Source organism: Dermacentor andersoni, chromosome 10, assembly GCF_023375885.2.
Source record: "Dermacentor andersoni chromosome 10, qqDerAnde1_hic_scaffold, whole genome shotgun sequence".
Taxonomy (NCBI): domain Eukaryota; kingdom Metazoa; phylum Arthropoda; class Arachnida; order Ixodida; family Ixodidae; genus Dermacentor; species Dermacentor andersoni.
The window spans coordinates 65,143,406-65,716,926 of NC_092823.1; the positions used below are offsets into that span (position 1 = coordinate 65,143,406).

At 48.2% G+C, this 573,521-nt stretch overlaps 4 protein-coding genes, 3 long non-coding RNA genes and 1 pseudogene across 9 annotated transcripts; 3 read left to right on the forward strand and 5 right to left on the reverse strand.

Moving 5' to 3' along the window:
• Positions 1–19,924: 19,924 nt before the first annotated feature.
• On the reverse strand, positions 19,925–50,060 carry LOC126543965 (wee1-like protein kinase 1-A). Its single transcript, XM_050191132.3, has 10 exons — positions 49,123–50,060; positions 31,433–31,505; positions 30,405–30,580; positions 29,855–29,976; positions 29,214–29,360; positions 27,586–27,693; positions 26,221–26,366; positions 24,841–24,948; positions 22,734–22,879; positions 19,925–20,784 (listed from the first exon to the last, which is right to left on the reverse strand). The coding sequence occupies exons 1-10, from the start codon at positions 49,656–49,658 to the stop codon at positions 20,652–20,654; spliced, it is 1,695 nt and encodes a 564-aa protein (XP_050047089.1). The 5' UTR covers positions 49,659–50,060; the 3' UTR covers positions 19,925–20,651.
• Positions 50,061–77,844: 27,784 nt separating this feature from the next.
• On the forward strand, positions 77,845–161,310 carry su(f) (cleavage stimulation factor subunit su(f)). Of its 3 annotated transcripts, none has more exons than XM_050191129.3 (21): positions 77,845–77,953; positions 78,367–78,462; positions 86,761–86,856; positions 110,081–110,113; positions 113,263–113,360; positions 113,873–113,974; positions 116,898–117,024; positions 119,201–119,359; positions 121,594–121,675; positions 124,667–124,893; positions 126,734–126,808; positions 128,624–128,767; positions 132,371–132,473; positions 138,994–139,063; positions 140,502–140,598; positions 143,187–143,291; positions 147,133–147,280; positions 149,183–149,277; positions 150,173–150,236; positions 150,635–150,888; positions 160,971–161,310. In XM_050191129.3, exons 1-21 carry the CDS (start codon positions 77,912–77,914, stop codon positions 161,040–161,042), a joined length of 2,289 nt encoding a protein of 762 aa, XP_050047086.1. In that variant the 5' UTR covers positions 77,845–77,911; the 3' UTR covers positions 161,043–161,310. The 3 variants fall into 3 exon arrangements, with proteins under 3 accessions (XP_050047086.1, XP_050047087.1, XP_050047088.1); XM_050191130.3 differs by lacking the exon at positions 160,971–161,310 and adding an exon at positions 158,714–159,928; XM_050191131.3 differs by lacking the exons at positions 110,081–110,113; positions 113,263–113,360; positions 113,873–113,974.
• Positions 161,311–166,429: 5,119 nt separating this feature from the next.
• On the reverse strand, positions 166,430–167,525 carry LOC129388314 (uncharacterized). The gene is made up of 2 exons (XR_008615292.2): positions 167,150–167,525; positions 166,430–167,081 (listed from the first exon to the last, which is right to left on the reverse strand). It is a non-coding gene; the product is annotated as an uncharacterized lncRNA (long non-coding RNA).
• A 22,072-nt stretch (positions 167,526–189,597) lies between these two features.
• On the forward strand, positions 189,598–190,762 carry LOC140213460 (uncharacterized; annotated as a pseudogene).
• Positions 190,763–195,196: 4,434 nt separating this feature from the next.
• On the reverse strand, positions 195,197–196,545 carry LOC140213506 (uncharacterized). The gene is made up of 2 exons (XR_011890359.1): positions 196,252–196,545; positions 195,197–195,469 (listed from the first exon to the last, which is right to left on the reverse strand). It is a non-coding gene; the product is annotated as an uncharacterized lncRNA (long non-coding RNA).
• Positions 196,546–208,896: 12,351 nt separating this feature from the next.
• On the forward strand, positions 208,897–449,738 carry MESR3 (misexpression suppressor of ras 3). Its single transcript, XM_050191133.2, has 4 exons — positions 208,897–209,072; positions 441,139–441,401; positions 444,006–444,350; positions 446,257–449,738. The coding sequence occupies exons 2-4, from the start codon at positions 441,243–441,245 to the stop codon at positions 446,491–446,493; spliced, it is 741 nt and encodes a 246-aa protein (XP_050047090.1). The 5' UTR covers positions 208,897–209,072; positions 441,139–441,242; the 3' UTR covers positions 446,494–449,738.
• On the reverse strand, positions 213,745–215,292 carry LOC140213507 (uncharacterized). Its single transcript, XR_011890360.1, has 2 exons — positions 214,990–215,292; positions 213,745–214,912 (listed from the first exon to the last, which is right to left on the reverse strand). It is a non-coding gene; the product is annotated as an uncharacterized lncRNA (long non-coding RNA).
• Positions 449,739–479,392: 29,654 nt separating the features above from the next.
• LOC126543969 (phospholipid-transporting ATPase ABCA3-like) lies at positions 479,393–488,027 on the reverse strand. Its single transcript, XM_050191135.2, has 3 exons — positions 487,167–488,027; positions 479,948–480,135; positions 479,393–479,570 (listed from the first exon to the last, which is right to left on the reverse strand). Exons 1-3 carry the CDS (start codon positions 487,545–487,547, stop codon positions 479,393–479,395), a joined length of 747 nt encoding a protein of 248 aa, XP_050047092.2. The 5' UTR covers positions 487,548–488,027.
• Between the last annotated feature and the right edge of the window lie 85,494 nt (positions 488,028–573,521).

The window sequence follows — 573,521 nt, forward strand, 5'->3', positions numbered from 1 at the left end:
TATGTGGGGACTCCAGTTGAGTTTTCCATTATATGTGATTCCCAAATATTTTAGAGACTCAACCTGTGGAATGGGTTCGTGTTTATAAGTAATAGAAATTGAAACCGGATCCATGACCGAGAACACTAAAATGGCACTTTTGCTTACATTTAATGACATACAAATTGTCTGAAGCCATACTTCTAGCATGCTCATGTAGCTTTCTAATTTTTGGTATAATGTGTTAATGTCAGTGTCGGCAGCAAAGAATGCAATGTCATCTGCATACACGTAAACGTGCACGTCCTGACAAGTGGGGATAGAGCTCATTAATATATTAAACAATATTGGGGATAGGACAGATCCTTGGGGAACTCCGCGAGTTTGTCTGAATTTAGACGAAGAACATCCGTCCTTAAAGCAATAAAATTCTCTTGATCGCAAAAATTCTGCCACCCATGCGGTTATATAATAGGGAAAATTACGACGCTGCAGAATATCTAGCAGAATTGAATGTTCGACGCTGTCATAAGCTTTAGCTATATCTAATTTCATCAAAGCAGAATATTCTCTCCTTTTCCGGGCAAGTTGGATGCGGCTCTCTAAATCAGCATGGGCACACCATATTGAGCAATTAGCTCTAAAGCCTATTTGATTTGGACTTAATATTAAATTATCCGTCATCCAGATAGTAATGCGGCAGTGTAATACCCTCTCTATGAGTTTGACCATATTAGAAGTAAGAGAAATAGGTCTAATGTTTTCTATGTTATAACCTTGTCCTTGTTTTTTGGGTATCGGGATTACTTTAGCTACTTTCCAATCGTAAGGTATCCAGGCTTTCTGTAAGGAATAGTTTATAACGTTTAGAAGGTCTCCAGGAGATAGATCAAATAAAATTTTTATCATGTGAACGGTAATTCCATCAGGACCAGGGGCTGACAATGGTAAGGTTCGAATCACTTGAGATAATTCTGGCAATGAAACTTCAGTATACACTAAGGATGGGGCTAATTTTTGCAAATTATACGACATCGATGACGTGAATCTACTCTCCAAGCCTTTAGCAAGGAGTTCGAGAGATTTTCTCATTTCATCGGGAGACAGATTGACATAATCAATATTAGCTGGCGATGGCAGAATTTTCCGAGATCTCATATACCTAAACAGCGGTTTTTTGTTTTTAGATTTAGAAAGGAAATCATAGTGTTTCCTATCATAATCCTCTTTAGCTTTAGCAACTGTACGTTTAAAGACAGCAGCATAAAACTTGTAATCAGACCAATTTTTGGGGCACTGGTTGTAGAGGAGCTGCTTCCAAGCTGCCTGTCGGCGTCGGTGGTCTCGCGTGCAGTCTGCATTCCACCAAGGGTTATAAGATGTTTGCTTTGCAGATGTAACACTGAATTCAGCCTTTTTGTATGTTCTTTTAATTACCGCACAAAGTTTCATAGCTTTGGTGTCTTCCTGCTCTTCGGAATGAGAAGCCAAATGTACCTTAAGATCGGATTTAAATTTTTTATAATCTACAAATACGCGTACCTGGGAGCACGATGGCATAATCGGGCAAGCAATTTCAACCATTATTGGAAAGTGGTCACTGTTGGTTGCACAGTCCAAGGCTGTCCAGGATGAGTTAGTGAAGGACGAACTTACAAAACTTAAATCCAATGCGGAGCGGGACTGTTTACAAATGTATGTAGGAATTCTAGAGTTCAGGCAAGTCAGATTATTATCTATTATCCAATCCCACAAGCGTTTGCCACATTGGTCAGTTCGAAAACCCCAGCACGTGTGATGGGAGTTGAAATCTCCAACCAGAATTTTTTCCTTACACCATGAAGTCACTGCTGAATTCAAACATCGAGTGTTCTGTACACCCGCCGGAAAGTATACGTTTACTAAAGAGAAAGGTAGACACCCTGGTATAGTTATATCTAATGCGAAAATTTCGTTTTCGGGGGACATATGTTTATATGATATCTTTGCTTTAAGGCTAATTCTGTTATTGATGAAGAAAGCTAAACCTCCGCCCTTCGATGGACGGTCCAGTCGGAAAGAGCGATAGTTAGCCAATTGAAAACATTGATGAGCTGCAAGCCATGTTTCTTGCAAAGCAATAATATCCGGGGAAAATTTCGATGATAGATACAATAAATCTGTTGCTGCGGAGTAAATTGATCGGCAATTCCAATGAAGAATCTTGAGGAGACCTATGGTTGCGTTAGTATGGACTCAGTAACTGCCTTACCTAAAATGTTTTCCTTTAATAAATCTTCCTTTGTAAGGCTGTCTTTCTGATACTTTTTTGTCTTTGCCTGAGTTAGAGTCGTAGCTTTTTTAGACAAAGGAGACCTACATCGTTTTAATGATCGAGGATCCATGTCCATTTCCTCTGCGCCCTCTGTGTTATCGTCGGAGCCTGTGCATTGGGTCTCGTTAACAGCGACAGGTGGGATTACAATTTGGGCATCTTGCGACGTGAAATTGGCGGTTACCTCCTCGTTTGAAGTACGTTGACACTCAGTAGTTCGAGAAGTTATACCAACTGCTGTTGTTCCAAATATGTGCGCCATCTGGCTAGTTAGAATTTGTGTCAGGGACTCGCAAAGGTTTCCAGCTAGGCGCTCCATAGATTTTTCCATTGCCCTTTCAATGGCATTAGCAATAGAATGTGAAAGAGACGTATCCGTTGCTGTCACCTGGCGGGCTGTGACGCCGGCGTAACCCTGTGTCCTAGAATGAATTTCTGCTACGGCTTCTCTACGTGAACAACGTCTTCGTTCAACAATTTCCAGAATTTCAATTTCCCGTGCCTTGGCTGAGCAATTCGAATAATCAGCAGAGTGCGCGTCATTGCAGAGGCAGCACCTTTCTTCCTTGCTCTTACACTCGCTAGCATTGTGCTCTTGTCCACAAATTCGGCACCTGGAAGCAGATCTACATCCTTTTACCGTGTGTCCGTAGCGCCAGCATTTCACACATTGGAGGGGACGAGGGGACAGAGGTTCCACTCTGTAGATTAGAGGCCATGCCTTTATCTCTGAGGGTCGATTTGTCCCTGCAAATGTGGCTATGATCGACTCAGTAGGGATCCTGTTTTTCTCGACCACGCGTCCACACCGATAAACTGAAATTACACCCGCGGGTGAAAGCATCTCTAATACCTCTGTCGGTGTCATGTTTACGTCGACGCCGCGGACAAGCCCTTTCACACATGCCAAGTGGGGAGGAATAAATGCGCTCACCGGATTGGCGGCAAACAGCGAACAGTTTAACAGGTCTTGTACACAGGACTGGTCTGCCGAAAAGCAGAGGACTCCACCTCTTCCAAACTGGCGGACCTCAGTGATGTTCTGGAAATGGGCCGTCACCGATCGTAATTCCGCCTGAATCGCCTTCGGATTCTTCATCCGTATGACTCCGTTATTGGTTGGAACGAGAGCCACAGGAACTGATGTGATGCCGTTTCGTAGAAACAGATCCACAGGTAACTCCTGCGGAGGAAGAGAAGCGGACCAGGGGAATGCCCCTGGCCCTGGTGAAGAAAAGGACATCTGCGTGGTCTGATTAGCTAAATAATAATGAGACTAGCTGAACTGTTGACAAGCGATAGAAGAAAAAAAAAAATAACAGCTACTCAATTCTTGGCCAAAACCCTACGAGGCAAGAACAGTCAGGCAGGAACAGGCCTTGGACCAGGACCAGGGCCAGGACCAGGTCGCACTGCTGCGAAGACGAAGCGTTCCGGAGAACAAGGGCTCCCTCGCTTCTTCTTCTTCTTGATGATGACGATGACGATGATGAGCTTAACATTATTGGGCACGTACCCACTCGGGGGATGGGCCTAGAATCTTCCCGCTTTTATCCGCAAGCGCGAGCACATGTTCGCGTAATTTTCGTTTTTTGTTTCACTTCTTCTTCTTCTTCTGCTTCTTCTTCTTCTTCTTCTCCTTCTTCTTCTGCTTCTCCTTCTTCTTCTTCTTCTCCTTCTTCTTCTGCTTCTCCTCCTTCTTCTGCTTCTCCTTCTTCTTCTTCTTCTTCTTCTTCTCCTTCTTCTTCTCCTTCTTCCTCTTCTCCTTCTTCTTATCCTTCTTCTTCTCCTTCTTCTTCTGCTTCTTCTTCTGCTTCTCCTTCTCCTTCTTCCTCTTCTCCTTCTTCTTCTTCTCCTTCTTCTATATCTGCGATGTCCACGCATCCACCGGCTGGGACGCCCAAGAGCGGCAGTGACCAAAGGCCGCTGACGTCACCTGGTGACATGCCTACTTGTACACGAGTCACACCATGATTAAACGGGGATTAATTGCACGAGGCGTTCTTCCACTGCTCACGTCTTCCTCCCATGTCATTGGCTGACGTCATCCGCCTTAGAACTTCCTTAGAAAAGCTAGAAAATCACAGGTAACTATATATATATAATGAGTATATGGGCCGCGACAGCGCGGTATTAGAATATTGCGCGAAGTAACGTTCGTAGTTTTTGGGCAGCAGCACACAATTGGCATTCAGCGATAGCGCACAGCCGATCTTCTCTATGTGAACACTTTCCCCAGTATTTTTTTACTAAACTTTTTTCATACAGTTTCTCCAAACTGCTCAATTTTTGGCCGACCCCCCATGATGGGTATCCGCCATTTGCGCAGAACAACAACTTTCGGGCACACTGCGGTCCCGGCGGCTCCAAACCGCGGACCAGTCCAGGTTCCAGGTTTGAAGTCCCCGTTGACCATTCGGTGTCCTAGAGGCGCCGCCAAAGTATATATAATTATATGCTAAATAATGAGACGTTCTTTTCACTTAGTGCCTGCGCCAGAATTTCACTACCTAAGCTGTTAACATGCAAAACCAAATGTACAATGATTTTTTTTTTGAAGATCAATCAAACATATATATATATTATTTTGGAGGTTTACACGTGACAATTAGAACCACGCGCATAACAATGACGCATGCCGTAGTGTGGGACTCCGGATTAATTGTAATCACCTAGGATTCTTTAACGTACACCCTATGCACGGTGCGCAGTCTTTTCTTTTTTCATGTCGATCCTACCCCCCTACCCCCCCCCCCCATCCCGAAATGCGGCCGCCATGGCCAAGATTGGGCGCGGCGCCTTTGGGCATAGCACCGCCACGGCGGAACAATATACCAGGTGCCCTGATTTCTTTTTTTCAGCTACACTAATACTTTTTTTAAATATTCTGTGGGAGACAGCACAATTTTAACCCTCGATCTAAATCGCTCAATTGTCATTACACCGTCGTTGCTCTTGCGAAAATTCAAAATGCATAACTGAACAATTAACGCAATCACACTATGGTTACATTTCCAAATTAATTGCTTTACTGCGTGAATTGCAATTTGCGAATTGTAGCCGGCGAGTACGCAAGGTGCATCCACTTGGAACGAATTCTCAGCGCGGCACTAGTTTCGAGATAGTAACTTTCAAAGTACGCGGCGAAATGCAATGGCGTTCCAGTTACTTTCGTGCTGCAATGCGTAAAACTGCGTCAGTGAAACAAATGAATACAAGTCAATGAAACAATAGTGCATTTCTCACTGCATGTTTTACAACGCATACAACGAAACTTGTGCCATTTCCGGAATTCTTTCCAAGTCGATATGCCTTGCAAACTCACTAACCACAATTCGTAGATTGAAATATGCCCCGTAAAGGACACAAACCCGACGCATTGGCAGCCTGCGCCACAAATCCACTTGGTATGTAACACTTTTCAATGAACGCCTCTCAAGCCAACGCCTAATCAAGCTGCGCCATTAATTCGCTGTATACGTGCCGCTCTTCTATGAACCTCAAGCCACTTTGGGTCGCTCAGTATGTGCCACCGAGTGTGCGGCAAGCGAGAGAACAATTCTCAGCGTTCGCAGGCGCAGCCGCGCCAAGCTTCTAATCTCGGAGGCCATACGCGCGCGGACTTCTCGGCAGTGCCACCAGACGGCGCAACGTGTCCAGAAAGGACCGCGAGAGAGGAGTCCGGTTGCTGCGCGACGCGTTTCTCAGTGTTCGCACGATCCGGCGCGCCGTGCATAACGGGGGCCACGCGCGAGCTTCGCGGCGGCGGCGCTAGATGACGCCACGTGTTCTTAGGGAAGCGCGAAAGGAGAATCCCGCTGCAGTACGTGCCTCACACATGACTTTACGTTTCGACAGTGGCAATACGTTGTGTCGGTATTTTGGTTCGATGCTAAATGCGTTACCGTCGACAGGCATCGTGAGATGGCTTCCGCGAAGTTTTCTTTTTTTTTTCACCCACTGTCGGTCATTTGGAATCAACATGTTCTGCTACCCCTTCGTTCCATAAGTTACCAAGAAATGTATGTATGTGCCTTCTTTTCGTGAGAAAATTACATTTGTGAAAGGCCAGAGCCTTTTTCTTCAGATATGAACACCACAGTACATACAGCACAAAGCAATGTCATGGCTCTGCCATCTTTAATTCACTTATAGGCTGTGTTCCAATTCTCGCCAGATCATGGAGACAGCCGAGACAGCTTCGAGGCCAGGTAGTAGAACACGTTTCAAGCTTCCTGGAAGACATATGGAAGGCGCTTCTGCGACGTGGCGCCACCTCAAGACGACGAAAAGAAAGTTGAGAAAAGCACAGATTATTTCGGTATTTTAAGTTCTTGCGCCTGTGAACCCGTGCAAAACCCGATACGACTTACATTAAGGGCATAGGAAAGCGTGTCTACGTTCTATTGTTCAGCCGCCATCTTGCTTGGACAGGAAGGTAGCCTGCATCATTTTTTACTTCGATGCTGTCTTCGCGAAGCTATATACTTTGACATCATCGTAAGAATTAGAATGACACTTAAGATGGCCGCTGTCCGCTCAGCCATCTACTTTGCAGTCTACGGCGAGCATTGGAACACAGCCGGATGTAGTCTGCATTGTTTTTTTAGTTCTATGCTGTCTTCGCGAATCTGTCTACTTTGACGTCTTCGTGAGAATTTGAACGAGACTTAAGGTGGCCGCTGTCCACTTAGTCGTATGCATGGAGAAATTGACCGCATGCTTTGACGAGTATTGGAACACGGCCATATTCAATTCGGCCTGTCGCTGTAGGAAACCATCAAAGCTGTGATGATATTTCTCGCTTTTGTGCACACCCACTTCCACAGACATGCAGAAAATCGGTCTTCAGGAGCCAAGAGTCATCGCACCAACAAGTTCTCCAATGACTGAAAAAAAAAAGAATAATACATTATGGCACATCTGAGCAAATGACTTCAGGTTTTCTTGTTTGAAGCTTCTGAAAAATGAACATCTCTCATAGGTAATGAATCAAGAACCAGTTAAAGTCGATAACAACATATGCAGGGTTAAGATCGTTCATGTGATGACGTGTCTTGGAAAGGCTGATCCAATTTCTCTGCAATATTGTTTTAAGCGACAAAGGTTGACAGCAGAAAATACGCTCATTCATCCGTCGTTTACAGTCTATCATTTCTTGCATGGTGCGAAGAAGACAGCGCATAGTACCACGGGGCGTCCCAGCATGCGATCACATGGTTCTAGCATTTGGCGCCAACTTAAAACACGGCTCGGCTTCTCGACGCCAAACCGTATGCCATCCTGAACACTTCATTTTTACCAGAAATAAATAGGCAATCAACATGGAGTGACAGTATGTTTGTGTAGCTCGACCACCATACAAGTTAAACGACAAGTTAAGAAATGGAACAAGAACACCAGAACACTTCAGTCAACAACATACGGCGTTGCCACAATGAAAAATCTCAGAAACAAACAAAATCCAAACGGTATTTTTCCCCTCCGCTGGAAGGATGAATCCTTCGCTCTGTACCGCAAACTATTATTCCTTATTGTAAAACATTCCAATAGAGGGCACAGAAATTGAGAGGGCACACGCCGATGAGAGGGTACACAAAAGTGGTACGGATATAGAAGACACAGCCTGAACGCGCCCTATTTTTGTCGTTTTGTTTGTTCTGACATCCCCAAAATCGGAACGTCACACAGTCCCGACAATAGAGGTCTAATAAACGGCTCCAAATAAACTGAAACAAAAAAATGAGGAGACATGCTCCACATGGTGTCCACGAACCGATTTCAGCTATGTGGCGTAATTCCGAAAGACACGATTTGTCCGTCCCGTTCTTAAGAAAGAAAACGTCCCCGCTACACGATGGAAACATCAGTGCTCCGGAGGTAACGAGCAATGGCCCGCCAACAGTCCTCGTTCAGGGCGTCGGCCTGCTTGACGTGTGCAGGCCGGCAGACGAGGGAGTGCCGTACAACACCTGCGAGCACGAGGTATTTTTCCTGAAGGCGATGCTTAGCCGAAAATACTTCAAGCTGTGCTTCGACATCCGACGCCCCGGTTACTTCTGTCAGGTGAGCGAGGAAGCAGCTAGGACCTTGCGGAGAACAGATCGAAGCCCTCCGCGCTGTGCCTGTCCTCACGGGTCTGCAGGAAAAACTCCACGGCGCGGTTCAAGGAAGACTTGATCCTTCGCACGGACTCGGGGATGGCGAACGGTACGTGCCTGTAGCCATTCGCCCAGCTCTCAAATTTCGCGACTATTTTGTTGCGCGACAGTCCCTGCGCGATGGCTTCGACGAATCGCGAAGGGTTGCGGACGTGCAAACAGAACGAAACATTCGTGAGGGAGCAATTGTGCTCCAGCATGTTGGAAAACGCCGCCATCGTTTCTTCGACCCCGAGTACCCGAAGGGTTATCTCGAGCTTTGTTACGGCTGCATTCACAGTCAAGGCACGAAGGATATTGCGGGCCGAAAGCTCGTTTTCGATGACGATGCGGGAGGAGCCCGACGGACCTGTTCATTTTCAACGCTTCGCAAAGAACTGCGACTCTGGCATCGGGCTTTCGCTTGACATCGACTGCGAGGTGTTTCATCCACTTGCTGGATGCCAGGGCATCGAAGAGTTCGCGGACAGTATTCCTCGACAGCCGGGCGATGCCTGGCAGCCAGAGCTGCTCGGGGCATTTGTGCCGAGATGGCAGCAGTGCGGTCAGGACTCGCAGCCCGAGTTCATTGCAGGGCCCCAGCTGCACGCGGTCGTGACACCCGTCCACGAGTAGCTGGCGTGTCAGAGACGTCCTGGAAGAAACGGCGACAGTTGGGTGAGCTGCAGGAAACGTTCAAAGCCGCGCCCGTTGCAATGCAATGTACCGGCCATTTTGTTCTGCCCGTGTGCACTCAAGAGAAAACGTTGGGGGCGTTCTTGTACTTTGCCTTTATCGAAATGAGGCGGCCGCGGAGGGCATCGAGCCCGTGACCTCGAGCGCAGCAGCGGAACGCCATGCACGGCCGACGGGTACATCAAACCTGAGCTAAGCGCTGGGAAATAATTGCTCCCATTCGCTCTCAAAATTTCATGCCTGGCGTCTAAGGTATCCCTACATTGCAACACAATGCCCCAGATTTGTTGCGTCTGCAAGAAAGCGCATTCCGTGGGGGAAAAAAATCGAAGTAGTTGCGTGTCGGGGCTGTTGATAAGTATAGACAGCGGGGCTAGTTGGTTGTGATTGGCATTATGAAACATCGTTCCAGCGCACAAATGAACACGGACGAGAAGAGAAGGACAACACGAACGCCGGTGCGTTCCGTGTCCGTGTTCATGTGTGCGCTGGAACGATGTTTCATAATGCGTGTTCATAAAACTCCACGCGTAAAACAAAACTAAAACTGTGGTTGCCCCGTTCGCCTTCATTCTCGCTTATAATGTGCGAACTTCAATTGCTCAAGGCAAGCGCGACACGCCCTGCTCAAATGGACGACGCGTCTGATCGGCAGGTTGAGCGTCAGGAGTCGGGACTCGATAATAGGCGTGCTGTTCCACGTGCTCCTTTCAATGTTTCAGCGCTAAAACTCGCTGCGGCACAGTCGTGGGCGTGTCGTTCCGCTCACCGCAGCACGTGTCAAGTTTTAGCCTCACAGGGCGCTGCACCCTGTGAGGCTAAACTGGTGTTCTCTCGCTCGCGCGTTCTTTTTCTTAATACTCGCACTGCTTTTGTGATTTCGGCATCAGTGAGCGAGCACGTCGCTGTTTACGGCACCACTGCGTGTTTAGCACGCGTTCTTGCTTTTATTCGCTCATTCTCTCGCTGCGATTGCAGAAAACAATGTGCGCGACAACCATCGACGATTATTGCCAATGCAAAGCGAAAAGCACAATGCTTCAAGAAGGCTGTTCGCTTTAATAAACGAATGAAGCACTCGGAGCCCTATATTCGTTGCATGCAGTGAATATATATAGGTAGTGCTTGTTGTTTCATGTCGCAATTCCGCAGAGAACATTGTCGTTAATTAGCACATCTCAAGCAGTAGTGTAGGTGAACGGCAAGTGCGTCTCAAAGAGTTGACAACCGACCCTGTCAGTGCAAGTAGCTGCCAGCCTGCACATGCAACAATTAATTTTTGTAGTCCTACCACATTGCGATTAACAAGAAAGATGCGTTAGCTGATTGGCTAACGCCGCTTCGAATGCAGATTAACATGTCTTCGAATTAGGAGCAGTCGACTCTATCATGTATACAGTTAGAGTCTCCAAAATAACTGAACAAACCACGGCCCGAACGAAGCGCTCGTTGCGTTTCTGACAATGAAACAGAAGACAAATTAGTACGATGTGCAACCGGGTGCCGTCAGGACTTACAAAATGAAAATCTGGTTCATTGTCATTCGGTAAAAAAAGAAAATTAAACATCGGAACATTTGACCATCCCTGATCTGGGCCAAGTCGGTACTCGGAACGTTTACCCAAAAGTCCGGACTGTCCCGCAAGAATTCGGGGCGGTTAGTGACCCGCAAGTAAGATGGTGGACGGCATCGGATTGCAAGTCGATATATGCCACTTGGAATTTTGAATATTCTTCATGAACGGTGTTCATTTATCTCGATATCGGGGGCAGCAAGCAAGCGGTAACGCTGGTGGGGACATTTACTGGCGCCATATTCAGAACCACATGGTGCTGGAACTACACGCCGTGGTTGCTTAGTGGCTGTGGTGTTGGGCTGCTAAGCACGAGGTCCCGGGATCGAATCCCGGCCACGGCGACCGCATTTCGATGGGGGCGAAAACACCCGTGTGCTTAGATTTAGGTGCACGTTAAAGAACGCCTGGTGGTCGAAATTTCCGGAGTCCCCCACTACGGCGTTCCTCATAATCAGAAAGTGGTTCTGGCACGTAAAACCCAAGAATTTTTTTTTTGTGCTGGAACTCCTTTCTCACTTGCGACGCATTTAACATATCAGGCAAAAGCATTACCATGAATTAGAACACAAGTGCAAAGATGCAAGTGGCAGACCACGTTATTTGCTTCAATACCAAGTCACAAGATTACTCAACCAGAAAAGCATTTGAAAGAGTACCGACAAAACATTTTGTCCCTCTTAGGTTCTTTTTATTGTTATTTTAGGTGGCTGTTGCTACGGAGGTCTTACAAACAGGTAATTACAGCACCTCTTACGCGACCTGTTTAAAACACACGTCAAGCGCAACGCTGCTTCAGACATAAAAATAAATCGGCAGACTTGTGTGACATTGCACAATCACAACCGAATTTCCAGCGACGCTGCTTGTTTCGAGCAGTTGCAAGAAGAGTTTCAGTTGCCTAAAATTACAAATCACATACATCAAAACGTTCTCCTTAAAGAACTGCTTCGTTTGAAACCTTGGCCAAGCCTAACGCTTTCGAGCACCTAAGAAATTTTATAAAGGCAGTCATTCATCTACACGCATTTTACTTTGCGAGAACGTGGGCTACAGTTCCCCCCCCCCCCCCACCATTTTGACGAAATGTGATCTTGGTGTCACGTTTACAGTTCCCTCAGAGCAGCAGGTTAAATTCTGCGTCGCTCGCAAAACGTACTTATTGCGACCCGGATGGCGTTTCATATGTAAATTTCAGCGAAGCTGCTAATTTGTCCGTGCTCCAAATTTGCCCGTACCGCAGCCCCAATATATTTAACAAATATAAACAACGTGTTTCCTTTTTGTTTTTGTTTTTTTCACCGAAGACACCGGGAGAAACCTATCACGAACCCCGTATAACGTATAAAAAAGAAGGCAAAAGAAAAATAGTTTCAATAACTATGTGCAACCGTTCTAATCAGGCGACGGACCTTAAATTTTCGCTAAGCGTTGCACTTAACATACGACCCCCATTTACACGAAACATAAACCTAGTTATCTGACATTGGAAAGCATAGCTGATAACGACCGTTTGAGACTTCCGAACACTGGTTTAAGGTTTATTTTGCGATAGTCGCATTTAATCGACGCGCATTTGCCATCGCACAGACATTTGCCGTAACGCACCCCCCCCCCCCCCCAACTCCCGTTTTCTGGCTAAATTTGATTTCGGCGGCATTTGTAGTTCTGCCAGAAAAGCCGGCTAAATTCTGAGCACTCGCACCCTCGCAATGCTGGGCAGCTCGTAATATTAGCATACGTAATTAGCATACGGTAGCATACGTAATTTATTGCAAAGGCCGACATTAAGCCACACACCTCGAGCTATGTTACAGATGGCGCATTACGTGGCCCTTAATTTCACAAAACATAAACGAGATGCCTCGTGTAGATCACCGAGGACAGCGGGTGAGGCTTGTATGTAACGCACGGAAATATGGATAGAAAAAAAACAACGAAGGTTTCATAAACTTTTGTAACGCTCATAATTAAGCCATAAATTTTAATATTTGAGGACACATTGCACTTCAGGCTCTCTCCCATTTCCATTAAATATAAACTTTGTCTAACGCAGACTTCTCTCTTGACATTGGGAAACGCAGCTGATAAAGCTATAGCATGACACTTTCGAGCACCTGCTGAAGAATTTTTTTTTCCGAAAGATTTGACGCACGTGCATTTATCTTCACACTGGTTTGCCATAGTGGTCCGCCCATTCTTGCTGAGTTTGATCTTTGTGTGACTTGTAGTTGTGTCACGGCTGCGCGTGCTAAATATTCAAGAAATCGCGCAACTCTTTATACATAAATATACCTCACAGGCTCCAGGAGTATAGCGTGAAGCGGGGCCGTACAGATAACAATTGTTGAGCAAAAAAAAAAAACATGTTATACAGTTACATAAATATGAACACAGCGAGAATCATCAGAATTTAATCATAAACGCCTTCGAGTGCTTGACTGTGTAGTTTATTGCCGAAGCTCTGATTAACACAAACTCCGTTTATAAAGTCTCGCCTATACACATAACACACAACCAGCTCCTTATTCCCACCAATATAAACCTTATGTAGCATACACCTCTTTCGGTGGGAACCGTAAATTGCTCATATAATGCACTCGAGTACACTTGCTAGCGGTATTTTGTACAGAGACTGCATTTGATCCACATGTATTTACCTTGCCACACGAATTCACCATCGCGTTCTCCCCATGTTTGCAAATTAGATCTTGGCGGAATTTGTGGTTATGCCAGGGCGGTGAGATAAGTTTTCAGCCGCTATTCAAGTATACGCTCATGACCCTGAAGAGTCCTTGCATGTGTAATTTATTGCAAAAAGGCCACCATCAACCATCACACACTTTGAACTTTGCCTATATATTACCCATATACCATGAACTTTATGTTAATCTTATATAAAGAAGGTGCCCTACTTATTTCACCGAGGACACCGGAGAGGGCAACTTCCAAATTCATATGACCCATGAAAATAGGCAACAAAACGGGGGTGCAGTAATTATTTGCAACGCTTCTAATATAAAGGCCAGGAATGCGAAACATTGGTCACACATTACTCTTAACATCCCCCTTGTATTCACTTTATTGGAAATTGGTATCTTATACTTACAGAATCAGTAATTGATATTTTTTAAGACTCCGGTAAACATTGCGTATAACGACAGTATGACAGTGTTGAACGCTTAAATAAGTAAGTTCCTACAAAGGCTACAGTTCACTTACACAGTTTATACTTTTATGGTTCGTCACCCACAATACATTTCCTACTTCAACGAAATATAAACAATGTGGCCCGCATATTTTAGCGATGAAACCAGGAAATAGAAATTATACAAGGTTCGTAAAACGCATAAAAATCTGCAGATGTCAATGATTCAGTAATTATATTCAAAGCACGTAATAAATCTACACATTTCAAAATTGCAGTACACATCAAGCACTAAGTGGTCTACATTGTGTCTTATAAAATATATTTCATTCTTTGACCTCCGAAGAAGGTGGGGAAACTTCGTGCGCGTTTCAAATCAAGATTATAAATGGGCCAAAAATGAAGGTTGACAAATTTTTGCTTACCCTCTAATTGACACAAACACTTCAAAACCAGCCTGCGTATTGCCCATAGCATTGGCCACATTTCCTCAAAAAAGAATCACTTCGTGAGTGATTTATTTCTTTTTCTTCAAAAAACTGCGAAAACCAGCACATAACGTTTTTGAGCACTTCTATAGAGACATCAATAGCTTCGCTGTAAAACGAGACTGTAGAAGAATATAAAAGCGGATCATTTGGAAACTACGCATATTTTCCACAGCGCACGAATTAACAAAGACAACCGAAAAAAAAAAATCGGAACAAGCGCTGGTCTAACAACTGAAATTTTATTTGGACGAAACAGACCACACAAGTGTTGAAAAGAAAATCTTGGGGATCACGTGTATGATAGACGTCACCCAATCGCGAACGATCAGACAAAAGTTGCACTTTCACCCGAAAGGCGAAGCGTTCATTCCGATAACAACCTATTACGCAACTGCACGAAGGAAAGTTCTCTTTTTTTTTTCGAGGGGGTGGGGGAGTGGTATGATGCCAAAGCGGGGGGGGGGGGGGGGGGGGAGGCTGGCCGCACGTGCAAGGATTTTCTCTGGTATTGTCTGGAGTGTAACTTTGCACCTAGGTGCAGTGCAACCTGGGCATCAACGTTCTGGCTTTTGGACATGGTGCTATACGTCATCGTCTCCGAATCTCGTTTTGTTGCGTGTCCCCAGAAAATCCAGACAGAGATGTCCCTATAGTATCTAGTCACGTGGTTTGTCCCGTGCCCTGTGTATCGGCGCTGATGCGCGCACTGGGACGTGTCCCCGAACTCATGGTAGAGCCTGCCGACCTGCACCGCTGCGAGAAGGAAGGAAAGAGACAAGCAGAAGGCAGGGAGATCAACCAGAATGACGTCCGGTTGGCTACCCTACACCGGGGGAATGGGAAAGGGGAAAACAAGACGACAGGGACAGAGAGGAGGGAAGGAAATTAGCGGTGAGTTCGCTGACGCGTGTGCTGCGAGAAGATAACCGCGGTGTCTGAGCGGGCAAGTTGACCTGGTGAGCATCAGCGTATACCGCGAAGCGCGCGGTGAACCGCATGTAGAAACCGTCGCCAGTACGAACTTTCCTTTGCCTGCCTTACCGGCGTTTGGCGGCGGGTCGACGCGTCCTCGATACTAGAGACAGCGTAAACTTTGCCCATCCCGGAAACTGCGTGTGCATCAGAGTTGGTATCGTGACACCAGCTAGTGCACGTACGAAACCATATCATATCGTATTTGTTCTCGCAAGTGTGGTTTTCGTAACGTATGGGCCGATCCTGATAATTAAGAGATGGATTTCGAGACAAAATGCCCATTTTGTTTTCCTGACGCTTCTGTTGTGCCTATTTCGTATATAATCACGAATTTATTCTAGGCACTGTGCGGTTTAATTGTGCCTCTAAAACGGCCTACAGTCGCGTCACTAGGGTCAGCTAGATTACAAGTGCTAGATGGCAAGTGCGGCCTTAACTGTGAGAAAGTATTATTTTGTTGATCAAGTCGGTGTTCCTGTGATTAATATTTTCCGAAGTGTTAAAGTATTTATGCGACAATAACTATACGTGTTTTCGTGGTTTCCTGTCCAACTGCATTGGTATGTAAGCAGTGAAAACAAAACCAATCAGATCGAAAACGAAACGAAGCTTTTACACGTGATACGTAGTCCAACGTGTTGCCGTAGCCATGCGTGGGCTTTTGATTTCCGAAGCATAGAATAAAGTACAAGTGTCTATAATAACATAGCAACTGCAATTTGAATAAATAATTATGTTGTACTTAATAACAGCCGACTTAGGTACAGTGATCTCATAGACTGCATCCGAAGTACCAAGATTTCACCGCCAGGTCTCGCCACTCTTTGTTTTTGAGACTTTCTTTGCCAATTTAAAATTACGATTCCTGCTTAAATCGCGGACAGCGTGCTGGGTTTTATCACTATAAATCATCTTCATTTTATTTTTATCGACGTCTCACAACACATTCTCGCCAGTTGTCAGTCCCTTTAACTGGTGGGAGGGTTATATGCTGGTACCTGCGACAGCGTGCCTTACAAAAAAATCTACATAAGAAAAAACACCCGGTATACGCGGCTCAAAAAGAAATACAGGAGAAAATCCCTGTATATGAATACTGGCAAAAGGAACTGCCGTCATGGACAAGCCACGCTGTTGCCGTCATGGGGAATTCGTCGGCCCCTAGCTGTGTGAGCCGAACGCGGTCATGATTATATTGAAGCGGCTGTCACGACGTCGGCCCGATGCGAGACGGGATGGCCACTTGCAACAACCTAGCCCGGCCCGACCCAGATGGCCGATATCGGGCCTTTGTCTTTTCAACTGTCCATGGGCATCGGCCCGATCTCCCGCCGAGCTCATTTGCTTGCTTGGGATCAATCAAGAAGGGTACATGCGCTTCTTCCTAGTCTTACTGCGTGTATCCATTGTCGAAGTTTAATAAGAAAGGTTGAAGTAAGCGAATATGTGCTTTCGAATTTCGATAATAATTCCCTACTTCCGGAACAAACGCGACTGTCGTCTGCTCACGCTCGGCCGCGGTCGCCTGCGTAGAAATTAACATTTTGGCCATCCTGCTTATCAGTGACGTAGCCGCCGGGTCTCGCTAATTTCGACTGGCTTTGAACGCTCAACTATAGCCTCGAACCGGGCGAAACTTAAGCTCACACCAAATGCACGCAGCACTCTTGGCCGCTTGGTTAAGGCGCCTTGGCGGACTACTGACAGCGCTTCAAGAAATGCGAAAGTTGAGCGCGGCCACTATCCGTCGGTCAAGCTGGTGAAGGACAAAGCCGGTCCGCACCACGGTCAGACGGCCCTGTCGTGCACGAAGCAAGTCCTGCGCAGACGCACTTCAGTTGCACGTAGCTACGTAGCGTAGACACCGCAGAGATCTGCTACGTAGCGTAGATACTGCGGCCGCCGCAAGATGGCGCATGGAGTCCACTGGCCAAGCGCACTGCGGACAGCATCGCATGCGCCAAAACCGGAAGTAGTGGCGTTCACGTTAACATCCTAAATCAAATTTGAACTGCGCGCGACGGTGACAATTTCTTTCTCTGTGGTGACCACGGCCGCTCGATGAAAACGCACAGGTGCGGCCTGCCGTATGCGGCGGAGACGGCGTAGCTCGCCTAGTGTTCCGGGCCACCACAGCGGCGCCACCAGTAGGGGAGAGCAGCCGGAGATATTTGCGGCGGATCGCAACGTGACAGCGCAGCTCGCCTGCTCTCGCCGCTATTTAAAGGGCGATAATAAATTTTTTATAGTGTTACTCATATTAGTAAGCATGACTATCGAATGTACCAGGTCGGCGATGTTTCCACCAAAATATAGCAACTGTTCGTTTGTAACTAAAGTGGTTGCTTGGGCTTTTCGCATTGTGCGCGTCTCTGTTTCCTCCTTCCTTGCCGTTGCGCTGTACACTCTCGAAGATGTTGGTTTATGCAACAGTAATTTCTGCAACTGCACAGCCGCTTGTTGACAAGTGCGCTTGTATTTACCAAAGCATTGTGTTTTTTCACTCTAGAAAAAAGAATACGAGCTAGAGCAACGGAGAAGTTATAACTCCGTGTAGGAAAAATAATACTCTTTGTTGTTGTAATCACAGGTGCAGTACTTTCCTGGCGAAAGGCTTTTGCGCCAGGCGTACAAGTCGCTCAACTGACAGGTTAATATCTCCCGCCCAGTTTGCATGGGACCGGTCGCAAGAGCTTTCTCAGGAAAACTTTGCACACTTCCATGGTACGGCCCTCCGCTCCGCAAGTCAGCTCACGGCATTGCAAAAGGTGCTGAAGAAAAAATTCTATACACCGCCGCTCCTTTGTCATCGAAGTGACGCCAATTCCACCAGTTGAATGGCCAACATATATATCTTTGCAGCGTTGAACGGCAAGGAAGCTTAAAAAGATTTCTGGATCTTACATGGTCATATCATTTGCTTGAGCAAGCCTTCCAAATTACACACTCCCTTAGAATGACGTTACCACATTTAGGCTTCTTCATGGAGATACTGCGGACTTGGTTCCTAATGAACTCGGCAGTCTTGTCGCCTTGAGCAATACCATCGAGTACCTTCGTAAAATAGGCAATGTCCTTGTTCTTTTCAAAAAATTGTGCGCGCTCCTCAGCTCCATCGACCTTCTCTTGAAGTGCCTGTAGCGCTCCTTTAAGACGCGCGGCCTTCGCTTGTACGCGGCGCGTTCAAGCTTAGCGAAGGCCGTTTTTTCAAACTCGAGAGAAGTTTGGCATGATGCATCTAGCAAATCATGCAATTTCAGCACAGGTTTCACCCACTGGCTCGGTGTTATTAGACATTACGGTTTCATTGCTGTCAGGCAGTGAGCCGGCCGTTTTGACTAACAACAGGCTCGCCATGTGAAGCAACAGTGCCCGCGCATTTTGCCCGTGACTGCGGATCACCCTATCTTCTTTCCAAGCGCGGCCGCTTCTTCCTTGGAGCTGACGTGGTCCTCGTGCTCATGTAGCTGTGATAACTGGGGAACACTGTCGGCACCGCAGTTGGCAAAAGCACCATCAACTTGGCGGTCGCCTTGTAGCAGCGCTCTGTAAAATGCAGAGCACACACCAATGACCTGTCATTTGGCTGCTATATTGTTCCTTTCCCGCCAGGTCCCTCCCGGGAAATGTTTCGCAGCCATGCTGCCCTGCGTTCTGAGTCGCTAGGGGAACTCGTGGTAGCGGATTTGGGTGTTCTTCGAAGCATTCGTCGTACACAGCGGCACGAAACAGTTGCGCGGCATTGTGCCGCAAGCATAAAAGATCACCCAGGCGTGAACTATCTTGAGTGACACTAAACAGTAACGATGCACGCGAATAAAAAAAAAATTAAAACCACTGAGCTGCGCGCCCTTTTTAATGCTCGCTCCTTCCCGCCAGTGCCTCGCGCGGGCTCTCCCCGACAACTAGCGCCCTCCTCGCGAAACGCGGCGACAACTGTAAACTCCGCTTCCACGCTCTCGCCCATAGACGGTGGCGCGACGCGGCAGGCCGCACCTGTGCGTTTTCATCGAGCGGCCGTGGTGGTGACACTGAGAAGGCTTAGCGTTGTGGGCACGCCCTGTTCCGCCGTAACCTTCGCAGTGCAAGGCTTTCGAGAAGGAACGGGAGCGCAGCAGAGGCCGTGTTCGATAGCCAATGGCCCCGCTTCTGCTGAACGCATTGAAGTACATTTTGCGGCAACGTATTTCCGAAGTAGCGTATTTCAACTTCAAATGCGTTCTCCGCTTCAATAGAGTGGTTCAGGGCCCCTTTCACAGATGTAACGAACAAGTGTATTCGGTAGCACATCTATCGATAAGCCATTGCTAAACTTTGACAAATGTCCTAGAATAACTTGTGCTTAACATTGTTACCCCCCCACATGTGTCTAATGGAACCACTTCCTTGCATCTACTATTGCTATGACGCCAGATGCATTAACCTTTAGCACCTTTTACTTCGCCACCACGTTAACCTTCTTGCATTTTTTTTTTGTGCATTACACCACCTTTCTTGGGGCTTGAGTGAACTTATTTTCACACCTTTCTTCTTGCCTCGATGTCTCTTGGCACTGGCACAACTGCGTTAGCATAATGCATTCTACCGACAAGGCATTGGCAACGAAGTAATGATGGATAAAATCTCTTTATTCTCCGAGATGACTGGGATAAAACAGTATATTATACAAGATGTCATAGGTAAAAATCAATATGTAATTGACTGAACTTTTATTTACACAGCACACGAACGCACTCTGTCATATAAAAAGAACTAATAACTTATGGCACAAACAGCCCTTCGCATAAAGGCACTTTCTGTCAGCATCATTATAAACTTTCCTCTAAAAAAGTGCAGCTCAGCGCATCATAAACACTCTAAGGAGACAAGAAAAAAAGATAAAATCTTCAAGGAACAAACCACCCACTCCTCCGCAAATCGGAGATGGGTGTCACACCACATGAGATCTGGGATTAGGACTACATAAGGCTGGAAAAAAAAAAGTCTGTCCACACTTCAAACTTCCACAAAAAATAGCATCGTCGGCGTCTTGGTCATTCCCCAACTACTTGACTTGTCTTGCATCTTGACTGTCGACTCGATCACAGTCTCGTTCCGTAGCTTGGCAAAATCCTTTAAGTTAGGCGCAACTGGCAGTCCCCCAACCACATAACACACCGAGAACAGGTACCGAAGGGAATGACAGGGAGGGCGGATGTCACGGTCGTATAGATAGCTTGATGGTGACGGTGGTACATGGCGCACGATGATCCGAGGACGCAGAAAGGAATGGAGGGAAGGCAAACAAACGTAGAATGGCAGGGGTTTACAGTCGCACACTGGGTACTGTCGACTTCAGAAGTTGGTCACACTGTGGCTCCGATTGGCCTTCTTGCCGATGAGTCGGTGGATGCGGCTGCTTTGTGCAGTGGATGACGAATGGACGACGGGGAGAGACTGGAGGCACATGGATGCTTCTTCGAGTTTCCTGCGAGCAATGTGCCAAAAAAATTAGCAAGGAAATCGTCTTTTTGTCCAATGCAGTGTTGCATCTATGCAGAGCACGAAGTACTGAAGCTACGCAGCACGCTAACAAATGCAGCAGTACTTTAGCCCGGGTTCATCCCACACTGGAGACTGCTTTTGGCTCAGCCATGCTGGTTATGAACTTTTGGAGCCAACGCTCAAGGAGCAAATACCATCATGGACAAATGGAACCAGAACAAGGTAGGGCTAACTACGGCACTAGCCCATTGTTTGTCTGTTTTATGTCCTGTTCTTTTGCACTGTTTCTTTTCAAATCATTCTTCCGTTTCAACATCGGCACTCGCCTGGCTTTTAGTTCTCTTATGGGCCTACACAATATTTGGCCACTGGACAGATTCAAAACTTTTGACATAATGAATATGCATATAAAAAATTTTTTGAATGTAATGAAGTGAATACAAAAATATTTCACGAATACTAGCGTGTAAAGAATGTTTATGATGAGCATAGGAGATAACGAAGGTATTTTTGTGTTAAGATGCAACTTCGTTACAATGTGGACCACCTGTGTACCTAGCCAAGGAACATTGCACTTGAATCATTAGTAATTACAAGAGGTGCACTTCTACATTCCCATTTGCAATGTCACTAATTCGCTGCTGCACTTGTCTTCATCTTCCACCATCCCTTGTTCACGCTGTACACTTTCCTGTACATAATTTGTAGCTGTTCACTAACCACAAGCTTTCCCCTCTCCGTTTTTAATTTTTTTTGTCTGTACATCAAGGATCCCACACGACATTTGCATACTGCCATTGGACATTGCTTTTTTGTCCCTTCCACTCCCATAGTCAGGCTCTTACATGTGCATTGTATCTGTACGTTTCAAAAATCCTGTTATTAATGTAGTCAATGTCTATTAATTCAACCCTGACGGGACCAAAGAAATTGAAGTTATTCGGCGGGTTTAATTAAACAAGATGCAAAAAAAATAAAAACAGACAGCTGATCTTTTTAGCAGTAGTTGTCCGATTCTAGCACACCCCGGAATAGAATACATGAATACTTTACATGCGTTCCAAGTAGAAAACTAACGTAGAAATCTCATAAAATCTGCTAAACAAAGTAGGAATAGAATGAGTAGGCAATTTTTAACAAGAAAAATGGGCAGCGGTCACGTGTCGCACAATGGCAGCCGGTTCTTAAAGTCAGCTTCGCTGCGCTACATTCGTGTTGTGCGGTAAAGCATACGAAAGCTGCAAAGCTAGTTTTGGTTTGGCATATTGAATGCACTGCACAGGCAATTATCGGCCAAATCTTTTCCAAGAAGAAAAAAGCACGCATTGGAAATTGGTAAATACCATAATTAGTTATTGCTCGAAAATCTTCCTAGGGCAGGAAATGTATTGACAGATGTCAACGCACTTTTCGTTGCTATTTGCGGTCACCATGGTGGTCAGGCACGTGTGTGATGACTGGTTACGTTCCAATTATCCGGGAAAGGCTAATTTTACAATTGAAGTAACCAAACTTTGGCACACAGAAATCTATACGCCCAGCCATGACCTTCATCAGGATCAAATTAACCGGAGTCGAGATAACCGAAGTCTGCTGCATTTAATTAGCATGCAATAACATATCTTTGTGCGCAGGCTTATTGTAAGCACTGAACCAGGGCTGTAGAGCACTCCTAAGCAACTTCGTCCACCATTCTAGTTAAAAAAAAACATAGAAATTGATGTGTGATGTTATGTCTGAATTTGTGGTGTAACACTGACCCCAGAAAGGCAGATAAGTCGAGCATTATGATGAAGTTCCATACAACACCAAAAACGCTTTGTTTCATACATTCTTTGAGCATATATGCTAATATTAGGGGGGGAAAAGCAACTATGCAAGGGCACCTGTCTGCAGACTGTGACAATCGCTGAGACTTCGAATATTACTCACTTGGAGAGAAGCTCGTTCTTGAACCGTTCCGCGTTTAGTTCCTTCCGGAGCTGCGCTCGCGACTTGCTGGCGTTGGGGACCAGCACGGGGTGGTGGAGGAGGGAGCTTGCAGAAGGCCGCTTGGTCGCCACTTTCTGGATCATCTCCTGCAAAACAAAACGAGGTGCCACAATGTCAGCCACTGCAACGATATTTCACTTTTTTTGGCCAAACTTGTAAGTGACCATAGTATGTACTACTGAAGCAATCTCGACAAAGCTGCAGGGCTTCCGACGGTACCATTTTCTCGCCAGCAGCCTTTAAACAGCGTCTAAGCAGACGACGAGTGCAACTGGTGGTTAGGATGAGGCGAGTCCCGGCACATTACCTCTGATGTTTTTCAGCCCAGTGCAGGCAGAGCGTAATCTCGCAGGTCATGGCCAAGAAACCTCACGTTCCGAGTCGTGCGTCGCTTACGGTGAGCAGTAATGGCAGTACCTTTATCAATTTCGGCATCAAAAATGTCTGCTCCTGCTAGCCTTTTTCACCGCTTCAGCTTAAATTTAGAGGCTGCTCCAATCTACAATGTATTAAGTCTTAACGTGGCCCAATATTTTATCGCAGTTTGCCTTGAATTCCTGTTACACGGGCCCTTTCTATGACCAGTGGCCCAAACGGTCATTGGGCTCAATCGCAGCAGAGCATTGCTACACGGAAGATTTAAGTGCCACTGAAAATAGAACGACAGTCGACTTCCAGTGAGACCGGCAATCTCAGTCAAGACACGTCAACATGTCAGCCTCCAGTGGAGCGAGTCACTTCGGTTTCGTATTTTGACAATAAAATTATATTAAAAAATGAACACAAAATGCAATTTCTGTAGGTTGTTTCCGGAAAAGGTTATGTGGTTGTTGTTCAGTACCAAAGCAAAATCATGCAAGCAAACAAGCAGTTTTCTTCTCAACATGCACTCGAAATGTATTATGCAACAGCCGAAGCAATCTCCTCAAATGAACGGCCACTGAAACTCAATTGTCATTGGACTCAATGGCAGCAAAAAGTGCCTGTGTAGCACGAGCACTACTACAACGTTTCGGGCATTTACGTGGACGTTAACAGCACATCCACGACATAGCGACACATCTGCTCTTGACAAGGCTTTTAGCAGAACATTCCATGTTTCCAACTTGTGGCCAGCGCAAAATGCTATGGCACCTCTGGTAGAGAAATTAACCCTGTAATGCCCAACCTGTCATGTATGCTGCACTATTTCAATACTTCGAAATTCCAATTTAAGATTGAGAAACTTAATGCATAGCCCATGGTAGCATTTACGACACGCTGGAGATAGTTTTTCCCTTACAGATAGCTTAGCAAACAAGTTACTAATTAACTGCTATACTAATAGGTTCCAACTCGAGCAGCATTTCATTGCTCCTTTATACAGATGTGATCTACTACGGCCGGAAATGAAGGTGAGCAAGTTGTTCAGATTTTCCTTTATGTGTAAATCCACTTGGGCGTTGCAGGGTTAAAGCACTTTCACAGCAACACTGGCCCCTTTCGTTCATGTTCGACAACATGAAAACACAATGGTGACCTCTCTATAGCGATAAATGAACACTGCTACTAAAGTCAAGGCAGGGGCAGCCATTGCATTAACAATAGTGGCAGAGTCGTTGAGGAATGTGGAACTTAAAACACAAGGCCCATAGCAATAAAGAGCTGTCTCAAGAGTGACGCCGACATACGCCAAGTGAAAATGAATGCCCAGTCTACAGAGTAAGCTCTGCAGGTTTCATCCTTTCCCGACTGCCAAAATTCGAAGGCATGCTACATTTCGTTTGTTTATATTTAAATAAAATCAGGTGCTTGTTAGATTTGGGAGATACTTGTAAGTACTGCTAAGTTAAGGAAGCAGTGTGTTAGGCCTTTTTTTTTTCTTTTAATTGAAGGCACCTGCAAATGTCGAATTATAAGTCGACAGCAGCGACCTTTAAGGGATCGAGGGACATTTAACACACTGCATTTTCGGGAGGAATTTTATTTAAGGCTGATGATAATAACAGTTAATTTGTACGAACAACTCCAATATTTGGCTCGTCTTAAAATCAAGCAAGGTACTTACAGTGAGAAGTCCGTTGAAGTCTGGTGAACACTGTTCAAGTGGCTGGAGGTTCCCCTTGCGAATTGCCACCCACTCCTGACCATTTTTGGGCAATGGACCACCGCCACCCTGCCAAGAGAAATGATAAGCCTTGTTAGGTCATTTGCACCACAAAATGTCATCGCAAAGAAAACAAAGGACAGTGAGGAAAATTGCTATAATGCGGCACGATTAATGAATTTCACCAATAACAGCTTGACACATTCAGACATTAGATATCCAGAGAGATCAGACGTCTAAAAGCAACAAAAGTACAAATTTTAACAACTAATCTATCGCAACCAGCTGAGGGATGAAGACAATTCACATAGATATTACTCACGAAAAAAAAAATAATCCAGGATGCATTGAGAGCTTGCTACAGTTGAATCACAATTTATTGACCACAGGTATAGCAAACAATTGCATATAATGAAGTGAACGTAAAATTTCCAAATCTTTTTTTGTCTGTATCTGTGTATGCTTACAAAAAACATTGGATATAAGAAAAGGTATTTTCGTTTGAGATGAGATTTCATTATGAGGTTAGACTGTTTTGCCACAACAAGGCTTGCATGCAAATGATCGCATGCAAATGGTCGCAGCTGGAAGAGGGACATTAGGAGAACGGTGGGACAAGACAGGATGGGGGGAGATCGCTAGGAGCGGTTGGAACGAAAAACGTTGCGCCCCTGCTGGTCGCTCACTTCTCGCCGCAATGCTCGTTTCCAGCCCAGAGGTGCCGCTCGACGAGTGTGCTCACCGTACGAGCATCCACTCACCTTTGAACAAGCGTATGGGCGCGTATTGCTGCCAGAGTTCTGACGCAGCAGTTTCACAGAATGCACACTCACCGCCGCGTTCGGTATACCTACAGCGCCTGGTAGCCTCTGTGGTTCTGTCTATGCTGCACAGCAGCACGTACCTCGCATACATAATATTGCTTCGCCCTTTGAGCGAAACTATAATTTATGAAAGACTGCGCAAATTTACGGACTTGTATTTGTGAACGTACAACATGGTTGCCACTGCTCCTCAGAATGTGCGTTTCAGTTTCATGCTATAACTTATTTCCTTTAAGAAAGGGATCAACCATTTTTCTTTTTCATCTTCTTTTGTCCTCAATTCCAGTGTGCACTATTCCTTCATGACCACCTTGACACACTGGTCGCCTAACATTAGCTACAAATCAGTTATCAAGTAAACAAAATTATAACAATGCTACGTAATTGCAGCATGAACATCAGCTGTCACACTCAAGAGCATATGATAGTCTCTGGCACATGTCCACTTTCCTTTTTATTATTATTGATGGACTCGTCAATCTGAAGTGACAGTCGCAAGGCAAGGAAAGCCACTCACCGCTTCAAAGACAGTGAGGCCCAGTGCAAAGATGTCTGCCTTGGGAAGATTGGAGTAGTCTTCGCGAAGCACTTCTTTTGAGAGGTACCGGCAGTCGCCTTCTTCCACTTGGGGGTTCTTGGTTGAGGTCACATGACCCAGGTCACCTGCGTGAACAGAACAGTGGCGATGAGTTAGGGTTCCTGTGTTATAGCAGCCAAGGTGGCCATCATGTGCCCAAAAGAATGACGGAGAGACATCGGGGGGCCAAATTCACTAAGCTTTTAATTCGTAAGCGCTCTTTACCATTGGCTGGAATTTGGTCGTTGACAATTTTAACGCTAGAGATTTTTTTCTAGAGTACAGGCCCAGCTCTGTTGTCGCTGTACGGTAACCCGTGGTACTCGTGCACTGAAAGCAAGCATGTGTACTCTGCCACTGAGAACTGATCGACAATGGCCATGACCGACTTTCCAGGGTTGTCACCGTGCAGCGGCCTGTACGTGCATGACATAGTCAACTTTCCAGACAATGCTCGACCACTGGCCATGCTTCTTGCTATTTTGCCATTGAAGACGCTATCGTTATAAGCCGTGAGCTTAGCACTCTGCGGGCCATCCGTTATACACAGCCTGCTGAGCTCGTGCCTTGAATGAGTCTCCGCCACTAGTCTTTTCTCGTGTTGTGATGTGTTGTGACTAGCTTCAGATCCTACCGCACTTATTGGAGTAGCATTGAAAGTTGGGCGACTTAATGTTGGTTGAATCTTAGAACTGCACGAAATGACGGGACACGAAGATGGGACGTTGCGATGCTCGGTCTGCCTGCAGCAAGAGACACTTGAGCCAAACTCATTCCTGGCCTAAAAAAAAAAAGATGAAGGCCGTTGTCACATCGAGGAAGCTGACCATCTCGAAACCTAAGGTGACTTCTATTGCAAACATTTTCATCTGTATCTGAATGGAAGATTCTACCTTGGAGCCACCGCACTAAATAGAAGACAAACTCGATTAGCCCAAAGTGAGGCACCTAGACAAATACAGAAGAGTTAATTTCTGCGGCCATTGGAAGCCGTGCATTTTAAACACTTGGAGTATCCGGTGCAGTGGTGCCTTCATGCACCACTGAACCGATGCCAGTTATGTCAATCACTGTTTACCATAGATTGTACAGCTGACCTCTGCAGAAAGTCTAAAATGCCAAAAGTCAGCAGATTGCAATGAATCGTTGAATCGTTAAATATTCGAGAAAACAAAGCATCAGTAGATATACTGGTAAATCATTAGCTATGACAACACTGGCAGCAGTGAAATTTCATTCAACTGCGAAAGGCAACGACCTCACTTATCAATTACCAAGGGGAAGCGTGCTCCTCACTACACTCACCGATTTTGTAGACGAGTTCTTCAGACAGGCCCTCTGAACCAGAGTCAAAACCATCGTCTGTGCTCTCAGGAAGCGCAGTGATTGGGACCCTCGAGATGAAGATGTTCCCTGCAAAGCGGAAGACAGGACAGGACTGAGGACAAACTTCGTTGATGTGAAAGTTTTAAAGGAGTACAGACATGTTATCAAATCTGTGCAAACCACGCTACAAGCTTCTCGCACATGAAAGGACGAGGCTTGGCAAGTACAAAGGTTGGGAAGCTCGTGTACAACATTTTAGTTCGACAGTAATGTCGGTCTCGAAATACCAGAACAATCTTGTATCGAGTAGATCTTGTGTCTAATTGTACTCGTCTAAGACTTTAGGTTGTCTATCTTGCAAAAAATTAGGAGTGGGTGAATATATAAGGTGAATATAACAGACGAATAAGTTTCGAATACGAATCGAATATTACATGCTAACTATTTGTATTTGAAAAATAACTATTCAGTATTTTCGAATATTTGAGCCTAACCAAATATTTTGCAACAACTAACAGTCAAACTATTGTTACTGTTCTGCATCTGCTAAACAATGTATCGCAAATCATAAGCAGCAAGACGATAACGAAAGTTTTGGGAGCGATGCTGGAACAAAATGGTTACTGCAAACTTCATTTTTGGTTCTGTGGCAGAAGCCTACATGGCAACCACCAATTACTGCTTGTCTAATTTAGTGTTTTTGGCAGTCTACAATCACATATCAGTTTAATCTTTTACGCACTACAACCAGCATTTTTCTTGAGACAGGCCTTTTTACACGTATTTATGGCATATTCAGCATTTTCGGGAAGCTAGCCATAGAGCAGCCATTCATTCTGGAAAAGCAAGTGAAAAATTCCAGATTCAAGATAAGCAGCACAACAAGACGTAAGTGGGGTACAATAAACAGCTTCTTTCCTCGTTTAGCTGCCACACAGATCTGCACAAATGCGTTTTAAGTATCCTCATAAACACAGCTTGACGGTACCCCAGCTTTGTGCTGGCATTACTCTAAGTGCTTGGGTAGCATGTGCCAAATGCACTCCAACTTTCATTCTCTAGCTGATGCCCACTTAACCCAGTTCTCTCGATCTCCAATTTCTTTCTTCTAAGACTCTGCCAGCATACACAGGCAGCCTTGTCTGTAAAACAATGGCTGGCATAACATGAAAATGTATCACTAGTTTCTATTCTATTCTTGTCCACGGCCTTGGTGATAAGAGTAGGTGGCATACTGCTTGAACCACTTATGAAGCTTAAAAAGGAATAGAATTAGTATAGAATCATTACATTATCACTGCCTTTTTCACAGCAAGCTATAGAAAGTACATCCGTTGTACAGCGTTTCCCGCCAGCTAGGTCAAGCACTGCGGATCCACCGTCCTCTTAAATCATCCCATCTCAGATTCCAGCTTAGAACACATAAATAGCTGCCACGACCTTCCTACTGACTGTTTCCACTGCAGCTCGTGCTTTGAATTCTCCAGAAGTGGAACCAGTTTCGATAAAGAATTGGGGACGCAGCAGTCGCTGATAAAAGAATGGCGGTACTTAAAGCTACCGAAGGTGTGCTGGATCGACGCGACACTTGAATGCGAAACACTCACCTGGCTTAATGTCCATGTGGACGAGGTTCTGGGAGTGGATGTACCGAAGGCCCTCAGCCACGTGAAGGAGGATGCGCCGCAGTTCCTTCTCCGAGAAGTGCTTGCCCTCACGCTCGTTGCGCTGGATGGCGTCGGCCAGGCTGCCCTCTGCAATGCGACAACCCCTCCAGTCAAACATGGGCGCTGCATGCGTCCGCACTTGGGAGACTTTCGTGCAGACGAGATTCACAGCGTGGCTGACTGGTTGGATGGTCTTAGCACCCAACAAGAACATAGGGACTATGAGAAATGCGAGGGAAGGCCGTAGTGAATTACACTCGCCTAGGGACAGTGCAAGTGTCCCATGGTCACAGACGACGTGACAGCACAGCATGCATTACGAGCTTGCATTCAATGCTACCTGGAATTTGACCATGCCCTTTTCGTTTACGTTGTTTCCGTCAGATTAGTTTGTGGCATTCACATTACATGGTAGCTGGTGGTTCAATGGTACTAAGGGCCCCAGGTCTGTATACCTTTGCTCAAGACTGTATGTTGAGTATTCGTGCCACCAAGAGTGAAGCAGCTGCGTTATCAGTAGGCTGTGCATACGAGGTACACACCTTTAACTTGCGAACGGTCTGTGTGCAGCATGTACTCACCATTGCAAAACTCGTTCTGGATGATCATGTGGTCGTCTTCCGCCCAAGCAGAGTAGTAGCGGACGACGTGTGGATGCTGGCCCAACACCGCGTGCGCATACACTTCGTTGAGGGCAGTCTTCCTGTTAGGAAGCAAGAAATGTGGATTTCGCAAATCAGTTTGGGAGAAAATGGCCGACGAAACGAAAAAGCAAATATCACTGCACTGCCGTACTCCTCATCATGACACATAAAACGTAACTAAGTATACACACATAAGTATACATGCATGATAAAATAGATTGCTAATGAAGCGTAAAGTGTACAATGTGTACGCATAACAATAAACCATTTAATTCGTTTTCACATCTAAATGGTGCTGCTCGCATACTTGGATAGTCATCGCAGACGAGTTCTGCTCGAGTTTTTTTACCCCAACGTTCTGAAATCTACATATTCACTGCGCCGGTTGCGCAGGTGGACGACTGGAGGCAGTCATCAACACAAAAAAAGAGAGAAAGCAAGGAAAGGCCAGCCATGCTCAAGGGGAGAAGCAAGCACTCGCACTCACTCATCCTGGGTGCCCCGCATGGGCTTGCGAGACTTCTTGATGGCGTAAATGCATCCATCCAGTCGATGCAGGCACTTGTACACACTGCCGAACTCCCCGCTGCCCACTTCGGCCAACTCTAGGAACTCCGTTTCGTAGCGCGACTGGCCGGGCTCCATTCGCGTGATGCGCTGCACCTGTAGACAGTCAAAGCCACAAGGACGCACAATTAGTCAGTTTCTAGTTGGTTCTTGATAACAGGTGCGAAGCCATTAGACTGCATCATTCTAACGGGGCGCCCACAAAGGAAACAATCGCGCGTAAAGCAGTTTGGTTCGCACATCTTGTGCGCTTGTCTGTGCCCCCCCCCTCTCTTGTTTTCTCAATGTCTTCTTAATTGTACTCGAATTCATTTCCCTAGATCTTGGGCTAGGGCACGTTTGGTGCCCTGGCGTGCCACAATGACACATCGCAAAGCTATACTGTCACACCTCGTAATACAGCCACATACAAAGTGAAAATATTTTGTTATATCCGACATTCATTATAAGCATATATCTGTTATGTGCACATATTGGAGAAAAACATTTTGGATCTAAGTTGTTACATTTGATAATTCATCATATTCGTGTTCGTTATTTTGAAGTTCGACTAAGTGGAAGAGCTGTTGCACTGTTTCGTCCCGTATTTGCCTTTACTCCGGAGCCGTCTGCTACACAAACGTTGCAAATGCCAGGACCTCGTAGTGTGCTGAAATGAGGCCTCTCTGCCTTGTCTTTGGAGTTTCTCAATTAGGGCGTGTTTGCGCACTATTTCAGATAATCTGTGGCCAATCGTTCACATGCTTATGATGGTAAAATTGAGTGCCACAAGCTTCAAGCAGTCTGCTAAATTCATGACAGACTACAATATTTGGTGGAAATGTGTTCCACCCTTTCTTTTTGTCTTCTCAAACATACACTGGGTCAAATTTGTTCTTTGAAAAATCCCACCCTCACTAGACAGAGGCAGAGCAACTGGTAACATCCATGATGACTTGAATTTTTTACCTTAAAAACACGATCCTGCACGGCTTCATCATCACAGCACTCCCACAGGTCTTCAGTCCCATTCTCTGGAGTCCTACAAAGATGTAAGGGGGCAACATGAGGAGCTGAGGACTAGAACAATGCACGAGAAACACAAGTGATACAGAATCTTGTAAAACAGGCATACAAGTTTACGCATGAGGTGTATTTTCTTTATGTACTTGTACGTAAATACAAGCATAGGGTATTTATTCAGGAGGAGGTCCCATAGCACACAGCTGGAAGGGGACTGCCTAAAAAAATATGCACAAAGAATACTGGAAATGAAACACTTAAACAATTAAGGTACCACTCAGATGATTGTTCACCTTCCTACGGTTTTCTTCAGATTTTTCCTTCTACACATATTAATGTCTTTTTCAAGGTTGATTACCTAACTAACTGCGAAATGACAATGCAGGTTATGAACTAGCTTTCTTTATTTTTCATCTGGAATTTATCTGGTTATGTTTATCACATCGATAAAGATAACCTACAAAAGAAATGCAACTCAGAAAATGCTTCATGAAGCAATGGCAGTAGGTGGTGTAGGCGTGGACACTGATGAAGACAAGAGAAAAACAATTTTTTTCTTACTTTACCCACTTTACCCTCATTGTTCGTTCAGCACCATTTGAAGTCACGAACACTAGTTAAGTTAGACTTTCGCACTTCAGGCGGGAAGAGATATCAAGCTACGGAGGGCGGATCCAACTGGTGAGTGGCTTAGAGGACCACAGCCCTGAAGTTCCTCTTTGCTACTGCAGGAATCTGGGCTTTTACATCGGTTGTAGATCCCACTCCTCGCAACGCATCTTCCACTCCCTACAGATTTTCTCCCCTTTCTCATTCTTCGCACTAGGCCAAAGTGCCACATCGCCAAATAAAACATTTATTCAGTGAATTTAGATGCTGTGTCATACCACATGTCGCATGCTCTAGACATGCAGCTGTACACCTAGTTGCCTGGGGGCAGAGGGTTTAAACTCATAATTACGGCCCAACAATAAAATTAGCCTGTCATTTGTTTCTGCGCACTGGATGAAGGTCGGCCATGCTGGTAAATCCCTACTGAAACAAAATCCAAGCTGCACCATTGCATGTGTTGAGAGAGACTGACAGAATGGTTGGGATTAATAACAGAACACATCACTGGGTGAGCTTTAATCACAAGGGCTGGGATTAATGTCAGATCGCATCACTGGGTGAACCTTAATCACAAGGGCTCAGGAAATCCATAGCCCAGTGACTTCATTCTAACGTGCACCGAATGTACGACACACGAGGGGATCTTGCGGCCCGCTCCCCACTGTAATGCGGCAATCGCTAGAGGAAGTCGAACCCGCTACCTCGTGTTCGATCGCCTGACGACACACAGCGGTCGGTGGCGCACGCAGCCAATGTCGGTGCGCCACCGCCCGGCATGTATATTTACAAATATCGTACACATTGGCCGCGATACGTCACCCGAAATGCGAGCAGCCGATTCCTACGGCGCTGACAGGCCCAGCGGCCCACCGCAGGCAATAAAGCACGCTGTCGTCCGTCTGGACGAGGCAGACAACATTCCGTCACATATGCCCAACTCCCCGCTTGGCAGGACAACGGGCGCAACAGGCGGTTGCGTGCACTCCAACCGTTCTGACGCTCCCGGTTTCTTTTTTCTTTCTTTTTTTCGGTACTCCCCCTCTCTTCATTCTCGTTTCAGTTCATTCCGTTAGAGCCAGCAGATTCGCGACCGATGCACGAGAACGCGACGACCTACGTGCGAGAGAGTTTGGGGGAGAGGGGAGAGTGAGAAAGGCATTAGAAACGGGACAGCAGCAGCTGTCCGTGGGCGCTAATGGAGAGAGAGAAAGAGAGAGAGAGGTAACGGAGGGGAAAAGAAAACGGGAGTTGATCGCGCGCACGACAGCGGTTCCGCTACACGGCGCTGGCGACAACACCGATCTAACACCGATTCGAACCAACGTGAACGAAACCGAACGGCCGAACAGACCTGAGAGGAGGAAAGTGTCGGGAGCTAAGAGAGGGTGCGAGAGAGATGGAGAGAGAACTCAGCAGACGCCAGCAGACGCGTGCCGACACAGACACCGGTCGCGGCGCGCGCCAGCACAAGCGCGGGAACTTTTGTTTGTTCTTCGAGGGCGCGCTTGGACGGTTAGCCGGCGCGATCGACGGGGAAAGGAACAAAAAAGAAAGAACATAAGAACAACGGAACAGGCAGATGCGACGCGGCCTGGGGGAAAGGTGAGGAGGAGGGCGAGGGGGGGCCACCTCAAGATCGACTCCGGCGGAGAGACCGTTACGCATTGTTGGGGAAAAGGGATCCGCCACGAAAAAAAGAGACAAAAAAAGGTAAAGCTGCATTATTAGAATTGAGCAAGAGATGCGGACAGAAAAAAAGGTAGCAGGGAAAGTCGTTGCGCGCGCTGCCTTTATTGTGGACTCCTTCAGGTGATGTCTTTGGATCTGACGACGTCTGTTCCTGGGGGGACCGCCCGCGCGCGGTAACGGTCCGCCGGCTGATCGTTTGACCTCCCGGTACGGGACCGGTGAGGTTACAGTGTGGTCACCTTGAGGGGTCGCGGGATGGGTTGCGAACCGTGCCGGAGAGTTTAAATGGAAACGAGAGAAAGGTGGCGCAGGGCCTGTGACAGAAGCACGGCGCGTCAGCTGTCTGCTGGTAACGGTCGCTCAATCCTGGTGGCGTGCGAATGCCAACAGCTGGGGTCGACGAATGGAAAGATTGTGCAACAAGACTTTTTCATCGGTGTTGCTTGTGTCTACAGACGCCGTCACAGCTGCCTTATACTATGGGATGATCGTTCTTAAGCCTTACGGAATTTTAGAAAATGACCTTTTTCAGCTAACATAATTCTTAGTGCTTGAGCTGGGCATTACTTACAGGAGAAATCGAAACAGGTATTTCAATTATTAAAAAAACGCTAATTTAACTTCTTAATTACCTTACGGCACATACTGCAAGTTGCGAATTGTAGCCGGTAAGTTTGCAAGGTAAGTTTGCAAGACGCCACTGAAGACGTTAGAACGGAGCCGTTTCAGGTCAGGTGAGGCGAAGACATCTGCACAATATTTTTTTTTTCTTCCCGCCGTTTGTCTTCTGGAATGACCAGAGGCTACAACTGTAATTAGGCCTTCGACGTTTACGTCTATCTCCACAGACATTTACGATTTCCACAGACAGGAAATTCTACTAATTCTTGTAGAAAAGGCAAACGGAACACGTCCCCTTTCAACAACGCTATCGTGCGTTTTTGTCGTCCGTATTTCACACATCATTAACGGTCGACTGTTTGTTCATTCCAGAAATCTATCAATCTAGCTCAACATATTTCCCCTCCTCAACTGCGCTACGGCTCCGACACGCGAGGAAGTCGACTGCACGCGTCGTTAGGACGAGACCGCCAAGGTCGGCGGTGAAGCGAAGCGGAAAAGACAGCCGCCCAGCGTAAGCGACCCTAACGGACTCGGCCATGTAGAAACGACATTTGGCACATGAGAGGAAGAACGCGCAACACGTTATGATATAAAGGAAAGGCAACGCGGAAACAGGTTTCTGCAACGTCGTCTGCCCCGTTACCTGCCCCAAAAGCAGGTAAAATAAAGAAAGGCAAAGCGGAAGTCGTCTGCTACTCGACTAATGTTCACGCCTGCATTTTTTTTTTTTTTTGCTTCAAGCGTTAACCTTGCCTTTTGTTTTTTCCTTCGCTTGTTTGCCGGTCCCCCTACGAAAAAAAAAAAAAAACATCAGCGGAGACGACTCGCCGTCCAGACTCAACAGTTGTGGGACGTGGCGCCTCATGCAAATCCCGTCTGCACGCCACGTTCCCGCGCCGTCGTCTGCTTATAAGGGCCAGCAGAAGGCAAGGCGCGAGCAGACGGCCTGTAACGGACTCGGCCATGCGCAGACGACATTTGGCCGGCACGCGAGTGAGTTTGTGCGCCGTGCCGCCTAGAGTCACGTAGGCGTGAAAATTCCCTCGGTGCGACGGGATACGCTTCCGACTACTAGCCGTCTACGTATGCAAAGCTATGTAAATATGACTGCGAAAGCTTCTGACGCACGGAGTCACAGAGGAGAAAAATGTTTAGCCTCAATCAAGGCGTTCGCCTTGGAATGTGTTGACTCAGGAATTCAGAGCAACCTTGAATTCCGAGGAATGATATATGTATATGGAAATTTTACTGTTCTGAAATTTTTTGCAGGGGTGACATTCACGCGCTTTTCTTCGGGTAGATCGAACAGTGGCAAACACCTGGAAGTCGAGTCCTGGAAATAGTAATAGCAAACGGCATAGCTAATCGAAAACGAGACAATCGCAAAACTTAGTGTAGTTTCATCGAATAATTAAGGGAAAATGAGACATCCATGGCACCCATTCGTAGCAATTGCTACAAAGCAAAGCCATACGGGTTCCTCGAAAGAAAATCCTCGCAGTTAAAGAAAAATTCGTCCTGGTCCGGGACTCGAACCCGGGACCACTGCCTTTCCTATGGTAGAGCGGCTGCCCCGGAAAGGCGGTGGTCCCGGATTCGAGTCCCGTACCAGAACGAATTTTTCTTCAACTGCGAGGCTTTTCTTTCGAGTAAACCGTATGGGTGTCCTTTGTAACAATTGCTACGACTGGGTGGATGTCTCATTTTCCTTTAATTATTTACTTCTCTCCACTTTGCGAGTTTCCGCAGAACTATTACGTCAGTTTCATCGAAACATAAGGAGTTCATCTTGCGGCGGAGTAGCGCCGCTCGAAGCGCAGACTTCGGCAGGGTGGTTTGCCTTGATCACACAGAGGACGGCAGAGCAAGACAAGACGCACGCCGCATAAATCCAGACAAGGTAAGCCTTATTCATTTCTTCCTTGTCTGTTAGAGCGGCGTGCGCATCCACTTCCTAGCACGGCGAGAGGAAACCAGCGACACGATGAAAGACTCGGCAGGAAGGTGATTGAGAAGCGTTTGGTAGGCCCCAGCGTTCAACGCTCGGTTTTCCTCAAAAGAAGACATCCTGTGGGGTGGCCACGCGACCCGTCTGGAACACGCGCCACCCACTCGAAGGAAGTTGTTGACAAAAGGCGAGACGGAACCCATGCCGCGCTCCGGAAGGTCACTACCCCACCCTCCAGACTCTCCTTCCTCTGCGGTTTATCCCTACTAGCGTCACCCGGGTTCGGTAACGTCCCGCGCCTTCCGCACAATGGCCGCCTGCCCGGCACGTGCCACAACAATCCACCTGGGGGAGAACAACAGCAGACCGCCTTCGGGTCACCGTACACCCAGCTGTAAGGCCCTTGCCCAGCTGGCGAATGGCGCGGCTCCAACGGACACGCGCTCGCGTCGTCTGCTCTGCTTGCGCCGGAGGACAGCAGACGACGTGAAAATGAGTTCTCAGGCGGCCGGACACACAGTGTACAGAAAAGTACGTGGCTCTACATGGCTATACATATAAAGGCGAGTTCCGATGGTCGACTTGCTGGCGCTTTTTGAAGCCATAGATTGCGGAGGCTAACGAATGATAATAGCTTAATGATGATGCGACCTCAGATTCGACCAGAAGACGCTTTTTGGCACAAAACGCCGCGCACGTCCACTAATGTGCAGCATAGCAGTATTGTAAAGCAGACCGTCAAACGCTTCGACCTCGCGAGAGCAGTTACTGGTCACAAAATGATATGCGCTTTTCGGGTAACATCGCCCGATAGCGCTGGCGATGCTGCAAACGCAGTAGTCGTCAGACAGCGGGTGGAAGCAGACGACGAAAAGAGCAACAAACAGACGAACGAGCTCATTTCACAGCGTCCTCCCGCGAGCCGACATTAGTCTACCGAAAAAAAAAAAATGAGATGGAGTTGGGGGGAGTAAACAGGGACTGTTCCAAAACCGACCAGCGGACCGCGTCGCGATGCATACACAATCTCAGCTGAACCGGACGCAGATGCGACCGGAGCACCGGAAGGGAAGGCATCGCCGTCCGAAAGCACATCCCACCTGGAGCCGGGAGAGGCCGGTCACACTGCGGACACAGACTCGTGCGGGGAGAACGCCGCGTTCACGCTTCACTATGCATGCAGATCAGCCGCGAGCACGAGAAACCGTTGACCGGTATCGAAGAATCGGCGCGTCACTGCGAACATGAGAGAACGTGCATATTTTCCATATTCCTATTTTCTATATTTTCCATATTCAGTCAGTGTTGTCGTCAAAGCTATTACCTGTAGCCAAATTATCTCCAGGGTTGGCGCAGCGCTCACGGCCGGGCCATTTGCGAGTTTACTAGTAGACTGCTTATTGATAACCCATGATCCGTTGACTTATTGAAAACGATTGCAGACAGAGAAGGAAGCGGCTCTATAGACTGTGTGCGACTAGACTCCTTTAGCAAACTATAGCCATGGAGACTCTCGCTGTCCATATGACATGATCATTAGTATGCATGTACGTGCTAATTTAACTATATAATTTCGCATGAATTTATGGTGTGCTGTATCCAACTTGTGCGTTCCATTCCTTAGCCACAATTGCTCGCTTCCAGACTCCAGTCATATAGCAATGAGTGGGCCTGAGCCCGGCTTCCAACGAACTGTTGATCAAAAGGCACGATCCCCTAACGATAACGACGCTGCCGGCCGTAATGTACTAAAGCGACGAGCAGCGTCTCTGGACGGACGGCACAAGGAGAACCGTTATGCCGAGGTGTACAACAAGAAACCGCTGCTACAACCACTTGAGGCCTCGGGAATCAAATGCCGAGATCGTATATATGCCCGGAGCCGCCGCAAGCACTAACAGCGGTGAAACAAAAGGAGCCCCTTTTATATCGGTCGTAAAAGAAAGGACAGCCATTACGTCGTCTGCTACGAAACACCCAGCGGCTGCAAAAAGTCACGATTCAGCCACATTTTTGCCGGCATGGACCGAGGAATTACAGGGCGAGGACCTTTGGCCCGGTCCCGACATCGGGGCGAGCAGTAAAACTTTTTATGACTCCACCGAGAACAAAAGGCATCTTGGTTCGTAAACGGCCCGGTCTGATGAGCACGGAACGGAAGCAATCCGAGCGGGCTCGTGACATGGACTCGCTGAGCTTGACGTTTTGACACGAAGAACACGTGTATACATGACTACAGAGATAACGTTTTTTTTGCTGCTAACGCACCACTTTCTTTTTTTCTGACTCGGTAATTGGTGGAACATGTTCGCACGCATGTGCAGACGTGACATTCGTTTCGATCGTCTGCTCCAAGGCTTTTTTTTCGTCTGCAAGTTGGTGATGCAACTATACTGCAGATGTGGCGCACTCTGCTCGAAAACTTTTCGTCTGCGGCTTTCGTCTGTCACTATAAATGAAACTATATGACCTAGCATTAAGGCCTTGTACAGCCTATAGAGTACACGTTTACAGCAGCCGCAACAAAGTTCAGTTGACGCATTGCGTCGGGCGATAAGGCTGAGCTGAAACGCATGCTGGCATTGTGCGCGTGAGCGCCGTCAGACCATGTCGCAAAGTGACGACTGGCGTAAAAGTAAACTTAATGCAGTTTGTCCGCGTGACGCTTGATCACCCGAGTAGAATTGAAGTGCGTATGGAGTCTAAGTGCCATAGCGCTTACAATTCCGTTTTGACCACGTCATTCGAATGCACGGGCAACGGCATTGATAAACGACTGTTGCACCTGGCAAGATGGAATTTTATTTGACTGGACTACTCGCGGCACATGGCTAAAATAAAGCAGTTTGTTGTTCACTTCTTACCGTTACTCATGAGCGAAGAGAGCGCCAAACGCTATTTCCTGTAGCCGAGAGGAAGCGGCATCCGCACCTGACAGGCGAAACCGTAAAACGCGGTAAACAATTGCGACGAGAAAAGGTCGGCTTATAACCGCGGGACGCCCTACGGAAAAACAGCAGTCGAAATACGAAAACAGACGGCGCAAAAGGCTCCATTTCCTCCGCATGCGCGAACTATTATGTCCCGTCTGTTCCGCGCCGCGTGCATTGAACACACAGGTGTTTTTCGCAAAACAGACGAAACGCGAATCCGACAGAATAATCGCATACTCTTCTCCCGTTCACGAGCATGTTGCCCCCATAGCCGGCAAAATGGCAGCCACAGCACGCCCAGAAGCAGACGACACAAGCGGCAGAAAGGCAGACGACACCGCGAAACAAAGGGAGAGTGGATGCACCTGCTGATGCAGCCGAGCCGCTCGCCAGAATAACGGACAGAGAAAGTAGGAAAACAGCAGGGAAAGCCAAAACCTGTCGGTCCGTTTTTCGAACGGGAGAAAATTGAGCATTGCAGCTGCACCGGGATATCGAGGTAAATGATGGCTCGCGTGCGCAAGCGGAAAAAAAAAAGAGCTCTGCTGAAGAAACCGGGGCCGAGCATGCGCACGCTTGAAGACAGCCAGCAGGTCCGTCTCTCATCGGCTGTTCTTTTTCCTTTTTTTACTCGTCTGCTACGCAAAACCGTGACAGACGGCACAAGCAAAAAGAAGCAGACGAACAAGCGCAGTTGTTTCGCCGGACGATGGATTGGTTTTGGGCTCCGGCTATGGAGAAATGCAAAACGGCTTGGCCGTACGCGAGCACGCTGACGGAGCGTGATGACAACGTAACACCAGGTAACACGTTGTGTACAATATCTCAATCATGCAGGCGCGGCGCAGGCCCGCCGCTGACGTGATTGTAAACAGAATGGACGCAACACAATGGTTGCGGAACGGCCGGAACGGCGACTTCGACTCGTCACTCTCTTTCTCACACTTTCTCTCTCTCTCAGCCCAAGTGATTTGCGTTCGCAAGTGAATGTTCCGAGCTTCTGCCGCCGATTGCGGAAACGCCAGCGCTTCCGGCGCCCTGCCCTCTGCAGGAGCGACAGGTGACCGCGATATTTTCCATCATGGATTCATGCGGAGTAACGGACAAGCACCAGGGCAAACAGCGTGCATACTGATATGATGGAAAAGGTCCACTCAGCACGTTGCTGAACGTGGTTTGACCTGCACGCGTACTTCGTGAAGACTGATGGCTTTCAACAGCAGTTTCGTGTAACAAAATGTCACTTATGTCTAGGCTGCAATAAAAGTAACGTGGAAAAGACAGTGCTGCAGGTTGTGCTGTCCCCATGCGCAACATCGAGGTACCTGCTAGCACAGGTGAAAGCTTCGGCCGGCAACATTACAAGATGTCGATCAAAAACAAACACCCAGTAGATATCGCCAGCGACATGTCTCGGCAAGTACTCCTTTTTATGTTATTGGTTGGGAGATTGAGGGGGGTGTGGTGTGTGGAGAGAGAGAGAGAGATAACGCCTTATATGCTTTGCAGTTTCCCTTTTGTATCCCGCCCGAGGGAAAATGCCGCCATCGATAACTCTCTCGAGGGTAACGATAACTTCCACAGACTAAGAACGAAACAAAAGATAAATCCTATGCGGAATAAAACCGGCCAGCTTCCACAAGTGCCGGCATCCGCCCCGGGCGAAGCAGTGACGTGCAAGGACAGCTAAATGCGAGCAGACTACACGAAGTTCCGGTTGCAGAAGACCCGAGAAACCCCCGGGCGACGCCCCCGTGACGTTATAAGAGCACAGTCGTGATCGCAGCGTCCCTTCATCCATCTCTTTAACTTGTTTTTATAAAGCGGAAGTGGGGAAATTTTGGGTTTGCGACCGTAACAGGAGATTAAGGCTTTACATGCTCCGGCGTAGAGATCAATGTGAGTCATGCTATTTCCTGCTGAAAAAAAGAATAAAAGGAGGACACTCATCGAACCTGATCGGAAGCGGCGCTGGGGAAACACAGCGGAACTGATGAAACTGATTGATGGCTCTACAGTTTTTCGATAGCATTGGTTGCTTTAAGCTTTATTTTAAACGGATACCGATGAGAAAGCTTACACTGATTAAGTTCCTTTTCTTGTTTGCTCAAAGCTTCGTCTTCATTAATTTGACGGCCAATTGTTAATCGCTAGAAAAGAAAACAAAGGGCAAACAGATTTTTTTTTTTTTTTTACGATATCGCGAAGAGAACCCAGCGCCTGCACGTCACATATCGTATTTGGGCCACTGGAGTTATCTAGACACTCAAAGTTCAGTCTTTTGTTGTAATGCAACGCAGTCCACCTTTATCGATAAAAAAAGTCAAAGCCCGAGCAGAGGCCTGTCAAGCTTTATGACGTCACGGCGACCTGACGCGGTAACTTCAAGCCGGTGCAGCCGCTATCCTGTTCTTGCGTCCATTGTGGTGCGCCAGCGCCACAATCGCGGTAGTGGCGGCTTCCTTTGATATTATGGAAGGGTAATTTACTACTATGACTGAACGTATATTGTTATCTTAAGTGTCCCTTTGGGCACACTCGCGGTAAGAAACTTCAATAATGGAAAATGCTCCGGCATAAACGGCACACGATTCAGACAAGGAAAGACACGCCACGTGGTAAAAATTGTCGGCTTTTACGTGCTAAGACCACGATCTGATTATGAGGCACGCCGTAGTGGGGGACTCCGGAAATTTTGACCACCTGGGGTTCTTTACGCCGCGTGGTAGGTGGCAAGTTTGGGACGCCAAATTTCAATCCACCGTAGCCAAAGGGAACAACGCGTTATCGCTGCCCCCCTTATTGGGTTCCTTATCACAACAAAGAGTGCGCCGCCAACGAGAGATAGAGATTATAAAATTATAAAGAGGGGTGGAAGGGGGTACGCGCTACTGCAGAAGAGGAGCCGACGCTCAATCGAACGTCACTGCCTAAAACTATGTCGGCGTTTCGGCTACTTCAAAGGCGGCGGGGATTTCACGCATAATGCACTAACGAGAACGCGCGGCTTATCGTAGTCTCCCCAGTTGCAAACGCGCTCTAAACATTCCCGCCGCAGCCCCGATCACGGCTTCTCTCACATTTTGACAACGCGGTCTATTTCTCCGGTGAAATTGGCCACAAACGGCTGCATTCCCAGAATGGGCGGCGCGTCTCGCACCGCCTCCACCCCCCCACCCCCACCTCACACATCTCCCTCCACGGGAGGTCGTAGGTCGCAGCGACCCGCGCAACAGAAGCAGTCGAGTCGGCACGCCGAGTGTGCGGTTAGCTTCGGCGATCGGAGCAGGCCTAGCTTTGGTCCACGACGCGCAAAAAAAAGAAGCCACGATGTCCACACCACGGCGGAATTTCTCGCGACCAAAAGACCACGAGGTACGATCTGCAACAGAGGACGCGACTTCCACGCGACGTCGAGGCGATCCCTTGCGCCGACAGACATCGACGACGTTGCCCGACAGGACAAACTAGAACGTGCATGTGCGTTGGTGAAACTAGCCCTACCCCCCCCCCCCCCCCCCCCCTACGCACCCACCCTAAATTTTACTTCTGTAATGCGCGAACGACATCCCGCGGCGCTTCTATGTTGAAAGTCACCTTGAACTACAAGCAAATCTACAAGAACGCACGGCTACGGACGAAGCAACACTATACCTGCAGTCGGGTAAGTCGGCGGGTTCGGTAAGAACTGCAAGTTCGCACGGAGATGAACGCTATAGTTTTACGAAGAAAGAAAAACGACACCTGATGTGGCAGACGATGCTCGAACGATGTACTACAGCGCTGGAAATGCATTGGGAACAGTCGGCGACGAACCAACTTGTAACGCCGAGTCTGCCGTCGAAAACTCCGAACAAACCGAGCGCGTACGAAGAAGACCCGGCGAAGACGCCAAAGAGCTCGCTGAAAATCGTCGATAGCTAACCCCGCATGCAAATTGCGCGCTCCTGGACATATCACTCCGGGAAGCTATCGAAGCATTTGTGTGTGTGTGTGTGTTAAGCGTAGGCCCCAGTTCCGCGCCCTGTGCTACGAAGGAGGTGGTCGAGATGAGCAGACGACGCGCTGCGCTAGGCCTAGCGACGCGACCGTTATGCACTTCACGCGAAGCTGTGGGTTTATCGACTCAATGAGGTGAGTGAAGCACCACTTTTGTTTTTGTTCTATCCGAAGCCATTGTCTCGAAACAATGGACTGGAGTGTTTGAGCGGCAGCACCTGAGCGGAATTTCTGAAAGCCCACCATCGTAGATATATGTTTATGCGCGACAACGTGAAGGGCCCTTTTCCTAACGATGATAGCAAGAAACAAAGGCAGTCGAGACAGGTCTCAATAAAGGTGCTTGTGTAACAATTCATGTAACGGTCATAAGATATTCACAGAGCCACGGAAAGCTGAGCTAAACGTGTGTATTGTCCTTTTCGCCCATCTTAATTGTGTCCGTGTATTTTTACGCCTATATGCCACACTAAAGCACATGATTTTACGAGCTCAAACTTGCAGCACATATTGAGTATAACGCTTCGGTTCCGTGACACTCTCTCTTGAATGCTAAACGATGAGAATTTATTTGTTCTTGTTTTTGAAATCAGGGAGGGATGTTCAGTCTGACAAAAAAAAAAAAAAAAATTCATACTTAGAATCAGCACTGACCGTGAAAAATCAGGGGAACTAGCGGACTCCATTTTTTTTTTTTTTTTTACTAACAACCATACATATGAAGCCAACAAATAAGGCCAAGGAAAGCATGCATAGCGGAGATCAAACTGCGCTGTTTAAGTTGATATGTAGAAATGAAGGAATTTAGACGTAAGCGCATCGCGTGAAACGCGCAAAGGCGCTTTAATTTCGATACGGCTAACGACGACAGAATTGGCCAAATTCAACGAGGCAGCACGATATATCCTTGGATCTATTGGTCGGTATACTGCCACATCGAAATTGCCTTTGGGTGCAGGAACGAATCGAGTGCAGCACCAGAACGAAAGAGTGCAACCTCGGAACATGTTAGGGTCTACGGGACGATGGACTTCTCGTATACGAATTCGCGCGTACGCCACGCTGTGCGCAGGGTTTAAAAAGGCGCGGGCAGCTGCATCGAAATCGTGGAAAATCATACGAGGCGGTATTTTATGGGACGCGTACCAGATGTTCAAGCGACGGCGCCGCAATAGCTGTGTACGCGCCGAGAGACAAGGCAACAGCCAATGACCGCCAGGTGATCATTTTTCTCAAAGGACAGCGTTACGTTTTAGCGTCTGCTGCAGATGCGAAATGAGTGCCGGGGGAGTACGGAAAGAGAAAGGATCTGAGGCCAGCGCTCGCGATTGAGTTCATTCTAACTTCATCATCAGCCTGTTTTATGTCCACTGCAGGACGAAGGCCTCTCCCTGCGATCTCCAATTACCCATCTCCTGCGACAACGGATTCCAACTACCTTTTCCTAATTACATCACTCCACCTAGCCTTCTGCCGTCCTCGACTGCGCTTCCCTTCTCTTGGCACCTATTCTGTAACCCTAATGGTCCACCGGTTATCTAACCTACGCATTACCTCCCTTTTTTTCTCTATCTCTCTCTTCATGTCAATTACATTATCAGCTATCCCCGTTTGCTCTGATCCAAACCGCTCTCTTTCCTGCCTCTTAACGTTACGCCTAACATTCTTCGTTCCATCGCTCTTTGCGCGGTCCTTAAGTTGTTCTCGAGCCCTATGTCAGGCTACAAGTTTCTGCCCCATATGTCAGAACCGGTAGAATGCACCGATTGCACACCTACCTTTTAAATGATAGTGGTAAGCTTCCAGTCAGGATCTGATAATGTCTGCCGTATGCGCTCCGACCCATTTTTATTCTGTTAATTTCGTTCTCGTGATCAGGGTCCCCTGCGAGTAGTTGACCTAGGTGAACGAATTCCGTCGCAGAGTCTAGAGGCTGACTGGCGATCCTGAAATCTCGTTCCCTTGCCCGGCTATTGATCATTATCTTTGTTTTATGCATATTAATCTTCAACCCCACTCTTGCACTCACTCCTCAATCATTTGTTGTAACTCGCCCCCGGTGTTGCTGGACAGGACAATGTCATTTGCAAACCGAAGGTTGCTGAGATATTCGCCGTCGATCCTTATTCCTAATCGTTCCCAGTTTAATAGCTTGAATACTTCTTCCAAGCACGCAGTGAATAGCATTGGAGAGATTATGCCTCCTTGCCTTACCCATTTCTATAGAGGTAGCTTTCCACTTTTCTTGAGGAGAATCAAGGTAGCTGTGGAATCTGTGGATCCTTTCCAAGATATTTACGTAAGCGTCCTGTACTCATTGATTACATAATGCCTCTATGACCGCTGGTATTTCTACTGAACCGAATGCCTTTTCGTAATCTATGAAAGCCATGCAGAGAGGCTGATTGTACTCTGCAGATTTCTCGATTACCTGATCGATGATTGGCATATGCGGTATAAATGAAAGAACTGTCATCTACCCGAGAGCAGGGCGAAGCTACAAAGGAAGCACACGCGGGTTTCCCAGAAAGAAAGCTTCGCAGTTGAACAATTTGTCGCGGTCCGGGGATCGAACCCCGAGTCCAACGCACCTTTCAGGTGGGTCGGTCTCTCGACCACCCGAGCTAACTATAGGGGGCCGTATTGTCGCACGATCGCTTTCGGAAATATCACTTTCAAAGCGCTCTTATTGGCTGGTTGAGCAAAACCGGACGAGCCCATTGTCTAGTTCAGTACAACTGCGTCACGCGATAGTGTCGCCGAAAGTGGTCATCCGAAAATAAGCCCCCTCTCCCCCTTGTTATAGCTCAGATGGTTGAGAGAGCGACCGAACCAAAACGGCGTTGAACTCGGGCTTCGAGAAACGGACGGCGACGAATTATTCAAGAGCGAAGAGATTTCTGTGAAATCCGTAAGGGTTTTATCTGTCGCTTCGAGCTACAGTCGGATGTATGAACATTTTTGTCCCATTTCATTAAACTTCGTCCACCTAGCGGATTTCCGCCGGAGTCATCTGCAATTGTAATTAGTGGGAGGTCGAACCTGTCGGGATTAAACTTCCTAGAAACAAGGTATGCGATAAGCCGGCTACGGTGAAAAGGAGATCGTATAATGCAAGAGTTCGACTTAACGTACCGAGCAGCTGGAACCGCACCCACGAGCTGCGAGCACACAAACGCTTTCTTATTCCGCTCCACTGAGGAACGCACGTGAAGACGAACCCTAGACCTCTGTAGCCCGCATCGCAACGTCACAGCAACGTGCGGGGTTCGAGTGCCCGTCCTTAAGGTTGTCGCAGATGACTCTACGAAAAGAATTTGAGCGGCAAGAGCTCGCCATACCAGGGCAATGGAGTTTTTGTTTTTCGCGCGGAGATAAGATTAATGGGGCCGCGGAATGTGACGATTGTCGGGTTTCAATGGCGCAAGGGCATCTTTGGCCAAAGAACGCCAAGTCTAGGCCGCGGAATGTGTAGCGTCTACTTATGCGGCTGCGGTGTACGGGCTAGCGTCAATGGGGTAAGGCTCGCATTCCAAGGCGCGCTAAAAGCGCTAACGCTGTGCATACGGGAACCAAAGAAGGTCACCTCCATAGTGCACAGAATAGTAATGGTACCGGATCAAATGCTGTACAACACAGGCTCTCTGTCTATTTCTAAAAGCCCGTTGGGGTATTATACGCAGCTGGGGGAGAACTAAGCGTTTGAGCCGGAGGGCAATACGCCTTCGAAAGCGTGTTGGATACAGTGCATAAAAAAAATCAGAAAGAAGCTTTACGTACCTAAACAGATTCGCCGCCGAATAAATAATTTGGCTCGGTGTCAACTGGAACGATTTCGATTGTGTTTGTTGCATTTAAATGAGAAAATTGGTTGACCGACAGTTTGGAGCGAGCTTTTATTGTTCACATTCAGTTCATTTTTTTCTTTCTAAATAATGTGTCAAAAATGTCATTACACCCCGCGTAAAAAAGCTAGTATCACATTACTTCGAACTACATAGGTTACGAGACGTCCAGAACGAACACCGAACAGCTCTGAAATACACCACTAATTTGCGAATATGACTTCTGCGAACTCCAGATAGCAATACAATGCAAAAGTTTCGTGCGTGCTGCTGTGAATTTTCCAGTGTCCGGGTAGTCTGGAAACGTCCGTACAGAAACATACTAAAACAAAATTGCTTGTAACAGTTGGCAGAATTTCGCTCTCTCTAAAATGCAACGAATTTTTATTCATACGAGTTCGGTGACTGATCAAGAGGCAGCATGTCTGCGGTTAACATGCTGCACCTGAAACAAGGACATCACACTTTTCAGCGAGCCACAGAAGTGAAGAGAACGCTGCAGTCCACCAAACTAACAAAACTGTTCAGAAATCCGCTACGATACACATTCGCACGCAAGCAACACTAGTAACAGAACTCAAGGTTCAACACGCACAACTAACGCAGTACATTACATACGGCACATACCACTGCTAACAGCAAACTGACCGCAACCGCTTTCTCCAAAGCAACCGGACAGCAGACGACAGCCGCCGCCCGTCGGAAAGCAGACGACGCGGCGCACTACCGTTAAATTCGACGAGATTCGGCTTCTCGGCTCACAACCCCGGCGCCCCGTCAAGCCACAGTGAGGCTTTCGCGTGTCTAGACAAGTCAATCCCACGCATTTTTTGGCGCGCGACACGAAGCAAACAAAATGGCCGCAGAAAATAAAGAAAGCAAGCGATCGCTTGGGTCGGTAGCTGCGCCGGCTTGTTTGCGGTGCAGCCGAGCGTCTCGGTCGGCACACTTTTTCTCGCTTTCCCCTCTTCGCTCGTCGTCCACGAAAACGGGCGCGAGACGGCCTTGCCCGTAGACGTGGCGTCCCCGTGGAAACGCGAGACGCTCCGCGCTCGCATGAGCGACCAGGCGCGAACAACAGGTGTCGGCGAAGACTCTGACCGCGCTGAACAAACACGTCGCTACAGTTGCGTGTCACAGTGCGCGGGAACACTAAGGTGTGCCTTTTGCCTGCTCGTTTGTGTTTGAAGGCCGCGATGCTGTGACGAATGCGCAAGATAGGGTGACGAGTGCACAACGTGGCACGAACGTTGAAAGGAGCGAGAAGTGTCGTCGTTTCGGAGTCGTTCTCGGTGCGGCACGAAGTTCAAAACATGATGCGTGATCGCGGAGGCTGCGAACGAAAAGTACGGGGGGAGGGGGGGGGGGGGGGAAGGGGGCGTTGATAATACTGTTACCGAGAATAGAAAACGGTCTCTGGCAAAAGAAAAGGGAACTGGGGTAAGAAAAAACAGCGCACCTAGCAAGGGGTTCGCGCAAGTTTAAAAAAAAAAAAGGTGGGGAGGGGCTCAGGCACCCTTCCTACCGCTCTTCCCTTCAAACATTTTTTTCATAGCGCAAGCAGGCAGCCCCACGGGGCGTACTTTGTAAACAAGATAAGTGAGGTACCGTGGGAACCAATGCACGTTGGACGAGTGCAGGCGTTGACAGTGCTTCATAAAAAAAAAAAATTAGGCCTGTTTAGAAGGGGAGCATCTGTGCAGGGTATGCACCAGAATGCGAAGCACCCTTGAGGGGGGCGGGTCGCGTCCCACGCCCCCTCCCGGTGAACGCACGTGCGTTCGATTACGAAGGGCAAAATCAAAAGCGAAACACGGTCACATCGGAAACATTAGTGGCCAGCAGTAAACCGGGACAAGCAATCGACGCACCACAAATACGAATCACGACGTTCTCGGATGCACCGCTCTTCCAGGGGCCCGCGATCGAAGATCACACATGTGAAGTACGATACTACTAACGGCGACTGACGTCGGTCGCACATACCTGAACACGCTGTAGCACTTCCTCGGTCTCTTCGGTCTCGGCTCCGGCGGGGTCGTCTGCAACGGCGAGAACGGATTCACGTTGGCCAACGCAGCGGCGGTTGGAGCCGTCTGGACCGGCTTCACCTGCTGGCTGAGCCGCTGCCGGCTAACGTGCACGGTGCTGGGCGCCTCGGCGCGCTGCAGCAGGGTCTTGGGAGTCTGCGGCGAACCGAAGAGTCGCAGGGCCCTGATGCGCTTGTAAGGCGGCGTGTCCTGACGAGGCACCGGCATCACCATCTGCACGGGCACCGAGGGCGAGCGTTCCAGCGAGCGCACGACGCCCGAGTCGGTCGAGCTGTTCAGGTCGCTGGACGAGGAAGGCGGCGACGAGTCGACCGCTTCGCGGAACAGCGTCTTGGGGGACAGATGCATGCTCGAATTCATCGGCTGGTCGTCGTCTCCGCCGCCTTCGTGCATCGGCGTCGTCGGTTGCACCATGAGGTGGTGTCGGCGCGGCGCGCACGGCGTAAGCGGGCAGTCTCGAACGGCCGGCATCGGCGGGCGATCACGATAACCACGACGTCCGAAATGCTGCGGTCGTTACCGGCGCGGAGGAATAAAATCGACGTTCTCCCGCCGAAAGTTGGAGCCGAGCATGACGCATGCGCACGTGACTATCCGAACCGGGCCAATCGAACGACGCGCTAAACGTGACGAAACTTCTTGTCTGGCTTTGGGCGAATCGCGAAGCGCGTTGCCGCACGTCACCTCCGGTTGAGCGGGCGCGCGGGTGACGTCGGGTATCTCGCGCCGGATTCAAAAATGTGCGTCTGCAAGCCTGCCGGCTCCCGATGTAACGGCCGTTTAGGAAAGAGCTTCGGCGCGCCAGCGCTGCTCCGTGGGCTCTGTCGCTGACTTGCGCCAATGTTTTTGTCTTTTCCTCCCTCGCTCGCTCGCGCTGTTGCTGTCCCATTCCTTCTGTAAGCGCGGCTCTGGCTTTCGTTCAATTTACTATTCATCATCGCGGCAATGGGGTCAATTGGCGTCTCATTTCCGTTAAGGTGGCGGCGCTGACGTCAAAGCACTGCCCCGCTCCAACCCGTGTTTCCTGCGGGAGATTGACAACCAGTGCTTGGCAGTAATTAAAACCGCCTTATTCACACTGCCATCGTCTGCTTGTATCCTTGTTCTGTTACGTTGTTTAACTTGTTTACTATGATCTAGCACTTCGCTATTTTTTCTTTGCTATTTCAGATCAGCAATTTACCCGGACTAGGAATCAAAACAGCACAGTGATTTAAATCAAATGCCCGCATTGCAATACCTTTCTAAGCTACATTTCCTTCGCTTTATTTTTTTTTTCCTGGAAGTAAATCAACGACACCGGGAGCCTATTTTCGCTACTGATTACTTGAGACAACACTTGCGTGCTGTCTTTACATATTTATGTTCACCTTTCCCCGAGTTCCTCCTCTTGTTTCGTCTCTCCGCTCTATTTATAACTCATACAACCGTTCGTGCTCGTCACATCACCCACCACATGATCATGCTTGTAAGCAACGAAGTTCAATGGTCACGGGATTACCGGCCCGGGGCATATTTTCGTCTGCTAGCAGACGACGACCTTCGCAGACGTCACCCACTTGCTCGCCCGTCATCCCGGGGATCTCGCCGTCGAGGGGAAGGGCGCGAGCAGAGGAAAAAACAATAAATAATCTAGACCAGAGGAGACCGGATTGCCCTCACCCGTTTCGCCTGGAATGCCCAGCCGGTGACGTAAAGGCCCGGGGAACGTCCGACAATGTTTTGGAAACACGTGGGCGAATTTCTTGGGGCGCGCGTTTGATATGGCCGTATCGTGCGTCTTTTGACCCGTGTATCGAGGCGCGGGCTCTTCAACGGTTCCTGAAGGAAGACCCGGCTGACTGGAAACTTTATACGGGACTCTTGAACACGGAGCTTCGTATGTCAGATGAACTGGTTTGACCCCTTCCTATCTGCGAGCATATTTTTTAAACGATAGCAATTTTATTTTCTTCTTTCTTCCTTTTTTTTCCCTTTTATTCTTCTGCATCCCTGTTTAGGGCAGCTCTAGCTAGTTTCTGTTTTCTACCTCGTCCTATCATTGTATAGGAATAACTCCTTTATAAAGTCTTGGGATCTCTGATTGGAATGATGCATAGTTTGATTCTTCTAGTTTTTCTCTAAAGACAGCGCATACTTGCTGCTCACGTCGGAATCGGATGGAATTACACTTTCCGTTTGTCAACCACTTCGATCTCACATTTTGTTTTTCTCTCTTTTCATTTGTTTTTATCATCGTGGTGGACGTTGCTTTAGAGAAGCCCCCGAATCGACTTTTATAAGTGCTTGTTTTAAAGATAGGTGCGTCACTGCCTCTTCTTATTTTATTTGTGTGTGTGCGTGTGGGGGGGGGGGGGGGGGGGGATATTTTCTCGAGTTTTGGCTTCGGTGCAAAAGACGGGTCACTACAAGACACCTGCTTCTCCTGAACCCGGAAGAAGGCGCCTAAAACGACCGTCCATCTCAAATCGTTTACTTCGATCTCACACAAAGCCGGTGGCAGCGTCTCCGTAATGTCGCCGCCCGTTAGAGATTTACTTCAAATTCACAAGTTCGAAGCGGGAACGCGCAGAGAGACCGTTCCTCGAAAGACAACGCAGCGCGGTGTCTTGTATGACCGACCCGAAGCTGCAGTGTCATACACACCTATTGACCCGCCGTGGTTGCTCAGTGGCTATGGTGTTGGGCTGCTGAGCACGAGGTCGTGGGATCGAATCCCGGCCACGGCGGCCGCATTTAGATGGGGGCGAAATGCGAAAACACCCGTGTACTTAGATTTAGGTGCACGTTAAATAACCCCGGGTGGTCGAAATTTCCGGAGTCCTCCACTACGGCGTGCCTCATAATCAGGAAGTGGTTATGGCACGTAAAACCCCATAACTTTTTTTTAAACACACCTATTAGCACTTGCCGCGACCACGCAACGTGCGATTGTGACCTTGACAGGAACGACCGGGTGTTGCGCCCGCGTTCGTCGTAACGTTGGCCAACGCAAGACGCTTAACTCTAAAAAAAGTTTACACCCTTTGGGGTGTATATATCTGTCACAGAACGACAATCGTCATCTGCCTTGCTTGTGTTTCCTTTCTAGAAAACCCCGCGCCCGCTACATTACAGTCGGCAATGCTATGTCATGCTGATAACGCGCATGCCGTTCGTTACTGGGAAGCAGACGGCTCGCAGCGTCAAAGAAAGGAAATGCGGACAAGACAGATGACGTTTATTGTTGTGTGGCGAGATGAGACTCAAAGGATGTAAACGTTTCTTAGGGTGTTGCATAAAATCGACCGGACAGTACCGCCACTGTGGCCGGCGTGCGAGAAGACGCAGCACACTTGATTTGCTGTTTCGGCGTCTTGAAATTACGAAAGAGCCTGCTACAAAAAAAAACAAAAAAAAAAGAACCCTAGACTGAATGTGGCTCGGGAGTCGCTTTTGGAACGCCGAAGTAGTTGTGCTTGGACCGTGGACTAGTTCCCTTGGGGTCTCTTTCAATTTCTTTTTTTGTCTGCGAGAGGCTGATGCGAACGAGATATACTTCAGTTCAGTATTTTGCGTGTGTTAGTCACACGCAAAACGTCACACGTCATGCTTGTATCGATCATTTCATTTATCGTCGCGTTTAGAGTAGCATGCTGGGCTTACCATCGGGCAAGTCCTCTCCTGTTTTTACTAAAGAGCCTTTCTCTCTCTCTCTTCATCGCATGTTACAGTGAACAATATTGTCACAACGCACTCGCATATTACCGGCTAATCAGACGTTTTGTGAAATCTATAAAGAAAGCTGTATATTTGTTCACTCGATATATGACAAAATTAAACAAAAGTAATATTGATTTCTCCCTTTTCGGAGGATCTGAAGAAGTGACGATCAATTGGTGATGTTATCTCGATGCTAGACCAAAGTACAGACAAGCTCTAGAAAGAAACGATACACTTTTTGTAAAGATAATAGCGAAAGAACGCCCACTTTTAAGAAGATAAGGCTGCACTTTGCTTTAGTTAGCTCCGTTTCCTTGTCTCTCTTCGTTTATCCGATATTTATTAAGATTTGGTATGCGATATCATGTCCCATTTGCAGATAAGCAAAGCCCGCGAGATGGGTACGTGGCATTCCTTTTTTCTTAATCGCAGTAGCACATGTCTTTTATAATTTGTCCTCATTTCTGATATGCAAGTCCGTCTGACAGAAGTAGGTCACTGTTTACGATATACGGCGCCCTGGGAGCCACTGTCTGTAAATTATGTGGCGTCGTACACATACTTATAACGACTGCGGTCTCAAGTCACGCAGGCTGTTATCACGCTCGAGTTCATGCAGTCTCCCGCACTTGAGCTGGCATGTTATAATCTCGAGTCTGTCAAAACAGCGGACCGAGTCAGCGCTATAGTACTATCGCGCAATCTCGCATGCATGGCAAGCTCGCTGACCGCCTCAATGGGACGGGCCGTAAAAACGCCTCAGCGCATCAAAGTCGTCTGCTCTTCGCATCGAGCAGACGAACGGAGCTCTCAAGACAGCTGTCCTTATCGGCCTGCTTACTCACCGTTTGCGTTTGTTTCCTACGCAGAGCGTCCTTGTGCATACACGCTAAAACCACGCCTTATCATCGCCGAGGAGCAAAGCGTGAAGAGGAGAAAGCGGTTATCGTCTTGCACTAAGCGTGTACCATTGTCTTCTCCGAGGTCGTTCACCATATGGAACGTCCTTGCATTTATTTTGTTCTAATCTCTCGCAGGTCTTCACCAGCTGGAAGAGATTCCGATAAATTTTAGCTTACGTATTCGGAATAAAATCAGTAGCAGTACGTAGTTGCCCCACCTTACGTCGGCCAAAGACTTACCATATTCCCCTTTTTCCCCTCTGTCATATAATTTACGTTACATATAACACAGGCGAAAAACACGAAGAAATTCAAATAGTTATTAAACTAAAAAAAATTCTCTTCGACAAAAGCTGACGTGACAGTAATTTTTTTTTATGTACGCAACTTGTTCTACTTATCTGAGCTAGACAGTTACGCAGCTCTTTTGCTTGTTGGTTTTTTTAGCTCCATCATTGCTTTTCTAAGATAATCATAAAAAGCAAAAAAATATTTGCGTCACCGTGGTAGACGGCCAGACGTTTTCGCCACATATTAGTATGCATAAACATATAGGTTTTGCAGGGTGCATCGTGATGGTTCCGCACATAAAAAACGATGATGCTTATAATCATAAAAAAAAATAATTTCCTAAGTATGTAGCGTCAGTTCCTTTTCTCATTGTACGTCGCGTGATGATCAAACTGAAGGCGCCTTCTCAGCAGCCTGGGAACGTGTGCTCTATTGTTCGTGTCTTAAGAAGACGAAAAAAACATCACGAGTAACAAATATTCCCCGATTTGACATCCAATGTTACCCGCGTATAATTTGTAGAATAACAACTTCAGTGCATTCATTCGTTTTCCCATTCTCAAAACGTTGTGTCGAATCGACTACTGGGGTTTTTACATGCCTAGCCCACGATTTGATTATGATGGACGCCGTAGTGGGGTAATTAACTCCGCAGTAATTTTGACCACTCTCTACCGTACTCCCAATGCACAGGACGCGGGCGTTTTTGCATTTCGTTCGGCCCCATGTGAATGCGACCACAGCGGCCGGGATTCGATCCCGCGACCTCGTGCTTAGAGACGCAACACTATAGCCGCTAAGCCGCCGCAGCGTTTAGAACATTGTGCCCTCTGACTATATAGGATAATTCGTTTAGTGTAATCGCTTTCTATTCAGCAGATATTAAAGACGACAAGGAACATTCGAAATAAACCTATGGCGGTGGCATCACGTGAGTCAGAGCGCTGACTCATCGGATCCTGTGTGGCTTTCCTTCATTCTTCTAAAAGAAGGCCCACGGAACATTTTTGGAACAACGCTGTCCATGCGAGCGCGTGGCTAAGCGATAACTCACCGCGTTTTGTGTGACAGTCCATTGTTCCACAAGTGTCAGAGAAGAAGGAAAAGTTGCCATCGTCTGAGTCATCTCGTATGAGTCATCGCGCATGAGTCATAGCGTATGAGTCATCGCGTATGAGTCATCGCGCATGAGTCATAGCGTATGAGTCATCGCGTCCCGCGAAGCCTTTCTGCATGTAAGTCCGTATATATGCCAAGCGCGTGGCTAAGCGATGACTCACCGCGTTTTGTGTGGCAGTCCATTGTTCCACAAGTGTCAGAGAAGAAGGAAAAGTTGCCATCGTCTGAGTCATCGCGCATGAGTCATAGCGTATGAGTCATAGCGTATGAGTCATCGCGCATGAGTCATAGCGTATGAGTCATCGCGTCCCGCGAAACCTTTCTGCATGTAAGTCCGTATATATGCCAAGCGCGTGGCTAAGCGATGACTCACCGCGTTTTGTGTGGCAGTCCATTGTTCCACAAGTGTCAGAGAAGAAGGAGAAGTTGCCATCGTCTGAGTCATCTCGTATGAGTCATCTCGTATGAGTCATCGCGCATGAGTCATAGCGTATGAGTCATCGCGCATGAGTCATAGCGTATGAGTCATCGCGTCCCGCGAAACCTTTCTGCATGTAAGTCCGTATATATGCCAAGCGCGTGGCTAAGCGATAACTCACCGCGTTTTGTGTGGCAGTCCATTGTTCCACAAGTGTCAGAGAAGAAGGAAAAGTTGCCATCGTCTGAGTCATAGCGCATGAGTCATAGCGTATGAGTCATCGCGCATGAGTCATAGCGTATGAGTCATCGCGTCCCGCGAAGCCTTTCTGCATGTAAGTCCGTATATATGCCAAGCGCGTGGCTAAGCGATGACTCACCGCGTTTTGTGTGGCAGTCCATTGTTCCACAAGTGTCAGAGAAGAAGGAAAAGTTGCCATCGTCTGAGTCATCTCGTATGAGTCATCTCGTATGAGTCATCGCGCATGAGTCATAGCGTATGAGTCATCGCGTCCCGCGAAACCTTTCTGCATGTAAGTCCGTATATATGCCAAGCGCGTGGCTAAGCGATAACTCACCGCGTTTTGTGTGGCAGTCCATTGTTCCACAAGTGTCAGAGAAGAAGGAAAAGTTGCCATCGTCTGAGTCATCTCGTATGAGTCATCGCGCATGAGTCATAGCGTATGAGTCATCGCGCATGAGTCATAGCGTATGAGCCATCGCGTCCCGCGAAACCTTTCTGCATGTAAGTCCGTATATATGCCAAGCGCGTGGCTAAGCGATGACTCACCGCGTTTTGTGTGGCAGTCCATTGTTCCACAAGTGTGAGAGAAGAAGGAAAAGTTGCCATCGTCTGAGTCATCGCGTATGAGTCATCGCGCATGAGTCATAGCGTATGAGTCATCGCGTCCCGCGAAACCTTTCTGCATGTAAGTCCGTATATATGCCAAGCGCGTGGCTAAGCGATGACTCACCGCGTTTTGTGTGACAGTCCATTGTTCCACAAGTGTCAGAGAAGAAGGAAAAGTTGCCATCGTCTGAGTCATCTCGTATGAGTCCTCGCGCATGAGTCATAGCGTATGAGTCATCGCGTCCCGCGAAACCTTTCTGCATGTAAGTCCGTATATATGCCAAGCGCGTGGCTAAGCGACGACTCACCGCGTTTTGTGTGACAGTCCATTGTTCCACAAGTGTCAGAGAAGAAGGAAAAGTTGCCATAGTCTGAGTCATCTCGTATGAGTCATCGCGTCCCGCGAAACCTTTCTGCATGTAAGTCCGTATATATGCCAAGCGCGTGGCTAAGCGATGACTCACCGCGTTTTGTGTGACAGTCCATTGTTCCACAAGTGTCAGAGAAGAAGGAAAAGTTACCATCGTCTGAGTCATCTCGTATGAGTCATCGCGCATGAGTCATAGCGTATGAGTCATCGCGTCCCGCGACACCTTTCTGCATGTAAGTCCGTATATATGCCAAGCGCGTGGCTAAGCGACGACTCACCGCGTTTTGTGTGACAGTCCATTGTTCCACAAGTGTCAGAGAAGAAGGAAAAGTTGCCATCGTCTGAGTCATCTCGTATGAGTCATCGCGCATGAGTCATAGCGTATGAGTCATCGCGTCCCGCGAAACCTTTCTGCATGTAAGTCCGTATATATGCCAAGCGCGTGGCTAAGCGACGACTCACCGCGTTTTGTGTGACAGTCCATTGTTCCACAAGTGTCAGAGAAGAAGGAAAAGTTGCCATCGTCTGAGTCATCTCGTATGAGTCATCGCGCATGAGTCATAGCGTATGAGTCATCGCGTCCCGCGAAACCTTTCTGCATGTAAGTCCGTATACATGCCAAGCGCGTGGCTAAGCGACGACTCCCCGCGTTTTGTGTGACAGTCCATTGTTCCACAAGTGTCAGAGAAGGAAAAGGTGCCATCGTCTGAGTCATCTCGTATGAGTCATCGCGTATGAGTCATAGCGTATGAGTCATCGCGTATGAGTCACCGCGTCCCGCGAAACCTTTCTGTATGTAAGTCCGTATATATGCCATGAAATGATCGCGCGAGCCGTACAATTGGAACACCATTGTCGCCGCGTGCCCATCACTCCATGATAGATGACTCAACGCGTCTCACTGTGAAACGTTCCTTGTTCCTGACCAAGACAAATGCGAGGAAAGCTTTAGAATAGAGCGAGCGGGGGCATTTCTTGCACCTGACTCCTTGCTGACTCATCGCGTCCCCTCTCATGCTTCTTTAACCAGAGAAATAAAGGGGGAAAAAAGGTTACTCTTCTGCGAGAACTATATGAGAGCAAGGAAACTAGCCATGCCTAGCTCCTTTCTTTCCTTTTCCATTTTTTTCTTCTTTCTTTTGAATGCAAAAGATTTTCTGGTCCTGGCACTAGATGACCAGAGAGAGATGTGTGCCATATCCAATGACAAAAAAAAAAGACAATGACAAATGGGGTAGTTGTGTGAATGACTGAGTGACAGGCGAAAGCATCGGATGACGCCAAGGCGATGAGTCATGCCCCTTGAGTCATCCGCGTGTTTTGTGTATGTATATACATGCGTGTGTTTGTTGCACGTGTCAGTGTTTTGCTTATATAGGCTTAACGATAGAACGTCTCCGGTAATTGCTTCAGTTCGGTCATTCTCCACCGTTGCTATTAATAGCACGTATTACAATAACGCAACAACCCTGAGGACAAACGTTATCCTATCAATCTTTTATTTGCTGTCTTTCTTGTTGTTATTATTATTATTAATTTTCTTATTGCTTTGCGCTTGAAGTTCGAGCTTGCGCAATGACATACAGGGCGTCCAAACTATCATGCACAAAGATTTTTAGAAAAATATGCAAATGCAACGTAGCGGGACAGAACCAAGGTAATATTTTTTGCCATAGCTCGGAGATACTCAGATTATTATTTGCATTCCGCCTAAATGCATAATTAGTCTTAATTAATTAATCCACTTCTCAAACATTACAATTACATGAAGAGTGTAACTGAGATAATTGTACAGCAACATGAAAAAAAAAACTCCCGATACAGCTTTCTGTTGCTCAACACGTGCTACATAAGAGTGTATTTCCGTGCGTGAAAGAAGTCCGCGAATGCACGCAAAGTGCCTCGAGCGGCCAGGTGCGAGGCAGTTTGGGTGTACACGCGGTTTTCGTTCAAGCTTGGAAACGCGCTTTTACGTAGCACGTGTTGAGCAACGGGAAGCTGTATCGGGAGCTTTTCATGTTGCTGTACAATTCTCTCATTTACACTTTTCATCTAGTTATAACATTTGACAAGTTGATTAATTAATGAAGGCTAGTTATCTAATTAGGCGGAATGCAACGAATAATCTGAGTATCTCCGAGCGACGGCCGACAACATTACCTTGGTTCTGTCCAGCTACGTAGCATTTGCATACTTTTAAATCTTCGTGCATGCTATAGTTAGGACACCCCGTATATAGTATACTGCCGAGAAACCTGCTCCCGCCTGCTATGTTTTCTGTTTTCTCGTAACGTCCTTGTCTTTTTTTTTTTTTTTTTTCTTCAGGTGATCCCCCAGTTCGATGCTGGCTGCCGTTACGAGCGATGAATCATCCACGCATAGGAAGACTGCGTATGCAGATGCGGGAAGGATTACATTGCATATATATGTGTGTGAACGGCTCGTTCCACATCAATCATTCATCCGACTGCGCCATTCTCGAAGAAGCGTTCGCGAGACTGGTTTTCGTAACAGAGCCTTGTGTGCCCCGTGCTGGCTCGGGGGATCGACAACGGCGTTCCGCATGATCGACGCGAGGTAGTGGGCTCGATCCCTGGGGCGCCGCGAGCCCCAGTGGTATACGCATTGCATTTTGCGAATACGTCCGCGCGCGTAACAGTTGTGACGTTCTTCGCTTTAGGATTAATCCAATAGCACACTTTCCGGTAAACAAAAGATAAACGAATAAATAAATAAAGGGAGAAAATAAATGACGATTCAGGCCGAAAACGCCTATTTTTCTGCAACCTCCTTGGCTGTGATCACGTGACCGCAATGTGCCTATATGCATTCCCGGGAAGAAAAGGGAGAACCTGAAGGCATTTGTCGCGCCATACCTTTCACTAATGTTGTAGAATTCGTCAGTGTTGCCCGCTGTGTCCTTATTGATTATGAATCCTACCCCGCATTGCTTGTTATCTGGGAGACCTCTATAGCAGAGGACATGGCCGTTATTCAGCAATGTACAGGCATCACCAATTCTTCTAATCCCACTAGGGCCGATGATGTAACAAACAATGTCTGATAATTTCTCAAAGAGTCCTGCTATATAACCTAGCCTTAATCGACAGAGTTCGGCAATTAAAGGTTGACAGGGTCAATTCCCATTGGCGGCCTGTCAACTCATGCAACTCATGCTATTCAGAGTTATATATATATATATATATATATATATATATATATATATATATATATGTGTGCAGTACATTACTATTGAAGCAATTCTTTGGCTATGCCATAGGGATAGTAGCAGTCTAATTTTCTTATTAAAGAGAAAGACTAAAACAGTCTTGATGGATAAAGCGTTATTTAAAAACTAACTTTTGTTAGTTCTGAAGAAATATATTATCAGAGAATAAACTGAAGATCAAAGTTATATATATATATATATATATATATATATATATATATATATATATATATATATATATATATATATATATATATATATATATATATATATATATATATATAACCTTGGCCACCGCAGCGCAGGACGTCGTGTCCTGCGGACTCTGAAGAGCATAATTGCATTATTATTATTATTATTATTATTATTATTATTATTATTATTATTATTATTATTATTATTATTATTATTATTAACGCTCTTGAGCGCGTCGTTTTGAAGGAATGATGTTATTCACGTGAATTCGTGAGAATGGTATCGCAGAATCTGCGATCTTTCAGGCCACATGTCAACGCGTCAGGCAGCAAGCAACCCAGTAAAATATCACGTATGTAATGTTAGCTGAAACGTTATTGACGTTTGCTGACTTTTCCGTTTAGACTGGTACACACACACGCAGCAGCTCAGCAGGAACGCGATAGTGTGCTTGTACGAGGTGATCGTTTTTAAGCTTTAGGGAATTTTTCTTGTTTTTTTAGAAATCGCCTACATGTTGCAGGTAGCATAATTATAATGATTGAGCCGGATTGTTCAGACAGGCGAGCTTTACGTAGCGCCATAAATCGAAACGCATATTGATGGAATTAACTAAAATTTCCCAATTAACTTCCTTAATTAGTCACCTTACGACGCATACTGTGATTTACGAATTGTAGCCGGCGACTGCGTGCGTGGCATGTGCAGTTGGAATGAATTTCCAGAGTGACACCAGTTTGTAGATATGCGCCTTCAAACTCAACGTAAAAAATGTACTGTTCCCAAATAATATCTCGAAACTATTGTCATCGTGGAAATTCGCATCGAGTGGATACGTCTTGCCGATTCGCCGGTATACGATTCGTAAGATTGCAACATATGTGCACCGTAAAGTAATTAACTAAGAAGTTTGTTAAATTAGTTGCACGTTTGTTAAATTAGGTTTCGATTCGTCGCGCTAGCAATGTCCGCCTCATCCAATAATCAAGCTCGAGGACTATATAGAATTACGTTCTCTGCGACAGGCGATATTCAACAATTCCGTAAGACCTAAGAGATGTGGCGAGTCTGCACGGATTCAAGTGTGACAGCGTACCCACAGTAGCCGGTTTTATTCCAAGTGTGTCTTGCATTTCTAATTACCTCGGGAATGAGGGACGTGCCACAACGGGACGCTATGAGTCACCCGCGCACGCCGTGACTGGGTCGAGGTGACTCAGGTGCGTCGAGTAACCCCCCCCCCCCCCCCCCCCTAGTGTCTGCCTTTTGGAATAATCCAGCTCGAGGACTATATAATTGCGTTGTCTCTGCGACAGGCGACATTTGAAAATTCCGTAAAACCTTAGAAGAACAACAGTGATCACCTCCGTATTATATCATAGTGTTCGTGCTACCAACGCCCATGCCAGCTGATATAGGCCGGACGCTGTCCCTGGTTTTGGTGTACCAGGCCGATAGAGCGAAACTCTGACGGGCCGTCTCTAGCTGGGCGCTTTCTAATGACCTTCGTAGGCGGGACACGCATGCGCAGTCGATAGCACGACAGCACGACGGCGCCAAAAGTGACGCCAACGAATGCGAGTCGAGCCTCCGTATGATTGATATCGCAATGAAATCGCGATACAATAATATTTGTTTTAACTACAATCTGCCGTCGAGTACCTCAAAAAAAAAAAAACAAAGACACGCGCCTGTTAATGTGAGACAGTCTGATAGTCAACGCTTGCATTATTGAGGTGTAACATTTCAGTTCTTGCAAAAACACACACACACACCCACAGGTGTTATAATTCCTATAGGAATATCACCAAACTTGCCAAAAGGGTATGCAAATAAACGCACGCGATGTTAAAATAAAAAAAAAAACGGACTGAGATGACTGGGTTTCTACAGAACAACTTTTTTTGTTGGGCGAGTTGGTGCACGGTTATGGTTTAGCAAGAGTTGTGCCTAAGAAAGAACAATCGCAGGAAAAGAACGAGGTAGACGAAAAGAGCTCTCTTTTCGTCTACTTCGTTTTTTCCCTGTGATTGTTCTTCCTTAGGCGCAACTCTTGCCAAAAAAAGATACATAACTAAGTTTCTTGCTGTCCTATAGTCCTGGCCGGTGAGTCACCTTCTTCTTGACCTCTTTGTAAAGATGGGTGGGATGTCACGTGGCGAGTCTGAACGGGATTCAAGTGCGACGGTATACCCGCGCAAAGCCGGTTTTATTCCAAGTGTGTGTCGCATTTCTGATTACCTCGGGAACGAGGGACGTGCCACGATGGGACGCTATGAGTCACCCGCTCACGCGGTGACTGGGTCGACGTGACTCAGGTGCTCGAGGCTTTATTCGGATGGTTCCCCGTCTTTGAGATTGATGGAACGAATTATACGGTCACGCAGGACACGGTGAGTCATCGCCAAGCGACTTTCATGAGAGGACACCATGTACTGTTCCGACCAGTCCGTGGCTTCCTTCATTCCCGTGTCGACGGCGTAAAGAAAGGTTCCAGGGGAGGCGATGACTCAGCGATATGAGTCAGGCGCCGTCGCTGTTTGCTTTATTCGGATTGTTCCGTGCTTTCCGCGGTTTGTGGCGAACGAAACGCGGTCACAAGGAGAGTGGTGACTCGTCGCCTAGTCACGTGAGCGCGGTCACACACGTTGCAAATGTTCCACTTACACACGCATGTAACACTAAAAAAATTGCCTGACGCGTTATCGCACTTCCACTCGTATCGCCAATTTCAGAAGATTAAGTCCTGGCCGCGTTGTAAGGCAATGAATTATGCGCAGTGGTACCGGAATCAACGCGTCAGAAATCGTGTTTGAATTAATTAAGTAACCACCCTTCGTGGGCTTACAGAATGTCTGTGGTGTTTTCGTTTAACAAATAAAAAATAAGAATACAGCAACGTTTAGATAAGACTGAACCACAGCGGTGAGTCTGCACTTCTGCGAGTAGACATAAAGACATTCGCAAAGATCTATCTCCCTTACGATTAGAGGCCTCCGAAGAACCCACATCTCCCTGTCTTCCTGATCAGCAGTAAACCATTCAAGACTCTGTGCAGCTTTCAAAGATTTTTTGGACGATACTATACTCGGCCATATGACTCTGGCACTCATAAACGTGCGCGTTCGTGGTTTCCGCAGCCCCATGCCGTCTATAACGCTATATAACAATCAACGGGCAAGCAATACCATAGCTTCCACGCGGGACACGCAAATCTTTTAGGTGCCGCTATCGACAGAGACCTCTCATGAAGCATTTCGTATCATGTCGTACAGGGATAGACGGCTCAACTGTGCACGTCGCCTTTACAAGTTGTTTGCCAGAAATAACTGGAGGGGAAATGTCCGTGAGCTCTGTAGCACTATAAAATTCTTTGGCGCTGTCTTGCGCCTCGGTATAGGCTTGCCGCCCTCAAGGTTATGAAAAAAAGAAAGCTTGTCCAACAGGCAACATCGAGGGACGTGGTATTTGAAAACCATGAAATAATTCTGCCCGCCACCAAAATATCTGACATCAGAGTTTGACCGCGACAGCTACTAAGGTTCTTTTCGCGCAGTTTTCACGTCGTCTGTCGCGCTTCAACTATCATCATGTTAACTTGTCAGAAAAAGCAGCCAAAGAAGATAACCTAATTTGTGCCTATCAGCGAGACGATGCTCTCCCTTAAGGCTGAGGGTGTTAAAATGTTCGGTGTGTACAGATGTTCTGATATATATATATAATGAAGAGAAAGAGACTACGACGTGCGTTGCATTTCCGCTGTATATTTCACTGAAGTTTTGGCTGGTGGACCAGCCTTTGTCAAAGTAACAATACATGCATTTGGGTTTGCTTATAAACCCGCGATACATGAGATGGAGTTGTGCACAGTAATAACGACGAGAAAAACAACATAAATATGGTGACACCACCGGCGAAGTTGATCATGCGAAAAGTGATAGGACACTGAGTATTACAGACAGTTGACATACATTCGATACTCGCGAAAGTACAGCCATATCGCCCGTGACAAAGAAAAAAAAGAAGAAGAAAGAGATACGCTTCACAACTATAGACCATATCCAGACACGTTCCGGCCGGAACAAAACACGTAATATAAGCAGGGGCGGCAGCAAAGTAGCCACGTGGCACCCAGTGTCAATCGTTAGTTTAGCATGTATCGCAACGCAAACAACTCGAGATTAAAAAAGAAACAAAAAGTGGAAATGTGTCACACACGGGGCACACAGTGCAGAAATGAATGGTTAGTTTACTAAACATTACAATGCAAACCATTCGAAATCAATAAAAAAAAAAAAAACGTGGAGATAATAAAGCACCGCTCGACAGTAATGTGCAGGTGAAGCGCACGGCTCGGTAGTCGACATAGTGAGCACGATGAATGATGAGTGCTTTTATGGCATGGGTCGCGTTGTACTGTGTCATATTGAGACCATAGACATTATGGGACATAAAATTGACGTAGGTGCGCAAAAAAGCAAAAGAAGAGGGACTGAAGAAAAGACAGTTTTTTGAAAGAAAGCTGAGTCCACTGGCATACATAAGGAGTTACGGCTAATGCCAAGGATGCTTAGTATAGGCACGCTAGTTAATGTGCCTGTGCTTTCGTTAATGCCAGATGACACGGCGTTATGTGTGTCTCGCGCTTGATTCACATGTGACACTTGTCACGTTTCACCAAAATGGCGACTGACGATGGCTATGGCTATGCAGATACCATGACTACGGGGAACTACCGGGATTGGGCAGAAGGGCGGCTGAACAATAAACTTATTTCTCACTAAATTGCGTCATTTTGTGTTATTTTATGCATGGGTAGGAGCGTTTGCTCAGAATTTCACGGTAGTATTCTTCAGTAGCAGATTCAAACGCGGAAGCGTTGAGAACGGCGATGACGGAGGTGAGCAAGCGATTCCGTTCAGTGGCTGTCTTCGGGATGAATGAACCAGAAAAGGGATTAGTTTGACAAAAAGGGACGTCGACATGGCACTTAAGTTTGCTAGTTAAAAAGTTCGTTCTTTTAAGGTGTGGACTATGACAAATATTTTGGAACAATGGTAAAGAGGACGCTTTCCTGCGCATAGAGGGAACGGGAACTTTCAAAGCGAGTACCATCGCCACGTGTCAGTCGGGTCATGTGCCGGAGCATAAACTGTGGAGCATAAACTTAGACCAGTAATATCCGACAAGGAAGGTTATTTCGTAATTATGCCAGATGACATGTTTTCAGAAAAAGCAATTTCAGCCATAGAAAAGAATTTACGGCCAGTAAAACTCAAGTCGTCGGCAGTTAAGCAACGTGTGGTTGACCTCCTGTCAAGACATAATCTTGATAGGGTTGACTCTAATGTCAAGAAATTTAAGCAAAATCCGTCACCTTAGAACTGTTTTTCTCGGCGAAGATCCATAAGCAAGAAATTCCTTTTCGTGCTATAGTGTCAGAGAAAGGGACGTGGCAGATCTGTGTCGCTAGTTACCTACAGAACTGCTTAGCTTCACTAGTTTTTTCAGACCCCTTTTGTTTGCGTAATTCTCAGGCACTAGTCCAGTATTTGAGAGGAAAATCCTGGTGACTGTACAGCTTTTAGTATGGATATCGAAGACCTGTATTATTCCTTGCCGCATGACGGGTAGCTAAATTCCGTAAATGAGTGCATTCAAGAACAAGGGCAAGAGTCGGCTTTTATCGACAGATGCGGTGTTTTCACGGTAGCTTTTCCAGAAATTATTTCAATGTACTTGAAGTCGACGCTCATTGGGTGGAGAGATGGCGTTTTTCTGCAGAAATCAGGCATTTGTATTGGCTCAAAGGTTGCCCCTATTCTTAGAAATATTTACCTGAGTAAGCTTGACAGATGCTTAGAGAAAGCCTTAGGTGATAGCGTTACCAAGGTATTTCGTTACGTTGATGATTACCTGATTTTCTGCAATAGGGAAGAATTCGATTCCTCTCCTACCTCAGTAAGTGAGCAACTTAAACTTTATGGAGGAGGATTAAAGTTTACCTGAGCGACACGTAATTCAGTTTCTCGACATTTCCTTGGTCTTCGAAGAAAACCACGTTTGTTGGCAGTACTCCCCAAGATCTTCGAAGCCGTTGCTAAACTTTCAATCCAAGCATTCCAAAGTAGTAAAAAACGGAATTGCCATGTCGTGCCTTAAGTATTCTCTCACCAGATCGTGCATGCACAAAATGAGCGCCAGTTTTAATTCGCAGGTCCGGCGCCTATTAGAAGCAGGTTATCCTAGTGTAGCTGTGGCCACTGTGGCTGAGCGCCTAAAGAAGTCGGTTTCGAGGGGGACGGACGTGATTACAGAAAGCAGTAATAGCAAAAAAAGAGTAGTGGCTATTCCGTACATTCATTCAGTGTCGCATAGGCTTAAAAAAGTTGCAAGTAGATATGCTGTTAATGTTGGTTTCACTGCTCCCAATAAGCTAGGTAAGATATGCGCTGCCGTACAGAGAAAAAAGGGCAGGTAAAAGGCAAAAAAAGAACAGATATTTGTCTAGTGAAGCACAATAAGACCAACAGTTTTACTAACTGTCGTATGGGTGTGGTTTATAAGATTTCCCTTAGCTGTGGCCAGTTCTACGTAGGGCAAACAGGAAGATGTATCAATCAGCGGCTAATGGAACATAAAAGGTCGTTAACCGGCGGATCGCCTTCTAATCTTTCGCTATAGCATTGCCAAGATTGTAACTGCACGCCAGAGTTAGATGAATGCGCGATATTGTACAGGCATAAGAATGAAGATGCGCATCTTATGGTAGAGGCATGGCATATCTATAATGGCGGAAGTGCTTGCGGGAGTCAGCCTTAGATTACTTTACATAAGGAAGAGATTAAGTGTCTTAACAGTTATCTCTCACGTAGACCGGTACATGTACCGCAGATGAGTTTTGTGTTTTCTTTCGTTTTTCGCCTCATGTGCTCCCTTCAGTTGATAGTTGGCGTTCGTGTTGTCCACTTCTCTACTCTTGTGTGCTGTCTGCACGCCTCACCTCTCTTTTTTGCATAATGGATGCGAAAACACCCGTGTACTTATATTTAGGTACACGTTAAAGAACCCCAGGTGGTCCAAATCTTCGGAGTCTTCCACTACGGCGTGCCTCATAATCAGATCGTGGTTTTGGCACGTAAAACCCCATCGTCTGTTCCCGCCGCTTAGTTGGCGTTGAAGCGAGAGCCAGCACGAAGGTGAATTCGCTCGCTGCTGCTGCCGCTATTCCTCGTGCCAGCGCTTTGACAGCGAGTGTCCGCGCTCATCGAGTGAGATGTGTTTGCCTGCGCGCGCTGCTGACACCATGCTTGTTGATTTAGTTAGTAAGCGAATGTTTACGTGTTTATACGACCGATAAAGCTGCTATCCTTGCTTTGTATAGTAGCCTACTAATTTGCTATCGCAATCGATGCTTCTCCTTTCGGTCGAAGCCATACGGATTTTTTGGTTATTCGTTTATTTTCTGTGACTCATTTATTTAAAACCTTACGGCTAGGGGCGCTGGAACATAAGCCACCCGTTCCAAAGGACAAAGGCACACACAGACAGACGCACATACACGCACACGCACACACATCATCATCATCATCATTTCTGTCGTTAGGCTTCGACGCGTTGGAAACGAGAAGCGGTCTCGAAAACTCCGCAGGTCATCCATAATGTCGTCGAAGTGGCTTCAGACTAAGCGAAACCCGTCTACAGTCATTTGCCACGAACGAAGTGAATTCTACAAAAGGGACACCAAATACGGTTCGAAGCGGCCATGTTTTACGTAAATTGCGGGATTCATCACACGAAGAACTCGGTCCAGCTCTATAGTGGCCGAGTACGACGAAAACGACATTTTTAATGCAGAAGGAAGTAGTCTGTTTTATATTGCTGAGCCTAAGGGCTAAGCGTCCTTTTGTACTCCTTTGGGGATATATTTTATATACCTTTCTGCGTCATTTTGTAAATCCGGCGCTTAGCGTCCCCTAACTTTGCGTCCGCATGCGTATACGCTAAACTCAACGGGTCGTTTAGCGTTCTGCGCATGCGCATTTGGATCCCGCTATTACACTAAGCACGCTACGCTAAAACTGAATGTTAAGAAGTGCGGCGTGAGAATATAAACCAAAAAATGATGTCAGGTGCAGCTCAAAAAAAAAAAAAAAAAGCGGTTGCCGGAAGCAGACGATAACCTGCGTGGGCTATACGCCCGGGCTCGCGTTAATGATGACGCCAGCACAGCTGTCTGCATGCGAATCTCTCGCTTCCTACCCGAAACCCTGTTCTTTCTTTCCTTCTTTTTTTTTTTTTTTCGTGCGTGTTTCATAATTCAGCTTTCGAGCGTTTGACGCGCCTGACTCCCGGCCGTCGAGCGCGGACAGCCATTGTTCGAGAGCGCGGTATATGAATTGCAAGTGTTCCATCTTAATGACGCTCGCAAAAAACAACGGCTTTGCTCAGCGGCACACATCCGGGCGCGTTTTGCAAGCAGACGAACTCCACCACTTGTGGGCGGCCAGACGTGTCGTCTGCCCGCTTTGGAGGATCGCGCTACAATGGCGGACGTGCGGCGAAAGCGTCTCCATGCGAAACAGCGCGCGGCATATCGCGCGACGCGGAAACACTTGCGCCAATTACACGCGGTTTCGCCCTTGAATCCACATGCCCGGTGCGGCATACGGGACACTATGCAGATGCTGTCGACGCGTGCAGAACGGTTCGATGCGGTTGCTATATATATATTTCATAGCTTACTATTTTTAGAGTCACTTGCACGGCTCACTAATTGCACTTGTTATATATAAATATGTATAGGTTGCTTAAGTTGATTGGAAGATAACAAACCGCACATGCTGATTTTGTAGGAACACCTACAATTGGTGAACATTGCATGGGATTCTAAATATAGAAAGTTATGCTGGGCCAGTATAAGCTGAGCTTCTGCAATAGAAAAACGGTGCCAGTTATCATCCTTCAGATATATGAGGTTCGGTAAGCCAGAATTCATGCTAAGGAAAGAAAAAGAAAGACGCCACCGTCGACGCCACCGTGAAGTTCCTGTACCACCTCGCCTTGACGTCACATGCACTGACAGCGTCCGCTCTGGTGTGTTAACTGTTTACCGCTACAGAAGGACTGCATTGCATTCCAAAGGAAACGAAACACTAACCCAAACAAGTTTCTAGAACTGATCTTCCTCCTCCGAAACGGCCCAAATACGAGAAGGTACGTTTGAAATCCGTGACGTCACACATGACGCGGACAAAACAAATAGAGGAGGCGATGCCTGAACAGACGCTGACGCGTTGGGCGCTAAAGGTTTGCCGTCATTTTATGTGAAAACACAGTATTGGAAAGATACCAGTATTAACTGGTATCGTCTGTTCGTCGAGAGCGTTGTCTTATGTGCACAACACTGTTGTGATCGAGACGAGCAGACAAAGTGACAAGTACATTCACTGCCCTAGGTTTCCGATAAGTTGAGACAGACACATATATAGTATGTGATAGAAGAAAAGCATATCGCCACCGTTGAACACTTCTTCAAATGCTATGCCATTAACCACTATGGCAGAGCACGAGGTCGCCGGTTCGATCCCCAACGCGGCGGCTGCATTTCGATGGAGGCGGAAGGCAAGAACGCTCATGTACCGTGCGTTGGTTGCACGTTAAATAAATCCAGGTGGTCAAAATTAATCCGTAGTCCCCCACCACGGCGTGCCTCATAATCAGATCGTGGTGTCGGCATTTAAAACGCCGAAATTTATATAAGCACCTCGTGCACGTATTATACCTATACTCACATCTTAGCCGTTGAATGATATCGTATTAAAAGAAGCCGAAATACAGGGCAGGTGGTCGAACCGGGTATGTGGGAGAGGGCAGTCTATTTCTTGGAAGTCTCGTTCAAGGTGCTGCTTCTGCCATGCGCTCGTGGTTTTTAATAAAGGCGCAGCGTTTGTTATATTGCGTTGTTTACCAGTAGTGAATTATATTTTGCTTCGTAAGTTCGTACCCCGCATCTTGCGAGGCGTGAATGACAGCGCGAAGCGGCTTGCGTTTTCTCGCGAAGGGGTTATAGGCGTTACACCCGGTTTCGCAGCCTGGAGATTCGCCGGTGCTTTCGGGCGAAATCCTCTCGACCGTGTCGGCGGCTGTTGATGTTCCCACGGTGACCCACATCGCTGTACATGTGGGCCGCCGCTAAACCCATCCCGGACAAATTTCTTTAGGGGTACAGTTGGGTCATAAACTCACCCCTTACAGGTCACTCGCGGCATTGTTACTAAACATCTACCCGAGTTTCGCGAGGTGCTCCATTCATCGCTCGAGCCCTAATGACCACATCGCGCCGCGGGCGACCAGATGACCACGCTTGGCTGCACACTTGTCTTCTGCTGTTGTTGCTCCGTCTGCTTTTGTGTTTGCCCCTATCGCCGGCTCGGACGTGTGCATCGTCCGCTCTTGAAAGCGAGCGTCGTCTGCTTGTGTGTTTGTGTCGTCTGCTATTAATTCGCATGCGCGCCGTTCTCGTCTGTTTGTGCGTGTCTGATCGTCTGCTCGCCGGGAGCGTTGGCGCATACTAACGAGCGGCCACGGCGCAGCGCTCCCAGCGAAGCATGCGCGTTCGCGCTATGCAACGATACCGCGGAGAACCGTTGCGTGCTAAAATAAGTGGCGCGCGAACGGGCGCGCTGGGCTCACTCGTTCGAAACGGGCGAAAGTGGACTCGAAGGTCGTCCGAGCCGCCACCTGCTCCTTTGGGGAAGAGTCGCCGTTGCGAGACTGCTCGTGGGACACCTTCGAAAAGCGATGGCTCCTCGTACGTCACGTGCCCGCACGGTTTCCGAGACGGTCTGCTGAAACATCTTCGCAAAGGTCCCGAGAACGCCCCGTTATTCGTGGTTCAGATACCAGGTATACTTCTAACTAACGTAATAGGGAACGGAAACCGCAACCCCTAATAGTGGCTCTATATGTTGACCAATCAACTTTCTTCATTAATGTGCGCACGGAGTTTATACGTATAACCGCGTGTGTTCTAGTGTACGATTACGTCTGATTTAGAAGATTCGTGGCAAAATGAAAATTGAAAGGTTCCGTAGCAGCGGCGGGCATAATTGGATTTGCGCTAGGCTCGTAATGGTTAATATTAACACATATACAGAACTACCTTTACCATCAATAGTTTTAGGCAGTAGAGTGCAACTGCATAATTGACCCGCACAAGGTCGCGGGATCGGTCCCGGCCGCGGCGTCCGCATTCCGATGGGAGCGATGCAAAAACACCCATGTCCCGTGCATTGGGAGCACGTTAAAGATTCCCAGGTGGCCAAAATTATTCCGGAGTCACCCAATACGGCATGCCTCATAACCGAATAGTAGTTTTGGAGCGTAAAATCCCAGAATTAATTCATTCATTCTTGCATATTGAGAAGCAAGTCAGGGCTTGAAGCATATATAACGTTTAAATTTGCTTTAAGCGCCATCCCTTGCGTCAGGTTCGATAATTAATTAAGCACCCAAAATGTGGCGCGAAATACATTTATGTTCTGGCTGATATTGCAACGAAGGAAGACGACAGGGCAATACGTACGGAAGACTGTTGGCTGCAGCAGCAATGCAATCTATCTTAAACCCGCAAATACTCTGAAGATAAGCATAAATATTAATACGCGGAAATCTGATGTTGAATAACCTGGTATAACAAGTATTGATCTTGACTGATACTCTTGAGTATTCAAGCTGCGCAATGGTACATTTATCAATTGAGAGTTTTAGAATAGGGGCCCCAAACGTTTTGGGGCCCCAAAGAAATAGCGTCGAAGCCACTGCGCATGCGCGAGACGCAAACTGCCTTTGGGTTTTGCGTTGGGAACGCTATTTCACCGATTTAGCGGGAGCCCAAATAGCGGCCCCAAAAGCTTTGCGTCAGCAAACATGGCGGCACCCATCGAAGCGACGGCTCTAACTAGCACCAAACTCGGTTTGATTCGTGATAACGCGTGAAGTTCGCAAGCTAGGAGAAGTGACTGCGGTTGTCGCTTTCCCTCAACTAGCGTGTGTTATGAAGATTGATTCATTAGACGCCGCTGATTCCGAATTCGATTGTGGATTTTATGACTCGTAGGCCTAACACGGCTAAGCTTGGCTGGTAAAGGCACGTAAAGTCAGTTTGCTCAAAACTAAGCGCAACTAATTGTTTGCTGCTTACAGAATAACCTCTAAATTGCAATTAAACGCGAATGCACGCCAGTCAAAATTACTATTCCTATCATAAAATTGTATATTTTATTTGTTTCTAATAGCTTTTCTTTCACGCCGTAGTGGCGATGTCAGCTCAAGACGCTAATTTGCGTAATGTAATTTTATGCGGACGACATTGTGTTCCTAGCTAACAAGCAAAGTGATTTGCAACGTCTGGCGAATATCTGTGGACAGGAAGGCAACAATTTAGGTTTGAGATTTAGTGTTAGAAAATCAGGTGTTATATGGTGTTCAATGAAAACAGTGAACAGACAGTGGAGATACAGGGCCAGGAAATACCTCGGGTAACAGAATATAAATACCTTAGTATATGGATAAACGAAGGCAATAGATATATGGAAACACAGGAAAAAACAATAGCAGTGAAGGGGAAGAGAAATGCAGCCATAATGAAGCACAGAGCACTATGGGGATACAATAGGTACGAGGTCCTCCGAGGTATGTGGAAAGGTGTTATGGTTCCAGGACTTACTATTGAAAATGCGGTTGTTTGCTTTAAATGAGGGGTACAATCAGGACTCGATGGGAACCAAAAGTCAGTGGGTCGCCTCGCATTGGGCGCTCAAGGGAAGACTACAAATGAAGCTGTGCAGGGTGATATGGGCTGGACTAATTTTGAAGTGAGGGAAGCTCGCAGTAAAATTGAGTATGAAGAACGACTGAGGAATATGGAAGAACGTAAATGGGCTGGGAGAGTGTTCAGGTATCTGTACAGGAAAAACATGGATTCACAGTGGAGGAAAAGACCTAGGAAGCTTACCAGCAAGTATGCGGCATGTAGGGTGGGCAACACAGCAACAAAGAAGGTCAAGCAGAAAGTCAGAGAGGCTGAAATAATCTCATGGGTGGCGGCAATGGAAAAGAAACCTGCCATGAGTAACTACTTAAGAGGAAAAAACGAAATCAGGAAACAAACAATTTATGATAACTCAAAGGGAAGCTCATTACTTTTCGAAGCGAGATCGGGATGCCTTAGAACACGCACCTATAAAGCGAGATATAAGACGGAAGAAGAAGCCTGTGCTTGCTGCGGTAAAGCTAGGGAGACCATTGAGCATGTTTTATTAGAATGTGAAGACGTCTACCCAGCGGTCGATTTAGGCACCACTGGCCTCCTTGAAACCCTTGGGTTCAGCGAGAGCAGGGGTAAAGTAAACATGTCGGTAATAGAGATTAGTAAGATGCGATTGGAAGATTGGTGGAAGCAAAGTAGGGAAACGACAAACAACGGAGGCGTACAAAAGCACAGTTCGAAATAGGGGATCAGAAAATTTGGGTTTGGTAGTTCATAGTGTTCTTCTTTCTTTTTTTATTGTTTAACCTATCTAGGACATTAGGCAGTATAATAGCAAGAGCTTGGTGGCGCAACCCACCGTCCCGTTCCAATGGGGACGCTCATAACATCCATCCATCCATCCAGCTATCCGCAAACGCAAAGCCTTCACTCCTGCATGCCCCAACGCTAACACCCGCAAAGCTCTTTGGGGCCCCAAACTATTGGATCCGCTATTATAAAGATCTCTAATATAGTCCAGGTGATCATTCGGACGCGGACGTTAAAAAGGAAATTTCCAGGCGAATAAAAATGGGTTTTAGTGCACATGAGGGGGCCCTCAACCCATGGAAGGCAACTTGCACGTATATTCTTGAAAGGAAAAAAAAAAGTATCTGCTCATTATGCCGCTTCTGACCTAGCTATGAGGACGAAACAAAGTGAATCTTGAGAAGAAGAAAAATGGTAGGCTTAACGTGAGAAGACAGGAAGACAGCGGTGTGGATTAGGGAGCCAACGTTGGAGTTGCACAGGTCACTTGTAATTCCTAAACCAGGTAACCAGCAGTGGTCTATTAGAGTTACTGAATCAGAGTAGAGAGGGGCAGATGATTCGGCGTGGTGATGCCAGGTTAGAAAATGTGCAACGCAATATCTGCATCGTGAAATTACTACTGAATGTAGATGGCGCCGACTCGCGCAAAAAAGCACCACGCTGCGAAGTAAACATCCAGAGTTTTGGGAACGCCGTTGATGCCGCGCAAATGCTCACGAACATGCGTATACGGCAATAATGGCGCTTCATATAGACCTTTTCATCGGGCGAGGAGGATAGGGCACGCGGAGAGCCTTTCCTCCTCTCTGGGTTGGGCGATCCGGCGCGGCGCTGCTTGAAAGTATTGCTGTCGCGTGCTGCGGAACGATTTGGAGATGTTTTAGATCGTACTTTGTGAAATTTACGCCATGTCCGTTCATATAAGGTCGTCAGGGCAGCCTTCCGCTGCATCGGTAACTACAGTAGGCGGAAGTATCTCTTGGGGGCGCAAAAATGTGACGCGTTTTATCAGCCGCGGTATACGCACATTTATCAGTCGCGGTGTGTGTATGCGTTGCGAACTATTTTGCTTATATCGGTTTTAATTCAACAAAGAAAACCGGTGTGTCTGTATTAGCAGCATGAAATGGTAAATGCAAGGTAAATATACCTGGTAGCGAAGCTTCCGTAGGAGCCCATACTACAGTGTACCCATACGTTCAAATCATGGCGGTCCATCGGCGGTCCATGGGGCTTAGCGCCATTTGTATGTGGTGGGAACACTTCCGGCGGAAGAAAAAATAATGTGACGCCATGTCCGTTAAAAGCAGAAGTGACGTCATTTTGTTTTCGAAGGCGCGAAATTTGTTTTGTTGTTCTTCCTTTGGAGCTATATATTCAAATGCCCCGCCATTCGACTTGATGGGCGTTTCGAGCTTTCAGCGTGGAAAGCGATGCAGGAAAAGGCCAGCCATACGGTTGTCGAAATCGCATCCCTGCACAGAACATACTTTCTTTGGAGGCCGACGAAAGCTTTAGGTGTAGAGTGCTGGTCCTATTGTTGGATGCCAAGCCCGTCGGCCAGCGCAGTCGCACGAGAACAACTACACAATTATCTGGCGGTCGTAACTCACTACTTTTGACTGAACACATTAAGAAGCAATGAAGCTACCCGCGTCACCTAATTCAGACAAACTTTGACAAGCAAGAAAGCACAAACTGTGAGGGGGGCGTATTTCAACAGGTGATACGAGTGCGCCTTTCTGCCCATTTCAAGTCGTGCATTGCATTGCGAGTGATAGTGGCGTCAACGGTCCCTGTAGCGATGGGCGCTGAAAAGGAATGCATTTATTAATAATAATAAAATTAAACTTGTATTTTCTTAACTCGGCACGAATGTATAAAATTGTCTAGGAATTTTATTTTCGTTGAATGAATCTAACTGTGTCTCGTTTGAATTAAAAAACGCGTTTTTCTTTCCCAATGTTTGTTTCCTCCAAACATAGTCGCGCTTCAATCGCTGCGCCCATAATCCCCCATGCTGATGCCGGTGACAATCTGTACTGAACCGCTTTTCGCCCGAAGCTTCGCGACCTATTTGAATCGACCTTGGTAAATGTGCTCACTATCTGATCGCTTGGCGTAGGGAGTAAAACATAAAGCATAAGAGCGCATCCTCGTGCACGGCCAACATAAGGGAACCACGAAACATCTAAGCGGCAGGCGCTATCAAATATTTGTGATGCACCGGCATCGTTCTCGCGCATTTCAAGTCTAGTAGGCTTCAAATTACCATATGCCTACGCTAGCCTTCCTGCATGAGGCCAATGGCGCTGCTCAACACAGCGATCACAGCGGTTGGTGAACTAGCACGATACATATGAAAGCTGTGCGCTTCGGCATGTCCTTTTTGGCCTGTATACAGCCATAATATATGAGAGGGATCGCATAGAAAGAATGCGAAGCCTCTTCTTGAGGACAAAATTTCTGTAATAAAAACATAACAAACTGTAATAAAATTTCTGTAACCGAAAAAACAAATTCGGTTATCATCCTCTTCCTCGAAAAAGCAAGAGAAAACGGGCTAACGCCGCAATACTACCTCGCATAGTGACGCCGCACAGCGTTTATGAATTTATAACCGCTGATGCTGTATGCTTGGACCATGCGGTATATAGAACGAAGCTATCTGTAATCCAGCACCTACCACTGCTTAGGACGCTCGCGCAGTTCGTAAACAGCCCCTTTGCTGCACAAGCTTAATTCAGACTGTAAGGCATGCTGCTATTACTTGCCAAGACTATTTTATTCAGGGGCGCAAACCTCATCTATCGAACCAAGTAGTCACGCAATGTAACCTGCAGCGAACGGTTTGAACGCTTGTCAAAGCATAACATCGCAGCTCCTATCGTAGCAGAATGGTACCCACGCTGTTACGACCGTCGATTATGTTTCATGGCTTCTAAACCGCAGCTTAGAAATAGAGGATAATACTGCAATAAGGTCACATTAGTGATTGGAACATTCAGAAATACACAACTTATCTCCGAGGCTGATTGTAGGCTCAAATATGCGCGCGCACATCGCGCAGCGTGTTCCGTCCACGCCAACGCCAGCAAAAATTCCGGCCATGACGCCTTAAACCACTTCAGCACGTCTCACAGAACCGTTTACAACGTAGAAGACGCACGTCATACTAAACAGACCGCGCGACCGCGAAAAAAAACGCCAGAACCTACCGCCGAGCGTATAACTGCCATGCAAAAGACCGCTTTCACCCAAGCCAGTATGGCGCTGCTCATAGGCGGCGCCACTGCGTTCACAATATGGCGGCGCCTACGAAAAAACGGTCTATAGCGCAGCCAAAGATGCGCCTCAGACGCATGTTGCTGTAAAACATGGTGGCCGCAAGCTTTCACTGCAGCTCTCGCACTTTAGTCGTCGACTAAAGGTTCACAACTTCTGCTGCTGATCACGAGGTAGTGGGTTCGATTCATGGCCGCGGCAGCCTCATTCCTGTGGATGGCAGAATGCAGAAATTCAGGTAGAGATAATACCAAAGAACCGTCGCGGTCAAAATTTATCCGGTGCCTTCTACTACGGCGTTCCTCATAGCCAGGTTGTTGCTTTGGGACGTTACAAATCAATCAATCGCAATTCATATTGACACGCGTGTCACGCGTATTGGTACACGTGTCAATTGCTGAAATTTGGGCGAGTTTGTGAGACTGCAAACTTGACTTGAAGCACAAACAAACCCACACACTAGAGGAGGGGAAAGGAACACCAGACAGGACGAGCGCTTCCCCCCGCGGAGTCGCTAGAGCCATAATTCCACTCAAAAATGGCGCCCAAACACAGCAATAAAAGTAAGCATCTTAAAGCAAACATCTCGCAGAAAAAATAGCTGCGAGGTTTCTAAACAAAGACCTTAACAAAATTTGTCAATATGCTTAAATTAGTACCTCCTTTAAAGGAGGCGATGCTTTGCGTCGTCGCAACCGACTGCAGCGACACCGGTGACGATTACTCGAAACGCCAGTTTTTGTTGGGATGTGAAGTGAGGCCGATCGTGCTGGGCCAAGATGTTTTCTGGTTCGAAGCGCGAAGGCCTGGCTCAAATGGAGGTAATGCATCGGCCGCTTTTCTCAAAATAATTGCGTGTGGTTAAAGTTCTTGTATATGGCAACGTGGAGGTAACGAAAGACAATTCGTGGCAGGTTCTTTTGACCCGGCACCGCTAAGCCTAAAGTGGACGAGTTGTCATTTACTACACGGTCGCAATAATTTCAGTGAAAAGAATCTTGGCAGCTCAGTGTCTGCTGCCGCGTGTTCCCCGTTCGGAAACGTTACGAACCATAAATCGCGAGAGAAACGGGTGTCGATAAGTATTCGTTATTCGTCATCGGTTGCTGATGTAGCTGCGAAATAGGTTACGCTGAAAGTGGCCGTCTCTTAGCTGACCGTCGCATTGTCGCGGTCGGCCGCAGCAACTGCTCCGAGCGCAGCGGATTAACCTTTCTCTGGTTGTGTCGTGCAGGGGTACATTCCGGACAGGGTGAAAAACGCCGAGAAGCGCCTCGAACAAAATGTCTACGACGTGGAAGCCTGGAGCATTCTGCTTAGGGACGCACAGGTGAGAGCCGCTGCTTTTGTTACGCTTCGGGGCTAGCCAGATACGTGTATACACGTGTCACATCTCACGCACGTTCTGTGCGTGAGATCTCGCCAAGTGTGGATAAGCGCGTGCTGTGAATCGTGCGACGTCCGAGCTTGCTTACGAAGCCCACTTTTAACACTGGTGCATCGATAACGGCGTGCTGAAAATACGTTCTACTTAGTCTACCGCTTCGTGCTAGCTGAGTTTGCGGAAACAAAAGTTGGTCAGCCTTGTTTGAAATAGGAGTGCCTGGTTATATTCAGCGATTGCAGAAATGATCTAGCAGATTGTTTTTTTATCCCCCCTTAAATGTCTTGTGACTACTTGCACCAAGGCACTGCATGGCCGATTTGTGGGGTCTGTTCTCGCTGCAGCTTCTCGTGCATTCTGGTAGACATAAGTGCATTGATAGTGCACACACATTTTTCAGCACTCAGTTTCGCCAAGAAGCAAAATGTAGAGACGGTGTGGTTTTCTTTCAGAAATGAACCGTGAAGTATGCTCAGTGACGTTCTGGTATTAGTCTCGCTCCACTGAAAAAAAAATTCCGTTCCACTGCCCCGGAACTAAAATAAAATGATATGGAACGGTTCATAACAGTTTTTGTTTGCATCCAAACAATAAAAACAGAGTACGTATTTTTCTCAATAAGGGAATTGGGAATCCCGAGATCATGCTCGGTGCCTTGAGTCAAGACACGGAGCATGATCTCAGAAGCAGGATGTCAGCAAGTGTACTTCTCGAAATGCGGGAATGCTGTTCTGATAAAACGAACCTAAATGAACATAAACAGTAAAACTTCGGTAACAAAGCGTGTACTCATAGAAAACGAAATAAGCTCTTCAGCGTGCAAACCCTGGGTTTTTCTGCCATGCCGATCTGCTAATGCGTCGAGCGGCAGGCTTTGATTAGTGGAGCACTATCTCTGCCTGAGATACACTCTAATGCTGACTTTCCCCTTGAACTGAAAATCGATAAAAGATATTTCGGTTTTACTCTGAAACAAAACAATAAATAGTGTTTCGGTTACGTTTTTGCTCGGATCAAAAATATCATTGTTTCTTTTTTTTTTTGTTCCATTTCGTCACACTGGTTTAAAAGGCAGCAAAAATGCTTTGAAGATCCACGTGGGCACACCAGCGCGGTTCGTCTGCTTGCAGACAGTGCGGATAAATTGAGCAGACATTTTTGTTGTGCTCGTAAATATGCAAGAGTCTGTGAAGTATAGTAGGCTCGTTTCTTGTGTTCGGTATTCAGCATGAAAGGGCTAGAGCAGGTAATACATGCATTGACGTATTGCTTCCGTGTCTTGTTATCAGGGCATGACACTGATTTTGCCATTGTGGAGAAGGAGACGGGAGGTTAACCACAGAAAACCTGATTGGCTATCCCGTACTAGGGAAATAGAAAAGGGATTTTAAAAAAAGGAACTGTTTAAGACTGGATGTTTCACATAGTCCGTGCCACAGTCAGTGTCAAACAATGACGCCTTGTCACAGTGTCCTGTAATCCTCTCTCTTCCGAGTAACATGCACCATCTTTAAAGCTGCTCGTGCTGGTGATGTCCATCTGCAGTTGGTGACATCTCGAGAATTTAATCACAAACTCTCTGCACACGAAACTACACTAGATTTGCCATTGGTACTTCCAGCTTCCAATACCTAGCAAATAGAAAGCAACAGTAAATGTGAAAATAAAACTAAAATCACCGAACATGCTGGAACTAACTACAATTTATTATGGAAGCAGGACCAACATACCCTAACATAACAGCCTCCTGGAGAGTGTGAAAAACACTGGCCCAACTCACTACTTTGGTAGTGAGTTGGGCCCGTTGTGATGTCGTGGAAGTGAGCAAACTTTACTACCTGGTGCCTCTGCACTAATTCCCACTGTTTTACTATGGTGTATCTCCTGCTGCAGCCTTAAAGAGCAACTCCGATGATTTTTCAATGTCCACTGATCTTCATAAAATTTTCTATATATGTTCTCCTTTACAGTCTGATTTTCTGTGCCAAACAATATGGCTGTAAGTCATTTAGTTTTCCTGAAAATGAATTTTAAAGATTGGTTGCGTTCCTGACTCACGGCTTATTACTGGCCACCCTGTGCTTGTGATGTCAGAGACTACACTGTTGCTGAAATCGTCACTGAAAGCACCGCTATCTAGTTCGTAAAATTTGTGAAAGCTCCCTGTGTTGTCAGGAGACATCATCAGCTTCACTTCTTTGGCATTACTGCCACATGTAGTGTGTGTTTAGCACGCATTGTTTGTGTTTACATTATGGTAGTGTAAGATCTGACGTCATCGACTCATCGTGACGTCGCACAGAAGCAGCTACCAGTTCTGGTTTCGGTATATCGTTTGTTGGTTATTTAAGATTATCAATGAATTTCTAAGCAAACTGAACCACCGTACCAGTGACAGTACTGTCAATTTCATTTGAAAATGACAGTATCCTAATGCGGTTAAACAAATGCCGGAGTTGCCCTTTAAGCTGTGACTGACATTTGGCCGACACAATTCTACGTGGCATCTGCTCTGTAAGGCGTCAAGACCGACCTTAAAGACTTAGTTCTCAAATGTGACCCTTGGAAGTCATTTCTGAAGGGTGGTGGAAAATGCAGCCTGACTTTCCGATCAGTAATCTGTTGGCTCTCTGCTTAGTTGCATAAGCTCTAATGCTTCAGGAAAGAGTGCACACACTTTTAGTTTTTGATGGCAAGTGGGACAGCTGTTTAAGAAACTGTACACGGGTTATCTAGACTACTTCATAGTAGCACCGAGTGTGACATCAGCTGTTCAGTCAGCTCAGTGGCAAATGGCTGCTGAAAACAGTGTTGGAGCTGCGGTAGTGTCATTGTGAGTACAGCTGTCTTAAAAAAAAAGGCGTTTGTACTTAGATGTAGGTGCGGCCTAAAGTATACAGACTGGAATATTTATTACATTTTTTTAAGCTTTATGTGAAGAGCCTCAAAACCCTACAAGAAATACTGGCAAGCCTGAGAGCATCCTAAATAATTTACTATCATAGATTTTCTACAAATGGTGTCAGTTTTGTCTTACAGAAGGCGTATGTCTTGGGTAGGTGTTGTTGGTATGTTGTTGACAATGTGAAGCTTCCGTTGGCTACGAAATAATCACCCTCGTGTACTTCATTAGCTCTTTCAGAGCTTAACATGGAGACATAAGTGAGGCACTTTTACCTTGTGCAACAGTTGGTAACGTATCCAGCGCTGCGGCTATGACTCTCTGCTGCGCAGCAAAAGGCCGCAGGTGCGATTCCCGGCCACAGCGGGCACATTTCAATAGTTGCAGTCTGCAGAAACACCTGTGTGCTTAGCATTAGGTGCACATTAAAGAAGTCACAATTTGAGGAAAGATTCCACTGTGTCATCTCTTATAGCCTGTGTTGCTTTGGAATGAGAACAACCTTGCTACTCTACCATAGATGTTCTACTTGCATTTTTCAATGTTGAAAGCAAGGGGTTCCAGAAGTACGTCTGGCAGCAATGACTGTTGGTTGCAGCTAAGATCTGGGCAGGTGGCAGGCAAAGATTCATACAAAAGGTCCGTTGTATGAAGTGCTTTGCAAGCCATGTAACCAGCGGTAGCAACGTGTTACACGACCAAGATTTGCAAAGTGCTTCAAATACGTGAAGTGTGAGCCATTCTTGTGGATCTAGCAACTCTCTCGAGTTACTCTTATTAAAGTTTTTGTCTGAAATTGTATCTGACTGCTTCTAGACCAAACTGCAGGACAGCAACATTGCGTGCCTGGAGCTGCAGTTGTAACTAACCTCATTTACCGCAAGGGTTGCGGGATTATGCTTCATCTTCATACGTGGTCAGCAATGCTGCGGATCCTGTGCACGTAGTGCAAGTCATACAATTTCTGCTCGACGCATTTTGCACAGCAGTTCTTAATCTGTGATGCTTTCTATGGAATAACTGCCTCGCATACTACAGCTGCAATTTGTTGATGTAACGTTATGTCCAATCATGCATTATTTGTGCACCTTTGTGTTTCGAGCATGTGACGTTGCAAGGGCAAGCGGTGCGCTGTGGCTGCTTCTCGCAGAAGTGTGTCGTTCCAGTTGCCAGGTGGTAAATTGGTTCGGATCTGTGATGCCTTCCATGTAATGAACACATAGCTTTTTTTGTGACGTAAATGTCTGAAACTTGAATCTTGCATCGAATTACATGGCACATTCTTGTGTTTCTTTCTTGTGGCACTCTGTTGCACGAATGCAAAATAATGCTTAGTTCACATTGGGGCATTTGGCGTCTGCAATGACTGCAACTCTTCTGCCACAGAAATGTCGCATCGTTTACGTTGCTTGCCCACCCCACCCACCCTGCTGTCAGAGCTCTCAAGATATACCATAGGGAAAAAAACGAGTGGGCAATACTTGTACTACCAGCGCCATCTGCGAGTATGCGCTAAAATAAACACATGCACGAGGTATCCTCCATGTTCCCGTATGCCCCATGCTTTCTGTGCTTGCGTGGAGTTCCCATGCATCTTTTTTGCGTCAGTCATGAAGTTAAGCCTCGAGGAAGAAGCAGTAATTCTGAGCCTCCTGGAAAGCACTTTTTTGACTATGCATCAAGAGCACAAAAGGCATTTGTCAAAGAACAGACGTCAGCGGTGGTGATGGATCTGGCCTACTCTACAAGACTTCTGACTCGTGTTCTGATTGGTCCACGGTGAGGGATTCTGGCAGCAGCAATGGCTATTTCGGCGATTCTGTGCTGCTCAAGATGCCGGATGCCCCAGTGTGAATGTGCCTTAAGAGAAGTCTCTCATTGCTGGCTATGTATGTAATCACATATAGCGATGAAATTGCCATGGCCCTGAGTGGCCGTTAAGCAGCATATGAAACAGCAACAGTTAGACAGCTGTGTGAGAAGCTAATGGCGAGTAGTCAAGAACATCTAACCTACCGCAGAATTGTACCACAGTGACATCAATGACTGCATCGTCGCATTTATACCTCTTGGCTTCGTTTGCTTGTTTGATCTTGCATAATGCTGGCGACAGCACAGACTGCAAGTTCTTGCTACAACTATGGACATTATATAAGGGCTTAAATAATTGAAGAAACAGGATTTGTGGTGTACTCAAGTTCACAGGGATGCAGTCTGCAGCCGTTAGCATTGTAGAATTGAAAATGCAAACTTACAAAGCTTTTAGAATAGGCATATTTTCCAGCTGAAGCTAACACTCTTGTTTAAGTCCGAAACCATAATTATTTTCTTCCTGGTATCCACAGATGTGTGTGTGCAGATAAATGAAATGTAGTTTATTCTTTTTCCTTTGTACCGTGGTTTGGAATCTTGCTAATCCTTCCGAGTTGAAAGGGACGCAGAAAACAGATTTATGCTTAAGTGCTTGCCCAAGTTTGAACCCTGTGCCAGCATTGCAGAGGCTTTTAGGCCCATTTAAGCACATTATTATTTATATAAATGCATGTTGGAGAAAGGCCTGTTCTACCTCCCACACTCCCAGTAATGTGTGGTTACTGTCATTTGTGAATGAGTTAAGTCTTGTTATTTACTACACTACATGGTACTGGAGTGATAGATGGCTTCAGCTTGGCTTGGTCATGTTAAACTGGCCTGGTTAGCCAGCGTCACCAGAGCTGTAGGCAGGCGTGGAAACGCTTGAGCCCGACTGCTTGTGAAGCCAAAGTTGCTGCTTGCATGTAAACGAGTGGTTTTTCATCCTCCTTTAACAAACGAGGGCACCTCTGGTTATATTCAGAAAGCAGAAGTTGTTACTAAGAGCAAAAAATGCATTTAAATGTAGTTACCCGCGCATGTAAACCAACTTAGATGACTTCTCCTGAGCGCATGCAGGAGGGCGGCGTTGATACGGCATGTACAGATTCAGAATTCAGGCTACATGTACTACATTGACATACTAAGTAGTCCTTAGGCTTTTGGTTACAGTGTTTCAAACAGACTGATTTTATACAAGCTTTACCGCACCACTGCTTGTGCACAGCACGTTGGCAGTAGAATAACCTTCGGACTGAAGGGGTACTATGGTAGGAGGCAGACTGTGTTTGTATCATGTCAAACACCTTTAGTGCTTGAAATCAGAAGGCAGGGAGCTGAAGATAAGATGGTTCTACAACAGGAGTGTCCCTAGTGATGCAAAACTGACGGTAAACTTACTATTGATAGCGTCAAAAAGACTATCGATAGTGTTGCTATTGATAGTATTATGTTTTGCTACAAAGCTACCATTGGTATAGCAAAAATCTGTTGACACTGTGCTACTTTTGATAATACTAAGATAGATTGCTTTTAACAATGCTATTGATATATTGGGATACGTGACTGGTGATATTAGCAAAATTTTGCTGCTATAACTGACCACCAATGTTAGATACAGGGAATCGTCGTGAAGTTCATGTTACAGTATTTACATGCGGCATGAGTGATCTTACATTATCAATAGTGAATTATCTATAGTGTGCAATCAGTGGTACTGTTTGTAGTTTTGCACTTTTGATGGTTTGCTATTGATTCAACTGTCGAGAATATTCATGGCACTTCCGATAGTTTTGCATCACTAGTGCGCCCCCCCCCCCACACCTATACAGTTCCCTAGCAGACACCCGCAATGGCATTGTTGTCGGTGTTGCCTTGAACACGAGCACATAAAAAAAACGTTCTCCTTTCATCATGGAGTCAGTAGGGCCACTTTGCATTGGTCTATTCACTTTCTGGCATAGTGGCATGGCACCATCTAGAGTTCCAATTATGTGTCCTCCGTGGATTTTTCTGAGAGCTCCTTGAGATGGCTGGCGCCATAATTTATTGGTTTCTTTTCATTTTTAAATCATCATGCTACAGGTGTTGGCTTTAAGTATGCTTCTTGTAAAAACATAATGGAACATGATTGCAGTTAATTTCATTGACGTCAGTATAAGTGCAAGGGTACCTAACGACCATGTATGCCGATGAAGGCACTTTTTTTGGTCCTGTCTCTGCTGTGTTTTGGGGCGTTATCATGTTAGGATTCTTTTCCTTCAATTCCATTCATTTATCACTCTTTGGAGTGAGCGGTTGATACTGACAACGAAGTCTTGGCATCGAGTCAGACTTTGACAGAGGGCAAAAAAGACTGCAAATAAGAAAAACGTGTTATAAAGCCTCTGGAACATGGCACAGCGGTGTGTGGCAGCGACTTACACATTTCGTCTGCTACATCCATTGTTGAAACTCGCATAAGTGTCCCTGTAATGCAGAATTATTTGCAGATGATACATAAAACTGGATTTGCATGACGGATGTGATTGCGGACGAATCAGTCACTAACATGTGACGGGAATCGGATCACTTTACAGCTAGCATTCACATTGCAGAGGATGATGGCGTGGTTGGATCAGCCCTCGCATGAGCAACGACGATGGAGCAAATGCGGCCAGGCTGAAAATCCGCCGTTTCACGCTTCGTGGCGGACTGAGGGATCGTTGGGGGAATGGGTGACACATAACGTGACACACAATCTGCAAGCTCACATTGCTATTTGCTCCATCGTGTGAGTAGAGCTTAAAGATTCGTGAAGAAACTTTTCCTTTTTTCGTTGAAATGTACAGAACACACTGAGAATAAGGACATTCAATAAAAAGAAGAAAAGAATGTTTTAGGGGAACCTTTTCAGCAGTAGCTTTGCTGCCTGTGGGAAACGCCAGGCAGAACACTGGAAGCCAGCTTCACTTCAAGCAACCTATGGCGTTGCATGCAGCTTGTGCAGGCAGTTCTCGTCGGCTGTGAAACAGAGCTGTTTGTCGCATTTCCCCTACATAAGCTGGGTGATAACAGTGCAGTCGGGAGGGGGGGGGGGGCGGTTGCATTGGTCTTCCTTCTCTTAAAGAGAGTCGTGCTTGCCAGTTCTCCTTCCTCCGTTCCTGCTCTAATACAATGAATGAAGCTTGCTGCCTGTCATTCACTGTTGGCTGCACGCATTTAGCCAGAAACTCTCTACTCAAAACCGAAACACGACGCGAAAGAACACTTTTCTGGCGTGCCAGCTGTAAGCAGCGCCCATCCATAAAGGATCAACACTGTGAAGGTAGCATTAATTTTCAAGATATTCATGTTCTCTTTAGGGTGTCCCACATTTGTGTGGGAACAAAGCAGGTTGGAAGAGAGAAAAGTACATTGTGACATTTCTTGCATTTTCCTAACAACTGTGTTTCTGTTTGTTCTTTCCATCGCTCCATGTGTGTGCCGCCTCCGGACCACGGACTGCACAGAACAAGAAAGTCGAGGAGGCTCGGCCACTCTACGAGAAGATAGTGACGCAGTTCCCGAATGCCGGCCGCTACTGGAAGATTTACATTGAACACGAGGTTTTGTATCTGCCACATTTCTCACTTCTACCTTCAACTTTCCTTTTTTTTCTCTCTCTCTTTCTCTCCTTTTGTTTAAGTTGGCCTTTGCGTCCCCACATCACGTCAAGCCTGCTTCGTCAACACAGCCCTTTGTTGTAACAACCGTGTTTTTCTGCTCTTCCCGCTTTTCCCAAGAGATGTGGACGTGCCGACGCTTGCGACCTTACTTGCTGTGTGCAGTTGGCATTGGCTACGTGAACCCATTTCGTTGTGCATTGTTGACCCTGCTGTAATGTTTAACTGCACTGCCACCAGTTTTGAAGTAATTGCACTGCCGAAGTTGTAACACTCAACAGTGTGCAAGGTTGATAATGCTTGCTGGGCCGCTGGTGACGGTCGTGACGTAGGAGCAGTGACGGCTGGGGCTTTCGGTGAGGTTGGGGGTTGTGCAACTGTCACGTGATCACCAAATGCCACATGCAATGGTGCTGTCACTGTGTCACGCTGATAAGGTTATGTGCTTAGAGATTTGCATATTGGAGATAACAGTACATACGGTCCTAATAGGAGCAAAAAAAGTTCTGCGCTGTTGGTGCTGCCCCAACGCAGGAACTGGAATTCAATTTCTTTAGATAGTGACTATTGTATTTTCTTCAACAGATTACAGATGATGTTGGGCTGAGAACTGCCCCTTTGGGGGACAATTGGCAGCCTGGTCCTTACTTTACTTTACTCTTTTAATTGTATACATGTTTTCAAACCAAATAACAATTGGGCTGCACAAGCAGGGCTAGCAAAAGGAGCCTTGGCAATACGAAGTGGCAAGGGGGTCCACATGTGGGTGTGCCGAGCATGAACCATTTTGACAGCGCCAGTGGTAGTGTGCTTGTCTTCTCTGGATACGGTTATGTGGTCTTGGTACCTATATCTTCAGCACGTAATCTTGCCGATCAGTGATGACTGTTCAGAGTCTGCACAGACTTGCCATTGACAGTGTTGAGCCCTGCGCACAGCAAAAATGTCGCAAGTCGACGCACCCTGTTTGTAGCGGCGTTAAAACTGTTGCCTGTCTCTGTGTTGTTGCCTTGGAATAAGTGGAGTGTAACAAAATGCCGTTGGAGTGCCCGTTGGTCGGTTAGAGAACCCTCACGCAGTCTTCATCGAAGACAAATAAATTTATTTTTTTCGTTTGGCTCTCTCGGGTTGGGACTTGGGGGTCTGTCTTCGTAAGTGTGTCTCTCGTAAACTGTGAGCTCCCCCAAAGAGTGCGAGTTTTTTTTTTTTTCTTTTGGTCTCCAGTTCACTCGCTGTGGTCTCAATTACTGAGTGGCGTCTCACTTGTCTCCTGCACGGTGGCCATCACGCACACACCTCAGACAACACACGTGCTGCCCACACACTGCGCACAACAGTGGCGAGAAAGTAAGGGAAAAAAGAAGGTCCACGCATGCTCTTCTGGGCCAGAGAGTCTGAAAAGAGGTTCTGCGTGGCTCGCCAACTTTCACGCAGTGCAGCGAAGGCTAAGGCTTGTGTCTGCCAATCAGCAGTGAGAACGATTGTGTGCCCGAGTAATGGGAGGAAGAGAGCTCACCTTGTGTGCTCTACTAGTTCTTCTGGGAAGCCTCCATTCAGTTGGCATTGTGCAAAGGGGCTGTATTCTTAAGCGATCACTTTAAAGGATACATTTGCATGATTTCCTGTGACTTGGCACCGGTTGTGTCTGCACGTGACAGGCAGCGTTTCTGGCACTGTACAAAGCTCACTATCGCCGCAGAGCTCCACGAGCACGGTCGGTCATGCTTGGACACGTCCAGCACCAAGGTGCATGAAATCTCACAAGAGTGATCGTATCTCACAAAGTGATCGCTCGAGAATACCGTCTCAGAGGTGGGCGGTGGAGCCAGCCCTCATTCTGGTTCGGAAGAGAGAACCAGAGAAAGGGCCCCACTGTCCTCTTTTCTGGTTGGCTGATGCGAACTGTAGTTTTTGCTGAAGTGCAGGAAGTTGGTGAGACGGGTACTGTTAGGGCTGATTTTATAAGTCGCTGGATGGTTCTTTTGGAGTGCTTGTTGCTGAATGGCCGCAGCGCACACAGCAGTTGTTTCTTGGCCGCATGGTCGAACTCCTGTGTCACTCTTCCTGATGCTTCAAATCTGAGTGGCAAGGATGGCTGTGGCCGCAGACCGCTATCAAACTGCTTGTAACATTTCCTCTGGTCCTCTTCCCATAAACTTTGATGAATAAAAATGAACTGCTCTAATAGTCACCAGCCGGGAGTCGGCTCTGATTTGCAAGCAGTATGGTGCTTTTGACTGAGATGTGTAACTGCTCGTTGAGGTGTATCGATTGCACATTAGAGATGTGCCTAGGGCACACCAAACCTGGCACAGAAATGGTGGCAGTCTGTGCTTTGTTACGTTGGATGATTACAAGACCATTCTGCTGTCTTGCCTGGCATTTCTAGGGCCACAGAGATTTTACCAGAGTATCGAATTCTGTAGCAGTGCATTGTGTGTGATTTGTCGCTGGCAGGCCCGTGCACCTTTAGGATCTTGCATCCCATTGATCTATATGGGAGGTTGCTGTTAATTTAGCTGCGATTCATCCAGAACCTCTTTTGAGTACTCGTTGAGGGAAAAAACACTTAACAGGGCATAGTTGTACCTGCATGTTATGTGGATGCTGAATTGGGTAGGATTGTTCCTACGGCATTGGTTTGAATGTGTGTGTGTACGTGTGTGTGTGTGCCTGCATGTGCGTAAAGAAAGGCGCCGCATTTCGACAGTTAATAAAGACGGCATGATACTGTTGCTTTCATGCGACTGTAAGTTGTTGCCAGTGTTGTGCGAAGTTGGATGCAAGCCTTTTGGCATAGCCCCAGATTCGATTGGACATGTTGGGAGGTTCAGAGATTAGTACAGGAAACATAAGCAGTGCGGCCGCTTTCTTTGAACACGTATGCTGTGCGTATGCTTCGGTTAAAGCATAATTTTCTTGGTTCTGTGACGTTCTGATGGTTGAGCTTGTGTGGTTAAATTTAGTAGCACGTTGAAGAACCTCAGGTGGTTGAATTTAATTTAGAGCCATCCACTGTGCAGTCTCGTACCTGAGCATTGCCGTAAGATAGTGATTGCACAATTAATCAGTTCGTCAATAAAATTAAGGTTCTCCACATTGGTCGCCTGCATTGCATACTGCATTGCGGTATGTTGTTTTTCCTTTTTTTTTTTACAATGTCTCTAATGAGTCTCAAGTGTGAATTAGCATCTGTAAATTTGTGTTGCGCACTCTTTTGTATGACTGTTTGATGCATACTGTGTTAGAGGGAGCTTTCACGATAGTTAGGCAGTGGTTAATTGCTAATTGACACATTGCACTGATAGTGTTCCTTCTGTGTTTATATTTATTTTGCCCAATTGTCACTTATTAACGGTTGAGTAGTTTGGGAAGTGTCGGATGTACCATGAGTGAGAGCATCAGGTAATAAAAATTTATCACGAAGTGGGAATGACAGTGGCGCGTAAGTTCTACGTTTGTGGGTGGCTTCATCCCTCAAGAGAAAAGTTTATAACAGCTGTGTCTTACCAGTACTCGCGTACGGGGCAGAAACCTGGAGGCTTACGAAAAGGGTTCTACTTAAATTGAAGACGACGCAACGAGCTATGGAAAGAAGAATGATAGGAGTAACGTTAAGGGATAAGAAAAGAGCAGATTGAGTGAGGTAACATCATCATCATCATCAGCCTGGTTACGCCCACTGCAGGGCAAAGGCCTCTCCCATACTTCTCCAACTGCCTCGGTCATGTACTAATTGTGGCCATGTTGACCCTCCAAACTTCTTAATCTCATCTGCCCACCTGACTTTCTGTCGTCCCCTGCACCGCTTCCCTTCCCTCGGAATCCAGTCCGTAACCCTTAATGACCTTAATAATGTTCCCTTAATGAAAGGGAACAAACGCGAGTTAATGATATCTTAGTTGAAATCAAGAAAAAGATATGGGCATGGGCAGGACACGTAATGAGGAGGGAAGATAACCGATGGTCATTAAGAGTTACGGAATGGATTCCAATGGAAGGGAAGCGTAGCAGAGGGCGGCAGAAAGTTAGGTGGGCGGATGAGATTAAGAAGTTTGCAGGGACAACATGGCCACAATTAGTACATGACCGGGGTAGTTGGAGAAGTATGGGAGAGGCCTTTGCCCTGCAGTGGGCATAACCAGGCTGATGATGATGATGATGATGCCAACGCAAGAGAGCATCACAGGAAAGCTGTGCACCACGCTTGATTAGGGAACAGTAGCCGGGGAAGTGATGGCTACTCACAGGAAACTATTTTTTAAGCTTTGGGTTCTGCTGAAAGTTGCACTGAGCTCCCTCAAAAGATTGTGGTTATTTGTGTGAGGTGCACACAATTTATTTTTTTCTCTTCCAAGGATTGTAATTTAGGGTGACATATGTTCAGGGAGAGCCTGACTCATTGCAGCATATGGCGAGGACAGTTGGCCTATTGCATCGCCTTAAGTATTGGAAGACATGCTGCTAGAGCAGACAGTGTCATAGAGCACCTAAAATGATTGCTGAGAAACCGTTATATAATGAAATGATAGCTGTGTGATGAGTTTGTTTCGAGTATTCTTGTGTGCCTGGGTAAAATGTTTGTGTGCGAGTGTGTGATTGACGTGTGATGGGTTGTCAGGCACGAAGTGGGATGCGTGCACTGGAGTGAATGAGTAGAAGTGGTTCACATTTATGGAAATGGAGCAAGTCACTTCACGTCCAAGGATGTGCTGCGACTTGACTAATAAATGAGGCAGACTGACTACCGTCGGCCTCCTCGTTGAAAGTCCCAAACCGAGGTTTGGGTTGCCGTTAGGTTAGGGTGACCCTGCTCCGTCATGGCAGTTTCACGCAGCATAAGCCCTGCCTTTCCAGTTCTTGTGGGCTTCATATTGCCAACTTGTCCAAACGTGTGTTGAACTAACTGGATTTTACTTCTTAACAGTCGACGACTTCGAAGTTGAGAACATTGCCTGCCTGTGTAGTGCTAGCAGAGTAGTGCTTATATGAAGATACTATACTGCAGAATGCTGTGGATAATCTACCATTATTAGATTTAGTTGTAGAATTGTCCTGGCATCAGTGATGTGCCTTGATTAAAAGGCTCCTTTATGTGAGTAAAGGTTGCTACACTTATGCTGTTGAGATGTGTGACATCATGTCATGCATTCTTGTCTCTGCTCGCAAGTGGAGCTAGAAATTGATCTTGTCAGGTTGCTTTAATCTGCTGTGCTTGCTGCGTAAGATTGACATGATGGAGATCAGTGTGTGTATGGTTAGATTAACGTTCAGTGGCTTCAGCTGAACTATTGCGCTGGTGCGGGTGAAATGTTGTAAGCCATGCAGCTGTCTTGTGCCATGCCTAAAATTTGTGAAGATACCATTTGACCCAGGAGGTTCACGAAGGGAGTGTTTCAATTGAATTGAAGGTGTTCGGGAATATATCGGGGGTGTACTTGCCCTGCCAATAAGCATTCTTGACATTTGCTTCGGTTAACTTCGCAGTTGCCCCCACTGACACCTGGACAGAATGCATTAGAAAGGTCCCCCGATTCTCTTCTTGTATTCCACCTTAATTTTACAGATAATGTCACATTCAGAATCTGCATCTGGCTTGCATTTTATGTTTACTCAGAAAGCCATTTTATTCTCAAGGGAGGACCTTAAGAGCTGATAGATATAAGCATGACTATATGAACATTTGCATCATTGCTGACGTTCTCACTCAGCTGCATGGCTTATGAATTTGGTGCGTGTGTGTATGTGTAAGAGAGAGAGAGGTTTGGATGAAAGGAGGAATGATGTGGTGTGCACATAATCACTAGCACACGACCAAGTACATTTCACATGCACATCCCACGGACGCAGGTTGCGTGACACTACACACAACACATGGTGTCCTGTCTCTTTTCTTTCTTCAAGTAAAAAAAAAGAGAAAAAATGAAAAAGAAAAAAGAAATGAATAAAAGCTCATGGGAGACACCCCTTTTTTTTCTTTTTTGGTAAAGCACTCTGCATGACAAGCAACAGGGCTTCGTTTGTTCTTAAATGAGATTCTGCGAGCTGCATCGAAAAGGGCGTGATCGTCTTGCTGTAGCTCAATAAATGAGTTGTTGCCTTCCTTGCCTAAATGGGTTCCTAAGCGTTTTAAATTCCTTGTGTCTGTGTTCCTTCTGGGGTGTACCTTGGGTGGACGGAATGTCCAAACCGACGCTGGAGTGGTTGGTGGTGGTCGTTGTACAGATTGGGGTTGCGGAGCGTCCCCGCCAGACACCGGACTGTGTGGTCACTGTTCAAATGCTTCTCCTAGTTTCTGCGTGGCGGCTGATGAAACCTTTCTTCCAGGGTTTGACAGGAAGCTTGGAAGGTGAAAGTAAGAATTCATGGTGGGAAAGGTTGTGCGTTCTGACATGGACACAACAGGAATGAAGCAAAATATTTGCGCATGCCCTGCCGGGACGATGTCTTGGTTTGCTAGGAACTGTATTTGCTTATGTGAAATTTGAGCCACGTGCAGATTCCTTCAACCTTCAGTTGGGTGCAACAAAGGATTGGTTTAAACTACAGCAGTGCAATTTTTTGACGAAAGGTAAACTCAAGAGCAGACGAAGACAAGTGTTGAGAAGATTGATGGCCCTTTTCATTCATGTTGTCTCCATGTCTTCCATGCCTAACCTTTTGAACCGAGTGTTGAGATTTGTGCAGCAACAAGTGCATTATTTCACTTCTCTCTAATGATTAGTGACAGATTGCTATCGGGTATGTTAGGTTGTGTTCGCTAAGGTCTTGCTAAACTGCATGGAATAACAATAGTGGTATCAGCTGTGTCATCTGGCAATGACTCCTTGAGGTAATCTCAGGTAAGTCTTGTGAAGGTAGTGCCAACCACGAGAGTTGCATCGCAGATTTATAAGAAGGCTGGCTACCTTTTTGCATTCCTGGAACATAATACTAAATATATAGTAATATATAATAAATGGTACATAATAAAATAGGGTCAGCAACTACGGCTTACCTGTGTCAATGGTAAAGACCATATGTGGAGATAAAAATGTTACTGAACAGCTTTTGTTAAAGTATTACTTGGACAGTGTGAGAAAAGGATGGAAGTACATCATAAATTCCTCAATAACTTGTGTATATGTATAAGGCACATCCATCAAAGCATGTAAAAATGAAGTATTTTCACTTGTTTGGGTCTAAACGAAAATTTCAAGCCCATCCTTTCATCACTTTTTCTTTTGTGGCTCAGCAAGGCATCGCCTACTGCAAGGCAGTTGTTCCAAAGGTGTAATTTAGCACTAGAGTGTGACTCGGTATTCCTCTCTTTAATGTTCCTTTTAACCCTTACTAGTCCAAATTTTTAGAATAAATTTAACATTTTATATTGGGTGTACTTTTATAACAACAGTTAAGGCAGAATAAAAAATTTTCCCACTGGCATTCGTTGGCAATGAAAAGCTTTTGTCGTGAACTTCTAAAACTATGTTGTAAGCAGCATGTGGTTCTTCAGACTTCCCAATTTGCAAACGTGATGGTACGAAATATGGCCACAGATTGTTTGAAGACTACTTTTGTGCCACCCAGGGCAGGTTGTGTGCAGTAGGCAGCAGTCTCCAAAAAGTGGAAGAGTAGAGGCTTGACTTCGACATGATGCGATGCTTGGACATTTTATGAAATTTCACGGAGAACCACATTTTAACTTATGTGGTTAGCATTGACGACTCTCATTTTGAAAATAGTTTTGTTTTCTTCTGCGTCTGATACTTCCTGAAATAAAAAAAAAAAAGGTATTCCCGCAGAAATTATTGGAATAGAAAGGGTTAATCAACCACTCAGCCAACTTGAAGGAAATTTTTTGCATTTAAAAGAAATCAGATTCTAGTGACTGCTGGGAACAATTCTTTTATGCAGGGCCTTGAATGTTTAACGAGAAAAACTACCTGGCCAGAATTTGCTTCGTACCTGTGATATGCTGCTGAGAGTGTTGTTGAGGGTTTAATTAATTACAACCAAATGAAAAATTAAAGAAAGCTAGTGTACTATACTTTGGTAGGTGCATGAGGAAAAAAAAAGTCAAAATTAACATGGAGCCCTCCACTTTGCATCTCTCACGGCTTCTCTGCTGGCTTGTTAAACTCGGTCATTCAATAATGTGTAAACAGCTTCCAGTAGTGTATATTAAAGAAACATTAAAAGGAATAGGTTACTGTATTGGCAAATTTCCTTTCAACACTACAAAAGAAAAAGCTTTCACTTAGTTCGTGGGATGCTTTGTTTATGAGGGGGGGGGGGGGGAACTGAAATGATGGGCTGCCTTGAAGTTTGCTGTACCAGCGTGCTGCGATGTCGCGGATTGTGACAATGTCTTTTCCCACGTAGTTAATTGTTTATCAGTGAGCACGGGCTACATTGTATTCAAAAGGAACCCAAGCCAGAACTTTGCGAGCTTTCAGAACGTTTACTGTGCCATAGTGGCCTTAAATAGAAAATGAATTGAAACTCGTGACATCACACTCACATAGTGACTCTGGGGCTTCTGTGCTAAATCTGAAAAATGAATGTTGAGCCTCCATTATTATCTAGTGGATGAGCAGCCAAGCACAATTAGGAAAAGTCTTTGACTTTGAGTTTTGAAAGAATGTCGGTACAAACTTTAATGTTCCTCATTAGTGTGCCTTTAAAGGGCCCTTTGCAAAGTTTGTCAGCGCAAGCAAACAGAGTGCAGACAGGCTGTGACAATCATGTCTGTGGTTTATAGCACCAATGTACGCAAGCAAGGACAGTTGAAAGTTTGAAATGAAATTTCACAAACCCTTTTCGCGGATGAACCACTCCCCCTGCCAGCAGAGACATTGTGGCTCGCACCTGCATGCTTTCATGCCTGCATTGTTTTGATAGCCAGCAGCAATGCGAACGATTCTGGAATTTCCGTGTAACACAAAGCCTGCAGAACATCCAGAAAGAAAAAAAGAAAAGGGCAGGACGTATTCTTTGAAGACGATAATCTACGTTAACACAATTAGCATTGAAGTGGTGATGTGTAATTTCGGGATGGCAGCTTCGTTATTGGATAGGTATTTTAATTATTTTCATGCCACTCTGCAGTCTAACTTATCCATTTGGGCACTTACTAGGGACCAAAGTCATCTGTTAGGCCAATCAGCAGCAGATTGTCTATTTGGGCATATACCCAGTGGTTCATCCTGTCTGCTCAGCAAGACAGTAGTTGCGTACCTATTGGTCCAAGCTAGTAGACAACTTGGGTCACTGGGAATTTGGGTCAGAGTGTGAAGAGGCTGGATAGACAGACACAAAAGTTGCCGAAGTGTGCCGAGAATGCTAATCGCATCAACAAGGAAGGTCACTTTGCGGGTGCTGGTTAAGTCAACGGAACCAAGCCCTGGGCTGTTTGGGAGGGCAGCCTACCTCCTCGCACCATGGCCTTGCAACATTTCACATGCGTCTGTCTCAGCTGCCGACATTTTTTAAACATTCTTGTTGTGAAATGCTCCCTGGATGGTGCTTTACAACTTCTAGTGCGTAACCATAATTTATGAAAAATCCGTATGAGGGGGGGGAGGGGTACTTTCATTGGACAGAATCTGAAAGCTTTGGCCATGTCAATATTGTAAAGGTCCTGTGTCTGTGTAAAACTTCTCATTTCTTCCATCTTCAGCATCATTAGACATATACAGTAGCAGAACGGACTTCAAATTTGATTTTTTCAGTGAGTTAAGGGCATCTGTAGATGTGCACCCTAGTGTGCCTTAAATCTTGGGAAATAGTTTAGCTAAAGAAGCACAGTTGACTAGTTTACTTGCAGTGTGCTTAAGCAGCTCTCATACAGTTAAGAAAGTTTGCACAATTCAAAACAGTTCAGCCTGCAACACGGCCATGTACTGATGTCCACAAGCAAGCACCCAGCCATCCCCAAGTTCCAACACCTTTCTCTAGCACACTGTGGTGACATTTTGGCACAGGCCCATTCAGAAGCATCTTAGTATGTGTGCAACACATCCTAAATATAGTTTTTTACATTAATAATTTCGATTTTGATAACTTGGTTTTGGTGTATACATGAGGCCGAAGTGAAAGAACGCTTGTGTGCCTAGATTTAGGTGCATGTTGAAGAAAACCCCCAGGTGGTTGGTCAAAATTGATCCGAAGACCCCCGCTACGGCGTGCCTCATAATCAGATTGTAATTTTTGGCACGTAAGACCCCGGACAATTTTTCTTTCTTTTTTTCGAGGGGCTATGACTATGTCTGGGTTAAGCATTTTATCAAGTTCAATTTCACGAAATTGTTCTATCAATTTTAATTGCACAAGCACGGTTTTAAGCTTTAATGAAAATTTTTATGAGAATTTGCAATGTTCTTTAATGTTAGATATTTGAGGACTTGTAACATTCTCCCAATAATTGCTTGATGTCGTCTTTTGCTATTAAGTAATATTTTACTGAGACGGTTCAACTGGTAATTCAACTTTTCTGCATTTCGTATGCATTCGAGCCTCGTCACGTTTCCCATTGTTCCACTAGCAGACCGGAGTGCATATGCCAACAGAATTAAAAACCGAGAACAAGAACTTGCTGGAACAGTTTCAAGAACTGGCCCTAGGCAAGTTCAGGCAGACCGAAGTTCCTTGTGCCAGTCTACACGTGCGCTTGCCAGCACGTCATCTACACTTGGGCACCGTCTCCGAATGACACATTTGTTTATTAAATGATGCGAGACTTGGAAAACACTATACCAGAGGGCCTCCTGTCCCACAAACATGAAAAATAAACCCTGACGACAAGGTATGAACTGAAGCCTCCACTTCTACCAAATGTACTGGAATAGCAGGAGACCAGCTGTGGTGTTGCAGCGAAACTTGGCATTGTAGGCAGAGGCTCTTGATTCGTGATGGAACTCTGAAAGTCACTTTTTCTTGCCAGCTTGCCATTTTAATTTACTACTAGTAGTATCTTGCCTGAAGGCTGCAGGTATGAAGTCTTCGTAGACTTCTTTTCGTCTGCAGTGTTTCAACCATTAACACTTTCTGTTCAGCTCTTTTTTTTTTTATGTGAGAAGTTTATGACATGCATCTGAATGATAAGTCACAGAAAAATACGGGAAAAATGCCCACGGGACTTCACTGGATGCATAAGATTGCCCATTGGAGGCACGCAAACACCACAGAATTTAAACTTTTGATGGGGTGGGGGTGGGGGGGGGGTGGCAGGAGGCACAGTTCTGTGAAAAGTAGGGGTGTGCGCATATTTAAAATTTCGAATATGAATTGAATAGTCTCTGGTATTCAATACGAGAATGCACTGTTCAAAGATGTCGAGTATTTGTCCAGTTTGAATGTTGTAAGGAGCAACAACAGTTACTGCAGTCTACAGAGAGAAAGGGTGTTGCAAGTGAAGACTTGAGGATGATTCTGCTGCAAGCGAGGCACGTTTGTTACACATATGAAGCAGTTCTCAAGTGAACCCATGGAGGAGATCACTTATGCGTAATACCAGTTAAATAAGCATGTCTTTCATGCCTAAACGAGCCCATGAATTAGCTGTTTCACTTTAGGCAAAAAATTCTATTATCTAGCCAATCTCACCATGTTAGGATTCCTTCAAGATCATCATGGGTTGTGTTGTAGTCCTGCCCTTGGCTCCATCAGTGAGCAACACTCTACTACAAGCATCTGGTGATGTGCTGTTTCATTGGTTCATTAATGATAATGTCTGTCTTGGTGTTCCACAAACGACCACCCATCCTTTGTTTCAAATTTAAAAGCTCCTCAGTTGAGCTCGCATTCTCTTGTTAAAGAAATTAGATGTATCAAATAACATATAATCCTTATGTTGCCAGACTTCATGCAACTTTTAAAAAGTGGAACTATTCATATTCGAAGGTTTTCTTTAGTATTTGTATTCGATTTGATTAGAAAATTTTGCTATTCAAGAACCCTTAGTGAAGCCACGTTGAAAATTGAGTGCTAGAATCAGGCCAAGACGAAGGGAGGGAACACGCCTCGAGTACTTGTGCGTTCTCTCCCTTCGTCTTTGTCTGGTTCTAGCACTAAATTTGACGTGAATGTACCAGCTTGCTCTGTTCACCTTCCCTATTAGCCCTTAGTGGCGAGCGAGATGACTTTGTTCGGGAAGATGGCATTGGGCCACTGGTGCAAAGAGGTCCACCTGCAGTGAGAACTCCTGCCTAGGAACCAGGGACGACTTGCCTGGGCATGCGTTCGTAAAACCTCTTTTATTTTGAAGCATTTCCTTATCAACAGGACTTCGGCCACCTGCCATTCATGATGGTGACTAGCTTGATAGCGAGACAATTGCCGCTGCAATGGCCAGTCGTGCACTGTGCCGATGGATGTCGCCTTGCCTGTTTTCCATCCAAAAGTTTTCAGGTGCCATTCTGTGGTCAAAGTTATCAGGATAAATATGCGTGCATGCCAAACCTTCGTGGCTGTCTCCTCTTTTTCCATCTTTCCTGATGCATTTGCTCCATTTGTGGCAACGTGGAGAGATGCCTGTGTTGCTGTGCTCCTCGTTGCACTGGAGTTTGGTATCGGCACGGTATCGTGAGATCGGTCGGCTTTGCCCCTGAATCTATAGTATTGACTTGCTGGTATTGTTGTCTGCTGCCAGAGGGTGCAATGTATTCCTGCTTCGTTTGGAAAGCAGGGAAGAAATTGATACGGATGGATCTGTTACAGGCATAGGATCCATACAGGCATTGGATCCGTTGCAGGCATAGGATCCGTACAAGGCAGATAGAAAAGTTTTGAGGAAAAGAAAAGGCCGAGAAGATTTATATAAAAATGCTATAATGAAAAACGTATACCATACCTGATAAACTCAAGCAGGCTGGTGACTATTTGTCACTGCCCCATTTCAAAGGGGATGCCAATAAATCTGCAGGTATTGTTTGGTCTTTATGTCATAAAAAATATGTGGCTTCCATGCTTGACCTAGATGAACATACTGTTTCGCAGATTTCAAGAGGCTTACCATCACATCCAAACTCTTGTTTCCTATGAAAGGTTACATCAGTCATCTGCATATCAACTTTTAGGCTTACTCCTGGACATTGCTAGCTGGCAACTTCTATAATTTATTTCGGTCATCTTCAGCCTTGCTAAAGAGAACGGTGGCATCTGAAAAAACCGCAGGTTGCTGTAATATCCTCTTTTAGCCCTTTCAGCGTCAACGAACTAATGGTGCGTTTCCGAATTTATGTCCCGCCATGCCACTGACGTATCCGTACGCTCTCTCCAGTAAGGTATGCACAGTAACAGGAAGTTGATCAGCTCTGAAGTAGTTCCACCATCTGCTTTATTATTCTATCTAGAAGCATATTTTCTCACCTCTTCGGGTTTGCTCAGTCTGGGTTTTTGCTAGTGTGTTGCGGAACGCATCCTTTCGGGGGCCTTTTACAAGAAAGCTTTTTGTAAATTCTCACATGCATAGCAGACACGTTGGGCTACGTAATGATGTATCGCATATATTTTTACACTGACAACCAAAGCTACTTTTTCGAACATGAACACAGAGATTAAAAAAACAAGAAATTGGAGCTTCACAATTTTTTTAGGCTATTGGCTGAACCTCCAAAGCTTCAAATATTTTTCTGCTACACTATGTCAACTAGGCTACACTTCTATCTTTTTGTGCCTTCTGGATTTCCCTGCATTGCAAGAAATAAATTGTAACTTGGCAATCTCACTTGCTTTTGCCAGTGCCAAAAGCACTCGAATGGTTGAAATGCTTGAAAAACTGGCTATTTTGGCAGTCGCACCACTTCATTGTCTTGGCATAAACGCCATCTGAATATCTGGGCCATACAACGTCCCTCCGAAAAAAAAAAAAAATGTTTATCAGTGCCTTCAAATGTTATTCCTGCTGTGTGTTTATCAGTGCTTTCAAGGCCAGCTAGGCAAGAGAAATAAATTTTTGCCAGAATACTAAAACATTTTTAGGAAGAAAAATAAATGAGAAAGAATGTTGCACTTCAACAAACGTGGACATTTTTTCAGCTATATCTGTGATGGTCGAAAAAACACCGGTTGATTTGGCGTGGAATGATCCAGTTAAGAGTGCGGGCTCCTGGACTTTGTGCACCGCTGCCATGGCGATTCTCCGTGTTCAAATATTTGTGCCGCAGCGCAAGGTCACCACCCTTGTGCGTTTTTGCCAACTGACTTACGTTTATAAAAGTTCTTTTTTTCTTTTGACACTGCGGCGCTATCGTGGTGGTATGCACCGCAGAACGAAACTAGGTAGGATATACCAAGCGAGAATATGAATGGGAGGACCATACTAAAAGTGAACTTTCCATTATTCCTGTCAATTTGTCTCTCCTGCGTAACCGAAACTAAACTGTTGTGTTCGTTTTATAACATACAAGAACAGTCCAGAGTGTGGGGATAAGTCACTGCCAAGAAGCTCTGCGCTGAAAGGGCTAAAAGTGTACGGAACATCCCCTTGAGATTTATGAATGAACGCATTCTACATGTAGAGCGTGGAGCTGTGAACATCTTGGCAAAGTTCTATAGTTGTGTGCAGTGCACAGAGCTTGCAGAGGGAGCATAAAGTTTCTCATCGTAGAGTTCCCTGCAAAAATTGCTAGGGAAAACTCGGGCACTAGTCTCCATACGGGAGCTGAAAGCATGGCAGTGCAGCCATCATGGGAATGATGGTTAGTACGTGCAGTTGCTTAAACTTTGTCCTTCTGGCTTAAAACGACCTTGATACTTTCAGAATCGGATCATTTTTCAACAATACGAAGCATAGGCGGAAGGTTCTAATTTTCCCGGAGAGGGGGAGGGGGGGCTAACCCCTCCCCCACATGTATATGATATTTCTTGCACTAGATAGAACAAACTTTGTGTGATCTCGAAGAATTGTTCACTGAAGTGACGGCCTTATATGAGGATTTACAAGACCTCATAGCCTATAGGAGACAATTCAGTTTCACTGCCCGAGTCCTCTCCCACCTCCAAGAATCTGACATCTCTCGATGGTGTAATCTTCCTACGTGTAATTGTCGTATACTTCGCTATCATTAATACTGCTGCGCCTTTTTGGCAAAACTGCAGCCTCTCTCTGCCTTTCTTTTTTTTTTGCGAGTCTGACTATAAGTGCTCCTGCACATGACTGATGTTGATTCTGATTTCGAGTGAATCCGGCTTGGCCTGATTGTGCATCATATAGGGTGTCCCTACTGTCATGCACCAAGACTTAAAAATAGAGCAGTTGCGTTACTCGAAGAAAACCTAGTGCATATTGTTTCCAGTACAGTGGAGTAACCGCCAGTAATTTCGTTCCTGAAATGTTATTCGACAATTGCAATTAATTATATAATTGGAGAAGTACTGTCCTAATGTCAATGAGGCATTTGTAGGCACCCCCAGGCACCCCCAAATGACATCTAAATGCTGTGTCTTCAGCAATGTACTAATCGCGTGCAATGTTTTTCCGACTAGCAAACAAACCTCACAAAATATAAAAAATACTATGTGACTGCACTCCCACCCGCATCATAGAGCAGCGCCCTCAAATAAGCTGATTGAAAGCAATTGTGATGCCTGTCGCAAACTCGCACAGCGCATCACCTTGATAATGGTACAGAAGGAGCACCAACAGCAGGTTTTGTGGCTTTGCAGCTATTCCTTCCTTTCCACATCACACTCATTATCCGTCTATCAAGGCCGGCTGATCTTATTGATAACAAAAGCACCTTGATAACGTGGCCGAAGCACCCCTCTGACCATGCACAAAATGCGAAAAGTAATGTAATAGGCATAGAATGTTTCAAAAATCCCGGTTTTGCTTGGGCCGCATTGACAGACTGCGCGCGCAGCTATATTTTGCGCCAGAAACTTGCTTCGGACCAAAGCCAAATTAAAGTGACAGTTTTAGTTTTCATGAGAGTGTATACATGCTGCAATAACAGGTTCATGGCATAAAATAGAATTAAATAAACAGACCGGGAAGTGACCAACGTTGAGGAAAGGCAAAACTGATGTGTTCCGAGAAAGTAAATCATCACTTCTAAATTAGCCGAATTGGCCTGCACACACACAAAAAAAAAGTGCTTTCAGTGTGCCCTCATTATCTGTGAATCCATATGTGCCGTTAAACACCAACTGCTGCCTGGAGGACCTGTTCGAATAGGTCTCCTGCAACTACATAGTACTCCGACTGTTTTATCACATCTTCAGTGGCTTTCTTGATGACCGACGCTCGAATTCTATGGCAGACATCCATTATCCTTCTCTTCAGCTAATCTGATGTCCGTCTCGATCATGTAAGCACGATCTTTCAAATAACTTCAAAGAACTAGAGTGGAGAGAGGTCAGGTGACCTATCCGGCCAATTTATAGGCCCGTGTCTTCCAATCTATTGAACATGAAAAGTTGCATCCAGCCAGTTTCGTGCTTGGCTGCTGCTGTGCGCTGGTGCCCCACCTTGCTGATACCACAGAAGTGGAAGACGTGACAGCGGGACTTCGCTGAGAAACTCGTCCACCACTCCTTCAAGGATTTCGTTCACGTAACGCCGTCCAGTCAGTGTGTGACTGAAGATGATGGCACTGATTGTAGCACCAGCATAAATTCCGCACCGCGCATTGAGTGACCGCTGGTACTAGTGCCGATTGTGCTCTACCCAGTGTAGATTGGAGTCCCTCCAATAGTGTGCATTATGCAAATTTACCTGGCCGTTTCTGTGAAAATTGGCTTCATTTGTGCACATGATGTTGCTCAGAAAGTCTGGTTACTCGTAAGCTTTTGTGAGGGCCCAATTCAAGAAATCTAGACGAATATACAGGTCCCTATCTTCCAAGCATAGATGCTGGTTAAGGTGGTACGGGTGAAAGGCCATCGTTTAGAACTGATGCCCTGAAAATTGGTACCTGGGCGGCCATGTCCAGCACGCTAGCATGAGGGTCTGAGGCCATAAATCCTATCGCCGTGAAGGGGTATTTGCCATATTTCGTCGGGTTTACTCATCGGTCACAAAGAGTTGGTACACAGTTAGTGCGTCACTGCAAATACCACTGTTAGATGTCCGTTGGCAGTGCCTACAAATTGCTCATTGACACTTTGATAATTATGATAGTATGTCTCGAGTTACATAATTACAATTACCTAATTAAATATCGGTAACTAAAATTACTGGCAGTTACTACACTGTACTGGAAACAGTATTCACTAGGTTTTCTTTGAGTAACGCATTGCTTTTCTTTTTTCAAACCTTGGTGCATGATAGTTAATTGGGACACCCTGTATATATGTATGATATCTGCATGCAAGTGACGATGTTTCCATCCCTAATCCATATCTTAGCTATCCATACCTGTAGAAATGATTTTTCATCAGCTACCTCCATCTCTTTCAAAAATATAACAAACTTTTTCCTGTGTGTATATTTAAATATATTGTGTATGTGCGTGGTGTTTACAGTGGTAATTTAAAACAATGTTGTGAGAAAATATGGATGAGGCAGCCGCCGCCAGTACTCCTAATGCACTTGTTCTCCTATTGTCAGGATTTACAGAAATGAAGCCAAGTATGAATTAAGATCTGTGCAGATTCGCGCCGACAATGAGGCAGTAAGCTATTAGCCACAATAAAATTTGAAGTGATAAGGTTGGGGCAAGTAAAATTAAATCTCAAATGGTGTGGGTGACAAAACTCTGGCAATGACACGTTAGGTGTGTGCGTGTGGGGGGGGGGGGGGGGGGGTAGGCTTCGGCATCGAAGGAGTGACTCAGCCCCCCCCCCCCCCCTCGAGAACTCTGGACTGGGTGCGGGCCCCAAAGTCCTCCCCGGAGTCAGTGTGTATGATATGAGGTGTCCGAACCTATGCCACAGTGATGACGCCCTCTGGGTAACAAATACAGATATTGAAGGCCACGGTGTTGCTGGCGGCACGTGGTGGAAGAGATTGCAAGAGCCGGAGACACTTCTTGGACATCGGGTTTGGAAGACCACCTGTATGTTGCATTGTAAATACAACAATTCGCAGTGATTATGCATGTCTGCTGAGACTTGTTACCTTCTCTGCATTTGGAAAAATAGGAGCACTTCAAGATTTAGGCCAATAAAGGCCAATGTGTTATAAACAAATCAACAAGCATGAAGATTGGACAAATCCCTATACTAACCATCGTTCCCATGGTAACTGACAACCGCAGCGCCCTCCAGTAGCTTTAGTAAGGAACTCTCTGGTTCCTCCTCTATTGGGACAGAAGGCTTCTCGTTTCCACTATTTGAGCTGCCAGCTGGTGCCGACTTATAGAAGCCCATGGGCGCCAGCCATTGGCTGGTTGTTTTTGACAAGTTATGCATACACGGATGTACTTTCACATCTGCCAGCCCAGTGGCAATTTTTAATACATGCTGCCCAGCAAGTCGCTACTGTTTTGTTGCTCTCATGCAGCTATGTAAGCCATCTTGAAAGATGCTCATGAATATTTAGTAAAGGGTCCCAGACGGGATCTCTAGTTTTTGCAGTTAGTAACAGCTGCACACGAGCATAGACATCCTCCCTTAGCATTGTGGGCTTGCAATGGCGTCAAGTAAAGGTCATCGTAAGTTCAGTGCCTGAAATGGGGGGGGGGGGAACGCAAGGAGCATCGTTACAGACCCCTGCTGAGCAGGAACAAATGAATCGAAAAGGAGGGGAGGAAGGGGACACTTTACTCCTAATATCTCTGTGCATGTTAGATATTTTCTACGAAATTTATTGGAAATTCCATGAAAGGCACTGCGTCTGTTCCATCATGTTCCTCAGGTTCAAGCAAAGATGTTTTGGGGCATTTGTAATCCTGGCACCTGACCCTCCACAATTCATTTTCTTGTATACTTCTTGGGTTGGGAACATATGGTGCATCACATTGGAGAGATTGTCTCCGTGCCTGACGCCCTTAATCGGTACTCTGCCGCTCTTTGTGCGAGGAATTACTGTTGCCATAGGGTCTAGCTATTACCAAAGCTTGAGGAAGAAGTCGCCGGACAAGTAAAAATTGGTTTCAGTTTCAATTTATTATTCTTTAAATACAATGAATTGGTAAGAGACAATATACAGACGAGGGTCCCAAAGTCAAAGAATGCGACAGGACCCTCGGTTAATAAGAACCGAGGGTCCCGGAGGGCATGTGGCAGACATTCACAAGCGGTGAATGGCAGGGTAGTGATACCTTTGGAAATAAAAGCATGTAATCTGCATTCTGCCCGTGCTAACCTACAGTGCTAAAACTTGGAGGATAGTAACAAAGCTTTTGAAAAATTCTAAAGACTGCTTGAGCCGTGCAGTTCCTTACATAAATTACCAGAGGTAACTTTGGTGCTCAGGCCTATGGGAGCAACAGGTGTGGCTGTTTAGCCAGCGTAGAAATTATGACGGGCAGTGCATAGATTTTACAGTACGTGTTCTGCTTTACTGGCTGCAGTCAAAAACTTAAGCAGGAATACACCTTTTTTGCAAAACTTATGCCCCGTGAACTTCTGGCGCCAACTGCACATCCCTCAAGTGAAATGCTATAATTTGAGCTCTAAGCATTTGCTGCAGTCTTTTGAAGCCTGTGGACTTTGGAGATAACGAGGAGCTTGTGAGCTGCTCATTGTTGCCCACATTGGTCATCTTATTCATTGAAAGCTGAATACAGTGCAAAGCTGCTGAATGCACTTGTCATGGAGTGTTAGATGGGCGGATCAGAGCACGTCGACATTATTTAGTTTTGGTTGTTGAGCAGTGTATGTTTATTGCAGATGGCACTATACAATTATACACTCATTCCTGGAGACTTGGGGGGTACCACTATTGTGGGCTATTGGTATGGGCCAATTAACCGTAGTACCACAACGAACAGCGTTATGGTCGATCCCTATTTGGGACAATGGTTCAGATAAGTTCACCATTCCACAAGTGCTAACTTGACCACATCTGTGGGCTGTTGGTATGGGCCAATTAACCGTAGTACCACAACGAACAGTGTTATGGTCGATTTCTATTTGGGACAGCGGTTGTTCAGACAAGTTTACCATTCCGCAGGTGCTAACTTGACATTGCTTCGCACAAAATTCAGAAAGTGCTAATGTTTCTGTGCAAAGTTATAGCATCTGTGAACCAATCTTTAGGCTGTATTGCTGAAATGTTTGAATGCTGCCATCGTGTAAGGTTTTCATACGAGCAGGGCTCAGTACTACGGTCAATTCACTTGCTTTCACATGGTTGTGTACACATTTGGCAATGTATGACCGTGGTAACTTGACATCATTGCACACAATATTGGGAAGCTGTTTGGCTAGCAGCCCAGGAGGGTGATGTCTACGAACCAAAAATAAGATTTTCTTAGAGTCGTGGGAGGATCGGACACCGAGGGAAAGCACTCATTACTGCATGGCATTTTTAGTTTCTAAGCTGGAAGTGAGTGCAGATGGCACAAGTACTGCCCCCTGCTTTGAAAGCTGACCAGCTGTGCTTACATTGGGACATGGTGAATGTTGTGCTGAAGAATGGCTCAGAAATGGTGTCATTGTTTTCTTGTGTTTCTTTGTGCAATACGCCTTGCAACACTAGTACCACTACCACCACCTGCTCCAGTGTTGGCTTGAACATTCTTGGGGAGATGTGCAAGCATGCTTCTGGGAAGTCACTTGCATGCATTTTTTTCTTACAGCCGGACAAAGATTCAAAGGGTAACAAGTGTCATGCCAGGTTTCACGTGCCCAAGGGTGCGTCATTAGTATACCCTGTGTAAGCAGGTGGGCCAGAGCAAATAAACAGGTCTCTGCTGTTCAGCCTCAAAGTGCTTATGGCATGGAAATTTACTTCTTTGGGGAGGTTGAGGGAGGAACCCTTCAACAACTTTTTTTCTTAAAGCGCATTATTTGGTAAGAAATAAGTTGCATGCCACAGGCAGTGAAATTTGACCACTTCGCATGCATTACTTGGAGAGCTGGATGTTACATGTGTAATGTTCTAGTCTATCAATTCCTCAGTAGTAGTACAACACTTTATTCTTTAGTTATTTCTAGGGAGTGAAGCCCTTAGTCCAGTGCCCCATTCTGCCATGAACTCATATTCAAAAGGCCTACAGATGCCTTGACATTTAGCCAAACATTTGCAGCTTGCGTCCTGTGCAAAGGACAGGTTAGTTGGTGTTCATTGCAGGTCTACTCAGTCTATGTTATTTTACCTAGCTGATTGCATATTACAACCAAGAAAGGCGAGAACTAGGATTTCAGAATGTCCCCCAAATAAGTTAAAGCCCAAAAGTATATGCAAGGATGAAATTCTATTATGAGACGTAATAACCAAAGTGTGCAGAGGCTGTACAACAGCAGATAAGAGTAAGCAAGCCTTTGAATCAGGCCAATGGGTAATTGTCCCAACTTTGCTCTTGCATCTATAACTTTCTATCTACTTCTTTTTTTAACGGTCTCTTGCCAAGTTTAGGAATTGAAAACAGACAAGTTTGGTGCACAGATCATGTTGCGACGATCTTGGCTGAAATGTATTATATCAATAGATGACATGAGAACAGCTGAAAGCTGAAGGGACATACCCCGTGCCCTTTTTCTCGGAGGAGCCATTCTACCTGACAACATAGATGATGTCATACACACTAAAAACAGTTTACATCCTCCAGGGCGCATCTTTGTCCCACAGCAACAAATGTCGTATGTCTTGCTTGCGTTTCCTTTCTTGAAAATAGCACACTTGCTATTTTCCTGTCAGGAATGCTATGTCATGCTAATAACGTGCATGTCATTCGTCACCTAGAAGTACTGGGTGCTCAGCATTAAAGAAAGGACAGGTGTGTAAGATAGGCAACCATTATTGTTGTTGGACAAAGGTGCTTCCTAAAGGGTGTCAGCTAGTTTTATGGTGTAGCCATGGTGTCTTTGCATGGGAGATGCAATGCCCGCGGCACACAAAGCGCCAGCAGCAATAGAAAGGACTTTGGGGTTTTCAATGTGGAGCATACGAAAACTCATCTGGAAATGCTCCAGACACTAAAGAAAGAATGGAGGCAAAGATCGTGATGTAAGCATCATGTGATCTCATGGCTTCGCAATGAAATGCAGGAGAGGAAATTCAGTCGTGGGCACTGGTTGACGCAGTGGGAGGCAGGTTATACTGTGGACAGGATATCTCACCTCCTCGTGCCATGGCTTCGCAACATTCGTTAGCTTCTATCTCAGCTGCTGAACACATTTTAAACATCCCTGTGCTAGTGCAGTTCCCGGGTGGTGCCTTACGACTTCTGGTGCACAGCAAAAATTTTCTCACTGGGTTTGGCGACGTGCCCTCAGATAACTGGCTGTCAACTATGCATATTATAATTTGAGGCCTCCATTTCTTGAGCACGCAATCCATCGTTAATCATTCCTGGTTTTAATTTTTCCGCTGAAATGAAAAACTTCCTGCACCCGACGACAAGCAAAAAGAAGAAAATTATCAGTGCAGTATTTGGCAAACATGAGAGGGTTTTCTCGTGAATTGCAAACAGATAAAGTTGTTAGAGGCAGCGTATGGTTCTTCGAACATGTTAATTTGCAATTGTAATGCTGTGAAGTATGCCTGCAGAGTATTGAAAGTCAACTTTTGTTCCACCCGAAACAAGAGATATGCATTAGGCAGCATGCCCCTAGCTCAAAGCCATGCTGCACTTGGCGCATGTTTTGAATTGTTAGCATAAAGCAGTGATGTAATTAGGTCCTTGTACTCATGAATATTTTGGGCTTCATGCCATATAGAATGAACTGAATGGGATCCATTAGCAAAAGAAAAAAGCTAACCAAAATTTTACGTGAGTTACTACTTTAATCGAACGAGAGTTGTGTAGGAAGCAAAAGTACTCTGTGAAAAGTGGCTGGCATAGTAGTAAATAATTTTGGAGGTGCACCTTGTACTTTTCCTGTCATGTGCACCAAACTGGATACCACTAACCAGTTTACTCATCATTGCCACAAGCTTCAATAATCTTTATCTGTCCACCTTGGCATTGATTGAAGTCGTTCTCCTGGCATGGCACTTGAGCCCACCAGTGTTTATTTTGCAGCTTACAGAGAGAGCTGCTACAATATCTCAACCTTTTTTTTTTTTTCTTGTTCTTGCTGTGTAATTTCTGCTCCATTGTGTTCCTTTTCATCCCTGAAACAACATCTCCAGATGAAGTCAAGAAATTTCGAGAGAGTTGAAAAGGTAGGTTGCCACTTTGTCACTCACCATGACTACTTGGGTCACACTAGTGGTTACGAGTTGCCCTTGCCCATATGAGCTAGTGTACCATCAACATCACTGGAGGCTGGGTATGCTCCTTAGCTTGTGCAATTCAAGCCACTGATGCACTGTGGTCCACTCTTGAGGGCTCATGAAAGAGTAATACTAAGCTGCATTAATGAATTGCACTTCCGCAACAGCAAAACGACCACTCTTACCACGAGAGGTGGCAAGGTAAAGCAGCAAAAACAGCAGATGTGTGACGGTGCCATCATGAAATTTTCTCACCAGCTTGTGATGATGTCACGGATTGCGACAGTGCCTGTCTGTAGTTAATTGTTCATCGTTAAATAAGCACTACATTGTATTTTGGGGAAACCGAAGACTCGGTTCTCAAGAACTTTTCCTTCGCAAACGCAAAATAAGGGAAAATACTTCCAAATCCATAATATTGTTCTGACGTACTGGCACTGACAGAAGTTTGACCTTTGCCTTCAGTTTATTTTCACTGGTGATTGACCGTTCTTTAGCCAGACGTATGAAAATAGAGTTTCGAAGGAATATTTCACTTGTCTAAATTGATGTAGCGTTGCTTTTTTATACCTTTTTAAGGAATATGCCTAGTTATTATTCAAGCCAACATAACTTCCAACATTTCGTCTTCTTCATGCGAGAAAAAAAAGTTCTTAATGTGACATGTTACGTGGCCATCTATTGATAAAAAGTTATTCTCCTGTTTTTTTTTATCAATGTTTAGCTGTAATTGGTTGCTGGAATACTGATCCCGTGACCTTTTTAAGAGTGGGCTGCAGAACTATTATGGGCGCTTCAGAGCACTGACTTCTCTCCGGTGGTACGTGAGCAAGGATTAATGTGTTTGGCAAAAATCATGCATCACCTTTGTAACAATAAAGAAAAGAATGCTAATGAAAGTTTAGGCTGGTTAAGTATTCAATCAGAACTCTTAACTCTAATTATTTGGCTGGCAAATGTGGATCATCACTGGAGAAAACAAAGTTCAATGTGCTAGTCAACCTATAAATGGACTATTTTAACATACGGGCTGTCATTGCAAAATTGAAGCTAGCCAGACCATAAAGCAGACCCAGTTGCTTGACAACCTCTGCCTAGCATCAATTTTGAGGCAAAATCTGTACCAAAGTGTGTCGTGGTTCTTAACATTTATCAGCTCTGCATTTCTTGTAGACCTGATATGCGATAACTGGGATATGAGGAGTCAACAACTGGCACATAAGGGGCCATTAAAGGTACACAACATGGGCAACCTTTTTCTCATGCGGGCATTTTATTAAATTGCAGTAACGCTATATTCAACATAGCAAGCAGAATATTGCTTAGACCTTTAAGTGGCACCAAGAAAAATATTAAGCAAGACTTGTAGATGAGAGTTCTGTGATACGAGCTTGGTCTTAATGAAACCTGAGGCTTGGTAATCCAGAAGCTACGTACAAATGAAATGGGGTGCTGCCGTCTTCAACTTTCTGTACCAGTTCACCGTGACATCACAGATTTCAAGTGTCTCCTTGGGAAATGCTAACTGTTTACACGTTAAGGAGCATTTGAAAGTGGGAAAAGGCAACTTGGTAACCATTTGGATTTTTCCCTGCAGGAAAATGGCTGAAACATGCGAAAATCTGGCTGAGACAGTGAAATCCATGACTTCACATTGATGTCTTTTGCCCGGTTGATCACTTGTGAAGTTCAAAGCGACACAAAAGAGTAGTGTTAAGCTGTAATAGTAAATTACGGTTCTACAATAGCAAGGTGGTTGCTCCTATATTGAGTTGCAGTGTGATAAGTGTGAAAAGAAGCAAACGTATAAAGCTGATGGCAACATTACTTGTCAGTTCTTGCACCAGCCTGTCATGGTGTGTTTTGGCAGCGTCTAATTGAGTTTAGTTAATAGACCGTTTTTCTAATTTGCAAGTATACTTTCTGGCGTTGCACATTTAACCAACTAATGACGAGACCAGTTGTAGTCCAAATGAAGACAGTGCTAGGTTCACATGCTGGAGCTGTGCTGTTTTGCAAGCTTCATCAAGAGAACAAGGCTGACGTTTTCATGTCATATGAAAACCAGACTGTGCTTGTAGATACTGGCTGTAAAAGTGTCAATGGCCGCATTTGTTTGGAAAACAGCCTGGCAGGAAAGGAAGCTTTAAAATGATGATAATTCTCTTAAGGAAAGACCAAATTGCATCTTAAAGGGACTGGAAATGCAACCTGTAATGTCTCACTAATTTTGCCTTAGTTACACGACCCAAATATTCAAAAATACGTTGAAATCTGTGATGTCATACTTGCCTACTGGCATGGACGGTCTGCCGTAAAATTAAAGTACGGAAAATTTGGTCTTCATTTTCTCCACTTATATTCCACCATTTTAATGTCAAAAGAAATGCAAATTTAATGTTTAGTGAGTACCCTGCCATTGCCTAAAATGATTAGTGTTTCTTTGCTGTGACTTTAAACGAGCAGCCATAGTATGCTAACACACTTGCTGTAGGAACTGTGAAGCATGCTATTGGCATGATTTGACGGGACACAAGAAGTAGAAGGAGCATGATTCCTAAGAGATGCCAATGTTAAAAAAGAGTCTGGCTCTGCCCTTTCATCAGAGAAATGAAGGAATGTAATTGGCTTTTCCAATTATGCAAGTTGTGTTTGTGCTGGACAGTGACGTATTTGCTGCTGCATTTTTTTTGGTTGTCACCAACTACAGTCTGTCTGTCTTGTCCAATTGGGCTGGCAACACGCTTCACAGCTCTAACAACCAGCTAGCCTGTCAAAGAGCATTAGTTGCAACTCCCACTGAAAGGTGAGGGCAAATGCTGATCACAAAACGTTTAGTTTGGCTAACGTTCTGGCTATCGCATGGGAGATCAGTACACAAAGATCCTGTTGTGAACAAGGCTCCTATGCATGAGGAGAAATGTCAATCTTACTTAAATCTTTCATGGTGCAACTTCATATGTTGTCATGTTCTGTCCTTACCCAATGGGTTCCGTCACACTCCTGATTTCGATTACCACTGGTGGCGACTGCGAATGCGCTGTGCTTAAGGGGTGATAGTAGAAATCATCATCATCTCCCATGTTTCCTGTTCACAGCTGTTCCAGCGTTGTCTCATGAAGGTGCTCAACATTGACTTGTGGAGATGCTACCTCACATATGTCAAGGAGACCAAGGGATCGTTGCCAACGTACAGGTACTCAACGTTGAGAATCCTTACCGTCATAGGGATGGGATGTTAATATGTGCACCTCTTGGGTCTGTCATATGACGAGACTGCGCATTTGTGAATACTATGAGTGGGCAAAAAATCGTGTAGATAAGCATGGTCATTTTGCACTTGAAATGGGAACCCTGATAAACGTCTCAGCTTTAATTTCACCTGAAGTGAGGTAATGTCTGCACAGTTGCTGTGATAAGCTTAACGGTATGGAGAAGTTTTCAGTGCTTTTTTAGGTTCACGTCAATGGAAGACCACTGTGTTTGAAGCTTCTATGTGTGTAAACAGACAGTATTGTCCTCAGTAGGATGTTCCTCAAAGCGTTAAATATTTTTTGCATTGGTAATTCAGAAAATTTTGCATGTTTTATTGTAGAGATAACTTTGCAGCTTGATGAATAACCCTGTTTTTTTCTTTTTGACATAATTTGTCGAGGCCATTTCACATGATATTACATGTTCTCCCACTCCTCTCGTTAATGACAACAGGGAGAAGATGGCGCAGGCATACGACTTTGCGCTCGACAAGATGGGCATGGACATTCTCTCGTACCCCGTCTGGAGTGATTACATCAACTTCCTCAAGAGCGTGTAAGCGTCCAGTGCAGAAGGCAGAGGGCAGCACTGTTCTCTCTCTCTCTCGTTTATGTTACGTCTGTTATATGAATGTGCGCATGGTGTACTTCGACGACTGTTGTCTCATTTGGTGCCTCCTCACGCTTGACTGGCTTGTGAGCTATGGCGTGCATTCATGAGAGTGTTTTGAGCTGTCTGTATGCACGTTGCTGTTTGCCATCTAGTACTGGATGCGCAGGTGCGAGAACTGGTACCACCATCTTGTGATCTTCGAGATCAACTAGGCGACCCAGAACCATTATTGCTACGAATGACTGTGTTCTGCTTGCATCTCCTTTGTGCTGGCTTTCCATGAACAGTAATATGCATACAGACAGGCTGAAATTTCTTATTGATGGCATTTTGGTTTGCTGCTACTGTAAGACTTGTTTGTGAGGGTTGATGGCAGATTAAGGGAGCACGTGAAACATGTGTGCAAAGTCTGCTTGCCAGACAGCTGCAGCTTTTGTGGGTGTTCCTAGTGGGGAAAAGAATGTCATTGTGAGCAGGCACCGAGTATTAATGCGAGAAGTTATTAAGGCAAACAAGGTTGCACGCTTGGCCAATGCCTGTAAGCACTCGATTGATATTTCTTTGTTTGAGAGACAATTGTGTTCTTTTAAAGTGTGGGCTGCATAGATGATTGCATTCACCACATTGTCATACTAATATTTGTTTCATGTGCACGACCTACTAGTACTGCTGGCAGTGGTGATTTCTTGTCACTTGTGCATGGCTTCTGTGCTTTCACAAATAAAGTGAATGTTTGCCCAACGTTCTCATGCTGGTTTGCACTTACGAATCAACGAAAGTCAAGAGATGGAAGTCGATATACTCATTTGTGGGGACCCGCTGCGGTGGCTCTCGGTAGCTGTGGCGTTCGGCAGTTGGGCATGGGGCCACAATTTCGATAGGGGTGGAATGCAAGAACACTTGTGGCACTTATATTTAGGTGAACTATAAAGAACCCCAGGTGGCCAAAATCAAAATCTGGAGGGCCTTGCTACCGTATCTCTCGTATGTTGCTTTGGAATGTTGACCCTCATAATTTAATGAATTGATTTTGTCATTTGTTTGAACTTGCAAAATGGTGGATAGTGGTATGCGAATGACATGTATGGTGATCTAAATGCAATGGCTAGTTAATGACAGTCGTAATGGATGTAGCAATAGTTTGCAGAAACCTTGTTTATAAATGGAAAAGAATGTATGTAGAGCATGATCTTTGTTGCCTTTGGCTGCAGTGATGTTTGTGCTGTAGTTTCCTGAAGGTTGTTTACTTTGCAGCATTGATATTATATCTTATATAAGAGGTGATGTTGAATGTATCTGAGCGTTAACTTGTTAGTGCTGTACTTTGCCTGAATCTGCAGCTGTTTTCTATCTGGTGCATTTATTGAGGTCTTTGCTCTCTGCAGTCTTTTCACACACACACATTAAAACTGTCTGTGTACTGCATTGCCGCTGCAAAGAATTATCTGAATAATAAAACCTCTTTCATGCAAATAATGCAAAAGGGTCATCAATACGATTTTGATTAATGGATTCAGGATGCATCTAGATAACTTTAAGTAAACGCTCTAAAAATTGGTTATTGAACAGAAAAAAGTCAACTCCTGTGTGCACGCTGCTAGGCAATTTCAAAATTGCAGTTGCATAAGAATAATACGATTCCAGAATGTGACTTTTGTGGCCTAGTTATGGAACCTGTCACCCACTTTCCACCTTAATTTATGGTCATTCATGGCAGTAGTCTTTAACTTGAGGTTACGAGTTCAGCTACTTGTTTTAGCAGCTGCTTTTCTGTGTGGGTGGAATGCAAACATCTTCGTGCACGAAGCTTTGGCTGCACATTTAGGAAACCTTAGGTGGTCAAAATTAATTTGGAGGCCTCGATTATAGTGGCTCTCGCTCCCAGATTTTAGTCTTGGGATGTAGAACTCCATAATTTAAAAACTAATGCGCGGCCAATGGCCTTACGTTTGCAACATTCCATTTTGCATGAACTGGGTAGACGTGCCGTAACTGGTCAGAGTCAGGATCGGATTTAGTGCGTCTTTACACGCTACTGTTACAAGTGATTGCAGTAATGAATGCATACAAATGGTTAGCGTAAGCTTCTGAAGTAATTTTCAAACTATTTGATGGTGCATGACATTTTGCTATTGGGCACAGCGCTTCTGAAAAGGACAGTGCACAAAAAAAGCGAGAATATGAATAACGAGATGGTAACGGAATGTAGACCTTTCTCGGTCATACCTAGTCCACCTTCTGTTTGTGTCTGCTTTATATGCATCTCGTGTCATCCGTTAACACAAATATTAAAGTTACGCTGAAGAAAAACTACAACTTCAATATTAGTAAATTATGCTTCTGCAATAGCAAAACGGAGGAGGCTTGATAAGGTAGGAAAGTTGCAAAAATGATAGACGGGTGGTGGCCGCATGCTGAAGTTCTCACACTAATTTGCTGCGATTTGATGGATTTAGACAGCGTCTACTTGGATGCGAAAGAGGACTGCATCAAATTCTGGAAGAACCAGATAATCAACTTGGCAAGTTCTAAAACTTCTCCTGTAGCTGAATGACCTGGAAGCTGGCGTTCTGGCAGTGAAGTTTCGATGCAAAATTCAAGAAATGAAAGCTTAGCCGTCATTTTCTTCAGTAATTGTCAACCTTCTTTTGTTACATGAATAAAAATTGGAACTTGAAGAACACTCTAAACTGACTTAGCGTTGTCCTTTTGCTTTTAAGTGTTACTTCAATGCCTTTCTGCTTGATATCTTCATTCATTCTACATCTTCTTCCTTGCTTGGACAATAGCAGGAACTTCTGTGACAAAAAAAAAAAAAAGAAAAAAAAAGCACCCCGTTGTCATTGCTCTTTCTGTTCCTATGCAGGGAGGCCGTGGGGTCGTACGCAGAGAATCAGCGCATAACAGCCGTACGCAAGGTCTACCAGCGAGGCATCATCAATCCCATGATGAACATCGAGCAACTCTGGAAAGAGTACATCAATTATGAACAGGTACAGTGCGTTGTGTGGGATGCTCCGCAAACGTGAAAAAGGCCATGTTGCTTGTGTTGCTGTTGAAGAAGGAGACCTTTTCAACAGCAGTGGGCATAATCTCGTGTGGTTCGTAACTGCTTTTTGTGTAGTTTCATTCTTTTATCAGGGTTGCTTAGTGGCTATGGTGTTGGCCTGCCAAGCATGAGGTCGCGGGATCGAACCCCGGCCACGGCGCCCGCACTTCGATGGAAGCGAAATGCGAGAACACCTGTGTACATTATGCTTGTTAATTTAGTTAGCAAGCGAATGTTTACAAGTTTATACAGCCAATAAAACTACTATCCTTGCTTTGTGAAGCTGTCTACTAATTTGATATTGCAATCGATACTTTGCCTTTTGAATGAAGCTGCACCTTTTCTGTATGATGACCAATTTTGGGAAATATTTAGCGTTAGCGTTACACTCAGCACACCCTTTTAATATATTTTAGGTTCTCTTCAAATTCCAGACACCTTTAAAGTGCGAAAGCTTTCCTGGGGCTTCTAAGTTTATTTTGCAGATTTCAAATACAATTGATGCATTTGAAGGGTACTTGAAGTGCCACATATTGCGTGAAACATCGTCCAATCACAGGTGAAACACCCGAGTATACAGTATGGTATAATTTTAGCATCTACCAATGTAAGGGAATGATGTGCCTGGTACGGCACATCCAGAAGATATGTATTAGAGAAAAATTACTCTGTAGGCCCCTTGTTCCAAATTTAAACTGTGACGTCTGCTTGGCTACTAGCAAAGTGTTTCTCCTAAAGGTAAACAACCCTGTACCATTGACACTTAATTGTACCACGAGGGGGCTTGTGCACACATGTGTACACACTCTCTCCGTTTTTAATGCTTGCATCCACTTAAGAAACAAACCACATATGAAATTGTGATGCCAAGCGCCGACAACAGGTGTCTCTACAGTATGTAGCGCATTACGTTTCCATCAAGAGAGGGCGCCACCAGTGCGCATGTGTTAAAGTAGGTCATTTCAAATAAAGGCGGCTTTTGATTGGGACTGTCCTAGTATGAGCATGTAGCACGCGACACTACAGAAATACTACCGTATTTAGTCGCATAGTGATTGCACTCGCGTAATGATCGCATTCCGAAATTTTGTCGTGAAAATTTGATTTTTTAATATTTCCCGTGTAATGATCGCACCCCGAACTTGCCGCAGCGATATGTTGTGTGCCAAGTCTAGCTAATAATGATCACGCTTACCATCTGTCAAATGCTACGTGAACGACTCTTCAAGACAAGCCAAGCGGTCTGCACGCACCAAACATTCTTAAGTAGATGCATCATTTCATTACTTTCATCACTTTCCGCACTTCCATGACAAAAAGAGGTACAACCAAACTTGCCTTTATTATGGGTAGGCTTTATAATGGTTGTGGTCAGCAAAAACAAAAAAGGCGCCTTTCGATTCTTTTCATCTGCACTCGTGGGCACACAACAAATTGCGAGCAGCAATGATAGTAGCCACATTTACACTGTTACGTTAAAAGTGTACCCTATTCATACGCCGACGCTTGTAACACGGCTAAGATATTCGCCCACCCTTAGCGGAAACGTGCCGTATTAGGGTAGTAGTGAAGACAGATGCCGCAGTTTCCGCAGCACGCTGGCCATGCGTTTCTATGTCACTGGCAGCTAAGCGCGCCCATCTGTTTCTGTCCCCTCAAAGTGGGCATGGCTACGTTATTGCCACTAACTTGCCGATATTAATGATATTATTCATCACTGATACGAAGAAACTGTTTCAATGCACGTAATGTACTCACGAGAAAAAAAAAATCGCGTTCGGCGCGTTCGGCTTGCTCCACCGGCCGCCATTTTTGTTTTGGTGTCTCGCGTCCCACAGCAAACGCAGGCCGAATTATTTTTTTTTTTTTTCGGGAAACATAACTTGCGTAATGATCGCACCCCTGAATTTGCGTAAATTTTTCTGACAAAAAAGTGTGATCATTATGCAAGTAAACACGGTACCTCCACACGAAATTTGAGTGCAGAGGGGACATTTATTTAGCCAAGAGAACAGCTTAATATCTCTTTTTCCTTTTTAACCAGCATTTGTTGTGTATCGGAGGAAGTGTGTGTAAGGTTTCGCAATGGAAAGTAAACATGTTAGCACAACTGTGTGCAGGGCATCAACATGCTGATTGCAGAGAAGATGATCTCTGACCGTAGCCGAGAGTACATGAATGCACGGCGCGTTGCCAAGGAGTACGAAGCAGTTACCCGGGGGCTTAACAAGAACTCGCCATCTGTCCCACCACAGGGGACACCTGAAGAAGCAAAGCAGGTGTGTTCCATTCATTCATTCATTCATTCATTCATTCATTCATTGTTTCGTTCATTAATTCATTCTCAACTTGCCGCAACCATCTTTGTGCTTGCCCATTCCTCGCCCATTCATGGTGCTTGGCGATAGTAGTAGAAAAGGTGCGTAATTTCGACAGAGGGCAGAGCAAAGGTGAAACACACAGCACAATAAGGTTTCAGTTCACTGGAGTACTATCTCCCACCGTGATTGGAGCACAATGAAATTGGATGCAAAGAAGTGCATTAATGTTCTCAGACAGATTCAATATGTTGCTGCAAGATTTGGGCCCTGCAAGTACAACCATTATCTAAACTCTGCCGAAATGAAGCAGGAACATGGTTGAGTCCCCCTGCTACAGTGGTAAAGGATTCGGTGCCCTAAGCTCTTTTATTTATTTTTATCATAGCAATGAACTAGGAATCCCTTCAACAACATAATTTTGCCCTCCACATTAAGTTTCACCTAGTGTTGACCTCTTTCCTTAGTCTGTGTGTTTGTGCACTGGTTTTAATTATGTTTCATCCCACAGAAACATCCCTGTGAGGTTAGGTCATCACTAGCTAGATAAGTGGTATCCACATTTCCTCTAGTCTGTTGAAAACTGGAGTAATGTACTTGGGGAACTAGTGAACTGCAATAAATGCTGACTTGCTTTATACACAATAATGCTTTTGCAGGGCTGCAGCACTGGGAAAACAAAGAAATAAAGAAAGTTAATACTCTAAGTCTTGGCTCACTGTAATTGCATCTAAACATCAGGAAGGCACCTGGGCAGAAGTTGAGAAGCCGTACAGAAAAGGGCACAGACGAAAGCACATTGCAACTTGTTGTTTGGAAACAGTGATGTATTCTGGCCCACTGCAACGAAGCTTTCAAGGGAAGCGCAAAGCTTTTGTTTTTGCAGGCGCCAGGTGTTAGTATTGTGAATTTTGTGTGAGCTGCCGCTTTTTACAAAGGCAGTACGTCTTACTGTTGAAAGGAGCCCTTTGCACAAGGAAAGTTTTGTGTGCCTTCTTACGTGCCTTTTCTCTCACCGGCCACATGCCCTGTTACCCTTGTCCTGAGACTACACTCAATCGTTAGCTTTACATTTTTTCTGTTTCAACATGCAGTTGGCCTGTGGTAATGCGGACTCGATTCTAATTCTGATTTGCTTCTTATTGCCTTAATTCTTATTTTTGTTTTGCCTGAGGAAAGAGAGATGAGTGGCACTCGTAATTACTACTATGCTTGTATGTTCCAATCTAGAGCATTGAAAATTAGTTTTGCACCATTTGCTGCCCTGGGGTTAAAATTACTGGCTTCCCGTGGATAAGTGAAAGAGCCACCTGGGGTCGATGACGGCTTTTATAGCTGTAGGTTTCCTGTAGTATTACATCCTCTGACTAAGGAGGCAAACTGCTTCGAATATTATGGTAGCTCGTAAAACAGTTGGGGTTGCAGGGACAATGGCTGCAATTTGCATGTGCAAATGGATGCAGCCATGCAAGTTTCCTGGAGCATTCAGCTTTGTCCGAGAAAGGCTCCCTGCCGAGCGTTGTTTTCTAAATAAGAAGTGGTGGCAGGCTTTTTACATGTTTTTGTCAGACAACTACACATGTTGCCTTGCTGCATCTTTCTTTTGTGCAATGTTTCATTGTGAAAACGTGGCAAATCAGCTTGAAGAGGTTAACTCGGACAAACCTCAACATTTTGGTTGGTCTGCTTTGTTTCAGTGCATTTTGAAGCTGCCTAATCCGGATAAGTCTTTCGGTAATAAGATTTGAAGTAATAAGTAATAAGATTTGAATAGTCCATATACATGAATGTATGAAACTTAGACTCCTGTATGCATTAGCAAGGGCCGCTACGAGGTGTTGCCACTAACTAAGTGGCGGGGCTTTGGATCCAATTCGTAACAGATGTTACCAGCACAAAAATTGGAGACATAAAGACAGCGCACAAACGTGACAATGGATCTGATAACATGAATGTGCAAGCATGGGGACTTTATTCTTTCAACAAGGAACCAAATTGTGCCAGTTTGCATAACAACCCGTACATCTATTGTGGGCCATGTTTCGTTTAACTTTGTATGCCAAACTTATTCATGATGGTTGAAGCAAGAATCTGTGCTCCTTGAGAATGTTAATAAAAATCTAGTCTGCTGTGGCCGGCACTGTGTTCTCAAATATTTTGTTGAGTGCCAAAACTCGCCTACTTGTGCCTTGTAGGTGGAGCTATGGAAAAAATACATTGCTTGGGAGAAAAGCAATCCCCTCAGGACAGATGACCATGCCCTCATCACGAAGCGAGGTGAGCTGCTCATGATGGTTTGGGTTGTGCTCCCTTTTTCGTAAGAAGTGGTGCTTGTAATTAGACAGATCCAGTACACAATTTTATTTTATGAGTTCACTCCCCTTCCACACCCAAGAAATTGCACTGTTTAAGTTGTCCTGTTCAGGGCTATTTAGTGATAGAATTTGCTTAATAGTGATGATAGTCATGGGGCACGAAGTGCTCTTCGAAATTGAAACTGCAACTGGGTGCAACATGTGAGCGTATAATCGTACAGTCGTCGTGCACTGGACTGAAGTTTCTTTACCGTAATTACTGGGTCAATAGCTACTGACTAGGCACCAAAAACAGCCTCGAGCATTTTGTGCCAGCAGTACTCGTTTAAATGCATTGAAATACTCTCAAGATTTGCCTGCTGTTTGAGATATTTTATGTCATACTAAATTGCGCAGTAATCTCATTACTTAGCTCTTGTGTGTTGTCACAGCAACTTCCTCTTCACCAATGACAGCTACATATAATCATTTGCATATCACTTATAGTAGCAGAAATTCATTTGCTTTGAGCGGGCAACCCTGGTTGCTTTGTGACATAGAAATTGTACCCCTTTCTACACGTATTACATATTCAAGGATGTTCAACCGAAATAATACGAAATGTCATTGAAGCTGCATATGAAAAGTCAAGTTTTCTGTTGGATTTTTAGGTGATGATAGATCAACCAGCGTGGTTTTAGGTTGCATTGCAAACAGGCATTGGCAACAATCATGTGTAGCTGACAGATGATGAAGCTAAGCTTAGCATAAAGGAAATTAGCAGTGTTTATTGAATGACTTAATTAAATGTGGGTGCAAATTACTATATTGGGATAACCTTCATGCTTTCATAAAGAAAAATACAGGTGTAAGTGGAAGTCTTGTGATTCCTCTGATTCTTCTTGCTCATTGCCTGGCAAGGCCTTTGGTTAAGGCAGCCTTGATGCCTTGAAGTAGCATACACGGACCATAGTTACTCGCGTAATGATCACACTTAGTTCCTGAAAAATTTGTGCGAAGTTGGCGATGCCTTCATTATGCGGGGTTAAATTTTGAGTGATTTTTTTACGTGGTTACTCTAAAAAGTCAGGAGACACACAGTACTATTCAGCATCCGATACAGCGTCCGATACAACGTCCGATGCACTGGAATGGCAGTTGGAGCCAAGGTGTTTTGTTGTGCCATAGTGTCGGATCAGACATCTGGTGGGCATAAATGTCCAATCCGGCGCTGGGCTCCGGTGTGTCCGACACTGTATTGGACCCTGTGTCTCTTACTTCACATGGGTGAAAACAGCCCAAAACAAACACTGGCAATGCAGATGAAGTACAAGTTAGCAGAACTCGCCCTCTTTTTCATAGGTGTATTTGTGTATGGCATAATAAACACTAGTAGTTGGCTGTCATCGCTCGTCCTGTGTTCCTCCCTTGTCAGTGTTTGTTTTGGGCTGTTTTCACTCAAAGATTCATACTAACTAGCTCGCATTCGTACCCTTTTAAGTCATCCTACTTTACGGCAGTAATTGCAGTGCGATTGCTATGCGAGGAAAAGAAAGAACATGCTTTTTTTATATTTATAAACTGCGGGGTGCATTCGTTATGCAAGTGCATTCATTGTGCGAGTAAATATGGTATGACGGTTTGTTGGCCTGCGGCCTGCTCCGCAGGTGTCACATGTACCTGCGGTTAAAAGGACGTTCTACATCTGCTGCCACGGTTGTGAGTGGCGATGGCCGACACTGCCAAGTCTAAGTTGTATAAAATACACCTATGTAAAAATTGGACGAAGAAACGGTCACTAACATAGCTCAATTAGTAGAGCATTGCACACGTTATGCAGAGGTTGTGGGTTTGGCTCCCACCAGCTGGAAATGGTCTTATCTTCCAACTTCATTCTCTTTTGTGGGGAATAAGTTTATGGCAAATTTAACCCTGACTCATTTCATTCGCATTTTAATTAAAAAACAACAACACTTGATTTCTCTTATGGTTTTCTTGACTTCACTGTCTGTTGTCCTTATATGGCTACTTGCCATGTTAGTCCAGAGGCTTTAGAGTTGCATTGCTGAGATTGAGGCCGCGGGTTTGATTCTGGCTGCGGTGGCTGCATTTAAGTGGGGTCGAAATGCAAAAGTGTACGTGTCCTTAGATTAAGGTGCATACTAAGAACCGCAGGTGGTCAGCATTGCCATATTTATTTGAATATGAGGTGAGGTTCTTTCCCAGGACCCTTAGCCTCAAAGTCACCCCTCGCCTTATATGTGAGAAATAGCGAAGGTGGAGTGCGAGCTGTATGTGAATTTCGTCTTCAAGTGTGGCTTCAGGGCAGTGCAAGTTTCTCCTTATAGTGTGGCTTTGCAGCGGTGCACGTCGTAATGCCATCGAGCCACACTATAAGGCGAAATTCACTGCACCATGAAGACACCTAAAGGCAAAATTTGCATATAGCCCGCACTCCGCGTGTTCGAGCTCCCTTCCCCCTATTTCACACTCACATTTTTGCGTTTTGGCTTTGTTACTTCTAATTCAGTATTTCTGGCAATTCTCATTGAGCCTGATATATATACGTGTGTATATTAGTATGCATACTTAAGCTTTCTTTTTCTTGGGTCCCCCACCGGCACCCTTGCCCTGTAATCTTGATCGGGATGTATTCGAATAATTACGGTAATCCAAAGGTCCCCCATTGTAGCATGCCTCATAATCGTTTTGTTGGTCCTGGCATGTAAAACCCCACTATTGAATAAAAATAATTTGTTGACCCCATATGGCCGTTACTGAAACTCAAGCTCCTCGGTTCCTCCGATTCTTCTCGCTCTATACAGCCACGACGTTTCGTCAAATAGTGAGTGGGCAGTATTGCGCACTCCACAAATTGCCGCACGCTGCAGTGATTGCCTTTCAGTCTCACTGACTGCAGGATGAAAATAAAAAAAGCGGTACGCCCCCGCCTGGCTTTCTTGTGTGCCCGCAGTGATGTTTGCGTACGAGCAGTGCCTACTGTGCCTGGGCCACCACCCGGACGTCTGGTACGAGGCAGCCCTGTTCCTCGAACAGTCCAGCAAGCTGCTCACCGACAAAGGGGACCTGAACGCCGGCAAGCTCTTCTCGGATGAGGCTGCTGCCATCTACGAGCGTGCGACCACCACTCTGCTGCGGAAGAACACCCTCCTCTACTTTGCCTACGCAGACTTCGAAGAGGTGGGTGTATGGAGTAGAAGATTGCCTTAGCCACCTGAAGGCTTTTTCTTTATAGATCGGCGTAACATCCACATGCATGCATGGCATCGTGACATTATGCTGGAGAAAGGCAAGCGCCTTGTAGTCGCTGCCGTGGCTGTCGTCACCGGTGTCCTTTGGTGTGTGCCAGTTGAAGCAACGTTGAAAGAAAACATGCTTAATCTCGCCTTAGCCTCAATCACTCGGATGAACCAGAATGCACCGCAAGCATGGCTAGCAGAGCAAATGTAACGCTGGCATCGAAAACAGTAGCTGCGCTAGTACAAAACGCAATGATTGGCAAGACGCATTGTATACCGTGTAGACTTGTGTAAGGGCAGCACTTTCTTGTTTTGTTTTGCGATTTTGATAAGATGCGGCCCTTTTACGGAAAGGGAAGTTTTTCCCACTACAAGTGTGAAATCCACCGCAAAAATCGGTGATTGCCTACAGATTAACGTAAAGGGAACGCTGTCATGATGAATTTATTCTTTCATTCATTCATGCTTGCCGTCGAGTTGGCTACTCGTCTTTGCTATGACTGCCATTGCTATCGCTGCCACAGAGGAACACGGACATCAGAGGTCAAAATGCAGTTCTCACTGCGGTGCGCCAAATTATGCTGCGTGCAAGAATGCGCTGAATGCGATTGCTTCTCGATTGGAATTTTCTTTCTCCAAATTCTGGGCTGTCGTGTTAGGGGTGCGGTCGTTATACACATGTGGCTTTTACATGCGTTCATGTGGTAATATAGAGGCCTGCCTGTGGACGCACCGGCACCTCAGTTAAGAAGAGCACACGTAGCATCTGCCCATCCAGTGCTGCATTCTGTCAGTCCTTGATGTCAGTTGTGGTTGGACAACAAGCTATAAAAGCAGTGCGTTTCAGCAGAACGCTTGGCATGGCAGGCTTTTATTGGTACGCAGAACTGGCCAGTATTGGTTTGGAGCAACCTACTAAATCAATTATTAATTTTATTCTCAAGGCTATGGGGGCATTACAGAGAGGAGTGGTAATCATAAAGTTTCAGTGACAGGATTTTTGAAGGCGACAGTGTCAGTGACGGCAACGACTGACGCAGCGAGGTGGTTCCAATCACTGCTAGTTCTGGGGTCAGAAGAGTCAAAGAACAATCGAACCTTGTTGTAATGAATGTGGATACAACAAGCTATTGGATATATTGAGGGCAATCTAAAACGTTACTAGCCGATATCAGCATATCACAAATATATGCTTATAACAAACATTGGATATAGCAAAGCTATCTTCATGTCCGATGCGACTGCACTATAGTAAGGTTCAACTGTATGCATTAATGCTACACATGGCGACACCAACATTGAAGCAATGATTTTGCAGCATGATATGTTTTTGTAATAGCTCAAACAAAAGCTTGTCTTTCAAAACTAGGTTAGTATGGTAAGGCTGGGGGAATAGACACAGATGTGAACAGCTATGGCGTGATGATAATATGTGTAACAACAAAATTAGCCTTCATATAGGGGACACTGGTGGTATGGCAATAATCAATATATATAAGACAAGCAGCGTGATTGTTAACCACTTTGAGAGAAATTAATTGAAGTGTCGTTAGTAGGATCCCCAGAAGGAAAACACACTCAAGTTTAGGTCTTATGAGGGACTTGCAGACTGTTAGCTTCGGATTTGCAGCAACTCTGCAAAAACTTTAGTATATAGATATCCAAGCATGCGTGTATCTATGCCAAAATTTTGGCACTTGGATAACTTGTGACACTGCTCTGAGACTTGAGTCCGCGCCTTAACAGCTACTGCTTATTTTTTTTTTTTTCCATTTCTGCAGAGTCGTATGAAGCACGACAAGGTTCACCAAGTATACAACAAGTTCATTGAAATTCCAGACATCGACCCAACACTGGTGAGGAGGCGTGCTGCAGTTCATTACACCACAACTGAAAGATTGGGTCACCGACTAAGTCAAAACGAAAAAGAACTCTAATATTTCAGGCTTCATACGGAACCCGTGTTCATCTTGCGAACCAAGCTTCTGTGTGGAAACTGAAACATAGGAAGTTTTTCTTTTTTGCTTGGTTTGTGACAATCTTTGTCGTGCTTTTACCTGAACAGATGTTTTTCTGTCAAACTCTTGATTTCATCAATGAGTTGGTTAACTCGTGCTTTGTGTAGGTGGCTGGATCTTAAGACAAACTAATGGATATCTCTAGAAACGCTCATTGAGCACCTGAATTACAAAACATTTTTGAATAACAAAATAAACTTCATTGTAGAAGTCACTTTAAGTATTGCTATAACAACCACACTCTGTATAGAAAAACTTGTTTACTGAACTGTCTTAGTTGCACCTGTGCAACGCAGCTTTTTAGCTGAGCTTTTTTGGTCTTTGCTTGATTACTTCTGCAAAATAGTCTGGTCCGAGGCTGCATAGAGCATCTGCATCGAAGCTCTCTGTTCTGTGTCGTTGTTGTGTTATACAGCACATGCGTAAATAAGGAAGCCAGCTATAAGGGATTTACCACGTAAACCACTTGATTGTTTGTGCACAAGCTTAGCACAGGCAAAGCATGCTGCTGTGCATGTTTTTTAGCTTGCCACGTTTGGTTTTAGTGGCTGCCTCTTTCATCCAAAGTAAGTCTGAAGTATGTATTGACGTGATGAGGAGCGTAGATTTTTTTTTAGCATGGTAGTGCAACGGCATCTGATTGTGATGCATCAATATACAGTTTATGCAGGGTTTGGTTGTAGAAGTGACAGGTGGCGCCACCGTTCCTTTCACTGAGGCAATTACTGTTTCAGTTCTGCATCACTACAGGTGTGCTGTTGCAAATCATCTTGGACAAAACAGCCGGACAGTACCACCAGACGTGGTACTAAACCGAATGCACCACGGAATGGTGCCTCTGCGGAAAATTTGAGTGTAACCGAAACAGCCTGTAGCCAGGCGGGACATTTGCGCCTGCCCGTATATGTCTACAAAGGGAGCCGAGTTGCACAGCAATCCGCCATCTTGCCGCAAAGTGAACTGTGGCTGTTAGAGAAAACCGCTCTTCGTGCACCCGAGGGGCCATACGCAGTGCAACACGAGCAACGAGTGCCTGGTCGACCTGTCAACATAAGGGCCACTTGATTGCAAGCTAAACATATTTGAGGAGTCATAGTTGTTTATTGTCTATGCGACAGAAACATATGTAGCCTGTTGCCGTATCCTTCAATGCATGCAGTGCAGTAGGGACACCTGTCGTAGCCCACACAAGACATCAAACCTGAATAAGAAGTTAAAAAATAAATTAAAAAGAAACCCTAAGAACAAACAAAAACATTGATTGTCAGTACCACGCAATGAACAAAAGAAAAGCAAGGTGGACCATCTTTATGAGCATTCATGTGGGCATTGGTACGTGCTAAACTGTGGCTACGTGGGTGGCGTTGCCACTTCCAATCTTGATCACCTGGCATTAGCAGCGACTTTTCTGTGGTCCGTGGTTGCTTTTCGAGCCACGCAACGCTACGCCGAGCAAACATAAGCCCAAAAGGCACCTGTGAAACAAACGTGCAACTTTGCTTCCTTTGGGAGCAATAGGCACCGTATTGCAGTCCCTGGCTTTCTTAGTCGACACAACATTTAGTACGTGCATTCTGCGGAACCTCCTCAAACTAGCCGAGCTGCGAGATGCTCTGATCTCGGGCATACCTCTGTTTGCGGCTCTCTGTCCAGGCATACGTCCAGTACATGAAGTTTGCGCGGAGGGCCGAGGGCATCAAGACGGCACGAGTGGTGTTCAAGAAGGCGCGGGAAGACGCTCGGAGCGGCCACCAGGTGTACGTTGCAGCTGCGCTGATGGAGTATTACTGCAGCAAGGTGCGTTCTCCTGCGGTAGTTTGACCTCTGCGGTTCCATTGCTTAACTTTTGATTAAGCAGCACTATGCTCTGTTGTCTACTAAGCATGCAATGCTGCAGAATTAATGCAAGTAGTGCTCTCTTAAGAGTTCATGCGTTTTGCAATGCAGTGATTTGTTACCTGCAACGTTTTTCAACGGTATAACTACTTCATACTGGATGTTTTTTTTTAAACTGAATTTATACAGAATTTTTAAAAATCGCCTTTGGCAGATAGCACAATTTTAGACCTTGAGCAGGAATACTCGAAGAGGCGTAAACTACTTGCACGAGAAATCCAAATGCATCAGCAACTATTTATCAAGACGTCTGAGACAAATTACCTTTTTAATTAATTACTTTATGGCACGCATCACACTTTAATAATCATAGGTGGTGAGTTTGCAAGGCATGGTCACTTGGAACAATTTCCCAGGATGACACCGGTTCCGAGATATTCCCGGGCAAGAAAATACATTCGGGGTTCAGTTACTTTTGTGTTTCAATGCGTAAAATGATGTTTCGTTTAAGAAGTTAGCGGAACAAAAGTGCATATTTACCGCTAGTTTGATAGCACGTGTCTCGAAACTGGTTCCGTCCTCAGAATTCGTTCCAAGTCGGTATGCCTTGCAAACTAGCCAGCTACAATTCGCAACTTGAAATACGTGCCTTAAAGTAATTAGCACAAACGTAATTTGTGAACTTTTGCTAATTGGTCAATAGTGCATTTTCATTTCTCATGGAAGTAATGCGCACCTCTTTGAGTAATGTGCTTCAAGAATTAGAATTGTCCTATCTGCCACATGAGATTTTTAAAAGGTATTTGGGATAACGAAACAAACAACAAAAAAAACACCTTGTATGTCACAGTTGCAACTTGGTGACGTAAGGGTATGTCTAATCACATATTATTTGCGCAGTTCCATGCTTTGAGTATATGACGTATCATGTTTTTGTAGTGAGTGCAAGTGCTGCTGTGGCCATGGGTAGCAGGGCATGAGGATATTTAGGTGCAATTTGTTTTATCACTGTGTAATTCCATAGAAAACAAGACCAGCAGCCAGCACACCTGTAGGGGCAGTAAAGATTGGAGTGCCGCCCTGCATATAAGCTGTTAGTCAAGACAGCAACAGCAGCGGGAAAGATGAAGGAAGAGGCAAAGAAAGCTTGACTTCAAAAGTTTCTCAATTAGTGGTCATGTTCAATAACCACTGCACCTAAAAAGGTTAAAAGTCAGTGCTCGAAAATAAGAATTTTGAAGTGGTACTTTCTTTTCCTCTTCCTTCGACTTTTCCACTGCTGCTGCTGCTGCTGTGGCCGTCCTGCAAGCCATGTCGTGGGTAGGTTCAGAGCGTGTATATCCATGGAAGGAGCGTGGCAAAGAGGAAAGGCGATGCGAGAAACTCGTTTGGACCTTTCCATCGTGTCGTACGCGCACAATGCCCTAGGTGCTGTGTAGGCATCGCCACATTAGCCTCTTCACAACTGGCTGTAATTATCAGTGATCCCCTGCAAAAGCATAGCATAAGCTGCAGTGCTTTCCTTTTTAATAACGTGCAACAGTCCAGAGGGGGAGTGGATAGAATGATAGAGTAGGCAGGGAGAGGAGGCAAAGAATGCGTAGAACGGTTGCAGTCACGAAAGCAAGCGAATTGCCATTCTTCACTTGCAGCTGCCATACATGGGGGAGAGTGGGAGAGGGAAAAGGTGGCATAAGAAAGGATGCCAAAGGGTGGATAGGTGGGCTAGTTGGTAATGCATTATGATAAAAAACTTAAGAGTGCTAAAAACACAAAGGACATAGAAAAAAACACAAGAGCGCGTGTGGTGTGCGTTTCTTTTTCTACATTCTTGTGTTTTTAGCACTCTTAAGTTTTTTATTATAATGACATCAGAAGGCAAGGAAGCGCTACTACCAGACACGACAGTGGTTGCGGACAAACTGGATAAATTTTAGTTCGAGGTATGGTACGGCATGGTACGTTTCTGCTATTTCTGAAAAATAAACATTGCATAAATTTGTGGAGTTGACAACTCTACCATGGGTGTAGGGACACTACGGAAATGGCAGCATGTGAAATCAACACTTCTGTGCTCGCTGTGGTAGCTTTGTGGCTACAACGTTGCTCGAGGTCGCAGGTTCGATCCCAACAGCAACAGCTGCATTTCGAAGGGGCTGAAATACAAAAACATTCTTGTACTTAGATTTAGGTGCATGTTAAAGGACCCCAGGGGTGAAAATAAATCTGGAGTCTGCCACTATGGCGTGCCTGATTGTCCGATTCTGGTTTTGCACATACAGCCCCATAATTCAATTAAAGTTTAACACTTCTGCCACGATGCAATGTGCTGTGTGAGGCAATGACAATGCTAACTTTCTCTAACAGACAAAAAGCAATTATGCACACAAGGCAACTCTTAAAGGGCCCCTCGCCAAGTCTGGCCATTTTGAGCTGACAAGCACAGAACATGCAATGTGGGCTAACGATCATGTCTGCTAAATATTATTTTGCTATGTGCCGTGGAAAAATTTGAAATTTCCAACCAAACGCCGTTTGCCCTTCTCCTCGCGGTCGCCGCGCTCCAATCCGGAGGATGACATACACATGCTAGTACGCCTATGTACACGTGTTTGTGCTGTGATGTCGCTACTAGTGACACGTGACCTCGAGAATCATTCTAGGCAACATCTGTTATTTGTGTAATCTGTTGCTTGAATAGACGAATCAAAGTTTAGAGAAATAATAAAACACACAAACTGAACGTCTGAGTGTTTTTGTTTTACTTCGCACCGCAGCAAGAGAAATGTACTTCCATTTCGTCTGCTTGTTCCCATGTCATGCAGTCGCGTGCGCAGACGCCGAAACTGTCATTTTCCACCGTGTTCCAGCATGGGATCATGCTCTGTGATCCGCTCGTGTCTGCCTCAGTATTCGTGTAGCCCAGACTTATATCGCTAGTCAGGTGTCTGTCCTCATTCAGACAGTCGCAACATCTCACATGTGATGCCATCTGTGGAAATTCGCCTTGCCGCAAAAAAGCGGAAAAAAAAAAGAAAACGAAGGCGGGGCTCGTGACGTTTGCGTCATGCGATCCTCGAGGTCCGGTATGGGAGAATGCAGAGAAGGAATTTCGCTTGCAGAGGCTAGACGGGGCAGGTGGAAAGAGCGTCTATATTTGTGGTGAAGCTCGCTTCCTGAAATCATGGGTTCGCAACACTGAAATATTTATATCTCGACTATTAATGAGCCGATCTGAAAAAAATTTTTGTAGCAGAACGCTTCCTAGAGGGCACATAACAACTTCCAGCATATAACCAAAGCTCGCTGTTTGGCCTGGTGAGGGGCCGTTTAATATTGTAGAGCCCACCAACTTGCCGCTCATCAACTCACACTCTTGTACTAAACGCTGAAGAAATTAAACATTCCCCGTCGACGTTGTTGCTAATTATCGTCAATCAAAGCAAACGGCACAGAAAGTTTCGTTTACATCGATTCCCACAGTGCATGAGATCCGCATAATTTTTTTTGTTTACCTTCTTGGGCAAATCCTGACAGGTGGTGATCTTGCGCTTTCTCTTGTAGGAGAAGACCGTGGCCTTCAAGATCTTTGAGCTGGGCCTCAAAAAGTATGGAGACAACTCAGACTACATCATGGCCTACGTCGACTACCTCTCACACCTGAATGGTGAGGAAAATCTTTCAGCTGTGCTCAATTGCTTCGTTATGTTATTCACTTTAATTTCATTATCTCTATGGTTATGGGGCACCCCATGAATATGGGCTTGCGTTGGCCATTGTATCCAACGTTATGTGGGCTTGGGCTTGACACATTGCAGCCGAAGTTACCCGACTTCGCTTGCGTAGGTATGGCTCCAAAGTCGCGGGGGGGTCTATTTAAAAAGATATTCTTATGGAATGAATCGCATATCTGTCTGAGTGGCAAGGGAAACCTATAAGGTTTTGCCCAGAAATCACCCATGTTGGAATGTGTGTGAAACAAAGCTATAGCGAAGTGGTTAATGAAGTCCTATAACAGGTAGATGCGATGTCTACAGTTGTGTTTATTTTCATCTTATGCAACGTGTAACCTCATGCAATGTTAATGCGGATGTGCTGCACCATTCACAAAGCTATGGAGAAATGCAAGCACCAAATCAGTCAGAAGAATAATGTAACACATCTGTGCAGTGATATCAAAGGAACATGTGTATGTGTGAAGCTTTTTGATTGGAAAATGGTGATAAGCTTTGCATGCACAGTCGAACCCACTTAAGGGGGGAAGCGGGGATCAGATCGCGATTTTCGCGAAAAAAATCGATTTTTGAAAAGTACGCTTTTCAGAATCTACAGCATCATTTCTATCTTGTACTGAAATATTTCACCGAAAAACAAACTCTAAGCACTTAAAATAAATATATTTGTCGGTGCCGGCGTCCACAAATCCGCCCGAAATCGCGAAAAAGCCGCGAAGTTCAACGCGCGACTGCTCGGCTTTCCCGCCACGGAGCGCCGCCATTTTGGTATCGTTGGAAAGCCCGACTCTTTGACTCTTTGTCCCAGCCCTTCCCTTCCTTCCCTGCCAGCCAGCAAGCGCACAAAAAAGAAAAACAGGAGAGTGGCAGCACGGAGCAGCCAATGGCTGCCGCGCCCCGATTGGCTCTGCGCCGCGGCTCGTTGTAAGGCGCCTCCTCATTGGTCGACGCCGCGCCATAATGGCGGCCGAGGCAAGGAGCGCAAGGAGCGTCTGCTTTTGTCCGCTGCTGGGAAGCCTTTCTGGACTTTCCTTCTCTTGTGTTTCGAGGACGTCGGCCACGTGCAATGGATCCGCGCACGTTCGAAAAGAAGTACCGGACGAAGCATGCCTACGGGAAGCGGAAACGCAAGCCCGTCACAGCAAGGAAGAAGCGGCGATTGTCAGCAGGTGGTTCGGCCGAGCCGAGCGTCCGTTCAGAATCGGCGGAGTACGCGCCCAACGTGCTGTGCGATCTCTCGCCCAACGTGCTGCGGGATCTTGCGCCGAGTCGAGCACCAGCCAGCGATAGTGAGACGAACCATGATCTTTTGCCGTCGAAGCGCGGGCGCAGTGTTACTTCACCGGTGACGATCGACATGCCAGTGAGTCTCGCCGTACGCGAGCGTCCCGTCGCAAGTTCGTCCAGCACAGATTACGGAGTGAGCTTGCAGCGGTCATCGCCGCCCGACTGCAGAGCATCGGAGACGCGCTTCCGCGGTGTGTCGTTCAACGCCGAGATGTCTCCGCAGCCAACAACCGCCAGTGAAGGCAGTCCCATGCCATCGACGAGTTCCGGCGCTTCGACGGAGCTGCAACGCGGGCGCACGCTCGCTGCCGCGGATGCGCCGGCGGCCGACCTTGCCGCTCATCGCAGTGTTGACTGTTCGCCCAGTGAACGTCGCACTATTCAAGCTCACCTGGAAACACGATTTGTGTCCGCGGAAACTGCAGAACTGCAAGCGTCGAGAGTTCGCGAATCGCTTCGCGCGGTTTCAGCAACGGAGCGCAAGTTCGGGCTGACTGGCTCACAGGAAAATGCCATTCCCGCACCTCCAGAAGAGGAGTTTATGCTTGTTCAAGTTGCTGCTTTGAACTCGCTGATTGGTTCCCCGCTTTGCCCAACTTGTCAGCAGCCCGGCCTAGCAGTGCACCGCGAGACTGAACTGGGACTAGCTGTGAAGATGGTACTTTCATGCATTTCCTGTGGTAGTACCCTACAGTCTGAGTGGTCCTCACAAAGGAAGAGCGGCTCTAGAGCTTTCGAGGTCAACATCAGAGCTATGCAAGCAATAAAGAGCATTGGGAAAGGACCAACTGCTCTTAATGACTTCTGGGCCACCATGAATGTCTCGCATCGTGGGTTACACCACAAAACATATGATGGGCACCTCAAAAAGACTTTCAAGCCTGCCGCAGCGGCAGCTGCACACAACATCTTCACAGATGCTGTAGAGGCAGTGAAAAAGGTGTACACTGAAATGGAGACAACATTTTCAAAGAACATTACAGTAGTGTATGATGGCACATGGTTGACACGCGGCCACAGCTCCCATACCGGCGTAGGCTGTATAATTGATTTCCATACAGGGCTTGTGTTGGACTGCATAGTTCTGTCCAACTTCTGCCTTGGGTGCAGCCGACAGCCAGCAGAAAGTGACCCCAACTATGCTGAATGGAAGCAGCAACACCAGTGCCAGAAAAACACTGATGTGAATTCTGGAAGAATGGAGGTTGAGGCTGCACTACAGCTCTTCAGGCGCTCCTTGAGCAGAAATGATCTACGTTACACAAACATAGTTTGTGACGGGGACAGCCGCATGTTTCGCACTCTATGTGATGAAGAAGTTTATGGTTTTGTGCAGCTATCTAAAGAGGACTGCATAAATCATGTTAAAAAACGAATGGGGGCTGCACTTCGCTCTTTGGTGGCCAAGGCAAAGAAAGGAGAGCCACTAGGTGGAAAGGGGGGCCTGACACAGCAGCTCATCAAAAAACTGACAAACTACTATGGCCTTGCTCTGCGGAACCACTCGGAAGTCGAGGAAATGCAAAGGGCAGTAATGGCAACGTACTACCACATCACATCAACAGATGATGAGCCCCATCATGAGCTGTGTCCCCCTGGCCCCCTTAGCTGGTGCAACCACCGGTCAGCTGAGGCAGAAGGGCAGCCAGCACCAGCTCACAAGTACAAGCTTTCAGCTAAAGTTGCTGAAGCACTCCTGCCTGTGTACCAGCGCCTCTCAGACCCTCAGTTGCTGGCCCGGTGCAGAGGAGGCAAAACTCAAAACGCGGCTGAGAGTCTCCATTCAGTGATATGGTCACTAGTATCAAAAGACCAGCATGCCTCACTGTTTGCTGTGGAAACAGCAGTGCACGAGGCAATTTCAAAGTACAACTCGGGCAGTCTGAAAGCTTATTCAGACCTGTGCACAACATTGGGCCTGCGCCCTGGTGCCCTCTCTCTTCAGCGGGCTGTCGAGAAAGACTCCCAGCGAATGAAGAAGGCACACAAAGTCCATCTCCTGAAAGGACAGAGGGCTAAGAAGTCACCTGCTGCCAAGGACACCAAATTCTACAATGCAGGAGCATTCTAGACAGTGTGTGCCAGTATGGAACTTTGAGGCTTGTTTTCTCAAAAGTTTGTTTTGAGCTTATCACCTCGCTCGTGGAAAGCATAGCACGGCAATGGGAGCACGGATTTTAATCCTGTTTGTTTTGCTGCAATTGGTGAAGTGTGCCTTATGTCAAGACAGTCTCAGATTTACCATTTAGGCTCACCATTTTTTTATTACACAATAATTGGAGCATGATACATTCTAAACATAAAGAGAAGGTGCATACTATATCGTTTAGAAGAAGAGCAGAGAAATTTAAAAAGAAATTAAGAGAATCTTGACTTAGACTATACTTCTTAGTAACTATTAAAAACATTTACAGACCCATAACCCATTTTGCTGTCACGCTAGGCTTTCCACGAGCAAGCAACATGTGAGCAATATATAAATAATGATAAAATAAAAACTACTGAAGATATGATTGTGAAACTTTGCAGCTGTCTGTTTGATGCTATTTCGAACCTGTATGCCAAATTTCATCACTCTAAGATAAAAAATGAAAAAGTTAGTTCCGATCCCCTCATCCCCCCTTAAACGATACTGGTTTTAACAACACATCGGTTATAATAATGAGAAGTTGCTGTACCATCAACTTTTATATGTTTTCTACGGTGAAACAACCTGCTTACTACATGCCATCATGCTTGCATTATCAGTTGTAACGATTATCAGTTATAATGAAAGTCTAGCTGCTGGATGTGTGTGCCCAAAGGTAATGAAATGCGAAATCCTTGAAAAGAAAAAGAGAAAATCAAGGCGCAGTACAATTGTCCGCCTCCCTAAAAACTGCCGCGCACTCATTTTCCAGCCGTCTCCGCATTGCCAGCCTTGTGCGCCTCTCTCCCATCGCCCTTCCACCCCTCCAAACACAAATGGGCTGCACCCATAGCTCTAGGCCGTGCTGCCCTCCGAAACACGAATGGACCGCACCAACTGCGCTGCTCCCAGATTGCTCGCTGGCCCCTCGTTTTGCGCAGTTCTGCTAAGCGATTAAGTCGCTTGTGCTCGTCTTTGTTGGGTGCATCAAAGTCGTTCCTGGCTACATGGTTTCTCAGCTTTGTTTGACTCACCGCCGAAACTGAAGATGGCTGATCCGCTCGCTGACTATCGGCAATGCATGACGTTGCCGGTGAAAAGAAAGCGCACTCCTACGGACTTGGAAACGAAGTGCAGTATCGTGACGGACCACAAAGACTGTAAAGTATGTGGCTTGAAGAAGTATGGACTATTGCAACTGACTGTATCGGCAATCATCCGCTCGGCAGAGAAGTTCAACAAAGAAAGCACCTGACAACGGGTTTGCACCTGAGAATGGGTGCAAACACGTTTGACAGGGTGCCTTTAAAGAGGTGGAAGAGTCCCTCTACGAGTGGCTTCTCGGTGCCTGAACTTTGGTCTGGAGTTGACGAGGATGCTTCAGGAATCGGAAGAGTTTGTACATGTGGACGACGTATAAGAAACATCAGAACTTCTGACCGATGAGGCGATCGTTGCAAACGTGCTTGCATCAGATAGCCACGGCAACAGTGAAAATGACGATGGCAGCGGTGGTGCTGTCGGCAGGCTGCCTCAACGTTGTCTTCACAGTAGGCCATGCAGATGATTCAGTCGCTCCGGGGCTTCGTTTTCGCAGGGGACCTCCGCTGCAGTACGTGGAGCACCTGGATGCCTTGGAGAAGGATATTGGCAAGCTTCGCGTAAAGCGAGCAAGGCTGATGCACATGGGGTTTTCTTGTGCAAGCCAACGACAAGTATGTGGCGAGATACTCATGGCGATCACACCCCAGCGTTTCTTCTGGGTTTCTCAAACTGACAAGCTGCCACGGCAACCTTTTTGCATTCAGCCCCTTTTGGGTGCGCCGAAACGATTTCTCAGCGGAGTTTGTATGTCGCTTGCTGCCCGTGACCCCTCTTTGCAGTTGTTATGGCAGTGCCATTCTTGAACGTCAGTAGCCGTGGCTTGTTATGCATGATCGGAGCCCGCAGGAAGCAGAGTTAAACAGTTAAACAAGTGAACACAATCGGCAGCCGGATGGTGGAAGATGGTGGGAGGGGCATCGGCCTTCCCGCCATCATAGCCTTCTCGCAATAGCTCTGCCAGCCCCCTATTTTGATTTTTTCATGCAACGCAGTTATTGCAACTATCAGTTATAACAATGGAATTTTCGTGGCACTTGAATATTGCTGTAACTGGGTTCGATTGTACAGAGAAGTACACTACACCAACCGAGAGCAGTATTCCCAGGCTATCAATTTTGGAGATACTTTCGCAAGACTTGGCACTGGATGCGTCAGAGCGTGCACCCAACAGTGCTTTTGGTGCTGTGCAAAGATAGCGAGCTTGGCACTGCACCAGGGATGCAATGCTGTCGACTGATATGCAGATGTGTCGAATCTAGCACAGTGTTGCGAAAGTCTATCTATCTTTGAAAGTGAATGCCCGAGAACACCACCCCAATACAATCTCAAATCCTTAACATTTGTTATGACACCTTTCTTATTTCATGTGGTGCTTTCCTTTAAGATTATGAGATGTAATAAGTAAGCCTACATGAATCTCTCTTGCCACTGAATACAAAGGGAAGAAGCTAAAGCGTTAAAGATTTGGCTCAACATGATTTGAAATTGGTTGAAACACAATTCTGGGTCGCAAGAGCAACAGAAAACACCAAATAAACCGTTCAAAAAAGAATATGTCCCAAGGACAATGATGTGTGAATGTTACCCAGTGAATAAAAAAACAATCTCAGTGCAATTGCTTTCTGCTTTTGTGGCAGAGATCAATGAAATGATCTTTCTCTGTGTTCGTTGTATGACATTTAGTGCACATACTTGTTTCTTTCTTGGACTGCAAAAGCACCCTTGCCTTATAATCATGGTGTCTTATACCATGACACTTTTTTATATTGTTTTGGGACGAGTGCATTAGGTGTGTCAATGCAGTGCTGACATTATGAAATGACGTGTTGTAATGCAGCCATTTTGAGATGCCGAGCTTTTGCATGCACATTGACTGAAATGTCCGATTCTTCTTAATCTCTCTCTCTCTCTTTTTTTTTAAATGATGGAAACAGAGGACAACAACACGAGGGTGCTGTTTGAAAGGGTGCTCACGTCGGGTTCCCTGCCACCAGAGAAGTCGGTGTAAGTTGGTGTGCCCGCTGTCATGTGACCGACTTTTATTTCTATTTGAACTTTATTAGCTTACCTTTTTCACCTCACTTTGACCTGTGTGCAGAAGTCGCAAAATGGACACCCCTTGAACTTTCACGCGGGTAACAGCAGCTTAGCATGCTTTTTAAATGGTAAACACTGAAACGTTTTTGGCTTGGCATTGCTTACAGTCCACTGTGCTCTGATTATGTGGGCTCGGGCACTGCAAAAAACATACATTTCACATTTTTTGTATAGTGTTTTTTGTTGTGAAGACAGGAGCAATATGTAGTCAGCTTGGCTGCAAAACGGCAAGGCAGCCCGGAGGCCATACGATTATGTTCTGCTTAATTGGCTTGGCAAAATAATCAAATAAATTCTGGGCTTCTGTGTGCGGGGGGGAGGGGCTTCAGATTAATTTTGACTGCTTGGGGTTTTTTAATGTGCTCACAATGCATGATACACAAGCGTTTTGACATTCTGCCTAGTAAATAAGTAAATAAATAAGCAAAAACAAGTAAATAAGTAAAATAAATAAAGAAGTAAATGTAGGTTGTTTTAAGCTTGGTAGATATTTGCTGGGCAGCTATAAGGTGTGTTGTCGGCATCAAAATGCACAAACTTATCGGTTTTTTGGTGAAACCCACAAGGGTTAGAAAATACATTAGTGCTCTGTGCCAACCAGATGTGAGAGGCAGTTTTTTGAGGGGCCCAACGTGGCATGAACCAACCCTTTAAATGTACACTAAATAGAAACACTAATGAAGCATGCTTTCAAAACAATATTTTTGATCATTTTGCAGTAATATATTCGTTATCTGAGGAGAATACAAGGTCAAAGCTTTTTTTTTTTTTTTTTTTTGATTTTGCACCGATACCTCATTGCTGGCACATCAGTTTGGTGCCGTCGATTTCAGAGCATTTTTTTTTATTTGGGCTGTTGTGGCTTATGATAATTCCTTGAACTTGCCAAGTTCAGTCTTTAGCTTTTTTAGAATACAGTATAGTTTATTTTTGCCGATTAAAAATTAACTAGTCTCAAGCAGATGCCATCAAAATCCATGGCATCACAACAAGCAGGTGCTAGAACTTCAAGGTGGCATTGCCACACCTATTTTGTTTTTGTGTCTTTTCCTGCTTACTAAGCATCTTCGTGTGATACTTTCGTGGCATTGTAGAAATGTAATGTACTAGTAGTAATTAACACAGCTCAAGTGCTTTTTCTCTTCACTGTCCCTTGACACCACATAAAACTGAAAGAATAAATAACCCTAACTGCAAGGATGGACCAGATACGTGTATCAGTACTCTGTCGAAACCCCGTGTGTCGTTATGTCAGCAACTTGCCGTGTCTGTCATGCTGTCCTGTCAATGAATTTCCTCTCGACGGATGTGTTTTCTGACAAAAATCATGGCGCTCTCATTCCAGGGAGATTTGGAATCGGTTCCTGGAATTCGAGTCCAACATCGGCGACCTCTCGAGCATTCTCAAGGTTGAAAAGCGGAGGGCTGCTGCTATTGAAAAAGTGAGCTCCCCGATTCAGTCAGTCCGGTTGAATGAGCGATTGGCCTTCCTTGGCACTCCCTCCTTCAGCACTAATGTTATTGCATACTTGAGAAGAGGAGAAATGTTTCTTGGCTGCTTGGCTTATTGCAAGAGCAGTGGCCCCAAAATTTTCCCCTGCCTTTCCTTCACTTTAATGGGCACCCATTGATGTAGTGATATCAGTGTGAATCTTCTACTACTTTTGCCCATGACAAATAATTGATCACATCATACTTTACTGTGGTCAATCTAAAGCACACACCAAGAGAACATTTCCCCACAGGATCGACTGATGCTCCTCTAAATTCCGAATTCTTTGACGTAGTAGCAGAAAAATTTACCTTTTCTGTGAATTCCATGCTGCCAACACATTTATTGCGATAGCAATTATATGGACACTCCAGGTACACTTGTGCCATTGTCGTCGCCGTCGCCGTGATGTTCTGTATGAAGTCCAAGCACAATAACATTGTCGCTGTGCCCCGTGTGCTCTATATGCGAGTGAAACTTGTGAGGGTCAGCCGGTGATCGTGGATCAATCTCACGCGCACACGGGAGGAAAGCGGGGAGGAAGAGTGCTGCCTTCCGTCGTGCGTGAGGCATTGGGGGGAGGGATGGAGGGGGGGGGGGGGCATTCTGCTCCAGCAGCTGGCTGTGTGCGGTGCGGCCGCCCTATCTCGAAAGCAATCTATGATGTGGACAAAGTGCACAGTCACACGGGCCTCATCTTCAAAGCAATCTGCGATGTGGACATAGTGCGCTGAGTGCCAGTAGCTTTGCATGCACTGTGCTTTTGACGTTTATTTGCCGTTAAAGCGAAAGGCAGCACGAAGGTCGGTTCACTTTGTTGCTGCCGTGCTTCCTCACTCCAGCGTTTTGACAGCGACTCTGCGGTCATTGTGCGAGATGTGTTCATGTTTACCTGTGTGCAAGTGACACTGTGCTTGTTAATTTAGTTAGTAAGTGAATGTTTACAAGTTTATACGGCTAATAAAACTACTATCCTTACTTCGTATAGCTGTCTACTAATTTGCTATCGTAATTGATGCTTTGCCTTTCTGCCATAACTGAGACTTTTTTTTTTCACTCAGCTGTACCTATTCATGCAAACAAGAGCATTGCTGTCCAGAGTGTTTGTTTTGCTAATACAGTTGACTCTCGTTACAACAGACCCTGATAACCCGACAAAAAATGGCTGTTTTATCCTAAATCCATAACATCCAAAACGTCTCACTTCCGAAACTTTGGTTGCGATGTGTAACAACATTATTGCAAAGAGTGAGTGACGAATGTCTAAAGTAAAACAAAAGAAAGAAGTCGTCCTTTCACCCGAGAGGCGAAGCATGGATTGCGATAGCAAATTAGCAGGCAGCTATGCGAAGTAAAGATAGTAGTTTCATTGGCTGTATAAAGTTGCAGACATTCGCTTAGTAACTAAATTAACAAGCACTGTATCACATGTGCATAGGTAAACATGAACACATCTCACTCTATGACCACGGAAAGTTGCTGTAAAAACGTTGGAGTGAGGAAGCACGGTAGCAGCAGCGAGCGAATCGACCTTCGTGGTGCCTTTCGCTTCAATGGGAAATAAACGTCGAAAGCACAGCGCATACAAAGCTACCGGCACTGGGCGCATTTGTCCACATCGCAGATCACTTTCAAGATATGGCGCCTGTGCAGCCGCGCCGTAAGCAGCAGCTGCCGGAGTAGAACCCCCTCTCTCCCTCGTTTCTCCCGTGCCTGGCGAGTGAAAGAAGACGGCGCACTTCTGCCCCACCTTCCTCCCTCGCGCGCGCAATACTGAGCCGCGATCATCGGCTGACCCTCGCAAGTCAGTTGTTAGCCCGTGTCAACATGGCAAAAGTCAATTTTAAAAGCCCAATTTTGACAATAATTGCCAGCTAATTTCGTCCACTGTAGGCGATAGTCCATTGTAGCACAGTCCGTTAAAAGCGAACTTCATTGCATAAATAAAATAGGTAGAGCAAACTAAGTTTGAAATATGGTCTGTTATATCCGAAAGTCTGTTGTAGGCGGGTCCATTGTAACGAGCGTAGATTGTATCTGCTATCTGTTGTCATTACTTAAGCCTTTGTTATGTCTTGCCTGCCTCTTGTTATGCCTGAAGTGCTAGAACATTCTTTTGTTTTTTTACAAGGCCATGACAACTGCGTCAGAAGGGCCGTGGACCACGTCAGACATTCTTGTTTGCTTTCAGTCCTGACACTTCTGGATATTTCAGTGTCCAAATAAAACACGATATGAACTGAACTAATGCAAACTTAGTCTTGCAAATGTGTAAATGCAGTCAAAAGCTTGGTCTAATTGAAGGGTATTGGCATCTGTAGAGAACTAGACAGAACTTCTGAAACTGCTCAGCTTAAGATACAGTTTCGCTGATGGTATCTTGTCATGGCTATTTCTTTTCCTGTGAAATTTTCTGGAAGGTTTCTGTAAAAGTCCTAGCGCATGCTTGTACTTTTTTGTGTGACTATTAGGTGGATGCAAGTAACTCGGTTTTGTGTTGTACATAGCAGTCGTGACGACACTCTTGACTCGTTCCAGCTCAAGGAGTTTGAGGGCAAGGAGACTGCGCTGCTAGTGGACCGGTACCGGTTCATGGACCTCTACCCCTGCAGCCCACAGGAACTGAAGTCGCTAGGATACAGGGTGAGTTTTGTAGCTTTCTTTACGTGCTGGCCGATTTGACATCACGGCGTGACACGTGTGGCATGCGGCGTAATTTAGTTGTATCGTGGCAAGCTGTTGCACATGGCGGCACTGCATCCTGTCCTTCGTTCTTGCATAATTTCCATCTTACAAGGGCTCCTCTCATGGCTAGAGTGGCCGTTTTGGTGTTGCTGCAGCACGATGTGCTGCTGACGCAGCTTACAACATACTGTCATGTAAGGGACGCTTTTTACTGTAGTTGGACCTCGTTCATACACGTTTTAGAAAAGAATGTTAGAAAAAAAGAACATACTAACTGGGAAAGCGTGCGATCCAAAGTCACTAAACAATTTGGCAGACTCGGCTGTATTTGACGTCTGTGTAATGTGTACCGTTGCCCAAATCGTTGCAGCACGAGACGCTGCCGCGCGCCAGTCTGGTGGGGCCTGAGATGCGCATTTCTGTTTTTGCGGTTTCGGCAAACTTACGTTCACACTGCTGGAATTCGGCCTGGGTCAGCAGCTTCATTGGGCGGAGCATCTTGGCGGGAAGTTTTGATGTGTCCACTTTGCGAGAATCGTTGCTGCGCAAGACGCATCGAACTGTGGGGCCCCGATGGCCCCAGATGTGCGTGGTCGTTTTAAGACGGCGAGGGGAAACCAAAAAGAAGTCTAGCTGGTGGGCGATGCTGGAATACGATGCCACCAGAGCGAAACATGGCGCTCACATTGCACTGCCTGCAGCAAGGAACGGAGGCACTGTTGGCTTATTGCCTATTAAAGGCGTGCAGTATGTTTCCAATGGTACTACACCCCATGCACTGTGAAACAGACAGGGAAAATGCTGATCGTGATAGAGTTTGCGGCGATAACTGTGAATGATGACGAGTGGATTTTCTGGCACTGAGTGTGTGGCGATATTGTCATATGACATGGGCAGGCGAGCGCTGCGGGGAGGGTGTCGTTGCAGGCGCCTACTGCTCTCCATACTGCTCTCCCTGCTTACAGGCAGCTACGCCTCGCGGCTCTTGTTTGCGTGGGATCTAGGGGCAGGAAAATGAATCGTACGATTGCAGTATGGGGATATACTGAATGCTAGTGCTGAAGATCATGTTTTCCAGCAATGTGTTTACCAGTAGAAAAGAAGCCCAACTATATTGGGTCATTTTTTCCGTTCACGATTGCGAACGTTGGCACTGCGAAATCATGCGAAATAGAATTGTATCAATGAGGTTTTACTGTATATGGATGCTTGAGGTGCATTTGTGCTCTCGGTCACGCTTGTCACAGTACCAATGTGCATGCGGCATGCACGTGTAGGGTGGAAGGCCTCCAGAAATGTGCAGTGCGCTCGGTTCCAAAAGCAACGAAGCCAAGTGTTCAGTTCGTTCAGTCGGTTCAGCCGTAGCCAGGATAGTGTTCTGCCTTCCACGGCTGGCATGAGCATTGTGCGCTCGCACATTAGCCTTCCTGCTGAGCTGTGTGCGTACCACACAGTGTTGCCTATGCCGGTCTGAGCTGAATGCCGTGCAAAATGGACAGTAAACACCAAGCCAAGTTTATTATCTCATCGTTACTTTGGGCGCTAACAAACGTTTACAGTCTTCCTTTGGTCTTGATCCTTGCGCCATCGACGTTTGATGCTTGCAACGCCACTGGCGATGCTCCTCTTTGTGCCAGCGTTCCGAGACACTTTCTGCACAACGCTACACCTTGCTACCCTTTTCAATTATTTTCCTTTAGGCAAAACTACCACTTTATTTAGTCCAGAAATGTGGGCTTGAACTTTTTGGTGCAGTTCATACACGAGCAAGAAAAAAATGAGTAAATTTGTATTTGCTCCGAAAAACTGACGTGCTTCTCACAGTGTGTGACGACCTTGGCAGGCCTTCATTTTAGCTTTGTTTCCTTTCCTATTCATCTTCGCTAACATGTAAATGCGAAGCCAAAGCAGCTGGAATTTGGTCCACTGCAAGTGTGCTTAGATGACGAAGCCATCCTCAAGCGCCTACTCGGACGTCTCGCTGCACGTAAAGTTGTGTGATAAAAAGATACGTGCCACTTTTCTTGTAAAGCAGTAGTGCCCACGCACATTCCAGCTGATGCGGGAGTGAGGAAACTGCACAAATGTGTACGATACGCACAGCCCGTGGGCGATGTGGTGTACATACGTTGCACAATATGCCAATGCAAAGCACAAGTGTACAAGACACAAAGCGCCGAGATACGACTTTCACCAGTGCTTATTCAATGACTACATGAGCGATTAGATGGGACATCGCACCAAAGAAAGGTTACTGAAGCAAAAAACATGACGTGCGGTTGCTTCAGAGCAATTGGCAAAGAAAAAAAAAAAGAAGTGCAAAGGAGTCACGAACATTGAATTCAGGAGTGGAAAGTATGCCAAACTGTGTATCCGAATTCAGTTGCTAGTCTTGCCTTCCGGTGCTGCCAATATATTGCAGTGCCTCCACCACTTGGAGAAGATGTAATGAACCCGGAAGGACGGATATGCAACATGGACACATTCTTTGAAGCTTTCACAGAAGCTTCGGGTTGTTCACCCAGTCATCGCGGCACAGGTGTCGTGTTCTGACATTGTAAACGGAGGCATTGGACGGAGGCAGACGCAAGCAGGGGTAGCGTCACCTCGTGATCAAACCTGGTAGCACCTGCGGGAGTGCAGCAAAAAGCATTTACACCCCGAGTCTCTTCAAGCATTTATTATATCCAAGCTTAGTACTTCTATACCCTCTGCAACATCTGACGCGTAATCCAGTGTGAAGGTACGAAGGTTACAGCAAGTGTGAAAAAGACTCGAGCACAAGTAGAAGGAGCGTGCGGGACAAACGCTGGACTTGGAACTGAGTTTTAGTTCAGTAAAAAATGCCACAGATGTTTCTGTGTGTTGCACTGGCTGTGTTCTGTACAACGCACACATCCCGCCTCAATGCCGACTGCACCTTCACTCATTGGCGCCACTGGTTGCCACTGCATGAAAGCCGTTGTGTAACTCCCCTATACGGAATCGTCATAAAACACTTAAGCCCTGGAGTCGCGGTTGCGAGAAATTGCAACTGACAATCGTGCCCAGAAGAGGAGCAGTGCACGCTTAATGCGAATGGTATGTGTGCGGCTCCCTCTGATGGCAAGTTTTTGCTTCGGTCACTTTCATTTTTCTTTAACTTATCATCTCTACACTTCAGCTAAAACGTACAAATAATTTTCCCTCTGTTTTTCTATTTTTTCTTGCTTCATTATCTGTAGGCTACATTTAATCTTGAATAAAAAGAATTGGGCACCTCGACTCCTCATTTTCTCGTTCATTACATGGAAGGGTCTTGACTTTTGCAGGTTTGGTGCGTTTGAGTAGCATATGAGGTTTCATTGGTCAGCTGCCCGCTCCTAAAAGTTCACTTACTATATGACGTCATTGGTAAAAAGGATAACCTATTGCCATGGCCATGAGTGGTGCCAGCTAAGTGTGCCAGGGTTGAATACTGTACACATAGATGAGTATCCAAGAATGTGGACGTGGGAACAGCCGCCGTAGCACAATTGCTAGTGCAACGCACACGTAACGCGAAGCATGCGTGCTCGGCTACTACTGGCTTCAAGTTGCTCTTTCGTCCACTTTAATTTTCCTTTAGCTTATCATTTTTACGTTCCTATTAAAGAACAAGAATTAACTTCCCCTGTGCTTTCCTTGGATTCATTGTCTGTTTGCTTCATATGGTTGTGACCAAAAGATCATCTGGCCCCCCATTTCCTCTTCTTCTCGTTCACAAGCTGTGCGGTATTGTGCCTGATAGTTGAATGTGCTGTGACCACTCTGTTGACAGGAGGTGACGCGGCTGCCCGTGGTGGTGTCGTCTGCGCCAGCGTCAAAGCGGGAGGTGCGCGAGGAGGCTGCGACAGACAAGCAGAACCCCGTGTACCCCCGCCCTGACACGGGACAGATGATCCCCTTCAAGCCCAAGCAGATCTGCCGTGAGCCAAAACACCTATTTCTCTCTCTCTCTCTCTCTATCTCTCACTTGCATGCCAGATTTGTCTGATGTGACTCTGTTGTGTTGAGTACTTTATTTGTACCGTACAGTCAAACCATGATGGAACAAACACCGATACAGTCAAACCTCGATATAACGAATTTCAGTTGAATAGAATCTGCAATGCAACAAATTGGTTTGATTTCGTGATCTTAGTTTCGTTGAAAACCATGTATTCCTTTTTCGCGATTTGACGAAGTAATTTCGTGATGCGGTTTCCATAACGTTTTTGTCCCTTTTTCAGCGAGTTAGTAAATCCAGCAAAGTGCTATAAAAATGTAGGCTGAGGCAGAAGTCATTATATGCAAGCGTCATTCAGCATGAAAAGTTTGCGCGGCAAAAAACGTCATCGTGTGAACGGGATAATTGCGTTCCTTGAAGTGCCCGCATAGCAGTGCAGCATGCAGGAAGGAAAACCTGCAGCGCCATGTGGCTCGTTGGTAAAGAACTTGCAGAGGCCGCAGGGTGCGCAATAGCTTGGATTAATGGCAGCCAATCTCGAAGGCCATGCTTTTGTGTGTTACGTCACCTTACATTTTGTAGTTGTCTCTTTGAGATAGCCATCAGTAATTCACATTTTGGGAAAAACTGCAACTTTTTTTTTTCCCTCAAGAAGGACAAATATCTGTATCCTTTGACACTCTTTCTTGTTTTGAGGTCGCCTTCCCATGACCGCGGCAGGGCACTAAGTGCGGTCAACCATGGTGCCCAAAATTCATAGCACTCTGTGACGCGTCGCATGCAAATCTCGTTGCTGTGAGCCACGCCGACTCGTTACTCTCAGCACGATCTGCACCGCATGTGCCACTGCTCATAATCACACCATCGTGGCCCGACTTCCTTGCAATAAGTTGTTTATAAGTGCATATGGCAAGATATTAACAGGAATGTTCTGGGAATTTGTGAAATTATCTTTGCTGCCGAAACATTAAAATGTCAACTTAGCAAAATTCGTGAATAAACTAACTTTTTCGCCGCAAGTACGACTTCTGTATCGAGGTTCAACTGTATGAGAAGTTATTGCATAAATGAGGTAAGTCTAAAATCTGGTTGGCCATGCTTTATACAAAGGAGTATTCTACTGGTACTGTAACAAAACAGAAAATGCAAGGATTGAGATGATATTGGTTACAGTGAAACGAATATTGGTTTGCTCGGCAGCTTGAAGTATCGATGGTGATTGCGGCAGCAAATAATATATGTGCAACGCTCGTCAAGGGCAACTTGAAATGGCACATTTTGGACGCAGGCGCGCATTTTGGCTAGTGGCTTCGCTTGGCTTGTCCGCAGTCGGCAAGCTTATGTGCTGATCCTGTGTGATCACACTGATGGAACTGACTGCACATTAATGATGCTGCAAAGTGCGTTTGTAATTTAGCGTTGCTCATGTGTTACTTATTTGAACGGCAAGCCACTGAGAAGCTGCCAGTTTTTCTGGACTACCATGTTCATCATGCACGAGCTCGGTTGAAAAATTTAAAGATAGTTATATTCTGGAGTTTCACATGCCAAAACCACAATCAAAACCACGGATTAATTCTGACCACCTGGGGTTCTTTACCGTGCACCTAAATCTAAGTACATGATCATTTTTTCATATCACCCCATCAAAATGCCGCCACTGCAGCAGGCAAAAGAAATTAAAAAAGAAGTGCTTGTGGGTGTACATGTCTACACGTACACGCATATGACGAACCTTGGATGCAATGAAGATATATTCATGTCGATTGTGACTTCATTGAATGAGTTGAATGGCTGATTGAGCAATTAAATGAGCCTTAAATAGCTGCAAGGACCATGGGAATTCTTCTTCATTATAATGACGTTTAATTCTCATCCACAGCAACTGGGGCACACCTTGTTCCTGGTGGCGTGTTTCCTCCTCCACCGGCAGCTTCGGAACTGATGATGAGGCTACCACCACCCCATTGCTTCATGGTGAGGATGCTGAGATGTTGGCTGCTCTAAGTGTAACGTGGTAAAACGGGTGGGCAGCTCTTATCTACACCACATTGACTACACTACACTACCTACCTGACTACACTACCTACCTACACTACCTACTGACTACCTACCTGACTACACTACCTACCTACACTACCTACTGACTACCTACCTGACTACACTACCTACCTACACTACCTACTGACTACCTACCTGACTACACTACCTACTGACTACACTACGCTACCTACTGACTACCTACCTGACTACACTACCTACCTACACTACCTACTGACTACCTACCTGACTACACTACCTTGATCTACACCACCCTGACTGCCATAAAAGGCAATGAACAGCTGTTTTTGAGAGGGAAATGCTGCGAAACGACTAGTGCATGTGCTTTCTCTATGATTTCGTTCTCCTTGGTTCGACTTTAGAAAAAATATGTTGGTGGGCACATATCTTAAACGTTGTTCGGCATGCAAATTTAGCATCATAACAGACACGCACAACAAAGACGGCACAAGCAAACTGTCTTCTTCTCTGCTTGTGTGTGTTTTTGCATTGTGTTTCCAAACGTGGCATGCTGTATTCTTAAATCTGTAGGAACCAACGACTAAATAATTAAAAGTATACAAATTAAGTTTTTGTGTGAAGAACATTTCATTGCTCTTCTCTCTTGTGCAAATGGCCACTTATAAAAGGTGAGCAGGTTCAAATTATTTCTCGACATGGAACTATGTTACTGCATTAGATGGATAATGCAGTGGCACTATCGTTGTTTACTGTCGGTCATGGCCACCATTCAAACTGCAAGAGTGTGAGAAGTGCTAGAAGGTGTTTTGTCACATCAGCTGTGCTTTCTGCTTCTTTTTGTCTCCACCAGGGTCCCTTTGCAGCAGTTGACGAACTTATGGAGGTCTTCAGGACCATGAACCTGCCTGATAAACGTGAGCCACTTTATAGCTTTTTGGAGTCCAAGTGTTGTTATTGCACTGCTGTCTTGAAAACGTATTGCTTGCAACACTGATTCTTTCCTCTTTGTTTTATTTTTTGCCTGCTCAATCTCTGCCCTCACAGTCACGATGTTTTAATCTTGAATTCAGACATTTTCTTTAACGGCAATGCATGCAGAGCTGTAGGTATGCTATGTGCTCGCTTGCTTGTCCAGTTTTCTTTTTATTCTGGAACCGCAGGTTTATTACAGTTAAAGTGCATTTAATAGGACGAGTACCTTCCCAAGGTGGTGTTGGTCTTCGACGACTGTATTTAGGGACCTCAACTGATTTATTAGTGTTGCTCTGTGGTGTCCCCTTAACCTGTCTCTCTCACTTCCTTGTCTCCGCAGCCCCCCGTCCGAGCGAGAACGGCGTCTCGAAAGACCACTTGAAGCTCTTCGAGCACAACCAAGCAGGTGGCCCACAGTCGGGCAACCCTGGCGGCGGCGGAGGCGGCGTCAAGCGCAAGCACCGCGACGGTGCCGCCGCCGGTGCAGGCGGCGGCACCAACGCGGGCGGTGCTGGCGCCGAAGAGAGTGAAGAGGAAGACGGTGGCCTCGCACCACCCGCGCACGACATCTATCGATCGCGGCAACAGAAAAAGGTGCGCTGAGGCGGTGAGAGGGCCTGCATGCACGTCTGCTTTGTCATGGTGGCAGGTGGCTCATCACCGGCAGTGTGACGGGGAGTGTGCAAGTGTGCGACAGATTGCGTCTATGACAGCCCACTGCGTTGCAGCGGGATGCCCAAGACTAACCTCCCTTTGAGATGACTTTCTGATGAGACAAGTTTTTCAACATCCCTTCGTGTTTGTTTTGACAGCGGTGTTTATTTACACTGCCTGGTAAATGACAGCACCGAAATTTTTTCCGCCACGTATTGCATTCAAAAAGTTACTGCCACAGACTAAAGATAGAATATCCGCAGTGGCAAGTTATCCCTGCAACGTCTTGCAAGCAACTTCTTCCACAGGGCAAGATGCTGTTTTGTCTGCAATGTTATGCAGTGCACAGAAGCTTGTTGGCCGTCTTAAACATGCAGCACTAGTAGAAGCGATGGGACAGGGTGAAGTCCTTCTGTAGGCAGTTGCCCTTGCTGTCACATCTCTCTTTGCCGGCATTGGCTGTGAACTTTTACAGAGTGTATTGCTCCAAAATTTAAAAAGGAGCTTTCCAAGTCGTTCTTCGGGCAGTTTTTATACCATAGCAGAAGCAAAATCACTCCAAGTTGCCATCTTATAAGGGAACACGTAGCTTGCCACAGTTTCATGACAGGGCCGTCATTTGACCGAGCCCCACTAAAAGAGGGCTCTGTATGTGGTAATGCTTTCCAATAGAAACAGTGCAACACTAGGAACTGCTCGGAAGATAGTCTGATGAGGGCTCGCGCCAGTCTGGAGATCAGTACGGAGGCCAGCGCAAATATTCGTCCAGAGTATCTTTTAGAGCACTTCTGTATGCTCACTTTTTCATGCTTTCCCACTGAAAAACATTAGAGAGATTTAAACTGGGAGATGCAAACGGATTTGCGTTCCACTTGCACACCCAAGCTGCTTGGTCATCAGCAAGGCCCAATTAGAATTTGGTTTTTAAGACTCTCTACCTTTAGCCAAAAGAAAGCTTTACCAAAAAAAGGGAAAAGGAAGAGTTAAAGAGAGGCTTGTGAGGATGGTGGGCCTGCAGTTTGAAGGCATCCTCACTCCTTGGCTCAACTTCGACTGCAGTGGGCTGTCATCTGTGCTAGACGGGACAGTCTGCCTCATGCTAGCAAGTTTCTGCTCACACAGCTCAGCATAGTACACTCATCACAACTTGAGCTGGTGCACTTAAATTTGACTGATGGCAGTGAACGCAGCTGCACGGTTTCTTTGAGTCTGTACAAGTGTAGGGTTTTGTTTGTGTGTGACCTAGCTCAGCCCTGCATTGTGTGCCCAAAAGGCGTCTCACCTGCGAAGGCACCGCGTTTGTCCGTTCACGGTGCTTGCGTCCGTCCGCTTGTGCGGAGTTTGTGACCAAGGGATGCTATTTCAAACACTGCCTGATTCCGCCGCACTGTCAGATTCACCGTCTGGTCGTCTCTGATTGGCTCGCAGGGCGGCCGTGCCTTCCCCGATTGGCTCAAAACAACAAAATGGCAGAATTTGACAACATGGCAAAATTTCATAGGGCTCAGAAGGCACTGTTTGTGACATATACCCCCCCCCCCCCCCCCTTCTTTTTAATGTACCTGTACTAAGGAGTAGGGTAAATGAACTCTTACTCTTCCGGAGGGGGTGGTAACGATAGAGTGGTTCCAACTCTACATTGGAAAAAGAGTAACCGCAGAGCACCCTGGGTAAATGAGCCATAAAATAGCGCACTTTTCCATTACAGTGTGCTAGTGCTAGAAATAAGAAAAAAAACTTCAATACTAACATCTTTGGTGGTGTTGAAGCTTCTCACTAACGTGTCATCATCATCAGCATGACCACCATTTACTAACCCTTAAAAAAAGTCCCCTGTGGCATGTTTATACATAAAGGAGGAGCAAAGGTGTTGATAAAACACAGTGGTCACCACTTCAAGCATGAAGAAAACCACTTATTCGTGCAAAACAGAAACAACAGAGTTAGAGTCGAATTTGAAATGAGCATGTGAGTGTTGAGGGAAATAAATGGCACCTGGAAAAGGGTGTGTTGTGGGCTCCTGGAGCACCCACCAGAGAAACAGGTCAGCACATTTGACTCCGCACTGCGCTTAGGCCGACTTGTGCGGGGCCGAAGATCTCAGCTGCGTGGCCTCTCGTCTCGCTTTTCGTAGTCTTGCATTCGCATAGCCGGATTTGGCCGTGCCACAATTCTGGCAGCGTCGAGGAGTTTCACAGCAGTGTCTGGCATCTTGTGTTTCTTTTTCTTTTTTGCCCCACACCGTTGTTACAAGCATGTGCGCAACTACACATGCGTATGGCGAGTTGCGTGCATGAGTGTGGTTCTGAGGAACTGCGTGGGGCTGTAGATGTTTCGGATGTGTTTCATTTCGTCACATTTGTGCAACATAGCCTAAATTCGCATCATAATATTTGAAGAGCAAATGTGCGGTAATATTTGAAGAGTCAGCGTGCGGTCAATGTCACTGAACAGTCCTTATTTGGAAAGCAATCATGGTAGCAAGCAATTTGTGTGAGAAACATTCAAGCGTAGAGTTTCCTGCAGAAAGTGTCAGAGGGAGATCTAGTGATAGTGTCTAGAGAAGCTGTAACTATGGCAGTTAAGTCGTCATGGAAATGATGAGTGGTATGCGGATTGCTTAAACTTCTTCCTTTGGCTTCAGATGACTTTGTAAATCGATGATATTCAAGTAAATGTTGCATTACAAATGCGACAATTTGCTACGATTAGTGCATCTGTGGAGAGACGTTGCTTTCATTTGTTTAAAAACAACATGGTTGCTTGGAAACTTAGATGAAAGTGTAATAACTAAAGCCCCAAGCCCGTAGATTGGACAAACTGACGTACCGCCGCTCATTTCGTTGGTAGCTGAGTCATCGCGGTGTCTGAGGTCACTTTAGTAAGTTTAGTACGAAACTCTGTGAATTCGAGGACCATTTGGTATATTTTAAAAGCAGCAGTTGCCTTGCCATTTGGTATGCGCAATTTGTTCACAGACACAGGTAACCAGGTAAAAAACCTTGCATGTGACCACCGTAGTCTTTACTGTAGTAGTTGTTAGAACTGGTTTTTTTACTCCAACAAGCACTAACTTGAATTCTGCACGTTTACCAGAATGTCAGCATACCTTGTAGCTTTGGCCTCAGCTTGTGAGCCTGGCGACATTGAGCGTAGTTGACTGCCTGTTTTGGGTTGAAGCCATTCGTGCTCTTGTGTGTGCGTGTGTGTTCTTCCATTCCATTCATGCTTTTACTAGCTCCTCTTTTTTTTCCCCCCCCTTTCTTTTGTAAACTTTTTGATGGCAGTGGCCTTTCCGAATATTTACAGAGTTGGCTTCTGTGGCTGTCTCTTTATACATGCTTGTATCCTATCACCTTTCTGTCACTGTAATATTTGGCGTGCACGCGGAAGCCCGTTTATGAGCACAGCTAACTTCCATTAATTTGACCCCAATAGGACCGACAAAATTGATCTACTTATATCCGGCGGGTTGAAATAAACAAGATGCCGAAAAATGCCGGAACACACCACTGATTCATTTGGAAGTGTTTTCCTGATATTAACACAACCTCAAATCAAATGCAGCCCCACTTTCTACGTGTCCAAAGTAGAAAACTAACGTAGAAATGACATTAAAGTTCCTAAACAAAGTATAAATCTAACGCGGACCCTATTTTAATACGATATTCTCAAGGAGCCCATGTCGTGCAAAATCCGGCGTCGGCATCCTGCGTAGGCGTCCAGCGTCGGGCGTTGCCTCAGCAAAAAGAATTTCGAACCAAGTTCCGAACCACGCATACCCAACTACTTCTCTACCACCAAAGTTGCTCATACCTTGTCTTTCATTCTTTACGAAGTTATTCCTTGGAATTTTGAGATCGGCAGCCCAAAGACAAATGTAGTGGGAAAAAAAAACATCGACAGCACATGTTCTTTATGTTAGCTCTTCTCAGACTGAAATACTAAAGGTGCGAAACAATAATGGGAGATCGACCCACGCAAGAGGCCCTGTTTCTACCAGAAAGCTCACCTTTGTGCACAGTGTCCGCAGCCAGCATTTCCCGGTAAATGTTACGGTTACATAAGTTGCAGTTGTTGGGAAGCATGAAAAGCAGTAAGGGGTCTCTGAACGCTGTTGTGTTCTGCTCTTAAAGGCAAAGCTTACGCGTCCTCCTAATTGTTTAAGCAAGATAAGTGGGTAAGGGTCTAAGATGTGTTGCACTTTGGCGGCCGGTTTCCTAAAGCCAGCTTTGCTTCAATACATTTGTGTTATGTGGTAAAGCATATGGACGCCGCGAAGGAGGTTTTGCTGTCGTATCCGATTGCACCGACCAGGCAACTTTCAAGCCAATTTTTCTGGGAATAACAATAATAAAGGAACTCATTAGAATCAGGCAAATAGTGTAAACAGACATTATGGGCTATGGTTCTTGCTTGAAGATCTTTCTAGGGCAGGCTAAAAATGGGAATTTTCAATGGGAGGTGGTGTGTGTTCAATGCATTCGTTATCCCTCAAGCTCCGCTGAGACCGAAGCCACCACTGAAGGGGTCACTATTGGGGTGACCATAGGGGTCAGCGTGCTGACTGGTCACGAACAAATTATCCAGCGAAGGCAAATTTTAGGGTCGAAATAGTGAAAGTTTGGGCCCATAGAAATGCGTATGAGCGCTGGCCAGGAACTTCAGTTGGGAACGAATTAGCCGTAAAATCAAATTAACCGGAGTCAAATTAATGGAAGTATTCCATATTTTCCTCTATATCCTGTGCACACTGTTTGTTACTCTGTTCAAGATTGATTTTTTTTTTTTCAGTTCCTGAACAGCTCAAATTTGTAGATGAAGTCCCGCACAAGTTGTGTTTTCACTTTGGATAACACGGCACAACATTATACTGCTCTGAGTTTTAAGTTCATTAGTAGGTGAAGGAATGGGGCAGAGACATTCTTGTGGTATAGAGTACTGCTATATATGTACATATTATTGGGTTCTAGCCCCCCAAATGTCAACTACATGGAACATATTTTGTATATTTTTTTTTTCACATTCTTTTTCCACATATGTGTTGCATATTGCCCAACTTATGCATTATAGTCGCGTCCTAGATGTGCTTCATTTTGTTTCTGCTTCAAGCTAAAATCAATGCCCCCCTTTGGTTGCTCATTAGAATGGGGCCATTGCATGGCGTTATGGAGAAAAAAAAAGTTGAAGAGATGCCCTGGCAATACTCTCTGTGAGGCCTCACTGAAACAGCGCCTACAAATTGTGAGGCAGCTTCTCCTCTTCCCTCCATCTTCTCCTCCCTTTTTTCGGACCAAGAGAGCCACTTTGCAGTGTGCCGACCGAAGTCACATCAGCTGAAACGAGCGACCTACATTTTTGGCAACTGTTGCTATTTGCTCCATAAATGAGGGTCATCATCATCATCAGCCTGGTTACGCCCACTGCAGGGCAAAGGCCTCTCCCATACTTCTTCAACTACCCCGGCCATGTACAAATTGTGGCCATGTCGTCCCTGCAAACTTCTTAATCTAATCCGCCCACCTAACTTTCTGCCACCCCCTGCTACGCTTCCCTTCCCTTGGAATCCAGTCTGTAACCCTTAATGACCATCGGTTAAATGAGGGTAGCGAGGCCGAGAACGACATGTGATTTCAGTCGCACTCTTCGCAATGCTGCTGGGATTGTTTGGGCTTCTCCCCAGTTTTTTTTTTTTTTCTTTTCCTTTCTACGTGCGCGGTGTAGTTCAGTTGTGGCCAAGTTGTGCTGACAGCGTGTCGCAAATATGTCTTGTACGACTGCCAGCTGAGGGTTCTTCAGGGGCAAGTTTAGTTGTGCATTCTTTTCGTTCTGGTTTTTTTTTTGTCTTCTTTATTAGATAATGCTTTGTTCCTTTCCCTAGGGGCAGTATGCCAAGTGTTGCTTTTGAAACCGAACTGAAACCTCTTGAGCACTTGTCCACTGAGCTTCAGGCATGACATCTGCACTGCCTAAACAACATTGTTTGACAACACTGGAACAGGTTCAAATGTGAGAGGATGTGCCATTTTTCACTCTTGTCTCTAGGTCGACGTAAGAAAGCGACTATGCAGGTGTCAGTTCTTTTAAATAAAGACAGTGCCACACCTCTCGCACCTTTGACCTTCACCTTGCTCCACACTTTCTCATTGGCAGTCTGTACTGATGGGTACAAGTGCAGGTGCAGTCAAATGGTGCAGAAAATCTGTAGCGCTTAACTGTTACTACTCCATCGCAGGCCTTTAATCTACCGACAAGAGCCACAGGCCAAGAAAGTATTTTAAAAGATATTTCTTTTTGAGTCAGACTGAAGCAATACTGCACTTTTTAATTGCCGAAAGAGACAAAATGTCCGTTCTGCTCAATATCTTCAATCGCCCACCCCTTCTGCAAAAGTAGTTACTGAGAAATACGATCATGAGGTAGCTTGATACCAACATTCTGCATGTAAGAGTAGTAACTATCTCTTCTAAGCACGAAATGTGGGACAGCACAATTGCATACCACTGTCAGGAGAAACAACACATTTTCTAGGTACCCGCACGCTGGGAACTAAAAGAAACCAAGACATTCACAGAAAGATGGAGATGGACACTTGAATTGAATAGTGGGTGAACAAAGGAAGCCTCAGCTCTGAACCAACATTCTGACAAGGCGACTTACCTTTGTTTGTCGTGGAAGAGACATGCCCTCTCGTCGAAACCCTAATTAAAAAAGTTTCCCTTTAACGAAGTTGGTTATAAACGAGTAGTCTTATGACTGAAGCAGTTGAAGCAAAGCTGCAGAGCTGTTAATTGTCTAAGTTTCTTAGTTGCAGCCTTTGAATAGCGCTTATGCAGATGACACATGCACCTGGTAGTTAACAAATGTGACCTAACTCCCAGCACATCGCCTCAGAAATTTCTCAGTGCACCCCAAGCAGGCCACAGGTGGCGCCTAGTCTCGGAGGTCATACATTCTGAACCACGCATTAGTTCCAGCTAGTTGGATCAGCGGCATATTGGGTCTCAGTTTCAAACTTTTGCAAGCTTTTCGTGACGCACCTACTCCTTTTTCAAACGGGACATTTTGCATGGAGGACACTGTATATAAATCATCTGCAGCTAGGTTTTTTATGTGACCGAACATTTCATTGCAGTTGGCCTTTGAGGTGAAGCTGCTCTTCCTAGCTCTGTGTTTATCAGTGTATGTTGTGACAGTTGAAACAGTGACCCCAGCGTAAACGTGATGTGCAAGTTTTCAGACTTGTAATTAGCCTTCTGCAACGAATCATGAACAAAGGCACTTCTATTAGGCACGCCACATTCATGGATTGGTTCCCTCTCGAAGTCGAAGGCAACTAGCTTTATTCATTCCCGCTGCTATGTGGTAATGAGTTTGCACATGCGCACAGCATAGTTCCATAACAAGTGGACATGTGCTGTGGACTTTACATGTGCAAGTCCATTTCTCATGCAATGTCTCGAGGGTTTGCACTCCTTTTGAACCAGGATTCACAAAGTGGCTTGCATGCAAAAATGATTTGTGCAGATAACAGCAGGCACCAGCTAGTCATTTCAGTGAAGAAGGGGATAAGAAAGGCATCAGCCAATGACACACAGTACTTAATAACAAAAGATTTTGGAACCAGTCCTTCAGTGGGTCAAATATTTATTGTGACTTCTTGGTCTTGAAACAGAGATAACGGCTTTTTTTTTTTTTCGATTGTCATTGTCGAGTGATGAGTGGTGGCTTTAAAACGTGCATCTGTTCTTCGCTTTCTCCGCAGCTCATGTTTTAGAGTGCGGGGTCGAAAAGTTGTCAGACGGTGTTGAGAGAAAGCAGTGACAGAGAGCGCTCGTACAAGAACTTTTGTGTCGTTTGGGCGACTACAGACGGACGTCAAGAGACTGACTGCACGGACCCTTCTTCTTCCATCACATTCTCTTGCCTTGTTTTTTTTTTGCCCCCGACACTTGGAGGGACCTGTGACGCGACTCTCATGGTTTGTTTGACACTGTGGACTATTCGTTTTTTCATATGACTCATGGTGTGCAGGTCATGCATTTGTGTACAGTAAAATGTTTGCGAGAGCAACTGAGGAAGAAAAAAAGAAAGCGCCTTGAGAGAAAGATGAGGCCTTTAACATGACAGCTGCTTCAATTTTCATCACTTAGTCGAGGAAACAAAACTACAGGATACCTGGCCTCCCAGCATATGCTGCAACTTGTGGGGCCAAGTGTTCTCACGTGGCTTATTGTTAGTCCCCTTTGCCTCGTTTGATGTGTTCACCTCTCAAGACTAGTTAAAATGCATATGTCAATGCAGCTTTGCTGAATGGTTTTGTGTAAGGCTACAAAATTTTCATGTTCAGGTGAGAATTGAATGTTGCATCATTCCTTCCTCAAGTGCAGCTTATACAAATATTAGAGGCAGGCAGATGACATTTGTTGTCTGGGGCATGTCTGAGCCTGAAAATATAAATACAAAAGTGAGGAAACGTTTCGTGCAGTTAAAATGTGTGGTGTATCCTAAAAAAAAAAAAGTTAGAGACGATATTTATGTATGCAGGCTTAAATACTGAGAGGCTCTATGTATATAAAGGTTCACCTATCAGCACATCACGGCTGGTGAAACAAAATAATAAAAAAAAAAGTTGTTGCGTTAAAGGCTCCACCTTTCCACACACATCCATTGAGAAAGTTTGACTGTGCTCATTCCATTTGAGCTTTGTAGATGATGCGTGTTCATTATTGTAAATACAAACTCTGTAAGCCTTTTAAGTGACTCTTGGCAGGCTGTGTGTAATGCTACAAGTGCACCTATTGCTGGCGAATAAAACCTAGTTTTAAGAGCGGCTGTCCATCCATCTGGCGAGTGTGTCATCTGAAGAATGCTTGTTGTTGCTGTGGTAACACTTTCATGTGTACAATCATTGTGTACTGAGTTGGGTGATTGTGCTTCCTACGTTTTGTTCAAATAAAGACACATTCTGATAATGTCAGGGGCGTTGTGTCACTTGGGCCTGCCTGACTCAAGGCCTCGCCCCTGTACTCACAAACTGGCCTCAGCTTGGAGCTTGTGCTCAACTTTACTGACCTTTGTAACGAACGGCCTCGACTCGAAGCTTTTCCATCACAGTGCTGTGCCTTGACCGACCAAGACTGTGCTTCAAACTCCCCATAGTGACTCCTAACACAAGCAATTGGTGAAAACATACACTTTCACACTAGGGCATCCATACTTGGCAGTATAGATGCTGAAAGCACAGATTACAAAACTAAAAGTCAAGGATTGACGTTCAGTGTCGTTGAAGTACCACTTCAGATGAATGGTGATGCCACCATCCACTTTCTTAAGGTGCAGTTCGAGGAGCATAAGTGTTCTAAAATACAGGTTTGAGGTACAGTGCTGCTGCTTGACTAAAGTATATGCCATCCATCAATAATATTACTCGGGGACTCCAGCCAGGTTGCGTTCCATGCACTCTGTTTGAGAAACTGAAGCAACTAGAGTTCTTGAGCAGAAGTGACCTTAATCAGATGTATTCTCAACTGCAAGGTATTTTCATGTGCAGTCTCAAAATAACTACAGTGTGATTGCCAAGAAACATATGCAAGCGCATTAGCGCAACTGCAGTGCGATTATTTTAGGGACATGTCTGCACTTCATAGCCCTCGAGTGGACCTTGACAGTCTTCAAATATGATTTGAATATAGCATGGTTGTGGAGTGCAGTTGGGAAACAGTGGCCACTTCAGTGAAAGCAGTGGAAGCCCCCACACCCCAGTCTTTGCTTTCTGTAGTTGATATGGAGTGTCATGTAATGGGGCATTGGGGAAATTGGAAATTAGTGCTCCATGAAGCTCTGATATTGCCTCATTGAAGCCTTTCCTCAATAAGCAAAGTTGGTGCGGGAACACCAACAATGAACTAGGTTTCGAGAATTGTTACTACCTTTCCATTTGCATGCAACACCAACATCAATAAACCTTATCTGTTCAATCTCGTTGCACATTTCACATAAACATTAATGTTATGTTGCAGAGTCATACATCAAGCACGGATCGTCGCAATAAAGAATGGTGGCCGACTCAAGAGGCTGTGATGACAAATTGACGAGACCCGAGCCACGAGATGTTGCTTAATTTCCATTTAGTGCTAATTCGCTTGAGTAAGTTTCTTCGCAATTATAAATAAAGATTCATGCTTCTATAGAAACTAAGTGTAGAAAAATGGGGTAAATTTCCTTACAAGGCTATGTTACATACGACTTGTTGCAACATAAATAATAAAGTAATTACTTAAGTAATTTTAAGTGTTAAGTAATAAAGTAATTTAAGTAATAAAGTAATTTTTGGGCCACTTGGTATGCAAGCAAACAAAAGTAGTGTTTTACTTGTACAATCAGGCACCCAGTTAACACACTTCGTCCACAGGACATCTGAATCGTGTCCCAAATGTCGGCACCATTTTGGAGACAAATAGTACAACCACTGGACATCCAGTTTGGGACATCCTACCACGGACATCCCAAGGATATTGCACATGCACCTGTTTCGGATATCCTACCATTGATGCACCACGGTTATCCCACATGGACCTTCTTCAACACCCACATCAATATTTGTTCTCCAATTCAGGCTTTGACTTTGAGTTTCCTCGTAACAGAATTATGTTTTCTGACATGTTCGAATTGACAGTCTCAAGCTATCATGTCTGCAGCCCGCGTGTAGGTCGTATTTTACTAATTTTTCTGATGCAGTTTACTTTCAGAATTGAAGTTTGTTCAATCAGCCGCCTGTGCTTGGTGGAAGGTATAGAAGAATCGGGAGTATAACTGCACTTCCGCGCACAGTCTGTGCACGCTATGCTTTTGTTGTGCGGGTGCTCTGCCTTTGCATCTGTCGCACAGTGTGTGCTGCGACCGCAATAGACCTTAAAGCAAACACTGCCAAATGGCCCTGGCATTGTCCCCACGATGTCCGCAGGACACCTAAAGCGCGGCCGAAAAGTTCATGTGAGGGGACATCCGCAGGACGTGTCCGGCATATCCCTAGGATATCCATGTCCTGGCAGTGGTTGTCCGTAGAATAGCCATAGTACGTCATTGTTGTCACTGGGCCATTGCGATGTCGTTACCCCTCGCCTCGCGTCTTCCCGGAGTTCCTTCGTGGCCACTTCTTCCTCTCCTTGGTGTGTCAACGCCAACACCCTAAGCGTTGCGAGGAACGCTCGCCTGCGTCTGCGGCATACTTCGTGCGCGAAAGTCTGCTGTGCATTCTCCGCCGCATCGTCCACGATGGGCTGGCCACTGCCGGGCTACCAGCGAGCGAGCAAGCGAACGAGCGAGCGAGCGGCCGACTCCCCTCCCACCTGTTCCTCCTCGCCGCTCGCTTGCTCGAGAGCACGCGCCCTCTCCTTCGCCGTCGCGTGACGAACGAACGACAGTACCCCCCTCCTTCCCGCCACTCGGTTACGCGAGAGTTCACGCACGACGTTTTCTTTTTTATTCAATGTCCGCGTACCACGACAGGTTATTGGCAACTCCAGAATCCGCTACTTGATCTGGCAACACTAATAAACAAAGATGGCTACGACATCCAGGTTCACGGCGGCTCTTTCGCTTGGTGGTGCCTAGAATATAGTATGGTGCTGTGGTCACGTTTCTCCTTCGTGGCGTCGAATCGAGGTGTTTCGTGGAAGTCGAAAGAGTCCGTGCTGCCGATCACGTTATTTTGATCGGTGTCGAGGGTTACAGCGACGAATTTTGTAGCTACTTGTATTATGACTGAACTGTATCTCGGAGCAAAAGCCTCTGTCAGGCTGTATAGCCTTTTGCTTTTGCTTCGATTTCTGTTGATGTACAGAAAGAAAGAAATCGCGGAAATAGCTGCGCTGTGCGCGCAAACGTACGGCCTGCCGAACGCGCCTCATCACATTTTTTTCCAAGACAAAGAGCCTTTCAGGTGAGCCAGAGATTAAAGTGCAGGAAGTGTTTGTTCGCACTTGTTCGCGGGGTTGCTCCACTGCTACAGCTACAGCGAATGTTTTCGACTTTCATAGGCAACTTCAAAGTGCGGCTCGCGTTGCAGTATATCAGATCTAGCAACTCACAATACATGGGCAGTAACGCCTATCGTGCTTTCAGAAGCCATGTGCGCTAAGCGCAAGTGTGAAGAGACCATCGGTCATCTTCTGTGCCACTGTTCTCGCTTCGATAATCAACGTCAGGCTCCCCAGTGTGCCCTGAATAGACTGGATGACAGGCCATTTACGGAAGCGAAGATCTGGGGAGCCTGGCCTCACAGTTCATTAGCCCAGAAAGCAGTTCGAGCGCTTTTTCACTACCTGAAGGCAACAGACTTGAGTGCACCCTACACCTAACCTCTCTCTCTCTCCCCATTCCCCTCCCCACGTGTAGGGTAGCAAACTGGACTCAGTCTGGTTAACATCCCTGCCTTTCTTTCTTCCCTTGTCTCTCTCTTTCTCTCTCATGGATATTCTGCACTGGTAGAACGATGCTAAAGAAGGCAGGTAATTACCTGGTCATTGTGTATTTGTACAAAAACAGATGAGAGTTCCGTTTGTCGGGGTGCCCGTGGCTTCTTTTCATGGTTAGCTGATACGTGGCATAAGGTCGTCTGCGTCCGATAACTGGCGTTTGTTCGCGCTCGCAGTACGCATGCAGTGCTCGAGGTAGGGCCCACGCTTGTAGGAATTCTCAAACCCGGTAAAACGTGCAAAGTGAATAACAACCACTCCCCAGGTAGCACACAGTCTTCAAAACGTCGTATTAATGGATTCAACGAACCTTGTCAAGCCATAAAAAGGCTTTTTGTTCGCGGTCCTCAACATTGTGGTGTTGAAATAAATTGAATTGAATCGAATGTCTCAAACAGATCTTTGACCAAGCTCGTCGCGAGCAGGTAGCGTGCTGGGTTTTCGACGGCGCCGTTCCTGGCGGGAGAATTCTCGATTTATCAAGCGGCACTCGCATCAATTACTGCTGTATTCGCCCTGCACTAGCATGACTGCGGCTAGGAAAAAGAAGCCTTTTGTGGTGTTGGCCTCACGTCGGAAGAGACGAACGATTGCAAACGAAGTTGACACCGCAACAGGCCACGAAGGCATGGTGCGCGAGGGCAGTAACATTGAAGCCGCTCTTTGTGACGCGGACAACGGCTGCACATCGACTTCGGAGGAGCGCTGCCAGTCAGTAGACCATGCGGGTGTTAGTGCTGATTCGGACAGCGCATCCTCTACTTCAATATCATTGGCTTTTTCATAAACTTTATCATCATTCAAGTCTTTCTAACGATTTCTTTTACTGCCCTGCAGTAATTTTTTTGTCATGACCACTAGTGCAAATGTGAAACGATCGATATGCCACTCTCATCGTTTTGCAAATTTATTCCTACTGCGCACTATCGTAGAATGTAACTTGCCATCGCACGTAGGCACTGAAGGATACGCAGCAAAATTCAAAGCGCCGCTACACACAGCGCAGTGCCCGACCTAATTGATTTGTTTACTTTTTACGCGTTTTTTTTTTTCAGTTTCTTACACAATGAGATGTATGTTAATATTTCCCCTGTTCTATTTTGTAAACATTCTCATGCGGTGTATTTATAAGGCTTATTCTATATTACGCATGAGTAAAGGGATCGAGTTATAAAGAGCGAACATGACTTTCGATGGCACAGAAGGAATGCATCGGAACATCCGTCACTGTAGGAACGGTGCTTTGCAGAAAGTGTTGCGGTGAATTATACACTGAGCACAATGTATACAAAAACAATGTGCAGAAATCACCGTCGATGAATGTAAGTACAAGCGAATAGCCCGAACGAGCGAGCGAACGAAAGAACGAGAGAGAGCGGGCGAAATATAGTTTGCGAGGGAGCAAAAGAACGAACGTGTTCCTTGCACATCAACAGTACTATACGAGCGACCACTGACCTCTTAACAAGCATAAAAACAGCCGGAGACAGTAAGCTATTCGCTTTAATATTCATGGGACTCAACGGTATGGTCTTGGCACGCTTAGGAGCATAGCTTGGTGTAACCACGCATGGTCAGACGCGCCGATCGTCTAACCACAATGATGCGGCACTGGCGGCTTCCAAAATGAAAGGCCTGCGAAATGCACACCGGGATCGGCCAGCTCACTCCTCTGGTTTGAGACGAAGTGGCTATCGAGCAAGCGTGCCAGCGCGCGAAAGAACAACGGAAGAGAGGGCGACGTCTGGCTCTGCGCGACATGATTCACAGTCGATCCACAAAAACGCACTACGCGTACCATAGAGTTACTATACTGACTCTAGAGGACAAACTACCCATAGGGCCCATGCATTGAAATCGGGAACCGCAAGAGCGCCGCCATGTTGCTACGCGCCGAGGTTGCCAGCTCCTGAGATGCTTGCTAGACTTGGTGCATTGCTTGGTGACAGTAGCCAGTTTTAATCCGGCAACCGTAGCAGCGTAGCAGCATGGCGTCTCGCTTGTAGTGTCGTGATGTGTGCGTGCAGCCGTGTGTTTGGGCTTTATAAGTTGGTTCTTTATTCTATGTTGCGGGACGGTGTGGGTGTGGTCCATGTTGGCCGTACAGGTGGCAGTTATGCAACCGAGGGATGATCCTGTTGAAGTTTCCGGCGGTATGCGGTTTTCAGCGGTCACGCCTGTTGCAGGAGTGTCACTCGACGAGGTTACGAGCTCGAAGCTGTGGTCAGATTCCTCATCGGCGTTCGTAATTCTCTTCGCACGGGCGCGGTACGTTGCAAAAGCCGCTTTCGCGATCTATCGTCGCGACGATAGATCGTTTTTTTTTTATTATTATAAGTACTGATCCAGCTGTAGGGCACATGTAACCGACAAACGGAAGTCTCAGGAGAGCACCTGAGATTATAATAAAGCAGGCGGTGCAGGAACTCCAGGGCACCCAAGGGACGGTGGGGGGACCAAAGCTCGAAGCAGAACGGTACGTAGGTTGGGGCCGCCGAGGCAGGTGTATGCCAGGGAGTGTTCGCACGGACAGCTCCCCTGGCACGCGCAGCAGTGCCTCGCAAGGTCGAGATACTTTAAAGGCACCTGCGCCCATGATCTTTCTTTTGCCTTGATGCAGTGAGCACGATTAACGAGAATAATATGGAGGGCATCCGGTGCAGTCGCGAATGCGTCATGGCAAATGTAGCTCGCGTCGCCTGGCATGTGTAGTAATATCAGAGTTGGTTGTATGAACTTTATGCATTACACGCGTTGTTACGGTACCTTAACGGAATGGGTCTAGAGGACGGTGTTGGTACATTTTTTCGTATCGCCCTAATCCTATACCCCCACTACAAACACACACACATACCCCTTTTTTATGTATACATACATGACGGATCATAGCCTCCTTTATTTTTGAAAAATAGAGGAGAATATGGACGGATTGACCAGTTCAAGTTGTCAACTTGTCAGTAATTGACATAGGAATCACTGTAATAAACACAATTACACGATCGGATTGTTTACTTTCATTTTTTATTGTAACACTGAGGACTACATAGAACTTTATTTTGTATATGTGAGAGAAGTATGTGGATATCACGAGCTTAAGGCAATGTGCGATACACAGACAAAGCAGCTGCTACAACATGAACTGCACTGAGGGCCACACAACACATACGTAATTAACGGTGCAAAATCTAGGGGGAAGCTTCAAAATACGCTCTGTAGCACTGCAAAGTATAACGTATGTGTACAATAAATGTTCGAAAAACAATGCATCAATGTCCCATTTGCCTTCAAGTTTATTACCAAGTTCAAGTTTACTGAAGTTTATTATGAGCATATGTACAACAGGAATCTACTGACACACCCGCAGTCAAGGTGGCTGTTCGCGGTGTGCTGGCTGCCTCAGTGTAAGAAAAAGAAATTCGGTGAATGTCGACACCAGTACCACTGCTTCTTGCCTCTGACCTGCACGTGCCTCCGTGGCATCTTTGTGCACAAGTGTGCTGGCGAGGCGAGGCGTAGGAGTCATCCGAGAGAAAGAGTATCGTTTACATGGAGAAGTGGCTGTTCACATTGCCTGTCGCTTTCCCTCAAATGTTCCCTTGGCGACTAGGGTGACACACCCGCAGTCAAGGTGGTTGTTCGAGGTGTGCTGGCTGCCTTAACGAAAGAAAAAGAAAGAAATTAGATGAGTGTCGATACCAGTGCTACTGCTTTTTGCCTCTTACCTGCATTTGCCTCCACGGCCTCTTGGCTTGCGGAGTCTGTATGAGGGAGCTGCTGTGGCTAGGTGTAGGCATTGTCTAAGCAAAAAGAAAAGGCCATTCAAATGGGGAATTATGGAAATAAATGCAGTTGTTATGTCTGCTTCTTGCACTCTTCTTGCCTAAAAGTTTTCAAACATAGTGTCCAGAACACACCAGCACTTTGACTGCTTCTGCTTTTTACCTGCATGGGTTGCTGCGAGATCCTTAGTATGGCTGCGTGCAGCATTGTAACACTTGGTGGAGGCATTTGAAGTGGTAGCCAAAAATATAAAGAATCATCCTTGTCTGCATGAATGCTTTCAATTTCCAAATGCAGTGGTAACTATCACTATTAGTGCAAGCCCCCCCCCCCCCCCCCATCTATGCGGCAAGTGCCATAGCTCGAAACTGAATTTTTCCTGTAGTGTTTCACAAGGCGTCTGATATGTCCACATTAGATGTGATGTGTTTGTTTTTATTTATCCCAGTGTGGAGAGGGCATCATTAAATTGTTTTTTATTTTTGCGTGTCTTGTTTTTTGGTTTATTTCTGAATTTATCAAGCAGCAGTCTCATGATGCTAAAGTGACTTATGTAATGGCAATCAGCTTTTGTTTTGCAGAAAAACAATGCATTTCCTGACCCATTGTTTGACATCCCGTCACTCGCATAATTTTGCAGAGTATTCTACCTATATTGACTTGCTTGACCTCCACTAAAGAGTCTTGCATTTTCAAATACGACTCTCTTCCTACAACCATTCGACACTTCTCATAATTTCTGTACCTTGGGGCTTCTGATACTCTGCATTCACCATTTTTGCTTGTTTCTGACTAGAAATGTCTTCTTTAATTTAGAGCTTAAATTTTACCTTTGGAACACACAGAAGGGCTTGCCATTGCATATCTACATAAAAGGGAAACATGTTTCATTAAACATTTGCAAAATCCAATTGAAGATTGATGAATGCAGCTTGCAGTGTGATTAGACTGAATGAGCCATAAAAGTAACTCATCTCACTTGGTAAATTAAAGCACATATTAGTGTGATGTACAAGATACGTTACACTAACGTGGGAGGCTCTCTTGCTTATACAGCAAAATAATCGGTGCGCGAGAAAAAAATTAATTTTGCATACCCCTTGTACACACTTATTTAAGGAAAATGAGCTGGTGCTGTCCACATGATCTACTTGTTTTACCGGCGAGTATGGTCAACAAAAATGTGTCCCAGCTGCTTAGTGGTATTTGAGATTATGTCAGTATTGCATATGTGCCTGTTGTCTAAAATAATTGAATTTTGAAAATGCTCGCAGGGATCTGATGTGCATATCTGCAGTTTATGGATACATGTAAAAGACTCAGCATCAAGTGCAAGTAAACGGTCCCACAGGCCCGGAGTCGATCATGTTAATAGATTCGCTGCACAAATTTGTGACCAGAAAAGATATGCCACATGAAATGGCATGCAAGGAAGCGTTGAAAATATTGCACAGTTAATAAAACGCCTACGCTATTAACATGTGGGTTGATGCACTCGTTATGCAAAACGGAGGTGAGGCGTGCAGACAGGACACAAGAGTAGAGAAGTGGACAACACGAGCGCCGTCCACTTCTCTACTCAGCCGTCCACTTCTCTACTCTTGTGTCCTGTCTGCACGCCTCACCTCTGTTTTGCATAATGAATCCTTACCAACTAGCTCAGCTTTCTGTCGTTCTAAGTCTCGATGCACTCGATTTCGTCCGCATTAGGCACTCGCCTCTTGATTACTTCGTGGCAGAGAAATACTCGGCATCAGGCTGTTTTTCTGCCGTGGTCTTTGTAGAAGCATGATTGTTCAAAGTGCAACAATTAAACAGATTATATGAGTTGCTTGTGGCTTCGCCAATACAATTCCGGTGCGCTGGTCCGCCTGTCCAGCAATTTCCTACTGAAGGAAAACCTGCACATAAAAACACCGCTCCGCATGTAGAAAAATGCTCTACTGTGACGCTTCCCAAACGATTGTGATGCACCACAAGAGCTGCCTACTCGCGTGATATTCTCAACAAGGAGATACATTCGTTTACTTACATGTGAAGGTATATGCCAGAGCACTTCGGGGCTTCGGTGGCACAGAAGGCACGAGTGTGCCATGTCCGATGTCTACGCGCGATCGCATGTCAAACCTAAACTGTACGAAACTACTACGCATCCAAAAAACAGATTCGAAACCGAAATTCGCGTCATCCTTTATTGCATGAATGCGTACATAGTGATTTACATAAGTCACTGACTTAGCGATCGCTTTCTGTAAACTTAATATTAAAGCACCATCTTCATAAAACCATCAGGTGTGCGTTTTTAGATGACAAAGCATAAGGTGACTTGTACGTGTTTTCAGCTCTTTCAATAGTAATTGCGCTGGCCACATTGACCAGTAGCAGCAGGGCGGCGCCCTAGAGGTTCCCACTTTTCCGGCCCAGCTTTTCCTCTAGAGTTGTTCTACTAACTCTATGACGCGTACGACCCGCCGACGCGCACATCAAGCGCTCACACTGCATTTTTGCCGCGCATCAAGCGCTCACACTGCTCACACCGCGGCGCTTCAACAGCCCGTTAACACCATCCAACCTTACGCAAGGTGGCAATACGATACCGTCGTCACATCGGTCACATGACCAAGCGTGTGGCGAAGGCTGCCGTGACACAGGAAGGGCGAGTGAGCGCAATTTACATTGTCATTACATAGTTAAAATGCTTACTATACTAAATGTGGAATCTACATATTATGTGCCAATTTCATTGAACAGCTTGTTCAAAACAATTACCCCAATTCCTTTTTGTAGTTAGCATTGGTTATGTTCATTTTTATGATCTGGATACAGTGTTGTAGTTGCATATTTCGTGCTCATGCCGCTTTCATGAGTCATAAATCTAGCATATCTTACACATTGTAGCTCAAGTGTGCTGCTATATGTTTCATTAGAGGCTGCAGAAATTTGAGTGTGAGGCCTGCCCACCTATCTGCCAAGCACACCGAGTGGGAACACTTAAAAGTTCGGTGCTACCAAGTGAAGAGTGAGCGCATACATGTGTCAGAGATGGTATGTGGGCAAGTCGTCTTGGTGAAGCCACTGCATCTGCATTCTAAACATTTCAACTACCAGCGTAGTGCAAAATGTGTCCACTTCAACGAAATGGAGCACCAGTTCAAATATCTGGGCATACCTGTCCAGGGCAGCAAGTGTGTCTACATTGAAGACATTTCAAGTACCAGCATGTACGGCAGTGTCATTGCCAGCGGAACTGTAGAGTACAAAGTCGTGTTCTCCCAAGCTGTTCATCAATGGAACTCTGCTGCCTGGACTCTGCGAAATATTTTTGGATGTGAAAGTGAGGGTGAACTAGTAAACCATTGGCTCGGGGCTACATGTGTGAAAGGTTTTTGTCATTCGGAGTGCTTTTTACAGCGAAGCTGTTAGCCCCTACTTGGTCGGAATTTTTTGTGTCCGTGTCCGTTACCGAAAATGTGGGCCGATCGCGGCGGCATTGCAGGGCCAGAAGCGATGGCTCGTACCCCCGTAAGGCAGAGGCTACAGCAACGTGAAACGTACAGTGCACACATTCTTTGGAAGCACGGATGCAACATATAGAACAGCGTACCTTTCAATAAAGAACAAGCGCAAAGCAAGCATCCGAGCGACATAATTGATAAGGTGCGCCTAGCAACAACGCGAAGCACGTAGTGCTCCCCGCATACGCTTCCCGATAGCGATTACTGCTGCGCAAGCTGCCGCGGCGATGGCAGCTTGCGACGTGGGAAGTGACGTCCCTAGCCTCACGTATATGGAATAACCAGCCTAGCACCTAATTTCAGTGTTGTTGCAGCACCGCTACGGGCGGCGGCGTGCTGTCAAAATTACAATCACTCTAAAGCAGTAAAGCACTGCATACCCCCACAACAGTTGTAATGATAGTATTAAACAGCTTCGCTGGACATCCTCTTTCGCAGGGCCGGGATGGCGAGCCAATTTTTTTTTATTTACTTTATGAGACTGGAGATGTGTGCAAGGTGTACTAATGTATTCATGTGTTTGCAAATGATTCATTGCGACATTATGCCTGTTTTTGCGAGAGTGGTACATATGTGCTTTTTGTACAATGGTGTTTATATAAACGGATTCGTATTTATTATGACCATTGCTCCATTGGTTACTGAAGCGCAGCTTCCTGTGCATTCCAGTTAATTTACAGGTTCAAAACATTCAGTTATGGGGTTTTACGTGCCAGAACCACTATCTGATTATGAGGCACGCCGTAGTGGGGGACTCCGGAAATTTGGACCACCTTAACGCGCACCTAAATCTAGGTACCACGGGTGTTTTCGCATTTAGCCACCATCGAAATGCGGCCGCCGCGGCCGGGAAATTTCCAGGTGTATATAACTTTGTAATAATAAGGCTTGCACATTCATTTCTCGTGTACTAGAGTACTATGATTATTTTAGTTATGTGTAGCGTTACTCAGCCTCATCGTACTCTGCATTACGGTGCTGCTCACTTGTCAGACAGATTCTTCGATTCTTCGACAGATTGGAGTATTCTTTATGATCATTGGCCAGATTGTTTTTTAGTTTTAAGGTTCTTCTTGTTCTCTCACCATTACTATCTTTGATGTACCGTGCAGGCAATATCTTCAAGGTTAACATGTTCCCGTTGCTTGGTTTTTATCACAGGATTGATTTTTGATCGTATGTGTCGTTATCCCTTTTTGTGTTCTTTTCAAGCACCTAGATTATTTTTGACATAGCTCGTAGGCAGATACCATGCGATTAAATCTCGCATTTTCATTCTGTTTCTTGCAGTTGCTGTGACATCAATTTCTAAATAACTCTAGTCTGTTCATCTGATAGCATGTGCTCTTTACTGTACAAAATATGAAACTTTAGCGCACTTCGCGTTGTTGCTGTTCGTCATTTTATGCGTACTTACGAATTTCGTTTATGCATGTTCTAGCCATTGTTGATCAATTTCTAGTTCATTAAGAATTGTTTCTGGTAGCTTTAGTGATTATTTATGTGCTTTTAATTCGATTTACCTTGCATTTCTCATATGTTTTGCACAAACTTTGCGTAAGTACTATTTTTGCAATAAAGTGTTGGTTTGTGAAATGCTCGTTTCACGTGCTCTTCGCAGAAAAATCCTGGCCTGACCGATTGCCAAGACTCGCCAATTTCTTAGCGGGATGTCATTACCATTTTGTTTATAAACATCGTTGCTGCATACCAAAAGTGGCATTGCGAATTCATTTTCGTGGACATGTGCCTTTTCAGGTGACTTGGTCGAGGATGTGTCGGCCTCTATAGGCAACAGTGCTTGGCACTGTGCCAGGAGCTCAGTAGCACTTGACACCGACGCTTCGACTCATTTGGAAACCACTAAAACGACCTTCAGATTATCGTAAACCTTTCAAGACTATTTCTAGACCAGCTTTTAGATAACGTCTTAAAGGCATTTAGAAATCATATATGAAGAGCCCCGGCAAAGGGATTATTTGTGTCTTTCCCGACCCTATTTCAAGACCAGCTTTTCGAATACGTTTTGAAGAGCTGTTCTAGATCGTCTGGAAAAAGTAATTAAGCCGGACATTAGCAGGCATGTACGACGTTTTACCAACGAAGTTGTCTTACTCGTCTCTTTAAACCGTTTTTTTCGTCTCGGGTAAACGATATACAAACGTTATGTATCTCTTTTGTGCTACTTGGGTCGGACCAAGTTGAGTTTCTCCCAACACGTTTCCAAAATTAAGCGAGGTTTTTCTTTTGACAAAGTCCGTTGTATTAGTGTAAATGCATGACTTGGAAACCAATTGAATCAGTTGTTTAGATGTGTGAGCAGTGTCGGAAAGCAAACTAGTGGCGCTGTGCGCTGGCCGAACGCTCCAAAGCTGGGACGAGCTCTGTTTTCAGTTTCTTCTAAATTTCCTGGGAGCAAATAAACTGACAATTCTCACCGCGTTGAACGAGAAAACAGCACCTTTTCCTTTTACCGCTAAAACAAAGCATGCTATGAAAATTATAAGTCGCGTCGCAGCATAACATGTATCATAAAATGTTAATTTGAAATTGTGGGTGATCTTTGCCTTAAAGGCTCTGCTTGCTTTCTTTTCTTTTTCTCGAATAATATATTGTAATGTTAAATTTTTTTCACAGTATGCTTGATTGTGCACTGTTAAACTTTATTGCAATATCGATGTTTTTGCTTGAAAAACTGCTTAGACCACATTCGTTGCTTTAATGCTACCCGGCGGATGTGCTTCGGTATTTCTTTGTCGATTCTTTTTTCTGTTTTTTTTTCTTTCTTCTTTAAACATGGTTGTCTTTGTAATGCCCACCTGCTATGCTCTCAAATGAGACTGGCAGTATTGAAAATAAATATAATAAAATAAATGATCAACTTCAGACCTCCCGAGGCAGTTATCAGTCCTGGTACCGTGCCTGCAGACAGTAGCGTGTATATTCCTGCTGCTTAAAGCATTAGTAACACTAATGCTGGAGCAGAAATCTATAAACTAACAAAGCCAAATGAAGCTCAAGCGTACATCCGTGTAATTTATCAAAGTGCCTGCCTGAAGAAGGTGCACTCCGCGATTTGAAACGCCAGCAAGATATTTAATATAAACAAAAAGAAAGCAATTATCTACTCGCCGGAAACAAAGAAGTCGTCCCCAGTGAAGTGTTTCGAACAAACCCGTATAGCATCACTGACGCTTTCCCAATGCGGAAGTTCATTATCCAAGTCGCTCCCCGATGCGCGTCGTCTGCTTTTTTTCTAAAAACGAAATCGTACGTTGCTATCTTTCCACCGTTATGACACGCATGATAGTGCAGAATAAAAGTATTTAGGCCTACGTATCCTTTTTTTTTTCATTTTCGGGCTTGTGCGCGGCGGCATCACGACGATTTGAGAACTGCGAGGCATTCAGTGCATGCTGTGATGGGACGCCCGCTTTCGCTTCTAACCTGAACCTGGATCGGCTGGTTCTCGGCGCGACCGCTAGGTAGCGACTTGGAAGCGCGAATGTCCGCAATAGAGATTAGCAAGAAGCGATTGGAATATTGGTGGAAGAAAAGTAGGGAAACGAAAAAAAAAAAAAAAAAAGAGACGGAGACGTACAAAAGCAAAGTTCGCAATAGGGGATCAGAAAATTTGGTTGTGGGAGTTCATGGTGTTTTTTTTTCTTTTTAACCCAAGTAGGACATCAGACAGTATAATAGCAAGAGCTTGGCGCAACCCACCGCAATTCGGGGTAGGGGGAAGTGCTTCGGCATCGCCAGAGGGGGTAGGGGGTGCCGAGCTCCCCTAGAAAAATTTCGGAAAAGGGGCACTCGTGGCATGTGCCACCAGGTTCTAGTTTGCTTTCAATATTTCACCTTGCCATTAAAAACAATCTGTCTTACTTGTAATAAATATAAACATTTCAGCATATAATCTCTACATAAGCGTTCGCCACACGTCTACATTATTCGTGCAGCCGTTTTCTACAAATTGTGAATGCTTCGCGAGAGAGATACAGAGAGTAGGAAAGACAGGGAGTTAGGTTAACCCGAAAACATTCTGCTTTACCACCCTGCACTGGGGGAAGGTTAAGGGGGAATGAAAGACGGAAAGAATAGAAGAGAGAAAGCGAAGGCAGAAAAAAATAGAGGGGTTGGGGACGACCGTGAGAAATATAGTCTCTCTAATCATAAGAAGCCAACAAACACTGTCACCAAGGACAACATAGGGGAAATTACTTGTGCTTAATAAATGAAATAATGAAACGATAAATTAATGGAAATTAAAGTGGATGAGAAAATAACTTGCCGCAGGTGGGAACCCACAACCTTCGCATTTCGCGTGCGATTCTCTACCAATTGAGCTACCGCGGCGCCGTTTCCCCACCCACTTTCTTCGGTATTTATGTGTCCTAGTAGAACCCTGGGAATGTTAGCCAGCGCCACCGCTCACAGACCTTGGCGGCGGACGTGGAACGTCCTTTTTGCCGCAGGCGTCACGAGAACGTGATCTTTTTGGGTGAAGGCGACTGGTCAATAAACCCACATACGCTACCTGAAGGCATCAATGTAGCCGGATTCGAGACCCTCGTATAGCCACTCAACGCAAGATTTTTAAGAGTGCCTGGACTGACTTGCAGTGTGACGATTGTATAGGCCGGCGTTCTTAGGACTGTCTGCCTCGAAAGCGGTCGATCGTCAAGACGCGCCAGCGCGGTCGCGGGTGATCGCCTACATGCACTGTATCGGAGACAACGGCAAAGAATGTGTTCGACAGTTTCCTCGCTGCCGCAGTGGTCACACGCAGCACTATCTTCCCTTTTCATGCGGAAAGCAAACAATCTTGTAAAAGCGACGTCATGACACAGTCGGCAAAGTACCGTCATTCCGGGTCGGCATAGCTAAGGTGGAGGTCGAAGGCAGCGGTCCAGTTGATGCAGACGTGTGTGCTGGAAACTATAGGTGTGTTACACAACGACTGTGTGGCATCGTTTGCAAGCACTCGAAGTTTCGCTGCTGCATCTGTTCTTGACAGCGGGATTGGTTCCTGCACGCCTTCCTCATGAGCAGATCGAGCAGCTACATCGGCACGTTCGCTGCCCATTACGCTAGGGAGCCACTGAAGTGTGACATCGTGTCCTTGCTCGACGAGCCGATGAATAAGCTCTCGGATTTCTAGAATTAGAATTAAATTTCTGGTCCACGGCGTAAGGCGGAAAGCAAGCAATGCAGAACTGCCTTGGAGTCGCTGAAAACACTCCATTTTTGAGGTGGTTCCTGACGAATTATGCGAAGTGCGCTATGAAGAGCAGCAAGCTCCGCGGCTGTCGATGTTATCTGGTGTGATGTATTCAACTTCAAGGTGGTGACTTTCGCAGGAAATATCACTGATACTGTAGAACCGTCCATGGTGGTTGAACCATTAATGTATAGATGGGTAAGGTTGTTGTATTTTTCGTACAGCAAGAACAGCGAAAGTTGCTTGAGAGCTGGTGGTGACACAAAGCGCCTTCGTTCGAATTTCTGGTACCTTCAGTGGAACTTATGACTTAGCCAAGCACCAAGGGAGAAACAAAACTCTCACTGCAGCTGTGTAATCCGATGGAAGGTGTACACGATAAGGCAATGTCTGCCAAAAAGAGGCGCGTGGTCGGTCTTCTGGCAGTGAGGCTAGATAGCGGAAGTGAAAGCTTCGCATTACGTTGACATCAACTACAGCTGAGCCTGCCGAATTTTCTTAATGATTTTTTTGTTCACTGACGAGCGGCACAAGTGACTTAAATTGGTCCGGCAGTTGGTTTCGAACCATGTTCCTTCAGCACGGCAGCCTCATGCTGTGCCCATTAGACCATGGACTGCCCAGTGACCAAGGGTGGCGGAAGAACAGTTGGGGACAGACAGACAGACAGACAGACAGACAGACAGACAGACGGACGGACGGACGGACGAACAGACAGGCAGAGGGAGAAGTATAGTCCCCCTAAAATGCGTGAAGTTCTCTAAGGTTGCTAATTGAATTAAAAAAAAAAAAACAGTGACAGAATAAGAGCAAAAGTTATCTACCGTCTCATCTCCACTAACCAGACAGAGGGAGGAGCGCGCACGACAAGCCCCGCGGCAATGAATATTTCAAGCAGATATGCGACAACGTAATTGGGTGAACATTTCTTGCGCTTTTATGATGTGAAAGGATTTTTTTCTCACCAGGAAGAAATGTCGATACTCTGTGAAATTAGCAGCTGGTAAAATTGTTTTAACAACTGCATGCCTCCTGAATCTAGCAGTAGTTACATAACATGACTCGGGGAGTAGTGACTGAACAGGGCTGCTGAGCAGAGGCGTAGCAAGGGGGGCGGGAGGATGGCTTATGAGAGGGCCCCCAACATTTTTTCGTGCTGCCATGCACCGCCGACCAAACAAACTCCGGCGTCGGAAATAATTCTGCATTTTGTCCAGAATGGTATTTGTCACGCTCGAAGAGGCATTTCGGCGCGAACATTGCGAACTCGGGCTGGATTTCGTGACAACGCCCATGCACCTGCAATCACAAATTGCAAGAAACACCATCCGAACACCAGAATTCGAGCGCGTTTTGATGGCGAGCGGGCTCGTCGCGGCATCTCGTGGACGCCGCAGAATCTACGGAGCGCATGGATTTCAGTTCTGAAATCTTATGGGTATGAAGTTCTCATAAATTTTCATGCGGAAGGTGCATTGCCATTTCCAAAGTCGTGCTTTAGATTTTCAATTTCAGAACTTTGTGCGTTTAATGTGCTTATAAACATCTGACGCCAAAGGTACATTGACTTTTGGAAAGTCGTTCATCGGACCATACAACGAGACAAGCCACATCAACACACTATCAGACAATTTGGCAAAGCACACAGCGTGGTTCGATGAGACGAAGCGTTGTGGTGGTTCATTTGTGCCATCATGTCATAGAAGGGAATACCAACATTTTTTTCACCTGCGCCAAAGCATCCATGTCAAGACACTAAAGCCAGCAAGGGTAACTATGTTCATATTTATTTTTATACTTCGGTTTTTAGTCGCGGGGACATATTGAGTCTCTTCAATTTTCTTGTTCTCGCTACCCGTGGGCTGCCGGAACCAGCCAAAGCGCATGCAGGCGTTTTTCTCGTGTTGCCCCGACCACCGCGCGGCACGCTTCGGTGCGTGTTAGTTTTTGTCTGGCCGAGTGGATTTTCGCCTGGCAGTGTTTTGGACGCTTTCTGGCTAGCAGAAGAGTAAAAGAAACCATGGGCGCTCGCCGCCATTGACGACTCGACGGATTGCAACGAGTTCGCTTGAGCGCAATCTTTCCTGGAAGTCTTGCCTCGCCGGCGTACGATACCGAGTACTAGGCGTATGGTTCTCGGTGGACCAAGCGTCTCACGTTTTCTTCGATATTCCTTTAGCCACAGTAGGTGCCCAATGTAGGCGTTCGATTGTGGCCAACATGCTTTCCTTTGCGTTTTCTTTTTCATTCCAGTGCCCCCAGTCCACAAAAAAAAAAAAGAAGAAGACATTGTTCTGGCACATAGAATTGTGGCATGGTGAAAGTTCGATTTTGTTACTTCTTTTGCGGGACGCTTCAGTTGCCGGATACTCTTACTATATTCATGATTGCGACAGCAATTTTGTGGACACTCCAGGCGCACTCCTGCCGTCGCCGCCTCCCTCATGTTCCGTATAAAGTCCAAGAGCGATAACATCGTGACCGCACACCGCATGCTGCATGTCCGAGTGAAAGCGTAAGGAGAGAGGGAGGGGGGATGGCGTCGGTCAGCCGACGATGGTGGCTCAGTCTTGTGTGTGCAAGGGAGAAAAGCGGGGAGGAAGCGTGGCGCCTTCCGTCGCACGTGATGCATCGGGGGGAGGGGGAAGCGGAGGGAGGGGGGCGGGCCTTAGGATTCCGTGATCTCTGAATCTGTGATTGCGCAACATGTTTATTTGCCTTGTTTGACGCATTATATAGAGTGACTTTTGCTTAGATTCGTAGATTTGTTGGAGACTTATCCGTACATTTAAATATCTTGTTGCGAGGTTTTGTGTATACATACAGTGAACTTTATTTCCAGTGACACATTTTTGCCCTTTATCAAACTGTATCTTCGCATTTGTATATTTCATTGCATCGTCACATTTCTCGTATATTTTGCAGAACTCTTGCTTTCTGCATGTGTTCTCTGTTGCGACTATAATTTCGATGCAATTACAGTAACCTAGGATGTAGGTTATGAAACAGCCGCCTACGTCTGGGTGCTCTCATAGCCGTTTCGTTAACTTGGTCTGTACCACAATCGGCATAGTATGACAAAGTATGGCAAACATAAATGATAGGTCATGACATGAATGTCATGACATGCGTGACATGTAGGTCATGAAAGAGCCGCCTACGCCTTGGTATGCACCAAAATTGGCATAGTATGACAAGAGTACATGACGAACAAAATCATCGGTCATGACATGAACATCATTATATGTGTGTCATGTAGGTCATGAAACAGCCGCCTACGTCTTGGTTCTCCCATGGTCGTTACCTTGGTATGTACCAAAATTGGCATAGCATGACAAGAGTGTATGACGAATATATATGATAAATCATGACATGAATGTCATGACATACGTGTCATGCAGGCCATGAAACAGACGCCTATGTCTTGGTATGTATACCGAAATTGGCATAGATGAAAAAAATGTATGACGAACATATATGATAGGTCATGACATGCGTGTCGTGTAGGTCATGAAACAGCTGCCTAAGTCTTGGTATGTACCTAAATTCGCCTAGCATGAAAACACTGCATCATGAACATAAATGGTAGGTCAAGACATGAATAACATGACATGCGTATCATGTAACAGCCGCCTACGTCTTAGTCTTTTCATGGCCGTTTCGTTAACTTGGTAGGCTCCCTGCATACTTCTTTGCATAACATCGATTCCCACAGGACGTGGGATCGGCCGGCTTTTTCAACGCGACAGCATTAAGGAGCTCGTGTCGCAGAAACGCCGGTGTCGGCGGCGTCGGCCGTGAGCGAAAATCCCGGAAAGCAATTCATAAATAAAAACAACTTGCAAGATGGGCTGGGTGGGAATCGAACCAGGGTCTCCGGAGTGTGACACGGAGACGCTACCGCTCAGCCATGAGTTTTTTTTATTGCCTGTTTTGTACTTCTATATCAAACAACAAATGACATTTGAGAAAACAAGACAAATTTGCAAGTTTTCAGCACCAAGTGTCAGCCTTATAGGGCTGACTATTTTAGAATTCTTAGAGCGCGGTCAAGGGTTCCACCCTTGACAGCCACGCAGGTACACAATCTTGTGCTTTCTGAATTTCCACAAATCTCGACATGCATTCTCGGAAAAGCATTCGTGCAGGCCGAGCATCCGGATCCGATAGTTCAAAGCGGGACAAAAGCGCCTTCAGTGAATGCGGTGTTGCCTTAGAAACGTGCCGTAGAAAGTATAGTGCGGTGTATATCGGTAATTATGAGCATGTAAATTACGGAAGTCGCAGTTAAACGCGTAGCGAAGTACGTTTCCGCTACATTTCTTCTGCGCTTGCCGCACACGCAGAGCCCTCTTTCGGCAAACACAGAAGACACTCTCCTCGCTATGTACGGCGCTGCCCCGACAGGTGGCGCGCCACTCGCCCGCTTCTCGCGGCCGTGCGGGGACCGGTGTGAGGCGCGTTGCTGCCGGGCTGTCCGTGCCGATCATTACGTTTGGCTCGCGTAGATCGTTTCTCTCTCCGAGACACCGAGTTCTTTGGTTCGTTCCGCTTGTTCAGGCGCACGTTTCGTTGCCGCGAACACTGCGTTGCTCGGCACTCACCGCGTGATTGGTGGCTGCAAAGTCCGATGCGGGGCGCCTCGTAAGTGATCGCTGCGCCGTAGCGCATTGTCCTACACCCCTTGGTGGGTCGACGGGAACGCTATCGCGTTCCACTCTTGAAGGCGAAGCTTAAGCGTCCTCCAATTTTTTAAATATCAGCGGCATGCCCTGCTTTGCTGGTTTCGAGTTGATATATTTCTAAAGATCGTGTGATATTTTCGTTATTAAATAGACAAAAACACGGAAGCAGTCATATCAGTTATTTCTGGCACAATTTTTGGTGTCTAATCAGTGTCTAATCCACCGGTAGGATGGGCAGGAAGGGGCTCTCTCCCGAAGAAGAGAAGGAGGAGTTGGGGGAGGAGGTAACCAATGAGAGGCCGCGCTGGGCGCGAGGAGGAGAGGTCACAGAACACCTATACAAACTTAGAGAAGGGAAACTGTACCTTCCACAGTGCTGCGGAAATAAGCGTAGCGGTGGCGTCGTGAACTAAAGTATGCGACCACAGGCGGCGCTGTACAACAGGAAACTTGCTGCGGTAAAGCTAGGGAAACGACGGAGCATATTTTATTAGAATGTGAAGACGTCTACCCAGCGGTCGATTTAGGCACCACTGGCCTCCTTGAAGCCCTTGGGTTCAGCGGGAGCAGTGGTAAAGCAAACAGGTCCGCAATAGACATTAGTAAGAGGCGATTGGAGGATTGGTGGAGGAAAAGTAGGGAAACGACAAAAGACGGAGACGTACAAAAGCACAATTCGCAATAGGGGATCAGAAAGTTTGGACGCGGTAGTTCATAGTGTTTTTTTTTCTTTTTTCATTGGTTAACCTAGGTAGGATATTAGGCAGCATAGTAGCAAGAGCTTGGTGGCGCAACCCACTGCCCCGTTCCAAAGGGGACGCTCATAACATCCATCCATCCATCCATCCGGAAACGGGGTTTTGCACAGTATGGCCGCTTTACCAGGTGTTCTGTGGCTTTACTGGGTTTCCGGCTGCTGCGCCTCGATCGTGCTCCCGCCAGTTTAGTTGCTGTGTGGCAAACGTAGCGCCTACATGTATATGTAGGCGCTACGTTTGCCACACAGGGTCTGTTCGATTCGCCTGCACCACTGCGAACCAGTTCACGGCGGTTCACGAGAAGTTTAGAATGTGTGCAGCTCGATTCCGGAGGTGCAGGCCCAGCGAAACACTCGAAACGAATGCAAAGGTGTAGACACGGTTTAGGCGTTATGCTATGTCAGACTAATGTGCATGGAGTGCGTAAGTTTGAGAGGTCCTGAACTGCAGGTATGATCGGTTTGTGGGGCGTAAATAGACACCACAGTCGCGTAGACACATCAGATGTGCGTAAGCGGGGTTTTGACGCTGCTCGCGCCCGTGTGCTGCGTCGTCTGCTACGTCGCTGCTTCGCACCTGTATGCCTGCACCAAGTCGGCACCGACAGTGGAGCGGGTGCAGCAAAATCATGAACCAGCCTTGCACCTTTCCTGCACCTTTTGAAACGAACGTCGTGGTTCTGCGGGCGCCATTGCTGCACCGCTGAAACGAATGGCAGGGTGCAGCACCTCGCGAACTAGTTCAAGTGGTGCAGGCGAATCGAACGTACCCACAGCAACCAAACCGGCGGGAGCACGATCGAGGCGCAGCAGAATACATGTAGCGCTGAGTCATACCGAGTTAAGGCACACTCTGAACTGACTTTTAAGGGCATCCCGAGCGGTTTTTCGTTTATTACGCCGCCGTGACCCCGAGTTGTGCCGCCGCGCTCCAGCTGTTGCATTTCGTGTAGGGCTACCGACAGAATGCGGTTTCCAGGTGGCACGATGGCCTCGACTGGAATAAACGCACACGACACCAAAGATTGAGTAAGCATGAAAATATTTTATTTGCATTTTACAAGTACAACAAAAAGCACACGTCTACGCATCCACACAAACGCGGTTACATAGTCAAGAACATAGTCAAGAAATGGCTCATTAATAAGGGTAGCACAAACGCACAAGAAAGAAGACCTAAGCTACAAAACGTACGGTCGGCTGCTAAGTATAATAATTTCCCTGTCACCGCGTGTCACTTTTATACAGCGTTTATACAGCACTACCAGGCCGGGTAGTTTGGCGGAAAGAACGCAACAGCTTACGGCCGTCAGCTGCCTCTTCCTTACGGGTGTCATAATTATCCTAATCTCCGCATCAACGTCGTGCAAGTCCGCATACAGGTATCTGTATCTGAACCATATGTGCCAGCTTAATACATGTGTAGTGAAATTATGATAACCACTGCGTCTTATCAAACGTATTGGTTTTGCAAATGCGCATTACAGCGGACTCGCAGTGCTCCCATTTTTTTTTTTTTACGATACTTACTACTGTATAACATGCAAAAACGTTTACGATGTTATTATGCTATTATGTTATTGTTTACCATTTATTGTTATTGCTCTACATATTGTATTTGCTAACGTATTAATTTTCCATGTTCTGTTGCTGATGTTTATTTCTTTCCCGACTCCATACTAATATGTTACCGTATTTCCCCCCTTACACTATGCCTTCTCGAAGGCCTGTAAGGTACATGTAAATAAATAAATAAATAAATAAATACTGTAAGTGAAGCACAAGAGAACAAGGACAAAAGGAGGATACAACACTTGAAGAATTAATGAAGAATTAGTAGGCGTACAGCAAACAAGCGATGACGGAGAACACAGAATGATGCATCGGGTGTTCTGTGACATCGGTTTGCGTACTTACGGTGTTATGGAGATCAACGGCATAAAAATGTACCTTCAAGCGTGCTCCCTCAACCTCCGCCGCATTCGTTATGATAATCAATGCCTAAACAAAATGAGGCACTATTTTTTGCCAAGAGTAGACCTCTTTACAGCAAGTCTATGTAATGATTCGCAGACAAAACCAGCATGCTTTCGAAAATGTTTTACCGCCGTAGTATTCGAACGCCAACGGCCAGGAAACACATCGATACCAATAGGCTGTCGGCGGTTACTCAAGTACAAAAACCTTGACGCTATGACTAAAAAGCAGCTTCAGCAATAAAATTTAAAAAAAATCAACTTCCTATTTGCCTGAGGTAAAAAAATATCCTTAGACACCTCGATTGTTTATGTCAATGGTTTGTGTGAAGTAAAAAATTCAGCATGTTCAGCGCCCCTAGCAGAAAAAGCACAAATTAATGTATTCGACCAAATTACAGTAGTTCCACTTGCACGCTTACGCTGAAACACGCCTCGATTGATTTTTCGCCCTCTGTGGCCATTTGTTGAACTTGAGAGTGTGCGGGGCCTGGAGAGGTGATGGGCAGGTGTTTCTGTGCGGCGCGCCGTTTCGAAAGATGGAATCCGCTCGTCCCGAGCTCCAGCGGGAGCTTGCACGAGAATGCAGTCAAGGAATCGGTGGCGGCGCCAACGGCCGCCTCCCACGCCGCCGCTGCTTACGCAACATTGCGGCGGCTACTGCTGCCCCGGAGACACAGCTGCTGGCAGACTTACCGCTGCCGCCACCTTAAACGTTCACGTCCGTCACCCTGCATGTCCTCCAAATGTAGTTCGTAGTGGATGCTCTTCGATTTGTCGTCCCGGACTGGCTCAGGACTGTCCGAGTAGCTGCGTACGCAACGCTCATTGGCTATTTCTACTATTTTCTCGACCGTCACTACCACGTGACAATAGGGCACTATTGGGTGGACCTGCGGCGAAGGTGAAGCAGGCTTTAAGGACTCCCCATCCGTGGGCCGATCCCGAATATAGTGCAATACCGGGCCGGGCCGCGGCGGAGGTGCAGCACGCTTTAAGCCCTCCCCATACGTGGGCCGATCTCGAAGATTGTGCAATACCGGACCGACCAGCGGCGGAGGTTCCTGCTCATCCTTCTTCACAGAGCGCAAGGGCACCAATTTTTTTTTTTTTTTTGCCAAGTGGCGCAGACCGTTCGGGCATCCCGCGACATCGCATGGAAGTAGAATTCTCTGCTAGTTGCAGTTTGTGCTGGTTTCGCGAACCAGCCAAACCAGCGCAGCGCTACGCGATAACGAAACTACTGAAACGCGAAAGCGTGGGCGGCGCGAAGTCGAGCGGAAACGAAATCTTTCGACCGCCCGCGTCGCTGTAAAGGGTAATTTCAATGAGTTCTTTTTTCCTAAAAATCACATAGAACTCGACAAGTAGCATTTTATTTCATCTTATAATACAACACTAGGATATTTGTTTTGGAACGAGTAGTTGAGTACCAGTGACAGAATTTAACTGAGGAGTGCTTTCGTCATCGGGCAAGTACTTCGACTGTCCCGGAGGAGTCTCTAATCGTGTCCTGCATTTACCTCAACTTCTCCATTATTAAGGCTCTGTTTGCGATAATACTGACACCTTAGAGATTCTCGAACACTAATGTAGCCCTTTAACTTCACTTAGCATTTGCATTTAGTGTTTAAAGGTTTATTTAAGCCTCCTTGGAGCGCGACGGACGCTCCGATTGCTCGCAGCGCCACCGCCGCATGCGCCGTGGAGGAGCCGCCGCAACTGGCGCAGACCGCAGCCCAACCTCAAATACTAACAAAACTATTTAGGGACCATATATCAAACAATGCCCTGCGCGACACTCGAGTGGCAAGGCCACTCGAGTGTCAGGACCGGATCCCGGCGCGCGATAGGTGGTTGAGTGAGGAGGTAAAGAGAGAGATAGAGAAGCAAAGCAAAGAACAGCAAACATCGCGCGACCTTCGCCAGACGACAATCACGCGAGTGCTGTCGTCGGGTCCGCGACGAGACACGAACCGTGTGCTGTATTTTGGACGTTGCCGCCGCCCTTCTGGGTCTCGCGTGGTGCATTTCTTTTGTTGCACGCCCAGCGTCCGATATAAAGGATTTTCATCTCCTGCGCTCTGCACTTGGTGACAGCAACGTTGGTGACAGCAGCAATTGAGTGAGTAGCCCTCTGCCCTAGAGAGAGTAAACAGTAGCGGCTGAAACCAGTCGCGGCCTCGCAGTGTCTTCTTTGGGCATTCCTACAGCATGTGCGGACTGGAGGTTCGCTCCCTTGTTGCATGTCCCACAGGTGACGACCACCATGGTGGCGGAAGGTGCTTTGAAGCGCGCTCATTATTATATGTATATTATTGTGGGATTTAGGCTGAAGGTGTGACCCTAACTTCTTTAAATGCTACTATATTAGCAGATTTGGCAATACCGCAGTTTCAGCGGCTGGCTGAAAGCTCTTGGGATCAGTTTCTAACATCTAAATTATCGTGATTCGAGAGTTTATCATCCTACTTGGTAATGAGACACTGACGATTGAGTGCTTGGTTTGGGAAAGTAGTCTGCTCACCTTGAAGTCCGCTCATCGTTACATATGAAGCGCGCGAAGCGTGCAACAAACAATGCGTTTCTCCCAAATTTTCAAATGCCTTAAATATTTTTATCTCTGCTATTCATGAACTAATTTGGAAAATTCTTGCGGTAGAACACTCCTTAAATGACACGTAACAACCTCCAGCGCATACCCAAAATTTGCTGTGTGGCCAGGTGAGGGGTCCTTTAAGAGAAGAGGACTTCCAAGCGTACTTCCAGCAATGGAGGGCAACTTGAGAGTGGTGTATTTTGTCTAACGAGAGGTATTTTGAAGGTGACCACACTGATGTTTGCAAAAGAAAGTGAAATAAAACAATTTAATTGTGCGGTGTTACGTGTCAGAACCATGATCATATTATGAGGCATACCATTGTGTGGAACTCCGAATTAATTTTGACCGCCTGGGGATCTTTAACCTGTCCGCAATCCACGGACACGGACGTTCTTATGTTTCGCCCTCATCGAAGTGCAGCCCCCGTGGCCGGGACGCAATTAGCCTCCAAGCTACCATGGCAGGTGTGAAATGCTTTAAACCGACAAACATGAACATTTGGGACAACTACCTCGTATCTCTGGTGCCTTTAATATTTCACTACGCGAGGAATTCAATACACTGGGAACCAGTTCGCGGAGGCGTACTGTGATTGGTTTCCGAAGGCCCACAGCGTCCAGTGTGTTTAAAAACTCATAATTCAGTTCATACAGTTGCTCCTGTAAGCAGACTTACACCTGCCTGCACATCGTCGGTTGAGGTCGAAGGACCAATGAGGAGCAAATGTATCAGGATTTGGTAACAATGGTGGCCTGTGTGTCAGTAATTGTCCCCAAAGAATGTTCTGTTCTGTACAGCGTCCAACTGAGTTCTAACGACGCCCCCATGCAAAATTACGTTATTTCTAAGGGCTGAGACGTTGATGCTATCCCATGTTCCCGTTGCTCTTTTTTTCTCTGTAAATGTTTGAATTAACGTGTCTGTTACATTACGGACCCTTGCGCAATATTGCAGTTTGCTGTAAAGTTGATGTAGATCTATTATAGGGATGATTCACTGCACACGAAAAGCAGCTACCGAGGTTATTTTTCTCCTAGCTCAGTCGTCTTATTTCACAGTTACATCAACCTACACCGATGAACTGGTGTCACTCCAATTACCTACACCAAGTAGAGCAAAGCTGCGCAGCACTGAACATTTGTTGGAGTTTAAGTAAGAGTGAGAGAGAGATAAAAATGAAGGCGGGGATGTTAACCAGTCAAGAGTCCGGTTGGCTACGCTGCGCTGGGGGAAGGGAGAAGGGAAACTGAAAGAAGGAAGAGAAAAAGAGAGAAGGGGTAGAGAGACGTGCACGGAAGCTCTATACAGAGCCAAAGACACTCGCACAAGCCAGACGTTCTCAGAAAGATACTGCATCAGAACGGCAAGTTGGGCCAGTTGGTTGGGATTCATGGTAAGGTTTGTAACAGCGCACCTAAGACAAGGACGTTTTATTTGTTCTGTTGTGCTTGTCTTGGGTGCGCTGTTACAAACCTTACCATGAGTTCTCAGAAAGCACAAAAGTGCCTTCAGTGCCTTCTGCGCCGATGATCGGAGGGGACGGCGTTCTAGTAATGTCTATTCAGTCAGAGGTAGAGATGTAAAATTTCATGAAATTTTGAAGGGCGTGAAAGAAAGTGGGCTTTTTTTCATATTCTTTTTCTGAAAAATATGACAAGTTGAAAAAGAATACTGTTCCGCGCAGAGCTATTAAAAAAAACCGACACATTTGTTTCTCTAACACTGAAAAAGAATAATATTGTTACATTATTTCATCACAAAATGCCCAGCAGAGCTTCCGGGTTCAAAATTTAAGCGCGATTTCACGTCAAGGCATTGATTTCACATCAAAGCGTCAATACCGACATTTGTGCCAATCTCCGATTCATTTCCTCTTGACGCGTCAAAGCTTCACTGTGCAGTGGACGAAGCCCTTTTTTCAGGGCTCTCTGTGTTGATCACGTGAAGTGCACCGCGGAGAGCCGCGAGCTCTGCAGGTGTAGACGTAGTGACATGGGAAGTCTTGAACCGTTCGGTTATTGCCCTTGTTGGTATAACTACACCGCCACCGGAACTGGTTGATGTAGTTGAGCCATCAGCATAGACGTGTGTGCAGTCGCTGTATTTCTCGTACGGGAAGAGTAAAACGAAGTTGCTTGAGTGCAGATGGCGCTGACTTTTCTCTAAAGTACTGGGATTGTTAGGTTTACTTGAGTACGGCTCACACATCATAGAAGAATCGAAGGTCTTGCCGCAGGTGCGTAACCTGACCTGAGAGAGGCACGGTGCGCGAAGAGAGTTGCACTGAATGCCTTGTGGAGCCTTTTTATTACGAGACTTGCGAGGCGGTGGGTGGGTAGGGGTCCGGGCGAAGTGTCTTGTGCGCACACGCATTGTTTCAACGGTGCGAGAGAGAAAGAGAGAGAGATGCAAATGAGAGAAAGGCAGGGAGGTCAACCAGAGTTGAAACCTCCGGTTTGCTGCCCTGCACTAGGGCAAGGGAAAGGGGAAGACGGAAAGAAGAGCGGGGAGAAAAAAAAAAGGCGTGGAAAAAATAAAGGACGGGATCATTATAGTCTTTCCAATAGGCTATACTGCCAAGTAAAAAGTTCAAGAAAGCCTTGACCGGCTTTCAGTGCGACGACAGTTCATATCGGCACTCCAAGACTGTCTGTTCTGAAAGTGGCCTGTCGTCAAGGCGTGCCAGCACGGCCGCTAGCGACAGCCGGTGCGCGCTGTATCGAGGACAGTGGTACAGTGGCTAGAAAGGGGAAGTGTGATTATCCCCGAGCGGCCACTATGGGAGTCGCTGACGCTGCCTAGCGATGCCACCACCAGATGGCGCTCGATCCTGTTTACACGTCGTCGTCGAGTTGAGCGCTTTTACAGCGGATGACTGCGAGTTTCCTACACGTGTTGTCGGAGTTCTTTCAGTCTGCTTGCTAAGATTTTCGTCGAAGTTTGTGCGAATGACGCACAATGAGCCGCCGTCAAAGCCATTGTTTTGTGCCCGGATGCACGACTGGTTACAAGTCATGCAAGAACAAGTTTTCATTGTTCGGAGTCACGAAGGAAGACGCCGTGTCTCAGAAGTGGCAAAGGAACATACCGAGAGCAGACAAGCCGCTTGAATGCAACGCAGCCGTATGTGAGCTGCATTTCGATCAGCAGTTCATCTCACGACACTTTGAACACTCAATTGACGGCCGAATCTGACAAAACACTCCCTTGCGACCACGGATTAGTGGTAATGTTTCAGCCGCTGTCAGGTTCGTGGCACCAGATTCTCGGTGTGTTTGCCTCTAAGGGCAATGTCAAGGCGCCACTACTCTCCAAGATCGTCTTAGAAGCGGTGATGCTAACTGAGAATGCTGGGCTGAGAGTGGATTATGTGACATGCGACGGAGCATCATGGAATCGGGCATTGTGGCATCAGTTTGGAATATCGGGTAAAGGAACAGCTATCAAACCATCAACATCCCACCCCACTGATGATGACCGACGACTATTTTTCCTGTCAGACTTTCCACACTTAGTGAAGTGTGTGAGAAACGGCTTTGTTAAAGCTGGTTACAAGACACCAGCAGGGCATGTGGACGTGAAGCCACTAAAGATAGCATATGAACTGGACAAATGTGCCACAACGCTCAAAGTTATGCCAAAGATAAGCGAAGTCCGCCTGAACCCTAATAATTTTGAAAAAATGAAAGTTAATTATGCCTTTCATCTTTTCAGCTCTGAAGTTCTACGTGGCCTCTTCTTCTATAAGAGCCAAATTGACAAAGCCTTGGCACACCGGAAGCAGACAGAACATTTCATTGGATTTATGCAGAAGTTAATTGCCATCATGACATCAAGACTTCCATCCAGTGCCCTCAGACCGAATTCACCAGAAGAACAGGTGCTGAGTGATTCCCTACTTTACATCAATGAATGGGAAGCCAAAACAGGCCACTCAAAAGCAGGTTTTTTGTCTTCAAGCACAGCAGAGGGTTTAAGAGTGACCCTGCAAGGAACGTTGGAGCTTTTAAGATACCTAACCGAGCAAGTAGGTTACAAATATTTGCTAACTTCCCGCCTGAGCCAGGATCCCATAGAGAAGTTGTTTGGCATAATTCGCCAGTTTTCGGGATGTAATGATCATCCAACCTCAGCACAGTTCCTTGCTGCTCTTAACTGTCTGAGCTTCAATAATTTAGTAAAAGCTCTAGACACAGGCAACTAACTGCTCAGGTGGCGCAATCGTGTCATTTGTCGGACCAGCTGAGGCAGCCGACCAAGTGGACAACTTGATTGGTGCAGGAAGAATTGACGAAGCCTCCAGCGTGCTTGAAACATCATCCTTGTGCACTGATCATCCTTATCCGGAGAAGCATAGTGATGCAAGGCTGGTATTTTATTTGGCTGGCTTTGTGGCCCGACGGAAAATACTAACAACGAAATGTCGGGACTGCTTTGAGCAGCTGCTGACATCGGTTGAGAATTCAGATGAAGCTCTCTCATCTTTCACCCAGTTTTGTGATAAAAGAGGGCTTCTGTATCCCTCAAGACAACTTTTTTCATTCGTGGAAGCTTTGGAGGATAGCTTCACAATGTGGTTCAGTTGGAAGAAAGTCCAAAGAGATAGCGTCACCGATATTTTGCATTGTATGCAACACGTGCCTTCCATTGGTTGTGATGCCCACAAAGAAGCACTGTCAAGCAATATAGTGAAGTTTTTTATCTTTACACGACTTCACTTTTACATCAAGTCTTTGAACAAAGAAAGAATATCAACGCGAGAAAAAAAGAAACATCTGAAGATGCGCCGCACTACATAACCAACATAACAATGCGGATGCTCACTTTGCCTAATCTTAACTTGCTGAATAAAACTGATAAAAATTAAGAAGCTTGTGTGGATCTCAGTTATTTTTTATTTTCATACACAGTGCTATGGTGCCTGTTAGGAATTAGTAGTCAACACCAGCATGCCAGCAATTTTGAATCTCCAGTAATGCAGGTCATCTCACAAGGTAAACCGATTAACTAACTCAGACCTCACGGGTTAATGAGGAGCAAGATCGGCAGGAGGGCACGAAGGCAGTTACAATAAGGTCATTTTCGCAGTATTATTTAGGAGCTAATGCCGCGGTCGTGAAAAATTAGTTTCGGATATAGGTCAAACATGGCGCCGTTCAACAGATCAGCGTCGCTTGTCGAATGGATAAACGCAGGTCTCGGCACTAATACGCTCTGTGTTTAGTGTAGTAAACATGTGAAACTGCGATCGCGTGGCCTCCGCTGTAGAATCAACGCCACCAGACGCATGTACGGAATAGGCAGCTGTAGATGCATTCTGGACCGGCTTTTGCAACAGCGCAAAGCGAAGTGCGGAGGCCATGCGATCGTAGCTGCCTCAGATATGGCTTCATTATGACTGCAGCTAATCTAAAAAAAGGAGTGTAGAACACCAAGCTGCCTCAGTGCCGCGGCTGGAATGCCACAGTGCCTACAGCAGACCGCCGCCTCCGAGCGACGTGTAAGCGAATGCGAGCGCCACCTGAGCGGAACATCCGAGAAGCCCACGCGAGAGGCGGCGCCTTGCGCACACTTCCTCTATTCTAGCCACTGTAACAGTGGCAAAGTACGTGTTCTATGACCTCCTCGCCGCCGCAGTGACTGCAACCCGTGCTCTCGTTCATACTGACTCGGAAGGCAAAATATCTTGTGAAAGCGACACCAAGCCACAGTCGGCAGCGTACTGTTGTCTCGAATCGAGAGAGTCCAGATGGGAGTCGAATTCGAAGGGACGGGCCCAGTCGGTGCAGAAGTGTATGTTTCAAGCTTGGTGTGTTCCATAAAGATCTTATGGCTTCATTTACAAGCACACAAATTTTCATTGCTACATCTGTTCTTGAGAATGGTATGGAGTCTTGCAAGCCCTACTCATGTTCAGAGCGTGCTGCCGCATCGGCACATTCATTGCCCATTATGCCACAGTGGCTTGGAATCCACTGTAACGTGATGTCGTGTCCTTGCTCTTCGAGGTGGTGAAGCAGCAGACTGATTTCTAGAACTGGTTGTTCGTGGGGTCCGCGGCGTAAGGCAGGAACCAAACAATGAAGAGCAGCCTTGGAGTCACTGAACACGCTCCATTTCTTGGGCACTTCATCATAAATTACTCGAAGTGCACAAAGAACAGCGTTCTGATAGCGTACTCTTGAGAGATTGCAATAACTTCTGTCGTTGACGCGCTCCGCGGTAGACCATCCTGAGGGCTTGGATACCTTGGATTGTTAATTACTTCTCTCCACCTTGCGGGTTTCCGCAGAACTATTAAGCCAAACTCTTGCCTTTGCTTCGAGTTGTTGGTGAATTCGATATCACCTTGCCGTCTGCTAGCCGCCTGGTTAGTTCAGATGGTAGAGCCTCTCCCCCGGAAAGGCGGTTGTCCCGGGTTCGAGTCCCGGACCAGGACGAATTTTTCTTCAACTGCGAGGCTTTTCTTTCGAGGAACCCGTTTGGGTTTCCCCTGTAGCAATTGCTACGATTGGGCGAATGTCTCGTTCTCCCTTTACTTCCCTCCACCTTGCGGGTTTCCGCGGAACTATTGCGCCAAACCTTGGATTATGTTCAAGTTAGTTCTGCAGGTGTTGGAGATGATCGGTAGGCGGCTGTACCGCAGGAATCCAATAAAGAGGACCCTGTACAGTTGCATCAGTCAGCAGTGTGTATTGGCACACCCCAGGTCTTTCCTGCTAGGAACCTAAACATATGAAAAATTCCCCTCAGTCGTCTTTTTCGAATAATTCGCATGAAGGGGTCTAGGAGAGATTGCTCGGTGCATGTTTGTCCAGGAGGGTTGTCCATGTTTGTCCGGGAGGGTTGTCCAGGAGATTGCTCGGCGCATGTCCAGGAGAGATTGCACGGCGCATGCGCCGAGCACCTCGTGCTCGGCGCATGTTTCTAGGAACTAATGGCGTACTCGGGTGGTCGTTTGGATGGCTTTGTGGACCTGTTCCGAGGGTGGTTCAAAGCTGTATTGCAAGAATAACACGTGGAAGTCATAATCTTGCTTCGTTATCATCAGTGATACCCAATTACGTTCGGAGTAATTCTTAGTTGCAAGATCATTTACCCGACTTCTGTAGAGTTGCCAGAGCGCCGTGAAACGACCACCCGAGTACACGCCATAGGTCCGCTCGATACTGGTAACGCTCACGCTCGAATTTCTTTGCGCTCTTGCAGGGCAGCTGCTGATACAGCCGGTGCAGTGTCTCGGAGCTTCACACTTTCCAGTACAGCAGAATGCAGTCGCGGCTCGTCGCCCTCGCCTTGGTAGTCCTCGTGGGAACCGTGCTAGCTGTCCCCTACAGCAGCAAGCACTGTGAGATTGCTTGACTTTACGCATGGGAACTTATCAGTGCCTACAAGGAATCTAACAGGTGCGTTTCCGTACGAATTTTAAACAGCTTCGAGCCAGAAAGCCACGGTCACACGCAGAAATGCCTCTGGGTAACGTACACTGCACGCAACTTCATCGATTATGGCACGTGATCTCGGTAAATCACCCAATGCAGAACGCGCAATGTATTACTGCCCCTGGGAATGCACCGCCTGACAAAAAGAGGAAGAAACAAAAAAGTTGGAAGACGATTCAACCTCTAGTTGAAGTCGATGAAACACTTTTCCTGAGCGATTTGAGGGTGAGAGCAGACCTCTCCTGGGGTACGTCACAGCGTGACGTCACTGGCGCAGGTGCAGTGACCCTGGTTGGCAAAACACAGCCTCCGCCTGTCTTCTACGTGGTACAGTCGCACATTGCTTGGTTTTGTGTCCATGCTGAAAAGCGTGGACACAGAATGGAGCAAGAGGCCAAGAATGTTGGAAACCAAGTACAGCGTAATTGAAAGTGTTACTAGACAACCAAGAGTCATCTTGGAAACCAAGTATAGGGTAATTGAAAATGTTACTAGACAACCAAGAGTCATCAGAAAGAAAGTGAGAGACACAGAGCCAGTGCATGAATTGGATGGAAAGAACGGAAAGAAAAAAATACCATGGAGGTTTACAAGAATGAGAAGGAAGAAATTAGAAGGGGAAATCTGTACGATAACACGAAGTGAAGTGCCTTGCTACTTGAGGCCGGAGTTGGTTGTCTGAGGACAAAAACATACCGGAGCAAATATTCGCAACTAGATCAGGCATGTGTATGCTGCAGCAAAAATGCGGAGACAACTCAGCGCATCATAATGGAATACGAAGGGGTCACCCAGTGAGACCCGCAGATAACGTACACCTTCCAGAAGCGTTTGGATTTGAGTAGATGGAAGCATCAACCGGTCAGCAGTCGAGATAAGCAAGAAACGTTAAGCGCATTGGTGAAAAAAAGGCAGGGATGAGAGTGATACGATCGGATCCGTTACGTGCATATAAGTAGCGGTACAAGGTAGATAGAGAATTGAGCTTTCAGGAAGAGAAACAATTATGCGTGGCTCGGCTGTCGAGACCAGCGAAGCTGGGGGAAGGCCAGTAATGTGGTGCCAAACCGCACACAAGACACACGAGCGCCGGCAACGCGTCCCTACGGCATCCGCCAAGGACGTCTATTACGATGTCCGCGATTCGCGTGGCCAACGCCGCAGTAGACGCCGCGGTCGTCTCCGCTCTGTACGGAGCGGCAAGATATCGAAGCACCCTAGCAGCCGCTGGAGAAGAACGCCCCCTCCTCCCTCGCGCCTGACCCCCCTGCCTCACGCGCCACAGGAGAGGGCATGCATTTCATCGCTCGCGTACGCGCCGCTCCTTCTCTCCCGCTAGAGTCCACCCGCCCTCGCCGCTTCGCTATGCTGCGCGATGCTATTTTTATAGACGAGAAAACCATGGCCAGGCGGCGCTACTGCGCCTCCTGACAGCGCCCCAATGTGGAAACGCCAAGCAGCGCGGTCGCGTCGTGGCGCAGTCTCCGCTTTGTTTACATTGTGCCGTCCGCGCTTTTCTTCGCTGCTCGTTCTCACGGCGCTCCGTTTTCGACGGCGGCAGATCGCCTGCTTGCGCAACAGCGATGCAACGATTGCCGTGCGGTTTCAAGAAGGTTGCCGACGCCGACAGGTTTTTTTCGTGGCGGCCACCTCACGATAGGGAAGCGTCTGCTTCCGAACGTGTACGGCGTTGAACAAATTGTGGACGGTGATGTGAGAGTGAAAGCCAAGTGCGTGTCACAGGTGTCCGACGAGATCGTAGACGACGTCGAGTTAGAGGCACGCACCATGTTCAGAAATTTAGCCACTTTTATTTCAATTACAACATAAGTCACACTGGCAGCAGGAACTTCTGTTGTCATACTACTCAATGAGTGCAGATCCATTGGGCTGCTTCTTGACGGTTCCGTCACTTCACAAAGGCATGTTCTGGAGTCTGTTTCACACGTGTCTTGCTGCTGCTCAAGAGCTGTGTCGCTGCAGTACGAAAGCACATGTCCCGGTGGTGCTAACTGCTGAGAAGACTGTTGTGATTGCCATTGGTCTGTTTGGCGCCGCTTCCATCTGCATCGCATATAAATGAAACAGTATGTGTGCCTATTCGTTGTGGGGATTAAATTACTCCCAATAATATGTTTGCAAAGGTAACGTTCCTGTGATTGTGTGCATATATTATTCTACAAGAGTGGTACCACTACAAGTTATGATACTCGCACACTTAGATACTTAGAAAGCATGGGCAAACAACAACCATAACGCGCACGTCTCGAGCGGCTGCTTTCCGATCTGCCGCTTCCCTACGCACGCGACGACCGCGGCTTGCATTAAATACGGTCTGCTACCACACAAAAGTAGCGCGCGGCCCCTTTCGTTACCTGTGCAACTAGTAATTTAAGTTGCAGCATTTGGAAAAGGGAAATAATTCTCTTGAGCTCGTCCATGCCGATCGCGAGGGAAGGCACAGTGCAATCAAATAAATTCGGGGGTTCTATGTGCCAAAACCATGCCAAAACCACGAAATCATTATGAGGCCCGCTGTAATGGGGAGTCTCAGGAATAGTTTTAACCTCTGGGGGTTCTTTAACGTGCAGAAAAATCAAAGCACACGGTAACAAGGGTGTTCTTGCATTTTGCCCCTATCGAAATGCGGCCACCGTGGCTGGGAATCAAGCACGCGTCGTAGAGCTTAGCGGCGCAACACGCATGCATTTACCGCTGACAAACGGCGGATGCCACCACAATTCAACAACGCGACACGACTAAACAAACGGCCGTGCACTAAAAACAGGCATATGACTATTCCGCTTTCAAGATATTACACGCGAATGCAAAAGTATGAGACTTACTTTACTCGGCGCACTGCAGTTATCCATGCTTGTCGTCTGTCCTTCTCGTACCACTTCCCAGGAAATCTGTAGAACTTCACGGGCGGCGTACGACCTTTCGTGTTTTCGAGGCTGCTGTGGCAATCAACAACACATCAGTATTGCGTGCCACCTTTCCTGGCCGATGAGGTCGTACTCGGCATCGCAAAAACCACGCGCACGAGCGCTCCCGCCGTACAGAACACGGGCGCGCGCTAGCGCAGCGACGACCCTCGAAACTTCCATCGGTCCGCTAGGGGAGCATTCGGCGCTGGTGCCGCGCGGGCAAACTTTAGGTTGCCTCGTCTATACTCGGCTTTCACTCACTGTCCCCCAGCTCGGCGAAGCTGCGAACGTCGAGAGAAACCCAGCGAGGTTCTAACAGCTCCGCTGTAAAATCATGACCCATTCCACTTTGTGAACGTGCACGACCAAGCCAAGCTGTTCAGCACATGACACAGAGGAGACACATAATTCTTACCAAAGGTACGAATTCATTTATTGTCTTGATCGGTGGTCATCGCGATGAAAAGTAAGCACACAGGTTTGTGGTCATGCGCGTGGAGACGACGGGACCGTCCCCCGAGGAGCCGGAGGAAGCTAGACAGGCGTGAAGATTAAAGCCCCTTAAACTTTGTAAAGTACTGCCACGCTTTGAAGAATGCCGCCTCCTCCTCGCGCGCTCTGGCCGAGACTGACGCCGCGTCGCTATTGGCCTAATAGCATCACATGGGCCCTCGCGCCGTGCATCAGCGCCATTTTTGCTCGAGAAGCGTCTACGGAGTGGCGAGGAGCGCATGTTGGCGCACTTGCTACGCTCGAGCAGTGTAGGCGGCGCCACGGTCGAGGAGGGAGCGTGAAAGAGAGGAGAAACGAGGAGGAGTGAAGGTGGATGAGGAGAGTGTCACTACTTTACGAAGTTTGAGGGGTTTTAGTGAAGTTACGAAGGGACCGCCACCATAGGAGAGCGGGAGGAAAGGAAACTAGATACGCAAGCGCATGGAATGCCGACATAGAGAAGGCGGTGCGAATCTACAGACGTGGCCGACGCGGGTCGGCCTTTCGGCCAGATTTGTGTGTCGGAGACCATCGGCGGGTGGAAAACTGCGTGATTAAAACCTGGAAACGCTGGCCTTTTTCTCTAGCGAACGTGAACCACGTGGTGTTCTGTGATCGGCCGTGCGTTGAAGAATATCAGCGTTTCCCCGGAAGTGTGCCACGTTTGTTGTGGCAAAGTGTGCGGCTAGAAACAGCGACGATATCGGCTCACCTGTGCGCAGGGAAACGGACCGCACTGTATACTGGGGGCGAGGACTTGCGAAGTCGCCATCTGTCGGAAGCGCCTATAGCTCGTGTGGCAGGGGGGGATAACGCGGCGCGCTCCGCATAGTTTGGCTGTTGGCGTCCAATAAAAACGCCACGCGTGAGCCCTCTTGGACATTACGGTAAGTGCTCTCGAAACGTAAGTTTTTTTTTTTTACTTTCAAATAATAATCTTCGGCAAACAGGAAGTGCAGATGGTTTTACAGACAGCATCTCTTTACCGAATGCGCTGTAGTTCCCCGAACCGGCTTCTCGCGTGAAAGGTCGGCAATATCTAGCGCAAACTATGTGAAATATGCTCTTATAGTGTCTGTATAACCAAATGGTACATAACAGAATGAAGCCTGAATGCAGCGATCGCGCGGGTTCGCAGCGACCGACTGCGCGTCTGCATGCACGTCCGCGCACAATGTTTCGCTTTCGCTGCGAGCGCTTTTTCGCACCGTGCCGTGAGCTTTAGGCCACAACATATGAGCATTTGGAATTACGCAAGCAACCATTATTGCGTGGACGCCATCGGAGCTGTTCAAAAATAATTTCGTTATAGAGACTTCGACGCCCGCGGCGACTTCTGCATGATGTATACCCGTTGCGATAATTCAATATATTTTTTTTTCGTTTCTTCTGAATTCTTAGACATTTCAATATCACCATTTCTTAAGTTGCATGCAAACGTATGTTTATCGATCTTCTCAGCGAGCAATTTCCCGCTACTTCTTTTTCTGAATCCACTATGCATTAATTGTTTTGTGCTAACACGAACATATATGAGCACATGTCATGCCTTCTCTTAATGTGACTTTTACCGTTTCCTTTCCATTCCAAGGAACTTGCCAGCATCTAGCATCAACAAGTTCATAGACCAAATCGTCATGACATTAGCCGGGCAGCGTGCGCGGGCGAGCGTCAGTGCGCGCTTTCTGCTACTCACCGAACATCGCAGTACCGACGCCGTATCAGAAATCCTCCTCGCGGAAGTGCTTGCTGCACATCCGAGTGGCAGCCTATCACTGCTTGCCGGTTCTAAGCTTCGCGATCCAAGCTTCACGCAGCTCCTTGTAGTGCGGCTGCGTGTGGATAAAGCTGACACCGGGCTCCGTTGCGTACGTCCGGCACTGCGGCACCGAGCAGTTGCCTACCATGTCGGACACCTTCAGAGGCAGCCACTATACCCATCGTAGGGCGTCCAGGTGTTGTCGGGCAGACACCCGAAGCGGAAAAACCTCCCCGCTTAGTCAGAACCGCAGCGCAGGTGGGACTTCAGACTTTCGTTTTCAGCACGATTCGGCGCTTCCGAAGCAGCCGACGCGGCCGCTGTGTCCACGTGATCCCTCATGCCACGTCACGCCGACGGCGGCGCCAGCTTTTCCAGTGGTGGAGCTCGCCCCCAGCAGTCAAAAGCTACAGCAAATGGGGCGCAAATGAGTACCTTCACGACAATGCAGTACAAATTTTTGTCCAAACGCCAGTCATTTAAGCGATATATCGTCTCGGCACCGTGAAAAATTTGCATAATCTGTGATAAAATGTGCGCTTTCGAAGAGTAATAAATTTTTGTGGCTGCTTGATCTGCGAAAGACGCACGTTCTTATAAAATCGCTTCACGTTGAGTTAACTCGGGGCGATGTTCGTGTGTACGGTACTCCAAAATGACCCCTCGGCAACAACGCTGCGTTGCTGCGCCGGTATAGCCGGTACGGTTGCACTTTCCAAGCACAGTTCGTAGATGCTGTCACTTCAAACATAGAAATATGCCGCAACTGCGATCGCGGCATTTCCTGTATACATGCAGCGGTCTTATGCATGGGAGAATAGGTCGCACGAACGTTTTTTTGTTAGCCAGCGCCCACTTCGAAGGTGCGGCAGATGAGAGGGAGGCACTCGCAGTGACGTCATGCTGTTTGCAAAGAGGGAGGGGCCTGTAGCGTCACCGCGCGCGGCACTCTATCGCGTCGCCCATTGCGTTAGGGGTGTAGGAGGAGCGTCGGACTGCTTAAATGTTTTTTTTTTACAGTGCTACCTTCGGGATCGACCCACATGCTGACGTATGATGACGTGTTAATTTAAAGCAACTTTTGGGATTTTACATGCCGAAAGTACGATCTGATTATGAGGAACACAGTTGAGAGGGTGGGGAAACTTTCGTGGCGTAATAGTTACAGCATCTCGCTACTGTGCTAGAGGTCCTCTTTTGAATCCAGCCGTTGGGCAATTATATATATATATATATATATATATATATATATATATATATATAGTATCTATCGCGAACATCACGGCGACCAGTGGTCTGAGGGGCTTACATCAGTAGTACATATCGGCCCACATTTGTTTCATCATCATCGTCAGCCTGGTTACGCCCACTGCAGCGCAGAGGCCTCTCCCATACTTCTCCAACCAGCCCGGTCATGTACTAATTGTGGCCATGTTGTCCCTGCAAACTTCTTGATCTCATCCGCCCACCTAACTTTCTGCCGCCCTCTGCTACGCTTCCCTTCCCTTGGAATCCATTCCGTAACTCTTAATGACCACCGGTTGTCTTCCCTCCTCATTACGTGTCCTGCCCATGCCCATTTCTTTTTCTTGATTTCAACTAAGATATCATTAACTCGCGTTTGTTCCCTCATCCAATCTGCTCTTTTCTTATCCCTTAACGTTACACCTACATTTTTTTAGACGGCGTTATCTCCGGGATCGGCCCAAGAGAGAGGCTAGAAAGCGATGCCGAATTTCGTGGTTAACTCGTCCATAAAGGCTTTTCCCGCAGAAGGAGGCAGCGATCGCGACGTAAACGTGACGTGATCCCTCGGCGCCTGCGCGGGAGAAGGCAGGCAAGAAATGTCGCCCGCGGACGCCAGTCAACGCAACTTGATTTCTGGCCGCATGGCAGCACGACGTCTCAATTTATCCCCATACTTCCACTAATAATTAACCGATTTTAAAATAAAAGTCTTGCGTTAAAGGTGATGAACGGTGGTTGTAATGGAGCCAAGCGGGTCATGCGAGGGCATTGAGTAGTTTTTCGAGTCCGAGACGTTCCACCAGGTCAATGAACGATAGTTATTGCCCTGGATTGACCAGGATAGTCAATGAACGAGCCTTCGCGAACCAAATGTGCGCAATAGCAAATTACGGGCCTTACATCCATAGTATGAGACACTAATGACTATCCCAAGTAACTGTCCGAATATTTTTGTTTCTTATCCGTGACGTAGGACGTGCTGCACCGCTTGTGTAATTTACTGCTCGGTGGAGGTATTGAATAATAGCACGAAATTGATTTTTCACTTTTCGGTTTTTTTTTTCTTCGCAGATGGCACTCTCTTGGATGAACACCAGGAGAACTCCGTGATGGCAAAGGAAGGGTAGGTGTACACGAGCTGTTTCACTATCTTGAAGAGACTTAATTTGAAGAGTAATTGAGACTCAAATGACATGTGATGACACGCATGCTTGACACGAATGCATGACATTCATGTGATTAAAAACAGATCAAAACAGAAGACGAAGCGCAGTATCGCTATCTCCTCTTGTGCTCTTTTATTTTTTTTTCGCTACAGTTCAAAATGGTCAGTTTGTACCAACTTACCGAATTTTCCCATTATGCTTAAATTTTTGTGATGACATGACGTGCATGAAGTGAATGATATGGCAAGAATGGTGCATTCATGATATGCACGGCGTCATGTGTCTTGACATGGATGCATGTCGTTGTTGTCCTGTCACGGTGTGAATGACATGCATTATGGTGCATGACGAGGATGTCACGGCATGACTGACATGACATGCATATAATGAGAAGGATGACATGCATTCATGACACGAATGACAAGGCATGTATAGCTTGACGTGAATGCTTGATTGACATGGCATGAGACATATGTCACTCCATGACATATTCGACATGGCATGATGCCGTCGTCTTGCTTCGATTGCCACAAGGAGGCTCGCATAAAACACGCAATTTCTTGTTATTGCGATAGCAGTTATATGGAGACTCCAGGCGCATTTTTTCAGTCGGCGTCGCCGTGAGGTTCCGTATAATGTCCAAGGGCGATAACACCGTCGCCGCGTGCCGTATGCTGTGTGTGCGAGTGAAAGCTTGCGAGGGTCAGCCGACGATCGCGGCTCAATCTCGTGCGCTCAACAGAGGAAAGCGGGGAGGAAGCGCGTCGTCTTCCGTAGACCGCGAGGTGCCGGGGGGGGGGGGGGGGAGGGCAGAGGCGGAGGGAGAGGGCGTTCTACTGCGGCGGATGACGTAACAGTTCTGCGGAAACCCGCAAGGTGGAGAGAAGTAAGGTTTCCTTTGTAGCAATTGCTACGAACCGGTGGACGTCTGATTTGCCCTTTATTAGTTACTTCTCTCCACCTTGCGGGTTTCCGCATAACTACTACGTCAAAGTGTTGCATTTGCTTCGAGTTGTTGACAAATTCGACTTTGCCCTGCCATCTGCTAGCCGCTTGGTTGGCTCAGATGGTAGAGCGGCTGCCCCGGAAAGGTGGTGGTCCCGGGTTCGGGTCCCGGACCAGGACGACTTTTCCTTCAACTGCGAGGCTTTTCTTTCGAGGAACCCGTTGGGTTTCCTTAGTAGCAACTGCTATGAACGGGTGGATGTCCGATTTTCCCTTTATTAATTACGGCGGATGCTGCGATGTGCGATTACATGTGCGATGCGGACAAAGCGCGCGGTCTCACGGGCCTGATCTTCAAAGCGACCTGCGATGTGTACGAAGAGCTCCGAGTATGCGCTGTGCTTTCGACGCGTTGAAGCAAGACGCAGCACGGAGGTCAATTCACTCACTGCTGATCCCGCGCTGCTTCACTCTAGCGTTTTGAGAGCGAGTTTCCGCGTTCATCGAGTGAGATGTGTTCATGTTTAGCCGTGCCTGCGTGACACCGTGCTTGTTTATTTAGTTAGTAAGCGAATGTTTTCAAGTTAATACAGCCGATGAATCTACTATCCTTACTTCGTATAGCTGTCAACTAATTTGCTATCGCAATCGATGCTTCGCTTTTCTGCCGAAACTGCAACTTTAAATATCGTCTTTTCTGTTCAAACAGGTTCGCCTTTGTGGTAACTCTTTAAAGAGCACCGAACGACGTTAAATAGCCAGCTGCCTAAAGAATGATTCGCATAATGTCATTTCCCACAGTACATGAACTCTGTGTAATTTTAGAGCGCAGCTCCTAAGCGCCCGTTCCTGTGTGGAGTGTAACCGAGGGAATGAGCCCAGGCGAAAGATGAAAGCGAAGGCGGAGCGCAGCGGTAGATGAAAGATGAGCGCGCGAGGGTGAAAGTGGAGGAGGAAGGGGGCGGAAGGGTAATGGCCTGTGCGTGCGATGACCTGCCGGCGGCCACGGCATCCGTCGCCGCGTGGGCGATCTCATCTGCGCCTCCGAGGGGGGGGGGGGGCAGCGTGGCGTGAGGTGGGGAGGGCCACGCTCGTCCGCGGCATCAGCTGCCGAGGTCAGTCCGTGGTACCAGCGCGTGTTACGTGTGTCACTGCTCCTGCGAGTGGCGAGAAAGGCTCGATGTGACGCTCCCTCGGGTGTTGTCGCCGCTGACACTGGTGGCACGACTCCCCCGCGACGAAGGGCCCGCTCTCGTCGTTGGTGGAACGAAAGCGTGAGACGAATAGCGTTGTGCCGTGCAAGACGGGCTGTGCGGTGACGATGGCTGCGATATGGCGCCGGAGTAGCGTGCGCCGTCTGTATGGAAACAAAGCGCACTACTCACAGCGTTCTCTTCCTAATATAAACCGGGTACCTATACAATCATACTACAAAATATTGACACGCGAAATGAAAACATGCATAGCGCTGTGCTTAAATTTCGCATTAGGGAGTATCGTAATCTTCGGTGATTTTTTTTGTTACCTGAAATGAATCGTACCGTGTGTGTCCTCCCCTCTATGTAATACTCCATGTGAATAAAAAGAAAGAAGCAGAATGTGATAGGTCACTGCGGTATCAGCTTTGTGCAGCCTCTGGTCGAACTCTGCTTCGGATGACGTCGCTACCGCATTGTTACTGCCCTACAGATCTGCGATTGCCCGCCATTTCACGAACGGTACGGAAAAGCTAAAACTATCCATTGCCTCTTTCGTGCGCAGCTGCACCCCACGGGGCGGAAACTGCAAGTACCCACATAGCGAATGCTGCGAGATGTTGGGCTGCTTCTGCGGCCTCTGGGACTGGTTCTGCTTCTGCAAGCCGTACACACGTCTCGACCAGATTCTGGACAAGCAGTGAACAGAGCAAGCACAACAACCTCGTCGTCCCCGTTCTTCGGTGTGTATGTAAAAAAAAGAACAAGAAAAAAGAACCTATGATGTCGTTCGTTGTTGTACATAATTGAGTGCACGGCAGCGGCAGTCTAGTTTTTTTTTACCAGGTAAGAGAGAGAGAGGCAAGGACAGGCAGGAAGGTTAAAGCGACACACGTCCGGTTTGCTTCCCTGCGCTGGGGGAAGGGGACAAAGGTGTGAACAGGGAGACAAGGGAAGAGATAGATATGTGTACTGCAGCAGTGGCTTCGTGAATTCCTGTGCCAGAAGCCATTGCTGCAGTACATATATCTCTCTCGGCGCAGTCTCCTGGGAGGCTGCGCTGACCAGCTCAGATCCGCAAGAGCAGCGACGGCTGATCCGGCGGGCACGCGGAGTGGCGCGAGCCAATGGGGCCCTGAACTAAGGGCCCCACCCTGCGAGGAAGGCACCCAAACTCATGTAAATAAATGTTCTCTCTCTCTCTCTCCTGTGCCAGTGACGCGCACGGGCATGGTCTAAGAATCCTGTCTTCTGAAAAATAGCCCCGAGTCCGGTCGGTTTAATTTTGTTCGGAGGAGGCACGATGCACGGGCCCGACGACTTCACTCCTGCATCCGGCGCACTGTCGAACTGCTTCCTCTCCACCCGTTTTTTTCCCGCTTGCTTGCTTTCCATATTATGTCGCGGGCCCACTACGGTATATTGGCGAATAAGCCGATGGTTAAACGGGAGGGGGTAGGGCAGGCGATGTGTGCTTGGAAGTTTCTCTCCAGGATTTTTTTCCCCTTCTCCTTCAGACCTGTCGTGTAGGTTACTGATTGGCTCAGCGCTTGTTCTGGTTTTCACGCCTTGTGCTACAGCCTTCATCGTATTCTTCGAAGGATTTCTTCAGACGGCTCGCACCATAGATTTTCTCACTATATTACCTAGAGAGAAATCTGGCGCTGCTGCGCTTTGGTATGCATGGGAATGCCGGTATATTGTGACTTCGGATTGGCATCGTTCCCCGAGAGCCAAACAAGCACCGTTCCGTCTCTCACAATGTATAATTTTCTAGTGAAACAGCACGTGAGAAGCTCTTTTAGCTTTAGTATTACACAAACACATATTTCGTTTAACTACGAGAACTTCTTATTGCATGTACAATTATATGAAACGTAAAAAGTTTCAGCGGGCCGATAAAGTTGGAGGACAGACGACAAGATTCGTGCTCGCTTTGGAACAATTTGTCGTCTGTTCTTGCTTATCTTTGCTTGGTTATGCATTGTAGGTGAGTAAACTTCACCGGAAGATGTAATATGCGTGAACGGAAACATTTTATGAAGATTTTACTTTCAGAACGCGTTATTTGAGTAGCCATATCCATGTGTTAGACGAAGCCTCTTACAACACCAGCCAAAACAAGCCTCGCAGACACATATACCGTCATTCCCGTGACGGCACAGCGCCCCTTAGGAAACTGCCATATACGGTGGCGCCAGATTTCCCTCTAGGTGTTATAGTGAGAAACTCTAGGGCTCGCGCAACTGCTGCAGCGTGTCGTCGTCATCGTCGTGTTCGCATAGTGGACCCAATAAGCTCACGGCACTCGCGCAATTGAGGTATCACCAAAACGTCTCCATTAAAAAAAAAAAGTTATTTTAGGAAAATAAAACTGCCGCTAAGTGCGTCGATACACTTTTACACAACACACATTATTCGACTCGACATACTCCAGTCCACGTTCCGAGGTCAACAGTGCGATAGGCACCAAGAGACTAGTAATAGCTCCACTGTTCTCGCATCAACCGAACTGCATGCCTTCCTCTTCTATCAGAGGACACAGACAAAGCCATCGTCACGTTGTAAGAGCAAGTAACGTCTCTATATATGCATGAAACAGGACTTCAGGTGTTATCGATGGTATGCATGGCACGGATCTTTTCATATCGATCGAGAGTTGTGACTCTACGTGCCATCAAACTTGTCATTGTCTGCGTAATAATAAACGAAACTCTGATGTGTGGTTGCAGCATCAACGCAAATGGTTGAACCGCGTACGAGCACACGAGAACACAAGGGAGCTACTGCGTTCTTGAAGCTATCAGTGAATTTGGCAGACAGGCGTGAGCCCTCAAAAATGTCTACAGTGTTACGCGTATTTGATTATTTCGGATTCAAGGAATCCAATAAAGACACTTCAATACTCTTGATGGAAAGCAAACATAGTTCCTCAGAAGTCTTGACATCGTCGGATTTATCTTAACAAAAGTGAAAATCCTCCAGCGTGCGGTCTTTCACTTTCAGGAGACACCCAGTTCTCACAATCCTGCCTCTAGTTTCCTCAACAAGACTGGTGCACGGTAGCTCGCACACCTTTACTAACCGGTCATCGTCTGCGCTGGGACCGCGCAACAGTTGTTGATATGCGGATGAAATATGCTGCTCACCTCCATGAACTAACTTGTTCTTTGGAAAAAGCAGTATATTTGCCTATGAGGGCGTCATTGCAAGTTGTCTCTGCGTGAGAAAATTTATGATTGCAAAGATTGGACGCTGCGCTGGAAAGACCTTTCTACTCGTCATAGCACTGCTATACTGCATCCCCAGAAATCGTACTCGTCCATCCAGAGTAAGTATCGGTAAGGGCTTGATCTATGCATTTCACGTGGAGGCGTAATTTGCGAAGTTCTTTTAGACGCGCTTGCGTAAGTGCTCGGTCACCCACTCGCTTCTAGCGCTCCTCAGATTTCTCGTAAATTATAGACCATCGTTCTTAAGCCCACTTGTCCGACTGTGTCCTTGCAAACCTAACCGTTGTGCCACGTTAAGCCTGTCTATAGCGCCTTCTTGGCCGTTAGTTTTCAAAATATGTGACCACGAATGGCTTCGTCCTGTCGCGGACGCCAATTGTGATGAGCTGGTACAATACATGGTTTTTAGGCTGAGGGACGGCGACGGTCCCTCAAACCCAATGAGGCAGCTTGTCGGTCTCGAAAGTCCATTTGTATCCACACGACACTCGCATGCTACAGAAAACCACTCATAGATAATCAATAGAGGCAAGGGTCTCGCGCAACTAAGACTTCGATAGAACAGTCAGAGAGGGCCGACGAAGCATCACCCGTTGGCGCACGGAGCCACTTGAGCGACGCGATAGGCGAACCATTGGCGTCGAAGGCTTCAACACAAACGTGTGAGGGTTCTCAAAGGAATAGGAGTCGCCATGGGGCGAGGCTTTGGCAGAAGAACCAGACGGACCGCGTGAAAACATTAACTCTTGGACTTCCAGGCGGAAACTTGACGCCCAGCTTGTCACTGGCCGTGTCACAACCGACCTTCTTCACGGCTCCCATTCCTTCGGCAGCCCTCGCAAGGACTGCTATACTACTGCTGCTGCTAACTGCTAACTACTGCTATACTAACTCGTCGACATAAATGCTACAGGATGGAACCTCCGCAGTAGCTGTTACCATATGCCGTATTTATTTGTATAAAAGGCGAGTTTTCCTCCCAGGATCCTTAGCATCGAAATCGCCCCCTGCTGAATACGCAAATTTTGCCTTTAGGTGTGGCTTCAGCGCAGAGCTAATTTTGCCTTATAAAGTGGCTTTACAGCAAGTCGTATTGCCATGCCGTGAAGACACACTATAAAGAGAAATTCGCGCTGCCGTGAAGCCACATCTAAAGACAAAATTCGCATATAGCTCGCACTTCGCGTGTTTAAGCTCCCACCACGTAATCGTTAGCTACGGCCGGGAAGAGATACCGAAGGAGAAACCACAAAAGTCGCCGCAACGCAGAACGAGCGCCTGGCTGGAACCTACGAGACACGAAGCAGATATATATATATATATATATATATATATATATGCAGGAGGTCGAAAACAAAAGGAGACAAGCGCCGACTACGAGGCAAACGCTCGGCGTCTCGCTTATCGCACCATCTCACAAGGCGGAACGCATTTGAGAAGATAAAAACGATGCGCGCACACGGCTGAGAAAGAAACCGCCGTACGTGAAAATGGTCGCATCCACCAAAGCGATCGCTCTAAGGCTGGCCCAAAGCGATCACGTCGCCCACTAGCGTTGATGAGTTGGGGGTCTGCCATCATAGTTTAAGAAGATACGGAAAAGCAGGCTGTCGGTATAAATTTTCGTGCCGACAAGTTTGGACTTTGATTCCAGAAGGTTGTTTCGGCTGATACATATGCTTTCTCTCTTCTGGTCCCTGTGCTGAAATAGCTGGGGTTGCTTACTGACGCATGGAAATGCACGCCGATTGTGACCAGCGGGAAGCTTCACACGGGAAAAGCGAATGTATAGCCGGCTATATTGACGGGCTGGTTATTACTCAATCGGCACTCAATGAACATCAACGGCCTCGTTAGAACACGTCAGCACCGCTACGTGTGGGAGTGAGCGTCTACAACCTGCGGTGGAACGCGACGCAGGTAGCATGCACACAGCGCGGCGTGCTTTTCACGGAAAGAAGCTTTACGACAGAGAGAGAGAGAGAGAGAGAGAGAAACACTTAAGTTGTTCGCCGCCTCTCGTATCGCACCGTTTCGCTAAGCGTTACGGTGCGTTGGAACATTGTAAGATACCACCAGTAGTAACTAAAACCGAAGGCTGCCGTAGTCAGTTGGCAAATTAAGCGGGGTAAAAGTCCTCAAGCGTCTCGTTGCCACCCGTCAAGTCACGGTGGTAGAATTCTACCACCTATTCTACCACGGTGGTAGAATAGGTGGTCCCCCCTACGATGGCGCCGAGCGCTCATCGCCTATTTTTGTCGTCTGCTAGCCAGAGAACTTCCAGAGAGCATCAATCGTGGCTGGTTCTGGTATCCCGTGGGTAGCCAGAAGTGGAAAATCTAAGAGGCTATTACGCCTCCTCTAAGAAATCACGAATTACGCCTGTTCAAATTTGACGCGCCAAAGAAAAGCATGACGTCAACAATACTCGCGTAGCCTAACCCACGACGTCAAGCGCCAGCGCGTCGCCCGCTGCCCCCTACCGGAGGCTGCCGCGGCCGCTCTCGCTGTGGCGCGCGCTTATTTTCGCCAGACGAGTTTTGACTGTCGTCTGCGATGGGATACGAGCTGTATGTCGTGTTTTGAATGTGGTGAATGCTGGTGCCGCCTTTCTGCCGCTTGGATTTTTTTGCACGCTCCGCATCGGACATACGTGATTTTCATCGTCTGCATGCTGTGCATCTACTGACTGTAACAGGTAAGTTTCGACGCGATATCGCCACGGAGTGGTTTCATACGTTTTGAACGTCGCGGCGTGCGCTGTGCGTTTCGCGAGCCAAGTGGCAGCGGCAAAGTTTGAAACGCCCGTATATGATCTAACGACACCTTTTGAGTTCAACGAGTGGTTGTGTTAACAAACGCATTGCAGCCAGATTGTTTTCGTAGTGCGTACGCGTTGGTGATGTTTTTGGCGCCGTGCGGAATGTTTTTAAAGTAGAAAAAGCATGCTCGTAGGCCGTGGGCACGCTTTCTGGCGCTGGTTGTGGCAATTACCCCGCACATTCGCATGTCATGTAGTATTGCATAGCATGTAGCGTACATGTCTGTCTTCTGCTGATTACGTCTGTTGAAGACAATCGCTGCGCCACGTTTTACAAAATCAGCCTGAGCAGTGCCACACCAAGAACTTGTCAACTCGCGGAAGGTAATTTTTTTTTTTTTTTGAAACACTTGAATGCCAGAACCCAGACTAGCACTTTCATTATTCCTCTGTCCCGCCGCTTCCACTGCAGCCCACTCCACCCCCTCAAGAAAAAAAAAAAAAGCAGTATAATCAAGTTGTATTAGTTTTAGTAGTTTGTTCATCTGAAGGGAAAACACAATAGACCGGGTACATCCTTTTCGTTTTTCATTCTCGTGTTTCATTTTTCACTGTACACCTATGAACCGTTCCGCGGCCGTTGTGAAAGTAAAGCTAACTGAAGTAAAGGACAGGAACTAGGTTGCACTCATAGTGGCAGTTGCAACCGTTGCGTACAGATTCGTCGTCTGCTACTGGATTTCTGTTCTATGTGCTTATCTGGTATCACCTCTGTTTTCCGTTGAAACTGTGCTGCTGCAGAAGTGGTGGCGGGCGGAGATATTTCCTGCTGCGTAAGCGTACTTGCGCGTAACCATACTTCTGTACTTCGTAACCGACCTGCGCATTTAAGTGCGCTCATTTAACTTCGCGACTGTCGCACAGTGCTTGCGTCAACGTACTCAGAAATGAGTGCACAGAAATGCTGCTTCGAGTCGCCTTATCGCCACATGTATGCGATGATGGAAGCGCGTCCTTACGTAAGGGCGGGAAGGCGAGGGGTGACCGTCGCCGAAAAAAATGTGGCAGGCGGATGCACATTTTTTTCGCATCAGATGCGCTACCAATTGATGAGCTACGGAACCTATGTATGGCGACTGCTGCCTCTGTCGGGCAACTTTCGTGGGCATTAACGCCCAAAATTAGTTTCGCACGAGTTGAGATTTCTGGGTGAAATTTGTGGGCTGCTATGCGAAGAAAAAAAAAAGACGAAATAGGCGTGCAGCACCCAAAATATGCTGCTCCGATATCCGTGCATCTTTTGCACCGTTACGAAGCAGGCTACACTGTAAACCAATTTACACCTTTCAAAGTGAACAAGGGTGGAAATGGATAAACTGGCAGCCTTACACCCTTTTTGGGTCTAAGGTGCGAGTTTATACCAGTTTTCACTCTCATACACTCTTGAAGGGTGCAAATTATTTTGGTGTTGCCGTGTCGCACGGTCCCGTATGGCTTACTGAGAGAATTGCCTCCTGCTGGACCAAATTGTCGGGATCAGGTGAATTGATCCCGGACGGAAATGGTGGCACGCGCTGCTTCCTTATTTCTCGCTATACGTTAGCACAATGTTTTGCTCACACGGCCGTGTCTCGCGATGCTCCTCATTACGGCTGCTTACACTAAAGCGTTTTGACGACTCGCACAGGCGTATTTGTGATTTTCTTCGTGAAACTCTGCTAATTTATTTAGTTTGATCCATGATTATTCCCGTATTGTGTTAATTTCTCTTACAGAGGGCGAATTTGATAGTCGCATGAACATATGTATGGAAACATTAGTTTCCGCGTTATGGTTGCAGATTCCAGTAATTCTATATGCGGCCACAATCGAATGACCAGTACATCAACGAAAGAGAAGCGTTCAGTTCCAGTTCGAAGATTCGAGTATTTGCACACCCCTGATATAAGTGTGCGCGCACTCGTTGCAATTATTTAACACTGCCGCAGCGAGCGTCGACCGCACGGCGTGTCAGCGGCCTTGTAGAGGCGAAGAGTGGTGGTGGGATCGGAAACTTGTTACGCGTGGATGCGCAATGCTATTTCCAGTTCGAATGTGTTGTGCTGCGCTGTTCACTTCAGAAGTGCCACTCGCAGTGTGATCGACGCTCGCCGTGAGGTCGATGTTCGCCGTACGGTCGACGCTCGCCGTGCGCTCGATGCTCGCCATGCAGTCTGACGCTCGCGCGGTATTAAAGAAAAATTGCGAGGGTGTATTCGCGGCATGTATAGGCAAACTGTCTTCAATAGACAACTTTTTCACCAAGCGGCGGCACACCCTGAAGACAGGACATCAATTTAATATGTCAGCGTGGCCGCTGGACTGCCAAGCCGCTCGGAAGCTCACGAAAGCCGCATTCCCACGGGTCGCGCGCAAGGTTTCGCCCGTCGCGCAGCCCTTAAAACTGATTTGTCGACCACTAACCGCGTAGTAGTATACTGCGTCCTTGTCTAACATTCAATCTGCGCCCTCGCTGCGGGTGCCATATCAGTCACCTTCCACACCGTGTATATCTGCGTGGCTAAAAAAAAAAAAAAACCGTCGTTAAAATCGGTGCGCCGCTCCGCGCCGGCCACGTGTTTTTCTTTCTTTCTTCGAATTGCCCGGCTACCGGCGTCTCGCTGTAACGAATCGCTCTTTTACGCGCTCATTTGGCTGCCGACCCGGCATTTCCAAATGCGGTTTTGCGATGCACGGGCGATATACATCCAGCGTCGTCGCCACTCTATCCAGGAGCATGTCTCCACGGTCGAGCGTATACGTTACAGAAGGCGACCGGTCCGAACCTTTCGCCAAGGTGGCACCCGGCCAAGACGTAGCGCGGCAGTGTCACGGGCAGCTGGCGCGACGTATTTATTCATCGACGACGAAGAAACTGGACCAAACCGCGGACGTGCCTACGCGTGCGCCCTCACTGACACCTGCCGAGGGCGACGCGATTTGAATAACTATTATCTATGTAAGCGCGCTCCCTGTACAGCGCTCGCAAACTCGTTTTCTTGTTCGGATTTCTTTTTGCGCGCTTTTTTTCTCGCGGTATCGGCGATCTCCGCGGCGTTTGAGTTAGCTTCGACGTCGTGTGTATCGATTGCTTTGCGATGCAGCGTTCGTTCGCGCGTCTCAAATCGCTTGTCTTCCGCGATGCGTCTTGCCAGGTGTTCTTTCAGTTGTTGCGCGCGCCTCCTCGAAGAATATAAATTTCTTCCCTCGAACATTACATGCATTATACCTGCGCGTCGGAACTCGGGGATTTGAGCTCGTTGCTCGGCTTCGCAAGATTCTGCGGAAACCGCGGCGCTGTATAGCTCAATCGCCGTGGCGCTTTGCGCTGCTCAGCACTATGTTAATTTCGTTCATTTCACTGCATAATAGGTTGATTATTTGAGCGTTTTGCTCGGGCTTCGCGAGATTCTGGAGGAACCGCTGCGGTGCATATATAGCTCAATCTCTCTGGCGTACTGCGCTGCGGAGCACTATGTTGATTTCGTTAATTTCACTGTTTAATGGACGAACAAAACTTGTCAAAAGATCCGTTGCGCCGCTATACCCACGAACTTCCTTCCCAGGGGCGTTGTGTTGTCGCTCCAGTGCTGGGCGGTGGCCGTTGAGCAGCATTGCACTCGCGCTTTCTGCAGTTGCTGTGCGCTCTACAACAATGCGGGGTTACGCAACGCGTAAGCTTCTTGAGGGGGGGCTCAAGACAGATAATTGGATCGCTTCCTCAGGCAGTCGAAATGAACAGTATATGATGATGATGGTTTGTTTACAAACTTGCGCCTTGTCTATACACGCCCGGTCGCACGCGATGTCGTGCTGCATACCTGCCGTGTCTCCCTGGATTACTTCGGCACTCCGTTCTCATTTGAGCTCGGGGAAAAAATATAGCGTGGGGGGGGGACGGGGGACGCAGACGTTCGCATCAAACTTGGCCGCCCAACGAGAGCTGGGCGCTCGCGTTTGTCCCCTCGGAAAAAAAAACGCCGTGCGAAAGTTGGAAGCGTCTGGCACGCGCGGTTTGGGTACGCTCTATACGTCCAGCGATTAATGCCGGCTATCGGGTTCCCATGCCCCCTTTCTTTTCCCGAGCTCTCTGCTTGATTCGGGCGGCGCTTTTTCTTTCCGCGTGCAGCTCACATGATTGTTTCTCACGACACGCGTTTCGGACGGCGTTCCCGTCCCAGGGGAAGCACGCTATACACCAGAACACCGTGAATTCTAAGCGCGCCGCCATATTGATGAGCGCTGGTCGCGCCATCTATCCCAAGCGCCGCGAAGTAGCAGGACTGGGCTGCCACGCTGGGAGATGCGACCCGGCGCGAAAGCGAAACTTGGGCTTTTTAGCTGGGCGGAAGGCGTGTTTCGCGTTTTTTCTAACCTGTCATTTTCGCTGTCTCGATTCAATCAAACTTCAAGACCTCATGCAAGTCCGCAATAGTCACACTGAGTGCTGTGCAGACTGCAGAAGCGAATATATCGGGTAAGTAAGCTATTACGTTTGTACAAACCGCGCGCTATATGCTAGAAAACGTGTGAGCTTTTTGGCACGTAACCTGTGAAGGATTTTACAGCATTGTGTTGGTGCCACATTTTATTAAAGCACGCAGAACATTGTCCTCTGCACTTTCAGTTTGGCATTGTTTGTCATAGTCACTACTGGGTTGGCCGCGTTTGGCAACCAACTGGCGAGGTCGTTTGACTGCCTGATTAGCAGACGCCTGCCCTTCACCACCTGCACATTGAAAACAAAATAGATGTTATAGTAAGAAGGGCTGTAGTTCTTTCCCATGCCATCACTGTTGCGAAGATATAAAGTCCTCTCAAAATGAAATAGAAAATACACCAGGCCAATTGTATCGTACAACCACTTAAGAGTACAACATTCAGAACACAAGCCTACAGCACGCGAACAAGCAGCATATGATGCTAAACCTGCACTCATTGGAAAATGAGGAACTATAGTAGTTATAATGTTCAAGTACATGTGCAGTCAAAGCCCGTTTAACAGGGCGAGCATGACAGATGTAGGTGTTGTACAGTTGCACAAACCATGACAGGGCACATAAAATTACCATTCCTACTTAAAGCTGCATCATCAGGGACCCCTTTGGTACAAGACAACAACCGCACCTGCATTCCACAAAATTAGCCCTACCAACTGCAGCTACCTGGTATCAGACCTGTTTCGCTTGCCCGAGGCCATATCGGATTGTTGGCGTTCCCTCAGAAAAAACTAAAAAAAAAAAAAAAAACACTGGTGAGAACGAGCAAAATTTTGTTACAAAAAAAAAAAATGATTAAGCACCTTATTTTCCTCGCCAAACAGCCCGCACGCAGTTTAGAGCTCAGGAGGCTCAAATGAATTCGGTACGAATGACACCTGCAACACCAGCTCGTAAAGACAGGCGCGCTGCAAGAACACCTTCGGCGGCGAGCAGTCGTCTACGTTTTTGTGGACGCATGCTACGTGACGAGCGGACTTCGGTTTACTTTCATTAGCAATAACGCTCACAAGCAGGGCAACATACTATTGCCTACAACTTGTCGTTCACGCTTAATGGTCATGCCGTGCACCAGCTGCAAGTATCGCTAACCGCAAACTCATCTGTTCCGCTTAACCGTCGGGAGCTATGCCTGAATGAACACACGAAAAGGCTTGCCTTCTTGTTATAGCCAAGGCGAAGCACCGGCGCGGGATTCTGCTTTGTAGGCTTGTTGTCCAGAAAGTGCTCGGAGCAAACCTGCGTGTTACACATATTACGTTCGTAGGGCGCAAAGTTGAACGTGGCACCAAAATATACACAGATCGAATACTCACTCGTGCATTTTTACTGGGTTGGTAGTTCTTCCTATTCACTGCAGCTATCCACCGGTGGCGCAGCTTGTCATTCTTCGTTGCGGATGGAAATCGGTGCAGGCTAAAAACACCGCACCGGCACGATTCCCTACGTGTATTGTGCTCTTCGCAAACAGCGCTAAGCAACCTGCTCCTTTTCCGCTGGTTATTTTGGCATCCAAGCACGACGCAATGATGCCCAGATGACTTCTTGTACTTTGTATCCGCGTGAACGGGCACATTTCCGCACTTTGGAGTCCTAGAGCTGGCGCTTGCCATGTATACTGGTCGCCGGCGAACACACTTTGGCAGCCCAGTACAATATGGCGCTGGACTACCGGGCAATCCGGGTGCGAGAGTATGCGTTCGGTTAGTCTGGGTGCGAGGCTAGCGTATTCTGGTCTATACTCCGGACGAAGACGATCGAGCATGCTGGTGTACTTGAGGACATCGAGGATCTGATTGGCCCTGTTCGTATTGGCTCATGCTAAAAAAAATGTGGGCTCGGCTTTGAGTGTGCTTAAAGGTATGCTAAAGAAAAACGCTAAGTTATAGTTCGGACGGATAAAGTATTATTTAAGAACTCGTTTTCGCTGATTTCGCAGTAATATGTTGATTACTGCGAAATCTAGCCAGAAGAAAAGAAAGATTCTCGCCGGAATTTTAACGCAGGTACGTCGTGCGCCGTCATAAATTTCGAAGTGCTTTATCGAGTTTAGCCCGGCTGTTGTTAAGTAAGTGTATCTAAAGCTTTCGACGTTCATTAGTTGGCTACTCCAGAATACAAAACGTAGTCCGTGTTTACCGTTAACCACGGCCGAGCGCGGACGCCAGCAAAATTTGTCACGCCACGGTGGTATGGTGCGGGAACCATGAGGCGGCGTCGCCATCTGTCTTCTGATTTCGCGTTTTCTCTGGTGTACCGGTTGTCACGCACGCTAAGAGTGGTGCTTTTGGCGTTGTGGAAGCGTAATTTACTGAGCAGCAGGAGGAGGATGAGTGTTGCTTGCTGCAGGAGGAGCTAGCCTTGTGTTTTTAGTTGCACTGCGCAGTGCTTCAGACCGTATCGCGGTTGATATAGGTGGCGTTGAGGCGGAGCAATCTCCGCTATGTTTTAAGTTATTATTGCACCTGAACCTACATTTATCTTCGTTGTCTCTTCAATACGCTGGAAACATCATGAGGGATAGACATAAGGCATAAAAGCAGAAAGGGGGGGGAAGTGTTGGAAGGGGGGTCGCCCCTCCTCCATCCTGCATACCCGAGGCTTGGGATGAGTGAGCAGCAGTTGTTGACGAGGAGCTGTTGTCATGCATCAGTCACGTGTCTCGTGCAACCGGGGCCCTCGCTGATCGCAAGCGTTCGTTGCCGCTGTAGTAATCGCACCGCTGGCACGAGTTGTTGGGGTCTCGGTGCTGACGGCCGTTATTGATAATGGGTCGCAAGCCCCAAGGGTAGCGTTGGCCTGGCGGCCTGGGGCACTGGAAGCATCCGAAGGTCCCGGCAAAGCAAGAGAAGACTGGTAACAGAACAACTTGTTTATTCTAACATAGCAAAAGAGCGGCCGGTCAGGTCGACCGAAGTGGAGAGACGGGAGAGCACGTAACTCAACAGTACAAATCGGAGCCTCTCTCCTGGCGTCCGGGGGCAGCTGCTCTTATACTTTTGGCGTCGCGGTCCAAAAGGGAAGGTCACGGGATGAAGGTCACGGGACGGCGGAGCATGAGCCCACGACGGCGCGCACGGTCGAGCCGAGAGACCTGCTGAACCGAGTGCAGTGACGCATCGCCAACCCGCCCACACGACGGCGCGAACGGTTGAGCCGAGAGACCTCCAGGCTCCTCATTCGGGGAACTCCGCTCCCCGGCTGCCGCGCTTTGACAAGCGAGGGCACACACGCACACACGAAGACACGTGGCACTGAAACACGCCTGGACACGCTTGGCGGGGAAGCGTTGCGGCGGCGTCGCACGGGCCAAAATGTCCGCCGCTTTGAACAAAGCCCCGGCGTCCGTTGCATCCGCGCCGGCATTACCGCGCGTTGTAGGCGAAACGTAACAGACCGCCCCGCCGGGGGAAGGGGATCCCGATGGTCAGGGGACTGCATCCGCTGTCCGGAGGGATGTCGCTCGATGATGCTCATAACCGAAGTCGGGCGTCCTTTGGCGTTTCTTGAGCGCAGTGCACAGAGAAGGCCTCGTTCTCACGTTCAGGTGCACACAGGACACTGCAAAGTGACTTCGGGAGAGTTGACATTTTTGTTCTCGTTTCCGGCAAGCGTTAGAACTACGCCGAAAGTCAACCGCTCAGTCAGCAAGCACGGCACAACCCTCACTAAGCCCTGCCAGGCTCTTTCCCCTTTTATACTGCTGCCTAGTTCCTTACAGTAGTTTAGCAGCACTCAGAACGCGTCCACAAATCGGAAAATTGCACTAGAAAGCACATCATCACTTTGAAACACTACACAAAAGCAATAAGTTAAAAATCCTGCCTCAGGAACAAAAACATCAGTAACAAGCAATTTTGAGGCTGATTCCCACGTTAGGGGCTTCGACTTAAGCCATCGGCGTTACCGTTGAGACTCCCCTTTTTGTAACGCACCTCAAAGGAATATTGTTGCAAAGCGAGGCTCCAGCGCAGGAGGCGGCCATTTTTGGGAGAGATGGTCTGCAGCCATTGGAGAGGGCAGTGATCCGTTTCAATGATAAACCTCGAGCCGGCTAGGTAACATGACAATTTCTGAACGGCCCACACGATACACGCACACTCTTTCTCGGTGGCGCTATACGCCTGCTCACGACTGGTCAGCTTACGACTAGCATACAGGACGGGGTGTTCTACTTCTCCATTTTCCCGTTGGCACAGTACAACGCCCATGCCTCGCTCACTAGCATCACACTGAACAACGAACCCTTTTGTCTAGTCGGGCGATCGTAGCACAGGCTGGCTTGTTAGGGCGCTCTTTAGGGCGCTAAAAGCTCTTTCCTTTGTCTCATCCCAGACGACTGTTTGCGGCTCTGTCTTTCTTAGAGCATCCGTCAAGGGAGCCGCGATATCAGAGTACCTGGGGATGTACCTCTGATAGTAGCCGGCGACACCTAAGAACGACCGAATATCGGTCTTCGTGCGCGGTTGCGGGAAGTCTCGCACAGCGGCCACCTTTATTTCAGAGGGGCGGCGACGACCCCGACCAATCACGTGTCCGAGGTAGACAACCTCGGCCTGTGCTAACTGGCACTTGGGAGCCTTGACTGTCAAGCCCGCATCGCGCAGGCGGGTTAGCACTGCCCGCAAGTGCGCCATATGTTCCGGCCAGGATGCGGAGAATATCGCTACGTCGTCTAGATACGGTAAAGCGAATTCTTGCTGTCCCCGCAACACTTTATCCATGAGGCTTGAAAAGCAGTATGGCGCGTTCTTCAAACCAAAACTCAAAACTTTAGGACGGAATGTCCCCATTGGTGAAATGAACGCCGCATACCTACTAGCCTCTTCTGTAAGTGGAACCTGCCAATAACCCCTGACAAGATCTAGGGTGGAAATAAACTGAGCGCTACTCACTCTCTCAAGGCGCTCCTCGATGTTAGGGATCGGATAAATTTGATCCTTAGTGATGGAATTAAGCCTGCGGTAGTCGACGCAAGGACGAGGTTCCTTGCCCGGTACCTCAACTAAAATCAAAGGGGAGGTATAATCACTCTCACCCGCTTCAATAACACCGAGCTGTAGCATTTTCTTTACCTCAGCCTCCATAATATCGCTCTGGCGGGGTGACACCCGGTACGCCTTGGATCGTACTGGCTCTGGGGAGGTAAGTTCTATGTCATGAGTAAGGACAGAAGTCCTACCCGGCCTCTCAGAGAACAGACCTTGAAACTCTTGTAAGAGCTGGTGTAGTTCGGTTTTCTGCTCAGGCGACAGCGATGCTTGACTTATTAAGTCACTAATGACTTGATCGGTGTCTTTCCTGTTTGTCACTGAGCCTAGTCCCGGAAGCTCGACCGGAAGCTCTTCTAACTTTCCCGCATCGGGAATTTCCTCTCCAGTATCTGGTGCCTTTAACGCTACAGGCTCAATTTTATCCCGTTCGGGCGTGCTCTGAATACCAGCTTGCTGCGCCTCTGACCCTTTCTCATCGTTCAACAACGTCGGCCCCGCAACTACCGCCTTTGCAGCGAGCTCCCGAACCTTCGATCTGGTTAAGGCCTGAACGCTAGCCTCACCAAACAAAAGCCCCTTCTCGCGCAGGAGGTGATCGGACCTGTTCGAAAATAGGTACGGGTACTGGGGGGGCAGCATAGATGACACTGCGGCCTCCGTCTCAAGTGCTCCGAAAGGTCCTTCAATAAGCACTTTTGCTACCGGCAGACACACGCTATGAGCTTCCACTGCTTGCTTGATCCATGCGCACTCGCCCGTGAACATATCGGGTTCTACGTAAGAGGGGTGAACGACATCCATCGTAGCTGCGGTATCGCGAAGCACTCGGCACTCTTTCCCGTTCACGAGGAGGTCTCGCATGTAAGGCTCGAGAAGCTTCATGTTCTCGTCAGTGCTGCCTAATGAAAAAAACACGACTTTTGGTTTTGTTTCTGGGCACTGCGCCGAAAAGTGTCCCGGCTTCTGGCACGTATAACACACGCGCACTTGCCTCATCTCGAACCGCTTTCTGCGTTCGGCTTCGGTTGCCGCCGTCTCCTCACGTTCGGTCGGACACTGCTCCGAAAAGTGACCCGGCTTCTGGCACGTATAACACACGCGCGCTCGCCTCGTCTCGAACCGCTTTCTCATGGGCGTGAACTTCGGCCTCTCAAACTTGGAGCCAAATTCACCCTTTTGACCGTCCTTAGCTCCGCGAGCCCGACGCGTCACAAACTCCTCGGCTAGCTCAGCGGCTCGAGCCACCGTACTAACGTCTGGCCTATCCAAGACCCAGTACCGCACGTTCTCAGGTAACCGACTATAAAACTGTTCTAGCCCGAAACACTGCAGAACTTTCTCGTGGTCACCAAACGCTTTCTCTTCTTTGAGCCACTCCTGCATGTTTGACATAAGCCTGTAGGCAAACTCTGTATATGACTCACTTTTGCCTTTCTCATTTTCCCGAAACTTCCGACGGAACGCCTCCGCTGACAGCCGGTACTTTTTTAGCAGACTCGATTTCACTTTGTCGAAATCCTCTGCCTCCTCTCTCTCCAAGCGAGCGACTACGTCGGCCGCCTCGCCGGGTAGCAAAGTGAGCAAGCGCTGTGGCCACGTTTCCCGAGAGAACCCCTGCTTCTCGCACGTTCGCTCAAAGTTAACCAGGAACAAACCAATGTCCTCTCCAAGCTTAAACGGCCGCATCAGGTCAGTCATTTTGAACAATACTCGTTCTCCTGCACCGTGTGCCTGACTTCCATTACGAGCGCGTTCCATCTCTAACTCGAGACGCTTCATTTCCAAAGCGTGTTGACGGTCGCGCTCTCTTTCTTTCTCTTGTTGCTCTCGTTCTATCTGTTCTTTACGTTCGCGCTCATCTTTCTCTTTCTGTTCTTTAAGTTCACGCTCCTGTCTTTTTGCCGTCTCCCTCTCCTCAATGGTCTCAAGGCATTCCGACAGCTCGTCATCCTCAGCTTCTAACTCAAGAATAGCCCTTAGCAGTTCTGGTTTTCTGAGTTTGTCTGAGACATCCAGACCCAACTCTCTTGCAAGCTCCAGCAATTTCGGTTTGCGCAACGACTTCAAATCCATGGCTGCTCTGAATGCTGCTTTCTCTACTGCCTACTATTGTCTTGCCGCAAACTAACCCGGCAGCAACGACAACCACAATTACCAGCTCTGTTTCTAACACTAACAAAAGCCTGGCAAAACTCAGAAGAAGAAAGTCCCGCACTCACCAAACCTCGCAGCCAAGACTTCAGCGCAGTCGTTCCGCTGCAGGCAACCAGTCATCACACAGGGCTCGTTGCACTGCTCCCGGATGGTCGTTGTGCTGCTCAGCATACTGTCAACCGCATCTCTTCGCTGCTGGCCTCCGTTGTCGCGATCTCACCGCTGGCAACCAGATGTAGTAATCGCACCGCTGGCACGAGTTGTTGGGGTCTCGGTGCTGACGGCCGTTATTGATAATGGGTCGCAAGCCCCAAGGGTAGCGTTGGCCTGGCGGCCTGGGGCACTGGAAGCATCCGAAGGTCCCGGCAAAGCAAGAGAAGACTGGTAACAGAACAACTTGTTTATTCTAACATAGCAAAAGAGCGGCCGGTCAGGTCGACCGAAGTGGAGAGACGGGAGAGCACGTAACTCAACAGTACAAATCGGAGCCTCTCTCCTGGCGTCCGGGGGCAGCTGCTCTTATACTCTCGGCGTCGCGGTCCAAAAGGGAAGGTCACGGGATGAAGGTCACGGGACGGCGGAGCATGAGCCCACGACGGCGCGCACGGTCGAGCCGAGAGACCTGCTGAACCGAGTGCAGTGACGCATCGCCAACCCGCCCACACGACGGCGCGAACGGTTGAGCCGAGAGACCTCCAGGCTCCTCATTCGGGGAACTCCGCTCCCCGGCTGCCGCGCTTTGACAAGCGAGGGCACACACACACACACGCACACACGAAGACACGTGGCACTGAAACACGCCTGGACACGCTTGGCGGGGAAGCGTTGCGGCGGCGTCGCACGGGCCAAAATGTCCGCCGCTTTGAACAAAGCCCCGGCGTCCGTTGCATCCGCGCCGGCATTACCGCGCGTTGTAGGCGAAACGTAACACCGCGCGAACAGTCGCTCTTTGAACTACTACCGTATTACTGCACACTTCCGAACCGAGTAAACGTATCCAGTTCGGTGCAGCTAAAGAAAGAAAGAAAAGAAAGGAAAGGCGTGCGGTCGCGTGTCCGATCACCGCTGCTGCTGCGCCTGCCGGCATCGCTCAATCGCGCTTTCTAGGCGTTGTTGTTGTTGCCTATCACGTGTGTGGCTCCTACCCACGGTGGTGGATTGGCCACGCCGAAGCGGCACGTGGGGACGGGAAAGACGCGTGGCCGCTCACTCCGGCTTTCTTTTCGGTCGAGCGTAACGCGCTTTTCCCACACGCTCGGCAGAATCCAGGCGGGGAAGAAACGCTGCGGTGCGCGCGCGCGCCCCCAACGGTACGCGACTCGCAGAGCGCGCCCATTACACGCTTCTTGCGGGGAGTGGCGGCAAAGACGCCTTGCTTACCTCCTCGCCGCGATGCACACAACTACAACGGATCTGCATGTCGTGGAGGCGGGCCAACGCCTGGCGTGCGGAGGAGGAAATGGGGAGCAAAGCGAAGCCGAGGAAGTGAGAGTGTTGCAAAAGAAGATTTCTGACCCCGATCTGGCCACGCGTAAGCGTGGAGGGGGGTACCCGCATATGTAGGCATATATGTACCGCACACAAGCCTTCGGCCTGACGATGCGTTTTTCTTTTTTTTTACTAGTTGGCGAAGAACTATGCTGGGTTGAGAGCGGGGTAGGGTAACATCGCGGGCGGTGTTGCCTCGAACGTTTCCGGAACACTTGCGTTTTCGACATCCGCTTGCTTCTCCGCGGTTTCTTTTCCTTCTTTCTTCAGTGACAGGGCAGTCTACACCTTTCTACCGAGTTAAACCTTAAAAGTGGCTGTATTTAAATCCTTTTGTCGTCTCTGTCAACGTTTGCAACGCGAAAGGTAAGCGGAAGAAATGGGACAGATATTAAAAGGGCGCCAACTGGCAACCAAGTTTATTTCGTAAGAAAGCGCGCTCATATGTATGTTGGCTTCCTAGATGCGCATGTTAGACGACAGAACGAGCGAAAAATATGCGCAACCGGAAAAAATAGCCATGCGCTATCGCATGGCCGCATCGAGAGACTGAGACTTCCCATTCTTAAAGTGAAACGCGAGGAACACTGATGCGTAAGTCGTGACCCCGTTCTTGATGCTATCGTGAAAACGTATGTGCTTTCATAAGCTCTCTCACCTCCCGGTATAATGGCTTCTTCCACGAATGCCCGGGAGATTCTCGCTCATCAGCGTGCAACCTCCCCCTCACCCACAACTCAGTGGAGAGGAAGCCGCCAGCTGGCTCAAAATTCAGACTGGGGTATTCCCCCACCTTAAATTACAGAATGCCATGTTCCCCACTCGCTACAGGCCCGACTGCCCGTGGTGCGGAGGCATACCAACATTACAACACATTACTTGGGATTGTGAATCACACCCGTTTGATAAAACACACCACACAATGGAGCAATGGGAGGCACAGCTAACCAGCTCGGACCTGGCGGGACAACAGTCCTTCATATGACAGGTCAATATGGCGGCCGAGGCCAGCGGGGCCTTGGACTAAAGGGTCTCCGACCACTGCACGTAAATCGTCAAGCCAATAAAAGTTTCTCTCTCTCTGTCATATCACGCGCGCCCGCTTCTGCACTCCGTTGAAACTTCTTTCTGGGCGAGTTGTTGCATACTTGATTTGAAAAATTTGTTACAGCGCTAACACATGCATCCACAAAGTAACAAACGCCTGCGTCTCGTCCTTCTTACTTTGTGGATGCACGCGTTAGCGCTGTAACAATTTTTCAAATCAAGTTCTCCACTCTGGTCGCGGGGTGGTTGGGTCGTCGGGTTACGCCTCTCATGCGGGACGAAAACGCTGACGTGTGCACATACCGCGCGGAGCTTTCGCCGCGAAATTCAAAGAAAGAGCAGGGGACTTGTTTGCCCTTAATTTTTGTTTTGCTTCGGCGATAACTAGCCTTCGCTACGCGAATGAGCAACAAGCCAGCGTTTAAAACTCCAGCAGATGGGGCTCGTTTTCACGTGTACACGACAGCGGCAAGATTTCGCATCCGAAGCTTTCGTCGTCTCAGGAACGACGCCGCAGCTTTTGCGATGAACGTCGTTTCCTGTACGCTGCGGCATTTCGGCGCCTCCGAAATTCACGCGCCGATGCCATCAGCCTGCGTAAATTCGACACCGCGAGTTTCCCAAGTTCCGGAACGCGAGCTTGAATGGTGCGATGTTAGGAATGTGAAAATATTAGAAAACAAATTTTCGAATGAACGAATCGAATTTATAGTGATCCTATTTGATCCGCGGTCTTCGAATGAAATGGTCACTGTCTACGTAAATACAAATAGTTTGCGAATGATTTTCGATTATGTCGGAACTTAAAATATGCGCAGTCAGACGTAGGATTGGAGCGGAAAAAAAAGTACGATAAACGTTACGGCCGCGGACGCAGTACACATGGGCGTAAAAAAAAAAAAAAAAAAAAAAAACACACACACACACTGCAAGCCCACTTCCTAGCTTCGAACTGCTTTCGCAGTTTAAAACGCGACGGTTTAGAAAGAAAGACCGGAGAATATATTCCGGTTCCGGAAATGAACGGCTCGCAGTACACGCTTCCTCGCCAGGCTTCATGACGTTGCCGCTTCTGTGCGCATGCACGCGCTGCTTCGTGCTTTCAGCGTTGCGTGTTCGCTATATAGGCGCGGAAGCGCTTACGCCAGCGCGCGCTTTTGGGCTAAACTTGGCTTAACGGTCCGCGTGCGCTATCCAGATTTACTACTGCAAGAGGAAGGGAGACCGCGCGCGGTTTATGCTTCGGTACAGTGGTAACCATAGTGGAGCGTGGGCTACATAGTACTCGCAAATCGCTCGAGGAAGAGCGAGCTGTATAGGAAGGAGTGCGCTCGCGTCTCGAGACGCGGCGCTCTCACAACTTTTTTACAATGTGTAAGCGCGCGCGAGGCGCCGGTCTGCGAGTCAAAAATAGATATACATGCGTTTTCGTTCTTTTTAAGGTTGGCGCGTCGGACGTCAGAACGGCCTCGGTACGAAGCGAAAAATTGTGTTGGGCGATTTGGCATGGTGGGGTAATTCGCGGCGTGAAACGTGGAGAGAGGAATTAAGTTATAGAAAAAGAAAAGGAACGCTACGCTGACGCAAAGCCTTGGCAAGCCGATTTTCTGTGAATTCATTTCCCTCTCTCTCTCTCTCTCTCTCTCTTTTACTTGCAGTATAGTCCAGCACGTGACCTCTGAGGCTCGGCGTATATTGGTCAAGAATTATTCGGTTCCCGGTATAGCTTTTTTTAATCGGTTGCTCTGCCTGCGGAGCTGGATAGCTATATAGAACCTACCGTGCGCTCCGACGCGATGTTCCCGCGCTGGGCAGACTCCTCTGGCTTCAACCGCGTTGCGCGAGGCTCTCTTAGCTCTCTCTCTTTTTTTTTTTTGTATACGTGGCTTTAAATATAGCACGAGAATGTAGACAAATATAGCGCGGACTACGTTGTAAGCCATGTATTTCGTGCTTCGTAGTACGGCTCGGCCCTCACTGCTATGTGGCCCTATCAACTGGCGTGGAACAAGTGTTCGCGCGATGGTAATTCGTATACACCGCGGGACCATCGCCGCGTTCACTATGCCGCTGCTCTCAACGCATGGAGTTGCGGCCATTTCTATCGCGTCTTCCGGTTTCGTCAACGTGTCCGTACGGAACGCTTATAGCTTAACGATCTTCGTCGGAATGCACCGAAGGTTCTGCGCGTGCGCTGTCGTGTTTCCGTGAAAGCGTTGTCGAAGGGGAAGCGAGGCGGCTCGCGCGATGCGGCGCGAAGGAGAAAGCCCGGAGATTCCATCGCTGCATACACGCGCGTTTAGAACACGCTCGTAAGGCGTTCCTTCGGCGCAGCCGCGGTGGAGGGGGCGGGCGAAGACAGAAAAACAGCCCGAAGGAAACAAAGCTCTACAGATCGGAAGTGGATAGACGGATAGCACCGACCGACAACGCCGACGGGTGTCTGCGGTCTTTGCCGAGGAGAAAGAACAGAAATAAAAAACGGGACAAGAGGAAGAACGGCCGGAGTAGCGGCGGCAGCAACAACGCGTGACGCAACAAGCGAGATCGCGCAACAAGCGGGATGTCGGTGTGGCAGAAACGCAGAGAGGTCCACTGCAGGCAGGCAGGGGGGGGGGGGTGTTTGTTGTCCAAGAAAGCGTCTACTAAGAGTGAGGTATGCGTGGAGGCGGTGTGGGCCGGCTCCACGCATAACAACAAAAAAAAAAAAAAAAGACGAGTCCCTTTGTTGTAGGCGGGCGGACGGTCCTCCTCCGGCGACCCTTATCGGGATTCGGTATCGGCGCGCGTTTCCACCTCTACACGGCGATGTGTTTTCTCCGATGTTACGCGCGATTACGTCCGAGGCGGTGGAGCATAGCTTTTGGCCCGGACGGCGGGACCCGGTTTGAAAAGAGCCCCGAGCTTTTTTTTTTTCCCTTCTGTGGCGTCCCGTACCGACGTTAGACTCGCTGAGAGTTGCCTGTTGCGTGCGTAAACCGTTTCAGTGCTCGGTTTGCTGTACAGGCTCCTCTTCCGCGTGAACGTCGTGCTCACGTGGCGGTTCTCTAAAGGTCTGCGATTATGTGCTTCGGTGTGCGTTAATCGGTGATTGCTCATTTATTCTCGTTATTCCAGACACTTCAGTAACTCATCTTGTAACTAAACTTATTCTCTGATATGATATTTATAATGAAAGCCGTGAATTTTTTACTGTACAATTCTGATTTTTTTTTTTTTTTGCTGATTTATTCTGAATTTCCTTCCCGGTCGTCTCGGGAGGTGAACCGGAAGTGCTGCGCAAGAAACAAGTGTCACTAGATGCTCTAGCCACTAAATAAAAAAAAAAATCGCCTGTCTATGCTCCGGGTGCGCGTCGAGCTGCGGGTGGTCACAACTATTTGGAAGCCCTCCAGCCGTCCCGCGTCCCTCCTACATAGGCCACTCCGTATAGTTTCTGACGTTAAACGCCATCGTTTTATTTCACCTTAACGTATGACGGCTGTTCGGACGAACCTCCTCGCGCTTTCTCGATCGCTATGAATTTTGAGAGGCACGCTGTTGCACCTATAGCCATTGGGGTGGAGAGGGGGAGCGGTGGGCCCTGCTGACGGGTCGTTGCGCGCTGCTGTTATCGTGGCGATTCACAACTGCCTGCCGATTATCGGCGCTGTGCTGCATAGTGTGGCCCCCAACGTGTCTCGGCCGTTGCGTGAATGTTCACGGCCGTCCGCCGGATGCGATGATGTGTTCGGACGTTGCCTCTGTGTGGCCTTCATTGTTTCGCCGTAATTTAGCGACGCCGCCTAATTGGCCACTCCAATAGTCACGCTAAAGAGATAGGAAAAGTATCAGCGAGAAGGAAAGCTTTTTGTTTCAATATAGCTCTTGTTGCTGGCGTAGTATACAGAACCCACGTGGCACCTCACCTATCGTCTTGTCTTTTGTGTCCGTCTTTCGTGCTTTGTCTTTGGGGGGATTCATGTCGACCACCCGGAGCTTCTTTAACATGGTCCACGTGCAAGAGTGTTTTCCCATTCCCCCCCCCCCCCCCCCCCATCGTTCGACAGGGGGGCCCGCGGCCTCATCGGTACAACGCCGTAGCCACTTAATTTTTTTTTACCGCGGCGAATTTGCTGGAACCTAAGCCGCAATAATTGCGTCTTCATTGTTCGGGTTAGCTGTCACGGCGGCTGTATTACCTCCTTTCTGAAACCTATAGCTCACCGTCCTCTTCACGCCGGGGACTCGGAAGGAACGCGCGCGACCTTTTGACTACCGGAGAGGAGTTGCGACAAGAGACAACTCGATTTCTCTTCTCCTTTCGAAAAAAAGAAAACCGGACTGGCCCGGCACCCTTGGCAGTGTCCTGTCGAGGCAGGACCTGCCGTCGATCGTGGCTCACATACGTATATACGAGCACTCCAACAACTCGTTCGCCGAAGGCTAAAGTATATTATTCGGCGCGATTTTTATGGCTGCGCAGGCGCCTCGCTGCGTGTGACGCGACCTTTGTGCTGCGCGCCGGCCACGCGCCGTGGCTTGTTTGTAAATCGAGACGCTCTTTTCCTTACTATACGCGCCTTTATGTTGCCCGTCTTGTATCTATCTGGCCTTGGGACTCGCGCGTGATGAAGATTTGCGTGTGCCGGAACTTCTCTCGTCAGAGAAGGGCTATATATAAAGAATCCGCGCTGGCTTTGACTCGGAATATGCAAGTACTACGCGGCGTTTCGTATATTGCGGTGAAATGCCAAATTTCAGCGTGACGTGCTTGATTGACCGTGTTACAGCGCGCGCACGCACGTAAGTTCACGCGCACGCGCAGAGGGGTGCAGCGGATATGTGACCTGCGAGCTAGCTGCGGAGGACGAAGTTGTGGGCTTCGATCCTGGCCCCGGCGGCCGGCCCCATATCTATGAGGGGGGGAGGGGGGGAATGCAAGAATGGTGGTGTGTACTTTAAGTTAAGTGCACATTAAGAAACTCGGCCAGGTTCTCGACAGTAATCCAGCCGAGTGCTGCCCCCCCCCCCCCCCCTTTGCCGCCTTACTACGGCGTGCCACCCGCCATTGTTGGCTTAGCGGTTATGGTGCTGCTAAGCACAAGGTCGCGGGATCAATTCCCGGCTGCGGCGTTCTCATTTCGACGGGGGCGAAATGAAAAAAAAAAAAAAAACGTTGGGTGTCCCGCGCATTCGGGGCCCGTTAAAGTCCCCATCTGGTCAATATTAATCACTGCGGCATGCTTCGCAATCGGGTAGTGCTTTTGGCATGTAAAACTCCAGATTTCAACTACGGCGTGCCTCATAATCGGATGGTGGTTTGGGCGCGCAAAAACCACATATAAGTCGAGTAATTTAAACACACATGAACACGTTCACTCACCGCACAAACACACACAGGCACTCCTGAAACCGAGCGGTCTTCGGCTGGTCCCGGCGGCCCGTATCCCTCTTGAAGTTTGCCGCCCCGAGTGGTCGCGTGACTGTCGATAAAGCAAAAAAAAAAAAAACACGAAGGGGGGGGGGGGGGTAGGCAAAAGAGAACGCCGCAAGCTTATCGCACCCGGCCGGCGTCCTGTGCCGCGTGATTTACGGTGGGAAAAGCGCTACTCTACGCCCGTGACCTCTAGCCGATGGACTGACGTGACCTCTAGCCCTCGGAGGTCGTTCTTTTGAATTCTTCCCTGTAAGTCGGGAACTTCTAAGAGGGTGTCTGTCGCGATGCTTCTGTAGGGCGCTTGCTCGTGGAATGTCTGAAATATGATCGACGGCGAGCCCAATGTCGCGATCGTTAAGTCGCTTCAACCACACGATAATGCTTTTTTTCCACGACGAAAATACTTGGTCCTTATTAATGCCCCCCCCCCCCCCCCCCCCACCCTCCTTCCCTTTATAGACGGAGATGTGCTTTCTAAGCCACACGAGGTTTTCTTCTAGGCAGCAACGTTAACTGCTTTGATTTGTAGGTCTGTCTGATCTAACTCTACGCAAATTGAGGGCTTGGTGTCCGAGCTATACTCGAGAAAAAGGAGTGACATTTGTGTGTATAGCAATGAACTGTCCATTAAAGCGGGTGCGTACGGACCCCTTCTGCCCCTTTCGCCTTTCTTCTTTTCCTGTTCACATTGCTTTCATTGTTATTATTATTAACTGCAGACTTGGTACGCTTGTGTGTTTGTGTCACGCGTGTCACCTCAGTGGGGGCCAAATTTTATTCCGCAGCCCTTCCACTTATACGACGCCTTTCGTCGTGCCATTTCTGGACATTATAAACCGGACTATTTAATTTTAACGTGACGCTCTCCCTGTAGACGGCTCTCCGAGCTCCCCGCGGAACGAGATGGGGCAACAGTCGCTGCCAAGCGCTCATCGATTGTCGCGGATCATCGCAGTGACGACTGCGCTTCGCTGATTACCATTGTTTTAATATACGTGGCAAACATCCTGTGACCTTGCCGATTCCTCCGAGGGAGTTTTCCATGGAAGATACGGCTTCCATCTGCGGTGGCCGCGTCCACTTCCTTTCTCCCAACTATAGGTACTTCGTTTCATACATCAGGTGCAACGCTGTGGAAGCTACGCAAGAAGTCCGGTCACCGAAATTTATCACACCGCGCGTTCCCGTCTATGCTTCGCTGCGCTCCAGGAGGCGTTTGCTCGCGCGAGTACGCACGTGAGGGTCCCGCGACGGGCTGCAATTAAAAAATTGAGAAAGCAATTAAAAACGAAAAGCAAGTTGATTTAAGGCAACGTGTTAGCAGCCGTATGAGTACATCGTTTGTTTGCTTCTAAGGGTAAATTCTTTCATTCAGAACTGAGCTTTATACGAAGAGAATTTTAACAAAAATTAGATCGAGAAACGCCGAGCCAAGAAGGAAGAAGCGAATTTCCCGTAATTTGTTAATGTTTAGCAAAATGAAATTATTCGCTTATGAAAACCGAGTTGCATCTTGTTTAACAAGTAGTTAGTTCTGCGTTAAATATTACTAGAGTAACGCTTGAATAACGAGATTTATTAACCAAGATTGCTATGTTTAATTTAAACTAATTACGAATCGTTGAGCATGTCGTTCTCTTAATCGCAACAGTGGCGACGCGCTTTGTCCGGGGGTACTCAAGTGGCAGTCTGCAATCTTTCTCCGCCTTCGCGCGTGTTCACAACACACGCGAAAAAAAAAAAAAATCGCTTTGCCACGCCGCTCCGTCCCATTGGCAGTGTATGCAGGCCTGTGACCGCAAGCACCCACCGGTCATGACCATACGCGTCTTCGGGCAGTCGAGGCACCGCATATACCTGGCAGCGCGTGTCTCTCGACCAGTTCCTCCGCTCAGCCGCGGGGGGACGTTCAAAGCGGGGGCGCCTGTGCTCTTTCGCCAGTCGTACAACACCGCCGGCCTCGCATGCGAAGCTGCAGTTTTCCTGTTCCATCGTCCACTGGGAAGCAGCGGTAAACAAAAGCCACGGGTACGCCTGGCCGCGGTAACAATGGCGACCGCAAGGAAACCCGCGTCTTGAGGAGAGTACCTGCTCCCCCCTTTCTGGTCTTTCTTCTTGTCTGGCATACCTCCTCGGCCGTCGTGACCGGCCGTTTCGGGCTAGTCTGGCGCCGCGGTCTCTTCTGCTCGTCTGTCTGCGGTCGGGACGCTGCCCCCGAGGTCCAGCCGATCACCGCCGGGGTGTGCCCTCTTGCACCTCTCGTGCCCGACTCCTCTCCGGCGCTTTCATTGTTTCGCGCGCCCATCCCTCTCGCTGACTCCGTGGTTTCTCCGCTCAGTGCGGCAATCTTCCTGTCCCTAATCCCTCTCACCTTTCCTTGTTTCTCTTTCTGGATTTGTTTCCTTCCTTCCTGCATAGTTTATTTATTTATACCGGTGTCTGAGCGGTCGCATTAATTGCCAGCGGGCGGGTTTATTTGTGCGCGCTTTCCTTCGGCCTGCCCGAGGAAGGGTCAACCTCGTCCGCTGCACTCACCCCCCCCCCCCCCACTCACCGCATTTAGGAAGCTGCGCTGACGTCCCCCCAACTTCGCTTTCCGTGTGTAGAGGCTGCCGATGTCGCCTGTTTCTATGTTGTTTGTTTTATTATAGTTTGCTTTCGTTTACAACAGCCTTCTTAACGTTTGTGGACTTTGATTTAAGGAGTATTGTGCGAAAGCGCCTTTTTTTTTTCTTTCTTTCTTCCTTGCTTTCCTTCTTTCTTTTTCCGTTTTAGAACGCCTTTTAAACGCGGTGGAACAGACGCTGCTCAAGAGCCCAAACTGAGAAACCGCAGTTCCAGCCCTACTTGATTTATGTACAAGGCAAGGACTCAACTGATCACGATTAATGTAAAGCTCCCTCCAATAACGGCGTCCACAATTGCCTAACCCCGTAATTTAGTTAATTTGGAGCCCATTGTGTCCTTGCGCCGCGGTTGTCCGGACGTCGCTTGCGCCGCCGACGCGCACCCGTGCTGCCGCATTCCGTTGCATCTCTCCTCCTCTCCCGCGTAAGCGAAGGGAGAGAGAAATGACGTGCTGTTCTCTTCCTGCCACCGAGGGTGGCTGGTTGGCTGACCCGCGGCCAACAGCAGCAGCAGCGGCACCATTGTTGCCGAGGGAACCAAGGGCAGCGCGGCGCCATCAACGGGTCCTTGACTGCCACGGCTGCAGGCGGTTCTCCCCCTCTTTAATAAGGTCTCGCTATTCGCCATTGCGTGTACTGCCCTCCCCCCCCCCCCCCCCCCGTGCGCGAAACGATGCGTGTGCACGTGCAGGGTTTCTGGGGTGCCGCCACGGTTCTTTTTTTTTTTTTTCTGTCCGGGAAGCCGCACTGCGGGACTGTCTGCGACGTATCGTGCTTCCGCGATGAACTGGACAGCGACCGGGCATGTGCCGTTTGATTGCGGAACGTGTTTATATTGTACGTGCGCTGCTCGCGGCACTATCCCGTTTGTCGCGTGAGCGTCTACTGCTGTGGCATATTTGGAGAGTAGACCAGAAAAGGTACGGTAGAACCCCGTTGGTTATTTTCTGAGATCGGGACAATGTTAAACACGGATTATCCGAGAAAACGTAATATCCGATTAACCGTGCGGCTTCAGTACCGAGATAATAAAAAAGACAACCATGGAATGACAGCGTAACATGACGACAGTCGCAGCTCTCAAACGAAAATCGAACTGCTTTCGCTGCCACTCCATCTTCACAGAGTGGATTTTTGATTTTTTTTTTGCGTTGCTAGTCTGGCGTCGTTGCTCGTTTGGATGTGCCCGGGCTCGCGATTGTCGCTTTCGTTTGGCATCGCGGGAACGTTCTTCGTCGGTGGTCGTTTCGCGCCGGCGCCGTTTACATTCTCGTTGCTGTTCCCTCCGTTGTTGTTCTTCGGGTGTACGAACTATACATGTCGACCCCGTCGATAATGCAGCTGGTTTTAGCGCCGATACCTCCACAGCTTATATACTGCGATGACCTTCACGTCACACTATTGTTCACGACGAGCGTTCTTATCGGTTCCGCATTTTGACATTTGCGCCAGCGCACTGCACCCCGTATGGGTTTGTTGGAAATCGCCAAGTCCATTTCTGTTGCCGGACGCCGAAAAAACTACGTTCTTACCCTCGCGGCTGGGACCTCTTTGGGTCTCGCGCGTGACAAAGGTAGTTCAAGGGCGCGTTACAGGTCACCGAACCCACAGGGGCGTATGTGCCATTGAGCTTGGACCCTTTCTGCACTATCACCAGGATCGGTCCGCATGATGATTTATTTGTGTTGACGGACGCCGAAAAAAACTACGGAAGGTTAGTCATATACAGCTTTTGTTGTAAAAAGCTACTCTCGCACGAAACCCTGTTTGAAGTTGGATAGACAGATTCAACGTTAAACACTACCCTGGGGAGGTCGAAGCCGCACGTGGATCAGACTAAATGAAGCTTGTATTTTTAACACTGTGGTCGAATGTACGATAACGGCCTCTTTTCGAGCACTCGCCGCCCCCGTTCCCCTCCCCCCTTCTTTTTTTTTTTGTTTTCTGGGAGCCTCGTGTCGGAGTAACCGCTCTAGGTATCGGAGGTGACAAGACGGTGTCTTCGAACGCGGGGTGTGTCGCGGCCCTTTGTGCCTTCGTCCGCCTCTTGGCTCTCGACTTTCGTGGCCACCGTTGATAATCGCGGTGATCTGAACACGGCGATGACGATGCTTCTGCGCTGCTTGGCCGATTCTGGGTAGCGACCGCTTTCAACGGCGACATCTGGCAGTCAGCGTAGGCGCCGCCGACGGATGATGCCACATTGCTGTTGCGCGGTCGCAGTTTTTTTTTTGTGTGTGTGTGGACGTAACAAGCGTGGAGATAAGTGTGCCAAATGATTAACTAATACGTGTGATCATACGGAAACTCGAATGGGACGGTGCGTCTTGGCGTAAGAGCCGGTAAAACGTCACAAACTGGGAGCCTTCCACGAGGCTCTGTTTTATTTATAGTTTCGCACTAAAGAGAAGCGTCAAGCGCACGCGGTCGTACGATCCAGCTTGGCTCGACTGCCAAACGCGCGCGGTTGTGAACAACATCCGCCTACGCGAAATACACAACGCGCGTACGCGATTCCCATCTGCAAAAGAACTCCCCCCCCCCCCCCCCCCCCCCCCGGGCCAATTTCGTTTCTTTCCACACACACCGCGTACGGGTCCATTTCGTCGTGCATGTCTTGGTGGGACGAGGCGGAGGCGAAGCCAAGAAACGATCTCCCTCTTTCCTGGCGCGATGCCGGCACGATCGGGTGTGATTCACGGTCACGGCTAACGCGCCATTCTTGGTCCGGTACGCCTTCGGCGCTGTGTGTGTATGCGCAGAGACGTCCATTACTCCGAGGTGCGGTTACTCATCCTATAGGGCTCTGGGTCTCTCCGAGTCCGTAGTCTCTGTTCCTCCGTCGGAGATGCCTCCGTGGCGTGAGTCACCCGCCGACGGGGCGTCCCGCGCTCGGTGATTATAGCACACCGTGCGATGCCCCCCTGTTGTGTGTGTGCGTCGGTGTATGACGCGTGTTGAACGGCCGTAGACACGATACGCCATGGTCTTGTTCGCCCATCAGTGGCTCATGCCCACTAAAAGCGGGGGGGGGGGGGAGATGTTTGTCCAAGAAGTAGGTGCCCTTACGTGTGGTGCGTGGGGCGGATCTCCGCTCTTCTCTCATTCGATCCACCACTCCGCCCCCCACGCTCGGGGTAGGAAATTGGTCGAAGTATAGTCAGCCCCTTCCTCATCCCCCTCACTTTCTTTCTCTCTAACCACGCGTCGCCGGCTTACCTTTTTGGTAATGTTCGTTGTCAGCGCATTACAACTGTCACCACTGCCGAGCGATACGTCACGCAGGCCATTAGATTCAATGACCGATGGCTGTGCTCGCCTACATATATGGCTGGGATTTGAGCGTTGCTTACCTTCGTAGGTCCACACCTAAGTTCGCGGACGGTGTCTTGTGGCCTTCGATACATACGAGGCTGCGAGGAAACTAAGGAAGATGCGCGAGTGCTCGAAAAGCGGCTATTAATCGTATATTTGACCAAAGGGCCGGATGGTGTCGTCTCTTACGAGCTTCACGTAGGGCAATCCGCTGCTACGACTGCTCGAAAAAGAAGGAAACGTTTAACGTTGAATCCATCTATTCAAGTTCAAATTGAGTTTTCGATCGCCGAATGGGCTCGCCCAATAATAACTTAGATCCTTAACTCGCACTATTGTCAGTGTGTGTGATTCTTCAACGTCACCGTACGACGACGTGGCAATACGAACGTGGGCCGTTTCTTGCCCAAGGTCACCGCTGTGTTCTTACAGTAGCGTGCTCGCCGTACGGTCAAGCAAACGAATGCGGAGTCTGTAAGGAGTTTCCTATCTCCCTCTAGCTACGAAAGGCGCGCCCACCAAACGCGTTGGCCCATCGCCCCTGGGTTCTCGAGTGGGGAGCTTGTTTTTCGAGAGGGGCGGCGGGCCACCGTCCACGGAGTCAGTATAGGGACCGCACGAGCAGGCGTCGCGAGATACATCTTCGTTGTGTGCTGGTTTCACTCCTGAGAAGGGGGAGATGCCGTACAAAGATAGACCTCATCGCGAGTGTTCGGGCCTCTGTATACGCTACGCAGGGCTCAACGCATGGGGAACGAGCGTGTTTCGTTGTAAGGCACCTCCAATAAGCGGCTACCAACGAAAGATTCCAAAGTGACCGGTCGGTGCGTTCGCTGCTAACTGGCGCACACTTTATTTTCGAAAGGCAGTGCACCTTTTCACGTAGGATTCAAACGTTGGTTTCATGCTACTGATCACCCTAGCTGAATCGAAAGAAAAAAAAAATGGCCAGGCTTAGCTTGGTTAAGCTAAGAATGCGTTGCATATTGCGCGCGTTGCGCTGCGAGTTGGGGCCCAGCTTTTCCTCCGGCTGTCGTGACGTCACGTCACGTGGTTGCGCTAAAGGTCAATGGTGGCTGCCCGGCCGCGCCCAAGGGCTGAACTGAGCGATTGCAATATGCAACGCATAAAAAAGATGAAAAGAAAGCGTGACATCGGGGTAATGGAGATGCTGCTACGGCAAAGCGAGCGCACCGACGAAGTTTCTAAAGCGTAGTTTTGTGCATAAATTACTAGGGGGAAACCTGGCACTAGTGTCTACGGGCGCTTCAAGCATGCCAGTTAAGCCAGTGTGGGTAGTGGATTGATTTGCTTCTATACTTAATCCCCATTTCGTGAAATACGCAAATGTATCGCGTTTAAAAATGCAACAATTCTCAATGATTATACGTGTGCACCATGTCTCGCAGCACACATTTCATAAAAAAGAGGGAAAGAAATGTTTTCTGATTCTAAAATGTTTTCTAAAAAGCACACAGATTTAAGAAATCCATTATTCCCATGTAACGCTCTCCCGATTTACCGCTGTTAAGCTTTTGCACGAAACTCAAAATCACAGCGTACACAAGGTGTTAAAGCATTGCCAGCAAGATCGAGCCACGCGGTGAAAACTAAAGTTGATCATCGCTTTATGTTCCGTCGTGCTATCTGATGGACTACTTTATTTCTCCTTGTCTTGCCGTTGCCGCAATTACTTGTCAGATCGTAACCGAATCCTCCGATGCCACTGCAAGGAGACCCCTCCCCCACTATATATTTCCCAGCTCCCGTAACGGCCGCGCGCGATAGACATAAAATCGAACGTTCTCTCTCCTCACCCACCCCTTTCTTTTCCCCCGGCTCTTGTACGAGCGATTGCAGGGAAGGCGCGAAGCGAGGACACTTTCCTTCTCTGCGCTCGGTCTTTAATATCGCGGTGCCTCCGGCCAAAACCGACGTCGTAATCGTTCCGCGATCATCGATGGTCTCTCAAAGGAGGGAGGAGGCGGTTTATTACGTCTCTCCGAGAACGTATCTCAGCCGCTAACGGCGTTCTCGGGGAGCGAGTCCGCGCATCCCAGACACGGTTGTTTGACACGGCGATTCTTTCTTCCGAGGATAAGACCACTTTTGCCTCTGATCGCCGCCTCAGTTATACACTTCGTCGTCAGGCGCACTTCGTGGGAAAAAAAAAAATGTGCACGAGGGCATGCTGCACTCCTGGCGCATCGGAATAGGTCTGTACGTATGTAATATGATACTGTGTCTGCTGCAGTTACGGGTTCGTTGGCCTCGTTATGCGCGAAGCGCACACGTAGCGTTCGGTTTAGAGCGCGTTGTCCCCGCGAGCAGATCGGCGGAATGATCAAAGCGCTTCCGGCTTCACTATTGGAGCTACGTAGCCCGGACATATTACGATGCGGTAGTCGGGTGTGCTCATTTGGCGAGGCGACTGTCGCTGGCGGCTCTGTGGTGGCACGGAACAAGTCGAAAAGAAGGTGTGCGGTGTTCACTTCCTCGGTGCCCGTCGGAAACACCTGTTTGTTTCACACCAGGTGTATATTTAGCCCCCCCCCCCTCTTCCCGTGTAACACCGCGCCGGTAGTGTGTAACCCGCATTTCGGCTCCTCTTTCGTAATGTCCGCGCCGTGGGACAACTTTCCCCGATGACTTACCCTTGAGGCTACAACTATGTGGAACTCCGGGCTCGTTTCCTCACTTCTATCAATACATGTTATTTTTTCACCGCCAGCGCTGTCGATTTTTAAGTTTATTAGGTTCGAGGCAATGATCTGTTAGTGCCTGTTGTTGTTTACACCATGACGAACGTTGCTTATGATATAGCTTTCGAGTGCATGGAGTGGCGTGCCAATCGATGCACGCGACCCAACGGGTGTGACGGATATGCTGCCGTGCCACTTGCGATATTTCGTGCGCGCACCATGGAACCAGCGCCAGAACGAAAGGACTCGAGGAAGAGGTTCGGCGCGAGTGGCTTACTTGTCCTTTTATCCTTGCGCCACGAGCTATTTCAATGCGCAGTACTAATTCTTGCGAGACCCTTTCTGAGCAAGGATATCGCCCCACTTCCGCAATTTACGGACGTGAACGCCTTCATATTTTTTAAAACCTATATTCAAGGAGATGGCGCCTTTTAGACGCCGTCTTAAAGATTATATAAATAAAATTATATAAATTACATAAAGAAAGGAATATAGTGACAACGGTTCTAAATTTCGTATACAGACACACAACATAAATATGCAAACAAATGTTCATGTGCTTTTCACAAATTTCAAATGTTCATGGTGAAGTAAGTGACGTCCTTCGTTGGCGGAAAACATAACGCTCGCGAATACGCACATGATATTCATGGGAACACGGTAACAAAAGTGACTGCGCAAACGCAAAAGTGTGAAAATGTAGAAAAAAAGAAATGAATGAATATGTGAATTATTTCCACAGAGACGGCGTCGCGAGCACATTTAGCAGCTTTTAGGTGCATTCATTATTCAGTGCCCAAAGGGCTACGTGTCATATATATAGTCAGCGACACAAACACCCACGCGCAAAACCTGACCTCTGCTGTAGTGCTTTCGTTTTGCAGGGAAGACCGATAGCGCCGGCCAACTTTAACAAAACACTAATTTCCGGAAATCTATAATTAACGGCAGTGCACGAAGCTTCGGTATCTGAGCGCGTACCTCGTTATATCAGCGAGAGCAAAGCAACGCAGTTAGGCGAGCCGCGGATATACATTCATTAACTGCCGGCTTCTGCTGATACCCAGGGGTGGTATATCGAAGCAGAGCCCGTCCGTGCGTTTCTCCTTTTTTTTTTTTTTTTTTTTTTTTTTTGCCGTTGCTAGTTTACACAGTCTCGCAGTAGGGCCCATACAATGGTGACCGCCGGAAATTAGTTTTGATGTGCCGTTGAGTCGGGAAAAAATTCGCAATTTAAGCTCTGTTGTTAAGCCCCCCGGTATACCTTACCACGAGACACGTACTAGTCCCTACGAGATGCTCCGAATGCAGTTTGCCACGTGCCAGCGTGCGCAGGCTGTTGGAACGATTTGCTACCCTCTGGGGGGCGTGTCGTGTCACATGACACTGGACTTGCCCGTAGTCAAGCACGCTGGGCGGGAACTTCCAGGCAAATAGATTAGTAATTTAACGTCGCGGATGTCTATCCAGATTGCGATTAAAGCCTCCTCTCTTACCTCTTTCGGCACAGAGGTAAGACAACGGCAGCTGTAAGAAAAAGCGACGGCTGGCTTTAGTGTCCTCGGGGCGCTGGCGAGGCAAGGGCCTTAATTACGCTGGCCTCTTACGCGCCACCTTTTATGCATGGCGCCGTGTAGCTGGCACCTTCGGATGAGCGTAATGTAGAAACAAAAAAAGGAGAAACTAAAGCTGCAAAACATTCTCAAGTTAACCCGTTGCGGCAACAGTGACCCGCAAGACCAGAGCGAAGAGCATTGTTCGGGCAACGTGCATTACGTCCGCCGACAGCACCCCAATTGAGTCGTCATTCCTAAACGCAAAGCGCCCAGCAGTGCGGTCTCCCGTAGCCCGCCAACCGCCGGACGAAGCCGCCGCCATATTCTTCCGCGTTCAGATTTCCCAATGGGTGGGCAGCCCACGTCGCTGTGGTTCGAGTGACCTCCCGCTCTTGTGATGTTACAGCCGCCTCAAAAAACAAAAACAAAACAAAAAAACCCGAAGACAAGAGTGGGCTAGAGGCTACTTGCATAAGGACAGTCAGTTCGAAGCGCGGTAACGCGGTACATCCCCCCGCCTTCAGCGTTAGAAACAAGCGAAGACAGTTTGTCTCGCCGAAGGCCTCTGCGATAATAACAGCTTGTTCGAACTGCGTGATGTTCGGGCCAATTTGCGCCCCGAAAAAGAGTTGACAGGCGCCTTCCGAGCGGACGCCACAGACGTCTGAATGAAAGGGCAAGATGGACTCGTTTGGAAGTTCGCATTGACAAGCTGTGCAAGTTCGTTGACGGAGTGCCGCGGTGATGTGGTGGATTGTAGTCGGTATAGTGGGCGAAACGAATAGTTGCGTGCGGTGAACTTCAGCCACCTCATTTTTGTGGGCCGCTTTGAGGGCTGCAGAAAAATACTATTCTTTCCTGGCCACGAACCGTGGCACACTCGTCAGTCTTCTCGTGACCCCTCTGCACTGTGACGTAGTAAAGGCGGCGTTAAAATACCGCGCGATGAAGCGCTGTGTCTCGCCGCCTGCGGCCGAAGTGACCACGCGGACAATTGCATGGGAGTTGCGCAAAAGGCCAATCGGAATCGGCTCGTGCGAAGAGGGAAGTGCGACGGCAGCTACACCTTACGCCACGCTTTTACGTCACAAAAAGGGTTTGTGACGTAAAGGTTCCTTTTTTTTGTCGCTTCGCTGTATCGTTTAATTGGTTAATTGACTCATTCTTGTTTTTTTTATGTTGTCCGCCTGGATGGATAATGCATCTGTAGAGACAAATTCCGCGGAAATTCTGTTGGACTTTAAAAACAGTGTTTGAAGTAAAAAAAGAAAGCGCACTGCATAGCAAAGAGTTTCTCTTGACTCCCACCTCCTTACTTTTCCACTTTGTTTTTCTACAGGGGCACACACTATATTGTTGCTTCAAAAGCGTAATTATGACCATAAAGGGGTTGACGAACCTTTTAGTATCTCGCAATTATCTCAACGCTTCGCCTAATTTGGACGCGTCGCGAACGAATGTTGCGCAGTGTGCGGCCGTAATGAAAGAGCGGCCTGCTTAAGCCACTTCCGCCTCGCCGAACCGAGGCATGCGAGGGCTGTGACGGAAGCAGACGAAACCGCTTTGCGAGGAGCATTCCGTCTCGCCTTTTCTTCAAAGAACAAGACCACCCAGAGGAGCCGTGCTAACTTCTGTTCATTAGCGAGCTTCGTCGTTAAGGCGCCAAAAGCATGTTCTAGGTACAGGCCGAAAGGCAGCACGAGTCGGTACGGCCATTAGAAGCGGCGGTGTCGTTTTCTATGACAATCAACGCTATCATATTAAATTAACATCCTTCACGCATTTTTCGGGGGCTATCTATCTACGCTACGAACGTCAAGCACGTCTGCTTTGCGAATGAAGTGGGAAAACAGGTATGCGTTAAAACAGTACTGTTTGACTCGTTACTTGCGATAGAGTAGCCGGGTATTTTGAGCTGTATGGGAAATCGGATACCCTTTACAAGCATGCTCTTCGCGCTTGAGTGAGTATGGTTTCTCGTACTCTCCCGCGTGCTATCTTCAGTATACTAACCTCAAGTGCAAGACCCACATCCTCACCTCCTGGTCCACTTTCCTCCGTCTGCAGACGAGTGCAGACGACAGCCGCCGGACAGCCGAAATTGCCGGTTGTCGTCTGCTTCCAGGGAAGAAAAAGCGCGGAGACTTAGCCGCGCCGCCAGCATGCATCTGCTGAATGAGTCTCAATCCGCGGGCCTTATGTACACCTCCCGTCACAAAGTACGACAAAGCGCCTCGTATTCTATTGCCTTTTCGTGGAAGCTGCAGTTTTAAACGGTGCATCCCCTATTGGCTCCGAAACAGCGAGCGGAAGCGAAAGCGGGATGAACGACGCGGACGTCGTCCTGACGTTTTGCGCTGACCGCCTTTCCGCTTTCGAACTGCGTGACGAATGGGTCAACGCTTTGGAGCAGGAAGCGCTCTCTTTGGTCTCTTATGCGCTGCGGAGTCGTTGCCTCCCCTTTCTTTCACCGTGTAGAAAAAAAGAAATGCCACGGTGGATTTGTTGTTCTTTTTCGACTCTCTCGTTCCGCTGCTCGCCCGTGTCTTTTGTTGGAGCCGTCTGCGTGCATTCTGGAGTTCGGGTTTCCCGGTCTGCCCTTATTGGCGTCTGCTTGGCTTTCGCCAGAAGTACCCCGTGTGAGTAGTGGGTCGTGCTCAAGTCCGCTTTCCCGCTTTTGTTTCGTCCTTTCAGAAAGGAAACGCGAGGGGAAAAAACGGATCTCTGACGGTCTCTTTCCGTTCTCCTCTGGTTCGTCTTAATTCGGACTTCCGCGAAAGCAGTTCTGCTTGGCCGAAGTATAGCCGGCGATTGCGCCCTGCTGAAGCCACATACCAATTTCTAGCTGCAACCGCCCTGAAGCTTTCTATGGACCCGAGAGAGAGAGAGAGAGAGAGAGAGAGAGAGATGAAAGAAAGGACATCGAGCTTGACCTCACTTCTCTGATGGCAATAGCAGTAATCGGACCTCGTGGCAGGGCTTCTGTATAGTAAGTTTAGGCATGGATGAAGATATCTAACTCTATCAGCTGGGTAATTTTAATCGAATAATTTGATATGTGGCTTTAAGCGCGTGACCTAAGGAAATTGTGGAAGGCTATTTTAGTACATAAAGCTTTGAATAAAACGCACACGTGCAGCTTTTGAATCCAGAGTTGCCTTTAAAATCGCAGTCCCGACACCTCTGCATAAGCGAGCGCATATCAATCCTGCGGAACTCGCTCAGACGCAGTCGTAAGTCCAGCCGCGGTGAGGATGTTTGTTCACTTGTCCCGTTGGCTTGCAAGTGTGCGCGCGGGCTGGACTTTGTCCTGAGAGGTACACAGGCGCCGGCGGAACGTCTATGTGCGTGCATTTTTTCTTTATCTTTCTGTCTCCCCTTACCCCTTCCCTAGTGCAGGGTAGCAGACTGGATATCTATCTTCCGGTTAACCTCTCTGCCTTTCGCATCTCATTTCTCTCTCTCCCTCTCTCTCTGGTACCTGAGCCTGTGGTTTCTTTCAGCAAGTAAGCGGGGATGTGGACGCCTATACGAGTGCCTGATTTTGCTCATGTGACCGCACCGGATTAATCGCTATCGAAGAGTAATCTCGAATTAACAACATGCCGGAAATAAAGCAATTCGGGTCGGAATCTTGCATTTCCGGCTTCAAACGTTCCTGTATCAAAGCGAGCACGCATGCATGAGTGGTTACTTCGCGTATAACCCACAGTATTACTATATACCTAGTTTATGGATTTCATAGTTAATCTTCGTTAATTCCGGTCTGCATAGAAAACGGTGTGTGCCATTTTCTTTTTTAGGTAAGCCTGAGAATCGTCTTGCACGGCCGAGCAGATGCTGCCGAGAAGGCGCCGCCTTTGTGACGTCAGGCGTGACGTCGCGCGCGACCGCCTGTGTGTGTCACGTGGTGGTCGCTTTTTTGAGTCCCCGTGTCCGGTGCGCGATTGTTTTGCTGGAGCGTGTATACGGATACAAATGGGCGCGACGCGATCGCGAAAAAAAAAAACAAACAAAAATAAAACGAGATTGTGTCCGCCGTCATTACGGCCTTCGAGCTCCGCGACCTCGGGACACGGCCACTTTAGAGAAAACAATGGTGGCGCGCCAGGCGCACGCGATGTTTCGAAACCGCGCGCGGTTACGATGCCATGGCCGGAACGGGCGGCCCGGGCCGGCAAATTGTTTCTCTTCGGCGGGTGACCGCGAAGGGACGCTCGTTGGCGAGTAGCAGACGACAACAATGCCAGTGCAGACGACAATCTCGGGCACGACCAGACGATAATGGCGATGTAGTCACTGCGACACTCGCGTCCATTGGCCCATGCACGGCAGGTCAAACGGCATTAAGTGGTGACAAGATGTGCGACCTCGTGTCGCCGGGTCTCGAGGCATGTTGCAGCGGGCCGAGGAATCTCATTAAAGATGTTTTGTTGTCCCAATTATGGCCTATACTTTATGTGCAAGATTTTTTTTTTCAGTTCATTCCAGTTTGTTGCCTCATCAGGGGCAGAATCCTTTTATACGAATGAAGGCAACTGTAGGTTATGGATCAGCAGCCATGTGGCGAATTTACCAGTATATGTTATCTTTTCAGTTAACTGATCAATGATTAGGTAACTAAGTGAAGTTTTAGAGCAAACTAGAATGCATCATTTTGTAACTTTCTTACGGCATCGCTATCTTTTGCGTATATTTCTTCTACGTTCAACAGGCAGCCAGCGAAATAATAATAATTAGATCCCACCTGCGCACTAAAGGAGTGTTTCTGGCGATAACCCACGTATCTTTCTTGAAAGTTCTACGTTAGATTCCTGCTGCATTAGGTAAACGTGGTTGCATTAGTCTATTCCATTTCTTTCTTTGTAGTTCTTCTTTCTGCATACGCTCGGAAATGCTAAACGTGGGAGCGATAGGTAAAATGACAAAAATACGGAAATTCGTCAGAGTGGTGAAGAAAGAAACGCCGGCTCATGCCGCGGGTGAAATCGAATTACAATCGAGTTACGGCCCTGCAGGCACAATTAACGCGATGCGCGATCGGCGCACTTCCGCGTGAGCGAGTGACCGTGCTGTTCTCGAGATTTGCACGGTAGCTGTACGGGCTTCCGCATGCATACACACACACACGCACCAACAGCCTCACACCGAGTCCGCATATCTGCTTTAGGCCTGGGAACCGTGTCGGCATTCGCGCGCGCCCTCCTGCTAAGCACACCGCGTCGTCGTGGGTTTTCCGACCACGCCCTTTTCAGTGTACGGGCACGCCGTTTACCGCATTTACTCGTGCATGCCCAGAACTATTTTCTTTTTTTAATTCGGAGTCTCTGCACTGACACCGAGTCGGGTGTATATATGACTACTACCCACTAAAATCGTAAACACCATAGCGAATGATGCGCTGAATAATGCATTTACAATGCTGTAAATTTACAATATTGAGTACGTTAAAAATACCGCGTACCAACTAGCCGAACACCAATCTCTCTTATAGGGCACTATATACAGAGTAGCGCGAAGGCTAGCTACACATGCACTGCGCGCGCATTTATTCAACGTTTTAGCGCATAACTCGTCGAGTTTCGGTTGATTCGTCATCCCTGCCGTCTCTGGCGACGTTGTTGCCGTCGTCACCAGAGTTTTACGTCGTCGGCATACTTCTAAAGGCGGTCGTCCTTGTTTACGACATTAAAAATATTCTAGCAAACTTAAAAGACTAAGGACAGTGTGAACTGAATACCGCGCGCGCCAGTCGTTCAACATCAATCTTTGCTGATATTTATTTATGGCGGTATCAGTTAGGCCCGAGGCGCCTCGGAGCCGTTGGCGTATATATATGCACGGTATATATGGCGCAAACACGGTATATATGCCGAAAGTCCACTCCGAGCGTTTCAACTCGCGGGCACCGTGCCGAAAGCTGTGGCCGATTTCTCGCCGTTGCATTCGCCTCAGTGTTCACGACTGCGCTGAACCGAGAGCCCTGCGCGTGTATACACCGCAAGTATGGGACAGCGCGCGCCTCACAACGGGCGTTTTCACGCCGAGAGGCCGCTTATTATACGCGCATGCTTTCATATACATACCTGCTCGCCAGACGTTGCCCGAGGCTTCATATATCGGAATTATTGCGCGTGAGCGCATTACATGCTGCGCCTTTGCATGCACTTAGTGGCGCGAGCAATTCGTATATACGCCGTGTTGATTGGAAACGGACGTGATTCGGCGCTGGTCGCTTGCGTATAGCGGGTCGGCCGCATTTGCTGTGCGAGTATTAATCTCCACGCGCGACTACGCGCAACGAGCTGTAACGCCGACATGTTTTGCATGTGCTGTATAGTCTTATTCCTTTGCCACGTACGCAAATGCTCGCACGCACGTTTCTAAGTCCGCCGTGCGGTCTGACGTATACTACTGCTATATCTGACGACCTCCTGTCAGGAAGCTCTCCTGCCCCTCTTTTCTGCGTGCACGAGCTGGCGACCCCGTGCTACGTTTCCGGATTCGAAAGCATGAAACCGACTCATCCGCAGAAAGAAAACAAGAAGAATGTGCGTGTTTCTGTCTATCTCTCGGTCCTCGCAGTTAACACACTCAATATTAAAAATTCATTTACCGGGTTTTAACGTGCCAAAACAACTTTCTGATTATGAGGCACGCCGTAGGAGGGGGCTCCGGAAATTTCGACCGCCTGTGGTTTTTTAACGTGCACCTAACACACTCAATGCGTGCCTGGCTGTTGGGCTGCTGAGCACGAGGTCGCGGGATCGGATCCCGGCCACGGCAGCGGCATTTCGATGGGGGCGAAATGCGAAAACGCCCGTGTACTTAGATTTAGGTGCGCGTTAAAGAACCCCAGGTGGTCGAAATTTCCGGAGTCCTCCACTACGGCGTGCCTCATAATCAGAAAGTGATTTTGGCTCGTGAAACCCCATAATCTATCTCTGTGTGTCAGGTGATGGTCACGTGATGTTGCTCGCACAACGTATCGCGCGAGGCATGTAGGAAAGAGGCTAAATAGGAGATGCCCTGACGTCACGTTCTCGAAGCCGGAAATGCGCAGCCATCTTGGTGTGCCATCTCCCTTTGCGTCGCCAATCAGCTCGCCGGAGCAGATAGGCGGGAGCTTTGAAGTTGCGTTGCGACGAGCCGCCGGAAGCGCGCGCTGTTCTGACGCGCGTTCGAGCGAGATGCTACGAAACTTCTCGTACCACTTTTAGTGAATGAGGCGCACTCCTGTGTTTTTTCGTGGCACGTTGAAGACGACGACGACGAATACCCGCGCCATGATTACGTGTTGCTGGCTGAAACGCGCACTCAGACCCAAAACCCAACTTTAAGCTCGCACACCACACTCAAAACACAGCTTGCTTCTCGAAACTGAACCTGATTCGACCAAAGCCCGTGTTGGAATATCTTATCGCACTTTCCGGAAGACAAGAGGTGCAGGGGAGAGCTTCACGAGCGCGATTGCTATGGCAACGAGGATGTTTGGAGCACCAGTCCCAGTTTGACGTAATAGTTCTGCGGAAACCCGCAAGGTGGAGAGAAGGAATTAATGCAGGGAAATTGAGACAGTGGATGTATTTCTTGCCTTTGTAACAATCTTTCCCTTGTAGCAATAGCTACGATTAGGTGGATGTCTCATTTTCCCTTTATTAACCAGTCCCAGTGCTCCTTTTCGAAAAGCACCACGTGACTTCCGCCGGACACACTTTCCAACTCATCTGCGGTTGGCCGCGGGGCATCTGCTACGCTTTCCTTCCCCCATGACGCGAGGCCATCGGTCGAAACGATGTTCCACGTCCGCCAGCCTGGTCATTAGTGGCGCTGGCTACCACTCCCCGGGCTTCATCTTTCGTACACATCAATGTAACACCCAAGAGTTGGCTTGGTGTGGTTGCGATTAACAAAAGTTTTGACGTCTTGGTCACCCTTCCTCTCGTTCAGTTCAGCCGCAGCAACATTTCGTTGCAGTTAGGGGTGCACTTGCGAATATTCGTAAGTTCCGCGCGAAGAGCTAAGGGCGTGTACTCGCACACCCGCCGCCGTCTGCGCCGTTTCCGATTGCGCGCGCACTCCACTGGCTCGGTCTTAATTTCGGCTATACAAGCTTCGCTGGGTCCGCGCACCCAGCCATGGCGGAACGGAGGAAAAAAAAAGGGGTTCAACAGCCGAGCGCTTTCCAGCCGGAAGCTTGGGCCCGAGGGGCGGTCACACGTCGCGTCCGCCGGCTCTGCGGCTCTGACCAGCTCTTACCTTTCCCTGCGCATTAACCGGAAGTGGAATGGCACGGCCGCCGCCGCCGCCGCGGTTTCGTACAATTCCCTCGGTGTTCCGGGGCTGGTTCCGGTATATACGCCGGGTCGATCATTGCGTGCAGCTGGAGCGCTGGGACCGTTTGCGCGCCGGTAGTCCGTGTGGCGTGGACGAGGCGCGTGTATTCGTATTTAGAGGTTCGTTTCCAACTGCTTCCTAGACACAGAAGCGCGCTCTTGTTTGATATCAAAGCGTGCGCATTAAGCAATAACCGCAGCGTTCTAGCTAACATGACGGATACGAGATACGCGACATGACGAATGCACTGCGTTCGTCGCCGTCGTTTCATGCACGGTGACACTGGGAATGACACAGACAATGACGCGACATATGTTTAGGAGCAAATGTATGCGTGTGCAATCCGTGCGCAACATACGTCACGCGAAGCTGTAGGGAAGCGGCTAAATAAGTACTTTACAACTAACGGCGGTGCTTGCATTTTTTGTTTGCGTTCACGCCGCATGCAACGTGTAATACCATGAAATGTTTGTTTATCCCACCACAGAGGTCATAATTTTGTTGCCGCGCGATATTCGTGTCCGCGCGTTACGTCGCTTACAAGCTATATATATATGCCGAAATGCAAGCACAAAATCGGGCACAGTGAGGTCTGTATACGCAGCGATGTCACAAGGAGGAAAGAACGTGACGCATGATGTTTGTTGAGAGGAGGATGGGGATGACGGTGCGTATGTTGTTACGCCTGGTGTTCCTTCCGGACGAAAGGCGCTTCGCCGGCGAGCGTGCGGTTGTGGAATGGCGCCACCCTCGCTTCGCGTCCTTCTCGACTCCAAAGAGCTGGCGACGAAACCGGCGTCCCCAGAAGACATCGATTGTGCGTCGCGTCTTCGTCTGTTCAACTACCCAGAGCTGACGAACGAGACGAGTTCTGGGACCCCGATCTGCAAAGGGTCGTCGGTAACGTGCGTCTCTAAACGGCAACGTCATTCTTCGCGTGCTTCACGCAAAGCATCAGTGCTCGCTAGGACGACCACGGGGCCTGGCGCCGACTTATTTGACGGGCAGACAAAGAACCGGCCTTCGAGGTGACCACAACCGCCGCATTCTGTGGAAGCAGTCGCGAATGTCGAAACGAAAATCGCTGCAAACTGGCCGTTACGGCGAACCCACTAGTTACTACAAAGAGCCTGCGCGACAATCTCCGAGGAAACACTGCTTGACATGCAATTGCATCTTCATTGCATCGAGGACGGGTCGAAGGTTGGGCATCAGAGGCGGAGTCCGGCGGAGTGGTGCGACACCGTGGAATGGATTTTGCGGACTGTGCGACGATTCAGATTGGCCGAGATAAGGACATTGAATTCCCTTCTCCGAGGGAAATCGACGGCTTAAAAGTGGATCTTGAGTGTTGTGTGGGGTGCTCATACATGTCGAGATCCCGACACGCTGTGCGCACCAGTAATCATGGAGCCCTCTTCCTGCGAACATCACGTGTAGATTTGTGCATAAATCTTCATTTTCACATCGCTCGAACGTCGCTCTGGACCTCTCTATCACCCGGCATCTGGCACGGCACTAGCCAAGGAACCTTCGTGACCGCTGGGAACCCCAATTTGAGAATACACCGTACCGAAAAGTACGACACCCATCAAGCAACATTTAGGGATTATGTACCTCTTGTGTCATAGGAAAGGGCCCATTTTGGAAATTTGGCAAACGGGCTCACACCTATTGACACACACTGAGTGGCTGAATCAAAGAAAATAAAGCAAATCAACGGATACATTATAATTCACTATACCGTTAACAGATCGGTGCGATCTAGAGGTTCCTGTAAGCCATTATGTTTGGGGATTATGTAGAAAGGTATCTTTAGTTACGCAAAACAGAAGTGGGCATACTCTGCCAGCATAGAATGGTTATAAGCCACTTCCCGAGTACATTCATGTAAGGTGGTCTATATATCTATAAATATGCCCGGCAGAATAGCGAGCCACCCTACAGCAGGCAGTCACGCCAGACCCGCTAAAGTAGACAAAGAAAGCTTCACTTCAAACCTCGATATAACGAACCTCGATTTAACGAAATTCGCGACGTAACCAAACTACACGTATTTTCGTTTCCCGATCTTAGTTGCATTGAAAACCGTGTTTATTTCGGGAATGTTTCGGGAACTTCGGGAATGTTTCGATATAACGAAGTTTTCGGCCATTTCAATCATGTACTTGGAGCCCATACGGCTAGAAATCCTAGAAGAAAACGATGACGACCGAGGCAAAAGTTATTTCAAGCCTCCTTCTGCACGAAAACTTTGGGCGACAGAACCGCTGTCAAACCGCGTGCCCCATTGCCTCGAAAACTCCTCGTGACAACTTAGGCCTAGTCGTTCAGTCATGTATTTCTTTGTGATGCCCCGGATGTTGTGCATCGCCACACCCACGTAACCGCGTGACCACAGCACACAGAAAAAAAGAAAGTACGACCGAGAAGGCTAACTGGGCAAACAGACCGTGTTCCCCTTGGACGATCTGCGCGAAGTCAGACTCCGAAGGAGTGTTTGATAACGGGCCAGTTTGCCACGCAAACCTTTTATGGCAACACACACTGGCAGATGAGTGAATATTTTTTTTTTGTATGCTCGAGGAAAGCCGTGCACATATATATATTCTGGGGTTTTACTTGCCAAAACCACGATTTGATAGAGGTACGCCGTACTGAGGAATTCCGGCTTATAATTTTGACCAGCTGGGTTTCTTTAACGTGCGCCAATGGAATGCATGCACGGTACACGGGCGCTTTTTGCATTGCCACCCCATCGAAAAGTCTGTTAGCGAACAACCAGTTGCATTTCCGACAGGTGATGGCACAGTGGCAGGGCAGGAGCGGTAATGGTTTCGTATCCGTGCGCTTTCGCTGATGCAACGTGCGGATGCGCCACCGAAAGCGCCATCTAGTTCCTCTAGAGCGAACTGCTCCACAAAGAGGGTCTATAAACCTTAGCTTCTCAGAAGTCGCTAGAGCAAACTCTCGCGCTGTGGTCGTTCAGATACCAAGGGAATGATTTATTTGTCCTACCTTCGTGCCCTGTAGGCGATCGTGTGGATGTTCCTTTCTTTTTGCTGCACTGTGTACACACACGGAACTGATAAAAATACGAACAGCAGTCAACTGCCTCTCTTCATCGACCTCTTGTTCTCTTACTCTCGTGGCGTTATTACACTTGATCGGTCTTCACTGACCTGAATTTCCAGGCAATCACATTTTTTATGTGTACGAAGGTAATGAGTATCTGCACACACGTGTAATCATCTTGTAGAGAAGAGCAGCGCAGTCGAGAACGGCCAAGAAGTGTACGCCGTCATTAGATTAGGAAATCGTATATGATGGGTGTCAGCTGGAGCTCGTGGTCATCCAGATATTCTGAAACTTGTCGCATTCGCCGTCTTGTCAGTTCTGATAGGCTCGCAGGGCTGCTACGGTCTCTCTGATTGACTCAAGGCGCCGCCATTACAGAATTTGGTATCATGACAGGAATTGAGTGCTCAGAATAGCCCCCGTGAGAGATGACTGGGAGATTGGCCTCTCTGCCGGGAGAGGCCTTCGTTCCGCGGTCGACATCAAATGGGCTGACGTGAGGGATCTTCCGCGAAACTGCCAATCTGTCTGCGTCGCGCAACTGGAAGAGCCCTTCGTCTGGTTGTCTCTCCTGATTGGCCGACTCGACCCATAGCTTTCCGCTGCACCGTGAGACAGAGTATAGAGCAGGTTGTAGCTTTACACTCGCGCGAATGTCGGCCGCCTGAGCAGGGTCGGTGTCCCCCCTGTCCGGTCCGAAGGAGCCGAGAAGCCCTGCTTCGAACTGGCCAGCGCACCTTTCGCTGCAGCCAGACAGGCTGGCAGACAGATCGGCGGAGGACAGACCGTCGACGGACCCTAGCGCAGTTTAGCAACAACAACAAGCGCCCACTTCCACGCCTTTCTCAGTCGAGGGGAGGAGGCAGCGAAACCTGTTCCAGCTGGGCCGGGTCTGGCATCACGGGGGAGCTGGCCTGTGCCTACGGTCTTCTGGATCCGCTTTTGCGGACCGGCTTGTTGGGGGGGCCCTTTCGGCTTCACAACCTTCGCGTTTGCAGGCGGCGTTTTCCCGGCAGGTTATACCTCCATGTGCTTTCACTTTCGGCCACGGTGTGCACCATTCGGTTGCCGCGGGCGCTCGTAAACTGTCTGGATCGTGCCTGCGTTGGTTTTTCGCGTGCGCGCGCGGTAGTTTGGCATCAGGGACTAAAGAGTGTGGCACTGTTGCTTACAGCAGGGATATGTCGCATATTTTCTTTCATGCGAAGCATATTACTAGAGCTCAACCCAGCTCCTCAGGCGCGGCGGTGTCGCCTTCAATACCACGTGACAACGTGACGTCACGACAGAGGAGAAACGGGGCTCCAACCAACACCCTCTGAATATTATTGAGAGGGTGTTGCCCCAACTCGCGCCGTCGCTCGCGGCGTCGCGGCGGTATATAAGCAGCTGCGCTTGTTTCTAGGTGGCTTTGGCTCAACTCTTGCAAGATGGGCTGGGTGGGAATCGAACCAGGGTCTCCGGAGTGTGAGACAGAGACGCTACCACTGAGCCACGAGTACGATGCTTCGAAGCGGTACAAAAGCGCCTCTAGTGAATGCGGTGTTGCCTTAGAAACGAGCTGTTTCTAAGGCTCAGGCGTGCGTCGCTTGCTCAGGCGCACATTTCGTTGCCGCGCCGAACGCTGCGTTGCTCGACGCTCACCGCGTCCAATGCGGGGCGCGTAGTCGCTGCGCCGTAGCCCATTGTCTTACACCCCTTGGCGGGTCGACGGGAACGCTGTCGCGTTCCACTCTTGAAGGCGAAGCAGAGTAACGCATGAGTTGTTTCTTCTACTAGCCGAACCAAATATAGCCAAGCAACGGCAGTTCACCAGGCTAAACAGTGGTTCAACAACTAAAATAAAGGCTAGTATGCTTCGCATCCTGGGCTTAACCTTAGCTAAGCCACAGCCATTTTTTCTTTATTGTTTTGTTTGAACAGGTAGTTTAAAAATCGCCTGTGACAGGCAGCGTTGTTCTATCCAGGTGGATTCCTTAAGGGGCCGAAATTACTCGCCCGAGGAGTCGAAGTGTCCTGGGTTTTCCCTGCACTGAAACCGACGAGGCTCCGGCACCTCGCAGCAGTGGGACTCTCGCCGCATAACCCGAGCGATTACACTGCTTGGACGCAGGGACCACATTATCCGTCCCTCTTGGACTTCATTAGATCAGCAAATCTTTTTTCATTCGTTTAATCATCCGTATTAAAGGGCCCCTGAAACGGTTCGGACAAATTTTGTAGACGCGTAGGGTACAGCTTAAGTAGAACATTCGCACCACAATTTAAGTGAAGCGTTACGTATTAATGGAGCTACAAGCGATTAGAAGTTACCCTCCTCCCCAGCCATGCTTTTCCTCCTCAACTCGTTCGCCGAGCGAGCGGGGCTAAGCTCCGCCTTCACTGGTCCTGCGTCACAATGCGACGTCACATCGTCCACTTCCGGTTGTTTTGAAGCCCGCCCCCGCCCGCGCGAAACCTCTCCGCTAGCCGCTTGGCTGTCGACCCCAAGCGAGAGCTATCGAAGCAGCGTGCGTTGCGAGCATTCTGTCGTAGCACCGAACGTGTCTGGTATTCCGTTAGCCACAGGCAAGCTGGTCATATCGGCAAATGACTGGAGGCATAAACTCAAGCTGATGAAGGAACTTTGGCGCAGACGTACGTGAGCGGCCTGATCGGTCTGCACGGTCCAGACACTTGTTGGCGCAGCGCTTAACCAGCCAAACACAGCGCTAATATTGCTCTAACCAAGTGTAAAACATTTTAAACATTTATAAAAACAATGTGTTGATGATTACACTCCTGCGAAAAATACGCACCAGCAGCAAAAAAGAATACGCTTCGTTGCTGCTACTGTGTATGGTTGAGCTCTATGCCACCAGGTGGCTGCACCGTGCAGACCATTCACATTTGCCCTTCTGCTCATCTCGGCTCATCCCGTTACGGCACAGTCAAGCGGCCAGACCCTGTCCCCTTGCGCTTACGTTTGCCCTAATACGGGACTCGCGAAACGCTAGTGCGTTAGTAATCTTCCGGTGTAAAGTGACGGCCACAAACGCGCAAATCCTGGCGCCGATCGGATAGCGGCAGTCCGATGCGCAGCAGCCAGTTCGCTCGTACGCTGCCCTGCAGAGGGACACGATGTCGCAGCTTGACATATTGCCAGTCACTACGTTTGCAGTCCACAAGGCAACAAAGTCGAATCATACTGCTCTGACCGCGGAGCTCTCGTCAAAATGGAGTACGTTGTAACACAAGCAGACGACACTTGCTGTGTGCCGGAAGTGCTTAAGTGTACTGAAAAATTGTTCTTGTGCATTCTCTTTCTGCTACTTTCTCTTTATAAAAACAAATTAACTAACATTCCAACTATTACGAAGATCATTTGTTTACCATAAAGTTGGAAAAATTATCGATCACGCGCCCTGGTCAGCCAATCAGATAGCTCGCCCACGTGACGTCATATGGGTTATTTGCATCATATGGGTAGGGGCGGCTTAAAATTCCGCCGAGCAGTGCGCTGCGATCGACAGCGATGTGCATTTTTAAAACCTTATAATAAATTACACGCTTTACGCAGAGCACTTAGATGTGTCAATTAATGATCAGAAGGACCTACTCTAACGACTCAGTACGTTTGTAGAAAATCGCCAAAATCGTTTCAGGGTCCCTTTAATACCCTTCCCGTACCCATGTATGCCCTGCGGCACTTACCCTCGCATTAAAAAAAAATGGTATCCTAGGTAGCTAAATAAAAATTAAAAAAAAAACATTCACCAACAGCTGCTTACGTTTTCGCTTTAGGACTGGGGTCGATCAGCAGTAAATGCACGTGTTGATTCGCGTAATAAATACAGCTCGTAAAAATTCACGTAATAAGTACAGCAGCAAACTTTCCAGGCACTTCAAAAGATAAATTTCTCACCATAACGTTCTTACGCCCTTAAGGCTGTAATAACGCCATTCTTACGCCCTTAAAAGGCTGTAAGAACACCATCCTTATGGAGTTTGCATATGGTATATGAGGGTGTGCCTGCGTTGAATGGAGTCGCCCTGCATGTGCTTGGAATGCTTGAAGGGCGAAACCAAGAGTGTAAGCGTAAGACAGGCGTTAAAGGAAAACCGACACATGGTTTCGGAGTTGAGGAAACTCGTGTCGCACGGATATCCCGCGTAAAAGGACCGCTCTTCGCTAGTACGAAGGTCGGGATACACGCTTAAACGTTGGGATTATATACCAAAGTTGGTTTTGAAATGTCATCGTTGACGTCATCGAAATCGCCTAACGACGCAGGGCAAAATTCATTGAATTTTTGTGGCTATAAACCTGACAACGACGATGTTGCTTTTGACTGCGATCGGCAGCCGTGCTAGTCGCAGGAACGGTGAGAGCAAATGTATCGTGACGGCCATGCTGCGTTCATCTACCTCCTGACTACCGAAACTGATTCGTAGAAACAAGTATTAAAATCAAGAAGGGGGCTGGCAGATGGAGTAGCGCACTGCGGGTGTAAAAGCTACAAACGGGCATGAGGGGCCTCAGAAAGTCTGGCCAACGTTTCGGTAGGAAGCCTTTGACGAATATATGTCCTGCTATTGAAACGTTGGCGAGCCTTTCTGAAACGTGGCACGCTTCCACGTTCTCCTGGAGTGTCTGGATCGAAGCAGAAGCTGAAAGAAAGGCCTTCGTCTAGCTTACCGCCACCACATCCCTCTCCATCCTGTAACGTTTCTTGTGGCTCAACCGTTTTTTCACACCAAAGCCGTTCTGGATTTCTTGAGTGACGCTGTGTTACATGTCATTAGCCCAAGGAATCCGCTGCGCATCCTCTCGCCAAAGCACGCTGCTGCGATAGTAGTGTTCTGCATAGCACGTGCTTCCAGGCTCTAGGGTTGCAAGGGCTGTGTCAAGGCAGCAGTGATTATAACAAACATGTTTGCCGCTGATATATTTTGTATATGGATTATACTTCTAGAATGTATCTTTCGTGTTCATATTGTACATCATTAGTCATCGCTATAATCTTATTACATGCACATTTTACGCATTTCACACCGCCTGTTAAGGCCCTTTTACACCCACATCATACCTGCCTCTTGGAGTTCACTACTACATTGCTAACTCATTAACACTAAATCTTGGCGCACCTTTACCATACATGGCCATTGCGTCATAAAACTCCGTATCACCTTTCTGAGGCACCGTATCCCTATTTGTAAGTTTTATTCAAAAGTAATAAAGTAAGGTATTTGTGGTGCTGTGCATGTTGCCAGCCTACTTGTGTGTTTGTGTGTACTTTAGAAATTTCAAACTTTCATTTACCGGCGAGAATATGCCTCGTCATCAGCGCCAATCGGCAAACGGTCGTTGAGTAATGTTACTTGGCCGTTGCTGAAGGTCGCCAACGATGTGAGGCATCAAGTTGCCTTAGATACTTATTTACGTAGGTTCAGATATAGGGCTGTGAGTGGGTCCTTCTGATGCTAACGTGTCTAGTCTCGTACTACTACTCCCTAGAGTAATCGTCACTCCTCGTAACTCTTTATTTTCACTTGCTCCCCTTCCCTCTGAATAGAGTAGCAGGCCCATCTTTCTGCTTTTCCTCAAATAAGTTATCCTTATTTTTTCATTTAACAGCTAGAAGGGAAAAAGTACGAGAACATTGAAATTATCTTGACGATAATTCTTCAATGTAAACTATTACGAACGTTTAGGGTGGCATTTCAGACCTTCCTTTAAATTGGCCCTTTCCAGTATCTCCGGTCGCCTGGGGATATCTCCGTAAACTTCAAGGGGCGGTCACGTCGAGCATCGTGTCTTGCAGGTAACCGCCGAGCGAATATCGGCCCGATCGGTGCATGGCCTAGTAAGAGAAGGGCGTGTGCCGATTTTCACGGGCGGCGTCCTATCTGTATCGGGTGCTCACAATGCCAGGCCTCAACCGTGGAACCGCACCACTGGGAAAGTTCCTTGAGAGCGTCCGTTCGCCCTTCAGTCTGTCGCCGATACGTGCGAACCGACCGCTTGCATATACACGGGGCTTGGTCGATCGCCGAAAAGCGGTGAAGCGCTAAAGCGCGTTCCTTTCGATGCCGGCTTTTAGCGCTTTTAAAAGTCGGCCGACCGCCTTGATCTATGCGGGGAATCTGTCCTTCGCTGTCGCGTGGTCGTCGGCGGCGTCGGCTTTTGTTGTGGTCGCAGCTGGGCCGCGGCGCGCGCCTTTGTGTCGCGACGCGCGCGACATTTCTCACGACTGGCGCAGTCGACAGGACCGGAATGGCAGCTCCGGAATGCGCGCCGCGAGCCGGTGTTGGCACCGGCACTGCGGCAGTCCGAGAGTAAAAAGAAAGCTCCAGTGTCGGCGGCTCTATCGTTTGCGTCTTCAGCGTTAAGAAAACGCCTTTCCTCGAATGTCGCCTTCACCGAAAGCGCTCGAGGCTTTCAAGGCTTACCAAAGATAAATTGACGCTAGGTGTTCATTGATCGATTGCTGGAAAAAGAAAAAAAGATTTATCTGCATTATGTTGTTCATTACTAGCGAAGATGATTAATGATTATTTTCATTTCATTGATTTTCTTGCTGAAAGCACTTGTCATTTTTTGTTGGCTTTGACGCTTAGAGACACGTTTATTTATTTGCCTTTAGGCAGTTACCCCTCTGACGTAAGGTGGGACGCAATAGAGTGCCGTGCGCAGAACACTCCGCCCTACTATTCGTCTGTGCAGCGTCGCAAGCGTTCTGCCTTTGGAGACGATATGTAAAAGCGTGAACGGGGAGGGGGGGGGGGCGCAAGAGACAAGCGGGGTGTTAGAGCTATCGTCTTGTTCTTTGGGCGGCCGCTACATTACACTTATCAAGCTTCTAGGAGACGTTAGCAGTCCCGGTTCTCCGATTTCATTTCGGAGAGAAATACATGTTTACATAGAGGGGCGTTGGCCTATTACTATGCTCACTAAAGCGACATTATGTCGTCTGCAAACGAGGCGGATGATACTTTGTGCGTTTCGCTAACTGCATCAATTCTGCAGGCACGTACATGAAAGCCTCCCAGCGCAAAGGGCCTATAATTGGTCATGTGATCCAAGGGGGCGAGAAGCTTCGCGGACGCCACTTGCATTTCTTTTCGCGATAACTTTATAGGAAGCGTGCGGGGTCCTTCAACTGCTTTTTTTTTTAATTGGGGTTACTCGTACGTTCCTGCAGTTTCCGGAATGTCTCGCCGCCCGCTTTTGCGAGAAGTCTGGGGTACATCAACGACCCGTCGCGGGCGCTCACACTGGGTGTGGAACTGCGAGTTCCGGCGATTAGTGCTTTGCAGTCGTTCAAAAGATTAATTGCTTTCGCCGAACTTCAAATGGGCCTTTCTGCCGGAATGTTCGCATCGTGCCTGAAAAATTAATCACCCCCGATAACTCCCGTTGCTTGGAAGAAATCTATCCGAATTCGTTGAATTTAGCTTTAACTTCGGAGTCAATGCCACAGAAGATGGTTTCAACATTTTAACGCTTCATATGTCATGACAGTGGCTGTGCAATGTTCCGACACCTTGGGTCTAGGTGATGGCGGGTCGGCTCCAGTTGGGCCGGGTCTAGTCGAGTTTGTATGCTGCGGACGTTCGCTTATTAGCCTGACAGTTTCGACCATCGGATTGCTCCTGCCTAATGTCTCTTTCTACTATTTAGAAACGAGTTAACCCGTGCCCATCAAATCTGTGGCCTAAAAATGCGAGCTGAAGGCGATAAATTCATTTCAGAATAGTGTCCATCTTTGAGTTTCAGGTTAATATCCATTCAACAATAAATGATTAGGTACATATAGTATGCAGGCGAGCCGCTCCGCGCGTGAATAAACAAGTTTATGATGAGTGCGTGAAACGCGCATCTCTGCAGTCTGTCAATGGGCATTGCTGCTGAATTTGGCCTCTTTGGCGCCGAACATGTAACAGTGCTTTTTTCTTCAATTAAACTTGGCTCTTGTGTTGCGTTCGTCGCTATGCCTCAAAGCCAAAAAAAGAAAGAAAAAAAGAAATGCCACAGAAATTCTGAGAGTTGTCTCCTAATACGCAAGCATTCTTTGGCTCGGCTATTCGCTTTTTTCCTTACTTATGTTGCTAGTCTATGCGTGTCTATCCATCGCCTTTTTTTTTTTTTCGGAGCCAAATTATGCTTGCGCATTAGTACACAATTCTCAATTTCTGTAGCATATTTTTTTTTAGTTGAGCGTCGCCCTATAACGCGTTTCCGATCCTCTGCTGAAAACCTCCTTTCGTCGTTCCTTCTGGCGACTACGATATTCCCGTTGTCCTACGGCGTCCCTATGTCGCTTTTCCCTTTCACCAAGTTTACGTTTCTTTGGTGCCATTTGCAAGAACTCGTCTCGCCACATCCTACCTTATCAAGGCGATCGCATAAACTGAGCCTAACCGCTACCACACCGCACCTTTTTTTTTTTTTTTTTCTTGCCAAACCACATTAACCGATTTGTTATTCTTACCATTTTATACTATTTTTATAGAATCAAATGACTATGAACAGGCGACGGCCACAGCCAGTTTTTTTTTATCGATTCTAAAGCTGCCAATCATCTACAGTTACATTATTACAACGGCTCAGTCTTCTAACTTGACCATTTACGCGCTTATTTCCCAGTTGCTAGGCGTCACGGAACAGGTACGGGTTTCCTCGGGCTACTCGCCAAAGGATGCCTATACGCATTCAAAGGGGGATAAGTATAAAGGAACGAGGGATATATATATATGCAATTTTCAGAATCGATATACGGTCAAAGCAGCTAAAACTGCGAAAGGGGGCGATAAGGGCTTCGCCTGATATACGTATCCGCGCTATGTTTGCACCGTGTGTTTCGCCGCTCTTTCCACGGTCGCTTATCGCGCCGTAAATACTTCAAAAAACGCGCCGATAGGAGCTGTTTTGGCGTGCACGTGACGTGACTGCGACTTTCCGCTATTCGCGGACGTGCGCGAGTCCGAAGATCGTGTTTACTCGCTCAGCTGTTCCCTCCGATCAGTGCCGGGACCATCTGTGGCCCGCCACCTTTATCGGCCCGCCCGGCGGCAACGTGACCTTGCCGCAAACCGGCACGATGTAGAGCTCTCTCTCCCTCTCTCTCTCAAGCTTCGGCAAATTAGTCCTGCGGAACTCTGCTAGATAGAGGAACGTTCGCGTAAGAGGAAAACTGTCATTTATCCGAGAGTATTGCACTGACGCTCGTCGGAAATACGTACGCGAGTTTCCCTGGAACAAAGCTTTGCAATTGAAGAAAAAAAAACTCGTACTTGTTCAACCACACAACCCGCGCGACCAAGCACGGTTTTCTGAGAAACGAAGCTTCGCGGTCGAAGAAAAATTTTCTTCTGCCGCGAGGATCCAACCCGGGACCAACCACTTTAGTCCCAGCGCCCCTCGTCTCTCTCTGGGCTGATCCCCTGGTCGGGGGGGAATCTTTACGACAAATTTTTGTTTCCGTGCAACCCGTACGTGCTTTCTTTGCGTGGCACTCACTGGCACATTGCAGCGGAATTTATGACGTCTTTTCTTAGGCCGTGAAGAGGCACTAAGGGAGAATATTGTTTTGAGCTGCATTAGCATATAACGCTTGTGCAACTGAAGATAGTCATTCTCGCTTTGAGTGGATGCTTGGTAGTCAGGAAAAGAATAAAAAACGAGAGACTGTCTGCCACGCGTCCCAAATATGCGACCGAGCACTTTGATATCCACGACCTCACGCCGACGTACCGGCGCTGCTACACTCAGATCTCGAAATTCAAGGAAGATCGTCCTCGTTTTCTGATCGTTATAATCAATGTTTTTCTACCAACGGATTGAAGATGGCTATTAGTATATTGGCTATCGAAACTGATGTATTGGTGCATCTTGGAGTCGCATTAACACCTTAAAATGTACGCTTAACGTGAGTCCTCAACCGGTGCAACTGCAACAACGGAGCGTTGTTGTTCGCCTATATGCCCTAGTGCAGCGTCCATCTGTGACAGTCCTCTCGCGAGGTCTGGGAGCGCCATGATATGCTTCAGGCTCAAATCAAGCGTTGTCCCTCGTTTTTTTATTTAATTGCGATAAAGACTTGCCCTTAAGGCATAATTCTTGGAGCGTATATGTGCATTATATGTGTCCCTTGTCTATCGCCCATAATCGCAGCATCCCCCTCAGTGACTAATTTCTCGTGCGTCGGACGAAAAACAGTCACGCTTGTCTGCATTGTCTCGCTGCTGCCTCTTGCTCTCGCTCCAGCGGGAGCTAACCGGGACACAGCCGCAATTGTTCCTTTCATCGTCTTTTTTTTTTTTTTTTTTTTTTTGCGGTGGCACTTGGTTTGTACGGGCACTCCAAGTGAATGTTCACCGTCGTCGTCGTCGTCGCCGTGAGGCCACGCCCATATTTAAGTATACAGGGTGTTTCAGGGAACACTTTCACAAAATCTCTTTTAATATTGCCTGTGGCAGATTGCACAATTCTAGTCCATGAAAGCTGCTTGTCTACTCGAAGAGGCGGACGTTACTTGTAGACACACACACACACACACACACACAAATGAAATGCATGATCGACTAATTAACAAAAATTCACTAATTAGATGTTTGTCTAATTACCTTATGAGACGTGTAGGCGACGCCGCTAGCGTCGCAGTGTCAAAAGACGCGCTTTCTTCGGCCAGCCTTAGTAAACTCGTGCATTTCGAGTCGGCCAGAAATGCTTATGGTAGGCGGGTTCCAAGGGCAGCTGTCGATTTCTGCTCTGGTATGCGACATTTCTAAATGGATCGCAATGTCTGATTTTCTCTTTATTTAACTAAATGGATCACTTTGCAAGTAGTAAAGACTATTGCATCCTGGAACTTTGTTGATGTGTAGTGTTCAATGGCGCAAGGGCCGTGGCAGATACGGCCAAAGAGCACCGTGCTATAGCCGCGAGAAACCTTGATTCGATGCTAGGTGGCAATGTTTCCCTGGCACATTGTTTTCTTTTTCTTTCTTTCTTTCTTTTTGAAAATGCCCTATCTCGTAAACTTGCATAGCCGACTGCATCACTCAACATCGTTACAACTGAGCGACACGTCGGGAAGACGGCTGCTCGGATTGTTGGAAAGCTGGTCGAAACTCGACTGTAACTTTATTAGATAGCAGTGTGTTCGTTGGGGCTGGTTGGTTCATATTGCTACGGCACAATATGCGCGATCACGAAAGGCCAGCAGTGTGAAGACGACGACGACGATTAGAAGCTAGCGCGGGCTGTTGCCTCTTGGCCAAGCGCAGCGTATTTTCCTTGTAAATATATTTGTACATAGCTTTTCGTCTGCGTCTTCCTACGTAACATATCTGGTGGAGGTGCGGGGTAACCCGCACGTACGACGTAACATATCTGGTGGAGGTGGACGTTCCCTGTACCTCGTCACGGAGCTTCGCAGTGGACGGTACGTCGAGCCTTCCTTCATGGCTCCCGGCGACGACAACCCGACTCCGCCGGCTCCGACACCTGCTGCCACTTCGACGACCTACATCACTCTCCCCGCTCCCCGTGATCCTGGCGTATTCTCGGGCCAAGATGGGGAAGACGTCGATGACTGGATCAGCCTGTATGAACACGTCAGCCGCAATAACCGGTGGGACCCTACTATTATGCTCGCCAACGTAGTCTTTTACCTCGGTGGCACACCTCGAGTTTGGTATCGCACGCACGAAGATGAGCTCACCAGTTGGGATTCACTTGAGACACAGCTTCGAGACTTGTTCGGCAACCCCTACGGTCAACAACTTGCCGCGCAGAAGGCGCTTTCCGGCCGTGTGCAGACGTCAACAGAGCCCTATGTCACGTACATTCAGGACGTCTTGGCTCTGTGCCGCAAAGTTGACACCCACATGACTGAGTCAGACAAGGTTTCCCACATCCTCAAAGGCATTGCCGATGACGCCTTCAACTTGCTCGTTTGCAACAACGTAGCGACGGTGGATGCTGTTATAAGAGAGTGCCGCCGCCTGGAACTCGCCAAAAGCCGACGTATTGACCAGCAGTTTGCCCGTCTGCCCAACACCCCAGCGACATCTTCCTGTGCCGACGCTCCTCGTCCCAACAACACTGCCGATGTTACCAGGATCGTCCGGCGTGAGATCGAGGCCGCCTATCCGGCTGCCTTCGACTCCAGTCCCACCAACACATCTGCAGTCACGGTCTCACTGATCCAGGCAGTTGTCCGCCAGGAGTTTGAAAACATGGGTCTTCACACCATCTGCTCGGCCCATCGCCCTAATACCCGCCCGGCTTCTTCGATTTCGCCCCGTCCCGCATCTTCTTACCCACCACGTTTCCGCAACCCATCTGAATGGCGCACTGCTGACGACAAGCCTATTTGTTTCCACTGCCATCGAATCGGGCACATTTCTCGGCACTGTCGTAGTCGCTGGAGTTCCCCGAGCCGGCCTACTTATACTGCCTACTCTCGCCCCTCAGGTGGCCCTTCTCGTCCCTATGCCGCACGCTCCGATAATGCCGCCACTGATTCTCCTGCAACGAACCTCCCCTATTCTCGTTCGCCTTCGCCCCAACGACGACAATCTCGCTCTCCCCAGCCCCGTCGCTCCTATTCGCCGACTCCCCTCGGACGCCGCTCCCAGCCGGAAAACTAGACGATGCAGCGCCTCGAGGTGACGCTGCATTGCTCCCTACGCCGCCAAATCCTCTACTGACTTTGCCCACTCATCTGAACCTTCTTGACGTGCAAGTCGACGGTGTTTCTGTGTCTGCTCTCATAGACACTGGGGCGCATTTGTCCGTAATGAGCGCTGACCTTCGTAACCGGCTCAAGAAAATTATCACGCCCGCCACGACGCCTGTTGTCCGTGTCGCCGATGGCGGAACAGCCCCCGTAATTGGTATGTGTACCGCCCGCGTCTCCTTCGTCGATCGCTCAACAATCGTGCTATTCACAGTCATCGCCCACTGTCCCCACGACATCATCCTCGGCTTAGACTTCCTTTCCGCACATTCTGCTCACATCGATTGTTCCGCCAGTACTCTCCGCCTTGACCTGCCTGTTCTGGATCCTGCTGAACCACACCCCAGTCGCCTCAGTTCCGCCGACTTCGTTCGCTTGCCACCTTCGGCACTGACCTACGTTGACCTAGTGTCATCCCCACCAGTCCCCGACGGTCACTACATCGCGGCTCCTATGCAAGACGTCCTCCTTACACATGGGATCACAGTACCCCATACAGTTTTATCTATTACGGCGAATTGCGTCTGCCTGCCAGTGGTCAACTTTGGCTTGACGACACAAGTGCTGCCACGTGGGATGTCTTTGGCCCAGCTTTGTTCATTCGAGGATCACTCAGTAGCATCCATTGCAGTAGACGACACTTCATCCGATACTCCTCTACCATCGCAGTCGGCAAATTGTACCATCGCTGACTTACGGAAAATGATTGCCCCCGACTTGCCCTCCGAGCACGCTCGTGAACTCTACCGCGTTCTGTTTTCCTACCACGATATTTTTGACTTTAACGATCGTCCTTTAGCCCAAACTACAGCTGTCAAACATCGCATTAATACCGGCGATGCCCCTCCTATTCATCGCCGCCCGTATCGAGTGTCACCAGCTGAGCGTCAAGTTATTCACGCAGAAGGTCGCAAAATGCTTGCCAAGAACATTATTGAACCATCATATAGTCCATGGGCGTCACCTGTAGTACTGGTCAAAAAGAAGGATGGCTCATGGCGCTTTTGCGTGGATTATCGGCACCTTAACAGGGTTACCAAAAAGGACGTGTATCCCCTACCTCGGATTGATGACGCCCTTGACTGCCTCCACGGTGCTCGCTATTTCTCTTCTATTGACCTTCGCTCCGGCTACTGGCAGATTGCCGTGGACGATCTCGACCGCGAGAAGACTGCTTTTGTCACACCCGACGGTCTTTATCAATTCAAAGTGATGCCGTTTGGTCTATGTAACGCCCCTGCCACTTTTGAACGCATGATGGACTCCCTTCTTCACGGTTTCAAATGGTCCACGTGCCTGTGCTACTTGGACGACGTTATCGTATTCTCCCCAACGTTCGCTACGCACCTCGAGCGCCTCTCAGCAGTCCTGGACGTTTTTCGGCGAGCCGGTCTGCAACTCAACGCATCGAAGTGCCAATTCGGCCGTCGCCAGATTACCGTCCTTGGACATCTCGTTGACGCGAACGGAGTGCAACCGGACCCAGGCAAGATCCATGCTGTTACGCACTTCCCTGTTCCGAAGTGTGTCAAGGATGTGCGCAGCTTCATCGGCCTTTGTTCGTACTTCCGCCGTTTCGTGAGAAATTTCGCCGCCATAGCACGACCACTAACCGACCTTTTGAAAAAAGACGCTCCTTTCCAGTGGGGCGATAACGAGGCCTCTGCATTCTCTCATCTAATCGACATTCTCACAACGCCTCCCGTTTTGGCCCATTTCGATCCTTCTGCGCCCACCGAAGTCCGTACTGATGCCAGCGGTCACGGAATTGGAGCAGTACTGGCACAACGCCAGCGTGGCCACGACCGTGTTATCGCTTACGCCAGCAGGCTCCTCTCACCCGCGGAGCGCAACTATTCCATCACTGAGCGTGAGTGTCTGGCCCTAGTTTGGGCGGTTGCGAAATTCCGCCCATACTTATATGGCCGATCCTTTTCCGTTGTCACAGACCATCACGCGCTTTGCTGGTTATGCTCACTGAAAGATCCTACAGGAAGACTTGGTCGCTGGGCCTTACGCCTCCAAGAATATTCGTATACTGTCACCTATAAATCTGGCCGACTGCACAAGGACGCTGACTGCCTGTCTCGCTACCCGGTCGACGAGCCTGACGACGCCGACAGTAGTAGCGCCAACGGCATTTTCTCTGTCTCTGCCTTCGGTAACATCGCCGATGAGCAGTACCGAGACCTATCGCTGCGAGCACTTATCGAGCGTCTGCGCTCTACACCTACCGACGCATCCGTTCGCCGATATGTCCTCCAGGGTGGCATTCTGTATCGAAGGAACTTCCTCCCTGACGGCTCTGACCTTCTTCTTGTCGTGCCAAAACAGCTACGACAGACTGTGCTCTTTGAGATGCATGACGCACCCACTTCAGGACATCTTGGGGTAACCCGCACGTACGACCGCGTCCGCCGCCGCTTCTATTGGCCTGGTCTCGCTCGCTCCGTTCGACGCTATGTTGCTGCCTGTGATCCCTGCCAGCGTCGGAAGACACCTCAGGTGCTACCTGCCGGTCATCTCCAGCCGATCACCGTCCCTGTGGAACCGTTCTTTCGTGTTGGATTAGACCTGCTCGGTCCCTTTCCCACGTCATCTTCTGGGAACAAATGGGTAGCCGTCGCGACTGATTACGCCACCCGATACGCTATCACTCGGGCTCTCCCTACCAGCTGCGCCACTGACGTCGCGGACTTTCTCTTGCGTGACATTATCTTGCTTCATGGCGCCCCGCGACAGCTGCTTACTGACCGTGGTCGAAACTTCCTCTCGAAAGTTATCGCTGACATTGTGCGTTCCTGCTCCATTCAACACAAACTGACTACTTCATACCATCCTCAAACCAATGGCCTGACAGAGCGGTTAAACCGTACTCTTACCGATATGCTGGCCAAGTACGTTTCCAAGGACCACCACGACTGGGACATTGCCCTTCCTTACGTAACATTTGCGTACAATTCTTCCCGGCACGACACCGCCGGATTTTCTCCCTTTTATCTACTGTACGGTCGCGAACCTACCTTGCCCCTAGACACGGCACTTCCTCCTGCTGCGGTCTCAACAAGCGAGTATGCGCGCGACGCCATCGCCCTCGCTGACCATGCACGCCAGCTTGCCCGTGCTCGACTGACGGCCTCACAGACCACTCAGCAGTGTCAGTACAACGCCCGCCATCGTGACGTACAGTTTTCACCTGGTGCGCTCGTGCTCCTGTGGTCGCCCTCTCGTCACGTCGGACTTTCAGAGAAGCTCCTTTCGCGATACACAGGGCCCTACCGCGTGCTGCGCCAGGTGACGCCTGTGACTTACGAAATTGCTCCTGTGGCCTCAACCTCGTCCTCTCCTGTGGCATCTAGTGATGTCGTACACGTCAGTAGGCTCAAGGCCTACTACACTGCTTCCGAGTCCGATCTTTAGTCGCTCCGGGACGGCGCTTTTGCAGCCGGGGGTAGTGCTACGGCACAATATGCGCGATCACGAAAGGCCAGCAGTGTGAAGACGACGACGACGATTAGAAGCTAGCGCGGGCTGTTGCCTCTTGGCCAAGCGCAGCGTATTTTCCTTGTAAATATATTTGTACATAGCTTTTCGTCTGCGTCTTCCTACGTAACAATATTTAGGATAAAAAGAGGAACAGCGCAACACAGGACGAGCGAGTAACAGGAAACTCTCGTCCTCTGTTGCGCTGTTCCTGTTTTTATCCTCATTATTGGATAAGTTGTTCGTGCGACTACACGCCGTGTAGGTACGGCGAATTGTGTCCTTCCTCATTTTTGGGCATTGCGTTGCCCTGCGTCGGCGCATCCATTCCAAGCCACGCTCTAAGCCGTGGCCGAAATGCGTGCACCGCTGCGTGTTCTGACAACGCCCGTATTTTTAGTCCCACTGCGTGAAAGCCTCCTCATCCCTTGTGTCTAGCTATATGCAACCTGGTGTCGAGTCCTCCTTTGACACTGTGTAGCAGTGTATCTCAAACCGCGGTTCGCGAGTCTCACGTCGGTCTTCTTGCGGTTCGCACCTGGCTGCTGGGTCAGACCGTCACTCCACGTTGCTATCTCATTATTCTAATATATACATACAAAACGTCGTTCAATAGTTTTTTTTTTTGTTTAAGTGTGTCCTCCTCACAAACTTGCGTACCTAGCATTTTTGGGAAACCAGAACCCTTTTTTGCGGCTCTTTGAGCATCTGGCCAAACCGCCCTATATAACATTGACTGCTGTGCGGGCACTACTAAAGCGGCGGCCAGCGCTGAATGACGTCGATGCACCATATTTTTCTTCGGAACGTTTTCTGGGCGTACTTTCACGATACATGGCTGTCTACACGTTGACTCCACGACAGACAGAGACGAAGAGAGAGACAGCTGCCGAGGTCAGCCAGCGCCTCAAGGAGGTGGCTTTGGGTCAGCGGGGCTGTCGAAGGGGAAAGGGGGGGGGGAGGGCTCATGCGCACGCTCAGGGACCTCCATCAGGCCGCTCGATGGGCGAAGCTGTTTCGAAGGGGCCATGGACCGGGGCACACTCGTTCCAAGGAGCGGAGATTGGCTTTCTCGCGCACTGACCTTGCACCGTCGAGACCTCCCCCCCCCCCCCTCCCACAAACACACTCCCCGCCCCTTGTTCTCCAGCGCCGACGGAAGGCCGCTCGAAAGGCGCTTGCTTGCACCCCCCCCCCCCCCCCCTCCACGTGGCTATCGAAGTGGCATTAAAAAAAAATGCCCAAGCTCGCACTCGGTCGCGCGAGGTTTGAAACAGCGAAGCTGGTCGGTTAGGGGCTACTCCGGCTACTGCAAGGTTGTAACTTGGCTACTGCAAGGTTGTAACTTGGCTACTGCAAGGTTGTAACTTGTCTGCTGCTATATTGAAACTTGGCTTGAAGTAGTTTTCACCTCGTTCAAACGCGGTAGTCCTGCTGGCTTGGGTCGATACTTGAAGCCGTTTGTCACGCTGAACTGCGGCACTTTTCCACGTAAGACCGTTTCTCGACAGGTCCACGACCAAGCTTCTCCCAGTCCATGTTTACGTTGTAGAATTTGTATAGCGGAGTCTCGACCAGAAACTCCAACCAGGAGTAAATCTTCTTACAAACCAGGCCAGACTTGTAGACAAGTCTAGCTTCGCGATGCGCAGCCTCTTCTTTGGCAGTACGAACTTTCCTAGACCGCCCCATGGCGTGGACTGATCGATCGCCGCCGAGTACACGCTTTCATACCCTTTTCAATGTCAAGCGCATGCACATTCTGAAACCGTTATCACGGCGCATGCGCGGATCTCGACGCGGCAGCGAAACCGGCTTCGCGCGGTATCTCCGCGGTCGGCATCGGTGGAGTTTTGTGAGACGCGGTCCGTTTTACGCCGAGCAAGAACAGCTTCCCTGTTTAAAAAATAAAGCGGCCACAACCACCGCCTGACCGTGACTCATTTTGCTCTCCGGCGGGACGCACTCGTCCTCTCGAATACGTTTTGCCCGTTTGTAACGCCGCTTTGCCGTTTTCTGGCCTCTTCGTCGTGCGGCATTGTCTGATTGAGCAGCAGCTTAACGCGAAGCTTCCTTTGCCTCTTCCTTCGACTTTCCCACTGCAGGTGCTGCTGCTGCCTGGCACACCGCGTTGGGGCGGGGTTCAGAGCGTGTGTATACATCATAGGAGCGAGGCAGAGAGGAAAGGCGACGCGAGAAACTCGTTTGGACCCCACCGCGTTGAGTGTGCAAGATGTCCTATGCAGCTCCCTGGGCGTCGCCACATTACCCTCTTTAAATCTGTAATTATCCGTGACCCCGCTTAAAAACATTGCAGAGACTGCAGCGCTTACGTTTCCACTAACATGAGAGTCCATAAGGAACGTAGAACTATTGAGAGAAGGGGGGAGTAGAGGTAGTTCCCATACAAGGGACGGGAAGGGGGAAATGTGATGTGATAAGGCAAGGAAACGCTACTACTATAGACACGACAGGCGGTTGCGGAGAAACTGGATGAACATAAGTTCAAGGTACGGTGCAGTACGTTTCTGCTATTTATGAAAAATAAACACCACGCAAATATGTCAAGCGGACAACTTACGCAGGGCGCGCAGACGCAGATGCGCATAAATTAAAGCGCACCGCAGGGTCCTGGCGACACTAGGGAAGCGGTCGCGTCAACACTTCTGTGCCCGCCGCGGTAGCTTTGCGGCTGTGGCATTGCTCGAGATCACGGATTTTATCCCGACCGCTGCAGCCGCATTTCGAGGGGGGCGAAGTGCAAAATGCACGTGCACTTAGATTTTGGTACACGCTAAAGGACACCATGGTTTCAAAACTGTCCGCCACTGCGGCGTGCGTCATAATCAGAGAGTGGTTTCGGCGCGTACAGCCCCGTAATCCGATTCAAGTTTGATACTTCTGCCAGGATGCGCTGTGGCATGTGAGGCAATGACGATGCCCAACTATATTAGAGGTTATGAAGTATGGCGCAAAACGCCTCAAGCAAACACCTCTCCCTGTGTGTTCCGTGTACTACGCAGACAAACAGCAGTGGTGCACGCAAGGTAACGTTTCACATCAACTCACCACTCTCGTGTTAGGCTGAACGTCAGTCAAAGCAACCAGAACAGAAAGCTTCGCTTACATCGGTTCCCACAATGCGTGGGGCGAGCACAATTTCTTTCTAAATAATTTGCTACTACTGATATTGTTATAGGATAATCCCTTCATTCGAAAGTGCGCGAATGGGTTATCGGTCAGCCATTCTGCGTTCAGGTTTGTGTTACGCATTGATTGCCTCAATACCGTCTGAAACGTGCTATACATAGCGTTGGCTCATCGGTCTGAGGAGACGTTTATGATATGACAACTTAATGTTATCGCTGAGCCCAAGGCGCGCCTACGCGCATCGGAACTTCCTCAAATGTTACCGTAGATTCTATCTGTTGTCTATGTAGTTGCCGAACATTGCGCAATCAGACTGTGTTCGCGAAGCGAGCAGTGTTGCGGTTTCCGGAAGGCACGCGGGCGCCAGCGATTGCGCTGGGACCTTTGACGAGAACCTGCGCTTGACCAGCAGATAAGATATCGAAGATAGCAGCCCGTGATGACCGCTGTAGTTGTGCTCGAGCGTTCGTTGTCTTGTGGGCACCACTTCGGCCAGTCAAGTTAGTTTTGTGGCTCGCAGCTGTGCCGCCGCCTTACTCTTCGACGTCCCTACCACGTGGCATTATTCTCGAAGCATGGAGCCAGAGTATGGGGATAACCTGCTTCCGTGTTGTTAGTCGCAAGTGATAAATAAAGTTGTTGGAGACACTCACGGCATTCTACTTTATTTAGAAAGCCATTGCAAAGCGGAGGAAAAGAAGGCGTTGTTGTGATAGCCACTGAAAACTTTTAAGAGAGTGTTGAAAGTGTCAATGAAAGAGGGACCACCTCCTTCTGTGAACTTTTTCCCAGTGGGTCGCACCGACGACGAAGTCTTACTTCGTTTATACATGTTACGGACCAACACGTTGGTCCATGCAGGAGGGGCAGAAAGGAAGCATTAAATATCGCAACGTGTTAACGCCTAAAGCATTGGGGATTTCTTTCAAGACGATACGTTGGCCTGAGCTACCTTTATAGAAAATCTGGGCTGTTTTATTGTCTCCATGATATGAATGGGGGGGGGGGGGGTGAGGGGGTTAATTGCCAAACCCAGGTCTTGTTCTAAGCCACGCCGTAGTCGGGGGACATGTGCGTTTGCACTTCGCCCCCCCGTTGAGTCCCAAAACGGCAATGCGCATTGTTTGGGTGCTTCCCACGAGGCAGCCCCCTTCACCCGCGCCCGCCTGGTAGCCGTCGGACTTCGACGAGCAAACCGGAGACGCTCCATTCTAGGCGGCGGCCGCCGCACTCCACGAAAGCGGCAACGACCGTGAAGGCCAGTCTCATGACCCTGGCAAGTTGACGGTCACGGAGAGCAACGAGCCAGTGTCGACGACTTCCGTGGAAACAGCGTGGAGCCCCGTTTCCAAATTGCCTTGTCATTGATACGTAGACGGATTCGAAGGTTGGGCATCGGAGGCGGAGCCCAGCAAGGTGGTGCGACCGTGGGCGGGAGTGCTATGAAACAGTATCACCTCTGCCATACTGTGTACGCTGTGATGATTGTGTGTCTGAGCCATCTGTCGTTTTGCGAGATTGCGAAACGCATTTGCTTGGGTAACTATTTCCACGTGACTTCGAATTCCTGCGCGCGCAGGTAGCTGTTTTTTTTTTTCGCGTCTTTTCTTTCTTCATGCTTCTTGCTCAGTAAGTTTCAGCTGTTAAGACAGCGCTCGTCCCATGTCCTTCTACCTCTGTTCCATTGTTTTCGCGCTGATAAATAAGTACACACCCATCTGATTGGCCGCAGCAATGTAGTGATCTCGCGCACTTAAAAGGGTTCCGACATGGAGTGTGATCCACTATGTAGAGCCACTTGTGCAAATATTTAAAGTGAACCCGTTTCCTTCAAGCTCCCTATACGATCTCCTCATTAACGGGCAACTCCCGGCGACGATGGCGTGGGTCCGCTTAGCCAGCTTAGTGCGACGCCTCGGTATAGCGCCGGCCAGCTACCATGTTTTAGGTGCTCCGGCGACGTAGGCAAGCGACCCTCTGCGACTCCCGAGTCCGAACCACGAGCCCCAGACCCGAATCGCAACACTCCACAGAAATGCAACCGCCGCGGTCGGGATTTGATCCCGCGGCCTCGTGCTTAGCAACGCAACGCTATAGGCAAGCCACCACGGGGGTTTCACGTCTATTAAACTGTACTTTAATTTCGTGTGCAATTTTTTTCATAGGTAGTGCTATGGCGTGCTGCTCCGCACCGGGCAAAAGGCGAAGAGGGTATGGGTGACGATGAGGACGCGGTGGCATACATGCACAATTGTGTCGCACTGCCAGTGGCACAGGCCCCATTCGATGTCGTGGAAATGTTCCAGAACTTCCGTCAATGGAGATTGCTGAACATCTTGGGCACCGCTTGAAGCCTGAACAACGTAATAAATCAGCAATAAATTAATGGGAGAAATATACAAGCTAGAAGCACATCGGGGATTCAGCTGCAGCAGCGTACGTGAAAGGTCCCGCGCGTGCTGCTGAGGCTGTACGGGGGGACTACGGTACAGAAATGACGAAAGCAAATGTGCGAGGGAAATTCATTCACGCATTACAAAGCTTGCATGATTAAATTACGATACAGCTAGTGGGGGGTCCTTCCGTCTAAACTTGCAATCGTGCTTGTTTCCCTGTTCGTTGTGGGCCCACCGCGGTCAAAGTTGGCGGGGGCTATTCGGCCATCCCAGTGTCTTTCTCGGTGCCCGGGTCTCTTCTTCACGTCATTTCCGGGCACTACGTGTCGAACGCGTGGACGCGGCATAGCCGAGCGACCTTCACATTTCTTCGACAAATTGCACGCTTGTAAGCCTTGCAACTCACATTGAGCACAGGCTTGAGTTTGGTTGATTGTATACCTGCTATGGAAAACTGTGAGCTCTTCTCAAGTACGACCACTCCCGCTCGGATCGACAAGCGTACTGCCGAAGTACGCCTCGCCGAGCGAGAGGCTAAATCCAGTGCCGATATCGTCACGTGACAATGGTGCCGTCCGTGCCCGTGACGCATGCATAATCGAGTGATGGCTTTATTTTTTCCCTCTAAGCAACGATAACAAATATGCCGCCTGATTGGTGCGGTTTTAAAGGTATAAGTGATATTAGTATTTCGTGTCTTCGTTACATACATGTAACGCTACGTGCGGTTTTAGCAAGCGACCCCATATATGCCGACCGAAATAAAACACGTTTTACGTGGAATAGTATTCTGAAGTTTGTTTGGTTTGTTCCGCGAAGCCACTGGTTGTGAGACTCCTGTGGCAATGAATTCCTATGTGTCTGGGCTGAAAAGAAAAGTGCAACAGCTGTAAAGTTGCTTGCAAATAGTCGCTTTGGTCTAAAAGCAACAGTTTTAAGTCAATTACTCTCTCCTTAACCCCAAAAAAGCCGAACGCCTTTCCCCATAAAAGATCAAAGCAACTTGTTCGCACTAATTTCTGGCCATGGATTGATGCGAAGAAAACAGTGAAATGATGGTTCAGTAAAGATTTAGTACGGAAGTTACTTAGTAATTGAGTTCCTAAACTATCCACAACTGCAAACTCCTTCCAGCATCTCAAGAACAGGAGTATGGGTTTTATGTTAGGTCTCCAACAGCTGATACATTGATGCGTTGGTCCTTTGTGGGGTTCAATCTAGCTGCAGTTGAGCAGTCAGTTCGTCGTCCCCCGTGGGAAAATTTCTCACGCTGTCTTCGTGCATGCTTTAAACCCCCTCCCCCCCCCTCCCTCCGTCACCCATTAGTCCATGCCACTATTCCTCCCAGTATATCTCAGCTGCAGTTATCGTAATCGCCGCTAGGTTTCGCCACCCGTCATCTACGCTTACCCGAACGGGTGTTCGTGTGTGGTCCGCCGAACGCTCTCGTCCGCGTCCGCTACTGGCATGGCGTCCATCGCGAGCGGTGATTGCTACTTTCGTCGTTGGCATGATGCGAAATCACGTGGTGCGGTCGGCCGACCGGCCTCCTCTAATTAGTGGCTATGCGCGCGCAACTAGCACATCCTAGGCTTGTCGGCTACGTTTGTGTTGTCGATGCCGGCTCCACTGTAGGCCGAGTTTAATGTGCACCACGTGCAGGGCTGGCACTTATAAGCGTTTTGGGCTGCCTATCACGTGTGCTGGCTCGTTAGGCGGTATATAGTGCACGGGGACGCATGGCGCGCGACCTACATTGTGCAGTGTGTCCCAAAAGTACCCAGACCAATGGTCTCGGTCGGTATCAGAGGAATAACAGAGCCGTGTGTGTGAGGAGGGGGGGGGGGGGGGGTGCGCTGCAATGGTAGACACGGGGCTGCTCAGTTTACACCACACGGTTGTCGACAGCGACTTAAGATCACGTGCCAATTTACGATCCTAGTCCTAGGAAAAATTACGACGGATCACCTGTACCTGCTGAGCGTCAACGTTAATTAAGCGAGGCTTTCGGGAAACGTTTCAGTTAAGCGTTATGCAGAGAGACACGTGATGCGTGCAATTTAACATCAAAGTGTACGCTCAAGGAACTGTTCGCGTTGTTGTATCCCATCCCATTGCAGAAGCTTTGTGTCGTTTGTCGAAGCATTCTCTTCTTCATAACGGGTCACTCTGCGGCAAACCGGTAGCTTCCCGTCTCTCCTCGTTTCGTCGATTTTTCAATGGATTGCTCGTCCGATAGTGGGGTCGAATCGGGGTCCCTCGCTACGGAAAGCCTGACGCTCAAACAATTAGGCTACAGACGTGCATAGGCAGCGAGTATAATGATCTATATCCCCAATAGCGCAGTATTTGAAATTGATGATGATGATTTATTGGCAGCCCCTTCGAAACGGTGCGGGGACAAATCGTACCTAGCCCGCTTGAGTTACTCAGGTATGCTATCAATGCTTTTACTTCTAAGATTCTTGTACGCACACTTCTTTAATCTTCCCTATCTACCTTGTATCGCTGCTTGTGCCTGTAATGGATCTGGCCGTATCAGTCTCTTCCCTGCTTTTTTCCCCCCACCAGTACTCTAAACGTCTCTCGCTTATGTCGACTGCTGACCGGTTGATACTTCCATCTATTCCATACTTCCATCATGGTACTTCCGTCTGGAAGTTGTGCGTTACGTACTGGTCTCGCTGGGAGCAATTCAACGTTGCTCGAAGCGCCACGAGTGTGTATTCGTCGCACCCGGCCCATTGTTATACCGGCGCAGGTTGTGCGGTGCATCTGCTTCTGTACGAAACAGTTTATTACTGTGCGCTGTTGTCTTTAAAAGTGGTTCGGAATACCCCCTCCTCCCCTCTTCATGGCTGTCACTTGAGGGTTGACGGGACAGACGTGGCCCGGGGTGACGTCGCCCACCATCACGAGCCAAGCCAAAGCTCCGTCCCGTCAATCCTTCATTGACTGTAGCGAAGAGGCGAGTATTATCGTGGAAAAAAAAAAAAAAATTAAGACGCTTGAACAGCCGTGCACGGTGAATGATCAGCGACGAAAAACCGTTCGTTATACGACCGGCCTGTTCGAACCGGTTCGGTGTGTCGCTCGCCAAGCGCGTATACCTCCTCCCGATTTTCGCAGTCTTTTTTTTCTTTAAATTTTAATCTTTATCACGTGCGGATTCAGAGCAAGTTCTCAGATAGTATTATGTACACCTTGAAGGAAAGAGGTACTTTGTGCCAGTCAACCTGTTTTATATATATATTTGCTGCTGCGTTTCGCTAACTATAGCGCAAACTGGAGCGTTTCGAAGTATACGGTTGCATCGATGCACCTCGCACCTTAAAAGAGCCACCTTGCCCAAGGCGGCCGATTTCGCGATTACGTCTACATCGGTCGCGTGTCGCGTACGCGACGGATACTCTTCGGATGCTCCACTTTGCATCCGAGTTCGTGCTCTCTCCGCTGGTCCCGTTTCTCTTGTGTGCAAAACAAGTGGGACGTATTCTCCGTTGTTTTTTTCTTCCTCTCTCTGTTCGTTGGCCTCACTATCGAATTCTGTGCCTCACGTCCTCACTCGCCTGTCTATACTAGACTCGGTGCAGACGGGGCAGCGAAGAATCCGCGCTGGCGGTTTACAGAGAGACCGCGTCTCCACCGGGGCCGCCACTTAACCTTGAAACCCACATGGACACCGAGCGGGTGTTCATCACGTTCCTGGGCTCTCCGCAATGTTAGCGGTGGGGCGCCCTACAACGACCAGCCGGGGGCCGACGACGCTACGGCGCGTCTCGTCGTTTCGCGAGCGGGAACGTGACTCGCAGAGCGCGTGTAATTGTGCGTGCCGTAGAATTTGTGCGTACTGCGACGACTCTCTCGCGTTCGTTACCAGACCCGCGTAGCTGCTGTCACGACCCGAGTAGAATGCAATTTGGTGCGAGACGGTTTGCGTGACACGTCGCGCGCGAGAGAGTCCCTCGTCACAGCTTATATAACGTGCGGACTCGGCTGCGCGCATGCAAACGTGTCATAAGCGCAGGATCTCGGAGAAGCGCTGAGGCGCAGTGAAAAGGGGCACACTGCCTGGTAGCGCAACGAACAAACAGAAAGTTCCTTTCGTATTGTCTCCGTAACCTTCTGATGTCGTGAGGACTTGGTGCCGTCTGGTTTGCGGAGGACTGTTTAAACCAGCTCTCGCAAGCTCTCCTCGTCCCCGTGTGCGTGCTGTTGTGTCGTCTGTTACGCAATAGCCTGTCGATGTCGCTGCGCAGAAGCCCTGCGTCCTTCTGGACGCGAGAGAAGGAACGGTGGGAACAAAGCCTGCTTGCGACAGTTTCGTAAATCTTGGCCAAGAACTCGACTAAACGCTGCGACGCGAACGCGTGTATAGTTTGTGTGCCGCAAACCTCGGAGCGGCCTGTTGCCCCGTAACACTCGTCGAGGGTGTCACGGCCGACCGAGAACAAGGGGTGCGTGAGTTCTTTCTTTTTTCGTGAAGGCTCTCCCGGAGGAGGCGGGGCTATCTGCCCGCTCAATGCACGCGAACGCGAGACAGTGACGCATAGGACGACGGCGCGTGCGCAGAAGACGCTCCGAATGGCGCGGCTACACGATTGCACGTACAACAGTGAGCGAAGTATTTGGTGAAGATGCTGCTGCTTTGTCGCTCGTGGCGACGTTGCTACAAGGCGTCTTTAGTATCGGGAAGTTTGGCCGGACATTGTCTCGGATTGCAACGTCTCCACAAGTGGAGTCTCATTGGGGTGGAACAGGAGGGAAGGGGGCTCCCTCCTCCGTGACCTCTGTACGGGATGATTGCACGGGCCCTTCTGTGCAGTCATGGGCGCTTCGCTCACCCTTGTTGTTTTCTTGCGCAATATAGCGAAAGAAGGATTTTGAGAGCTGGGGGTGAGCCTGTCGAAATACGCTATACTGTCACGCTACTCCAAGTAATTAAGGTGAAGGGTGAGAAAAGGAAAAAGAGGCAATAGGTCTTTCTTTTATCGTTATTGTAGAAGGCGCCATACGCTTATGCAGTTCAAATAACTGTTCTATCGAGTGTCCCTTTAATTTGCTGCCTCTGTATATATAGTACGAGGCGTTTTCCGATGTCCGCACTGCTCGCGACAGAGACACGACTGTCATTTCGCGCAGGTCTCGCCGTGTCGCACAGCTCACTGCCCCAACTGATCCGAGTTAAGGGTAGATAAAGAACACATTCTGTACTCTCGTAACACTGCCATTACCCCTCCTTATTTTCCTTCCCCTTCCCCTCCTTCCTAGAGTGCGTAGCTTCACTCGGACTCAGCGGATCAACAACGGGCCTTAGCGGAGCCAGCGCTGTTCTTTACTGGGCCTTAGTGTTGGCCTTAGTTTTTTTTTTCCTCCTTCTCCTCTTCGTGTCGGCAGCCGCTCACTCGTTGCCCGCGTGTCTCGTCTTCGAGTAGAACTATAAGCCAACCTGACGGGAGAGCTTGAAGAACTGGCCGGCCGCTGTCATTGCGCCACGGGTGGCCTTTTCCAGGCGACACCGGGGCTGGCTTTGCGCGTTCTGCGTAATACTATGTCCCAGTGACGTTAGCCAAGCTGTTCAAAGAAAAAAAAAATACGGTGCCAGATACGATTGTAAGATCTGTGGTGTTGACGACCGCACATTTTTTTTCTTTGAACAGCTTTGGCTAACGTTAGCTGGGACACCCGGTATCACGCCCTTGCGTGCTCCACGGGAATCGCTCACGAGTGCGGCATATCCCACTAGGGCCCGGCTGTGGGTGGCCTCTAAACGAGAACTGCGCTTTGAGGTCCGATTCACCTTTCGATGGAAATGTTGCTGTGTAACCACCCTCAACAGGTGCGCAATCTTGAAGCGGCTAGCCTTCTTCGGGAACTAACCGCGATTTCTTTTGAGCGTCTAGCCATTTCCGGGGGCTATCCCGAAAAAAAAAAAGAGAAGTGCAGCTAGTCTAACGCACTCATAAAAATTCGGGGCAGAACTCCATGTGCGATTACTATACAAGTATGCGAATCACCGAAACGCCTCATGCATGAGGCGCACGTACTGCACCTGGGCTCCTCTCTCGCGCTTTCCTCTCGATACGCTGCGCCCTCTAGCGCCGACGCCGTGTATCCGGCGTGCGCAGTGATGCAGTGGCACATGCGCAGTGATCCATGCTGGCGTCAAGGAGACTCACTGAAGAACTGCAGATACCCAGTGACACATTGCCACGTGAACGGCCCGCATCTTAGACTGCGCTACCTTCGGTGTGCGCCCAGAATTTTGGTGCGATAGCTAGGTGGACTGAAACAAAACTGGCCTGGCAAAGCCAACCAGGAATGCTGTTTACATTAAAGAAGCGTACGGTGGCGAAGGTAGCGGGGTACCATGCATGCCGTGCAGTGGCAAGGGGGGTTCCTCCGCGACTGCTAGCATCCTGAGACACCGTCACAGACGCTGCTGCGGCCGGAGCGTCACGGCCAGAGGCGGTTCCGAACTCTGACAGGGACAAATGGCGCTCGAAGTAACGGGTTGCAACCAGCCTGCACATGGTGCAAAATAGTTCCACAACTAAGCACCTCCGGAAGCATTCTAAACACGCTCTTGCATCGCAGCCAGGGTTGGTTATTGAAATGTTGAAAATGTTGAATATTGACAGGCTGAAATGATCAGGGTTATTAAGCGTTGTTAAGCTTTTTTACTGACAGTTTTCAAATATTTGTTAGTTTACATTTTTAAGAATTTCGAGTAACGTTTCGAATTATGTCCGCGCTGCCAATCGATTAGTTCTGCCGTTTTGCTATGCTGTCGTTATTATTATTTTGCAGCATTCTGGGCTTAAGCAGTTAATGCTGTTTCTCGCTTCAAATATGTGCTTTTTTTGTTAGCGTCTGCCATTTTGTTAAAAGCTCCGTGCTTGTTAGAAATACTTTGTTATACCGTGTTTCCTGTTCCTGCTTTTGCTATAGGATGTGTACTGTTTTACTAATTTCACCAAGATTTGATTGTGTTCTTTTCCTTGATTGGTTGTGTGTATTTTCGCTGGTTCAAAAGTTTTGCAAGCCAACTTTTTGCACAAGAATGACTTAACCTTGTTCTGTTTGATTCAGAGCGCTTTCTTTGGCTATTACTACTGTTTCTTCTTGGAGACTACATTCTACGCTCACAGTGTACGGGCCCCACTCTGTACTTGTGTGTTACAGTTCTGGCCTTATGATTGCAGAGCAGGCAAGACGTTTAACACGATCGAGGGGGCGGGCATTTTAGCCTATGACCTGTCACAGACATTTAGCGTGGCCTATTTGTAGAGCGCGGAGGCCGTGGGTTGGAAACCCGCGACAAAAAAAAAAAAAAGGTCTGCAGCATTCTCATCCCGCCAACTTCCCATTAGGTGGGTGTCTGTCTTAAAATATGTCTGTGGCTTAGCCTATACGTGTCTTGAAATACGGGGCTTACGAAAGGCACATGAAGAAACGCTGTTCGCGGGTAAGTTCCATGACGCAGGTCTAAAGTAAACCCCTCGTGCGTCAGGAGCTTGCCGGAGATTATGGAAAACGAATTAAAATAGAGAAAACATAATTGTAAAGTGAGCCAAACGATAACGAAAGCCTGTCGAGGGACATCTAAGATACCTCCGCCGTTTTCCAACTTCGGACCTTATCGACTTGAAAGTTGATGCTCCGCTCCGACTTTGGAGGATATCGCAAGGTATAGTGGGCACTGTGCGATAGAACGAGAAACGATAAGCGTAGAGAGTCACGAGACAGAAAGACGGCGGTAGTTTGGATTACAGATCTAAATACGTGGGATCGGAGAAGTGGTTTCTTTTCTCGACAACCACTGCCCCGAATTTGAAATTTCTTGCATTTTAAAAGAAAAAGTGAAAATCTAGTCTGTAGGAAACGATTTTTTTTGTTTAGGCCGTGAAATTTTCTTAAATTTTTTTTTAAAATTCATTTTCTGACAACCAACTCAAGTACCAAGCTTGCAATCCTGTAACTCAGCATATATTAGAATTCTGTAAACTGCACGCTGTTAAGAACGGCCCGCTGACGTGCAAGTTTTGCCAGCCAGTTGCGACAGCGGGCGTCAACTTTTCCTGGAACGCCACCGCAAACCTCTAGACACGGCGTCACTAAGTCGACTGCGTGTGGAGAACAAATACGCGCGTTCTCGACTCTCCGTCGCTGGAGCCAAGATGAGTGCGACGAAGCAGGCTTTGTGCTTGAACCCGCCACCGCCAATCTGGTCTGCTGTGGACGAGGGAGTCCCCGAGGGAACGTTATTCGAGGACCCTTGCCACGCGCCGTTCAAGACGCAAGACAATGGGCAACCGGCCGGGCTACCGGGGGTCAGCTCGGGGAATAAAAGGCACCTTTCCTGACACAAGCCCCGAGTTCTGTGAAGTCCGTCTGACGTCGGTTGAGGACCGTGAACCTGTGCGGAAGTGTGTGTATGTAATCCCTCGCACAGAGAGGCGACTCGTTTACGATGACTGGTCGAACGTTACCCTCACCTTGGGATCGAGGGAGGACCGAGTGTTTATAAACCGCTGTTGTGCGGCTGCTCATGTACTTTCTCTCGCAGTCATGCTAGACTGATGTACTGCAACGTCCTGATGTAGATACTGTAAATAAACCCATATTCCCCGTTCTCGATGAGAAGCAGTCCTTCCCTTCAACAACGTCCTCAGCGTGGATAAGTTGGACGACAGCATGGGCCAGCTACCATCTAATTCGTGTCCGACTCCAATCTTGACAACTGATTACGAGAGATGGGATTGAGCCCCCCAATCCTAACAACTGGATGTCAGCGCTGGGATCGTCCTACAACTCTAACACCGCTATAATACATCTAAAGTAGAAGAAATTGGTATCTTATACAGTGCTCCGAAATTTAACTCATTAGTGTGTAGGACTTTTGCAAAACCGCCATAACATCTGTAACATGTTGTTCACGAAATCTTTAAATTTAAGTAATATTTTTCTGCTTTAGGTGCTCCAGCAGGTGCTGCTTCAAAACACTGTCTGTTGTGCAACGTTATGGATTTGTCAGTTTCGTGATTCCATTTTAGACACAAAAAAACGTCAAGAAAGCGTAAATTGTACGCGCAGAATGGAGCGCTGCGGAAGAACTAATTGGAACATCCATTGCATTTCGTGGCACATTTCGAATCCACATTTCTTGAGAAACTGCTGCACAAAATTTCTGGCAGAAATGAGTATTTATTTAGTGCAAATTAACTTCGGTTCTGAAACGGGGACATGCTGGCTAAAGTCAATATTAAAAACATAACTTTCTTAAATTTTGTCGCTTAATAATTGTACTAGCGCTTATCGTGCAAATCGATTCCCGCCTCTGCCACGAAGTTCACGCACTAAAACTGTCGTTTTGTCTCGAATGTGCGCTAATGTTAGCAATCGCTTTCGCGCAACACGCTTTTCAACTCGGTCGTCTTTTACGCCGTCTTCATATTTGGAAGACCGAATTAATGTCCTCGAACGCATGCTTTCACAGGTATACCGTGCTCTGAAAACATTTTAGATCAAGTGTACATACTATGTTTGTGTGCTTTGACTTCTGCCTCATTCCTTTGTCTATTTTAGTAACGTCTGCTGCCGGGCTAGTTGGTATATGGCTTTTAGAAATGGTTTTAGGCGCCAAAAGTAAGACGCAGACAACAGAATCAAATTGTGCACCTGTCCGTGTCTTACTTTTCGCGCCCAAAGCCATTTCTCAAAGTCCTTTGTCTATGTTGTGTGTATTGTTTCTATACATGTCCCCCGTTTCTTGTCTATTTTCCAGGTGAGTTCCCACCGCAGCTATTCCCTATTCACGCGACGCGAGCATGGCGAGCGCGGCGGGTGCATCTTGGCGCTAGCCGTGAGTGAGTGGTCACGCCTTGAAACCACCTTTTTGAGAGACAAGTGAATCTTTGTAGCCTTGGAAAACAAAGGGTGCGCCATTCGACGCGGGTGGGAATTAAACGAAGGTACGAACGAAGTAGACACACCAAAGGAGTGTGAAAAAAAAGTTCGTAACGTAGTGTCGTAACAGGAGATACAGGTAACGTATTTCACTGGCTAATCCTGCTCAAATAATTTTGTTATAGCGCTGCTTGTGACGTTCACTTCAACAAGCAGTGTGCTCTAAAAAAAAAAAAAAAAAAAAAAAGGCTGTACCGATGGCAAGAAAAGGTTGGTGTAAACGGCAACAGATGATAACGACAGCGATAGCAACCAAGTGATCCGGATACACGTTCAGTGTGCCTATAAATTTTCCAGAATCTGAAAAACAGCTGGACACTTACGCAGCCTTGTATCCCGATTTCCAATTTGTACTGATGTATGCGAACAATAGATTTCATGGAGACAATTGGGTTCGTTAGTACATCTTCGAAGGCCGAAACGAAATTAATCCCTTGAACGAAAGAAAAAAAAAAATGGAGGACGCTTAGGCTTCGCCTTTAGTTCAACGCCACAGATTTGGCCTGACTGCTTGTCTCACTTCTAGACAACCGCAGGTTTCTTGCGCATGCGCGCAGCCGAGCGCGATATTAGTGTTGTTGCAAGGAACCGAGCGGGCCGCGTCACTCGGAAAAGGGGGTCGGTGTTCGAGTTTCCGCATAACACAATTATGTTTTCTCGTATATTCAAATTGCAGTCCGACGCTATCATGTCTATAGATTGTGTTTAGGCCGGGCTTTACGATTTTGCCGACCTGTTTTACTTGGAGGAGTTCAGTTAGTTCTGTAAGGCGTCTGCGCCACACGGAGAGCCCGTGTGTCGTTGTGGTTGGGAATGACTTTTCGCCACGCGACGACCGACGCCGACACCACTTATTTTGCGACGCGTGAACTTTGACGCTATCGCTTGAATATTGTACGGAGTTTAAGAAACAGGCGTGTGTGTCTTCGAACAGCACAGCAAAGTGTATTGCACGACTTTACCGGTCACAGTCGCAATGTGCTCGAAAACTCGACGTTTCCTCTGATTCCGCGGTCCGTGAGGTGGTGACGCTGACAGTGTACAGTATTTACAATATGTAAGTGTTTGTAGCAAAGTGAAAACAAACAGACCCGCCCGCCCGTTGGTGAGCCTGTCCGCAGTGCCTAGGTGCTCGCTATAGTTCTGGTAGCCCACGCACCAGGTGGCATTGCCGAACATCCGCAAGGCTGTGAGGCGAAGTTGCTGTCGGGTCCATATGTTGTTCGGAAGCGCCTGTAATCTTGGCGCTCGTCTGCGTCTAAATCAATCCGGGCGTTGCGTATATATGCTGCGGTTCCTACAGCAACGCTCAACGTTACTAGGATAACGAGACTTACCAAGACGATGACACGATAAGTGTAATATTTGAACGCAACTTCGTGCCAGAGTTGTTCGATGTATATTGTCAGCTCTGTACCTTACACAATTCCATGTCAAATAAATCTGAAGCAGCTGGTTCACCTTTATTTGTCGCCGTTCAGGGTACATGTGTTCCACAGAAAGCAATGAAAACGTTGTTCGACTTGTAGCTTAATCAGCAATTTATTAGTAATTGGCCTAATAAATTAGCGCGATTGAAAGAAAAGGTGGGCTACTACAGGCTACGCCTTAAGTCTGCCGTCCTTAAATCAATATTTGAGATATCGAAGTAACAACGTAACATACGCTATACGATACGTCGGGCGTCGAGGGTTAAGCAGCTTTTATACTTTTTCTCGTATGTCGAAATGTAGTAGGCGAAGCCGTGCTGCTTTCAAACCTCTCCATTCGCACTCCGTTTAGCAATACTGAAAAAGGCTCCCGTACGTATAAGAGCAAGGGCATCCGTGGACGAAGAAAGCAGAGCAGCTTGGACCGGTTTCTCTCCGCAAAAGGTATATTCTCGTCCCGGTGTGACCCACCGAGTCTGGCGGTCGGAGCGTGACACCACGGGGCGGCGAGACCCGCGTGCCGAAGCAGCAGGCGGTCTGCCCCGCTCGACGTGTGAAAGCCCCGCTGTCACGCGGGTTCATTATTCGGGAGTCGTCTCTCGACGGGTATACAAGACACGACGTGAAAAGATACGCACGCGCTGCTTTTTAAACGTTGGCCGTCATTCTGCGACTCCCTTCCGCACGCAGCCGCTTCTGGACGTCGATGCATGCCGTCAAACGTGACCCTCTGCAGGCGTTAAGCGGCTGTAAGAAAATGAAAATTGTGGGGCCGTAACGTTCATACGGGGGTGGATTACCGGCGGAGCTGTTCAGGCTTCATACATTACGAAATCGTACATTTTTGAAAAATACGGCATCACTGTACGCCGACGCAAGCGCCGCACCGGTCGACGCACCTTCCACGCTTCTGCCGCAACCGCTGCTGCAGCCGCGCCGGCACCTCCGACGCGCGTGACGTCATAACCACCGAAGCCCAGGCCGCGTGCACAGGCGCCGTCGCCACTCTTTCCCCCTCTCATTATTAGTCAAAAAGGTTTTCAAACAAATGAAGCACATGAAGGCCAACTTGCCTTCCTAAGTGTACTTCCTAATATATATATATATATATATATATATATATATATATATATATATATATATATATATATATATATATATATATATCATTTGACCCGCCGTGGTTGCTCAGTGGCTATGGTGTTGGGCTGCTGAGCACGAGGTCGCGGGATCGAATCCCGGCCACGGCGGCCGCATTACGATGGGGGCGAAATGCGAAAACACCCGTGTACTTAGATTTAGGTGCACGTTAAAGAACCCCAGGTGGTCGAAATTTCCGGAGTCCTCCACTACGGCGTGCCTCATAATCAGAAAGTGGTTTTGGCACGTAAAACCCCATAATTTAATTTTAATATATATAATTTCTCTTACAAAGCCGAATTTATGTGGTTCTATTTGGACCCAAGATACCAAGCTTATTTTTGGAAGTTGGTGGAATCCGCATATGCCATCGGTGAACAGACGACGCGCGCTAATCTGGCGCCATCTTGTAGCCATCGTCGCTGCCCAGCGGCACTACGCTCTTCTCCCGATTTCGCCACACCCTCCTCCTCCGCCTTCCGCCTCATGCTTTCGGTGTAGCCTCCTCCTCCGCTTTCCGCCTCGCGCTCTCTTCGCTTTTCATCCTCTGCGGCATTCTGCGCTCGCTCTTTCATCCTTCGCTCCGCTCGTTCGCTCGCGGTTGCGTCGACGACGCTCAACGCAGGATCGGGCGCTCAAGAGCTGCGCTTCCAAACGGTAATTGGCGTTCGCCGATGACCGAGCCCTACGACTCAGTTACGTGAGAGCGCATGCCGTTTGCATAGGCGCCTTTGCACTGGCGGCGAGTCCTGCCGCCACCGACCATCGCCTATTTTTCTTTCCTAAATAAAGTTGACTACTCACTCAACCAGTGACCACGAAAGCGGGCAGAAGAGCCGAAGAAAGCTATTCGCTTTAAAGTACCTTATTGAAACCGTTGCCTTTGAGAAAGGTAATTAATGTGCTCTCGTTGCGCGAGATGCACATTCAGCGTTAGTCCACGTGGAAACAGACATCGAAGCCCTAGATAGAATAGGCCGAAGATTAAGTATTAGTTTTATTTGAGGTATGTGTAAGTAATGCGGAAAAAGGGTAACGAAAGTTGACGGAAGAGTTGTGAAATTGGGTGGCAGGACAGCGGCCTCTAAATTCAGCACCACCCGTGTATCGATCGCTTCGTGGCGCCATGGATTATCGGGCCGGACGTGACAGCCGGATTGTCTTGCCAACCGAGGCTGTCCAACCTTGCGACACGGTCCCTCGTCGTTTGACCGACCCTTTTATACGGGGTGACGGAAGACGCCGCGCGTCCCAGCCGCGGAGTTTTCTCCTAGACAGTCAGTCTGCTGCGTACCCTGCATGCATGCAGCCTGTCATGTCTCGATCCTCGTCGTCTCGCGCGCACATTCGCGATGGGGCGTTGTCGTGCGGCCGCCGTGGTCGGCGTTTCTGCGCAACGGAAACGTATGTGCGGTGCCGACCATCGCGACGTTTGTCTCGGAGGCAACGGGGACGCCGCGTAGTGTCGTCTCGAGTGCGGCGTTCGCGACACCTTGAACGCTTTTTGTTCGCTCGGCGCGTTTTCTCCGCTGAGCCGCGTGTCGTTGTCTACTCCATACGACAGGCGACGCGCCACCGTGCCGTGGTATGCACGTACACTGTCAGCCGTTCCACTTCCGCTACACCGGAAACGATTTCGGAATCGGGACCAGCGCACATTCTTGTCTGTAGTGGATTGGCAGATTGGCAATACGTTGTTTTGCGGTGAAGCTGGCGACACAATATAGTTGACGGCACCCAACTTCGTTCATATAGATTAGTCGTGCCAGTAGTGAAGTAGGAATTACGAAATATGTGATGCAGAAGGAATTCCCACGGTTAGAAACTTGATTGGGAGCTGCTGTGAGTGGTAAGATTATTTAACCTCGCAGAACGCTTAGTTTGGACGGTAGTGCGTGATTAGTCTTTGTATCAAAGAGATATATATTATACCTTATTCAAATTCAGCAGTAAACATGTTCGTGCATGTGACTTTGTATATGTAGCAGCAAATATCCGTTCATGTAAGATCAATAATTAATTTACGGCTGCCCGGCACCGTAGAAAAGCAAAACCCCAAGCGCATATATAATGCAATGAAATTACGATAAAATGATAAAGCTCAAACGTCATTCCACTTGAAGGGAAAATAGAACGGCATGTTCACCTTTATGCCTATGGAAAGCCCTTTCCTACACACCTACTATGCTGTGCAAGCTCATATAAGAAAAACAGAGAGAGAAAGAGAGGAGGGTATTATAAATAATTAGTCATTGGTTTCTTCGTACAGGGGCTCTCGTTATTTGACATTTGTTCTTTTTTTGTTTCGGATGTGTGAGTGCTTGGAGCACGCTAAATTGCCCGTTTTGTTTATTTTATTTACGCGTTTCTTCAAACGCACGTGCGTTTGCCGGATGCGTACGGCTTCCATACTCTCCCAGTAGACTCCATTTCAGCTTCCATACCTATACATCCACCAGCGTTAAGGGTGCTTCTCGGCCAAAAAACACGCGGGTGGTCATGTTGTGAAGTCACTCTGAATGCAACAGCGCAAACAAGAGGACGAGGCAACACGAAACCGCTCTTTCAGCTCGTCTCGCCTTAGCTTCATCTTCCGTTTGCGCCATTCTATCCAGCTCGTGCCGTCTTCACAACTTTTGCAGTGTGTATCTAATTGCCAAACTACGCGCAGTGGTGTCACAGCGCCGACTTGCATGACAAGCTTTCAAGTATGTTACGCAAGTGCGGGGCTACAGTTCAACAGGGTCACAACCTTAGCGCCGTCTCTCTCTCTCTCTCTCTCGACGCCTGCAGAGTTGTTGCCGCCAGTTTAAGATTCGCGAACGTGAGGGCGTCGTCCCGACTCGCAGCTGCGGGAACGGGCAGGCAGTTGCGTACATCTCGAGGAGCCTAGAGGCGTGGCCCCTTCAGCTCTCTCCGTCAAGCGCGGCGGCGGACGCCAGCGAGCCGTAAAAGAACTCTCTCTCTCTCTCCCTCTCTCTATAAAGTGATTACTTCCTGCTTAAAGTCAGGCTGCGTGGTGGAGCCTTCAAACCCACTTTCCACCCTCCCCTCTCTCCGCTTCGTACTTCGTCGCGTGAAATATGCTGCCTCTTGCGAACGCAGTCTGGGCACGGAAACGTGTAGTTGCGCCGGGGAAGAAGTCGCGTCGACGCGTCCGTGAGAGCAGTGCGTTTTTTGCCGAAACGTCGGCGTGGTGCACGAATGTGCCATTTGATCACGCGTGGTCCGCGTACGACTGCGAAACTTGTTTTCGCTTGACCGTAGGATGGTGGCTGACAGCCTGAAAAAAAGAAACGAAAGGATGCTGCGATGACTTCGTGGAATCGGAAGTCGTTAACCGGTGCTGACGAACATGGGCGCCATGTTTTTTTTTTTTTTTTGGATTGAATGGGCAGAATGCGAAACACCACTGCGTGTCACGTGGCACGGTGCCATGTTGAACGAGAATTAGGTAAATGTTGAGAGAATTAGTGAAGCGCATATTTGATACGGATGGAGAAAGGCTTGTAGTGCGCGCAAAAAAAAAAACAACGAAATGGGGGAAAGGAATTGCGTCTCTGAGTTATTACGCGTCATTTCTCAGAACATGCAAATATTCGGAAGGAGAAGGCTGTGTGTCTCGTCAACCCGTCGCCTTCCTATTGCAAGCGTTCGTAGAAACCTCTCGATCGGCAGGAGCCATTTCGGCTAAACGGGTTTCTCCGAAAGCCATGCCGTTTCTTATGCATTCTTAGCTCACCCGTTAGTAAGGCGCGCGGACGTCTCAACGGATGCTGCGCGCATCCCAACAACTGTTTACTCGCGGGGGGAAACGATGCAAGATATTCCAACATGCAAAACGAAACTGCCGATTTATGCGGAAACAAGTTTTCATCGCCGACGCCGTAGGCTGGCATGCTCAGTGCCTCTAAACCTAGCGTCTGTAGTACTCCGAAGCAGGCTTCCTATTTCTTTTTTTTTTCCTGAAATAAATTTCGGCTGGTTTCCTATTTACCCGCGCTTTGCGCAACCCTTCCGCGCTTGCAGCCTTACTACATGACCGGCCCACCAGTGCACCTCCAGCGTGCGAGTCGTCACGCGTTCCGGACCGTGCACCGACCTGCCCCTTCTGTATATACAACGGCGCATGCCGTCGTGCGCGCGCGTTTATATGGCGCTTGCAATGCGCCTTGGCTCCGTTCCGGGTGACATGTCATTGGACCGCCTCCCTTTCGCATGTGCCGAATCTGGAATGGGTTATGGACGGAGCCAACGCGCTTCGCTGCCGCCGGCGGCGGCGGCGGCGGCTTCGCGTCGACGGAGGCTCTGTAATGGCGGACCCAAATAGCTAGCGCTACTCTACTGGCGCGACGGGTACGTGCCATAAAGTGACCGTCTTTACGACGTCGGCGCCCTCTGGGGTGCCGACATTAACGCTTGGCGCCATTTCGGCTCCGCAGAGGTCGCAAATATTATTTGCAGGATGCGCTAGTGGGCACCGGTGCGTGCGTGTTTGTGTGTGTGTGTGCGTAGGGTTGTGAAAGGTGGGTGAGGCGGCGAGAAGGAGGGCACGTGTCGGCAGCGGTTAGCGAGGCACGGCGCTTGGAAAAAAGGACGGGTTTGCTGTGTGCGGTGGCTTTGTTATGCAAAGAGGGCTTTCTCTGCGCCCTGGCTGCTTAGCGGTGAACGCGCGTGTGTGTGCTTTCGTGACCGTCCACCGTTACCTATAGCGGCCGGAGAACGTGCACTAAAGGAATGTTGCTTGCTCAGCCTGCGGCGGGTTACTGTTCCAATCGCTGATAGCAATTCTGACCGTGTAGGGAACACATCTGGCACTCCAGAGAGGTCAACGCAGAGACGAGAGATCACCTGACGAACTGGAGAGAGAGAGAGAGAGAGGTGATATTAAATCGCAAGGACAACTGGGCGGTTTTAAGCAGGGGTGATTGTGAGGGGCGAGGATCAGGAAACATAAAACGGAAACAATAATACGCGCATAACCTGCTGGTTAAGCCGGCCTAGCGTGCGAACTCGTGTAGAGAGTTTAAAGTTCACGAGTCATCGGCATGAGTGGGTGGCGTAGTCCACGCATGCCAAGTCTCTTATGACTGTGACGCCAGAGACTTCCGCATGCGTGCGCACAAGATCTAGTGTTCCCGAAAGAGACACGAGAGGGCGTAGTTGTAAAAAAAAAAAAGAATTGTCTCGTCTTCTCGCGTTTTTACGTGACTGTGCACTAATGAGGAAATGCTAGCCGGTTGAGCGTTTTGGGAGGCGACTTCGAAGCGGATAAATTGCAGGCACCGACTGGCAGGCTAACACTGCCTGTAGCAACACCACCGCCAACCGCTGAAGAGAGGACACGCATCTTAAATACATAGTAGCTATACTTCAAGAAGAGTCGTTTACCTTGAAGAAATTGGGGTGCCACATGCTACGTCGTACCACGTATATCCTGCACTAACCCGGAGCCCACCACCACCACCACCATGTTCCGCGCACTTCGCAGCCCTTCCGTATAGCAGCATGTTCATCCCAGACGGAACGGTTAGCTTCCGCCCAAGAACCGCAAGATACCCTGTCTGCAAACATCGCTTCGATGCGTGCGTGGTAGCCAGAGGAGTGGGAAGGTTGCGCACCTACCACTGTGTGCAATCCATCAGCAGTCGCACCTTCAGCTGTCACCCCTGCACTGTGGCCCCCACCACCTGACGCCCCTTCTTCCGGCAGCCTTTCTTTCTTCCGTTCTTTCTTTCTTTTTCGCTGGGCGCTAGGCGATGGAATCTGTGCGAGATGTAGGTCGGGCCATTCTCGGCTGGCGACAGCGCCCCGTTCTGCGTAATCGATCAACGTGGAACAACCGTCGCGGAGGCTCGCAACGTTTTCTCTCGGCAGGCTTCGCATCCACCGCGTGCGAGTGAGCGGGCACTGCGCTTCGGCTCTTGGCAACAACGAGGTGACGGCCGAATGCGAACGAACGTGCGCATATGTTCGTGAGCGATAATGAAGACCGCGTGTGAGCTTTTTTTTTTTTTTTCCTCTCGCGTTGGACAGGAGGCTAGCCTTTGTTGCGTGTCAATGTCATCGAACTGATTGTGTATTGCGGAAGCAGTCGATCGGTCGGGGGGGGGGGGGGGGGGGGGGGAGGTGAATGGCTTGCGCTGGATGACATGCCCCTCCTGGAATGTTGGGAGGCACGCGGAATTCCGTAAATGGCATTGAAAATGTGTCTCCGAAGTTTGAACAAAGTCGGCTGGCTTTTCGGTTTTGCTGATGCTCAGGTGCTCACGTGGTATCTGTGTTGGCGGGCGATCAGTTCGAGCGGTGGTGCGATGATGCGTAGCATATCAATAGTTGTACATTCGGGCGTGTAAAATCAGGGTCATTGGGGATTGCTGGTTCCCGCTGATAATCATGGCGGTTGGGGTGGTGGCGGCATAGCAATATTGATGATGATAATTCGTGAGTAGTCTCTAAATGTCCTGTGGATTTCTCTCAATGTCCTGGGGCGATATGCAACGGCGACCGCGTATACCGGGCCTTGGGTGCTCGTTAAACGTTGGGTGCTCGTGTTTTGTGGTCACCTAAACTGCTTATATCTACATATCGAGCATGGTGTTATTTACTCGGGAGTGTTGCCTTTTTTATGCGCGTGATTATTTATTTTTCCTTTGACGTGTCTGTCTATATTGGCTAGCTTGCTAGCAGTGTCAAAATTGTTTGCCGTCTTCTTTTTTTCAGCCTCTCCAGACCATACGATATTGCGATAGCCATCCCTGTTTAGTGACTGAACCTAGAATAAGCGCTGCAATAGGGAAAAACCATGCCTAAGCGCGAATTTTTAAACTTATTTAATGGTCATCGCGCTTTACAGTAAGCAATACTTGCCCACTCGAAGATTTAACTTTCGAATAACAGCGGCGCAATTTCGAATACTCCCGTGACATTTTCCCGTCGTCTATTCCATCAGTGCACATGGAAAATGGCATAACTTCCATCGAAGCGCTTCTTTTTAGGAATTAGAGGCTTGTACTGTCACTGTACGCAGTGACCCGATGGTATGAGATAGTCGTGTATAGTCAGTCACATACTCAGCACGTAATCAATCAAGCACCTTGTTACAAAATAATTACTACACGTATGGATTTTACCTGCGCAGTGAGACGATTTAACGTGGTTTATGCATTATGCACGTGGCTACGCATGCCAATTGGTTGCTCCGAGTAATTTAGTGTAGTTGCTTGTGCCGTTACTGTTTCATATCGTTGACAAAACACGAGTTAAATTACGCATGTTTGGATGCCTTGTCGATCGAAACGCGTTTTTTTCTATGCGATGGTTATGCACAAAAGTGATCAATAGCTGCTATCGGCTACAATGTTCATCGGCACGCATGGCTTTAATCTCTGGTATCGGCTCTTTCAGCAATCTCGACCCTATCTGCTTCCGGTTCAGTACAGCGAACGAAAACATTTTTTTTTCTTTTTTTCACGCGGTAATATCCTTCTCGCACCTTAGCACGTGCTGCAGGTGGTATTGTTGCTACTAGATGAAAGAACAGCTCGCTAATGGCACGAGGCATTTCGTATAACCCGGTTAATGACTGGTTATAATACGCCTTACAAGGAGTAACCGGTTCTGCCTTTGACCTTGATTGAAAATTGCTCGGATTAAAACAATCTCTTGTTGCTTCATTCGTTCGCTGCTGCGTAGATGCGGTGCGCAAGGGAAGCGGATGCCTTCTACACTGGCGCCACGTGCAGGATAGATCCTGCGCGGATGTCGTGACTACCCGCGATCGCTGTTCTCTTCGCTCGGTCTTATCAGAGAGCTCAATGGCCTGGTCATGCTGGTTACCGGAGAGGCGTAATTACGCGGCGTGCGCGTCGATGCGTGTAAACGCAGAGACCTTGGTGGGGGGAAGGGATGGCCTGGGGGGAGGGGAAAGGGCGCAAACTTCGCGCGCGCCGCTGATCTCCCGACGTTGATAAACGACGTTGATTCAAGGGCTGCGCGGCGTATCAGATGCACGAGAAGAAAGGGTGCGTTCTTTCGCCTGGTGCCATTCCGCGCGAACTTCTGGCTTCCAGGGCCACCTGGCTTCGAATTTGCGTCGTCTATATAGGCTTTATGGCAGTTCAACATACTGACTTCTGTGGGTACGTAGTTTCTGACACCTATAGAGATCCTGGCTTCTAGGTCTTCTGGCCTTTGGAATTGCTAACTTCTAAAGAACTCCTCTAATCCCCGCATTCTTATGGAATGTTCGAATTGTTTCCCGCATCTGTGGTTCGTGGCTTTCAGGTCTCGCGGCACCTGATCATTCCGGCTTTTGTGGTTTGTGGCTTTGATGACTCCTATTATGCGAGTGTATGGCCTCTGGGGATCCTGGCATATGAGCAGTTCTGGCTTTAGAGTTTCTGGTTTCTAGGGCAACCAACTTGTTTCGAGCTTGTGGATTCCAGGACTCCTTACACCTGTGCATTCATACTTAAGAGCTTCTGACGTGTCTCTGATAAGTCTCTTGGCATCTCAGCGTTTTGGCTTCTAGATTTTCTAAGTTTTTTTAATCGTAAATGTAGTTGGCATAATTGTGTGTTCATGGCCGTGACCGCGTAGGTTATTTAAGTACAGACGTGGCCCGGCGTTCACTGTGCATGACTAGTATAGAGTACACTAAGGCGCAACATGGTACTGCTCGTTTAGCAGGTTGTAGTGGTGGTGGGGTAGCAGTGGGGCGGGTATTAGCCTGGCACGCTTAACCGACAGTTCTTCCGCCTGAGCGTCTCGTACATTTTTTTTTTTTTTTAGCAAGGGTGTGTCACCGTGCTGTGCCCAACTCCGTGTCTCGAAGTAGTGCAAGCAGCAGTCGTATCACTCTTACTGGTCGCCGCATGTTCGTAGCTCGCGTGTGTACGACCAATTCTTTTGGCAGACTGAAGCAGCGCCTTTCCTTCCTCGTCAAATTGTAGGCACAACAAGATGAAGCTTTCCACATCACCGATCAGACCGGAAAACCAAGTAAAATACCTTTCTTGCGTATATTGCTGTCTATTGTGGAGAAGGGGCGAGGGGGTAAGATATCTGAGATTTTGTTCTTGGCACGTACGTGTTGACGTTACGTTGGGAGCTGCACAATGAACGGGACAGTGTCCGTAATGCTTCCGCGTAGCGTTAAACATTAACAAACAGCATCGCGAGACGAAAAAAAGCTGAATCGGCAGGTGGAGCCTGCACACACCACCTGTGTCGTGCAAACCGTTCGACTGCTGCATCCTTATGTTTGGTTGTGCCGTTAGCATGGAGAGGTCTATCAATGGCTCGCACCAACTGTGGGTGATTGTGCGAATATTCGGGTAGATTATGCGAAACGACGGCTACAACTGAAATTGCAGGGCCCTCGAGAAGCATACAGTGAATGTGCAAGAATCGCGAAATTGTATGTTCGCTCGCCAAGAACGTCAACGAAATTTAGCGGCGATTCGGCGGCAGATGGGAGAGAAATGCGTCGGCGTACAACGTCAAGCCTCCACGAGCTTCCCACATCCAACGATTTAAACCACGTTCGGCGCATTCCAAAGTGCTAGCAGTTCGCGAGCTCAGAATTACACGTCCTGCCTCTTCGAGGAGCGAAGTGCAACTGATGACGGTGACGTGCGGAGCAGGACCACCGTCACTTGCGATATAGATGTACACCCGTGAGCAAAAGTATACGGAGCACAGGGTCCCCCAAAAAATAGAATTTCTACGTAATTAACACGCGTAAGCGGAAACTGGCGAGTGCATTAGAAAATTTGCAATGCCAAGTTTGGACTGCAGTCTTTAATGTCTAGTTGCGCTTACAGACAGAGGAGAAAACGAGTTTAATCGCGCAATCCATGGTCCGTATACTTTTGCTCACGGGTGTACGTACACCTACACCACGTATACGTGACGGGCTTCCCACACTTCACACGTGTTTTTCTTCTTTCGCACTTTGACACTCCCGATGCTGACGCAGTAAGAGCAGCTGAATCGTGGAAGCGGAAGGCACCACACGCGAGCAATGAACAGGCACGCGTGCACGCAGATGCAAGCCGATCGACCTAAAGTTCGAATCGATAAGGAAATCGTGTGTGCCGACGCTTGCATACTACACGGTGAACGAAGCTTTCTCTCGTCACCGAACGCACCAACGTGTACTTTCGTCTTACGGGCGTGACCGGGTGTTTCGGCGGCCTTCAATGAGCTTGTCTTTACGGTCGGGCGCGTGGCTTCGAGCTGCACCGCACGGGCAGACCTCGTTATCTCTCTCAGCGTCGGGCCTACTCCGACGAAAGGCACGCGCTCCCGAGTTACTCGGCCATGCTCGACTTTGAACGGTCAGCAGCAGCCTGCCAGCGACGAGGGTCGCAACAAAAGAGCGCACCCGCACAGGCGTCCTTCGAGCGGCCGCAGTTGTGCAGAGCGTATGTGTATCGCTTATGGCGTGCCCAATTAACTCTGCAACCGCGCGGTCGATGCTGTAGGGGGCATACGCTGCGTTTCTCGCGGTTGTTGCTTTCGCATATTCAACCGCCTACCTTAAGGCGATCCGGCGTTAGCCATAAGGAAAATAACTCTAAAGGGGGGGGGGGAAGGGGGGTTCCATTGGAAGCTCGTTGGATGATGCGCCCGCTTGGCGCGTGCCGGAGAGCTTTTACATAATGCGTGATGATCATCGGTGGGCAGGCGCGTGGGCCCGAGTGCTCGTCCCGGTGTCCAATTGGGGTCACGCAGCGATACACCCGAGTCGACGCTCTGTGCTGGCTCGCGCCAGTCGGCTCTATATTTGTGCGCATGCGCACAGAGGCGAGGAGAAGCGAACGTGATTCGAGGGAAGAGTGGTTTCGTGAGTGCGCGATCTTCTGAGTGGCTTCGGCCCAGTATACTTCGTGCGTCTCCGAAGAGTTCGTTGCCCTTGTGCCGCGCCGGGGGTCATTGTTCCGTCGGCCAATTCAGATGGTTCGTGGCGGCTCCCGAATTATTACGCGTCTCGGTAAAAAAATAATAATTCTGGGTTATTGCGGGCCAAAAGCACGATATGATTATGAGGCACGCTTTAGTGGGGGATTCGCGATTAATCTTGACCACCTGGGTTTCTTCCGTATGCAGCCAATGCACGGTATATGCGCATTTTTCCTTTTCTTCTTTTCTTTTTTTCATTTCGTCCCCATGGCAATACGGCCGTGAGAGCCGGGATTCGATCCCGCTACCTCACGCTTAACAGCGCAACACTAAAGCCACAGTAATGTTTCGTTCGTTCTGTCCTCGCTTCACCGTTGGAACTTGAAGCTTCTCGGACGATGATCGGCAGTTGTTGATCAAACGCAGGCAGGAAACGATGAGGTCAGATGTACAAGAAATATTTATAGTTGAACTTTTCTATATACATGTCAGGTAAAACAACTACATTACAAACTTGAACAATTGAGAAACGCAGTCTCACTCTTGGACGGTCTCAATGACTGTTAGAGCCCAGACTCGTTTTAACGTACATGGTACGGAGGCTCACTGATCTATCAGCAATCCTGATTTCAGCCAAGTCTGAGGGACAGCATGTCGTCCCGATTTTTATAGCCCAAATATACAAAGAAAAAAAAAGGCGGTAGGGCCGTTGGCCCGTCCCACAGGTTCAGTTGCCAATCAGAGTCAACCGTTTGTTAAGCCACAACCCACAGGGATGGGCTTACTCTTAAAAATAAACATATTGAAAAACAAAGCTCTTTTCCTTCTTCCCCAAAACTCCGTTGCCCTCTCGTTTCTACGTAGTTAGTGACGGGCTCAGCAAAACACGCCAGGCCCGAACAAGTTATCGCTAGACCGCCTCAAATCCCAACGGCGTCTAGGCCGCAAATGTTTCGGAAGCAGGGGCATCGACACCACGTAGTGCCGCTGTACTCAAAGTTTGGCCGTGTGGGAGACGGATGGCTCTCCTTGTCCTTCAAACTTATTGTCTACAAGACAAAGTTCTCCGAGTGCGCGTTTACAAGACGCCGCCGTCTGAATGCACTCTTCACGTGTGCACCGCATCCCTACAGCGTGCACTGTAAGCTGGCCTTCGACACCACACAGGCAGTCGCACCCAACAACACGGCTGGCGATTGCGTTCCGGACGCGTAGAAGAATAGATTCCTTCTCCGTATATGCGGCACGGGGTCAAGTTTGCTAAGCCCTTCTTCACCTCGCCGGCGCCTCCAATTAGTCAGGCACTCGGGCGCCAGGCCCACGATACCGTGTAAAGCGGTCCCTTTCAAGGCCGGTCTGTGTGGACTTGTGTGACCGTCGGCGGACTGCCAACGCCTTGCGCACAATACCGACCTCCCGGAATCGGCACTCGCCCTCCTAGCGCCCGCCGCGACACGTCACCCAACACCGCGCGGTCCGTGACCCCACATAATACAGAAACGGTGGCCCCGCTGACATGGGGGGAGGGGGAGTGAACCCCCTCTCTATACACACAGCACGTGGCCGATTCGTGACACTTAAGAACACGAACAATCAGAGCGACCTTACAGCCACTACGCTACCACGGCGTGTTCTTATCAGTAAATTTGTATGTTGGCTTTAATTAAAATGTGAAAAGATGTGGCCCGCTATGGCTCGGTTCAGGTGAATACTCTGTATAATATGTCTATAACCAAATCGCGAAATTGTTTCTTACCATTCTGGCTGAAGAAACTAATACACTTTGCCTTCGTACAGTATCTCACTAACACCAATTCTTGTTGGTTTGGGGTAACACAAATGACACAAACTGCAAGGCCCTTCTTAAGCTTCAAAAAAAAAAAAAAAAAGGCACTACGAGAAACATAGTGCCTATCAGGAAAGCACTGCACATTAATGGGGAAGTTGGCCATATTGACTACACGTGAATCACTGAGGTTAGCTCTTGCTGCACATCGCCTTCATAATACTGACACGATCTCCCCGAAAGTACGTCCAATTTCCTATATATATACTTCAAAACGCAGCCTCTATAAACAGTAAAGCAAGGGCTACCATGGCCAGGAAACAATTATGAAATAACATATTTTCTAGATAAATATTGCCTAGAGGAACTGGTTAGAGATTGTGTATGTAGCACATTCTAAAAGAGAAGATAACAAACTTCTTACTAGAATTTTGTCAGCCAACGGTTCGGTTTGAAAATTACGCTCTTGCCGTCGCACGTAGCGAGCTAATACTTAGCAGACACGATCGTTAGCAGCGCGCATTGTATGTACTGCGATTGTCAGCTCAAGATGGCCTGACTTGGGGAGGGGCACCTGTACACCAAAGAATGAAATGAAAGAAATGAAATTGAGTGCATTGTGAGAATCCTGAGAGAGAAGCAGCTTATGTAAAGGCATTACAAAACTGCAGAAACCAGCAAGGAGAAACAGAAGATAGCGCGAAGTGTCAAACCTAAAGCAGAAGTACATTTCAGTAGCAAGAGGTGCGTATCGAGGTATGCATTAATGTTGCTAGGCACTTTATACGTAGCGACTCAGGTCCTAAACAATAGTATAGTTTCACTTGAACTTAAGTCTTTTTCTTTCTTTCAAGTTATCACTTTGTATTATCAGCCTGCTCCTTAGCCCAGCTTGCCAGCGTTTAGTTGTTGGGTGAGTTCAATTTCGTTCGGCGACTAGCTTGCGTCATTGCCTTGATGTTGTCATAGAAAGGCCCTCGAAAATTATCGTTGAGCACTCTGAACACGTCTACTGTTGCCTTTTAAAGGGACACTGAAGCGAAACAATAAATCAGTTGACACTAATAAAGCATTCTTTGAGAACCTTGTAGGCAATCATTTCAAAATAATAGTTTGATTATTAGATGAGGAAATGAAGGTCGAAGTATCAGTATTTGAATTTCGCGCCCAAACCCCGCCGCCGGTACGTCAGTGTGACGTCAGGGATTCCAAAGTATGTTTTCGCATTTGGATCGCGTTGGCTGAGTAAAGGTTCCCAAAACTTGCCACGTTGAAGATTTAGTTCCTTTAGAACAGTCTGTACCGACCGCTATATAATTAAGTAGACCCTAGAAGATGTCATCAAAATTCATGACGTCACAGCGACCAGGCGCAGTAACTTCAAGGAGGCGTCGCCACCAGTCTTTCGTCCTTGCGCTTTTTCTGGTTTACCAAGTGTCTCATCGTGGTAAGAGTGGTGTTTTTGGCGTCGTAAAAAGGTAATTTACTGTTGCAGAAGAAATCAGTTTTCTCTTTAGTGTCCCTTTAAGGTCCCTTTCAAATGTTGCTGGACGCCGTAGGGGGGGGGGACACACCGGCGTGCGACGGAGCCGGGCCGTCGCTTCACATCCCGTTTGCGCAGGCGTCCGGTTCGTCGACGTCCGGGGGGGATCTCGATTTCGAAAGTGGCGAAACACCGGCGACGCGGCGAGCATCGCTCGCACGCGCTGTCTTTACACATGCATGCACGGTGACGACGTTATTTTCTTTTCTTTTCTTTTCTCTGCCGCTATTGGGTTTCAATCGCAACTGGGAGGCAACCGGTGAGGCGAGGCTCTATCGGCGTGGGTGTCGCTTACACGCTGCATTGAACAGAAAATGGAGAAAGAAAAGCCCCGGGGGTTGGCACGTGAACGGCGGCGTTCCGTCCTACCGAGGCGAATGAAAACAAGGAAAAAACAACAAAGGAACGAGTTTGTATTGTATTTGTATTGTATTTGTATTGTATTTGTATTGTATTTGTATTGTATTTGTATTGTATTTGTATTGGCTCGGAGCTTCCTACAGAAGTTACTATAGCGGCAACTCGGGAGCTTCGGTCTTGTCGGCTGTATACCGCAGGAATGATGTAGTGCATGAATTTGTATGTCTTCGCGCTTGCGGCTGCAGACGGTTCTGGTGGCTTTATTTCTCGCGCTTGAATGTTTCTAAATTTCCAAGCAGTCCATGGTTTTCTTTACACAAGTCAATAAGTATACTTTCATGCCCACATGCGGAATCATTCTGAGCTGTTGCACTTGCGTATGTTTTCTTTTCTATTATTATGTGGTAATTAGGAGATGTTGTCGCCTTTAATTAGCGCCGGATACTCTTTTTCACATAGGGATTTAAAGAATAAATCGCAATAAACAAATAATGAAATCGTAACGCAAATTCTAGTCACATAGGTACACTAGTGTATCACTACAACTGAAAGTCAATTCAGAAACACAGCAACACAAAGTCCAGTATAGTGTGGTGCACGTTCAAGAACGTGCTCCACTGTTCGCTTTGCGCGCGCAATTTGATTACACGAGGTTCTTTTGCTACATACAGAATGGGCGACAATGTTCTTGAAAAGTTCTTGCATGCATTGAGGTACGTCTTGCGCAGAACGGTTAACCGTTCGGTGAAACGTTCGGTTAACCGTTCGGTAACGGTGAAATACGTATCACCGAAAGAGAGCTAATGCATGTGCGTCAATAGGAAGGCCGGGAGGGGGGGAGGGGGGGGGGGGGGGGGCGTTAGGAGGTCTGTCTGCGTAGCCCGAAGTCATCAACCCGTAATTATGGCCCACTGTCCGTAAACGTGTCCAAGTGGCGCAATGTCATCTCAAGATGCTTCAGATTTTATGGAAAGAAATTCTAGGCGGTAGGATGAAGCTTTCTGCGTGTCTAATGAGTATACCCATAATTACCGAAGTAACAGAACTAGGTTTACTGGGCAGCAAGTCGTGTCGCGTTATTACGTAGGAGAAAAAAAAAAAAGAATCGCCATCTGAAAGTACATGTTATTTTCTGGGCTGCGTGCATGCCTTAAAGGCGATCGCACTTGTACGCGTGACAGAAAAGATGCAGCCGATTACGATCACTTCTTTCAAAAAATGTAATTGATTACAGTTGCCAGTTACTACCCAAAGAAATCAACTGAAACATTAGTGAAAAAAAAAGGTTATCGATCATTTTAACGCTACTTCCTTCCCTACTTTTATGCACATTGCACGGACACCGTAAATATAGCGAGCTGGCCTGGAACTTTCGGCGTGTCCTCTGCATACCTTGGCACGTTGTCTTATCATTATCAATTGCTTTTCAAATTTTTATTTTTAATCTTCCTTCGATTTCTTCCGAAGGCATCTGCAGTTAAACTGAAAAATCGCTTGCTGGAGCGAAGGGCTGTGTTTTGATGGAGGGACACCTTGCGCAAAAGGTTGTGGTTAATAAATCTCGCTATGTCCGGTTCTGGAGACTCTATGAAGTGCAGCTCCGCATTGTTTCTGGCACTAGGTGAATGCGCTCCCGATAGAGTCAGTGAAAAACTGGGGGAAAAACAAATCGTCCGTAGGTGATTACTTCGCATCAGCGGTCATCGCCATCGAGGCGTCGAAGCGCCGTTTCGATTTGTCGGCCCACATCTGGTGGACCTCCCCCCCGGCACCCTTCGCTGCGGTTAGCAGTTAAGACTTACACGACAAATTATAGCGCACGCCAGCAAGCGCTCACGTACCTTGAAGAAAGTTGGCCAAATCTGTGATGTCACTGAGTACAAATCTGCATAATATTCAGCCCTAAAGAAGAACGTCCGTGCGTTTGCACTCGCGAAAAATATGGTTACGTGTCACGTGTGTACGTATGTCAGAGAAATAGAAACATGTACGTACGTTTAACGACTAAGTAGAGTAGATTTCAATGAAGACAAAGGAGGAGAGGTCGAGCTGGAGAGCGTGTCTCTAGCCTGCTGCTCCTCACTGGGGAATGGGGAAAGTGGAAATATAGGGAAAGGTAGGTGGCTGGCGATTATGTAATGTTACAATGAGCTACTATATATACATGTCCAATACGCGGATGCGCACTGTAGATACAATACACGCAATGCAAGACTAAAAGTTTTTACTGTGTAGAAGAAGCCGTAGACTGCACTACGCGAAGAAGGATTGATCGGCGGCCCCTACGGCCTATGAATGCCTTCTGCAATCGCTTCCAGGAAAGAGGGAAAGGAAGAGATAAGTTGTGAAAGAAAAACTGGGAGGTGAAACTTCCGAGTGAAGTGTGCAGATCTACAGATCTGCAAGCCTGTTAAATCCGCGGAAGCCTGTCGTCGAGGCGCAGCTGCAGCAGGACACTGATTGTTGGAAGGAGGTAACCCAGGCACATGTTTTTGTCCCTCTAGGCACTGCGCAGTTCCCGGTAAAATTAGGTGTTCGACACTGCGTTGCCTGTTACAGCTTGTTTCGTCAATAAATAAATAAATAAATAAAAGATGTAACTGATTACATGTAATTGGTTACTGAGAAGAGTAATTTAATTACCGCGAGCGTTACCGAGCAAGAACAGTAATCGTTACGTTACAAAATTACCAAACGACGTAATTGAGTAAAAGTAACTAATTATACTTTATTAACGTGCAAGTCCAATTACGATAAAGGAAGAAAAGAAAAACGATTCTCTCGCCATTTCCGACGGAACGCAGCCACATCGAAGCTCCAGGCAAACGTGAAAGTTGCAGTTGCCGTAGCACGACATGGTCGCAACGAAAAGAAAAAAACCGCGGGGGGGGGGGGGGGGGGAAAGAAAAAGAAAGGAATCGTTACGGAAACGCGGCTTCATCGTTGAGCCCCGACTTCAGTGCCAGTGCACCACACACTCTTAACTCTCTCTCTCTCTCTCTCTCTCTAGTTCCGCATGTAGAGACGTGGTGTGGGCGAGGAGCGTCCGTTCTACTCGTGGTGTGACGTTTCACGCGCAGCGTGGGAAAGGCAAAGCGGCCGGCGTTTGCTGCCATCCGGGGAGATGAACTCGAAAAAAAGCCTGGGTTCTTCCGGGTTTCCTGGCGAAACTCCGTTCGGGCCGACGCGCCAAGTCTCTGCATAAAACACGGAACGGTTCCGGGGTGTTTTCGCGCCATATTATTTCTTTATTTTGGAATTCTTGCACGTCACGGAAATGCACTTTTATTCTTTTCGTTCTGTCGACGCGTGCTTTAATGTTTCGTAACGAATATCACCTCGCATTAGCCGTTTTTTCTTTTTTTGCGCTCTCACTTCTGGTTTATTTATTTCCGTTTATGCGCTCTCGTACGTGACTTTCTCTCTCTCTCTGTCTCGCTCTCTTTCAATCACGCTTACTCGCACGCACGCGCAAAAAAAAGAAAAAGAAAAAAAGAAACGAACCAGGCAGACCTGAAAGCACAAAGCACCGTGTTGTGTTGCACAAAACATGGAAAAAAATTAGCCGTGTATCGTCGTTTCTAATTTTGATATATTCCGCGGCGGCGTCTTTTTTTTTTTTCTGTTGTACCGTTTGTGATGTTTTGGAGGCGCGACGGCTTCCGTGTACTTTCTGGTGGAAGTTGGTCGCAACGTAGCGCGTATTAACGTTCTGGAAAATTAGCCGCCCTAATCTGTTAATCTCGCTCGTTGTTTTCCGGATTTTGCATACATTTCCCGGTTCATAAAGTTTGTAGGGATGCATACATATTAAGTGCAGCGTATTGTGCCAGGTAAGAGTAAAATGTTTTCGATCCGCTGTTGGGCAGCTTTTCAATTTTTTTTTATTGAATATGTAGAAACAAGCAAGCGTTGTCATCTGCGGAGCAGCGATTCTCCTAAATTTTGTGTGTTATCGGCCGCAGTCAATGCAAAGTCCCACATGCAAGCGTACGAAACTCCCGGCACCGATTACCAGCATATGGGTCTAAAGAGGTTTATTCGTTTACGGTAGCCGGCGAAATGTGAGATGTCCGCGGACACGGAAACGGCAGAGCTACTCCAAAATATTAGCCTGTGAATGCGAGCAGAAAACAAACAAAACAAAACCAACACAAAAGCAACTAAAATACAGCTTTACTTAAGATATAGTTCAGGATTCGCCAAAGTTCGAGAGCCTTCTGAACCCTTCACGTCTTGTCTGCACTGTCGCGTTACCGGCGTCGATGCGACGTATCCGACTCGCTATCAAATAAACGTTTTTTGAAATGCCGCTTCCCATTGCCGATTGAAATTTCGGAGAGGGTGTTTCCGCTCAGTGAAGCGTACCGTGTTGTCTTGTGTGTGCCCCCCCCCCCCCTCGTCTCCCTCCATCTCCTTCACTGCTGTGCAAGCTGAAGAAGGAAGGGAGAAAACAACGTAATAGACCTTGGGCGAAGGCACAGATGTTCAATTAAACCGAGCGAAGTCGATGGACAAGGCTGAAAATGGATGTGACTAACAAAAAGATCAAGCTCATCGCACGCAAGGCGCGTCCCGCCAGCTACACTGCGTGCCTTCCCCGCCCATCGTTTCGTCGTGATGCGCCTGTCACGTGCCCGTACCGACAGCTTTGCGCACGACGTCACCTCTGTAGTCGCGACGTCCCATTACGAAACCAAGCGCGCATCCACGCAGCGCGGAACCGGATGTCACGAGATCCCCAGTATTACAGCATGGAGGAGGGCGTCTCTGCGGTTGGCGTTCTTCGTCGAAGAAAGTGCATTCGACGTCGCGCGCACGCACGAGTTGCATCGAACCCGATCTGCATTGAGCGGTTGCTATAGGCGGCGGCGCGTCGCAATCCATGTAGCCTGCGTAGGCTGAATAACTCCTCGCAGAAGTCGTCGCACCGGCGGCGCCGTTTGGTTGTGTAGTTTTGTGGTCGTCTGCTGCGCAGTCACGCGTCTTCTGCGTGTCTCTGGCGGCTGCTGGCATTCGTCTGGAACGCCTCTTGTGCGTGTCTTGTCCACTTCCGGAAGAACAACTGGTGACTAGAGGAAGTTTTATTCCGCCAGTTTCAATCAATCAATCAATCAATCAATCAATCAATCAATCAATCAATCAATCAATCAATCAATCAATCAATCAATCAATCTTTGGGTGTACGTTGATTGGTCGAAATCAATTTGAAGACCTACACTGCGACGTCTTTCTCAGCTATAGTGCATCGACTCGGCACTTCTTAACCCTCGGCCCCCCATTCGACCTGGTCCTTGGTCAGCGACTGCACTTATTAGCCCTGCTTCTGTAGTATCGGCAAGATTATCATCTTTTGTCAGCCACATCTTTTTCCTTCGACGGCCACCACGCAGGCGCTTTCCGCCAATACCGTACCTGGCGTTATTGACCTCATCGCATCTCGCCAGCGCGAATTGGCCGGCAGATGGATTTTCAAATTATCTCTCCGAATTTATCCGCGTATCCGCAGTGTTTAACGTCGCTGCTTGCTCTATCCTCCACTCGTCTGAATACCCACTCCGCAAGCTTTGCCTTCCGCCAAAGAGTCACGATGTGCAAAAGGGGGAAGGCGTTGTCTGGAGAGGTCAGCTATTGCGCGTTACGTCCTGCTCGGCACTTAATCCTCGGTGGCGTGCGCTTTGTGCCTCGCACGCCCCTTGAATAGCCGGGGGTGGAGAGTGCCTCGTAAAGATGCGAGCTCGCTCGAGAAAGTTGCGGCGCGTCGAAGACGATGCGATAACCGGCATCACTGACTGAAGCGCAGTGTTTGCTGTTCTTTCCGGTGCGTTAGAAGGGACGCGTCTACCGGAGCCCCTCTGACCGACGTCTGAAGAACGGCCAGCGCGAGGTCGCTATGCTCGCACTATACTGCGCGGCTCTTGCTTCACTCGTCGCTCTTAAGCGTGACACGCATCTGCTTATCTCTGCGTTAAAACCAAGCGTGTTCTTTTTATGTGTTTGTGCAATCTTGTGATTGGATTGACTTGATTTTCTTGTCTGATGGAAACTGCAAAACTTGCCGTTTTGGCGAGCTCTTCTTCTTCTTCTTATTATTATTATTATTATTATTATTATTATTCTCTTGGAACACGTTTAGGAAAAGTGCAACATTGCTAGAGCGCTTCTTCATCACCTCATCTTATCACCCTTTGATAACTGAGCACCAGTCGTGGTGCCAAGGTCGGCGGTTCGATTCGTAGCCGCGGCTGCCACATTCCTATGGAGGCGGAATGCAAAAAAAAAGAGGCCCTCGCGTACCGTGATTTCGGGGCGCATTATAAAGAGCCTCAGGTGGTCCAAATAAATCTGGAGCCTGCCACCACGGCGTGCCTCAAAGCGATTAGCCACTGTGCAGCTTCGGTACAGTAAACCACGCAGTTAAATACATTTGTTTTTCTGATAATTGCTGATTTATTTGCTTGTAAAGAAGCTGCGGTTTCACAGCGGTGCTGCCACCGTTCGTAATTCCGAAGTCGCCGCCTTTCCTTCAGATTTACGTGCACTGTGTCACATTGTTACGCTGTTGAGACGCGCCTGTTGAGTTCTCGCCGGTCTGCTGAGAGGCCGAAGAGTGAGCTGAACGACAGCGTCGACCAGGGACCGTCTGGCACGCTAGGAGCCGTCGAAGCACCGGCGAGGGCTCGCGGATACTAGAGAGCGAGAGAGAGAGAGAGAGGTGAACAAAGGACATGCCTGGTTGGTTACCCTACACTTGGGGAGGGGGAAAACGCCAACGATATGTGTCCAGAAAGGATGTGTCGAACCTTGCACAGCTCCGGGAAATGCACCTCCGACTGCATTGAACTCAGTTGCAGCGGGCGGACAGGGCAATGCAGTTTTCTACTTGGCGATTTCTCGGGAGTCAGTTCGCCAATCAAATGGCCGCGCTTGTGGTGCTCTGAAACATGGGCCAGCATATATACTGCTCGCCTGCGATGCTCGGTCTCTCATACGCGAGCTGCTGCAGGAAGCGCATTCGGTCATTCGTATAATTCGCGCGATCTCTCTCAATCTCTCTCTCTCTCTTTACGGTGGATGCATCATCTATCATTGCTCTTTCTTTTTTTATTATTCGGCACCAATGTTTGAACACGCGCATCTCCGCATGGTGGCGTGCAACTCGCCGGCGCCCTACACATCGACACGGCTAAGCCCGCGCGTCTAAACGAGGGTCTCTCTCTCGCCGTTGTCGACTCCCGGGGGTTCTCGCGCGCCTTCTGTATGCAAGCGCTCCTTCACGCGTACCTACCCGCGCTCGGCCGTTCATTCTCTTCTGCGAGACCGAGGAGGGCCCGACGCTTCTATAAGCGGGTGTCTCGGTTCTGTTGTTGGGCGCGTCATGGTTGCGTTGCCGCGTGCTTGGGCTTGGCCAGTGATGGCTGGTGACCCATATAATATGCAGATCAACGCGCGACGCACGAAGCGGCAACCGGGGCGCTGTACCTCTCCCCTCATCTCCCCGTATTCAATGTCTTGACGGGTAACAAAAGGCTGTTAAGAATCGACCATAGAACGGCTTCCACTTGACCGCTCCGCCGAGTCAACCGGTTCCGCCTTTGGAAGACGACCGCCGCGCGAGACCGTGTTGTTGTTGCGGAGGGGGAGAGACTTGAAGACGTGCGAAGACGTTGCGTGGACCGCGCCTCCAACGTAACTGCGTCCATTCCAGGATCGATGGATGGCCATCCTCGGCGTGCTTCACAACGGCTCTTCCGTGCTTACGATCACTTTAATGGAGTGCTCGAAGCGATGCCGAGCTTGGGGCCGTAGTCCTTGGCCATTAGGCTCGTAGGAAGCCCCGCCCCCGCTATCGCTGGGATCTGCCACCGGGTGGAACCGATGATCGGAAAGGAACAGACTCGATTGAAAAGAGATCACGAGGAAATGGCCCCCTCCGGTTTCGCATCTTCGGTTCTTTGGTTTTCCAGCTGTCGTAGTGTCCTTTAAGTCCGAATGGATTAAGAGTGGCGCATGCACTCGTAGACGGTAACGCTTTCGGCAGTGGAAGCTTGTGTCGTCCTTGAAACGCGGCCCCTTACGTCTGGTTACCTTTCAGGAAGTACAAAGTACGGTGACTTTGATGTCGCCGTAGAATTGTGCAAGGTACAAAGACATGAAGGGTTTGTCCTTGTCACGCGCAATTCTGCCGAAGGCTAAGTCCACGTTGTGCCCCCCCCTTCCCCATTTCGTATCGCGTTTGCGTATCTGCCTTGTCACGCGTTATAGACGTAAATTGAGACGACTGCCGAAACGCATTTGCTTTCATCGATTTTTTGTTGTTGTCATGTAACGGCGCGTTACAGAACGCTTGTGCGTCGTCTTTTAAGAGCACCGTGATTGGCCACCTGACGCGCGGAGCTGTTGTGGTATACGGGAAGCGCAGCATCTGGGACTCGTTGAAGGCGTTGCATAGGCAATCGACGGACAGGTTCGTCCTGTCACTATTACGCATGCATCGCAAGCTGAATGCATAGGCTACTGTGACTCGTGTGGCATATAGGTGAGCTTTGCGAACATTTTCGTTCCCAAAGTTCGCCACGCACCTCTTTCTGTCCAGACGTCACAGTGAATTTGATTGCGTAATAAATAAGAGTAACAGTTAATAGAAATTCGGAAAACTTAAAGCAGTATAAACGGTAGGATCGGGCGCTGCGTTTTTTTTTTTTTTTTACAGGACTTGCGTTTACAAGTATCCTTCGACGTCAGCTTCCGCGCTAGTTTGCATGTCGCCTTCCGTGACGCGTTAACTTTACTTCCGTTTCGATCTACTCAGGTTGCCGATGCGTTTCTCTTCGACGCACACCTGGACACGCGTTCGAGTTCGCTCTTTGGCTGTTCCATTCTCCCAGGGCGCGCTCATCTGCAAGTTAAGTAGTTCGAAATCGAACGCGTGCGTTCTCCGAATCCCCCATGCCATGCCAACCCGTCTAGCAGTGTGGCGGGGAGGGACCGATATCTTATCGGTCATTTGCTAATATGTCATGGCTCTTTGCGCGCGTTAAACGGATGTAAATGCCAACCGATGGTGACGTTGGAGGGCTGGCAAGTGGGAGACCGCGCTAGCTCTGTAGCCTTTCCGAATGTAATCTTCGTGTTCGGGTCAATGCCGCGGTGCAAATGTGCACGTGAACTCTCTTGGCGGCTCCAACGCTCGCGTGCGTGTGCTGGCAAGACTCTTTGTGCTCGGTGGGCGCTCAATGCATCTTACGCGCGTCCGATGCCGGACATTGCGCTGGACATTGAGCGATGGGGCGCCACTGACTTCAAGGTGTTCTTCCATCCGAATGCGCTTGCGGTTGTCCTCTGGTTGAGACTGCGGATTATTTACTCTGGCGACGCTCTCTTTCGATTTTTTCGTTTTGCTTTAGGCGGAAAAAGAAAGGTTAATTATTAATGGTGCAAACGAAGGCCAGACTTGTTTGATTTCCTGCGCCCGATTTTCGGCATCGCTACTATTGCGTGACATCCCGGGTTTTCAAAGTATCTTGTTGCGTATTCAAATCGTTTTGGAGCAGGAAAGGTTCTGTAGAAACTTTCGAGGTCGTCATTGGTTCTCCCGTAACAAAATATATGCAGCTCCTTTTTTCCCCGATAAGCAATTTGGCTAGACTGGAGACGACGCCGTTTAAAACCGTGACGACATGGCGACCTGGTTCGGGAACTTGACGGTGGCGTCGCCACCTGTGTTTACTTGTTTTGCATGTTTTCCGGCTTGCCCAGCCACACCTCGAGGTGGGAGTGACCGTTCGTCGTCGAAAAAAAAACCGACGTAATTTAACAGTAATAATGAAGCTCAACTTGACGTTCGTCTTTAACGTGGCCTAACTGTGGCGCGGGACAGTCTCGTCCCTGACCCGTTCGTGTCGCGGTTCTTCTCGGTGCGACGGTGTCTGGCTTGTTTGTTTCTCTTTCGAAGTGCTCCCGGCTCGCGCGGTTTCCCGAGGGCGTTCCGTTTGGGGCTATACACACAGCGGCAGCAGACCGTAAGGTAATTTTATGAGCGTAGCGTTGCGCGAGGTGGGGATTATTACTATGTGTGTCAAGGAATTAGCGTCATTACGAGCGAGTGAGAGGAGGTTGCAGCTTAAGGGTGGATGGCGGGGGGAGGGGGGGGGGGGGGAAGGGAGGTGCACTTTTGTCGGGACGCACGTCGTCGTGGTGGAACCGCGATGCAGTCGCATACAATCCAAACGCGAACGGGTGAGGCTCGGAGGTCAGCATGCCTGTTTGTTAAGCGCGCGCTTTATGAGAAAAAAAGCTGGCCATCCGTGCGTAGAGTGCGCGTATAGGCCTCCACTTCATTTACTGCAGTGTGGTAGTTAAAAGCTCACCGTATAGGAAGCGTATATGCGAGACGAAAATGTATGCGCCATGAATTCCGCTGCTGCTGAGCACGAGGTCACGGGATCGAATCCCAGCCGCGGCGGCCGCGTCTCGACGGGGGCCGGAATGCAGAAACGCCACGTCCCGTGCATGGAGGGCACGTTAAAGATTCCACCGGCGGTCAAAATTAATCACCGCGGGGGGCAGGTTCGCACATAGGTGTACTTTAACGGCGGCAGCTAGTCATCTTGGTAATGTTTACGTAACTTGAGTAAGAATGCGCCTTATGTTTGCTGTTTGCGGCAGGGTACTTACAGACTCTGCCGGCAAAGCGTTACGCATTGTAAACGACAGGAATTAATGACGGCACGGCGAACTCTCGCCAGCCAATAAACCGCCATCTCATTGGGCATTGTGCCGGTTACTATCGTCAGAAAGCAGACAGGAGGATCGATAATTGAGCTTGTCGATGTATCCTGTTGCACGAGCACCGAAAGGAGATGCCTCGCTGGGACGCGCGTGATGCTGATACTATATAGAATCTCTAACGCGCCTCCTCTTGCTTTGCAGTTTGCCGGCGCATTCATGATTACGCCCCACGTTTGCGGCCCAGCATCTGAATGTGTTCCGAGCTGCAGCCTCTACCGAGTCGGCTGTGGCGCCGGTGAAACGGCGGAGTTTTGCCTAATGTAATTTTTATCACTTTAATGGCGATTGTGCGGGCAATCTGGTCGTGTTTTAGGTCGCCACCGCCGCTGTGCTGTCCTGGGTTCGAAAGCGAATGTGCCTTGCGCGTGGCCGAAGCCGTGTCGGGCCCGCATGGCCCGCGCGCCGTTTTGGGAATCGTTGTGATACGGGCTGCGGATGGCTGCAGGACGAAGGGCCATCGCGCCAGCGTTGCGTACGTGACAGCGAGTCTTTGCGGTCGTCGATCGAACTCTGTCCGTGGGCAGGGGTGTTTCGTTATACCGTTTGTCTCGGCTGTAGCGTTAGCCATGCTGTTCAACTATAAAAAATAAATTTTTAAAGAACGTGGCGCGAGATACATTTATAAGACATGGGGTGTCCGTTCGTCAGCGGTCTGTCGCGACCAAACCCGGTGGCTTTTTAATCTTGTATTTCTATCTATCTATCTATCTATCTATCTATCTATCTATCTATCTATCTATCTATCTATCTATCTATCTATCTATCTATCTATCTATCTATCTATCTATCTATCTATTTATCTATCTATTTATCTATCTATCTATTTATCTATCTATCTATTTATCTATCTATCTATTTATCTATTTATCTATCTATCTATTTATCTATCTATCTATTTATCTATCTATCTATTTATCTATCTATCTATTTATCTATCTATCTATTTATCTATCTATCTATCTATCTATCTATCTATCTATCTATTTATCTATTTATTTATTTATCTATCTATCTATCTATCTATCTATCTATCTATCTATCTATCTATTTATTTATCTATCTATTTATTTATCTATCTATTTATTTATCTATCTATCTATTTATCTATCTATTTATTTATCTATCTATCTATTTCTCTATCTATCTATTTCTCTATCTATTTATTTATCTATTTCTCTATTTATTTATTTATTTATCTATTTCTCTATTTATTTATTTATTTATCTATTTCTCTATTTATTTATTTATTTATCTATTTCTCTATTTATTTATTTATTTATCTATTTCTCTATTTATTTATTTATTTCTCTATTTCTCCATTTATTTATTTATTTCTCTATTTCTCTATCTTTGTTGTTTTCTCGAACAGCTTGGCTAACGTTAGTGGGACCACCCTACAAGGCTGCTGTATCAGCTAAGCATTCCACTCGGAAATATGTGCGGGTGTTGAAGGGATTCGCTTGCGGCTGAAGCAGTTCTCGATGTATCCCCGCTTGCTTGAAGCTTCAAATAAGTTTTCAGATTTACTTCTTGTCGAGAAAGTTGCTATAGTTCCGTACCACACCGAGTTTCCGTCATCGCCCGTGACCAACCGCCGTGCCGGCAGCGCGCTCGTTTCTTTTTCAGGTAGTGTCTGAAACCGGCGGCGGTCACGTGACGAGCGTGAATATTCTCTCCGCTTGGATGCGTGCTCCCTGCTCGCGTTACCCGCCCGAGGCGAAGCGCGCCACTTGAGTCGTTACGGTGGCGAACCCGCACCCGCCGGGTTCGTGCCGCTTAATTCCTTCGCCGCCGTACAGCGCCCGTGCGCGGAGACCTGCTGTTTGAGCGGCTTGCTGCCCGTGAGGTCGTATATAGATACGGATCGACCTGATTAGGAAAAAAAAGAAATTGCTGCCGTGTTTATGCTGCCGGCCTCCCCGGAAGCGAATACTGACCATGGGCTTCCACTTGGTGCGTCGCTTTAGACCGCGCGGTGAGGTGTGTGTGTGTGCGTGTGCGTGTCGAATGAATGCAGCAAAATGAAACGGTGGGTTTTCGCTGTGCCATGTAACCTATATGTGAAGCTGGGAATTACGCACGCCGGATAATACTCCGTCAAATGAACGAACGGAAGTAAGCGGGCGCTAAATGTCGGAAGGTCAGGCTGAACCGGAGCGAGGGTAGATAAGCGGTCAGCTGATGCTCGTGAGGAGCGTGATTATCGCCAGTTCAGAAATCGCGATTCCACGCAGCATATACGAGGGATGCCGGCTAATGTGGATCGTATGTGTGTTCTTTTTTTCTTCTTCTTACTGAAGGGAAGCAGTCTGTGCGGTTGGGAATGACCGCGTGTTGTTCGCAGCCTTCTGGAAAATGCTCCAGTATATTTCGTGTTCTTAATTATAGAATAATCACTACTGAATGTTAACAAACCTCTTAAAATAACTCTGTATACTGCCGCGATATCGACGCAAGAGATCTATAGGGAACATTTGGAGGCGTCATACTGTGTTGGAGGCGTCATACTGTGTTGGAGGCGTCATACTGTGTTGGAGGCGTCATACTGTGTTGGAGGCATCATACTCTGTCTGTGGCTTTTTTGTGTGTGTTCCTAAAAGAAGAAAAAACAAAATGCCACCGCTACCCGCGCGTGGCCTCTTGGCCGCCACATCGGCATCGTCGTTCTTAACGAAAATTTAACTTGGGACACTCATGTTGACCTTGTAGCTAAAAAGTTGGCGAGGGCATGTGGAATGATTTGCAGATTGCGACAGGTGATTCCACCGAAACTCAAGCTTCTTCTATATAATGCCTTATTCCTCCCGCATATAAACTACTGTAACCTTGTTTGGGGGACAACATCTCGAACAAACATTCACAAGTTACTTGTAATACAGAAAAAAGTTATTCGCCATATCGCAAATGCCCCATACGATTCCCATACGCGGGATTTGTTTCAGTCACTTAATGTCCTTTCTGTCAGGCATGCATACATATTTAACCTGCTCTTAAAATACAAGAGCACCTTAAAACACACAAATGAGTATTTTCTTCGAATGAGCTGCCTCAAAAAATCTTTGCAGCTGCCGTATAGCGTAAGGCAAAGAGAAATATGGGATTTGCCATTTTCCCGAACCAATAATGGTTTTAACAGGTTACAATATCGTGTACCATTCCTGCTAAACAGCCTTGAAAAGAGGCATATAGACCCGAGGACCATCACTAGAAAACAATGGAAAGAATTTTTAATGGAAAACAACGGTCTTCAACTTTAAAAAAGAAAAGAAAAAAGAGAAAGAAAGGGGAAAAGGCGAAGGGAAAAAATGTAATGTAAACGTTTTCTATTATATTGCAGGTCACTTGTTTTCGTATTACCTTTGTATGATTCTTTTATTGTCTGTACGACCTGAGTGAAAATGGTCTAAATTGGACCAGAAATGCGTTTTTCTTTCCTTCGTTTTCCTGTATATGTTTTCAGACATGTTGGCCTGTACGGGGGATGCTATTGTACGCGAATGCATTTGTCTTGCTTCTTTCTGTGAGATGCAACACATATATGTAAACAATATGTATTTACAATGAGTGTAAAACCTTCGCGCTGCCTGTCAAACAGGGGCAAAGGCCTCGTCAAGCTGCTTGTAGCAGCTTTCTTGCTCTTGTCCCACCATTCTTTTCTTTTTCATACGCGGAAGAATGCTGAATAAAGATTTTTGGCATTTCTCGAAGCAGTGAAAAAAAAAAAAAGTGCTACGCGAAAGCTAACGCCAGTACACTGTTTCCTTGCTGGGTGGCTAGATATGCCGAACATGCGCGCGCACTGACATTAATGCAAGAATTTCGTAAACTGTCGTGCAATTAAAGAAGTCAAATTTCTCCTTTCTGGAAGTGAAAAAAGTGCGAATACAAAGTTGAGTTAGGTCGACGTATTATTCGCCTGGAAAATCCATCGTTCTCCGCGTGCCAGTGTACGACTTCGCTGCGTGGCCGATTGCCACCGATGGTCCTGCTGCTGCTGCTCGAGTTGAATCGCACTCACCCCCAAAAACGGAGGAGTTTACGTAATCCTCGCGTGACGCCACCCTCTCTGTCGCTTGCACCTGTTGCGGATCATTTTTTCGCAACTTAACGCGCACTATAGGGAGCCTTCACATGCGCATGCCCATGCCCTACTTGAACCTGTGCGTGCGTGTGTGTGTGCGTGCGTGCGTGTGTGTGTGTGTGCGTGCGTGTGTGTGTGTGCGCGTGTGCGTGCGTGCGTGCGCGCGTGCGCGCGTGTGCGTGTGTGTGTGTGTGTGCGTGCGCGCGCGCGCGCGCGTGTTTGTGTGTGTGTGTGTGTGTGTGTGTGTGTGTGTGTGTGTGTGTGTGTGTGTGTGTGTGTGTGTGTGTGTGTGTGTGTGTGTGTGTGTGTGTGTGTGTGTGTGTGTGTGTGTGTGTGTGTGTGTGTGTGTGTGTGTGTGTGTGTGTGTGTGTGTGTGTGTGTGTGTGTGTGTGTGTGTGTGTGTGTGTGTGTGTGTGTGTGTGTGTGTGTGTGTGTGTGTGTGTGTGTGAAGCACTACACTTGCTGTATATAGTGCGTACCCTTTGGTAGCATATACTTCAGTGCATGTACCCTTTGGTAGCATATACTTCAGTGCATGTACCCTTTGGTAGCATATACTTCAGTGCATGTACCCTTTGGTAGCATATAAAGTAAGTCTATCACGCAGGACTTCTAAGTGCCGGCAACGGAGAACACGCTTTTCCCTCGTGTGCCGCGCAAGTGAAACTTCGCGACGCCAAAAAAGAAAGAGTAATAATAAATAAACAGCGAATGTTACTTGTTTTTATTTTCTTCCCCTTTTTTGCTCGATACAGGCTGCGAGCGTTAAGCCCCAACCACTGGCACGCGCCGAAAGCTTCGGCGCGCGCTGGCAAGCGAATGCGTCGCTTCGCTTCGGCTGGAGGTAAAGGGCGCGCAACCACTGGAGAAAAGCTCCGACGCGCGCCGAAGCTCGCTCCTCGGCTGCGGCGCACTGTTGCTGGACTACTCCGTCTTCATCCGTCAAAGTCCGGCCTAAAACAGCTTGCTGTAAACTAAGCTCGAAACAATAAGTTATTGATCTGTATGTGCTTTTAGATATTAAAAACACGTTTGAATAATGAATATACACCTGCCGCAACAGTTTGTTTTTATTTTTGAAGTAACAATAGTGTATAAAATATCGACATCAGCGCTCGCGCGTCGTCTGTCTGCAAGATCGCTTTGCAAACACCTGCACGACGATGCCATATATCAAAAACTGTTGCACCATTTCATTTTTTGGTAGCTTATTGCACAGCCAACTATGTAAGAATTAGGCGTGCAATGTGTAACTGAAAAAAATCTGTGTTGGAAATATTGCCACGTAGTAGTGACGGTAAATGAATAGTGCCGGCTCAATCGCAACAATAACGGCGTGCAATGTCGGCAATCGTAGAAAATCTCATCTGCGGGTCAAGCGCGTCGGTTTGCATACGGCAGTCGTCGAAAGTTACAGCCTATTCGCTGGTGTCCGCGTGCCTTCCAGAAACTACAACACAATTCGTGTCGCGTATGCAATCAGATTAGCAAGGTTCGTCGACAACAGACAGAACCATCGATAACATTCGCGAAACTTCCGATACGTTCAGGTGCATCCTGCGCCGAGCGATAACGTTTAACATTTTTTAGCCGGTGAAATACGGTAACCGGATACAGATAAAGCATCCGTGTCAATATAATTATGCTTGTTGGTGCATGAGAGAAACGTGAACAAGTGGGTTCTGAGAAAATCAGCAAAACAGAATTGAAACCCCTGTAGCATTCAAAAAAAAAAAAAAACTAGAATAGCTTAAATGTATGCAATTCGTATCTTGTCTCCCCCCAATTCTTGATTCTGCCAAATCTAGCCCACGGAGCACCTCTATTATTCTAGGTTGTTTTGACGCATCAACACCCCATCCGGAGGCCTTCACATTGAGTGTATTGCTACAAAACATTTTCACAGTGTAAGGGCCATGTTCTATTGTAACTGGTTTCCACATATCAAGTTTGCCTTTCTTTACATTAATCAAATGACATACCGTCAGATAATACAAGCTTGAGAATTAGAGGGTTTTAATAGGAGACTTTCGTTGCCCTTTGCCAAGTCGTACTATTGAAGCACTTATTCGAATGTATGGGAGCAGCTCATTTGCATAATATAAGAAATATATACAGGTTATTTTCACAATTTATACACTTCGTCACCACAAAAAGAAAAATTGCAGTTTATTGTTTTCAGCCTGCTATGATGTTTTGACTGAGAAAGATATATTCAATTTGTTCTGCGAGGCCCGCAATAATTGCTGTGGCATATTATTTTATTGCACAACACTGCATACAGTAGCCAGCCATTATTAAAACTCAGAAGAAATAAATAGCACAATGCATATGATCAGGCACATAGCATATTATTGCACTTTCTTAATTCATGCCAGAATGACGACCACAGGCGTCCTTCTCCAACAAGGTCAGCATCCATCGTGCCTCCTTACCATCGGGCTTCACACCCTCAGCACGTTCAACCTCAGCTCTGTGGTGTTTAAAGCAACCTCAAGTGCGTCTTACGGTTCCAGGGATAAGAAAGAAGACCGTCCTGCCTACCTTGGCCTTGAAGCAAGCAGCTCTGGATTGTTTGCACACTTTCTACTTTGATCGAGTCCACATATATACGGATAGTTCTTCCACTCAGACCAGCTCCACCAGCGCAGTGGTTATACCATCACGATCACTAAGCATCCAATACAAGATTTCTCATTTGACAACATCGACCGGTTCGGAGCTTGTTGCCCTCCGAGCTGCCGTTGATTATATTAATAACCAACCGGCTAATCGGTGGGCAATATTCTGCGATTCAAAGGCGGCCTTATAATGTCTTCTGTCATCTCTCCGTCGCGGGTCATGTGAACAACTCGTGTCGGAGATACGAGAAATGCACCATCACATGATCATGAAAGGACACGACGTCGTGTTTCAGTGGCTGCCTGGTCATTGCGGTATCTCCAGCAACGACCTCGCTGACGAAGCTGCTACGAAAGCCCACGAAGGAGCAACCCTTATTTCTGTACCTTTATCGCAGACTGACACAGCCCAACACTTAGGCAAGCTAGCACACTCTTTTGACATTGGAAAAGTGGCACACACCTGGATTCACTCTACATCGATTGCATTCCCTCGATCCCTCTATGCAACTGCGGCTGTTACCAGGTCTTCTGCGAAATGAGGAAACAGTGCTGTGCCGCTTACGTTTGGGCGTCGCATTCACCAGTGCATATGCATTTTTGATTAGAATGGCTGATAGCGCCGAGTGCAATGCCTGCGGTGTCGAGGAAACCATAGAACACCTAATGTGCTACTGCCCATCTTTTGAAGATGAAAGGCAAGACCTCTGCAGAGCTCTCAATCAGCTAGATGGAAAGCCGTTCACCTTGAACAAGATCTTGGGACCATGGCCTCGCATATCGCAGCTACAAAAGGCCACAAAAGCGCTGCTGCGATATTTGAAAGATACCGGATTGAGTCAGCGTCTGTGATCCAGACTGAGTGACCGACTGATATCCCCAGTGGACTTTCTCTTCTTTTAATCTTTCCGTCCCCCTTTCCCTTTCCCCAGTGTAGGGTAGCCAACCGGGCTCAGTCCTGGTTAACCTCCCTACCTTTCATTTATCATTTTCTCTCTCTCTTCTTAATTCATGCCCTTTTTTTAATTGCACGAAAGCTACTACACTAAAATAGTATACTAGTACATACTTAAAAAGCACAATTTTATACTACGATAATAGTCAATCATTCAAATTTTTATTGTAGTGCCCAAGAACAGCTAGAGAGCCTTTGTACTGGTGCACTTAACGAGCACTAACTATGTGAGACAAAATGTAGAGAAAACATGAATGCAGTAGACAAAAAAAATGGAAGATAGAGAAACAAATAGGGAAAAAAGGAAACGCGAAAAAGTAAAAGGGAGTTAATCCTACGTGATTATTTACAGATACACAAAACACAGGAAATGAACTCTGAAGTATGTTTTGGAGTCGAGTCTTATTAGCACAATCTTGTAACAAGCCCAGGCAACGAATGTGGAATGCTACCTGGTATACTGTTGCGGCACAAACAAATGCATATGATCAAGAAGCTTTAAGGAATGTGTAATGTCATGGACCACCTTATACAGGAACAAAAGGTGCAGGAACAAAGGCTCAACGGTGGTCGCCAGAATGGCAAAAGTGGTGCTTGAAGATAGACATCAATTTATTCTGGATGCGTTCAATGAGGTCAGAATTAGATTTGCTCATTGCACCCCCCTCCTACAGAGGCATACTCTAGTAGTTGGAGGCACACAGCAGAATTTCAGAAACACAACAGGTGAGTGGAAATCATGCAATATACGGCATGCAATTCCAAGAGCGTGAAGGACATCTTGTGTAATTATCTATGTGAAGAGAAGCTTAGCATTTTGTCGAAGTACACACCAAGATCTTTCATTTCATCGACCCTAAGGAGTGGAGCATCACGTAGGGTGTATCAAAATTTCACATGGTGCGTTTTGTGCATATAACTTAATGCCATAGTGTTGGAAGCATTTAAGAGTACTTATTGTTTCTGCACCAGTTCGAGAGTGAAAAAATGTCTTTTTGGAAGTCGATGCAGTAGTGAACACTGTTGACAGTCTGAAAGTCTGAAATGTCGGCACACAAAGTCGTGCTGTTCATTTATTAAAATGCTCTTAGCACTAACAGAAAGCGAGGAATGCCATATCGATTCAAACACCTGACGCACTGAAGAGGATAGATATAGGTCGGCAGTTAGTAACTGCACATCTAGCACCTGATTTGTGCATGGGCAATGTTCATGCTACCTTCCGAGTGCTAGAAAAGGTACTAGACTTTAGGGAACTATTGAAGATGCTTGTGAGAACGAGGAACAAGTATGCTTCCATACATCTTAACCCTTTCAGACACCACTTTATCCCGTTGATTGAAAAGTTGCTTTCACCACATCTCTTGCATCCTCAGAATCGTAGAAAGTGTACAGCCGCAGCAAATATTAAGAATTTTCAATAGTTTAGCGAGTTTTGTCAAGTTTACAAAATTTCGACTCCATGCGAAAACTCACTACAGGAACACAAAATATGAAAACATGTACTATTTCATGTTTTGAAAAGCTTGAAAAGCACTTATCCAGCCACTTGACAATTATGCCTGGTGCACGACATTGTAAAAAACAATGAAAGAAGTGAACCCGCTACATACAACATACTGACACAGAGTAACAACACCCAGCCGTCCACCTTCTCACTCATTTTGTTAAAACATTCTGCACATTATTCAAAATTGCAGCACAGTTCCAATAATAAGTGTTTCAAGATGTATGAAACACATTTTAAATACCATTACTTTCATCAGTGCTTTTGCTATTGATGCACGCTCCTGCTGTGCCCAATTGTGTAGACAGCGTCTCAAAGGGTTAAGCTCTGTGGAGGAAATACCATCAACACCACAAGAAAGGGAAAGTTTAAGGCAAAGTTTAAGGCACTTCATATACTTGGAAACGAGGTTTTCATTGACTGTTAGCATACACTGCGCCAGACTGAGAAGGAAGGTTACTTGAAGCATATTTCACGCCATATAGCAAACAGAAATGTTCTGCAAAGGCATCAGCAGTGTTCGAGACAACACCACTATTTTCATGAAGAAGACGTACATCTTTGGCACTCCTTTTAGAAGAGAGAGCCCACAAAGCTCCAGAAATATTTTGAATTATGTGTCACGCTGGCTTCAACACAATCAATGTGGTCAAAGTAATGATTCTAATAATAATAATAATAATAATAATAATAATCTTAGTGGTAACTTGGCACACTAGACTACCAAGAAGGCTGATGCCTGTATGTTAGAGAATCTGATAACCAGCCATCTAAAGCAGGAATTTGCAGGATGCAGAAGACACTTCCTTCCCCTCCACGTGCGCACACACTTGCTCAATAACACAGCACAGCACACACGCACACACTCGACAGGTGCACAACACACAGGAGTGCCAATGAAGTCTGGTTCCAAGAAGGAGAATCCAAATCGCCAGGGGGGTGGAGAGAAAGCTCTGCATGCCAGATATAATCATGAGTTGTGGTGTCGGGCCATACAGGCGTGATGAGGGCTCAGGCTGTGCTGACCACTTGTTCAGATGAAGTGAAAAAAGATTAGTGCTGTTTAGAGAGACGTCAAACACCCTGCAGTATAGACTAGTGCAATGTTGCGTTGGTATTGCAGGGTGTGCTACTTGAGGGGTTTGAGGCAATCCTCGAAGGCTGGCATGAGCTTGTGACAACCGAAAAGACGGGAGTAAAGGGTGCGTATTGTCCGGCACAAAACAAGCTGAAGTTTTGTAGCCTCGCGAGTTTGGTACGGGAACTATACTGATGAGCAGTACTCAAGTCGTGACAGAATGATAGAAGTGTAGAGTGCTCGGAAAACCTTAGGTCATCGGGAAGGGACACACGGGACATAAACCCAAGAAAGGGCCGGTGCTTACATACAGTGCTGGTGACATATGTGGAAAATTTGAGAGAACAGCTAAATGCTACACCCAGAATGAGAAGGGCCCGAACAGTCTTTATAGAAGTGCCTCCAAGGAAGAAGGTTGGACGTGCAGCAGTTTCGTTGTGGCTGATACGCATGGCAGCACTTTTTATGGTGCTACTACAAAGTTTGATATTGTAGGCCCAGCCGTTCACCTTTACGGAATGTATTTATTGTAAGCACATATGCTGTTCATCGGCATATTGTTGTTGTGGAAGCGTTAACTTGTTAATCAAACACATTCTGGGCAGATGCATTAATAACTTGGTTTTGAGTACATCTTTGTCCTGACTACAATTTATAGTATCGCAGCAAGAAACATTTTAGTAGAGGCTGAAGGGATTCCAGCAGTTTAAGCATACTGACTGCACAAAACACTGATGACACCTTTTCACCTTCCCCACAATGCACTCACACCATCTACACTTTCCATAAGCAAAAAGTGAGATAAAAATTCAATTACAGTTTCATTGACTCAGTACTTGCTGCTTCTGAAGCGGGCATCGAAGCAGTCATGGTATACGCTGCTACATGCATAGGTCTTGCATGATGCAGGTCCTGCTATGCACTGCACACAGGGCACACGTTGCAAACAGATAATTTCTTTTTGCAGTGCTCAACTATAACGACACACTGACTCAAATATGACTGCGTTGCCACGTATGCTTCAGTGCGTCAGTGTTCTTGATTGCTACACGAGCGATTTATCCCCAACTAGCCCAAAAGACGGTCGCACTTGAAAGAAGTGAGTGAATGAGTACAGTGAACTTGTACTGAACTGGATTCACATGCCGAATAAAAGAGCGCAATGTCATCTGAAACAGGCGGCGCGGCTGATTATGTAAGTACTTCCAATAGTTCGGCTACTAGTGTAGTTCGCTTTCGGGAGTTATCTTTACCACTGGAAACAGCGCAGAGCTTGCCCGTTAAACTTGAGTCAACCGACACCACACGAAACACGCCGCGGTTGACCAACCCAACTTCCACACGGTTCATTCACCACATCACAGGTCACACGAAGTCAAGAGTGCCATATTTTAAATCACTGCAGCACCAAACGGACCTGAAAATTCATTTCCTTCGACAGATTTCTCAGGTGAGTTCGTTCACTCGCCAGTTACGAACTCGATGGACGCGCTAGGCCTACGCGTAACGTAAACAACATCGGCGATAGGCGAGTGTTGATTATCCAGACTTCGGAGCTCGTAAACGTGTTTCCATTCGTTTTGAGCACAACAAAATGCACATACAACAAGCACAGACGTTGCGGCAATCGTGATTCGGTTGGCTGTTTTAGCAGACGATCGTACCGAGCCCGGCGGAACCCAGTGGGCAGGTTGGATTAGTCGGCGTCGTTCGAAGTCGCTTCGGATCCACGTCGCACTGCCACAACCTACGGTCGTCGGTCGGTTGATCGTGTCGTTGTCGGCCTACTTTTACAACACTGTCTTTCAGGAACACTGTCGCGCGCGTCGTGCGTCCAAAACACTCGGACGATCGTTGGTGCCGGCGTCTCCGCACGGTCGGCCATTACAGTCCTAGCAGCCAGAGGCTCCGCAGCCTCCGATTGGTTGACGCCTGCGAGGAGTCGCAGCCTCCCATTGGTGCACGCCGGCGCAGCTTCGCCGCGCGCCGGCAAACTTCTAGCATCGGCAGTGGACGTAATCGCTGCGCGACGTTCCGCTTCAGCGAGTTCCCGACCGACGCTTTGACGCATTTGACCCTTCGGCGCGCGCCGAAGCTTTCCAGCGCGTGCCAGTGGTTGGGGCATTAGCACGTGCCAGCGGCGTGGCGGCTTAAGCGGCGACGGCCCCGCTTTCCGCCTCACGCGTTTCATCCTTCTCTCTCGAGTGATTCCCGAAGGTCGGGGATGAGCTCGGCGAGCGAGAGGCGAGAGAGAGGCGTACGCGTGCGAGCAGCCGCGGGAACTCTCATCCGGTCAAGGCACGTTGCGAAAGGCTTTCCAGCTAGAGATAAAGAGGTCGCGTCGGTGTGCCTCGACCACCACCACCACCACCGCCACTACCGCCGTGCCGGACCTCTGATACGGGCCGGAGGCGAGACGTGCACGTGTTGCCAGATCCGATAGCGACGCGTCTTGCGAGCAGTTCGCAGCATTTAGAGGAACGCTGAAGTCTTTTGCGCGCGCTCTTGCTCCTCGAACGCCTGACCTGCCGCGTGACGTGATAGCGGTGAAAGTTGAGCTTTCTTTTCGTCTTCGATTTTCGTTTCTTTTTTTTTTCTTTCGGAATCGTTTCGTTTCGTGCGTTACGTATTTTGTATAACCACTATGTGAAACGGAATAGCCGTCACCCACTGTAAGGTCTCAAAACTATTTCGTTCATTTTCCTTTAAAAAAGAAGAAAGAGAAATATAGAAGGTGCGTGTAGTCATTGTAACTATACCTATGCTATATCCGCTCATCCGTATCTGTTTCCGATAGTTCAGTGTTTAATCTCCCAAGGACTTGCAACGTGTTGTGTGGCTGCTGTAGTTAATTGTAGCAACAAATATTAAAAAAGAAAAAGATAAGGTTTTACGTGCCAAACCCAATATCTCATTATGACGCACGCCGTAGTTATCGACCAGACTCATCATTAACTTCGCCCACCTGGTGTTCTTTAACGCGCTCCCAATGCACGTTACACAGGCGTTCTCGCATTTCGACCCCCATGGAGATGCGGCTGCCGCGGCCGGGATTCGATCGCGCGACCAGAAAAGCAAGAAAGAGTGTAAATAACTCTATAGCTCACACCCTTACACCCAAAAAGGGTGTGAGCTATAGCTTTTCTAGCTTCGAAGGGTGTGAATTGTTTTACAGTGCACAGGGCTGCACCGCGGTGCTTCTGCTTTGTTGGCTATCTACGGCGGTCTTAATGAGGCATCGTGAGTAGGTTTAGTATGCACACGTGCGTGTTGTCCTTTGGTGTGGGCGTAGTTTGCGCGTGTGTGGTCGCTGTAATGATGACGAAGACACCTCCTTTGTGTGCCGTGTCTCACTCTACAACGGAGGAAGCGTGCCACGCGCCCCAGTCAGGATAACATGTCGAGTCGGCATTTCTCTGGCCTATAGTATCAGCCAGAAATAGAATCCGAACAAAATAATAAACTAATCACAATACGGGAAACTATGTCTAAATTAAAGAAAAAGAAACGAAATCTTGCTGAAGCCAGCAGAAAACCAGTAAGAGCAGCATCCTCTCGTCATGGAAAAAAAATCTCGGTATTAGCGTGGAGGTTCCATACTGAACGATTAAGATTAAGAAATCAGATGTCAAAATTCAGCATCCCATCATTCTGGCGTTGACGCAGGTTAAAAGAGGGACATTATGAAAGGACGCACTGCAAGTAAGTACGCAAAGAGTTCAACAGCAGATGAACCATGGAAATAGACTGCGCTTGATACCGTAACATGGTTGTCTTAATATGTGCATCACGCGATAATCTGACAAGATAACGGGACGTGATAGCAATGAACGTTTCATGTTATCTAATCACGCAAATTTTACGTGGCGATAAGCGTTGTTAGCAAACTTCCCCTTTCGTAACAACTTTGCGCTCTTACAGCCTAGCCTGCCTTGCGCTTGCAGTGATCTTTTTCGTCTTAGAAGGAAAGATTTAAAGTGTTGCAAAGCCGTGTCGTCTGCTCCTACGGCGTCGTGAAGTGTCGTCTGTCCCTACTTTCCCGCGCATGCGCTGACGGCGCAGACGCTCAGCAGGAAGCGCACGCGCGCGTTCTCGTCTTCACGCACAGTGTGCTCCGTGCAGACGCTGTCACGTCGTCAGCACCCAGCAGAACCTCGTGGTGGCCGCGCGCGCTCGCGGTAGCGGCGCAGCGAGACCTTGGAATGCACGATGCGCTGAGGTCGCCGAAGGCCTCTCGTCCTGCGATTGCATATGCGAGGCTTCCGCCGCCACAGCGCTGCCTTCTGCTGTCCGCGTCACGCTTTTCAACGCCGCTCGCTTCGCTCTTTTCGCCTTTCGCGCGCGTGACGTCACGTGCCGTTTCTTTTCGTTTCCCGTTTTCGTTGCAACCCGCTTACCTGCGTCCGCGACTTTTCTCACCTTCTGCGCGTGGCTTCGCGAGCGACGCACGCTGGGAGCGACGCGAGAAAGCTCCTGGCGGAGCGGTCGTCTGCTCCTGGGGTGGGCAGAAAATTGCACGAGGCTCCGTGTTGAGCCAGAAGTAATTGTTGTTCTCGTTTATTGCAACGATGATAGCGGCACGTACACTGTAGAGTATCTGTAGAGATTTGCATCGCAGATTGTCTAGTGCCCAGCTCCGCGGGCTGCTTGATTGCGGTGTGTGCAGTAATATGTGCAGCAGCTGTGCTGCTAAATGCGCTTATAGTTGAACTTGTACATAAGCTAAGCCAATTGAAATGATGTATTTGATCCATTGTCGGCCTGGATGAACTATTGGAAAAAAAAAAGAGAAAGAAGACTGAGTGTGTAGTTTCGCTTCCATAAACCAAGTTTTTTTGGCCCTTGATCTTCCTTCAAGTAGTACTTTCGCAAAATTGGGACGAACGTGGCCAACACATGCATCGCACATGGGATGCGGTGGAGCGAATTCCGTTCTCTGAAATTGTAACGCTGATGGTTCGAATCCCTCCCCCTCCCTCACTTTTTTGCGCAGGCCAATTAGAAGTGGTATAGTTCGGACATTGCCCACAACTACAGTCGCGGACAATTGCACAACGCCGTGGCAAATACACCGCCGTCTGACTCAAGGAAGGCGTATTTCTTTCGGTAGCTGCGTCCCTCGGGGACTACTTCCATTTGAACGCGGATGCACAGAGGTGTAGGGCAGTGCGGTCTTGTGGAAGGCACTTCTGCTGAATTCTTGTGTCGCAACCACTACGTGGACATCAGCGGCTGTAACTGAACGTGGGGGCCTGCGACCGTCGCCCGACACTAGGACGGCGGTATAAACCCGCGCACGGCCGCTCCGTTCGAGCAGGTTGTATATAGCACGCACGTGCGCGGCCCTACACGTTTCGCCGCATCTCGCGTTTGCAAGCGAGCCCTTTTCCTCTCCGCGTCTGGCGCAATCCGACGACAAGCGCTGATTCAAGGCCCAGTGCGCTGCAGGTAGGCTTATTTTTTTTATTCTCCCGTCGGTTCAAGGTGCCAGGCGCTTCGGAGTCTTCTCCGTGAGTTCATCATCATCTTTCCCCTCTTGTTTTCTCGTTAGCCGCTTTCTTTTTTTCCTTTCTCTCCAGCTGAGCTCGGCCCGCGTGTTTGTAAACGGACGGTGGCGGCCACTTTACGGCAAGGAGCCGGCCTCTTTCTGCCGCCGCTCTCATCTACGGCAGGAGCATTTGGCGCGCGTGGTATATCGTAAACCGTTGGGCGCGCGTTCGTCTAACGACGCTCGCACGTGACCGCACGTTGCTTCCGGAGCCGCGATGCGCAGTCCTCAAGACACTCGACGGCCGCTGAAAAAAAAAAAAAAAAAAAAAAATGCGTGGCGCCTAATTCGCCCGTGAAGCAAGATGGCGGTTCTCAGGCACGCAGTCGCGTCACGTAGCGCGGACAAGTGGCGTCTGCAGAGAGACGGACGTGAACTCGCTGAGAAAGCGATTCTTCGCAGCTCTTATGGTAGCGCCACCTTGGTTGGGGGGGGGGGGGGGGGGAGGGGGGTGATCGTGGGCGCACTCAGTTGGGCTGTTTGGGGAAAGCAACGACTAACGCTGCGTGGCGTTTTTCAGCGTGGATTCTAGACACATGCGACTAAGAGAACAGACGGGTGGGCTAGTTGTTACTGCATCACTTGAGGCACAGTGCAAAAAAGCACGACGACAATAGAAGAAAACGAAGACGCAGCAGTACCAACTAGCCCACCAGTCTGTTCTCTTAGTCGTCTGTGTCTTGAATTCGCGCTGACAAACGCTGCTAAAAAAAGCACGACGACAACAGGAGGTTCGTTTCTTTCTGTTGTTGTGGTTTCTCTTGTTGCGCTTTGCCTCATGTTATACAGGCGGCCAGCTGATGATTAACCGCGAGCTGTTAGTAAAACTGAAGGGACAGGGCGAGTCGTCGTGGACTTGCGCTGCCTATATCGGCTGTGAAACATTGAGGGTCGCACGTGCAATGCGTACGTCATTCAACTGCCTCGTTTTGGGTGCGCGACCCTTCGCCCTCGAGTTGAGTAAGCGCCTGTGTCTGTCGCCCTGTCCTCTCTGCCTGCGACTCGCGGCCTGTTCGACGCCGGTGGGTCGAGGTCGGTCCGCCAAGCGCTGCGTGCGGTGACATGCGTACTCTTAGATATGGGGCTGTTTCCTGAGCCCCCTTCGAGTTCCCCAGACCACATCGAATCGCACCACAGCTAATTGAGAAGCGCAGAAGCACGCAGAAGCCACGCTCCAGAGGCGCGCCCGGGCCAACAAGTTGAAGGCCCCCACTTCGTACGCCGCCGGTTGGGCTATTCAATGATTGACTCTTCCTGAGCAGTCCCTGATTCATCTCTCTCGAACTTCATGCCGCGGGCCGCAGCGTCCGAGTTGCTGCCGGCCCGTAATGACTGTACGACTGTTCATTGACGTCTCACTGTAAATAATGTAAAATAAATCCTCCCAAGTGTTTATCATCCCGAAGTCCGTCCCCAACTCCTACAACTTGCGCCAGCGGTGGGATCGCCTCCAACTCCTACAGTACCAAGACGGTGGCGACGAAATCGAACCACTCCAGGCTTTGCATTACGCGGAAGGCTTGCGTACGCTACAGAACATCCGTTCCACAGTATAGGAACTGGCAGGTGTATACTTCCGAGGGCGCATGCTTTACGTCATTGCATTTAGATGTATGTGTACGCGACGTTTCACTATACGTACAGCGTATACGAAAACATGCCAATAATGACGGATTTCGTGTGATAACGATAGTAATTGTACCGACCTACCGTCTGAAAAGTGGGATGTCTTCACAAAATACGGAGTAGCTCAAATAACGGCACTGCGGCGATGCCGTATCTCTGTACGCGGTTTCTAGTGCTTTTACCCTTTTGTACCAGCCGCGCGATTTCTGGTTAAGCCCCGACTGGTTCGAGCAGTGAGCTCGAATATCCTTTGCAATGAGAGCTGCCTGGACGTTGCCATGATATCCTCTACAGACTGCCGTGAGCCTACTTTAGCACCTGCTGAAAAGCACTACAGGGACAGGAAGTTGAGAGAGGCGTGAACCTGCACCAGCATTATAGGGACAGTCACAGCCCGTGCGACCCGCCGTGGTGGCTTATTGGCTATGGTGTTGAACTGTTAAGCTCGAGGTCGTGGGATCGAATCCCGGCCATAGCGACCGCATTTCGACGGGGGCGAAATGCGAAAACGCCCGTGTACGCAAATTTAGATGCGCATTAAAGAACCCCAGATGGTCCAAATTTCGGGAATGCCCCACTATGGCGTGCCTCATGATCATATTGTGGTATTGGCACGTAAAACCCCATAATCTAATTTTTTTTTAACAGCACGTGCACATTTTTATCCGCGCGCGAGATTCCAGAGGTGTTCTTGCGTCCGGACAGAAGGGTCTCACCAAAAATACCCGCCCTCTGTAAGTTTGCTTTGCGGCACAAAAAGAAATGGGGGTGGGGCACAAGGGGCTGCTAGTTTTTAATCAGTGCCGTCAAGCGACTTTCGCGTGCTTTCTTTTTCTTTTTTGACAAAACAAGATTATAATATCCGTTGACGTCACCATAATCGTGTGCGCGCCTTCCCATAGACACGGATTGCGTGTCTTAGTTCGCGCGATCTATCCGCGAATTATCTCGTAGCTCTTTTCCGTCGGGCCTCGCTCGGAACGATACAACACACCTCTTCCACGTCTCTACATAGCTGGCATTTTGGAGCGCAGCGATGGCACACTTTCGCACACGCGCCATCGCATCAATATCTGCGAAATCGCCACGCTTGCTTGCTTGGCGGCGCCCCGGACACGTGAAATTGATGCCGACGGAACGGGCGAGCCGGTGTTTACCGTTACCCCCTCGATGACCGTTGTTCGAAGCGCCGTCCGTATCGGTGACGAACGCGCAATGCGGGTTTCCCGTACATTTGACGAGGCGAAACCATTGGCTTCGATTACGTCCGCCGACTTGGGCGTGTGCTGCGGCCGCTTTCCAGAGGGAAAAAAAACCTGTCTCGATTCTTATCCGCACCGCCGACGTGCCCCGTCGCGCCCAAATTTTCACTGTCCGGGCCGATGAAAAGACTGCCCCGACTCGAACTTGGCAGGTTGATGAGCGTCGACCGAAAACTGCCGAGGCTGGAACGTATATACCGTTCTCGAATCGGTCGCGGTGCGCCGATAACATCGTGGGTCGTCAGCATTCACGATCTGAAATTTATCGAAGTATAGTAAGGGAACCCCTACGGCAGGACAGAACTGGGATGTTTCCATTTTTTTTCTCTTTTTTTTTTACCCGGAAGGACGCGCATGTGGGTTACCAGGAAGTATTTGCCGTTCGCCACGTCGATCTTGTCTGGAGGATGACTTCTGTGCGTTTTGTTCGTCTTGTGCTCGCAAGTCAACTGGCGCACCTCGGAAGAGTGAGGATGAAAAGTATTTGTTTGAATGATCGATCAAACAAATAATCGTGCTATGAACGAGTATACCACGGCATTAGTCGTACGATCTCATCGGTAATAACCGAATATCTTCCGCACCAACCAATGTCCTGGAACCATGGTCTCGTCCAAAAGAAACTGCAGACGGGCCACAGAAACGCCGACGCGAGTCCTTAAAATCGATGAGCGACCGTTCGTGATACGGCAGGGCTGAGAATTAGTCGCGTCGGCGATTCCAATGAACATCACCCGTTGGCTTTCTCTCCTTCTATAATTATTTTCTATAATTAATTGGGTATACCCAACTGGGCTCCTGCAGTCCTGGTTACCCTTCCTACATTTATTTTTATGTCTGTTCTTTTTTTGTCTCTCTCTCTCAGCCAGTAATATACAACGCAACAGAAGACAGCCTATTCTCTCTCTCTCTCTTGGATTCTGCGTCGCGTTGTGATTAGCCGTCTGGGCTAACGACTAAAGCGCTACCTGCGCGTAGTACGAAAAACGCGGCAGGCTCCCGCCAAAAATGATTAGAAAAATAAATAAAATGAAACAGAAAGAGAGAGAGAGAGAGAGAGAGAGAATGCTTATTCGTGCTCGTTAGTGAAAAGAATGGCCAAGTTGTGCTGCTTCGCTTCTCGCTCGCCGGCCTCCTTATTTTTAGCCGACCCGCGAATTTCTCCGTGCGCACAAGCCCGTCGTCCGCGCCTGCAGCGGTCGTTACGAAGCTCTTAATTACCGCGGACGGAGTGGGGCTAATTTCCTCTGGCTCGCATTCTTTCTACGTTAACCTGTAAATGATTAATGGGCCGATTCGTTGTGAGCGTCGGCAGAATATCGGCGCCTCTGTCACACTGTACCGACGCCGACATTCTGCCGACGGTCGGCGGATATCTCGGCGTCAGTATACAGTGTGGCAGAGGCGCCGACACGAATGTAAAAAAAACGCCGTCGCTGACAGTCGGCAGACCGAAATCGGTGTCGGGTCGGCCTAGATCGGCTTAGGGAACATCACGACAATGTTAAGAACACCTATTCAATGTCACTTCGGTCTGGCAGTTTCGCGACCCTGGGTGTATAAACCAGTCTGAGATAAATGCGCGATTGTATGTAGGAGCAAACGAACCCTTACTAGAGAAATTATCGCGGCTGCCGCAATTTCACGTCTGGAAAATAACTGTGGCAGTTGTCCATCGATGGCCTCGTGTGAGAGTGAGCTGACCTATACCTATAGAGTCGAATGCGAGGGTGCGATAGCGTTATGAGCAGCTTCTGTGCGCATGTGTGACCTTCTTGTTCTTTTTTTTTTGCCATGTGTTCACTATATAAAGTTAGCTGCGCACTGGCGAAATAAACATTTTTGTTGAAAGCCAGCGATGCCTCTATGTACTTCAATTTGTGTGCCTCCTTTGCCTCCATCGGTTCCCGGGCTGTAGCCTTCTACTATGTTCAACCAACCAACCGACCCAGCCGATTACTCTGCTTAACTTTATGCACTACACACCGGGCTCACAAGCCACGCCGGAAGGCAAACACCTAATCGGGTGTATGCAGTGTGGGATGTCTACTCAGCACGGTGACGGAAGGCCAGGTACGGTGCTCGTCGAGGGAAGAACCCACGCTGTTGGAAGTTGCATGCACGGGCAATTGACGCACTTTCTTTTTCGCTACTTTTAAGGATTCCGTAGCTGTTGTGTCCGAGTGGCACACATGCATTCTCGAGGATTATTGGCCAAGACTCCACGCACACACCTGCAGCGACGCATACACCGAACGGCTCGGTAATGTAAACACTGTCACACCATTTCGTGCACTCTGACGCGTAAGGTCTTCGTGGTTTAGAGATACCCGCGAGCTGACAGTCTTCGTGAAGGGTTTTGTATGCAGAACTATATAGAACCCCGGTGTTGTAGGCAAAGTAAGGCTACGTTGCCTATAGACTAGCGCTCTGATCCACAACTTCAGGTGCATCCGCGAAGCATATAGAGAGAGGCTCGGAGACTACCCCCCCCCCCCCCCTCCCGCCGGGTGTTCACCTGTTGGGGGCCCTTTCTTCGCCGCCACGACGTCGGCAGCCGCACGCGTTCCACAATCCTTTGATGCCTCGGCGGTGGCCGCCTCTGCAGCGAGAGGCGGCGAGATCGCCAAATTGCGGGGCGCCCATTAACTTTCCTTCGCGAAGGGCGCTCACACGCCCGCGCGCTTTTGGCTTTGCCCGCCGCCGCCCTTCGCTATTTCTTGCCTCTTTTGATTCCGTTGGTTTCTTTAATCCCCCCCCGCCCACCCCGTGTCAGTTACAGTAATAGCGTACTTTCACGCCCGTCGCTGCGAGAGACGTCGCTGGGGCGGGGTGGCGCGCCGCTCCTCAAAAACGCGAATGGCCGTGCGGCGAGTCGAGCAACCGACGCGGTTCCTAGCTCTGCCTTCGAGGTTTCGTAACTTTCCTTTTTTTGTCGTCCCACGTGTTTCGTAGCTGGAGAAATAAGGCGCCGGCACCTTCATACGGCACACGTCATGTGTACTGCCCCCCCCCCCCCCCTCACTTGTACGGAGCTCATTGATTCGTGCTAGCGTGTGCGCGCGTGGGTGGCGTCATGTGCTAACTTGCTCCGATGCGCGCGTTGGACGGGACGGCAGCCGCAGTCGAAGGCGACGTGTCTGACCTTGAGTTGGAAGGGGGCCGAGTACAATGACTTTCCGGTAGTGCCGCAACGGGACTCTGAGACAATGAGACTCGCGGCGCCTCGTTGCTAAGGCGTTAAGATTCGGCATTCTGTAGGATCCCGTAAGGCATTGCTCTCTTTTCGTTTCTTTTTTTTCTTGCGCTTGTCTCGTTTCTTCTCCGACTATAAGACGGTTTCGTTGCTGCAGCCGTTAAAAGCGAGCTTCGCACTTAATAAACGTCCTCCTCTGAGCACGTTCGGGGGCCGTGTCCTCTATGGCACGTCATGCTCGATAATCGAATTACGCTCGTTTTCCCAAATCCATCAGTTCACAGGGCCGCAGCTGCCATAACACGCGTGCTTTATTAGTTTTATTCTGCGTTCAGGCCGTTTTCTTACCACTTGCTTCGTCCGAGCTTTTTTGTGCACCGTTTCCTTCCGTCCAGCGACCCAACACCCGCGGTAGATGTTTTCTCATTTTGCATCGAATGCTATGCACCGGCTGCGCCAAGGCAAAGAGCGAGCGTGGTATTATTAGGGAATCTTAGAGAAAAAAAAAAAAAATAAGGGCCATTCCGCTCTGCGAAGGTGGATCACCAGCGGAGCTGTAAACATTGGGGTAAGAAAACCTGTCGTAGAGACTTTATTGGAATCACGCATTGTGACTCAGTGATGACGGTCACAATGGCTTTGTGGTCGCTATGATTTACACTGATCGGCATACTCGCAACTGCAAACACATTGTTTGATAATGTGAAATCGATGCACCTACGCCGCTGGGTGGTCGGTTGGGCCGGATCGGTGTCTGGCATCGCAAGCGATATGTCTGCAACGCGAAAGGCGTTAACCACTCCCTTTTCGTTCTCGACACATCCACATTGAAATTACCGACAACGACCGCAGGGGTTGTGTCGTCGCAACTCACCCCCGGAAATGAGTAGCCATGAACACTACAGGCCTATGCGCCATTGATAATGATATTTTCGTGTCCGTACACGAAAATTTCTTGGTACCCTAGTCATATGCAGCTCCGCTGTAAAAAAAAAAAAAAAAAAAAAAAAGAACACAATAAAGACACCTATTCAAAGATAACGGACGCAAATCACCGTCCGTGTAGAAGAACCGCCATATCTAGGTTCAGCGCATGCGCATTGTCGCTGATCCTACACTTAGCTTAAGCTGTACGTAGGCGCTAGGGGGCGGTCGAGAGGGAGAACTCATAAGCCCCGTGAATAAACTTTCAGGTTGCTTAAGTATTTATGGAAATACGGTGAATCAGCCTGAGCTATGTCACTGTCTGGCCTGCTACTTTTCACTGGCGAAAAATGATGAAGAAGGGATGAACGGTGTTGATGAAGATGAGGAAGGATGTACATAACGAGACTGTCACGTTGCAACATCCCTAAAGCCCTGCGTCCCGCCCAGTGTCTCGGAAGAAGGCTATATAGAGCCGCGCATTGCCCAGAGGCCTATAAGGCCGGAAACAAAATCGAACGGATGCGATGACGGTTTGAACAGCGCTATACGCTTGCGCGCACAGTATTTCTAGATCTTTGTGAGTGGACTGGTGATCTCGTACACACGCTCGGTCGTCGCTCGTTGAGTTGACGCGGAGAGATTTAAAGATAAGGAACGGTCATCAGGCGCACGATGCACGTCTTTTCGCGCGAAGGCTCGCGCCCAGCGAAAAGCGAGTGACCTTTGGCAAGCAGCCGAAAACTCCGACGCGAACGTCGGGCTGATCGCAACCGGGGCAATTAACGGCCCACATTGCAATTTCCGCCCGTCACTTTCCACTCGACTCGCGTCTGCCGCGTGCGCTCGACCTGTTGTGCTCAGCCGGAGGCGCCGTAATCGTCGGCATCGCATCTCGGCAAGCTCTTTACCGTGACCCTTTGTAGACTGCTTCGAAAAGCGGAGTACAACGGAAATTCTTCCCCGAGTTCTACGGACGAGCCATATATTCCGCGTTCTTGCCGTTGTCGTCGAAGCAACGGCTTCTTGGGAAGCATGCATGTTAGCTTTCGTCAAGCCGCACTTGTATCGTTTTCAGGTACTGAGGCTCACCGTCTCATTACTTCGCCGCAGCGGTGTCACGCTGCTAACTTCAGTTACGTTATGCAAAACTCGTGGCGGTATCCACGGTGCACTTCTTAGTAAGAACACTTCCAACGGCCAACAAATGTACGCATGCGAATAAACCGTGCAATGGCTATACCGCCTCGAAACAAGCAACTAGACACGGATTCTTCCGCTCGGGAAATAGTGCCTGCTTCGCAGAAGAGGATGCGCTTATGGTGCATGGTTCCCGTTTACTTTCGACCGAGATGTTTCCTTCCTGCCTCTAAGGAAGAAATACACTTTCTTGTATAAACGTTTTCCCTTCGAGTTCGGCTTGCTGCGTTAAAAAAGAAGAAAAATTGCGCCGTTTTCTATCCACCATGCTTCCGCGAAAAGGTCGCTCGTCGATTGTTAAAGGTGCACGAAGTAACAAAGTACTCGGCGGCACACGCTCTAGCAAAACGCCTCTGAACTGTCCATTCATCTCCGATCGAGCTCTGCAGGCAGCGCCATCAGGAAGTAAAGCAAGCAGCACGCCCTTCAGCACCTGTGCCTCTCTTGTCCCGAAGCCGTGAATGGGCGTCGGCGAACCGAAGCAAGCGAGGCGCGCGCGAACTGGGGTTCGCTTGCGAATAACCGCCCGTATGTATAGCTGAATGCTCGTCGTCTTCGCTTCCATGCAGTCTCCTATTCGCGTATGCGGAAGAAAAAGGAGCCGATCGTGCGCGTAGCGGGTGGCAGTGCAAACAAGCACACGAGAGCTCTGCGAGAGATCGGCATCCTGCATTCCGCGCCCAGCGGGGAGGGGACCGTGAACCGTGCGATGCACAATTCGGTATTGCCGGAGGCGCGTCTGTGTGTTCGAGTGTAGGGGGAAATGGCCTTTGCTGACAGAGAGAGAGAGAGAAAGAGAGAGAGAGAGTGGAATTGGGGAAGGGCGAGAAAGGAATCGTCCTGTCTCTGGAATCTATAGGTAAAGAGTGTATAGAACACGAACGGGGCATTGCCGACGATATCAGTGCTCCCACAGTAGGAACAACGAGCAGAGCTTAGTGTATTATTTTGGGAGACTGCTACTTGTCGCGATGCGAGTCTAGGCCGTTAAAACGAGAGAGAAAAAAAAAGCAATTCGGCTTGATTTACGGCTTCTAGGGATCGTAGAACTATTATATTGCTGGTTTTAGGACCAAGGAAGGTAGATTTTCCTTTTGCGCGAGTACGTCGTTTTCCTGAGGATTTTCTTTCTTTTTTTTACCGTTGTTTTTTGTATTTTTCCCCGGGGAGAAAAAGCCAAGGGTTAAGACTGTGTTGGAAAAACGAGCGGGTTGTGGTGCTGCAGAAGGTTTGTTTCTTTTTCTTTTTTTTTTTTGTGGGACACCAGTTGGCGTTTTAGGAAGAAACCTTCCCGGCGACTTTGCGTGTCGTGACTTCCAAAGAAAACCCCATCTTGACATGTCTACCTGGTTTCGTATCCAGACAGGTTCTAGACGCACGTTGTGACGGCGATTTTCGTGTTTGTGCGATTCCATTTGTGAACGACATCCTAGAAAACTTAAGTCGACTTTCTGAGGAGCCGAGCAGTTAAATATTTCACGAGTAATGCTTTATTTTCATCATGAAGACGATATAGCCTATATATGAAAAAGAGAAAGCACCTGTTGCTCCTATCTCGCCGAAATGTAATGCATTGAAAAACAATGTTGATGACACTTGCAGTCTGGAGTTCTGCTCGCGCTACCGCAAAATCTGCTGGTTTGAATTCGCGCCCCGCTACCTGACGTCTCCGCCGTCTGCGAAGATTACGAGTGGAACGACAGATTAGAGGCAGCCAAGCCGGAGCCAGGAAAGCAGCCAAGCCAAGTGAACGGGGCGACCGGGGTGCGCCCATTCCAACCATAGCGCGGCGTTCCCTCTGTTGCTCTCGTTTCTGTCCTCCAGGCTTTTCCATTGTCTTTTTGTTTTCCTTCTTTCTGGCGTTACTTCGCCATGGAATCCAAAGTCACGCCTCAAACACGTGCTTGCATACCTGTTGCGATAGCAGCTCACTGTCGGGATTCGTTTTTTCCTTTAATTTTATGTTGTTTCGCGGTGCGTTGCCTCAGTGAACTCTGACCCCCTGCACTGTCTGGTGCGACCGGTGACGCCTTGTGAGGGCCACTTCGTCCGTTTCCCCACGCGTATGTACGTAGTTATTTTCTCCTTGCCTATTTCTTTCTAAAGTCTCCTCTCTTTGTGTTGGCCACCAGTGAAAATAGATCACGTGGCACGTTGCCTGCATGCCCCGTGCCCACGTTGCCTGAGAAAGTAAACTAGAATGTATGGCGGGCACGCAGAAGAGTTGCCGACATCTGAAGGAACTCTACAATGTCTTTGGGCAGGCAGGAGCTGGCGTCTACAGACTATCGGATGATTATTCGGGTCACACTTGTTGGCGGTCTTTACTTCTGGGCGGTTGTTTTTATAGCAAGCAAGAAAGTATACGTTGGGCGCCACTGCTGTGCCACTGGGATCTCTGCACTCCTTCGGGGTCTCTGAGGTGGTGGGTTCGCGCCTATGGGCGTCGGTTAGCGCGTGGGTGCGGCGGCCGTCCCCCCCCCCCCTCCATATTCATGTATGGTGGGAAATTTGGGTACAAGGGAGTCATGGTAGCAGACTTCTGTAGACGTGGTAGTCGCTCATGCGCCGAGGGCGGCGTTCTTCCTTTCTGCGGCCGGCATGGGCATTGCAATCGCGCGTACTATAGTTTTCTCGCTGGTCCTATAGGAGCGGAGTATAAATGCCGACCGAAACCTCTGTATTAGGCACTTCTCTCTCTTATGGGAGACTGACGATGTGCTTCCCACTGAGCAAACGGCATACGCGCATGCTTGCACGGGCTCATAATTTTTCTGCTGCTTTCTTTCTCCCTCTCTCTCTTCCTTTCATTACAACCGGATCGGCCCAGTACTGGCACAATGTTATCGGTCTCTGTCGATCGCCAAGGGCACGCGCACGCACCTGCAACTGCTCCCGCCTCGATGCGGAAGAGCGTCGAGGCGTATGGCTCCCGAATCGTCTCCAACGCGCCCGTTTCTCTCGCCCGCCAAGTTGATACATTGACTCCCCGTTCCCTTGTATATACGGGCGTGCTTGTCGGCCATTTATATTCTGGCCTGACTCCTCGCATCGACGTCAGCGTCCACCGTTCCGGGTACCGGAATAATCCGGTGCATCGACACCACCCTGCATGGGCGAGGGAAGAGTATACGTGTTCGCGCGGAATACGAATGTCGCTCGGGTCTATGGTACAGAGCCACAGTTGCACTTTCTTCCTCGTGAAACGTGCGCCTTTTCCTATGGCGTACTTTCCGCACAGCATGGAAAAAGTGCTGCTTGATATTCAAGGCTAGGGACCCTGCAGCTCACACATATACGCACGCTATACTGCGGAGTCGCGCTCGTACGTATATAGACTCCCAATCGAAGGCTCTTGCAGCTCTGAGCCTGTGGCTGCCGATAAGCTGATAAGCATGCATGATATACGGGAGAGCGTAGCCGCGGTAGCGACAAGCCAGCTTCGCGCAGCGTCTTTGTGGCAGCCGCCTGTCAAATTTGTCCAGCGTTCCATCGATACACAGTGGGGGAAAACGCGCTTTCCTTTTGAGAAATTCGAACGACTGCGCGGTAAGCGCAAATGCTTCTTCCAAAGTTGTCAGGATAAAAAAGAAAGGTGTCGGGATTTAAATCTCTTTTCTCGATGTGACCGTGTCGCGCCATGGTTCAAGTGATTCGAGCGGACGGGTGATATATAACGCCCGCAAAAGAAGTTCGAGAGATTCGCACGCGTGTTCCTTCTCTTTTCCTTTTTTTCTTTTTTTGTGCCTTACACGCTGAAGAAATTGGCTGTTAAAACCTGGAGACTTGGAGTAGCATCGTCTCAGGCAGGGCCATGCGCCGCGAGAGCCTCCGATACAGGCACCCCCCCGTCGATAGCCCACCAGCTAACCAAGTTGACCAGGTTTTGACCTGTATATTTGTTTGGAGATGGCATTTTCCCAGCGTCCGCAGCGGATCCAAACCTGTTGTTCATAACCGAAACGTTGTTACACTTTGTGGGCAAGTAGTGATGAATAGTCGTCTCCTCGCGCCGCATCCATATGGGATGCATGGCGCAAGTCTTTCGGGCCCAGCAGTTTTCAGGCCTGATGCTCGTATATCCGTCGTTTGCCGACGAATAGGAGGAGGAGGAGAAAAACGTTACGATTGGAAAAGAGGAGAGCATGGCGGGGAGAGCGCGTGTCTGCATAGCCTGCTCACTCCTCACTGCGAGTATAAGGGGGGTAGCGTAGGTGACTGTAAAACAGTGCGATGAACTACACGTACACAGCGGCCGATGCGAGGAACGCGTGTGCTGTATACGCGCACTGCACGAAGAAGTGATTCGCCCTCGAGCAGCAGCATATTCCGTGCATTCGCGCCACTTGTGCTCTGAAGACGACTCTCCGAGCCCATCTCCAAACTTTCAACAGCGAATTTATGGCGCGTACGAGCGCGGTAAACCTTGCAAAACAAGTATACAGCAAGAACTGTGCGCGCGAGATGTCCTTCGACGAGTCTCATTCTTAGCAGCCGTTCTGAGAGCGGTCTGTTCGCAGTTTTTCTTCCCCTCTGTGCTCGACACCCAGCTCGTAATACGGGCGTGTCCGTGTACACTATACTCTGTCTCACAGCGTTCATTGCCACCGAGTTTGGCGCTGTTTTTTCAGTTCTTCCCTTTTTTTTTCTGTCTATATACGTTGCTCTCGTAAGCCTATTGTGTCGCACACTCCTTCTCTGTCTCACTTTCCTCTTCTGTGATCAGTCTTCGGTGCTTGACTCGAGCATCGCCCTCGCCCTCATTCCATCTTGCTCCTCCATCTTCATCTTGCCTCCGCCGGCATTAATTGCTCGCGTAGCGCGGTTCTCATCGCGGGGCTCCCGCTTCTTTAACAGTCGCGCTGTCGGTCACGCTTACGTGTTCACGGCTACTTTAGCGTGCATTGATGCACCGCACGCTTATTTATTTTACATGCGATCGCCGCTGTGTAAGGACAGCTGTTATGTATAAAAAAGTTGAATTTAACCGCATCGATAATGTTAAGAGGAATGGTGTAACGCCTGAGCTGTGTCGATATTGAAAGTGAGCAGCGTGTTAATCACGGTACCAGATAACGCTTCCCGTGCAGTGTGGAACTCCGCGCGTTTCGAGCCGTCGTTGGCGTGATGTCGGTCGGATCGCTGACCGGTCATTCGACGCACCAGCGTGCCTTCGACATCTTCCTTTCCATTCTTGCTGCCATTGCCTTTCAACTCTTATTCTCTGTCTGTGAACGAGAGGAAGGGCAAACTGAGGAGCCCGATTTTCAGAAGTGGAACAGCTAATCTTGACACAACAGTGCTTAACTGCGCTTGCAGTTCCGCAGTTGTCACGGGAGTAAGAAAGAGGCCGTTTTTTATCAGTATACTTGGCGCGTTCTAGTAGAGGAATTCGGCGCTAGCCGCAAGAGTTCGCGTCGTCGTTTGCTTGATTATTAACCCGCCGTGGTTGCTCAGTGGCTATGGTATTGGGCTGCTGAGCACGAGGTCGCGGGATCGAATCCCGGCCACGGCGGCCGCATTTCGATGGGGGCGAAATGCGAAAACACCCGTGTGCTTAGATTTAGGTGCACGGTAAAGAACCCCAGGTGGTCGAAATTTCCGGAGTCTCCCCACTACGGCGTGCCTCATAATCAGAAAGTGGTTTTGACACGTAAAACCCCATAAATAAATTAAATTAATTAATTTGCTTGAATAGTTGAATAGGTTAATTAATACAAAATGAAGCTAAAATGTATTGTTTTGTTCGCATTGGAACGGCTGGTGGTTCAGTAAGAGTTCTGGGCCATTAGCAGACTCCATCCGAATCCGTGACGTCAATGTGAGGTAGTGCGGGGAAACTGAAAGGTGGTGGCGTCTTTCGTCTTCGCCTGTTGTGGTTTACCAGGCCTCACACCTCGCGGTATATCAGGGGCGACATTCGACGTCACTGCAAAACGCGTACTTCACTAATGCAGCTGAAACGCTTAAGCGTCCCTTCGAAGCACTTTCGTGTCTCTCCATCCGCAGCTCCTGGCCCTTGTGCACCACCGTATATATGTATACCGTCGCCCCGCGCAAGCGCGCCTCACCGCTACACGTCCACTTTGCATGTAGTATACGTACACCGCGCACGCGTTCCTCATTTTGCTCACGCACGTACAGCGGCATTGTGTCCTCGGCCGGATGTTATGTTTGGGGTGGGCCACGCGGTGGCCCGACGCGCCTGGCTGGCTCGGCTGCCGCATTCCACGGCGGTGCCCGCGTAGCTGTAGCACTCTATCGCCGCATCGGCGTTATATAGCGTGCTTCGCGATCGAGTGCATGGTGCGGTAAAAAAATAAAAAAAAAACGCCGATGTTGCTGTGAAGTGCCCATCTCCCCCCACCCGCTGGCGAGCGCGAGGGATGACCTGCGCGCTGGAGGAAGTGCGTGTGTGTTGTGGGAGAGAGAGATACGCGAGAGAGAGAGAGAGAGATGCTGCACGAGCTATTGTGCATGCGAGCGTGCGGTATACGTGCGGGGCCAAGGCCGACGCGGCCGTCAGTCGGTCCTTGACTTGCGCTGACCACCGCCGCAGACTTAACGGCTGCGCTGCGCTGACTTAAACGCTGCGCTGTAGCGTTTGGCGCCCTTGGGCTCTTCTTGCTTTCGGCTTCAGGTCAAGCGCGCGAGACTCTGGTGTTGCGACGCGGCATTTGGGAGGGGGGTGGGGGGGGAGGGAGCGACGGTTCCGAAGCGTGTGGGCGTGTCTCCCCGACTGTTGGAATCTGGTGCCATTCCTGTTGGAAACTTGGGTGAACGCGTCGGTTGTTGGTGCGAGGAGGATGTGTGTCGCATTGCATCCGGCGTGTTTCGCGACCTCGAGGGCGAAACCCAACTGCGCGTAAAACCTGCACGTTCGACGGACGGCTAAATGTATTGAGAATCACTTCCACACAAGTATCCCACGCGCTGCGAGAGCTCTGCGCGGCCGTCTTTTACTTATTCGCCTTGACGTATCGTACACACTTTGCGCGCGTCTCTTTATACCACTTTACACGATTACTACTCGTGCTGTCGTGTGATGATTATAATGATGAAAACATTTTTTTTTTTGTTGAGAGGTAAAGGGAATTTGACAAGAGGCCCCTAGTCCGGGCCTCCTGTGACGTTTTCGACGATGATCCGTGCCCCCCGGATCAGTGCCCGGCGAACCTCGGAACGTTCGGAAAAACTGTACGGTTTAATGCCGTCGTGGTCTAGGCGCATATTTTTTTCTGGCGCATGCTTTTCTAAGCCATTATTGCACTGCCCTCCATTTTTTTCTACCCAGTGACTTGTACGCTCAAAGCAACCCACGAGGTTGATTATCGCTAACACAATTTTCTCCGTACCGGCGTGACGCCGGTTACGCAGCCAGCGCGAGCTATTTGCGTGTCACCATAACGTAATTTTAGCTTGGCATTTCTACATTGGTATTTGATTTATCTCCTTTGTTACCTGTGCCTGCCACGAATCCAGTACCCTTATATCTTACCTGTATTGTTTTCTTTTCTATTACTATACCCTGATCGTCTCTCCCTCGCTGAACGTTATAAACGCTAAACGTTGGCCGTAGTGACGCCTCGATCGCTTAGTCGAAAAACTGCTTCAGGTAAAGCCTATATCTCGCATGCCTGGCGGAAAGAGAGAAGGCGTAGCAAGTATTTACCCTGAAGGGGTGTCCGATTGGCTACCAACGCTGGGGGAGGTAGGGGCTGCGCGGTGAATTCGTGGACACGCACCGACAACTCCGCGGGGTGCCCGCAGACCGGTCGTTCTTAAGGAACACAACAGTCTTCACGGCCGCGGGTGAAGTCGAACACGGCACCTGGAGCTCTGCACAGCTACACCGTGTGCGTTCATATATATGTATCACGTACCCGTCCACCATTTGGCCGTACCCCTCCCAGATTCTCTACGTGCCATTACTGCCTCCCCATTTTACGTTCTTCCGAGAAAACCAAACAGTCCCCCATCCATTGCCGGACCATTTCCACACGCCGCCCATTTTTTTCGACGGGTGCGACGCTCCCTGTAAAAGTGCTGCGTCAGCAGATTAGCCAGCAGGTCAACTTCGCTTAGGGCACGGTAGCTCGAGGCCGCGTGGGGGCGGGTTCGTCACGAATGGCGGCAGACTGTCTCAATGGACCGCAGAGTTTCCTACAAAAATTACTGTAGACAGAGTTCTGACGCCAGTGTCTACACGGCAGCAGCTAGTGTGCCGGTTTAGCCAGCGTGGAAATGAGAGGCAGTACAGATATTCGTCTTAAACTTCGTTGTTCTGGATTCGAATGCCTCCTTAACAGTGTAGATTAATTTCGAAGAAAATATTACGTTATTGTGAGTCCAGCAATTCGCGATGGTTATATATATATATATATATATATATATATATATATATATATATATATATATATATATTTGCGCAGACGCTTACGGCGTTCGTGCGCTTAGAAAAAGATTATGGAAAAATTAGAAACAGAGTGTAATAAATAGTATAGTAGAACTTTATTTTGGGCTAAAGAACTGTACAAACGAAAACACAAAAGAATGTACAAATACGGGTGCGTATATGGATACTCACACAAACATATACGTGACATAAGTTACATATAATCGTTCATGCATATACGCACATAATTAACGCCACAAGGACGTCTGAAGTGCACCTATGGTAGCGGAGCGATCTCAGCGCGAGAAGTCCGTCTAGCGGTTTTTGTAGGTATCTTCCTGGCTGCGTGTACCACCGCGTAGCCATCGGGTTAGCGTCCACCCCACTTCCTGTTTTAATGCAACCTCGCCCCCCTTGACGAGCTCGCTAAGTGGGTGGGTGGAGGGGTCCGTGGTCTTGCGCGCTGACTCAGGGCGGCAGGCACGTCGGGTCCGACGCTTCTTTCCCCGCCCACGCCGCGACTGACCTCTGCTACCTCGGCGAGCACTTTTATCTTCACGGCTGGCTGCCTTCGCCTCTCTCTCTCTCTCTCGGCGTCGGAGCGCGTGTTGTGAGTCATCAGCCCGACTCTCGTGCTGCGCGAGCAGTAGCCTCTCCCCTCTCCCGTGCGCGTACCGCCGCGTATCTCAGTTCTGTGAGAGTTGTTTGGTCCTCAAAATCGGAAGGAAAGTGGGTTGCCGCCGATGGGTGGGCAAGCTTGTTGTCGCAGTGGAGACGCGAGCGCTACCGCAGTGCGAGCCGTCCGGGATTTCCACCCGAATGCGCGGCCCCTTTGATTGACGGGTGCGAGCCTGAGTGACGTAGCTGAGCGATACCCGTGGTTAGAAGACGGATACGTCGCACCTGCTTCGGATGGTTTTACTGGATTTCGAGTGATCGTGCGGATTTCACCTGTCGCGCAGCAAAGGCCGCGAGGTTTCGAGGAAACTTGAAAAAGAGTGAGTGGAGCATCCTATTATGTGTAACCACGCGTGCTGGTTCACACTAAGGCCTTGCTATCTTTAGTTTCAGTCGTTTTCGTTTGGTCTTCTACAGCCGCGATGCAAGAGCTTGTATATTCTGTGTATCGCTTTATGGAACGTGTCACTGACCGTTGAACGCAATTTTTTTTAACATTGTCCCTCCACCAGTTCCGTGTAACTTGCGATATATCTCGGCCCATGTCGACATTGCGAAAAACCTGGAGATTCTGAGCACCGAGTCGCTTCCTTGTCAAATCGGGTCAGATTGTTCGAACGATTTTCGTCGTTAGACAAATGCGGTTCTGTAATCCTAGTGCTGTGGACCCAACATAATATACATAAGTTGCTATATATCCTAGTGCGGTCCCTTGTATAAGTTATTATGCACATCGATTGCAATACTTCGTGTGAGTTAAATCGGAAGCGATTACATGCAACATTAATCGCAGATACAAAGTTGGCTGTATATGCTACTTCACAGTGAATTTGTTCGACATATTCTACCGTCTGCTTTCACGAAAACTGACTCCAATATTGGCCATCCCGTCGTGTCGTCGCAGACGCGGAAAAACACCCGTTACGGGCGTTTAGAATACCATGTGTGGAAAACTTGGGATGCGAAAATTTAGGATGCAGCATCAACGTGCCAGCCTACCGCTTGCTATTACGCCTTTATCTCCGAGTCGGCGATTGCGCTCGTAATCTGTTAATTTATCTCCGAGTTTAGGTCGGGAAAAGCGGCTGTGACAAGTGAACTGAGCAGACGGTTGCATTCTGCACGAGACGCTGCCCTTCACATCTAACCGTGGTGAAAAATGTCTTTCTCAAATTCGTCACATACCCGTCGGTACTAATTGAGTACCGACTTGTAACGTAGTTATATCCCCGAACTGTCTTCAGGTTTGAGGAGGACATGATGGCCCTGCCGGACGGAGGAGTCCTAACCAGTGATAGAATGTTGCTGCAAGGTACGAACGCTCGCCGAACACTCCGATTACCAGCTGAGCTGAACGACACTGTTCGGAGTTCCAACCACTAGGGCTGGGAGCTCGCGGAACGCGTGCGTGGTTTCTGAATCGCGCGTTTCGGCTTACGCGATAACGAAACTATAGGCGTGGAGCTAGGGATGGATGTTCGTGGTTAGGGGTGGTGGACCGAGACGGCGTCCGTCCGAGTGCAGGATAGCAAGGAAGGAAGAAGAAGACGAAGAACCTGCTGCTAGCCTGTCTGAGTAGCTCTGCCTACATTTATCGTTATTTTCGTTATTTTCTGGTGAGATTGCTGGTCAGAACGGTTCAAGACGTCTGTCGACTCGAAAAGGTACCTTCCGTATCGGAGACCGACGGGTGCTGCGCCACCCGCCGCCTCACAAGGTGCTAGAAGGAACCAAGCTGGCACCGACGAGCACCCCGCCATGACCTCCCAAGGGCTGACACCGGGTCAGAAACGCCCGCTGGTTTGTACAAGCCAGCCTGACTGCAAGCGACAAGACACTGGTGAATCTGAAGACGAGTCAACTATCATCGACGACGACAACGTGGCGAACGCTTCAGACCTAGACATGGACGAGGGTGGTTTCCGAATTGTGCGCCATCGTAAAGACAGGGCGGAGGGCATTCCAGTGTTAATCACTGCAACATCCGAAAGAGATGACTTAAGGCAAGTAAACCCTATTGTCCTGTACTCTCAGCTTGAAGCGATTCTCGGTGGAGCACCAGTGAAGAGCCACTTCACAGCACAGGGAGCACTGCTCTTAAATGTAGAGACAGAAGGACAAGCCAACGTCCTTCTAGAGACCAAGAATATCGGTGGCATAATCATATCTGCCCGTGTCCCACACAGTTATATGAAAAACACGTGCATTGTTAGAGGAGTCCCTAAATGGTACTCGGATGAGGAGCTGCTCACCTACCTGAGACCTCAGGGAGTATTCCATGCAAGAAGAATCATCCGTCGGGTCCAAACCTCGTCATCTGAATGGGAGTCAAGGCGCACTAACTCGGTGGTTCTCACATTTGCTCCAAATTCGGAACGCCCGGAGAAGATCAACCTCGGTTTCACCAGACACGAGCTTGTCGACTACGTGGAGACACCACCACGCTGTTTTAAGTGTCAGCGCTTCGGACATATTGCTAAGTACTGTCGTGGCGAACAGAGGTGCAAGCGCTGTGGGGGACCTCATGACTTTAAGACGTGTGCAAGTAAAGACAACTTTGTGTGTGCAAATTGTGGCGGTGACCATCCTGCTAGCTACGGTCGATGCCCGGCGCGGACAGCTGCTCAGCGAAGAAATAAGATGTTTGTTCTGGGTCCAAAGAGTGCAAGCGCACCATCGAACACGAAGAAGACGTCCAGAGCGCCACAACTAACTGGTTTGGAAACAGAGTACGTATCTCATTTCCCGCGTCTCACACCGATAAACGAAGTTATTGAGCCAACGCAAACGGTCACAGCGGCTGAGAAACCTGTTCGAAAAGAGTCCGAAAAGCGCACCTATGCGGCCGCAGTAAACCGACCTCAAGTACCACTTGGCAACAGTCAGCAGGAAAACTGCCAGCATGTGATACGCGCTTTGTTCACGGCACTACGTTCCCACGTCGCGAAGATGCCTGCTAGTTCAACGAAGGATATGCTGGAAGCAGTGCTGGCTCTTGAGTCAGTAATACTCTGCTCTACTTCCACATACACTCAGTAGCATAATGGCAATGTCTCGCCCACTTGGTCCATTCCGTCGTCCAAAAGTGCCCTTAATAATGCAATGGAACTGCGCCGGTATTCTACAGCGTCTTTCTGAACTCAGCCTTTTCCTTCGAGACATACCTATACCGATTCTAGCCCTCTCGGAGGCCGGTCTCCCAAATGGAAGGACGATCCCAGGGTACATCAGACATGGAAATCCGAGTATACCATCATTTGCAAATGGAAGTGCGATGATATACATCAGGCGAGAAATACCTCACGTCACCTTACCAGTGCAAGACCTTTGTTCTACCTTCTTGGAAGTCGCCGCTGTGCAAGTGTGCCTAGGAAAACGAAAACTCAGTGTGGTGTCGGTGTACATAAGTCCTCGCAGGAAGGTCTCCATGGAGGCGTTTATAAAGGACCTTAGCATTCGTTGCCCCTCTCCTATAATAATCTGTGGGGATTTTAACGCACATCATTCGCTTTGGGGAGATAAGACTGCAGATTCCCGAGGCAAGGAGCTAGTCACAGCCGCGGAAGCTGCTGACTTGTGTATCGCGATCGATGGCAAACCGACTTTCTTCAGACCACCCGATTCATGGAGTGCCATAGACCTCGTGATCCATTCTACAGACCTTGTCGTATCGTCAACAACGGCCCCAGACAGGATGGGCAGTGACCACTTTCCGATCTTCACCAACATCACCGGATTTCACACTGCTGGGCGACAATTCTGTGCTGTGACCCGCTGGGACACATACAGAGAAGCGTTGGATGAATCCCCTGGTGAGCTGTTCGCAGATATGCTGCGGAGCAAAAGAGTGGCTACCTCAATGTTGAAACTGCCAGATCATTTCCCTACTCCTGATTTGAAACTAAAGAACCTCTGCGCAGCGCGTAGGAGAGCGGAGCGAAAACTAATGCGAAAAACGGGAAATCCATCTGCGAAAACTGAATACAACCGGATAAACGCTGTCATCCGTCGTCACACAAAAAGATTAAGACGAGTTCAATGGGCTGCTTTCTGTGAGAGTTTATCGGCGTTTACTCCCATGACAAGGATATGGGGAGTAATGAATAGCCTATCCGGAAAGATTCGCCTACACAGGCCATTCGAAGCACTTGCTTTAAAGCAAGGAAAAGATTTGCAAACCCTTGCAGAAGATTTTGCAGACATATACACATCTGGCAGATCAGCAGCAATATCGATCCCTCTGTTGTCTGAAGCATCCCATACCATGGATACGCCGTTCACCTTTCGTGAGTTGGACTTGGCACTTAGCAAATTAAGAAGACGCTGTGCTGTGGGTCCCGATTCGATCAGCAATCAGATGCTGACAAATCTGCCATATGAACGAAAACGAGCACTTCTGGATATATTTAACCACGTCTGGAGCACAGGAGAGATCCCAGAAGCGTGGAAGACAGCATGGGTGGTGCCAGTGCTCAAGTCCGGAAAGGATCCTGCAAACCTCACCTCATATCGGCCAGTATCGCTAACATCATGCGTATCAAAGTTGATGGAAAGACTAGTATGTACGAGGTTAACATGGTATCTTGAGCAAGGAAATAGACTGCCATCATGTATGACCGGATTTCGTCCACGGTTGAGTGCCCAGGACAGTGTCTTGGATCTACTAAGCCATATCGAGCACCATCGCGTAGACGGCCTTTCCACACTCGCCATCTTTATGGACGTTGCCAAGGCATACGACTGTGTGCTTCATACAGGCATCATCAACGGACTCCGAGCCATGGGCGTCTCGGGAAATGCTCTTCGATTCGTCCATGAATTTCTCAATGATCGATGTGTACAAGTTAAGCTGGGAAGTATAATGAGTGTCAAGCGACGCATTTCCCTCGGCGTCCCACAAGGAAGTGTCCTATCCCCCTTGCTTTTTAACGTTGCCATGGCCAGCCTTCCAGATGCCCTGAAAGTAGGTCGGACGGCATTTAAAATGTCCATCTACGCAGATGACATCTGCATTTGGATCTCGGGGTACCAACACAAACGTTTGGCCCGGATAGCCCAGGCCGCAATCTCCGCTATCGATCGCCACTTATCGACGCTTGGCCTATCCTTATCAGCAGAAAAATCAGCCTTCATGCTTTTTCCGGGAGTGAGACGCAAGTCAACACGTCTGACGCTGAATATCAGAGGGCATTCAATTATTCGTGCAACTCATGTTCGATTCCTGGGCGTCACCATCGACAACAAGCTACTATGGCGTGGTGCGGTCGAAAGTGTTGTGGCTGCATCAGTGCAAAGAATCAACGCACTTCGTCGATTGGCAGGTGTACGTTGGGGAAACAATCCTATATCCATGCTTAAACTGAACGCTGCACTGATAACAAGCCGCATTCTCTATCAGCTCCCTCTGATGTCGCCATCATCGAGTCAATTCGAGCGCTTGGAGGCAGTGCACAGAAAGGGACTTCGCTTGGCGATGGGAGTTCCAACGGCGGCTTCAAACAAGAAAGTCACTAATGAGGCAGAGTCTCTTCCACTCCGCCTCTTGGCATCTCAGGCCTTGCTGACGCAGCTATTAAGGCTGGGCGAGTCACGCGCAGGCACGGCGCTTCTCCGGCGGTTAAGATCAAGAACTCGCTCACATTTCCATGCGGCGCTGAACACCTTCCGATTTTTAGGATTGCAATGGCCTAAACGAAGTCGCCTTGACCCGCCATGGTCTTTTCCGGACGTTACCTGCAGCCTCAATGTACCCCACCTACCGACGAAACGCACCATTTCAACTGCCGAAGCCAAGTTCATTGTGCTGGACCACTTGAGCGCTGTGTTTCAAAGCCATCTACAAGTGTACACAGACGGTTCGGTGTGCGCACAAACAGATAGCTGTGCAGCGGCATTCTGCATACCATCCCTTGATGTGTCATGGTCTGGCCGACTGGATCGCGTAGTTTCCTCTACAACAGCAGAAAGCGCCGCAATCACCGCGGCTTTGCGGAAACTACGTGACTTTTCTGCGCGAGATGTCGTGGTGCTGACGGATTCCAAGTCAGCGTTACAAAGATTACATCGGGGCCTACCTCTAGAGAAATTTACAAGGCAGTCTCTGGGACTGATTGACGACCTAACGAGCAAGGGATTTAACATAACGTTTCAGTGGATTCCATCACACGTAGGAATTGATGGCAACGAGGAAGCTGACGCCCTTGCACGCCTAGCGCTGACATGTGTCCCTAAAGTGAAAGCTCCAAAAGCTTTTCAAAACCCTAAGGATGCAATCCGCCTTCACTTTAGACAGATGCACAAGAATCCATACGAGTCCTGTGTGACTCATGGATTCACGCGCGAACAAGCGACGCTTTTATACCGCATCAGGACCGACTCCGCATACACCCCAGCTTGGTTATTCAAGACTGGGCTTCGCGCTTCCCCACTCTGTGTTTTCTGTGGTGACATTGGTGACATCGAACATTTCATTTGGCTATGCCCACAGTTTGACACAGAAAGAAAAGCGTTGGTCGACAACCTGCAAAAAAGCGGTCTCACGCACAGGACCTTTGAAGACGTTGTTTTCCCCGGAGGGCCCGCGGCATTCAGGAAGAGAGCGCAACGACTGCTTATAGCCTTCCTGCGAGACACGGGGCTCATCGACACCTGGTGACACACCCCTGATCTCAACTCGAAGGAGGATCAGGCGGAACAATTGCCGGCTATGTATGCCAGGCTAACCCCGCCTGCTTCAACATCATCACCACCACCACCACCACCACCTGCAGGATAGCAACGCGAAAGAAGAGCCAGGGATCTGGTTGAGCAGAGCGTTTATTGCCGCAGCAAAGTGTCCGGCCGGGCTACGCCCACACAACCTCCCCCCGTCTCATTCCGAGCGCCCGGTTTTCTTTTATTCTTTTTTTAAGGGCTCGGTCAAACGACCGCAACGAAAACGCGTGCAACTTCTGACTGCTTTCTCCCCGCCGCTACGGGAGCAACCCTAATCTTGTCAAACCCCCAAGCGTTTTCAGTAACTCTAAAACTGGTACAGCGCTGCACTGAAAGAAAGAAACAAGCCGAGCCGGCCAGGTGAAGGAACAGAGCGCTATGAACAGAGCGCTGTACCAGCTTTAGAATACAATACCAACTCGTCCAATCCTCAACCCTAGCGAAGTTCAGTAACTCGCTGCCGGTTAATAAGCCCCCGTCATGGCCGCTTGAAGAAACGGTTACCGTCGGTTGGTGGCCCTCTGCAGCAGCATGGGTTAAAAAAAGTCGCATCCAGCGGAATTCCATTCGTCCCCGAGTTAAGGACCCGCCGCCACGGCTCACTTCTACGAAACACAATTTCCACGCGTGCTTTGTCATCTCTCTGCGAGCTGTCTCGGGGGGCGTTGTCGCGGCTTTCAACGTTTCTCCGACGGCCCCCGTGTGCACTGCTGAATGCTCGGCGCCTCTGCAGCTGCCTGCATCCAGTACGAAGAAGACAGCTAAGGAAAGCGCGGTGAACCGTATCAAATGCCCCAGCGTCTACTCTGTCAAAGTGAGTCTTGGCGTTGGGCGTTCCCCAAGTATGGCGCCTTCATTAGCCATGCTTTTGCCGTACTGTACTGTACGAGCAGCCATGTATTGTTGCTATTTTCGTTATGTCTTGCAGGGCTAAGGCACCTTACGTTAAACGGGCACAATAAATGGCCTCCTCGAAACTTGTCGAACGAAAAGGTGCCAGCCCGATTGGACTGGCCTTGTCCCGTTATAATATTCCGTGAGCGCTCTCAAAGGCTCCGCTCTGGACAGCTGATGAGTTGCCCAGTCTCGTGATTTTTGAACCTCTACGAACATTGACGTGCATTTTCAGAATTACAGGCTGCGCCGACCGCACATTGAAAACCCGCGAAATACCAGGGCGTCTTAGACTGTGGATGGCCTTCCCTGTGGCAGTTCCGGTACATCGTAGTGATACCTGTCCATATGATGGGTGACATCACGCGATTTCCAATTGCATTATATAGAATTCGAGGTACATCATCGAAAGCTTTCTCTGGGTCGAGCTGGAGAACTGTCTCTATCGCGTGCTATTGCTCCCCGAAAGCACGCAAGGAAATGTTCGATAAACGATCTACGCCGTCAGGATGTTGCACGTTTAGGCTGTCTCGGAAAGGCTGTTCAGTCATGGAAGGGTCTGAGTTAAGCCTGTTTCACATGATGCGATTTTCGTCGCACCGGAAGTGCGATTTCCGTCGTTTGCGAGGAAAATCGCAGTCGCAGTGCCGACCCCCCGATTTTCGGCTGCGACCAACCGGTTGGTCGCACCGTCGCACCGATCGCTGCGATTTTCCGTCGAAATTGCGCGGAGAGCTGTCAACGGAGCTATTTCGCCGGTTTGTTTTGGAAAATGGCGTCTCGTACGACAAGTGCAATACGCGGAGACGTGGATCGTCGAATTCGGTACGTACGCGAAGGGAGAATAAAAAAACTTGTACCGCAGATTGCATTCTCCGATTGCTATGCGTTTGTTGACACGCTACACAGCAAATTAAGTGCATTTTCACGTTTGCTTCGTACGCCTTTGCGAGTTGTCAGTGCTAGGAGGTGTTCGATCCCCAGCAGACGACGAGGTCGTCACAATTTTCTTTTGTAAAATCGCGCTTACGGAGCAGCTTGAATTATTTCAACCTCGGCAAGGGCAACTGACAAGACAGCAAAGTACCCGAAGTTTCAACGTTGCGCTGAACGCGGTACCGTTCAGTTGCATTTTGTTGTCGGTTTTCAAGCATGAATTTCCCGATGCATCTTGAAAGCTTATTTTGCCTCTTATTAAATTTGACAGAGCAAAAGTGTAGGCTATCGTAATGAATTTGCTACGATAGCATTAAATCCGTGGCTTGAATAAAATATTACATGCACGTTAAGTTGCACCTCTTCTCTGGAAATTTTTTTTTTCTTGCACAGAAACCAATAAACAAAGACTATGTTGCGGACTTTGTATCCTTACTGCATCTGTATGAACACTTGCTCTGCAAGGTAATTAACTGTACAGCTAGTAGATTAATTAAATTGCTTGCTATAGTGGCAAAGTGACGACGTACCCTCCTGCACAATTATGTAGAACTCGTGCAACAATGCGAAATGCAGGCAAACGGCCTGTTCTTGTGGGGATAAACCAGTATAAAACGACACGCTGAAGAAAAGTAAATCAAAACTGTGCAGTGAAGTCAGCCAGTACAAGCAGTTCTTGCATGTTCACAGCTGATCAAGTGTGCAGAAACATTCATGCCTTACATGTTTCTAATAAGTTTGTGATCACATATATTAGTGTGTAAACCCATATAACGATATCCGCTGCGATTACTTTCTTTGTAAGTAATGAAATACCATGCTACTTGCAAGAACATATATCACCCGAGGATTTTAGAACAAATTTCTGCATTTCAACTATACACAATATGTTGTTTATTCAATAAAAGACCACAAACTGGGCTTTTTTTGCAATGACGAACTTATTCCAAACTTTACTTACATATAGGGAAGAAAAAAAATTATAGACAGAAATATTGTTCTTCAATTTGTTCACCTGCCACTGTGGCTATAGCAATCTGCTGCTAACACAAGGCGAGGGGTTGATTTGCCAGCCATTGGAAGTCACATTTCGATGGGAGTCGTAGGTGAGAAAAAAAGCTCTTGCACTTAGGTTTAGTTCACCTTTTATTGAACGCTTACACTTCAAAATACTATTGCATAGGGGGGCATGCTTATGCAAAATCTAACACCAATAGAAAGCAAAGGGCAGAATTGTAAAACAACCATCTTTCGTGATAATTCGAGTGTGTAAATATTCATGGCATCAATATGTATTGTTCAACAGCACTGCACAAATAAGCATGATCAGGTATAGCAAGTACTCTGTCAGGAAGCTGGTTCTACAGATGTATAAATGTCAAGGCATGAATGCTCATACTACGTCGCACACATAGCACAAAAAAAAAAAACCTTTTTCAAGAGTTGTCCCTTCTGGCAGATATGAGTGGGCCATAAGCAGCAGAAACTTTATTGCAGGACATTGTGTAATACCGCTTATGAAAGAATGAGAGTGAAGAGGCTTTTAACAGCAGTAGCTCATGCTGCTCTAATAAGAGGAACGATGAGCAAAAACATTTCTGGTAGAGCACTTAAACAGTAACTTTCCGAAAGACAGAAAATTCCAGGTGAGAGTTACATTAGGCCCACACACACCAACAACACAGGCATACTACAAGAAACACTAGAGCCTATGGTGTATTACAGTCTATGGGAAAGCTATCTTATACAGAAATCAAGAATGACGCAACAAGCCCTCGACAACACTGCAGACTTTCTTGGCCAGTCTGGCCTCTCGCTTTCTGATAAGTCAGCTCATATCGACGTTGGAAAAAAAAAGAAAGACTAGAATTGAGAACTACCCCAGATTGCACATTATGATCCACATAGCTGGACAAATATGCCCGCAAGTCAACATCCACAAATCCTCAGCTAGTGTAAGCCCATGACGACAGAGCCAGCACGTGGGTGAAACAATTATGCAATGCCTGGGCGCAACTTCCACACCTGGTGAAAAGAATAATCTCGAAATAATGGGGGTGGACGAGTGGATACTATAGAAAATCGCAGATGCTGTGCTTGTGTCCCAGGTGTGGTACGGTATGAATTACCAGCAGCACACAAAAAAGACAACTCATCGAATACAGGCATCGGGTAGTAATAACAGGTCTTTCCAACTGTACCATGCTTGAAGACCTCTATGAGAAAGAGCTAACGAACAAGCACCTAGACAGAGTAGAGTTGCAGCCTGCAGCACAAATTCTTTGTCTCAAGAGCTCAGAACCTCGTCCCAAGATACTATGCCAGCTAGCATATGAGATGCAAAGACGACTACCCCTCCCTTCAGAAACACAACCTCGGGAGTACCTGAACTTGAAACATAACAGGCCCATACCGTGGAATATGGGGGCAAACAATTAGGCCAGGAGACTGTATGCAACTGCCAAACACACAGAGGAGGTTGCTAATCATGAAGATGCAAGCAAACATAAGGCACATATAGTACACTGATCTGGCTATAGCAGTGTAACAGTAGTATGACACTACATAAACTTAAACCCCATATAAGTGAGTACCATTCAAGGTCATCCTACACCTACAAAAGCTGAACTGAAAGCGATCAAAGCAGCACTTGTAGTGCAGATTACACCCTGCACAACACCCTGTATGGATTCACCATAAGCTGTCTGGGCCTGCACATCACACAAGATTGTCAGGAAAATCAGGAGATTGATACGCGACTTGCAAGCACATGGCCAGAAATTAAATTACAGGATACATAGCCATGCAGATATTCCAGGACACAAGCGGGCTTATAAGCCCAACATATTAACTGAAAACTAGACGAGTTTGTGTGTATTCATTATTAACTAAAGTGCAACAGATACACAACAGACAAGAACGAAGCGCTCTGTGTGTTCACTTTGTTCCTGTCCATCGCATTTCTGTTGCACTATAGTTAATGAGTTCATAAGGCTGCACAGGAGAAGAATGATACCTCTGCCCAAGGGCCCGATCTCACATCCAAATCCACGCGTGTGCACACACACGCACTCACACACACACACAAATGTTGCAAGAGTGCATAGCATGAAGCAGTATCAACAGGATGACACTAGATATGGATGAGGACTAACTTTCAACTGAGGTTCATTTGTAAAAATGTGGCGAGTTGTACAAATTACCAGAAAAAAAAAAGGACAATGAACAAAACGAGAACAAGGTGAAAGCAGGAGCCAACGTTTCGACAAGTGGACTTGTCTTCTTCAATGTCCACTTGTGGAAACGTTGGCTCCTACTTTCACCTTGTTCTTGTGTTGCTCATCGTCTTGAATTTCCATCTCCCGCCTTCCCCGAGTTTTCCCCAGAAAAAGAAAGACATCTTTGAAGGATAGATAAAAATTGGTGCTTGATGCAGCCAAACTTAACTAAAAATGCTACAGAAAGAAAATACAAAAAAATTCCAAGTGCAGGAAAAAATCATTACAATTGCCAATCCTGCATGCCAGCACCTTTCAAGAAACACTGTTGTTATTCCAATAGACAGACTGACAGCTTGCTTATGCAAGCACACTCTTCCAGTTCCATGCCATTGGGAAAAAAATGAGCTTCCTTGAAGGTAGACACATGCACACTTGGTGATCACAATGTTTTTTTCCCCTGGACTTGTATATCTATATGTATTTTCTCCTTTTCCCGCTTTTATGTTTGGTTTCATCAAGCACTAGTCTTTATCAGGTTTTACTGCTGTACTACTTTGTGGTAACCTTTATAGATCACTGCATTTTCACAATAAACCTTTTAATTAGAAGTTAGCATACCCTCTTCTTACTGCTTCACACTGTACATTCTTGCTACATTGGCCAAATAAAAGATTTTATAAGGTATCATGAGGGCCATTAAAGTGACTTGTTGCAGTCTAAAAAAAAAAAGAATAGCCTGGCTGCAAATGGCACCAGAGAACACATAGGACAAACAAGAAAACCGAGATGATCTAACAACCAAAAGTTTAATGTACACACCGAGTAAATGCTCGCTGACAAGCAATAGACTGAACATACACAAAAAGGAGAAGCGAAAATTCATGTGCGTTTCCTGACAGGAAATGCATCCATTTCTAACGGAGGCCGTGCTGACAAGATTAACCCAGCATTTTTAGATTTACAGCTTCCGTAATTTCTCTAGGCAGCCGATCAGCACAGAATGCTAGCTTCTTCCTCTACAATGCACGCTCAGATGTGAAGAGTGCATTGTAGAGGAAGAAGCTAGCATTCTGTGGAGATCGGCTGCCTAGAGAAATTATGGATGCTGTAGATGCAAATACACTGGGAGAATCTTGTGTCAGCATGGCCGCTGTTACACTTTCAGAGATGGATGCATTTCCTGTCAGGATCTGTATGGACACACATCAGATCTTGCTTCTGCTTCTTGTGTAATTTCGATTTATTGCTTGTCGAACAGCATTTACTCGGCATGTTCAATAAACTTTCATTTGTTAATACACCTCATGAATTTTTTGGTCTCTAGCAGAAAGGCGTTCATTCTTTTTACAGTGAAGCTGTATATGCCTAGGCGAAACACTCATGGTCCGATCCCAAAAACCCTACTGTAGGGGTATGAGCCATTGCATTCGTCTTGCATGATGGACGGAGACATTTCTTGTTGGGTAGACATAGAAATGCTTATGCATTACAAACATACATTATATCTGCGTATTATTGCAGGGAAGGGACACAGAGGGGGATGGGGTTAAGACAAGATCATGATGTCATTATTATCACAGCAAAGGTGTGGTGGGCCATCGGCTAGACAGATAGTGACGTCGTTTTTCTCTAGCAGCAGAGCGCACGTGCAGCAGTCTCTCCGACTTCCCAATAGGTTCGAAAATGTGTCCCTGTATTTAATTAAATGAAATGTGCAGCCCCAGTGTGTCACTTCGTAACTACAGCGCATAACTGAGTCATAAACATTATGATTAACGCATTACAAAACACAAGTGCGTAACATAATTCAGAAAGACTTTGATGGACCCGCTGGATTAACACAATGAACCACTCCATTGCACTTTCTATGATGGTGATCTTGCAAAGTGCAATGTGTGGCATTCCAAATAAAGAATGTGATAAACCCAAGCCAAACATGTGCATAACCTCATTAAGAAACGCAGACATAACCAATAATATAGAAAGACTTGAATAAACCATTGGAATTAACCCAGTGATAAACACCGGGGCTGCACATTTGAGCTTTGCTGGTTCACCGTCTCTACAGGGTGCATGGGCAGTAACTTTTTCTGTCATTGTTTGTTAAGTATTGTATAATCTTGTGCCAGTAAAACACGTTGGGCTAGTTGGTGCAATGTATTGGTACTGCTTTTTTTGCTGGTTTTTTTCTTAATGTTGTGCCCTTCTTCCTTTTGTAACAACTTTTTTATTCCCCTTGCATAATACTCCAACCTTGCAGCCTGCGAGGTATATAAATAAATAAGTACATAAGCACGTCATGGATTCATTTTGTTCATGGAACAAAAACGCATTGATAGGCTTAGACATATAGTCATTGCTTCACACTTTTGAAATGAATAATTATAGCTTGCTATCGACACTGAAGCAGCCTTTCGACAGCTAGAAAAGGAATCAGTTTTTCCAGCTCCGAACATTAAATTGCAGGAAATGCAAGCAGGCATAAAATTCTGCCAATATAATCTGTTTAGGAATACCAAATCGGAATAAACATTAAGGCTTGCATTTGTACTTTCTCTGGCTGAGCAATCTAGTTTGAAATGACTCCCATAAGCATGTCGTAACAATGTTGATCTAATACAGGTTAAATGCATGACTAGCTTAAGAAATCTGGATGATTGCTATAAATTACAGTGAAGAAATTATAATATCTAATAACATTAATAATATAATAATAATATTTATTTCTACAAAACAGGCTAACCGTGAGAGGCGTGCGAGGCTGAGCAGACAGCTGAAAAATTCTACGGCAAGTGCGCCTGCCGTGGGCCTACGCTCCTGCATTACGAATAGCGCGTATTGATATGGTCTTCTTGTTAGAAGTTCCGAGTATACTACCAGCGCGAGACACGGGACAACAAAGTGGACGAGAAACGTGTCTTTTAGAATGCTATGTTACAACGTACAGGTTTCTACAAAAGTGACGGTAACTGCTCGAAACATTTGATGCGTCGGCTTTTGCGCCTTTAGAAATATTTAGAGAGGGCTCCCATATATATATATTCGCAGCGCAGGCACGGCGATGGACGAACCAGGCTAGCGCTAAGGTTGAATTTCACAACACGATTTTCATTCCACGTCGTAATCACACAGATCGTTTGAGGCTTCGTTCAGGGGCACACGCGGGCGTTCGGGTTGGTGCTTCTTGTTGCGTTTGGCGTAAGAATGTGGCTAGGAGCAGGCACCACATATGCGCAATGACGGGCAATATACACGCATCATTTCTCCAGAAGCTGACGCCGAGCACAGGTAGCGCGAGGATCTTGTTGGGCTGAAACGACAACTTCGTGGCAGCCGAATTCCGCATACTGCATATACGGTGAGGGTAGCTATATGAACTTGTCGATAGGTCCTCTTGTAGAATGCTGTAGCGCAGGCAGAACGAAACGGTCATAGAATGTAGATAAGACAACACACAGCGCTGAACCACCTGCGAACAGCTGTTTACGTGCGTGATGTCGCACTGAACTACAGAAACCGCCGTCGCGCACCCCAAGACAAATCTTAACTTACGTTTTTAAATTAGTAAACGTACATATTATTTGCTTCTAATCAAGAGAAGTCAATAATATTATAGTGTAAACGTTTTATTCACTACAATAAAAGAATTATGCATCGTGTGCCACGAAGCCTGGCAGTAAGCAACCCTGGGCGTCGCACCAGTCGCATTGTTGAAATCGCAATCATGTGAAATGAGCCCTCAAAAAATCGCATTGCGACGCGTGCGACAGCACCGATTTTCGTCGTTGCAGTCGCAGCATGTGAAACAGCCTTTAGGCGATTTTTCGCCAGCTCTTGCAATTGCGCTGAGTTTACAAGGAAGTGCGAAAAACGGTCTTATCCTCACGCGATGGCGTCTGCGACACTCGGCTGAATGTTGACGCAGCCCTCTGACATCGCCGCTTATTTCTTTGCAGTCTGCCCTCCGCAAATCGCCCATCAGGCCTCTTCCGATAATTTATCCAGTTGTCGGTACAGCATCCCGCTTATCGTCTGGACCTTCGGACCCTGCAAGCGGCAGTGCATCCTCGAATCGAGGTATACTTTCTTTCGGCACGCTATCCGAAACGCCGTTGCCCTTTTATGGCCCGTAAATAAGCCTCTCCGGTTAAAAGCCAAACGCCGCCCCTTGCTTCCTTCCTTCCCGAGTCACTGTACCGGCACGGCAGCTATAAATACTGCTCTCTGCGTAACTAACACTTTCGGCAGCGGCGGCTGAAATGGTCTTTCCAGGGACATTACGGAGTTTCCTATATCGTTGCAGAAAGCTTCCTCTATCTTCCGATGGGGGCTCCACCGCTGACGGTGTTCGAGAAATTATGTTTCGCCCCAGTCACACTTTTGACTTTCGCAGGGCTCCCTCTCTCTCTCTCTCTCTCTCTCTCTCCTCTCTCTCTCTCTCTCTCTCTCTCTCTCTCTCTCTCTCTCTCTCTCGCGTTACCATACGGCGGCTCGTTTAATAAAGTACCGTGTGGAGAGGCGGGCAGCGTTTTGGAACTGAATTTTTGGCGGTGCATCCGCTGCGGCCTAGTTTCTCTAGATGGGCCCATCAGACCTCAGCTCCCCTACCATTCTACGTCCCACCCGCTCCCCCGCCTTAGGTGAGGTCCTCGCTTTCTGTCCCAACAATGAAAATAAAAAAGAAAGTATTGGTAAAAAAATGTGGCAGACGGCGGTTTGGACATCCGGCCACTTTATGAGCGGCAGCTGAAGTAGCTTGATGCACCGCAGAAATGGAGTTAAGGTTTGAGTATAAGCCCTATGCAAGTGATCTTGGGCGCGATGGCGACAGGCGACGCGATGGAGACGGCTGTCGCGTTCGGTTGTCGCCTACCAATCGCACTCCTACGCGAGCGACGACATTGAGCGACGTCTTTCCGGTGTTGGCGGTATGAGGGCGGCAAGTATGCGCCGAAACTTGCGTGACGGATGCTTTATTGATTTAGGTCGGTGTGTTTTACTGTAAAAAAGAGCACAAAATATTTTTAAGGTTTGCAGTCGGTTCTTAGCCTTTCGCGTATCGAAAATTAGTCGCTTGCTCGTTCCGCGCGACAGTCGGTAGTACTTGAGTGATGTACATCCAGTTCCGGCTTTGCGCCATTGGCTAGTCCCTCGTGGCACTCCCGCGATGGGGGCGAAGTGCGAAAACACCCGTGCACTGAGATTTAGGTGCAAGGAACCCCAGGTGGTCGAAATTTCCGGAGTCCTCCACTACTACGGCGTGCCTCATAATCGGGAAGTTATTTCGGCATGTAAAACCCCGTAGTTTAATTAAAATTTTAATCGTAGCCCTTCCGGGCCACGAGCGATGAGTTCTAGATTTCCAGAACCGAGCGATCGAGCGGCAGAATGAGCGATGTGTTCGCGCGACGGTCCGTTTCACCGCTTGCCGCCGACGAGAACAAAGTCGCTCTCGTGGGGTTTGGGCTTACAGGTGCAGACACCTTTGCAGTACAAATGTGATCGACTTGATGTTTCTGCGAGGCGACAGTGCCCTTCCACGTCATCGTAGCATCTACGTGTCACGCCTAATTGTCTCTGCTTGATTTAATGACTTATTTGGACGTGATTGGAAGTGTTGGCGAATATTTTATCGGCGGCTTCACTCAGAATGATAAACTGTTACTGATTACAGAATGACATGAGCTGGTATGAGCTCATTCCGGAAATAAAGAACGTTTAGCAAACAGGCATGAGCCGTCAAAGCGATAAAGTGTAGGAAAAAAAGGAGACCGAAAACAGGCAGCACGTTCTGCAGTTTCGATGACTAGACAGAGGTCAATAAAGCACCACCAGTAGTAAGTAGCTAGAGAAAAACAATGATATTTGTGAAGCTTTGATGGAGCTTTGAGCCTCATATACACGCGGGCAACGGTGGTGTCGGATATGCGGTGAGGAACGCCTGAAACAATACCAATGAATTTGCAGGCAGCGTTGCCGGAAATGGCTTATCTGACATCAGCGAAACAAGCTGCACCGCTCCACTCGAGCAACATGTATCGGCGGCGTAGTGTGGAGCCTCGATTTGTTCAGCGCTCTGTGTCTTCACGTCGAACCTAATGCCGACCTCGTGGGCCTTTGTGTGTGCCCTAGATTCGAACAAAAGACGGAGCGCAGATTGAGTGTGACCAGCGGTCAAACATAAGCAAGAAGGGTCTTCGAGGTGGAGTCCCACTGTCCAGTGACTTCCGATCAAACTCGACGGCCCAGGGAGACGAGCCATTGGCGCTTCCTTGACGGGGAAGTGCGCCCGGAGAGGCTTGACGACGATCGTATTATAGTCGTATTTATAGCAAGTAGAACAGAAAGAAATGGTTCATCCGCTATCCGTGCTCCCTCCGAGACTCGGCATCCCAAAAGAAGGGGAGACGCGCGTCCTGGCTCAAAATGCGGGAAGTCGTTTCAGACAACCGCGCTCGGACTACAAACGACCAAATTCAGTGGTCATCTGCGGGCAACGGAACATTCGGAAGAGCGCAAACCGTGCGCTGACATTCCTTGACCGCTGGAAACCGTTGAATCTTCTTTATATATATATATATATATATATATATATATATATATATATATATATATATATATATTATTATTATCCAGGGGAGTCGTCGCCGTTCGTCGCCAAAAGGTTCAAGAAGCCAAGTGTAGCCAGGAGGATCCAAGCAGACGCTTGTTTCGTATCCTCCGACGGCCTCCTCCTCTGTAGAAGTGCAGCGTGTCCGAGGTTGCCGAATGCCAGGACGAGACGGCAGTTACTCAGTGAACTATACAGGGGGCTTTTCAACTGCAGCCACTGGCAAAAAGCATTCGGTGCGCCGAAGGCCCCCTGGCCGTAATAGCAGCCTGTTGAGGCGCGACGTGTTGGGCCAATTTAGGCCATGAAGTGTTGACAAGCCCCGAAGGAGCGGGGGGCGCCAGAAGCGTGTGAATTGGAGGGAGAGGAGGAGAGACTGCAGTGTGCTTGCGTGCTTTTTAAGTTCGCTGGTCTCTGCGTAGTTGCGCAAACCCGCTTCACGTTGGCAGTAACGCGTCGAACTGTCGTCTGTTTGATGTGGCTTAATAAAAGCAAGCCTGTCTTTCCTTTTTTTCTCCATGTCGTCTGTTGCTAGTCGTCCTTCATTTTCTTTCGTGACCTTTGTCGTGGAGCGCTTGCTGACTCCCCCTTGCCGATGGTCGTTTCGAAGCGATGAGGTTGAAGCGTGTACGTTGTGTAGCCGGCGGCACTCAGTGGAACGTGCGAGCCAATTGTGACTCGTCGTGCGTGTGTTTTGAATGCATCTTCATATTAAGCTGGTAGCATTGCACAGATCAAAACTTTGCTCCTCGCCGATGTGTAGGGGTCGAGGTATGTCCTCAGCAGTAGCAAATGGAGGCTGAGAGGGAAGAGCGAGACTTAGATACCGGTGCAGACGATCTTCTGATCATTAGGAGGACGACGAACACAGAACGGCAGTAAGCCATTCTAGCGTGCTAGAATCTAACAACCTCTCTGCCGACGCGTTCGCACGCGATAGTCTGCTGCAACTCGTGCTACTGCATTCGTCTAGGCTAGGCTAATTTTGCTTGACGTTTTCGCAGTCGAGGTGACTGTGCTTTCATAGCATTGTGTGTGCTATTTACAGGAACGTCGAATTGTCTGCAAGCTGCAACAACGCTATCGCCTCCTGCGAACACGTCGGTGCCCGGTGCACAACTCATTCTACTAGCACTATAGTTTTTCAAGTCTAGAGGCAGTGGGACGGGACGACTAAATGACCTTTTCTTTTTCTCTATTTATATCTCCGTCCTTTCAGTTTCGTTTTCCCTTGCGAACTTTCCTGGCCTTTTTGTCATCCTTCTGCCCGAGGGTTTCCAAATCGCGTCGTCTGCAAACGGGGTCGTCCCGCAGACGACAGGCACCCAAATTGCCAGCTGTCGTCTGCTCCAACCGAAAGAGACTCGGCAAAGTGAGTTTTCCCGTTCAGCCGCCAGGCCGCGTCTGAATATAAGCCCAGCTTCGTAGGCCAGGATGTGCCCTGTATAGCCCCTTTTTTGGGTAGCGGCGTGCAACTTCTTTTTTTCTTTATCTTGCCTGTTGACGTCTATTAGCTTTGAGGAGCCGAATTTAACGGTCCCTCCCAATTGGTTCTGAGAAGCGGTGAAGAAAAAGTAGAGGGGAGAACGCGCGTATGGTCTACCCGGCGCATGCGCACACATCTGTGACCGCCTTCCGCTTTCGAGACGCGCGACGAATGGGTCAACACTGGGAAGATGAGGGCGGCTTTCCCTCCGGTCTGTGTATGCGGATGTCGTTCGCCGAAAAGCGTCGGCGTTTTCGCTACGGTTAGTCCTAGTCCTCGTGTCAGACTTTGTTGTTGTATCAGTTGTTTGCGTTTTCGTCGGGCCATTTCCAACAGCTGGAAGCGTAGTACCCCCCCCCCCCCCCCCCCCCACTTTCTCGCAGGAGTGCGAGCGTTGTTTAACTGTGTGAATGTTTACCCTGCGCCATGAATTTCGCTCACGAAACTGGCGTAAGTGGCTGAACGATGTTGCATTCAGGCGCAGCAATTGGCCAGCCCAGACTGCCGGGCCAATTAGCGAGGCTAAGGGCCGATTTACGCACGAGCCGCCCATCGCCGCAAGCCGCACCGCACGCTTGCGGTCGCGCGAAAGATTGCACGTATCCAACGCTTGCGCACAAATTTCGTTTTACAATGTGTAAGGTATACACTGTGCACACAGTGTAAATGGTAATTTGTGCACAAGTGCTGGATACGTGCAATTTTTCGCGCGACCGCAGGCGTGCGGTGCGACTTGCGGCGATGGGCGGCTCGAGCGTAAATCGGCCCTAACCCCGCACCCGTCGCAACAGCGCCACAGCAGCTGCAACCAGTTCTACTCTATCGGAAAATTATTTCGGCCAGATTGACACCGAAGTGGCTCATTGGGAGAGTCTGCACGATTCCATTTGGTACCTGGAATAGACAAGACATTTCGTGGAGTGGGAACATTTCCTAAGTTCAGTGGATAGATAGCGTCGCTTGCAGCGCATGACTTGGACAGTTATCAAAGGGCTCTGACTTGTACTTAGTTGTCGCAGAGTTCTCTGGTTTGATTGACTGCACTCGCTCGTTGATACGCTCCATAAGCACATCGGCTTGAAGAGCGTACTTTCTTGCGGAACACTGCCTGTGCTGAGCTTCAGTTCCAGCTGAGTGCTCCTGCCTTCCTCCCTAGCGAAGTCCAAGATTCATTGCGGCCGTGTTCGCACGTAACAGGCTCACACTTTGCGTTGCTTGGGCGGTTACTCGAGGAAATTGAATTTCAATATTCATCAAAGGTCTGTCTACATTACGTCTAGAACTCATTCTTTACATGTCGTGTTCTTGTTGTAGTCTAACAGCTATATCGCTCAACGTCTTCGACTACTCCTGACGAACACATCCTTAACGGCCATTTCTTTTTGTTGTTGTTGTGCCGTTTGTTTACTGGCGAAGTCTGCGGTTTCCTCGAGTGCCGCGGCGAACCGTCGAGACGGAGCGTAGCCCCCGCGGTGGCCTCGGAGCAACTGTTTAACGCGGTGAAAACAATGGAGGCGCACGTGGCGTTTCGAAATAAGCGCGTGCGCTCAAGATGCAACGCCATTGAAAGTGGTCGAGACAAATGCTCGAAGTCGTGGGACGGGTGACTGTGCTCATGCTTGCTGTCGTCTGCATCTTGAAAGAGCCACCAGACGACAGCGAGAGGCGCAGACGGCGACGATTTGTCACGCGGTAATGGACGTTGCGCCTGCGACTCTCTCACCTTCCCCTTTCCCCCCGTGAAGAGGACCGGTGCCTTGCGCGAGATGTAACGGGCGTTTCTTAATCACAGCACTTGCGAAACGAACAGCGGGAGACTGTGTACGCAAAGTAATTTAACACATTAGCAGGGGTAAGTTGTATCTCCGTTTCCACCAGCGGAAGCATCGTTATAAAGGAACACGCAGGACGAGGAGGAAGACGGGGCATTCAAATGCGCGATTGCGCGTCCGTTCTGTACTTCGTCCTGTGTCGGTCGCGCTGTTGGCGGTTATGCACCCAAACCATGCTGCTCGCCCAGTTTTCTTATTCCACTTGCGAAATAATGTAATTACGCTGATTAATGTTATAAGTTTGGCCAAATGGACGTGGCAAATATATTGTTTCGAAATGACGAGAATATATCCAAAGGGAAGTTATGAATACCACAGATGCAAACATTTCTTTTTAAATTCAGTTGCGATTTAGCGGTAAATGCGAGCGAAATGCGTTACGCACTTCTGTGAGCTCCCGGATCCACTACTGAAACCCCGTTCACCACACTGCCTAGTGCTGTTCAGGAGCGAAATGCAAACCGCCGTCAGTTGTACTAATACACATATTTCCACTGAGACACTCCAGATGCTAACGCATCAAAAAAGCGCAATATGCCGGTGAATGCACCTTGTAAATGTTACCGTTCTTACTGAGGTCTGCAGGAGAGGGATTGTTTACAGGTGGGGCTTTCAAAAAACTTACGTGTTCCCGGAAGAACTGGGAGTAATAGGGAAAACAACCTCTGTTAATTGGCCACCTTCCTCAAAAAAAAAAAAAAACCCAGTTGATGAGCATTTGTTGAAACCCAAGCTTGGCAAGAGCGTAATAGATGCTCGGGCGGAACAACTGCCGGTCAAAGCATCTTGCCAGCCTAACCCTAGCTGCCTGCTTCGGCAGCACCACCACATGTACTCGCAGCGTACACCGATCGTCCGATGGTTCGCTCTGCTTGGAGGCACACACATTTCGCGTTCAGTTCGCGACTGCAGGCTTCGTTGAGTCCGCGCCCGGACATGGGACAGAAATAGGATGCAGGAGGGGGAGGTCTCAAACAGCCGAGCGGATGCCGCTTGTGCCCGTGAAAGCCTCGACGGAGGTTGAGCGGTCACATGCGTGTCGTGTCCACGTGGGGGCCCACGCAACACTGACCGGCTCGTCACTGCGTCAGTACGCCTAGCGTCGTGCTAACCGGAAGTGGAATGCGTGACCACTGCGCACTTCCGTGTCGTGGTCGGTGGCGGGGCGAGACGGGTCGGCTCGCTTAAACGCCGCGAGCGGAGCGATCTTTACCGAAACGTGCACTTGGGTGATGGCTTGTCCTCGCCCCCCCCCCCCTTTTTTTTTTTTGAGTGGCAGTTTGTCGCCGAAATGTACCATGCACCGTTGTTCCTGCCGAGGATATCGGTATGCAAAAGACGTTGCAGAGGGGCCACATAGGAGGAGCCTTGCACGCTAAATACATTGGCAGTTGAAGGTTAGATACGCCCTGGGCATGTGGGTAATTTCATAGCAGTGAACGACCGTAGTGAGCGACGTTGCCTACTGCACGTTGCGGCATAAGCGAACCTATGTGTAAGAAAGTTTTGTGTTCGCTGCTGGTGTATCTCTGATTGCGGCTTTGATTCGTAGCGGACCTGTTTTACATTTATAAGCTTATAGTGGACCACCGTGCCCTAAGGAACCGCTAAATTCGCTCTCGGTACCCGTCAAACATCCGTCCATCGTGGGTCAGCTGATTAACAGCTCGACTATCTTACACCGACTACACTTAAACTTAGCTCACTATAAATAGTAACACAAGTAAGGTTAAGCTGGTATTCTTTCATGACTTTGTTTACAGTTATTTGGAGGTAAAACGCTGGAGATGGCGATGACCTAAATGCTCCTTTTCGAACCCGAGTCCGAAAGCGCGAGGAGGTTTTAACCTCGGCGCCGGTGGCGACTGTGACGTCACGACTTTCTTTAGTATTTTCTCTTACTTCGGCCCATCGACGGACGTAAAATTCTCAAAACTTCCTAGCTTGAGCCTTTAGGGCCTTTGAAAACGTGATGAAGCGCTTCTCTACCGATGAACAATCAACTAGGCCCGAGTAGGTGCCCTCTAATTTCATTACGTCACAGCGATTGGCTGCTAGAAAACCTTGCCAACTTTAATATTGTACGCTTGTACTTTTTTCGCTTGGCAATCCTTCTTTCTCGGCGCACTCGCTCATTTCGATATCGCAGAAGCGTAACACCAGCTGAACCTAACCATCCTATTATACTCTTTCTTAAGTATACAGAGCCGCTCGACGCCTTTACCTTCTGACGCAGCTCGGCGCTGACATCGCCGACTCCAGCAGGAAAAGGACATGCTGCAACGCTTACGGGCCGACTCCGTGCCTTCCGCGCACAAACACTTCTCGGAGCACGCCTTGCGACCGTGCCCGAGTGATTGACGTCTTAACGCGCGCATCCGGAAGTCGTTCCGCGCGTGCCCTAATCCAAACAGTCCGTTCCGGTTGTGTACTGTACACGCGAATGAACTTCTAAACCGCGTCGAGCCTTGTACAACTAGCCTGTGCAAGTTTTTTCTAGATCGCGCAGGGGCCTGCCGCCTGTCTCGGATCAACCGCGTCGTTTGCGCGTTCGTCCGTGGTGCCGATCGCTGGAAGTTCGTAAGCCCCGGGGCCCACTTAGCGCCGGCCAAGCGAGACGGTTCCTGCAGCGAACCCGGGGAATTCGGAAGGAAGCGTGCGCGCATGCGTGGCACCTCTTTAGGTGTGTGTGCGAATGGACGAAACCTCGGGCATAACGAATCGAAATATTGCCACGTGCGAGTAGGTCTTCCAATCGAAATGTTACGATTGTAAATTCCAGTATTCTTCTCATAGTTTTCGAATCGTTTTCGAATAAGACAAATCGCGAACTGCGTTCTGATTTCTAGCCGGGTGGCCATGATAGGAGTGTAAAACGCCATAAATTGTGTAGGGGAGTACGTTACACGTCAGCCGGGGAGCCGGACTTTACCCGATAAACCGCTATCATTCGAACTCGCCAAGAGAATGAGTTCCAATTCCAAGTATGCGGATATGTTTGCTTGCTCCTAAATGCGCCACTTGTACTTTTGATAAAAAATTCTTCATAACGTACAGTGTTATAACAAAAATTCGCTATAATGTTGTTGATGTTACTTCGGAGGGAAGTCAGTGGTGAGAAAGTGATTTTTTATTCGAAAATTATTTGAAAGGTATTTGGTTCGATTCGCTTATCACGCTATTCAATCTTTTTATTCGAGAAAACACCCGTGTGCTTAGATTTAGGTGCACGTTAAAGAACCCCAGGTGGTCAAAATTTCCGGAGTCCTCCACTACGGCGTGCCTCATAATCAGAAAGTGGTTTTGGCACGTAAAACCCCAAATATTATTATTATTATTATTTTTATTCGATTCGGTCTCGAAAAGCGCTATTCCCACGCATGCTACACCTGGATCTTGTCTAATAAGCAACCTATCACCGGGAAATGAACGAAAGTAGAGTTCTTAAAGAATACTCCATCGATATTATAAATTGATTCAGTGTTTTTGTTTACTGCCTGTTTAATAGGTTAATCACAACTCGTGCTATGTAGTCCTTGTGCACAGGTTGCCGCATGGAGTGCTAAAGGCTGGAAATAGCGAAATGATGCAGGCTTAGTTCATGCAGGTATATTATAGTCCATTGTCACAGGAAAACGTATTTCGGAACTGATTGCAGCTCGGTTTTGATAGGAAGGCCTCTCAGATATTTCATCATTATCGGTCAGCCTCAGGCGTCACATCAAGCATTGTTATCACGCGAATTTGATGATGCGGGCATGTTATGTTGTTTTAATTAGGCGTTACATTCAAGAGTGGCTTATCCTCTGTGTCTAGGGTAACATATGAAACTGACTGTCCGTTACGCGTTCAGCGTATTTTCCCCCCCGGTTGATGAAATAAATATTTTTTTTTTTTCGGAAAAGATTTTCTCGGACCGGGCCAACCATAACGGGACGGCGAGCGTTCACCGAATATTCGGGATCCGAACGCCGCATAATCGTCACGTGGTCGCTGGCTGTTCACGCGCCCGCAGAGGTGACCACACCTGGGGGGAAACGCACGGGTCATCAAGCGCTCGAACGCTTAAAAGTGCAGTCGTTTCCTCGCATTGTGCAAGCGGAGGCCCACACAACGCGGCAACTGTCAAGAGGGATCGCGTCTTCTGTTAATCTCGCCGCCGGCGACTCAATCGCCGAACCCATTTCCTGCCCGCCCGCTCGCTTAAGGCGCCGCGAGACCCCGCAAATGAAGAGTGAAAGCGTCGAAGACGCGTTGCCCCACACACCGCCGTGCCCCGGTCAGCAGCGCGACCCCACCTGTGCGACGGGGGGAGCGGTTCATCGATCTATCTGGGTTAAGGATGCGTGTTCGCGGGGGGTGGTGGGGCCTCCGCCACTGACTCATGCGGCAGGGCCCACACGAGGTGTGTGCGTCCACGTTTGCTGTTAGCCCCCGGCAGGTCGCGCCTCCTCCTCCTCCTTTTCCGTCTGCCCCTCCCTGAGATGCGTCGGCACAGGCGAGGAGGTGGATGGCCCAGACGTCCCTCTCACCTGTCTAGCAGTTTCCCGTCTTGGAGCAAGTCCGGCGGTCCACGCCGGGCGCGGTGGAGTCCTTTGACTGGTTCGGTGGCCCCACCTTGCCTTTGCGCACGCGTAGAAAAAAAAAAAAAAGAAACCCGAAAATGAAGGAGGCGCTCCTCTCGGGGATCCACGTCCCCTAGTTTTTATAGCTCGTCTTGCGATAACTGAGCCGCCCTGGGGAACTACCAGCTGTACTCTGTCGCTCACGGATGCTGTGCAAGAGGCGCTTAGTACAGTGGCGAGCTTCGACACCTGCTTGCGTTCTGTTTCAACGCTGAGTTCGATAGTACAGGAGTGCACAGTCGCTGACCGATTTTCCAGAGGCCAGATTATTCGGTTCCGGTCCATTATTCGAGCGTCCCCTCAGGACTGTCATCGACTGCACGGAACCAATGTACTGCACAAGAATAGAGAACAGGGCGAGTTTACGTTTACTTGACTAGGTTTACACGTACGCGACGTTAGCGGGTCGAGTCAGAAATCGGGTCGACCGAGCCCGACGTGACACCGTTTACGTGGACTCGCTGCTGACGGGTCGGGGACGACGGCTGCACGCAGCGTCCAGCCGAGACACCGGCGCATTCGAACGCGGCTTATGGTTCTCGCAGGCGTCTGCAAAAGCTCTGTTTTCGATGCTTGTCATCGTTACATGGACGAGTTTGAACTGCACTCAGTGCCTGTCTTTGCTTTGTTCCGGCACCATTCCCGTCTGCCAGAACGTAAGAACGCTGACGTTTCAGTCACCCCGCGGAAGCATCAACACTGGCTAGTCGGACCCGTCGGGCGTTTAGATTCGCGCTGCAAACGGGTCGGGCGGGTTCCGCCTGACTCGACGCTCGACCAACTCGACCCGATGGGGTTTATGCGTGAACTCGACAGGTCGATCCGAGCCTGACGAGCCGAGTCGACCGGCTTCTGTCGGGGTACACGTAAACGCCCTGAAAGTATGACAACTCAAGGAACAAACAATCATATATAATACCGTATGTACAGCGTCCCTACAAGACAGAACCTACGATTTGTCAAATAAAAAAAAAAACATCGTCATTAGTAACAAATATTTCGTAGTATTTATCAACTAATTCCATCGTAGTTTTGGCTTCGACTGTAGGATGTTCTAAGTGTTCAGGTTAGGTCAAAATTCCCCGCGTCTCTACCGCGGAAACTCGCAAAATCTGGATCCACAGAAAGCCTTGCCTCAAGTCGAACTCAAAACGAGGCGGGAGCCGCGGTGCCACTTTTTCACGCCGTGGGAAAGTTCGGCCCAATCAGTTCGATCGAGCGCAATAATCGACTCGTTCAAACAAGGGCGCGCGCCGATTTTCGCCGACAGCTGCAGTCGAAGGTGACCCAACGGTCGCATTCGATTCCTTGCGTAACCGATCGAGAGCGACTGCCGCGCGCATGCCAAGTGCGTCGAAAAGCGCTAGAACGCCGTCCCTCTGTGCAGCACTTCGGATTGTTCCGCTCACAAAGCGCGTCCTTCTCCGTGGCCGACATCTGTCTCCGAATATGCAGGGGAAAGACAAACAAACAAACAAAGACTGCCATTGTCCGTCGTGATCGTCGCTGTTGATCTCAAGAAGCTAAGCCGCGCCGTAGGAAAAAAAAAAGCGCCTTACGTTATTATCTCCTTTTCTCTTCGATTGGAGCGCTCGACAGAATCGCTGGTATTTGCATATCGTGGGTATTTGTGCGGCACGCAAATGCTTAGGCGATTGCCGTCTCTACCGCGGTGTCTCCGAGGGAACGGTGATATTGGGCCAACTTGTGAGAATGCACAGTTACAGATGGCGCGAGATTGAGTCACTGGGTGGCCGCGGTGGGCGCAGGGCCCCGCCACAACGGCTTGAGCGATCAGCGGCTACTCGATATGTCTTTTTCTTCGTCCAGCCTCCTTTACATCACATCTTGCTTTCGTACCGTTATTTTATTATTATGGCCGGCGTCTATCCTTATACCAACACCGAATTCTCGACTTGGGCCGCTGGACTGTTGAAATCCTCGCACTTTAGCGAGGCAGTTGCGGTTGCCAGGTGACAGGCGCTCCTGTAGCCATTCTGAATAAAGTGTTTGCCTTTCTGCGGGTGTTGTGCGGATGCCGAATGGCAAGCTGATCGTAATATCGAGCGCATTCGTGGAGGCGCGCAGTTCGTGTAAAAACCGCGGTTGGAAATATGGTGCACTCAATACCAGTAATGCGTAGCACCTGTATACTATAAAAATGGGAGTTGCGTAGTCTGTGCAAGGAGACCTATACTGGAAACCTTCTAATATATGTCAGCGTCGCCATATAACTCTGCAAATATGGATACGCGTTATAGACCCAACTATATAGCTGGAGTCGTTTCGCCGTCCATAGTTTTGGCGTGCTCGTATTATGCCGACTCAGTCCGACTTCCAGAATGCCGTGTTCCTGTGCGTACACGCGAAGTAACATGTTTCAACAGGTCCACGGGCAGCATCGTGTTTCTTCTATATCGCCGTGCCGTACAGTAGTACACTATGGCGTATTAATAAGCAAGCCGAAGCATCAACCGTCGCATTTGAACAGAGGTGCGTGCAGTGTGCATCGATTCAGACGCAGATCGTGGTTTTCCTCTAGACCGCGCAGCTGCTGCGTGTCTCACTTTGAAAGTTCTTCCACGAGATGCCGCGCGAGCTTTCAATGCCGCCGGCAGTGGGCGCACCAAACGGTTACGCACAAAAAAAAAAAAAATTACCTCAGCTATAGTGCTGGGAACTGCGCCACACGCACCTGCAAACTCCGCATTGCCGCCACTTGTGGCAGCAACGAATTCTGCGGGTCACCCCGACGCGTATATAGCGTTATGCTCACGCATTATGAGAAGAGGACTAGAGAAATAGCTGGCCGGATTAAGGGCATATGCGGGACGCGAGCCAGCCACACGTGGCTCGTCCAGGGATTATACCTCTGACCCGTATTTGGTGTCCTGCGCGACCTTCGAAACATCGACACACCATTAACCAAAGGAGGGCAGGAAGGGGGGGGGGGGACCAGCGGGTCGCATTCCTTGCGACCTTGACATCGGTGAGGGGTCACGTGAGAAGTGTATGAAAAAGGGGGGGGGGGGGGTGGCTGTGCTTGGTAGAGCGGGGAGGCTCCATCGTGTAGCTCGCCTGAACAGCGGTGCGCGTACAGGACCTAATTATAAACGCGCCGGGTGTCTCGGAGGCGTCGGCAGTCGCCCGCCCGCGGTGCGCGCTGTCTGCCCAGAGACAAAGCAGCGCGCGGCGGCGGTCGAGGCAGATCAAAGGAAACGCGAAGGACACGCGCTCAACGCGAGGCTGTCGCATCTCTGGGCAGCTCGCTCTCGAGGCCCCCGCGCTCGTTTATCAAGTAGCGCCTCTCTCGGGGATGGCGTTTCGGTTCGCGTGCGGTGTTCGAGCGTGCTCGAGCGAAGCGGAGCGCCCCACGAGGAGGAGGACACCGGGCCTCTGAAGGAGAGCGAAACTTTGAGAGAACAGTGCGTACCGTGGTGTTGCGCCCGCCGTGTGACCGCTTGCGCGCGCGTGTCTTGTAACGTGCGCGAGATTTGGGCAGCGACACTGCTCGAAACGTTGCAGGCAGTTTTCCCATTGCCTGTTCGCTCCCTGTCGGAAGGGGGCGTGTACTATACAGCTTCGGAACTGCATGGGCGCGGGATCGACGAAAGCGTCGAATGTCAGTGAAGCCTTTAGCATGGTGCTGACAGTTGGAAGTCTTCTGTAATTTGTGCCAGCAACATCAGGTTTAGTTCTTTTAAACGCTTCGGGAGTACGGAGGAGAGGTCCTACTGCTTTCGTGCAGACCGCGATCTTTAATATTGCGATCCCGAAGACATCCGGCCAAGGGAAAGCGTCTAAGCACTGCAAGCGATGGCAAGGTTTAGCGCTTCGCTGAAGGCGTCTGACAACCGCGTGCTTTCTTTCACCATTGTTTCATGGAATTGAGAACCGTGAATGGAAAAGCGTAAGTAAAGTCAACACTGTATGTAGCTTGATAAACGTTTCACTGTGTAAGTTGTGTGCATTCAGTATGCAGTTAAGTCGAGCAGGAGACAAGCCGCGTACGCATACACACTCAAGGCAAACAGAGGCTATGTACCTGTTGGTGACCTTCTGGTAATGACAGCATGGCAGCTCATGCGAACATCGCAGTTCAAGCATAGAGAAGGGATGCCAAAGCTTGCACTCAAGAAGGTCCGTGTCCTCAAAACACACTGCCGCGAATGTCTTGTCGGCTACCACAGAAAAGGCTGCGCACAATTCACATCTTAATTTCCCTTCAAGAAAGTAATTCTTTTCGGGACTCGACTTGGTGCCCGATCCAAAAAGAAAACAAAATACCATGTGTCCTTAGCTATTGCCTGAGACGTGAATGCGAAAGCCCTGTAAAGCATACTGTAATTCACCTTAATCGAATTTAATCCTCCCTCATCCACCATTATGCACCTTAATCCACCCTAATCCTCACTGGAACACCTTAATCCACCTTAATCGGTCTTAATGCACCTTAGTAAACCCTAATCTGATCGCTAAGAAATCATTAACTTTGCTAATCATTAATCATCTTATACACGGCTGGACACCCGCCGCGGTTGCTCAGTGGCTATGGTGTTGGGCTGCTGAGCACGAGGTCGCGGGATCGAATCCCGGCCACGGCGGCCGCATTTCGATGGGGGCGAAATGCGAAAACACCCGTGTACTTAGATTTAGGTGCACGTTAAAGAACCCCAGGTGGTCGAAATTTCCGGAGTCCTCCACTACGGCGTGCCTCATAATCAGAAAGTGGTTTTGGCACGTAAAACCCCATATATTATTATTATTATTATTACACGGCTGGACATTATTTGGTTCGCTTGTAGCCTTCCGTGGGGCACGATATTTTCTGTACCTCACTACGCGACCTCGAAACAGATCAAAGGCTTTCACCTTGAAAAAGAAAGGGAACTTTTAGCATTTCGCTCCCATCGGAATGCGGCTGTCGCGGCTGGGATCGAACATCGCGACGTCGAGCATAGCAGCGCAATGCCATAACCACTGCAGATACCGTGGCGGTGGACTTAAAAGATCATCTTCATCACAATCAGATCATATAATGCTTAGAACAGGTAGGTAACTGGTAGTCTTAAAGCAATACGATGGATACCAAAAGGAAATGCGAGACAGTCGTAGTCCAGGGTGATCATGAATTGGATAATATGGTTAAGAAATTTACAGGGATAGCATGGAGCGAACTGACGCACGATGCACTGATAAAGAGATATGAAGAACGGTGATAGAGGCCTTCATAATTCAGCGGACTTTAATAGGCTCATCATGATGATGAACCTACATCATCGCAGACGGTACAGTGTACGCTGTCGCTATAGAAGGGTTTCGCGCTGGGAACGATCGCACTGCTGAACAAGTGTTCTTGTGACCTTTATAGTTCGTTTGGGTGAACAATAAGAGCCACCGTTTTAGGCACCTAAAGCGCAGATTTTTTCTATAATTGCGCATTCCTTTCTCACTGCCCGCCGAATTGCTCTTTCGCGTCAAACAGCGTCGGTGGTTGCTTTCGACGACTTACCGGGACGAGCGTCCTCATTTCGGCAACTGTCCACGCCGATAGCTAAGTGGGCCGGACACGTACTTTCAAGCGGATGGCCCGGTCGCGGATCAATCGTGTCGAGCACGTGCCCAAAATTGTGCCCACGCTCTCGAAGTCGTGGTACGCGCCGCTCTCTCACAATGGATGCCATCGCATCCTCGTAGTTACGTTCGTTGTATCGGTGGGACCTCCTCTATCTCACCAGACACTTCAGCTCTGATAATTCGCACGGACGCGTTACACAGAAGCGGGATCGGCACCTGCGTGTTTGTATGGCAGCCAGTTCATTTGGCGAAGCGTTACCTTGACGTCGTTGAGTGGCACTCTACACGTTCGAGTGAGCGCAAGCTGTTGGTCTCGCTTACGTGTACTTACTGTATCAGTCAAACCTTGGGATAAGCTGGATGGATATATTGCGGCCTATAATCGACAAGCTTAGGAAAATGCAGACCATCGAAGAAACTAACTCATTGTACTCAGTACTCAAGTACTCAATACTCTTGGAAGATCCGCGCGGCAGTGCAAATTGAATTACGTTGGCCTCGGGGTCTTACGCGCGCTTCGCTCAGCTCATCGCCGCCGAAGCATGAAAAAAAAAAAGAAATAAAGGCGTTTAAACTTGAGGAGTGATTTGCTGGAATACATTAAAGGCAATCTCGAATTGGACCTAATGTCGGTTTCACGGGTGCACTTTTGGCGTGGTCATCCAATACGCGCGCTGTTGCATTTAAACGAAGTAGGGAAGTTCGGGGACGAATGCGAAAGTTCATTGCTGGACGGTGCACATCGCCCATAGAAGCAGGTCATTGCAACTGCGTTCATGTTCGCTTGCGGTTGCGAGTCTTGCAAACAGACTTCGACAGAAAAAAAAAAAGAAAAGAAAAAAGAAAAGGTGGCAAGTGCTCGGTGACAGCTGAGGCCACAGCTGCCTTTGTGAGTCGTTGACACGAAGACTCACTGTTCCCAGCCGCTCTGACTTGCAATAAAAAATATGTCATGCCCCTTTTGCTTTTCCCAGTTATGCCTAGATGACCAAGGAGTCCCAGGAGCCTCTTCGAATAGCTATTCCGGTAGTCCGCGAGTTATAGTTCTAAATGCACAAGCCAAAGATTATACCAACCTTTTCCTCGGTGTATGTTTGCATGGCGCGGCTGTCTTGCAGTCTAGCCCAAGCGGCATTGCCATCGGCATCATCGCCCGAGCTGCGCACTGGCGCGTTCGCCTGTGGCCTTCGCATCCCATCTTCTTCGAGGCCCGTTCTGCCCTTCAGCGGTACCGTCAACGCGCAACAGAAATTTACGGACAGGTCATGATAAACGAGGCAGCGCGACACGCGAGTGTGATTTCATGTCCTGTGCGTTAGTCTAGGCTGCACGTTATGCGGTATTCATGAACCAACCGGCTCGTATGGTATAAACCGTTGTTGACGTTCTCTTCAAGAACACCCGGCAAATTGTCTCGGCTGCTTTTCGCGCTTGTTTCTCACATTACGGCGACAACGGATATCCAGTGTATCTGTGCGGACTTCCTGGGACGCTGCGCACGGCATTGCGGTTCTCTCGTGCAGTCATAACGTGCGTACAACGAAGCTCGCACGACGCACGTGTTTCTAGGCAACATAAATTGAGAAGATTGGCCCGCATACTTTTTTTTTTTGTTATTGTGGTCGGGGTTTTCTTTTTGTTGTTGTTGTTGTTGCGGACAAAGTACATTGCAGCTTGGGTAGTAGTAGCGCTCCACTGCTCCTCACGCTGTGTGTCTGCTAGCGCTGCGCTTGCCTCCATCGGAAAGTGAGGCGTTAGCGCGAATGCGGCAAAACAAAAAGGAAGAAGAAACAAAAGGAACTCCGTTCGAGGGGGGGACCGTCATCTTCGCCACACAAGGGGACTCCGCTGTGGTGGGCCGCGGAACGAGGCGGGTCCGTTCCATTCTTTCGTCAAAGACAAACAACGCAGCCGGCGTCGGCCGCGGTGGGGAGCGAGCGCCTGACCTTGGCACGTCAACCCCCCCCCCCCCCCCCCCCCCCCCCCCACTCCCCCGACTGTCCTTCCACGCCCGATGAACACTCGCAAGGAGCGTTTGCGAAGAGGGCGGCCGACGTCTGGAGAACGGCGAAGGCTACCACCACCAACCGCACCATGCGTCATCCTCCGGCGTGGCGCAATCCGCCTCTCTTTGGCGACGATGTGCCGACTGTTTGTTCCGCTGCCCTTTCTGCCGACGTGGATTCATCTCGCCGACCCCTCTCTCTCGCTTTCGTTTTTTTTTTTTTTTACTACGTGTCCTTGCGGATTTCACTCCGCAAGAACGCTTTTCTGTATGCGCTGGCGTGCTTTTCTCGAATCCTTGACTTCTCGGTGACCCGGCGCATCAAAGAAGCCGTAATGCCCAGATTTGGATAGCCCGCTAATGTCGCCGTCAGAAACGGGAATTTCAGTGTCTGCAGTCTTCTTGCAGAGCGCCTTTCCTTGTTACAGACTTGTAATTATGTTTATAGTTAAGCCCATGGGCTGTCTATAGAAAAAGAATTACCCCCTTATTCAGAAGTGCATCTTGAAACCCGCGCTTCACTTGATTTTAGCTACGCCTGTCGTGAACACACTAATGGAAACGCAATGAGCGTCTTGGGCGCGTACGCGCCAGGCGTCGTTTATATCAAGTCAAGCATGGGCGTCAAGTTAAGATGCATTTCTGAATACGGGGGTTAGTGCCCTAACCAAGAAGGATAACCAGCGAAGCTGTATTGGGATGACTGTGTTGACAACTACATTGATTGGTATGGTTATTGCTGTGTCGATTGAATAAATACACATACACGTAACTTCTTCGTGCTTGTCATCGTCTTTATTTTGTCTCATTCGTTACCAGACCACAGCTTTGTGGTCGCTGTGGTGTACCGCGATCGGTTGTACTGCTCTTCTAGACACGTCCTCGCCAAAGTTTAAATCTATACACGATCGGTGACACATTGACGTCCGCGTAGCATCCAACTCTAAAACAGTCCCAACAGGAAGCGTACAATCCCCAACAGGAAGGATACAATCCGTCGGCGCGCGTTGTAGGTCGACGTTCAAGTCGACGATTGGTGGGTACAATATTGCGTTTATTTATAAAGCTTTTTGACCCTCCAATAGGAGCGAAGGAGCGCCGCCGTCCCACGTTTTTACGTATGGTCACGAAAGTCATGCGTCATAACATGGTCGATAACATTCAGCGCGACCGCCGCGCCTGATAACGCAATGCGCGCGAAGTAACAATTCCTTTACGCTGAGCCTGCACCTTCCACATCACTGACGTTTCGACACGCGTCGTCATAGACTAACGTTTGTTTGGCCAACAGCGTTCATTGCTCCGGCGCATTTTGTCAGCATCTCGGACACATCTTTTTTTTCCAGATCCTTGCCATACACAGCTTCGCTGTAAAAACGTCAAAAAACCATGCTTCTGTTGGTCTAAGGTGGTCCACAGACTTACGAAACAAGTTTTCTGCAGAAAGACCGTAGGAGTTATAGCCGGCCAAACATGGGGCCGGAAGTTTACGAGTTGTCCGTGGCAATTGTCTATAGCCTCATCTACACACTCCACAGAGAACCCTGTAAGCTTTCCGTATATGAGCTTTTTTTTTTGTGAGTGAAGCTTCAGTCAGCGAGGCCACGCACACAATGATGTTGCAGGCGAATCCTGTGTGACAAAGCGCAGTTGAGAGTCGGCGCCCCTGCAGGCTCGCTTGTGGTTTGTGTTGCGTCGTTATAATGAATCATTACCAACTACCCCGATCTGACTTTCTTTCCGGCGCTGGGCAGCGTAATGTTTCGCGCGACCTGCATGCCAATCGTTCTGTTCCACGCTTTTAACTTAACGCGATGTGTGCACGGAATCCGCGTATCTCAAGCGCCTACATAGCGACCGGTGATTGCGTTAACGCTCCGTTGATCCGCAATCAGTTCAATGCTCTCGTTTACAGCCGCTGGCCTGCGGAGCATGCAACACATCCTGTGTTGTCTATACGATAGCCCCGTGTGTCCTCGACAGTGATGCATTGCATCTCAGTCTGTGACGTATGCGGCGACAGCTCATTGGCTTCCACAGCGGTCGACGATGCCATTGCAGCTGTGTGAGCTGTCCTCGGCGGTGCGCCATGCTTGCTGACGCGACCTCCTCTTTGATGCCGGTACACGGTCCTGCGCAGTTACAGAAGAACCTTGTTAGTGTTCGAGCATTTGTGGCAGCTAAACCTTGGGAGTTAACTGCCTGTGTAGACAAAGCTGTATCATCAAGTAAAATTCTTGCTTGGGCTAGCTTGAATATGTAAAGAGCAGGGCGGAAAGATCAGGGCAGAAGAATACCGCCGCCAGTCCTGTCGTTTGTGTTCTTATTCTGTCCTGACCTTTGCGCCCTGCTCTTTACACAATATCATCAGTTTAACAAATATCTTCGTCACGCGCGGTATGGGTGACGTTTTTCTGGGAAATTAAGGAGAAACGCTGCTGTTACGTCGGTACGAATACGTGGTGGAGCGACATTGTCTGCCATCAGCCGCGGCGTTTTGTTGTCATCGCTGCTTGCACCGCGACCGCACGTATATACTCAACGGGCAGCACTCAAAGGGACAGCGTTCGCCTTTCGGACAAAACCGCCCCTGCGGGTCGTTGCAACCGAGGTCGTTGTCGGTGCGTCGCTGCGCCGTTATACCTTTCTCACGTTGGTCTCGCATAGCCCGCGGCCTCACCATTGTTGCTGCTGCAGGGGCAGCGCAACCTGTAGGCGCGCGTTATATACAGACACCGAACAAGACAAACACCACAGCCCTGACGCAACAACAAACGCAAGCGGGAGGCAAAACACGAAGCTCCACAAAACGGCGATGCAAGTTCACCATTGTGTCGCATATAGCTGCACGATCGCGCGGGCATGCTCTCGAGCGTCCCGATACCGAACTCCCGCGTGTACGGGGGGAGTCTGTCGTGGAGCACGATGATCTCGCGAGCACAGTATATACACTGCTTCAACGTGACTCGCCGTATACGGCTTTCCCTCAACAACTTCGCCCTCCGCCGCCCAACGTGCCCCGAAGGCCGACTCAAGTGCGGTGCAGAGGTCATTTGTTTTTCTAGACGTTGTGGGTGGTTCGTGACTGTCGAAAGAAAGCGAACGGATCGAGCGCAGGCCCGTCGTCAAGCGACGAGCACAGAGGAGGACCCGTCTTATCCTCCCGTTGCTCCCCCGGCTCGCTTTCCTCGGCACGTATATATCGGCGAAGCGCGTTGTTCGGAGCGGAGATCGGTTAGGGAGCGCCGTTGGCCTGTTCTTTTTATTTGCTGCCACATTTGCTCAGCTGCCGGCAGCCGATAACACGCGCTTGGGGGTCGAACGTCCGTACACCGCGGAAAACTGTTATCGTGACCACGAGGCTACGGGGATGTATGCACTGAGCTCCGTCAATGCGGCGTCTGCCGCGGCGCACACGTGACGGGTGCATCTGGCGTGCTCGATCTACTTCGGAATTCACCTGCGCGACTCGCTCCGCTCTTATTGCAGGCAAGAGCGCGCGCGCGACCCCTCGTTTTTCCTTTCTTTCAGTGCCGAGCACAAAGTCGAACGTTGGGTGCCTCGAGGGCTGCCGGGCCCGTCGGTGTTGGTCTAAACGGGGCGCATACTGCATGCACGCTTTGCGGAGAGCGGAGAAAAACCCCGTCGGCGCCTCCGGCTAAGTAGACGCGCACCAGGAAGGAACGGGTCTTCCTGCGCCGTCACCAGGTCGCCACTTAACCTTGAAACCCAGATGGACCGAGCGGGGGCTTGCTTCATCGAGTGCGTTATACTGGGGATCGCCTGGAAGACGGCGGGCGAAAGGTCTCCCGGATTGTTCTTTTCGCGCCCGTGCGTGCGAACCGCGACTTTGGATGGTCATTTGTGCCGCCACTGTCACCTTTCGAGGCCGTAAACATTTATTTTCGAATCTAACAAGATTCGAGTCCCGCGTCTTTTAGTGGGTCTGGCCACCCCCCGTGGACGTGGTTCCGAGACCTTGTCTCGAAGCGGCTTCCTCGGCTCGCTGGACGGCCCCGAGTTGTGCTGTCAGGTTCGAGCTGAGCAGTGCGGTCTTCCAGCGCGAGCTGAGGCTGGCGGTGGAAGAGACGGAGGGGTCGGCGCCGCCCGACTTGTTCGTTAACTCCCGACACTCCCCATAACATGTGATTAAGTGTGGCAACCTCGCCACGCGATATGCATCTGTTTGCAGTGTACATGTCTGGGTACATAGCGTGCATGAGTCTTGGGTTTCTGAAAGAATCCGTTTGTAATTGTCACCTTTCGAAACAAATCTTATTTTTTTCGATGTTCTGCTGCCAGCGCGTGGCTAAAGTGAACTGCCGTTCGAACTCCTCCACAACGAAGCGACCTGTATAACGAAAAAGAATGTCGCGTATCTGTGACCGCACGCGCTTCTTCATTCGCTAAGCTCGCGGGGCGGGGCGGGTGGCACCAGTTTCGCTTCCACATATTCGAGTGGCGTCTGGCGGCCGGCGTTCCGTTCGTTCCCTTGCAAGTAGCGCGGGTCTGGCCGCGGGATCGCAACAGTGGCGCACCCTTGTGTCCGTTACTCGCGGCTGACTTCTCGTCTGCTTGCTTGCTCGCTGCACATACAACGGGTTGCCCTTCATTCGGCGATCAGGTGGCGTTGCGCGTGCTATATCGCGACCACATTCGCGCATTCCTCGGCATGGTAGCTGGAGACGCGCGTACGATTCGAAACATGATGATGCACGCCTCGCTGCTTGGATGTAGCAATTAAGCGATTACTACGCGCCGAGGAATGGGCGCGTGTGCAATTAACGCGAGCAGCAGCGGGTCCGCGTTTGCATAATAAGCCGGTTATGCGCGTGCCATATGGCAGCAAAGTGATTCGGTCCCACCCCGCTGGTATGATTCCGTGGCAGGATGTCCCATGGCGTGTAATTGTGTTTAAAATTGTACGCTTTGCTTCAGTACACTAATAAAGTTTTGTGAATGGATGAATGAATCGTCCTGGAACTGCACCGCATGTGGTTATAGCAATCTAAGGAGAGCGGAGGAAATTATGAAGCGCATATATAATGTAAAAGTAAGAGTTTCGAGTAATTCTGGTTCCTTTGTGCACAGCTTTAACGCACATTTACCTGAAATGTTCTTTTTGTTTTTGTGTTTGGCTATAGATGCACGTTGCAACCACAGCTTATGAGAATACGATAGCGGAAGCTGCTTGGAACATGTAATTGATATTCATTTTCCCTCTTGTCACTCGCAGCTTCACGTAGCTTCAATTTACGAGCAATGCACGCTGGGAACCTTGCAGATGAACGCTATGTGTGCTTTCTCATTGAACAGCGGACATATTATTAGAAATTAGATATTTTAAAGTGCTGTAATAGGACACAATGTCAAAAAACGAGTCTGGATGTGCGTTTTGAAATATTTCTCCTCTTATCCTTTTCTTTCGAGGAAGGCTGCCTTAAGTTATAGTGCACAAGAAGCCTTGTTAAAGCCGCCTGATAGTAATTCTGCGCGTCTTCCGTTCTGCGTTTTTTTTATTTATTGTGGTAGTTATCCCTACGGCATGGAAATTATAATTAAGCACGAACATAGAGCTTCACACCCGCATGAAGTCTTAGGAACGATGGGTGATGAAGCCTTCCAAGTTCAGTTGTGCGACCCTGGTGGTCTCTCGAGCAGCTGGGTATCCTGTATAGTCTCAACTGAAGCTCAATGTTTCGGATGACTATAGATGCGTGCCCGTTGGTTTAAGGGGCAACAAATTCGCGCCGTCATTGTTGCTCCAGCTGCATTGCACGAGTCCCCACTCGTCTATCGTTTCAGCGTTTCGTTTTATTAATAATAATGATAATAATAATAATAATAATAATAATAATAATAATAATAATAATAATGATAATAGTATAAATTTGCCTTGCTGCAATCCACAGAACTAAAGATATATAGTTTGGCGGCCGGTCTTTGTACAGTGCACGGATGCTGGTGCATGACTCAGTTTGTCTGCTTTGTATATACGTGTGTGTGACAGCTAAAACTTATTTGTCGCGATGCTTCGTCCGCATCATTCTGTATATATACAGTGGTATAAAAGTTGCATAAACATGCATGTGTTGTTTATATCCATATGAAAAAAGAAAAGAGCAAGAACACTGTTGTGTGCACGGCGTGTTTAAAAAAAGTACGCACCTCTGTTGTCTTTGCAGGTGAGTGCTTGCGCTGACCCTTCGCGTCTTCTTCGAAACGATCGCCGATGCAGAGCCGTTCGTGCAACACGTGAGTGATCGGTGTGGCGCGCTGTTCTTATCAAAACCGCCTGTTTGTGACTTTTCGTTGTGGTGAAAGTGTCGGGCGAGAGTCGTATCTGGAAACACTCGGTGCAGGCGAATGGGACGGTTCGGACAGCCAGGTCATGTAGGGCATGAGAACGTGTTTGCGCGATCATGTAGGAAGGCAACTGTAGCCATTTCGTGGTCTAAACGAATGTCCACGTTTTGTATATATATATATATATATATATATATATATATATATATATATATATATATATATATATATATATATATATATACGAGAGGAAAGGGGGTTAACCGAGGGGCCTGATTTTTATTAGTCATATCATGAGAACCCAACAAACACAGACACCAAGGTCAACATAGGGGAAATTACTTGTGCTTAATAAATGAAATGAAGAAACGATAAATTAATGGAAATTAAAGTGGATGAAAAAACAACTTGCCGCAGGTTGGAACCGAACCCACAACCTTCGCATTTCGCGTGCGATGCTCTACCAATTGAGCTGCCGCGGCGCTGTTTCCCCATCCACTTTCTTGGGTATTTATGTGTACTAGTAGAACCCTGGGATATATATATATATATATATATATATATATATATATATATATATATATATATATATATATATATATATTTAATGTGGGTGTCTTTGAAGCAAATGTAGCTCTTTGCTCTTTGCACTCTGCGTATATCGCATTGTATAGTTCTCACAGACAATATTCATGCGAGGTGGCTGCGGTATACTTCTCTCGGGCAAGACTACAATCGTGGGACCTAGGTTTCAACAAATTTAATTGAGAACGCAGAATGTAAGGGGAAACGCCGACATCACGTGAAGGGCAGAGCCTTGTTGTGCCATTACCACAAGCCCGGATTCCGAATTTGCAAGATGCAAAATTATCCTTCGAGCGCCCTAATTCTCCCTTGACAAGTCACGATGCTGAGCCGTCAGGCAGTGGTGTCCTCCCGGAGAAAGAAACGGCGAGCCACTTTGTTCGGACGCGTCGCCAATTGCCAGACAGCCCGGCGCCGCACTCCTGTTGACTTGGTCGCCGCGCCCGCCACAATTGAACCAGGTGGTCAGCCGGTCAGCCAGGTCACCGGTTGGACCTCTCGGACGACCGTCGAGGGCTCGCTTTGTATTGGGCCGTTTGGGTGACAATGGTTCCTCGGGGACTATAAAGCCGCGAGCCGGCCGCCTCAAAAACAGGATCCGCCGGCCCACTGCGAGCAGTGCCGCTCTCGACTGGAGGGAGATGTGTCACGCGTTTTCGCCGGACGTTGCCGTGCGGGAACAGTCGCGTTTGCTGTGAGATCTCGGCCCCAGTGCCAAACCGTTCATGTCCTGTATAATGACCTGTATATAGTGTATAAAGTCCCTTTTGTTATTCTCATCGACGCCTGGCTCGGAGTCTTCGCTACCAACGCTCTGTCACGAAACGGGTGACGAGCGCTACGGGACCACAAAGTCGTCATAGTGGTGCAGCGGTGCAAAACCATAACAGCCTGCGACAACTTGCCACTGTGCTAAAGGGCGGATTAAGGTCACGTGAAGCGGTGCTTTGTTGCACCACTGTGATTTGGCCGTGCGGCTTTGTCGAAGTGACCGCGCGTTTGGGAACTAGGAAGGAGGATGCCCCCCTCGCCCCCCCTCTCTCCTCTGCTAGGCATTCAAGCAACGGAGTCGTCTTTTTGATATGTTTAGTGTGTTTGTGTAAGTTTCGCAACGTCTGTTTGAAACGTATCTGTTCTATAAGTACGCCTGTATTCTAATCGCACGTTTACTCGAAGCGGTGAACATATTTAATCAATCTTGGAAGTGACACGGGGAACTCGCTAAACTCGTCTTGCAGCGCTAGCTTCCGCGCTGATTTGTTTTCGCGCATGTATTCAGCACGCGTCCACAAGCATGTGTCTTTCCAGGACGCAGGGCATCACGGATGTTTTAGCGTACTTTCTTGTCTAGAGATTGCGAGAAATATACACCTGTTAAAGGGTAAAGTCTAACGAATGGGCGTCACATTATATACTTTCGTGGGCCATGTCTCGCTTGCAAATTCTGGGCAAGTCCTGGTACATGACTTGCTTTCAGGTGTGTCAAAGAGAAGGAAGCGTCTCCTCAGCCCTTTAGAGCGTGGCAGCTAAAAAAAAAAAAACGAAATAAATAAATAAATAAAAAGAATAAAGAGGGATAGAGCGGACTTGCTAACGCGCAGAGAAAGCAAGGTGTACAATCAGTGCATTCTATCGGTAAAGCAAATTCTACCGATGCTATAACACATGGGGTAGAAACTTGGAGGTTGACAAAGAATCTGGAGAACAAGTTAGGGACCGCGCAAAAAGCGATGGAACGAAGAATGCTAGGCGTAACGTTAAGAGACAGAAAGGGAGCTGTGTGGATCAGACAGCAAACGGGGACAACCGATATATTAATTGACATTAAGACAAAGAAATGGAGCTGGGCATGCCTTGTAATGCCTAGGATGGATAACCGATGGACAATTAGGGTTACAGAATGGGTGTCAAGGGAAGGGAAGCGCAGTCGAAGACGGCAGAAAACTAGGTGGGGCAATAAAATTAGGAAATTCTCAGGCGCAAGTTGGAATCAGCTGGCGCAAGACAGCGCTAAGTTGAGATCGCAGGGACAGGCTTTCGTGCTGCAGGGGACATAAAATCGCTGGTGGTGATGAGGAGGCGTCCTCTGCATAACGCCTTCATTGACGATGTCAGAAAACACGTAGAGATCTCTCGGGGGAAACAAACGTTTTTCCCGATTAGTGTTAGGAAAAAATTTTAAAGCGACAAGCCAGAGCTTCTCTTGAATCTACATAATATCATAGTGGCGTTGAGTGGACCAAGGGACCGGGGAAACGTAACGCTCGATTAGTAAGCGTGTTTGCTTGAGTACGAAGCGGCGTCGCGGCGTAACCGACTGGTAAACACATGCTGTTGCCCCGTGATGGTACAACGGGGTAATAAATTCCGGTTAACGCCGGCGCATTACTCAGACCGGCGATAGACGTGGAAGCTTTTGTCTGTTTTTTTTTCTCTCGCTTTCAACCCACTATCCCAAGCCCTCGAAATCGCATTTACACGAAAAGGCGCGGCCAAGAAAGTAAGGAAGATAGATAATATACCACGGAGATGCGTTTTTTTTTTTTTTTCAAAAATAACTTCTTGTTGTGCCGACCGACTCCTCCGAGAGTGAGACCCGCGACCGCCACGCGTTCCCTGCGAGCTATCGGCGACCGAATGGCCGGTTGCACGCGATCATTATGCGAACGCCGTCTCGACCAACGTTACGTCTCGACGTCGACGGCCGAGACGTGAAAAAGGGGGCCGCATCGGCGCGCTGACGTGCTTTCTTTAATCAAGACTAGCGCAAATAACAGGGACACAGACAGAGAAGACGACAGGACGAGCGCTAACCCCGACAGCTGTGGCGCTGGTATGCTGTCAACTGCGAGCCTGTCTCAGAAGGGGAAAAACAAAATATAACGGAAGAAAAGCTCAGGAGCGAGAGACAGGACGACGGACGTATCTTTGCATACCTAGATGTGTATGCGCTAGATATGAATGTATAGTTATAGGCTGACAAATGGACGAATATATAGTTGGGCAGAGGGAATTTATAGTTGCTTGACAGACAGACAGGTTCTTATAGTTCGTCACGGTGTAGTTAAGACGCGACACAATGTAGGATAAATTACGGGACAGGATACATTAGACAGGCGCAAGGAAGTACAGGAACTTTATTCCTTTTCTTTCGCGTCTCACGACGCCCTAATCACTATGAACCAACAAGCCTAGCACCAATTAGTGACAGGTTACTTATAGAAATTTGGATATACAAATATAGGTATATATGAACAGTTGGATAGCTGCATATAGCATTAGACATTTAAGCTGTTTGATGTCGATGGACAAACAGATGGTTGAAGAGAGCCTGCGCGCAGGTGTATTGCTTCCCATTTTGCGAGACTACATTCGCGGAAACGGCAAGCTAAGACCGCATCCCTTTTCCTTGTGCACGTTCACGGGAAGGGCAGGAACGTGTGTACGTGCGAGCAGTGCGTGCTGCTTGGCCAAGTCCATGGCGCTGCCGTTTTCCGGGTGCAGCTCTGATCGCGCCGATTAGACCGGCGCATCATTGATGATTGATAAAGCTGGGCGCCTGCTAACGACGATGCGTACGGCACGTCGCTTAGAGCACGCTTTCCAGACTCGCGGAAAGTGACGATGGGGATGATGATGATGATGATGATGATGATGATGATGATGCAACTGGTGCGCATCTTTGGAGTATTGCCACCGCCACGCTTCCGGACAGCGAGAAAGCGAGGGACCTATGCTGACACGGAAGCCCGCGATCCATGCGCGCTATCGAATAATTAATGCAGAACGGGGTGGTAGGGGTTTCTGCTCAAAAACCCGGGTGAGTGGGAAGAAGTGAACGCCGTCTGCCGCGCGGTAATGTCGCACTGCCGGTCAGTGCTGCGAAAATTGAGCTCGACGTCAGACAATCCCCGAGGAAGATCGAAACAGATTGTATAGTGAACCGTTAACTTGTTTATTGATTTTTGTGTCGCGGGGAATTAAACGTCCCTAGTTGAGAGTTGCGGCGTTTCGGGTTGTGAACACGATGGACACGCGAGGCCACACGCCATTTCGTCAAGGCCACGACAATCGCAAACGCTGTGGTTTGTCTCGACTATGGCACCGCGCGTTGTCGATAACTTGTCAATCTATTCTTCTTGTTTTTTTCCCTCTCCCCGTAACATTAGTCTCGGGCCGGGCTTCGGCGCATACCGATATCGTCGTACCTTTTCAATACTCTGGGCACAAGCAGCCCTCTTGCGAACGTAAACGAAGGACTTGGCTGACGCCGACGACCGTGATCCAGATTTCCGCCCACGGGGACCGGCTGCCAGCAAACATCAGCGGCATGCTTCCGTCGTCTTGAGCGACGACAGCCGGTTCCCCTCATCGCCTGCACGCTGCCCTGGGACGTCATGAGCAGCTCCGCCGCGTCCTTCTTGCTGACCCGCTTGACCAGCGTTCTGGGACGACGACGCCGACAGAAGCAGTGGGTTGACACTTGGGACACCGCTATGCACTTCGTTTAGAAGCAAAACGAGAGAGAGAGAGAGAGAGAGAGAGAGAGAGAGATTTAATAATACGCCGGAGATATGCCTGAGAAGGATTTCGTAGGGCTACGATACGAACCATACTCGCGCACAAGTTTCTGCGGCAATGAAGGGAAAGCTACGGGCGCGTGGCTGCTGCACTTGTGTTACTACGCCAAGCAGTCCGGCAGCCTTTTGACGGTGCTTTTGGCTGCTCGGAACAGGCGCTGAATCGACGCAGCTTCACGCGTGCGACGGTCTCGCGTTTGCGCAGACGCGGAAGTGGAAAAGCCGCAATATGGAGGAAACCTTTACGTTCAGTGGATCATTATATCTTATTCAACTGTTGCTAATAGAGTGTTTATGTTTTCCCTACTCCAGCCCAAACTAGCGTCGATGAAAACACGGGACTCCTTTTTTCAGAAGCGGTCTCACTTGTGCGCGCTTTGCCTCCGTAGCTTTCCCTTCATTGACGCAGAACGTTGTCCGCGAGTTAGGTAGAACAGCTCTGTTCTACCTAGTTCGTATGTTAAGGTATGTAGGTATCGAGGGAGAAAGAGAGAAGGATAATTTAATGTCGGAATTCCAATGGCAAAGTCTGAGCGAGCGACGCTTTCCGCTAGCGAGCGTCTTACGACTGCAACTGGATTACTTACAAGGCAGCCACGTACATACAGCCTGTTAAAAAAAAAATGCCACCACCGCTCGACTGAGGAGTGATATCGCTTTGGTGAAGATTACTTGGGAATGATGTAGGCTGCTCGGGTAATATGTGGAATGTCTAGACACTCTGAACCCTTACTACTCTCACGGTTTCAGACATTGTTGCAGTTTCAGCGCGATCCAGGGCATTACTATTCTTTTTTTTTTTCAACTTTTCTTGCTCTGTACGGCAAATCTTTCGATACCTTCATGTTTGGCGAACCAGTGACGAACACGCCACTAGCACATGTGCGAATTGTGGGAGCGACGGTGTTCGAGATCGATGGGGGGGGGGGGGGGGGTCGTCATTTTCAGCTCTAAAAGAGCGGGAAAACCATACGTGCGAGCTGGTCGGTGAACCATACTTTCGCCCGCCGCCAAATCAGTCCCTACGTTTTATCCCTAAATAACGCCTACATAGCCGCCACTTGTCCCTGTATTCGTCTTCTTCTCTTCCGCGCATAGCACCGTAGCCGGTCCCGCCTGCTACATATTGTCGCCACTTGGCTTGGTTTTGTGTCTAGGCCGCTGCAGTTATGTACAGGTTTATATATAAAATGCGCCAAGAATGTCGCGGATGTCCCAAGAAGAGGCGCGGTCACTTTACAGCGCGCTCTCCCTCTGCATATTACCGTCTACCTCAAACTCCATCAGGCCGTGAAGAACTCCCTCTCGGGCGTATAATAACGAGGACTTCCTGCTCCAAGTAAGCCGTGAAGGCCTCGCTCGAAGATGCGTCGCTTCGAGGGAAACGATGCGGTACGTGTCTGGTTGGTTTCCCAGCGCGTAAGGCATCGCATCGGCAAAGGCGCTCGCCAGGATAAACGCGTCGTGTCCTCGACGGTCGAGGGAAATGCGCAGCTGCCGGTTGCTCCGCCACGGTGAGAATCGCGGATACCACACGGCACTTTCGGCTACGATTTGGCTGCAGATCTAATCAGAGCCTCTCTTGAGTCCCAGTGCGGCCACATTATCCGGTGTTGGACGTGTTTCGCTTTGCGCTGTGTATTAGTGTGCTCACTTTGTTTTCTCTCTGTGTTTGCTTTTATCTTCTATCTTCTCATTCTGTGAAACTTCATTCTCTCGAAACCCTTTCCCCCTGCACGGGGTAGTTAGCCGGCATTTAGGCTGCATGGCTAACCTTTCTGTTTTCCCGCCTATATATATATTTTTTTCTAATCTTCCTCTCTCCTTCCTGAAAATAGTCTGCATGGTGTTAGGCTGCTGAGCACGAGGTCGCGGGATCGAATCCCGGCGACAGCGGTCGCATTTCGATGGGGGCGAAATGCGAAAACACCCCGCGTACTTAGATTTAGGTGCACGTTAAGGAACCCCAGGTGGTCGAAATTTCCGGAGTCCTCCACTACGGCGTGCCTCATAATAAGAAAGTGGTTTTGCCACGTAAAACCCCGTAATTTCCAAAATAATCTGCACAACGACGCGCGAAGCTGTAGACAAGGTACTTTGACCGCGACGAGCTACGAATTGCAACAGAAAGCTTTAAGCTGTACCTGCCTACGCACACGCTCGTCTGCCTTCGGCCCTTATGCCCCAACCACTGGCACGCGCTGGAAAGCTTCGGCGCGCGCCGAAGGGTCAAATGCGTCAAAGCGTCGGTCGGGAACTCGCTGAAGCGGAACGTCGCGTAGCGATTATGTCTATTGCCGATGCTAGAAGTTTGCCGGCGCGCGGCGAAGCTGCGCCGGCGTGCACCATGGGAGGCTGCGACGCCTCGCAGGCGTCAACCAATCGGAGGCTGCGGAGCCTCTGGCTGCTAGGCCTGATGGCCGACCGTGCGAAGACGCCGGCACCAACGATCGTCCGAGTGTTTTGGACGCACGACGCGCGCGACAGCGTTCCTGAAAGACAGTGTTGTAAAAGTAGGCCGACAGCGACACGATCAACCGACCGACGACCGTAGGTTGTGGCAGTGCGACGTGGATCCGAAGCGACTTCGAACGACGCCGACTAATCCAACCGGCCCACTGGGTTCCGCCGGGCTCGGTACGATCGTCTGCTAAAACAGCCAACCGAATCACGATTGCCGCAACGTCTGTGCTTGTTGTATGTGCATTTTGTTGTGCTCAAAACGAATGGAAACACGTTTACGAGCTCCGAAGTCTGGATAATCAACACTCGCCTATCGCCGATGTTGTTTACGTTACGCGGAGGCCTAGCGCGTCCATCGAGTTCGTAACTGGCGAGTGAACTCACCTGAGAAATCTGTCGAAGGAAATGAATTTTCAGGTCCGTTTGGTGCTGCAGTGATTTAAAATATGGCACTCTTGACTTCGTGTGACCTGTGATGTGGTGAATGAACCGTGTGGAAGTTGGGTTGGTCAACCGCGGCGTGTTTCGTGTGGTGTCGGTTGACTCAAGTTTAACGGGCAAGCTCTGCGCTGTTTCCAGTGGTAAAGATAACTCCCGAAAGCGAACTACACTAGTAGCCGAACTATTGGAAGTACTTACATAATCAGCCGTGCCGCATGTTTCAGATGACATTGCGCTCTTTTATTCGGCATGTGAATCCAGTTCAGTACAAGTTCACTGTACTCATTCACTCACTTCTTTCAAGTGCGACCGTCTTTTGGGCTAGTTGGGGATAAATCGCTCGTGTAGCAATCAAGAACACTGACGCACTGAAGCATACGTGGCAACGCAGTCATATTTGAGTCAGTGTGTCGTTATAGTTGAGCACTGCAAAAAGAAATTATCTGTTTGCAACGTGTGCCCTGTTTGCAGTGCATAGCAGGACCTGCATCATGCAAGACCTATGCATGTAGCAGCGTATACCACGGTTGATTCGATGCCCGCTTCAGAAGCAGCAAGTACTGAGTCAATGAAACTGTAATTGAATTTTTATCTCACTTTTTGCTTATGGAAAGTGTAGATGGTGTGAGTGCATTCTGGGGAAGGTGAAAAGGTGTCATCAGTGTTTTGTGCAGTCAGTATGCTTAAACTGCTGGAATCCCTTCAGCCTCTACTAAAATGTTTCTTGCTGCGATACTATAAATTGTAGTCAGGACAAAGATGTACTCAAAACCAAGTTACTAATGCATCTGCCCAGAATGTGATTGATTAACAAGTTAACGCTTCCACAACAACAATATGCCGATGAACAGCATATGTGCTTACAATAAATACATTCCGTAAAGGTGAACGACTGGGCCTACAATATCAAACTTTGTAGTAGCACCGTAAGAAGTGCTGCCATGCGTATCAGCCACAACGAAACTGCTGCACGTCCAACCTTCTTCCTTGGAGGCACTTCTATAAATACTGTTCGGGCCCTTCTCATTCTGGGTGTAGCATTTAGCTGTTCTCTCAAATTTTCCACATATGTCACCAGCACTGTATGTAAGCACCGGCCCTTTCTTGGGTTTGTGTCCCGTGTGTCCCTTCCCTGATGACCTAAGGTTTTCCGAGCACTCTGCACTTCTACCATTCTGTCACGACTTGAGTACTGCTCATCAGTATAGTTCCCGTACCAAACTCGCGAGGCTACAAAACTTCAGCTTGTTTTGTGCCGGACAATACGCACCCTTTACTCCCGTCTTTTCGGTTGTCACAAGCTCATGCCAGCCTTCGAGGATTGCCTCAAACCGCTCAAGTAGCACACCCTGCAATACCAACGCAACATTGCACTAGTCTATACTGCAGGGTGTTTGACGTCTCTCTGGACAGCACTAATCTTTCTTCAGTTCGTCTGAACAAGTGGTCAGCACAGCCTGAGCCCTCATCACGCCTCTATGGCCCGACACCACAACTCCATGATTATATCTGGCATGCAGAGCTTTCTCTCCACCCCCCTGGCGATTTGGATTCTCCTTCCCTGGAACCAGACTTCATTGGCACTCCTGTGTGTTGTGCACCTGTTGAGTGTGTGCGTGTGTGCTGTGCTGTGTTATTGAGCAAGTGTGTGTGCACGTGGAGGGGAAGGAAGTGTCTTCTGCATCCTGCAAATTCCTGCTTTAGATGGCTGGTTATCAGATTCTCTAACATACAGGCATCAGCCTTCTTTGTAGTCTAGTGTGCCAAGTTACCACTAAGATTATTATTATTATTATTATTATTGTTATTATTATGAATCATTACTTTGACCACATTGATTGTGTTGAAGCCAGCGTGACACATAATTCAAAATATTTCTGGAGCTTTGTGGGCTCTCTCTTCTAAAAGGAGTGCCAAAGATGTACGTCTTCTTCATGAAAATAGTGGTGTTGTCTCGAACACTGCTGATGCCTTTGCAGAACATTTCTGTTTGCTATATGGTGTGAAATATGCTTCAAGTAACCTTCCTTCTCAGTCTGGCGCAGTGTATGCTAACAATCAATGAAAACCTCGTTTCCAAGTATATGAAGTGCCTTAAACTTTGCCTTAAACTTTCCCTTTCTTGTGGTGTTGATGGTATTTCCTCCACAGAGCTTAACCCTTTGAGACGCTGTCTACACAATTGGGCACAGCAGGAGCGTGCATCAATAGCAAAAGCACTGATGAAAGTAATGGTATTTAAAATGTGTTTCATACATCTTGAAACACTTTATATTGGAACTGTGCTGCAATTTTGAATAATGTGCAGAATGTTTTAACAAAATGAGTGAGAAGGTGGACGGCTGGGTGTTGTTACTCTGTGTCAGTATGTTGTATGTAGCGGGTTCACTTCGTTCATTGTTTTTTACAATGTCGTGCACCAGGCATAATTGTCAAGTGGCTGGATAAGTGCTTTTCAAGCTTTTCAAAACACGAAATAGTACATGTTTTCATATTTTGTGTTCCTGTAGTGAGTTTTCGCATGGAGTCGAAATATTGTAAACTTGACAAAACTCGCTAAACTATTGAAAATTCTTAATATTTGCTGCGGCTGTACACTTTCTACGATTCTGAGGATGCAAGAGATGTGGTGTCTGAAAGGGTTAAGATGTATGGAAGCATACTTGTTCCTCGTTCTCACAAGCATCTTCAATAGTTCCCTAAAGTCTAGTACCTTGCACTCGGAAGATAGCATGAACATTGCCCATGCACAAATCAGGTGCTAGATGTGCAGTTACTAACTGCCGACCTATATCTATCCTCTTCAGTGCGTCAGGTGTTTGAATCGATATGGGATTCCTCGCTTTCTGTTAGTGCTAAGAGCATTTTAATAAATGAACAGCATGACTTTGTGTGGCGACATTTCAGACTGTCAACAGTGTTCACTACTGCATCTACTTCCAAAAAGACATTATTTCACTCTCGAACTGGTGCAGAAACAATAAGTACTCTTAAATGCTTCCAACACTATGGCATTAAGTTATATGCACAAAACGCACCATGTGAAATTTTGATACACCCTACGTGATGCTCCACTCCTTAGGGTCGATGAAATGAAAGATCTTGGTGTGTACTTCGACAAAATGCTAAGCTTCTCTTCACATAGATAATTACACAAGGTGTCCTTCACGCTCTTGGAATTGCATGCCGTATATTGCATGATTTCCACTCACCTGTTGTGTTTCTGAAATTCTGCTGTGTGCCTCCAACTACTAGAGTATGCCTCTGTAGGAGGGGGGTGCAATGAGCAAATCTAATTCTGACCTCATTGAACGCATCCAGAATAAATTGATGTCTATCTTCAAGCACCACTTTTGCCATTCTGGCGACCACAGTTGAGCCTTTGTTCCTGCACCTTTTGTTCCTGTATAAGGTGGTCCATGACATTATACATTCCTTAAAGCTTCTTGATCATATGCATTTGTTTGTGCCGCAACAGTATACCAGGTAGCATTCCACATTCGTTGCCTGGGCTTGTTACAAGATTGTGCTAATAAGACTCGACTCCAAAACATACTTCAGAGTTCATTTCCTGTGTTTTGTGTATCTGTAAATAATCACGTAGGATTAACTCCCTTTTACTTTTCCGCGTTTCCTTTTTTCCCTATTTGTTTCTCTATCTTCCATTTTTTTGTCTACTGCATTCATGTTTTCTCTACATTTTGTCTCACATAGTGCTCGTTAAGTGCACCAGTACAAAGGCTCTCTAGCTGTTCCTGGGCACTACAATAAAAATTTGAATGATTGACTATTATCGTAGTATAAAATTGTGCTTTTTAAGTATGTACTAGTATACTATTTTAGTGCAGTAGCTTTCGTGCAATTAAAAAAAGGGCATGAATTAAGAAGAGAGAGAGAAAATGATAAATGAAAGGTACGGAGGTTAACCAGGACTGAGCCCGGTTGGCTACCCTACACTGGGGAGAGGGAAAGGGTGAAGGAAAGATTAAAAGAAAAAGTCCACTGGGGATATCAGTCGGTCACTCAGTCTGGATCACAGACGCTGACTCAATCCGGTATCTTTCAAATATCGCAGCAGTGCTTTTGTGGCCTTTTGTAGCTGCGATATGCGAGGCCATGGTCCCAAGATCTTGTTCAAGGTGAACGGCTTTCCATCTAGCTGATTGAGAGCTCTGCAGAGGTCTTGCCTTTCACCTTCAAAAGATGGGCAGTAGCACATTAGGTGTTCTATGGTTTCCTCGACACCGCAGGCATTGCACTTGGCGCTATCAGCCATTCTAATCAAAAATGCATATGCACTGGTGAATGCGACGCCCAAACGTAAGCGGCACAGCACTGTTTCCTCATTTCGCAGAAGACCTGGTAACAGCCGCAGTTGCATAGAGGGATCGAGGGAATGCAATCGATGTTGAGTGAATCCAGGTGTGTGCCACTTTTCCAATGTCAAAAGAGTGTGCTAGCTTGCCTAAGTGTTGGGCTGTGTCAGTCTGCGATAAAGGTACAGAAATAAGGGTTGCTCCTTCGTGGGCTTTCGTAGCAGCTTCGTCAGCGAGGTCGTTGCCGGAGATACCGCAATGACCAGGCAGCCACTGAAACACGACGACGTGTCCTTTCACGATCATGTGATGGTGCATTTCTCGTATCTCCGGCATGAGTTGTTCACATGACCCGCGACGGAGAGATGACAGAAGACATTATAAGGCCGCCTTTGAATCGCAGAATATTGCCCACCGATTAGCCGGTTGGTTATTAATATAATCAACGGCACCTCGGAGGGCAACAAGCTCCGAACCGGTCGATGTTGTCAAATGAGAAATCTTGTATTGGATGCTTAGTGATCGTGATGGTATAACCACTGCGCTGGTGGAGCTGGTCTGAGTGGAAGAACCATCCGTATATATGTGGACTCGATCAAAGTAGAAAGTGTGCAAACAATCCAGAGCTGCTTGCTTCAAGGCCAAGGTAGGCAGGACGGTCTTCTTTCTTATCCCTGGAACCGTAAGACGCACTTGAGGTTGCTTTAAACACCACAGAGCTGAGGTTGAACGTGCTGAGGGTGTGAAGCCCGATGGTAAGGAGGCACGATGGATGCTGACCTTGTTGGAGAAGGACGCCTGTGGTCGTCGTTCTGGCATGAATTAAGAAAGTGCAATAATATGCTATGTGCCTGATCATATGCATTGTGCTATTCATTTCTTCCGAGTTTTAATAATGGCTGGCTACTGTATGCAGTGTTGTGCAATAAGATGATATGCCACAGCAATTATTGCGGGCCTCGCAGAACAAATTGAATATATCTTTCTCAGTCAAAACATCATAGCAGGCTGAAAACAATAAACTGCAATTTTTCTTTTTGTGGTGACGAAGTGTATAAATTGTGAAAATAACCTGTTTATATTTTCTTATACTATGCAAATGAGCTGCTCCCATACATTCGAATAAGTGCTTCAATAGTACGACTTGGCAAAGGGCAACGAAAGACCCCTATTAAAACCCTCTAATTCTCAAGCTTGTATTATCTGACGGTATGTCATTTGATTAATGTAAAGAAAGGCAAACTTGATATGTGGAAACCAGTTACAATAGAACATGGCCCTTACACTGTGAAAATGTTTTGTAGCAATACACTCAATGTGAAGGCCTCCGGATGGGGTGTTGATGCGTCAAAACAACCTAGAATAATAGAGGTGCTCCATGGGCTAGATTTGGCAGAATCAAGAATTGGGGGGAGACAAGATACGAATTGCATACATTTTAGCTATTCTAGTTCTTTTTTTTTTTTTTTTTGAGTGCTACAGGGGTTTCAATTCTGTTTTGCTGATTTTCTCAGAACCCACTCGTTCACGTTTCTCTCATGCACCAACAAGCATAATTATATTGACACGGATGCTTTATCTGTATCCGGTTACCGTATTTCACCGGCTAAAAAATGTTAAACGTTATCGCTCGGTGCAGGATGCGCCTGAACGTATCGGAAGTTTCGCGAATGTTATCGATGGTTCTGTCTGTTGTCGACGAACCTTGCTAATCTGATTGCATACGCGACACGAATTGTGTTGTAGTTTCTGGAAGGCACGCGGACACCAGCGAATAGGCTGTAACTTTCGACGACTGCCGTATGCAAACCGACGCGCTTGACCCGCAGATGAGATTTTCTACGATTGCCGACATTGCTCGCCGCTATCGTTGCGATTGAGCCGGCACTATTCATTTACCGTCACTACTACGTGGCAATATTTCCAACACAGATTTTTTTCAGTTACACGTTGCACGCCTAATTCTTACATAGTTGGCTGTGCAATAAGCTACCAAAAAATGAAATGGTGCAACAGTTTTTGATATATGGCATCGTCGCGCAGGTGTTTGCAAAGCGATCTTGCAGACAGACGACGCGCGAGCGCTGATGTCGATATTTTATACACTATTGTTACTTCAAAAATAAAAACAAACTGTTGCAGCAGGTGTATATTCATTATTCAAACGTGTTTTTAATATCTAAAAGCACATACAGATCAATAACTTATTGTTTCGAGCTTAGTTTACAGCAAGCTGTTTTAGACCGGACTTTGACGGATGAAGACGGAGTAGTCCAGCAACAGTGCGCCGCAGCCGAGGAGCGAGCTTCGGCGCGCGTCGGAGGTTTTCTCCAGTGGTTGCGCGCCCTTTCCCTCCAGCCGAAGCGAAGCGACGCATTCGCTTGCCAGCGCGCGCCGAAGCTTTCGGCGCGTGCCAGTGGTTGGGGCATTAGGAGAACTCTGCGCCTGCTTTCTGCGCTACGCAAAATTAGCTTTTGAGTGACACGGAGCTTAACTAAGTTATGTCAAAATGTTCTCCGTTCGCGTATTATCATTGAATTTCACTACGACAGGAGTCAAGTGCTCGAATCGTGGTTTGCCCTGTCCGCCGGGGCACCTTCCGTCCGTCGAGTCTGTTACGCTTACGACGACCGCTGACGTCATCGCCGACGCGTGACGATGATTTTTTTGTCGTCATGGGACCGCCACGTCATCCCTCTTGTCGCCATTGCCGCAACGTGAACCTCCTGCACTGGAATTTGAGGCCATGCTACTGAAGGAATGTGCGTTTTGGACTCGGAACGCGCTAACCGCTGAGCTATCGGGCGTTTTTTTTTATTTTACGTTGTATCTATTACGATGATTTAAATTATGTACGTACAGGAACTATTTAGGATATTGAGAGCACCAGGTGGTCGTAACCAATGACAGGTCATCGAGCAGTACATACAAAGAGCGTCACACAAAGCAACACCTTCCATCACGACAAAAAACTTGACAGGAGAGGTTAAACACCTAATTGGAAAGTGTACACCAATGCGGCTGACATTCATTGTGATCGTAAATGTCCAAGTGCGTAATCATACGAGATAAATGCGATGTTGAAATGCGATCGATCGTTTTCTGTATTTGGCAATTGCATACGATTTTTCCATAGGCTATGCAGGCTTGTCAGCAATATTAATGAAAAAAAAAAACATGTCGAAGAGCAAGTCATCACACTGAACAACAAGATACCGGAAACTGCGAGAATTTAGATCAAGATATTTCTGCAAATTCTTATGGAGGACATCCCATAATAAAAACGACGTCTTCACAACCAATGTAACAGTGTTCAATAGTTTCAGGCACGTTGGAAAGGCGACACGCCTGGGCTGGGCACTTCGTGCAAGGTTTAGAGCTCCGCACAGTCTCAGAGAGCAGTGGCACCTGCGCATTTATTTGGCAGGCTAGAACGAACGAGCGCTGCTGTACTGGACGAGCATTGCGTTAGGCGAACTTAACAGAAATTGTTCTTGACAAGATGGCGGTGCGTTCGCGTGCGATTCTCCGTTGTCACGCTCGTCAAGCAGCGTTGGCGCCACGAGTGAGGCGCACGTGACAATGATGACAAGCCCCAAAAATGGCACACATCCACAATAGAGGTTACTGATTAGAGGTTACAATACTGGTTAAAAACGTTCCACGAAAAAAAGCCTTCCCAAGCGAAGGCTCTCTCGTGCATCTCTAGGTCGGCTGGCGGCGTCCCCTTTCTCGTACGCACCAAATCGGGTTATCGTTCACGATAATCGTCGTTGCGGCCGGCTGGCCCTTTTACATACCGTCCTCTTGTACTACATCGTCGCGACGCAGCCTGTACAAAAACGAACGTTCGGCGTCCGAGACATCGCCCCGGGTAACGCGAAAGGAAGAGGAAAGTTGAGAGGAACCGGAGATAAGGAAACGGCGACGAAGGCAAGTACAGTGTAACGCAGCTTCGGGTAGAGGCGTCTTTTTTTTTTTCCGTCGCGTTTGATCGCCTATAAAATCCTGCGACAATAGGATACTGTATCCAGGTTGCCTGCGCCGATTTGCCGCCGTTTATGTAGGACAAACAAGCAGGATTCGAGCCGGCCCCGTAACGGTATACCTCTGCCGCTGTTTTTCGTCTTGTAGGCGAGAAGGACCCTCAGGCTGAGTTCACGTTAATGTGAGTGAAGTCGTTGGCTGAGAGAGAGAGAGAGAGAGAGAGAGAGAGAGATAGCTGAAGTTTGAAGATAGCTGGAGGGTTAGCCTAGCGACACGTCTGTCATTGCTACTCCCGGTGAGATGGTGAGGGACGCAAAAAAAGAGGGGTGCGAGATAAAAATAAAGCACGCACATGCCTTTACACGCACTATCTCATATGCACTAACACGTTATTTACTCTCATTGTGGTCTGTGCCCCGCAGGAATATAGCGTTTTTTGTTGTTGTTGGGCGAGTTGGTACGTTATCGTTAATGCGAAAACGCACGAATTTCACTTAGACCTGAAAGTCGGTCAACTAGTCCACTCGACATAGTCTAGATTTGGTGGCAAAGAAAAAATTTGGAGGACGCTTAAGCTACGCGTTTGAGAGTGGAACGCGATAGCATTCAAATATCTCTGACTGCTTCTCACGCGTCCCGGCAACTGGAGCGCATGTATCCGTAATGTTTACCGGGAAACGCTGGCCGCGAACTCTATGCACGAAGACGGGCTGTATAGAAGAAACGCGGCCTCTTTGCGTGAGCCACGATGCGACGGAGGCGAGCGCCAGCTGGAGGCATTGCGAGGAACCGGGCGGGCCGCACCGTGGCCCCCGAGACACCCATCGCGCCGGCGCGCGCGAATGGCGGACGCCGCGGCGGTTCTGTGAACGCCACGGCCGGTCTGTGTGTGTGAAGGAATTTCTTTGAGTTTTCGCGTAAACGAAATTATGTTTTCTCGTATAGTCAAATTACAATACGAAAGCTATCGTGTCTGTAGGTTTGTGTGCAAGTCGTAGTTTAAGATTTTTCCACGTATTTCTAGCTGGAGAAATGAAATTCAGTCACTTTCTTGCCTCACATGGAGGGCCTGGATTTCGGTCTCTCTAAAATCGTTTTGTGAAAAGGCCGTCCGAAGCTGGACGCCCACGCCGGATTTCTTGCGACACGGGCTAAACGCTAGTGTAAAAAAATTAACCCGTTTATTCGTGCAAGCCATAGTAACGTACGACGCAGCGTTGAACGCTTCGAATCTTGGAGGGAGCTGGCTTATAGATAGCTCTTCTGTTTTTTTCTTCTCTTGATAAGATGTAACCGCTTAGGAGAGGGAAGTACTAAAAGACTGCCGTTTCTTCCATATCGTCGCCCAGAAGGGGTGCGGATTAAAGGATCCCTACTGTAAATCTAGGTAGTTTTCGAGCCGGACTACATATATAAAGGCCATCGCCTTAAGATGCACCCTGCTTGGCAATAAGGCAAAATGACGAGCATACTTTCTTCCCTGCGTTCTTTCCAGTTAGTCTAAAAAAAGAAGAAAACTATACGAAACTTTTGCTCCTACAGCTGCTCCATCTATTCCAAATGTGCACACCTCCTTCTCCTTCCGTTCGCGCACAGCGTTTCCTATTTAGCTTGACTTGTTTCATTCGCATGCCCATGTTGCCGTCGTTCTCGTCTTGTTTTGACGCTGCGATTGCCGCATCTGCTCAGTTGCATGTTCTGCTTCTTAGCTGAAGCTCTCGGGTTCGGTTCGGTCTAATCCGGGTCGTACCGCGGCACAGACCGAGCTATACGCACGAGGCGCCTGACGCTGTCTTTACCAGCTGGCCAAGGAGGGCATCCTTATTGCGACGGGGTGAATGTGTGGGAAATAATCGGTGCCACTACCGTGCAGTGTGAAATGGGAATACCTTTACGAATTCGTACTAGGCATTCGCTTGGTTTCAGCTGACACTGGCTCGTTTAAATGGTCTTCTTCTGTCGAGTCACGTGCTGGCGCTACTTGAAAGAGCACTCGTGTTACCAACTAAGCAACTGGCCAACTATAGCTACATAAGTATACCTAGCGCTGAATGAGCCGCTCGCCTGGCAGCTCTCTTGACGCAGGGTCCAGTCACCACATTGAGCGGCCCGACTTCGCACTGCTTTCTTTAGGAAGTATCACTCTGACATACCTTGTATCGTCTCCCTGTCTGTTCTATTGGCTCTCTACTATACTCCCTATTCTATACGGTTGTCTATTCTAACGCGATTTGCATGCGCATTTAGTTGAAATGCAGCTGCCAGCAGTGCTGCAGGTTGCTCCACACCCGAGATGGAAATAACGAAACTGCGGAATTATGCAGAACGGGTTGTTATCTCGGAAGAGGGGGGGCGCCCCAGCGCCGCGCACGCCATAAATAAGCGTCCGGCCTTGGTTTGTTTTTGCTTCGCTTGCTTGTCCGCGCTTCACTGTTGTATTCTATCCGCCCTCTCCTTGCAACCACGCAGCACTGCGTCGGTGCTGTCGCCGTATTGCGTGCAGTCCAGTGACCCTCTCCTCGATGAGTCTGTGTCAATTCTGTCTATACTCGCCCGTCGGGGTACACTGCACGTAACATTACCTCGGAGTGCGTACATATGTTTGTTTGCATCGTCTAAGTCGGCGTATTTTGCGTTGACCGTTCATTCGACCAACATTTGGAGGGCCTTCGTACGTGCGCCTGAAGCGGTGCTTAAACTGTCGGGCGTAGGAAGCCACTCTAGCCTTCCTGTGAACGCTGCGCCTCGGCCAGGTGTCACGTGACGGTGACAGGGCGATGGCAAAGGCTACGGCAAAGGCGACGCACTTGCGGAAATCTGCGCTCTTTTGGGGGCGGCCTAGTGGCTGACAGAAAGATGGGACGAGAATGTCGATCTCCACTGCGGCCTTAAAGCGTTTGAACAGCGTGCCAAGCAGCAAGAGAAGCGGAAGCTACAGCTTGTTCGTTTAAATGTTATTGCCCTTCGGCGTTAAAAATTTGGCCACACGTAATTGTGAAGCTCTATCTTCCGCATAAATGGACCATGAAGAGAAAGTATGTCAGCTTTATTAGCAAATTACTCTTCTACGATGCCAAAAGGCCACTCCTATCGTGAGACGAGGCTCGGTATAAGCCAGAAAGGACTAGTGGGGACGCCGCCTTGGAAGTTTCCGCACCATACGTCGCCGGAACGTCACATATATTGAGCAACTCTTCTCGGGCTTTGTTCTTTAGAGGTAAATATGAACGACATTGTATGCTAATTCATTCAGTGACTCAACTTCGCATGCTTGAACACTTAATAAGCCACAGTAATCCACATAAGAGAACATTATCTGAAATGTGTGACGTCACACTGAAGTTCGGCATTGGTGTTTACTCAGAAAACTTAATATAATGCAACTTTGACCTGCGCTTTATGTTCTAATAATCAACCTATTTCGTGCAAAATTGACAAGAACAGAGTTTCCTTCTGAAAAATATTTAATAAATAAAAATAATCATATTTTGTCAGTGTAAACTGATCTAGTGTTTAATGTTCAAGAAAATGGCAACGTGGTTCATGCGGGAAGGCGGGTCTAGCTGGCGGCCGGTTCGGGTTGCAGCCCCCGACACCCCGAAGGGCCCGAAGGTGACGCCGGCGGACTCCTTGCCTCTCGAGGCAATGGATGGCGATGCAGGTCCAACTCCAGCATCTGCGCAGTACAGGGCGCGCAGCTCGAAGAGGTGTCTGCATACCTGTTCCCAAGGTCCGTCACGCGAACGCGCATGCCACCTGTGTAGCTTTGCCCTCTGTATCTACATAACGCGGCGACGAAATTCGCATTGCTTGCTTCGCGGTGCGTCACTCGAAAGGCCTAGGCAGCATAGTACGGACGTGTGTATGTTGGAGGCAACACAACTATACGCAAACTCGGCAGTCGTGAGTTTATTGTCCGGCCATTTGTATACAGGGCTTCTTCGACAACTTGATACATGCGTAGCGCACCAACCAGATATGAAGGGCTTCTGTTCTCAAAATTTCTTTTGTCTTGTTGAAATGTGGCACCGGAGTGCCAGCTACAGTGCATGAACCGAGTAGCCGTAGGCGACTTGAGATCGAGTAGCCGATGCACTGACGCTCGAGTTTCTGGTCTGCGACGAGTGTTGTTGTGGTAATGTCGCGCAGTCGTCGTCGTCTTAGTTGTCGCGCTATAGTCGTGCCATTCCGTACTGCTGTCACGGCCATTGGGACTTGTGTTGTCGGGCCCACTGTGTACAGTTGTTTTGGATGTCACTGAAGATTTTCCGTTAAATGACGCTGTAAAATTTTCTTCATTTTTTCCTTCGTTTGTCGGTGTAGGCTGCTCGTCACTTTCCGAGCGCGCTCCGCAAGGCCTGGTGGTCACCGCCCTAATACCGCCGCCAAATCGACGCCCTATGAACTCGATTCGAGGTGAGCGGCGCCTTTATCGGTACGCATCCAAAACACACGCTGCGCACTCGCTCCCAGACATTTACGGACGCGCCTCCCTCCATGCTCGCTCCCGTTGGCTTCCTCGCGAAATCGCCTGGCGGCGTTCTTCCCATCAGGCCCCGCACGTCAGCAGCAAGCGTTGCCGTAGTAAGGAGACGATGCGAACTGACGGGAACTGCTTTACCGCAAAACCAGGCTGGTGCAGCTAGCGTTTGTGTCGTCCTCGTTGGTTTGGGTGCGCGCGCGTGTTTGCACGGCACGTTCTTTGCCGAGAGCAATCGTACGTGGCATCTGACGCGAACGCTGCTACATCGTCTCGATGGCACTGGTTTTTTTGTTCTCACTCGAAACTATCTCTCGACCCTGAAACCGTACCGAGTGCACCGCTACACGATGGTCGATATTGTGTGACGCTCAGAATGATTAGGCTCCCATCTCCAATTTTACCAGTTTTGCGGCCCATGCGTGTTGCGAGTAGTTTGAGTCTGATCACGGCGGCCGCATTTCGATGGGAGCGAAATGCGAAAACACCCGTGTATGCTTAGATTTGGGCGCACGTTAAGGAACCTCAGGCGGTTCAAATTTCCAGAGTCCCCCTCTACGGTGTGCCTCATAATCAGATCGTGGTTTTGGCACGTAATACCCCATAATTTAATTTCTTGAGTCTGCAGAGCTCTAAAATCCGTGCCCCTTGTTACAATGTGGATCACGTGGCAACTGAGAGCGCAGTAAAAAGGTCGTTGTCTCGGTGATGCACACAGATGCCACCGGAACAAAAATGCGAGCCTGTTTTTAAAGGCATGCAGTGCAGTGTACGAGACGATGCGCTGTTGCATGTCTGCGGTTTCAGTGACTGCGAAATTTAGCATGCAGTAATAGTTGCCAAATACCACGAACAAAAAGGAGGGGGGCGGGGGTCTACTGACAGGGCTCAACAGATTACGTCAACGGCTATGAGTTGATTGAGATTAGGAAAAGTTAAGTCGATTTATCCAGAACTTCATTATATTTAGAACCACTTCAAACGGAAGTTCCACGCTCTCACCGAAGCAGCAGTTTGCGTTAACTTTGTTGCAAGTTCATGGAACGCCGTGAAGTGATTCTGCAACGCTTAACGATCTGCCATGTGCACATGTCGCCATCATGCACTGGCGAGCCAACGGCGAAGCGCATCTCCGGTTTAGGAAGAAGATAGGAATCGAATTGACTGACCTTCGTGCGATGAATTCTAGCTGATTCCGCCTCTTCGGCGCGTGACATTTGTGTGACGCTCCGCCATGATCATCGTTCTGGCGGCAGCAACGATCGACTTCACTCGGGAGGAAGGAAGCGTCTGGGCCTGATCCTCCCTCTGTATGTGAGCAGGATGCTCGAGTTTCCAGATTAGAGCTTTAGAATTGGAGACCGCAAGTACGCATGCGCTGACACCCAAGCCAATCTTTGGGTTCATGGCGTTCGCGGTCACCCAAGACCCAAAAATCGAAAGCTAGCGTAAGTGCACAAGCCGTCTTGGGTTAAAACATTCTTAGCACTGTAACATTTTATTGTTTGCCCTTTTAGTGCAAGAATGCATTCTGCTCCTCTCCACTTGCAAGAAAACTTCTTCTCTTTTTTGCTTTTAAGCATATTCTTGTTGTCCCCACTCCGGCCTCCCGAGCGCTCGACCCAACGGTGTGCGTGTTTGACGGAGTTCTCAAACTCTGCTGCTCCTCTAGCCCCAAGAGCAGCCTACCCAACGCGGCTTGGGTACTCGGAGTTTTGATTCCCCAATTCTAAAACTCTCTATTGATTAATATGTGGCAATGCGTTTCGGGGCCTCTGAACGGGCAGAGTACCATGCGCCAGAGGCGACCCGATGATCCGCGCGTCTGTTGCACGAAGGCGTCCTGTTCGTCTGCTTCCGTTGCTTTTGTTCCGGAAGTGACGTCAGGACGTTGTGGCAGTGGCGACACCCTTGTTTTTTTCCCCTCGTTGCCGTCTTTAGCCGCCGTCTGTGTCGGTTGCCGCCTATCGGGTTTCAGGCGGTGCGATTGATAGGCAACGCGGAGACGTGCATTTGTGTACGTGACACGCCGCGAGCGGATTGCTGTGGTGACGGCGTCCATATGCGCACCGACACAAACGGGGTGGCGCTGCTCTCTTCACAACACTACACAACACAACCTTTGTTTGAACAGGCATCGCGAAGAGAGTTTGGCGACGCCCAGGCGGTGATGTACCGTGCTGCTGTGAACGTCAGTGCGCTTCGGTACTCGGCGCCCGTGTTAAAGAAAAGCGGCGGTGCCGAAGGATCGGCAGGCTCCAGCGGCGCCTACATAGTGTTCGTACAGTGTTCGTCCCCTTTATATACGACATGCGATGCTACTGAGGCTTTCCGCTTGCACGACACCTGTAGGGCTGGATCTCCACTGTCTTTAATAAGACATGAGCATTTGGGCGCCGCTGATTCCTACACTGAATAAGTGTAGTTCTGTTTCAGCGGCCACACGCGACCGTGCTGCTGAGCGCAGGTTTCGGGTTCGATTCCTTGCAGTGGTGGCTGCATTCTGAAGGCGGGGCAATGCCAGGACCCCCGTACACAGAGATTTGCGTTCACGCTAGAGAACCCCGGTTGGTAAAAAATAAAATAAAACAATATTAACCCAGAACATTCCACCGAGGCGTCTCTCATAGCCTTACGCTGCTTCGGAGTTGAAAATCCCATGAACCAACGCTTCACTTACTGCACTCTTGTGCGGTTTTCAAGCAATATGTATCCGGAACGTTGCCGGGGGCTTGCCCAGGCGTCACCAAGGCCGGCCGTATCAAAGGATTTGTAGTACCTTAACAGCCGCTATCTGAGCTGCCGAAACAGTGAACGGGGGCTACATATATAGCATCCGTGACGTCACGCGCAGGTTGTTCTTTTAGCACACAGACACCGCTGCCCACTATCAACCACCCTCCCACAAGCGGCACGCCCATGTTTCGCCACGGAACGACGTGATTTTCGTCTTGCTCAGTTGTGCGGGTGGAACGGCGCCCACTCCGTTTGACTCGTGTAACCGCGACGAACGCTCGTGTGATCGCCGCGCCTTGCTTTCTTTCCCTGGGCGCCGTCGTTGTCCGTTCACGGCGCCGCTCTTTTCCCGTCTCCTGGCGGTAATCCGAGGTGTGGCGGTGGGGGAAGGAGGATAGGGGTGCGTACAGTACGCACTTGCGTGGGAGAACTGCCGTGTGAGAACGCAGACGCGGGCGTCCGGACCGGCGGTCCGTGTCCACTCTGCCGGAGCATCGCGGCGCCCAGGCGGCAATGCTTGCCCCGCTGTCCGCGATTCGTTCGGCCCTCAGGTGTACTGTACTCCGGCACCACCGGTTGCTGTCATGCCAATCAAAGTATGTAGCCTCGCACTACTGTGTGTGTGTGTGCGTGTGCGTGTGTCCGGGTGTATGTGTGTGTGTGTGTCCTCTTACAAACACGCAGAGGCGCATTGTGTGTGAGCACATGTGCGGGACAGGCCGGACTGTGGCACGCTGCTTTCGGGAGCACAGCCGTACGGCATGTGAGAATGAAACTGGAGAACGGTTCCAAGCATTAACTCAAAACGTGACTTGTGAAATGTATTTTACGCAGGATGACTAGTTTCCGTAGAATGACTAATGATCGCCAGCTCGGGACTTTTAAATCCTGTCTCAAATCGCGAGGTGTACGAAGTGACGTCTACAAAGCAGCACTGCACGTATGCAACATGGCCGAGTTTTTGTGACAGCCTGTATAGTACAGCTTTTTTTTTTGTTCTTAAGTAACAGATGCCTACTTCTTAGACAACAAAGGGTCGTTGTCCTGTTTTACTGTACGTCTGAGGTAAAGAGAGGGTGGATGACATGTGTAGCGGTCAATTAATGCCATTAGATGTACCAATGTCATTCGAATCTAATTATATTTAAACCTTACGATATTCGTGTTCCTCCAGTGTTGTGACAGGGGTTTTTTACTGCCAAACAGCAAGTTACTCTCGCTTATCTTTATAGTTTTTTTTTCACAAAGCAGCAGTCGTTTCGCCTGTCGTCGCAACTTCGAGGGCGGAAGCTCCCGCTAACGCGTTTGCGTTCCCCCACGTACTGTACCGGCGCGGTGTACGGGCGTCCATTATTTCTCGCGCCGTGACGTTTCGCTCACAGCGTGAGAAAGCCGGCGCAAAACTCGAGCGCTTTGCCTTCATCCGGGGACTTGGCGTGGTTCTCGTTTTCTTCCGGGTTTCGGTTGCAGACGAAACGAAGTCGGCGTTCAACAGAGACAGTACTTTCCGCAACGATGTAATTAGCGTGTGCGCATTTTACGCTTTTTTGTTTCGCTTCTTTCTAGCTCTTTTTTTTTTAACGGTAATTTTTCTGTGGCTCTCGGTGAAGCGCTTAGAGTCGCTCGCTAGATTTCTTTGTTCTTTCATTGTTACTTTGTTGCTCGCTGACTCGTGCATTAACAGACGTTGCGAAGATTGAAAGGAAGTAGACTTCTCTGATTTCGGGGCGGCGTTGTAGTCTGGAAAGTTGGTTGGAAACTTCGTCATTATACTGTTGCGGAAGCTCATTTGTGTAAATGGTTGGTCTTTTTGTTTTATTGTACTTGAAAATTTGCACATGGTAACGTCGCCAATTTCGTTGCTTCTCAGGCTGGGCCACTTTCAGTGATTTTCTTCTCATCAGTTTCCTCTTCTCCACCGGTGGGTTTCAGAGAGTGAAATCTGAAGAGCAAGAAAAAATGAAAGCGTGAAAATGACACGGCCTAGGAAGCAACCACCTTGATAGGCCTGCGTCCTTTCAGGCGAAGCTGGCAGACCCCGTTCATGACCACCACGTACAAGCCATGACAGACCTGATAACAGAGCTCGGCTTGGCAGACTGTAACAAAGCGGACGTCTGTATGTGTGTGTGTGGGGTAAATAGATGTAAACGTGTCATCCGCGCCGTCTGCTACGAAACTCACCTGCTTGTCTCTGGTCATGTCTTTCACTGCCAGTTTCGCAATGCATTGTTTTCGCCGTCCATGTGATATCGCTCGCAAATATGCTTTCAGATGGCACCTGTTGGACAAACACTTTGCTCGATCCAACAGGTCCCAGATCTCGGCGTATACTTGACAAAAAAAAAAGAAAGCGGCACCAGGATGTGTACGTGAGGCCATTTCTAACGAAGCTTGATTCTTCCAAAATCCTAGAGGTGTCGATGTGTAGTGTTTCACGCGTTTCGTAGCCTTCAAATCGTCGAGGTTTTTCTAGTGCGTTATGTATAGGTGTATTTTATTGCATTGTACTTTGTTTAATCGGCATTGTGCCTATCGGAACGCACGCATTGCGCTATGATGAGGGCACGCGAGTTTTTAGCTGCCGTTGTGCCAGAAGCAACAGCATTTATCTCTTGTCTTTGTTTCTCTAAGAAAGTTAACTCGATAACATTGTTGCTTCGAATTTTTTCCTGCAGGACTTGATTCCAATATATTTGACGAAAAAATAATCATTTAATATTGTTATCGAAAGGACATATCGGCTCAGTTGTCGCTGTCGTTTTGTCTTTCCAGGTCCTCACTAACAGCAAAACAAAGCGGTCCAAGTGGGTAGCTTAACGAAATACTTGTCTTTTGAAGAGCGTACGAAACCTTAAGTCCACACTGGTACTTCTCGTCGGTCGGTGTATAAGGAAATCGTAAAGAAACCATAACCGAGTCGCAGACGAAGTCAACAGATCGCGTTGGTTTGCATCACATCCTGTTTTTCAATTAGAGAAGGAAGTCTTTGGCGATGCAAACACGTTTGCGCTAAGGCGGCTGCGCCGCGTCGCAACAGGAAGCATTTTTTTCTCCTCTCTACACGCTTGTCGTCGCAGCCATCGACTCTTCGTGAGGCGCCTGTCGTGTCCACATCGCGTCAATTCTCGCGCCCGACGCGTGGCCTCGTGGGTCGTAGCTTCCCGTTACGAAATTAAACGCGCCTGCACAGCGATCGAACTCACGCGTGCCTGTCGTGTGCGAGGGGTGCCGACGGCAGCCCCGTAGCCATTGGTTATCCGCTACATCGAAGGAAGTCTGCAACTCGGTTCATGCTTGACATCGCGTCGAAGCTGGTTGCTGCGCCGCAGGCCATGCCGCGAGAAGTACTGAACTTGCGCAACTGGTCGTCGTTCGCGCTGGACAAGTAGCACGATTCGCTGTCGTCTGCTGGAGACAGGCGCCGTCTGCGTGTCTCCGGCTAGCCGTATACAGCGCTCGTGGGCTTGTTTTCTCGCTTTGTGTCGTCTGCATTTGGGTTTCGGGACAGGCTCTCGCTGCAGGAAGTGAGGTGGGCTAGCTCATTATCGCTTGGGGAGTTACTTGCCATGCGAACTACACGGAGTGTGGCCCAATGTTACATGGAGCGCATGAATACTCAGCACGCGTGAATTTCTCGCTCTAGCAAGGGTGGAACTGCCCAGCTCTGGAGCACGTGACTTGCGCTTAGTGGCTCTGGTAACTTTCTGCTTACATGTGCAGCGCATTAACCTAACTTCAGTCGGCTAGATCGCTAGCAAAGTGAGAAACTCGCATTACGGTATTCCCTTTAGCAGTGAAAATTGTGTCCGTTGTAGTCTTGCCTCGACTTAGTGTTCAATGTCTGTTATGGAGAGGAGGTCGCGAAATTTCTGATTGTCATCTGCGTGTCTCCGGCTGCTGTCATTGGTCGGTACGCACGTCTTCGTAAACGCCGAGGTCGACCTCTCGAATTTCTCACCTCGTTAAGTGGACTTCGGCCTCAATTTTACTTCAGACTCGCTAAGTAAGGCGAGCTTGAGGTCAATTTCAACTTCAACTTTTAAAACAAAGCTTTTTTTTTTGCCAGAATTTCTTGAGTTTGGCGCGGCTGCCTGTTATGTCGGTCGCCATCTCGGCGGATGTGCTTTTGAATATATATTTACAAAGGTTATAGGAAAGTACCCGCGAAGTGGCTTATGTAACTCTTTTATGCTGACAAGGAAGGAAGGAAGGAAGGAAAAAGTGGAGAAGGAAAGGTTATGCTGACAAAGTATGCACACCTCTGTTCTGTGTGAGAAAAAGATGGCTTGTTGCATAAAAACCTGGACATATAATGTGTGCGCACAGGCAAAACCAATGCCCACCAATCTGTTATTGGAATGCTGAAGCATATTTAACGGATTCTTTGATATACTTCGTTTTCTTTGAGTTAGCCATTGTGCATGTGCCGCTGGCGGTATGCCCGTTCTTGGCCATACCCTTAGAATGGTTATTTCCCCTAGTGACGCAAGAGGTACGGTATCCGTGAATGTTGCTTGATACGTGACGTATTTTTTCTGTGTATGCACCATTCTTTCTTCGACAAGCATCATACGTACACGACGGCGTCTTCCTTGTGGCATCGCTTCGCATACACCTCGCAGTATGCATCGATCAGGTTAGAAGGTTGCCTTTTGGCATAGGTCATGAACGATGCAGCGAATAAACCTGAAAAAAAGAGGGGGAAAAAAGAAAAAAAAATGACATTACAGTGAAGTTGGAACCTTTGTTGTGGGTAAACAAGCATTCCATGAAATTACACGTTGCATATGATGAAAGCAAACAAGATTGTACACGTCGCCGTTGGTTGTAAATCATTTAATTAAGCGCTTTCTTTAATCATCGCTTCATGTAAGTTCCAGCATGTACTTCTGATGTGCAAGCTTCTTTTTTTGTTATTGAACTATTTTGCATAATCTAGCATCCAATTCATTATCACTGCAGAAGTTTCCAAATCAGTCATGTTAGGCTTGTCGTGCTTCAAACAGAATTTTGAGGGGTCAAACTCTGTATCACACTTGATACGTTGGGCATTATTGGGTGAAAATCTAGCGCACCGTGGACTCGTGCCCAAGTAATGCAAAAGAATCTCCAAGGTCCGACAAACCCACTGCCGGGTTTAGCCGACTGTCGATCAATAAGAAACGCAGCAAGAATGCTGAGGGTTGCTAAACACTTCGTGGCGTTCAGCACCATTGAGATTGTAGTTCTAGTCCCTCTTACATCACTTTAATATATCGCGTTCTCGTCGCTACAATTTAGCTGTTTTTTTCGTTGCCGCCTGATTTGCGCGCAGACAGTCTGCGGAGAAAAATGAACAGCGAGAATCTCAATGGACAGCGAGAGCACATGCAACAAGGGCTTTTTGTTTCTTCTACCACTGGACCTTGTGGTTTGCTCTGCTACGTTTTCTTTGCCGATAAACTAACCCGTCCGTCCGGTGAGGCGATCCCACTACAGGTCGTCTGCAGCTGCGAACGTCTGTTCGGAAAGCGAGCAGACGAGAGAGATGTTTCTTCTGGAGGGCGCGTGGATATCTGGGCGGCGCGTTCGGGTCACGGCACCTGGCTCGTCGTGACCTGCACGCCCCTTGAATAGGCGGGGTGGATCCGCGTTGCGTGAACAGCGAAAGCTCTTTGCAGAAGAGCACGCGCTTGGCTTGCAAGGTGCGGGGCGAGCTTAGGCGAACATCGCGTGATGTACTCGAAGCAGACGAAACACCGCCGTCTGCGAGCGCCGTCTGCGAGCTTCTCACCTCCCGATATAGAGGAGCTGGGACGCTGCCTGTTACGCAACTCCTCTAGCGGCGCAGAGCCTGTCTTGTGACTGGAAGCCGCGTTGTTGCGCCATGTGTATCGCCTATTATTCCTTCACAAGACAACCTTGAACGGTACGGATTGTTTTTTTTGTGTGTTTTTATATTATTTTGCATTTTGGCCTTCTCGCCACCGAAGCATGCATATAATACCGCGAAGCTCTTGCGCGCAGCATCCAACAGCCGGTGAGTGGTTGGTTTCTGCTCAACTCTATGAATTGCGCAAGACTCTCTGAATTGCTCTCTGAATTGCAGCGCCCCTTTGTTTTGCAGCGCGCCTTTGTAGACTCGTTGCATCAACAATTTATAATCAACCACTTGACTGAGCGGCCCCTCGTACGGAGCGAAACACCATCTCAAACTCGTGCTTGCACTTCAGGCGCTGGTCATTTAGTGGAACTGTCCTGAAAACGCGAACTTCGTGGGCGTTAAAATCTTGTCCGCACCAAGGAGCCCAGTTTGATTAAGAACGCGAGTGCTCGAACTGTCGTATTTCTAGCCCCCTTTTCAGTTTAATTTACCTGGAAGAATGATTAAAACAGAAAACGACAGTTGAGATACAAACTTGAAACCTTCGTTATTCGTCGGTGCCCAGCGCGCACTTACAGTCGCGAGCCTGTTAAGCTGGCGTCGTGGTGATCGAGCTTTAAAGCTCATCAGGCCGCCGGCGGAACTGCTTATGTTCGTTACCGCCGTTTCCACGTGCCTCAGTGTGAAAGGGATGCTGCAATACTCGAGCCATAAGCTGCAAGCAGTAGCGAAATCCCGCTTATAAGTTGCGTCTTTGGAGGTCTGCCATCTGAACTACATAGAAGGATAAGCTGCAGGCAGTAGCGAAATCCCGTTTATAAGTTGTCTTCGGAGGTTTACCATCTGAACTACATGGAAGCATCATGCTTCTATGTAGTTCAGATGGTAAACCTCTGAAGACGCAACTCATAAGCGGGATTTCGCTACTGCCTGCAGCTTATGGCTCGAGCATTTCGTTAGCGAGCGCTCCTTCATGCGTGCCGGCCTTCTTGAACGTCCAGCATCGGCAAGGCTTGGACGGGACAGAGGCCGGGTCCTGCTGCGGTGCATGGGTGCGTCACGGTGGCCTTGCTGTGCGCTCGGCTCGAGTGGATGGGATGGCAGTGGCCCACATAATATGCAGATCACCGCACGCCACATCGGCTATAACCAGGACTCTCGGCCCCTTCTCCCTCTCCTCGGTAACCCTGCACTAGCTGACACTCTCTCCGCGAAGCAAAGCGCTGTTATTGGCGGACCATGGGCGCTTCCATGTCGCTACCCCCTCCGAGAGCCAACCGGTTCCTGGGCGGCGTTGTTCCTTCTGATTAAAGGTTAACACAGGCCTCTCATGCCCACGTTTCGCGTGTTCATTGACGCGCGCCAAGGTGCCTCCTTTTATAGCGTTGCATACCGCGCCTTCTTTCCCGCTGGTCGTTCTGTACTCGGCTTAACTGCCTCGCGAATGCGCGTTAATGATCACCCGATGACGTACCCGCGTTGCGAAGATCGTCGTAGTAAGTACTCCCAGTGGCCGTGATTTTGTAGCCGTCCTTTTGCCCTTGGCTCGCCTTTAGTCGCTGGCTTGCAAGCTGCCACGCTGGAACGCGTGGGTGCTTTTCTGGACTCTCAGATTTCGTCCTATACTGTCGAAATTGTCACCCTGTCAATTCTGACTGGCTCACGGGAGAGATACTTCTCTAGTATTGGTTCGAAGCGCCGAAATGGCGGAAATTTTACAACACCGTGCAATGTGACGGTGTTTATAAGCAGCAGCCAGTGTCGATTGCTTATAGGTATAGCCAGCTGGAGATGTCCTCTGCTTTTATTTCTCCCCTGTCTCTCCGTTTGGCCTGGTCGCTATTGTATCGAAACCGCTATTGCGATGCTTTCAAACGGGCTGCGTCTCCTTTACTGCCAATAGGCGGTAACCGCTCGGTGGTATCGCTACGGGCGCAGCGAGTTATAGGCTTCGATATACGATAGGCTTCTGCTCACCAAATCTCCACGAGGGGCGTCGCAATCGATGGTATGCGAATAACCTGGTGTTCTTTGTGTCGCAGTTAAATCTATGCACGCGAGTGCTGTTGTACGTAGTATTCTTAAGAACTTGTTGTCTTCATCAGATGTCGATTGGCCCATATCCAACAAACGGACGAGGTCAAGCTGAAAGCTGCTCTCCCCGCAAGTCGCACATTACTTGTTTGTAACGCTTTTTTCTCTGTTCTTTTTTTTTATTGGAAACTCCGGCGTTTTTTGAATGCGAAATTGTTCGGCTGCGCATTTATGCGCACATCTTATCGAGCACTTCAACTGCGTTGGCCGTTCAATTAAGCGCGTCAACGCTAAATCCTTGTCATGTGTGTGTGTGCGCGTGCGTGCGTGCGTGCGTGTGTGCTTGATATTTTCTTGTATATTATTTCTTTCCGTTCATATGCCAATCGATATAGGAGAAACCAACATTTTCGGTGTCGTATATAATAAAATAATGGCCGCACAATATTCACTCGGCAACCTGCCCATCTGCTTACGTGCGCGCATACCAACCCCCGCCATTTACATCTACAAAACGCAATTCCGTGCATCGTGTTCGTGTTTTTTTCCGCCTATCTCTCCAACTCCCGACAGATCCGGCGGCCATAAATTGTAATGAAAATGCTTATCCCATCGATGCCAATTAAATCCCCTGCGCGGCACCCCAGATAGTTTCTTCACCGAGGGCTGCTCTCATTTCCATTATAATAAGCGAGCAAATCGTCTTTTTGAACGCCCTCTCTCTCTGTTTTCAAGTGGCCCGCGCTGCTGGCCTCATCTGCAAGTTAAAGGTATTAGTAGACGGATATATGCGGTCTACACTCTGGCGGGCAGCCCCCCGGAACTGCTCCGTTATGGTGGTAGTGGATGGAGGACGTTGCGCGATGCTTTTATCTGCATGTGGCGTGACTCTTTGATCCCGCTTATAAGCAGATGCAAATGCTATAAGTGATTGGAGAGGGCCAGGGCTGGGGACATCCTATAGCGTTAGTAGTTGGGGAAGCGCCGTTCAATCCACTTTTTGGCGTACCGCTTGTAATCGATGCCACGCTTGGTATAGCTATAGTGTGCAACTCGCGGAGAGCTGGTCGGAAGCGGCGCTGTGATTTCTTGATGTTTGTGAAGAGCCGAGAGAGTGAGCAAACAGGACAGAGTGAGCATGCGAGATTCATATCCATCATATTTTCAAGGCCAACGTATAGGACGAAGACCTATATGCACGTATGTTTCCTGTTACCAGCTGCACCATTTGGTCTTCTGTTGTCTTAGACGGGTGCCCCCCTTCTGTGGGCGCTCTCTCTCTGTGACCCCTGATTACTCTAATTACATTCTGTTACGTTGTTATACTCATCGCCTGGTCTACGTGTTGCGTGAATTGTGTCCGAGTCCCTCTTACCCGGCGTGGTTGTTCTGTGGCTGTGGTATTGGGTTGCTAAGCACGAGGCCGCGGGATCGAATCCCGACCTTGGCGGCCGCATTTCGATGGGGGACGAATGCGAAAACGCCTATGTACTTAGATTTAGGTGCACGTTAACGAACCCGTGGTGGTCCAAATTATGCCGGATGCCCACCACTATATACTGCGTGCCTCATAATCAAATAGTAGTTTTGGCACTTTAACCTCATAATTCAATTAAAATTTGTCCCCCACTTCCGTTTGATGTCAACTAGGTTATCCAGCTACACAGATTTCTTAAATCTTAACTCGTACCGATCTCTTCCTCACGCCTATCGTACCTTGTACCGTGCTCGTTGCAGTGTCCTTGCGTAGTGGTCAACCTTATGCGTTATCCTCCGAGTAGCAGGCCTGTGCGTACTACTGATCTCCTAAACTTTAGAAGTGCTTCGACGGGACCTAGTTGGCATAACATGTCAGTGTGCAGCATGGCGCTGCAAAGGTGGCACACGCAGTAAGACTTAAAAAAAAAAAAAAAAACGAAATGACGAACAGGGGCATTCCGCATGGTTGGTCGCGCAAAATCAGCGTTTAGTCTTTTCCGTGTGTACCACTTTTACAGGGCCATGCAACCTTCTACAGTAATACTACATCTCAGGCCGACTTCTCTGCCTTTTCCGTAATAGACTATTTTAAGGCGAAAACCTTTATAGGCTCATGGTGAAGTTTGTGTCAGCAGACCTAGCTGACTGCCGGAGTGTCCGCCGGAGCGTCATCACGCCGAATGAAGACAGATTAAAGAATGAAAAATGGTTTATAGTGACAGTTAGTGAATGATAATGTTATAATAGAGATTGGTAGATGTTTATAATGACTAGTAATGACTAATAATGACTTGTAATGACTACTAATGACCAATATGTCTAATGACTGCTTGTAATGACCACAATTGATTACAAATGACTAAAAATGCTTAGTAATGGCCAGTGATGACTGAAAGAAAGAAGAGAAAGAGAAGAAGCAAAGAGAAAGAGGCGAATGATAAGAGGAGGAAGAGTAGGCTTTCGCCGCTCACCTCTTAGGAGAGATCTTAAGAGAGCTTGTAATTTCTTTCTACCCCCCCCCCCCCCCCCACCTCCTTTAGCGTTATAGGCAAGCGTACAAGTAGAAACGCGCTGATTCCATAACCTTGTTTTCAAGAATAAGGGTGAGCTCCCGGTCATAATTTCGGCGCATGCTCGCGCCTCCAATCGATCTTCTGCGAAAAAACGCACTGCGCCTCGGATGGACTTAATCGTCCTTGCGGTGCGCCGCAACAGAGGGCTTTGCTCTCTGTTCATTTAACGCGCGTGGGTAAACCGGTATCACGGCCGCCGGCTAAAGAATGTGTCCAGTGGTCGTGCCGGTATTGTGAGGTTTCGCTTTGAGTTTTTTCTTAAGCACGCGTTATGGGTGGTCCGGAAGCGGTCCTGTGATTTAGCGCCCAGCTGCACGAATCGCCGCAGCCTCTTCGGCGCTTGAGCGACGCGAGAAAGCGCATCGACTGCAGCATATAGTTTTGATTGCTGTAGTCGTACTGCTTTGCGAATCGTTGGGACAATCGGGCGCTTATAGAGCCAGTGTTCGTAGCAAAATGTCGGTGGTGTTTGTGCATGGCCGCGCTTGTTCCAGGTACTCGCTTCAATATTTTACATACTGCTATACGAGAGCAAATGTTTGGACAAACGCATGGAACATGTATGCGGCGTGTTTTCGTCGTTTACTTCAGATGGGAACGAAGAAAAAGAAGCAACCTCCTGAAACTCTCGGGTTATGTAATGACAGGCGCTTAAATTGGGGGTGGGGGAGGGGGGGGGGGGGCGAGGCTCAACGAATCCTTGTGTATACAGCGTATTTTTCCTTTTTTTTTTTTTGCTGTGTACGTCTAGATTATGTCGTGTATGTACATCTTGTGTTGAAAGTAAAAGTGGTTGATGTTCACTAATTTGACCACCCGGAGTTCTTTGACGTGCACATAGCACGGCACTCGAAGATTTTGGCATTGCCCCCCCCCCCCCTCCCACTGAAATGGGACCGCCGCGGCCGGTTATGGAACCAACCACCTCGTGCTTAGCCTACCTTAGCAGGCACAACTGCGCCGCCTACGAGCCACAGTGCCCCTGTTGTCGGAAACCGAAACTATACCGCAGCTGCGAAACTGGCGCAGCGTGGGCAATTATATTGAAAGCACTAAATTTATATCCCGTTTTCGAACGTTCGGTTCGGCGGGCAATCGGGAGCGTACCACACCGTCGCCTACCTTTTATCCCTGGTGTGTTCGACCGGTGCATGTCGGGCGCTGCGCATCAGAAATAAAAACTGTATGCACGTAGCCTTCGTCGTCGCACTCGTTGCTTGACTTTGCGAAAGCGAGTTCATGCTGTGGCGCCGCGGTGATGGCGTGTTTGACCCGACTGCGGTTGGTTTCACTTCTACCGCGCGGGACGCTGCCTCCCCTTTCCCTTTCTTCCCCAAACGGCCCGACCCCGTTGAACGCGCTCGCGCAGCAGAAGAGCGTGGGCCGAAATGTCACTCCCTGCAGAAAATTCTCGAGCCTATTTTTTGCGCATCCGCCGAATAAATGAGCGAGGCTTTTCTTTTCTTTCTTTGCTTTTCGCTCGACCTTCCTTTGTTTTTCTGGTGTGGAGGAGGAACTTTCCCCATCCTTGACACCTTCTTGCAGCCGTGCATTTATCAGCCGCAAAACCGCTTGGCCTCATAATTCCGGAGCCTGATCGAGTGCCTTCTCGTGTCGTGCCGTTTCCTAAGGATAGACCGGCATCGCGTACGCGCGGTAGTTGGAGAACGTGCACTATACGCGAGGGGGGTAGGGGGTGGTCGAGACCTTATGGTTCGTACGGTAATTTCACTCGACCGTCACTGGCGGGCGGGAGGAAGAGAAGTGCGAATACGTGTCAAGGTATTACCGTCATTACGGCTGCCTGCGGCACACACTCGTCCCGTCAGCGAGCGAAAGCAACGATTATGCGGCCATAGCTACACTCACACGCACTCAATTTGAAACTCGTCGTATCGCTTTTCTTTTTTTTTTTTTTTTTCGGCCAGCGACACACCAGGTGCGCGACGCTCGGCGGCGATGCATTTATGCCGCTGAAGAACATGTCGTGCGGGCAGTGTGTATTGTCACACCCGCGTATTCGCGGTTATCTACATATTATTAGCGGGGCGTGCGGGTGAATACATGCGGGTGTATAGACGATACTGCTTACAAGAAGCCAATGCCAGTCGAACGAAATATCGTTTAAGGACCGTTGTGTTCTACCCGCCTTGGTAGCTTTGTGGCCGTACGGCGTTGAGCTCGATCCCGACCGAATTTAGGCAGGAGCGAATTGGAGAAAGAAAACAGAAAAAACAAAGCGCTCTCATACTTCGATTTAAGTCCACTTGTAGACAAGCACAGGTGGTCGAAAATTCATCCGTAGTCTTCCATTACGACGTACCTCGTAATCGCATCGTGGTTTTTGCTGCATAAAAAAAAAGGAAAAAAGTAAGAGTTGGGAAAGTGAAGATAGATAGCTCTACCGAATCGGATTGGTTAGTGCACGCTGAAGGGAAATGGAACAGCGCGAAAGAGAGGAAATGTATTGTAGACGAGTAACACAGCCCGTAAAGCAGCCGTCGACCGATCTTCGTATTCGTCCACTATACATGGAAGCTATTAGAACACATACACGAAAGACAAATTCTTCCGAACCGTACGGAAGGCTTTTGTTATTCGGGTAATTTTGTTGTATAAAAGCGTTCGTTGATAGGGCGCGTTTGACTACATTTGCGCATCGACTTGCGCGCGTTTTATGGGCTCCTGTCTCGTTGCAACTACGCGATGTGTAAACCTATGCGGTCACCTCGAACTGAAGTGCGAATTTGATTAACTCGATAATTCGGTCAACTCGCGATTCGTAATCTTGGGAGAGGCATTACCTTATGCCTTACTTTCCTTTCCTGTGGCCCCGTGCCGTTAGCGCTGCCTTTCGCAGATGCGACATCAATCGACCCAAGGAGAAACTTGTCTCGCTATTCAGCGTGTTTCTTGAACCTTTGGTTGGTGTGGCTTTGCGACCGAAATTCAACGAGCCTTCGCCGTTCAAAGCCCAGCGAGTACGTCACTGCGTGCCTGTTTCGCACAACGCGAGATCACGTGCCTACGCACCTCTAGGAAGGAAGGAAGAAAAAAGTGGAGAAAGAAAGGTAGGGAGGTTAACCAGCTTAGCTTAACCGGTTTGCTACCCTACACATGGGAGAGGGATGGGGGAGATAAAGATGGGGAAGTGGGAGAGGGAGAGAGAGCACATAGCACAGCACACACACATCGTCCGTTGGAGTGCATCAATCTGGCATGGTACGTGACATCACTCTCACAGCCGCTTGTCCAATCCAGTAACGCACCTCTAGAATTCGTAATACTAGGAGGCGCCTTTATGGAGAACATGCACGCGTGTTTGCGAATGTAAGTGAGGCGGTTTCCTTTTCTTTTTTGCTCAAGCGAAACGATTCCTATCGCAGCAGACGACTTGCGTACGGGACGCGTGCCGCGCGTGACTCGCGCCGAGAAAGTGGTCGCGCATGCGCAGTTCGTGCGCACACTCGACCTCGTGCGTGCACACGGTCGCGGCTTGTTATTCGCGCGCACGGTCCAGCGCAGACGCGGCGTGGTCTCGCCCTTTCTGCACGCGTAAGTGAGGAAAAAAAAAAAAAAAAACAGCGGGCTGCGTTTTTGCTGTTTTGTTTTTGTTTCTATATATCTTGGCATGCTTCGCGCCGTCGCGCGAGTGGTGTGCCAACGGCTCGGCGAGACTGCCTTGTTTACTCGAATCTAAGCTGACAAATAGAAATCGCAGGACGTATACAAGAAAAAAAAAAGTCGACCCATCTTCCGTTTGGCGGTAGATCGGCGATTATAGCATACTGCTGCTGAGCACAGAGGTCGCGGGTTCGATTGCTGGCCGCGACGGCCTCGTTTCGGTGGAAGTGAACGGCAAAATACGTTCGTTTAAATAGATGTTACAATAAGGTTGGGGTTAGGTTCGAACAAAGGCGGTATATGGCGGCGGCTGCGGCCGTTGAAACACGCTCTGAGGTGGCTTCCATCGCCGCTGTTCTTGCGAAGGTCGCGATGAGACTTGGCTGCCATTGAAGCGAAGAGCGGGTGAGGAGGAATGGCGAGGGGGAGAGGATTCTGAGAAAGGGGGGAAAAACGAAATTCGTGCCGAAGTGGCGAGCGAAGCCGCTCTCTGCCTGCTGCGAGCGCGGTGCGAACGTGCGCAGATATCACGCCGTCAGCGTTCGTGTTCTCGCGATTCGTGGGGCGATTCGACGCACTCTTCTTGCCGAGACTTTTTCCAGCGCGGTGTCGGCTTGGCCGTTTCCGGAGCGGAACCTGCGTGTGTCGCCCGAGCTCATTAAAAGCGAGATGTGTCGTGAATTGAGTGTTAGGGGCGCAAAGAATGAGGCGAACTTTGCGTCAGTTGAGCGACACAGGTTAGATGGTCGGAACAACTTGCCTTAACTGAACTATGACAGGTGAAAATTCGTGGACAACGGCACTCTGAGCTATACAGGTGGCGTGTGACGGCGTGTACACGGCTGTAATTAAAAGAAAAGACTATATATAGATTGCGATATGTGCACCTGTCGAAGTCTGCACAATCGACGCACGAGCATAGTATTCTGCCATGGGTGATTTGCGATGCGGCAAGAGGATTGAGATGAATAATTTTATCTATAACTTTGCGTTCGATGGGGTCATATCCGCTGCTTCCTTCCTGTAAAGTAGAACCGTTTCAGCTGTAGCGACTTTATTACTAGTTGGGTGTTATCTTTAACCATGAAGAGAACTTTACATGGCCGAATGTGCCGGACTTCCAACACTGCCGGTATACTGATACCGTGCCGTACATTTTTGGAAGGCGCACTAAAAGAGGATCATACTAAATTGTAATTCGCTGGTAATTTACACTTTCGAGATGCCAAAAATGTCGGTCTTACCATGAATAGAAACTTGATATAAGCCAGCAGAATGCGCACAAACGAAATACGTGGCGACGCGGTTGTGAAGTTCTCTCACTATTATATAGCTCGCGTGAAAATAAATACGGCTTCTCGGTGCCAGTGAATAGGTTATCGCTAAACGAGTATTGTCCCACACAGGTTAAACGATGAGACACTTGCGAAGCGATTGGCGACATGCTTTGCTGTAGACAGGTGCCTGTGTCTATACTATGCATTATTCTCCTCCTCTTGACAAGTTTCCAAGTAATTTTCTGCCAAAAGTTCGAAAATGACTCGAAATTGGTGACGTCACGATACCGTACCGACACTCGGTTTGGGCGCTAAATTCGAAAAGGGAAACTTGGCAGAAAACTTTTTCCCGCCATGTAAATGGCAATATAGCTTTGAACAAACATTTCGCCAGTCAACGTTTAGTTATTGCTTAACTTTCTGCCCCTTCTAGTGTAATGTGCTCGAAATTCAGGTAACGCATAAAGCACTCGCTCGCATGTACGGGGTGTACCAAATATCATGCACCACCAAGATTTAAAAATACATATATGTATATGCAAATGTCCCGTAGCTGGGCAGAGCCAAGGTAATGTAGTTCGCTGGCGAGATACTCAGATTGGTTTCTTTCATTCCGCCTAATTAGATAATTATACTTAATTAATCAACTTCTCGAATATTATAGTCAGATAAAAAGTGTAAATGAGCAAATTGTCGAGCAACATGTGAAACTCCCAATACAGATTTCGGTTGTATCCCAACACAGCTCGCACCATTGGCAACGTGCTTAGTTTAAGCACCATGCTCGGCACTCCAAAGGCGTTGTGCTCGGGGCCGCTAGCGTTGCACTTGCAAATTTCGTGCCGAACACTTGGGGCCATGTGCCGTACTGGCACACGCCATACCGTAATGACAGAAAGGGCGCGAAACTGCGATCATACTCTGCTTCAAGGCTCTCTCAGCGCATTAAATGCGGCAGTGGTGGTGCGGTGGCGTGAAGCTTGATAACGTTGCCTCCGATATTCATTGCGTACTCGATATACACTCCGGGTCGCCGTCGAACGACTGAACTGCATGACGCCGCTTTTGAGTGTTCTTCGAAGTCCAGGTTGCAGCTACCACTCATTGTGTCTAGTCGTTCGTATACTTCACTCCTCATGGCTCTTCGTTCGCCGTGAAATTCGCGGAAACGAGGTAGGCGAGGTGCGTGGTGCATATATACCGGCATCTTCAAAGCAAAACAAAGGCTTAGGGCAAGAAAACGTGATCGTCTGGAGCCCTGCCACATTTGTCCGAGGAGCATGCGCAGCAGGAGACCGTCAGGGAGACAACATCGCGCTCCTTCTGTCGAGCCGCGGTCTCTTCGTCACGTGAGCCTGTCGGTTACCGTGTCGGCTGTATGAGGGCCGAGAAAACGGGCAGTAAATTCTGTTGGCTCTGGCTGTCACTGCGTCGTAAGCAAGCGCTCGGCCTATCTCGGCCCGCACGTCTTCGCCGCAGCGACAGGCACGTAAGCGCATGACTATGGGACCCGTATACGGAGACTTGCACGACGATCCGCTTCGTCGTCTGCTCGTCTGTCGTCTGCATCCCGCACCTGTCGCATGACCCATCGCTGCTAGACGCACTTTGCGTGGAAAGGCGAAGCCATAGGACAGTACACTGGCGTGCCTGGGACGACTGTAGAGATGACAATGATCCCTTGCGTTTTTTTTTTCTTTTCCCGGCCTCTTGTACTTTGCATATAGACGTGCCCGTAGTGTACCAGTGCGCGCGCACCGATTCTGTCGGCGGTTGGCATGGATACGAGTCAGGCAGAGCTGCTCGTGCATTAACTCAATTAAATTCATTTTATTTCATCATGCGCATGGTCGGAGCTCTTGGGCAAAAGGGCCAAGATTAATAAAGGCGTCCATGCAAAGTCCGTCGTTCTCCATTGCTGCTTTGAGCTGGAAACCTTCACAGAGCACGTGGTCATATTGGTGCCCCACGTTCCAAGGCAACTTTACAGCGCCGCCTGTGTACATATATCGCTGTGCGTGGGGGATAGAACGCGCGAAACCGAAACATTGCATAAAGAATGCTTAAAATTAAGTAAAATAAATTGCCGTTTCGCGCGTCGTATAATTCAAGCGTTTGAAATCGCCGATTTCAGGGATACGTTTGACTTCGCGTATAACAGCTACGTTTGCACGTTTCTGTGTGGGCTATGTTTGTGGGACCTCGTTAAAAGCTTTTTTTTAGCCCTTTGTCAACACATTCATTAACAAGGCGGGACGTCCCGGTTCTCGTGTTCTCGTGCTGTGTCCACAAAAAAGGTAACAAGCTAAGGCAATATCAGGGCCGAGTGTGTACCGGTTGCGCTTTGTACTTCCAATAAGCTCGGCAATGCACATCGTTAGGAGGCTGTCTCAAGTTTATGCTTTCGTCATTTTATAAACTGATTCGTCGCGACCGAACGAAGAGAAAGAGAAGAAAAAGAAATAAAGCCCCCGCGTCGTCTGCTCCTACACCATCGTGACCGTCTGCGTCGTGCGAGAGACAGACGAGCGACCAGGAAGTTCGTCTGGCGGCCGTGTATCGTGCACTAAGCGGATGTTGTCGGAAACAGTGTCCAGAGTATGTATGATCAGACGTCACACACGCAAGAAAGAATTTGCACATTTTGAACTCTTACACCAAAGCACACATTCTTGTTAGTGGAATAGCTCATGACATTGAACGGCCTATTTTACTTGCCTAATTTGGGCTACCCCATCCTCGAAGACTATGTGCGCGCCTTCTGATTATCCAGCTTGTGTAGCAAGGAATCTTGTGCTACAGGCACCGCCAGTCAGAGCACCTGTATGTTACATCGTCGTCACTTCTGCGTCGACGTGTTTAGCGTCGGGCGTCCGCATGAACTGATGTTTGCATTTCCGCACAGTCTGTGAACAATGTAGTGCTTAACACAAACATTATTTGACAATATGACTAGTTGCTTCGTGTGCCTAAACTAACGTTGCAGGAGAATATACGTTGCATATATTTGATTGAAATATGCGATTGTGCGCGCTGAGTTTAATGTCACAGCCTTTCTTTAACCGCTTAACGAACACTTCAATTCTCGTCGATTCCGAAACGTGCGTTGGATCTTTCTTTTTTTTTTTCTCCAGCAATGCACACAGAGAAAAAAAAAGTGAAGGAAAGGCAAGGAGGTCAACCAGTTGCAATTTCGGTTTGCTACCCTGCATGCAGGGTAAAGCGGGTTCTGGGATGAAGAGAGACAAAGGAGAGGACAAACTGACGATGTCGCTTCGTCCGGAGGGGCACTGATCCAAGTTAGTCACTCACTGGGGGTTTGTCGACGTATATAGCGGACTGTAATAATGCGCATGCGCAGCTTTCATGGGCTTCTGGCGCACGCGACCATGGTTCAAGTACTTGTACCACGATAATGATTCTGAATACGGGCGATATAACGCGAGGCAGAGTAGGTGTACTGGTCGTCATAGTGATCACAGACGCTGGGGAGATGTTCGACAGACTCCTCGCACCAGCAGCAGTTTCATCAGATGGCAAATGGTGGCTCATGTCTTGTCTACGATTTGCGTTTTGTCCGTGTTTCGATCACTGTTTTTTTTTTTTGCATTCTGTTGCGTTGGAGGAGGCCCGCCCTCTCCAACTTGTGGCCCCCGCATGGGTACACGGGGGCCACGCTTCTTCTTGCCCGTGTCGGCGACCGCGGCCACGTTTAACACTCTGCTCGAGCCACAGTTTCGATGGTGTGCCTCTTCGGAGCGCGCAGTGTGGCCAGCAGTCCCGCATGCTCAAAACGAACGGTGGGATGCGCGTGCAGTCTCGCAAACTGACAAGTGTCGCACGCAGCGGCACTCGGAAGAGGGACGCCATAACGTTTGTTGCGGGAGCAAGGAGTGAAAGGAAACCGCGATCACCGGCAAATAGGAGACGCAGCGGGGCCCTACGGAGGGACAACCTGGAGTTCCTGGGGCAAGTATCCCGGTGACCTCCAACGTGAAAAAAAGGAAAGAAAGAAAAGTGGAATCTTCGACAGAAGGTAAAGCTGCGCTTGCTGTGCAGACGTGGGCTAGACGCGATGCGTGTTGTTGCCAGCTTTTAGAACAAAGGTATTTTCGCGAAGCATCCCAGGACTACATACTACGTACTCAGAATTCAGACATCACCTCAACACATATGCTGCAAGATCGTCACACAGTGCAACTGACGTTTAACCTTAACCTTAACAGAGAGTGTAAGAGTGGGGTTGAAGCTTAACACGCAGAAGACAAAGATCATGATCCATGGCCTCGCAAGGGAACAAGAATTCAGGATCGCCAGTCAGCCTCTAGAGTCTTTGAAGAAGTACGTTTAAACCTAGGTCAATTGCTCGCAGGGGACCCTGATCATCAGAAGGAAATTTACGGAAGGATAAAAATGGGTTCGCGTGCATGCGGCAGATATTATCAGATCCTGACTGGAAGCTCACGATTACCACTGAAAAGGAAGGTGTACAATCAGTGCCTTCTACCGGTGCTGACATATGGGGCGGACACTTGGAGGTTGAAGAAGCTCGAGAACAAGTCAAGAACCGCGCAAAGAGCGATGGAACGAAGATTGCTAGGCGTAACACGAAGAAACAGGGAGAGAGTGGCGTGGATCAGATAGCAAACGGGTATAGACGATATTCTAATTGGCATTAAAAAAATTGGCTGAAGGCTTAGCTTGGTTAAGCCTGGAAGATTGCGAAAGCAATACCCTTGGCTGCGCCTTGGTTCGGCTCATGGTGTGGACATGGTTGCCCTTTGTTAAACTTACGGCTATGCACCATCCGACATAGCGCAAGGCAGCGCGCCGACCACTGCGAGGAGCCGAGCTGTAGCCCCATTTATCCTCATAGCGTGACGTCACACCAGCGAGCGCCCTCTCTCGGTAGCGCCGCAGCAGCGGCGCGCAAGGCTTCGCCTCCACCATCGATGCCGCGAGCTGGGGCCCCGTCTCTCGGTCTGGCGTGACGTCACATGGTCACGTGACGTGCAGCTGCGTAAGGAGGCGCCACGACCACCGATGGGCCGAAAGTGCGAGCAGTATTGCTTTCGCAATAAAGAATGAAGCCGGGCAGGCCGCTTAATGCGTAGGTTAGATAACCGGTGCACCATTAGGGTTACAGAATTGGCGCCGAGAGAATGGGAGTGCAGTCGAGGACGGCAGAAGACTAGGTGGGGGGATGAAATTCGGAAAATTCGCAGTTGCAAGTTGGAATCGGTTGGCGCAGCTGGGACAGGGGTAATTGGACATCGCAGGGACCTTCGTCTTGCAGTGTACATAAAATAGGCTGATGTTGATGGCGACTGGCCGCTTGTCCTGCGATATGAGGTATATTGCCGGGATTATGGCACTCCTCAGGAAATCCTCCAGGTTTCCGAAAAGCCAAAACGATTGCCACCCTCGGTACGATTTCACACAGCTATGTGACTGGACATTAACACATCTGAAGAAAAGAGACGCCCCACACGAACACATTATAGAATTCCGTGATCTTCAAGGCAAATATCAAAATGACGTGGAATTTTATCCTGATGGCTCTAAATCAAAAGAAAACGGAAAGGTGGGGAGGTGGGGGTTACGATAAATTGGGAAACAAGTAATCGATTATCAAAACTTGCCTTTGTTTTTACTGCTGAAGTTTGTACTATATTGGCTGTAGTTAAAAGGATATCACTGAGAAGCACAAAAATAGTCATATACACCGATTCCTTAACTGCACTGAAGGTTCTACATCTGAAATCTGAGTTTGAGCCCCTGCATAGGGGATATTTCAAACATGGTGGCGCTTAGCAAATTCGGGAGGTCAATTTGTTTCTGCTGGGTCTCAAGCAATGTTGTGATGCCGGGTAATGAAGCAGCTGCTAGATGATGTGCATCGATGGCAGCGTTCAAAGGAATAACAAACGCAATACTTCCATATGAAGATGGTATCCGTGCGATTAAGAAGGCTTTGATGTCCAAATGACAGCACGAATGGGACCATTGCGCAAACAACAAGCTACGTCTTACTAAACCCGTACTTGGTGCGTGGAAGTCGTGTAACCACAAGGAGCGGGTTCATTGCAGTAGTTTTATGCCGACTACGCATTGGGCACACGCACATCACACAACAATTTACTCACAAGAGAACACCCACCAACATGCGAGAAGCACCAAGAACCGCTGACAGTCATGCATACATTACATAACATTTGTTGCCGCAGCAAGAAGTGCAAGGAGAGCGCGCTCACCGGCAGATAGGAAACACAGCGTGGTGCCCCTACGGAGCGACAGCCTGGAGTTTTTGTATATGCTATCGTCCTGTCGTTTCTAGACGCGGTAACTAGGGCAAGTACCCCATGCGACCTCCAACGTGAAAATTAAAAAAGGTCATCGAAACTTTGACAGGTGGTAACCCTGCGCTTGCCGTGCAGACATGGGCTAGACGCGATGCGCGTTGTCGTCAACTTTAGAACAAATGCCTTTTAGAACGTTTCCAGGACTTTGCTGACCAAGGCTGCTGCTGATAAGGGCAGCTTCTTCGTTTTTTTTTTACTTTTTGCGCAAGATATCGTGAAATGCATCAACCTGAAGTACAAAATATTCTAACAAAACACTAATGACTCTCACTTACACTGTTCTGGCACAGTTGTCATTGCTCGACTTAATGGCAAACACGTACTCGCAGAAGGAAATAAATTAGACTCCGGGTGGTCCCAGACTTCAGGTGCATTGTCACTCAATGAATAAAAAGAAAAAAAGAGTTGGACACGCTGCCGCTGACAGCCTTTTTTTTTGACCGACTAGCACTCACACACGTAACAGCACTCGCATAACGTACGAATCGGCTTATATGTATAGCCCCATTTGTGCTGAACCTGCAGGTGTGCTGGTGGTCGGCTGTGTTCTCGCCGAGTTACGCAGTGCGACAACAAACAGTGCCTGAACATCCTCGATGCAACATATGTAGGCGTTTCAAGCGTGTAAACACTTCGTTGGATCGAAACTTTCTACACCCCCGGAGTTTGGCGCATGTGGTATAGGTTGTTTCCTCGCCGAGTAAAGTTGTCCGATCCTGTCGCCAGTTTTGTTAATACACACTGAGCCGATCCCCGTGATGTGGCAGTGTAATATAACCCGATGGCCGTGTGAGTCACGTGGTTGGCGTGTCCGCGTTTTTTTTTTTTTTTGCCCTCTCGCCTGGCAGGCATGTAATCGTTGTACTGCGAAGAGCGGCGCAGAAAAATGCAAGTTTTATGGCATTTCATTAACCGCTGCAATAAAGCTTCGCTTCGCCGATATATAGAGTCCAACGTATGCGTTGGATCTCCAAAACGTTTATAATTGTACGGTATCTTAATGCAGCACTTGGGCTCCGTCATCCGTGAGCTTTGCTACTTCCTCTTGTGAACTTCCCTGTTGTCCGACCGGTTCGCCAACTCTCTGCTGTAATTCTCGAGACGTATATTAAAATTTATTTCGTGTCCTCTATCTAATTAATGTGACGTCCGCAAACACGGCCGAGGGAGCAAACGTGGCTCAGTGCCGTCCAATCGCGATGACAAAGTAGACCAGCTGCTGGCGGTGCCATTAGTTGCTGCTTAAAGCAACGCGCTGGTCCGATCCGTCGTGCGAAATCCAGCTTAATAGGCACGCTGCATGCCACTGATGCCACGGACCTTGCGTCCGCTCCATCGCGTGCAGCGGAATAGAGCGGCTTCGGGCAGCGGCAGCCTGCAACGTCATCGCGTGTGAGCGCGACGCACGACATTTCGCGTCCCACTGCCCGCTCGCACGCGATAAACTCCGCGGCCGTGTCGCGTGGCGTTACCCCCCCGGGTCGGGTTTGCCGGGGATTCTCGCGTTGCGTGTATTTGAGCAAATCGGAGTGCGGCCGCTCCAGCTGTGTTGTCAGTAAGCGGACCACACATTTCACCGCTTCTATAGCGCGCGTTTCTTCATTCGGCTTCCGCGGCGATTCAGTGTCCTCTGGCCGACCTCTAACCGCCGGTTCAAGGTACGCGGGCCCGCGCATGTGATCTTTCTTTCCTCGTGACCTTCGTTAGTAACTCATAAGCCTCTCCGCTTAATTTAAGCACGCTCACATCGGGGATCACGAAGGTGCGCCGCCCACTTCCCACCATGTAGTCTCTCATCTCTGCGTTCCCTTTGGATATCGTCCCCCCCCCCCCCATGCTCCCCCCTGCTGAGTTGGTTACATAACGCATGGCTCCTTCCTCGACAACCATTCATTTATGCGAGCGAGTGACCGCGCCTGCCTCCGGTGAGCATACCCGCAAAAGCGCAATCGAAGACCCCTTCAAGTCTTACTTGGCGAAAACAGCTGCGTCTACACAACGTGTTCTTAGTATAAGAGCTGGGCTTCGGCAGTCCGGTCACGTAGAGCGATAGGAAAGTGAGCTAACGTTGAGTGGGAGGCGCGTTATTTATTTTTCTTCAAATCCTTGGCTGCGCGAGCCAAGTTGAACAGACTTTACGGGGGCTGGTTTTGCGTGGTATAAGAGGCGCGTCCCGGTGGCGTCACCGCGGTACGGGCGGTGCACTGACATCTGCGCCTCGTGTGTGCGACGCTATGCACGGCACTGGCTGCATCGCTGAAATCCAGGCGTGTCTTGTTGCTGTTGTACAGCACGCCCTCACCGTTTCCACGACTTCGTACAGTTACGTGCACTGTAGACAAGTGTGTGCACTGTGTATTTTTCCTTGGTAACTAAACGGACGGGAATTCTTCGGTAACAACGTGCAAACTACAATAGCTCAGTGCCGGTTGCGTTTACGCTAACAAGTGCGCTGTCGCTGCTTTCGAGATAAGCTGTCTATACGGCCAACTTTCGAACCTGTGGTGTCGATCTCGCATGTATACTATGAGACGTAGTACATTGGTCTGCGCGATAAGGGGCTGGCACGGTTGTTTGCATTTGGTGTCCGTCTTTTGCAATGAGGAAGCTTAAATCGCGAGGTCGCGCATAGTCGAACGCCTAGGCCTAGGTCCTAGACGACTTAAGCGGTAATGTAACACAGACTGGCGAGCGCAAGCAACAATGATCAATGATAAATTTAATATTAGGTTAACATAACTCTTTGTCTTCATTCTCTCTCTCTCGTGCTACTTCCAGTAGACATCCAACTGTGCCATTCGTAACACTTCCCTCACCCAGCGGGCTTGCTCAAGTTTAATTCGCTTATGCGATCACTCTTTATCTTTCACGTCCTGCGCATATTGTAAACGGACATTGCGTGTTCACATACGCCTCGGACGCTTTCGTTGCTTTCAGGTACTGCCTTCGAAAACCTAATTTGCCTTTTCCCCTGAGGCGCTGTGTGCTATTAATTGGGCTGTCTTAATTGACGTTCGCGACAGACGACACTCTGCGCTCTTTTCATCTTAAACGCTCCTCGCGCAAACTGCATTTGTGATTCGCAACCTCCATCATGTCCGTTCAATCTCTGATTTCTGTTGTGTCTCTTGAGCGAACAAAACAAAGAAAGGGTCGGGACTTTCGGCACAAGCGACACATATTGTTGGCTACTGGCATGCGGCGCCCTGGGCGGAATCAAATAACCGTATATTAGCCAGAACGAGGCCAGCGGCGTCGAGTCCCTATGATGCGGGAGTGGCGAGTCGTCCTGTCTGCGATAACATCAGCCCTGCGAGGTCGTTAATGTTAGCGGAAGAAGCAGGACCCCTCCTCTTTCGGTTCGATCACGTGAAACGGTCGGCGCGTGCGTTATTACGACTTCCGGCTTCGGCGATGCGTCCAAGGAGGCGTCGCGGAAACCGTGTCACCGGGAAACGCCAGGGCTTGTAGTGCCTTAATCGTTAGTCGCCTTTGGCGGGGGTGCTCAGATGCTGGAGCTGACACTCGAGCTGCTCACGTACGGCAGAGGCGAGTATTCAAGCGACGGCTACTTTCTTTTTCTCTCGCGTGGGTTGCCACGCATACTGATACGTGCTGTCGCTTCTTCTTGAAGAAAGTGCAGAGCTGTCTTGCGGAGGTGTCTTAGTGTGCAGGCTGGTCTGTCCCTGTCCCGGCACCTCGGAAATGCAGGTGGGGCGGATAGGCGTGATGCGATGGTGCAAGGCGTCAAAGGAGTGAGAATTTGGTCTAGTTGGTGAGGTTGTACATCTGAGCTACCAGTACGGGGGCAAGTTAAACAGAAACAGGCGCTTTGTCTACTCCCTCCCCCCCCCCACTCCCCCATTTTTAAAGAACAAGAAATCACTACATCATAGGCGAACACTGCGCCGGTATATAACACCTTCAGCCACTATTCACACATACGGAATTTGATTTCGTCGGTTTTGTCCGGCAGCAGGAAGCGATTTTGGACCTTAAGCTGCAGCTAAACTGAACTCTCTGCTTACATTGTGGCTCCAATTCGCAGCATTGCTCTGACTATTACTACGCACGACAGTTTTAGCGAAAGCACTGCTCTGTTTGACGCGATGTTCGACGTCCCGTTTTGTTAGCGATGGCGAAATAATCGTTCTTCCTGTGACATAATGCTTGGCTCCAATAGCTGTCTGGTTCATGAGCCTCGAGCCAGTTATCCGATCCTTTTTATGACATAACGCCACATGAATAGCTGCAGACTACTTAAGTATTTAATTGCTATGTAACTACGAAGGTTCACTATAAATGGACAAAAACAGGTCCCTTCTACCAACTTGAACTTTCCTTCAGGGAAAACGTTCAGCGCCTCAAAATAAATTTATGTAGCCTTGTGCACATATTGACTCTACATCATAATTCGTGAGAGGGATAACACAAGGATACCTGAATTTCGCTCGATTCCATACCTTGCTTATCCATTGTTCCCAGCCGGCCGATCTCGTTGGTAACCTGAGCGTAGCACCGCTCCACCGCACCACCGTTCGACTGGACCACAGAACCAATCGAGAAAAGAAATTGCGTTGTACTAGGAAGGGCTACATTATGCCGGCCCTGACCGGACGTGTAGTGGCAGCGCCATCGGCATGACTGGCGACCAGAGAGTGTGACGGGCCGGGCCTCGAGCGCTAGGTGTGCCCGAGCTGGCGCATCTGCACTGGCCCGCAAGGATATAGAAAGAATGGGTTACTCCGACAACCAAACGAACGTCTCGTCGCGTCTCTGCTTCCGCAAACCGTATGAAAAAAAAAATATTGGGCGCGTACGCGATGAACGTATTTTTTCATGGTGCTATTCCGGAAGTTCAACCACTGTCGCAGAAACGGAGTGAGCAGTCGTAGACTGGCGCCGACGAAATCGTACGTTTTTTTTAAAGCCCTGATACTGTATAGGCGACTAACCAGTGACGAAGACCGCACGTTCTACAGGCCGCGTACATCGCTACTTCCTGAAACGCGGATTCATTCCCGTTTCCAAGTTCTGGTCTGAGCTTTGTGTATGCGGCTGCACATGAGGCACGAAGAATGGGGGGGGAAGGCGCTATACCGAGACCGACCGGGATGAACGCGGCGACTGTAGACACAATAGCTGCAGCGAATCCGTCCTCCCGGCCTCGAATAGCAGAGGCAAGCATAACATAGTCGTTTACAGCAACAACAACGCCTCTGCAGCCGCGGTATACATGAGCCAAATCGCGCGAGGCCATTTTTCTCTCCTTCATCTGGAAGGGACGTGCCTGCAACCGTCGCTCATCACCCACGCCTATACGCATTATATTCCCGCGCGATTTCTTCTTCTGTACTCTCTCTCTCTCTCTCTTCATCTCTCGAAGTGGTTATAGTATCAGAATTCCATACGCCCAACATGTAGATAGAGGCTGCGGGTCTTCTGCAGTTCTCCATAACACCCGCAGCTTGTAAATAGAAGACACCCGGTCTGAAGGCTCCCCTCGTGTGGGCCCATTTAGGGGACGACGCAAATGACTGGGGTTGGAATGTGTGGCGCATCGCACGCAAAGTAGTGGTGAGAACCTTCGTGTGGAAATAACATTATAATAAACTTCCGATTGTCCTGCGCTGGAGATCGGGTGTTTCGGCGCTGTCCTTGAAGGTTCTCGCGTTCTTTTACGGGGAAAAAAAGAAAGCGTACGGTACAATTGTGGCAGTTGGTCTATTTCATCTGTGAAACGGAGTGGTATGTTTTGGCATGAACGGGAGGGACACGTTTCAGCTACCAGCGGCCACAGTGCAGCGCTAACGACCAAAACATAGCACGTCCCATACTGGCAGCGCATAAATGAACAAATAACGCGCGATTCCGCGTAACATTGCGTTCACGCAAAATCGTTTTACTAGAGACTTTTAGCGTGTCCGCTATTCCGGCAAACGAGAGCGGTTTGGCCGGATTACCGGATGGTCGGGGGCGTAAACGTGAGGAGCCGCGGAGCGGTTCAGCCGCCTGGTGTTGTAGAGCTCAACCAGACAAACACAGAGCTAAAATTGCAGCAACCCACTATATCCTGCTTCGCTGCTGGTGCAAATTTCCGGCAGCGGCGTAATTGCGTTCACAATTACGCCGCTGTCGAAAACTTACACCCCAGCTTCGAATATAGTAATTGGCTTTGTGTTTAGGTGGTTGAGCTGTGCACCACTAGCTGGCGCCACCAATCTGGCCGCTCACATTTACGCCCCCGCTCATCCGGCAAACCGCCCGCGCTTGCCGGAATAACCGGGCGCACTAAAACTCTCTACTATATACATGCTACGGTATACCCTGCTACTGTGTTACCTATATATGAAGTATAGGGTATATCGTAGCAAGCGTCGCGGACCAAAAACTGCACTGCGGAGCGAGATGGTACTCCTGTCGCTGGGCTATAGTCGGACGTTCAAATACGCGAGCTGAAGCGACCCACACGAACGCTTTCGGCAGCATGTGCGCTTTTCGCTGCTGCCTCGTGCACGAACAACCATGAATGCCATGACTGGGCGGCGGTGAACCAAAACGGACGAGGCTTGCACTCGCGTCCGCCCCCGAACGGCCACGCTTGACCGCCCTGCACAACCTGCGCGATCTCCCCGTACGTATGGCCACACGCATAAGCGCGTTCTCTGTGACCTCCGCTATACTGTATACACGCGGAACAGGAGCGCCGAGCCAGCAGCAGGCGGCGGCGGGGCGCTCAAGTGCGAATAACTGTCGGTTCGTGCGGAACAGCGAAAACAAACTGAGCTGCATGCTTGCGCGAGTTGGGAGGGGGCGGCATCCTCGATTCCGGGACCGAGCGAGCGCGGCAGGGAACCGGGAGCCGTGCGGCACCCGGCTGTGTGTGGGGCAGTGTGGCACCGAACGATTTTGGTTCTCGGAATACCGTGTTTCTTGGGACAGTAGCCCAAGTTCTGTGCGCCGCGGTTGCTCGCCCAAAACTGCGACAAGCTGTGTGTGCGGGCCAACAGTGTACAGTGGACCTTCGTTTTGTTGCTGAGAACGCTGAAAGATGTGGGATTCCTGGGGCTTCAACTTGTGACATTTGAGTTAGAGCGCGAATAATAATAATAATAATAATAATAATAATAATAATAATAATAATAATAATAATAATACGAGTGCAGGGCGAAATAACGCAGTCCTGTGTGTGTTTGAGAAGGTTCGTACTAATAGCTTTCTTGCCTCCTGTCGTGTGCACTTGTCTTTGCACACGCACACACACACACGAGCTCGCTTTTGCACTGGACAATCGAATTCCTCTTTCTGGGAACACCAGCTTAAAGAATGTGCAGCACACCGACCCTCCCCCCCATTCACAAGTAGTGCTACTCCATAGCCCTGACACACGTGGTACGTCACAGTCGCTAGCACGTCACCCCGAACGGGCGCGCTTGGATGCGGTAGCATCTGCGTTCGAACTTGCGGCGGCCCGTGAGCTTTCGCATTTGAAGACGGGGCTGTTACTTGCAGCGCGCAGCGTTGAGCAAGTTTCGACGCGTGTCGGTACAGACGCCAGGTAATTTGGCCTTTAACAGATTATTGTTAAAACATTTTAGTTTGTTTCTTTTTTATTGGCGATATTTCGAGGCTTCTGATTTCGCCTTTCGAAAGCTGTACAATCAATTCGATATGTATGGTCTGTGCGGCTCGCCAAGCTGGGCGCTTGTTTTATTGTACGGTTGTGAAATCGCGTTCCGAGAAATGCTTCGGTAAGTTCTGCGAAGAGCCAGATATAACATCAAGACTAGAGAGGGGGGGGGGGGGGGCGGGATAGACGTTATTGGCAACGAGAGTCGCTGCAAGAGTTCAGGGTCATAAGGTTGCAGCCCTCGATTTTCTTGACTGGAAGATCACAGCGTGTGGTCTTGGGCAAAAAGAAACGAAGTGTGTTTATCAGGAAGTAGGAACGTCAGAGAAAAACAGCTCGAAGATAAAAGAAAAGAAAAACTGATTTGAGATGAAATCGTGAGCAGATAGCAACAGTGGTGACTAATAATATCGTTATATATTTAGCATATTGATTGCGTTCGCTGGTTTGTAGATCTTGTCAAATAGCAGATCTATTCTTTTTTAGCAGCAGGACACTGCACGAAGAATAGTGTAAAGGGACTTTTCTTCTTTCACTTCTGTGAGAAAAATAATTCTGAAATGTTTTCACATTTAAGCGTCAATATTGTGAAAGAATAGTTAAAGAAAAATGAAATGCAATGAATAATTTTTAAACCCGACATGGTGGCTCAGTGGCTAAGGTGTTCTGCTAAGAACGAGGTCGCGGGTACGGCCCTCGGCAACGGTGGCCGCATTCCGGTGCTATTCAGGATGCAATATATATCCGGCGCCTTTAGCTAAGAGCCCGTTGTACAGTTTCGGTGCGGTGAAACACCACAATAAAATTTTCCTTCCTTTGCTGCAATCATTTAGTAGTGATCTCTGTTCACGGTGGCTGACCTTGTGTAACATCAACGCGAAATGTGAAGCGAGCAAGAGGCGGCTGTTCTTTTTTTTTTTTAAGATATAGTCACAAACACAGAAAGTAACGTGCGGCTCTTATGAATGAACTTTAGAGAATACCCGTTTTGGTTGTTAACCGCACCAGCATACAAGGGACAGCTCAGACCGCGGGCAAAGCGCTGCAATCTTCGCGTAATAATAAAAAAAAAAAAATGACCGAGGAAAATGGGAGCTCCGCATTCCAAAGGAAGAGAGACAAATCCCTGGGATTCCGCTCCACGCATTTGTCTTGTTTACGGCGCGCCAGTTTTTATTTATTCTTTGTTGCCCGTGCGGCTACGACCCGTCGGCGTTCCACAGTCACGCCCGGGGCGTGCTCTCCCACAAGTTATTTCCACGACCCCGCCGCCTGTATTTTTTTTTTCCTGGGAAGAGCGGCGGCCCCCTTCGTTGCCTCCGTGAACTCTGACCCCTTCCCCCTGTACTGTCTGGGCCGGCTACGCCTTGGGAGGGCCGGCCTCCCTTTCTGTCGGTTAACCGGGCCGTCGCCGTTCTTTTTTGTTTCTCGGTCCTCGTCGCATTTTGTATCTCTTCCTCTAATGTAGCAGATAAGACACCCATATATTGAACACGAGGAACAGGAATGCGTACTGCAGACTGCTGATACGAAAACGCAGCGAGGAAAATTCGATGCGTTCAGCAAACACGGTATACGCATCTTTTACACAGCCCTTTCAACTACTGAGTTCTAATGGATTCGCGTAATGTAACAGGCGCCGTGCCTTTTCCCCAAGTGAACGAGAAGGCTGTGTCATTGGAACGCACTCGCAGAATGCGATGTCAAAGGCCACCGAAAAAAGAATGGGTCACCAACCTTTCGGTCCGATCTTTCGGTAAACCAAGTCGTCATTTTCTTCTTCGATCCTTAATGCGTTTATTTTTTTTTTCTCGCTGTCCCGGCAACCACGGCACGAAATTTATGAAGCGAGTGCCAGTGCTGCCATCGGCGAAGAACGAGCACCACGTTGTGTGCCTCGAACACGCTTGCGGATGTAGAAAGCTTATTTGGAAAGACCAAGGTGCAAGCGAGTACGGCGCGCTCGTTGCGAGCATTTAATTTTGCTGCGTCCTCACCGCCTCTTTCCTTTTTGCGACATTATCTTTTTGAAAAGTGCGATAGGTTGGCCCCGGTTTGCTGTTCCTTGATGGATTACGAGCTGGGCGGGTACCCGTGATCAGATGCGAGATGTTCAAATAATTCGCGACGCCCGTAACGATCGTGATCGATAATGGGCGCAGCGCACGTTTGGACTTGCGAGAAGCAGATGATGATCATCTGCCGCGAAAGGTGGACGCGCGGCTTGGCCGATGTAGAAGCTACATTCTTAACTGATACGCTTGTGGGAAAGCAGCATCGCAAGTCACTGTGACGCAGTCTTCTTGGGCCAGCTCCCTCGCGGCGACCTGGCGCTCTGAGTTAACAAATCAGCCATCGGTCGAAGCTCCGCTCACCGTCAGAAACCGAAGTCTAGAATTGTGCCAGTTGGTTCCACGCGTATGAAAGGGTTATGGCGAGCACTATAGATGAGACTTAATAGTGGCGCCACCCGTGTGGCACCGCTCTCGTCTCCCAGTCTTCCATACATCGCCAAAGCCAGCTGTAATTTTTGACGTTTTTTTAATTGACGTCCGTCATCATTGTTAGGTTTCGTCGCCATCCGTCGTCATTGTCGCGACCCAGGTAACAGAAACAAGCACATTTGTACACGCGCGCACGCACGCGAACACGCACGCACACGCGAACACGCACGCACACGCGAACACACACGCACACGCGAACACACACGCACACGCGAACACACGCGAACACACGCGAACACACACGCGAACAAACGCGAACACACACGCGAACACACGCGAACACACGCGAACACACACGCGAACACACACGCGAACACACGCGAACACACGCGCGAACACACGCGCGAACACACGCGCGAACACACGCGCGAACACACACGCGAACACACACGCGAACACACGCGCGAACACACACGCGAACACACGCGCGAACACACGCGCGAACACACGCGCGAACACACGCGCGAACACACGCGCGAACACACGCGCGAACACACGCGCGAACACACACGCGCGAACACACACGCGCGAACACACACGCGCGCACACACGCGCGAACACACACGCGCGAACACACACGCGCGAACACACACGCGCGAACACACACGCGCGCACACACACGCGCGAACACACACGCGCGAACACACACGCGCGCACACACACGCGCGCACACACACGTGCGCACACACACGTGCGCACACACACGCGCGCACACACACGCGCGCACACACACGCGCGCACACGCGCGCACACGCGCGCACACACGCGCGCACATGCGCGCACACGCGCACACACGCACATGCACACGCACACGCACATGCACACGCACATGCACACGCACACGCACATGCACACGCACACGCACATGCACACACACGTGTGAAGAGTGGACTTTCTGTGGTGCTCATTTCGCGCCGAAACCTTTTCGAATAATTCAACGCCGACTGCCTCACAAGAAGTACCCATTCGATGCAGGGTTCCCGACGTGCGTGAAGTCGTGCCGTCATTTTCGGCGCGTTACGTAACCACAGTGGCTTTGCGTGTCACTTAAGGCGTTAGGTTGAGTGACCGTTCGCATATCTCATTTTCCTTGTCAAAGAGAGGCCGCTGCGAGGCAGAGCGTCACGTCCATTAGCGTTCCTGATTGACCGACACCATTTGTAGCTTCCATTAGCGCAATATTATCGTGAAAACCGCGATTACTTGTACGAAAATAGGTCGCCGTGGTGCTGTACAGCCAGATGAAAATATGTGGGAAATAGGTGACTGGCAAATTGGCACCTTCCCACAGAGCCAAACCGCCTCGCGCGTGGTGACTTTGGTGTTCAGTATACCGTAGTTGTTCGGTGAAACGACTACGGCATCAATCGATGTTTCGTTCTTTTGCTCTCGGCGATCACGCTGCTCGCGCCACGACATGAAGTTATGCTGAACGTTGCAACGGCCGTCGGCGTCCAGCTAAGTTTGAAATGAAGCTGATAAGTAGCTATTATTATGATGACGCAATGCGCGTGTGAAAACGTAATGGCTGTTTGCGACAACCAGTCGAAGGGCTGCGTAATTCTCTCAGGTTGCGCGGAATTTTTCTCGTCCTTCCACATAAGTCTAGCTGAAAAATCCCTTTATAAGTTGCAGCACAAGCTAATGTACACGTTCATTACAGCATAACATGCACCACATTTATTACGAATGGTCCCAGTTGTTTCCTCGCAGAATCACGCTTTCCTGCATTAGTTATTGCATGAGACCGAGCCAAGTTTGTCTTCATGTAGCGAAGTTGACCACTGCATGATGTGTGTACGTTTTCTTGCGCAACCGTTTAAAAACTGCAATTTTCTGGCGCATATTTCGCTCCTTGGGGTTATTGTTTACTTGGTCTCATTACCTAATCGTTCAATTTCTGAAAGACAAGGAACGAAACAGATTGTGCTCACTTAATTCAGAAGAAAGTTGTCGCGCAAATTATTAGACAAGTCTTTGTTCTTCACGACTGTGACATTTCTACTACTTGCTTTAGCATGAATTAAGAGAATAGACTGTCGGGACAGTACGTCAATAAGATGAAGACGTTGATATGTGTGTGTGTGATGAAAATGCTACGAGTGCTTTTCTTTCTTCTGCATTCTTTCTTTTTTGGGGGGTTGGGGGTGGGAGGCGTCTGACGTGCCTAGCCTTGTTCTTTATCCGCGTATAAAAGAAAGTCGTGCGTACAAAAAAAAGTTGTTCGGCAGTGCCGTGTTTGTGCGCTCGCTCTTGTCTAGTTGCACGTATTGGAGCTGTTTTCGTCCAAGTATGAATCACTGCCAGCGGGTCGCTGAAGCACGCTCTGTTCTTCTTATTCCTGCCGCAGGCTTCGATGCTGCCATCGCAGACGGCACGCTGAGCCGTACACCGTTTCTGGACCGTTGACGACCGTACGTGACGGTGCGTGGGCGGTGCGAGGGTGAGGCGACGATGGCCGGCAGCGAGGCCGTCATCTACTGCTCGTCGGACATCGTCAAGAACTCGCTCAAGATGGGCATCGAGAAGATCACCACCAAGTACGACACCGTGGGCGCGCTGAGCAAGGACCCCGAGGACTCCGGCAGGCTCACCGAAGTCGAAGTGGACCAGGTACGCCGCCTGCGGGCGCAGCTCGTCGATGCTGGCGCGTGCAGCCTGGTCGTCGACTACCCCGTTCGCTCTCCCAACCCACCCACACTGCTGTCTTCTCGTACCTTGACAATTGTACAGTCGTCAACTATCAGAACGAAAGTTCTAAGCCAGTGCTGCCAAAGCAACTCCGCGCAGAAGGCCTTATTCGCGCCACTATGGTTTCGGCAGTCTGCAGGCCTTCACGATAGACATTCAAAAATAATGCAGCCAGCTACCGCTCTATAGTGTACGCAGTTTGTACTCGTCTCTTTCTGTATCTCCTCTTCCGCTCTCCTCCTCTTTTTACCCCCTACTCCTCCCCCCTTGCAGGGTAGCCAACCGAAACTACCTCTAGTGGACCTCCCTGCTTTTCTATGCATCCCACCCGCGTGGTGGCGTAGGGGCTAAGGCGTTGCGCTACTATAAGCCCGAGGGCGCGGGATCGAATGCCGGGCGCGGCGGCGGCATTTCGATAGGGTGAATTGCAAAAGCGCCTGTGTACCGTGCATTGGGTGCTCGTTAAAGAACCCCAGGTGGTCGAAATTAATCCGTACTCCCTCACTACGGCTTGTCTCATATTGAAATCGCGGTTTTGGCACGCACAACTTAAGATTTTTTTTCCTACGCATCCTTTCTATCTTTTCGCACCTTCACGTGTGCGATCCCAGTTTTTCTTGTTATTATTTTATGCCATTAACAAATGTCCTTTAACGTTGCCCATCGCTGTTTGCGCGGTCCTTAACCTGTTCTTGAGCTTTGTTAACCTACAAGGTTCTGCCCCATATGGTAGCACCGGTAGAATGCAATGACTGTTGACAACCATAAGCTGATGGTTATGACTTGGTGGTGCTTGCCGTGTACGCACCAACCCATTTTTTATTCTTCCTGCAAATGTCCTTCTCATGATCAGGGTCCCCGGTGACTAACTTAATGTCGATAAACACGCGGTTGCACAGGTTCTAGGTGCTGACTGCCAGTCGAATTCTCGTTGCCTTGCCAGACTATTGAATATTACTTTCATCTAACGCACTGTTAATAACTACCGTAGTGGCACGAAGAAAAAAAAAACGCTCCAGGTCGCCGCTGTTAGCACACCAAGCGCACTCTCGTATTATGGCGGCGTTCTGGCGGTTTTTAGTTTGGAAGTGCTGGTGCATAGTTTTAATTTAACAGTTGGGAAAAATATTAATACTTTTTTAATTCTTCGAGTAACTTGCGAGGCCGTGAGTATTCTCGCTCACTTCAGCCATTCTTGCTCAGCAAAGAAACAGTTTGTGCGGACGTGCGGATTACCGAGGCCCCTAGCCCTTAAAGGGACGCTAAAGACAAATATTAAGCCAACGTGGACTGCTCAAATACAATTCCAGAAACCTTGCACCGCTTGTTTCGTGCCAAGAAAACACTTAGTTTAAGAGAAGGTCGGGTCTGAAGGGTGAGAATACCTTTAGCGCAATTCTAATCGCCCGCCCCGAACGGGAAAGTGGTGACGTTGCATACCGCCCGACAGACGGCGCTACGTTCTTTTTTTTTTTGTGCAAAACGCAAACGCATGGCCGTGGAGAAACCGAGCCAAGACATTTATCGTTAGCTTCGCCACTGTAGCTGCTTTTACTCTAGTGGCATGGACCGTTGGGGCATCCCGCGACATCATATAGACGTGTAAATATCTTACTTGCATTTTGTGAGGGTCTCGCGAGCCAACAAAATCAGCGCATCACTACACGATAACGAAACTACTGGAACGCGAAGGCGCGGATGGTGCAGCGCCGAGCGAAAGCGAAACCTGTCTGCCGCCCGCGTCGTTGTCAAGGGCAAAGTCAACGAGTTACTTTTGCTAAACATCGAATACTACTGGACAAATACAATTTTGCTGTTACAAATTGTAAATAGTCTTATAATGCAATGCAATTTTTTTTACGAGGAGTTCTGTACTTGCGGCAGAAAGAAAATGAGGAGTGCCTTCGTCAGCGGGTTAGCACTTGGATGTCCCTGGCGAGTCGCAAATCGTCTCCTGAATTTACCTCAACTTCTCGATTACTTAAGCTTTGTTCGCGATAATACTGACGCTTTAGACGCCCTCGAGCATTGATCTATCACCTCAGCTTCACCTAATATTTACCTTTAGTTTCGCTTTGATCAAGTGGGGTCAACCGGGGCCAACGACTGCCACTGGTGGCGCAATACTCGCCACATACCGAGCCACGTTAACAATAGTCGCCACGAGGTGGAGCCTTTTCATACACATTCGTATGCAACCAGACCCTCGAATCGTTTTTAAGCGATTAATTATCACACTAAACAGGCGATGTCAGAATCGGCGACGTCACGTGGAGATGTGGAAGTTTCAAGATGGCGTCACCACTCAATTGTCTCCGCGTCTTTTCTCGCTTTCAGCTTCTCAAGTTACCGTAGGCGCGAGATGCGTAAATTTAAAATTTGAACATATCATTGCAACTGCGAATCTAGTTTAACATAACCCCACTGTATTTTTAAATAGCTTTTCTTCTATTTACGCCACTAGCTCGTCTTGGCGGTGGAGTAGCACGTGACATCCTCCCACGCCCGGGATTCCCCTTCGCGCAGGTCGAGTGCTGCTTCAAGAGCCACAAGACGTACGTGTACGGCTGCCACTGCCTGGCCAACCTGTACTTCACGGACGTGTCCCAGGACAGCACGCCCGGCCGCTGGGAGTTGGCGCGCACGGGCGTTCCCGTGCTTATCCTGGACAAGGGCGAGACGCGTGCCAGGACGCGCCGCATGGTGCACGTGGTGCTGGCCGAGCGGGGCACCGGGTTCGCCCTCTGGAAGGACGTCATCGACAACCTCAGCAGCTACCAGAAGTCGGCCATCACCTTCCACACGATGCACCTGTCCTCGGACCACCGCCGCATGGCCGGCCTCAGCTTCGACGTTCCGGACGCGGCGCAGGTACGTGGGCGGCTGCCTTCGCTTCGTAACGTTTGCTTACATTTGGGCCCGGCTGTACTCCTTCGCTAGTCAGTACAACTGTACTGAAACGGGGTAAGTTGGCTTTGGTATAACAATGAATTTGTGCGATCGACCAACCCCTTCAGGCGCTGTGTCCACATCAGTGGACGCAACTTGTTTTTACTGATTCTATCGATGGGGCGACAAGTAAAAACAGCAAACTTCAGGTTAATTCAACTCCTGCATGCTCAACGTGCTTTGATTTAATTTTCTATGGTTCTCTGTAGTGCTACAGATGGCCACCTCTCTGAAACTACTGCTATGTGGCGGGACGTTGCATATTCTGGCAGCAAATTAGATGGGATAACTCTTGCTCGTAATGCATGCAGCCAATGATAATGTTGTGCATATGCTTCAAGCCTGTCGTTGACATTATTACGGAGCAACTACGTAGCATAACAGACTGAACAATCAATAAATAATTGCTCTGTAATTCTGATGGCTCGTAGATTATCCATTAAGCCTTATCCAACCACTTTTTCTTTTCTGCAGTGAAGTTTCAAGTGCCTTAGAATGAAGTTGGGTGAATATGACAGCTTTATAGACAGTCCATCATATTTTACACCAGAGGGAGTTAAATTACATTTGTGCTATAACAATACTCCTACTGTTGAGGTCAAAGCAGGTGGTGTAAGCAAGAAAAAGAGACCAGTCGTGAAACTCTTGCAGCTGTTCCACCTGAAGCTCTACATTTTGACATTCACTAGAGTTGAGGATTGGGTGAGTGTATTGCATTCTATAACTGGTACAGTGCAACATACAAAGGAAGAAACAAGCCGAGCCGGCCAGCGCTCTGCTCCTTTATCTTGCCGGCTCGGCTTGTTTCTTCCTTTGTATGTTGTGCTGTACCAGTTCTAAAATTTTGACAGTGCCTAGCTAATTATCTGCCGGTAAATGACTACATTTATTCTAGAACCAAAGTGTATCGTATCTGAAGAACCTTTACTGCGTTGGAACAACCCTAATGTTGAAATCCGTGATGTCACACCTACCTTCTATGGCTAAAGTCATGGCCTGAAATTCAAAGAAAAGCAAGTAATCCGCTACGAACCACTATATTTTGCAAAAAGAATGTAAGAAGTATTTGGAAAGAGTATTTGGCAAACATTTACATATGTCACTATTTAGTGTTTCAGTAACATAGACAACACGCATTAATCATGGCACACAAGCATCTTGGCTATCAGGTTCCCATTGTCATATGCCATCACTGCACAGTTGTCTTTATGACGTGTGACAATGCATAACTTCAACGTTTCTCACAGTGTCAACATGTACTTTCGGTGCCTCTTCCTCCGCAGTTGTGCGAAACATTCTCATTCTTAGAAATTGTGTACTTGAAAATGTAGCCACTTCAATGCTTCTAGCACTTGTATAATGCCCATGTGCTCAACTAATTTTCGCAAATTCCTGTCCTTACACTACTTTATGTAACATATATGTATTCCTTAAGGGGACACTAAATAGACGGGCTAAATCAGTTTAGGCTGGTAAAATATTGTTTGGAAAGTGCACTTTGAATGGGTTTATTATTAGAAATGAAATCAAAGTCAATGACGTCATAAATATCTGGTGAGGGGACTATCTGGCGACACCTTGCCTCTTTCTTGCACTTTATTGCTTTACCAAGCATCTTCTCGCGGTAAGAATGGTGTTTTGGTATTGCAACGGGTAATTTAATTATACAGGTGAAATAATTTTTCTGTTCAATAGCCACTTACGTTTCTGTGGCTCACTAAGTACTGTGCCTGTTGTTAAGTGTATAATGCTTCATCAACCATGTGCGTTCAGCTTCTTTGTCTTGCACCTGTCCTAACAACAGACTTTTTCTTCCACTGTCGTGCAGGAGTTCTGGGAGAAGGTCGAGGAACTCATCTCGGACCCTCTGAACATCAGCTTGTCTGTTCCCAAGAGCAGCAAGAGTCTCAAGAAGAAGAACAGGGCGTCCAAGCCCAAGCCTCTGCCCGGCAAGAGCGATATCTCTCTGCCCTGCTGCTTCCAGCACGTGACCAGCGTTGGAAGCGGCGACAAGGAGCGGTTCTACTCCTTGGCCACCTTGGGACCCGACTGCGACATCGACTAGACTCGATGGGAGACCACAAGTCGCGAATTGAATGGGAGTACTGGCTTCTACTTGCAAACTGTGAATGTCATTTGCTATCACTCCACCATTGGTACGCGTGGCCATGGGACCAAGGCGCGCTGATGTTCGAGGCTTGTGCGTTTATTGGACTCAGCTGGCAGAGCAGGCTTGTAAAATGTGCGTTACGGCTCTATATACGACCCTTCGACCTGTCCATCATGCACACCAGTTACCTTGGGATGAAGACAGACTGATGTTTCGAACGGAGTCGCATGGGCCAGTATGTCATGTTTTCAGTTCCCTACCAGGAATTCTTTCAATATTTTGTGGAAACTCACATGCCTTGAAGGGAACCTCCTTTTTCGTTTGCATCTTTAGCGGTTTTATAATGATGTTCTTCCATCTGTGTGCCTAGACGGCACCACCTTCCACCTTTGATGAGACACAACCGAAACGGTGGAAGTGTTCAAGTGATTGTCAGAATGCCTGGACCTCAGTGCAACCTTCACGAACCTTGACGCCCGTTCATCGGTACAGGTGAAGTGTGTGAAGCGTACAACAAACAATGCGTTTCTCTCTCAACTTCCCAAAGACATTTGCTAATGTCTTCCACAGGGTTTGACTGGACACTACCGCTGTGTTTTTATGAATGCACATACAAAGCTCAGCAGTGCTTCGAGAGTTCTTGAAATTTTTACACGACAACGTGCCTCGTGTGTACATCGAATGCAATGTTTAAGGCTAACTACTTCATCGTTGACGTGCTGTAACAAGTACAAGAAAATGGTTGTTTTTCTTAATTTTCACGAAATTGTCGAATCGCATGCCACATCATTCCGCCGGTATTTACATTTGCGTGAGCCTGGCTTGAAAACATTTGCATGAAGAAAGTCTGTTCTTATGCACGGCATTGCAGTGCATCTATAGTTCAGCTAAACATAATTAAATGTGCTACAGCACTTGGCAAGACTACCTGCAACCTCATGTCCCCAGCCTGCACTTGAAGCACACATAACTGCCATAGTGACTTTCAATGTGAAATTGGTTTTCCCAGTGATTACGTGGATTCTGGAGTGGTCAAGTTATGTGTTCAATGCTTGCTGGTGGCTGGCGGCTGCCCAAGAGTTGTGGTACGGGCATAGGTGTCTGGTGGAATATGGTGTGCACTGTTTTGAAACTACAAGTCAACGTCGTGTAGCTTCAAAATCTGCATAATTCCCCCATTCATATTTTGTGGCGGGTGCTTACTGCAAATGAAGAAAATCTCGCACCCCGTTTGACATCGTGCCTTGCGAGACACTGTGCCGTTCTTTTTTAATGTCTCCTGTATTGCAAGATTTGTTTAATACTGTCCTGTTGCCAATTTTTCTCCTCTTATGACTCAGTATTAACGTAACAGTTGTATGCGAGATTGAAAAGTATATTTGAGGCCTTCATTCTGAGTCGTTAAGGGGGACGCTGAGACAATGTCGAGTGTAGTTTTGGAATAACCAGATGGTTGAAGCTTGCGCAATCGACATCCCCTGTTTCTGAGCGTGCTACTTTTGTTTTTGTATATACCGCATCACTGAAACTGTGTAAGAGTGTTTCGTTATTGATCGCCACTTTAATGCCTGGGAATCGCGTGTTTGTTCGATGCAAGGTAATAGAAAGTGTGTTGTACTGACACCGTAGTCATGTTGATAGTCGCGGGTAATATCCTGTAGTGTGTTTGGGTCAAGCGTATGCAATTTTGCCTAGGGCCTTACTTTAGTCTTATTTTTGTTTTAGTTTGTGGACAAATGAGAAGTGTATTTGTATGTGTGTGTTTATTTTAGTGCTTCCTTCATTGAATAGTGTTTGAAACTGCTTGTGGAGCTACTTTCATAGAACTATATCATTGTGGAGCTAAACTGTCAGTCTTTTACACTCATCATGTGCGTAAGCTCCTGCACTTTTCTGTTGAGCTGATGGGTTTTTATTTCTCCAATGTCTTCGCATACTACGATATTTAGTTACCCGCATTTTACTGCGATTCTTGAATGTCGGCGCCGTGCAATTTGAACCATGTTTTGAGGTGGAACCTTGTTTTGTAATTAGCTTGTTTTTGGGAACAAATGAAACTCACGGCTACTGCGCCCTGTAATTTTCGCTATCGTGTTGACCCTCAAAAATATTAGATTGAGGGTTTAGGGGTTTTATTGAGCATGAGGTGCAGTGAAGGTACCATCCAGCATGGACGTATTCTAAAGGAAGTGGCAAACAGCAGACGATGCTTCATACTGTAATGGGCAAGCGCGCTTCACATTTTCTGCGGCTGAGTTGTGCTTAAAGTTGAGCTTGTGTAACAGTCTAGGAGTAAGCCACGTGCCCAGTCCTAAGTGGATTGCGAGTCGGGAACATGGTTTAGCACGCATGGCAAGGTACTACCACGAACATTACAAAACAAGTTGTTGCTTGTGGCCGTGCTTTCTTTTCTCTAAGCTGCCGTGTGGACCCCGAGATTCGTAAATCTGCACAAAAATCGTGTAGCCTTGTTTCCGCCACACATGATTAATTGGGATCGAGCGCGAAACAATCATCTGCTGAAGTGTTATCTTTGTGCGCGGTTGTTGGCTTATCATTAACGAGCTAGAAGCTACAGCAGCGCGTATGTGAATAGCGTCGAATGCGGCTCAAGGTTTCGAATTCTCGTCCAGTCCTGTAGCCCTGACATCACGACTGGTCAACCGTCAGGTCACAAAGTACGGCTTTTCGAAATTCACTCTGCTGTCGCATTGTTCGAAATGTTTTGTGGCTTATTATTAGGCTGCTCACTTCCTTGAGAGCTGTTATCGATGCACGCCGGTGATCACATTTCACACTCGAATCGATCGCAACGACGTTCCCTGTACGTCAAGAATGTTACGTCTGTCTTCGAGGTGAATAATCGTGCGCGCACTGATCTTGTGCCCCGAAGTCGCGGAAAAGTCAGTGGATCATTGCAGTGTCGACAGCTATGCGTTGCTGCCGTATTCCCGTTGAAAGGTGCATGTGGTGACCTAGATATCAGTGCTGCGTTTGCCTGAAGTTGCCTCGCAAGCGTAGCGGTGTCGTGAGGTTGTTCGCCATGCCATTTAAGAGTGCTAATCATTCATCTAACATGTATATACGCGCCGTCTTTTACTCCTGTTAGCGGTCGTCTCTGTATCGTTCGGTCGCTCTGTGGCATCTCGGTGCCTTGAAGTGGTCTGCACTTTGTAAATAAATTGACTTGAATATGTGCAGTTGACTGGTCTATAATCTTCCCATTGAATGTATTGAGTGAGTGATTAGATGTGTGTGTTCAACGATAAATGTACAAAAAGAAGCAGGGAAAACGTAAAAAAAAAAGAGGAATGCCCGTGTTCGCGATCTGGCTGCGCTGAATGTTTATGTCTACGCGTCTGTGCGATTTCATCAGAAAAAAAGGAAATCACCCAGACCCACACGCTACGGGACTTGGTGTAAGCGAATCTTCGATGAGCCAGGTAAGACCTACAAAACGGCCCAATGAGGATAAGAAACACACGGTGGATATCGGCAAGGAACTGGTCTCGCAAAGGTGATTAGCAGCGGTGGCGTGTACCTTGTGGTGCAGCGGGGACTTTCGCTCGGGGGTGATGTTCTCGAGCGATAATTTTCACTGGTGCTATCACCTCCGCGAGATTTGGCGCGGCTCAGCACCGAACGCGATGAAACAGATTAGCGATATCTACTTGCTGGGACTGTGCGAAGATAGCGAGCTTGGCGCAGCGTCAGAGACACCGTCAGCCGTATATGCGCCTTCGCGTCTGGTGCCGAGTCGCGCGTAACATAGCGAAAGTTATCGTATATTTATCTTTCCGACAGTGACAGTATGGTGGCTGGTCTCGAGAGAGCTCCCACTCAGCGAGATAGCGACAACGACCATTCCATTCGACAAATCGCGTTGCTGCAACCAATAAACTGCGGGCTTCAATGCGCAAGCACTCCAGGGTGTCGGGATTAGAGTCTGGCATGAATTAGATGGTAGCTGGCCTATGCCGTCCTCCAACTCATCCACGCTGAGGACGTTGAAGTGAGAGACTTGTTCTCATCGAGAACGAGGAGGAATATCGGTTTAATTACAGTATCTACATAAGGACGTTGCAGTACATCAGTCTAGCATCACTGCGAGAGAAAAGTACACTCAGTAGCCGCACAACAGCTGCTTATAAACACTCTGACCTCCCTAGATCCCTAGGTGAGGGAAAAACGGCTCTTCAACCTGCTACCAATTCGGAGCGGTGAAAGGCATCGTAGCCGATCCGCCTTTGAGTGGGGGGAGGGGGAGGTTACACACAGTTCGGCACAGGTTTTACTGACCACGCCGAGGTGAGTGGGTTCTCGGAGACGTGGTGCTTTTCCCCGAGCAGGCGCCTCTTCATCCCAGTGTTGACTCTGCAGACAATGGCCGCCGTGTCCGTCCACGACTTCTAAGTCCCGTGAGACGGCTGCCAGACATCTCCCAGAATTTCCGCCGTTTGTAAACAAGCAGGGGCGATCACGGCGAATCCACGAACAACACTTGGTCCGCCGACCGCGTTTAGCTATAGCGGTGGCGCTCGCTTGGGGACGCGGCGTATTTTTTCCCCGAACGAGTCATCACAGCGGGCCGGGCGCTTACCAAGGTCTGGTTCTCCGATTATCGCTAACCCCACCGCTGCGGCTGGGAGGGAATATTTTGTAGGTCGGCCGCCATTGGAATATGAACCTGGCAACGTTTAACGCTAGAACGTTAGCTAGTGAGGCGAGTCTAGCAGTGCTATTGGAGGAATTAGAGGGCAGTAAATGGGATATAATAGGGCTCAGTGAAGTTAGGAGGCCAAAAGAAGCATATACAATACTAAAAAGCGGACACGTCTTGTGCTACCGGGGCTTAGCAGAGAGACGAGAACTAGGAGTCGGATTCCTGATTAATAAGAACATAGCTGGTAACATACAGGAATTCTATAGCATTAACGAGAGGGTGGCATGTCTTGTTGTGAAACTTAATAAGAGGTACAAAATGAAGATTGTACAGGTCTACGCCCCTACATCTAGTCATGATGACCAGGAAGTCGAAAGCTTCTATGAAGACGTGGAATCGGCGATGGGTAAAGTCAAAACAAAGTACAGTATACTTATGGGCGATTTCAATGCCAGGGTAGGCAAGAAGCAGGCCGGAGACAAGTCAGTAAGGGAATATGGCATAGGCTCTAGGAATAGCAGAGGCGAGTTATTAGTAGAGTTTGCAGAACAGAATAATATGCGGATAATGAATACCTTTTTCCGCAAGCGGGTTAGCCGAAAGTGGACGTGGAGGAGCTCGAATGGTGAGACTAGAAATGAAATCGACTTCATTCTCTGCGCGAACCCTGGCATCATACAAGATGTAGACGTGCTCGGCAAGGTGCGCTGCAGTGACCATAGGATGGTAAGAACTCGAATTAGCCTTGACTTGAGGAGGGAACGGAAGAAACTGGTACATAAGAAGCCAATCAATGAGCTAGCGGTAAGAGGGAAACTAGAGGAATTCCGGATCAAGCTACAGAACAGGTATTCGGCTTTAACCCAGGAAGAGGACCATAGTGTTGAAGCAATGAACGACAATCTTATGGACATCATTAAGGGGTGCGCAATAAAAGTCGGTGGTAACGCCGTTAAACAGGAAACCAGTAAGCTATCGCAGGAGACGAAAGATCTGATCAAGAAACGCCAATGTATGAAAGCCTCTAACCCTACAGATAGAATAGAGCTGGCAGAACTTTCTAAGTTAATCAACAAGCGTAAGACAGCGGACATAAGGAACTATATTATGGATAGAATTGAACAGGCTCTCAAGAACGGAGGAAGCCTAAAAGCAGTGAAGAAGAAACTAGGAATAGGCAAGAATCAGATGTGTGCGTTAAGAGACAAAGCCGGCAATATCATTACTAATATGGATCAGATAGTTCAAGTGGCTGAGGAGTTCTATAGAGATTTATACAGTACCAGTGGCACCCACGACGATAATGGAAGAGAGAATAGTCTAGAGGAATTCGAAATCCCACAGGTAACACCGGAAGAAGTAAAGAAAGCCTTGGGAGCTATGCAAAGGGGGAAGGCAGCTGGGGAGGATCAGGTAACAGCAGATTTGTTGAAGGATGGTGGGCAGATTGTTCTAGAGAAACTGGCTACCCTGTATACGCAATGCCTCAGGACTTCGAGCGTACCGGAATCTTGGAAAAACGCTAACATAATCCTAATCCATAAGAAAGGGGACGCCAAAGACTTGAAAAATTATAGACCGATCAGCTTACTGTCCGTTGCCTACAAAGTATTTACTAAGGTAATCGCAAATAGAATCAGGAATACCTTAAACTTCTTTCAACCAAAGGACCAGGCAGGATTCCGTAAAGGCTACTCAACAATAGACCATATTCACACTATCAATCAGGTGATAGAGAAATGTGCGGAATATAACCAACCCTTATATATAGCCTTCATTGATTACGAAAAAGCATTTGATTCAGTCGAAACCTCAGCAGTCATGAAGGCACTACGGAATCAGGGTGTAGATGAGCCATATGTAAAGATACTGGAAGATATCTACAGCGGTTCCACAGCCACCGTAATCCTCCACAAAGAAAGCAACAAAATCCCAATAAAGAAAGGCGTCAGACAGGGCGATACGATATCCCCAATGCTATTCACAGCATGTTTACAGGAGGTATTCAGAGACCTGGAGTGGGAAGAATTGGGGATAAAAGTTGATGGAGAATACCTTAGCAACTTGCGTTTCGCTGATGATATTGCCTTGCTTAGTAACTCAGGAGACCAATTGCAATGCATGCTCAATGACCTGGAGAGGCAAAGCAGAAGGGTGGGTCTCAAAATAAATCTACAGAAAACTAAAGTAATGTTTAACAGTCTCAGAAGAGAACAGCAGTTTACGATAGGTAGCGAGGCACTGTAAGTGGTAAGGGAATACATCTACTTAGGGCAGGTAGTGACTGCGGACCCGGATCATGAGACTGAAATAACCAGAAGAATAAGAATGGGCTGGGGTGCGTTTGGCAGGCATTTTCAAATCATGAACAGCAAGTTGCCACTATTCCTCAAGAGGAAAGTGTATAACAGCTGTGTCTTACCAGTACTCACCTACGGGGCAGAAACCTGGAGGCTTACGAAAAGGGTTCTGCTGAAATTGAGGACGACGCAACGAGCAATGGAAAGAAGAATGATAGGTGTAACGTTAAGGGATAAGAAAAGAGCAGATTGGGTGAGGGAACAAACGCGGGTAAATGACATCTTAGTTGAAATCAAGAAAAAGAAATGGGCATGGGCCGGACATGTAATGAGGAGGGAAGATAACCGATGGTCATTAAGGGTTACGGACTGGATTCCAAGGGAAGGGAAGCGTAGTAGGGGGAGGCAGAAAGTTAGGTGGGTGGATGAGATCAAGAAGTTTGCAGGGACAACATGGCCACAATTAGTACATGACCGGGGTAGCTGGAGAAGTATGGGAGAGGCCTTTGCCCTGCAGTGGGCGTAACTAGGCTGATGATGATGATGATGACCCTTGCAGGCCGTTCGTAACAAGGGTTGCTACCCTCGGAAATTTGTCCGTCCGTCTGCAATGCGTGACGCAGCGCGCTCTACAGGCATGCATGGCTTTCTATGGAGATTATACAATGAACGAGAGAGAAGGGACACAGAGGGGCTCGATTTTTGTTAATCATGACCGTGATCTGTTGGCTTCTTATGGTCACAGTTATACATGTACGGGTACGGGACACGATGTACATAGAAAGGCCAAAAAAAAAAGAGCAGACCAGACGCATTCAGACACGTCAGAAACGTACCGTCGGCGTCGCCCTTGTGGAGATCGCGGGAAGGGCGACCGTCGGGGCGCTCAGCTCAAACCCCAAATAAACATGAGAAGTAGCGCCATCCTTTGAACATTGCCGCCGTCCTCGTTCGCTACACTTTCCCTCGATACTCGGCCGTCCCATTGGCCGAACGCCGTCACGTGCTCTCGCGCGCGTTTCTCTCTTGCTTGTTTTGCTTCCGCCGCCATCGCGGTTCCAAACATTGCAAGCGGCGCACGCTGGTACCACGTTTCCCGCCTCCTTTGTGCTTTTGTAGCGTAGTTCAGTGTTCGCGACGCCGCGTTGCTGTGCCTTTGGGTCCAGCACAAGTGAAAGGGCCGGCAAGCGACTATTCCGTATTCCATCTGCCAAGCGAGACGCGGCACGGAGGAATGTCCGTCTTCAAAGAATAAGCCGGGCTGATTTCGTCCCAACGCAATGGTCCCGGCTGTGCGAGGTGAGCGAGCGGTTTTTCGCTCATCACTAATCTCGTATGCTGCCACTTGTATGCGGCTGCGTTAGGTTTTCGCTCTCCGAAGAGCCGCATGTTCCGCTGCGTTTATTTGCAACCTTCGTGCCCGAGTTCAATGAAGTCGTCTTTAAACGACAGAAGAGAGTGAGCGCGGGCGCAGGAGGAAGACAGAGGAGATGGCTGTATTTTTATTTCGTTTAGGGGTTATATGTTCCTCAGCCAGCCAGCGACGTCTAATGGTTGTGGCTGGGCGCGAGATTAGATGCGCAGACAGGTGCTCAAATTTTGGCTTACACTAGGTCCCAACGAGCAGCGGCAACCAAAGTTTGTGCAAAAGTGTGATTATGGGGTTAACCGCACGTGCGCGGAGGGCGTGCGGAAAGCCATGTGATTTAAACGTAAGTCGGCCTTAACGTACCTTATTATTGCTATAGCAGTCATGTGGACACTTCAGGCACATTTTCGCCATCGTCGCCGCCGTGAGGTTCCGTATAAAGTCCAACGGCGAAAACGCCGTCGCCGTGCGCCGTATGCAGTATGTGAAAATGAAAGCGTACGCGGGTGAACCTAGGCTCGCGTCTCAGTTTCACGCGCGCTAGGGAGGAAAGTGGGGAGGGAGCGCGCCGTCCGTTGCGCGCAAGGAACCAGGGAGAAAGGAGACGGGGGGAAGGGGGGGGGGGAGTGTTGTACACGCGCGCATCCGCGCGCGGTCGCGTGGGCTTTTTCTTGAAAGCGACCTGCTTTGGGGGCAGTCTAGGGGGCCCGACGGCTCCTAGCTTTGCGTGTGCTGTGCTCTCGCCGCTCAGTTTGCGTTGGAGCGAAGACAGCACGAAGGTCGCTTCGCTCTCTGCTGCTGCCGCGCTTCCTCAAGCCAGCGTTTTGACAGCGAGTGTCTGCGGTCATCGAGTGCGATGCGTGCATGTTTGCCTGTGCGCGCCGACACCAAGCTTGTTAGTTAGTAAGCGAGTGTTTGCAAGTTTACACGGCCGAGAAAACTAACTCTTTCTCTACCATGGGGAAAATAGGTGTTTTTTGTAGGTTACGCCAGATTTTCTTTTTCTGGATGAACTACTCCACTGAATATTTCATGTAATACATAAATAAAAAGCATAATTAATGCAGTTTTCACGCATAAGAATTAGCGAGATATATGTCTAAATATGAACAAAGCCACGTGACGGAGCGCTTGCGCAGTGGTATCGTGCTGCTCTCATGCGTGCGTTCGGTGAACAAGGTCGGCTCCCGTCGGATGACGGTGAAAATGCATGCTGCTGGCCGAGCGCTGCCGATGAGATAAAAACGCCCCTGCCGCTTCCTCGTCGCCAGCCACGATGCAGCCGAGCTTGTTCACCGAACACACGCTTGAGAGCAGCACAATGCCACTGCGCAAGCGCTCCGTCACGTGGTTTATTCCATATTTCGCGGGCTTTCTTTGCAACCCGGAAAAATGGACTACGTGAGACGTATCGTAAAGGAAGCAGCTCGATCGGTGGTTTCTGAAGGTGCTCTATAATTCTGCGTGTAAAACTTGGGGTCCTCAGCCAATCATTAAAAAGTTGGGTAATTAAACTTAATTGGTGAGTTATGGGGGAACAAATGTCTGAGTTACTATAGGCTATTGCGAATAGTATGCGTACGGTTCAGTTCGCTTCCAACGCACAATCCATCCTTAAATTCTTGGGTCAAGTTATGTGGGGAGACCCTGTATTATATATAACTTGTGTGTCCATGAAGTATCTAGACGTGCGCTTGTAATGCGTTACCGGCCCATTTCGTACAGTGCAAAATAAAGCGCCGTCTTGGGGAAGGCCATGTGATAGCCAGCTAGCTTGCTTTCTGCACCCAATTCAATGCTTTCTGACGCTAACGCGCTGCGCGTAAAAAACGCCAAACTAGAACACTCTATTGTTCACGTGTGTTAATAGCGTTGTCGAACATGGCGGCACCCATGGCTCCCGCTTCAGCGTGCATTCTCGTGATGGATATACGCTCTCGCTATCGTTGATCGCCAGTAACTGCTGAAACAAGCTTTCGCTTCTCATAAAATCACTTGGAAAGTTCGTTATGAGCGCACAGCCCATCCAATTTCTGAGATCGTTCGGCGATTCCGGCCTTTGTATACTGATGAGACGAGCCGGCATACACATCGACGTGGCTTCTACATGTTTGGCACGAGGCACAATACAGCGTCCTGTCTTTTAACGTCTTCTTTGCGTTTGAGTACCCCTACGTTCAACTAGAGGTATGGAAGGGTCGCGCGCCGTAACATCTCCCAATGGTGCTCGCGTTCGGCGTACGTAAGGCGAGAAACACCATTGTTATACTCAAGTAATAGATCTATGGTCCAATGTTTAAAGGTTGTAATGTTCACGTTTAATTATTTCTGGTGCAAGTATCTGCAGCCGGTGCTCCCCCACAATAGATGCAGGGTGTTTCAGAGAACACTTTAAATTTTTCTTTTTAAATTGCCTGTGGCAGATAGCGCAATTCTAGTCCATGAACATGTCTACTCGTAGAGGCCTCGAGCGGCCAGTTGCGCGGCAATTTTGGGTGCATTCGCGGGCTTCTTTCGCGCTCGGGAAAGTTCTTTTATGTAGCACGTATTGAGCGAGTGAAAGCTGCATCGGGAGTTTTTCATGTCGCTCTACAATTTTCTCGCTGACACTTTTCGTCTAATTATACTATTGGAGAAGCTGATTAATTAAGACTAGTTATGCAATTAGGCGGCGTGCAAAAGATAATCTGAGTATCTCCAAGCGACGGCAAACAACATTACCTTGGTTCTGTTCAGCTACGTGGCATTCGCATATCTTTAAACTCTGGCTAACGTTAGCTGGGACACCCGGCATATGGACTAGCACTTGGGCGCCACGTGGTATAGGTTTGATGTTATCGGTTAGGTCATTCTTCGGAGTTTGTGCCGCCGGAGCACTCCTCCTGTTCTCTTTGTCCACGCTGACGCGTTCGGCAGGATCTGGGTCGTTCGGTGCGGATAGGATAGGGAGAACCTGGACGTTGTCTTCGTCAACCTTCGTTGTCGCTCGCCAGTGCAGCCTCGTTACCGACATCGTCCGCATGTCCTGTCCACCCGCACTTCCAAGTTATACATATGGTGCCAGCGGAACCAGCCACTCCGAATCTTTATGTCCCTCAGCAACGTTCCGACCCTCGGTGATGGCAAACGCTCTTGAATCGCAACAACACAGTTCCGCATGGCGGCATGTAAAACCCCAGAATTTAAACTTATTTTTCAACGCTTTGGGACAGACAGTCGGACGGACAGAACGAGTCCAGTTTTGACTATAAAATGGCTGCCGAATTAACGCAACACTGCTTCATGCGCTGTAGCGAGCGATAAAATCCCCAACAGGGCTGCCTTGACTCATCCCTGTCCTTGGGTTAGTCGCAACTAGCGAGAGTACAGCGAGATGTTTTCACTCTTATTTTCCTGCCGACCTTGCGACACCGCCCAGCCGCGCCACGCGTCGACCTGTACATGTACACGCGCTCTAAAGTCGCATACGCAACTATGTGTAATGCCCTTGTGCTTCTGCAGCCCTCTGCGAGAACGCACCCTCCCCCTCCTTTTCTGTTTGTTTTCCGTTCGCCGCCAAATTTGCTCACGTTCGCTTTCGCGGCCACTCTCGAAGGGATGCTACTTCGCTTTGCGCCGATACATTATGCGGGAACGCAGCCGCAACATAAACATGCCAAACCACGTACAAGAAGTAATAAGTGCTATGCGATTGCCGGTCACTGCCGAGAAGGTTATGAAAGAAATGGATGCAGCAAGAGTTGTTTACCTAAACGAGAAGCTCGCTAGTCTGCACTTGATTCTCGCACGGAGTCGGCGTACGAAATGAAGGAAAATTCAGAGGCTCTTTCTTAAAGAAGTAATGCAAACGTTCCCACAAGAAAAGATCGCCAGCGATTAGGGTATATCTAATGCGAAATTTAAGCGCAGCTCTATACGTGTTTTCATTTCGCGATATATATGTTGGCGTGGACAATCTGCCTCGTGTGGCACGTTGCAAACGGAGCGAAATGTGGCGCGACTGCCTCGCTAATCGGGAGATCGCGAGAGGCAGCGCGTGGGTGACGCGTGGGCGAGATTCGCAGCAGGCGCCGCAGTCAGACCTGCGCTCATTCAGCGCTTTGTTTCCGTATATGGTATTGGTGCAGTCATCGGTGAACAGACGACGCGCGCTATTCTAGCGTCATTTTGTAACCGTCGTCGTCGCAGAGCCCGTATTGCGCGGCACAAAGCTTTTCTCACGCTTTCGCCATACCCTCTTCCTGCGCTTTCCGCCTAACGGTTCCGCTGCCCCCTCTTCCTCCGCTTTCCTCCTCGCGCTCTCTTCGCTGTCGCCGTCTTTCATCCCCTGCTGCGCTCCGCGTGCGCTCTTTCATCCTTCACTGTGCTCACCGAGAAGCGCCTACGCTCAACGCAGGAACGGCGCCCCAGAGCTGCGCTCCAAAAGAATCGCACTTACCAAGTGCAAACATTGCGAAGGAATATCTATGGTAATTTGATGTAAAAGTTATGTGTTATAATTTTAGACCTGACATCATCGACGTTATGGTGACGCCAAGACACAAAACAAACTTTGCTACCGCCGTGTGGTATAGGCTAGGTATGATGACGGCGCTCATTGGAAAAAAAGATGCCGCAATTTCACCCGAAAAACAAAGCACTGATAACAATAGGAAAGTATTACACAACTACGCGAAGTATGGTCCGTGGCTTTATCGGCCGTATACATTACAGAAAAAATCGTTTACTAATTAAATTAACGAACCCGGTGTCACATGCGCACAGGCACACATGAACAGGTCTCACTGTTTGGCCGCCAACACTGGCTGTCGCAATGCTGGCGTAATGAAGAGCGCAGGCGCTGGATTCGGCGCGTCTCCAAAATTTGAGGTTACTCGAGCTCCAACACTAGGACGGTAGCGAAGACATTAGACATCAAGGCACCAGCCAAATGATCAACTTCCACCACAGCGTTGTTGCCAAGCATGATAACAAAGAACTCGTTTGAGCAGATTAACTTCAGTGTGCATGCACAAATAAATATTCTACTTGGTCCGTTCGCACTAGTTGACCAACTCCAAACCGCACCTTTCGCTCAAATCCAAGGTTGATTATGGGTGCCGAGTTCGCCGCCGTGAGTTCACGTGAAACAAAATTTTGGAACGAACAGGCGACGAAACCGGTGTGGCCAAGTCATTCCTGTTTATGCTGGCAATCAATAGCCGACGCTTGTCTGCAAACGTAGAGGCGGAGTTCACGGAGTTGCCGCGGCTTCACATTAGCTTCTGTAAGTTATATTTGCAGTCGAGTACAGCGCAATGGTAGCCCTTTGACCTTCAATCAGCTAACATAGCCATAATCACACACACATGAAACATGTTTGAAATAAAGTAATCGCAATGACATCGCTACCATTCCACGCTGCCGCTGGAAGAAACCGCGATCCGCACATACCAGTGGAAGAAGGAAAGCGGTTCGTTGGCACTGGTTCAAGGCCACTGTAAAGCTTGGAGTCGGCCATGAATTAGATGTAGCTGGCCATGCCGTCGTCCAACTCATCCACGCTGAGGACGCTGTTGAAGTAAGAGACTTGTTCTCATCGAGAACGAAGAATATGGGTTTATTTACAGTATCTACATAAGGACGTTGCAGTTCTCTCGCAGTCTAGCATGACTGCGAGAGAAAGCACACTGAGTAGCCGCGCAACAGCTCCTTAACTACGCTCTGTCCTCCCTAGATCCCTAGGTGTGGAAAAACGTTCGACCAGAGTCACTGTAGCCGAGCCGCCTTTGAAGGGGAGGGCTTACACACACACTTCCGCACAGGTTTCACTGCCCCCACCGAGGCGAGACGGTCTTCGCAGAACTGGGTCTTGTCCTAAGGAGGCGCCTCTTAATCCCCGAGCTCACCCCCGCAGAGTGGCCGCCGTGGTTCTCCATTGTCTTGCGCCTTGAAAGGCGCGTGGAACGGTGCCGCCAAATACATTCCCTCAGGAACTCTCCCGACAGACCAGGTCGGTGATGGCGAGCTCACTAACAAAGCCTGGTTCGCCGACCTCGTCCCGGCATTCCGGCGACGAAGAGTTGCTGACTCGGCATGTTGTCCTCCTCAAACAGTCAGTCGCCGCAGCAGACATCGTGACTCCAAGAGGCTTGCGGAATGACGCCTTGTCATCCTTTCAAAGCAAGTCTCAACAGTAGACCTAGTGGCGCCGTTCGGCTGGAGACTCACGGTCGGTTCCTAGAAAACGCCAACCCCGCTGCTGCAGCTGGCTCGGAAAACTTTGCCTGTCGGCACCTCTGCAGGCCGTTCCTAACACTACGTTCCTCCTCCCCGATGCCAAACATTTTGCCTACTTTGGCACTCTGAGTTTGTCTGTTTGTCTGTCTGCCTGTATGTCTGTCTGTCTTCTTACGCAATAGTGATGTCCGTAGTGATCGTTCCCTTAACTAAATCACCTTTACTCGATTTAATCATGATATGCAGGATGAATACGTGGCATGACATATTACTCATGATATCAATGACATGAATGCTATGATCTACAGTCGGGTACTACTTTAGTAGGCAGCGACATTTGCCCCTCAAAGGCGGATGGAAACGCGCCTCCACCAATGGGCGCGCACTCTAGGCTGAAGCCATGAGCCTGACGACAGGTTACCCCGCCGACAGAGAACATGACAGCGCGCGCGCTTCTAACTGGGCCGAGTCGCATCAGCGGGAACTATTTCTCTAGTCGCGGAGGCAACCGGCTGCCGTGCTTCGGTCATCTGGGCGGTGTCAGAATTGGGGGCTCAATCCCATCGCTCGTGATCCGTTGTCAAGATTGGAGTCCGGCATGAATTCGAAGGTGGCTGGTCCATGCCGTCGTCCAACTTATCCACGCTGAGGACGCTGATGAAGGGAAGGACTGCTTCTCATCGAGAACGAGGAATATGGGTTTATTTACAGTATGTATATAAGTCTAACATGACTGTTTGACAAAGTACATCAGTCTAACATGACTGCTTGAGAGAGAGTCTCAGTCCAACATGACTGCTTAAGAAAAGTGTGTCGAGCACCCGCACAACAGCAGTTTTTAAACACTCTGTCCTCCCGCGATACAAGGTGACGCGAACGTTCGTTTAGTCATCGCAAACTAGCCGCCTCTCCGCAGGACGGTTTACACACACACGTGTTCACGGTCCGAAACCGACACCACACGAATTTCGTAGAACTCGGAGCCGTTACGGGTAGCGCGTTGTCTTGCGTCTTGGTCGGTGCGTGGGAAGGAGCCTTCCTCGGCGTTCCTGCGTCAACTCCCCCACCCGTAGCAGTACAGGTCCGCGTTGTCGTGTTGCGCACAAAGCCTGCTTCGTCGAACTCCTTCAGTCACAACGCATTCTAGCTGAAGCAACGGAGAGTGGAGGATGCGCGTATTGTTACCGACACAAAGTCGACTTAGCCACGCCCGTGGCTAGATGTTGGCGGCGGCATTCCACGATGAGGTTGCCACCGCTGGCGTAACTGGCTGGCAAACTTGCGCTGCAGCTGGCCGTTCTTAACAGCGGGCATCTCCTGCCTTCTCAAGTTGTACCCGAATATAGTCTCTTATGTCATCTTGATGTCATCATGGTCATTTCTTCAACTGTATTACATCAGAATATGTATGACATATATCTGTATGACAAGGCGGGCATGCCATGTATAACATGACATGACAAGAATTACATGACATGCATGGTGTGTTATGACGCGCATGCATGACATGCATGTTCGGACATGAATGGCATAACATGCATGTCATGACATGACCTGCATGAAAGGCTACGCGAATGACGTGATATGCATCTTTATCATGAGTAATATGTTCACATCATGTCGTGCATTGGTCGCTTTGCCCAGAGCTAGGTACGTACTCGAGGGCGTGCATGCAATGACATATCATTCATGCTCATGTCATAACATGCCATGTAAATGATGTGAGGCCATGCGTGCATGCCATTTGAGTCTTGCTTACCACGTCATTCGTCTGTCAGGCATGCATATACTCTTGTGATGTCGTGTCAAGTTTACTTATGCAGGTCATGACATGTGATTTATGGCATAAGATCAATGATGTTATATAATTTAGTAATTAATGTTATCTATGTTACGTCATACATGTCATGTCTGCATTTCATATAATTCTTGCAATGTCATTGTTGTAGTGTCTGTCATGTGATGTCATTACATTTCATGTTATTCAAGTCATGTAATTCTTTCATGACATGTCATGTATGCATGTCATTCATGTCCCGTTGTGCTATTCATGACATTACATGTCATTCATGTCATGTCGCGCGTGTTACGGAAGCCGCGGATCGCTGTGTTGATAGCATTGATGGGAACGAAAGCTCGGCGTCGCGTCCGTGAAATTGGCTTCTCTACAGTGTGGTGGAACATATTAGACCACGTGATGACACTCGGCGAGTAGTGGCGTGTGCAAAGAAAGGAAAAGTTATTCGCCTGTCTGCTCCCTTAGAGAGTGAGAATAAAATTTTATTGTTGGTCCTAAACGCCCGGGCCTTGAGTCCTTGCTCTTCGTCTTTAGGAATCGGTTGGAGGGACTTCCCCAAAAGCTTCAAGATGTGGTATTCTCTAAGTGTCCACCTAGTGCGCATGCCTGTTTCATCGGATGCTGAAGTGCTGATCGGCTGGGGGCGCCTGTCTCCTTCTGACGTGTCGCCAGCCTAGTCAAATGCCCCGGAAACCTCTGGGCATTCTGAAAGAGAATGTTTGCTGTTGGGTTATACTCTACATTTTGAGCATTTTGGTGTGCTTTGTACTCTATGTTATAGTGTCCGTAGTTTTTGTTACGAGTGTTTAGGTATCTGCTTTCCCTATTACTGCTTGGCGTCGGATTAGTATTCTCGATGGATTCAGGAGGGTGATGTGGTTGTCTCGTAGTTCCTGAAAAAGCGCCTATGCTTACAGGCGTAATTATTTTCTGTGCAAGTGCGAGTCGTAGATGGTTGGCCAGGGGATCGAAGGACTCGGGTAACTGTATTCACGGAATAGCGGATTTGTTCTGGCATTTGCCTCGATTCCCTGATCAACCATTTGAGAGTAACCGTTACCTTGTCGTTTGAAGTCATGTGGTCTTTGAAGATGGGTTTAATATGTGTCTGTAGTGTATTGTTTGTGAATTTTCGTATGCCATTTTGGTTATCAGGAAGTATATGGAGAGAGAGAGAGACAACTTTATTTGACCGAGGGGTTCGGGCATGTAGGTCCCAGGGTCCCCGCACGCATAGGGATGTGGTTAGGGTTGTCGTGGTTCGTTATTGCGTCAACGATCCCCGCAGGGGCGTCTGCGTCAGCAGGCGTTTGGTGACTTGCGACACCACGTACCCGAGCACATGAGGGTCGGCCATTCGTGGCTAAGCCATTTCTGGGGTAGGGGGATTTTGGGGGTTGGCCCGGTGTCGGGCGTTGGGACCTCTAAGACATCCCCCTCCCTCGGGCAACACATATTTTTGGCCTCTGCTTCACATAGACGGCACCTCCATACTGACCTACCTGGAGGAAATCGGCAGTCGCCATTTCCTGTCCTCCTGTTCAATATTCGTCTTCCTCTTTCACTTTTAATGTTTCCTGTCTTCCTTTCTTTGCCATTTACTTCCAACATTCCTGGCGGTAAGGGCTAAACTGGTGTGCTATGACCTACCTTGGTAATGACTAATGTGGTTACAGTAACAATGTACAGTTGGCATAGCAGAGCTTGCTTCACTACAACCAATGCCGGGCCCCCTCGTTGGGCTCGTTTTTAGGTGACTGGCATTGATGCCGAACACACAATACTTTTCATGGGACCCTTAAACCCCTTCACACCTAATCGACCCCACAAAAGGGGGCGAACCGATGAAACGTTTCAATTCTTCTTGAAGAAAAAGGATACATTCGCGAAATATAAAGTGATTCATTGTGAGAACATCGACAAGAAAGCGGGAAGCATTTCGTCCTTCTTGGTATCGAAATGCCTCACGGATACCATTGAAAGTGGCTTCAAAGCCACCAAGATCGCAAGTGGGGACCTGTTGGTTGAAGTACAAGATAAGACTCAGTACAAGAAACTGGCACGCCTCGTGGCATTTGGAGACAAGCCCATATCTGACAGCGCACACTACGCAATGAACACCGTCAAGTGCGTAGTTTCAGATGGCGACATCATGGATCTGACTGAAGAACTCTTGAATGGACGGAAAAAAGAAAACGTATATGTACAACGTATAAAAATCAGCCGCGATAACAAAGAGCTACCAACCAAACGCATAATACTTACCTTTGGCCCTAGCACATTCCCGGACGCTGCAGAAACAGGTTAGCTCAAACTACGTGTAAGACCTTACATTCCATACCCACGACGTTGTTTCAAATGTCAGAGGCTTTGACATGCTTCTCTTGCCAACTTGCCAACTGCCAACTTGTGCAAAGTGCGGCACAAAAGATCACTCTTCTGACGAATGCAGTGCTGCGGCCCATTGCGCGAACTGCGATGGCAGTCAGCCTGCATATTCTAGATTTTGCGCAGCCTGAAAGAAGGAAAAAAAAAAGATTTTTCACAATCTAAGTCAAAGAGAACATCAGCGAACGACAGCGTATTTCAGCTTCATTTGCAGAAGGATCATCTTTCGCCGAAGTGGTGCAACAGGGGGCAGCATACTAACTTGTTTCGCCAGTATGTTATTATCCTTAAAGATCGCAATGATTCCTTCGTATAATCTAGCGGTGCAGTCATTATACTGGACAAATCGATAGCGTCTGAACATCTATAACTACAAACACCCCTGGAGGCAGTCGCCGTTCGAGCCATACTTCTAAACGAACTTTTTGTGTGTGTGTAGTGATTATTAGGTGAAGGGAAGAGAGAAGTGCAGTGCCGTAACTGTCTCTCAAAGGAGGACACCTCAACAGCACTGCACAGGGTAGGGGAAGTGGGGAGAAAACGATTAGAGAATGAAAGAGAGCGGGAAAAAAAAAAAGAAAGGCAAGAGGGTTGAAAAAGAAGAAGAAGAAGCAATGCGGGGCTTATAGCCGCGCTCTCAGTTGAGTTTCGACAAAAAAGTCGAGAAGGGCAGCAAACGCTCTCTTGGCGATGGAGGCGTGGGCTGCGGGAAATAGGAGTTCTGTCTCCGTGTTGCAGGGTAGACCCACTCGACGATAGGATGTACAAAGCGCGGTGCGCTCAGCGTCGAACGATGGGCATCGCAGCAGGAGATGTGCGAGAGTCTCATCCTCGCCGCATTCCGCACATGCGGGGCTGCCAGTTCCGCGCAGTCTGTGCAATCGGGCGGCGGTGCTGTAGCAGCCGACGCGGAGACGGAGAAGAAAGGAGTGGTCCCAGCGGGAGAGGCCGGCGCGGGGGAGGAGGCGAGGTGGTGTCCCCGCCGCAACACGTGAGTCAGGGACACGAACTTTTTACCACCTGCTTTCTTTACGTACCTCCATACTATCAGCTCCATAAACACGAATTCCAAACATTACCACAATCTTATCTGGTTCTTGGAGATTTAAATGCGCGCAGCAACCTACGGGGTGACTCCCACTGCGATACACGAGGTTGTTTGATTGAAGATGCATGTCCTTTGAATAGCAAGATACCTACATACTATAATAATGCAAACAAAACGTATTTCTCTATATACCTTAGCATTGCATCTCCGAACCTCTTATCTCACCTTAAATTGAATTTTGTTAGAAATCCTTACGGGAGCGATCATATTCCGATAGTCCTTTGTACACTGAAGGTGAATTAATGTCCGCCACAGCTTCCTCGCTGAAAAACCGATTCAGCCGACTGGAAACAGTTCCGAAATATTGCTCTTACATAGAAGGCTGGCATTTGTGTTCTAAGCGTTGGCGCTGCGGTTGAGTGTTTTACGGTTTTTCTGATCGATGCCGCGTCCAAATGTATCCCTAAAATAAGCGGATCATTTAACAAACGCCCTGCTCCGTGGTGGAAGGATGAGTGTCGTAACGCGCTACAGAAGTAGAACTTTGCGATTCCCCGAGAGCAGAAAACCTGGTTAATTTCAAGCACGTCAAATCTCGGAAAAGGAGAACGCGCCGACAAGCTGTGAGAGAAAGTTGGCAAAAGTATATATATCAGGAAATGAACTCTCACACAGATGAAACAAAAGTCTGGAACAGAGTGAATAGAATAAAAGGTCGACAACCTTACTCGATACTCTTGGTAAATACTCGGGGAGGCAGTGTGTAAGACCAGGTGAACTTTCTGGGCGCCCATTTCAAGTGCGTATCCAGCTCGTCGCACTCTTCCCGACACATTTCAAAAATACAAGACACGAATAGAACGGCGACCATTAGAACCAGAAAGTGCAAAAGACGAGGCATACAATCGACCATTTTGTGTCGCAGAGCTTCAAGCAGCATTAAATAGCAACAACTAATTTGCCACAGGCTCTGATTGCGTAATGTAGGAAATGGTAAAACATTTACCATCTGAAGCACAAGATGCCCTTCTTTTTCTCTACACTGCTTTATGGTCTTCCGGCCAGATTCGCTCTGCTTGAAAAGAGACGATTATAATTCGCATTCTGAAGCAGGATAAGGATCCTTCTTTGGCAAATAGTTATAAGCCTATAGCGTTTACAAGCTGCTTGTGCAAACTTTTTGAGAAGATGGTCAACAGGTGCCTGTTGATGAAAAGGCTACGTCTGTAGCTTTTTGTGGTGAAAACATTAGCATAACTGTAGCGTCCACAGACCTCGGGCCATTTTTTACGACATAAGCTACAGCAAGATTGGCAGAGGCAGTGAGACACTGGGGTGTCCAACAAATTACATTTAATCACACAAGAAAAGGGAAATACATCTATGAGAAAACAAGAGACCAGGAAGTGCTGCTTTGTAGATGAATAATGGAGCACACCCAAAGTACTCGCTCCTATCTTCTAGCCGGAACTAAATCTCCGACATTCAGTAGGCGTGGCAGCAGACTTGCAGTCCTTCATGTTCTTCTGCAGTGCCCATCAGTACAGCAGGAGCGAAAAAAGATACTTCCCGTCCTTATATCATCATAATATACCTCTTTATCGAGCACTGTACTTAAGCAACGACCCTCTTTTTAATTTTAAAACAGTATTAAAGCTCTTAGCAGAAATAAAGACGGTATAAATCATTTGGCGAGGCTACTTGTAGCACAGCCTCCAAGCCTCTCCTTGGAGGCTGTAGCTGCAATGCAGTCGCTCACAGTGCACATGCCTCGCAGCCCTTGTACCGAAGGGCTCTGCTGAGGCACTGGTGCTACCTTCGTAAACAAGTTTTAGTAATCAATCTTTTATAGCACACATTTATACCCATAGCACTCACCGTTCGTCGACGTTTAATTATATCAATATACAAACTCCTTACGCCATTTAGAACGAATATTTTTAGGCTGCTCAGATTCCCAGCTAATTTTCTCATCCAAAAACAACTCATTTCCACTCACCTCCAAGTGTCATGGCGCTCTTTGGCCATCTCTCGCCCTTGCGCAAAAAAAACAAACAAAACAAAAACAATATCCTTCAACTCAAATCAATGCGTTAACGATTGCTTGTGTTTCGAGCGTCGTTGCTCCTCGGGTGTTGTGAGCATATACGTGGACCCTATACTCCAGCTATACTCCAGCTCCACACAAACGACCCACCGGGTCGTTTGTGTGGCCGGCGGTTCGGTGCCAGGTCGAAGCGGCCACATTCCAAGTGTCAGGGAATGCAAAAAAAACAACAACATTCCCGTCGGCAGATGTAGGTGCGCGTTAATGAACAGCACACAGGCGCAATGAATCCGGAGCCCCAACGCTACCACGTCCCTCGTAACGCACTCTGCCAGTTTGAGGAAGCCAAACACCACAATGCTTAAATATCTGAATGCGCTGCAGACGTACAAAATCCAGTTACTGCTACCTAGTTTGTGGACCGACAACTGTGTCATCCTCACACGGATCTTTGTACTAAAAGCTGATTAACCCAGAGCGTTTTGTGGTCAGGATAGAGAAGCACTGAAAAGATTTCCCTATCGCTCGTTAATGGCGTTTTGTTAATCTTGCTTTACTGTGGCTGTAGTACTACCAGATTTGGCAAGCCCCTCTTTTTTTCTTGCCACAACCCCGAAATAAATTGCCGGACCGTCATTTAACGCAAGCCAAAGTTTCGTTGTGGCAAAACAATTTCGCGATTATTTTTCATCAAACGCAAGTTTTCGGGAAAAAAATATGATAACCTTATAGCACCTCAAGTATAATACACACTCGCTTGCGCTTGTAAATATAATTTTCGCGGTCTCCACTTACGTACGCCCTTGTTCATCGACTTATTCACATATTAGATATGAGCGCAGAGAGTATGCCGACCAATGCGTCATTTACATGTGTTACGCAAGAATGTTCAAAGCGGAACGTTTAGTAACGCGCCACAACGAATGACGAACGATGTTACTTCCTTTCCGTAAGTTACTACAAAGCTTCAAGCCATTGATGATATAAGCTATAAACGTGGCATAAAGAAATCTAGCGCAACTGACACATTCCCAAGTGATTACCTCGAAGGTAAAATAATTTAATGACATCGCAGCAAAAGACATTACTGAACCAAACAAATGATATGACAAGTTTTGGCTCTCAAGCCGTTAGCAAAACAAAGGAAAAAAAACGATGAGCAGTTATCCTGATTAGATACAACGGCTGAAAGTGAGCGCCACTGCGCATTGGAAAACAACTTGCATCTCTGCCTTCCAGTGCACGCGCACCGTCCAGCGATACTCGCGCCATTTGGACGAAGTTAATGAGCTCCGAAGGATGGATATGCGATGTTTACGTGCCCTGCGAAGCTTTGACCAAAGCTCCATGCGATTCCCGCCGCGATTGTCTGCGACAGACGCCGCGATGCAGCGGCGTGCTGCGACGCGCGCCGGCGTTGCGCGCTGCCTCTGTTAATGGCGGCGGCGGAGCCGTAGACGAGGCACTTTACTGAGGCATGCAATGGCGCGGAACCACATGGTAGAACTTGGCGGCGCCCACGGGAACGTGGTCAAAGGCGTTTTATACTTCTGTCTCGCTGCACATAAGACTGGTATTTTCGAGCTCTCTGTAGGGTCGGAGTCCAGCATTTGCAACACGTTCGTCTGCTTCTTTTAGAGCGGCGCACTCGAGCTCGGGAGGCGCTCCCACCTTCAACTGGAAAGAGCGAACCGCGATCCGACAGAAACACGATCACGTGGCTATACTCCGAACGATCCGAGAGCGCTCGGAGTCACGTCGGTGCTATGTAAAGTAAAAAAGAAATTGCTGCGTCAGCTCGCGATGCAGATACAATTTTAAAGCGAAGTCGTCTTAGCAAACCTTAGCGATCATTTCTCACCGTCGATGGGCGCTGCTGTCTTGTCGAATATGTCAAACGCCAAACTGCACTATCTCTACTGGCCTTATCAGGTCCTGGACGCTGGCCTCGTTATTTACGGAATTACTCAGCGATGACACAAACGATACCCTAAATATTTTATTTCCAACGAATATACACCTTATAGAGCATAATTCCTTTAAGAAAGGCAAACCTTTTTCTGCGTACTTTCTAGGGTACCGGGTATGGCGCATCTGCTTCGTCGGTTGTCCACCGAGTGAAGTGCAGTTAACTGCTGCACAGATCCAGGATCTCTTATAGCCTATAGCTATAAGAGAATGCTGAAGACAGTATAATGCGCGGTCACGTGGGTGAAGTCGGGGGGTGGGGGGGGGGGGGTTCTCCGCGTCTTGCCCTGTTCACTGGCAGGCAGGTGATCGCTATGGTACAAAATGCAGAGCAGAATACAATTAGTTGCACATCACGTGTTTACTTAAATGGCTTGGCGAAAGCTCCGCTCCAAAGATTACATCACGTGGGTAGAATCTGAATACATATTTTTAAAATACCAAGAGTAGACCATTTGATGTGGAAGAGGACTTTTATTGCTGCCCATGCGAAGCATCTTCCGGGTGCCGCGGTCGGGTCTAGTACGCTGGACCTGGCGGTGGTGCAAGATAGCCGCCTCCCTGTGGGGCACCACTCGGAAGATGTGGCCGCTCTATACCTTTGGCGAAGATCAAGAAGATCTCCTCGAGGGTTTTCTCCCCGACCAGAGCGTGCTCGAGTTGGAAGCTCTTCTGTAGCTGCGCCACCTTCGTGAACAGCACGCTCCAAGGAATCCGCTCCGACAGGTGATAGCCAAGCAGGTTCTGGATGGCAAGGAACACGCGTCGATGCGCTATACTACGGGGCATCAAGCGCAATAAAGGAAGCATCTAAAGTGTGTCATTCCAATCAAAATAAAAATATAACGTTCGCCATGACTCTTACTTATAATGGTCCCTTATGAAGCATATTGGATCCTACGTACGGGGTGTGTTTTCTTTAGTGCTATTAGCATTCCTTGAGAACTGCACCCAGCCTGCGGTATGTAATTATGTATCCAAGTGTGAAAGTCCGCGTGTAAACTCTTTCTCGCCATTTTGGGTCACTGCGTAGTCCACGAACAAATGTGTAGAGCGTTGGGCTTCTGTGCTGAGAAAACTGGGTTCAAAACCCACCGTTGGCGCAGCTTGGGTCACTGGGTCACTGAGTATGTAATACTGAGTAGGTGAGCTCTGAAACGGACCTCTTCGACGTGAGCTTGGGTCACAGGGCGTTCGCTAGTGGTCATGCGCCGCTCTTCAATGAAACGCCTTGATGCCAATTTGAGTCGCCGGTTGTGCGCCACCTTTCACGATAATCGTTATGTAAAACGTATCGACAACTACGCACTGACCATTAGACGGATTGCTATTAGAATTGATGTCGTCGATCATTTCTAAAGGGTAGATGCACGGCCATTTTTTAGGCCCCAGAAAATTTATAAAAAGCGTCGGTAACAGACATTGCAATTGTCACCCTTGAGCGGAAATACTCGAGGCGGCAGAGATTACTGACACGAGAAGCCGAAATGCGTAATCGACTATTCCGCAGAAATGCACTAATTAACTACTGTGTTTAATTACCTTATGACACATATTGCCATTTACGAATTCTAGCGGCAGAGTTTGCGAGGCATATCCGTTTGGAACGACTTCTAAGGATCGCCTGGATTTCGAAATATGCACCGTGAACCTTGCGGTAGAAATGCATTGTTCTTCCTTTTACTTTTTGAACCGACCACCGTTTAATGAATTGAAGTACAAATAGTAAGTGGAACGCCGATATATTTCGTCAAACAATTTCGTAATACATATCTGGAAACTGTTGCTATGAAATTTCGTTTCCCGGCTGCAATTAGTTAATTACAATTTGCGCAGTAAAGTAGTTACTTTAATGTTGACTACAGTGAATTTTTGCTAACTAGTCGATTATGCATTTCGATGTCTTGTGCACGTAATGTTCTCCGCATTGAGTAGCCCAACTCAGTGAATACAATGATGCCATTTGCCACAGCTCTGGATTAAACAAAATATATGTATGACTTAAAAAAAAGAAAGAAAGATCGAACACCCGGTACAAAATGATATAGCCCTATAGAGGCGATAAGCAATGCACCAGCCGTAAACAAGAAAAAGAAAAAGGCTTTTCAGTAATGAACACTTCCGTTTTAAAGACAGTTAAAGTTAGGAAATAGGTTACAGCTTACCGTCCGTGCGCCTTACAAGCTGCATTGCATGGTTTTATGGGGCTGAATTCGCGAAACCTGTCGTTCGTAATTAGTGCTGTTTGCAATTTGCCGGTTACATTTCATTATGATGTGATCCACATTACAACCAGCTGGTATTCGCACTAACCTACTATTACGTCGCAAATACTTTTTTTGTGTATGTGCAAAGGAGCCAATAAAAATTTTAGGAATGTTCGGAAAACTTGAGTAATTGAAGGACTAAATACCGTGCAGAAAATATATCGGATTGCTATAAAAGTACTGCGAGAAGTGAACACTTAAAGTGTCTGTGTGCGGTTTCAGTAGTCTCTCCTCGTGCCTTCTTTAAAGGAACGGACAACCGTCCGGAATGTGTCGTGGCATTTTAGTGCGGATGGAAACACGGTGGCTCGCAATGAATGGAGTGAGCATAATTTTATCCCTTCAATATAAGAAGATACATTTTTAAGTCTGCACTGCAACTGAAGCAAAAATGACGGGGGAAGGCAGTCTGCGGCGAAACGTGTTATCAGGCCTTGAAAATCGTGTCCGTTTCTAAATACACGTACAAGTTGCAGTCGTTTTCAAATGATATATCTAAATAAGTCACGAAACCGCGTATTACCAATCACTGCAAATTATCACTGCGTATCTGTGTACTTGTAACCTGTAAATTGTCTTTATAGAAAAATGGCGCCCCCTGTTAGGCTGCTGAAGCCGAACCGTTCACTGCGTAGCGCCGCCATCTCGCCAAGCTTCGCGCAAGTACAAAACCAGCCACTGTACTACTGCACCGACTGTACCGCAACAACGTGCAAACGTTTGCACGCCGGTCGACAGAGAGGGATGACCATATACCAGCGGTGCAACCTGCACCGCCACCTGCCTCACTCGACTCGGCCCATTCGTCCATTAGTCGGACGCATAGGCAGCGACGGTTGCCTATGAGGTGCCCTCTGACCAACAGAAACAGATCTCGAAGGCCAGGACGTCAGCGCAGCCATGTTTTATTCTGTCGTTGGCAGGACACATTGCAAAACAGAAAAAGCATTCCGTCTCAAACATCTCAAACAATAATAAAAAAGTTGCATATCATATTGACCGCAAATAAAGACGGGGACAGTGGGAGAGAACACATAAACACGGGCGGTACACCGGGCGGTATGCAATACCGGACGGTATACATTACAACACTGGCGGTATACGATACCGCCCGTGTTGTTTATGTGTTCTCTCCTGCTGTCCCCGTCTTTATTTGCGGTCGATATGATATGCAGTAAACACCAACTAGGCCAAACTGAAGTTCTTCTGAAGAAAACAGTTGTTGCGGCTGTCTTTTTTTTTTTACGCTGCAGCCTCGGAGTTTGACAGGAATAGCTACTCCGGCGCCTAATATGCATGTATTTCGAATTGCTCAGTTACTGACGCCATCGATATCGTTTATCACTGTTGCCGGCGTCCGTACATACATAGTAAGTAGAACTGACTTAGCTGATCGAAAAATTCCGCTTTAAATGTTACCACAAATTTCGCCGATGAACTCCAGGAAATTTCGATGGAAAATAGGCTCTCCATCGCGCCAAGGGACATGCTTGAATATCAGTTGTCGATCTCGTAAAAAAAAAGTAGGAGAAAGATTGCATGTGCGCCATCGCGGCCTACGGAATCGGACTAAACAAAGTGTCTAGAATTTCACGATAACAATATTCAGCTTGGGAATGTGCAATCGTCTTGGTTGCGTGCCAACCTAGACGGTACATGCCAGCTTTCATATTCACAATTTTCGATGCCTGACTGACACCCTACATGCAGTGACCGTGTTTTCCCAGAGGGGCACTGCACGGAGGTTCTCTGTAAGAGTCTAGGCAAGAGTGGATCTACAAAAGTTTGAGGCCCACTGCCGTCTGCAAAAAAAAAAAAAAAGTCCCACCCGGTTTATATCAATGATGACATTTTTGCACAAAATCTAATGCCGGCATCATCGTCCGAACGAATCAGTATGTCCGTTCTGTGCGAAAAACGAAAGAATGAAACCAGAGTACTTTATCCTTAACACGCGCTATGAACATGAACATATACACGCGCTATGAACATCGGCACATATACTTGCCGGCAAAGCGTATTGTTTCTTCTGTTAAAAAAATCTAAGGAATTGCGAATACCTGGTGGGATTCGTCGAGTTCGATTCCCACGAAGAGCTGTCGCACAGCTTCGTCCAGCCTCGGCGCATCTGCCGCGGCGGTATGCTTGAGCAGGAACTCGAGTCGGTAGCCCTGGCCGAACTTGTATGTGGCGCAGCCACATACACCAGAAGGGCGAGACAGACCAACCCCAACGCAGTAGCGGTGGTGATAAACTCGGATATGCGAGAAATCGTCAGCGCATCTCTACGGGACTGCACGGTAGTCGAGGCTGAAGAAGCGGCCGTCGCTCTAGCGGCAGCGGAGGGCTATCGGACTAGGCGGTCCTCAACAATACTAACCGACTCCCAAACAGCATGCCGAAACTACATGTTCGGCAGAATAGGTCACAGAGCGCTCCGCATACTCCGCTCAGAAGATCCCCACACAAAAAACCCAGAAAAAGAACAACCAATTAGACACACGATAATGTGGACGCCGGGTCACACGGACGTGGAAGGCAACCGTGAGGTCGACAGGGTAGCCCGAGGATACACTGCATACCGAGCACCCTCCGCCAATGACCTCGAGGAAACCGAGCCAGTCCCCAGAGAATACTCGGCTATCCTGAATCACTATAAGGGCAGCAGGAAGCGGTACCCCTCGCCGCATAGGTCTCTCACTAGAGAGGACTCGGTAGCTTGGAGGCTGCTACAGACGGGTGCATATCCGAACTTAAACACCCTCAGCAAAATACAACCCACACAATATAGTGACAAATGCCCATGGTGCCAGGACACACCCACGCTCTACCATATAACGTGGGCCTGCCAGAAAACAAATGTGGCACCAATAATACCAAACCCGAGTGCGGAGCAATGGGAAGGAATGCTCTCCAGCGACCGTCAGGACGTCCAACTAGGGCTGATCCGACGGGCCCAGCTGGCAGCGGCATCCAGCGGAGCCCTGGACTAGGGGCAGACGGCCATTGCCAAGAAGATGGAAGACACCATCTGACTCCGCGAAATTCATAGAATTTTCTAGAGCTAAATAAACGTTTTTCCTCCTCCTCCTCCTCTCCCGCAGGTGCTGCAGCGTGCCCAGGCACATCATCTGACCGCCGACCATGATGGTGAGCCGGTCGCAAGAGAACTCGCACTCGTCCATGCTGCGCACAGTGACAGACGCATTGACAGAGCACAGCCTTAAGACTACGCAATTTTGTTAGAATTAAGGCATCCATTCACCCATCCATCCATCCATCCATCCATCCATCCATCCATCCATCCATCCATCCATCCATCCATCCATCCATCCATCCATCCAACCCACCCAGCCAGCCTCCGTGCGCGTGCCCTCCATGTGCGTGCGCGAGCTCACCGCAGCTTCCCTCCTCCTCCCTTCCCTCTATCTCATCTTTCTATTCCCTCTCTCCCGTCCCACAGAGTAGGGTAGCCAACCAGACGCATTTCTGGTTGCCTTCTCTCTCTATTTCCTCCTCCTCCTCGCCGAACCTTCTGCAATGAGATTGTACGCGCGACGCGAATAGTGTACTTTCTGGAAGGTGTGCGAGCACCAGTAATTTTCGATGGGACGTTCGACGAATCGTGTATAAAAAAAGCCTACGCGCTTGACGTGCCGAGCGAATTCCTTCGACGAGCGGCGAGAGGGCTCGTCGTAGTCATTCGTCCCACTTGTCTCGCTATTCACAGGTGCGCCCAATAAACATACCGTTTCGCGACTTGAGTTGCGTCACTGCGGTTGTTCACCGTCGCTGCAACGCGACAATACTGGCAAAGTTACAATGCTTTGTACAAATAGGCATGTGTGCGCTGTTACACGTTTAATAGTTATCACCTTGTTCGCCGTCACTACAATGCGACGATACTGGCAAAGTTTTAATGCTTTGTAGAAATAGGTATGTCTACGCTGTTACACGTTTAATAGTTATCACCTTCGTAACGTTTTTTTTTTGTACCCACCCTTGGAATGTCTCTTACTGAAGCGACATTATTTGTATATCATAATGAATAACGGATGCGCGCACGAGAAGAAGAACGCAGCCTGGAATTGTGTTCCTTCTTTTACTGACGAACGAGAAATTTGTAATTTCTAAGACAACAGCCACAGAATAAGAATTCCTACGCGATAAGTGCAGGGTCCATCACATCTAAAGGCACGGACTTGCTGACCCACTCGCCTATCGAGCTAAGAAATAGCACCATCCATATCGCAACGCTACTGCTAATCGACAAGTAGGTTTTAAAGCTCGGCATGAGCATTCTACCACTTCATTATTTAATTGCCACCGCCGTCGGATGCTGCGCTGAAGCAACAAAGAACCCACTACGCTGGCCGAAGTGCCGCCACGGGACGGGAGGTGGCGGGTCGAGAGCGAGGGATGTTAGGGCGAGGAAGAGGCGGTTGTTTTGGTGGTCCCTTAGGGAAGCGCGGATTAACGTATTGGGGAATGGAAGGTAAAAATAAAGAGGAAAACAGAAGAGAGAGAGACGTGGCGACCGTCGCAGCCATAGCTGCCAGCACAAGCCGGCCGTCAGAGGCTATAGAAACCAGTTCGTGTTCTCTCAGAACCCAACTAGGTTCCCTGCGTCTACTTTGTCTCCAGGTTTTAAAAAATGTGTACGACTTTGGCCAGAAGCCTCTGAAGCAGTGCTCTGACGTAGACACGGTGAAGGGTTGGACAAATAATATAACTACCCAATCACGATAACGCTTCCGAAACGCATTTGGAATCATGTCAGGACTTGGAGACGTTTTAATATCGAGCCTCAGCAGCAAAGTCGGGAGGCCTCCCTTGACAACAACAGTTTGATTTGAGCTGCGCGTTATTGGCGTTTGACGAGTTGCCTGCAAATTGGTATCCCCGATTAACACTCCAGCTGCAAGATTTATTCAATTTTTCGGCAATCAAAGCTGGATCACTGCAAATGCGGTCACGTGCACGTGGGCCACGTACTGAACGTTTAGTACCCGACAGGCACCTCGAAAACTTATGTGGTACATTTTTTCCCCAGTAATTTAAAGCGCTGTCTTCATAAATTGAAACTTGGGTTGCCTAAATTCCTTCCGAACTTGCGCACTGAGCAGAGCCACAACGACACGGTTTCGAGGCATTCTGTAACGCGCCTGCGATAACCGCCTTTTCGTATAGATTGGGTTTACATATTTGCTTCGATTTCTGAGGGAAAGGGGAGATGGGCAACATTTCCCAACAAATACTTCAGGTCTTTACGGTTTACGTCATCTACCGAAGGCATTGCATCGACAGCATATTCCACATATTTGAGAACTGACGTGTCATCAGCTTGATTAAATTTGTAAACGTGTATTGATGGGACTATCATTCACATTAAGAGAAGCTACTATCTCTCTTTTAAATCCGAAATACCTCCTTCCACAGTAGCGTTGGAAGAAAACCTATCTTGAGTTAAAAATAATAAATCCAGTAGGAATGGACTACGTGCCTGCAGCACTCGCGTTGGTTCGGCTCATGCTGAGCACGAGGTCGCGGGATCGAATCCCGGCCACGGCGGCCGCATTTTGATGGGGGCGAAATGCGAAAACAACCGTGTACTTGGATTTAGGTGCACGTTAAAGAACCCCAGGTGGTCGAAATTTCCGGAGTCTTCCACTACGGCGTGCCTCATAATCAGAAAGTGGTTTTGGCACGTAAATCCCCATAATTATTAATATTGGTTCAGCTCACTGCATTGTAGCAGGGGCATGGGCCTTGGCGGATTTGGTGCTTTGACGTAATATACGAGGTTTTATCGGTCAGTTCTGTGCAGCCAAGTTTTCGTACTCCATGCCACTTGTGGTAGGCCAGATATTCCGCATCCACCGCAATAGCGGTGAATGGCGCCAGCTAACACTGCTATGGGATGCCTCAATGCGCGCCTCCTCCCCCGCTCCACGGAGCGGCGGGCGAAGTGGACATCGAGGCACCCTATACTGCTATGGCTAAGTCTAACACATGCACACAAATGCCCGCGAAAGTCAGTGAAAGGGACAGAGGGCTCGTAGGCTCAATTGCTAAAGCATAGCACGCAGGTTAATGGTTTGGCAATGGCCTCCGAAATCGGGCGGCATGCGCCAGCCAATCTCGGAGGCTGTGGCTCGTGCTTCATCTACGAAGGCTGCCGTTTCTTCGCTGTCTGTTGGCTGCATTTAGATTCGCCTACAAATGTAGCCGTTGGCTCGTATATCAAGGAATCCGCCGAAGCTGCGTGTTTTCCTACGCCTTATCCTTGGCTTCACCGTCTGTTGATTCTACCTGCATGTTACACGAGTACTCACGTGTGGTGGTGGTGATAAACTTTTTTGAAAGGGGGAAGGGTAAACAGGGACGCGGCTGAGGGTTTGGGCTCAAGTAAGGCACTGGGCCTGCTTGGCCTTTTCTGCCCAGTCCACCAGTTCAAGTTGTCGGTCGACGTCCCCGGAACTGAGCCAGGCTGTCCAGTCAGTCTCGCTGCTGACGAGGGGATGAGAGAACGGGAGCGAGGTGCATTCCCACATTATGTGTGTGAGTGTTCCTGTTTCTGAACAGAGCCTACGTTTGTCGCTTTCCCTGCCCCCTGTGATTTTGTTTATGTATTTTGGGTGTGGGTATGTGTTTGTCTGAAGTCGCCGAAACGCGACCGCTTGCTCTTTGTCGAGTTGCTTGGCCGGTGGTGGGAGCGCGCGACGCCTCAAGCGATACCGATGGGCTATTTCATAATAAGTCTCGCATAATAAGTCTCACACGTCACTCACGTGTGTGACGTGAGCACGAAGGTTGTCCGCGAGCGCCTCTTGATCTCGCCGATGGCTCGGAAGATTTTGTTGCGGGACACCACGTCGACGCCGGCGTACGGCTCGTCGAGAAACACGAACGGCTGCATGCCCAGCAGCGCAGCACCGATGGACAACTTGCGGCGGTTGCCTCCGCTGAGAGCCGGAGAAAATGTTTACCATTCAGCTCAGTACGTAGTGCTTTGAGCAGATAACTAATCAATTGATATGCATGCACACAATATTGTTACACGAAAAAAAGGAGCGATCATTGTTAAGATAACTAAGTCACTAAAGATTTCAAAGATGACAAGAAGGCGTGTACATTTTGACAAGTACTACTGGTAGCTTGCACTAAAAACTGAACAGGAAAGGGCGACAGAAAGTTCCTGACGCCATCATTCAGGAACGCATACAACGCAAACCTTTGTGCCAAGCGAATGGCAAAACTGACATGTATTAATGCTTTGCAAATTTTTAACAGTCAGCGGGGACCGTTGTAAGAACTCAGAAGCTAATTTCAAGCTGCCAACCTGTACAGCCCACACTCCTTGGAGGCGTGTTCCGTGAGGTCGACGACGGATATTATGCCGTCCACCATCGGCTTCAGCTCGCTTTCGGGGATGCCTCTCAGCCGACCCAGCAGGTAGAGATACTCGTACGCGTTCAGCCTGTCTAGCAGGCCCCCGAGCTGGAAACAGTAGCTGATCTGCGACTGCCACTGCGGTGCACAAGGACACATACACACACACACAAGAAAAAAGGAAGAAAGTTATTTATTTCGCGCGAGAATCAGCACTAAAATAAACAAAGAATTCGTTTTTTTAAAAACATTTGGAATATTTGGAAGTCATTTAAAACTGCGCCAAACACGCCTCATGCTGTGGCGTGCACTTAGAGGCCCTGAAAGCTTGTGCAGGAGTTTTCTTCGTCGTTACTTCTTGTTTATAAACGCGTCATTGAAAGTGCGCATCGTGCAAACATTTCGAAAGATACGTGATTACATCAACACCGTATGCTTCGGTTGACTTACGGGGCTCAAAGTCCCAAAGTAACTCTTTGGCTACGCGAGAAGTCATAGGGGAGAACTCCGGATGAATTTTGATCCCCCTTGGTTCTTTAATTGCAGCTAAATATAAGTAAGTACAAGCGGGTAATTGCATTTGGCTACCCCTTTTAATTAGTCCGGCATACGCAGCAAATACCGTAAGTTGTTTATGCCTATGTTGCAGCTGCGGTTATCATATGATTTATCGGAATTCCGCTTCCGGACTTGGTTTTTTTCGAATTCTTGTTGCGATAACAATTATATAGATGCTCTAGGCGCATTTCTGCCGTCGGTACACCGTCGCCATGAGCTTTCTGTAAAGTCCGCGGGAGATAAAATCGTCGCTACGTGTTGCATGCTGTACGTGCGAGTGAAAGCGGGCGAGGGTGAATCGCGCACGCAACGGCGGAAAGCGGGGAGGAATCGCGCCGCCTTCCGTCGCGCGCGAGGCTTGGGGACGGGGAGATAGGGGAGGGCGCGTTCTACTTCGGGCGGCGACTTTACAATTGCAAGTAAGTATAGCGGGGCGTGGCACTTGCGGAGGCGTCGGACGTTTGCGCGCATGCGCGAGTAAGAGCAGGTGCGAGAGAGAAAATGTGGGGGGCTTTTTCCTTGAATATATGACTGTGCCTAGGAACTACGGGTTGTAGTTTGGGACAAGCGGAGTTAGGACAAGCGCGGGTTGTACGCGTTTGTCCCAAAGCGTGCCGGCATTGCGAAGTCGGGTCAAGTTCGTTTACGCCCAGACACTGGCAGCCGGCGCGTTGAAACAGGTGATAACATCGCAGATGTTTCCGTGGGAGCAGTAGGGACCGTGGGAGAGGTCGGTCCGCGTATATTTAAAATCTAGCCGCCAGAACGCCGTAACAACCACAGTTGAACGCGGGTGCATGGCTCATAGGGCGCCGGTGACGCTCGGTGCCCCTGCAACCGCTATAAGAATTCGCCGCGCCTCCCTAACGCGTTTTATGCTAGCTTAATCTAACGTTAACCTAACCTAATGAGGTCGAGACAAAGAACAAAATTCCTCCCCACGTAACCATTGTGAGAATACGCCGCGCCATCCTAACGCCTTTTGCTCTATCCTAGCCTAACCTAATATTAACCTAACCTAACGAAACTTAAGCTAAAGTTAACCCAACCTAACCAAACTTATTGTGGCTGAGACGCAAAGACAATAACCCGCACGGGGTAACCGCTTTGAGAAAACGCCGCGCCACCCTAACGCCTTTTACGCTAAATTGATGTAACCTGAGCTAACCTAAACCTAAGCTAACCTAACCTAACGGGACGAGACGCAAAGCCAGTAATCCTCACGGCGTGACATCAGGCAATCGCGCTCAAACATGGTTGCTCAGGCACCGTGCATTTATTTCACTCAAAGGGGACCACTCAAGAATGGTCCTGAATAGTCCAGGAGAGCAGGCGTAGCCCCTACTATGGCCCCTATCGCTCCCCCAGAAAAATTAGTGAGAGTGTCGTAAGGCGTGACAAAGTTGTAATCCGGCATAACTGACTCAGTACCAGCGCCGCACACACCAGAAAGTCTGTTCGGCGCATCTTCATACACAGTGATCACTAAATGGGGCGTCGGTGCCCACTGCTTCACCTGTTTCACAGTGCCGGCAGCCAGCGTCCGAGCGTCGCCGGCATGCCTATAGGGACAAACGCGCGCAACACGCGCAAAGAAACTTCTCCACCGTAGTGCAAGCAGAGTCAGATATTCAAGGAGCAAAAGGCCCCTGCAGACATTCCCTTTCGGGCCCGCTCTTACTCGCGCCTGCACAGAAAGGTGGAGCGCCTCGAGAAACGCCATGCCCCTCTGTACCTACTAACAATCGTAAAAATTGGAGGACGCTTAAGCTTCGGCTTCAAGAGTGGAACGCGAGAGCGTTATCGCACCCCGTTCGCACCACCCACTCATTCGCTCGGCATGCTCTTAACGAGACGCAGGGGAGATGGATGGATGGATGTTATGAGCGTCCCCTTTGGAACGGGGCGCTGGGTCGCGCCACCAAGCTCTTGCTACTATGCTGCCTAATATCCTACCTAGGTTAACCAATGAAAAAAGAAAAAAAAAACACTATGAACTACTGCGTCCAAACTTTCTGATCCCCTATTGCGAATTGTGCTTTTGTACGTCTCCGTCTTTTGTCGTTTCCCTACTTTTCTTCCACCAATCCTCCAATCACCTCTTACTAATGTCTATTGTGGACCTGCTTGCTTTACCACTGCTCCCGCTGAACCCAAGGGCTTCAAGGAGGCCAGCGGTGCCTAAATCGACCGCTGGGTGGACGTCTTCACATTCTAATAAAATATGCTCCGTCGTTTCCCTAGCTTTACCGCAGCAAGCACATGCTTCTTTTTCCTCCTTATATCTCGCTTTATAGGTGCGTGTTCTAAGGCGTCCCGATCTCGCTTCGAAAAGTAAGGAGCTTCCCTTTGAGTTATCATAAATGGTTTCTTTCCTGATTTCGTTTTTTCCTCTTAAGTAGTTACTCATGGCAGGTTTCTTTTCCATTGCCGCCACCCATGAGATTAATTCAGCCTCTCTGACTTTCCGCTTGACCGTCCTTGTTGCTGTGTTGCCCACCCCACAGGCCGCATACTTGCTGGTAAGCTTCCTAGTTCTTTTCCTCCACTGTGAATCAATGTTTTGCCTGTACCTGGAGAAGCGGGCGAGTGGCGCGCCACCTGTTGGGGCAGCGCCGTACATTGCGAGCAGGGAGTCTTCTGTGTTTGCCGCAAGATGACTCTGCGTGTGCGCCAAGCGCAGAAGAAATGTAGCGGAAACGTACTTCACTACTCGTTTAACTGCGACTTCTGTAATTTACATGCTCATAATTACCGATATACACCGCAATATAACTTTTTACGGCACGTTTCTAAGGCAACACCGCTTTCACTAGAGGCGCTTTTGTCGCGCTTCGAACCATCGTACTCATGGCTGAGTTGTAGCGTCTCCATCTCACACTCCGGTGACCCTGGTTCAATTCCCACCCAGCCCATCTTGCAAGTTGTTTTTGTTTATGAATTGCCTTCCGAGATTTTTCGCTCACGGCCGACGCCGACGATACCGGCTTTTCTGCGACACGACTCCTTAACGTTGTCGCGTTAAAAATGCCTCCGGGTGGTCCAAGTGCCTGCGCGCGCCCGCCCGGGTCGCTGTATCTTGAAAGCCGTCTGCGACGGGTACAGAGTCCGCGCTGCGCTGTGTTTTGAAGGCGTAGTTCGTGTTGATGCGAGCGGCTGCACGAAGGTCAATTCACTCGCTGCTACTGCCGCGTTTCCTCACTGCAGCGTTTTCACAGCGAGTTTACACGCCGGGGTTGCTTAGTGGCTGTTGCGCTGCCGAGAACGAGGTCGCGGCATCGAATCCCGGCCACGGCGGCCGCATTTCAATGGGGGTGAAATGCGAAGACACCCGTGTACTTAGATTTAGGTGCACGTTAAAAAACCCTAAGTGGTCCCTCATAATCAGATCGTGGTTCTGGCACGTAAAACCGAAGAATTAATTAAACAGCCAGTTTCCGAGGTCGTCGAGTGAGATATGTTCATGCTGGCTGGCGCGCGCGCGACACCACCCTTGTTAATTTACATATACTCGCGGACAACATTCTGCGGCTAAGGAGGCAAAGCACGAACAAGTGAGAGCGCTTCTGGAAAGAGTTCCGTGTTTTAGTCCACGTTAGTTTAGGCTAGGGAAGACAAAACAAACACCTTATTAGCAACTGTTAAATAAGACAGAACACACCCCTGAGTGTAAATGTTGACTTATTTTGCGGTTTTTCCCTTTCGCTTCTCGGGAAACGCGAAACTGCCGCAGGTGGAAGCTGCGTCGATTCAGCGTCTGTTCCGAGCAACGAAAAAAACACCGCCCGACTACTCGGCGCGGTAACACATGGGCAGCAGCCACGCGCCCGTAGCTTTCCCTTGATAGCCACAGAAAGTTGTCCGCGTGTATAGTACGCCTATGTTTGCAAGTTTATACTAGCGATAAAACTACTACCGTTGCTTTGTATAGCTGTCCACTAATTTGCTATCACAATCGATGCTTCGCCTTTCAGACGGAACTGCGACTTTTTACCTGCGCTGCATGTGCACGTGCTTGCGCCGTTCACGCCGACCTTAAATATATGTGCCTGAATCACAGCCTCCATTAAAAAAAACTCTTGCAAAAGCCATGTTACGATGACTGTCGACGGAAATGCGATTAGCATTCGAGCAATGCACAGCGAAATCACGTATTACTGAAGACGCGGTTATTTAGAATCTGTAGTGGTCATTCTGCGACTTCAGTTGCCTCAGCTATATGCAACGCGCATCGTCTCAGCTATCGGCCCGTTTTGATATGACACTCGGTTGCCAAGGTCGGCCCCGAGTAGGACGGTATGACGACCACTGCGCGACAACGACGCGCTGATAACGATGGAATGACGAAGAAGGAACAACGTCGATGAAACAACGAAGGCGGTGTGGCGACGACGGAATGACGAATGTGAGATAGCGTTTCTGAAATGACGATGGTGTACAGACGACAGTGTGACGACGACGCCATGAGAACAATGGTATTACGGCGATGGCTTGACGACCTCTGTATTCCGAAGATGGCGAAGGCGCAACAACAGCGGCGATATCACGACGACCATCACGACGGCACGACGGCACGACGACGAATGCAAGACGGCGACTGACTGACGACTCCGTGATGCCGATGGCGTGGGAATGGTCTGAGGACAGTGGGACGACAACGAGGGTGCGGCGAAGGTCACGTGACGATGACGGTATGACGGGATTTAGATGACGAAGCTGTAATGAAGACGATACAACGAGCACGACTACGAGCACGTACCGAGTGGTCAAAGCTAGTACACAGATTTGGTCACTGCACTCTTCATAAAGAGGGTCGTCGTATTCAATAACTAAATACTAGCACGTTACTTGTCAGAAAAGCACTACCATTCTTTGTAAGTGCAGGTGGTAAAATGATAGTGCTTTTCACTGCCTGAAAGAAAAGCACAAGCTTAGTACTGAGTATACTACCTCGGCAGTGCAATTATACTAACGCAACTAAAATAAAATTACCTAGAATACAGTGAGCCCATTCGATTTGTAAGTGCTGCTTCCATTGTCATATTAAGTCGATGCTATTGTAAAAGCATAAGAAGGTGGAATAATTAAAAAATGAAGAGGGTTGCGTCATTTCGCTGTACATTAAGCATCAATTATTGCTGTACATCATGCTTGCCAAGGACATTACGGCACAATGACACCTGCTTACAATCTGCTACATAACTCCACGAAACAACGATAAGCAGGAGAGCACAGAAAACGACAGAAGTGCTACCAGAGGCGCCATCTAAGGGCAACTTCAAGACTATTCATATCCCTAGTTTGTGGGAGTACATGTTACACCGGTGAGTACCTATGTATTTTGATAAATAATCACTGCCTTGTACCCAAACAACTATAGCCTGCTGCATGAATATGATTGTGCTGCGACGTCGTAAATAACTGTCAGTCCAACACAACGAACAGTACCACAGGTTATCTAAATTTCGCATAAGACTTGAACAATCACAGCATAATATAGCGCGGCTTGACGAGGTAGCAGTGGCTTAGTAGTAGCTCAGTACAATCTATTATGAAGGCTTTCTGGCTCATAGAGGCCGTGCTTACTAGCCTTACTAGCCACTGGCTATTACAAAAATAGTAAGAGGGCAGCAAAATACATAGCCATCTAGTTGACCGCGTGCATTTATAGCTACTTATTAACTTTATATTTAAGAGCGTTGCTCGCAATAAGAGGATGGATGGATGGATGGATGGATAGGCTTGAAGTGCCCTAAGTAGGCCAAAGAATGTTAATTGCATGAAAAATCCTTCAATCACTGCTTAAATGATTTATGAGCTTTATACGCCACGCTTTCTAATGTCCTGAGGGATCTCTACGTCGCATCCGGTTCACATTAAGCGAAAATGGGGGCCATATTAAGTCTGATATGTGGCGAAAGATCAACGTTTCTGTTTGAATTATGTTAGCTTCAAGCGATTACAGGACATTCGTTTTCCTGCCTATTTTCACGCGTTCAGCGAGGAACGCAGTAGGCTTCACCGACGTCCTCGGTGAACTAAACGACGCGCTTTTATGTTGTTTGGCACGAATACGGGCCCAGATGCGGTTAACTCGTATGGCAATTCAAACCGCGACCATTCTGTCGCAGGCGTCTGTTCTCGATTTGGCTCAATATGGCGAAGAAACCGCGCAGAAATTCACTCGGGGCTTCGGAGCTATAGAATTAAAGAAGCTCGTTTCACGCGGAATGCTGTCACGAGTGTCGCGATGCAGAACGTCAAGGATTGCGTCGAGCTTCGGGAACACGTGGCAAGCACCCGCCAGAAGTATACCATCGAAGACTAACGCCGTGAGCTACGTGGTGGCAGCTTTTCGCCCCCCGACGAATGCAGCTGCCAAACTCAAAGAGGATCCGCGCGCGGCTGGAGTCACCGGACAGCACAGTTGCTTCAAATGCGGAGTGAGCAAACTTTCACTCCACTCTCTACCACCCATCGGATAGAAACCCGGAATTTTCGCGGGGGGGGGGGGGGGGGGGGGTATAATTTCCCAACCTGTGTATGCGTCTCGCTTTGCAAAATTGGCGCTGCGGAAAGGAAACATTGCCGTTACGAATACGCCCACTCACGGCACGGGCGTCTTCGCTGAGGTTGGCCGTCGCTGTCCAGGCGTCGCCGTGCGAGAGGCTCGTCAGGGCGGCCAACATCTGGAACGTGGTGGTCTTGCCGGCTCCGTTCACGCCGAGGAGGCCGAAGCACTCGGACGGCCGGAGCGCCATGTAGATGCCTCTGACGGCGTGCAACGCGCCGAAGTACTTGTGCAGGCTCCACGCCAGCATCGAGTTTCGGGCGAAGTCTCTCTGTTGGCAAGCGGCGATCACCCGCGACTTCTCCCATTCCACGTCTTCGTCGACGGGAAGCTCCTGGGGCGCGAAACGGGTCGCATGCCAGAAGTAGCCGGAAGTGGTGAACACCATGAGGCCCAGAAATAACACGCCTTCGGCTATCATGATGAAGAGCTCGCAGCCGATTCCTCCGTAGCTGAAGTTCAGCAGACCCCCGCTGCAATCGACCCCGAGGACTGGAACAGTAAAAGACCAACAGTCAGCGACGATGGCGTTCAAGACATCCCGTCGCAGCAGGTATATGGGCCAACAACAAAAAAAAAAAAAAAAAACGCTTTCCGACGTGAGGGAACCTAGCGGGGTGGCTGGGCGGGCTAGAAACGGTGAGGAAAGCGGAACGAGCGTGTTCCAACTGAGGTACAACTATATGTTCAGTCTCGGGAGAGAGGTACGTTGCAGTCAACAGTGATCGATTTCCTACGGGAGCTACGCATACTTATGCTATATAGAGGGAAGAATGTAAACTTCGCCGTTTGGCATTTGCCTTCCAGCAGCTGGTCGGAAGCAAGTTACCGATAAATGACTTGGAAAACAAACAGCGCTAAAAACGGGAATAAACAAGCAGACAAAGGCCGGATCTTGTTACGTCCCATCTTTAGCGCTGTTTCTTTTCCAAGTCGTTCACCAACGAGCGTTATATATATATATATATATATATATATATATATATATATATATATATATATATATATATATATATATATATATGGAGAGAGAGAGAGAGCATTCGACTGCAGCGGCGTAACCGAGTCAACGAGCCGAGCGTAGAGGATGCAAGCGAATCCATTCGCGTCAGCCGCACGAGACACACTCTCCGCGCCAGCCAATATACTGCGACATGAAAACACGCATAGCTGCGTTCAAACTTCACATTAGAGAGTATCGTAATCGTCGGAGAACCTTTGTAAACGTATTTTCTTTGTTAACTAAAATAGAGAGTAGAATCTCGGTAAACGGAAATCGCCTAAGCGGAAAAACAGCCCTTAAAATGGTTGGCTTTGTATTTGGGTAATGTAGAAAAAAGCTTTACTTCTTGTCGCTGAGCTGGTTGGTTAATAATTTCTTGCGGTGTAAAAATACGAGAAAATAGTAACAAAGAATAACCGGATAGAAAGAACGCTTTTTTTTTTTTTTTGCTCGTCCATGTTGGTTCCCATCGTAGTATCTCGTAGGCATTTGTTTAAACGGCTTGACCCGGGTAAGCTGAGGCGCGCGGTATAGTACTGTATTAGCTTCCTGTCCCTCGTGAATCGCGGTACGACACAGGCGACCTGCACTAGACCGGCATTTCATAGGAACTCGGAACATACTAAAATCGCAAAACCACTGCACTGCCGTATAGCAGCCGTTTATTGAAGCTAAAGAACCTCCCGACTGGCACAAATATGGACTTGACGCTTCAGTATGCATTGAAAAAATAGATACCTTGCCCGGGAATTCTGCGTTACGTTCAGTTTGATAAAATGTAATTTTTAATGAGACGCCATTAGCCCGGAGAAATTTGAGTGCCACCCACTCGCAGTCTGCAGTCTTGCACAAAAGTGCGCAGAAAACCATCCGCGTCGCGATCGAGCGAATTCGGTGCGCCTCGTGATCGCCCCGGTCAAGTCGCCTGCTAGCCACCAGTGCGTATAGCAGGTTTAAATCGTCACGTGACTATATCGTGTGACCATTTGGTGTTAGGTGGTTGTGACTCTCTCATTGTTACATCTTGTCTGTCCATTTCATTTTTTTTTCCCGACGATCTGCTGCGCTGGTTCGTGGGGCCGTCACTGCGCTGTAATAAATTTAGTGCTTGCCTGTGTAGAGCACACTTTGCGTGGTCGGTAGGGCGTTATACATTGGCCCCAGTCACTTAATCTTTTTTTTGTTGGCGCCCGGCGCTTTATAAGGCCAACTAAGGAGAAAAAATAATAATTTTCTGTATCAGTAAACCACTCTTCCATGAAATCGAAAACATCACTCCCAGCACGATAAGATGCTTGGTATAAGCTAGAAAAAGCGCAATAACAAAAGACGGGTGGCGACGCCTCTGTGAAGTTTTCGCACCAGCTCGCTGGCACGTCATGAATTTCGACAACGTCTTCTAGGCCCTAGTCGATCCTTTCGCGGTAAACATAGACAACGTAGTGTTCTAAAGGAGCCAAAGATTGAGCATGGCGAGTTTCTGGAACTCTTGCGGCGCTAACGCCACCTGAATATGAAAAAAACGTACTTCGAAATCTCTGACGTCACAGTGACGTACCGGCTTTGAGTATTTGGTGCTATATTCAAAAACCTCAAACGTTGACATTCATTTTCACGTCTAATAATCGAGCTAGTATTTCGAAATGAACGGCGGCAACAGAGTTTTCAAAGGACGCTTTTAACGTCTATACTGATTTAGTGTTTTGCTTTGAGCACGTCACAAAAGTCATTTCGAGCATTTTTCTTAAAGAATTGGGCTCCAACGCACGTTGTGAAGGTGGTTGACCAGCGAAGTGACGTAGCTTTGTGACGTAGCCTTGAACGACTGAGCGATGCACTATGTGAAATGATTGACAGCAAGACAATAAAATGCACAGCACTTAACTAGAAAGGTACAGTGTAAGGGTAAAGGTACAGTGTACAGGTAAAGTTTAGCACGACGCGGTTGCGCATATTGGCATAGCTGTTCCCGTCGCCGCTCACCGTGTTCACGCTTCTATTCGGGAGTCGTAACTTTGTGTGGCCTTCCCATAGCGTGATCACAACACGAATTAAATCTTTGCTAGGCAGGTTCCTCTTTTAAATATGAACATGTAGTGACGTCACTCCCTGCTTCGTATTCTACATTTGCCGTTCTCCGGCAACCACAGCTTATGCAGCCGTAATCTTTACCTAGAAACGCACGCGGCGAACGCTACGCTCTTCGCATTGTTCGAACGCGCCTTATCGTCTATCATGTGGTTTTGACACTTGTTTTCTGATTTTATTTATTGAAACGAATATTGGGGTGTGTCTTGCATGCGTAATTCCAATGGAGATCGGCACTTCTCGCTTCACTTCTGAGAATGGTTTTCTGTCGATTGTTCTGTCGACGGAGACGACGAAATCCCGGGATCCGAGTCATACACAACTTCGCTGTAAAAATTAGGCTATCGCCGTGGTGCGCGAGTCCAACGCTCTACCTTTCCTATCGACCTCTTTGCACCTGCACCTGCATTACGCACTGGAACATGTCCTTGTCTAAATTTCAACAAGCCCAACTCTCTGCCTTGAAAGTGCAGCGAAGTGCAGCAAAATGTGGCATCGGGTAAGCAGTGTTATGCGGTCGGGGCACGATTTGAGCCGAACTCTATGAAAACCTCAATGAACGTGTGAAAGCAAACATTGCGTAGCTGAGTGCAAAGTCCTGCAGCATTGTAAAAAAATTCGTGCTATTTACTTCCAAAGAAAGGTTCTCCGCTTTTAGTACAAAAAAGTGATCTTTGAGGAGCGTACCACGTGTCTCCGCTCCAGAACATTCCAATGCCAAGTAATTGACAATAATTCCAGCGAAGTGCCGCCGTTGACGTACCAAAGCTTACCGACGACTTGCGGAGCTTACTGCGCGATGACAGGTTGACAACGTTTAATGCGTAAGCATTAGAAGTGTCGGAGTCAAAAGCAGTGTATGCGATGTGTAGGAAGCCGGTCACGTGGTAGAGGCGCGCACACACACACACACACACACACACACACACACACACACACACACACACACACACACACACACACACACACACACACACACACACACACACACACACACACACACACACACACACACACACACACACACACACACACACGCGCACGCACGCACGCACGCACGCACGCACGCACGCAGACACACACACACACACACACACACACACACACACACACACACACACACACACACACACACACACACACACACACACACACACACACACACACACACACACACACACACACACACACACACACACACACACGCGCGCGCGCGCACGCACGCACGCACGCACACATATAGTGCAAATGACAGCGGTCTGCTCCGGATTATTGCCAGTTGCACTTCGCTCCTCTAAGAGGCAGCACTGTGATTTCCTTTATGCAATGCTGTGTGGTGCTTCTTGACATATTGGAATTTGCTTGTACGCTGTGTTAAACTATGGGCCCTATAACGTAAAGCTATTCCAATCGGTTTTTACTCCAATCTCCTGACGCCAGACTTGCATACCCACCGATGCAAGCATCAGGCGGTAACACGCAGCGTTGTTCGAAAAGCCCAATTAAACGCGCTCCTTGTTTGTAGGAGGTCACTTTTCTTGCTTTCAAAGCGGATAGCGTCGCCTACATTGAGGATATTCCCTTGTCGAATTGGCAGACAAGAGGCGAGAAGGACGCTCCAGCGGAGTGGAGTTCGATGGGGCCGAGCCAGAACAGTGAAAGTAGATAACCGGCTGAAGAGGGTGGGGCCGGCGTCTGCGATTGGTCCGCTTCCCCTTAGCTTGCGGTGGATGGTCAAAAATCGCGGCGGCGTACAACGGAACGTTCAAAAATGCCACCAGAACAGATCCTCAGCAAAGAAGAGTTGCCAAACGCAGACGTGCCGAAAGGGCTCTATAAAGTTATATTGCCGCGGAAAAATGTTTATTATACGCAAGGAAATCCATGATCCGCGGCTGCTCCCAGTAGTTAGTGCAGATAAATCTGTGGGCAGCCATCTTCTAATCCTTTCGAAACGGGGCAGCCTCCGGCTATTCATAAAAAAATCAGTTTTGTTCGGCATATTAATGGATCTTTCACGCGTACACGTCACTTTGACAGTATGCGTTTTCGCGGTTTTGTGACGTTGCGTGACAGACAGGCGAAGTGGGCGCAGCCCGATAACGTTTGACCAATGGCAGAGTATCGTGGCAAAAAAAGGCGTCGAATGAGAAATAATTATTTTTCTTTCGTTCGGTCTAATCACGCATAATCGGTGTGCACGCATCATATCAGATGGGGCGTTTCTGTGGTTTTCGTGACGTTGCGTGAGAGACAGGCGATGTGAGGGTGGAGCTGATTGTACCCGATGTGCCCAGCTCTACCCGATATCAGCTCTACCCGATGTGCAGGTAGAGCTGATTGTAGAATTGGATTAGAAAAGTTTGGAATAATTAATTAAATTATGGGTTTTACGTGCCAAAACCACTTTCTGATTATGAGGCACGTCGTAGTGGAGGACTCCGGAAACTTCGATCACCTGGGGTTCTTTAACGTGCACGTAAATCTAAGTACACGGGTGTTTTCGCATTTCGACCCCATAGAAATGCGGCCGCAGTGGCCGGGTTTCGATCCCGCGACCTCGTGCTCAGCAGCCCAAAAAACGTTTGGAATAGCTTAACGTTATAGCGCCCTATGTTTCGTTATGGAGTGCCATGTTCTTTTCTTTTTGATACGAATCATTTGTAACTCCCTATTCGTATTTAGTCACACATTAGCCTCGTGAGCTATGGACCTACAAGAATCGGCACAATTTGTACCGATCGAAAAATTCTGATAATTTTCATTGAATTGATAGCATCATCATCAGCCTATTTAATGTTCGCACCAAGGACACATGCCTCTCCAAGCGACCTGAAATCACTGTCTCGTTCAGTAGCCGACTGCTCCCTGTACCTGGAAATTTCCGTATACCCCGAGAGCAGCCAATTTCCTGCCGTCCTCGACTTTATGCATCTGTCAATTTGTACCCATTGTTATCCTAAAAGAGCAGTGATCATGATCTCTCCATTTAATAATGATGTGCCGGACTTCACTTCCTCCTTTCAATCTCAACGAGAACATCACCCACGCGTGGTTCCTCCATGACCCCTATGTTTCATTGTTGAAGGTGAGCCAGTCCCGACTCGCGGTTTCTGTGCCTACATCTGCCCCATCTCCCTAGCTGGCTCAGTGCTACACCCGCGATTCTGCGCTGCATGGTTACAACTAGAATAAAGCGACTAAAAGCGGGCGAGAAAAGGGATGTGTCAAGCTTCGTGAGGTAAGAGGAGTCGAAATATTTCGCAAGAAGGGTTAAGCTGTCATAGAGATAACGGGGTTAAAGTTATTCCGAAAAGCTGGTTGCTGGGTGATGTTCCCAGAAGTGGAGAGAGAGAGACAAAAAAAAAAAAAACGGATATGAATTTTCGTGTGTGTGCAGGTGTCGTCAAACCCGTGGGACTAGCTTTAGAAGAACTGTTCGTCACTGCAGGCGTCCACATTTTTGTGGACTTTTGCTAAGCTTTGATTAGCGAAAGAATAATAGTTTAGAAAGGCGCAAAGTCGAGGCTTTGAAGAAAACTTGTCTGGCCGGGACTAATCATTGACAGAAGCAAAGACGAGTCTGCTGACTACAAACAACAACAACAACAACAACAACAACAACCACGACGACGACGACGACGACGACGACGACGACAACAACGACGACGACGACGACGACGACGACAACAACAGAAATAATAATAATAAACATGCCAGACGTCCCAGCTTCCATGCGCGAGCTTCGTTCACAACGATGGTTGCAAACAAGGCTCAGCTCTGGGCTGTCCCATAGCTGCCGAACCGCTTTTTAGTGCGAAAACAATTTTTGCCTATACGCCCGCAAGCTTTTGCGTGGCTCGCTGGCCTCGAAAGTATTACCGCGTGGAAAAAGAATTAAGCGAACTGAGCTAACGTATACCCGGGGCTTTCAGCACGGTAATCGAGTAAGTGTCCTTCGGGACATGCCAACAGCGATGCCATGTGGCCCGACGGCACTTGGCCAGCGTGACCACTGGCGTCGCTCGGTGAGGCGCGATGCTAGATGTCGCAGAAGAAGAAAAAGACAGAACAAATGGTTCCGCGGAATTATCGAAAGGGACATTGAGGGTAGGGCTTGCCGTTACAAGCTTGATACGTACCTCAATGACAGATACTGTCATTGATGGCGTCTTTGTGAGGGGGATACGACGTTTGAAATCGTTTATGTGCGTACCATATTTCAGCCCGCACTGAACCGTGAGAGCTACGTTAAGCGCGACAGGTGAAGTGAGCAATGTTTACTGGTGGTTGAATAAAGTTCGCACGTGCGCGCGCTGGGAATGGTTATGCGTAACTTAGAAGTCATCGTGGGTGGTTTCCGGTGCGATCTTATTTTTTAACTTTACATCGAAGCCGTATTATTCGCAGCAATTTTTGTGGCTGCGGTGAAGGCCGGCGCGAGTACATTATCCGTGATCACGTCTTTCCTGAGTATTATCCTGATTACCGACTTTCGCGTTTGAGGCCAGCAAGCAGTGCTCTGGCGGTGGAAACTGACCGCGTTATTTTTTATAGCGTCACTTCGAGCAAGCGCACCTCAGTGCAGTGAATATATCACTTTGGCGGCGCACTGCTACGGGAGAAAGAAAAGTTGATTGCACTGTCCATGCGTGAACCGTTCGGAACAGCACATGTTTGTTACTTCGAGCAACGGTCGCAAATTGTGAGCACGGCATAGTTAAAAACAGTATTTAAAGCGAAATTTAATCGAAAATATGTAAATAATTGCAACCGCGATGACATCGTCGATCATCGCGAGCTTTGGTACCGAGGCTACGCACTTCGACGCAGCGAAGGTGGTTCACCAAGCACACTCGCTCGCGAGTGCACCCAACAGCATCCCCGAAGTGCTCTCCCTAGAGTGGTTGCGTTCCAATGGGTGAACGGGAACGAGAGTGCTGTGATCCAATGGCACAACAGTAGCAGTTTGTCGACGCCGAGAGCAGTTCGAGCTGCTCCCGCGCGACAAATGGAGGGCGAAGGAAGTCATGTGACGCAAACGCGTCTTATCCTTTCTATTTGGTTGCGTTTCCGTCGTTACGGTTCGGTGTACAGCAACAAGGAAAGACTTAGTTTAACAGAAAGTTGCATCAGAACGGTCTGCATACCTTCAGCGCACGTCAGATCGCCCGCCCCGAGCGGGGGAGTGGTGACGTGGCATACGCCACCACTGGCTTTTACTTCCGTCGGTGAGTAAAACGGCGCCCGACAGACGGCGTTACGGTTTCTTGTGTTAAACACAAACACGCGGCCATGGAGAATCCGAGCCAAGACATGTCGTTGGATTCGCCACTGCAGCGGCTTTCCGTCAAGTGGCGTGAACCGCTCGGGCATCCCGCGACATCACGTGAGCGTGGAATTCCCTGCTACTTGCAGTTTGTACGAGTTTCGCGAGCCAGCAAAACGAGCGCAGCGCCGCCTGATAACCAAACAACTGAAGTGTGAAAGCGCGGATGGCGCAGAGTAGCGGCGAAAACGAAACCTTTCCACCGCTCGCGTCGTTGTCAAGTGTAATGTCAATGAGTTCTTCTTTTTTTTTTTCGAAACATCGAATAGAACTGGACAAATCCCATTTCTCCGTCAGATATTACAGTACAATGGCCTTTTCATTACGAGAGGTTCAGTACTAGTGACAGAATTACAATGAGGAGGGTCTTCGTTATCGGGCGAGTGCTTGAACGTACTGTGGAAGCCTCTAATCGTGTCCTGCACTAACCTCAACTTGTTGATTACTCTATCCTTACTTCGTATAGCTGTCTGCTAATTTGCTATAGCAATTGGTGCTTCGCCTTTCGGCAGAAACGGTGTTTTTTTTTTTGTTCATAGGGGCAGGGCTTGCGCCAACATGGTCTCCTGTTTCTTACGGCGAAGCTGCTAATGCGACTAGAAGTGCTCGAAAGCGTTATACGCCAGTTTTCACCATTGCTCAACAAGAAAGAAGAAAGAACTATACGACTCGCAAAGCTTACGTTTTGAGAAAATGTGCAGAATGTTAGGGCCAGTTATGCACGCAAATGTTGAAATGTGCGTGTCCCGCTTCGCGGTTAAATGAAATTTAGGAAACTCTCGTTTTTTTCCCGCTTAGAATCATTACGCGAATCGATTGTAATAAAGCGTCCCCATCCAGCTGACAGCCCAAGAGCGGCAGAAATTTCATAGTTACAGGAAATGTGCACCGCTTTATTGGTGAAGTGAATCTGAACTTTCAACTGTGCACGTTAGTTGTGTTCTCGGGAAATAAGTACTGAATTATTTGCGTCTTCTCCCAAATTTCTTGCGTTATACGCGGCGTGTAGCTGGTTTACCCCGAGTCATTGGCGAACAATGCGAGGCACGTTCTTTATATTTTGTTTAAGTAGGATGTAGTGAGTGACGAAAAATAATTTCTTAATTTGTGTAAGCGTTCCAGAGTGTCATGCTGCCGCTATTCGCAATGTTTCCTATAGTTCTAGGACGACTGTCTAAGACACGAGGTTCAAATTAGGTAAAAATAGGGGGATAGTTAGGTGTAATGTGTGGCGAAACATTCCGAATACCTGGCTCAACTTGAAGGGTTGCTAATAATTACTAAAAGTTCGCTTCGCTTTTTTTCATGCTTTCTTTCAGTTTTGTGCTCGCAGGTACGTCGATGTTACCTTCTTTCGTGCCAACCAATGTTGACACGTCTTTTTTTACCAAGGTGCCAGGTGGACCGATGCCAGAGATAGTTGCGTCTATGGTGAAATCTGGCTAATTTTGGCGATACTGGCGCTAATTACACCCGCACTGATAATATTGCCTACCCTTCGACTGATTCTCGCTTCTTGTCTCGTTCAGACCTACGTTTTGACACCTGTTGCAACTCCCTACGACATTCCAAACTCACGAATTCACTCCTTTTGTCAAGAGGTTATATACATAGATACTAAGATTCCAGATATTCCAAAAACCCCGTGTGAAGTCGGTAAACAAAAGAAGAAAAGGTGTATGAAATGTCGATGCTAAGGAAGACAAGGTCGACGTACACGGTGGTTCAAATGAATTGATGAGTAAATCTTGAATATACCCATCCATACTGTCTCTTTTTCGTGTTTTAGTATTGACTCATTTCTTATCCTTTTCACATCGTATTTCACGGTCAGTTACGTCGGCCTTCTCTATTTTACCGTCGGCCTTGGCGGACCTTTCCTTTTTTGACGAAGAGGCCAATGGGCTTTGCCTCAACATCTCTCTACGTACGGTGGTGCATCCTTTACAGGGGTAAAGTGAATTGGGTAATTTTATACTGTACTGGATTGCGCCTGTACCACTCATCTTACCTATTGTGCGACTAATTCTCACTCCTTTTCTCGTTAAGGCCTACGTTTTGATGTCTTGCGACGGGCTACCAGGCCCCGGAGGTGCGACAGGGCTGCTTTTTTTTTGGATGTGGTCAGAAAATGCAAATATATGCGAAACCCGTGCGAAGTCAGCAAATAGCCTTATCCTAAAAAATAAATACTGCACCTTTGTTTAAGAGGATCTTGCGGTTCTCCAGTAGCTTGCACTGCAGCTGTTTTTCTTGGTCGTTCCACACTTTGACGAGCGCGGACAACAGTGCGTACGGAGGGGCGAGGAGCGACGCGAAGTGCACGGTTTCTTTCGATACAAAAATCCAAGCAACGAAGCTGATTGTGGTGGTCACCCAACCTGAAATCCACAAGAGGTGCGCGACAGAAGCTTGGTGTTAACGCGGAAAGAAAATTATCGGGAAGTCGGCGAAAAAAAAGAAATCTAGTGCCAAAAAAAGAAAGGAAAAAGAGAAATGGCTTGTCATCACGCGTTTGTTAGACGTATAGGACACAGTTTAATCATCACATGCCGCGATGACATAGTGACCATGGCGATGTGCTCCCAAGTACGAGGTCGAGGGTTAAAATCTCTGCAGTGGCGGTCACAGTTTGACAGAGGCGAAATGAAAAAAAAAAAAAAAATACCCGAGCACAGCTAAGCAATTCTTACGGGTTGTGAATGCGAAAGTATTAATGTCCAACTGAACGCCGCTGTGCTGACGTTCGAGTTATTGCGCCACGAGTATAGTTAACGTTGACGCTCGTTCCGCTTGCCGTGCATTGCGAAAGTTGGCGACGATGGTGGACTTCGCTGCCCGCATTACCGCTCGTTTTCCTGCGTTCTTCCGCTCCTTTACTTGCGTCTGCAGTGTACTGCCGTGGACGGTCACGTTTCTGTACAGTCGTGGTTGCGCCACGACTGTACCGCCAGGTCACGTGACGTCACGTCACGTGACGCCACGTCAGGCGCTCTCGTGACGTGGCGTCGCTGGCGGCGCGAAATTAAGTGACGTGTTATTGTTGCTATAGATGCTCAATGGGCCATTTGACAAGTTCACGTAAAACAAGAACTGCTTTTGTATTTATATTTAGGTGCCCACTAGAAAAACCCGGTGTCAAAATTGATCTGGAGTTCACCCCCCCCCCTTCCCTACGTCGACACCCCTCATAATCAGATCATAGTTTTGGCGCAGTAAAGCCCAAGAAGTTATTTCATAAATTTAATGAGGAAATAAGTACCGCGGCATGCCACAAAGTGTAGAAGGCTTTGTGACGAGGGATATTGTCATACTTATAAAGCTACAAAAGTTAGTCTAAGTGGCATCAACAGCAGGCGAGTTTCACTGTTACATGAAATTCTTATTTGCTCGAGTGTAAGGACGAAGGTAAATCTCTCTTCAATTACGAAGTTATTTTTCGTCTTAATGGGCTTTTGGTTACGTGACTCTTGCAAGTGGATGACATGCTCTCCTTTATGCTGTACCGATAATGTCATAGGCCTTAGCGGGAAGCGAACAGTATACACTCTTAAAAAAATTACAGCCTTTGGGGCTTATCTTGTCCCACAACAATAATCGTCATCTGTCTTGCCCGCGTTTCCTTTATTTAACGCTGCGAGCCCGGCACTTCCCAGTCACGAACGGCTTGCGCGTTATCAGTGTGACACAACATTCCCGACAGGAAAGCAGCGAGCACCGAGCTTTCAAGAAAGGAAACGCAAGCAAGGCAGATGGAGATTATTGTTTTGGGACAAATATAGACCCCAAAGGATGCAACCGTTTTAAAAGTAACCTACACTGCTAACCAATTTACACCTTTAAGAGTGCAAATTGATTTCTAATACTCCTACATCCTTACGGGTGTAAGGATGTGAGCTGTAGACCAATTTGCACTCTTAAGCAACCTCGAGGGCGTAAATCAGTTTACCGTGTAGCCTTCGAAATACACTTGCGAGGCACCGACCTCTGAGGCTCAGTATCCAGAAAAAAATTAACATGACCAGTTTCTCTGCGCATTTTCGGGCTATCGCTGTCGTTCCTAGAACTTGGAGCAGCCTGGGTTGAATTGAGGGCTCCTTTTACTAGCAGATACTGTATGTGTTCTTACTTCGTCTTGCCGTCTTTGCAGACGCGAACGGGACAAATCGATCGTAGAAGGGGACTACAACAAGCTGTATTGTAGTCCGGAAAGTGGTGTATGATTCTGGATGGTTTGTGGTTTATACTGTGGCTTACGAAAACCTGTTCACCTAACATGGATCCTAGGTATGACGGCTTTAGTTGTGGGAATAAAAAAATAACACAGGCGTCTCTAATGCTGCCACATCGCCTTGAAATGCGGTTTAGTACTGCGTACGCTTCACACTCTGGATCGCCGCTCGTCTTTTCTTTAACGCAGCGCGCATGGGCAGTTCACGACAAGAACGGAGCGTCGTCAGCATTCGCGGCCGGAGCGTACGCGTCACGTGTAGTAGATATCTCGTGCCTCTCGTCTTGCTCGGGACAGCGTGAGATGGGATCTTTTTTTTCGCAAGAACGCGAGTTTGCCGGCGACTCCACGCACAGCGCTTTACGTTTCGGCTTGCTTACGCGAGTTTGCGCACGCGGGCACTTCCGTGGTTTAGACGTGCTGTCGCCACGAGCTGCAGAGTTCCGCGAAGCGGTAACGTGCAGGGTGCCGGGGGGCGCCTTGGCCGCAACGCACCAACAGCCCATACACCAGACGGGAACGGCGCAGGGCGAAATTTTACGTATTCAGGCGCCGCTGGTGGCTTCAGTTGTGTTTCTTCTCTCAGTTATTCATTAATACTTCGAAAAAAGAAATTATGGGGTTTTACGTGCCAAAACCACTTTCTCATTATGAGGCGCGCCGTAGTGGAGGACTCCGAAATTTCGACCACCTGGGGATCTTTAACGTGCACCTAAATCTAAGTACACAGGTGTTTTCGCATTTCGCCCCCATCGAAATGCGGCCGCCATGGCCAGGATTCGATTCCGCGACCTCGTGCTTAGCAGCCCAACACCATTAATAATTTAAGCTCCGCTAGTACATTACGGGGGTGCACAAAAAAAAAAGGCTCTCAATCATAAGGCATTTTTATTCTTAACAAGAAACAAACACTCGCCATAGTTTCAACAAAAAACTGCTCTTTATGATGTTTCGAGTCCCCTAAAGGGACTCGAAACATCATAAAGAGCAGTTTTTTGTTGAAACTATGGCGAGTATTTGTTTGTCCCCTACAGGGACTCGAAACATCATAAAGAGCAGTTTTTTGTTGAAACTATGGCGAGTGTTTGTTTGTCCCCTACAGGGACTCGAAACGCCACTTTCATTGCACTTCCATTGCACAAAGAACTAAGCACGGCCCGCTTGAACCGAAAAATGATTAATCAGGAGAGCAGTGTATCTCAATACTAGTGTTATAAAATTCCTTTTCTGGTCCCGAACTTTCTACAAAGTGGAAGTATATTGAATCCATTGTCTTGTTTACAACCTACATAGCCTGAATTCTTTCCGATGTTTCATGAATGTTATACATATTAACACAATCATATACAGTAATGTACGATCACGCAGCTGTATAGCAGCTGACACTTCACAAATAGTTTCTTTTTGCCAGTGCATTTCAATCACTTTCAATTGATAAACATTAAAATTTATACAAGATTTGCATCGCACTCTTTTTTCACCACGTAAACTTCTCTTTTTAATATTGTGATCATATTTATTTTTCACTGTCTATGGGGAAGCTTGAAATGCCACGAGCCGCAATGGGTCGCAGCGTCTTTTAGGGGGGGGGGGGGGCACTTAGCCATAGGCCGGGGGAGGGTAACTTGCACGGGTATTCCAGCGACCTGCGCAACTTTCTCTGTTGCAGCACCGGAGAAGAACGCATTAGAAGCGATGACATTCATGTGAATATCACTAACCACACAGTCCTTTAAATGAAGTTGCTGGCACCATCTGAAATGGGCATGTTTCATTTCAATTACTAGCGGCCAAACAAATAGCGCTGCAGAAATTCTGAGAATTGTCTACTAATGCGTAAGCGTTTTTTGGCACCACAAAATTGATGGGTAGACATGCATAAACTAGCAAAAGCAAGTAAGTAAAGGAGAAGTAACAGCCGAGCCATAAGCATTCTTTGGCTCTGCTGTTACTTCGATTTCGCTTACTTCATTTTCCTAGCTTATGCATTTCTACCCACCAATTTTCCGGTGTCTGAGAATGCTTACGCATTAGTAGACAATTCTAAGAATTTCTGTAGCACTTCTGTTGCTTATCGTGTCAGTCCTGGTTAGACCTCATCATAACGTTCCAAACAGAATTCCGTTCAATGTAATCACAGGGTTAAAATCTTCTTGTATTGCTGCGTTCCGTACAATTCTTTAAAAATCGGACTTCTGCATTTCTCTTGTGGAGGCTGGGAACCTACTTCTCATTCGCCATAAATGTCTCGCTGTTCCTGATTCGCTGTAGCTGCTTGTTCTTCATCTCCCTGTTCTTTCTTTCTCGTGAATACTGGTTAGAGTACGCTGACACGCTGCGTACTCTAACCAGTACACGAGAAACGGTTTTCTCGTTGCGGTTTTCAGTACACGCAACAGTTTTCTCGTTGCGTAAGCATTTCTATGCTTACGCAACGAGAAAACCGTCCCCCCATCCGTCCCGTAAGACGACCGCTTTCGAGACAGCGCCTGCAGCAGCGAGCGGATTCATCTTCGTGCAACCTCTCGCTTCAACGCGAACGAAGCGGCGAGGACACATCACTCACGGAGCTCTCAGCACACGCCTCACTCTGCCACTTTCGCAGATCGCTTTCAAGATACGGGCGTGCGCGTCCACTTTAACGCTAAGAAGCCGCGAGAACACAGTGCGCGAAGCTATCAGCAGTCGGCGCTCTTGGCCGGCATTACAGATCGCTTTCAAGGTGCGGCCCGCGCGGCCGTGCCATACGAAGCCGCCGCCCGAGTACGTTTGATCGATGGTTCGACGTGGATGGATAAGGCGCTAGAGAGCGATGGCAGCTTATAATGATCGGAACGTCATCTGCGCACCTGGCGTGGCCGTTTGCACCCGTTCGTGTTGCCACAGCGTTGTCGTTTGTACTGGACCCGATTAAGTTTCATAACATTAATAATGACACCGGGCTGCGTGGAGATGAGCAAGTGGCCCAACGCTTACGCACACTTAGACGACTCGCAGGGGAGTTTCTGCGTGCATTTTTATGTTGCGATGCGAGTGCAGTGACGTACCATTTCTTTAGTCTGTCAGTCATCTGATATTGCACTGTTATCGCATCTACAAGCAGCTACTTTGTCACTGTTCATTCTGCGCAATCCCGAGGTAGGCTCCCTTGCACACGCACGAGTGATGCGGAAAATTAAGCTTTCAAGGGAGCAAGACGAGAACGGTTATCTTTCTCTTTTATCTCCTTTTTTATTGCGATAGCAATTACATGGACACTCCGGGCACATTTTTGCCGTCGCCGTAATGTTCCATAAGAAGCCGAAGGGCGATTACACCGTCGCCGCGCGTCGTATGCTGTACGTGCGAGTGAAAGCACGAGAAATGAAGCCGGCGAACGCGGCTCAATCTGGCACGCGGGAAGGAAGAAAGGGGAGAGCGAACGCGCAGCCTTTCGTCGCGCGTGGATGGTGGGAGGGACGGACAGAGGGGGCGGCGTTGTGCTCCTGCAGCAACTGCGCATTTCGCAACCGGATGCATGGGGAACTACGATAGCAACTCAATCTCGCGTGGCCTATATGGAAGAAAGCGGGGGGGGGGGGGGGGGGGGTTGACAGTGCGTGAGGGAGATGGTCGGCTTAGACTACGCCAACAAGTGCGCACTTTGTACGGCCGTTCGAGCGCGCCGTATCTTGAAAGGGTTCTGCAGACGGCTCATACCTTTGTGCGCGCTGTGTTCTGGCCGCTATTGCGTCGAAGCGATAGACAGCACGAAGGTCACTTCGCTCGCTGCTGCTGCCGCGCATGCTCACACCAGCGTTTTGACAGCGAGTGTCCGCGCACATAGAGTGTGATGTCTTCTTGCTTGCTTGTGCGCGCTGACACCATGCTCGTTAATTCAGTTAGTAAGCGAATGTTTATACGGCCGATAAAACTACCATCCTTACTTCGTATAGCTGTCCACTAATTTACTATCGCACGTGATTGCGATAGTAAATTAGTGGACAGCTATACGAAGTAGATTTATCGGCAGCTTGTCAACATAGACGCACTAACTAAATTAACAAGCATGGTGTCCTGCGTGCACAAGCAAACATGAACACCTCTGACTCGATGACCGCGGAAATACGCTGACAGAACGCTGGCGTGGTGGAACGCGGCAGTAGCAGCGGACGAAGAGACCTTCGTCGGATGCCAAGCCCGTCGGCCAACGCAGTCGCATGAAAACAAGTAAGCAATTATATGGCCGTCATGACTCACTACTTTTGACTGAACAGGTTAAAAAGCGATGAAACTACCCGCGTCACCAAATTCAAGCTTCGACATGCAATAACGCGCAACGTATGAGGGGGGCGTATTTCAACATGTGAACTTTACGAGCGCGCCTTTCTGCACGTTTCAAGAGCTGCATTGCATGGCGAGCGATAGCGGCGTCAACGCCCCCTGTAATGATGGGTGCTGAAAAGAAACACGTTTATTAATAATAATAAAATGAAAACTTGTGTTTTCTTAACTCGTGACGAATATATAAGATTGACAAGGAATTTTATTTTAAATGAATGAATCTAACTGTGTCTCACCTGAATTAAAAACGCTTTTTTTTTTGCTTCCCAAAGTTTGTTCCCGCCAAACGTAATCGCGCTTCGATCGCTGCTCCCGTAACCACCGTTGCTGATGTCGGCGACAACTTGTACTGAACCGCTTTTCGCCCGAAGCTTCGCGACCTATTTGGATCAACCTCGCAATTTTGCTCTCGCAATAAAGATATTTAAACTATTAACTTAAGGTATAAATCATTGTGTCTAATTAAAAGAAACGCCAACTACATTGGAAGTTCCTTTGGGTTACTGATACCAGTTTAGAGTTTGTTTCACCCATATACTCGGCCCCACGTTTTTTAAAAAAACTTGCTGCATGATGACCAGAACACCTTGCATATAGGAAGATTGCACTCTGTAAAACGTTGTGATAAAGAAAATATCAGCATTCATTTCGTGTATATAGGAAGCCGGCACAACACATACGTGTTTTTCTGTAATTATAGACATGTTGAATAGCTTAGAACGTTCAACCTGCAAGTTGTTTAAACAGAATTTCACGAGGCTCCGCAGCCTGTATTGCCAAACGCCACTGGAGACCTGTGGATGGTGTTGCTGCTTACCTCCAATGTAGAGGGCTATGAAAATCCAAATGACTGCTGCACCTGAAGACAAAGAATATTCCGCCACCCAGTAGCCAAGGCCAATAGCTGGCGGCCCAAAAAATAGAAAAACCAACAAGAACATGCCTGCAAGAGAAAAAGAGAGAGAGATAGAGAGACGTATACAGCGAATTTTAGTGGCATGACCGTGGCTTGACACTCATCCCGATTTATCGCCATAGCCATCCCATTTTATGCCCACTGCCGAAATTCAGTCACCCCAATCTTTCGCCAGCTGACGCCGTCCTATGCCTGGAAGCGTCCTAATGCCGTCGCACCGTCTAGTTTTCTGGTAGCTTCGACTGCGGCTACCCTTCCTTGAAGCCCATGATGCTTACCTCATGTGTGCCTCCGGTTATCATCTCTACGCCTTACATGGCCCGCCCAACTGCTTTTACCGCTCGTCTTAATCTCAACCCGAATGCCGGCTGCCTCCGTTTGGCCTTTGCTACATGCCGCCGTCTTCTTTTCTCTTTCGTTGCGCAGTTACTAAAGGAAACCAAAGAAAAATAGTACGTCGAGCTAGATTCAAGGATAAGGTTTCTGTAATCAATTCGTCATTCATAGCGAAAACAGAGCATTTGTAGGCGAAAGAATGACGAAAATGAAAAAAATTGGCTGAAGGCTTAGCTTGGTTAAGCCTGGAAGATTGCGAAAGCAATACCCTTGGCTGCGCCTTGGTTCGGCTGATGGTGTGGACATGGTTGCCCTTTGTTAAACTTATGGCTATACATCATCCGACATAGCGCAAGGCAGCGCGCCGACCACTGCGAGGAGCCGAGCTGTAGCCCCATTTATCCTCCTAGCGTGACATCACACCAGCGAGCGCCCTCTCTCGGTAGCGCCGCAGCAGCGGCGCGCAAGGCTTCGCCTCGACCACGGAGGAAGGAAACTCAGGAGAGGCCCTGACGTCACTCTTTGTGAAGCGAAAGTGAAGCCAGAAGTTGGCGTTGCTCATGGCGTTGCTCCGCCTATCGGGCCAGCTCTCCTCTCTTGTTTACATTTCTCGCGAAACCACGCCGCGTTGCGCGCAACCATGCTGTTCGGACCCGCGCGCTCCGCAGCAATACTAAACAATCGTTAGCACGTTAGCATGATTCCGCCAAAGAGGGCAGAATTTCCCGCGGATATTCCTTCGTCCGTTGCCATTGCCGTGGCGCGGTACATTGCGTACAGTGTTGCATGCGCGTTCATTTCACGAACTTTAGTTCCTCCTGTCCCACCTGGCCACAGCAACATCCGGTAGAGCACGGTCCAGATAACGCAGCGCAACAAAACACGGAGACCAACGCAAACCTGCCCGCACGGCGCTTTTGCCACGGTACGAAACCTACGGAGCAACACGTGTGAGCGCACAGAACAATAACAAAGCCGCCATTGTGGCCCGAAAGGGGGGGCCACTACAGCAAAGAAATAAAAAAAAACAGCAAAACAAAGGAGAACCTACTACGTCATTTCCTCCACACTTTTCTCCTAGCGCGCGGAGGGGATAGGGCCTCTCCTCAGTTTCCTTCCTCCATGGCCTCCACCATCGATGCCGCGAGCTGGGGCCCCGTCTCTCGGTCTGTCGTGACGTCACACGGTCACGTGACACGCAGTTGTGTAAGGAGGCGCCACGACCACCGATGGGCCGAAAGTGCGAGCAGTATTGCTTTCGCAATAAAAATCTATGTGGCGCAACCTATTTTAGACTGCGGTATCCCTCACGTGACGTCAGTACAGGGAGCGGCAAAGAGGGGACCACGTGATGATCTCGTCAATTCGACCGTCCTGGCGTGGGCGATTCAAATTGAGGAGCGACAGTAGCAACTCGTGCGGTTTTTTCTACGCGATAAAGTCATTTATAGGCGGTTAGAAAACGGGGTTAGACTTCTAGACGAGGAGCCTTTCTATCTAAGTGGGCTTAAAGGTTTTCAGCATCCCTTTACCTTTTCCTGAATTGCCAGTTTTAAATGCCGAGTTTCAGTTCCCTCGGCTGGTGCGATTATTATACTGTGCTTGTACAATTTTCTTCTCGACAATAGCGGTAAGCATCTGGTCATAACTAGGTAATGCCTGCTGGATGATATCCAAGTAACTTTTATTCTTTTGTACATTTGCTCCGCATGATCAGCGTACCCTATGACTATTAAAATTTAAAATTTCAATTTATTACAACGTACTGTATCAAGTGGACGAGCAGCCAGGGAATATCATAGGTCGGCAACATAATTGGGAATCACTCAGACCCATCCATATATTTTTATTAATCAGTCACTCACCAATATTCTACTAAGCCGAGCTCACTAACCAGAATGTTACTCACCACAATTCTATTTAACCTGACCTCATCCAGACTCAAGCGCACAAAAATTTTACTCAGCCAGGCTCACTCGGGTTCAGGCTCACCGAAATATTACTAAACCGGGCTCACTTGGACTAAGGCTTACAAGAACCAGACTCAGGTAGCCCATTCAGACTCGTGGGTTTACTCGTGATTCCTGAGATTTACGTAATTACGGACGCATTCATACTAACGGAAGCGTGGAATCGGACTCTATGAAATGTCGTGTAATCGCGCCCTCATGCTTTTGATTTGAACTCGCAGGCTTATTTCTCACTTGAATTACCAGGCCACTAAAGGATCACTGTTACAGAGAAAGATCAGAGTTTACTTCAAGGTCACGTTCACACTTACGTCTGGAAACATGCACTGTCACGCACCGACTTGCACACTCTTTTGCTCACACTAACATGTACCTGTACCGTATAAAATACCGGTTCGGTATAACGTGCACGAATTTCGTTCCGGCTCAGTTCTGACTTGTACAAATAATAAAATAAATAACTCGTCATCCCTGCCTTCCGAAAGTGCAGGTCCAGCGAAGATGTTGCAGAACCATCACTACAACTTCTGAAGGGATTACGCAATGCTTTATTGATGGCTCGGATGCTTACATTGAGCTTGTCCTTTATTGAAACGTACGCTGTTCTCTGTGTTCTATGGGTGATTGCAAGGAATGTATGCACTATTCGCTTCACTTTGCTGAGTGCTTCGCCTTGAAGCGAATGAGGCATTGCATTTTAACGCGATAGCGTTAAGGGGCCTGTGTCGCAGAAAATCCGTGCTCAGAAATAGTTTATTTCGAAAAGAGACGATACCAACACTGAGTCACAATCACGGCACGTTTCCAAGAGGACGACAACATATACAAAGTACGAAGCATTGTATACACGACATGTTTTCACAGAAGTGTCCGAGCCCTCACTTGCTAACATGCAACCACAGAGACCCACGGAAACGCACAGCTACACACAAACTAATTGTCACATTTTATAAAATGATGTTGAATATATACAGTGTACACGATGGTTATGTACAATGATGATGTGACAGAGACACTTTACATAATTTCGTAGTGATGCTACGAGATGTGTATATACAAAAATGATCATGTATACGAGAGCACGTACACACAGAGATCACGGGCACATACATGCCATACGCGTCCATCAGGCACCGACAGGCAACGGCATGACCACTTTCGGAGGAACCCCTCTTCCCAAGGGAAGAACCACTCCTCTGACAGAAACGACAGTAGCCCGGAGTAGAGCTTCTCCAGAAGAGGAAACAGAGCGTGGCGACTATGTCTCGCACCGGTTACGCCATAGACAAAAGGCCCCCGCAGCAATCAAAAGTCGCGCGAAGCGGCCACGTGAGCTGCGACTAGATGTAATAAAGTGGTTAACTCCAAGGCCACGGAAACCAGCTTGCACGGCCCTCATAAATACCCTAGCAAGGACGCATTGCAGCAGCACATGTTTGTAGGATCCTTGAAGTCGGCAACTGGGACACAGCGAAGATGGGACTGCGCCCCACCACTCTAGTTTGCCACGAGTTGGAAGCACATGCCACACTCGACGCGACATGAAGGCGTAGACGTAGGAGGCCAGGCAGAAATGACGCCGTTATGGCATTCCCGATACATTATTGGAGCTCGCGCGGCGCGCTGGGGGAACTAGAGGAAGCAGTAAGGCTAACTAAAAACACCGCTTTCGAGAACGTCTACATAAGGACATACCTATTGTACGTGGCGATAGAATGCGACGGCCGTCGAGTAAAATGCAAGTGCATTTAACACTTCTGGTCCACGATTTCAGTGCACGCCCGGTAAGGTGTTACGAATTCTTGTGCCAAGGAAATAGCAGGCGAGTTCTCGCGCAGGACACTAATCACGATGTAACAGGCGGAGCAGAAATCGCCGAGCAAGTAGGCGGCAGCGGACAGACACGGATGGGAACGCGAACTCACCGCGAGAGCGTGGTTACCCAAACGCCGCGCGCCAGACCAGTTCTGTACTGCCTGACCAGAAGAAGGAACAAAGAAGGGACTGCAAGGACCTAGTAACCCGTAATGGTGGCTGTGCAACGTGACGAACGTACCACACACGGCCGCAAAATACAGTCTGTGCTAAGTGCCTTCTTCCTAATAGGGGTAAATCATAACATTGAACATCCCGAATATTTCACCTTACATCTTGTAGAACCGAGAGCCACACAGGGTCTGATAAGCCATCTTAGGTGTAATCGAGGCCTAAAATACGAATAGAATCGCTCTTTTGAAGACGGAAATGTGAACTTAGGCGTGTCTGTGGTCAACCAATAAATAAATAACGGCATTTTGAAAAATTTAGCGCAGCACCTGAAATATTTCCTGTACTCACTGGAAATTCAAATGCTACGGGATAAGCAGCACGCTATGAGCAAACAGCTCTGACATTTCATTCTGGATGCCTGGTGAAACCCACTTATAGCCTGTCCTGTTTAGACATGCGGCTAGCCCTAGTACGTCGTGCTCACGCAGCAATAAAAGTTGCCTCAGGTTGCTTTCCTCGTCGTCATGACAACGCGTTGCGATGCCATCGCATGCCAAAAAACGAACAGATGATAATACTGCCACCAGAGATGGGCGAGTTTCCTTCCTTTGGCAGATATTTTACTCGGAGAGCCACGAGGCTGCACTATGTCCTACATATGTCGCTTTCAACGCCACGGAAGCTGCCCGATGAAGCGCTGAATTTTCATGGTACTTGAAGCCTCGAAACGCTTTTTTCCAGTTCTGGAAGCCAGTGTTAACAAAAGTGAGCATCGATGCCGCCTCGTAGTCTACGCCTATGCTCGGGGGTGCGTCCAAGAATGGCAGGCGAAGACAAATTCGCAGATTTTCTTGACAAACTAGGCAAGTAACAACGTCATATATTACAGTGAACGATCCACGATAATAAATGTGATGTTTCTGCAAAATAAATATGGGAAGAACGGAGCTGCAGTAAGCACAAAATCTTTTTTTACGATTATGTGCGTTCCATAATGGCTGATATAAGCATTACCGCAATATAGATATGCATCTTTGTGAGATCCTTTAGCAGGCGAAGATAAAAATAATGCCGGTCAACGGAAGCCTCACGAATACACCTGTGATTTTGATTGAGCGGACGGCGCACAATCTCGGGTACGGTCCGTGGATTGGGGATACCAGAGCGTGCCGGGGGGTGTTCGCGTTCTTACTTTGAAGTCACGCTCTAACTTCGCCTTTACGAGTGGAACGCGATAACATTCAAAGATCCCTGACTGCTTCTGACGCTTCCCAGCAACTGGAGCGCATGTAACCGTAATGTTTGCCGGGAAACGCTGGCCGCGAACTCTATGCACGAAGGCGGGCTTTGTAGTAGAAACGCGGCCTCTTGCGTGGGCCGCGATGCGACGGAGGCGAGCGCCAGCTGGAGGTATTGCAAGGAACCGGGCGCGCCGCTCCGTGGCCCCCCGAGACACCCGTGCTTCGGCGCGCGCGAATGGTGGGCGCCGCGGCAGGTCTGTGAACGCCGCGGCCGGTCTGTCTGTCTGAAGGGGTTTCTTTGACTTTTCGCGTAAGATAATTATGTTTTTTTCGTATGGTCAAATTACAATCCGAGAGTTATCATGTCTGTAGGTTGTGTGTAAGTCGTAGTTTACGACTTTCCCCCGTATTTTAGCTTGAGAAATCCAATTGGTTCAGTAACTTCCTTGCGTGGCATGGAGGGCCTGGGTATGGGTGGCTCGAAAATCGTTTACCAGAACGACGTCCGACGCCGACACCGGATTTTCTGCAACATGGGCTCCTTAACGCTCTCGCGTTAAAATGGAAGGCATCATTAGCCGGTATACAAACAAGCTTCCTATAAGCCCAGTGAAAGACAAACTCCTAGCCCTAGGCATCCACAACACACTCGAAGAAGTCATAGAGTCCCAAAATACAGCCCAATACGAAAGACTGAGACAGAGCCCTACGGGCAGACACATATTCAACAAACTTGACAGTATGGCACAAAGGTGAACATTCCCCACGACATAGGGAAGCATCTTAAGATAACTCCTCTAGATATAAACATGCATGCCGAAAACCACAAGGAACGACGGGAAGAATGAACTAAAGCCGCATATAGAAAAGGTTCGAAGACTCAGGACTTGGCCCACGTCGACGAGGTAGAGTACAGCCATTGCAACATGTCCATCGTGTCAGCAGACGCGGATGGTGACCCCAAAGTAAGCGGCTTGATTCGAACCGAGAACGCCGAAGTGGCCGAGGAATCATCCACTGCAAGCCAATTACGTAATCAGCGACCCCAAAGCTGCGGTCCGCAACTTCCCGAGGGGGCGCAGCTCGCTGGAAGCACAACGGATTCTTGTTAACTTTCGCGACCAGCGGGCAGTTCAAATCATCTGGACGCCCGCGCATCACTTTCTCCCCGGCAACGAGGTGGCTCACGCTGCGGCTCGATGACTTACACCCCGATCCACCGAGCCGCCCCTGCCGGAGTCGAGAGGTGACCTGGGAGATAACGGAGATAACGGGGTCGAGAGGTGACCAGGGAGATAACGGAGATAACTGGGTCGAGAGGAGACCAGGGAGCTACAGGGAGATAACGAGTCACTATAAATTGGGAAGTGTCTAGTACCCCCCCACCCCCCCGCGCGCAGCCGACCCTTACTATAAGAAACAAGCGGTGGCCTGGCGCCTCCTTCAAACCAATACTTACCCGAAACCGGCGGCCCACGGCCACTACTACCTGGGCCAATATTCGGACAAATTCGAATTATGTAAGGAACGGGCAGACCTGCCACACATTGCATAACTAATGATAGCTAATAACTAATAACGTAGCATGACTAATACAGAAATCACCACCAGGGGAAAGCGCGGCGCTGTACATTGCGGAAAGCCAAACTGGAGCAGAATTGCATTGCTCAGTTCAGTCGGTTGGTAAGTTTTGAAGCTAAAGAGAATGACAGCACATGGTATATGGTGAAAGAAAAGAAGGACAAGCGAAGCGCTGGCCTACAGCAAAACTTAATTGCTGGCAGCGCAATATATAAAGGTGCTGAAACCGAAAAAACGGAGACGAGCAAGCAACCATGTGATCTACAATCGAAAATACAAGGCGAATAGAAGCAAAACATAAAAAGAAGATTAAAAGAAGGGCGCCATGCATCTTCTACGGGAAAGAAACACGATTTGTTTGGGGCGAAGCGACATTGTTAGCGCTTTGACGCAGATGTTGCCATTTCCGCATATATCGCGCGTGCACACTGTTCCCAATGAAGTCTTAGTATTTGTACTGATTCAGTGAGGCCTGACAGCCCAATCGGGAAAATGCGTGGCTAGGTAGCGGCCTATGCTTTCCTTCATCAAATTCGCCTGTTCTATCATGATGGTTAGCTGATACACTGGCCAGATTGAGCGATGTAGAAATCGAAAGTGTGAGGGAGGTTTCGTGGATTACTTTACGGTGTCAGTAAAAAAAGAAAGCAACTTGTTTGTCTCCTATCAAACTTGCGCAGGCCAGAGTCCACTCTGTTCACATTTTTTGCAGGGTATAGAGAACAGAGTGGCACGTAACCAGTTCATTCGTGGAGTAGCTCGCTAAAGCCTTAGCATGAAAGGCGTTCATTCAAAAGCGGCTCATACCCAGTGCATTTGTGTCGGACTCTGTGAATGCGTCGGGTTGCTGTCTTTGAGGAACTCTTGTGACGTGGGTTCGATTCCGCTCAGCATCGGAGAAACTAAAGGCATTTTTTTTCTCGCCATTGTAGGGTGGTAGATTTCTATTTGGAGATGCCTAGTTACCCAGGTTAACGTCAAAGTCGTTCATTGAAGAGCTGCACGCACCTTGCTGGAACATGCCCACTCACTCAAGTTGGCGTCGAAGAGGTTCATTGAAGACCACCACAGACCGCATGGCAGCTAGCCACTGCTACAAGCGGTACCTACCCAGTCCCGCAGCTTGCAGTGATCCACGTCGGCGTGAACGAAATTCGTTGAAGAGCCACACGTGTGTATACATTGCCCCATACTCAGTTACCCGAGTTGGTCCGAGGGTAGGTTCCGAACCATGTTACCTCAGAACAGCTTCCCGGTGTGCTATCCATTTCACCACTGACTACCCAGTGACCAAAGTAAGCGCTAAAACGGTTAGGTACAAACATACATAGATACATAGATATATACATCGCCACCGGAAAGTGTGTGAGGTGCAGAAAGAATGCCAACGAATGAAAAAGATTTCCTAGTCACGCACCGCTGTCCTTCTAACGTGCACTGAATGTCATCACATTGTATAAAAAGAGAGAGGTTCAACCAAGCCTCGACGCTAAAGGAGACAAGGTCAACGTACACAGTGGTTCAAATGATTCGATGGTTCAACGTTGATTACATATCTTTATTCTGTCTTTTCCTGTCCCTTTCTTGTGTTCATCATTCACTCATTTCATATCTTCCTCGTATCGTATTTCAGGTACACTCACCCTTACCTTATTTGGCTTCGACTTTTGGTAGACACCCGCGTACCCCATTTTTTTCTTTTTGCAGAGAAGCTGTCTATGCCTACGATCGCGGGATTTTTCCGTGGTGTAACGTCGACAGACAACTGTCATCGTCAGTGGCTCGTACCCCCAAATGCAATGGCTCGTATCGCCGTAAGTCAGAGGCTACAGCACTCGGCAAAATGAAGCGAACAGTGCATACATATATTCTTTTAAATCACGCATACAGCATAAAGAACAGCATACGTCTCAATAAAGAACAAGCTTAAAACAAGTGTGCGAACCACAACATTGACAATAAGGCGCTCCTGCGCCTACATGCAGTGCGAAGCACGTAGCGCTCCCCGCATACGTTTCCCGGTAAAGATTACTGTTGCGCAAGGGAGTGACGTAACTACGCTTTCGCACGTAGAAAAAGAAGAATTTGCCTAGCAATTAACTTATGTTGTGACAGTGCTATGGGAAAGGGGGCCGCGCATAATGAAGACTCCTGAAGGGAAACGTGCATATGAGGCGTCTCTCTGTCCACTGTGTGTAGGTGCACGAAGTATCGCCACAAGCCAAGTCGTAGGCCGTCTAAACGTCTTGGGCTAATAAGTAGGTAAAGTCCATGGGAATATCGCTACGAGAAAAATTTCAACCTACGTCTCTATGGCCTGTGGGAGGCAGCGCGAATAGGTAAGTTTATTTAGGCCGGCAGTCCGTGGTGTCCTGGGATATTGGGAGCGGCCGATACCGTGGCCCCTCCGGTCAAGCGCGCTAGCGTGTTCTCGCGCTCTATGCTTGGGAGCAGTGTTCTTCTTCACCGGCTCTGGAGGTGATAGCTGCGCCGCTACAGGGCCCCCATCCTAGTGCAAAGCACGGTTGAAGTTGTCGTTTACAGCTTCGCTGTCCAGCCACCTTGACAAGCGTGGATTGGAGACCATATTTTTAAACCAGAATGTCAGGCGGGCCAACCCCTGAGACAGCGCAGTCTAAGGTGCAGTGAAAGGGGAAAAAATTGGCATCCACCGGAATGGTAGCACGAAGCTACAAAGGAAATCCGCCTAACAACTGAGCAAGCTACAAAATTCGGGTGGATATGAACTTTCCTCCACCTTCCCGGCTTCCGCAGAACTGATTTTGCCATTCTAAGGTGCAATGTGTTTAATTTATTGCCATATTGTCGACAAAACACGCCCGTACCGTTATTTGTCAAATACCGTGCGATTAATTCTCGCTTCTTGTGGGCGCCGCCGAAGCCGCCTTCCAGACACCAATGCCCCTCGCGACCACTGCTTAGTACAATCCAATTCGCTCCATTTCCAAAATCTGTGCAGCGCGGCTGCTTTGCCTCAACGTGCCAACATCTACGGCGGTGCACCTTTTACAGGGGCATAGTGCAATGCAGCTAATTTAGATTACATCGAACTAATTACGCGCTTACCGTTACCCAAACCTATATTACGACTGATTCGTACTTATTTTCGCGTTAAGACCTACATTTTGACAGCTCTTGAAACTCTCTACTACGCTTTTGAGAAGCAAAAGCCCTTTTCTTTATCTTGAAGCGTTAACAAAATACCCACAGATTAAAAATTATGGGGTTTTACATGCTGTACCCACAATATGATGATGAGGAACAACACTGTGGTGGGGCGAACTCCGTGTTACATTTTGACCACCTGAGGCTCTATTAACGTGCACCCAATGCTCGGAACACGGACGTTTTTCATTTCGCCCTCGTAGAAATTTGGCCGCCGTGGCCGGGATTTCACGCCGCCGCTCAAACGGACCCTCAACAGGTCTGGCCATTTTGAGCTGACAAGCGCAGCGCATACAATGCGCGCTAACAATCGTGCCTGCTAAGTAGTACATGCCTGCGCGCCGCGGAAATAGCTTAAATCTCAAAACAAACGCCGTTGACTCTTCTCTTCGCGGGGACCACGCTCCGAGCCAGACAGTCGACGTCAATAGCAGAAGTGCGCCTACGTACATGGCAGTGTTGTGACGTAACTCAGTTACACTTGACTTTGAGAATTATTCAAGGCGACATTAGTGGGGGGATTTGCTTAGTCTTTTAGAATAAATCGTACAAACCGAATGTCTGGGCGTTTTTGCATTACTTCGTACCGCATCAAGAGAGATGCACTTCCGTTTCGTCTGCTTCTTGCCACCGTCGTGGAACCGCGCGCGCAGAGAACGAAACTATGTCATTTTCTACCTTCTCGCAGCGCCGCGATCATGCTCTCTCATCCCCTCGCGCCTGCCGCAGTGCTCGTGACGGTGGCACTGACTTGCACCGCTAATAGAGTGTTCTCGTGCAGAGTGCGCAAAATCGTCTGCTGCGCGAAACCAGACGAACGCGAGCCACGCGTGCATCTCTATCGGGGCAGCACGATAACGGCGGAGTCGGCGGTTCACTACTTCGGATGCGTCGACGTGGGATCCACGACCTCGTCGATCGTGGTCGGGACGAGGCGCGTGGTGTCGGCGTCGGCAAAAGAGCCCACCCAGGGGGCGCACGTACCAAATGTGGCTGCCGAGTAGTGGCTGAAGCTGTAGTGGACGGCGCACCACGACACGCTGAAGAAGACGTGGTAGAGGAAGTCGAAGGCGAAGTGGGCGAAGATGAACTCGAGGCCCGGGATGCCCGTCATGAGCTGGACGTCTCGAGCCCCGCTCAAGCGCTCGGGGACCGGGAACGAGCCGTACGCGGCGAAGCCCAGCGAGTAGGTCAGAGACGGCACGACCATCCAGTAAAACCAAGCAAGAAATCGTGAAACGAAGACGAGTACTTCGGCCGGCACACGAGAAGATTTCAGGAAAGTGACGGTGACGTTGAACTGCGCCGTTGGCTGCGCCGTGAGCGCGCGAAGCCAGGCCGTGCCCACCAGGTTGACGATGATTGGAAGTGTGACGTCACTCGTCGGGTTGGGAATCATCCGTATGCTGCGTGGATGCGAGATATTGCGTTGTCAGTGCGCAATGTGTCGCGAAGATACACTGCGCGCCGATTTGAGAGACAAGCATTAGCATCTCTGCATGTGTAACTATACTCGGTGATCTTATGCAGCACTCGCAACTGGGTCTGTCCCTCACCGCAGTTCTGCTGAATGCGCAAGTCACTGCACCTGCCGTTGCAAATTCAGTTCGCGTTCACTTGTCAGGCCTCCTGTCTACGATTTTTGCGTGTTCAGCGACAGACTCGAAAAGTCGTCGAGCTGCCCCTACTGCACACCTGTGCTCTTACCTACAGCAGGTGCGTTGCGATAATTAGTTTTCTATTAAACTGCACACGCCTCATGTAATATCTATTGGGGGAAACATTCGACTTGCGAAACTGTAAATCAAAGAAGGAAGCAAATAGAAATGCTAAAACGGCCTGTTTTCTCTTTTTATGAGCGCCTTACTCTGTGTTACGGCAACCCGACCAACTTTGCAGCAGCAGGGAACGTACAAACAAAGTACGACATCTTGTGGCTGGTCTCGCATTCATCTAATTATATGGCAAGGTCTGGCCAATTCTGCATACTTGAACAATAGCTTCCCAATACGACTACCATCGCTGTAAACACGTCATTTTCTTTCGCAATTTTTTTTTTCGCAGGTAAATGCGGGAAGCAAATGAGTTCAGCAGAATACACGACACCATGCCGTTAACTCAGTGGTTCGTGGGATTTGGCGAAAGTTGATGACAGAACGGTGGTTTACATTTTCTCGGCGTACTCTGCAAAGAATAACGGCGATCGACGCGTAAACTAAGCCTCAATAACACTGTTAGACACTGAAATAGCACCTGTGTAATAGTGAGGGATGTCCAAGATGAGATTTCAGCACTGCAGCGCTTGCGCGTATACAATGCAACGAGAGTGTCCCGAGGAAACGGTCCGTTGCGAGCCATCGCCCGCATTGTCGTTTTTTTTTTTTTTCGTGTGTCGTCCCTGGCCGCGTCACCGCCTGTTCGCACTGCGTTGGAGAAATTAGTCCGCACCCAACTACCTCAATTCAGCGTGCACACGTCTTAAGCTCAACGCGACAGTATACGCGCCAGCGGCCCCAAATTGAGTCCGCACACTCACACGTTCGACTCGAATGCCACGGCCATCGAGTAAGTGGTGATGTAGCTGTGCAGGTCGTCCTCGATGGAGTCGCGCAGCTCCTTTCTCACGTCTTTCGCGGAGCGCACGCTGCAGCCTTCGGATTCGACGAGCGCCCGCAGTCTCTGGCTCACGTTGGTGGCCGGCGACTCGCCAAGCACGACCACGGACTCCGGGAAGTGGGCTCCCAGTTTAATCGGGACGTCGGCGGAAGCTGCCGCGCTGTTCAGCCTCAGCAGCACGCTCTGAGGGCTTGAACTCCACGAGTCCAGAGCCAGCAGTGCAAGCGGCAGAAGGAAGAAGATGAAGAAGAGGTCCCAGCTGCGAACGAGGCTCTGGAGCCGCTTGGCGAACAGGGCGCCGAACGATCGTGCCCCCGTGCGCTCTTTCGTGATGGGCTTGCAAACAGCGTCGATGTCTTTTCCTGCAAGCCGCGCGCAAGATTCGCAAGTTTATCAATTGGTGACTGGAACTTCCATTGATGAAATGAATGCCGGTAACGGATTTGCAAAACGCGAACGAAATAGTGCATAAATTCGGCGTTTTCTGTTGACTTGACTACTTCCCTAAACTACAAGAATATTGGCAATCTGAGAGAGAGAGGATGTTCATTAAGGAGCAGTAAGATAATGTGCCAGAATGTATGTGTCTCATATATTTGGCGCATTTACTGAAAATGAAGTATGTAGACTTACTTTAGGTGCAATGGGTTTTACGTATGGGAAATAAATGTGACTCCTATCATGGCCGCAGGGTAAATGAATCAAATGTAGCAATTTGACCTCTCTTTCCCAAAACGCGCACACGCAAATTTTGAAGAAAGCTTTGCCTAAAACAGGCATAAATGCAACGTAAGTTGGTCTTCTGGAAGAAGTAACCAGTACACTAGCTGGTGTGAACACAAGGCTAACTACTCAAGTGCTCTTGCGTATATTATTCCAAATTGCAGGATCTATGTGTAGCAAGTAACTGGATGGACTCTTTAGCATTACCGCCATGTTCTTATAAAGCGTAACATGTTGGTCACTTGGCACTGTCCCTGTGATTCGGCTGGATTTTCTGCGAACCATCTTTCTTCAAAAGATGACCTGATGCTGTTGTCTCAGGTATATGTTAAGAATCAAGGAACAAGCCGCGTTAGCAGAGGGGAAAATTGTTTACAAACCATGTACTCCCATTCCAATTTTGAAAGTTTACCAGGAGCAAAAGAAATTTATATTCTTCCTCGTTATTAACGGTTGTTAGCGAGCGAAAGCTTTTGCACTTGCATGTGCACTCGTATACGTATAAAATTGTTCGGGTGAGCTCCTTGTCGGCAACTGTGTTCGAGCTGCCAGTGTCTGCAATAAAATTTTCTCTCGACTTCCTTGAACTCTCTCACATAAGTAGCCAGCCTATGCCTTCTTATATTTCTTTTACCAACAATAAATTGGGGCACGCCCTGTGCTCTCCTCCCTGCAACATTACCTGCCGTCTGAACCACTGCTTAATTGTTCATGTGTCGTTCTGCCAGACCAATCTACACACGCGTTCCTTCGTGCAGAAGGTGTCACCTGAGTGCATTTACCTTTAAGCGTACATCACTCAGTAACCCTGTTCATTTTTTGAAGACTACCATATTAAACACAATTTTATTTCGAGCAGACTTTTTTTTTGACCCAACATTAGTCAGAAATCACAGCACCAACACGGAGACTACACACTACGTCCAACGGGTGTTCAGGTAAAACTCGTGTGTCCAAAGCTGAGTATACTGTTAAGCAAATGTACACCCTTTGGGGCGTATATTTGCCACACAACAATAATCGTCATCTGTCTTGCTTGCGTTTCCTTCCTAGAAAACGCTGCGCTGGCTACTTTCCTGTCGAGAATGCTCTGTCATGCGGATAACGAGCATGCCGTTCGTGACTGGGAAGTACCGGGCTAGCCGAGTTAAACGAATTGCGGACAAGACAGATGATGATTATTGTTGTGCGGCATAAGAGTGTAATTTTGCTAAAAAGTATAGTGAGGTGCGCCGGAGTCAGGTTAAATATCTAGAAGTGGACGCTCTGAAAGGAGTACGTGCGAGCCAGACGTTCGCTGTTGCGTCGGCACTGCAGGCATTTCCAAACTTACGCCAACGTCCGCAGGATACTGCATCTGAACCCGTTTCAGCCACACTTAAAACTAAACGCCAAGATGTTTTGCCTTTCAGTTTCCCAGAGAGATGAACGTATACTCTGCGCAACGCTCTAACCAACGCGGTCGACTTAGAGACAACACATGAGACGAGCGGTGTGCATCAACATTTGTTTGCTTGTCGGAGCTATGGCGCCTTCTAGCTTCCACACCTGCCATGAGCGTCGCGCGATCGCACATTAGCGTTCCCAATGAGGAGCTGCGAGGCTAGTTAAGAACTCGGCTATTCGACTTATTTGCGTTGAATGCGCTGCGGTGGAGAGGCGATGAGGGCAAAGGGACGCAGAAATCACTACATTCGCATTTTTTAGCAGGCTCGGAAGCGAGAAGTGTGGAATGGATCCCGTTGGGTGGCGCTTCTTGCCGAGAGGTTTCATGCAGCCTATCTCTCACATGGTGGTGCCGCCGGGTACGGCAGTGGCGACAGGAGAGCCCGCTCTAAAATTCTCTGGCGCATTCTCACGATGATGTCGGCGCTTCGAACGATCACGCGTGAAGCGACGTCGATGATGAGCTCCGATGAGTAGTGTAGTGCACTTCTGTCCGAACCGCACTCGAACATGTACTATGTCCAAGCAGGTCTTTATGATCAGTCTGATGCTGGTAGTGGAGGCAGAGATCGATTGTGAGGTCCCATTGCCTCGGAATTGACGTAGGAGGTGTTCCCGTCTGTTCCGGTGTGGATGCGCCTGAAAACCATCGTGCCCCCTCGAGAGATGTCTTGAGAGGGGGTAGAGCGTGTGACGCCGCCGCCACATAAGCGGTGCGTTTTACCCTGGGATTTTTACAGCTTGAAGGTGGGGTACAGTATTGGGTGGAATGGAGGCAGGTAAGATGTCAGACAACAGTCTGACATCTTACCTGCCTGCTGTTATGCTGACATTTCTTAATTCCACTGAAGCACTGCTTACCTCTACGTCAAATGTGAAAGAAGAGACAGTGCATTCGGTACAGCAGCATAAACTCGCTCAGTAACCAACGGTGTCGGCGATGGCATCCGCGTTTTCGCCAGAGAACTACGCGGCCTATAAGTGGGGGCTTGTGCCAAGCACAGTTTTCTCTAATAATAATTTATGGCACGCGCAAACTGTAAGTATGATGATAAAGAAAAGCGAGAATCAGTAGTAACAACCCGCAATATATTTGTGTCTGGATCACAGTTGTAGCTGTTTAAGTGGCTCGGCCACTCATATTGACTCGTCTCGGGGAGGAACAACGCGGCTCATATGTGCAGATATGTATGTTTTGCTACGTTTTTAGATTATTTCACATCAGCGATGCGCTGTTTATACAATATCCGAAGCTATAGCAGCAAGCTGAAGCTATACATGTAGATGTAAACGAATGCACCACTTAGGCAAATCCAACGTGGAAGGCTGCGCTCGAAGGCTTCTTGAATATGCAAAATGTTTAGTGAATGTCTAAAAGGAATACAAAAAGCGATGTGCAAGCGCAGACATCGGCGACAACGAACTCCAAGGCAGTGCGTCGGCAGACGGAACTCGGCGTGCGTTTATGCTCTTACCACTACAGCGCACTTGGGCCTATTAACCCAGTAAAGTCATGGGTGAATGACATGCTGCCCCGGAGAAACCATTAATAATTAATCGCGATCCATGAAACGCACAACCGACGAACACTCAACATGGGCGCAGGTACACAAATCAACCGGTGAAATCCCCGGCACCCTTCCAAAACGTTTCCAGCGGCGTGCGTCAGAGGGCAGCACAGGAACATGAAAGGTGCGGGTTCGCGGAAAGGAAGAAGCTACGAATAATAAACACCTTCTTCAGAAAGCGTAGCAACAAAAAATGGACCTGGGAAAGCCCTAATGGTCAAACAAGGAATGAAATCAATTTCATACTTTTTACCAATCCCAGCATAGTGCAGAATGTAGAAGTGTTAGGTAGGGTAAAGTGCAGTGATCATAGGTTAGTGAGGTCTAGGGTTCACCTGAATTTGAAGGGAGAAAGAGTAAAATTGGTCAAGAAGAAACAGGCCAACCTAGACGCAGTAAGAATAAAAGCGGACCAATTCAGGCTGGTACTTGCAAACAAATATGCAGCCTTAGAACAGCGATATGTAGATGACATAGAAGTAATGCATGAAACCATAACTAGCCTTGCTTCAAAAGCAGCAATTGAAGTGGGAGGCAATATACCAAGGCAACCAGTAGGTAAGCTCTCCCAAGAACCGAAGGACCCAATAAAGAAATGACAAAGAATGAAACAGTCCAACTCGAGAGATCACATAGAATTCACGGAATTGTCAAAACTGATCAACAAGGAGAAAACAGGGTATTCGAAATTATAACTCAAGAAAGACAGAGGAAGCAGTAATAAATGGACGCAGCATGAGATCAGTCAGAAGGAAACTTGGCATAGGACAAGCCAAGATATATACCCTCAAAGATGAGCAGGGAAATATCATCAGTAATTTTGAACATATAGTTAAAGCCACGGAAGAATTTTATACTGACCTGTCGAATACCTAGAGTAGCCAGGACACCTCCTTCGAAAGTAGTAATGAACAGGTTACAGACGCTCCTCTATAACGTGCGATGAAGTTAGAAGGGCTTTAGAAGACATGAAACGAGGAAAGGCGGCTGGTGAAGATGGAATAACAGTCGATTCAATCAAAGATGGAGGAGACATCATGCTTGAGAAGCTTGCGGCTCTCTCTATGCGAAGTGTCTATCGAATTCGAAGGTCCCAGGGAACTGGAAGAATGCCAACATTATACTAATCGACAAAAAGGGAGGCGTTAAAGAATCAAAAAATTATAAGCGCATTAGCTTACTTCCAGTATTGTATAAAATATTCGCGAAGATAATTTCGAATAGAACAAGGGCCACACTTGATTTCATTCAACCAAGGAAACACGCTGGCTTCAGGAAGGGATACTTTACAATGGATCACATCCATGTAATCAATCAGGTAATCGAGAAATCTGCAGAGTACAATCAACCTCTCTACATGGTATTCATAGGTTACGAAAAGGCATTTGATTAAGTAGAGATACCAGCAGTGATAGAGACACTACGTAATCAAGGAGTAGAGGAAGCTGACGTAAATATTTTGGAAAGCTTCTACAAAGATTACACAGCTACGTTAATTTTCCACAGGAAAATTAGGAAGATACCTATAAAGAAAGGGTCAGACATCAGACAGAATCTCTCCAATGTTATTCACTGCGGGCTTAGAAGAAGTATTGAAGCTATTAAATTGAGACGGCTTAGAGGCAAGGATCCACGGCGAACATCCCAGCAACCTTCGGTTTGCACATGACATTGTCCTATTCATTAACATCGGGGACGAGTTACAACAAATGACTGAGGATGTAACATAGAGAGTGTAAGAGTGGGGTTGAAGATTAATATGCTGGAGACCAAGATAATGATCAATAGCCTGGCAAGGGAACCAGTATCACCAGCCGGTCTCTAGAGGATACGAAGGGATACGTTTACCTAGGTTAATTACTCACAGGATACCCTGATCATGAGAAGGAAACTTACAGAATAATATTTGGATGGAGTTATACTCATTTCTCATTATATCCTTAGCTGCTGACTAATGCAACGTGTTCTCTGCATGGGAAAGTATCAGTTCACGCCATTCTCGTGTTCATACGACATCTACAACTCACCTAACTTACTCCTTTTTTTTTTTGTGGAAGTGGTTGCAAAATAACCAGATACCAGATACGCCAACCCTGTGGAAAGTCAGCTAAGAAGACCTTGTCTTCGAAATATGAAAGGAGCACAGAATCATGCAACATCTGGTGGAATGAAGAATGATAAGCATAACTCTAAAACAAACGTAATTCTAACGCAACCTTAGATGCATACACAAACTGTGTCCTGCATTGATGCTTTTACGTGAGGTTGGCGGGGACCCACAGAGCTGAGTTGGTCATGTAGTGCGTACAGAATGCAACCAATGGTCTGTTATAGTGAGCAGATTCGGTGGCATTGTTAAAAAAAAAGGCATTCGAGAGGGGAGCTGAGAGGGGAGCATTCGAGTGAACAGCTCAGATTATTAAATATGCATGCGCATGATAATAAAATCCGGAGCAAGGCAAGGGCGACTGGAAATCACTGGCTAGACTTTCACGCAGTTACATAAGCAATGCATAACGATCAATATGTCCGAGTTCTAAATTGTGCGTTGATTTCTGGCTGCAAGGCCATCAATGACCACCGTGCATGTTATGCGACCCTTTACACACCCGCCGTGGTTGCTCAGGGGCTATGGTGTTGGGCTGCTGAGCACGAGGTCGCGGGATCGAATCCCGGCGACGGCGGCCGCATTTCGATGGGGGCGAAATGCGAAAACACCCGTGTACTTATATTTAGGTGCACGTTAAAGAACCCCAGGTGGCCGAAATTTCCGGAGTCCTCCACTACGGCGTGCCTCATAATCAGAAAGTGGTTTTGGCACGTAAAACCCCATAACTTAACTTAACTTAACCCTTTACACCGGTACATGCATATGTGAGCCTCCGCAACTCCATAGCTACCGGTATTTCAGATAACCTTTCTCATTGGCTTAGTATGCCTAAACTACGCGTAAATGCAGTAACTATACTGATACTTGTTTTCATACTACTGTCAAAAAAATTTGGGGATAATATTGGGGGCAATTATCCTTAGATGATCAGGAACCCTCATATTCGTGCGTAATATTCTGCCTTGCATCGCCAGGAAGCACCAAGTTTCTTCATTCAGTAACTTCACGCTCATTAACAACGCATATAACATTCTTTGTAATAACAGCTCCTTGTGTGGTGTCAGGTTGACGTTCAGCAATCTTTTAAAGCGGATTTGTCTGGCAAAGCAGTTGTTACAAAACTGAAGGCATCTGTAAATTATGATATCATGAAAAAGAATTTGTTTGTGACTTTGGTGACTTGACAACCACAAGAACTTAAAATTAATTTAATACAAATTATGGGGTTTCTTTTGCCAAAACACGATCCGATTATGAGGCACGCCGTAGAAGGGGACTTTGGAATAATTGGAACCATCTGGGTTTCTTTAACGTGCCCCTAAATATAAGTACACTAAACTAAGTTCGCATTTCCCCCCATCGAAATGCGGCCACCGTGGCAGGGATTCGATTCCGCGACCACGTGCTTAGCAGCCCAACACCATAGCCACTAAGCAACCACGGCGGTTCCGTCCCCATTAGTTATTTCATTAGTTCATTTCATTTCATTACTTCCGTCCTCAAGTTAATGAACATTTCACTTGTCGGCGAAAATATATATCAACTGCTTTTTTCTACGTATGCAATGAAAATACACATTACCTCCAGAAAATGCAATATAACATTTTGTGATACTACCACCTCTTTAGTAGAGAGTACACCTTAATATTTTTCGAAAGCTTTTCAAGATTCCCATTTCAAGTTCCTATTTTATTGTTAAATCCTCCTCTTTTGCTATTCCATAATATGTTTTTCTCCCGATATTATAAGAATGAAGATTAAAGATTATCTTGTATCAAACAATACCACTAATAACTGTATATTACTAGAGCATGTGTCGTAAGAAAGTGCATTGACAAAATTCTCAGAATGTAAGGCAATTCCCAACGTTGACTGTACTCAAATCGCTTTTCCAAATCTTAGAGAAAAATTGATGACACTGACAAAAAGAAAGACCACACGTTCGTTGTGCACATACATCGCAGAAGTTCTGATCTAGCATACGCCTAAGGCTCTCACGTTTTCTGATGATAGGAAGAGGGGGAAAAATGAGTGTTAACGACACATTACGGTACGATTACAACATAATAGAGTACAAGCACATATTTATATGACAAACAGAGATCTGAATTTGGTTAACCTAAGATGTGCTTCAAGGATACTTGTGCATAACAAACCTTCTACTGCACTTTCTCGTGCTTTTCCTCCAGGTGCCCAGCCAAGGTTAATCCTGTAAAAAACAGAAATAAAGACCCCGTTTCGTCAAAAAGACGAAGCATCGATTGCGATAGCAAATTATTAGATAGCTATACAAAGTAAGGGTAGTAGTTTTATGGGCTGTGTAAACTCGTAAACATCGAACTAAATTAACAAGCGTGGTGCCAAGTGCGCAGAGGCACACAAAGACATCTCACTGGTTGAGCACGACTCATGCTGCCAAAAAGCCGGCGTGAAGAAGAGCGGCAGCAGCAGCGAGCGAAGTGACTTTCGTGCTGCCTATCCCTTTAACGCGAACTGAGCAACGAAGATGGAAATGCGCTTGGAGTCTCCATATCATTGCTATCGCAATGCATGATAAAACAGGGGTGTTTACGGGCAGAGACCACATTTTCATAATGAAGTACTTTCAACAAACAGGTTTAGCGACTTTCCGCATCTCTTCTTAAAATTGTTTACGATCACTCGTGTACAAATGCCTTATTTTACGCTAATGTTCATTTGGCGATCTGAATGTCAAGACTAGGCACGAAGTCATCCAAGTGGCCAAAAATATCCGGCCTTGACATTATACGCGACTATGCAAAACAAAGGTTGCTTTTGCATACCACAGGAGTTATTGGCGCGCGACATTTATCTAACGGCGACCCATGAGTCAATAATACTTGAAGTCCGCTCTATAGATGATCATCAACGAATGGGATAGAAATTTATTCGATCTCACTGTACAAATAATTAAACGCTTGATTAATAAAGTATTGAAGAAAAGAGGTGATTATTGTGCACTTCTTTATTCACCTGTGGGGTCCCATCAGGCTTAACGAAGCTGCCATTTCGTAATATTCACTGGTGACATCGCCTTCCCAACATTCCAGAAACCAAACGCGGAAAACACCTTGAAGGTTTTGGAATCTTTAGAACGCGTACTGGAGATACGCTTTCTCAGATTACACGTGATACGTGACGTCACATGTCGCCGCGGTAGCTGCGCTGTCGATATCAGACCATTAGTCTATATAGATTGTTATACATCCACTTCTACAGGAAACGACTCGGCCCCTCATATTGTGTATGTGAGAATCGTCTACTGCAACACGTTCTCGAACTTGCGCGGTTATCTTATTCTAGTCTGTAATCAAGCACGACACCTGTGTAAAAGAAGCACACTGGCTGCGTCTTTCGATTAGACTGACGAGTGCGCTTGCTGATATCGCCGCCACCGAAGTGTACTAATTCAATAACACTGTACGCGGACTTGACCCACGTTGGGGAATCTAACACAAAACTGGTTGTGCGTTGAGAGTACACGCGAGCGCGTCCCAGTGTGCACGAAATCACAAGTTCGCAATAGATAGAAACGTAAGCTTGATAAAGGAGCGTGCGCGAGGTCAGCCGGTGGCGTACACTCGCGTGCAGCTACCTAGATATGAGAACTACAACAATCTAGGTATTGTCAAACCATGATCGGAGAGCTACGTGTGCTAAGTTATGGCCTAGCTTTTCTTTAATAACCAGATACGTCCTAATAAAGAGATTTATTCGGAGCTTATCCGGGCCAGCTGCGTGTATGTCTACCTATCGATCAGCATTGGTAACTACCCCGCGGCTTATGCTGGGGCAGCATATGTTCAACTCACACCCACAGCACCAGGGCGCGAGCCCGTATAATCGTGATATGTTATATACCACTTTCAACTAGCTTGGAATTTTGCAAAACACGGTTGGATGAACGTTGCTAAACATTCATGTAAACTGGAAACTAAACCATCATAGTTGTGTGGTAAACTATAGCTTAAAGTTTCAGAGCACACAATAATGAAAAATTGCGGCAGCATACGTCGACGGGGATTGTCACTGCGAGCGAGTAGCCGAACGCTCTTATAGAAGGCTATTAAATGGAGTTATAGCACACCGTGAACCGGATCTGCGATCCACTCCCGTGATGAGGCACTTGCGAATGCGCGAGTCCCTAACTGTTGTGACCGGAGTAGCCCAAGGACTTTATCTAGGGGCGTTAAGGTAGCAGTGGTCAAAGCGTTCCACGTTCTGTCGACGGTGACAGCGCCGCGAAACTCGGCAACAATTTGTGTCGCGCCGGACATAATAATAAAATAGTTGACAGTCACTTCCGCATAAGCTAAAGAGGATGAAGGCAAAGGGCATTGATTGCGCAAGCAAAGTAGTGCCGGTGGCACCGCCAGATGCGCTGATGACGTTTCGATGGTTTTAAGCCATTATCGCTCTTTAGCGCCTTATCCGTCCGCGTCGAACCATTTTGAACCGTGACCAGACGTGTCACCGCGGCGGCTGCGTCTGGCGCGGCCGCGCGGACCGTAATCTTGAACGCGATCTGCGATGGCGACAGAGAGTGCCGACTGCTGATAGCTTCACGCGCTGTGTTCTTGCCGCTTCGTTGGCGGTAAAGCGTGAGGCAGCACGAAGGTGAATTCGCACGCTGCTGCGGGCGTTATCTTGAAAGCGGTCGTCTTGTGGGACGGACGGACAGTTTACTCGTTGGGTAAGCGTACAAATGCTTACGCATTTAAGAAATGGGCTTACCTCCTACACTCTAACGGGGTGTCTACCATCCGGGAAAACCGGGAAAACCGGGAATTCTCAGGGAATTTGAACAGTCTGGAAAAACTCAGGGAAAACTCAGGGAATTTGTGCTTCTATCAGGGAAAATTAACTGTAACTTTATTTAAAGGGAACGAAAGTCGTGTTAATACTGGCTCCAGTAACAGAGGAATCGCAACGAATCGTCATTGACGCCGTGTCATCGGCACGATGTATTGCCAGAGTAGTTAACGACCGATTTTCCAGACGCTTTTTCGGACATGCCCGATAATTTGGACGGCTTTGTGGCACCACCACGTACTCCATGGTGTCAGTGTATATTGCCCTAACTGTGGGTCTGAAATGACATTAATCAAAACCGTCACCGCCACCATTTTGATTATCTCGTCGCCTCGAACCGGCACTATCGCACGCAGATCCGCCGGCAGCCGCAACCACTACCACAGCAACGTTAGGCCTAGCTGCTTCTACGTTCGCTGTTAAGCTTCTTGCCGTGCGGTGCCGTGTTTTTCATTTAAAGAATTCGCCGCTCTCAGCAATGGCACCTACTCCGCCTTTGTAATCCTCGCGATTATCTTCGAAGCTCGCAGAGCACAACGCGTTGCGTAATGCCAGTCTTTAAAAGTTAGCTTCACCTCAATACGGCAGTGTTAGGCGGTGAAGCATAACAAGCGTGGGAAGGGGCAATTGTCACGCGTCACAGTATGTATTCCTTAATTATACACGCGTGCAGCCCCATCTCCTGTCACAGTACGAGCACTGATATGCCTAATAAGCGTACTGGCAGGCCTTAAAAGCTTTTTTGGACGTGCTTGTGGCAATTTTAGCCTTTAAGGGCAGTTAAAGACATGCGTTCATTGTTTTTGGACTGCCCGATTTTTCGGATGTTTTTGCGGCCCCTAGGGAGTCCGAAAAATCGGACGTTGACTGTACAACTGACCAAGAAGATGCTTCAAATGATCCATGGGGTGAAAGCATGGCAGAAGGAGCATGAGAACAGAAAGGACCGATGCACTGAGGAATTAACAGGAAAGGAAGCGTGCCGCCACCTTTTTGAAGGAGCTTGTGCTCAAAAAACAAAGCGTTGGCTGACGCCGAGATACAGGTGTCCCTCATACAAACCAAAATAAACTCTTTCAAGCAGTGAAACCCAACACTGAGATGTCGTGTGCGGGCTGAGAGTATGTCAGGACAGTTGAGGTTGACTTCCCAGCTGCTGAGAGAGAATCTTAGTTATGACTGTTCAGGCCTCATACCGATGAGCTTGCTATGAGTTGATAGAAATAGCTCATCTTCAAAGATAGTTACTTATGTATGCATCTCCATTTCATTCGTATTTGAAAATGTTCGCCTCAATTCGGAATGGGTTTTACAATTTTTTTCGCTGCGCATTTTACTAATACCTTCCTTCTGTTTTCTTTTTCAATAAAATAGATATTACTCCTTACTATTCAAACTGGATTAAGTCATTTTTTTGTTTCAACATGCTTACTAGAGAGTTACAGCATCGGGCAACATGGTGTCAGCCTGTCTTGACATAAAACAAAGTTCTGGCTCATTCAGGGAATTTTGCAAAGGTGCACAGGGAAAACCTGGAAAACTCAGGGAATTTGGAAATGTCAACTTGGTAGACACCCTGTCTAAGAACAGATTACACCCTTTGGCGTGCCCCTTCTGCCACACAACAATAATCGTCATCTGCCTTGATGCGTTTCCTTTCTTTATCGCTGCGAGCCCGGAACGTTCCGGTAACGAACGGCACGCGCGTTATCAGAAGGGGCAGTCCAAAGGGTGTAAACTGTTCTATGCTGATAACGCGCGTGCCGTTCTTTCCTGGAAAGTTCCGGGCTCGCAGCGATAAAGAAAGGAAACGCATCAAGGCAGATGACGATTATTGTTGTGTGGCAGAAGGGGCACGCCAAAGGGTGTAAACTGTTCTTAGAGTGTATAGCGGCTTGTGAAGTCTGAATCACGTACGCTTGCCTAGAGTGGCTAATCGGCCGATTTTAGCGCCATCTCTTGCGAAAAAAAGAGGGAAGCATCGGCTAACACCCCAAAAGACCATGCATGGTCATGCACTATATAGAATAAACAAATATATACCCAGAGGCTGCTGCTTCGCCACTGGCGCTGTCCGCAGCCGGCCACTAAACCAATCGACAAGTGTGATTTATAGTGTATTGTGTGCTAGTATCGCAAACCAAAACAATTTTATGCGTGGGCGCGAACCGCGTCCATCAAAAGAGGTAGTCACGAAATGTATTTTCGTACATTCGCTATGTATTTCGTAGTCACTATGCGTTCACTCCCGCGCCGATTGTCGAAAAAAAAAATGTAACGATGCATTGGAGAAATGACGCTAGTATATCCTGTTATCTGCTATAGATTCGGACCCATGACGTCTAGATCGAGCAGCAACCAAACAAAGAAGAAAAACAAACACCCTAGGCAAGCGTACGTGATTCAGACTTTGCAAGCCGCAATATGAGGAAAGCCCACAGTTTCGCCCGTGAGGGCCTTTAGGGGCAACATGAATGAACAACATGAATAAATGATTTGCCTTTCGTAGCTTATATGCTGTATGCCCCTGTCCTGTGCAACATTACCTGCTCGCGTGTCTGTGCTCTGCCGTTTGACCCGAGTACCCAGTGACGTTCCTTCAATCATGTGCCTCGTGCCAAACTTAATAAATGCGAAATTCATTCACGAACATACTCATTAAGACCTACTTCAGGTAAACGTCCTTCATTGTGGCAACGGTCACTCCCATGCCTGCAATGCCGAGTCTTCCGAGGGACCTTTCCAGCGCCTCGAACATCCCTGGGAACTCCGTGGGGTCCATAGTGCCCAGCGCGACGGACACTTGTTCCTGCTTGTCGTCATCCACGAGAGCGCCAGGCGTGGTCTTGCGGACGATGTCCATCACGTCACCGAGATTGAACGCATTCGGCACCTTGGAAAATGTCAGCTTGTATCCAACGCCTGCGAGCACACACAGCGCAGTTGGAGGTAATTTGTCGTGACCTGGCTCGTATGCAGAAATATGGTTTAAACGGCCGTGGTGATTCGGTGGCTACGCTTATACGATTTTGAGCACGAAATGATGAATTCAATTTCCTAGCGCTATAAGGGCATACCGACCGGTGGTGAGTAAAAAAAAAAAGTTAAGGGAAAGCTCTATTTTAGGCTACAGGCAAATTAAACTCAATCACATATATCATTAAAAAAACGCATGTTGAAAAATTTATCCGGGGAAAACAAACTTATGCTTTTCAACGTATATATTAGGCAGTTGCTAAGGATTATTGTCTTTGACCTACACATGTATATAAAAAAAATTAATCACCCTTCACAATATATATCAGAAAGTGGAGGACTCCGGAAAGAATTTCCGGAGTCCTCCACTACGGCGTGCCTCATAATCAGAAAGTGGTTTTGGCACGTAAAACCCCATAATTTAATTTTTTTTTAGTTTTGAACCCGGTTACTTCGGCACAGCAGCTCGATGAACTACCCATTTGATTAATAACTACAGAGTGACTGAGATAAGCGTCAGAACGGGTTAGATACGTACATACATGGACAATAACTACAAACATACAAACATAGACACACGTAGGTAGATAGCCCCCGAAAAGTGCGCGAAGTACCCAAAGAATGCGAACGCGTTGAAAAGCTTTGCCTACACCAATTCCAACAGTGTGTATGATGTGCGATTTCTCAGCGTGGCTCGTTAGGTTTTATCTGCTGGGTCCCTCTTGGTAAAGTATGCAGGCACGAAAGAAACAGAGAGTAAGGTACGCGCATAAGCAGAACGAGCGCCAACTACGATTCGATTTTATTTCAGGAAGACGACCATTTTATACTACAAACGCACTGTAGTAACCAGTGGCACAATAGAAACATAACATGCGCACTAACAGCGACTAAACAAATCTACATATCTTGACGGTAGCTACAACGCTGTCCAATGCACTACCAAAACCGACTCTTATTTATCCAGTAAAGACAGTGAATCTTTACCGACACCTCTGGAACCCTGTTTCCTGTTGTGAAAGGCCTCAATCTTATACAGTATGTTTGACTATCTAGCTCAAACAAATCCTATGCTACATCATGCTTATTTTCTTTTTTTTCTTGTAATTGAGAAGAAATATTATGTTGGAGTGCGCGCATGCAACGCTTGGTTCTTTTCGTCCTGACCATGAAAGCTGCGCGAACAACGGTGATAATTGTGAAGGTTCATCAGTTCACATCAGTTCTTTTGAGGTGGCGTTCAGACGTGGTGCCGGTAGCCCTGAGAACACTGGGTTGGCGCAGCCATGAAGTCCAAGTGAACTAGCGCCTTGTAATCTGGAGCTCGCGTCTGAACCGTCTGTCGTGTTTTTCAGCGGCACAATAGTGTACGGTAGCAAGACAGCGTGGAGCTGAGGAGGCCCTGCAGTACGGTTATTGGATATCCGTTGGCCCATTAAAGCAAAAGCTTGCGAGCCACGAGAATGTAAACGTGCAACTGAATTGAGGGCGGCTTATAGTAAGGTAGACTGAATGAATTTAGACTTAGAAATGCGCAGAGGTAGGATTAGGTCAATTGAATAAGGACATTTAAGGCTAAGATAGCTGGAAGGAGTATTCGTTTATAGGTGCACATAAATATAGGCCGCTTCCCTTGACGAAAACTCCCAGACTAGTCAAGCTGCGGGGTGGCTGAATTGAGGGCCAACTGAAAGTAAAGCAAAACGCCCAAATCTTAGGTTCTTTACACAACGCTGAAAACAATCCAGCCACTCTATTTCATAGATAATGTGCTGATTTCTTCGTTGTCGTCGTCACTGTATCTGGCGCTTGCACCGCGAAGCTCAGTGCCGCCAAAAGACAGGCGGATGCATCGAATCAATCAAGATATAATTAGCAAGCGACTGCATATGCTTACCGCACGCTCTTTTCAGAAAGGCTGTCGATCCACTGCCGATCACTACACCCGAAGCCATGATGATTATCTGGTCGGCGATGGCGTCGGCCTCCTCCATGTCATGGGAAGACAGAAGCAACGTTTTGTTCTTGGCTATCTTCTGCAAGGTATCCCAGATACGTCGCCTGGTCTTCGGGTCCATGCCCGCCGTAGGCTCATCCAGAATCAGGAGCTGGAATTGGAAGTTATTTGGTTTCCGCGTCGCAGACTTGCCCGAACTCTACCGTAGTCGAGGGCTTCCCAGTTAATGGCGGCCACCCAGAGTGCTCTAAGCTGACATGTTTATCTCTCTGTGCAATCATCATTGCGCTCTGTCAGAGAACATAACGGAATCGGAGTCGCCATGATCGCTGAACGCCGTGGTCATTGTGCCATCACAGCGAGTGCAAAGGATGCGCACATGTCAAAATCGCCACGGCTCGAGGCAAAGAGAGATTTAACCCCATCGCTGCCAGTTTTGGAAGACACAAACTTCATTACGGTGTTCATAGAGAGCCCTGAAACAGGTTTTAAAGGAGTTCTGTAATGTGTTATGGTAACAAATGTCACTACCTGTGGAATCATATCTACGAAGTTTTCGTTTATACAGATGTTCACCTCGACAAGGTGAACATCCAGGCCGTTAAGAGAGAGAATAAGTTTTCCTACAAAATTAACGAGCTATTACTCTGTTTGCCAACGCAGAGACACTATTACTATGATTCAAGCGAATTAAACACGACGACACGCATCGCGACATTAAAATGTACCATAGAGGCTTGCAAGAAAAGCCCTCGACTGTTGACAGCTTTCTCTGCTAAAGGCGCAGAACAACTTCATGGCAACCTTAATGGCAACGTGATTGAAACGAGGACTCACAGAAAGATACGCAGCACAGTACAAGCGCTCAACGTCACATGACCAGGACGAGCATCACAATATCAGCGCTTGTTCTGTGGGTGCGTGTACATTGTTACGTGTACGTGTACGCTGTACGCTGTACGTGTACATTGTACATTGTACAGTGTACATCGGACGTGTACATTGTACTTTGTTAACTCTTTTCAGTATTTCTCTAATATGTTACCAACATATCTTGAATACCTCAAAATATTAAATAGCAATTAATTCATTAAATTAACAAGTAGGCAAACATGATATCTCACTCGATGATCGTGGACACTCGCTGTCAGCACACTAGCCTGATGGAGAGTGCCGGAGCGGCGAGCGAATGCCCTGTGGCCCCTCTCGCTTCAACGCCACTCCTAAACCTAAGATTAGGCGGCCTCCAACGCTAGGCTCCCGGAAACATAGCGCACGCGAAGACACCAGCCATTTCGGCTCGCCTTGGCTTTGCACCCACCACGAATTACCTCTCGCGGAGTCGCGCTCAACCGCTCGCTCACCTCCCCCTCTTCTCCACCACCCTTTGGCACGCGCTTGATCACGTGACCACGCGCTAACGTCCCATCCCGCCCTTGCGCGCGCAGCACTGAGGGAGCGGAAAGACGGCGCGCATCAAGCCACCGTCCTTCTCGGCTCACCCTGGCGCGCTTTCTCGCGCACCTAAAACACACGTCATGTGGAGCCAATAGGACCTTATCGCACTTGGTCCTCATGGCGACGGCGTAAGTTCGCCTGGAGCGTACCGATAAGTACTATCACGACAAGAAGAAAAGACCAACTCGGTGGCGCTGATTGCAGCAAGCACGGACGGCAGTCTTCGAATCGAATGCCGCTGATTGTCTCTCGCCGCTTCCATACGCGCGTGTCATTGACCCCCGTGTTCTCGAAGCATCGTCTCCACTCGAAGCCTTTCTTCCACTCCACCGAGAACTGAGCACAGCGCCTTCTCTCGACTGAGCAAGACACTAGGCTTCCCATACATTTGTCGAGATAGTTCTCTCGAGAGGAGCATCCAGAGGTGGTAAATTGAATGCAAATGATGGAAGCAAACATACCATGGAGATTTACGAAAACGGCAAGAAGCAGGAGGAAAATTATGCGTGATAACGCAGAGGCCAGTAGCTTACTAGTTGAGGCCCGAGCTGGCTGCCTGGAGACAATAACATGCCGGAGGAAATATGCGCCACAGGATGAGGCATGCGTGTGCTGCAAAAAATAACCGAAAATTGCTCAGCACATCGTAATGGAATGCAGCGAAATTTACTCAGCGACACCTATCAGGAACGTCCATCTTCCAGAAGCGTTGAGATTCAAAGAAGACGGAATAACTAACGGCTCAGCAGTCGAGACAAGTAAGAGATATTTAGATGATATTGGTAGGAAAAAAAATGCGGCGGAACCCAGCTCAGGACGAATGTTGACGGTAATGCATTCGCACTGACTCAATACAGAACACAATGTATTGCGACCGTCGAAACGTGTTATGTATGAGCGACGTACCGTACTGCAGTGGTACTCCTCCTTCGCGCTTTCTTAAGGACACTCGGCTCCATCTAGCGCCGCCGCCGCGAAGCCTGCGCGTGGCCTCCGAGATGCATGCCACACCGGTGCGTGCAAACTCTGAGAAGCACGTCATGCGGTAACCGGGCTCCACTCTCCCACGCTGCTTTCTGACGCTGTGCCATCTAGTAGAACTGCCAGGAAGTCCCCGCGTGGGTGCCTATATACGAACGCTGAGAATTGCTCCCTCGCTCGTCGCACAATCAGCGGCACACAGCCAGTGACCTGAATTGCCATTAAAGACGTTCATTAAAGACTAGCACAGACCGAGTGGCACATGCCCGGAGCTCCAAGTCGGCGTCAAAGAGTTTCTTCGAACATCGGTACCTACCCAGTCCCTCAGCGTACGGTGATCCATGACCACGTGGACGAGGTTCTTTGAAGAGCGGCACGTATGTGCACGTGGTCATGTACCGAGTGACCGAAGTTGCTCCAGCGGTTGGTTTCGAACCCTGTTGCCTCAGCACAGCAGCCGGATGCGCTACCTGATCGACTACAGATTACCTATTGACCCAGGAAGGCGGAAAAATGGTGCGTGAAGTGCCCTAAGAGACCTAACGCATTAAAAGCAGGGAAGAGATTCATAGGGAAGAGATTGATAGAAGCGGAGTCTTTACAATTAAATAGCTTTTAATTAAGAGCGAAGAGTTCGAGGAGAAATAGCCAAATCGATAAACTGCGACAGTTGTAGTGAAACCTCATTAGATCAAGCCGGCTAGACGACCGTTCGCCGCCCCGCTATAAAAGGGACGCTAAGAAAAATTATCATCGCCATCATCACTCTACCGAAGTGTAATTTTGAGTGGAGGAACATTCTCAAATACGGGGGTCCGTCTTTGAAACAAGCTCATGATGACGATGTAAACAGTGCGGCGCGTCTCTGTGTGTTTCGCTGCAAACAACGCTTATGTGTGTACAAGTTTGTCGGTGTTACGTGCCCAACGCTGTAAGTAGAATAATAAAAAGAAGCTTGTAGCGCCTAGGGAATGCATTACGAAGTCGTGAGTGGAAGTGGAAGTGGTTAAGCGGCTGGGGCGTTTCGCTGCGAAGCCGAAGATTGCATGTTCGGTTCCCCGACTGCGGCGGCAGCACTTCGATGGCCGCGCGCCTCTGTACTTAGGTTTAGGTACGCACATTAAGTAAGTTTAGGTGGTCAAGATTAGTCCGGAGTCCCTCCTTCACAGCTTCACTCATAACCATATTGTGCTTTTGGTGGTATGTAGAATGCCAGAATTCAAATTTTTTAAGTTTGAAGAGAAAAGAAAGTGTACAGTTAAGGCATTCTACCGGCGCTTATTATGGGGCAGAAACTTGGAGGTTAACAAGGAAGCTAGTGACCGCGAAAAAGGTGGTAGAACGAAAGATGATAGGTGTAACCAGAAAATAAAGTTAGGGGGGCGCGGTAGGGCCGGATCCCCTGCTCAAGCAGACAAGGGGGGACCTCCCCCCATCACTTTGGGATCAACAATACATTCATACATGTATGTATGTATGCATGTATGTATGTATGTATGTATGTATGTATGTATGTATGTATGTATGTATGTATGTATGTATGTATGTATGTATGTATGTATGTATAGTTACGTTCATACATGCAGACAAGCGGCCTATGTATGCGTGGGGAAACTCCCCTCCAGCAAAGGGAGATATCAAGCACTGGATGTAAGGTTAAGAGATAGTGAGTGCTGTGGATTAAGAAAGCAAAAAAAAAACGTGGACGGTAATGCGATTAGCATCTCAGCGGTGTAGCGACACAGCCTAGTACACTGCCGAAACGCGTCATGTGTCACGCATGTATGCAGCCTGGCTCCTTCTAGCACTTCTCTTGGCGCGCTGTGCCATCTGGCGGCACCGCCACGAAGTGCGCGTGTGGTGCGTGTGTGTGAATACATACAGAGAAAATTGTCCGAATAAACATAAACGCAGGCTCGGTTCGCTCCAACACCGGATTCATTTTAAAGCTGTTTGGTCAGTGAAGAACGGCACATGCCCAGCTGCCCGCACCTAGTGACCCAAGTTAGCGTAAAAGAGGTTTATTGAAGAGCGACATATACCCAGCAGCACATATAAGGTGAGCCGAGTTGACGTCAAAACAGGGTTCGTTCAAGAGCGGTACATAACCTGTAACGCATACCCAGTGACCGAAATTGATGTAAGAGAGGCCAATTCAAACTCGGCCCAAACGAAGTCGCACATTCTTGCCAATTGCCAAGTTGGTGTCCAAGAGGTTCCCTGAACATCGGCACATACCTATTTCCGCGTACCCATTGTCCCATACCCAGTGACCCAAGTTGTTCCGACGGTTGCTTTCTAACCTTGTTCCTTCAGCACAGCAGCCCGATGCGCTAGCCACAAGGCTATGAACGGACCAGTAACCCAAGTTGACCGGAAAGTGGTTAGAGACACAGATAGTCAGTTAGCCTCTGGAAAGTTGGTGAAGTGCTGTAAGAATGATAATCGCATTAAAACTGACCGAGCCACTATTCTATTAAAAGTAGGAATTCATTATAAAATATGAAGACGCCAAATAAACAGACACACACAAGAGAAGAGAACGGGACAGGTACCGTTCTCTTCTCTTGTGTGTGTCTGTTTATTTGGCGTCTTCATATTTTATAATGAACAGCTACCAACTAGCCCAACAAGAAGTGCTTTTAAATGTAGGAAACTGAGTTGGGAAGGCCGTGTAATTCTTCGGGAAGATAACGGATTATCTACCACAGTTGCTGAATGGGTACCGAAACAAAGGCAGCAGAGTCAATGAGGGCAGTGAACTAGGTAGTGTAATGCAGTTGGGAAATTCGCAGGCAAAGCATGGGTAAGCTGACGCAAGACAGCTGTATTGGGAGTTAGTTGCGAGGGGTCCTTGTAATGCAACGAAAGATGAGGACGGTAATGTTGATTGCAATCGCAACCTGACACCGAAGTGGCGGGAGCAGCTAATTCAGTTTTTGCTTTCAAGAACTTACCTCTGGATCAGAAACAAGGGTAAGGGCTATACTCAGCCTCCTCCTCATGCCACCAGAAAGCTCATCCGGCATGTTTTTGGCCTTGTGTTCGAGCTGGACCACACGCAGTGTATTCTGGATGGACTCTTTAAGCTTCGTGTACGGTGCTCCCTTGAGCTGCAAAACAAATGACAAACAATAGTGTGTAAATAACTTTCGGGGTATTACGTGCCAAGCTCGCCATAGAGGGGAACTATGAAGCACGCCGTAGAGGGGAGGGGGGTGTGCACGCCGGATTATTTTGTTCAATAGCACCGAAATTAGTCAAGTGGGGGCGAGTTTGGCAGCGCCTGTGATGTCTGCTTCTCTGCCACTCTGTCCCCGTATTTTCACTCTACTTCTTACTGCCATGCAATGATTAATTATGACCACCTGGAGACTCTAACGCGTGCCTGAGTCTAACTATACGAGCGTTTCGGCATTGCGCCGCCATCGAAATGCGGTCGCCGCCATCGAAACCTCGCGCTTAGCGGTGCGATGACGGCGCCACTCAAGCAACCGTGGCGGATGACAAATTCTGTGCTGTCGATATCGTCACCTCGTCAGATACGGTACGCACAGTAAGGAACAATTATAAATTCGGCTGAGTAAGTTCAGAATGCTTCGACAACATCAAAAAGCTACACTCTTGCTACGAAAGGACGGTTGGTGAGCCGCAGATGTAGAAGAAGGGCGACACCGGGTATTGTGCTGATCGGGGAGTATAGCCTCACTTCAAATCTTCCCTAATGCAAAATTTGAGCGCAGGTCTATACGTGTTTTCATTTCGCGATATAATGGCTGGCGCGGGCAATCTGCATCGTGGGGCACGTTGCAAACGGAGCGAAGTGGGCCGCGACTGCCTCGATAATCTGGAGATCGCGAGAGCTAGCGCGTGGGTGACGCGTGGGCGCGATTCACAGCAGCAACCGCCGCCGACTGACCTCCCCGACGACGGGCGCTACTCTGGTGCCATCCCGTAGCAATCGTCGCCGCTCTAAGCTTCTCTTCTCACCATTTCGCCATGCCCTCCTCCTCCGCTTTCCGCCTCATGCTTCCGCTGCACCCTCCTCCTCCGCTGTCCTCCTCGCGTCTTTCATCCCCCACTGCGCCCCGCGTTCGCTCTATCGTCTTTCGCTGTGCTCGTTCGCTCGGCTACGCCGACGCCGACGCTCGCCGCAGCAACAGGCACCTAATAGCTGCGCTCTAAAAAAACACTGCTTGAATCGGCAGACTTGATTATTTGTTGCGCGTAACGTTTACATTAGGCTGCTCTTTGACCCTGTTGCGCAGCGGGGGAAGTTGCAAGACCAGGGTAAGGTAGGCTTTCCTGGTTAGATTGCTTTAATTAGGATTTAAATGGAGATGTGTCACGCCACAACAACATTCACACCCTCTTTCTACCACCAAGCAATTGCCAAAACCTAGAATATGAAGAAGTGTATAAGAGTTAAAGTGGCACTGTCGGATATGAAGTGCACTTAAGAGGAAGTCTTAGCTCGGGGTCATATCCGATGCCGCCTAATGAAATACATGTAAAACGCAGAATCACTTTTAGGAGGCAACCCCCGGACTAATTTTGGTGAAATTTGTTAAATTTAAGAGAGAAAGCCAAATTCTAGTGAATGCAGGAAGCATAATTTTGTTTTAGGCCTTCGATTTTTTTTAACAAAATTTGGCACAATTTGGTAAGCTAAAACAATTAGATTGGCCGAGTAGTTTACAATCACAGCTTCGCTACAACAGATGCCGCATTTCTGTAAACTGCAAACGTTAGAGCATCGAAAGCCATGTGTAACACGTCAACTTTGTCCGTTCTTGATTTGCTATTAGAATGAGTTGGCAGAATTGCGATATCGTGTTTCATTGTTGAGTCACAGAACTGCAAAGGTGATAGCATCATTTTCCGAAAATTTGCGATTTCCAAGAATTAAAAAAGAGATTTTCCTGCCCTAATGGAAATTTCTCTTCCAAATGCAACGAGCCTAATCGAAATTGGTGCAGTGGTAGCCGAGGAAAAGGCTATCTCAGTTCCCATGTATTTGATATGAGCTCCCTAGAGATCATTGCACTGTTTACAAACATAGGCCCTGGATGGCTACTGGGTTTGCCCACTGACGTAGCTGGCTACGTCAGTGGGCAAACTTGTTTGGTACTGACGCAGCGAGCAAGAAAAGCATGGGTCGCACTATTGAGTATAGCATGAGCGCGTTAAAACGGGATCCCGCACATTTTGAACATTTTTCCTCGTTGTATATCGATCATTTCCCAAGTCAAAAGTTGCCGTAAGTTATACGCAAGTAAATTGAGGTATGACGATTTACGAGTAATGCTCAAGTTTTTTTATCTCAACACGTCAAAATAGACTTTCCGTACATTCAACTTAGGTAAAATAGACTTTCCGTACAGCCTCGTAGCGCGAGTGTCAGTCCCACCGCTACTCTCAACACCAGATGCTGCCTTTTGGGGAGGACTGCGGAAGACGGTAGAAAATAGTTACTCTTGCGATAGTTACAATAGTTATACTTACACTTCTGAAGCCTTAGACGACTCATGGGACGAAAAACCCGATATTCCGATTTCCGATGTCCGGCACCAATACTCTAGGGAGTGGAACCCTAAACCTTTCGTGAGAGTAGAACCCACGACCTTTGGTGTTAAGTAGGGCGACTTAGACAATCAATTTCTTAACAAGAAAGCATGAAGCCGGTTTAAACACATGGGGGGAGGGAGGAAGCGAGAGCGGGATAACTGGGAGGAGGCAGTAAGATAAAATGAAAAATAAGGAAGAAACAAATTCGGCAGTACCCATCTCACGATAACCGTCGACAGTAATGCGTTAGCATCGAACGGTAAAATGGTATCACCCATAAAGGACACTATCTACTGAACGCACCACGATCGAAAGCAGGAGCAGCCGTGGAAAATGGCGAGCGGAGCCCAGGTAGATGTAGCTAAAGCCCCTTGAACTTCGTAAAGTAGTGCCACGCTTTGAAAAATGCCGCCTCCTCCTCGCGTGCTCTGACCGAGGCCGCCGCCGCGTCGCTATTGGCCTACTAGCATCACGTGGGCCCTCGCGCCTTGCTCCAGCGCCATTTTTGCTCGAGAAGCGTCTACGGAGTTGCGAGGAGCGCATATTGGCGTCGTTGCTACGCTCGAACAGTGTAGGTGGCGCCACGGTTGAGGAGGAAGCGTGAGAGAGAGGAGAAACGAGGAGTCGAGACGAAGGAGGAGAGTGTCGCTACTTTACGAAGTTTAAGGGGTTTTAGATTTAGCCCTCTGCAGCCCTCCTCCTCTCCTATTGTCCCATCATTGCACCAACGAGCGCTCGTCTCCGCGCTAGGTGTGCGCCTGATGCGCGGTGGCTGAGCCTCTCGTGCCTGAAGGGGGCGGAGCTTCGGACTTCGTTGTGGGTGATGTGGCCTTCGTGCCCGCAGAACGCCGGACCCACAAATTATGGTAAATCATGTGACGCACCTTAAATGAACCCTTACCACGCAGATAAAACAGAGTGGCTATTTTCGAGCTCCTCCGTTCGCTTATCACTTCGCACTCCTCACAAAATCAATAAATTGAGCTTATGTTTAATTTTACTAATTAACGACTGCATATACCCTCATTTGGTTTGGATATTACAGACATAATTAGGTCTAGTTGGAAACTGTAGCAATATTTGGCGGATTTGTAAGCGGGGAATTCCTTTTTTAGGTGCACCAAATAATTTTATATGACCTGGCTTGAGCTTGCTGAAGGCTTCCTAAATAATGCTTCGCCTGAAATGCATGGCCAAAGAAAATGTGCATGGTGCGTACCGATCCAAAGTATTGGAGATTCTCGATGCAAGTCATATCTTCAAAGAAGATGTCTGTCTGTTGACAGAAGCTGACCCGCTGACGCACCTGGCAACGCTGCTTGGCGACGTCGTAGCCACAGACTGTTGCATTACCACTGGTTGGGGCCTGCATACCTATGTAATTCAAACGAAGCACTGAATAAACCACTTGTGAAGCTTGTGAAGTGAAGTAAAGAAATGTCGGAGTCGTAAATAAATCGCGCCAAATTTTTCGAAGGCAGAATGAACATCTGTTATCTGTACCTTCTGTGGCCTTATTCCGAAATATGTACTCCCGACACACGTAGTGGTCCTTTTATAGAAAGTATATATACTTTCACAAAAAAAAAAACACATATCTTTATACCAAGAGGTTTATTACTGAATAACCTTAATATGAGGCGAATCTGCGACGACGGTAAGCTTAGTAATTAATGTATGTTGCTTCCTCAAGCTTGACTTGGGCGAGTTGGTTCGTACAAGATAACGTAGGTACAGCGCAACAATTTTTGCAAAGGAAAAACAGAGAGACTGAAAATAACGCTGACTTTCAACTGAGTTTATTGAAGAAACTGTGGGAAGAATAGGTCAAGCAGGCCAATGCTTTAAGGATCGAGCCAGGCAGCATGCCTATAACTTAAAAAATGGGTATGGCAGCCATATGGCTGTGTATTGCAAAGAGTGCAAATGCGAGCTATTATTCCACAAGGCAATGCGTCTGAAAAACAGCAAGAATGAAAAAAACAGATACATTTTAGAAGCTTCCTTCATCAGGAGGGCCGCGAACTTATGCATCAGTACACCTTCACCTCACCTATCGGATAGAGAGTTTTCGTTCCTCGGTCAACACTGTTATCACGTATAATCACATACGCGTTTCTCTTTCCCTGTATAAATGGGACCAGAATTTGTTGAAAAAGTTCAATTCAAAGTCAGCGTTCTTTCCTGTCTCTTTGTTTTTCCTTCCTATAATATTGTTGCGCTGTACCTACGTTATTTAATGGGGAGGAATGGAGGAGCAACGAGAGGCCTATACACAGTAGTCATTAGGCACCAAGCTTTTTGAGGCGTTACATGCTGTATTGCGCACGCACTGTGGTGCCACTGATAGTGCGTAAATTTATTTCGACACTCACGGCCTGCATATTCTGTTTGACTTTCTTTCTTTCTGACATGAAACGTGATTGAAAAGGTTTTAAGGAGGTCACTTGATAAAACCAATCTAACGAAAATATGTATAGCATTACCGCTTATATCTTTGCAAACAAGCATGCCCACAAGCGTTTCTTTTGATGTCGTTGCACAAAGGAAATAACACAGGCACCTGACGACGCATGTGTCGCGTTTGCAGATGGCGACGTTGTTGCGCAACGCGTGACGCAATCGAACCTAAATTTAGCCTCGCGCGCGTCCTTACGTAGTTCGGCAGTACGTATGTTCATCCGAGCAGGAACGGTCACCGTTTGAGAACACTCACTCTGCCGTAGCAGTTATAATCCATCAAAATCAAGGCTGTCTTCATCAGGATTTACAACGCTTACAGCTGCGTGGTTTGTTGCAGGAATCTTACGCTTTCTCGCCCATGGGCCCCCTTGCGTTCGACACGTAGGGTTCAGAAATGGCGTGAAGAGGGTCGAACAGCAAGACAAAGGGTTGTCCGACCCCTCTGACTACCGCGGAATGTGTCCCCTTTCGATAGCGAGCTCAAGGGCAGGAGGTTGAGGCAAGCGCCGGAGTCCCAGCTACCTTCGAGTGCGGCGGCCTCGAACGGCTCTGGGCACGCTCGGGCGCCACTGGTGGAGGGCGAGCTCATTTTTTTTAACCCCCGTGCTCAAACGCCCTCTACAAAACGAGCGGGTCCACTACGATTAGGAATTAAGCACGATTGCAAAGTTAGAGCATAAGACCCCCACTAACTGTAACGCAAGTATGCCGTGTAACCTTTGTAATGCATCAATGAATGCAACCCGTGTGTTTGGTTACGCAATTTCTGTACCCTAGTGTCCGTACGCCGTCTGCAGCAGGCGCAAGACGTCTCACGTGCCCTACAGCGACTGCGTCCCTGATGCAACCTAGCCAATTAATCTAGCTCTTTAATTATTGCTTACCTGTCAATACGCTCATCAGAGTCGTCTTCCCGGCTCCATTGTGCCCGAGAAGTACTGTGATTTTCGACTCGTACACTTTCATGTCAACGCCATTCAACGCTCGCACGTAACCATAAGCCTGTTGAAATAGCAGCGATAAAAACGGCATTTGGGCTGTTTTAACGTTAGGCTCGGCGAGATGACCATTTCTCTTCTTATATACTGCAGGCACCATGCCCACAACTGTCATTTACTTCTCGCACTGACTAAACAAGCATCACTGACGTTAAGGGATGTTGCGGTAAGTTACAGATGTTTCACATTTGCCTTCATACGCGATATTCCTCTTTTTGACGTGTCTTTTATAAAGGAACACTGGTCCTTCATTGTGTTTTTGAACTGGTTTGTCTCATGCTTTTCCTTCTTCGAGGGTTGAATTGACAAGAAAACTATAGCATAAATGCATAACATAAATCATTGCAGAATTAGCATAAATTCACGTTCCAATATTTCACATTGCATGCACAGATACTCTTGTGCTCGTGAGAATGAAAAGTAGTTACAAATAATAGGTACGGGAGCAAGTTAGTAGTGAAGAAAGTAAAACCACTAAATACAAAACAAGCCTACAAAAGCAATTGAATGCGATGCCACTTTGCAGTGGATGATTATGACGAATTATTTGCTTTTCTTCGTGCACTCCATTGCTGCATTCTTAACACCTCATAAGCACTTCCGTCTGAAAGGTCACCATAAGGTAATTCAAATAGTAAAATGCTCGTAGAATGCAGCTAATTAACCGATCTGAATAAATTTAAGTATATTCGGAGAGATATCCCCGCTCCCCCCTTTTTTGCTTTTGTGAGTTAAGTACTTAGGTTTACAACTTTAGCGGAGTCAAGCTTTAAGCATCTCAGGAGCGAAAAAGAAATTATCGTAAAATTTCACGATGCAACTGTGTTAACTTGTTTCTCTGAAATCGCTGTTGTTACGTTACAAGAAATGTTTACTTCAGGATGATATTTGTTAAGCGACTGTAATGCGTCATGTGATGTAATGCGTCATGTGATATAATGTGATACCCTTTTTATTAGGAGTCCTTAAGGTAATAAAATAAATTGGAATGAGTGACGCAAAGGGCCAACGGGCAGTAATAATTTAAAAAATGCAACGTGTATTGATCTTATAAGCTTTTCATTCAAGCGTAGTATACTACTAGCGCATTGTCATCCTTTCCCCACCTTGGTCAGATTATCAATGGCGATGACAGTTTTGCTTCCTGGCGGAAGTTCCTCGAATCGGTAGGCGTCTTGCTTGACCTTTGTTTCTACTGTGGGTCCAGCGCCTCCGGGCTTCCAATACGAGGGCTGCGAGCAACGATCACAAGATACGCATAACCCAAACGTGGTCATAAGAGAAAACGTCTACTTCCTTGAACACGTACCGAATTTAAATACCAAATGTAGTACGACACACTGTTCCGATTCTATTACTATACACTGTGTCATGCGGACAAAAAGTTGCCGGACAGCTTTCCCACATGTTTATATTCTTTGACACCGTATCTTTATTTATTTGTAACTTGAACTGGCAACGTTTTTTTACCTGCTTATTGGCTTGTTTGTACGATGTGCTCCTCCTGCCTTGTTCTGAGGCATTGTATTATAAGTGGACTATCTTTAAACGGAATCTAGAAGGGACCAGGGGAAATTGGTTGCGCTTATTAGGAGTTCCATTTACTGTTAGTGATACGTACGGAATCTGTTAACGTAATAGGGACGCTCCTCAGAATGCGCCCTAGCAGTGCAGTAGGCCTGCTGCACTGCTAGGGCGCATTCTGGGCAGCGTCCCTATTACTGTACGACTAATGTGGACGCCCTGTGGATGTCCTAAATCCACACACGGATGTCCAACAAATGTCGTTTGGACAATGTCCCAAAAGCGTCCCACATCGTTACAAAAATATCCTTAGGACGTACTTGCGATTATGCAATAAGAAATATTTATATTTAAACATCTCTTGGACGTCCCAATGTCCCACTAGGACGTTCATGGGACGTTTCTTAGAACGCCAATTCACTTGCATCAGACGATCCCACAGACATCCAAAAATCACGCACGGGATCTTTACGTATGTCCAAGGGACATTCGCATGTCCCGTTTCGGCACTTGGTCGACATCTGTAGGACATTGGTGGTCCAATGCGGAGAGACAAAACTGAATACAACTCTATGAACCAACCAACCAACTATGAGGATGGCGTGCCGTTTAAGAGGCAGTTCCATTTCAGCGATTTCCGTCTATCGAGATTCTAAGAGATATATATATATATATATATATATATATATATATATATATATATATAATTTATTTTATTTAATGCATGCAGGACCACTGCATTGGATAGGTGTATGCGATAACAATTACACGGGCACTCCAGGCGCATTTGTGCCGTCGTCGTCGTCGTCGTTACTGTGAGGTTCCATATAAAGTACAAGCACGATATTATAGTCGCCGCGCACAGTATGTTGTATGTGCAAGTGAAACTTGCAATGGTCGCCCGAGGATCGCGGCTCGATCTCGCACGCGCAAAGGAGGAAAGCGCGGAGGGAGCGCGCCGCCTTCTGTCGCGCGCGAGGCGCCGTGAGGAGGGGAGGAACGGAGGGATGGGTTCTACTGGTACGGTGAGGCCGCGCATTGGCCTTACTTTGAAAGCGATCTGGGATGTCGACAAAGTGCGCTGAGCGCTGGTGTCTTCGTTTGCGCTGGGCCTTCGACGCTTAGTTCGCGTTGAAACGAGAGTCAGCATGAAGGTCAATTGGCTCGCTGCTTCTTGCCTCGCTTCCCCACTCCAGCGTTTTCATAGGGAGTTTCCGCGGTCATCGAGTGAGATGTGGTCATGTTTACTTGTAAGCGCGTTATACTATGCTTGTTAATTTAGTTAGTAAGCGAATGTTTGCTCATTTATGCGACCTATAAAACAACTATCCTTACTTCGTATACCTGCCTACTAATTTGCTATCGCAATCGATGCGTCACCTTTCCAGCGAAACTGCGACTTTTCTTAAGCGATCAATTAGTTGAAGGCCATACTAGGTGCTAAATTAGTTATAGCGGGTACTTCAAGTGGTTGGTAAGCATAATTATTCAGCGCTTCTATATGGAATCCAAATTGTAGTACGCGTAATGAGGTAAACATGTTGGAGCTTATTCTAACATTCCAAAAATGCATTCAAGGGCCCTATAACGTAAACCTATTCCAATACGTTTTTATTCCGATCTCCTGCCGTCAAATTTGCGTAACCGCCGACGCAAGCATCGGGCGGTTACCCGCAGGGTTGTCTGAACAGACCAATCAAACGCTCTCCTCGTTCATAAGAGGTCACCTTTGTTTGCTTGAAAACCGAATAACATTGCATACACTGAGCGGCCGGTCTTATCTAATTGGCTGACAAGAGGCGAAGATCACGCTCAAGGGGAGAGGGATTCACTGGGGCCGATCCACTGCACTGAAAGTCGATAGCCGAATGAAGAAGGTGGTGCCGGCGTCTGTGATTGGTCCGCTTTCCGTTACTTAGGTTGCGGAGGCTGGTCGAAAATCGCGGCGGCATGCAACGGAAGGTTATGTATGCCACTAAACCGGATCCTCAGCAAAGAAGAGTTCGCAGAACGAAGTCGTAAACGTGCCAAGAGTGCTCGAAAACGTTACACGGCCACGCAAGAAGTTTTATTATACGCAAATAAACACATGCTCTCCGGCAGGTGCGAGTGGCCAGTGCCTGAGTGATCGGCGGCCGCCATCTTTTATTCCTTTCGGAACGGGGATGCCTGTGGCTATTCAGAAGAAAATTCAGTTTTGTTCGGCGTATTAATGCATCTTTAACGCGTACACGTCACTTTGACGCGGTGAGTTTTTGCCGTTTTGTGACGTTACGTGACAGGCAGGTGAAATGGCTGCAGCCCGAAAACTTTTGACGAATAGCCGAGGGCTAATGGGGAAAAGGTGTCGAATCAGAAATAACTATTTTTCTTTTGTTCTGTCCAATCATGCATAATAAGCGTGTACACGTCATACTATATGGGGAGCTATCGCAGTTTGCGTGACGTCGCGTGACAGACAGGCGAAGTGGGGGTGATCAAAAAAAAAAAAATCGCGGAGGGCTGATTGCAGAATTGGAATAGAAAAGTTTGGAATAGTTTTAGGTTATAGCGCCCCAAGTTTCCCAATAAAATATCAAAACAGATATATCAGGGACTCATTCAGAACCTTGAGCAATCGCAGCATTCTTTCGCTGCCTTGAAGCACACAAACAAAACGTTAAGCGTCATGCGAAATGATAGCCCTCAAGACATGTATAAATGTGCTACAATGAACACAGTCGCGGCATTTATTAATAACAATGCGTTTCTAATAGTTGTTTATTAGAATTTATTAAACCCTCAAGGGGGGGGGGGCGGCATGGTTTCGACAGTATGTGGTATTGGAAGCAGTCTCAAGCACATCTACATGTCATAAGCCTGCAATTAGGAATTTGAGTTCGCAATGTTTCCTTTAGAGGGGAATGGCGGATTGTATTGTGGAAATTGTTGTTATGGAAACATTATTGCTCGGGCAATAACGTTGCCCTATTGATTTGTTAGGCTCCAAAAAAGAGTTAACTTGCCAATAAGTTGAAAGTTAAATATTTCGCCATGGATGGATAGTGTCGCACAGCCGTTCAAACGAAAAAAAAACAACACGTACGCATGTAATAACAGCAAGGCAATAATTTGAATGAACTGTTCGCACAGAATTTTTTGGCAGCGTCTGCCAAGAGAAAGAAGCAAAGGATGCACAAAAAGCAGGGTTGTTAACCAGACGTAGTTACGGTTGGCTACCTTGCACGGGGGAAAGGGCTAGGGGCTAAGAAACACAAATAGAGCGCACAAATAGAGCCGTGAAGAGAGATGAGCATAAAGGTAAGCGTTTGTCAAAACTCGCTGCCATACCTACCTTAAGACAGAATAATGGGTGCTGCCGATTATCGGTGCTCCAGGGAAGAACTTTCGAGAGGTACCAGGCCAAGAACACCATGGCAACGTCGCAGATGAGCATGGTTCCCCAAATTTCCCCAATAGTGATGCTGTCTAGGCCGAGCACTCTCCTAGTCACAAGGGACCATGTTGCTCCTTCTGCAATATACGAAATTTTGAAAGTTTAGCTCATCTTTTAACTATATACATGCGCGTACAAAATTTTTTAGACTTTTGTATGCTCGCTTTCTATGAACGATATTTTCTTTTGAAGAACGTCGTTATCAGTAGAAAGCTTATAGGGAATGATATATTGTTCTGAAAAGAAAGATTTATTGCGAGCACCTTTACTTTCTTTATTTCGACTACCCCTCAATCGCTGAAGCATTGTAAAGTGCATGTGGGGTACGGAGAAATAAATATAAATAAGGCTACAATAGCTGTAAAGTACTCTGCTGTGAATACAGGAATAACCATAAATCCCAATAAAATCTACAGAAAGGCATTTTCCATAAATGAATTACACTTCGTAAAGGTGCATAACTATCATATATTATGCAAAACAACATTATACAAGAAGAATGATACGGTTTCGCATACAGAAAAAGCTGGAACAGTGCGCCTCCACATTGAGTAGTCGGCTATTTTAACTACTTCCACGCGTAGGATATTTCATTAGACGCCGACATCATCTTTCCTCGCAAAGTTCACCTTATATTCATGGTTGTCTTGTTTGTTAGCGATTTGAGAAATTAGCAACACAATACTATAATCGAACGGAATGTGGCCAATCGACAAAACAATTTACTTCTCCGAGACAAAATGGCCGAAAGAATATTCTGCGACGATTACGATACTCCATAATGCGAAATTTGAGCACAGCTCTATCCGTGTTTTCGCTTCGCGATATATTAAGGCAAATGATTTGAGAGAGACATGTAGCAGAGTCGGCGATCGTCGAAAACCTGACCTGCGGGTCAAGCACGTCGGCTTTTATACACGACTCGTCGAAGGTTCTAGTGTAATCGCTGACGACGCGTGGCTTTCAGAAAGCGCTACAGAAATCGCGTCGCGCATACAGCCACATTACAAAACAACTGCAAACCGTGACAACAGAAACAAGCGCGAACGAGACCAAACCAAGCGAACCGAACAAGCGTGAGCGAGAGCTGACGCGAGCAGACGACAGTGCGAAACGAGCGGTATGGCTGAGACCAGTTACAAGTACGCGTCGATGGTTGGGCAGGTACGCATGACACCAATTTCCTGCGCGCAGGTCACTGAAGGTGCCGCTCTCGTTGATCTCCACCGTTCGCGTCTTGCGTCTTTCATATGCCGCTCCGCGTTCGCTTTTTCATCATTCGCTGCGCTCGTTCGTTCGGTTACGCCGTCGACGCTGACGCTCGCAGCAGGAACGGGCGCTGAAGAGCTGCGCTCTAAGGAGTAGTTCACACTGAGGAATCCGGCGTCTACGGCGAATGGAATTCTCCTGCCGCCGAAAATCGCGTCGTTCACACCGCTTGCGCACCGCGCCGCCGGAAGACATACAGCGCCATCTGCCCCATAAAATGTTAACCTAGAAGCAAGCGCGGGATATCCCGGATGTTCGCGCGACTCGAAATTTCGCAGTTGTCTCCGCCCACGTCCAGTTCGTGTGTTCATTTTGAGCGTCTCCCCCATTGCTTGGAAAGGCAATGACGAACCCTGAGCAAGAAGAGGCAGTACTTCTAGCCCTGTTTGGCGAGCACCTTTCTGGCGAAGCGTGACGCGCAGAAGCATTCGCCGAAGAGACGACGCCACCGGCGTTGGTGGGTTCGTCCTGCTTTGCAAGAGCGCGCGTAACTTGGTCAGGCCACCTTGTCAGGTCACTTAGACCTTGTGCTTCACGTGGTACTTGTCAAAAAGGACGGGGCGGTTACGCACCAATTCGATGAGCATTTCCGAGGTCGCGATGCGTACAAGACTGCGATATGACGAGCGCGTCGAGCTTGGCCGCCATCTTTCGAATAGCTGAGACGCGCTCCGATTGGACCGCGGCGAGGGAATCCGGCGGCAGCTGCCGCAAAAATCGGTCCGGGAGCGATCGGCGCGGAAGGGGCTATTCCGGCGGATCTCGCCGCCGCCGAACTTGTTTCCGCCGAAGTGGGCGCCGCTCCAGACGCCGAATGTCTCAGTGTGAACGCGCCATAACACAGACAACACAGATGGCCGTGATCAAGTGGGGGTGGGGTTATCAGTAAGGGAGAGCTCAAAAATAAACGATGCCAGCACATGGCTTTGTGCCTGTAGCTGCATATAATGGAACTAAGGCAATGCAAACCTTCATAGTCTCGAGCAATGGAGATGATCCTCAATACACAGTAGAAGCCGCTGTGTGGCAGAATACTCGCGAGGATCTTCTGCGTCTTTGATTGGAGGAAATATTCGGGCAACGACACTGAGTCGGCCGAGTCTGAGAAAAGTGAAGGAGCGCCCTCCATCAGCAGTACGCCAATGATGAATGCCAGCCAACCTGTAAAGAACAGAAGTAATCATTGCGTTTTCTTTTCTGGTGCGACGCTTCCTTTTTCTTTTTTCAATTATTGTTTCCCATTTGCCACATGCAGGAGGCCGCAGAAACACTAATAGGCGACCCAACTAACTCTCAACCCCTAAGAACCTCATATTACAGCAAGGCAGGGCAGAAGACAGAGACAAGCTAAAAATTAGAGGGAAGATAAAGAGGTGGTATGCGTAACCACACCCAAGCTAAAGAACCCGCACATATGCTTAATGAATGCCTAAATATGTAATATATACTGTAACCAGAACAAAGCAGCGGCAACAAAGCATAAGCATAAAAGTTGACAAAAACTTCAACTCTGTATTAAGGAATTCCCAGGATGTCATCAAAAGGTACCAGTTATGCGGTCAAAAATATTGCAGTAAACTTTTCTTTTTCGCGCTAAAGAACGTTTTTCTTTTTCATGGAATACCAAATCGTCCAACGATACATTCTATTAACAGATTTTCATAAGAAATCTTGCAGCCCAAATGAGGGGGTTCATTGAATTGTGTAATGTATGTGCTTAATACATGAAATTGAATGAATAAGCGCTGCAAACTATAGGTGAGCGATTACAGGCCGATCACCTTTCCCTTTGCTGGCTGGCGAGCTTAAACGACCCACCTGGACGACTTGCAAGGCGGTGCCTCAGGATACAAGAACACGTCATTACTGTTGTATACAGGTCTGGGAGAAAACATAGCGATGCTGACAGCTTGTCCCGCTCCCCAGTGCAGTCTACCCCTTCAGATTTCGGGTTCCTTACTGTAGTGAAAGCTTCGGAAATCACCGAGTGTCAACGGGCCGACACAGAGTTGTTCCCACTCATCAAGCACCTCGAAGGGCACGACGTCCAAGTCCCGCGTATGTTGATGTGAGGTCTGTGGTCATTTTGCCTCCGCGAGAATGCGCTCTACGAGAGGAACTTTCTGCACCATCACGAAAAATTGTTACTCGTAGTGAGCCATGCGACCGGAAATTTTGGAAGCTTGCCGCGATGGACTATCGTCAGGTCACTTAGCTGTCAGCCGCACGTTCGCCAGAATTAATCTCAGATATTACTGGCCTAAATTGTTAACGCCGGTGCAACATTACGTGAATACACGTTGCGAATATGTCAAAGGCGCAGAACAACACACCGGAAACCGGCCGGCCTTATCCAACCCATAGACCCTCTGAAGACTGGAATGGATCTTCTTGGACCAACGTCATCGTCACGGAAAAGATGGATGGTAGCAACGACGGACTATTTAACACGATATGCTGAAACGGCCTGCCTTGAGCGAGGAACGGCAGTTGAAGTTGCCATCTTCTTCCTTTATAACACAGTCCTGAGACATTGTCGGGATTGCCGATCGAGGAGCAGCCTTCACAGCTGAGTTGATGCAGTGCTTGGTGAAGACGACTCCCGCCAGTCACAGGAAAGGTACTGCATACCTTACCTAAAAACACGGACTGACGGAACGTCTAAATCGAAACCCGGCCGGCATGCAGTCCGTCTATGTCGACCTCGAACATATGACATTGGACGCAATCTTACCTTGCGCTACTTTTGCCTATAATACGTCTGTACAGGAGACAGCTCAGGTAGCTCCATTTCAAGTGGTCTATGCCCACTCATTCAGAACCACACTGGATGCTATGCTACCAGTAGATGATGACAACAACACGTACGACGTCGACGGCATCCTACAACAAGCTAAAGAAGTCAGGCAGTAGGCACGGTGCCGTATTCGCCAGCAACAGCGTAGGGACGCCGGGTATACAACCTGCGCAGCAGAGAAGTTCAGTACCAGCCAGGCGATAAAGAGTGGGTGTGGACACCAGTGAGTCGTCGCGGACTATCTGAAAAACACTTTTGCCGATACTTTGTTCCTTACGAAGGTTCTCACCGAGCAGGTGACCTGAATTGCGAAGTCGTACTTCATGGTCAAGAGCGATCAAAGCGGCACAACCTTGCGGAGGTCGTACGCGTAGTCCGCGTGAAACCTTACTACAACAGGCAATGAAAACTCATCTAATATCAAATTTGTTTCACATATGCATCGGGACTATACGTCTTCGAAGGAGACTATAGTCCTGCAGAGAGGTCTCCACATGTCACTTCCAAGCATTCTCGCCTGGATACCCCGAATACCCGAGGTACCCTTCCAAGGGTCTCATCGCATCGCCGTTAGAAGAGCGCCAGCAACCCTCGCGCATGGCGACACAGCGCGTGTCTCTCGTGCACGGGCACTCGACAGGGCTCGAGTCCCCCTTCAACTAGAAGTCACGGCGTGGCTCCTCGTCTTTGGGGCGCGAGTGAAGTGTGTCCAGTGAGGAGACGTGCTTGCTTGTTGAATGGGCTCCGATTAAATCTGCTTGCAAATTGATTATAAGTGTTTGATTCTTTAGTTTCTTGGTAGAAGTTCACTCACAATAAACCAGTATGGTTAATATGCTTGACTGAAGAGTGCTACAATATACCCAGCGGCACATGCCCGTTTGCACATACCTAGGGACCCAAGTTGTTTGTTTGGAAACATACCCAGTAGCAGCTGCCATGGTTGCTTAGTGGCTACGGTATTGCGCTACTAAGCACGAGGTCTCGGGATCAAATCCCGGTCACGGCGGCCACATTTAGATGTGGGCGAAATGCAAAAAATTCAGTGCACTTCCAATCTGTGAAGAAGGATGACGAGCGAAGCTGTGAATGTGGGCCCTTTAGTGGCGAAGTGCACCTCCGCCGCGGGTCGGCCCGGTATTGCACTGTCTTCGGGATCGGGCCACGTATGGGGAGTGCTTAACGCCTGCTTCACCTCCGCCGTGGGTCGGCCTGGAAGGTGCTGAGTCGTGCTCCCTAAAGGGCTGCAGAAAATAGCGCTTCTTCCTCCTCATAATCACACTCTTTCTCTCGGCCTGGTATTGCACTATCTTCGGGATTGGTCCACGTAGGAAAAATTGTGGTCTAGGTCCACGGATACGAGAATCACCAGAACGTAGCCGTAAACAGCTTCGCTGTAAAAATGCCCCACGTTGTCTATTCGGAAACCTACGCAGTGCCACATGTTTTTGCCGGTACCCATTGGCTCAAGTTGTCTATTTGGAAACATACCAACAGCCGCATGCTCACTTTCACATATACAATGTCCCAAGTTGTTTCTTTGGAAGCATACCCAATTGCCCATGCCTGGTTGTACATGCCCAGTGACCCAAATTGTTTGTTAAGGAATATACCCAGTAGTACATGCCCATTTGGACATAGACAGTGCCCCAAGTTGTTACATTGGGGAACATGCCCGGTGGAACACGCCCACTTGGACATAAACAGCGGCCCAAGTTTTTTGTTTAGGAACATACCCAGTGGTACATGCCCACTTGCACGTTAAAAATGGCCCGCGTTGACTATTAGGAAACCGACACAGTGCCACATGCGTTTGCGTGTTTGCTGTATAGTGTGCTGTGTAGTTGTCTATTCGGAAACATACCCAGCGGCGCATGCCCACTTGCGCATACCCAGTGATCCAAGCTGTTCGGTAACATACTCAGTGGCGCATACCCCTTTGCACATACCCAGTGACCAAAGCTGTTTGTTCAGTAGCATACCCAGTCGCACATTCCCACTTGCACATGCCCAGTGTTCAAGTTCTCTATTTGGAAGCATACACAGTGGCACATGTACCCAAGCTCTGTGGGAAACATAACCAGTGCAATGAGCTTATTTTGTGCAATGGTCCCACGCGTGCTGATATTCCTAAAAAGGAGCAGCTGCTTCCCAAAACACCCTTAAAGAATCACATTGGAAGTGACCATATCCGTGTCTGGAGTGGTCTACTAAATGGCGCATTACACCGTGATTCTGGAGTGCGTATCTTCGGATCAGCATTTTCATTATCTACTATTTTTACAGATTTTTGAAACCTTTTGTAGGACATTCTGTAAGGACATCATTGTACTTTCTGAATGCAGTGTACGACAGTAGCTCATTGGCTCTTTTTGTACTTTTACGTAATCGTACAGCACTTTCATAGTACGTACTTCCACCATTGCATTGGTTATCTTTTATGAAATAAGAAAGAAAGCTTGATGTGTTCTAGCTGCCTTTAGCATTATAGCGCAATAAAATGCATAGCTTTAAACGAGGATTTGTTACTCCGGAGTTGCGTCAAAATAAGGAATACAACGCCACCTTGTGTGCTGGCTATGCCAATTTGGCAAATATTCCACGGCTTTGGGACAGCCTCATTATATTGCAATGACTCTAATAAGGTGCAGCTTTAGAGGTTTAATAATGGAATCAAAATATAGGGTGGTCATTCCCACTTCAATCACAGGCACGAGTTAGAGAAACAAAGACACCCACGAACTACTTTTATGAATTGCAGAAAGCATATTCTTACAATGTAGGCATGTAGAGTCTTAATACGGTATACATATTGGACATTTCTGACCAAGCTGTATAATGGCACAGTATTGTTGTGCCGTAGAAGGGTAGTTTTTGTAAGCAGGCGAAAGCTAGTTCTTTCCTCTATCATGTATCCTATGTCGAATGTCCAGGAACGTGACCTGAGTACCATCATTCTACTTTAAAAATTAGTCAGAAACTTGGCGTGCTTTAGAACTTTTCAGAATTTTTCTGATTGAAACGAGAATGTCTCAACTTCACTGCAGGCCTAGTTGCTCAAATGTATTGAAAAAGTATGTCAGCTGCTCAGACACTGAATGCATCATTGCCTGCACTTGCGCTTTGTTTGAAAAAAAGACACTGTTGTATTGCAGGATAAAAATATGCTCAGAAGCAGCTCCATAGAATACGTATTATGCAATGAGTGCACTCGATAAGTACGCTATGAAACGCCAATGTTAAGGATAGAATCACTTCGCGCAGCCGTTGAATGTGATGTAGCTCTAATAGTTCATTCCATAGCCCCGTTCATTTTCTTGTGTCGGCAATAGGGAGTTGGCTGGACAGCCAGGCAAATATTTGTGAACAATGATGACATTAAAGCGAGGATGTTGCTCGATGCCGTATGCGACTAACAGCGCCAATTAATTGCGAAACTGCATAAATATCTGAGTGGCCAGCGAGGAACGGGTGCCAAAGAAATGAGCAACGTGCGGTGCCTATCAAGTTCAAACCACTCGCACATTTTATTTCGGCGATCATTTCTATAGGGCCCGTTTCTGTGGTCACAGCTTACGAAGGCTGTGTCACTGCGTCGCAGTATAGCTCTCTGCGCTCACCTTTAGGGAACACCCACGTGATGAGTATGACAAGCAGGCTATAGCCAATTTGAAAGATGACGCACGATACGGTCACCAGACCCGCGTTCATTCCCTGGGCTCCCTTTCCTTCTATGAGATGCACTGGAACAGCGATGGCAGTTTCAATGAGGCCGATGATCAGAGCCGTTAGAAAGTGGCCCAAGAAGAACTCGGCATCAGTTAGCCCCATTACACCTTGGTGTTCCTGAAAAATGTAACGAAAAAAATTAGAGTTCTCATTGAAGCATTGTAGATAGTGTGGATTCATCATATGGCACCTTTTCTCTCCTAGATCGCTCCGTATAATATGAACGTATTGCATGCACCTCTTCACGCACGCTTAAAAGAATATCTGAATAAAAAATTAGGGAGGAAGATATGTTTCCCGAGAAAGAAATGACATTGGTACTATATTACTGCGAAGAAAAGGTTTGTCTTGTGCAGCTTTAGTTGTTATAAACCTTTCATGTGTGAGTAGCTAGCTGATTAAGAAGGTGTTTGAAGTACTTAGGTCTTAGTAAATTATTGTTTGCGAAATTTTTTTAGAACTTAGCATTTGCTGAAATGTGAAGAAAAGCGCGTGTCATTGCTTTATTAAGGAATCGTCTATTCTTCATCATGGATCCTTGTTCTACTAATATTCCTACGTGACTAGTGTTTGTACCTTACGAAGTACAGGCCCCACCAAGCGGTATCTTCGAGCTTGTAGCCCGTAACATAGGCATGTGTAACTTTTGATGTCGAACAGGGCCATTTGATCTAAGTAAGTGGTCTCTTCCTTTTTTTTTTTCATGAATTCAAGTGATAACGTCTTGGCACAGTGCATGGTTCTAGCTCACAATTAAATAAGCGTTGTAGCCAAGTTTAATCCTCGGCTTCTCGTCACCTCCTTTGGTCGAGTGTAATCATTGAATGATATTCCAATTCACGATCAAACTAAGTGAGTGCGCTTATACACCAGCCACGTTGTAGTAACGTTACCGTGCCTGATGGGCACATGTGGATTTTTCAAGAGATTTAGAGGCGTTGCAAAGGTCAAGACGTATGTAATTCATAACGTCTAAACCTTATTTGTTATATTTCGAACTCTTTCGTTGCCAGAATACGAAGAGATTACATTGAATCAGAATTTCAATCCGGTTATAATATTGGCTGCAGGAAACTGTACCAGAGTGGAATAGTTGTTGGGCCAGCTGGCATGTGTTAAACTAATCTGGAGTTTGAAAATAACAAGACTGAAAGCAAGAAGTCAACGAAACGTTTCTGTTGTTCCCGTGCTTTGCTTTAATAAGGGACCGAAAGTAAAGGGACAGCAATGGCAAATAATATGTGTTGCATAAAGCCGCAGTGAAGTCCGTTTGGTGATTTTCTGGAAAAATTACTTATTCCCGAACCTTTCTATGCTAGAATTGTTTTTAAAGCTTTCAGAAACTTCCATTTTCTGTATCAGCTCTAGGACTAGGTAAGTTCCACTAGACGTTCTGGAAGATTAACGGTACACAGCACAGGCATGGGCCATCGTGGAGTACTGCTTCAAGAAATTCTTTCACTTTTCTCTAGAGAGGAACGCGTGTTCATTTAAGTGTTGTATGCAAACACCATCGAAATAGCATGTGTATACTTTTTTGAGAGAACAAATGCTACGATAAGGTGTCTTGGATTCAACTTAGAGCACCTTTGAGCTAAATCACAGACTCTCTCCCGGTGCTCATGCGCAGACATCAGCATTTGCAATGTTAAAATACCTAATGCCCATGTTCTTTAATCTGTCAACACATTCTCAGCAAAAAAAAAAGTATTACAAAATGAACTCCTGACTTCTTAAATTTTTTAGTATAAGATTACTCGCTTGTTTTGTTGTAGTGCTTAACTGTCTGCGCTGTAAACATGTGTCGCAAATGTCTGCTACTGCTTTCTTCCCAGATTCACGAGGCCAGTCAAGCGGTACGGCCATGTTGCCTGTTTTGGCCCCCCTCAGTCTACTAGAAACTGGAAGAAAGTGATTTACTGATAATTGGAGTTTTCAACTTAGATCATTCTTGCACCGCGTGGAAACTTACACTTGGTCTCCTATCTGTTAGTCGAACAAGCTCCTACTTCACATTAATCCGGTAATTTGTTTCGCGCGCCCACAAAGGGCCGTATTCAAATAGCTTTTTAATCGTTACTCCTGTTCGCCACTGGCCAGCCACTTTTAGTAGGGATAGATACGCCAAGATGACTGGCTGGCATGATTATTTGCAGTCCTAGCTTAAATACTTTATTGGCAACATGAACTAAATTGTTTAATTGCACCTTCAGACTGCACGCGATGTACGTAATCAAGCCTTAAAGTCTCCCCTCCGTGGAGGGGCACCCAGCGTAGGTGGCGACTAGTATAGGGCATGAAAACTCATACACGCTCATATATTCGAAGAAACAGTCAGTTTTTGGGACGGAGGATATGATGTGATGTTGCCCTGAAAGGGACATTTCGATAGAATGACTTGCTGGATTAGTTGGTGTTTGCTTACGGACATAATGTAGCGCGAAGACACAATTACAAAGAAGAGACAACAGAGCGCGTCACAGGCGCTGTGACATCATAGATCGCGGATTGTAGCGCGAATTGAACACGGACACAGAAAGGAGCAGACAGGACGAGCGCTCGTCCTGTCTGCTCCTTTCTGTGTCCGTGTTCAATTCGCGCTACAATCCAAGATCATGTCACCGTACCAACTCGCCCAACTTTCCATCCTTTTGCATCACAGATCGCGTGTGACTTGTTCTGTGTATATTCTTTGTAATTGTGTCTCCACGCTACATTATGTCGGGAAGATGTCGGGCTCTCAGACAACAAGCAAATCGCAAAAAACAAGATTTTGGAAAGTTCTCTCCCGACTTTCGAGCAAGCAAGGACGTTTAGAGGCTTATGACAACACCTTAGGGGAGTACCTGCGCGCTCGACCCGCGGAGATAGTTGAAGGGCCACCACTGGATCTGGCAAAAGTCTATTACATGCCACACAGGAAAGTGATCCGAGAGCGCGTACTAGCCACAAAAGTCAGGATCGTTTTCGACTCTTCTTCGAACACCAAAGGGTGCAGTTCACTAAATGAATGTTTCGGAAAGAGTGAAAACCTATAATAGTATTTGCTAAACGGACCACATAGCTTTCCTAGCTGACATCAAGAAAGTATTCCTTCAAATCTCTATCACAGAGAAAGATAGAGACACCGTTCGATTCCTCCGGTTTGAAGAAAACACCGCGTTTCGCAGTAGAGGAGATTCAGGAATTGAGAGCGACGCGAGTGGCCATTCGGAGTGGCGTGTATCTCCTTGCTTCTGACGACAACTATACTCCACCATCTCAAGAGTGTGCCTTCAAGCAAAGCCAGTACCGCGAAACTTCCCAGCGAGACTTTCTACTAGGATGATCTAGTGGCTGGAGCAGACTCACATGAAGAGGGACTGGCCGAGAAGCCAAAAGAGTCTGCGCAGGAGGTAGGAATAACGCTACGGAAATGCACGTACGACCAATTAAGATGAAATTGTTAACACATTTGAGCAGGCGCAACAGTCGGCAGGCAAGGAACTAACTCCCCTCCCCGAGACAAGCGTGGAAGCACTTGGACTTCCATAGAGTCAGCGCACGGATGCTTTCACTTTTTCTGTGAATAGACCTCTCGAATTAATGAAAGAAAAATATGATGCTAAGCGTTTCGTTCTTCGGGCTGCGTCACAGGTATTCGACTGAACGGGGTTTGTTGTGCCATTCATCATTGCGATAAGGATCTTCTTCCAGAAGTTATGGACTCGTGGAATAGGCTGGGATGAGCATGAACATCAACATATGCAAGAAGAGTGGCATGAATAGGTGCGCCAACTACTAATCTTGCAGAGCGTTTCCGTACCGCGTTATCTTGTAAGCGGAACCAAATTATCCGGAGTGCTAGGGGCTCCCGTATTTTGGGACGCAAGCCTTCGGGCATGGAGGAAAAGCCAAAGTAATGTTAACCAACTTCAGCAAGGAGTTTAACCACGTCAAGAAGGGCACGATGATCGCATACATAGAGGAAATTGAAGAAAGCAATGCGTTCGTCCTTTTAGATTCTGCCGCATTTACCCCGTCGATCATAGTATACCCGAAGCAGACTTCGGCATAGATCCAAGTCTCCCCAAGAGTAAGCAGCAACAGCTCAGAAATCTTCTCCGACGACACAAAGACTGGTTTTCGACGTCATCGAGGATTCGACGAACACCAGTTGCAAAGCATTGCACAATAACGGAAGAGTGCGCTCGATCACTCCGCCAAAGCCCTTACCGAGTTTCGAAGCGAGAACGTGAAGCTAAAGAGAACAAGTCGACGAAATGCTGCTCGACGACATCATCCAGCCTTCGAAAAGCCCGAGCTCGGGCATCTCCTGTAGTCTTGGCGAAGAAAAAGGATGGAACACTGAGTTTCTGTGTCAATTATCGTCTACTGAGCGAGATCACGAAGATGGACGTGTACACCCTCCCACGGATAGACGACGCATTGGATCGGCTCTGCAACGCTAAACACTTCTCGTCGATGGATCTCAAGAGTGGCTACTGTCAAATTGAAGTTGACGAGGAGGACCGCGAAAAGACCGCCTTCATCACGCCAGACGGCCTCTACGAGTTCCAGGTCATGCCATTCGGACTGTGCTCGGCGCCTGCAACGTTCCAGCGCGTCATGGACACGGTGTTAGCAGGATTGAAGTGGCAGACTTGTCTTGATCACTTAGAAGACGTCGTCGTCTTCGCTGAAAATTTGGACGATCACCTTAGGCGGCTTGCGACAGCACTAGAGGCCATCAAGTCATCAGGGCTCACTCTGAAGCCGGAAAAGTGCAGCTTCGCTTACGATGAGCGTCTGTCCCTGGGCCACGTCATCAGCAAATCTGGAGTCCACCCAGACCCGCAGAAAACAGCTGTCATCGCAAAGTTCCAGCAGGCTATCGACAAGAAGGCAGTGCGTAGATTCCTTGGCATGCGTGTCTACTACAGGCGCTTGGTCAAGGACTTTTCACGCATCACTGAGCCGCTGACACATGTAACCAAATGTGATGTCGAGTTCAAGTGGGCAACGCCGCAGCCCGACGCATTTGAAATACTCAAACGACGCATGCAGTCGCCACCGGTACTTGCCATTTCGACGAGGACGCCGATACAGAAATCCACACTAATGCCAGTAGCCTAGGCCTCGCCGCCGTCCTAGTCCAGAGGAACGACGGTTTTGAACGGGTGATAGCTTACGCTAGCCGGTGACTGTCTAAAGCAGAAGGCAACTGTTCAACGACCGAAAACGAATGCCTCGCCATCATTTGGGCTACAGCGAAATTCTACCCTTATCTATATGACACACGGTCAGTCTCGTCAGCGACTATCGCGCGTTGTGGTGGCTAGCGAAACTACACTTCAGGACGCCTGGTGCGGTGAAGCCTCAGACTGCAAAAATATGACATCACTGTAACCTACAAGTCCGGACGAAAACACTCTGATACCGACTGCATATCACAGGCCCCCATTGACCCGCCGCCTCAAGACGACAAGGATGACAACGCCTTCCTTGGAATAATAAGCGCGGAAGACTTCGCTGAACAGCAATGAGTAGACCTGGAGCTAAAAAGCTTCATCGAGCATTTGGGAGGGAACACCGATGCTGCCCCCAGGGCATTTAAGCGAGGATTGTCTTCGTTCTCGCTCCAAAACGGCCTACTCGCAAAGAAGAATTTCTCGCCAGACCCTACAAGATCTCAGACCCTACAAGATCATCCGACGCATTGGCACACTCGACTATGAGGTTGTGCCAGACGGCATTTCGCTTTACCAGCGGCGACGCTCACGACCTGAAGTACTCCATGTTGCGCGACTTAAGCCGTTCTTCCAGCGCTAACGAACTTTGGGACTTCGTGTAGATGCACTTTGGACTTTTTCTTTGGACTGAGTCGCTTTGAACTTTGTTTCTTTCTTGTTTTGTTACTTTTGTTTAATAAGTGTCCTCTGGGGTTTCGCTCTCTTGTTATCTTTGTAGCATCGGGACGATGCTTTTTGAGAGGGGGGCATTGACACGTAGACTTGTTTATCTTTTACGGGTGAGCGCTTTTCACCGTCACTACTACGTGACAATATTTTATGTATTAAGGAACAAAGAAAGACAGAAAGACATAGGAAGACATGTCGTGCAAAGTTCTGAATGGCGTATGTGTGAAGAAAGCTTTAAGGCCACTTGTACTTACCGCAGTGCCGGTCGAAAACTCGTACTGTATTGCATTCATTCGTCTGATGAGAGGAATTAGGAATCCGACATAAATTGCACGTTGGAGGAAGAATTCATAAACATTTCCATGCCCCGCAAACACCCAGCCGGGCATGTTGTCAATCATAAGCTGGACCACAAAAAAAAAAAAATACAATAACTTATTAGTGTAATTGCGGAACCAGGAGTACCGCTAACCATAACACGTCGCGACCTCCTTCAAAGTTGCCTTAGTCAAAAATGAATTCAGCAAGTAGGAATGGCACGTTTAGCCTCTAAACGGTACCATGTCGTTAGTTCCGGCAGACTAGATACAGACATGGACAAGTTGCAGATAAAAAACTAACATTTATAATCAAAGAACAATCATACAAAACACTCCAAAGCACACAGACACTGCGCACGCATTTAGGAGCATTTAAACTACACAATATATACAGTCATACTCGGGAAGTCCTGAACGCTCGGATTCGCTTGGGTGACACATCACGGTCTCGGAGCAATCTCCGTGGCACAAGACATGTCACGTCGTCAGGAGGTCCGCTCCACAGGAAGCGACCTCATGAGCAGTAAATAGCCCCTGGTGGATAGCATGGGGTCTGGTGAGTGGCGACGTGTTTATTTATTTATATTTATCTTGATCTATTTATTCATATTACCCTCCAGGCCCCAGAGGAGCATTGGGTAAGGGGGTTACGAAAAAATAACAACAATGAAAGCATATACAGGAACGAACGAGACAAAAATACAGGAAATGCAAAACTCGTTCAGACGCGCGAAAAAAAAAAACTACGTTGGAAAGAAAAAAGAACAGTACGCAAGCGCAGAACAAATAAAACGGAAGTAGCCATCATTATACAAAATGAAAACGACATATCAAATTGGAATTGTTCACGAAATTTAACAAGATCACTTATCAGCACAATATCGCTAGGGAGAATATTGCATAACTCTATGACGCGTGGCAAGGATTCATTGTTGAAAGACTTTGTGCGGCCAAAATTGCACCTGAAACTGAGGTGATTATGACGTCCACCAGATGTGCGCGAAGGAATTTCAAGCGAGAGACGACTAGACCACGAATTGTAAAAGTACCCATGAAAAAGGCATTGAACAGCTATATAACGGCGGAAATCCAAGTTAATAAACAAATTAGTGCGCTTGATTTGACTAATGCTAGATTGACGATTGTAACTGCTTGTTTATAAAACAGGTACCACGATTTTGGACGAATTATAACTTAAGTACTCCATACTTCATGGGGAGATCAGATCGACGACGCATATTGAAGTTGTAGGCGGACAAAGGTTTGGTAGGCCAGTTGTCGACAGAATGGCAGATGGAGATTGATGAAGATGCCGACGTAAAAATCCCAGAGTGATGCTGATAGCAATTATACGGACACTCCATGCGCATTGTCGACGTCGTCGCCGTCGTCTTGATGTTCCGTATAAAGTCTAAGGGCGATGACACCGTCGCCGAGTGCCGTATGCTGCATGTGCCAGTGAAAGCGTGCGAGGGTGAGGAGACGATCGCGGCGCAATCTCACGCGCGCAAAGGAGAAAAGCGGAGAGGAAGCGCGCCGTCTTCCGTCTGGCGCATGGTGCCGGGGCGGAGGAGAGGGAGGGCAGGCGTTGTACTTCGGCAGCAACTGCGTACGGCGCGGCCTTTTATCTTGAAAGCGATCTGCTTTGGAGACACAGTCTAGGTGGGCCGACGGCTCGTAGCTTTGCGTGTGCCGTGTTCTCGCCGCTCTGTTTGCTTTGAAGCGACAGACAGCACGAAGGTCACTTCGCTCGCTGCTGCTACCGTGCTTCCTGACACCAGCGTATTGAGAGAGAGTGTCCGCAGACATCGAGTGTGGTGTGTTCATGTTTGCCTGCGCGCGCTGCCACCATGCTTGTTAATTTAGTAAGCGAATGTTTACGAGTTTACACAGCTGTCAAAACGACTATCCTTACATTGTATCGCTGTGTATTAATTTGCTATAGCAATGGATGCTTCGCTTTTAGGGCGAAACTGCGACTTTTTTTTTTACTTGAGCGCATATCTCAACACGAGCGGACCAGTGAAGATTGGAATAAAAACGAATGTCAATAAGTAGTCGCCCGCAATTTCGGCGGAACAAATAGCGCACGCCAAGTTGAAGATGATGCTTTTATGGCTGCAATCACGCAGCACTTAGATGTGTTTAGTGCCATTTGCCAACCCTTACACCACTCATGTACCAGGTGAACGTCCTTTTGCAACGCTAGATTATCATCTTGACTGCTAATATCTCTGTAAATTGAGCAATCGTCCGCTAAGGCTCGTACACTAGAAGAATGAACGTGCTTTTGCACAGGTAGATTATCATCTTGAGTGCTAATAGTTCTGGAAATTTAGCAGTCGTCCGCAAAGAGGTCGTATACTAGAAGATATGTTACTCAGCAAATCAATAATATAAATTAGAAAGGTTAGAGTGCCGATACACTATCTTGGGGAATACCTGATGTGATAATTTTATATGATAATGCCACACCTTGCAACAGGCGCCGCAGAATTAGAAAGCAGACGAAGACGCGCGCCAGTCCACCTGCCACGCGCCGGCACCTGCTTTGACGGACGCCAATGAAGGAGCAGGTGAAAACCCTCCCACCCACGCGCGGGTGCTTGAAGTTTTTCGTCTGCTCAGTTGACGGTTGCAGACTCGAACGTCGCTCTGGACCTCTCGATCGCCCGGCACCTGGCATATTACCAACTACGGAACCATAATGGCCGCTCGGACGCAGAGTCACAACAACTAGCTGTACGGCAGCGATGGGATACGCTACCCTGAGTCCCAACAAGTTCCAGATGAAAATTGGCGACATCTGTGGCGCAACTTGTTAGAAGCGCTTTGGTGAGTGCGTAACGCGTGGTGTAATCTGCAGCTGCAGTGACCCGCTTGTTGCCAGATGTCCAAGAGGAATCGGGTCAAGTAAGTCCAAGCGAACGCGAGAGAAAGGCCCCGACGGCCCGTCGAGCGGTTGACGGCACCAAAGAGGTAGAGTCGATGGTGTTTTTCGGCGCTGCAATTTGTATGTATTTTGCAATGTATGCTGCAACGTATTTTCGGATAGAGCGGGCAAGGCCAGGCTACAGTAAGCGTCCGCGAATACGGTCGTAAGTGCGGGAGACGCCGAAGTCACCGGTGGTTGGCAAGTCGTGAAGTTCACGGAGAGCAACCGACCGCAGGGGCTTGAAAATGGCGGGTAGTAGTGCAGGACTGCAGGGACGAACGTTATGGGGGTGTAACACACCATCCCGGAGGACAAACAAGAGGTGATTCGGACGGCGACAATTCTAGGCGACCAATGATGGCGCGCAAGGAGGCACCACGGCGTTGTTCGTCGGTGACGTGGAGCAGTCGCGAAACGGAGAAAACGCAAGCGTCGGTGTCGGTGTCAGGGACGCGGCGTGTTTCGTCCACTGAATAACGTGATAAACAGCCTGCGTCTTGATGCAGGCGGGCCGCCTTGTACACTACTGCGTAGTAATATTCTTGTAGCCGCGCGGCCCAGCTACCAAGCCGACCGGTAGGATCCTTGAGTGACGAAAGCCGGCAGCTAGAGCGCGTGATGGTGCAGGGTTACAGAGAGGTGCGGGCGGTATAAGTAAGGGCGGAATTAGGAAACATCCAGGACGAGATGTAATCGAATAGTTGCGCTCCATTGCTGTAAGCAGCACTGGAGCAGAACAGCTGCTCCAGTGCTGCTCTCAAGCGTTCGTTCGGTCAACAAGGTCAGCTGCATCGTGACTGGTGACGGGGAAGCGGCAAGGCGTTCTTTATCGCCTCAGCAGCGCTCGGCCACCAGCATGCGTTTGCGCCGTCATCCAACGAGAGCCGACCTTGTTCACCGAACGCACGCTTGAGAGCAGCAGGATACCACGGCGCAAGCGCTCCGTCACGGGGCATTTTTCATATTACATATAAACAACTCGATCGGTGATTTCTGAAGGTGCTCTACAAATCGGCCTATCATACTTGAAGTCCTCAGCCAAGAATTAAAAAGTTGGGTAATGAAACTTAGTGAGTTATGGGGGAAAACAAAAACTGCCGGAGTTACTGTAGACTATTGCGAATAGTATGCGTTTGGTTAAATTCGCTTTTGACACGCCTTTCTTTTTTTAAATTCGTGGCTCAAGTTACGTGGGACACGCTGTATATGTGTGTGTATATGTACAAGTTGTCCCGACTATCATGCACCAGATTTAAAATATGCAAATGCCATGTAGCTAGACAGAACCAAGGTAATGTTTGCCGTCGCTTGGAGATACTCGGAATATGTTTTGCATTCCGTATATTTACATAACTAGTCTTGATTAATTAATCAACTTCTCAAGTATTAGATGAAAAGTGTCAATGAGAAAATTGTAGAGCAACATGAGAAACTCCCGATAGAGCTCTTTGTTGCTCAATACGTGCTGCTTAAAAGTGCTTTTCCGGGCGTGAAAGAAGCTTGCAAATACTCGCAAAATTACTGCTTGACTGGCCGCTTGAAGCACTTCGCGTGTTTATTCTTTGTGTGTTAGACACAGTTTATTCTGCATCTCGGCCTGATAATCATACAAGAACTTATACAAGAACTTATACAAGAACTTATACAAGGGCGTCACTTTCTAATGTCAGTCCCCGACATATTTTGCGCGTAAACAGAGCTCCAGCATCAACTACCACTGGCGGCTCGCAGCTTTTTAGCCATTCTGAGAGGGTCACCTCATCGTACATTGACGCAACAAGCTGCAGTTCACGTTTTTTTACCGAAACAGCACGCGTGTACTTGGACGCCCAACTTGGAGCTGCCCAACCCCGAGTTGGGCTAGTGGATTGAAAAGGGTGTACTGTGGTTTGTCAAAGTGATTGGCTTGCTCAAAGGCATCATCCTAGTATTTACTTCATCAAACCTAATGCTTGCTGCAACATCGCAAAGATTCTCTGTCTTCCCTTTGGTTCAAAAATTGCGGGAACAACATTACACGTAAAAAGTGGCAAATTCCCTGCAAGGAACATCCCTGCACTTGTCGATGGTGTAACAAGAGGCGATTACGAGTGCAGTGAGAACTACTTGTCGGTATTAGTAGCCTCAGTTCTCGTTTTCGGACTATGCACACGGGGTGCCCTGCGCTCTGAGGCAGCACCCAAACGATGATGGCACAAGCAGTAAACGAGTGCCGCGTTTCGGGCTCAGTCAGCGGTTCGTGAACGGGGATTGAGACCGGCAGCTGGTGCGACGAGGTTAGGAACTTGAGCACGAGCCGCGGCCTCCATTTCAATAGGTTTGCGGTGACATTGGATCTAAAAGGTCCCGGAGGCTGTTGATGTCCTGCCACAGTTTCCGTGGTTTCGCTACGCGAGTTTGGCATACTGAAACGGGCAGCGAGGCGGAACCGCAACAAACGTCATGAACGAGCGCCGATGAAACAGCTGATGCGACAGGAGATAGTCTGGCAAGTTTCACGATTTCGTCAGTTTGGACAGCCAAACCCAGCTGGGAGAGGTCTGCCACTGTGACTAGGATCATCTGCACGGGCGCTGGTAGTCGCCGCCGAAAAAGAGGTTCCGAAGAAGCTGCTGGTAAAATGTTGCTGCTGATCTACCTCCTAACAAGGGTTCCATGTGTTCGAGAAGTAGTGTAGATCGGCGGCCACCGACTTACTTCCCGGAAACAAGCTGTTGCAGACGCTGTCGCGTCCGGTCAGCATGATACGTTCCAGGACTGTTGCCTTGACAGCGTCCTACTCGTTTGTCGCGCGTGGGTTGGAGGACGTTGAAGATTGGATGTGGGCATAGCGAACACCTGGACAGGTGTCGCGGAGTAGGTGGAACAATTCTTCAGCTTACTCGATCAGACTTCCGGATTTTGCGTTTAGAAAGGGCAAAATCGAACAATGATCGCTTGAGATGCCGGTGAAGTTGGCGTGGTTGAGAGTCGGAGTAGCGTTTAGGCAAGGAATCCTTCATGGCATATGGATGAGTACGGCCACAAGTAGAAGTGATAGGGAACTTGTTTATTATACGTTATTCACATATTGAAAGAAGTCGTGAGATTCTAGTGAGAGCTCACATATGTCTGCAGACGTCAGGACACCTCAGCATACCTCTCTCTGCACCAAGGGCCCGGTTTTAAAACGTTCTGCTTCCCTAGTTCCCTACGCAAGGGAATTGGATGACCTTGTTGCGGCCAATCAAAGGTGTCGCATAGTTCACAGAACTCCATCTCTGATATCCAACCTTCAAAGCAAGGACGAGACAATATGGAAACAGATATCGTTCGCGCTCCTTGCACGAAACACTTCACGCTCGTTATCGCCTCCACGGAGGGCGACGGACGCGGTCGTTTCTAAGAGAGTCGCTTGCTTTGCCGTCACAGTCGGTGTCGGGCACTGCTGTCGCCGTCTGGGTGACAGCAGTGCCTGGCTGCTGCCTTGGAGGAAACACCCAAAGAACTCATACAGTCGATTTGGGGCGCAACAGTGTTGAGGGTTCCGGCGATCGCTGGAAGCGTTGCATTCGGCCACTCCAGGTCACCACTGTGGAGATGAGGATCGTGGGACACGAAGTCGCGTCGCTCTGGTTGTTGTTGTTGTTGTTGCCTCATTTATTGGTGCTGCTCGAGAAAGTCTTCGTCTTTTTCTGTGCAAGGGTGCAACTAAGACTCGACTGCCCCGATATAGAGAAGCAAGCAGTAACCAGCACAACCTTGAGGCACTTAAGACAACTTAATTATATTTACTGATCGATTCATGCAATGGAATGTCCCAAAATGGCACTGGAACTATGAGGCAGGTCATAATGGAGGAATCTGGAATATATTGACAGCCTTAGATTCTTTAACGTGCACGTTGGTCTAGGTGATCAACTTCTCGAGGGACTAGTTGTTCACTGATTACAGTATGGAATTGCCGCAGTGACAACAGATAATGACGCACGTAAAGCTACGTGTATTTTCGTGTGGTGTCCCTTTCTTTGCAGCCACGCGCTAGTTCTGCACCGCAATCACTAACTTAAATACTTGGTGTCACACACCCCGTGAACGAGGCGCCAACACCGTGCCAATTCCAAAGCCGACTTATCAGCCTCCGAAAATAACCCCGCTAAAGCACGGACAATTAAAAAAAGGCCTTCTGGTGCCCCAGCAAACGCTAGTTGTGGTCCAAAGACCGAGTCAAAGCCCACAGTTGTCAAAACTCTACAAAACGTATTTGCAAATAAGGCGTTTGCATTCACACATGCACACTTCGGCTAGGCGCATCACAATGCAATTGAGATGGGTGTTAACAAAACTCTGGAAAATAATTAACGAAAAGCACTAATAGTTCAACATGTACAATACAGAATGAATAAGAGCACCAAGTGTCCATTCGTATTCACCCATGTTGGTCTTGAGCCCGACATCCTCAGCGTAGCTCGAAGCAAATCTCGAAGAAGGAACTTGTTCCGGAAATGCATGCGCTCGAGAAACTCAACCAGCTTGCCGGCGAACCCCCTCTTCGGCCGACGGCCAGTCTACGCGTCACTTCTCTTCACGGGCGCGATCTCTTTCAGGGTTGCCAGCTCTTCAGCAGAAAAAGGAGCCGAAACTTTTCGAAAAGTAGCCCAAAAAAGTAGACAACTGCGGCGAAAGTTTTAATTGGTAGCCGGAAAAGTAGCCACGATGCGACAAACCAACAATTGTTTTGACGCGAAAATAATGAAGAAAGAAAGCAAAATATACCTGTAGCATGCTGCTTCACTGAAGGCAAACAAAAGTAACAGAACAAAACAAATGTTATCACATATTATTCTGTCATATTTTACCGTAATAACGGGCTGATGTTCTTTGATAAAGCGGTGCCGTCAGTTTCAGCACAATAAGCTCGCTGCACGACGTCCTTGCTCCTCTTTGACTTCACTTCAAACGTTCCCGGAGGGACTGTTATGACGTCACACACTCCTTACCACCCTGGTAAGCAGTCACATAGTCACATAGACATTGACACTTGTAATGTCATGGCTGCCGTCACGCGTTCTCGGTTGTTGCAGTCGTTTCTGGCGCCAAGGACCATGGTCTTCGAGGTTCTCTACAGAGGTAATTATTCGTCGCTGGGGGTGATATTAGGACACCACCTATTGCTTCCGTCGTACGAAGGACGTAAAATCATTTCCTTTAAGATTGGTTAATTCCTGTTACTCAGAGAGAGAGCTGCTATGGCCGTTTGAATTATCCGTCTATGACAGTCCCGGACTGCCCAAAAGGTTGATTTCAGGCAACGAGAGTTGCACATGAAGCGTATATGCCGGGCAGTCCTGGACAGCCCAGAACAAGTCGAATAGGCCCACTGACCATATGACGGCTATGATATATTCTCAGCTCTTGAATTTGCTTACTCAGCTTGCAATACACATAACCATAGCCTTCATGATATGGAGTTTGGGGCTGTTGGATCGAGGGAGCCGTTGGGGGGAGTGTGATTCGGACACTACCTATACCAATTACCGCCGCCAAATGTAGACAGAAAGTAGCCAAATCGCCAATCACGATTTTCGGTCACCAGGAGCTTCTAAAGGTAGCCAATTCGGCGAGAGATCGCCAAACCTGGCAACCCTGGACTCCCTTTCCCCAGATTCCAGCACGGCGCTTTTATCGCCTCCGCCTGCGCATCTCGAACTTTCTGACGGAGTCGTGCTCCCATATAGCATGAGCAAAGCCTGGGAATCTTCTGGACATTTTTCGCGTTTTCGGCCGCGTCTTCGGCCTCGTCTTCGAGGAGGGTGGTGACACAGCCGTTGGCGCACGCTCGGGCTGTCGCTCTGCCCTCTCGCTGTGCTCGCCGTGTGTCGAGGTCTGAGAGGGTGTCTCGGCGCGCGCCCTCTTTCCTCTCTCTTCTTGGAGTATCTTGTCGAAGCTTTAGTTAGTAACCGTTGATCGCGTCGGTTATCTCTGGCGTAGGCGCTCTTTTAACGTGATAGCGTTAAGAAGCTCGTGTCGCAGAAAAGCCGGTGTTGTTCGTGTCGGCGTCGGCGTTGGCCGTGAGCGATAAATATCGGGAGGCACTTCATAAATAAAAAACGACTTTTCCTCTGCCGAAGAAGTCGTGGGGCCCGCGTCTCCTTTGCTGGATTGGGTGACAAGCGGCGCACACTGTCATGACGCGTACTTTTGTGACACGCAAGCGTAGAATGCATTCTTCCGATCGTGGATATTGCAAAAGCAGCTGCAAAAAAAGAACAATTATAATTCTGCTGGAATTAGCTGTTAGAATAGCGGGCCGAATCCGATGCCCACGTTGCCTGAAAAAAAATCTGCAGCTGCTTATGCAACACATAATAAACGGACACACTGACGCGTCTTATACAACAGTAGCCTGAGTGCAGACATTAGTAAAGCCCATGTGCAATGAACAGCTGAATTTCTGACCCATAATTTCTGAACACGCATACCTCACAATTAATGCAAACGTTACACGCGACACCTCGGCTGTCTGTCATGCAAACGGGGGCCTGAACCTTCGTCAAGTGAACTAGCTTTCACGTTTTGTTCAAGCCTCCCTCCATTTCTTTATGAGAAAAATAAA

Excerpts from the sequence above, each read along its gene's own strand:
- LOC126543965 (XM_050191132.3), bottom strand. The coding sequence starts at position 49,658 with ATGCCGGCCGTTCGAGACTGCCCGCTTACGCCGTGCGCGCCGCGCCGA. Across the intron at positions 27,694-29,213 it reads CCACATGGACATTAAGCCAG|GGAACATCTTCATCTCGAGG; the intron begins GTGAGTGTTTCG and ends TCCGCTTTGCAG. Across the intron at positions 22,880-24,840 it reads ACTTCAACGGACTTCTCACT|GAGATGATCCAGAAAGTGGC; the intron begins GTAAGTACCTTG and ends TTTGTTTTGCAG.
- MESR3 (XM_050191133.2), top strand. The coding sequence starts at position 441,243 with ATGGCCGGCAGCGAGGCCGTCATCTACTGCTCGTCGGACATCGTCAAG. Across the intron at positions 441,402-444,005 it reads CCGAAGTCGAAGTGGACCAG|GTCGAGTGCTGCTTCAAGAG; the intron begins GTACGCCGCCTG and ends CCCTTCGCGCAG. Across the intron at positions 444,351-446,256 it reads ACGTTCCGGACGCGGCGCAG|GAGTTCTGGGAGAAGGTCGA; the intron begins GTACGTGGGCGG and ends ACTGTCGTGCAG.
- LOC126543969 (XM_050191135.2), bottom strand. The coding sequence starts at position 487,547 with ATGATAGCCGAAGGCGTGTTATTTCTGGGCCTCATGGTGTTCACCACT. Across the intron at positions 480,136-487,166 it reads TCAGCGAAGACGCCCGTGCC|TGGCAGTCGCAGATCAGCTA; the intron begins GTGAGTGGGCGT and ends TGTGCACCGCAG. Across the intron at positions 479,571-479,947 it reads AAGGAGTGTGGGCTGTACAG|CGGAGGCAACCGCCGCAAGT; the intron begins GTTGGCAGCTTG and ends TCCGGCTCTCAG.